This window comes from Dermochelys coriacea, chromosome 1 (assembly GCF_009764565.3).
Source record: "Dermochelys coriacea isolate rDerCor1 chromosome 1, rDerCor1.pri.v4, whole genome shotgun sequence".
NCBI classification, from domain to species: Eukaryota; Metazoa; Chordata; order Testudines; family Dermochelyidae; genus Dermochelys; species Dermochelys coriacea.
This window is the reverse complement of record NC_050068.2, coordinates 329,032,411-329,509,910: the sequence shown is the minus strand read 5'-3', so window position 1 is coordinate 329,509,910 and position 477,500 is coordinate 329,032,411. Positions and strand designations below refer to the sequence as shown.

General features: G+C 41.8%; 7 protein-coding genes across 29 annotated transcripts in view; 4 read left to right on the top strand and 3 right to left on the bottom strand.

The window, feature by feature from the left end:
- The window catches only part of PTPN12 (protein tyrosine phosphatase non-receptor type 12), a 158,390-nt gene extending 152,708 nt beyond the window's left edge, over positions 1 to 5,682 (bottom strand). For 7 of the 8 annotated variants that reach the window (XR_006275770.1, XR_006275771.1, XM_038400739.2 and 4 more), the window contains exon 1: positions 5,264 to 5,631. Coding sequence is in view for 6 of the 8 variants with exons in the window: in XM_038400739.2 (XP_038256667.1) it covers positions 5,264 to 5,362 (99 nt within the window). In the remaining 2 variants the exon portion in view is untranslated. Of the gene's footprint in view, positions 1 to 5,263 lie in introns of all 8 variants that reach the window. The other variant, XM_038400706.2, reaches the window with a different exon arrangement.
- A 53,097-nt stretch (positions 5,683 to 58,779) lies between these two features.
- LOC119849875 (gamma-secretase activating protein) lies at positions 58,780 to 121,201 on the top strand. Of its 5 annotated transcripts, none has more exons than XM_038387189.2 (31): positions 58,780 to 59,200; positions 65,175 to 65,251; positions 70,720 to 70,776; positions 73,477 to 73,546; positions 73,944 to 74,000; positions 74,152 to 74,240; positions 74,656 to 74,725; positions 75,275 to 75,324; positions 76,799 to 76,903; positions 77,856 to 77,915; positions 79,054 to 79,097; positions 80,527 to 80,612; positions 86,217 to 86,294; positions 87,991 to 88,068; positions 88,554 to 88,646; positions 91,588 to 91,805; positions 92,132 to 92,201; positions 93,010 to 93,092; positions 93,980 to 94,033; positions 100,458 to 100,586; positions 101,000 to 101,058; positions 101,511 to 101,542; positions 103,492 to 103,553; positions 105,083 to 105,178; positions 108,766 to 108,836; positions 109,406 to 109,500; positions 111,988 to 112,107; positions 113,815 to 113,876; positions 117,240 to 117,344; positions 117,511 to 117,604; positions 120,822 to 121,201. In XM_038387189.2, the coding sequence occupies exons 1-31, from the start codon at positions 59,116 to 59,118 to the stop codon at positions 120,911 to 120,913; spliced, it is 2,541 nt and encodes an 846-aa protein (XP_038243117.1). In that variant the 5' UTR covers positions 58,780 to 59,115; the 3' UTR covers positions 120,914 to 121,201. The 5 variants fall into 5 exon arrangements, with proteins under 5 accessions (XP_038243117.1, XP_038243116.1, XP_038243118.1 ...); XM_038387188.2 differs by having other exon boundaries at positions 58,944 to 59,200; positions 73,941 to 74,000; XM_038387190.2 differs by lacking the exon at positions 86,217 to 86,294 and having other exon boundaries at positions 58,975 to 59,200; positions 73,941 to 74,000.
- A 1,433-nt stretch (positions 121,202 to 122,634) lies between these two features.
- On the bottom strand, positions 122,635 to 232,307 carry CCDC146 (coiled-coil domain containing 146). Of its 5 annotated transcripts, none has more exons than XM_043497539.1 (19): positions 232,151 to 232,307; positions 215,480 to 215,641; positions 176,269 to 176,351; positions 170,139 to 170,348; positions 155,849 to 155,906; positions 153,206 to 153,382; positions 152,103 to 152,176; positions 150,343 to 150,570; positions 147,653 to 147,839; positions 143,232 to 143,327; positions 142,047 to 142,217; positions 137,948 to 138,078; positions 137,662 to 137,826; positions 135,781 to 136,005; positions 133,678 to 133,906; positions 127,432 to 127,560; positions 126,458 to 126,595; positions 124,089 to 124,337; positions 122,635 to 123,014 (listed from the first exon to the last, which is right to left on the bottom strand). In XM_043497539.1, the coding sequence occupies exons 2-19, from the start codon at positions 215,627 to 215,629 to the stop codon at positions 122,811 to 122,813; spliced, it is 2,904 nt and encodes a 967-aa protein (XP_043353474.1). In that variant the 5' UTR covers positions 215,630 to 215,641; positions 232,151 to 232,307; the 3' UTR covers positions 122,635 to 122,810. The 5 variants fall into 5 exon arrangements, with proteins under 5 accessions (XP_043353474.1, XP_038243114.1, XP_043353463.1 ...); XM_038387186.2 differs by having other exon boundaries at positions 137,948 to 138,036; XM_043497528.1 differs by lacking the exon at positions 122,635 to 123,014 and having other exon boundaries at positions 123,416 to 124,337.
- Positions 190,538 to 199,552, top strand: FGL2 (fibrinogen like 2). Its single transcript, XM_038387194.2, has 2 exons — positions 190,538 to 191,284; positions 195,927 to 199,552. The coding sequence occupies exons 1-2, from the start codon at positions 190,666 to 190,668 to the stop codon at positions 196,631 to 196,633; spliced, it is 1,326 nt and encodes a 441-aa protein (XP_038243122.1). The 5' UTR covers positions 190,538 to 190,665; the 3' UTR covers positions 196,634 to 199,552.
- Positions 232,308 to 232,528: 221 nt separating the features above from the next.
- FAM185A (family with sequence similarity 185 member A) lies at positions 232,529 to 304,971 on the top strand. Of its 4 annotated transcripts, XM_043497498.1 has the most exons (9): positions 232,530 to 232,953; positions 232,984 to 233,292; positions 235,533 to 235,642; positions 242,486 to 242,578; positions 253,945 to 254,083; positions 267,959 to 268,000; positions 285,704 to 285,799; positions 288,159 to 288,293; positions 304,442 to 304,971. In XM_043497498.1, the coding sequence occupies exons 1-9, from the start codon at positions 232,821 to 232,823 to the stop codon at positions 304,555 to 304,557; spliced, it is 1,173 nt and encodes a 390-aa protein (XP_043353433.1). In that variant the 5' UTR covers positions 232,530 to 232,820; the 3' UTR covers positions 304,558 to 304,971. The 4 variants fall into 4 exon arrangements, with proteins under 4 accessions (XP_043353439.1, XP_043353433.1, XP_038250416.1 ...); XM_038394488.2 differs by having other exon boundaries at positions 232,530 to 233,292; XM_043497504.1 differs by lacking the exon at positions 288,159 to 288,293 and having other exon boundaries at positions 232,529 to 233,292.
- Positions 304,972 to 316,455: 11,484 nt separating this feature from the next.
- FBXL13 (F-box and leucine rich repeat protein 13) lies at positions 316,456 to 472,548 on the bottom strand. Of its 5 annotated transcripts, XM_038394385.2 has the most exons (23): positions 472,304 to 472,541; positions 464,022 to 464,140; positions 462,244 to 462,470; positions 461,415 to 461,518; positions 455,455 to 455,548; positions 454,280 to 454,347; positions 449,289 to 449,443; positions 447,435 to 447,544; positions 445,087 to 445,206; positions 433,149 to 433,244; positions 423,650 to 423,785; positions 395,821 to 395,873; positions 392,388 to 392,488; positions 385,646 to 385,775; positions 369,002 to 369,100; positions 368,081 to 368,198; positions 367,761 to 367,923; positions 360,833 to 360,952; positions 359,003 to 359,129; positions 336,333 to 336,416; positions 325,859 to 325,993; positions 323,311 to 323,474; positions 316,456 to 318,216 (listed from the first exon to the last, which is right to left on the bottom strand). In XM_038394385.2, exons 4-23 carry the CDS (start codon positions 461,492 to 461,494, stop codon positions 318,039 to 318,041), a joined length of 2,331 nt encoding a protein of 776 aa, XP_038250313.1. In that variant the 5' UTR covers positions 461,495 to 461,518; positions 462,244 to 462,470; positions 464,022 to 464,140; positions 472,304 to 472,541; the 3' UTR covers positions 316,456 to 318,038. The 5 variants fall into 5 exon arrangements, with proteins under 5 accessions (XP_038250313.1, XP_043353411.1, XP_043353405.1 ...); XM_043497476.1 differs by lacking the exon at positions 462,244 to 462,470; XM_043497470.1 differs by lacking the exon at positions 464,022 to 464,140.
- LRRC17 (leucine rich repeat containing 17) lies at positions 385,383 to 410,020 on the top strand. The gene is made up of 4 exons (XM_038394475.2): positions 385,383 to 385,705; positions 400,759 to 401,651; positions 407,259 to 407,414; positions 409,417 to 410,020. Exons 2-4 carry the CDS (start codon positions 400,886 to 400,888, stop codon positions 409,818 to 409,820), a joined length of 1,326 nt encoding a protein of 441 aa, XP_038250403.1. The 5' UTR covers positions 385,383 to 385,705; positions 400,759 to 400,885; the 3' UTR covers positions 409,821 to 410,020.
- Positions 472,549 to 477,500: the final 4,952 nt, after the last annotated feature.

Genomic DNA, 477,500 nt, shown 5'->3' with positions numbered 1-477,500 from the left:
TTTGAATCAAACTGAATGATCCTACAATTATAGCAATCTAAGTTGATGGCATGAATGATACGCTAAATAAACGCACTCTTTGCCAAGTGCACTACATAAGGAATCTATGGAAAATCTGTTTAAGCTGCTGTCATAACTGGGGAAAACAAAAAAAAGGAACAAAAACCAAGCAACCAAAATTCTTATTTCTTGAGGTCTTTCAATTATAACCCACAAAATATTGTTCACACCACTGCCATAGAAAGCTTTGACCTTCAACCTCTCTCTCACACATACATATGTACACACATACAATTTGTAGAAACCAAGGATGAGGCCATGCTTTCTATGTTTGTACAGTAGCAAGCAAGCTTACTCTTTTCAATAAAGAATGCTGAGTAACACTGTTCACTTACAGCTAGATTGTACATACAAAACACTTCACAAGCGACCTGCTAATAAAGTACTGGCACTTTTTGTACTTGGAAGCACGATTATCAAAATCAAATTCATTTACTTCTGTCAAGTGGATTTGGTTCTCTTTGTAAAAGATTAGCCAATCACACTGGGATTATATCATACCTTGCAAGTATTCCTACACCTAGAAGATAATAAGGTGATAAACAACAGTCAGCATAGATTTGTCAAAAACAAATCATATCAAACCAACCTGGGGTGACCAGATGTCCCAATTTTATAGGGACAGTCCCGATATTTGGGGTTCTCTCTTACACAGGTTCCTATTACCCCACACCCCCGTCCTGATTTTTCACACTTGCTCTATGGCTATCACTACCCTAAACCAACCTGATAGCTTTCTTTGACAGGGTAACAAGCCTTGTGGATGGGGGGGGAAGCGGTAGATATGGTATATCTTGACTTTAGTAAGGCTTTTGATACTGTCTTGCATGACCATCTCATAAACAAAACTAGGGAAATACAACCTAGATGGAGCTACTATAAGGTGGGTGTGTAACTGGTTGGAAACTCATTCCCAGAGAGTAGGTTTCAGAGTAGCAGCCGTGTTAGTCTGTATTCGCAAAAAGAAAAGGAGTACTGGTGGCACCTTAGAGACTAACAAATTTATTAGAGCATAAGCTTTCGTGAGCTACAGCTCACTTCATCGGATGCATTTGGTGGAAAAAACAGAGGCTATCTGTTTTTTCCACCAAATGCATCCGATGAAGTGAGCTGTAGCTCACGAAAGCTTATGCTCTAATAAATTTGTTAGTCTCTAAGGTGCCACCAGTACTCCTTTTCTTTTTCCCAGAGAGTACTTATCAGAGGTTCAGCGTCATGCTGGAAGGGTATAACAAGTGGAGTCCAACAGGGATCAGTTCTGGGTCAGCTTCTGTTCAATATCTTCATCAATGCTTTAGATAATGGCACAGAGAATACACTTAAAGTTTGCGGACAATACCAAGATGGGAGGGGTTGCAAGTGCTTTGGAGGATAGGACTAAAATTCAAAATGATCTGGACAAACTGGAGAAATGGTCTGAAATAAATAGGATGAAATTCAAGAAAGACAAATGCAAAATATTCCACTTAGGAAGGAACAATCAGTTGCATACATACAAAATGGGAAATGACTGCCTAGGAAGGAGTACTGCGGAAAGAGATCTGGGGGTCATAGTGCATCACAAGCTAAATATGAGTCAGCAGTGTAATGCAAACATAATTATAGGATGTATTAGCAGGAGTATTGTAAGTGAGACAGGAGAAGTAATTCTTCCGCTCTACTCCGTGCTGATTAGGCCTCAACTAGAGTATTGCGTCCAGTTCTGGGTGCCACATTTCTGGAAAGATGTGGACAAATTGGAGAAAGTCCAGAGGAGCAACAGAAATTATTAAAGCTCTAGAAAACATGACCTATGAGGAAAAATTGAAAAAATTGGGTTTGTTTAGTCTGGAGAAGAGAAAACTGAAAGGGGACATAACAGTTTTCAAGTACATAAGAAATTGTTATAAGGAGGAGGGAGAAGAATTGTTGTTCTTCACCTCTGAGGATAGGACAAGAAGCAGTTGGATTCAATTGCAGCAAGAGCTGGACATTAGGAAAAACTTCCTAACTGTCAGAGAGGTTAAGCACGGGAATAAATTGCCTAGGGAGCTTGTGGAATCTCCATCATTGGGGATTTTTAAGAGCATGTTGGACAAACACCTGTCAGGGATGGTCTAGATAATACTTGTCCAGTCTCCCGCACTCAAGGCAGGACAAGATGACCTCTCCAGGTCCCTTCCATTTCTATGATTCTAAGGTCAGTCATCTTAAATTGCACCTATCTATTCCATTAGTCATACTACATTCTAGTTTCACCCTTCCAATGGATTTTCAGTTACATCAGCAGCATTATTAGGCTGTCAAATTTATTAACATTTTTGCCTTTTAACGTCATATACATCCAGGATGATTAGTAGATTATTAGTTAAATTGATCGTACTGCCACATCATCTTCCTTAACTTCTCCTCCCAACAAATCCCTGACACCTATTTATAAAGTAAAGTAGTGAGTCTTTTTAACCTTGATTGAATAAACTAATGTAGGCCACTATAATCATCATCTATGGGAAGAACTAAGACATGAAAAGAAAACTGTTTTCAATTGCATTCATCCACCACTCTACTTCTATTTTTAGACTCCACTTCGGCTTGGAAGCAGAGTGATGAGTAACAGCAATTCTTTTTCCATCAACTTGCCACTGCTTAGCAGCAACAGTACTTCCTGTCCTTAACTGTGAAGGCACTGCCTCCCCCCACCGCACCTCACCTCACCCCCAAAAAAAACAAACAAAAAACCACTCCTTCCGTTTTAAAGATGAGGAGAGACTATTTCTCCTGTTAGTTTCTCTCACCATCTCCTCTTCACCCTTCTCCATTCCCTCAAAATCTCAAAGACAGAAGCTTTAATGTGGCTATGTAAAATAGGAGTGGCAAAAATGCAGTAGCCATACAATGATAAACTACTTATAAAGAGAGTTGCATTCTTGTGGTCAGACCCTTCTACATCTGCTTGTGAAATGCAGATAAATATTAAAGAAAAGTCCTTCAGTATAGTACTAGAATACTTTAACTACAATATTCTGGCTCCCCAACTCTCCTTTAACATATTATTCAACTTTTTTTTGTTTTTTTCCCCTCTCCTAGGGAAACACAAATAGAAACGTGCAGTTGAGTTACAAACAGAAAATGTTAAAGGACATCAGGAACTTTGAATCTAGTCTCTCCCACACTCTCCTGAAGGCCTGAGAGTTCTTTCAGGTAGTACACCTGCGCTTCAGTTCTGAGCAAGTTTTTGGTTTTACAATAACATTTTTTTATAAATGTTTTCCATGCTTGTGGCTATGTGCAAGTTCCATAAAAACAGAAGACCACCAACTACATAGCTGAAAATAGCAACATTAATTATACAGAGTGCTGTCAAATAAATGCACAACAGAAAAGTTTTCAAATCTTTCTTAATAACCTAAATGTTATTTGTAATAGTAAGTAAAAAACATTACTACATATGCATTTTAAGTTGGTATCCCTTAGTATACTGCAACTTTAATTCTGGGCTGCCAGATCAAATGTGAAATAGCAAATCTGTAGCTATAAAATACAGGAATTCTTATATCACATATTTGCTCTGTAAAAAGGCTAAATCCAATCCTGTTTAAAACATTCGGTTTACATATTTTTTCCATTTCTGTTTTTTTATATATATACACATACATACACTTCCTTTACTTAAAACAATGGTCAGCCTTAGCAGCATAATGTAACTGCATGTCAGTCTGTGTGTTAAACAGGAGTTCCTTTAATTACTCATTTTCAAGATTAATTTAAACAGATTAAAAGGATTGGAGTCCAATAGATTTAAGGCTACATCTTAATGTAATTTGCAAGGAAAGTAAAGCAAACTAAGAATTTATACCTCTTAAATCAATCTTGGTTTACATGTGGTTTCCTCCTTCCTACCCTATTTGTACAGCTAGTTCAGTGGACCAGGATCAGTAAAATCTTTTCCAAACGGTATTCTTGTTTCCCATCCCAGCCCTGCCCTCCCTGTATGAAATAGTTACTTCCCGAAGTCCACTTCCTCTTCCATTCCTCAGACCTGAAGTGCTCCCAACGCCCCTGATTCTTGCACAATATCCACAGCCTCCTCCCTGCATTTTAGACAATTCCTGATGTGACATTTACATCAAGATTTTTTTGTTCCCAGACTATTATCAAAATGATATCTAAAAAGACTATGCATACATTTTTATTCTAAACACCACCGAGTAATACAACAGCCTACAGCCGCATATTGTACATGTGGTCTGCTAAGCCACCACCCCAAAACCAGGTTAAGTTATATTTCATATTAAATGTTTAAACAACATTTAAAGTCACAATGACATATCCACCTAATCAGGACTATTGTTCCCAGCTCAGATCACTACTCAGCTGATCAAATCATTTCAAGCATTTTAAGAGTCAGAATAAGGAAAAACAGATAAAAAAAAAACCAAAACAAAACAGTGAATAAACCTGGCTCCAGATTATATCTCCTCTCCCCCAGCATGCACATGCACACACAGGCTACAGGAAGGCTGCTGGTGAAGTGATCTCAAAGGAAGAGATTATGAGGGATACAGCCTGGGGTTGCAGTGGGAGGGGGAGTTGAGGGAAAGATGCTAGCCTCCAAGAACACACCTACCATATTTTCTCAGAAAGGATCAAAAGCGGGTTACAACGACAAATAACTGAGGGCAGAAGATGCCAGGCTACCCAAAGTGGCCATTATATGACCCCCACCATCGCCGACAGAAGAGGCCACAAAGACGTATCCTGGAAAGGAACAAGACAGCACCCGCACCCAAGTAGCCAGGACCCTCCTTATCGCCTCAGGAAAGGGGCTGGGCTCAGGAGAGGAGGTTCTAGGCTGCAGCCTGCAACAGCAGACTGATGTGGTGAGCGAGAAGGCACTGGAGGGCATCCACTCCCCTATCTCCTCCCAAAGAAAGGTTCCGGCGGGGGATCGCAAGAGCAGCCCTTACACGAGAAGCTGCAGGTCAGCGCCCGCTCCCCCAAACCGGGGCTGGGGCAACGTCCCGGCTCCGGGTTACACAACAGGAGAGCTCAGGACGCGGGCTGAAGGGGCTACAACGGCAGCTCACGCAGGGGGATGCTACACCTCCCCCATACACACCCCACCCATCTCCTCTCCGCCCGCTTCTCCTGCCCAGCCCACACGGGACCCTCTCCCCGGCCCCCAGGCAGAGACGGGAGCTGAGCGCTCCCGCCCCCCGCTCACCATGAAGTCGCTAGCGAAGTTGTCGTCCCCATTGTGGTCCGTGTCCTTCATGGCCTGGACGCGCTGGATGAATTTCCTCAGGATCTCCTCTTGCTCCATCCTGCCTGCCTACAGAGCCGGAGCCCCGGCCCCGGCCCCGGCCCCGGCCGCCCCCACACGATCCCCGCCGCCGCCTCGGCTCTCTCAGGCCGCCTGCCTCCCCCAATGCCGGAGCCTCCCCTCACACAACTTCCCTCCGGCTCAGCGCCGCCTTCTCCATCCTGCCTCCGGCCGCTCGCCCCTCCCCACAGCAGTCGCGGCAGCCGCCGCCAGCGACACGCTCAGAGAACGGACACGACGATACCAACCCCACCCCCCTCCTCCTGCGCACGCGCGGAACCAGCCCCTCAGCATTTTCTAATCCCGCACTCAGAGCCCGACCCCACCCCCGGCTCCTACCATTGACCCGTTGTGCAATAGCTTCTCTGTGATTGGTCGCACAGAACATCAGTCACCCGCCGTCCCTCCCTTTATTCTCCTCCCCCCAGTTTCCCGTGGATAGGACCCTCCCGAAGGGCTCTGCATGGAACTTTGGGAGGGACCACTAAAGCGAGCAGGGGGAAGAACATAGGGGAAGTCAGCGGAGAGAGACAAGCTCAGTGTGAAGAGGGGTGCGGCTCGCTGCAGTGACTACACGTCCCAGGGTGGAATGCCTGATGAGCGGTGCACGCTGGGAGCTGTAGTCCGCCCGGGGCTACGTCCCAGGCTGGTAAGAAGCCGGTGAATGAGGGAGATTCTTTAAGCGTCTCATGGAAACGCACAAAGCAAAACCCTCCGTACCCACGAGTGAGGCTTGGACTAGGTCTGAGCGATGGAGTCTCTTTCTTCCAGCGGAGCTCGCCAGTTCACATAGGGTGACCAGACAGCAAGTGTGAAAAATCGGGACGGGGTGGAGGGTAATAGGAGCCTATATAAGAAAGACCCAAAAATCAGGACTGTCCCTATAAAATTGGGACATCTGGTCACCCTAAATCCACAACACTGTAATGAATATTCCAAGACAGGAACTGCATTAAAGTGAGAACATGTACGGGTAATTTAAGAATATAGCAATATTTACAGCTCTTGTAATTATTCCCAAAGCAGGCATTATAAACCCAACAACTTCAGAGTCAGGGTTAAATGCAAAGAAACAGACTCGTTAAAGTATAGAAATAAATAGCTGAAGCACCAAAACATCCTTAATTCTGCTCTATATGACCTTATTTTAAATTCTTAACTCCAAATGAACATATTTTTGTCTCGATTTTTTTTTATTTAAAAATACCATGCATGAAGATAAAACCAGAAAGACATTAAAAATGCTACCCAACATGACTTCTCTAATGAGTTGCAGATATGAAATATCAATCTGTTGTCTTTTAGGGCCACAGCCACTCACTATCATGCTCTGGCTACTTTGCAGAAAGCGAGAGCTGTGCAAAACAGCTGGAGCATACTGACCAGTTAAATAAAGCTTGCAGGTGCATCACCAGAGGAACACAAAGCAGCCAGAGCATACTGGTGAATCTGGCCCTTAACTGACTATTATTTTCTGTATGAAAGGGAACATAGATTGTAGGCAGGGCTTAGTGATAATATTTGGGTATTGTGAGGAGTCTAGGGTTGAGCTGGCTGAAAAATTCCTGACAATAGTTTTCTGTTGAAAAATGCAGTTTAATCAAAATCAAAACATGTTATGGGAATATGTCAATTTCAATTACATTTTTGATGGGAAAAAGTCAAAATGATTGGTCATTTTTTTTATTTGATTTTATCATTTAATTTAAACTTTCATATTAATTGTTTCAAAATTATTCAGCATTATCAAATTTTTATGTATAAATTACTTTATTCAACATTATCAAAATAAAATATTTCAATGGTCCTGCATTGATTTTTTTTAATTTTTTTTTTAAATTTTTCTGCTGCATGAAATTTCATAAGTTTGGGCTTTTTGTTCTAATTTGGAATGGAAAAAAAATCAAAACGCAAAAATTCCTTCCAAGATTCAAATTCCATTTTCTGAGCAGCTGTAATCCAGGAATTCATAGATTTTAAAATCAGAAGGAACTATTACTGTTGTGATAATCAAATCTGACCTCCTGCATAACATAGGCCAGAGAATTTCACTCAGTAATTCCTGCATCAAGTTCAATAACTTGGGGTTGAACAACAGCAAATACTTTAGAAAGACAACCAATCTTGATTTAAAATTGTCAGGCGATCGAGACTACCACATTTCTTGGTAAATTGTTCCAATGGTTAATTACCCATTAAAAATGTGCAGTTTGAATTTGTATGGCTTGTTTCCAGCCATTAGATTTCATTATGTCTGTGCCTGTATCCACATTGCAAACTGGGTGGATTACTGCCTGAATTAAAGTGGAATGTGGGCTCTAGTCTAAACTGTACCTCCAGCTGGGTCAACTAGCCTGGATGTAAAGCACCACCAAACCCAGGTCAGAGGCTTCTGTGCGTGGAGAGTAGGAGGGTTAGGGGCAAAACATGGGTAAAAATCCAGCTCTGCAGTGATGACACCGCATGGGTATGTCTGCATTGCAGCGGGAACAAGCCTCCCAATCTGGGTAGTCAGATTTGTGCTAGCAGAGCTCAAGTTAGTGTGCTAAAAATAGCAGCATGGAAGTTACTGCATTGGCAAAGGTGTGGTCTAACCACCTGAACTCAGTTCCAGGGGGTTTGGTAGGTCCCAGTGTAACCCACAAACCTCCTGGGTGTGGTGCTCTGTTCCCTCTAGTGGCACCAAGACCACTTAGAGATTAAGGAGTCTGCTCTACAATCTTAGCTAAAGGCCAAGTGGCTTTTAGCTCATGCAGTAGCAGCTCCAGAGATCTCAGGTTCAATCCTGCTGATGACCAGGGTCTGTCAGTGTTACACCAGCTCAGGTGGCTAGCCATAGTTTCTGGTGGTGCAGCAATTTCCATAGTGCTATCTTATTTTAGCATGCTAACTCAAGCCCTGCTACTCAGTCTGTGAGGCTTGCTCACAGTTGCAGCGTAGCTATACCTGTCATCTACTAGAATGAAGAGACTTCTATCAGATATGTTTTTGTATTGTACGTTCTAATATACTGTGAACATGTCACCTTTTAACCTCTTTCTCTTTCACAGTCTCAATTGATTAAGTCTATTAAGACCTTGTCTATACTTAACAGGTTTGCTTCTTTATTATGCCCATAGTTTATTCGGGTTCACACACCCTCCACACTTGCTATCTGGTCATCCTACCCCAGACCTTCTTTGTCCTAATCCAAGCCAGGATAGACAGAGGGACCCAGATAACATTGGGATTCTGCTGGAGCTGGTACAGGTGGCAATTACCTCCTCAGATGAAATGGGAATGGCCTTCAACAGCAGGCACAACAACAGCTCCAACTCATCTCAACTAACTCTTCTTTTCCCCAAAGCAACAGTTATTACTGTCTTTACATCTAGCAGAGTGTCAAACTAGAGAGTCCCTCTAAAAACTAAAGGGAACAAGAAGCATTGTTAAAATGAAATCCTTTCTTAATGGTTTACATTTCAAATGCTTTATCCATTTTCCCTTTTTTTTAATCTTTAATAAAAGGTTAAAAGGACTTTTAGTTGTGTTTGCCATGGTACTAAGTGACTGCATTATCTACATACCAAACCCTGAACCTTTGTTAACAATGTTTAAGGCTGGACAGTGACAGAGTTATGTTAACACTTTCGGCCTATTTATTCCCTCTAAATTAATACAACAGCGAGGAGGTCATACAGTGTAATGAAGAAGAATGTGGAGGGGCCTTGGAAGGCCAATGGGGATGTGGTGAGCCAGGATATGGGAGAAGCAATAGAGATAAGAGGAGATGAAGAGAATATGAGGGGGCTGTCTGTATCCCACATTCATGCCAGCTGCAATTGATCTTTCTGCTCCAGAAGAGGTCTTTACTTTGGTCAGGAGAAGTCTTGCCATGGCAAACCTGATCCCAGGAGCCAGCATGCAGGTATGGAATCTTTAAGGAGCAGTGACAGTGGGGGCTAAGTAGTCTACCAATGAGAAATCTTGAAACCTGTGTACAGGCTCCCTCACACACACACCCCACTGCTCATTTCAAACAGAATTATAGTGTGTGAATTAACTGGGAAGGAAAGGTAATGCATTAATTATGATGTTACAATGACCTCACTTAAGAGGGCCCTAAGCTATCGATCTCACCTTGTTTATAGTCAGAACAATTAGATACAATTGTTAATAATTTAGCTTAATTATAATGGAATTAAGTCAAATGAAGCCTGCTCATGAGATTTTAAATGAGTTTTAACTATAATGACAATCTGAAAAGTATATGTAATTCTGTTAAGATAATTTGAGGAAAAAAACCTGGTCACAGAGTCCCTACTGTGACAATTGGACTGCTGAATTGGAATTAATTTGCAAACTGGATACAATTAACTTAGGCTTGAATAGAGACTGGGAATGGATGAGTCATTACACAAAGTAAAACTATTTCCCCATGGTATTTCTCCCTCCTACCCCACCCCCCACTGTTCCTCTGATATTCTTGTTAACTGCTGGAATTAGCCTACCTTGCTTGTTACCATGGAAGGTTTTCCTCCTTTCCCCCCCCTGCTGCTGGTGATGGCTTATCTTAAGTGATCACTCTCCTTACAGTGTGTATGATAAACCCATTGTTTCATGTTCTCTCTCTGTGTGTGTGTGTGTGTGTGTGTGTGTGTGTGTGTGTGTGTGTAAATCTCTCTTCTGTTTTTTCCACCAAATGCATCCGATGAAGTGAGCTGTAGCTCACGAAAGCTTATGCTCTAATAAATTTGTTAGTCTCTAAGGTGCCACAAGTACTCCTTTTCTTTTTACTGTGACAATGTTCCTCCTTTACCTTGGTGGGTCTTGTGCTTATTGGTAGATTTGCTCGCCTTAGAGCTTCACGGCAGCCCTCAGTTTGGCCATTTTTTGTGAACCCACAGTCCAGGTCAACTCCTCTTGTGTCTGACCAGGAGTTGGGAGGTTTGGGGGGAACCCGGGCCTGCCCACTACTCCGGGTTCCAGCCCAGGGCTCTGTGGAATGCAGCTGTCTAGAGTACCTCCTGGAACTGCTGTGCAACAGCTACAACTCCCTGGGCTACTTCCCCATGATCTCCTCCCAATACCTTCTTTGTCCTCACCATAGAGCCTTCCTCCTAGTGTCTGATAATGCTTGTACTTCTCAGTCCTCCAACAGTCCAAGTTCTCATTCTCAGCTTCTAATGCCTCTTGCTCCCAGCTCCTTACACAGGCACAACAAACTGAAATGAGCTCCTTTTAAAACCCAGGTGCCCTGATTAGCCTGCCTTAATTGATTCTAGCAGCTTCTTGATTGGCTGCAGGTGTTCTAATCAGCCTGTCTGTCCTAATTGTCTCCAGAAGATTCCTGATTGTTCTGGAACTTTCCCTGTTCTCTTACCAGGGAAAAGGGACCTGCTTAACTTGTTGACCAACATCTCCCCTTTTATTACACTCCTGCATTCCTCTGGCCTGGAGGGAGAAGGAGGAAGAGGGCTGCTGCTAAGTCCTGGGCTCTCCTTGTTGCTCTAGCTGCTCCCCTGGCTGGGCCAGACACCACCCTCATTCTCTGCTACATGGTTGCTGGCTGGCTGCTGGTCCTCCACCCTCGGGTGCTGCTACTGCTCCAACTGTAGCCCCTTGGGGGGGCCTGTTGGCCCACTCCCCAGAAAGGGGGAGTGAGGGACCCCAGCCCCAGCCGTTGCTGTGGACACCACCACCTCCTGAGAGAGGTCCTTTCTGCCTGCCTGGATCACCTCCTGGAGCTGCTGCTGTGGAGCTTGCTGAAGCCCCGAGGAGGACCATTTACCAGTGGGGGAGCACCTACAGACTTTGCAGACCACCGTAGAGGGGGCCCTAAGAGTGAGTAACTTTCAAACTGTGCTCTTGTGGTGGGGGTCTTGAGTGTGTTTGTAGGGACATGGGGTGTGGTATGGAGCTGCCCCCCAATCCATGTGTGTTCCCCCCCCAACCCCCACCACTACTCCCACCACCGCTGCCCCCTCCACCACTGGCTGTATACTATCTGTCTCAGCTCTTGCCTCTGGACTCAGCTGCTTGCTTGGCTTGCCATGCCCTGATTCCACCCTTTGGCCCAGAAGCAGTAACCACCCCAAATTGACTTTGTGCAAGCACACGTGAGCGCACATGCCCCCCCGCCCCGGACAGCCTATCTCACAGCTTTGCCCTTGCAACCTGCCCCCTTTGCAGCTTTTGCACCCCCCTTATGCTCCAGCCCCCCATTACTAGCTTCAGTTTGCCTGCCCCACCCATTTCCTTCTGTAGCCTTTGTTTGTTTGCCCCACTCTAGCCTCTGAAGCTAGCCCCTTGGTTTCCTTGCCCTAACTCCAGCCCACTTAGCCCCTTGCTCCATGCGCTTGTGCCACTCCCCGTTTTAGTTTCAATCCTCTTCACTGCACCCTCAATGTTGTTGTATCCCCCCTCCCAGTGCAGCAAGAGGAGCCAGAATTCCACCCCATGTCGGCGACTAACCCCTGATCGCCCCCCCCGTCCAGCCCACCCCTTTTGGCGCCCTCCTCCCCTGCCTGCAGCCTAGCGGGGAGGAGTGGTTAACCTGCTTCCCCTTTCCCCTCCTTATTCTGTTGTCTCCCCTTCCCTCCCTGCTCACGATGGCGGGGGATGAGATGGGTGGAACCCCTCCAGCAGTCCCAGCTACCCCTCTCCTGCCTGCCCCTCCGTCACCCCCCTAAGTCTCTACCTCCGCTGCCGCTGCCAAACCATTTGCCACCACCCCCGCTGGGGCGCCAGCAGCAACGGGCACTGGGATGACCTCTGCTGCTGCCATGTCCTTCCCCGCCTCAGATTCTGGGGGAGCCCCGCTAGCCGGCGGGAAGGACCAGGGTAAGAAGAAGGGGAAGGGCCCCACTAAAAAGACCAGGCCCCCCATGGCAGGGGCTGCCCCCAATGCCCCGGCCCCACCACCAGCTGGGGCGTCCCTCCCCACTGTTCCCTCCACCAGCTCTGCGGGTGTCCCTCCCCTGGCCTCCAGGGTGTACACCCAGGTGGCGGCAGCCCCCCCGCCTGCCGCTACATCATCTCTCCTGCCCACCGCCTCCACTACCATCTATAGCGGCCGGGGCCCCTTTCCCACCATGACCAGGAAGCACAGCGTCCGTTGCCTCCTGGTGCCCGCCTCGCCCCACGTGGAGACCTATGTGCGGGCGTTGGCGAGGGTGGTAGGGCCCACGGCCATTGTGGCGGCCTCCAAAATGTATGGCAAGGTTGTCTTCTTCTTAGCATCGGAGGCTGCCGCCCAGGAGAAGGGCCTGGCAGTAGGGGGCGAATTCATCCCCTGGAGCCTCTAGAGGACCTGGGCGTCCGCCTGGTCCTGACCTCTGTCCCTCCCTTTCTTCCCAATGCCGCCCTGTTACCCGCCCTCTCTACCTTGGGGAAACCCATCTCTGTCATCAGCCCTCTCCAGTTGGGCTGCAAAAATCCCGCCCTCCGTCACGTCCTCTTATTCCGCCGGCAAGTGCAGCTTCAACTGCCGCTGGCGGCGCGTGACGGAGAGGCGCTCGAGGGGTCCTTCCTAGTCCCCTACCAGGGGGCCCGTTACCGGGTGCACTACTCCACGGGGGAGGCCTGGTGCTACATCTGCTGGGCAATGGGGCACATCCAGAGGGACTGCCCCTTGGCCCAGCAAGGAGGGGCATCCGGGACCCCCGAGCTCTGGCAGGGCACTGGCCCCATCATCACCAGCGCCCCTGGCTGCCCAGCACCCAAACCACCCCTCCTCCTTCCCAGTCCACCATTGCTTCCGCTCAGGCCCAAGGGGCACCTCCCCAACTATGCCCAGACGAGCGGGAGAGCCCTGCCCCCGCTGCTTGCAATCTGGCAGGGCCTGTGGAGGAGGGTGCGGCAGGGACACCGCCAGGCATGGGAGAGGGCCTGCCCCAAGGGGAATCTTCCCTCCCTTGTGCTGCCCCACCGTTATCCCCTCAAGTCCCTGAGCCCTCGCCTCTGCCCCCTGACATGACCCCTGCTAGCCAGCCCCTGGACGATGCCATGGAGGGCTGGGCCCTAGTCCAGGGGAAGCGGGGCAAGCGGAAGGCTCGAGCTCCACTCCTTCCATCTGATGCAGAAGCCCCCCGGAAGACCAAGAAGGGGGGCACCGATGCCGAGCCTTCCGGGAGTTCTGGCTGGCCTGGCGAGGGCAGCGGCGTGCCTTTCCTTCGGCGCAGCAGTGATGGGACCTCGGGAAGGTGTGCGCCTGGCTCTTCTGCCGTGACTACACCTGGGGCGCCAGCCGACGGAGGGATGCAGCGATAGAGCAGTTGGAACAGGAGGTCTTAGAGCTGGAGAGGCATCTGGCCACCTGCCCCGAGGATCCACCCTCTGCGGAGCGTGCCGGGAGAAGTGGGAGGAGCTCCGGGCCCTCGAGGACCATCGGGCCCGGGGTGCCTTTGTTCGATCCCGCATCCGTCTCCTTCGGGAGATGGATCGCGGCTCCTGCTTCTTCTACACCCTGGAGAAAAAGAGGGGGGCCAAGAAACATGTCACCTGCCTTCTGGCAGAAGACGGCACCCCCCTCACGGATCCAGTGTAGATGTGCAGGAGGGCGAGAGCCTTCTATGCAAGCCTTTTCTCCCTGGATCCGACCGGTCCTAACGCTTGCAGAGTGCTCTGGGACGGACTCCTGATGGTCAGCATGGGCGACCGAGACCTGCTAGAGCTGCCTCTCACTCTGGCTGAGTTCTTGGAAGCCCTCTCTCGCATGCCCACCAATAAATCTCTGGGCATGGAGGGGCTGACCGTGGAGTTCTATCGCGTGTTCTGGGATGTCCTCGGTCCAGACCTAGTCACCATCTGGGCCGAGTCTTTGCAAAGCGGGGTCCTCTCTCTTTCATGCAGGCGAGCCATGCATGAAAGAGAAGGGGGACCTCTGCGATTTACGAAATTGGCGTCCCATCTCGCTCCTCAGCACGGATTACAAAGTCGTGGCAAAAGCCATCTCGCTGCGGCTAGGGTCCATGCTGGTGGACATGGTCCACCCAGACCAGACCTACACCAGACCAGGCCGCAGCATCTTCAACAACCTATATCTGGTCCGGGACCTTTTGGAACTCAGGTGTAGGGATGGTCTGTCGTTCGCCCTCCTGTCCTTAGATCAGGAGAAGGCATTCGACAGGGTGGATCACGGGTATCTCCTGAGCATTCTGCAAGCGTTTGGCTTCAGACCCCAGTTTGTGGGTTTTCTCCAGGCGCTGTACGCCTTCGCAGAGTGTCTGGTCAGGCTCAACTGGACCCTGACTGAACCGGTCAGCTTCGGGCGAGGAGTACGGCAGGGGTGCCCCCTCTCGGGCCAGCTGTACGCTCTGGCGATAGAGCCCTTCCTCTGTCTCCTTCGAAGGATGTTGACAGGTTTGGTGCTGTGGGAGCCGGAGCTGCGGCTAGTCCTGTCGGCGTACGCTGATGACGTGCTGCTCGTGGTCCAGGACCCGGGCGACTTAGTGCGGGTGGAGGCTTGCCAGGCCATCTATTCGGCAGCCTCCTCCACGCAGGTCAACTGGGTCAAGAGCTCTGGCTTGGTGGTAGGGGACTGGCAGAGCTCCCTCCCACCCGTGCTTCAGGCCATCCGGTGGAGCATGGGTCCGCTGCTCTATCTCGGCGTTTACCTTTCTGCCACGCATCCCTCTCCGCCAGAGAACTGGCAGAATTTAGAGGGCAGGGTGACAGAGCGGCTCCGGAAATGGACAGAACTACTCCGGTGCCTCTCTTTTCGAGGGAGAGCGCTGGTGCTTAATCAACTAGTCCTGTCCATACTCTGGTACCGGCTCAACACCCTGGTCTCGGCCCCAGGTTTACTGGCCAATCTCCGGACAGCGATTCTGGAGTTCTTTTTGTCAGGACTGCACTGGGTCCCTGTGGGGGTTCTCCATCTACCCCTGGAGGAGGGAGGGCTGCGCCTGAAATGTCCGCTTACTCAGGTCCATGTCTTCCACCTCCAGTCCCTGCAGAGGCTCCTTTATGGTGCAGGTAGTCGGGCGTGGAGCATACTGGCGCACGCCTTCCTGCGCTGCTTCCGAGGGCTCTGATATGACCGGCAGCTCCTTTATCTCCATCCGAGAGGTCTTCCGTGAGACTTCTCTGGGCTGCCTGTCTTCTACCAGGACCTCCTCCGGACCTGGAAACTCTTTTCAATGACCAGGTCTGTGGCAGCCACCGAGGGGGCAGATCTCCTCGCGGAGCCACTGCTACACAACCCCCAGCTCCGTGTGCAGGTGGCAGAGTTTTAGTTAAAAGTTGGGGACGCATCAATTAGAAGTAACGGAAGAGGAGAAGGACCTTGGAGTATTGGTTGATCATAGGATGACTATGAGCTGCCAATGCGATATGGCTGTGAAAAAAGCTAATGCGGTTTTGGGATGCATCAGGAGAGGCATTTCCAGTAGGGATAAGGAGGTTTTAGTACCGTTATACAAGGCACTGGTGAGACCTCACCTAGAATACTGTGTGCAGTTCTGGTCTCCCATGTTTAAAAAGGATGAATTCAAACTGGAGCAGGTACAGAGAAGGGCTACTAGGATGATCCGAGGAATGGAAAACTTGTCTTATGAAAGGAGACTTAAGGAGCTTGGTTTGTTTAGCCTAACTAAAAGAAGGTTGAGGGGAGATATGATTGCTCTCTCTAAATATATCAGAGGGATAAATACAGGAGAGGGAGAGGAATTATTTCAGCTCAGCACCAATGTGGACACAAGAACAAATGGGTATAAACTGGCCACCAGGAAGTTTAGACTTGAAATTAGACAAAGGTTTCTAACCATCAGAGGAGTGAAGTTTTGGAATAGCCTTCCAAGGGAAGCAGTGGGGGCAAAAGATCTATCTGGTTTTAAGATTCTACTCGATAAGTTTATGGAGGAGATGGTATGATGGGATAATGGGATTTTGGTAAGTAATTGATCTTTAAATATTCAGGGTAAATAGGACTAATCCCCTGAGATGGGATATTAGATGGATGGGATCTGAGTTACCCAGGAAAGAATTTTCTGTAGTATGTGGCTGGTGAATCTTGCCCATATGCTCAGGGTTTAGCTGATCGTCATATTTGGGGTCGGGAAGGAATTTTCCTCCAGGGCAGATTGGAGAGGCCCTGGAGGTTTTTCGCCTCGGGCACGGGTCACTTGAGGGAGGCTTCTCTGCTCCTGAAGTCTTTAAACCACGATTTGAGGACTTCAATAGCTCAGACATAGGTGAGGTTTTTTGTAGAAGTGGGTGGGTGAGATTCTGTGGCCTGCGCTGTGCAGGAAGTCGGACTAGATGATCATAATGGTCCCTTCTGACCTTAGTATCTATGAATAAGTCCTGCTCGGTGCGTCAGAGGTTGGTCCTGGCAGAAGTCACAAGAGTCAGAGACCTCCTGGACTATGACCAGGGAGACTGGCTGGATCCCCTGACACTCACTCAGCGCATGGAGCTCTCCAGACCTTGTACTCCCCGGTGCATACTTCAGGAGGTGAAGGCCACTTTGCCGCCTGCTGCTCGGATTTATCTCGACCGGGTCTTGCACGAGGGCACACCCCGCCCATCCTCTACCCCAGGCCTGCTGGACCTTTTAATTGGACCCCTGCCCCGTGGATCCAACCGACCCGCTCACCTCTTCACTGTAAGCCGGCGGCACGAGATGCAGCCGGTCTGCTTTCAAACCGCGCCAAGAAAACACCTATACACGCTCATGCTCCACACCCTTCATGCCCTCATCCTCATGTCCCGCCCCAGGGTGAGGAGGGTGAGGGTGAGGAGCCCCAGTGGGCCAGTCTATATTCCACCTTAGTCCCAAGGCCCGCCGGGGATGTCATTTGGCGGCTCCTTCATGGAGCCATGAGTATAGGCGTGTACTTGGCGCGGTTCACCTCAGTCCCAGACACCTGCCCCTTTTGCGGCGTGAGGGAAACCCTGGCACACATATACCTGGAGTGTGCCAGGCTGCAGCCCCTATTCCGGCTTCTCACCAATATTTTATTATGCTTTTGGTTGCACTTTTTCCCTCACCTTCTTATCGATGCACTCCCTATCCGTGGCCCCACAAAGTCACAGGATCTCCTGGTCAACCTCCTCCTGGCCCTAGCTAAAATGGCCATCTATAAAACCAGAGTGAGGAGGTTGGCCGATGGATTCTCCTCTGACTGTGGGGCCTATTTCTGATCCTCGGTCCGTTCACGTATCCTCTGGGCGGAGTTCCTCTGGGTGGCGTCCTTTGACTCCCTTGACGCCTTTGAGGAGCAGTGGGCGCTGTCCAGGGTTCTCTGCTCAGTGTCCCCGTCCAGTTCCCTTCCTTTGACCCTTTGACCACACTCCTGTCTCTGTTATTTCATTAATTGTTCCCTGGAATTTTTAGATATCTAGGTCCTGTGGATCCCCCTTTTAAGCTGCGGGGGATCCTTTAGCAGTGGACGGGCTTCGCCACGCCCACTTCCCGGATCCCAATAGGATTATTCTCCTGTAGCCATCTGGCCTGACCCTGTCGCACTACATTTCATGAAGGAGCCATTTTTAAAAAGGCTGATTGGGAATTTTCTGTCAAAATGTTTTCTCAATGGGAAATGTGGTTTCAGTCAAATTGAAATTCCCCAAGGGAATATTTTGATTTTGCCAAAATGTTTCTTATTTTCCATCAGGAAAATCAAAACAAAATATTTTTGTTTGCAGTCAGGTCAACCTCAATATAAATGTTACAATTGTCAAACTGAATCAAAACATTTGTTCTAGGGTCAGTTCTACATTTATCAGGGACTGCATGATCTGCCACAGTGTCTCATGCCCTCTTTCTCCTCTGTGGGCTGGGCTCCCTGAGTGGACTACATTTCCCATTGTGCATCACAGTCTCTTCTCTCTGGTTGAGCTACTATAGTTAGGGCTCCATGTCTGTCATGGAGGTTGTGGAAGTCATGGATTCCCTAACTTTCTGTGACCTCCATGACTTCTGCAGTGGCCAGTGTGGCTGACCCTAGGGCGCCCAAGCAGCTGGCTCCGGGATGGCCAGGGAGAGTGAATTTTTATTTGACAGGTTTCAGAGTAGCAGCCGTGTTAGTCTGTATTCGCAAAAAGAAAAGGAGTACTTGTGGCACCTTAGAGACTAACAAATTTATTTGAGCATAAGCTTTCGTGAGCTACAGCTCACTTCATCGGATGCATTTGGTGGAAAAAACAGAGGAGAGATTTATATACACACACACAGAGAACATGAAACAATGGGTTTATCATACACACTGTAAGGAGAGTGATCACTTAAGATACGCCATCACCAGCAGCGGGGGGGGAAAGGAGGAAAACCTTTCATGGTGACAAGCAAGATAGGCTAATTCCAGCAGTTAACAAGAATATCAGAGGAACAGTGGGGGGTGAGGTGGGAGGGAGAAATACCATGGGGAAATAGTTTTACTTTGTGTAATGACTCATCCATTCCCAGTCTCTATTCAAGCCTAAGTTAATTGTATCCAGTTTGCAAATTAATTCCAATTCAGCAGTCTCTCCTTGGAGTCGGTTTTTGAAGCTTTTTTGTTGAAGGATAGCCACTCTTAGGTCTGTGATCGAGTGACCAGAGAGATTGAAGTGTTCTCCAACTGGTTTTTGAATGTTATAATTCTTGACGTCTGATTTGTGTCCATTCATTCTTTTACGTAGAGACTGTCCAGTTTGGCCAATGTACATGGCAGAGGGGCATTGCTGGCACATGATGGCATATATCACATTGGTAGATGCGCAGGTGAACGAGCCTCTGATAGTGTAGCTGATGTGATTAGGCCCTATGATGGTATCCCCTGAATAGATATGTGGACAGAGTTGGCAACGGGCTTTGTTGCAAGGATAGGTTCCTGGGTTAGTGGTTCTGTTGTGTGGTGTGTGGTTGCTGGTGAGTATTTGCTTCAGATTGGGGGGCTGTCTGTAAGCAAGGACTGGTCTGTCTCCCAAAATCTGTGAGAGTGATGGGTCGTCCTTCAGGATAGGTTGTAGATCCTTGATGATGCGTTGGAGAGGTTTTAGTTGGGGGCTGAAGGTGATGGCTAGTGGCGTTCTGTTGTTTTCTTTGTTGGGCCTGTCCTGTAGTAGGTGTCTTCTGGGTACTCTTCTGGCTCTGTCAATCTGTTTCTTCTCTTCAGCAGGTGGGTATTGTAGTTGTAGGAATGCATGATAGAGATCTTGTAGGTGTTTGTCTCTGTCTGAGGGGTTGGAGCAAATGCGGTTATATCGTAGCGCTTGGCTGTAGACAATGGATCGAGTGGTATGATCTGGATGAAAGCTAGAGGCATGTAGGTAGGAATAGCGGTCAGTAGGTTTCCGATATAGGGTGGTGTTTATGTGACCATCGCTTATTAGCACCGTAGTGTCCAGGAAGTGGATCTCTTGTGTGGACTGGTCCAGGCTGAGGTTGATGGTGGGATGGAAATTGTTGAAATCATGGTGGAATTCCTCAAGAGCTTCTTTTCCATGGGTCCAGATGATGAAGATGTCATCAATGTAGCGCAAGTAGAGTAGGGGCATTAGGGGACGAGAGCTGAGGAAGCGTCGTTCTAAGTCAGCCATAAAAATGTTGGCATACTGTGGGGCCATGCGGGTACCCATCGCAGTGCCGCTGATTTGAAGGTATATATTGTCACCAAATGTGAAATAGTTATTGCTCTAATAAATTTGTTAGTCTCTAAGGTGCCACAAGTACTCCTTTTCTTTTTGTGAATTTTTATTTATTGCCCGTGACCTGTTCATGACTTTTACTAAAAATACCCATGACTAAATAGTAGCCTTAACTATAGTGCATCATAGGGTACGTAGTCAGGCCATGAAACACAGACCATAGATAGAATGGGAGCATGAGGCACCCAAACTACAACCGACTTCAGGGACCACAGCAGGTCAGAAGGACATACATTAATGTTGAACCAAGCCAAAACAAAACATTTAATTTAGTTCAACAAATGGAAACATTTCAATTCAGGAATCTGTTTCATTTTGATCAAAAATAGCTAAAGAAATGTTTTGACACTTCCACATGAACTTTTTTGGAATTTTCTGATACTCAAAATAAATTTTGAAATATCAGAATATCCCACAGGACAGAAATTCATGTTTTTAACCAACTATACTCTACAATAAACTAATTAACAGATGTATTTCTACGTTCTCAGAGAATTCTTTCAGTACTCATAGACTAAGGCCATCTTGACATTCCAAATTTATGTCAACCTAAATTATGCCAGCATATAGCTGCTGCAGTTATTATATTGCTTGTGCGTGTGCGTGCTTGGCTCCTTGTGTCACTGGTGTGTGTCCTCACCATGAGCATTTGTAGCAATGCAGAGTGCAGTGCACCATGGGTAGGTATCCCACTATACAACTCACCATCATCGAGTGCAGGGTCTTTTGGGAAGTTTTTGCAATGCCTGATGGGTACAAAATGAGCCACACAGGGGTGAATGTGAGCATGGGATCAGCTTCCCATAATGTAGAGTTCTCCATCCCATAATTTCATCTTCATCCCACATTTTTGTGCCTTCTTTTCAAAATCTAATAAACCCATGCATTCCTCCTTGCTGTCCACCGTCCCCAACAGAAGCATGGCACTTGCACAGCTCTGCAATATTGTCATGAGCATTGCAAGCACAGGCTCATGATCCTGCAGTATTTGTAGAGCTGCAAGAGGAGTCGTGGGGAACATGACGATTCCTTGGAGGCTAGATTGCTGTGGGACATAAAAAGAAACAATTCAAGGTTGTTGGTGGCATTCATGAAGCAGCTGGAGATGGTGGAGCACCAGTTCTGGGCCCGAGAAACAAGCACTGAATGGTGGTATCACATCGTCATGCAGGTTTGGGAGGATGAGCAGTGGCTGCAGAATTCTTGGATATGCAAGGCCACACTTCTGGCTCTGGTACTGAACTCATCACAGCCCTCCAGGGCAGGGACACCAAAACGAGAGCTGCACTACAGCTGAGGAGCGAGAGGCAGTTGCACTGTAGAAACTTGCCATGTCAGATTGCTACGGGTCAATCAGGAATCAATTTGGAGCCAGGAAGTCCGCTGGAGGGGCCATTGTTATCATAGGCACCAACTCTGTGGGTTCTCTGGGGAAAGAGCACCCATAGAAAAAAAAAAAAAGTGGGTGCTCAGCACCCACCCAGCAGCCCTGCAGATCAATGCCTCCCCCCAGCACTTCCGACACACTGGCGGCCCTACCGATCAGCTCTTCCCCTCCCTCCCAGTGCCTCCCTCCCACTGGTGATCGGCAGCATGCAGGTGGTGCTGAGGGGGAGAGGGAGGAAGAGGCAGGGCAGGGGCAGAGTGGGGGCGGGAAAAGGATGGATCTTGGGGGAAGGGGTGGGGTGGAGTTGGGGTGGGGAGAGGTGGGGCAGGGGTGAGGATTTGGAGGAAGGGATGGAATAGGAGCAGAGCAGTGGTCGAGCACCCCCAAGGATTTGAGTAAGTGTGCAAGGCCATTAATCGCCACGTGCTATTAAGGACTGTGACTCTTGGCAATGTGCAGGACATAGTGGATGGTTTAGTAGCAATGGAGTGATAGATGGCATGCATATCCCTTTTTGGCACTGGACCACCTTACCACAGAGTACATCAACAGAAAGAGACACTTCTCTATGGTAATGCAAGCACTGGTGGATCACTGGGGACGCTTCACCAACATCAATGTGGGCTGGTCACAGAAGGTGCAAGACATGAGCTTCAATAAGAACACAGGACTGTTCAGAAAGCTGTAAGGGGGAATTTCTTTCCTGATCAGCGCATTACCATTGGAACGTGGAAATGCCAATAGTGGTCCTGGGCAACCCAGCCTACCCCTTGCTTCCATGGCACAACATCACCCTCAACAGCACCAAAGAGTGCTCCAACTAAGCTCAGCAGGTGCAGGATGACAGTTAATTGTGCCTTTGGTCATCTGAAGGGTCACTGACATTGTTTATTTACAAGATTGGACCTCAGTGAGAAAAATATCCCAATGGATATGGCTGCCTGCTGTATCCTGCATAATATCTGTGAAGGACTACAACAGGGACCAGCAGCAGTGCTGGGTGAAAGCCAGAGAGCTGTAGCAGACATACCAGAAGACGAGGGAGGCCAGCAGTCGATCAGGTGCTGACCCACAAATCTGCTTTTACAAAGAGTTACATGCCATCCTCAGCGAAGAGCCTCCTGGCCCAGCAGCACTTCACATCATTCATAAAGTTTCGTTTACTTGTCACTCTCAAGAACAAGGTAATTAAACTGTTCATTGTCAGTTTCATTTTGTGGTTCTTATCCATAACCACAATGCAGTTTGCTATTATGTTTAAATAACCGTCAGAGCTGCATTTGACTCTATTTTTAAATTCATGGAAATATTTCAGTTCATATCAGCTTCTGTAAAACCACTTTTTTCTAAGACTAAAAGCTAAACTTTGGGCCTAAATGATCTGAACGTGTCCCTTTAACGTGCACTGATATTCTTATTTGACACCATATAATTGAATTGCATTTTGAAGATTATGCCGTATATGGACTTTACATTTATAATAAAATTGTGGTAAGAGGGACTAGAACTAGTAATATAATGCATAAGACATGTTGATGAGACTCAAGAAAATTGAGCTATATCCTCTGAATTCCCTATAACCTCCTGATCTGAAAAGTGTGTTTTTTATGGCAGTTACTAATGAAAGCCACTTTACAGCCAAATTCATTTTGTGTATCAGTGGGTGCAACTCTTTTATTTTAATTGTTTCTTAAGGGAGGTGGTGGAAGCCCTCTCACTTGGCAAACAAAACTAGACACCAGAAAACTCTGGAAAATGTATTACAGGGAGCAATTCTACATCAGAATAGGTCTTTTCTATCTAACTTCAAACGTTCCATGGGTAAAACCCTGGCTCCACTAAAGCCAGTGGAAGTTTTGCCATTGACTTTCAATGGACAAGGTTTTCACTTTATATCCGTATTAACACTTCCCTCATTAAATATTACATAACAATAAGTTCATTAATATTTCTATCTGTTTATCTGAAAATACATCAATAGTTCTGTTGTGTAATGCTGCTCATTTCTGAAGTGGAAGGAAGGCTGCACACTGGCTTCCAGAGTGGTCCAAGAATATGATGGTGACACCAGCCTCGTTCATGTAAACAGGAAATAGAACCAGGATGTAAACTGGACTGCTTCCATGTTCAGTAACATTAGCTAAAAATAAGCTTGTGAATAATGGTAGGAAAGCCAATTCTGTTTGCAAACTGTTTTTCAGATTGAAGCTTGTAGAGTCTTATTAGTAACAAAGCTGACATAAAAATTCAAATAAACAGGACTGATCCCTTTAATGCCACAGTTAAGGTTGAGATTTTAACATAAAAGTTATTAAATTTAATGAAAGTAAACTACATAAATAAATAAAATTGCATGAATATCTTTATAAACTTAATGTCCCCGGTACTCATGCTTATAACTATAGTCAGCACATAAACAACTCAAAACTAGGCTCTCTTTTTTTAGGTCTCCTGAAATTCCACTAGCCAGCTCTATTCTAGAGTGATGTTATAGAATGTGTTGTGACATCAGCCTTATCAGAAAATACCAGGGGAACATGGAAAAGTCAACAGGGAACTCGCATAAAATCCCAAGTTTTTAAACGTATGCCCAGTTTCAATTTAAAAAAAAAAACTCTAGAGAAAGAGGTATGGTATAGTCATTAAAATATCTTTTTCTAGAAATAAAAAGTATTGCAAAAAATGAAACTGGGATCTGCTTAAACTGAAATTTTACAGGAGTAAAGGCTGAGTACAGAACTGGGAGCTAGGAACTCCTAGTTGAGAATTCTAATCCCAGCTCTGAACCTGACACTGTCTTTGATCTTGAAAAAGTCACTTAAGGATACATTTTCAAAATTATCTACTAATTGTCTGTCTCAGTTTCTGACTGCCCAACTTTAGGCATCAAGTGGCTAAAGCTGCACACCCAAAATTAGTGATAAACATTTTCAAAAGTGTCCGTATCCTCCATATGCTCCAATTCCCTCAGTTGTAAAATGAGTGTGACAGAATGCAGAAACAATACTTAATCATTGGGCCCTTCCCCCCCGCAAAGATGTTTTAAGGAAAATAATGGACAATGTAGCCCATATAGTCATATGGTGTGATGATAATCTGTGTGTAGGAGGTCATGAAGTCATAAGATCAAAATACACATGCTCTAAATTATTGATTTAAAAATGCAGCCTGTCACAATTCCTGTAAGAGTTTCTGGTCAAGTGCTGCTTGTGATGCTGCAGTTATTATTAACTAAAGGGCAAACAGTTTTCTGATTCAGTGAATATGAAAAAAGATGCCAAATGTGGTGATTGTGGTTTTGGGGAGGGCTTGTGGCAGTGGTCAACTGATATCTTTCCCTTCTGATCTGAGCATGTGGGACCTGAATATAAAGAGATACTTGTTATAAATAGTAGAATCTTTCACTTGTACAGACATGATGAAACAAATTAAATGCAGATCATGCTGAAGATTGCAATGGAGCATGCCTCTGATATTTGACGAAGCTCAGCTCAAAAGATAAGTCTTTCAAAGAGAAAATTATTGGCCAATAGAATTAATTCAATGTTGTATACAAAATTTTAATAAAGGTTTCCTCCATCTATAGAAATCCATTTGCAATATTGTTCCAACTGCTACATTTCAATGCATATAAAAGGCAAACAGTACCCACCTGGAATAAGGGAAAGCCAGGTTCAAATCCCTTCTCCAATGAATATCTAAGTATTTTATGCAAAGTGGAAGACCTTCAGCTGGCCCCAGATTCCTTCTTATCAACACAACACACCATCAAACTCATTTCCGGTAAGCCATCCGACAGCCTAAGATAGTTACTCACTAAGAACCTGAATGTCTTCTGATCTTTCCTGATAAACTTTGCCATTCAAACTCATCTTTTATAGTCACACAATACAAACAATATTAATAACTCGGAGGTTGTCAGACAGCCTGGCAAATGCAAAGAAATTAAGTTAATGATTAAGCCTAATAGAATATTTTACATTTTAGTGGGGATGGAATGAAGAGAATGGAGCAGGGGAACTGAAATCTGTACGTCAACCAAACTTTTGCTGCAGCTGGGCACATTTCATAAGTGCAATATGTTGTATGTACTTGCTGGAATAAACAATGTACATGATGCACTGCCAGATACGTAGGCAATGGGAAGCTGTCTGTCTACATGTGATATTTTTTTTAAAAAAATACATCCATTAGTCACCTCAAGGATCAAAATGCAAAATCCAACACTTAGTGCCACGTGGATATCTAGTGCTCTACAGGGGCCTTTGTGGCTATGAACTGATGAATAAACTACACTCATCTATACATGTAGTTTGTTGATCTGTGATGGATATTTAATGAAATATCCATATTCTAAATAAGCAAAGTATAACTCATAGAAGTATGGTAATATGTTCATTTTATTAGACCCTTTCAGTATACCACGTGAGAGAAATTACAAAAAAGGGGGAGAGGGAGTGCACTGCAGCAGAGTAATAGCTGGCAGACCTCTCAAGGAAGTTGCACACTGGTTTTTCAATGGAGGACAAACACCTAAGATAAGCTATGCCTTTACTCCACTGAGAGTCATGCCACATGTCAAGACATACTGCACTGAGCACTGGTGCTTGAGTATTGATCCTTTGTGACTGCAACAGTCACAAAAGGATTTGAGAAATAAGAAACCAATAGGTTTCACTTTTATTTCCTGTACTGCAGTACATATCCTATGTTAGATATGCTGTTTAGACAGTTAATTTCACACAAGCAATTATTATGTTAGTGTATTGTATGGTAAATAGCCAATGAAGAAATGGTTAGGAAGCCTGCCAGAATAAGACACTTAGTAGATAAAATGTCACAAGTAGAAACTCATATTTGGATATAGGTAAGAACAGCCCTCCTGGAAATTCTAGCATAATCTACTAGAATCCTACTCCTGGATTTTGGGGGGGTTTTTTTACTGAGCACCAAGTCCCCAGGAAACAGTAGCTCAATAACTCTGTTACTTTTTCACCTCAACCTAGTTGACAACAGGAATCAGTAGGAGCTACTATAGTTGAACATTTTGAACTGCAATTTCTATCAGAGAACACTACATGTAATTGGTAGCAGAAATATGGAAAATGTGACTACATCCAGATCCACACAAACAGATATTTTGTAGTAACGTTCTCTTTGTTTTAGTAATTGTCACCTCACGGTTTGATCTTGCTCCTATTGAAGTCATTGGGAATTTTGCCATTGACTCCCATGGGAGCAGGTTCAAGTCCTGAAAATACGCCAAGATATACTTATAGACTGTATTAAGTGAAGTCAACAAAGTTACACTGATGAAAATCTGGCATAACAGAGTAAAGAGTCAGGTCCTCTGTCTCTTTAATCTACTGAGCGAAAACCCCAGAATGATCCCAATTCCTTCAATGTTAAGGAGCTTAATCTAGTGGGATCTAAATTTTGCAGTTTAGGCCCATTTTAACTCCAACCACATATGAAACTGAGAATTTCACATGACTGAGCTGAGTTCATGCAAACCTGGATCCAGGTTTGCCTGAAAGGTTTGTGCTTCTTAATGAAGATGTTTACATGTCTTTGAATATGGTTTGAATTTTGAGAAAATTTTAAATCTGGTGCCTTTAACACAGTTTGAAATTTTGTTTTGAGCATTTTGTCCAGTTCTGTTAAATTCAAAGTACTGTGCTCCAAATGTAAGATTCTAAAAATTAATTTTAAGGAACATAAAAGTTTGACTTAACCACTTCCGAGCGCCATTGGTGGTTCATACATAGCATAGCTATTGACAGAATTCTTACATGCAACAAAAATGATTACAGGTCTAGAAAATGTAACCTATGAGGGAAGATTGAAAAAAATTGGGTTTGCTTAATCTGAGGAAGAGAAGATAGAGAGGGAACATGATAACAGTTTTCAACATAAAAGGGTGTTACAAGGAGGTGGAGAGAAATTGTTCTCATTAACCTCTGAGGATAGGACAACAAGCAATGGGCTTAAATTGCAGCAATGATGGTCTAGGTTGGACATTAGGAAAAAATTCCTAACTATTAAGGTAGTTAAGCACTGGAATAAATTGCCTAGGGAAGTTGTGGAATCATAGAATCATAGAATCATAGAATATCAGGGTTGGAAGGGACCCCAGAAGGTCATCTAGTCCAACCCCCTGCTCAAAGCAGGACCAAGTCCCAGTTAAATCATCCCAGCTAGGGCTTTGTCAAGCCTGACCTTAAAAACCTCTAAGGAAGGAGATTCTACCACCTCCCTAGGTAACGCATTCCAGTGTTTCACCACCCTCTTAGTGAAAAAGTTTTTCCTAATATCCAATCTAAACCTCCCCCATTGCAACTTGAGACCATTACTCCTCGTTCTGTCATCTGCTACCATTGAGAACAGTCTAGAGCCATCCTCTTTGAAACCCCCTTTCAGGTAGTTGAAAGCAGCTATCAAATCCCCCCTCATTCTTCTCTTCTGCAGACTAAACAATCCCAGCTCCCTCAGCCTCTCCTCATAAGTCATGTGCTCTAGACCCCTAATCATTTTCGTTGCCCTTCGTTGTACTCTTTCCAATTTATCCACATCCTTCCTGTAGTGTGGGGCCCAAAACTGGACACAGTACTCCAGATGAGGCCTCACCAGTGTCGAATAAAGGGGAACGATCACGTCCCTCGATCTGCTCGCTATGCCCCTACTTATACAACCCAAAATGCCATTGGCCTTCTTGGCAACAAGGGCACACTGCTGACTCATATCCAGCTTCTCGTCCACTGTCACCCCTAGGTCCTTTTCCGCAGAACTGCTGCCGAGCCATTCGGTCCCTAGTCTGTAGCGGTGCATTGGATTCTTCCATCCTAAGTGCAGGACCCTGCATTTATCCTTATTGAACCTCATTAGATTTCTTTTGGCCCAATCCTCCAATTTGTCTAGGTCCTTCTGTATCCTATCCCTCCCCTCCAGCGTATCTACCACTCCTCCCAGTTTAGAATCTCCATCATGGGAGATTTTTAAAAGCAGGTTAGACAAACACCTGTCAAGGATGGTCTAGATCAGTGGTTCTCAAACTGTGGGTCGGGACTCCAAAGTGGGTTGCGACCCCATTTTAATGGGGTTGCCAGAGTTGGCTTAGACTTGCTGGGGCCCAGGTTGAAGCCTGAGCCCCACTGCCCAGGGCCAAAACTGAAGCATGAGGGCTTCAGCCCTGGGTGGCGGGGCTCAGGTTACAGGCCCCTTGCCTAGGACTGAAATCCTTGGGTTTCAGTTTTGGCCCCCCTGTCTGGACTGGTATGGCTTGGACTTTGGCCTCCCCCGCCCAGGCCAGTGGGGCTCAGGTGGGGGTCAGCCTTCAGTCCCCTCTCCTGGGGTTGTGTAGTAACTTTTGCTGTCAGAAGTGGGTCACGGTGCAATGAAGTTTGAGAAAGCCTGGTCTAGATAATAGTGCAGGGGATTGGACTAGATGACCTCTCAAGGTCACTTCTAGTCCTATGATTCTAGGATTTTGGTGATCCTTTGAAAGTAAGTGCTAGGCAACAAGGCTAATGTCCCACGAGTACAAACAGCACATCGATGTTCAGCATGTCAATACTAAACAAAAGCAAAGAGTCTACCACTATATATTTTAAACATTTGTAATGAGCAATTGTCATAATAATAATAGTAACTAACAGATGTGCCCAACCAGCAAAATCCCAATCTGAATCTAACTTTTCCAAAGTTTAGGTGCACCTGCATCTTGGACTTGATTTTAGACCTATTTCCAACAATAATAAAGAGGTATAATAATTTGCATTTCTGGTTGCAGAATTTAGGTTGCTGTAGAAAACAGGGCCTTGCTTATATTGCACCTTCTATCTGAGAAACTCAAAACATTTTACAAACATTAATTAACATGAATATTCCTATGGGATGGGTATTATGTCCAATTTACAGATGAGAATACTGAGGCATACAGACATTTTTTTTTTACTTTGGCAAGGCACAAAGAGAATTAGAGGTAGAACCAAGAACAGAACATAAGAATAAACACACCTTTGCATACTGCTGCACTGACTGAAGTGGCGGTTGTCTTTTTCTTTGTAAAACTCCTCTTGACTTTATTTCAGTGGGAGCTTGCTTGGGTAAAGACCGCAGGATTTGTCCCAAGGAGAACATAATACATTAATACTATAGTTCAAAATTTTTATAAGAGATTATATTATCCATACCTATACAGAACTGAACTGTATATATTGTATCTTATGAAACTGTTCCTGCATAAATATGTCAAGTCCTATTACTGTCACTTAATGCATTAACGCAAGGGCTCCAAAATACACAATACATGCTAAAAAAAAATGTAAAACGCGTCATTATTCATGAAAGAATATTTTACTGACCATTTTTATAGATGAATAATTCATCTGTTTAAAAATTTGAGAGAAAAAACCTAGTTTACACAACTTTATGTATCATTATCTTGACAAATTTAATTTTAAAAGTTAGGTTAAAAGAGTGCAAATTATTTAAAGCCAGTCAAAATACTATTTTTGGCCATTGCTACCTCAAAACACAACCCAGTTGCTTCACACTGTATAATGGAAATGCTTATATAAACACTTACTACAGTTCAGCTGGATACCAGTAACTTTAAAATTACTAAAAACCTAACAAGGAATCCTTGTGGCACCTTGGAGACTAACAAATGTATTTGCACATAAGCTTTTGTGGGCTAGAACCCACTTCATCGGATGCATGGAGTGAAAATACAGGAGCAGGTATAAATACATGAAAGGAGGGGGGTTGCTTTGCCAAGTGTGAGGTCAGTCTAACAAGTTAAATCAATTAACAGCAGGATACGAAGGGAGGACAAATAACTTTTGAAGTGGTAAGAGAGTGGCCCATTACAGACAGTTGACAAGAAGGTGTGAGTAACAGTAGGGAGAAATTAGTATTGGGGAAATTAAGTTTAGGTTTTGTAATGACCCAACCACTCCCAGTCTCTATTCAGGCGTAATCTGATGGTACCCAGTTTGCAAATTGATTCCAGTTCTGCAGCTTCACGTTGGAGTCTGTTTTTGAAATTTTTTTGTTGAAGAATTGCCACTTTTAGGTCTGTTATTGAGTGACCAGAGAGACTGAAGTGTTCTATTCTGCTTTTTCCAAAAGGAGATGCTCATATTGTTGTTTTTTAAACTCCAATAAGGCACCAAAAATTGATACTTTATACAAAAAGGATAAATTAGAAGTGCTGCTATATAGAGCTCATAGCAGTTAACATCTAGAGATTACTTTTTATTGTACTTGTTTTTTTCCCTGCATGCCCTGACAAAGGGTTTTAGTGGATCTTGGGGTTCTCTGCTACCTTAAAGTTGCCCATTCCTGGGTTAAATGAACACCTGTCAGGATGGTCTAGATATATTGGGTTATGTCTCAGTGCATGGCTAATGGACTAGATGACCTCTCAAGTTCCCTCTATGTCCAGTTATAACAATGGGTACTGACTCTGTAGATAGGGCCCATAGTTCTCTGTGGCAACTGCATGCATATTTCTGTAAAAAATTCCTATCTAACCTACTGCCTACCATGACAATGAGGGAGCAGACATCTCTTGATCCTAGAATCCACTGCTGCTTTCAGAAGAAGCAAGTAGGCCATGATCAGCCTTCTTTTCGGATCCACTACATGAGACAGCTGCTATTTGTACTCACTCAGGCCCACTACAAGAGAAGGGAGTTGGACATCATTGACTGTTGTCCAGGGATTCTAGTCTGAACAAACATTCTGCAGCTGGATCCAGATTCTGTGCTTGTTTCCATAGCTACCAAATGCTGCCAGTCCCGGTAGTAGTGCAGTCATGGGAAAATAAAGACTGAATGATCCTGGGTCCATCAAAACTTTGATATTCTAGATGTTGTTTTTGGCTAATTCATGGGGGTAGGATTGTGTTCAGTTTTCTTTTATGAGGATGGCGCAAAATTCCGAAGCAATGATTTGCACAGGCAGAGACACAGAAGCAATCTTGCAAAAATCCCACATCACCTTTGCAAATAATATGCATGGAAAATCCCAGTTTCAACACTGTGGAAACACTTGTAAGTGCTGCATCCTAAGATGAGTCCTTCAGAAAGGATGAAAGTGCTGGGGAAGAGCCTATATATACAGAAAATCAAATGTGTAGCCAAAACAGATTGCAGAGGACAACAAACTCCAGAAAACTCATTTTCCCTTTTGAATTTGTTTTCTTTCTTTTGTTTGTTTAATCTCTGTAGGAAGAGGGTTCTAATCTTCCTATCTGCGCTTTGTAGGCAGAACAGAAATTAGAGTTACCAACTTTCTAATTGCAGAAAACTGAACACTCTTGCCCCGCCCCTTGTCCAAGGCCCTGGCCCCTGCTCAGTCCATCCCTACTCCCTCCATTGTTCACGCTCCCCCACCCTCACTCATTCACTCATTTTCCACAGGGCTGGGGCAGGGGGTTGAGGTGTGGGAGGAGGTGAGGGCTCCTGCTGGGGGTGCAGGCTCTGGGGTAGGACTGGGGATGAGGGGTTTGGAGTGCAGGAGAGGGCTCTGGGCTGGGGCCAAGGGGTTTGGGGTTTGGGAGGGGGCTCAGAGATAGGATGGGGATTGGCGTGCGGGAGGCATTTGGGATGCACACTCCGGGTGCTGCTGACCTCAGGTGACCCCGGCATTTCCCAGGGATGGAGGAAGTCCACTCAACTCCAGGGAAGCAGTCAGCATGTCTCTCTGGCTCCTAGGTAGGCCAGAAGCCAATGAGAGCTGCAGGGGCGGCGCCTGCAGGTGGGGGCAGTGCATGGAGCCCCCTAGCCACCCCTCCATTTAGGAGCTGGAGGGACATGCCGGCCACTTCCCGGGAGCCATGTGGAGCCAGGCAAGGCGCCTACCTGCCCCGCTGGCGCTGCAGCTAACCAAATTTTTAGCGTCCCTTTTCAACTGGGTTCCTTTTCAACTTGGCGTTCTGGTTGAAAAATGGACACCTGGCAACCCTAATAGAAACTGGCAGTCTATTTAAATAGGCCTGGTTAGCCTTACCCAGCCTTTGGTGGACTGATGTTGGTCTGCCTCTCTTTGGATGTAGATCAGCTCTCAATGGGCTTCTGTTCTATTCTCCTGTGTATTAAAGTTAGATCACAATCAATAGGATGATCAGAAAAAATCTGAATTTTCAGGCATTTTACTGAAACTATATTAGACTCCACCAGAAGAAATCATTTAAAAGGGTGTTGACAAAACTAATAGGATCACAATTTAATCTCCCTTTCCTCCTGATCTTACATATGTTTGCAAATGCCACATAATTCTTTATGGGTTAAATTTTTCTAAGAGTTAATTTTAAATGCCTAATTTTGAGATTGTATCCAATTTTGTTCCCACAAACTTTAGTGTATGCCCTAAAATTTGCATATACAAATGAAATTTCATGCAAAATTTCATCCTACCCTTTGCTTGCAATATTGGACCCACAAATTGCAAGAAAAATTGTGTGTATATTTTAAAAAAAATTGACGGCACACTTGACAATGTGACCCTAAGCATGCAATAACTTGCTATTGCTTATTCAAAAGGAATAGTGAAACAATCTCACAAGTCACAGCAAAGGTCACGCCAGCATTCTAAGCAACAATTTGTTTGTATGAAAGATATCAGGAACAGCGCTGAAAAGTTGCACGTGCAGAGAAACAAAGTAATGAAGATTTTTCTATTACAGCATTATATTAGAATCATATAATCATAGAAGATTAGGGTTAGACGAGACCTCAGGAGGTCATCTAATCCAACCCTATGCTCAAAGCAGGACCAACCCCAACTAAATCATCCCAGCCAGGGCTTTGTCATGTTGGGTCTTAAAAACCTCTAAGGATGGAGATTCCACCTCCGCTCTAGGTAATCCATTCCAGTGCTTCACCACCCTCCTAGTGAAATAGTTTTTCTAATATCATAGAATCATAGAATCATAGAATATCAGGGTTGGAAGGGACCCCAGAAGGTCATCTAGTCCAACCCCCTGCTCAAAGCAGGACCAAGTCCAACCTATCCAACCTAGATCTCCCACACTGCTACTTCAGACCATTACTTCTTGTTCTGTCATCTGCCACCACTCAGAACAGCCTAGCTCAATCCTCTTTGGAACCCCCCTTCAGCCAGTTGAATGCTGCTATCAAATTCCCCCTCACTCTCCTCTTCTGAAGACTAAATAAGACCAGTTCCCTCAGCCTCTCCTCATAAGTCATGTGCCCCAGCCCCCTCATCATTTTTGTTGCCCTCTGCTGGATTCTCTCCAATTTGTCCACATCCTTTCTCTAGTGGGGGCCCAAAACTATATACAATACTCCAGATGTGGTCTCACCAGTGTCAAATAGAGGGGAATAATCACTTTCCTCGATCTGCTGGTAATGCTGCTACTAATAATATATAATATGCCGTTAGCCTTCTTGGCAACAAGGGCACACTGTTGACTCATATCCAACTTCTCATCTATTGTAATCCCCAGGTCCTCTTCTGCAGAACTGCCACTTAGCCAGTCAGTTCCCAGCCTGTAGCAGTGCATGGGATTCTTCCTTCCTACATGCAGAACTCTGCACTTGTACCTGTTGAACTTCATCAGATTTCATCTGGCCCAAACCTCCACTTTGTGTAGGTTACTCTGGTGCCTATCCCTACCCTCCAACGTATCTACCTCTCCCCCCATCTTAGTGTCATCTGCAAACTTGCTGAGGGTGCAATCCATCCCATTATCCAGATCATTAATGAAGATGTTGAACAAAACCAGCCCCAGAACAGACCCCCCGGGGCACTCTGTTGATACTGGCTGCCAACTCGACATCAAGCCATTGATCACTACCTGTTGAGCCCAACGATCTAGCCAGCTCTCTATCCACCTTATATTCCATTCATCCAATCCATGCTTCTTTAACTTGCTGGCAAGAATACTATGGAAGACCGTATCAAAAGCTTAGCTAAAGTCAAGGTATATCATGTCCACCACTTTCCCCATATTCACAGAGCCAGTTATCTCATCATGAAGGCAATAAGGTTGGTCAGGCATGACTTGCCTTTGGTGAATTCATATTGACAGTTTCTGATCTCCTTCCTTTCCTGCAAGTGCTTCAAAATGGATTCCTAGAGGACCTGCTCCATGATTTTTCTGGGGGCTGAGGTGAGGCTGACTGGTCTGTAGTTCCCTGGATTCTCCTTCCCTTTTTAAAAGATGGGCACTACATTAGCCTTTTTCCAATTGTCCAGGATCTCCCTTGATCACCACAAGTTTTCAAAGATAATGGCCAATGGCTCTGCAATCACATCAGCCAACTCCCACAGAAACCTTGGATGCATTGCATGTGGCCCCATGGACTTGTGCATGTCCAACTTTTCTAAATAGTCCTTAACCTGTTCTTTCACCACTGAGAACTGCTCACCTCCTCCCCATACTATGCTGCCCAGTGCAACAGTCTGGGAGTTGACCTTGTCTGTGAAGACTGAGGCAAAAAAAGCAATGAGTACTTCAGATTTTTCCCCATCATCTGTCACTAGGTTGCCTCCCATATTCAGTAGGGTCCCACACTTTCCCTGACCTTCTTTTTGTTGCCAGCATACCTGTAGAAACCCTTCTTGTTACCCTTCACATCCCTTGCTAGCTGCAACTCCAGTTGTGGTTTGGCCTTCCTGATTACACCCCTGCATGCTCAAGCAATATTTTTTATTAACTTCAAGACATGTATTTTGTTCTTCATACCTATTCAGAAAGATTACATTTACTTGAAAATTATCTTGTGGAAAAATCCCATGGAATTTAAGATGGAATGATAGCACGGATATAGAATTTTAAAACCAACCTGTAGAATTCTATAGTAGGAATATTATTCTCTATTAAATTCTAGAAGGTTTATAAGTAACTTCTACAGAGGAAATTAAATTTTATGAGGGTACATATATATCTTTGTATTTAAGATAATCTGACCATACTGTTGCTGAGAAAATGTTGTTAATTAAAAATTAGCTCTAAATCCTATTCTGACTCTTCAAAGATACTATAGTTGTCACACCTATACTTCTCAAGTACCTGTTTCCTTTTTCCTCTGAAAATGTTAAAAAGAGAATCCATTGGCTGCATATTCTATTATCACCATCAAAATAGCTTCTGACTTCTCTCTCATTTTATTCAATATATTATTATTAAAATATAGGAAGACAATGGGATTTACATGGGCAATGTTTGGAAATATTGCCATATTTACTTGGAATACAAGATTAGCATATTTTAATTTAGATCTTAAAGGAGAAAAAGCTATTTTGTCAATTTCTATGGTCAAGGTTATATAACAGTTTCCATTTTAACTTTAATTTTCAATTATTCATAACTTTCTGAAACATTTACCTTTAGGGCTGAAACATTCCATGCTTGGTTTCTTCATGAAAGTGAATTTTCCTTTCATGTGTGGCACATGAGCATAGGGAGAACAAATATATATATTGCAATTTTTTTTTCCAAAACAGGTCTGCATCTAAATTCACTGCATCTTTAAAGTTGAAATTTGGAAACAACCCTTACTGAAGAGAAGGGTCTTTTGCTTGTTGCAGAGACAATTGGTTTTGATTTCAGAGTTATCAACCTTTGGAAGTTCTAGACTGGACTTCTTTTTGCTAAGCTTGCAAGTTTAGCTAAGAGACGGCAGGATCTGCTGTGCATGCATGGGTGACTAACTTATCTGTAGAATGAAAAGTGAGCAGTACATTGCTGCATATTACTAGGGATACCTGAAGCTGGTGGAAGAGCTGAGGAAGGTAGGAGTTTCAAACTTTTCCCGTGTTAAAGGATTAATTCAATTTTTAATAATGATCAATGGTCAGGGTTATAAATTTATGACTACATACTACCCTCCATCCACATCAGAACTCCTACAAATGTCAATGAGAGTGTGATGGTTGTCTCTCATCAGGAGTGTTGCCTAGTGGTTGGGGGTTAGACCCTTCAACCTTAAGGCTGCCCTCCTTGGGCCTATTCCTACCACCTACCTACCATGTAGTGTCCAAAGTTCACAGTTGTAACAGGAAGGTGCAAAGGGAGTCAGCTCATCATTTGGCACCTCTTTGTGGCCAGGTTGCCACAGCAGCTCTTTCCCTCTTAAGGCAACAGCTGCCTCCTGTGGCTGGCTGTCCAGCCAGGTCAGTTCCAAGCCTCTCCCCTTCAAGGGTATCCATAAACAAAACACTGGGAACTCACACAAACAAACTGGGTTAGTATGTGAGAGTGGAAAATGCCTCCCTCTCAGGGTCTATCAGAAGCAGACCCTCCCTTCCCTTAGGGCAGGACCTTCAGGCCACTGTTGATGGGGGAGAGAGAGAGGGAGATCTTGCCTTCCCTCAGACCTTTCCTCAGGAACTGTAAGTGAAAGATCCTCTCCCTTCCCTGGCCTGCCCAAATGAGCTGTCCTGCTTCCGTTTAACTCCTCTTCCAGTCGGTGCATCTCTTGCAGGTAGAGTAGAGTGGGGCTGGCTGAGCCCAGAGCAGCTCCTTAACCTCTTGTTTCCAAGTGTGGGGTTTGTATACCCCATCACAGGAAGATTTGCACAAAGATTCAGAGGAGAATCTGGCCTTTATGTAGTAACTAAACTTTTTGTTATTATTTACTATTATTGTATATTTGTTCAGTACCTTATTGTCACAATTAATATTGTTCAATTGTAGACTATAACTACTTCTGCCTGTTCTTCCTTTACCATCTTCCTCTTCTTGCTTCCCTCCCTCTTCCCTCTCTTTGTAAGTCTCCTTTGTCCCTCCCATTGCATTTCCTTCCTTCAGTAACTTCCAGTTCCTATTTTCTGGTCGACTTCACTGCTATCCACTTTCCCATTTCAGCCATTAAAATGTTCAGCAATAAAACAGTTAATGTTAACACTGAAGCACATAGGCACTGATTCCGTGGTTGCTCAGCACCCTCCGGCAGCCCTGCCAATCATCTCCTCCCCTTCTCTCCCCGCACCTCCCTGAACGCCAGAAGCCCCGCTGATCAGCTTCTCTCCCCCCGCTCCCTCCCAGCGCCTCCTGCTTGCCACGGATCAGCTCTTCAGCAGCGTGCAAGAAACACTGGGGTAGAGGGGGCAGGAGCGCGGAGGTCAAGCACCCCTGGGGAAATGTGCTGTGCTGGTTCAGGGGCTCGTTCACAAGCACATCTACCAATGTGGTACATGCCATCGTGTGCCAGCAATGCCCCTCTGCCATGTACATTGGCCAACCAGACAGTCTCTACACAAAAGAATAAATGGACACAAATCAAACATCAAGAATTGTAACATTCACAATTCAATAGTAGGAGAGCACTTCAATCTCCCAGGACACTCAATGACAGACTTAAAAGTGGCCATTCTTCAACAAAAAAAAACTTCAAAAACAGACTTCAATGAGAAACTGCATTAATTTGCAAACTTGACACCATCAAATTAGGCCTGAATAAAGACTTGGAGTGGCTGGGTCACTACAAAAAATAATTTTCTCTTTGTTGATACTCACCCCTTCTTGTCAACTGTTGGGAATGGGCCACATCCATCATAACTGAATTGGCTTCGTTAGCACTGACTCCCCACTTGGTAAGGCAACTCCCATCTTTTCATGTGCTGTATATTTATACCTGCCTACTTTTTTTCACTCCATGCATCTGATGAAGTGGGTTATAGCCCACGAAAGCTTATGCCCAAATAAATTCATTAGTCTCTAAGGTGCCACAAGGACTCCTCATTGTTTTTGCTGATACAGACTAACACAGCTACCCCTCTGACAACTATCTGTACTTCACAAAAAGAAAAGGAGTACTTGTGGCACCTTAGAGACTAACAAATTTATTAGAGCATAAGCTTTCGTGAGCTACAGTAACTGAAGTGAGCTGTAGCTCACGAAAGCTTATGCTCTAATAAATTTGTTAGTCTCTAAGGTGCCACAAGTACTCCTTTTCTTTTTGCGAATACAGACTAACACGGCTGCTACTCTGAAACCTATCTGTACTTCAGTTACTCAGTTCATATTAGAAAACTTTTTTTTTTTTTTTGCTACCATGTAACTAGGAACCCACCTATTTTTAATGAACAATGAGATTCTGGATATCATAAACGTAGATGCATCAAGCAAGCCAAACTCATTCTGCGGCCTGAATGTTTGACATCCCCATTCTAAGTTATGTAGGGACTGAGGTAAGGGGACCTGTTGAATCACAGAATCATAGAAATATAGGACTAAAAAGGGCCTAAATAGGTTATCTACTCTTGTCCCCTGCACTGAGGTAGGACTAAATATTATTAGAACATCCTTGATAGGTGTTTGTCTAAGCTGTACTTAAAAGCCTCTTATGATAGAAATGCCAACAGCTCCCTAGGTAATTTGTTCCAGTGCTTAACTATACCTAAAGTTAGGAAATTTTTCCTAATGTCTAACCTAAATCTCCCTTGCTGCAATTTAAGCCCATTACTTTTTGTCCTGTCATCAGTGGCTAAGGAGAACAATTTATCACCCTCCTCTTTATAGCAACCTTTTATGTACTTGAATACTGTTATCATGTCCCCTCTCAATCTCCTCTTCTCCAGACTAAACAAACCCAATTTTTTTCAATCTTTCCTCATAAATCATGTGTTCTAGACATTTTGGTTGCTCTCCTCTGGACTTTCTCCAATTTGTTCACATCTTTCCCAAAGTGTGGTCCCCAGAAATGGACACAGTACTGCAGCTGGGGCCTCATCTGTGCTGAGTAGAGTTGAAGAGTTATTTCTCATATCTTGCTTACATCACTCCTGCAACAGGATTATATTGATTCATATTTAGTTTGTGATTCACTATAATCCCCAGATCCTTTTCTGCAATACTCCTTCCTAGGCAGTCATTTCCCATTTTGTATTTGTGCAATTGATTATTCCTTCCTAAGTGTCACACTTTGCATTTGTCCTTATTGAATTTCATCCTATTTATTTCAGACCATTTCTCCAGTTTGTCAAGATCATTTTGAATTGTAATCTAGTCCTCCAAAGCGTTTGCAACCCCTCTCAGTTTGGTATCATCTGCAAACTTTATAAGTCTACTCTCTTTACGTCATTATCCAAATCATTCATGAAGATATCAAAATGACCTTGTTACTACAGTTCTTATTTCTGCTGTCACCCCCACCAGCTAACACAGGTGTAGTACTTACTACCATGAACTGCACTGAGGTAAGACTTTTCACCCAATATTTAGTGTTGCATGGTCAGACATGTAGTGACCATACTCAATTTTCTATAGGTTTCAGAGTAGCAGCCGTGTTAGTCTGTATTCGCAAAAAGAAAAGGAGTACTTGTGGCACCTTAGAGACTAACAAATTTATTAGAGCATAAGCTTTCTGTAGCTCACGAAAGCTGATGCTCTAATAAATGTGTTAGTCTCTAAGGTGTCACAAGTACTCCTTTTCAATTTTCTATAGTTTATTACTTATGGTAAAATAAGAATGCTAGCAAATACTGCTGACAGTGAGGTAAATTTTGCACCAAGATTTTGGACATACCAGGTAGACCTAGTATGTATAATTCAGTGCTCAGATTATGAGCATATGGCTCCTATTGAACAATAGTTATTACTTATACTGCATTTTATAACTCTGAGGGTAACTAGATAGATCAAAGCTAACTCAGGTATGTCTACACGTGTTACAATCACACATCCCAGTTGCTATGTATGCTTACCCTGAAGCACTGTAGAAATGCTAACCAATTAATCTTCACATCACTCCTAAGGCCAAATCATGCTCCCACTTACAGCAGCATTTATACAGACTAACCCAAAGTTCCTCTGGATTTACACCAGTGTAAAAAAGGTGAGAATTTGGCTTTGAGAGTTAACATAGGTTTTAGAAGGTTTAAAACTGTTTACCAAATTCTGCCCTGAGTTACACCCGTGCAATTCCATTGAATTCATTGGGGTTGCACCGTATTAAATGAAAGCAGAATCTGAAACTTACATCATTGTGATGTCAATCCTGTAGAGTGTTTGAATATATTGGATTAAGGAATGTGTTATTAAATTTGACTCATATTCACGAAAGCAGAGACATCTTCAAACATTCAACTCCGTAACTCACCCCACGTAAGGCTTCCAGAAGTTCAGAACAGTGCGCAATATTACATAGACTATGTGTTGCTATATCAACAAAATGGGAACAGGTAATTATAGTAATAGTTCTCAGTTGGAACTTTAATTTTGGATCTTTTTGTAGGTTAAGCAGACAAATAGGGCCAAATTCAGAGCTGGTGAAGGTCGGTGCAACATTGACTTCAAAGGAATTACAACTACTTTTATTCTTTGTTATTTAATAAAAACTTTATGGTAATGCCTAAATCAAGGCCCCATTGTGCTACATGCTGTACAAACATATAGAAAACAACAGTCCTAGCCGCAAAGAGCTAAAAGACAAGTTATGTCAGTGGGCTGGGGATCATAAGATAGGAAAACAAAAATAAAAGAATATATTCAAATTTTTGTCTGCTTACACTATGTCAGAATTTAGCCTATAGTGTTCTTTAACACTGATATTAATGGTTTAGTATGCTTTGCTTTTTATGACAGTATTTACAAAAGAGGCAAAAACCTCCTAATGGAAGCATCAGAGTTGACATAACAAGCTGCATGTTATACAAATACATGCTGGAGCAATTTCTAAAACTGGGGTTAATTTAGGGTCTGATCCTGCACCATTGAAGTCAATACGAGGTACGTCATTGACTTCAATGAGTGCAGGAGCAGGCACATAATGCTTTTGAAATAACTAATAATACTAACTAGATATGGACTTTGATCACATTCTTCTTTCTAACTGCAATGTGTGCACATGCGCGCACACACACACACACACACACACAAATGATGGGGTTTTTATGCTTTCTTCTGAGTGGCACCTAACTCCTGTACAGCTCATTCCTGCTCAGATTGGTGGCAGGAGGCTAAAACCTATAGCTAGATTGAGGGCATAAATCAAAAACAGGTTGGCCATGGCCTCAGAACATCCTTCTACGAGTCCTGTCATGAAGTGCCTATAGTGTCTCATCTCCATTGATTTTGAGAGAGAGAGAAATCAGAGTGCCTTTTTTTCCTCCCAAGCGTCCCCTCTTCTGCCCATGGGATTTCAGGCGTGCAACTACATGTATCAGGCATCCAGAATTTGACTCAAGCACAGACTGGTGCTCTGTAAACTTTTTTCAAACAGCTCTATTAATATATTCAGTTGTAATCTGCAGAACCTTTCCTTTCAGGGCTCTCCTGAATAAAGACTGTTCATCATGCTGAGGTTTTGTGATGTGGATATTTCCCTAAGGAAGTCAATCAAATTCATTTCCACTTACGTCATAAGCAAGATTTAAGTTTCTCTTCTAGATGAACAGTTTGTGTCACAACACCACTTAGCCCTCTTATTATATACAAACACCATTTTAAAAACACTTGGATGAATTCTCCCCTACCTTTTAACCTGTGGATCCCAGAAAGCAGAATTTGCATGTTGCAGAATTTAGTCTGTACAGAATGAAATGTTGGTCCCATTGAACTCAGTGAAAATTTTGCTATTGACTTTGATGGAGCCAAGATTTCACCACAGGACTTAGAGTAGCACACTAGGTGGATACCTAGTTATATATTTTAATATTGTACAATGGACAGACATATTACCCCACTTATTTGTTTAACCCAGCGGTGCAGAAGCGGTGGGGGGTGGGTGGGGTGGAGATGGGAGGAAGAAAAATACTAAACTATAAATTAGCATGAAGTTTAGCTATGTGCTCTGGAACACTGAGTGTTGGCCACTATTGGAGGCAGGATGCCAGACTTCATGGACTGTCGGTCTGGTCCAGTACAGCAAATGCTATTTGTATATTTTAGTTCCTCCGAGTTGCTAGGCTCTGTTGTATTAAATACTTTGAAAATTTAAAAAGCACATTATTTTCTACTTAGACTGTAATGACTAAGACGTAGGTGTCTATTTCAAAAAGTAGCTGTCGTGGCTTGGGTTAAATCAGCCAGGTTTAGGATTCCTGTGGCAATGAAAACAGTGGGGGTATTAATACATTTATTTTAAGTTGTTTTTTAAAAATAATTTTGAAAGCAGTAAGGAAAGTATCTAAAGTATCTATTTGCTGTGTTCACTATCAAGGGAATATTAAACTGCAATGTGTTGATTTGATAAAGAAATTCCATACACTGCAGGATTTTTGTCCAACTGCAGCTGTTGCACAAAATAAGTGTATATTTTTTTTAAAAGTCTTTCATATATAGGTTTTTATGGTGCAGTGTCTTCTTAGATAAAGAACTGGCCACTTTAAAAAACAAACAAACAAACCTGATTTTTGCTGTCATTTCAGAAATGAATGCAGGGCAAGCTTTCCTAATACTTTTAGGAATACAGTAAAGCATTCCTAAAAGTTAATGTCTAACTTGATACAATTGAGTTCAATAAACTTAAATAAAAGGAAATGTCTTTACCGTCTCTTTACTACTTTTTATCCAAATGTGGCATATTATATTGGATCAGTGGAAAAAGCAAATTCCATTCTAATGCAATCCAATCCTGTCTGTTACCCACATCACTGTTTTTTTCTTTCCCCCCTCCACCCCCATCCTTGATTACAGATCTGAGAAGTACAGGCTTAAGTTTGAAATTTCAGAAAGAGATCATTTGAGTCATTCTGATTATCACAAAGATTGAATGTATTCAGATTAATTTCTGGTATATGTCACTGTATCTTTCCCCTACCTGGTGCTAAATTCAGATTAATCAAGTCTCTTGCTTCAGTTCCATGCTCATTTTATATTACCTTATATTTGCAAGTGTTTAGGATAGTTGAGCATGTATTACAAAAGCACTTTGGGTATTTGAGCTTTTTTAATGTATACATGAAGGAATTAAGATTAGTGTGGGGAAACCAGTAGAGTTGTTTGCTGCCTGCTTTTCTGGGTATCTGGTTTTAGTAGTTGATATCAGGAATGTGGAGGAACAAGTTCAAATGAACTGCTAAATAAAACAAATACTCCAGATGCACTGCAATCATTTTGTCTACATTACACTCATTTATATAGGGTCAAATCTTCAAAGCAGCCTCAATCCAGCCTCAGGGCCAGATTTTTTGCTGAGGGTAACTCCCTCTAACATTATAGGTCTAAATCTGCATATCAAGGTTTGGACATCCAAAGGAGTACAAATTACATTTGCTTGTAAAAATCCAAAATCTGAACTGCATAAAATCTTGGCTACCTAAAGCTGCAAGCACAAAACTAGAAAGTGCAAATTTAGAGGCCACTTTTGTAAAATATTATGATTCATTCAGTTTAGAAAACAATTTTTTTTTTTAGTTTGCATAGAGGGGGAAAAGCAGAATTTGGCTACTCTTCTCCTCAATGTCTTTGACCTTATTTGCACCAGTAAAATCAGCATTCTAGCTAGTCTCTGGACCTTTAAGAGCAGATTTTCAAAAGTACATGTATACCTTTTCACAAACCCAATTTGCAAATAGGTAAACCCCAATACAAAATTTACAAAACATGTGGCCAGATCATAAGCTAAACTCAATGGAACCGTACCAATTTACACTAGCTGAGAGTCTGGCCCATGGTCCTTAAAGTAACAGTCAAATAATCCCCTCATTTACACCAGTATAACCCCACTATAGTCCATATGGAGAAAATTTGGCCAGCAGGGCATAATGGCCCTAGCTGAGATCACAACAAAGGCTCTGTTACACTAGCCACAGTACAGTCAACAATAAAGATACTAGCACAGACTAATAGCAGAAAGCAAGCTCCACGTATTCTCTAAATAGCAGAAAAATAACTGTAGAGTATATATGGTTTTCAAATACTTCAGAAGATTGCGGAATATTTAGTGGAAAGCTTTGAAAATTACCAACTAAATTGATGGACATTTTATTTATACTTGTTATATTACTGAAATTGGATATTACTGTATTTAAATAAGCCTTTGTTGCAGTTTTTCACATCTTACCAGTTTTAGTCTAAACGGAACAGACTTTATTGAAATTGTAATATTTTTCAGTCAGCCTCATCTGCAGTCAAACCTTAGTTATTATTATTCTGGAATTGTTTCAAATGAAAAAACAAGTACAAAGATGCTTCACTGATTATGTTAATTGATTTTTATGTTGAGTGGAGTCAGTTTTAAAAAGTTTTCTCTACTAGTTCTATTTTTTTTTCTAAGTCCAATACCTACCTGCCCCACACTTTTCTGTGGACTTACTCTCTTGTTCTAGCATGGGTAGCAAAGTATAAGTCTACCCACAGATCTGATTACAGTGTTTAAAATGTGCACCACAGGATTTAACTCATGGTAGTTTTGACCATGCTCTTGTGATATAGAAGTAGCTTAAATATGTATCTAGCGTGGGAACATATAACAACTCTAAGCCAACTCTGTTACTAGGACATACATGGTTTAATGCCAGGGCTGTCACTGGCATCGGACAAGTATAAATAGATTATATATCATCATCTGGTAAATTACAGGTCTAGCCTAATTTTGTGCCTACATTTTTACTCTTCAAAGAAAACCTCTGTATTTCACTCTTTCACTCTGTATTACACATTTTCACTAACATGCAGCTTTATCTTCCATTCCTTGTAGCAATCCCTACACTGTTGTGCTTTATTGATACTTTTCCCAATCAAGCCTAATCATGTCAATGATTTCTCTTTCAAGAAATGCTGCTTTTAACAATCTTAACTGAAATGAAACAAGCACAGAAACAGTTTCCTTATCTTGTCAAATCTTTTTTAAACTTTCCCTTTATTTTTTAGTAGTTTATGTTTAACACAGTACTGTACTGTATTTTTTTTTGGTTTTGTTTTTGTCTCTTCATGCCTAATTGCGTACTTCCATTTCCCAGTGAGGTGTATGGTTGGCCGTCAGTTCGTAACTCTTGTATTCGTAACTCTGAGGTTCTACTGTACAAATGAAATTTAGATAAAGCACATTTAAGTGGTCTATTTGTGTATGCAACAACAATTGAGTATGTAAACATTTACACAGAAGTACAGACTTATCTTTCTGTAAATCAGTCATTAAAAAAGAATCTTCGCAGCTAACCACTTGGTTTTCCTCTGCAGATCCTAACCCTAGATAAAAAGATCCAGTTGGAAAGGCACAAGAAAGTATTTCTCATGTTAAGAAACATAGCTGCTAAATCATCACAGTTAAAAAGGTTACAGTCTCAAATTATTTTGAGAGATGAGATCTTGCATGCTGTGCATTCCTACAGGACTCCTCAGATCATTTCTCAACAGTATGAACAATGCCTGATTAGTGGGTTGGAACTGTGGCTCTGCAGGCTGTTGCCAGCCTCTCTCTGGAATATGGTGACTCTGCTGATTACATCAGCAAGTTGTTTTGTTGTAGACAAGGAACAAATTTTCTAAATTCAGATAGATTATAAGAAATATTACTGCTCTGCAAAATTCCCATTGGTTGAGCTGTTCTAAAACCTTTTTAAAAATGTGCAATAGCACATCAGTTGTGGGTTCTATAAATTTCTACCCTTTCCATTGCCTTCATTTCACCACATTTCAGACAACTTGAGATATGTCTACAGTACATTTAAATGATTTATCATGCTGACCTCCGTGCACCTTTGCATTAAGAACTAATTTTGATATCTCAGGGTTTTAAAGAAAGGCAAATCTAAGACTATCAAACAAATTTGTACCTCAGCACTTGATTTTTACTTTCCACCAAGTCTAAAATATCTAGCCCTCATGAAAGGGGAAGGAAGGCTTTTGCTTAAGCCACATCTATACTCTCAGCCAAAAACTGTAACAGTACATATCAGTAATTTAAGAGTAAAATACAATACAGTGATGTTGTAATTTTTAGAACAATAAACATTATAAAATCCAGGAAATTTGGAATTCAGGTCGAACTCAACAGAAATCCAAACAAATTAAGGTATGACAATGTATAGTTAGGGCACCCAGACAACCTTAACTCTACCTCGTTGTGACCTCATTCAATAACCATATTAGTATAATTAAGACATTTTAGCATTTTTAGTCCCAAATTAGGTGATTGTGATTTTTAAAGACATATTTACTTTTTTTTTTTTTTTTTGCTCCTCCTCACAGGAGAATTGCTTTGGACAATTCTTCATGGAATTCTCTGAAACTGATTATGTGCCAAACTCTGTTGAAGGATAAACTTTCACTTAAGAAATAATGGCAAAAATTACCATTCATCATTGGTCAACCAATAATCAATAAAAAAAAGTAAAATATAACCTATGCAACAAAATTTCAGTGAGTTTTTGCGATACAGAAAAGTTGAAAAGTCTGTTATTGTTATTAAAATTCCACAGGACAAATCAAAGAGGTCTAACACAGGATGCTAAATTTCATAAAGGATCCATTTTTCAATTAAATTTAACCCATCAACTATTTAATGGACTTACAATTGGAATATCTGTAAATTTCAAAAAAAATTATTCTGTAAGTCCTATCAGAAGCACTGACTTTCTGAATTCCCGGGGGGTGTTCGACCCCTGCTCTGCCACAGGTCCCTCCCCCACTCTACCCTTTCCCCCAAGTCCCCGTCCCGCCTCTTCCTACACCGTTCTGCCCTCTCCTCTGCCTCTTTCTGCCCCCAAACTCCCCCCCCCGTGCCTCCTGCATGCCACTGAACAGCTGATCTGCAGCGAGTGGGAAATGCTGGGGAGGAGCTGATCCATGGACTGCCGGTGGGTGCTGAGCACCACTGGTTTTTTTTGGCGCACCCATGGAGTCAGCACCTATGATTACTATAAAATTTACATTGTATATTTCATGTACAATATAACATATAGTCAAACAATTTATATAAATCAAAGAGACTGAATCCTTGATTTAAGAGCAAATTCAACTCCCCCTTAACTATTTTGCTGTGACTGGGACTGCCATAAAAGAGCAGCAGGTCGCCTAGTTGTTTGGAGGAGTAAAGCTAAGGCTTGATTATCTTATTTATTTTATTTTCAGATGTTCCCATCTGAACTTTTGGGCACTTGTACAGGAATTAAATAATAAAACATACAAACTAGAACAAATATCTAAAATATTAAATCCTCAATGATCAACTTCAGTGGGATTTGTGAATGTCCAGAACCTCTGAAAATCAGGCCACTTATTTAGGTTTTAGAATAGAAAGGTATATAAATTAAAATGTAAGATGGAAATTAGGAGGGCTAAGAGGGAATTTGATATGTGACTAGCCAAAGGCATCAATCAAATATCAATAAACTATTTAACAGTATCAGAGTTACAAAGTCTGTGAGAGAATTGGTGGGTCCACTAGACTACCAAGTAGTAAAGGGAACAATGACGAGAATAAGGACAGTGCAAAAAATCATTTAGCTTCTTTGCATCAATCCACAGAGGATGTTAGCTAAATAACCACTACTTTCAAATGATAAAAATGAGGCACTTCCAGAGATTGAGGAGTCTTAAAAAGAGCTATATTGGGTCAAACCAATGGTCCATCTAGCCCAGCATCCTGTCTTCTGACAGCGGCCCGTGCCAGATGCTTCAGAGGGAATGAACAGAAAAGGGAAATTTAGAGTGATCCATTCCCTGTCATCCCGTCCCAGCTTCTGGCAGTTGGAGATTTAGGGAACATGGAGCAAGGGATTAAGTCCTTGATGATCTTGGCTAACAGCCAAGTGCCTATTCTCCATTAACTTGCCTAATTCTTTTTTTAACTCAATTATCCTTTTGGCTGTCACAACATCCCAGGGCCATGAGTTCCACAGGCTGACTGTGTGTTGTGTGAAGAAGTATTTCCTTTTGTTTATTGTAAATCTACTGCCTATTTCATTGGATGACCCCAGTTCTTGTGGTATGTGAAGGTGTAAATAACATTTCTCTATTGACTTGCTCCATACTATTCATGATTCTATCGACCTCTATCATATCCCTTCTTAGTCATCTCTTTTCTAAGATGAGCAGTACCAGTCTTTTTAATCTCGCCTCATATGGAAGCTGTTCCATTCCTCTAATCATTTCTGTTGCCCTTCTCTGTACCTTTACCTATTCTAATATATCTTTTTTTTAGATGAGACAGTATTCAAGGTGTAGGCATACCATGGATTTATATAGTGGCATTATGATATTTTCTGTTTTCTTATCTATCCCTTTATTAAGTGTTCCTAACATTCTGTTAGCTTCTTTGACTGCCGCTTCACATTAAGCAGATGTTTTCAGAAAACTATTCATGATGGCTCCAAGATCTTTCTTGAGTGGTAACAGATAATTTAGACCCCATAATTTTGTATGTATAGTTGGGATTATTTTTTCCAATGTGCATTACTTTGCATTTACCAACATTGAATTTCATCTGCCATTTTGTTGCTCAGTCACCCAGTTTAGTGAGACTCTTTGTAACTTTTTGCAGTCAGCTTTGGACCCAAGTATCTTGAGTAATTTTGTATTTTCTCCCATTTTGCCACCTCCCTGTTCACCTCATTTTGCAATCATTTCTGAATATGTTGAACAGCCGGGTCCCAGTACAGTTCCTTGTGGGACCCTGCTATTTACCTCTTTCCATTGTGAAAACTGTCCATTTATTCCTACCCTTTCTTTCCTATCTTTTAACCAATTACTGGTCAAGAGAAACCCTTCCCTCTTACCCCTTATTTTGCTTAAGAGGCTTTGGTGAGGAACCTTGTCAAAGGCTTTCTGAAAGTCCAAGTTCACTATATCCACTGGATCAACCTTGTCCACATGCTTGCTGACACCTTGAAAGAACTCTAATAGATTGGTGAGGCATGATTTCCCTTTACAATAGCTGTGTTGACTCTTCCCCAACATACCGTGTTTATCTATGTGTCTGATAATTCTGTTCTTTACTATGGTTTCAACCAATTTGCCTCATACTGAAGTTCGGCTTACCTGCCTAGAATTGCCAGGATCGCTTCTGGAGCTTTTTAAAAAAATTAGCATTACATTAGTTATCTTCCAGTCATCTGCACAGGGACTGATTCAAGTGCTAGGTTATATACCACAGTTAGAAGTTCTGCAATTTCATATTTGAGTTCCTTCAGAACTCTTTAGATGAATACCATCTGTTCTGGTGACTGATTACTCTTTAATTTATCAATTTGTTCTAAAATCTCCTCTATTGACATCTCAATCTGGGACAGTTTCTCAGATTTGTTATCTAAAAAGAATTGCTCGGGTATGGAGATCTCACAGTGAAGAGAGAAGCAAAGAATTCATTTTCTGCAATGGCCATACCTTCCTTAAGTGTTTCTTTAGCACCTCAATTGTCCAGTGGCCCCACTGCCTTTTTGCAGTCTTCTTGGTTCTGATGTTCTTTAAAAAATGTTTTGTTGTTAGCTTTTTTGTCTTTAGCTAATTGTTCTTCAAATTTTTTCTTGGACTGCCTAATTATACTTTTACACTTGACTTGCTTCTTCCTATTTTCCTCAGTAGTATTTGACTTCCAATTTTTAAAGGATGCCTTTTTGCCTCTAACTGCCTCTTTTACTCTGCTGTTTAGCCATGGTGGCATTTTTTGGTCCTCTTACTTTTTTATTATTATTATTTGGGGTATAAATTTAGTTTGAACTTCTGCTATGGTTTTTAAATAATGTCAAAATAAATTAGTAGGATTCTAAAACACATTAGACATATATACAGATAATAAAAACATTCACAATTATAGATAGGATAAAAGACATCAACACTCACTAATGGATGAAAGTTAGGAAGAAATTTCCCCTATAGGCAGGTTATTCCAGTATAGATTTCTTGTGTAATCTCTGTAAGCATCTATTACTGTCCACTGTCAAGCTATTAGGCTAGAGGGATAATTGGTCTGCCCCAGTATGGCAATTCCTATGTTTCTACAGTAGCACTTACTTACCTCAGGGGGGTGTAGTAGTGGTTAATTGATTAATGATTGTACGGTGCTTTGAAGATGTTAAGTGCTATGTGCTATTATTTCAATCTGCCCATACATAATGAAAAATTAATGTTTAACCTTTTTCAATAGGTTCTGTATAGTTAAGCTGCTAATAGGCTGAGATGGTTCCATGAATTATCATATCAAACAACGTAATAATTTATTATTGCAATGGTGTACTATTTAAAACATTAGAATAATAACTTATTAAAACACATTTAAATGTCTTTACTAATATTTCTGTTATGTTTTAGAAACATTTTACAGTTTACACCCAATCCCTTCTGTAATAAGGCAAATGCAAATGTAAAAATTTTGGTCTGAATTCTTCTCTCATTCTCAGCAATGTAAACCTTATGGTGTTATCCTTGATTTATGACAGTGCAACTGAATTTTGAACAGAATTTTGCTCTGTATCTGTTCTTGCTTTGTACATTCATGGCACTATATAGCACTGTATAAATAATACGTACATAACTAGGGCTTGATCCTACAATTGACTTGGGGACCAATCCTACAAAGTCTTACTCATGTGAGTAGGTCAGGTAAGCAAGTAAAGGCTCCTCACACGAGTAAGGGTTTGCAGGATGAAGTCCCTAAAAATCAGTGTTAATGGGGAATTTTGGCTGATTAAGGAAGGGCTGGAGGATAAGGCTTGTAACTGAACCCTATAAATAGCTCATTGTTAAAAATAGTCAGACTGTATTCTGCAAGTATTTTAGAAAAAAAAACAGCTGTGTGGCAAATCAAGCACACCTACACACTCCTCCCTGTTTATCAATGTGTCATTTGTTTGAAGCTAATGTGTATGACAAATCAAAGGTATTTTTAGTACCTATTAGGGAAATGTTTTCAAAGCTTTGGATGGAGAATTTGAATTTATTTAAAGCGCTGGGTTTTATCAAAAGGGCAAATGGAGTAACATACAGATGAGGTATTGTTAAAACTAAAATGGTAACTAGAAATCACCTTTTTGTTGGCCAATAATAAATAGAACAGGAAGCTGGAGAGGGAAAAGATCAAATAATCATCTGAAGATATGTAAGGGCCTGATCCAAAACCCATGGAAGTCAATTGGAGCTTTTCTGTTGATTTCAATGAGCACAGGATCCAACCCTATAGCACAGGGGTGGGCAAACTATGGCCCTGGGGCCACATCTGGCCCTTCAGCTGTTTTAATTCGGCCCTCAAGCTACTGCTGAGGAGTGGGGTCTGGGGCTTGCCCTGCTTTGTGCTATGGCTCTGCGCGGCTCCTGGAAGCAGCGGCATGTCCCCCCTCCAGCTCCTATGTATAGGGGCAACCAGGGGCTCCGCACGCTGCTCCTGCCCCAAGCGCCACCCCTGCAGCTCCCATTGGCCAGCAACTGTGGCCAATGGAAGCTGCAAGGGCAGCGCCTGCGGACGGGGCAATGTGTGGAGCCCCCTAGCTTCCCTACACATAGGAGCCAGAGGAGGGACATGCTGCTGCTTCAGGGAGCTGCTTGAGATAAACGCCCCCCAGAGCCTGCACCCTTGACCCCCCCTCACACTTCAACCCCCTGCCACAATCCAGAGCCCCTTCCCACACCCTGAACTCCTAATTTCTTCCCCCACCCCAGAGCCCTCATCCCCTCCCGCACTCCAACCCCCAATTTCATGAGCATACAATGAAATACATACAATTTCCATACTCAGATGTGGCCCTTGGGCCAAAAAGTTTGCCCACCCCTGCTATAGCAGGAGGATGACGTAGTGTTAGTACTATGTGGTCACTGATTGTAGTTTGCTGTAGTCCATGCTGAAGTCTTAAATTCCTGGGAGCAACATTTGAGGAAACATTTTTTGTCTTTTAAATTGTTGTATTTTATTATTTTAAAATAAAACACAAAATTATAATGAAATCAACATTAATGTAAACAAAAATGAAAAAACGGAAATGGAGCAAATTAAAATTAATGTGCTAATCAAATGCAGTGTTGTATCAATCCATGTTATCAGTATTTACTAAACCTGCCAGTGAGTATCAATAGCATCCTCTTGAATTAAAGTGCAAAACAAAATAAAAAATAACAGACCAGAAAGACAATAGCAAGTATCTAAGTTCTAAACCATACTGATGATCTTAATGAAGCTTGCTCTGAGAGAACAAACCCAGAGCAAGTAGTTCCTTAAACAGCCATTGAGTCAGTGTGTATTCAGAGCTTTGATCAATGCTTGCAGGGATTATTTTGTGAAAAGAACAAAGGAGCCTAAGAGATGGAGCCACGGAGAGAGAGAACTGAAGGAAGAGAACAGACCACAGTCACAGATCTCTCGGGGCTCCATTCCGCCTCCCTACCTCCCACTGTTTTACCTTACTTCATTAGCAGTGAGCTTTGCATCAGGCCTGTGGTGTTGATATCAGTGAGCCTATTTGCAGAGTAAAGTACTACTCAACATATGAGTAGCAAAATAGGGTCCTTCAGTAGTAATTAAACTGAGAAATTAAATATTTCCTAGCATTAATTATAACAAAGCATGGGAATATATATCCACAAAGCAATGAAATCTGTATGAGAACGCTTATATCTTGCAAGATCAGTACTCAGCTGGTTGATTTCAAGGGAACTATTCTGATTTACACCACGTTAGGGTCTGGCCCACTGTTTTTATAGTGTCTGAAAACGTGATACAGAAGTCTGTAAAAGAAAGGGAAGTTCTGTGTTTAAAGAGATTTTGTTATTTCCATAGTTTGCAGTAAAACTATTCTGATAAACTGCCCTTGAATTTTGACCTTTATGTTTACTACTGAAATGTATATTGTAATTTGCATCCAATTTGTGTTTCCTAGGGACATTGACAAGAACACAATGACCAACCTTTTTGTACAGAGTAATTTATTTACATATTTGTTGTTTATTCAAGAACTTACATTGGCTGACAAAGTTCTTCAAGGAATCCCCTCTCCAGGAGAGATCACAATTAATCCTCTGTTGCTAGACCATCTGGAAAAGAGCTTGTCCTCAGTAAGTAGTACAGTACTTTCAAAAGAAGCTATGAGATATTTGCCACGCTGCTAAGATTTTTACTGCTTCAGATATCCTTTTTTGTGGCTTCCACTATGGTCAGAAGTCTTAAGTGGAGGTTCTTTATAAAGAACACATGGAAGTTTCATGGCCTAATGTTTCATACTTTTCTTTATTTATAGGTCTATTTAACTTAGTAAAATTTATTTTAAACAAGTGATTCTGTAATTCCAGCTACATGCGTTATCTGTAAAGAAACAATGGCAAGAATAAATAAGTGTGCAATAAGTATAAGAATTTTAAACTGTTCTACAGAATCCTATATCTGATCATCACATGATCAAAAGCACTTTTGATGATATATCCACCAACATTGACTGGGTCAAGGTCCAATCCTGTGATAAGCTGAAAACCTACTGTGAGTTATTGTCCTTAATAAAGGACCTTTTTAAAAAAACAAAAGCAAGAAGCAAATAACTAAATCTGCCTCTTTTTCATAACGGATTGTGATTTAGGCCTCCATTCCTCAAGTTGGTCCATGGGGACAGACTCCCAAGTCTAATGAAGCTCCTCTGACTTCAAAGGGGCTCTACAGAGCAGATACACGGGTTCATCTGCACAGAGTAACTTGCAGGATTAGGGACACAGATTGTATGTTCTATCACAAAGTATTTAACAGAAATGTGTATAAGTAGAAGTATCATATTAAAACATATTGGTTTATTTAATCTTTACACTTAAATATTCACTACAGTGGTGGAAACCCAAAGCAATACTAACAATGTAGTAGTGCATGAGAACCAGGAAGTGAATCTGACTAGAAACAGAAAGTGAAGCTCACAATTGGGTTTCACTGTGCAATAGAGTGACCAGATGTCCCGATTTTATAGGGACAGTCCCGATTTTGGGGTCTTTTTCTTATATAGGCTCCTATTACCCCATCCCCATTCCAATTTTTCACATTTGCTGTCTGGACACCCTACTGTGCAAGCTGAGAGAAATGCTAAAAGTTAACAAACAGCATATATGATTAGCAGTAAATTGAATTTTAACTATAATTTTCCTTAACAAAAATTAGAACAGGTAAATAAATATACATTTTTGTAAATTCAGAGTATTTCTTTAACAAGTTTCTTTTCCACCATAAGGTACATCTGATGTACCCTTGTTTATAGAGCCCTGCAAATCTGCAGAAATCTGCTTTATATCTACCGATATCCGTGGACCATGTTTGTGGCTCGGATGTGGATACAACTTTTGTATCCATGTAGGGCTCTATTTATTTACTTAAAATAACTTGGGGAGTTAGGGCTTGATTCAAAGCACACTGAAGTCAATGAAAGGTTTACTATTGATATTATTGGATTCTGGATCAAACTCCTAGGTTTTAAATACCTGTGTGCTGAACCTATATTATATACTGTACAGTTTCTTATTCTTACCTAGAGAATGATTTTAAAAATGTAAGTGCACGTCAGCTTTGTGGTTTGTGAGGACATCGTGCTGCTAAGAGTTAACCTGGCTCCTTGGGCCTATAGAGATTACCACCAGTCTCCCAAAGGAGAGAATCACTTTATGTAGTAATCGCCAATCTATACAGAGGCATTTCCTTCAGTCTTGGAGGAAATGGGTCTCAGCATTGAACATTAAAAGGGGAAGTGAGAAAATAAAAACAGGACAAAACAATGGCAGAGCAGGAAGGGAGGGGCAGCAACCCCATCTTAGCTAAATATTAGTCACTATTCAGGTGATAGCTGCTATAGTAGACACCCAACAATTATTGTCTTCAGGAGACAGTGGGAATAAACTAGGTCTCTTTCATGACAGCACAAAGCAGTAATACTGGTATGGGATAGCCTTCTGATTAACAGGGCTCCAAGCAAAACCCAGTACCGTCTCTTGGGGATCCTGCTTCTAGAGGCAGATCTCAGGCAGTGATTCCCCTTTTGCTCCCACTGATTGAAAGGTGTGAAAAAGACTGGGTTGGCCATAAAATGCAAGGGTCTGCATGCTAGTTCTCAAAGGATGGGAGCAGCTGAGCAGTTGCTGAGGTTGCCTATACCACTAAATGGGCCACTCTGAGTTTCATTTAAATTTGACAGTATTTTCTGCTTATATCTCCTACCCTCATTCAAAAGAAGTCTGCCTCTAAATGCTAAGTTAAGAATCATTCACATATCAATGTCTTTTTAATATTTGTTTTCATTGGCTTATTTCCTATTGGATCCAAGTTTTCCCTGTACTTTATATAGGTGTTTGCCTTCTGTCAAACGAATGTTGGGAAATAAGCGTCGGTGTGCTATACACGCACACATAGGTGCTGGATTCCTCCTTTCCCCTGGGGTGCTCAACCCCTGCTCAGCCCTAGGTCCCTCCCCCACTCCACTCCTTCCCCCCAAGGCCCCACCCCACCCGCCTCTTCCCTCCCTACCTCTTCCCACCCAGTTCTGCCCCCTCCCCCAAGCGCACCCTGTCCCCTCCTCCCCCTCCCCCCCAGCACCATCTCCACACCACAAAATAGCTGATCACAGCGGGCAGGAGGCCCTGGGAGGGATGGGGGAGGAGTTGATCGGCAGAAGGCACTGGGGTGGGGGGAGCTGGCTGCCGGTGAGTTCTAAGCACCCACTAATTTTTTTCCATGGGTGCACAAGCCCTGGAGCACCCACAGAGTTGGCACCTACACACACACACACACACACACACACACACACACACACACAACATGCAGGGGGAGGGATAGCTCAGTGGTTTGAGCATTGGCCTGCTAAACCCAGGGTTGTGAGCTCAATCCTTGAGGGGGCCATTTAGGAATCTGGGGCAAAAATTGGGGATTGGTCCTGCTTTGAGCAAGGGGGTTGGACTAGATGACCTCCTGAGGTCCCTTCCAACCCTGATATTCTATGAACATGCATGCAACTATGTTAAATGAATAGTAAGGTTGCAACATCAAGGACTAAAAAGTTAGGAAATCCTAGAATTAAGGTCGGCTGTGCAACCTTCATTCACCCCCTTTGTGCACACACTTTATGATACAGTCCTTAATGACATGTTCACATACTTTTTTCCCCAAAAAAACTCCTGTTTAATTCAGTGCACACAACGGATCATGACCTGGAAATGAAACAGAATGGATCGGGTCCTGGACATTTTGTAATTTTGTGAGTAATTTCCTAGGCCTTTTAAAAAAAAAACACACACATTGAAAAAAAGCAGAAATTCTATAATCTGAAAACCATATTGACCTCCCACAAGGGTCATCATGGGGTTGCAACCTTTAAATCCATAGCACATACCTCTATCACTTGAGCTAATGGTACCAATAGTAGGCTGTACTATGTGGACCAGTTACTAGAAGCAGATTAGACACATTTTGCCAGCAGATTTCACAGCTGTTTGCTAGACAGTGGGGGAATAATGAGACTCAGGAATCCTGGTAGGAGAGTGTGCTGTAGTGGTTATAAACCCTTCTTCCTTTATATCAGCACTGGCCCATTATTCCTGCTTCCTCTTCCCGCTTGTTTCTCTTCACCTTCCCCACTCGGGAACACCCTGCCCTTGTCCTCTTTCCTCTCTTCTCCCCCTCCCCACAACTCTGGCTCCTGACACTTGTCTTTCACTCCCCTCCATCCCCATTGTTGATTCATCCCACTCTCTCCTCCTCTGCTTCTAATTTCTCTGCGTCCATCAGTGCTATTCAGGTTTGGACTGGCCACCCTCAGTCACAATGGAGGGGCAGCCAGGCAATATCTGAGTGAGTGATGTTGCAACATGGCATGTGGCCACACTGCCATATGACTCCACGCACAGGTCACAATGCCCGGAGTCGGAAGCTTGGCTCATCCCAGCAGGACAAGAGCCGTATCTGCCGGATGAGTGTGGGTCCAGCTTACTCTCCAGCTCCTTGTGAAAATTCTTGTGCAATTTTGTCAATTGCATCATCCTCTTGAAAAGGCGCTGCCCATACGCTGAAAGGCTGCCAGGGGGATAGTCACCCCTCACCCCAGATTATCTCTGCCACTGACACAAAGATGAATTGTACTGGCGAGCTCTACGTTAGCTCTGTATAGTTCTTACTTTGTGGAAGCTAGTTTCCTTTCCCACATTGTATAAGATACAGATCTTATCAAAAGATGCTATCATATGATTCTCACAGTACACATAGTAGAGAATAGTTCATTCACCATTCATGTTTTCTCTTTTTGATGCTTTGGTATTTCTGATCCTGGCCCAGACTGTGTCCCCTGGATCCAGATACTGGGAGTGTGCTCCTCCATGTGTGGATGTTCCCGGCCTGCACCTTTGAGGCACTGTCCCCCTCCCCTCCAGCCTGTCACACACACACACTCTCTCTCTCTCTCTCTCTGCTGCAATCCGTGGAGCTGAACTTGAAGCTGTGCTGTTGTTTCAATGGAACCTCCTTACCCCCATGGCTTGTGTGGGCTATGAGGGCCTGGGGAACCACTGGGATGTATTAGCAGGAGTATTGTAAGCAAGGCACGAGAAGTAATTCTTCCGCTCTACTCTAAGCTGATTAGGCCCCAAATGGAGTACTGTGTCCAGTTCTGGGCACCACATTTCAGGAAAGATGTGGACAAACTGGAGAAAGTCCAGAGAAGAGCAACAAAAATGATTAAAAGGCTAGAACACATGACCTGTGAGGGAAGATTGAAGAAATTGGGTTTGTTTAGTCTGGAGAAGAGGAGACTGAGAGGGGATATGATGACAGTTTTCAAGTACATAAAAGGTTGTTACAAGGAGGAGGGAGAAAAATTGTTCTTCTTAACCGCTGAGGACAGGGCAAGAAGCAATGGGCTTAAATTGCAGCAAGGGCGGTTTAGGTTGGACATTAGGTAAAACTTCCCGTCAGGGTGGTTAAGCACTGGAGTAACTTGCCTAGGGGACTTGTGGAATCTCCATCATTGGGGATTTTTGAGAGCAGGTTGGACAAACACCTGTCAGGGATGGTCTAGATAATACTTAGTCCTTCCTTGAGTGCAGGGGACTGGACTAGATGACCTCTCGAGGTCGCTTCCAGTTTGATGATTCTATAAGCAACTACTATACTGGGTGGCTCATCGTTCGTGCCTGTAAATTGCCCAGCCCAAAGGGGGTACAATGCTGACCAGGGCCTCTGGGTGCTCTTGTAATAATATAAGAGGGAATAATAATACAACACCCCCCCCTCCCGCCCACGCACCTACTGCTGACACCATTAGCTTGCGATACCCTCATTACAGGCTCCTGGAGGGCTTTAGAGCCACGAAGGGCAGCAGATCTGCCCCAGAATCCAACATTCCCCTGAGTTTGGAGGTGTTGGATCCGGGGGTTGGTTTTGTGCCACTGCCGACCTCCAGCGTTTTAGCTTATTGCCAATTACTTGTCGCCGGCGGGCACGGCCCATTTCTCAGCCCTCTGCGTAAAGCGCCGCCAACAACCAGCGCGGCGAAAGCCCAGGCCGACGAAAAATCATCGGCCGGCCTGCAGCAGGGACGCCCAAGCACAACCGGCGCTTGCTCAGCGCAGCCTCCCCTCTGGCTGCAGCCCGGGGGCCGCCGCGCGCGCCCAGCCACTCCAAGGCGCGCGGAGCTGAATGACACCCCCGGCAGCCAGTAGGGCGCCGCTCGGAGCAGCTCCCGGCCGGGCCGGGCCCTCCCCAGCGCGCCCGCGCTCGGGCAGAAGCGAAAGCAGCGGCCCTGCGCGGGCGGAGGGCGGAAGCGTCGCGCCCCGCCCCGCCCCGCCCACGCCGCCGGCTCTAGGGGCCGGAGGGGCGGACGGAGCGCGGGCTCCTCCGGGACCCCTGCTCTTGCCAGTCTGCCCCCCGCAGCCAGGGGCCAGGCGGGTGGCGCCATCGCCATGCTGCTCCAGCTGAGCGCCGACTTCGATCTCCAGAGCGATGTGGTCCCGTGGCTCTGGGCGCAAGGTCCGGCAGCGGCTCTAGGTAACGCTGATGCTCGGGGCGGCGCTTTCCCTCCTGCCCACGCAGGCTTGGTTTTTGTAGGGTCGCCCCCACCCCTGCTCGGCTCACCTGTAAGGCAAGTGCCCTCGCCCTCCGCCTGCCCAGATGTGGCCCTGGCTTCTGAAGTGTGTGCGCATATGTATGGTTATCCGGCCCTTTAAACACCCCCACAACCTTCCCCCCCGCCCCCCGTTCTTAAAATGGGACATAACACAAAGGGAGGGGGAAGAAGTTGGACATGTTGTGATATTAATGTCCTTGCTGGGTCAAAGCCAAGCTGGCTGGAATCTAATTTTTCATGAAGCAGCACCTTAGTTTAGCTTATGGCAGTAATAACAGCAACATGCTATTTGTGTGCTGAGTGGTGACCATGTCAAAAGAGCCTAGGTGCGTTTAAACTTGGGCCTACGTGAGTGAAGTAGTGTCTCTTTTTGGCATGGTTTAGTCAGGTGCCAGGAGCACGATCTGTGAACCGTTGCCAAAACGTATCTAGAAATACCTGTCTGCCTTGCTGCATGTTATGGTTTCCCCATTTGTATGCTCCTTGGCTGCCAGTTACAAAGATAGCTGGGCCTGATACTGGACTGACTTACACCACGTTCAAATGCCATTAAAGTCACGTTTAGAATCCAGTCCACTCATCATTTATGTAAGTAAATGTTCACTTTAAAAGTGATGCAAATTGCAAAGTTATTCCGTATGTTGTGAGTTTATATTTTAGATGGTGACACTTTATTTATTTTTTAAAAATGGAGAATCAAGGAGTTTCATCTGTTATGGCAGGGAAGTGAAAATGGTTCTGTTACAAACATGAGAAGCAGACTGCACTTAAGGTGACATGCCAACTCCTTGAGAGCTGCCAACTCCTTGAGTAAATATCAGAGTCTAAAAACAAATATAACATTAAACCGGTTATTCTAAAGTATGTGTACTTAAAAGCAACTACTTTGAAATGTGAGCCAAGTTCATCCTTGGTATAGCTCTCCACTAAAGTCACTCATGCATCAGAGATGAATTTGGCAAAGAGTGTTCAAAGTGAAACAATTGTATATGACAACAGGAAATAACCTATGTAGATTTAACTTCCTACTAACAGACTACTATCATGTATGCTAGATGTTATCCCTTTCTTTCACAAAACTTTCCTCTCTCACTCCCCATTTCTCCAAAAAGTAACCTCCCCTTTTAAAAAAAAAACAAACTTTAATCAATTTTGTAAATAAATGGTAATTAAAATTAAATTAACGGTTAGATGCCACAACAATATGTGATTGCTAAATTATTCTGTTGGGTGCTGTGGGAATTGAGAAGCAATAAATAAACCCAATGGACTTTTGGCACAGTGGTTCCCCCCCACCCACCTGTGAAGTAACTGGTTCAGTTCTATTTTTTAAAAACTACAGAAGACTCAGTTTAGAAAAGCAGAGGGAAATGGCATAAAAATCATCATCTTTAGGGCCCTATCAAATTGTCCATTTTGGTCAATTTCATGGTCATAGGATTTTTAAAATAGTAAATTTCATGATTTCAGATATTTAAATCTGAAATTTCACAGTGTTATAATTGTAGGGGTCCACCCCCAAAAAGGAGTTGTGGGGGGCTCGCAAGGTTATTGTAGTGGGGGTTGCAGTATTGCTACTCTTACTTCTGCGCTGCTGCTGGCCATGGTCCTTCCTTAAGAGCAGGGGAGCTGGAGAGCAGCAGCTGCTGGCTGAGAGCTGAGCTCTGAAGGCAGAGCCACTGCCAGCAGCAGAACAGAAATAAGGCTGGCATGGTATGGTATTGCCCCCTTATTTCTGCGCTGCTGCCTGCAGAGCTGGGCCCTCAGTTAACAGCTGCTACTCTCTGGCCACCCAGCTCTGAAGGCAGCGCAGAAGTGAGGGTGGCAATAATGCGATTTCCCCTCCCCACAATAACCTTGCCACCCCCCGCCCCCGCAACTCCCTTTTGAGTCAGGACTCCCAATTTGAGAAACACTGATCTCTCCTGTGAAATCTGCAGGGCAGGGGTCTCAAACATGTGGCCCACAGAGTTATTTCCTGTGGCCCGCCATAGGCGCCAACTCCACCGGCAGCCAAGCTCCCCTCACCCCCTGCCCTCCGCCTCCGCCCCCCGAGCGCACTGCTCCGCCCTGCTCCTCTGCCTACCTCCCAGTGCTTCCCGCTGTCAAACAGCTGTTTGGTGGCACTTATGACTTTTCAGGAGGGAGGGGGAAGGAGTGGGGATGCGGTGTGCTCAGGGGAGGAGGCGGAGAAGAGGCGGGGCTGGGATTTGGGGAAGGGGTTGGAATAGGGGCTGGGAAGAGGTAGGGCAGGGGCGGGGCCTCATGGAAGGGATGGAGTGGGGGCTGGGCTGGGGCAGGGGGGAGGCTTTTGTATCTTTGTATTAAAAGGTGTCAGTGATGCAGCCCTCGGGCCAATGTATTAGTCTTCATGTGGTCCTCATGGTGATTTGAGTTTGAGATCCCTGGTAAAGGGTAAAAGCACACAAAAGACTAGAATTCACAGGGGGGAGACCCGATTTCACAGTCTGTGATACATTTTTTATGGTCGTGAATTTGGTAGGGCCCTAATCATGGTAGAGAGAGATGCTAGTATAGGTACTAAATTCTGAATGTCCAATTGGAGACCTTTTGGCAAGATACATAGTTCAAAAAATCAACTGTCTATGTACTGTTGCACTATAAAGGGGTATGTCAGATTGATTTAGCCCCAAACAAGTTTATACAAAACCAAAGGTAAATAGGAAAGTTCCCATTATTTTAAAAATAAATTCCTTACCTTCCCTCCTACCCCAAAGTCTGTAGTTGAAAAGTATTCCACGTATGTTAGGTATTATTATTATTACTATTATTTATTATTATCTATCCTTATATACCGGAGTGGTTTACTGTGATATGAATACGTCTTATAGTGTGGACGTGGCACTGACCATCTTGTTTAAGACTGATACAGGCCATGCACGGCCTTTTTAAAAATACAAAAAAACAGTTATTTTTAGAATAAGCCCATCTGATGTTACTAATGTTACTGTTTAGCATTTCAACTTCTATTCACATAGTTACTTTTCTACCTTTTAAAAATAAATTATTTTTGTGTCTAGGCACCCAAGGCGTTGTAGCCTATTAGTTAAACTATCTCGGGTTCAGCTCTCGTTGCTACAGTTTCTCAACAGAGTTATCTTGTGAAGTCTCACATGCATGTTTAACTTTATTCTCATGGGACAACTCATATGAACAACATTAAGCATCCATATAAATGTTGTCAGTATTAGGGCTCAAATCACTGGATTTTGGACAAAAATATCTTGTATGATGCTGAACTTAGCAATCACGTATGTTGTGTTCACAAAAAGACATATCTCCTATTATAGGTCCTACCTAGTAGAAGCATTGTGTTTGTAAAACATTGGTTAGAACTAAAGAAATTAAACTTTTTAAAATAAACACATGAAAATATTTGTTTTCAACTGTTTATGAAGGAAATCTGGGCTTATTTTTGTTTAGCTCAGTCATGTTCAGAAGACAAGCAGCACTTCTTGCTATGTATTAAAACTGTGCTATATTTGAACAAAGTCTTCCTGGCTATTCTGAATCTGGTGGTGTTGGTAACCTGCTGGAGAGTCTCAAATGGCCATCCGTATAAAGAAGACTTCAAGCAAATTTCAGAATGGAGGGGTGGGAAGAGGTGGGGCCTCATGGAAGGGGTGGAGTGGGGGCAGGTCCGGGGCCAGAGTGGGGGTTGAGCACCCACGGGAAAGAGGGGAAGTCAGTGCCTGTGGGTAGATGGGACAGTATTCACCCTCGACATGCAGGCAGGCTGTGTGGTTGCTTGCCTGCTATTCTAGTAGGATACTGGGATATTGGCTATTGTTCTTTGTGCCCTTTACATTGGGTTTTTGTCCACTGGATCTTTCAAGTGCAGATTTAATGATCACTTCCCCAGTCCACTCCAAATGCTCAGTCTGTGCTTGTTTAGTAAGGGTGGCAGGAGAATCACCTTTGTGGTGTGCAGCTCCTTCAACGTGTCCTCCCTCCTCTCCATCCTGGACTGATGAGGAGGCCCTGTGGTACAGAGGCTATTGGGTGGGCCCTCTACGTTGGAGTGAATTCTGCCTTGAGGGAGTCTCCTATGTGGAAAAGGATTTGTTTGGAGACTGTTCCCAAAACTTTCAGGATTAGTAAAAATGGGTGAATCCAATGAAATTTCCATTGATATCAATGTAGGATATAGTATCATTCGAAGGGATAATGACAGATCTTCTGGGCTACTATTGGGTGATCATCTCTGGTGTAATGCTGTTGTAATTGACTTTGAGTAATCTGACAGCTGTGGAAAGTGGTGAATCTAGTAGTGTAAAGAAAGCCAGGATTTCCCCCTTGTTCTCCAACAACAAAATCCCAGTATTCTGAATTTAATTGATCCTAACAGTAATAAATAAAACAAAGAAAGTGTTCTTTTCATTACTAATTGTGTTAGCGCAAGCCAGTTTATAGTATAAAAATACCTGACCATATGGAGGAGGCACACTCTCTACCAGCCTTAAGTGATAGCCACAAAGTTATTAGTGTCAAACCCAGCTAATAACCTAACTGGAATCTTGAAGAATTTTTCCATTCACACTTTCTGAACCACATTGCAGTTACAAACTACCATACAATGATTAAAATGAAGCCATCAAATGTTCTTGTTATGGACTACATTTCCTTTCCCGATCAAGATCCCATTTGTGATGCAACAACCCTTTAGCAACCACAGCTGCTAGAAAAGTGGCATAAGGAAGGCATGCCTTTTTATTGTCTTTAATATGATATGAGATTTGTCCTTTTTGACATACACTAATCATGCTATTTCCTTTTGTTTTGGGCTTCCCTGCTGCCTGGTCCTTCTCTTTCCCCTTCCTGTCCATCGTGGCTTTCTGATGATTCTCTCCCTCCTCTACCCCCACTCTCTTATCTATGGTTCCCTGATACATGGGATCCTTGCACATGCCTTTGTGCGGCTTAGTTTCCAGGTACCCCAGTGCAGCAATTCTTAAATTCGGATGTGTGAAATTTATGCTGGGGGGGGCATGAAAAGATTTAGGATGGAAAAAAAACCTTACTGCACACCTTCAGAGCTGGGTGGCCGGAGAGCAGTGGCTGCTAGCCAGGTGCCCCAGTTGGGGTGAAACTACTACAGACAGAAAGAAGGGGGTGTGATCAAATAAATTTGAGAATCACTGCCCCAGTGTATAGCTCCCTGGTGGCTCTGGTCACTAAGAGAAAATTCTGTTTCTTATCCTGCTCTTTATGTGGAAGGGGCCTCTGGAGGAGGCAGCTAGGCTGGCACTGCCTCATTTCCAGGTACTTCTCTGAGTTGCCTGGAGAAGCAGTTGGAAACAAGGCGACAAGTGTCGTGGTGCTGGTTCCACCTCTGTGTTGACGACTGGCCGGTGCTCTGAGGATTGCAGTTTGAGAACTTGCAATGCATAGCCATTACTTAACTTCTAAAGTCCTGTATGCATTTAATAGAATGGGTTGAAACTGATACAGAATACAATGAATGCAAACATCTAATTTAGAATTCTAATGGAAAATAGGAGTTGATCTTGACATTTTGCAAGGAGATGGTTGAATTCCATTACTATGGCAATTAGAACTATTAATTCAAACATGGTTTCCATGTTATTGGGTGAGTGAGTGGGGAGTGTTTAGAAACTGAGCTCCTTTTCTATAAGTTTTTAAAACTCATTACATCTCATTTGAAGTTTCATTCAGGATTAAATAGAAGCTGCGTACCATACTATCTTCCTCAAGAAGAGACATTTTTTCATACGCACAATAGGCTGTAGAAAGGCCTTCATTTAAGTGTTTTTGCAGATGTAAGACTAATGCTGATTTGTTTTAAACTTACATGAGTTCTACAATAAATTAATCCAAATGAGTGTTTTATGCCTTTAATACTTCTTATTTCAGACACTTTTGAGAAGAGTGCAGCAAAACCGTACATAGTAAATGTTGAAAGAAATGGAAAAATTATTTATACCTGGAAGGTGAGTCTGTTCAGATATACCAGAAAGTAATAATTTGTCTAATTTAATCTAATACTTGCATTTTACATTTCTTTTCATTGGGATTTAAAACCTGTAATTTGATCGATTACAAGTTTTAGATGTCTTTTAGGTTACTTACAAAAACTGTTTTTTCCTTGGGGCAAGGCTGAAGGGACTGAGAGTGAAATCCTGGCTCCATTCAAGTCCATTGGAGTTTTGCCATTGACTTCACTGTGACCAGGATTTCATCCTAAACGAACAGCCATTACTTAGACAAATTCTTCATAAACAGCACATTCTTCCACCCTGAGAGCTGAGTTGCTCAAGAAAGACAGAATCTACTGAATTCAAGCGGAGCTATTGCACTTAAACTTGGTTCTGTATAAGTGACATCTTTAAACTTTTTTAATGGTAAAAAAAAAACAAACTCCTCCTCATGCTGTGTTTTGTGTAATTTTAAATCCTGCTTGTATTTGTAGTTGTCATGAACTATGAAGTATCTTTAACTTGTTTAGTATCCTTCAGAGCTACAGTCACTTCGACTTCAAAAGCCTACATTTAGGGCCCTGTTCTCCCTAGTGCATGTAAGGAAGAAGAAACACTCAGTATTAAATCTTGTGGCATTGTGAGAATCTCCAATTGGTTTGGGGACGATTCCCCCTCTTTGGAAGAAGTTGGGGTTCAGTTAGCAAAATCTATTAGTACCCACCCAGATTCATTTTGGATTTTAGGGGATCTGCTGGGGGCACAGGCTGCAGGGCAGTGCACTTCGATGGAACTGCGTTGCCAGGGATGCCTCTTATTCTTTGACTTGCCCCCTCCAAACAGCAGAGCTGAAACCCTGCAGAGCATCCAGCAGGGCTTCCACAAGGATGAGGGAAGGAAGAGGCGGCTGCAGTGGAGCAGAATTCCCTTTTCTTGTGGATGTAGGCTCTCCTTTGCATGAGGACACCAAAGGCAGTTATGGGGCCTTTACACATCACCCGGCAGTATTAACAAAGCTCCCTTTGTTTTTGTTTTTAATATTTTAGTTTCATGAAATACCAGTTTTTTGTATTACACAAAAATCTGTTAATATTTTACTCTGATCCATGCAAAGTTCATCTGTGCAGCTGTTGTCAGCTAATCTTCAGGGCACCACAGACCTGAGGAGGCCAATTTTTGTTCGTAAGGGGAAAGTGCCTTCTTTCTAGCATGTATGGAATGTTGCATTAAGCATTCCAGGGCTGCAGACTGGCCAGCCCAATCACTTCATATGGCAGCCAGGCTCTTGGGAGAAACAGCAGGATTCACTGAGCTTGCTCAGCGTGTTTGCCTCCCTATCCCCAGCTTGTTACATTTCCTAGGGCTGAGGTAACCTCTGCAGGCTGCGTGGTGCTAGGTGGTGGTAGCGGGGCAGACGGGAGATCCTGAAAACGGTGTAGCAGAGTGGAGAACACTTTTGCATGAGGTTTCCACTTCCCAAATTGCTGTGAACTCTCTCCTGAAGAACATGTTTTTTGTTAATTCCCCAGTCCTCCTGTCTCCCCAAAGTAGGCTGACCTTCCCCCGGCTAGGTCATTCTCCTACAGAAACAGCATCTGGAGCCTTGCTCCCTTGGGAAGGCCACGTATATGTTTTGTTTGGGTTTTAAGATTTAAAACCTTTTACTGGAGTGGAGAGTATTCCTTGGAGTATTTTCACCACAGGGCAAATTTGAGGGCTGGTCATATGTTGTATGTTTAAAAAAAACAAAAAACAAAAACCAACAACATGCGTCCTTCTCCTAGAGAGAGGAGTGTTGTCTGTGTGAGACACACAAATAAGGTGTCTGACCTGCTGTGGGATCCGTGCAGGCCTTAATGCCCAGATAGATTCCTACTGAAGTTAGTGAGATTCCATGTAGGGTTGTGTCCATCCATGCTGGTGCAGTTGCATGATGGGGGTTTGAATTATCCCAGATCCTTGTGTATGCTAACTTTTTTCTCCAGAAGTTGGAGCTATGTACAAAAAGTATAAATTTCATCCTGCACATAAGATGCTTTTTGCATCAAATCGTTAAGGCTTGGAAAATGGACCATTTTTAAGCCTCAAGGGTGAAATGCTGGCTCCACTGATAGGCAACTGGAGTTTTTGCCGATGACTTTAATGGAGGCAGGATTCCACCTAAGGTGATTTCGTTCTGCAGTAACTTATTTGATTGATAACAAATGTACTGCGTTATCTACTTTGTTCTCTTGTGTATGGCAAAACGTTTCCATCTGCTGATCTTTTTATGACTTCTTTTTGTGCAGGAAGGGACAGGGTCTTCAATTTATCTAAACTTTACTGTATGTGTGGGTAACTGATAAGTAGTTAAAGTCCCATTTTTGACCTACTGTAAAACTGTTGCAAACTGGTGAAGAATGTCTTCTGAATGATGAGTATTTTTCATGTTGCTACTCTGTTGTTAATATACAGAAATGATATCGAAAAGCGTTCTAATTTTATTCAAGATCAATAGATATGGTTAACCCAGTATCTGCAGATTTCCTTGTTCTTCCATATATTAACTATGGAGAAATAACTTCATTACTGCATACTGGTGTTGGTTAACTGCAGATTTTATTGTCAGGTTTCAGAGTAGCAGCCGTGTTAGTCTGTATTCGCAAAAAGAAAAGGAGTACTTGTGGCACCTTAGAGACTAACAAATTTATTTGAGCATAAGCTTTTGTGAGCTACAGCTCACTTCATCCAAGGCAATTTAGTCTTTAATTTATTTTAAATAACCACTGTAAACTATATTAATCAATGAGCCACCATTTCTGTGAGACGCACGTAAACATGTGTCCTTCCTGCTGGCTCTCTAGCAGCAGTTAACTCTAACACATGTCAGAGCATTTCATGTTCATACTGACATTATCAGCAAGGCTTGTGCACAAACAAGGATGTACACTAAACTGAGCTATTTTGGCTTCTGTCCCGTTAAACACAATTGGAAAACAATCTGTATCTGCCAAGTGAAAAAAGACCAAATGTATTGTGTGTACGATCAGTGGAAGGAGGAGGATGGACCTTATTTTCAAACTTTTACAAAAATTATAAAATGTTGAGATTAGAAAAAACATAGCTTTTGTCGTTCGTGGCATATACAGTTGTCACATACCTGTTTAAAAAAAACAGCTTATTAGTCACAGGGTAATCACTTCTGCCCTGAAAAGCAATGTAGGAATCCTGTAAATGCACTTGGTAACAATATGCTAGCACGTGCATAGACCTGATGTGGAACTTTGATTGCTTATTACAGCTGTGATTCCATTTTTTATGAAATACACTTTTCTTAGCAAAGTACAGAAAATGCCAGATTGTAGGGGCCTGCTCCTGCTCCCACTGAAGTCAGTAAGGTCGCAATTTGGTCCTGTTAATTCATTTTAAGTCGGTGGAATTTAAGCACATGCGTTTTTTTAAAATAAAATAGGAGCATAGAAGAGTTTTGTTGTCGAGAGCTGTTGTGGTAGCCGGTATAAAAACCTAAGAGAATGCATGACCAGACCTTATATGCACTTAAGCCCCTTCATTTTCAGTTTAAACCGATTTTTTTACTGAAAAATTCCTGGGTGTCACAAAAAGTATTTATTTTTTTTCTGATTTCACCCTACTTTTGTGTCATTCAACTATATAAAAATAACTTGTTTTATTCGGAAAATACAATATATTGCATAAGATATATGTATTAAGATAATACATTAGTCTGTGTGTATATGCAAAGCTGCCTGTTGAGGTATTAGTCTAGAAGATATACACAATAAAAAAAAAAAAATAGGCACGCATGCAAACTCTGAAGTGCATGTGAATCTGAACTTACTGATGAATCTCACACCCACCACATACACATTTCAAGCTGTTAGCAGATAACAGTTTAAAGATTTGACACACTAAAATAGGAAGAAAATGAAAATCTGTATCAGAATACGTTTCAGAACACAAGGAAGTATTCGAAAGTTTAAAAAAAAATAAAACCAGGAGAAAAGGATGAAGTTAAGTGTATGTGCGGCAAATGGTGCAGCCCAATTATTAAATGGAAATATTTATAGGCTAATAGTTCTAAGTCTACAACTGTAAACTGTTTATTCAAATGAAAGGTTTTATTTGGAGATTGGAGATGTGTTGTTTTCTTAAACTCAGAGGTGGCATTATGTTTTGAGTTCTATTTTGGTTCTGCAGCAAACCATGTTGATTAATGCTTTGGATTCCGTTCATCTACTGAATACTTCCCACCGTCTTTCCATTCACCAAAATAAATCCCAGTATTTACCCAGGAAAACTATTAATAGTTTTTTGCACTGATTTTCACCTGTTTTTGTTGTTGTGGTAATAAACGCTGATAAATTCCCAGGAAAAATTAAATAAAATAAAAACTAAAATGAAGGGCCCTTTGTCTACTTCACAAAACAAGGTGCAGTAATTTTTCAAACCACTACAGGTCCTTTTTCTCATGCTCTGTTGGTAAAAACAGTGGTGTTTATTGTATCGAGCAGACTCAATGATTGTAGTCTGATGAGTGCAAGGTTGCATACCTGGATGTAGCCTTATTAGCCTGGGAACTTTATGCACACTGTGAGAGTGACAGTAGCTTCCAACTGAAAATGGAAATGCAACAATTTGCTGCCAGTCAGAGGCCAAAAATGGAAATAGATCGGGAAAACCTAAAGCCTGGAAAACCATAAAGAGTCTTGTCCATTGAAAAGGAAACAGTTTAATCTGTGTTCAGAAGTAGCGTAAACAATAACCAGTACATCTTTATACAAATCAGCTGTAGATGGTGTTTGTTTTTTACAAGGCAGTAGACTGTCAACACAATTATTGACAATCTGAAGCTTTTAAACAGCTTGTGAAATCTTTTTAGCGTTTGTCTTGATAGTTCTCAGGGTAGGGGCTACACTCTTCCTCCAACTGCAAGTAGGTCACTGGGCTATGTGGCAACCTCTCTGCATCCGGATGTGAAGTTTTTAGCCACTGGGTCCAGACAATTGCAGATCCCCCAGATCTGGTGCATCCCACCCCAAAATATCCTACAGAGGGCCAACACAAAATCCCCTTCCATGGTGCACAAAGGATGCCAAGATACTACTTCATTGCCATCCTGCTCTTGTGGAGGTTGAGTGGGGAGTCTGCATAGAGCTTCAGTGAAGTAGAGAAGTGAGTTTCAGCTTATAAGGGGATGCAGATTCAGTTGTGGGTGGTGGGGTTGATCAGTTGTCACATGTAACTGGTCTAAAAAACAACACACATCAACCCCTCCCCTATTTTCGCACTCCCCTTTTTTGGAGTTGAAGTCATAGAGTAATACGTATGAAACCAAAGGCCAGAAAATGGATGGGAATGAACGGGAATGGAAAGAATTGGTGACAGGAAAGAAGAGAGGAGTAATGCTGGAAAAGAGAAAACAGTGTTTAACAAATGTCTATATAAATCTAGATAAATTGATAGTTATTTTATTTAATTTACAGGGAAGTGGGAGAAATACCTGCATTGGATTATATGATCCTCTTAATAAACAAAATGAGGTAAGACTAATGCCACAGGTAGATCTAGAAAGGATAATATCTCTGCTTTCTAGATTTTGATGTCCTAAAAATGACATTCTTATGTCTGTCTGAAGCATTTGTTTTTAAATAAAAGTTGCTGTTGTGACCTTTCCACACCCCAGTGTAAAGCATTCAAATAAAGTTTTGTAGCAACCTGTCTGCATAGCAATCTGACGTATTTTATGCTGCATTGGGCAAATATGAACACTAATGAGTCTTTTAAAAAAAAAAAAGCCTAATTAAACATGTTTTCTAAAAAAATAGAGCGGTCAAGCGATTAAAAAATTAATTGCGATTAAAAAAAATTAATCGTGCAATTAAACAATAATAGAATACAATTTAAATATTTTTGGATGTTTTCTACATTTTCAAATATTTTGATTTCAATTGCAACACAGAATACAAAGTGTACAGTGCTCACTTTATGTTTTTTGATTACAAATATTTGCACTGTAAAAAACAAATATATTTAAGTTCACTTAATACAAGTACTGTTGTGCAGTCTCTTTATCATGAAAGTTGAACTTACAAATGTAGAATTATGTACAAAAAATAACTTCATTCAAAAACAAAATAATGTAAAACTTTAGAACCTACAAGTCCACTCAGTCCTACTTCAGCCAATCGCTTAGACCAGTGGTCCCCAGCTTGCTGCCTGTTGGGACAACTGACTGACAAAGGAGTGCTTCCGCAGGACAACCCGGCGCTGAGGAGCACGGTCGCCGGACAACCAGCCGCTGAAATGCCGCCCAGAAGCGACAACGCCAAGAAGCGCCGCTGCCAAAATGCCGCTGCTTCTCGATGACTCCGCTTCTCGGTGGCATTTTGGCGACAGTGCTTCTCAACCACGCTGCTTCTCGGTGGCATTTCGGTGGCTGGTCATCTGGCGCCTGCCACACTCTTCTGGGAACATGAATATGCTATTGTAACAGAGGTTGTGGACCACTGGCTTAGACAAACAAATTTGGTTACAATTTGCAGGAGATAATGCAGCCCACGTCTTATTTACAGTGTCACCTGAAAGAGAGAATAGACATTTGCATGGCAGTGTTGTAGCTGGCATCTCAAGATATTTATGTGCCAGATGTGCTAAAGATTCATATGTCCCTTCATGCTTCAGCCACCATGCCACCAGAATACATGCATCCATGCTGATAACAGGTTCTGCTAGATAACGATCCAAAGCAGAGCGGACTGACACATGTTCATTTTCATCATCCGAGTCAGATGCCACCAGCAGAAGGTTTTCTTTTTTGGTGGTTTGGGTTCTGTACTTTCCGCATCGGAGTGTTGCTCTTTTATGACATCTGAAAGCATTCTCCACACCTCATCCCTCTCAGATTTTGAAAGGCATTTCAGATTCTTAAACCTTGGGTCGAGTGCTGTATCTACCCTTAGAAATCTCTTATTGGTACCATCTATGCATGTTGTCAAATCTGCTGTGAAAATGTTCTTAAAACGAACATGTGTTGGGTCATCATCCGAGACTGCTATAACATGAAATATATAGCAGAATGCGGGTAAAACAGAGCAGGAGACATACGATTCTCTCTCAAGGAGTTCAGTCACAAATTTAATTAACACATTATTTTTTTAACAAGCATCATCTGCATGGAAGCATGTCTTCTGGAATGGTGGCCAAAGCATGAAGGAGCATATAAGTGTTTAGCATATCTGGCACGTAAATACCTTGCAACTCCGGTTACAAAAGTGCCATGCGAACGCCTATTCTCACTTTCAGATGACATTGTAAATAAGAAGCAGTCAGCAGTACCTCCTGTAAATGTAAACAAACTTGTTTGTCTTAGCAATTGGCTGAACAAGAAGTAGGGCTGAGTAGACTTGTAGGCTCTAAAGTTTTACATTGTTTTGTTTTTGAGTGCAAGTATGTAACCAAAAAAAAATCTACATTTGTAAAAAGTTGCACTTCCACGATAAAGAGATTGCACTACAGCACTTGTATGAGGTGAATTGAAAAAATACTATTTCTTTTATCATTTTTACAGTGAAAATATTTGTAATAAAAATAATAATATAAAGTGAGCAGTGTACACTTTGTATTCTGTGTTGAAATAGAAGTCAATATGTTTAAAAATGTAGAAAAACATCCAAAATATTTAATAAATTTTGATTGGTATTCTATTGTTTAACAGTGTGATTAATCACGATTAATTTTGTTAATTGCAGTTAATTTTTTTTTAGTTAATCGCATGAGTTAACTGCAATTAACAGCCCTACTAAAAAGTAATTATTTATTTTGTTACTTGTATTACATGTGCACCGACAAGGTGCTGTGTGCTGCCAGGTGTATCGGAAGACATGATCCTAGAAAAGAAGATTGTACAGTCCTGCATCTGGATCTATGTGGATGACCTGTGCAGAACTGTGTTGAAATCATTGGGGTTTCATGCTGACATAAGGGTTTGCCTGTGTAGATCTACTGGCAGACTGGAGGCCTAAGGAAAAAAAGCAATGCACAAAGGGCGGAGGAGAGTGCTAAAACATAGCATCAGAATATAGTTCTTTTGGCCTTTGGGATGTTTGTTTAAAGAAACACTTTGAAGAAATACTGATCAGTGTTGTTTTTTCCTAAAGAGTAGAGACTTTAAAAATAGTTTGTATTGAGTGAAACAAAACAAACCACATTATGTAGTTAACTCAAAATTTATTTCTCAATAGCATCTGTATACCTTTGAAAAAGATCTACACATAATCAGTTGTTCAATCAACAATGAAAAGACATTACTAGGTAAGTGTCGTCTTTATCTCATTTAAAATTATACTATGTCATGATAAAGAAAAGTTTTTATTTTACTAATCTGGATAAATTTCAATCTAGAAATAATAAGAAATATTTTACCCAGAAGCAGCTCTTGACAATCTCCTTCTCTGCATTTTAAATACATCTGTCACTAGAATATCTAGGTGATAATGTGATTACTGTGACTGCTTTTTTCTTTTTAAACAAACTGACCGCTTCTTAAGTTTCTGCATGTCTAGTACATCTACAGTATCTGTTGTGGTGTTTCTTTAAAAGTTTGGTTCAGTGATGAATTTTCTTCCGTTAGATTTTATGTGATTTGATATTTGGAAATGTTCACTAAGATGAAATAGTGAATATACTTATTTTGTTTTTTGTTAAGTAGCAGTCAGTTTTCTTCAGTCAACAAAGGAAGAAAGAGTAAATCAGCTACTGCAGCCAGGTACCAAAAGTGGCTTATTTTTAATTGTGAAGGTAAAACTAATACTGTTATAGGGATTTTGCAACATTACTTTTGCTTGTATCCCTTATTTTGTAGAACAAAACTTTATAAAACAGATTAATATAGTTTGAAACTTGTGTTCTTTTTGCAGTATCTAAGTGTTTGACCTTGGTCATTGAAATTCACCCAATTAATAACGTAAGAGTCCTAAAGGCTGTGGATACCTGTATCAGAGTACAGGTAAATGATTCAACTAATCTGACTGTAACTTTTCATTTATTACTTTAAAGTGAAAAAGCAGGGGAATTTAAAAGTACCTGTTTTTCATGTTACCCATGCAAAAATATTGCATTATGTAACTGATATACATTATGCTTTTATAATATTTAGTACAATATAAGTAGACTATGCCTTTGGTTTGAACTCTCTATTTTATCTATCTTGAATCTTTCTAAGATTGTATTTATAGCAACTAATGATGATTTTCATCTGTAGTAATGCTGCTGCTGTTGTTTTATGGAGGATTATCAATGTGGCAGTCTGTATACAAAAGTTATTCCACTGTCAAATAAATCTCTTAAAATTATAAACATCTTAGATTAGCTTTAGCAACAAAGTCTCTTGACCATTATTTTTACATAATTTCCTTTTACAGTTTCTCTATCCAGTTGCAAACAGAAATCCTTTTCCAGAAAGCCATCTCTTACTAATTTCAGAAGATAAATGTAAGTATTTTGAGTTAATATTTTAAATATATACTGCTTTTCTGGTTAAACATGGACATCCTATTATTTTGAAACACTGTAGACTAGAACTATATTGCTAATTTGACTTCAATGTCCATTTTTATTTACTTATTTGTCCCTTCCATAAAAGCCAATATAGAAATAAGAAAGGTCTCAGCCAATAATAATATTACAGATGCTATTCCAACAAAGGTATACTTTAATAAGATTTTTTTCCCCAATATTGGAGGAATGGCCAGTCTTGACTGTGTTCTTATTTTATTTTTGATTAGCTCATACATTGCCCATAAGCAGCCATATCTTGTAGTCCTTATTCAGGGAAAATATCAATTATTTAGATGGAAGTTTTCCCTGAGTAAGGACTGTAAGATTTAGCTTATTATTCAGATTAACTATTATGTGAGGAGTTAATCTTTCTTGATACTAATATGGCAGCTCACAACTTTTCAGTGCTAGGTGGTTAAATTGTTTTGCTAACCATATTAACATATTTAAAAAAATTGAATTTCAATATTTCTAATTTTAAAGATATTGAACAATTTCACATTCATGTTGTCACAGAAGATCACCACAAAGTGGTAAGAAATCAACTTTCTTTTGAAGCTTTTATTGGAAAAACTAGAGGAAGACTATTCTTGTAACCAGTTTTCTATTGTGATTTTTCTGACCTTTCTAAATCATTGTTTTGGTAATGCTTTAAACTGTGGCTACAACTGTGAAAGCTATGTTAATAAATGTACAGATAGTATAGTAGGTTATTCAACCAGATACTGTGTAACTTATAGGAAAGTTAGTCCTCTCACTGCCTTCTCCTTAAATCTATGAACTTGACCTAATCAAAAGGTATGTTTAGAGCTTTACAGCTTTCCCAAAGCCTAAATATTTTGCGTGATAAGAAAGGGCTTTTACTCACCCTTGTGTTCGAAGACTCTGACATGGAGGAGAGTTTAGAAAGATGATCTGTGTGGAGAATGCATGAAGTAGCAACAAAACCAAATGATGCATCTAAAATTCAGTTTGAAAGTGGTGATGTGAATGCTTTGAATTATTCATTCCCCTGTATTTATAACATATGATATGAATCCTTATTATAATTGCTAGTAGCAACATTAATCAGTGGTGCCATTATTAGAAGACTATACAAATCCACTAGTGTGTGTCCTACTTAAAATAAAATGCAATAATCAGAGTCCATCTAATGCAGTTGTTGTATTTGCTGTATCATGAAAACCACAATTCATTTAATTGTGGCAAATAAATTTTTCCCCTCCAAACCTAGAAGTCCTTATTCTCAGTTACTGTAAGGCCTTTCACACTACTCCGGCGGTGAAAAGGTGTTTTAAGGTGGGTGCAAGTTTAAAAAAAAAACCAAAACTGTAAGAGTAGGGTAAAGGGCTTTAGAGTAACTGAAAATCAGGCCCTTAGTCTATGCCAGTTTCTGTCAAATAAACTGTTTAACTGTTACTTAAAATGACGTCCTGCTGCATCTGCCAAGGGTAAACTTAGATGGTCCTAATCATTTCCCACTATTTTAACCTCTTCCCTCCTCATTCATCATGTGTTTGGAAAGAGGGGACAAGATTCCCTTTGGAACTAGCAACTTTCCTCCTTCACTGGCTAATAAAGATTGTTGCAGTCAGTTCAAAAGCATCTCTCATCCCATTTCTCTCCCCTTCCCTGGGACTAAGCTTGCCATCTATTCTCCCTCCCTGCCTTCAAGGGACATGGGTGGGTAAGTTGTTCTTTGTGATTTCCCTTCTTCTCCCAACTCTGTGCCAATCTAGAAAATATTAGCTGGAACTTCCTTGGGAGCTAGCAAATATTTCTCCTGAACTGAACACACTGCCTCTGCAATGTGCCAGACCCTCTGGTTTACAGAGACTCCTGTGAAATGAGCAAATAGGACATTAAGCTACTTGGAAATATTAAAACTATCAGGCTGTTCTGTGTGCTGCTGTTTATCTTTTGAAAGCCTGAGTTGTTCGTCATCTTCATTACAGAAGAGTATTTGACCTATAGTGTTCACCTCCTTTTTTAAATCCTTCCCTTCAGGTGTTTCAAAACTCAGGCCAGCTCCCAAGAGACAGAGTTGCAGATGATCTTATTTGGGCACAATGGGATATGATAGAACAAAGGCTCTTCTACATTGTTCCAAAGGTGGGAAAAAATTGAATCTGTATGTTCTCATCTCTTTTTTTCATTTTTCTGATATGAAAGTTTGAGTTTAAAAGCCAGTAATAATGGTGTGAGTTGGATTATTTTGGGTAGTAAGAAGAGTAGGGTAATGAAAACTAGAGGCCTAAATTAGACTTTCCATGCTATTGTTTACATGTGGGTATTTTCAATGAGATATGATGTCAGTGCTTCCCAGGTAACAGAGGGATTTTTTTTTAAAGGTAGTGCTGATGTATGTGATTATCTAAACCTATTATAGCTAGCACATGTGCCCTAGGAATATAGGTTTGCCAAATTATGAGAGAATATTGTTTGCAAGCCAGGGCGTATAGATGTAAGAAAGCATAGACCATATGCACCAACTGAGGACATGATTCTTTGCTAGAAAGTTTCAAACTGCTTTTCATTCTGACTAATGGGAATAGCCAAACTAAGCTTAAGTTATGCAGAACAAAAATGGATTTTCAGTGCTAGTTTTTTGGTTTTTTTGATGCACTAAAATTAGGTGGAGTATTTCAGAAAGGATGGGAAGTGTAATATATAATGAGCTCATCTCTATTCTACTTTTTGCGAGAGGCCCTTTGGAGTTTTGCAAAATAAGATACTGTTCTCAATAGCTTTAGTCTCTATGAAGCAAAAGGTTACTGAAAGCTGCTATGTAATTTTTTAGTGGCTTTCTGCGTTTGACAAAGGAGTATGATTGGGGATTGCACAAGACTGTAACCAATTCTAGACAGAAGATAGACAACTGATCTGGGACGGGAAGGAAGCATATGTGCTGAGGTTTTAGTGTATGGTTTTTGCCTTTTCTCATCCACTTGTTGCCCTGTGCATGTTAGCAAACACGGCTGAATGATGGACTTTCCAACCATTTCTCAGTCTGCATGATGTGGCTCGATTTATTATAATAAAAGTCTCTCTCTCTCAATTTTAGGAATCAAGGAATATCTTAAAATGTGTCCAGTTTTATCCTGATGAAAACTTTAATTTAATAGTAAGTCATAGATATAAACTTGTTGTCATATAGCTAGTCTGAGGAGGGATTTAGTTATATATTTCAAGGGATAATTATGTTTATTCCCAAGTATTTGTATTTGATATTTTTATTAGCATGAATTATTATATAAAACCACAAACCTTGGAAACGTTCTTCAAAATGTAATGACCAGATTCTAATCTAAATATATTCAAGTCACTCCACTGATTTTGGACTAACATATAATTGTAGGACTGGAAGGGACCTTCAGAGGTCATCTAGTCCAGTCCCCTGCACTCCTGGCACGACTAAGTACTATTTAAACCATCTAGAATATCTGTGCAATCCCACTGAAGTTCATGGAATTACTCTAATTTTAGACCAGTGGAATTAAGCAGCACTTGCAAATCAAATTACTGGTAAATGGAGAAATGAAGGCCAGCTCCTGCTCCCATTGACTTCAGTGGAAACAGGATTGAGTCTATATGTTACTGAGTGTTGAGGGCACTGTGTAGTTATCTGGGTTGGATTCTTTGTGACAAAGTCTGAAATTCATGTTCGTGCTTGGGGCCTGCGTGGATGCCCTGACACATGGAAGTGGATGCATCCCAGCTAAAGGTGTGGTTAAGTAGTCTCTAGGGGAGCTTATGTGAGGCTTCTGTGTGGGAATGAATTTTGCTCACAGTGCACTGTAAATTAAAAGGCAGCCTGAGGGCTGATGGGCCCAGACCATGACTCCCTGCTTCTTCTGCCCCGCTTTACTTCAAATCCCTGTAGTATTGCTGCCTTGGAGCTCAGCTGTTTTGATGTACTTCTCATATAAAGACAGTATGGCATCCTAGTGACACATTTTAAGTTGTTTAAAATATGAAACTTGCCTTATGTCTTTGCAAGCCTAACTTAAACGTTTAAATTGGCTTAACACAAAAGCATCCCATTCCATAATTGTATAAAACCCCTACTGGGAGGGGGAACTATTTTCTGAGTTCTTGAATGACTTAAAAGGATCGAGTGGTGGTTGATGAATCCACGTTTTCGTTTGTGAAATTGGTGAGTTGGATGAAGAGTGAATGAGCCCGATGGATCCTTTATTGGACTGCAAAACCAATCTTAAATACTGAGTAATGTAGGTGTGTTCTGATTTTTGGGTTAACAGCTTGAAGCACCCCTGGACATCTCTTTAAGAGACATAGGATTAAAGTAAGTGGATCACAGTATTTTTTTGTTTCATTTGTCAATGTGTGTGTCTAAAATTTGGTTTAGTAACACATTAACTTCATTTGGCATTGCATGCATCTTTGCACTGTATGACTTGAATTCATATACCTGTTGTTGTAACCTGATTTATGTGAAGGTAAAGGGGAGGAAGCAGTGTCACATATGACCTTCAAACCCACCTCATAGATTTCCCCTCCTTCATCTCCTTCCATGATATGGTGAAGTTGGACAAGAAGTTTAACACGGTCACAGGTCCCTTCCTGTTGGGAGCGGTTTGGCAGGAGAACCAAATATAGACTAAACCACCCTTCCTGGGGGATACAATGTCCCCATCCAAATAAAACCAACTTTCCTTAGTTTCCTTTTGAGGTCACATCCTCTCTACAGCTGGCCTGTGGCAGTGTTCCCAAAACTTCCATTCCATTTCTGGGATTCCTTTTCCAGCTACTGGGCTCAGCTCCAAGCTGGTAATTGGGCAGACCAACAGCTCCTCTTTTGTCTCCATCTCTTCCTGTTATGAGGGATGATAGCTATTTATATACCCTTTCTCTTTCCTAGCATGCCTTGCAGTGGTAGCTTACAGTTCCCGACTGTCCCCCTCAGCTAGCACTCCCAGCATGCTTCAGAACTAAGTAGAAAACTGGAGCTTGGCAGTGCTGGCCATGGAGTCTACCTTACAGGATGAGTACAGTTATGATATAGTACTGAAGAAAACCAACTTCACAATTGCTAAAACTCATCTGAATCTTTGTGGAAAGATCGAGAAATATGTCTGGAGGAGGACCATTTTAAAAAAAAAAAGATTTAGTGCATAATTTACTATTGATAGATTGTAGTTGTTAATAGATTTTTCCAAGATCTGTGAAAACTACAGCTAACATTAGAATCTGAAAAAGAACCAAATGCAGAACTGGTAACACAAAAGAAATTAGCCCAGTTCTGCTGCCCCCTTCCCTTATTTTGTGACTATTCCCATTGCAATCAGTGTGACTACTCACAGAGTAAGGTGCTACTTGGCATGTGGTAGATTTGGGCTCCAAACCTTTTGACCTCTCGGATATGGTGAGTGAATAAACTGAGACCCTCCAGCACAATTTTCCTTCACCTTGGTTCAGCTCATGTGGGATTAAGCAACATGGTGCAGTGAAGAAATAACTTGCAGGCATATGGGATGTCCCCTTTTTAAATATGGTTATGAAGCAATTGCTGCATTTAGACTGCAATCCCAATCCTAAAAGAGTAAACTAACAGAAACAGACTGATCAGTTGTAGTTTAATTAAACTTTCTTATGGAATGTTTAATAATAATCTAATTCTTATATTTCCCTTGTGATCTTTCATGGGTTCAGTGTACTCTTTAAAAATCATTGTGGATGAAGAAATGAATTTAATGGTCTCTCTTTACTTCTAGATTTGTGAATTTTGGATATGATTACTCTCAAGACCAAGAGATGGAACCTAGATCTCTGAATCTGCAAGTTTTTACCAGTAAAACAGGTAATTAATAATGAAAAACTGTCTTGTGATGATCATATGTTACAGGTTACTACACTGAAGTGTAGTTGTGTAACTAATTACTAAGAAGTTTTAGGAGCCCATTGTTATATGTTTATGGCTAAACTTTTCCTGATGTATAGTACTCATAGCAGATCTTGCAGGAAATAGAGCTGAGGAAAGTAGTGGGTCTCCTTTTTTTGTAGCTGTAGTGACTTTTAATCTAATGACCATGGAAGGTCTGGAGTAACTAACCTATCTTGAGCCAGGCACATAAGCTTTGGATCAGGCACTATCAAAGTCAGTGGAATCTTTCTGTTTGCTTCACTGATCTTTGGATCAGACTTCTAATGCAGACTTCTTCAGATCTGTCAGCAGTGTTATTCAGTCCTCAGAGTCTGTTGAGCTGAGCCTACCAATTATGCTGATCTGTGGAGTGCACAGATGAGGCCTGGGGTGAAGCCCTCATTCTTATGCTCACTACTGCCTTCAGTCATTACGTGAATCCTGTCTTCAAGGGTAAAAAAAAAAACAAAAAAACACAAGTGCAGGAATACCTTGTGAGACACTTACATTTCTTTAGATTGATAAAATCCTTTAGATGCCCATCGTATTCTCTGGGCACTCATCCTATACATTTAAAAGGATTGGGCATAAGTATCCATGAAGTCCCTCAAAGTCTTAGCTTTCCCCATCAACCCCCAAAGCCTAGGAAAAGTGGTGGGTTTGTCAGTGTGCCTGGCTCTAACAGACTCCAAGTCAAGCTTCCTGCTATTCATTCGGAGGTGGTGCCCGCTCAAAAATCTCTGCTGATCTCACCTCCTGCCGTAGGACGCAGAGAGACACGTTCTCTCTGAAGTAACCGAGTCCCAGACCATCTAGGTTTATACGGTAGCACCAACACCTCAGACTGCTCCCAGAAACTTACTGGCAGCTCAAGCAGATCCCTGGGCAGAGATGTAATGCACGTCCAAGGTGAAACTTCCCTTAATAAGCAGACGGCAGCATTCTGCACAACCTTCAGTTTCCAAGCGGTCTCAAGGTGTAGCCCCATGTAAGTACGTTATCGCAAGCGAATATTAAGCTGACAAAGACCTGGATAATTGTTGCAAAATCTGCATCAGAGAGAATGGTCTTACCTTCTTTACCAGATGTGTATAGAAAAATGCTCTTGACGACTGTAGATACTACCTGGGCATCCCCAGGAGCAGCCTAGGATCTAACAACACAGCGGGAGTGTACACCTGTGCTACAACAGCAGTCTGGTCTACACTATAGAGTTAGGCTGATGTAAGGCAGCTAATTATGTCAGTGTGTACATTGCAGCCTTGCTCTCACCTCTAAGTGCCCTACTACACCAACATCATAACTCCACCTCCGCGAGAGGTGTAGGGCTTGTGTCAGTGTGGTTCAGGCAACGCAGTGTCCCTGTAGACGCTGTTGCTTACAGCTATTGGCTGGCATTCTTGTCCTGCGGAGCTGTGAAATTGACAAGAACGCTGGCTCCCTTGCTGGGCTGCTGTCTGGTCTCTGCTCCAAGCCACGGTGCTACCCAGGCTCCCAGCTCAGGCTGCTGCCTGGGCTCCTCATTCCCTGCAGCGAGCCCTGCTCCTTCCGGGGTTCTGGCGCCCCACTACGATCTGGGCTGCAACCCAGGCTCTTGGCTCCCTGCTAGGAGCACCAGACTCCAGGCGCATCTCCCTACTGGGAGCTGGCTGCCCCCCTCCCAGGCTCCTGCTCCCCACCGGGAATGGGGCAGCTGCACTGGGTATCTTGGCTTCCTGCTGGGAACAGGGCAGCTGACCGGACTCCAGGCACAGAGTTCCCCACTGAGTGCAGCTGTGCTCCCAGTGGGGAGCCAAGAGCCTGGGTGGGAGTGCAGCTGGGCTGCCAGTGGGGTGCTCTGCGTCTGAGGTCCGGTTGGCTGCCATGCTCCCCGCGGAAAGTCGAAGCCCAATGCAACTGCCCTGTTCCTGGCGGGGAGCGGGGAGCCAAGATGGGGGGAGGGGAGCCTGGCTACTGGCGGGGAGCTGCACACAGAGCTGAGAGTCCTGGCTCTGTCGTCCCCCCCTTTAAGTCGGTGGAAGCACCCTTGGTGAGGACTGGCACCGTCGACAGAAGAAAGGCTGTGCGGACATGAATCACTGCAATAATTACTGCGGTGGCTGTAAGTCGACTTAACGTAGGTTGACATAAGTTTATAGTGTAGACGTGCCCTATGTGCACGTGCATAAACTGAGCACTGCAAGATCCTATTGCTGTAACCTCATTTTTTTTATCACCTCACCTCCTCTCTGCTGTTTGTAAAAAGAAAAGGAGTACTTGTGGCACCTCTCTAAGGTGCCACAAGTACTCCTTTTCTTTTTGCGAATACAGACTAACACGGCTACTACTCTGAAATCTGCTGTTTGTGTCTCACTCATCTAAAATTTACTTTGTGAAATCTTTGGGGAAGGGAATGTGTCTTCTGTGAAGTGCTTAGCATCCTTCAGAGGCTACAAACCATTAATAGTAGGGCTCTTATTCGTTCTGTTTTAAACTCTTTCCAGTAAGGAACTGGCACAATTTCAAATGGAATATTCTATGCAATTTCCAATTTAATAAAAAACTGTTAGTGACCATAGCCTGTCTCAACAGTGAATGAAGCCGCTTTTCCCCTCTCACACTTCAGTAGCAGAAGAAAAGTAGCCCTGTTACTCGTAGCCAGCACTAACAAGATAGAATGTCACTAGACCCCAAAAAACCCCGCTCACAAATTAGTGGAGATCAAACAAGTCTGAGAATTAACTTTCTGTTTTCCAAACAGCGTTAATGGTTATTTAACCATTGGTATGGTCGCAGGAACTTTTTGTGATTAGAGGTTGTTGGTTTTTTTTAACTTGGAGATTTTTATTTTCAATTTAGCGTATTGATCTTTCAGAAACATAGCCAATAAGGTGGAATAAAAGACTCATCTCCTCCTTTGCTCACTGTTTGTTAGCTAGTATATCGATGACTCTCCTTTGGCTGTGTTGTGCATTGAGTCTGTAAACAGGATAGATGCAAGCCATTTATGTACAGTGATGCATTGTATTTGAATTAGTAGATGTTCTCATGCTGCAGGAGGTATCTTAATGCAACATTATGGTTGAGATTCTACAGGAACAAAAGTCAAGAAATTAAAGTTCGTTTCCTAGGAAATGTAACTTTGTGCATATATGGAATTGCATGACTCCTTCAATGGTAATTTCAATGTCATAATGTATAGTTGCCAAGTCACAGAGTTTATAGTTGCTATTTCCTGACTCTTGTATGTCCTAAAATCTTATCATGGAGTTGCATGAGCAGAACTATATTTTTAAACTCTCTTCCTTTTTGTTTCTGGCTTTCCTTCTTCCTGGCCTCCCTCCACATCTCCCTCTTTGTTTTTGAAGAAGATAGAGGAGAGTTTATCAAATATCTGAATGTACAACTTGCTGATCACACTTCAAAAGCAATTGGACCAAACTCTCCAACGTAGTGACTGCACTTCCACTGACTTCAGTGGAGCTGGGTTCATTTATGCCATTACTTTCTGCAGAGAATTTGGCCCAGTGGTTTGTGTGAGACTTACTGCTTGTGAACAGTGCTGGAGTGTAAACTCTGTGTTCTGTGGATAAACAGAAAAACAACAGTACCGTTTGCAACTTGACCACTAGCAACACAATCTTTTCCACATCGTCCACCAACGTGTGTCAGTCGTACAGGAACCACCAGCTGAGGCAAGAAAATAGTTCACTTTGTGTCACTTTATATTCTGTCTTTGACCTCTTGACTGAGATTGCTAACATGGTGTCAGATGTGGTCGCTCTTGTGAAATGTGTACCCGTCTACTTGCAACTGGACTGAGACCAATATCCCTTTATCTAAGTCACTGAAAAGCCATTGGATGGCAACTCCTTTTGTTCACTACCAACCTCTGAGAGATGAAAGCACGTGTATCCCATTAGCAGTCTACTGAGCCATCCATTTCTCAGTTTGCATACAAATGCACCAATGCATTAATCTTAATACAAGATCATTAGTTTGCACATCCAATTCAAATTGTGCAGTTTATAGGGCAGTGTACTCCACCCTACACTTTGTCCTTCCCAGCATGAGAAAATGAAAGTGGCAGTGTGGAAGGGGAGACCATGGCAAGAAAACAGCACTGGAAGAGGCCCAGAAAAGCCACAACCTTCCTGCTGTGGTCTTATGCCACTGCTTTAAAAGTTCTGCATGTTCCATAAGGCCCCAACTGATCAGGGACACCCTATCTATTTGTTTCAGTAACTCAAATATCCAAATAAAATTCTATCAAACTTACCAAAACTATTCAGCACGCTGGAAACAAACATGAATTTCAGCCAGAGGAAATTCTCTCTCTTCCCCTCTCCTCCTGAAAGTTAAATGCCTCAGCCAAATATGTAGCATTACTAGTGCAATGCTATAGTAAAGCTTTGTGTTCAGAAGTTCTAGGCACTTTTAATAAAGTGAAATCTCTTGAGGTTGGGTACTTGTGCTTTTGATCAGTGTACTGTGTATCTATTTGCATTATCAAAGTGTGTGTCTATGTGTACATTTATCTGTGTCCTTTGACAACAATATCTTTGTTAGCAACGCATTTTTGTAGGCACTAAATTATTGACAAAGGTAACAGCTGTATGATCATAGTTCTCTCTTCCACTCTCCCAATTGAATTGGGACAGCATGGATTTGGGGCTACTTGTAGCATAAATTCCAAAAGTAACTGGCTAAAGTGATGGAGTAAGAGGACCAAGGTGTTTTAATTTGTTTCCTATTTTATTAGATTTGTAGGGCAGGCTACTATTAGATGGGGTCAAAATGGTCAGTCATTTTCAATGCGTGGGGGAATAAGGTTGGGATAAAGAGTAATTTACCATGCCTGAACTGTGCTTATGATAAGGACAAATTTCTCTTTTACCAAGGAAATAACACTCTACTTAAGGAAGCAAAGTCAGGATTTCTCTGAAGCGTGAGATGGTACTAGCAAATATCCTTTAGGCCAGGGTTAATTCTGCAATGGTAGCAGGATGGTGAGATAACTAGAGCTTCACTTTGTGTTGTTCAGTTTTGCACATTGAATTACAGCATTGCGTCTTGGCAGCTTTTAATAGATAATCTCCAGAAATTGGGGCTTCCTGTAGGTACAGTGGTCAGGTCAGTGGTTCAGACAGTGCTAGAATGCTTTCTTCAGCAAAGAGCTGACAAATGCAGTTTCTCTGATTTTGAAGGATTTGCTGAGCCTTTGGAACCCAAAATTGCATTACAGTGCATTTTCTCCTGCATTTCCCTATCTTATTATTCATACTTAACCTTTCTGCCTTCTTCCTCTTTAGCTAAATGTTACGTAAGCTATTACCTTGATGTATGCATATTTCTATAGTTCTGAAAGTTGTTTAAGAAAAAGCGTCTTTGTTATCTTTAGTCTAAAACAGTCTTAGTTTTTAGGATTGGGTTCTGCCGCCTGTATCTATCTTTTGAGAAATAATAAAGTGAATCAGCGAAGGCAGACATGTCTTATTCAATGAACAAGTATGATAACAAAACCAACCTCCATTTCAATCTCTTTATTTTTATTTTTTTTAGGAAGTTTTTGTCTGTGTTGTAGTCAGGCTCCTGATATTCCTAAGGAGGTCACATACTCAGTTTCTTTTTTACATAAAGGTACAGTTAATCTGTTTTATTCGGTTGTTCTTTCTTACTTTATTTAGTGTGTCATTTTGTACCAAGTGTCACAGAATACCTTACAAAATAAACACTACATAACGCGGTAGACTGTAAAATACTCTGTCCAAAACTTCTAAGCCTGGGTGCCTGAAGTTAGGCTGCTAAGTATGTATCCCTATCATAGACTTCCTATGGGATTCTGGGCAAGACATTTAAACCACAATTTTCCATAGGCGGCCATTAGTTGCATGTTCCTCATTTCGGGGTGTCCACTTTGAAGCATATGCAGCCAGACTTTCAGCAGCGCTGAGCACTTACAGCAGCAACTGAAGTCAGTCGGAGCTGCACAGAGCCCTGCGCGGATGCAAAATTTATGTCCGTGAATGTGGATATCCGCGGCGCAGCAGGGCTCTACTGGGAACAGCAGCAGTGAAAGCAGCAGCCTGGGGGCCACCACTCCCAAAAGCCAGCACCCCACCCCCGCAGCTCCTCTGGTGCGGCTGTACCGCTCCCCATCCCTCATCCAACCTCGCCCACTGGGGCAGGCACCAGGCTCCTCAGGAGCTGTCCCTGGTCACGCAATGCAGTGGGCAGAGCTGGGGGCGGTACACCCATCCTGGAGGAGCTGCATCCACAGATAATACATTTTGTACCTGCACAGGGCTCTAGAGCCCTGTACCTGTGACAATAAGGCACTGTCTGTGGGAGATGGAACTGGTAGCTCCTAGCTTGAGTGTCTAGGGGCGCAGGTAGCCCTGATTTTCACAGGCATAGGTGCAGCTCTCACTGACTTCACTGAAAACCATCTGTATAAATTAAGCTAGCAAGAAGGATAAGAGGTGACTTGATCAGAGTCTATGGGCAGCTACATAGAATCATAGAATCATAGAATATCAGGGTTGGAAGGGACCCCAGAAGGTCATCTAGTCCAACCCCCTGCTCAAAGCAGGACCAAGTCCCAGTTAAATCATCCCAGCTAGGGCTTTGTCAAGCCTGACCTTAAAAACCTCTAAGGAAGGAGATTCTACCACCTCCCTAGGTAACGCATTCCAGTGTTTCACCACCCTCTTAGTGAAAAAGTTTTTCCTAATATCCAATCTAAACCTCCCCCATTGCAACTTGAGACCATTACTCCTCGTTCTGTCATCTGCTAAACATGATGAACAAAAATTTGATAATGGACTTTAGTTAGAGGTATAACAAAATCCAATGGCTGGAAGTTGAAGCTTCACAAATTCAGACTGGAAATAAGGTGCAAATTTTTAACAGTGAAGGTAATTAACCAGTGGAACAATTTACCAAGAGTTGTGTGGATTTTCCCTCACTGGCAATTAAATCTAGATTGGTTGTTTTGCTAAGAAGATATGCTCTAGTTCAAACAGGAATTACTTCATGGGAGTCTTGTGGTCTGTGTTATACAGAAGGTCAGCCTAGATGATCAAAGTGGCTTCTTCTGGCTTTATAATCTCTGGAAAAATTAACCCATTGGTTCTAAGCCCTTCTTGATAAGAATAGAGACTAGTGTTTCAGTCCAAGCAGAGGAAGACTTGTTTGTATCCAATCAGAAATATAACCTAGTATAGACAAACAATCTCAGAAGTTCTGTGGTTTGGATAGACTTGCATTGCTCCATATTCTCTCTCTCTCTAGTTATACTTTGCATATAACAGCTGTTTCATGTGTGTCTTCCCAGGTTACAGCAAAACCTTTACAGTTGCTCTACAAAGAACAGATTACCCACAAGTGAAGGAAGTAGCTTTTTTGAATCTCGGTAGGTTGCTAATTTAGCTTCTCTTGTCCCCCCCCTCCCCCCACACTTTGAGAAGGGAGAGAAATTGTTAACCTCCAGCCTTTTGGTGGTTCCTCTCCTCTTCATAAGAGGTATATAAAGGTCCCCCCCCATTCCTTCATAAGTTACATTATTTGCTACATTTTGCAACTTCCATTTTTAGCACTTGATATTGCAATACCTCATACTATCAGTGAGCAACTTCCTCTGAAGTTGACTTCTCTGGAGATCAACTACTATAGTGCTCATTAGTGGCGTGAGCCTCTCACATTCTTCCCTGGAAACCTGAACATATCACCTATATTTCCTGTGTTAACACTGCAACTGCTATTACATAACTCCTGTTATGTCTCCTAGACATAACCTGTTCCAATAAAGAGAATTGGGCTGAGAATTCATAAATTCCAGCCTCCCAAAGTAAATATTTTAACAATTCTCAAATTGATGGCTCTTTTTATTTTGAACAGACTATTATGTGGCTGTTTATTTGCCTGGCCACTTTCTACACCTTCTCAATACTCAACATCCTGACCTGATGTGCTATAATTTGTTTCTGACAGGTACAGTAAAACTTTAGTACTTTGGAGTCGTTAGCATCTCTCTTATTGTTGGCTTTGGTGGAGACTCTCTTGAAAATGTTCAGCTCCCTTTCGAGGAGAATTCAGTTAATTTTATTGGCCTCACATCTGCATTACTGTACATTGTTCTCTGAAAAGCCTAGAAGATTGGGATCAGGCAGAGTAAGACATGTATTTTTAGCACACTCAATTTTAAAAAGAAATGATGAACTTTCTTATTTCATCCATTACTCACTGTTAGCATGTTATGAAATGAAAGAAGACCATTCAGTGAATTGCATTCTCTGCCTCAGTTTAATAATTTCCCATCCCCTTATGCATGTTTATGGATGCTCCAGTGTTCTCAAATTTCACATGGAGATGCAAATTTGATTTTACATTTCCTTCCTCCAATTGAGTTTGTGTATGTATACTTGAGTGGAGTGTGGGGGGAGAGGAAATCTGCATTTCCTTCACCTGATCAGAATAATGTAATTTGTTTTGAAGTCTCCTCTGAAAGGCACATTATTTCATTTCTGCATAACAGTACTTTTATAGGAAATGGGTTATTTTTGGAAACAGAAGACCTTTGTTTGAAAACAGAAGGCCATTTTTCTGATTGGGTAAAAGAAAGGTAGGCTGCTAGGACTGGTGCAGCTCCGACATATGCAGCAATGTCAAAAAGAAGCTCATAGCTGGTTGGAGGTGGAAATGTAAATAAATATTTTCCTGTGGTAGGTAGGAAGCATTATTTTATTTTCTGCATGGTGGGTGTGATTTCTCATGCAGTGGGCCTGGAATTACATTGGCAGAAAAATGGAGTAACTCAGTGGTGAATCAGTTCCAGTATATGCAAAGTGGTTTTGATTTTGGGTTATGTTTAAATTTAGTACTACAAAGCAGAATCTCCCTGTTTTTGGAGTTTGGTGCATGCTGCTGTTTGGATGGCCTAATACAATGTGAGCATATCGTCCTGGGTGATACAGACTAACTCACTCTGCTCTTGTGGCACCTTAGAGACTAACAAATTTATCTGAGCATAAGCTTTCATGAGCTACAGCTCACTTCATCGGATGCATTCGGTGGAAAATACAGTGGGGAGATTTATATACACACATGGAGAACATGAAACAATGGGTTTTATCATACACACTGTAAGGAGAGTGATCATTTAAGATGAGCCATCACCAGCGGGGTGGGGGGGGGGAGGAGGAGGAAAACCTTTCATGGTGACAAGCAAGGTAGGCCATTTCCAGCAGTTAACAAGAACGTCTGAGGAACATTGGAGGGGGGCGTGGGGGGGAGAAATAACATGGGGAAATAGTTTTACTTTGTGTAATGACTCATCCACTCCCAGTCTTTATTCAAGCCTAAGTTAATTGTATCCAGTTTGCAAATTAATTCCAATTCAGTAGTCTATCATTGGAGTCTGTTTTTGAAGTTTTTTTGTTGAAGGATAGCCACTCTCAGATCTGTAATTGAGTGACTGGAAAGATTGAAGTGTTCTCCAACTGGTTTTTGAATGTTACAATTCTTGACGTCTGATTTGTGTCCATTTATTCTTTTACGTAGAGACTGTCCAGTTTGGCCAATGTACATGGCAGAGGGGCATTGCTGGCACATGATGGCATATATCACATTGGTAGATGCGCAGGTGAACGAGCCTCTGATAGTGTGGCTCATGTGCCAGCAATGCCCCCATGTTGTTTCTCCCCCCCACCCTGCCTCCCACTGTTCCTCAGACGTTCTTGTTAACGGCTGGAAATGGCCCACCTTGCTTGTCACCATGAAAGGTTTTCCTCCTTCCTCCCCTCCCCCCGCCCCGCTGGTGATGGCTCATCTTAAGTGATCACTCTCCTTACAGTGTGTATGATAAAACCCATTGTTTCATGTTCTCTGTGTGTGTGTATATAAATCTCCCCTCTGTTTTTTCCACCAAATAGATCCGATGAAGTGAGCTGTAGCTCACGAAAGCTTATGCTCAAATAAATTTGTTAGTCTCTAAGGTGCCACAAGTCCTCCTTTTCTTTTTGCGAATACAGACTAACACGGCTGCTATTCTGAAACCTGTCACTCTGCTCTGTTACTAAAATGGTGGCCATCTACAATAGTGATTCAAATTCAAGCAAGAGTTAGATACTTTGTTTCTCCCTCTCCAAAACAGAAGGGATTCGGTGTGCTACTGAAGTCCTGGGCAGTAGAGGTAGTTGCTTGCACTACTGAATGGATGCTTCTATCTAAAGGCAGTTAAGGAATGTCATTAAATGAATCCCATCCAGTCATTTTAAGCTTCAAGAACAATGGCCAAGAAGCAGTTCAGACTGAGGGCAGGTCTGCAGTAGAAGTGCTATATTGGCACAGATGCACCAGTGCAGCTATGCCGCTTTAGCACATCTGGAGAAGACACTGCATGCCGGCGGGAGAGCGCTCTCCTGTTGGCTAATTACTCCACCTTCATGAGAGGTGGAAACTATGCTGCCGGGAGAACATCTCCTGCTGATGTAGTACCGGTGTGGACAGCGCTTATGTCGCTGTAATTTGCATCACTCTGGGGTGGGGGGGGTGTCTCTTTCCCACCTCTGAGCAGCGTAAGTTACGTTGACTTAAGCGGTAGTGTAGACCTGCTCTGAGTGCTTGGGCACAATGGTGATCTGTGCTAGGGAAAAAGACAGACAGGTAGGACCTGATTTTCAGAAGTGCTGAGCACTTACATCTCTCATGGTCTTCAGCACCCACAGGTCCCTTTGAGCACTTCTGAAACAGCAGGCCAGTAGGGTGGGGTGGGAAGTTAGTGTGTGAGGGGAGAGAAAACGCAGGAGGGGTAGATTATTTCTCACCATTAGAGACCATGAGATCGTGGGACCTAGCAGAGGGGAGAAATCTGTGGTCCATAAGGTCTTTGAGTGTACATAAGCTCTTCTTCCTTCAAACCCACTCCCTTTAGGTGAGGATGCGAGAATCAACATGCTGCACAAAAGTTCCATCCAGTCCCCATTCAAGTCTGCCGTCTGGGACTGCTGCTCAGGAAGAACGTTTACTGTGAGAATAAATGAGTGCTCCTTGATGCAGTTCCTCTGGAACAGCAAACTGGACAGTGATAGACTGGCAGCGCTGCACTGTGCTCTTCTACATGTCAGAAATACAACAGATTTGGAAATGCAGGTGGGAATATAGCTTAATTCCTTATGTTTGTGGACATTTACTTATTCAGTGCGAAAAAGAGTGTGCTGGGTGCGTTACAGGACAAAGATAAAGACGTGTTCACTATTATCATCAAGCATTTGTATTGTGGTAGCATCTAGAAGCTTACCAGGTTGGCCCCAACACGCTTCTGGTATAATGGTTCTCATTCTGAAAATATTGTTTGACTGAGCACTGAGCTGCAGGTGAAAGGGGTTCATTGGTCTGGACTGTTCCAGAGTCTTTCATTTGAACACAAGCTTTAAATACAGAACTGTAACAAACTCTCCATTTTTTTACTTTCACAGATTATTCAGTGGATTTCTGAGAACCTGTCAACATGTTATACATTTGACCCGTTACAGGAATTTATCATTGGTAGGTGTTTTTTTGCATTGTGTGTTAAACTATACACTGCACATTTTTGCTTAAAGGGAGACATCAGACGATAAAGCCACACAACTGCAAACTGACTCTCCTGCTGCTGCTAGCTCATCTTTTTAGTTGTACTCCTGGTTGGGTGACTCAGCTGTTGTAATGCTGTACTCTGTTGCTAATTGAGAAGACAAGTACATTGCAGTCCTGGTTTTATAGCAATTTGTATAGCTTTACAAATGTGATTAGCTACCTAGTTGTGCAGGAAGAGAGATCCGTTACCATTTTGGCCTTTCATGAGCCAAATTCTCTGCCTAGCAGGTGGCTCGAATAGCTGGGATGTGTGCCAGACAGATGAATAGAAGGGAAGGAGTAAATTCTCCTTTAGCCTCAGCCAGGTCATGGAGCCATTCCACGAAAGTTGCTTCAGCATAATGGCTGCTGTATCCTGTGACATTTTTCACATATCAGCAGATCCCCTGGCCCAGACAATTTGAGCCCTGCCTCCTGTGTGTCTGTTTGGGGGACCCCAGCTGAGCTGAGGCTAAGCCTCTGACACCCCTGCATGGCTATCTGGAATTCCTTTCCTCCCTGTGTGCAGTGGAGTTATGTCAGGTTCCACTGCTAAGGAAGCTGCTGCAGTGGCAACATCACGATTTGTCCCTAAACAATTAATTGACAGATTAGTGAGGAAAAGGGCGAGTTAAAAAGGAACAGACTATAAAGCTTTTTCTTGGTAACTTATACCTTTTATACAGCCTTGTCTCTGTAAATCTTTTTCTTTTTTCTTTTTTTTTTTAAATGCATTCAGCTTCCCTATACTGGACAGTGTGTCCAGAGACTAGCAAACTGGATAAACTTTTGCCATATACATCACTACTGTACTGGAATGGGGTAAGAAATCAGCTGCTATGAGCACTAACAATTTTGGGAGAAGGTTTTTTTTTCTTTCTAAAATGTGTTGTAAACCTGTTTTGCTTTTGGAAGCAAATTAATTCTTTTTGGAAGATCTAGTGTCTCGTCTATTTTTTACCTGTTTTATCTTACCTAGACTTAATGTGTCATGGTTTTCAGGAATCTTTATTTTTGGTAAATGCATTTTTTTTGAAATGTCAGTGACAACAGCTGAGGTTGCGTTTATGTAACTGTTATGAGTGATTATGTTGGTTATGGTTTTTATGTAGTAATATACCAGTTATCATGTGCCCATGTGTATTTATAATGGATACAGAGTAATTTTAGTCACCAGGATCCTGCAGTTCTTTCCAATAAGTACACAATCTGGAGAGCATTACTATTATGAAAGTTTTATAGAGAAAACAGCATTGGGCAGGTCTACACATGGATAACACAATCACCAGCTAATCAAAAGTTTTCCAGTCTTCAGCCTTCTCCAGTAAGGCCTACTGTCTGATTTTCCTCATTAACACAAAACAAAAGTTCTGGTGAGCTGGGCAGTTTATTTAAATGGTAGTTACTTAAAGTTTCAAACTCCAAACACCACACACACATTTACTTTATACTGTGTTGGCTGGAGACTGTTTATCTTGTATACTGAGTCTATCAAGCTACTTTAATCCAGACAGACAAAATCACTTTTCATCCCAGCACAAGAGAAAATAGTTTCCATACTACTTTTGTGCAGAGGTGAATGTGCTGTCTTGGTTAGCTAGGTTACTGCCCAGGGGAAAGTGATCTGAAATCTTCAAATTTTTATGTTATAGTCTGTTTATATATTTTAGACTAAATTAATGTTTTAATTTCCCACTCTTTGTTTATAGATTATCCCTGAAATAACATGCATAACAGACATTATTTCTTTACCTGAATTAAAGGTAAGTTCCTACATATGAAGGTGTTGCTATTGGTAGGAAGGGTGTGGGTTGTCATTTTCCTTATAAACGTTACTGTACTGCACATGTTACCTGAAAATAAGGATGAAGAAAGAATTGCTCTAGGTTAAGTAGCTTTTATGGTTGCTAGAAACATGAATTGTCCAGACAGATTTTGCTGGCTCAGAAATGCACTGTAGTTGCTCAAGATTTTGTCCTGTTCTTTCGGAAGGACATTGGCTCCTGCCGGGGTGCCTTCCAGTTTGTTTGATGCCTCTTCATTCTGTGACTGAAATTAACACAGGGGAAGTTTCTTTGCACTGGGGACATGGGGAATTTCTAATGTATCTTCCCTCTCACTGGGCCCATTGGATGTGTCACTATATTTTCATTAGGGATGTAAATACCGTTTAAATGATTAAAAATATTTTGTTTAAACAGTTAACCGATTAAGCGGCTGGGGCTGATCCAGCGAGCAAAGCTGGGTCTGCTCTGGCTGGGCAGCTAGCAGGCCGGGGGTTAATGGTTAAGGCAGGTTAAATGGCAACACTAATGCTTACCGATTAATATTTTACATCCCTAATGTTCATCAGCACCAGCAGTTCAGGGTTTTTCCTTTCATTTTGGCCATGGTACCCTGCACTTGCATTGTTGTGATCACTCTGGCCATGCTCTTCAGAAGAAGTGGTTGTTTCATCTAAACAAACCAATTGTATGGATACAGGTGAGTATGGAAAAGGAGATGAACCTGGTGAACATAAGAATGGCTAAACTGGGTCAGACCAATGGTCTGTCTAGGCCAGTATCTTGTCTTCTGACAGTAGCTAGTGCCAGGTGCTTCAGAGGGAATGAACAGAACAGGCAATCATCGAGTGATCCATCTCCTGTTGTCTACTCCCAGCTTCTGGCAATCAGAAGCTAGGGACACCCAGTGATGGGGTTGCATCCCTGCCCTTCTTGGTTAATAGCCACTGATGGACCTATCCCCCATTAATTTATCTAATTCCTTTTTGAACCCCATAATAGTTTTGGCCTTCACATCACCCCCTGGCAACAAGTTTCACAGGTTGACTCTGTGTGAAGTAGTACTTTCTTTTGTTTGTTTTAAACCTGTTGCCTATTAATTTCATTGGGTGACCCCTAATTCTCAAGTTATGTGAAGGGGTAAATAACTCTTCCTTATTCACTTTCTTCTCCCCACCAGTCATGATTTTGTAGACTTCTACCATATCCCGTCTTAGTCGTTTCTTTTCCAAGCTGAACGGTTCCAGTCTTTTTAATCTCTCCTCATACAGAAGCTGAACAGGGTATAGTCTTTGGCGGGGTGGGGGAATCTGTCTGTAGTTCCTGTATTTGCTATGAAAGGAGGATTGATGATTTCTTCATCTCCCCATTCCACTCCACAAACACACAACTCCCATCAGCTGAAGTCTTCCCTTTGTATGAAGGTTAAGAGCACTTGGCAGTTGGGAGAACATGGCTGTAAGGACACTGATAAATAAAGTAGTGAGATCTGTGCTAAATGTTTGGAGAATCACTCTGACAGGTAACATAGGAATGATGTTCAAAGTGCTGGGAACCCGACATGTGAGCAGAGGTGTCTTGTGGGAGTGATATTCTGGACATAGCATGCTCAGGAACTTGAGAATATTGTCAAATGGCATCACTGAAGGCAGAAGTGCTCTTACTTCCCACGTACTCAGAACTCGTTTAAGATTTCAGTTTTAACTGGCTCTAAGGGTCCAATTTTCCTAGCATCAGTGGGATTGCTCTTGATTTACACCAGAGTGAGTGAAGATTACCATTGATTTCACTGGGAGTTGATGACTCTTGGGAGATCAGGTCTTGAGATGGGTCTTTGGTCACCATATGCTGGATATGCTCACTGAGGTCAGAATTAGCAGGGTGTTTAACTTGTCTGAGATTAAACCTCAAGCCTCTGGGAGCAAGGTCTTTAGCCGTTGCACTTCTTGATTGTGAAACTCCTTTCCTACTTGTGTCTAAAAAGCTGAACAGACTGAGAAGGATAAAGTTAAACTGAAGACGCTTATTTGCTGCTGCTTTTGACTGCACAGTGCTCTGACTCTTATGTGAGGCTAAGATACAAATGCCCTGGGTCAGATTCAGTGCTCTGTTTTCGCTTGTTTACACTGCTCCAATGATACAAAACCATCATAAATCCAGTTTAACTGGCCAGTTAATGGGGTTCCAAGTGGCTCTTGTTGCCCATGAGTGAAAAAGCAACCAGAATATAGAACTGAATCTGGCACTTTATTTCTGCAGTCTCTCAGGTGCATGAGGCATTTCATGGACAAGATGACATCTCCCGACCTTGATGAGCTTTCTATTTAACGGCCCCGTGCCCTTTGTGAACTTCTGAGTGCTCCCAGGGAAATCCTTCCCATTTGAGGGTGCGCCATATGTACTAGGAAAATGGATCCTAAATTCGACAGCCTACCAAGGGATAACAAACACAATGTTTGGGAACAAAGGGTTGCAAGAGAGGCCAGGATCATCACTGTAAGCTCATGGAATATGTTTGTTTGTGTTACATAGAGATCTGATCAGTTTCTTTGAACAAGTTAATATATTAATGCTCACTCATGTTTTAATCTGTCAGGAAGAGTGGGATAAAGGTCTGGGTTGGAAGGCTAACTGGAAGGAAGAGTTTTGAAGAATCTGAAAGAAAAAAGTGAGGCACACAGAATTGGCAAGCGGGCAGGCATCAGAAAAGGCAGTCTCCTGGCATGGGGGAGTGACACGGCCTGCTGAGCAGACAGGGAGTAAGCATTGAGCTTTGTTGTATATTTACTTAGTGCCTCTCATCGCAGTTATTCATTCATCCTCCACCACAAGTTAGGTGGTAGCACACAGATTACTACTTGGACGTATGATAGGCGGTGAAGAGCCATTCAAAATTGCAAGAGGAGTTCAGGCACGTATTCCTCACTGTGTTGGGTAAATATAGTCTGACACCATTTGTCTTGCGAAAAGGGTCATGAGGTTTTTAAGCCCTCGCAAGTGGTTTCACATCTCTGAAAAATGACACCTTCAGTAATTTCAGCATATTAATGGTCAGGCTGGGCCACTAATCCTGTACTGTCTGGTGGCACAGGGCAGCCTGCAGAATGAACACCACTTCCACCTGCACCTATGGAGATCTCTCCTCCAATTCTTCCCAGCCTGGCCCTGTTTCTCTCTTTGGACAGGCCAGAGAAAACCAAGATTTTAGGCAACAAACAATCCTTTATTTTAATCTGGTGACATCTTAAATGAGACCAAAAGATGCTGCTGGTTTTAGTTTTCAGTGGCATCAAATTTTAGTCTTAAAACCTGCCACTTTGTTATGGACTCGCTAGACAAAAGCAGCTTTTCATTATGTCAAACAAGGGTGTGTATGGCTTGAAAACAATGCAAGGGGGGACTGGCAGGAGATCCATAGGGTTGTGCAACTGCAACTATCAAAACCGGTCACTAGAGGTCATTCTTGTTGTATATTCTAGCTGTTGTTAACCTAACAGTAACATTTATGCAAAATAATACTGTAGTAATATGTGCTAGTTAGTTATTTTGCCTATTTACTACCAAAAATCTCAGTCAATTGTGTTAACCTAAAGTGTTTAACCTAATTAAATTATGTTAAAACCCAGACTGACCCTTATCAGCTAAGGCCACATGAAAGTTGGGGACTGTATTTTAAAGTATATAATATGGTTTAAAGTTAGCCTGTGTCTCCTCAGAATTATGTGGGAGTATTTCACTGTGATGGATTGTAGGTTGTCTTTCAAAGGCATGCCTGATCTCGAGTGCAACTGGAGAAATAGAAAATTAAGTGAATAGTCACATGTGCCTGTACTTTTTGAAATGATTTTGGATACTCCATTTTAGATACCTTTAAAAGGGTCTGTGGGTTTTTTTGAGTGGATGGTTGCTTAGCACTTTCTGAAAATTAGTTTCCTTTAAAGTATCTCAAGTTCGGCACCAAAATCGCTAGTCCCTTTTTTGAAAGCTTTAGACTATTATATTTAAGGCTGTGATTGCTGGAGAATAGGTTTGTGTCAGAGACTTCTGGGGGAGAAATAGCCAGTAGCTTCTAGAAAGATAGGACTACTCAAAGGCAAGTGAACTTTGGGTGCTATGCAAAGAAAGGGTACACAGGATGAATTTTCCAATAGCCAGCTAGTCAGGTTCAAAAGCAGATGTGAAATAATGTTAAGGGGCAATGGATAGAAACCAGCTTGTTTGCTCAGTGCAGCAGTTCCATTCAATATTTAATGAAGATGTAACATACAAGGGAAAATGGGCTATAATGTTTGTTTAAAAATTAGAGCAATTAAGGATGGTCACGCCTGCCCTCGAAGAAGCCTGGAGGAATAACTGACTGGTCTCCAGGGAGGTAGGTCCCTGACTCTGAGGGCACACTAACTCAGGTGGGCCTTGTGGATGCTGCAGGGCTGAAAGGAGGAAAGCATCTGATGGTCTAACACAAACTCTGCAGTGCTGGGATAGATGAATTCTTGTTTGACCCACTGAAAGTGCAGGATTTTACTTTCACTGACTGTGCAGCTATCCCAACCTAGACCAGATAGGATGTTTAGAACATTTACTCTTGATTTTTCTCTCCATCTTCTAGTGAGTGCTGTTTTATTCAAAATATTTTGAGTCTTAGACCAGAGATTTGATACTGTGGGCAACGGGTGGTCTCCAGATCAGGATGGGCAAGATGCTGGTTCTTATCCTTGTTTTCCCACTGCTAAACTGCGTTAAACTACAGCTAAAAATACATAATTTTCCTGATGTTCCTTTTCTGTGTAAGCCATAGCTGTAGTTGTCACAAGATTTTTGTGTGACTGACAGTGGAAGGGAATCATAGAATCATAGAATATCAGGGTTGGAAGGGACCCCAGAAGGTCATCTAGTCCAACCCCCTGCTCAAAGCAGGACCAAGTCCCAGTTAAATCATCCCAGCCAGGGCTTTGTCAAGCCTGACCTTAAAAACCTCTAAGGAAGGAGATTCTACCACCTCCCTAGGTAACGCATTCCAGTGTTTCACCACCCTCTTAGTGAAAAAGTTTTTCCTAATATCCAATCTAAACCTCCCCCATTGCAACTTGAGACCATTATTCCTCGTTCTGTCATCTGCTACCATTGAGAACAGTCTAGAGCCATCCTCTTTGAAACCCCCTTTCAGGTAGTTGAAAGCAGCTATCAAATCCCCCCTCATTCTTCTCTTCTGCAGACTAAACAATCCCAGCTCCCTCAGCCTCTCCTCATAAGTCAAGGAAGTGGTCCATATGAGCATGAATTAAAGCGCAGGGAAGGAGGCCAGTTTTCCTGATGTTCCTTTTCTGTGTAAGCCATAGCTGTAGTTGCCGCAAGATTTTTGTGTGACTGACAGTGGAAGGGAAGTGGTCCATATGAGCATGAATTAAAGCGCAGGGAAGGAGGCCAGTTTCCATGTGTTACCCTCCAGTAAGATGTGCTCCATGGTGTGAAACCATGTCAGAACTTCCGTTTTAGTTTTCTTGGTAACTTCACTGTGGCAAGGGGCAGAGGAAGCCAAAGGCCTGTTGGTGCCCCCAAAATGTTGCTAAGGTGGTGGTGGTGGTAGTTGGAAAGGTGTACCAGGAAAGGCAGACAGACAGGAGGGGTGACAGGAATAGAGAAGTAAAACTTAAAAATGTGGGCGCTTTTTCCCCCCAAATATCTTCCAAAAATTAGTGTCCTGTCCAGTACAATGCATGCTGCTGACCCTTAATAATGGCCTCAAATTTCCATTTAAAATACATAAATTAAAATCAGACCCAATGTGGAATTCTAGATGCAAAAACAGGCTCAGGAAATCAGAATTGTATGTTTGGTTTTTCCTGTTATCTTCCTTTTGTTTTAAGTCAATTTTTAATGTAAAATCAAAGGTTTAAAAAATGCTGTGGAAAACCCTTTTTTTTTTCTGGACTGAGTTTGTTTTACCAACTTCCCAAATAAGACTCTCTCGAACAGAAGTGTTAATGCAATTCTGTAATGGTACAAACCTTGGCGTGCCAGTAGAATGCAGTGATATGGCTGAGGAGGAGAAAGCCACTGTCAAATAAAGAAAAGAAATATCAAAAGATTAAAAATGGGAGAAGTTTGGAAGAACAAAGTGTCTGGATTGTTTGGCTAACGTTCCCTGGGTGCAAAATGGGTAGGTTGTTCACCTGTTACGCTGAAAAAGAACCTTTGTGTAAGAGGTTTCATAGCTTTCTTGTATAGTAGTACTAAAGTAATAATTTCTCAGTACAAGAATGGCTTAAAAAAAATAATCCAAGACTGATTTCCAACTCTGCATTTATCATAGTTCTCTCATGTGGTCATTTGAGCGATAAGCTCAGTAGATAATTTTAAAACTGTGCAGTTTGTATTCATGCTTTCGTTTATATATTTGTAGGTTCACAATTGTAAAGACTTTTGGGAAAAGCTAACGTTAAACCTGGAGTGTGTGAAATATGCTGAGCCACGCTTGCATTACAACAACAACGTGCTCAGGAGAGAATGGTATAAGCTACTTTCAGACAAGGTAAATGAACAGGTTAGATAAGCAACCATAGTTATGTTTCCATGATGTGAGCATTGTTTTAAAGCTGAATACAGAAGTAAAGAATTGAGTTGTTGGAACTCATCTCGTTAGACATTTGATGAGGAAATTGGGTAGCGCTTATGGGAGGGTGGTCAGTGATTGTAATTCTTACCTATAGGTTCAGATAGTATCTGTATTCCACAATCTGCCATCAGGTTGGGGGCTTGGATTTCTGCTACTATAGCTTTCTGTGGGTTTCCTGAGTTCTGTCAGCTGCAGGTTGTGCTTTTCAGAGTGATTTGAGAGGCACTACTGTAGCATTATCCCCATTAGAAGGGAAAGCTAGCACTATTGCTCATCGGTCTTTTATTTGGCAGAATTTTAATAGTTCTGCAACTGTTTTTCCAATGTAGAAAGCAGAGGAAAGAAGAACCACAACGTATTTGAGGAATATTTTTGAGAATGCAAAAAAGTAGGTAAAATATTGGTGATTTTACCCTTCCTTATTCTGATTAAGTGAATGCTGTGTTTTAAGTGGACCATTCTGGACTTAAAAGTGCTGTGAAGCTAGGTGCATCTCAGTGTTATTACATACCTGGACAATTCACCTCACCTATGGGAGGTCACCCAGGTATCAGTCAACCCAGGTCATCAGGGACTCCTGATGATGGCCACAAAACTGTCTGTCTGGGGAATCCAGCATTCTGGGCTTTAAAACTGAACATTAGAAATGAAGATTTCTTCCTTTAAAAACACGTTTAAATTAATTTTATGCCACTATCCATAATACTAGTTAAAACTGAGCTAGTTTAACATGGCCAATACATGCAATTTTAAATCTGATTAGCTGCATGTAGATAAGTAACTTTTCAGTGTGTGTCTATCCTTTTGAAGCAGTATTTAAATTCAGTTTTCCCTCCCTAGGGTTCTTTCCAATCTTGCTTCATGGAACTTGGGTAAGGAAAACATGCACTGATGCAGTCTGTGGCTAGGTAGGATGCTGAAATGGTTACAGTCTACATACTATGGGCTGAAAAATTCATTTTCAGATATGTTTTGAACCTGTTTGCCATTGAAGGATCTGAGGGAGGAGGAAGGTAAAGTTGGGTAACTAAAATGCAGGGAAAGAGTCTCTCTCTGATGTATAGTTAAGCATAAGGAGACTTGGGTGAAGAGCACCTTTGAAAATGATCTAGACAAACAGTCATCTAGGCTTTGTCTACACAAGGAGTTTTCCTTAAAGCAGGGATAGATGACTGTTAAACATCTGAGCTTTGTCTTCTTATAGCTTTCTACAGTGCTACTGCTACAGAGCTGCACCCATCGGGAGATTATGGTAGAAAAATCCTAGAGGAGACAAGGCACTAAACTCAATCAGTCGCTGAGCAGAGCTGATCAGTAGCATCTTGGAATCATTTCAGAAATGCTAGCATGACCTTCAAGACAACTACTTATTAGTTAAAACTTAGTTTCCATAAAATTCATTGACAAATCATAAGTTGCTATTTTTGTTTCCGTTGCTAGGCATTTGAGTCTTTCTGGGCCTCTCTTATCCTTTGTGTCACTTCTATCACGTGATTCAGGTTTCCATTCAGAATCTAATCAAGATTTCCAGACTGCAGTCCCACCTCATTTACATCACTGTGCTAGTCTAAGTATTGGTCACTCATTTAAAAGCTTTAAACAAATCCAAACATGTTTAGAATATAAAGACAACATTAACTTCCAGTATCCAACATTATGATCACCTCCCCTATCCTTCAATTGTTGCTTTGGATTCTGACTTTTAGGACCCCATGTGGCCTTAGCTAAACTTCTGTAGCCTTACGTTGCAACCACTGCCGTGTCTTCTAAAGATGCTGGTTTAAGAACCATACATATGTCTGTATAGCTCATTAGTGTCAGAACCTCAACTGTGCCTATAGACTTTCCAGTCACTAATAGTAATAGTGACCATTTACCTAGTTCATTTTATCCATAGATCTCCAAGCATTTTAAAATGGTATAGCCAGACCCATTTTTGTACGGAAAGGGAAAGTGAGGTAGAGAGGTTAAGTGGCTTGCCCAAGGACTAGCTAAATATGTATACTTCAAGGCAGGCAAAAGATAGTTGAAGGGAAATGCTTCTAAATTTAGGGCCCAATTTTTGCAAGATGTCAAGTGAAGTCCTCTAATCCCAGTCTATGAAAGTGGTGATGCTTGGCATCTTGCAGGGTTAGGCTGTTAGTTTGATCTCATGGGACAGGAAGAACTTGTAAGGAGTCAGGAGATGCCAAGCTCTGGCTATTGTGTTCTATATCTGTCCTTTTGTTTTGTAACCTCTTTCTTCCATGCAGTTAAAGGGAGTGCAGTCGGATATTTAAGTTCACCTTACTCAGCAATTTTTAACTGAAATAGCCAGGCCAAAGAGTTCTGCTGTGAGTGTAGGAGGTACATGCTATGAAAAGGCTACTTTGCTTATCCAGTTGTATAGCAAACCAGCCCAGATATTTGCCCTTGGTGAGAGTTGTAAATGTCAAGATCTGAACAGTGCACATTTTGTATTCTTGTTACCACTGGGTTTTCTGGACCTGCTGGCTCTAAAGGGCTAATGGTGGTGGCAACATTTGTCTTAGAGATTGAGGGAAAGAGCTATAGAAGCAATGTGTGATGCTATTGTATAAGAGAACAGAGGGGAAGAGAATAAGCTTTTTTTCACAAATGCCTCCATGTTAGAGCAGCTGGGGAAGATTGCCTTGTGACAATTTTCTGTTCCGTGACTGTTCTCTGAATCTTTCTAGGAATGGGAACGCTATGCCTCCTGTTTGTGTCTCCTCATTTCTAAGTGTTTTTTGGAGTCCCTGGAAGTCTCTCACTAATTCTGAAGAGTCATGCATTTGAATGATATTAATTCTGTTTATTTCAGAGGAAAGGCTAGTTCCTCTCTTTCAAGAGGAAGACTACCAGCAGCAATTATTAATTGGACTAGTAAGTGTTTTTGTTACATTCTGTGCACTAGAAGACACACAACCTTAATCAATGTGAAGAATATATTTAATAGTATTTATTTGTAGTCTTTCTTGCTAAATCTTTTATTCATTGGTTCACTAGAAGATCACTTAAGCCAGTGGTGGGCACGGGCCGCATTCGGCCCCTCAGGGTAATCTGCTGGCGGGCCGCGAGACCGTTTGTTTACATCGACTGTCTGCAGGCACGGCCACCCGCAGCTCCCATGGGCTGGGAACAGCGAACCACGACCACTGGGCGGCCGTGCCTGTGGATGTCCAATGCAAACAAACTGTCTTGCGGCCCACCAGCAGATTACCTGACGGGCCTCAGGTTGCCCACCACTGACTTAGGCTAATCAATGTTGAGACTAGAAATGGGACAGAACATGCTGCCATGCAGGAATCAGTTTGGTTCCCTTCTCTCAGGTCAAGACACTAAGCCCTGAAAAGTAGGAGGCAGATCATAGCTAAAAGCTAATTTGTCAAAGCTTAACTTCCTCCAGTACAAGCTTGCTCTTTTTCTTATATGCTGCTGTATGCCTTGCCTAAACACTGACTTTCATCTCACTGGGCCTCATCCCAAGCCCCTGTCACTTACTTTCAATTTTTAACTCCCTTCTAATCCCTCTCCCGTGTCCTCCCTCTTTGCAAGAACTTTCAAAGAGAAGATCAACAAGATCCCCCATGATCATGTTTTTTTCCTGCTCCCCATTTAACACCATTTCCACTTTTTCCTTTGTTTCTCACCTGCCCTCTACCTCACTTGTAACCCCAATGCATCTATTCTTGGGCCACCGCCTCCTTTACACCATTTTCCCAGGGTGGTCTCGCATGGCTTCATCGACTGACTTCATGTTGATGACTCGCAAATTTAAATCTCCACTCCTGAGCTGTTCCCCTCCATCCAGTCCCATATCTTAGCCAATCTATTGGACATCTACTCCTGCAGATTTAATGACCTGTTCAAACTCAGCATGGCTAGAACTGAACTCCTCATCTTGCCTCTGAAACCCTCAGCACCTCTCCTGTTCTCTGCCACTCAAAATCTAGGGCTCATTTTGGACTCCTCTCTCAGCCTGGCCCCCTCATCCTACTAATTCTTTCTCCATGACCTAAAATTGAATGCTGAGAACTGGAATATTGAAGAATCCTCTTTCCTTCCAGGAGAAGGACTGTGAAGAAGTTGTTTGTTATATGCAGCTGCTGTAACATAGTAGAGTTTATAGAGATTTAGATTTAAAGGCTTTCTCCTGTTAGGCAGAGAAGTGTGGTCCAGGGATAACTGAAAGCCTTGTGTTATGTTCATTGGTCCACTGAGCTGGATCTGTACTAAGTTATAATTTTGGCTGTTTAAAATCACTCTTTTCTTTGGCGAGAATGTGTGATAGCCAGTGATCTCAGTGTAAATCGTGCTTGTTCAATAGACACAGAAACTTGTTGTGCTACTTCATGTGATTTGGTGCTTGAACTTTGAGAAGGCACCTAAATGGCTGTTTTTTCCTTTTCCAGATGGTTGCTCAGTTGAAAGATCATCTTATGAGGCATCTACAATATGTAGGAAAAATGAAGATTGACCAGATAGTTCTGGACTATGTTTCAAAACTGGTTAGTTTGAATTTTTTTCCCCTTATTTGTCAAATTTAAAAGTTACTATTGGAACTAGGTGTTTTAGATCACTTTCTCTGGACAAGGACTGTCTTTCTCTGTGTCTTGTGCCTGGCTCATTACTCAGTAACCAGTATCTATTTTCTAGATCTGTGTGTCTATAATAAGAAATACTGGAGAAGAAAACTAGTCACTGATAAAATAAGAACTGTAAGATTCCTTGCAGCATGAATGCTTGATGCTTAAAGTGGAATGGGATGCATTTTCTCTTTTGCTACAGTTTTCTGATTTTCATGTGTTCCCTCTTCATGTAAACAAAGACAAGAACCTTTTGGTGTCGGATTGCTTATTTAGCCCTGTTCTGCCAAAGTTTCTGGCAAAACAAAGCAATTTAGATTGAGCCTTCAAAATAACCCCCACTATTTAATAACTAAACCTGTGATGAATCTTGCTCTTTAACGTTACCTAAAGCAAGAATTCTCTTAATATGAAATTTATAGGCTTCCATTCTTGTAGGCACCTTGACAGAAAATAAACAAAGGCAAGATGCCCATAAAAATTACTCCTGCCATTTGGCTGGCACACTTTGCAAGATTCTTTTAGAAGTCTATCACTAGACCTGGATCTCCCCGCATCCTGGTTGGGAGTTCTCACTAAATTCAGAAAGTCTTTACATTTCCCATACCCCATTTATTGGTCAGGTGGCCTGAATGTGACTCTTTCCAGCATTCTTTAATGTAATCTCAGCCGTGTATGGCAAGGCAGGAACCAGCAAAGCAGGAAGTAATGAAAAGTGGGTTTAGTTTTGACCTTGGCATTCATAGATCATCATTAAGGCTATGTTTTAGTAACGGGTATTTTTAGTAAAAGTCATGGATGGGTCACCAACAGTAAACAAAAATTCACAGCCTGTGACCTGTCCATTTCTTTTACTATAGACCCCGGACGAAAATTTGGTCTGGAGGGTCTGCTCTAGTGGAGCAGTCCAGGGATGTGGTGGGTGGTGGAGGAGAGGTGAGCAGTGGCACACAGACCGGGACCCCAGCTGGCCCTGGGAAGTGGGAGGGTGGGCAGCAGCACACCGTCCAGGACCCATGCTGGGGAGGCAGGTAGCGGCAGCGCGTGACACAGGATCCCTGCTGGTGTTGGTGGGGGGAAGGAGGGTTGGTGTGGCTGGCAGATTCCCTATCTGGCTCCAACCGGCATGTCCCTGCAGTTCCTATGGTGAGGAAAGGCCAAGGGGGCTCAATGTGCTGCTCCCACCACAAGTGCTAGCTCAGCAGCTCCCATTGGCTGGGAACCTCAGCCAATGGGAGCTGCGGGGGCAGCACCTGCAGGCATGGGTAGTGTGTGAAGTCCCCAGGTCCCTCCGCCTAGGAGCTGCAGGGACATGCTGGTGGGAGCCAGGAAGCGCCACCCGACCCTCCTGCCCTAGCCCTAGCCCTAACCCTGAGTCCCCTGCCACACACCCAAATTGCTGCTGGCTGCTGCAGAGGTCGTGGAAAGTCACGGAATCCATGACTTCCATGTCAAGCACGCAGCCTTAATCATCACAGAAGTATGTTAGAAAAGCCAGAGTGGCTGAGCACCTCAGTGAAACCTCAGCATCTTGGAAAATGAGGCATAAAAATTCAAAAGTGGCACAGGCACTCTAGAAAATATTAATCCTGTCACTGCAGTATTGGCTGGTCTAGTCCATTTTGCTACTGATGTTCTTTATCTGGGTTTTCTCCAGTTCAGTTTTAAGTGTACCAAGAGATGAGGCTTATGCTGCTCTACCAGTTTCTACTCCATGTTTCAGTTCACTCTTACTGAGATGGAGACTGTTCTGGTGTTAATGCACTGGATTAATGTTCATGTTCTGTTCTACCGCACACTCACTAGGTGGCCGTCAGCAAGTCACTTACTGTCCCCTATCTGGAAAACAACGATAATGCTTCCTTTTCCCCGCACTTTGTCTTGTGTATTTGATTGCTGGAACTGTGGGCAGGGCTTGTCTTTGTACAGCCTAGCACAGTGGGGACTCTGAAGTGCTATCTGAATACAAACAACATCAAATGACTTGCACACACTCAAAACTTGGTTACATCATTATAATTGAACCAAATTGCACCTGCAAGCTGCAATTTTTCTGAACTGGGTAGAAGCTGGATAAGTATGTGCTTACTCAAACTCTACCAATCCCTGCAGTCATCCAATTTTGTCATGCAAGTAACAGCATAGCAAATGACTATGGCATAACTTTTGGGAACTCCTTTAGAAACTTCTCTTCCCTACTGTGTGCTAATCTTCAGATATAGCTAAAATTCCAGATGTAGCCAGAGTGTGGTTAGACTAGGGACTCTGTTGCTTACTGGACCAGAAATGAAAGCCTTTCCAGACAGGAGGCATGATTTTTCTGGTGCATGCCTGAAAATTGGAAGTCATTCTCATTTCCTGGAAATGAACAAGAAACTGCTGAACTCCAGAGTATTTCAACTGGAATTTCCCATCAAGTCCAAAAAGTTTTGAACTTGGAAAATACTGGAATGTTATTTAGAATGTTATCTGGCTTGTGCTATGAGTTCATCACTGTACCATGGGGAAGTAACCTCTCTGTGCCTTTGTATACCCCCAGGAATATGGGGATACTTGCGTTAGGAGTGTTCAATTAATCAGTCCAAACTAGTATTTCTAAAGAATTTTGAGATGCCAAGATGAACAGTGTTAGAGACATGCCAGATATTTGTGGTGGTGAGCTACAAAAACACTTCTCATTTAATATTAATGGGATTATTGCAAACAGCGCTATATGGCAGTTGAGGTTTTGGGAATGAGGCCGGACTTGCATGCTGCACTGAGCATGTTTAGGGAATCCTTTCAACATTCTCATACAAGGGCAGGTTCTCTGTTGGCTGCAGAAGCTTAAAGAGGCCAGAGGTGAGTGGAGCTAGCAGCTGGCACTGGCCAATAGTTCTGAGCTGGAGGTCAGCCAGGGAGCACAAGAAAGAGACTGTGTGGGCTGAACACTTGTTGGTGGGTGTTGGAAACCAGCTAAGAAGAGAGACTGAACTGGGAGGGTCTGAGGAGAAGAGTTCACTTGCATGCACTCGCCTCTTGCATGGTGGGTCTGCAACTCACAGGCAGGAAGCTTGTGGTCTCCCCTCCTTCCCCTTTAGACTTGTGCAGCAAGTTGACTATCCCACTGCTTTTAACATTAGTCAGTTGGATTGGGCCCTTGAGTCCTTCCCCCACCAAAAGGCCCAGTCAGGCAGCCATTATGTTTTCATTTGCCTCACAATCATGGAGTCTTTTCACATCTGTTTGTAGTTAAATAATCTGTGTTGGCCAGCTTGGCTGTGCACGCTGTAGGGATACTAGTGAATTAGCTTTAGGATTTCTTGTGCCTGAGAGACACATTGATTAAAGGAGGCAGCTCTCCCATCTCAGATGTTGCAAAAGCTATGGGAATGGCTGAAGTCCTGATCGGAATAATCAGAGGAGACCTAAAATCCACCCATTGTTATAATGTGAACTGGTGTTGGAAATGCTAGCACAGGCTAATGGCCTTCCACACAAGAACTCATCCACATCCCTTTCTGTTCTAGCTGGATCTGATCTGTCGGATAATGGAAGCTGTTTGGAGGAAATACAGTCTTCAGTCCTGCGTTCTCTGCTTGTAAGCAAGAGTTTTCCATTAATCTACAGCAAGTTTTATAGAATGAGGCAAAATGGTTTTGCCAACTCCACTTTGCCAGGGTTGTTTTTTGGTAGTATTTATATTGCTAACACCCCACTAAAAACCCAAAACCAGGTAGGCGACAGAGGGCAGCTTCACTAGTGTGCGGGGGGAAAAGTACATAAAGAAAAGTTGCACTGAGCTCCCATTGGGTTGAGTCTGGGTTGTGGGTGCTGAAAAATCAGGTCACTTACATCCCTATGCAGATACCTACGGACAAGAAGTGTCTAACTTCTGGTACTCTACTTAGAAAGTTTTAGCTCCATTGTTTCATGGCAGAGACTGGTAAGTATGCTGCACTCTGCATAGATGATGTACGACCACATTTCAAATTGTTAACAACAACGAGAATCCAGTAACTTTTACTCTTAAACAAACTAAGATGGTCTCTCAGGACAATGAATTCCTTCTGTTTTAAAATGTGTTCATTTAGTTGTCACACAAAGTGACTAAGCCGTGGGGGGAGTTTGATGTCTTTGGCTGCTAACAGGCAGTTTTATTAAATGCAGGGACGAGCGAGGAAGCGTGGCAGAGTTTTCAGCTTTCCACATCATGAGTCGGATTCTAGAAGCTGCCAATGGAATGTGTATGCCCCTGCCTCCTGGTAAGCCCTGTGACACTGGATCTCTACGTTTCATTATTTTATTCCACCCTTGAGAATAAGAGCATTGCTTTGACTTTCTTCCAGACCAATAGCATTTGCAGTAAGTGCACGCTGTATTAACTTTTGGCAGGCCTGAGATGTGCTCAGTACAGCTGTGTGGGGAAGAGCTCTCCATAAACACCTGCAGTGAAATAAAACAAACGTCAGTTGTTACAACAAAGATGGCAAATCCATGTAGTTTTTGAAAAGTTTCACTTCCAAGCACCATTTCAATTCTGTGGCAATGCATCACCTACAGTTGTGTTTTTGTTTTTTTTTCCCTTCCCCTTCTTAATGAATTTTTAGTTCAGAAAGTAGCTGGGCTGGACTTTCAGTTTTAAGGGCTACCACTGCAAACGACATCCAGTGGAAAAACTGTTTTTTTCATGCTGCCCTGCTAATGTATTTCAGCCCTGAACTTCAAGCTGTGAGGATGGAGTAGAGGCCCTGATCCTGCAGCTGCCCTCAGGGCTGAGCCCTGTGCCCCTGTAGATGACCATTGACTGCAGCTTAAGAGTCTGCTCATGTGAAGCAGCTTGCACTATCAAAGCCTACATTTTCATGTCCGTGCAGTCCTTGAAGACTGCAGAGATGGAAAGTTTCAGTCAGAGCCAGTTTTCAGAAGGGTCACCAACCAACTGTGACACAGTAACTGCTCTTGGACACTGTGGCTGCAAACTTGAACCAAAAACAACGAGGAGTCCTTGTGGCACCTTAGAGACTAACAAATTTATTTGGGCATAAGCTTTTGTAGGCTAAAACCAAAACATATACACAGAACATGAAAAGATGGGAGTTGCCTTACCAAGTGGGTGTCAGTGCTAACGAGACAATTCAATTAACAGTAGAATACCAATGGAGGAAAAATCACTTTTGTAGTGATAATGAGGGTGGCCCATTTCAAACAGTTGACAAGAAGGTGTGAGTAACAATAGGGGGAAATTAGTATGTGGAAACTAGTTTTTGTAATGACCCATGCACTCCCAGCCTTTATTCAAGCCTAATTTGATGGTGTCCGGTTTGCAAATTAATTCCAGTTCTGCAGTTTCTCATTGGAACCTGTTTTTGAAGTTGTTTTTTGTTGTTGAAGAATTGCCACTTTTAAGTCTGTTGTTGAGTGTCCAGGGAGATTGAAGTGTTCTTCTACTGGTTTTTGAATGTTGTTATTCCTGCTATCAGATTTGTGTCCATTTATTCTTTTGTGATTGTGATCTGTTGGGAACGATGATCATAAGTAACCCTTCCCCCCCCATCCAGATGAACTGATGTCTCAGTAGGGGACACAAGGAAGAAGGGAAAGAAAAGATAGGAAAATGTTGACTTAATTTAAAATGAAGAGTGAGAATGCTACAAGGCACTTTAAAGTTGCTATTCAATCTGTTAGGGATACAGAGACTTTATAAAGGGATAAATTAGAAAGGAGTTTGACTCAAGAAATCCAGGGGACAAAGGATGTAATGAAAATTAACCAGTTTTTCTTTTGATGGTGCTAGACTTCCATTACCAAGAGCTTCTGATAATCCCCCATTCAATTTTTCAAAGCACTTTCTTTTTAAATTTTAGGAAGAATTTCTTAACACTAATGTTTTACATTTTTGTTAATCGCATGTTGTTGTTTAATTTGCCAAAGCAGTAAGGGGTTTACAGACACCTGATAGATTTTTGTCTGGATTTTAATCCAGTTAAGAATGTTTTTGTGGAAGGATTTGGCTTGTGATCATACTGTTAGTTGTGAGACCAAAGTATATGTATAACCACATGCTGGGGGGATAGATCTGAGTCTATTAGATCAGAAACATGAAACTCAAAACTCCTTCAGTATTGAAGCCATTTTTGTGCTGGTTCATGCTATGCTGGAGCATAGATAGTAAGGAGGTTTATTTCTTGATTAATTGAGAGGGGAGTGGGACTAAAAGACACATGCATAAGAAATTTTAAATGCCAACAAACAATTTTATAGAATGCTTAACACTCTTTTGTGAATTAAAAATATTTTAAAATAAAGTAACTACTTTATGGCATGTTTCCAGACTCCTCCGTTTCACTTCCTGTTCCTTGCAGGGTGCGTAAAGATAACGGGAACTCAGCAGTTTCATATTATAAGTAGAAAATCCTTTGGGGAGGAAGGGTTTTTAACATTATTATATTGTAACATAGTATTAGTCTGAACTGATTACACTAGCTTAATCTTCAAACTGATGTATTCACTTTAACTTAATACTGTTGCAGAGGGTGGAGGTGTTAAATAACATGAAGACTAAACATTTTTGCATGGCAAGTGTTGATAAACTCTTCCTCTCTTCCCATAAATAGAAATATATAAGTGTTAGTAAAGGAAGTATTGTTATCAACTAAGCGTAGTGCTGGGCGTGGCATGGCTGTAATTGGAGGCTTTGCACAAAACTGTTTGTATTTCTGTTCCACAAACAAGTGGTCCTTTTTTTGCAGGTTTTCATACGTTGCACACGGGGCTTGGAGTTAGATGTCTGCCTTTGCATACCCTGCTGCATTACATTGATAATGGGGTGTTGCAGCTGACTGAGACATGCGCTATAAAACTTTTGAAAGGTATAGTAGATTTAACCATAGACACTTAGATTACATTCCTTTGTAACAAGTCTGCTTTGGAAATGGATACCCTTGGTATATTTTGAAGGGACACCCATGGCTCTTTGCACAATTGGCTGCTTTTTTTTAAAAATGTTGGGCTTTTTCACTCTTACAGTACATAGAGGAAAAATACAAGGGCCGAAGGTTCAATTCTTCACTTAAAATTGAAAGTTATTGTTGAAAGCTGTTCCTGTGGAGCTGCTTTGAAGTCAGTGTGGTTGCACAGCTGTTCCAGAGGACAAAATTGGGCATGAGCCTACATAACACTATCCCTGATGCGATAGACCATGAAACATCCATTGTGAGACTTTCAGCAGATCACCACATGGATCCCAGTCTCATTTTTAAACTAGGAAATTTATAGACACGTAAACATTAATGATTTTCATAGGATTTATCTATAGCTTAAAGACCCCTGCCCTCAAAATAACTGGGTTAGTTTGCCTCAGCAAATTTCCTCAGATGTATACAACAGACAAAATGCTTTTGGTGCTCGCATTAGTGGAATGACCAGAAAATTCTGCCCAAGGCAATAGTCTTTTTAAAAACAAAAAACCCAGGAGTTTAAGACCATCATGCTTTAAAGAACTTTTAAAATATGCTATTACACCTCCAGAGTGGTTATTTTCATTAGGCTTTCTTGTAAGTAGGCTAAGAAACTCACCCCATTCTTTCTATGTTTTGTGAACATTTTAAAAGAAGAAATAGTGTACAAAGCAGCGTATGAAAAATCATGTTTTGCATAATCACTTCTCATATACGCCAGTCATTATGTTCTTGAATTATTGCCCAAATTTACAGCCCCATTATCCGACTTTGTGTTTCTTGGCATAGAACCAACTTTATGCAGTCATCATTAAGCCAACATCTTCATGAAACTAGTTTGTGGCTTCATAAACCATAGAATGACCACAACTATGTTCATTGTCCTTTTAGCTTAAAGGAGCAGTTAGCATAACTCAGTTTATCTGAATCACTTATTGGAATACAGCAATAGGTAGAACCTCAGAGTTACAAACTCTTCGGGAATGGAGGCTGTTCGTAACTCTGAAACGTTTGTAACTCTGAACAAAACGTTATGATTGTCCTTTCAAAAGTTTACAACTGAACTTTGACTTAATACAGCTTTGAAACTTTACTATGCAGAAGAAAAATGCTGCTTTCCCTTTATTTTTTTTAATAGTTTACATTTAACGCTGTACTGTACTGTACTGTATTTGCTTTCTTTTTTTTTCTGCTGCTGCCATCTGATTGTGTAGTTCCAGTTCCAAAGGAGGTGTGTGGTTGACTAGTCAGTTCGTAACTCTGAGGTTCTACTGTACCACACTATAACATAACTAAAGTAGTTATGCTACTGCAATCAAACCTGTAACACAATACTTACCCAGTGGATAAAAGAAAATAGGTACAGATTTATACAGTACACCATATCTTGTAATCTCCAGGATTGTGAAACAATTATTATGCTTTTGGAAGTGATGCTTCAAATTCTAATTGTTCCCAATAGGTCTGAATATTTGCATTCAAAACTGTTATCTCAAAGGGTAAGGGGTGTGTGTTTGTCTGTGTGTAATGTAAGTTAATGTGTACTTTGCTTTGAGTTCATTTAAGAAGCCATAGCCCTGAAGTCATGATCAGTTATTTATTTCCCTCTCTAATTTGTAGATCTGGACAACACTGAGAAGAATGAAAAGCTAAAATTCAGTATCTTTACAAGACTTCCTGAGGTAACTGCATGGGGTGCTTCTTAGGTTTTGGATCCAGTTGTTATGAAATTGATCTGAGCTCAAGACTTAAGTCCCATGCAAATCATCATAAGATGGCTTAACTGTCTGGGACTTAAATAGTCCACTGAAGAGGAATGAAGTTCATCTTGTGTATCTTCAAGGCCTTAGCTACATATACGTTTTCTTTAAGTTTGGCAGTGACTGGGAGGGGGGTGATTTTTACATTGAGGAAAGAGGGCTTTTTAACTCTCTGAACATTTAGTATTGGTGATCCATGTTAACACTGGGACTAATAAGCGTTTCCCTTTAATTCATGGAGTTTCCTACCCCTGTCCAACTTCACTATTTGTTAAAAATATATATTGTCTAGGGCAGTACAAGCTATTCCTATGTCATTTTGTAATGCATACTCTGGTTGGTAATTATATATGCAAAACCTATTTCAATCTAAGTCTATAAGTCTGGTTTTACCCAATTATTAACCAATGAGGTTTCTTACTACACTAGATTCTTGTTGTTACTGGAAGCAAAAGGAACTCTGGAGCCTGGTTTCTTAGCTATCACATTTTTTATTTTTATTTTTTAGTAAAAATCCAAGCTGTGACTCTTGTTTACCCTTGTGAGTAGGAAGGCAGAGAAAGGGGGACATGTTCCCAAAGTAATTTCCCAGAGCTACTGTAGTAACAAATTATTCTCTCTTAGAGCCTGTTTCCTCTGCCCCTTAAAGAACTAGAGGAGTTCCTGTTGAAAAATGTGAGATGCAGTTTTCACCCCTTCCAGCTTAGTAAGAGACCAGAAAGGGAAGTTGAACCTAAGCCTCCCCCAAGATTAAGTAGGGTTTTATTGTTGGAGATCAGCTAGCTCCAAATCATATTTAAGCTAATGCACTGATCTCTTTCTAGAAGCTTTGCATTTCTGTTTAGTGATTTGCATGTAGCACTCTTGATTACCTAACCCACTCCATTGTCGACTGCCCAAATCCTGTAGGCTATGTCTATATCCTGAATTGTAGATCACTGCCATACTGTCTTCCAAGGAACCTAGCACATTGTGAGTGCTACCAGAATACAAATAAATCCTATAAATGTAGAGCGTCTGATGGATGTGATTTAATATTGCTACACTGAATACTGATTATGTACAACAGTTCATGCAGAAGCATCTGAAAAGCATGTACACACCATGTCACCTCATGGTCTTTGAGGTAAAATCCAATCTTCTTTTGGAGATCCCTGCAGTGTAGATGCCTTGCCTCTGGTGAGAAGAACTTGATAAGGCACCTCCAGAGCCAATCGCTGATGCATCAGTAGTGATGACAGGAAAGAGAAGGGCTAACTCCTCACCTTCCCCCTTCCACTCCAGTTGTCTTGCCTCTGCAGTACTTCTAGAACACATTAACCCAGTGGGCAGAGGACTGAGCATGGATCCCCATGCGGCAGTGGTGTGCTGTTTTGCTAGCCCTGCCCAACATGACCATAGTTGCTAATTGTTAGTTTATCATAGAAATGTTGGGCGGGAAGGAACCTCGAGGTCATCAAGTCTCTCCTCCCCATGCTGAGGCAGGATTAAGTCTCACCTGTTCTTAAAAACCTTCAGTGACAAGGAGGTTGTAAAATCCCTAGATAAACTATTCCAGCGCTTAACTATCCTTAGTTAGATTTCCCAAACATCTTATCTGAATCTCCCATGCTGCAAACTAAGTTAGTTCTTGTCTGACCTTTGGTGGACATGGAGAACAATTGATCGCCATCCTCTTTATAACAACCTTTGAGATATTTGAAGACTGTTATTAGGTCCTCCTAATAACAGTTTGATGCACAGACCAGATCTTCACTCTATAAAACATAAGAGAACAATGCTTAGAATTGCAACAGAAGCTCTACATAAACTTCATAGACTTTTGAGAAGGTTTTTGATAGCATTCACAGGACCAGCCTATGGCGCATTCTGTGGGCATATGGAATCCCTCTCTATATAATCAACATAATCAAAAGCTTTTATTTCAACTTTACATCACAGTGATCTCAGTTTTGAAGTCAAAAGAGGAGTACATCAGGATTGCATGTTTGCAATCCTCTTCAACATTGTCATTGACTGGGTAATGCAGCATACAACAAAAGATATGCCAAGAGGCGTCAAAGGGACACCCTTCTCATCCCTTGCAGATCTGGACTTCGCAGATGACCTCGCTCTCCTATCACATACTCAACACCATATACAAGAAAAAAGAACTCAACTCAATGCGTTCAGCCAGCAAATTGGACTAAAAATCAATCACAATAAGACAGATATTATGACCTTTAATATTGCCTCACCACCACCAGTACGAATAGAGGATTATGTTCTCACCAATGTAGAAACATTCACATACTTGGGCAGCACCATCAGCCAGGACATTTGAACAAGCCAGGATATCCAGAACAAAATCAATAAAGCCAGGAACACCTTTAGGAGCTTAAATACAGTTAAAATACAACACCAACACCAAAACCAAATTCAAGATTTATCAGAGCTGCCTACTTTCAACATTACTTTATAGTGCAGAATGCTGGGGAATGAGAAAGTATAACATGTCCAAACTGTCTTTATTCCATACAACCTGCCTCAGAAAAATCCTCCATGTCTTTTGGCCCAGAACAATCTCAAACCAAGTTCTATTGACATGGATTGGACATGTGCTTTGGATGGAAACTGATTCCATCACCAGAGTACAAGAACAAATCATGCCAAACCAATGTTAGCTATCACCTTCTTATCCTCTAGGTTTGAACAAATTGATTATTTTATAGTTTTTTCCAGTACCTTTCTGGGTATCAAAATTAGGCTGACTTGTCTGATTCTGTGGGACTTCCTTTTCCCCCTTTTTGGAAATGGTACTATGCTTATCCTTCTCCAGCTTCTGGGACCTCACTTGTCCTTGAGTTCTTGAAGATCATCATTAATGATTCAGAGATTGCTTTGGGCAAGTTCCTTACGTCCTCTAGGGTGAACTTCATCGGTCCTCCTGACTTGAATATGTGGACTATTGTGTGTTTCCAATCACTGAAAATACCAATAGAATTTTTTGTAAAAAGAGTTTCTTTACTTGGTTGCATTTTTAAAAAAAAAGTGTCAAAGCTTTCTTCGTCTTCTGTATTTTGTTCTAGGAATGGTTTAGTCAGTTGAAGTGCACAGTGTGGAATCTATAATGAGCTGTTCGCCATTGGGCACTGTTGGGAAGGAGAATGGATTGATTCTAAGTTTACTCTGACTCTGGTGCCGAGTCATTAAGTAGCGAGACCTATTGTGACAGAAATTGCCACGCAAGGGCAATAGGTGCGTTATTGCATTGCATCTATTTTATGTTTGTTTTTTGCTTAATAGGCAATTGGTCACAAGGTCACTCAGCTGTGGAATCATCCTGTCAACTCTAATTTTATTGCAAGGAACTCTGTTAAACTTTTGCTTGATAAACTTAGGAACAGACAGGTAAGAGTTTGGTGGCAATTGCTTGTTTTTTTTAATCTTTTAGCTTTTATAGTCTTGAGCTCAATGTATACTCTACCATTTGGACTGTTAGCCACTCTTAACTCAGTATTTAACTAGCTACTTTACCACTTTTGTGATGTAAAATAAAGTGTTTTTTCCTTTACAGCGTAACAGACCAGTGGTGGACAGACTGTCTGTTCATGTAGAGTTTCTGCCCCTTAACTACTTAGTTGATATGCTGGCAGAGGTAGAGGATCAAGGTAACATTTATTCATTCATTTATTCATTCATTTATTTAGCATGTTTATAACAGTAGTGCCAAAGGACCAAAGAAGTGGGTTCTTTCTGTATTTTGTTCCTTTAATGAGCTGTCTGTGTGCCCCTGGATGTGCACATAGGGTTTTATCCTGTCCCTATGGAAGACTGCGGCCAAATGCCATTGATTTCCATAGGTGCAGGATTGGGCTTGTAGCTCCCATTTCCACTAGTGGAAGCTGTGTGCATGCAGAGAAATGGAGTTTGGGGTTTTTACGTAGAACAGTACTGCTTTTACTTACAAAAAGCAGTAGTGTAGAGCTGGAGTTCCCACCATGGCTGTGAACATCCTCAGCCCCTCAAAGTGTTCCTGCCCCGATTTCTCGCAAAACGGCGCCAGTGGGTATAGTGGAAAGCCAGGGTGGTGTGGCTGAAGTAAACCAAAGGAGTCAGGCTGGAATGATTTCTTCCTGTTTCAGGTATAACTGCAAGCTCAGTTATTGTTTAAAGGCTAAGAGCTTTAAATAAAAATGAAGTGACAAACCCGCTTGGGGCATGTGGGTTAGCAACGCATTATTAAAAACCACACATGCAAGCTTTGGTTTTAGAAGGGATGTATACAGAATGCCTGCCAGTCTCTCAGTACTAGTTACCTACCTATGGGTATATTAACCTTTCCATAAGAAGTCTGTGTGTAATGGGCTTCTTATCTTTCTGGTATCACTACTCTGTTTCCCCTTATTCAGCCAGTGGTGGGTAGTTTCTCCCTGACAAATGAGTAATTTGGGATTTAGCTCTCTGGCCAAACCTCAATAAGAGTTCTCTCCTTTTGGGGGCAACCAAACATTTAAAAATAACATGGTCCTAAATGGCCATCCATGGGCTAAATAGTTTATTCACCTCCGCAGGCTGCATCTTTCTGTTTATCTTCTTGTCAAGCTAAAAGGCCATAATTTGCCTTCTCCAGGCTCAATCAAGAGTCCTTCCTCCACAGGCGTCAGCTCTGGTGTTCCAGTTGATAGGGGACTTCCTCCCACTTTGTTGGAAGCGCCAACTTAGTACTTTTTAAAGAGTGGTACCAACACTGAGCCTCCAGCCTATACCAATTCTGTATTGTCCTAGAGATTTTTCCTTCTTTTCGCTTTCGTTTCAGGCCTTAAACCACTTACCTCTTTCCAGAGCATCTACCTGTTCATTGGCCCCTCCTTGGCTCACTGCTTCCATAGCTTTCTTAGTGAAAACCCTTCTCCACATCTCACCACTTACTCCCTTGTTGGTGTCTCCCTTTCTGAGCCAGCTTTTTATATAGTTCTGCTATTTCTGTCAAATAGTTCCCTTCTGGTGAGATCTGTCTGGGAATCAACCATCCTAAGTCCCTGGCCATAAAGGGCGTAGGACCAGATTTTTAAAGGTATTCAGGCATTGCTGCACTTAGAAGCCTAAATCCCATTGACTGTTTCATCTATTTTAAGGTTTTATACTGGTGCCCATCTGAATTGTCATCTGAGTGCCTCTAACATAAAATCAATAGCAAAGTCTTCAGTGCACCTTATAGAGTCTCTGAGTCTCCTCCCTGTGGGATATGTTCTTTTTATGTCCCAGTAAGAAGCAGTGTTAGCCCCCTTTGCTACAATCTGGAAAGTAGCCAAGGTTAAATGTTAATCAAATACACAAATTTTCCCCCTAAATTACATTGCTTGCAATTTCATGTAACAGTATTATGAAACTGACAATACCAAGGCCACATTGTATAAGTCCTCCTTCAGTTTATACTCAAGCAAAACTTCCATTGATTTCAGAGTTTTGCCTGTGTAAAATCATCAGGATTTGACCAGCTTGTACTTAGATAAAAGTGGCTGACAGACTCAACCTTATGACCTGATATTATATTGATACAGACTTTAAAGGTTCTATGAGTCTGTTTAAAAAAAAAAAACATAGAAGTCAATAGTAAGGCTCCCATTAGCTTCAATGGACTCTGGATCAGACCTTATGGGCTAGATTCACAAAGGTACTTGGGCATATAGAGAGGTAGTTAGTCACTTAAGCCCAACATTTCGGCTCTATTGATGTGCAAAATCACATCTCAGCTGCCACCTAACCCTGTGGGTGCTTAAATTTCCATTGGTACCGAAATTCTCTGCGTGGGCCTGCTCAAAGCCACCTAAGTTCTGATGCTGCCCAACAGCTAATGAGCTGCTTGAAGCCCACACTCAAACCAAAGCCCCAGCAGGATTCTCAAACAAGGTGTTTCCCCGCCTACCTTTCCATGCGGCCCAATGCTGTAGGTGTGCCCAGAGTGCACCTCTAGGGTCAGGCCCACTCAAAAGACAGCAAGGGGCAAACAGGTTGGGAATTTTTCAGGGGTGTGGGTGGTCCCGATTCAGATCCCTGCTCTTAGATTTGGAGCTGGGATTTGAACCCTGTTTTCTACATGCCAGGTAAATCTCAACCACCAGGTTATAAGGGATTCTGGGATGGGTCTTTCTCAATCTCTTATTTGGAGCTGTTTCATTTTTGTATAAATAAATATTATTGGAGCAGGGACTTTAACCGAACTCTCCCACATCCTAGGCAAGTGCCCTAATCACCAGGCTGTAGAGTTACTCTTTTTTGCTCTCTGCCCAATAAATATTTAAATATTTATACCAAATGGAATACCTCTCACAGGAGAGACTGAGAGAGGTCCACCCCAGAATGCCCAATAACCTAGTGATTGGGCCACTTACCTGGGCCCTAAGTCCCCACCCCTTTTTCTCTGCATTTCTCTCCACGCTTGCTTAGGTGGCTCCCCACTCAGCATGCTGGATTCTGAGAATCTTTCTTTGGCATTGAACTCTTTCCATGTACTGTATGAGGAGCTGGGGCACCTAACTTGGGGCTGAGAATTCCAAATAGTGAGGCATTATAATGTTTAAGAATCTTGGTGAATCTAGCCCCAGGTCCTTACAAGAAATATTTTTCTCCTTGTGAAAAAAAACGAGGGGCAAAAACTTTTAAAAACTGAGTGTTTGAATTTCAGAGATGCTGAGCATCCAAGTGAAATTAATGAAAGCTGGGCGTGGGGGGGGGGAGGGCTTCACATCTATGAAAATACATTTTAGTCCTAACTTTGGGTACCCCAGATTGAAAATGTTGGTCATGGTGTCCTGGGGATTGAAAGTTTTGGTGCAGAAGAACATTCATTTTGTAAATGCTGATGTTTTCAATGTGCTTTTCTAGGTCTGAATCCATTTGAGGAAGAAGACAATGTGAATGCAAAGTTTGTAGAGGAAACAGCACTGAAACACACCATGATGCTTTTAGGCCTGTAGTACTGCTAAAATATATTGTGTTAATTCAAAAAACAAGTCAGTCTTGCTACATATATCAACATTTCAACAAGCATATTTGCAACTAAAATTCCAGGGTTTAATACTTCTCAAAAATTGTTAATATTTAGAAAACAAATGCTCCCAGTTTTCAGCTGCAACCATTAACTAGTAAAAAGCTGCACAAAATAATATATGCTCTACTCTACTCATGCATGTATTGAGCAGGACTAGACTGAAATTGCAGACTTGCTAGTAAATACAAGGAAGATGAAGGATTGGAGCTGGTGGGGGGGGGGGGGGAGGAAATATATCTGATACAGAACCTGTTCTCCAGCTAAATATGTTTTTATTATTCAGTTTTATACTGTGGAATGGCTGAACAGGAGTAGGTGTAGAAAGTTTCAGAATGCGGTGGGAAAAGTTTCTTTAGAATTTTATTTTTATTCTAATACCAGACTTACAGGCAAGACATTCTTAAAAAAGAACAGTCCAATTAAATTGTGAAATAATGAGAAATTGGCAGCTGTTGTTGCACTGATGTATAAAGGATTTCTTTGAGATTGCGTAGTATAGGCTAGAGGGAATAAATACCGAGTAACTCTTTGTATATAATGTATTAATAAAGGTGTATAAATTCCTCAGATAGACAGTACATCTCTTTACAGTACTGCCCCCATGCCTTTGGAGTTGGGTTTTAATATATTTGCTCTCTGTAATGTGTATAAGAACTTTTCCTGATGTTTTTAATGTACTGTACAATATAGCAGAATAAGAAAGCTTCTTTGGAAGCTTATCTTTACAGTGACTTTGATGAATTGTATTTAATTCTGCCCCTATGACTTTTTAAAATGTTTTTAGATCAAGTGTTAGATTTTTAAAAAATTGCTACAGATTTTTTTCCCTCCAGTTCCCAGCTATATTTATACAGAACTGACCTAACCCATTTATTTTTTTAGCTGTGAGCTTTAACAGCAATAAAAAAAAGGAATGCTTTGGTACCAAACGGAAAATTTGTGAACTTCAAACATGCTGAAATAGCATGGAACAGATGTACTTCCATTTACCGGGTAAGAAAATGTGCCAAAGTTTCAGAAGTAGTAATGAATTTGTAACAAGAATGAATTTGATATTACTTTTTTTCTTTTTAATTTTGGTATGTTCCTCCAAGCTCTCTGTATAACTACCTCTGTTATCTTTTCTCAGCATAGTTTCAAATAGGGGAGTATGTTCCCAAACTTGTGTACCTATTTTGTAGTGTTGAATGAGAGAGATTCAGCTCCCAGAAAGAGGGCCCTTCTTACACTTTACTTCTCACTATGCGAGAGCATTCACCCTTTCTTCTCCTCTTGCTTCTTCTCAATAATGGGACTTGTTCCCTCTATTATGGCTGCATCAGTCATAAAGGAGGATTAGCTTTCTCACTGGTCTGTAGTGAGAGAGAGGACATTTTTTGATTTAAACAGACATGCCTGGCAATTATCTTCAGTCCAAACTGCTCCCCATATTGATTTATTTGTATAATGAATAAGGACATAGTTCAATTATGTTAATATTAAAAAGAAAAGCTACAAAATCTTCTCCTCTTGTTAATAAATGCTTATAAAGTACAAACAGGTACAATAAACAAGTTAAAAACCAGTTTTGATTATTGTTCACTCCTCTTAACATTTCAAAACACTGCTATGTTTTGCATACTGAACCCCCATTAGCAAGGATAAAGTGCTGCAGGGACTATTTAGCTATACTGTCTACTTCAAACATATTTTGTTTACAGTGTGAATATTTTGGCAAACGGCTAGCAAACATTTAAAAACATTTACAATATTAAGAGCTGTTGGCTTTGTATATTCAATTGCTACTACTGGACTTATGGTTTAGGTGGAACAGGATCACTTGTTCAGATTTCAATTGGCTTAACAATAGGTTTTCTTATGTGTCTCATATTTGAACCAGGTTCAGTTGGTTTGAAAGGAGCCAAAGCACCATAGGGACGTGGCAAAGGGAGAACATTTTCATCATCTGGGATGTATGCATTGGGTCGCTGCTCTGCTGTTGTATAGACACAATTTGGCGATGCATACTCTTCCTCTTCTGCAGTACGCTGTGAAGAAACACATTTTTAATCGGATACAACACTGACAGTCCGTTTCGCAATTCATGATGAAGACAGTACTTAGAACTCCCTTTACCACTTCTCAGCTATAGATCAAAGCACTTTACAAAGAACACTACTGTACTAATATCCCCATTTTTACAAACGAAGAAACTGAGGTACAAAATATTGAAATGGCTGTCATAACATAGGGGAAACTGTTAATTCCAAAGCAGTTTTGTTGGGGAAGCCTTCCTTGGCCTCAAGGCAGCACTTCCTTTAAATGGGTGCACTGTGCATTCCTCCATGCTCAGGCAGCTTTTGCCAGAGAGAGGTGGAAAGACCATGGTCTGCCTTCATCCAGCCCTTGTGGAGGCTAGTGCTGTCAGGAGTGCTGTTAATGCGCCCTACTAAAATTATACTTTCTCCCTGCCTGGTGAGCCTGAGGTTGAGGGAACCTCATACAAATAGTGCATCTTTTTATAATATTGCCCCTACTTAGTATGAACTCTCCCCCTACAGATCATTGGTTGTCCCAATTGGTTTTAAGGAGGCAAGCTGCCCATTAAGGAATTTGCAACATTTTCCCATGTGCTCTTCCTGCTCACTGCCATCTAGCAATCTAATCTCCCTTTGTTTCTGCTAGTCTAGCATCTACAAGCTCCTAAGAAAAAAGGTTGGGTTAGTTTCTTCCTTTGCACTAGCATCCTGAAACAGAATCCTCAGTATATTATCTGAAAAGATCAGTGCTCCTCTATCTTGCCACTATCAAAAGAATTAAAATGTTTAAACTGACATGTACAGCTTCCTTTTAGCATTAGACACCAACTGACCAATTGGTGAATTTTCATTAGATACAGTATGCAGGACTTCTGTTGTGACTCTCCACAAAGCAGCTTGGCAATAAGCTCTTCCGCAAGGGTAGGTCAGTCTTGCCCTATTCTTCAAGAAGACTCCCCTCCACCAAACTATGGGGGATGGGAGATGGCCAATAAGAAGCCACACAGCAAAGCCCTTAAAAAAAGTAAATAAACTGGAACAATGTGAATGAATCTCAAATTGTACCATATGACAAAAACCTACCTTCTCTCTAGCTTCAGCTGCAGCTTTATGCATCTCCTCATTGCGCAATACCTTCATCCACTCAATCTCTGTTTCTTTAGGAGGAGGGAGACCTTTCTCTATCCTTGATGAGACAGTCAGCAAAAATTGTTCTTTGTCCCTCATTTCCTGTTGCAGTTTAATGGTAATTGCTTGCTTCATGGATAACTCTGCAATAAGAGCCATCATCTTTTTGGTTTTATCTTTTATTTTCTGCTGTAGTTCATTCATCTGGAATCAATAACATTAAACTTTAACCAGTTCTTCTTTTTACTTAAGAACCAATCTTGCTTTCAAGATCTGTATTTTCAGAGAATTAATGGAAAACCTTTTCATCAAAGTGGCAGATAATAGGAAAGACAGAAAATCTATATGACTTTCTGGATGATATAGTGCTTTTATTTGTACAATACATATTAATCATTTTTAAAAGCTAGTAAAGTAAGATAAATATAATATATGAGCTAATGCACATATTGTTTGTTTCTTTTTCTGTTGAATTGGAAAGGAAAACTATCTCCCTTAACCCTATTAGTTATCATTTTTTCAATGTTAGTCTGCTAAGCCATAGTGTTATTTTGGCCTAGTCTTTAAAAAATTAGTGTTCACATTTGTGTGTGCACAAATAACTTGCCACTTATTTGTGAATTTACATATACACTATGTTCAGTTACACATGCATTTAAAAGTCTAATATTTATTTGTTGTTTACACATTTGAAAATACAATATACAGACGTGTGTGGGGCAGAAAAATTATTGGAAAAATTTTCACATAAGGTACCCATGAAATCCCCACCCAGCTGATGATTTATAATGTATAATTTTTGTGAAAGTGTCATTGTCCCAAGGGACCATAAAATATGGATGGAGGAAAAATTCACCTTAACTGTCTATTTTTTTAAGCATGGTTCTACATTTAAAAATAAATGCCACATTCCTAGTCACCTAGTCTGCTTCTTGTGTACATTCAGAGCCATACCAGCTCACTTTCAGTAGAAAACATTGTACTCACTGTTTTATGCGTGTTGGCACGGCAGAACCAACCCAGCTATTAAAAAGGCAGGCCTGGGATGAAATCCTGGCCCCACTGAAGTCAATAGCAAAACTCTTTAACTTCATAGTGCAGGATTTCATCCTGGAAGCTGTTCCATATTGTGCACAGTGAACAGCATTGTACACCAAATTGTATTCACTTATGCCTGCATGAGCCCAGTGAAGGCAACTGGAGGTATAATATCAAGACAATGGGGTTGTACAAAGGTAACATTTCTGCAAGTCAGCTAGGCTCTTGTGATCATCTTGTGGGTGATGCACAAAAACGAACCCCAGCTTGACTCCCAGCATGTATGATAGTTAGAAACAGTATCTGTTCATGTTTAAGTGACCATATGTTACGGAGAATTATTGAAAGAGGAAAAGAATCGATGCCATTTTTATCCACGATATCCTTTTCTACAGTCACTCCTCAGAATGGAACCACACTTTAAACAAACATAGGTTAGCAGCAGCCATATTAAATTTCCCTGTAGAAAACAACTTAAACATGTTTGTTGCTGTAATGGTCTGTTCTTATTTATCTGGATCTGTTCAAACTCCAACCTTAATACCTGGAAAGAAAACAAGGCTCAGCCAGATTTTCTTCATGCACTTCAGTTTTCTTCTGTCTGTGGTTGTCCCTTTTCACCTCACTAGTTATCAGTGTCTCTGTTCTGACATTGCTTTTTCTTTAACAGACCTCTTAAGTTGGGTTTTCTTTTCTAAGAGCCTCCTTTATCTTTTCAAAATATTAGCTCTATGAGGCAGGCAGAAATAAATGATTGTTTTGAGAATTTTCTTTAATGCAAGGGTGTATGGTTATCTCTGCCTAAGTGTGTAAGAAAAACCTGCCTGCTGGCTCAATGTGTCTCCTTTCAGATTGCAGGAGTATGTATCCTGCATGTGTTTTTCCTATTATTGAGCAGGTCCACATAGTTGTTGGAAACTATTGGTTGGAGCATTCATTCAAAAAGGAGACTACCTTCACCATTTTGCTTAGCTATTAAGCTCCCGACCTCAGAAATAATTCATTGTACACCTAAATAAAAGTAAAGTAAACTATCATAGCACAGCTTTCAGAGATTTCAAGTAAATACATGGTATTTCACTTATTTACAACTATAGTTATGTCATCTGCAGGCAGCTATATGCAGCAACTGTAAATAGTTGCCTGTAATGTCCCATGAATCATTGTAAATAAAGTAAAAGTTTGTATAAAAGTCATCCTAGTTCTCGCTTCCACAAATAAAATACGTCAGCAGTTTTAGTTACATATTGGATGCCTGGAAACAAAGGGTTTGATCTGATACTTGCCCGTTTTGCTAATATCAGCGTGTCTTTCTTCCCATTCTCTGTCTTGGTACAAAGTCTATCTGTTAGCCGTGAAACTTGCTCATAAATAAAGTCCTTCTCCAACAATTTCTCCTCCTTTTGTACCAGCTGTATTTCTAACTGTAATGAGAACAAACCCATATACAACGGTGAATGAGCACGAGTAAGATCTGCTCACAATCACTTTGCAATAGACACATTTTTACAGACTTGACAACTTTTTCAAATTGTGTAAATAAATAACAGCATAAATAACCACGATTCAGAACAAATCCTTTCCTGAATGACCAAGACTACAACTCTAACACTAACTCCAAGTCTCAGTACAGAGCTTATTTAGTTTCTGTATTACTGCTTTAATTTAAAACAAAAGGAACCTTCTAGCTCTTCATGGTTGTAGAGAAAAACCTGAAAAAAGTAAGTCCTAAAGTCTCAAAAACCAGAAAGCAAATAAAAAGAATGCAAAATATACATTTGTATAAAAAAGTCTTATGCTTTTTAAGCCACTTTTTTTTTTCTATTGGAGACCTGACTTCGGATTTAGGTTGGTTGGGGTTGACAGTACTGGGCACATGTGGGCTCACATTAATGCTGCTGTGTTCTTCCCTGATTGCTCCTATGCCAAGCTGCTCCTCACAGCTTTCATGGACAGCTGTGGGCCGTGCTGCCGTGCCAAAAGCATAACTCAAAATTTTTTAAACTCTCCATGTAGAAGTTTTATAAAAAAGAAAATAAAAGACTGTTTGCATTTTTCTAGGGCTGTGGTTCTCAATTTGTTTACCCTTGGGGGCTGCATATGCAGCTCTCTCTGTTATATGTGGGCTGCATCCATACACTATCTATTCGATCTGTATGGCCCCTAATGATGTCACATGGGCCGTGGGTTGAGAACCACAATTCTAGGGTAATTCAGCCATCTATTGTGATAAATTCTGTTGTCAGATATGCGGTGTTACCTCTTCAATCTTTTCGAACAGTTCAGGTAGTGATGGGTCCTTTCCTTCCAGGGTTCGCTTTCTGTTCTTCCCCTCAGGATCAGAAAAGTGTTTCTCCAGACTTTTAATTCTGTCCTTGCACTGAGAATACTACCAAACAAGAAAACATAACTGTCAGGTTTGTGGTGGTTTTAAACAACCAGTTTGGTGAGTAAACAAAAAAAGTCATTGTTACATGATAAATGAACTAGCCAATCACAGATGAGAAATTAAATAGTCTTATCTCATAAATTATACTGATGTCCTTAAAAAAAACAACAGAGTCCTTGTAGCACCTTAGAGACTGACAAATTTATTTGGGCATAAGCTTTCGGGGGCTAGAACCCACTTCATCAGCTGCATACATGTATTTAGACCGGCTCCTGTATCTTCCACTCCATGCATCTGATGAAGTGGGTTCTAGTCCACAAAAGCTTATGCCCAAATACATTTATTAGTCTCTAAGGTGCCACAAGAACTCCACGTTTTTGCTGATACAGACTAACACAGATACCGCTCTGAAACCTGTCACTGATGTTCTTAGTGATGCTTTGGTCTAATTTTGGCTGATTTATACACTAAGAACCCTACTGAAGTTAATGAGGGGGTATAGGATAGATTGGCAGGGCAGAATTAGCCTTATTTGTGTTTTATCACAGGCCACCCCAACAGCTATTCATGTTTCAAACTTATCTTCAAACACTTGTTCAGTTGAGGCCTTCCTCCCACACAGCAAAGTGACCTGGGATTCTTCTATTGGTAAATCATGCCTCTGGAATGTCAACGTGCATGACGCCAGCCATTTGAGTTACAAGACACTCCCGCACCTCTGGTGTACTCATTGGGAGGTTTGGGAAAAAAGTTGCCTCCTTTGACACCAAGTCCAGCTAGCTGGGGTGTTGGCAGAAAGGAGAATTTTCCTGCTTGGAGTGGCTGGGGGTCCATAACAGATCCCTTGAGAACACAGAGGATGGAATGAGGGCAGAAGGGGAGGCTGCTGTGAGATTACTAGAGTGAGAATTTTCTTTAGGCGAGGACACCATGGCTCTCAGGCAAACCCTGGATCGATGGAAACTCTTTTCTCTTCACCAGAAAGTGCGGGTTTCATTTCCCTCTTTATCCCCAGACCATTTTTCGAATCATGCAAATACACCATATTTTCGGTACGTTGGTCACTCTGTACCCAGCAGATGAGGACTAGCTCAACAGCCCTGTGTCTGAGATGAACTACCTTGTTCTCCATTGCCTGTCCCCAGGAGTGGGAATAGGGACTAGTCATAGACAATACGAAATACAACAAAGGAAGTATATGTGCCACTGCTGAGGCCAACCCTCCTCTTCTGGCCTCAGCTGCCTGTTGTCTTTCTACTGGCACCTGTATTACTTGGAGCAGAGAGGGAAAATGCCTCAGAGTCTGTACTTGTGGAAACCCAGTAACAGAAATTACCCAGAAAGGAAAGAGGCAAAAAAAAAAGTTGAATAGCAGAAATAAAAATGAGACACTGACGCTAGTGATGTTGCTATTAATGCTTACAAGTTGTACAGCAGTTCACATCTTCAGCTCCTTGAACGTTGTCGGGCTCCTGTCCAAGAGGCACAACACAGACTCCAACTTCTCATTTCTTCGGCATAGCTTTCCCGCTCAATAAGTTACACACACAGACACACAAACAAAACCCTGTAAACTCACAAGCTATTGTTCCTAAAGGCTGGACAGAGCCACTGTGAGCTCAGTTTTTGAATATTTGGAAGGCATGCAGATCCAATGGTAATGGGAGGCAATAAAAGTAGCTAGCTGAAACACAGGCCAGGACAAGTGACACAGGCAAGGGCTGTGGGGGTGTTGACAAGGGACACAAGACAGCGACAAGAGACAAAGAGGGGCCCCGGCAGCAGGGCCATATGATTAGGGAATAGGAGTAAAGTCCAGCAGAAGGTAGAGTTCAGTGTTGGGGAAAAGCTGAAAGAAGTAGGAAGGGACCTGGCACTGGTTTCCGTGGAAGCACAGACGGGAGCTGAGGAGACTGCCAAAGAGATTTCTCTGGGATTATGAGAGGAGGATGCTGGGGAGAACACGTCCCTCATACAAATTCAGAGACAATAGGCAGATGGTGATCTGCCAATTTTTGTGTGCATTTTGTGTACACTTCAGGTTAACTTTTCCATCTGGCATGTACATTTACATGGTGGTGGGGGCTCCTGATGAGAGTTTAAAAACAGCTGATCACAGACAAAAAGAGAGAGGTGATTAATTTTTGTAAATCTCATGATTTTTAAGCCATCTCTTGATTCTTTTTAGTCTACCTCCTGATGTTTGAACTTGCTGGATTGGCAATACAGTATTAGTCCATTTTTGCAACATGATATATTTGGTATATCTATAGTAATCTATCATGGGTTAATCTGTTGGGACATTAATCTTTCAGCACTAACATAAACATGATGCAAATAATTAGGTCTAAAGACAATCCATATACTCTCAGGTGAAAAATTAAGACGGAGATCATTGTCTTTGGCTCTTGCAGCCACAATGATTTACCATAAATGAGGAAATATTTAGGCCTAACCCCAGGAATAGATTCACTGGAGGTTCAGTGCTGGCCATGTGTTTTTTGATGTGTAGGAATGCAAACACAGATCTGTGAGAGCTGATAGATGTGATGCTATGATAATGATACCAAGTATCAGAGAGGTAGCCATGTTAGTCTGTATCCACAAAAACAACGAGGCATCCAGTGGCCCCTTAAAGACTAACACATTTATTTAGCCATAAGCTTTCGTGATGCATAAATGTGTTAGCCTTTAAGGGGCCACTGGATGCCTCATTGTTTTTTTGCTATGATAATGGAAAGTCACCAGAACATTCAGTTTAAGCACTTTTTTCTTGTGAAAAGGCAGCATCCACCTCTTCCTGTTCCAAGAAGTAGCAGCACAGAAAAGAATCTTAAAACTTTTAAAAAAGGGAACTAGCCATTAGACAAGTCAAAATGTAAGCTTGCTGTCCCTTCATTTGTCCAATCATGTTTTGGTTTCAAACGTGTATTATTTGGGTTGGACCACAGGGGGATTGAGAAATATTTTTGATGCTAGTTAACTAGAAACATGAGCACAACAATACACTGAGTTTTGCAAAAAAGAAGAATTTAAAAACAAGTCTATGATAAATAACAGGATGTAGCTACAGTTCCAGTTGTATTTCACATCTGGGTCTCAGTCATGTAAACCTACTAATCTGCACAATCCATATTGATGAGACTACTCATGTGAGTAGAGACCGCTCACTCAAGAGTTTGCAGGAGTGGGTCTCTACTCTATAAATGATGTCACAGGTTAGTCCCTTTTTGCTGGCTTAGGAGTGAAACTGTCTCCTTAAGCACTAAGTGGCTCAGCAGGTCTGCACTTTGGACCAATTACCATTTAATGCCAAATATTTCTCATTGATGCATGAAGACAGATTAGTGCTCATGGCTCACTTCAGTCTGCAGAACTAGTCCCTGGATATGCAATTCCAATTAAAGGTTGTATGGTATTTATACCTGGGGGCACTCTGGATCCTAGTGGCACCCCCCTCTTCCCCGCGACAGTCTGGCACCTGAGGTGGCTGCCTCAGTTTGCCTCATGGTAAGGCCAGCCCTGATTAGATGCCTAACACTGATAGTAACTAAAGCATCTAATCCTAATGATTATTATTTGATATTTGGCATGCTACTAGTTTCTGATCTCTATTGCTAGTAGCTTATCTGGCATTAGACATTAGAATCTATCACACTCTAATGCTAAAGATGCACGTGGAGAGAGTGGCAAGGGTGAGAAGGAGAGGAAGAAAAGTGGTGGGTTTAAGAGAGGATGGCAGTCAAGACTGGAAGAATAGTAAAGAGTTGGAATAAAAAGTGGGTAGCAAAGGTTGAGAAGTATGAAGAAGGGAAAAGAGGAAGAGAAGATCACAGGCAACAGAAGAAAGAAAAAACAGAGAAAAGAACACAGAAAAGAGATACTTAGTATTATTATTTGTATTATAAAAGCATTTAACCCCCACTAGAAATCAGGGTCTCGTTATGCTTGTAAGAGATAGAGCCTATCCTGAAAAATTTATAGTTTAAACAGACAAGACAGACAAAGGGTGGGAGAAATGACATGTTGCTATTTCTATCATACAAATAGGGCACTGAGGCACAGAGAGATTAAGGCCAAGTTCTTCAATGGTATTTAGGCTCCTAACTTCCATTGAAATAAATGAAAGTTAGGAGCTTAAATATCTTTGAGGATCTGGGTCTAAGTGACTTGTCCAAAGCCACATAGGAAGTCTGTGGCAGAGCCAGCAATTGAACCCAGAACTCCTAAAGCCTAGTCCAGTGCATTACCTATAAAAACATTTTTCCTAGAGACAAGGGGCTGGCTCAGGGACTGAATTTGGTTTGGTGTCACTGATTGGATTCAAGGCTGAATCAATATGAAGGGTCAGATTTGGATCCACTGCATTGGGTCAATATCTTATGCAAATGACTGTTCTTGAAAGACACTTGGGTACATCTGAACTGGAACCAGATACTAGAACACTTATGAGTTTGAACTCAACCAGGGACCAAAGCCTCAGGAACAGATTCACATCAAGTCCAGAGTTTCAAATTCAGCAACCCACCCCAAAATTCTGAGTTTGGATTCCAGGTTATAGTTTTCATCCATATCTAGGAGACACAACAAAACAAATAGAATGTGTCTCACCAGAGATAGTGCCTATTGTCAATATCAGATGAGGAGTGTTGACTCCGGAAGAGCTAATTGGGACATCAGAAAGTGGCAGAAGTAATGAGAGAGTTGGATCAACTGGCCTACAGTAAGAACAATATGAGGGCATGACCTCTTGCTTTTAAAATTCTGATGACTCTATTTGCCATTGGTCACTGGAACAATCTCCCACTTGGGAAAATTTCTGAAACTGTACCCTGTCATTAATATCATGCCCACTATGCTTCACTGCTTTCTGATTTTACGCTGATTTTATTATATGAGAAACTAAATAAAAAACAGCAATAGTCTCCCTTTAATAAACCTTTATGTTCGATAAGAAGCGTCATCATGAAGGAGAAGCTACAGGATGTTTACAATTTCTGCTACAGTAGTTCAGTATACAGAAGTTTCACAACTGTCTTTGCTTCAGTTCAGGAAACAACACCTGTGTGTTTTGTTACTGCACTTGCCTGACTGACTTACCATATCATTTTGAATCTCAGCTGAAAAATCTTTATTCCCTCTGGATTATTTTCATAGTTTCTCACTCCTTCTATTCATTATGTAACTCTGTAACTCAATTAATTACAGTACCCCTATAAAGTTCTTTGGGGTACAGTTTTATGAAAGGCACTATGCAAAACTGTATTCTCTTAGCTGTACATGCAATTTCCCTAAAAGAGCAGAGGTAATAGAATAGTACAGTGCTATCTTACGATGAGTCACAATCTCTAGTCTATGCAACTACTAGCATCAGTGATGCACCATAAATTACAATTCTGTACAGAAGCAAACAGAATATATATGGAAAAGATTACCATCTGGAGATAAGGTCAGAAGTAAATGAGCCATTTCAGAAAGCAAAGGAAGAATGTCCACAACAATGATGAACACTATAGCTTGTTAATTGTTGAATGTCATTTTGTAATGAGAGCTAAAACTCTGTTTTTTGTATGGGGAACATGTACATGGATTATATCATAGTAGGCAGCATAGTCTCCAGAGTAGGTTTAAGGTCAAGTATTTTCAGTGAATTGAGCTACTATTTTGCAAAGTGGAAAGACTGAAAAAAGACACAGCCAATACATTTTTGACTAATTTCAGACAGTGCCTGTTTTTACATGATGCCTTATGCCTATCCTACAGTTTAACCATGCTGATGTTTAAAGCAACATTATTCTTATCTTAGGCCCCAACCACTTCAGCAAGTGTGCAAGTTTAATTGTGTGAGTTGACTGAAGTCAATAGGACTACAAACTTTCTTAAAGTTACGCATGTGCTTAAGTGCTTTACTGGATTGGTACCTAACATTTTGTCCGTTTGTGTCAACCATACTGTTCACACTGTAGCTTTTCATATGGAATGAATTTAAATTCCCACAACTGTGATTTAATTTCTTTTATCAGAAAACAGAGTAGTACAAACTGAAATAATTTATGTATTTAAAAAAATGAAAATAAAACCTTCCCTCCCAAAAATTAGTTCTCTAATTCCACCTACCTGAATTTGAAGTACCACTAGATCTGCATCCAAGGCATTCTTCATTGGCAGCATTTTCAGGGACAACTCAATCTGTCTCTTTTTCTCAGCTAGCTTCAGCTTCAAAAATCTGATCTTTTCATCCATGACTTGCATCTCAATATCTCCATTTCTACTCATCATCTCCTGAATGTTTATTTTTTCATAGAAAATACATACTTCTTCCTCTCGCTCTATGAGCAAAACACCACTGCAACAGACCCAAAATTAAAAGTTAAAATCAGGTTTTAAAATTTTCCATTCACATTCAATGTTAGTTCCATTCAAGAATGCAAGTGGCAGATTTTAGCACTAGCAATCATCTCTGAAAATGTGCACAGATTTCATAAAATCCTTATTTAATCCTTTACAGTATTATTAACCAATGACAAAAATGTTCATATCTGTAATAATGAGTGGACATAGAGCTGTAAACGTAACTTATGTGCTGGTCTCCCAGTATACTTTTTTGACAATTCTATTGCCTTCTGCCATAAAAATAAAGGGAAGGGTAACCACCTTTCTGTATACAGTGCTATAAAATCCCTCATGGCCAGAGGCAAAACCCTTTCACCTGTAAAGGGTTAAGAAGCTAAGATAACCTCGCTGGCACCTGACCAAAATGACCAATGAGGAGACAAGATACTTTCAAATCGGGAGGGGGGAAAATAAAGGGTCTGTCTGTCTTGTGATGCTTTTGCCGGGAACAGATCAGGAATGCAGCCTTACAACTGTTAGTTAGTAAGTAATCTAGCTAGAAATGTGTTAGATTTCCTTTTGTTTAATGGCTGGTAAAATAAGATGTGCTGAATGGAATGTATATTCCTGTTTTTGTATCTTTTTGTAACTTAAGGTTTTGCCTAGAGGGATTCTCTGTGTTTTGAATCTGATTACCCTGTAAGGTATTTACCATCCTGATTTTACAGAGGTGATTCTTTTATCTTTTCTTTAATTAAAATTCTTCTTTTAAGAACCTGATTGATTTTTCATTGTTCTTAAGATCCAAGGGTTTGGGTCTGTGTTCACCTGTACAAATTGGTGAGGATTTTTATCAAGCCTTCCCCAGGAAAGGGGTGTAGGGCTTGGGGGGATATTTTGGGGGAAGATGTCTCCAAGTGGGCTCTTTCCCTGTTCTTTGTTTAACACGCTTGGTGGTGGCAGCACAGGGTTCAAGGACAAGGCAAAGTTTGTACCTTGGGGAAGTTTTTAACCTAAGCTGGTAAGAATAAGCTTAGGGGGTCTTTCATGCAGGTCCCCACATCTGTTCCCTAGAGTTCAGAGTGGGGAAAGAACCTTGACACCTTCCATGGAAGTTTATTTAAAGAATGGATTATTCTGGTCAATGATATTCATCTCTTGTGCCTTCTCATACCACATCTGTGCACTTATACACAAACGGGAGGATGATATTAAGCTCTCAGGGGATTCAACAGCCAATACAGTTGTTATTATAGATATTATTCTGTGGGTTGTACAATGTAACCAATGAAGAAATGCCAAAGAACTATATATTGTAATGCATCGCTTTCTCACCCTCAATGCAGATATTGCCATTCTAGTGAGGCCAAATTCCAGGTATCTAGCATTCCTGGTTAGAAGGTTTCCTGCTTTTAAAAATACTGTTGATACAAGGAAACAAACAAAAATAACTTTGGCTAATGGTAGGCCTGTTCCAGGACTATTTTCCATTTCAAAATTTAAACATAAAACTATGGCCAGTTTATATGTATAGGCAAAATACAACAGTATCTTCAGCCAGAACACCTGGTCAAAAAGGGACCCTCCCCAGCCCAATGAAAATGAGTGAGTAAAGTGAGTGAGGGTGGGGGACAGCGAACAATGGAGGGAGAGGGGATGGAGTGAGCAGGGTAGGGCCTCAGAGAAGGGGCGGGGCATGGGTGTTCGGTTTTGTGTGATTAGAAAGTCGGCAACCCTATCTATAACAATAAACTGCAGATGGACACCAGAACTAGATCCTATGAAGAAATGGCGTCTTTCATCAATTGCTGGTTACCATTTTAAATAAGTGAAATGTCATGGAAGTGACGCAAGGTGTTTTATGTGTCAAATTACCCTGTTTCTTACCTCTCATTTCGATGCAGAACAGCGCTTTCATATTTTTTACGTAGCTGCACCATTTCCTCTTCAATGTGGGTGAGCATATTGGTGAGTCTGTCAACATCCAGTAACTGTTGCTCTCTCTTTTCCTTCATCTCTTGCAGAGTTGCAAGAATTTTGCAGACATCACTTTGGATGCTGTCTTTGATTGCAATATTATTTGAATGCTTCAGAAGGTTTTTCTGCAGTTTTCTTTAATAAAAGCAATAGAGAAAATGGAAAGATTTTTGTAATTTCAATTCACTTAATATAACAGAACTTGGCCTTTATCCTCAGTTACACTAAAGCCCTTTACACCTCTCTGGCAGTACATAGGAGCATTAAAAGGGGTGGAAACAACCCTCTAAGAATGCCCCTTATGCAGAGGGCCTCCCAACTCTGTATAGAACTGGATAAGGCCTCTACAATTCTTTCATTCTCAGCCCCTCAGAATAAGAGGTGTGTCAGGCACAGAGAAGGGCTATGCACTATGGCTATTCTCTGCCTCCCAGGGTGCCGCAGGAGATAAAGTCTTAAGAAATAACACTGATGCAAAATTTTCTAAATGTACATCAAGTCTAACTCTATTTAAATAATAATACTGAAATAATGTCTTGCACTATTCTAGTGCCTTTAATTCAAAGATCTCCAAGTGTTTTACAAACATGAATTATTCCTCACTTCACTTTCATGAGAGAGAAAAGTATTAACATCCCCATTTTACAGATGAGTAAACTGATGTAAAGAGAGGTTTGAGTGGCTAAAGTACAATCAAATAGCGAATCAGAGGCAGAATGAGAATAAAAACTGGAACTCATGATTCCCAGAGATCTGTATTCTCTAACCACTGGATGATGCTCCCTCACTGATGAGTTGGATTTTAGTTTCCACAAAGTCCATTCTTCTAAATTGCTAATAAGATGGTATTTAGAATTACTTTACTCCATCTGGAGTGAGTATCATTGCTAGTTCAAATACCTATTTCTCTCTGCTATAAAGAAATTAATCTTAACAGACACTAGAGGCTTTATAGGAGGAAGTGTGATCTCATGGTTAGGTCTCTTGGATTCTATTTTTGACTTTGCCATTGAGTAGCTTCGTGACATAGACTATCATTAAGCCTCTCTGCCTTAGTTTCCCCTCATCTAAGTAGGGATAATACGACTTCTCTACTTCACAAGGTGCTATGAGATTTATTTAAATATTTGTAAAGAAAACTGAGATAGATGCTGTTACAGAAGTACAAAGTATTATTAAATATTTTATGGATGAACTATTTGCTTGGGGGACACATTCAATACATCTGTTCCCTAAACTGCACAGACTGCAGCAGGCCAATGACAATATGATGTTTAATCCTGTTTCCCATGCAAAGACTAAGTAAATAATCTTGGCACCAGGCAGGTCTATGTCACCCAGGTAAGAACGAATCTTGGGGTGGAACCACTGTGTAGCTATTAAAGCATCAGTAGCTCTAGCTCTAAGCAGTGCAAGGGCCATTGATTATGTACAGAGGCAGATCCAATGTCCTTATTCTACTCCTCCCCTGACCCACTTGACTCTCAAACCCAGCTGTATAGAGTTGCAAATACAAGAAGAGCGCCACAATTCACAAATGGAAGAGTTGAGCTCCACAGTTCACAGTGAGTGTAGACTCCCTGAACGGGCTCTTGAGATCCTGCCTCCTGCTACACACAATGGAATCACACCAGCATCTGGAGCTCCCTGTGACTGAGGAGGATGGGGCAAGTTTTGCCTCAAGTCCCACTTTACAACACCATACATTGATAAATAATGATATCCTAAGCCTTCAGAGGTTAAAGGAATCCAGGAATGTTATTCAAAGGAAATATTTACTTTGACACTTACCTTTCTTTAATTATAACATTGCTCCTTAAAATTTCCATCTCATTCTCTAGCATTTTTGCTCTCTCTTTAATTTCAGTTGTTTTCTGGCGAGCAGTCTGCACCAGGTTTACACATTTGTTTCTCTCATTTCGAATAAGATCATACATTTTAGCAAATCCTTTGAGTCTGAAAAAATGCAAGTATTTAAGGAAATGGTTATTATAATGCTTATACATAAATAATTTAAATGGGTTATTGCTTTAGAAAAAGTGTTATTTCCTCTAGTGTATTGTTATAATTCTCTTACTGCCTTTGGATTACTTTCTTCTTCTTCTTATATTCCCTTATTTCAAGTTCCTTTGTTTTTATCTCTTTAATAATGTTGTGGAGCCTTATCTGAAACATAAATAGCATTGAACATTTTTGATAGGTCAGGATCTGAAAAGAAATTCCAAATATGAAGTTGAGTTGAAGAAACTTGTTTATGTCATTTAAATGATACAGGACGTTACAAAAACTGAATTTTCATAGATAAGAAGGAAGCAGTGAGGAAAATTATTCTAAAGACTCACATTTTGTTCTAACTATAATAAAATCAGAGATGTCTTTTAGTCTTTTGATTACTAGTGGAAGAGTAACCATGAAGGACAAAAAGAGGGATAATAACCTTCCTTTCAAAAATTGCTAACAATTTCAGGAAACACAATTCACTTACATAAAGTCATTCAACAACATTAACTATTATTACCGTAGTTAAGATAATAGTTTGATACTGCATCTTAACATTTTTCAGTCTTTCTTTGAGAAAGCATACAGCTTGCAAAGTGCTGATTGACACCTAAGAGTTGCTGAATATCCTCTGTTCCTATTAGCGTCAATGAGAGTTGAGGGTACACAACACCTTTCAGGGGAAGCTGACTACCTTGCAGGATTGGTTAATAATGAGAATATTGTAAATCACTGGACAAAATTAATCCTTTCATTGAGATCAGTAGGGTTGTACTAGGAATGAACATGCCCCATTTGCTCTTATCCAAATTAGGTCTTTAACTCTCATTTCAGCAGGATTCCTGATACTGCATCATCTGCCTGTGAGGAAGCAAGGAGGCAAAAGAGCTCTGTATCCTTTAGCTACTTAGTGCCCTAATTCCCTCAATCTTTTTGCCTCTCTTTGTCTGAGCATGGAGTAACTTCCATCTCTCAGCACTCTTTCTTTTTCTTGAAGTCACCTTGGGCCACATTCTTAAAGGTAGTTAGCCACTCGAAGATGCAGATAGGCACCCAGTGGGATTTTCTAAAGCACCTTGGCACCTAAATTTTCTTCACCTTCACCTTCTTCACCTCCACCTTTCTTCACCTTTCAGAAAAAGGATGAGAAATAAGAGAGAGCAAAGCAGAAATGATGACAGCACAAGAAAGATCTATAGGAAGGAGGTGGAGAAAGAAAGCCTATTGCTCTCTCTCCCATTTCTCACGAGACTTGGCAAGGACAACTAGTTCGCAACTCTTCTGTCTTGAGGCCTGCTGTTTCCATTCCTCAGCCTATCATTTCCTTTATGATGTGACTGTTTGGTAAAGACATGTCTGAAGTTGAGTCCTGGACTCCTGGCAGGAAGAAAATTGAAGTTCTCTAACTTCTTTAGTCTGGGTTTGCACTGGTCCCTACTCTTTCCTGGCTTTCAAACAATCATGGACGATTGCTTGGAAAAGTACATTTCTAGGTTCTTCATTAGAGCCCTGGACCTTCTGAACTTAGTTACTTCCAGAACTGTAACCGCCCGAATTTATTAACCTTCAAGGTGCCCTGCAAGGCCTTTCTTTTCTTTCTTGCCCATGATAAGATGGGAGTTGGGTGGATTGGCTGGATGTAGTGTGGGACTCTGGGCATTGTGTATGTGGTGCAGGCCTGCTGACAGCAATTCCAGGCACCAGGGCCATCCCTAGCAGGGTGCGGGGCCCGGAGAGGAAGTGACAAATCCGTCACTTCCAGGACAGACCCATCATTTCTGGGACTGACTGTGCTGGCCAATTGCAGGGCCCCACAAAGTGCAGGGCCTGGAGCAGTCGCCACCAGTGGCGGATTAATGATTTTGCTGCCCCTAAGCCCAGAAATAATTGCTTCACCCCTCCCCCCACCAGCTCTCCTCTGCTCCACCTCTGCCTCCTCCCCCTGAGCGCGCCGCCGGGTCCTGCTTCTCCCTGCTTCCTACCAGCGCTTGTGCGTGAAGCAGCTTCGCGAAGGAGGGGGAAGGGGGAATGCGGCGCGCTCAGGAGAGGAGGCAGGGCTGGGGTGGGGATTTGGGGAAGGGGACCAATGGGGCAGGAAGAGGCTGGGGAAGAGGTGGAGTTGGGGTGAGGACTGGGGAGGAGGGCGCAAACAGTCTCTGGCTGCTATTATACCACCCCTGCAAATTTGCCGCCCTAGGTCTAGGCTTTGTCGGCCCAGGCATTAATACGCTGCTGGTCGCCACCCCAGACACGCTTAGGAGCCCTGTGGCGGTTTAAAAGGGCCCTGGGCTCCTGGCCGCCACTACCAAGGCAGCAGTGGCGGCCCGGGGCCCCCAGGCCCTTTTAAATCACCCGGGCCTCCGGGCAACCACCCCATTTGTTGTCTCCTTCCCCTCCCCTCCCCCCCCCGCCCTGGACAGCAAGTCTGGTGTGGTGCATTAAGTGGTTATATTTATGCTTTTACTGGGTTATTTTGATCTATATGGGGAAACTGATGTATCTGTTTATTTAAAGCATTTTTAAAAGATTGTCATGGGTGCCAAGAGCACTGGACAGGCACTCTTATATACTTGGCAAAAATCCAAATAGATAGATTTTGGCCTTCCTGGTTGTTTCTATGAACAGAAGTTAGTATTTGGCATGAATTATGCAACATCATAGCATATATGCAGTGTCACAGTGCCAGTAAATTGCAGACAGCAACCCAAGGCACAGTAAGAAGGAAGAGACTGCAAAGAGTTACAAAGGAATCTCACAAAACTGAGTGAATGGGCAACAACATGGCAGATGAAATTCTATGTTGATAAAGTCAAAGTAATACACATTGGAAAACATAATCCCAACTATACATATAAAATGATGAGGTCCAAATTAGCTGTTACCACTCAAGAAAGGGATCTTGGAATCATTGTGGATAGTTCTCTGAAAACATCCATTCAATGTGCAGCAGCAGTCTAAAAAGCTAACCAAATGTTGGGAATCATTAGGAAAGGGATAGATGATAAGACAGAAAATATCATACTGCCTCTATATAAATCCATGGTATACCCACATCTTGAATATTGTGTGCAGATCTGGTCATCCCACCTCAAAAAAGACATACTGGAATTGGAAAAGGTACAGAAAAGAGTATGGTTAGGGGTATGGAACAGCTTCTATATGAGGAGAAATTACGAAGATGGGGACTGTTCAGCTTGGAAAAGAGACGACTAAGGGGAGATATGACTGAGGTCTAAAAAATCATGACTGGTGTGGAGAAAGTAAATAAGGAAGTGTTATTTACTCCTCATAACACAAGAACTAGGGGGCACCAAATGAAATTAATAGGCAGCAGGTTTAAAAAGAACAAAAGGAAGTGTTTCTTCACACAATGCACAGTCAACCTGTGGAACCCTGTGCCAGAGGATGTTGTGAAGGCCAAGACTATAACAGGGTTTAAAAAAGAACTAGATAAGTTCATGGAGGATAGGTCCACCAATGGCTATTAGCCAGGATGGGCAGGGATGCAAAACCATGCTCTGAAGTGCCCGTAGCCTCGCTTTGCCAGAAGCTCGGAATGGGTGACATGGGATGGATCACTTGATGATTAATCTGTTCTGTTCATTCTTTCTGAAGCTCCTGGCATTGGCCACTATTGGAAGAAAGGATACTGGGCTAGATGGACCATTGGTCTGACCCAGTATGGCTGTTCTTATGTTCTGTTCTAGTTTGCTCTTTTATATTAGAAGTAACATCAGGAACTACATTCTACAATATGTCAGAAAAATTTGGACTGTACCCTGCATTCGGAATGAAGGACGATCAGTATTCTTTGGATACTTACGTCTTTTTGGAGTATGATATGCAACTTCTGTGATCTGAATTTCTAGACTGAGGTATCTATATTCTGTCCCATTATTTTATAGCTTGTTCTTGTTTTGAAGGCCATTTGTGACTCCTGAAATCAGGTGACATCACATTGCATTCTGGCATGATGACATTTTGATGTACTGTTATTATATTATATCATAAGGTGACAATGAAACAACATAATGTCATGATATAAACCTCATGTTATGACAGAATTCTCAAGGGATGTGGGAGCAGGAGATTATGCTGAGTGATCATTTTATTGATAAGTAATGTAATCTAATCTACTGAAGAACAGTTTTCCAGTGAGATGAACCATACATTTTTACCTGTGCTTTTAAGGAGTCCTTAGATTTCTGTTCCCTCTCATCAGCTTTGACCTGAGTCAGGCGTGCAAGACGGGCTAACTCATCTCTGCAGCGTTCCTGCTCCTTAAAAAGCTGATCTTCTTCAGCAATACATTGTTCTAACATATGGGCCTCAACATCTGTTGTCATTTTCTAAAGTAAAACCAAACTTCACTTTAATATTATTTATAAACTGTATATATATATATATATATATATATATATATATATATATATTATTTATAAACTTCAATGCTGGTAGGTGCAAAATCTGAAATGCTCTTTTTTGCTTATATCTTCAAAGTCCGTATAAGGGTTTTGGTCTACATGGGTATTAAAAAAAAATCACTACTAACAGAACCACAACATGATGCCCTACAATAATATACCAAAATGCTCTGTCATAGTGGAACATTTCTGGCCTATCCACCGTTAGATTATTGAGCATGAAAATAAGAAAGCCAGAACATGCAGCAGCCTGAACAACCAAGCTTGTCAAAACATCTTAAAATGCCCATAATAAACAATGATGCTAATGAATTCTGGGACTGGCATAAAAAGAAAGAATCCTATGTGGACAAGAGGCAGGAATCCTGAGATCTCTATCTGAAAAACACCATCTATCACTTCTAGTGAGCTCGTCATTATAGTTCTTAGCACACCAACACTTTTAGACAGAACCAGCAACTGAGGTATTATAAGACAGCTACCTAGATTTTCCCAGAATGCACTAATACTGTTGACAGTGGGACAGTTGGTGGCAAGCACACACAAGTTACATGAAAATCTATATTGTGGACATGCTGAACTGTGTTTGCTTTAATAAGGTCACACTGCCATATCCAAAGCCAAAGCCAATTACACCCACCACAGTTCCAGCTGTAGTATAGATGGGATCCTATAATGGAGAGAACATTTTAATTAGGAAGCATATTTCTCTCTCATACATCCAATAGGTGACCAATTATAGTGAGAGCAAAAATAAATTTTAAAAATATGACAAATACCTTGACAGTGTTTTAAAATAAAACAGATTCCATTGTACATTATCTTACTGGACACCTACAACTGGAAATGCTTGGCAAATTTTCTGCAAACAGCCCTTTTATCTTGTAGTTTGAAAGCTAGTTGCTGTCGAAAGAAATATAAGGAAGAAGAGCTGTTCACCTCCTGGGCTAGATTTCTCTTATTCATTTCAACTTCTTTTTGAAGTTCTCTTCTTCTTTCCACCAATGTCCCATCATCTTTAGGAATAGCATCTACCTACAAAGACAAATCAAGCAAGCAAAATGAAGTGAGAGAAGAATATGAAAAGATGTAAACATAGATAATATCTTTCAAGCAACTTGTTAGATTGTAAGCTCTTTGGGGCAGGGACCATCTTTTAGTTCTGTCTTTGTACAATGCCTAGCACAATGGGGTTCTGATCCATCACCATAGCTCCTCAATACTCAATACTCAATAATACAAATAATAAATAAATAATAGCATTAAAAGTAATATTCTCAAATTTTCACTAGAAAATGTTAGTCATAAATCCTAAACTTCACAACAACATACATGGGTCAGTACTGCCATTCCTGAGAGTCAGTGTTTCGCTGCAGCATAAAGCATGGTTCTATTCTGATATGTGACTGTAAAAATATCACCTTCTAGCTTCATAGATAGTTTTTTGAATGAAATCCTGTCCTCACTGAAGTCAATGGGAATTTTGCCATTGACTTAATGGGGTCAATATTTAACCCTTGTATATAATGAAAGTCATACCTGCTGCTTTTAGTGATTTTAATGCAATTTTAGGGCTTCTTACTCCTATTAGCCTTGAAGAAGCCAAAACAAATAATAGAGTGGGCTGAATATACTCCATCTTGTTCATCATCATCAGAATTGTTTAGTGACTCAGATATTATAATGAAGCCTAGACTGATTAGAAATTAAGTTCCAATTAAATTATATCTGTGTAATTCCACTAAAAACAAAGTTTCACTGGGGTATAATTTGGAGACAATGGGATAACACCGGTGCCACAGAGGAACTAATGTGTCTTGAAGAACCTCTGCTAGTAGTAATATGTGAGAGGGACAGCTTGTGTCGAGTTTGCAATGCTGGCAGTTAGAAATAGTATTTTTTTCACTTGCAAACTGAGTACACTGGATCCAGAAATCACATAGCCAAAATAAATTCTGAACCCCCAAGATGCCATTTTCAAAGTACAACCAGATTCAAAATTCTATATACTAACATAGATAATAAATAATATTTTGCATTTACACAGCACTCTTAATTTGTGGTTCTTAAATAGTATTAAAAAGGTGGATATTAGCTCCATTTTATGGATGGGAAAATTAAAACACAGTAAAATGAAGGCCAAAATTTTCAAATGTGGCATCTGATTTTGGCATCCTTAGTTTTCAGGTGCCCAATTTGAGACAACTTTGGTCTGTCTTTCAGATTTGTTGAGCACCCACAATTCCAATTCAATTCAAAGGGAGCTGAAAAATCAGGCTCAAGGTGTCTCAAGTTGGATACCCAAAAACAGAGGCACTCACAATCAGATGTCACTTTTGAAAATTTGACCAAAGTGACTTGCCCACGATCACATGATTTGATGTTTTTTTAAAGCTCATGATTTTTGGGGGGGTTGACATGATTTTTGAGCTGTTGAGAGGATTTTACTCATACTTTTTGATCTCTTGAGGCTGGCAATATTGCTTTACACCACCTTTGTGCGCTCCTGATCCTGGACTGTTCTGTGGGCTGGAGAAGCCCCCAGGATATCTGAGATAGATTACAGCAGTCTAAATTACAGCAGTCTCTTGGGGCTGGCCTGCAGGCCATGCTGTCCAGAATCTCAACAGGGCTGTGTTCTGTGGCCCCTCCCCAGACTCACTCTCTATGCTAGAGCTTGAAAGAGGGTTTTTGGGAGGCATCCTTATGGCTGACTTCCACAGTGCCTGCTGCAACTGAACTTTCAGAGCACCTTTATGTTGCTTGAGCCTTGTTACCTGATATAAAGGGGAAGGAGCAGGGGTGAGGATCTCACTGGATATGGTGAATTTTAAACTCTGAATGTCCCTGATTTTTGTCAGTTTGAGTTTGACATTCAACCATAGTGGCCAGTTACGGTTCTTTCTCCAGCAAAATTTGTTTACAGCAGCACAGAAGAGGTCCCATTTCCTTGGACTTACTAAAAGGCAACTGGTTAATGCCTTTATTATCACTGGAGGGACACTCATCAGCCCATTAAGCAATATTTTAAATAAGCTGAGTCTGAAACTTGTGTCTTGCATAATCCTTGATTGGAAAACAACAGCAACTTTGTGTGCATTTTTTCCCACTTGAATTGTGTCATAGGATGAGTAATAAGCAGTGAGATGAATTCAGAAGGAAATTCTTTTTTTGTTTTTGCAATGGTGAGTAGGATAGCGGAAGTAAAATTATTAAGTAATAGTTACAGCTTTATAAATTTAAACAGCACTTTTAAAACATATAGTAAACATTTACTGCCCAAAGAGCTTACAACAGCCATGCAAAATTGTAATAAAATTGTACCAGGCCTGGCATATCTGCTCACTAGCCTTTTACTGAGATGATATTTTACTATCCTGTCAAAAATAATTACTTGCCAAGGGGGAGTTAGAATTTTGAAAGACAGGTTTACAATCTTCAACAGACAAGAAAAACAAAACTAACACAAGGCACAGAACAATAGTTCAGGAAATGGAGAGTTGGGGAACAACTAGTGAGGAGAGGATCAGGAGGATTCCTCAAAAAGAAAGAGTACTTGTGGCACCTTAGACAGTAACAAATTTATTTGAGCATAAGCTTTCGTGAGCTACAGTTCACTTGAGCAGTGGAATTCCTTAAGGAAGGATTTGAAGGAGGAGAAGGAGGGTGCTTGGTAGACAAGGCGAATTAAACTGTTCTTATAAGGGGCAGAGTGACAGAAGGCATGAGTGTGAAAAGAAGACAAAGAAAGCCATTTGGACAGTGGATTGGGGAAATGAAGGAAAAGGGCGGAAATAAACAGACATGTAATTGGAGTGGGAATGAAGGAAACATAGAGGAGAGTACTTTATTCGTAATACCAAACATCAAATGGTATCAATTCCCCGGAATCAGGTTAAAACAAAGAAAGAAAGAATCTGATTTACTGTAACATACAAGAAACCTGCACAATATAAAGGGAAGTGTGCTTTAGTGATTTAAGTAAAGAACTGGGAGCCATGTAATCCTGGGTTCTAGTCATGTCTATCACTAATTTTTTCTGTGACCTTGAGCAAACCACTCAGTTATTTTGCCTTCTCATAAGTGGGGATAACAATACTTATAGCACTTCACAGGTGGCATGCCTTTAAACCCCTGACTCAGTTTGCTAGGCCTCCAGCCTCCTAAAACACACCTCTTCAAACAGCCTACAAATCCCAGTTACTCCTCAGCGAAGATTACAATAAAATGGTGGCACTACCAGATATGTGTAATAGTTTGTTGTTTGTTCACACTTCTTCATGTTGCTCCTTAACCTTTCCCTGTATTGTACTTGTATGTTGTCTATCTAGTTCAGAGGTGGGCAAACTATGTCCCGCAGGCTACATCGGGCCCACGGGACCATCCTGCCTGATCCTTGAGCTCCCCACCTGGGAGGCTAGCCCCCAGCTCCTCCCCTGCTGTTCCCACTCCCCTGCAGCCTCGCTGCCATGCAGGCAGCGCTCTGGGCAGTGGGGCTCTGTGCTTCTGCAGGGCAGCGTGGCAGCATGTCTGGCTCTGGCCAGGAGGCGCAGATGCCAGACATGCTGCTCTGAGGGGCATGGTAAGGGGGCTGGGGATGGGGGTCTTGGGGGTCAGTCAGGGGACAGGGAGCAGGGGGCAGTTGGATAGGTGTGGGAGTCCCAGGGGGCCTGTCAGGGGGCGGTTGGATGGGGTGGAGTTTTGGGGCAGGGGGGGTCAAGGGACAGGGAGCGGGGGGGTGGGTTGGCTAGGAGTGGGAGTCCCGGGGGGCCTGTCAGGGGATGGGGGTTTGGATAGGGGTTGGGGCAGTCAGGGGACAGGGAGGAGGTAGGGTTGGATAGGGGCAGGGGTCCCTGGAGGGGGCAGTCAGGGGACAAGGAGCGGGGGGGGTTGGATGGGTGAGGAATTCTGAGGGGGGCAGTCAGGGGGCGGGAAGTGGGAGGGGCCCCGATAGGGGGTGGGGGCCAGGCTGTTTGGGGAGGCATAGCCTTCCATACGGGGCTCTCCACCAATGTGGTCCTCAGGCCCAAAAGTTTGCCCACCCTTGATCTAGTTAGTAAGGTCCTCTGGGTAAAGGGACTATATTTTTTTCACGGCTATAAAGTGCTTTGCATGTTGTGGGCGCTGTGCAGATAACAAATACTCACATACACAGATACAGCCAAACAGATGTAGTACTTATGAGAGCTATAAATGCAAGAACTCTGAATACAAATGTTAGCAACACCCTGTATTCTGTACATAGAAATGTAAAATGTTGTCTTATTTTTATTTCTGTGCAACCATTTTAAAAGTATTTCTTAATTTGATTTTCTATTGCAATATTTTTAATTCTTGTCATCAGTGTTTTGCATACAGACCTCTAATGTGAGCTTCTCATGCAGTAATTTAATTTGCTCCAAGGAATCATAAGCGATTTTCAATTGCAACTCCATCTTTTTTAAATTTCTCAAATCTCTATCTTTCTCTCTTTGTTTAAAAATCAGATTATCATGCTGCTTTTGCTTCTCCAAGAGACAGTTACGTAAACCAATTTCCAGACCAGCCCTGCATAGATATATAGAATATTTCAAAAAGAGAAAACCTGTCCAATAGATGTATGTAAACAAACATGACCACTTTACATTGAGTTTGGAAAAACATTATGGCAGCTGAGCAGCAAAATAAAATACAAAAAACTACACACATTAATGGCCATTCTCCTAAAACATAATGGGTGAAATCCTGACTCCACTGAAGCCAATGGCAACACTCCCATGCTTTGTTTCAACAGTGCTAAAAAATTACTCATAGTATAAGAGAGAAATTATTTCTATTTCTTAAAGTGAGAATTAAAATGTATTTTTAATATCTAAGGGAGTCTAAATTTTGTTCATTTGTAAATTTTCATTTATCAGTTCCTCCAACCTTCTTTAATGTGAGACACAAACAGAAAGAGCAGAAGGATTACTGCTAAAGGTAAGGCTATTATTACGGGTATACATCCTTCCCCACAAAGAAAGGAGAAACTTGAAGCTGGCTAGAGTCAGGCATAATAACTCCTAGATCTGAGATTTGAAGCATTATAGCAGTTTATATGGATTACCAGATGTGGAGAGGCTGGGATTTATAAGAGAATCTAAAGGAGCTGACTGCCCAAATCCAGCTGGATTTCAGTGGAATGTGGGTGCTTAGCACCCTTATGCGCCTTTGAAAATCGCTGGGCTAGGTTTTCTGATCTGCTAAATTCACTTTGCATTGCTTACTCTTTTAAATCACCTGGAGAAATCCCCTAGGGAATTCTCCCTGTGTAGGGATAATCCATTGTTCCCAGCTCTCATGATGTTATTATAGTTCTCATGATTTCTGGTGTTCTTCTTAAAGTCACAGCTCTCAGAGCCCAGTGATTATATGAGAAACCTCAGCATTCACTTCAAAGCAATAAGCAGGTTTCTAGCCCTCCTGGTTCCAAAGAAATGCTTGAAAGCGTGATCAGCATGAACCTTAACGGGTCAGAAACAAGAAAGCACATAAAAAATCCCAAATGTACTATTTTTAAATAATATCATGATTTGGGGAAAAAGAAAAGGAGTACTTGTGGCACCTTAGAGACTAACAAATTTATTAGAGCATAAGCTTTCGTGAGCTACAGCTCACTTCATCGGATGCATTTGGTGGAAAAAACAGAGGAGAGATTTATATACACACACACAGAGAACATGAAACAATGGGTTTATCATACACACTGTAAGGAGAGTGATCACTTAAGATAAGCCATCACCCACAGCAGGGGGGGGGAAAGGAGGAAAACCTTCCATGGTGACAAGCAGGTAGGCTAATTCCAGCAGTTAACAAGAATATCAGAGGAACAGTGGGGGGTGGGGTGGGAGGGAGAAATACCATGGGGAAATAGTTTTACTTTGTGTAATGACTCATCCATTCCCAGTCTCTATTCAAGCCTAAATTAATTGTATCCAGTTTGCAAATTAATTCCAATTCAGCAGTCTCTCGTTGGAGTCTGTTTTTGAAGCTTTTTTGTTGAAGTATAGCCACTCTTAGGTCTGTGATCGAGTGACCAGAGAGATTGAAGTGTTCTCCAACTGGTTTTTGAATGTTATAATTCTTGACTCTGATATTCTTGTTAACTGCTGGAATTAGCCTACCTGCTTGTCACCATGGAAGGTTTTCCTCCTTTCCCCCCCCTGCTGTGGGTGATGGCTTATCTTAAGTGATCACTCTCCTTACAGTGTGTATGATAAACCCATTGTTTCATGTTCTCTGTGTGTGTGTATATAAATCTCTCCTCTGTTTTTTCCACCAAATGCATCCGATGAAGTGAGCTGTAGCTCACGAAAGCTTATGCTCTAATAAATTTGTTAGTCTCTAAGGTGCCACAAGTACTCCTTTTCTTTTTGCGAATACAGACTAACACGGCTGCTACTCTGAAACCTGTCATGATTTGGGGAGGCATGACTCAAGATGTTTGAACACTTCTGGTTGGTGATACTGGGAATCTCTGGCTATTGTAAAGCCGGGAGAGGTGGCTCTGCCACCCCGCATCCCTCCCATGCCAGTTTTGCCACCTGCTTTTGCTGCCTCTTCCACCAAAGCTGTGCTGCCCAGTGTAAGTGGGGAGGGAGGATGTCAGGGGTCAGGAGGAGGTGAGTCAGGTGGTGAATTGAGGGGAGGAGGTGTGGCAGAGCAAGGCTCTGCTATATTAAATTCTTTGCTGGAGGCAGGTCTTCTGCAAGCAGTCTTGTGGATTCTCATTTAGGGCCTGATGTCCACTGAATCAATGAGCTGTTCCATGCAGTTTAGTGGGCTTTGGATCAGGCCCTTACTGCATTTCTCTCTTGTATGATAACATCAAGTTTTGATCACCAACATAACTCAATGAACAGAAATTATATAAATCCATGGTGAAATTAGAGTAATGTTAAATAGTGTGATTTTATGAAGTCAATAATAAAGCTATTTAAAGCAATAACCAAGAAAAGACTAATTCATTCAGAATAGATGAGTGCTCACTCATACCATTTCTGAATACATGGCTCATGCCTTCTATTCTAACCTGTCTGCCAGGGCTGTTGCTTCATTCTCTTTGCTCATTTCTAGTAACTTTGTCAAATGGTTGAATTCTCGTTCTTTGCTTTCAAGCAAAGCTCGTTTTCCATCCAATTCCTTCATTACATCTTCCTTTTCTTCCAATACTTCTTCACTCTTTTTTTCCATTTTTTTAAGGGAATTATTTAACTCCTGAACATGGTCAACGAGAATTTTCTTCTTCTTCTCTATATCTCTGAGAACACATTTTAAAACAGTATAATATCACATCTGTAAAAATGGATCCAGCTCTAGAAATACAGACCGAAGACCAAATGCTGTCATTCCTGCTGCAGTGAGTAGAAGCAGAACTATTGCTCAGCATCTCTTCTGCTACAATTGTTCTGTTGCCCTGGACAGGAGTTCTCATCGCTATGGGGATAATATTGGGAAGCGCAATTTGCTGCTCCTCTGAACTAGGGCATCATGTACTCTTAGCTAACACTTGTTGGTGAGAGCATGCCAAGTGATTGGAGGATTGAATTCAGATCACTTGCTCTTGATGACTTGTTACAGTGGGCAGTTCTCCCTTTTGGGCTTTATCCATTTTCTTCTTTCACTTGAGCACCACTACAGCACAAGTTACAGTTTAGGTTCAAATGTGTATTTTTGCAGTAGGCCATTCCCAAATCCATAGCTAAGCCACAGCCCTGCTTGGCAATACACATGTGAAATCAGTTTTTGTACAAAGAAATTAGATAACTAGAAACACAAAAATAGGTAAAGAAGAAAGAAAAAGAAAAGGAATGTATAGTTTTTTAAATTAAATAATTGAGCAGAGGCAAGGAATTATTTACAAAACTGTAACACCAGAAAAATAATTAGTGGTAGAGAATGAAGTCAGGAGATACAATAAACTTCAGTGTAATATAATAGGTTAATAAGGTACAAAGAATGCTAACTTAGGACAGCAATTTGGTCACTAGGTGTTTTAAGAAAAGGTAGCCAAATTGCAATTCGTTGCATTTCAGAGAAGTATGCTTTTCCTTGACCAGTATATCTCATGCTTTACTGTACCAATTAGCCAATGTAGAAACAGAGAAACCTGCCATTGGCTGCAAAAAGGTGTCTGTAAGGAATAAAGAGGAAAACGTAACAGATGATGAGTGGATATTATCTACCCCATTTAAAGCACTAGACCAAATAATTTTTATAGGAAGACTAGGATCAGAGCACTGTAATAAATACTTGCTCCTAGAAAATCTGGATGCTTGGGTAATTTCACAACACGATCCTCAGCTGGTGAAAACTGATGTAGTTCTATTGTAGCCAATGGTTCTACGCTAATGTTCAGCAGCTGAGGACTGGCATGTGTTTAAAAGTGCTAGGTGCTATATTACACCATCAATTAGATCTATAGTATTGTTCCATATATGAAAAAAAATCTGTGGGATATCAGGTAAGATCTGCGTAGTATCTGATATCAACCATCTCAATATGCAGTTTCAACAGACGTTTTAAAGGTTTGTGACCAAAGGTTATTCCAAAACCTTTTTTATTGTTGTTTTCAAGTCTAAAATATGTTTCCCTACTGATGCTATACCTTTTGACTCAGTTTCATGGATATTGCTCATTAAGTAGATTATGGACACACTGTATCTGCATTGATCAGAATTTTGTATCAAGAACTTAAACTTTCTTAGTTGTCTCTATTCCGAGATATTACTGAGAAAACAAATAATAAAAATAAAATGAAAAGATTTTAGTTAGGTACATTTAAAAACATACAATGTTTTGCGTTTTATCTTATCCATGTCTTTTCCAAGCTGGAGAGGAATAGCATGGAGGCGGACTAGCTCATCCTAGTAATAAAACAAAAATGTTAGACCAACAGGCTCTAAATTTCACATAATTTCAGAGAACTAACATTTTCTTTGAACTACTCATATGACCCAGAACAGAAATGTGTGTTCTTCAGTAACATAAGTTTGTCCCACAAAAGAAGACAGCTGCTATTTTTATTACTGACTAGTGCATCAGATATGCAAAATTATATTTGCAAAACTCACAAATAATGTACATATGCTATAAATATATAGGCCTAGATTTTCAATGTCAAGGAGCACCAGAAAATCAAGCTCCAATTCTTAGGGCAAATCTGTGCTGACCAGAGCTCAGAGAAAGCCACAAAACACTCTAAAAATGACATAAAATACCTTTCCCATACATACATAGTTCACATTATTAAGGTCCAATATTTCAAGATCTGACAGGTCTGGAAAGAAGTGCTGTGTGTCCTTATGAAAGACTGGAAGCCCTGCTTTTCCAGTGCTATTAAGTTCCTATTTCCAGCCATCCTGGTTCATGAAATATCTGACCTCAAACCTTTCAATCCACGTCTTCTGAATTTTACCTACCTTAGGTCTCAAGATTGTGTGTGTGTGTTTATTGAAAGTTACTGATTTCATTTTCCTGATGGAAAAATCAAAAAGTGTCAGCAAAACTGAAAATTTCCTGTAGAAAATTTTGCAGAAACTACATTTTCCATCAAAAAAAATTGACTGAAAATTCTTGACCCGCTCTAATTATAACTCACAGAATACTGTGTTCTGTCTTTTTCATTAATATTTATATACCTGAAATTAGCCTAAGAGTTCTGACCATTATGAAAGCTACTTGTTGTCAGTACTATGCCTATAATTTCCCAGAGGGCTACTTGTGGGAATGATATAGCAGCATGATACATGATTATTGACTAATGCTGCATTTTGTTATGTCATGCCTTCTGATAGTAGTACATATTCGAATGACAGTAGAAGTATTCAGAATATTCAATGTGTTTTCTTGAGTGTGCGCATGCACACACACTTATATACTCATTCTCGTGTTACTTTTAACTCATCCTGCTTTTCAAGAAGTTCCTCTACTTCTTTCTGTTCTCTTAACATCAGCCTTTGCTTGGATGTCACATCTTCCTTCAATGCTTTAATTTCCATTCTCCTTTGGATTGTTTCTTTACGGAGCTCTTCACAGTTTTCTTTCAACACTTTTGTTTTCTTTTCTGTCTCCTTTAAAAGTAAAGTCAAAGATCAGTGATCTCAAATTTGTATTCGTTTTGGGGGAAAGTACATTTCTTGCTTACAATTGTTTAAAAATATTGTATTGTTTGTTTAATAATTTCTGTATTTTCATTAGAGAAGTGCACCTTTTCTTTAAAAGACAGAGAAGCCTAAATGGACTGTGTATTACTTTGGTATTTTTGCATATTCACATGAGTTTAGTTTTCCTATTTCACGATTACGAAAACTCCTAAAATTCTTTGGTTCCATCATATTTCCACCAAATTTTCTTCTATATTTTGTTGTAAGATAAATTTAAATTTTAAAATAAATATAACTCTTAAAGATATTTTCTCATATACATACATACTGCCTTAGGTCTTCCAACTGTTCTGATGATTTATTTCTTTTATAAGTCTTGGCTTGATAGCCCATAAGACCTCTCTATTCATCCATAGAACAGATTCAAACAAGCAGCAGCAGTGCTAACAACTGCACACTGCTCCATCATCATGTCTCAACTCTGACATGGAAGGACAACACTATTAGTGAGAGCAGAAGTTAAATTTTCATGTCTGTCCAGACTTTGGCCTTTGTGCCAATAGTCAATTTAACATCAGCTGTAATGCTCATTTCAGAAAGGCCACAGTATAGCTAATAGATGCTAAATTTTGTCTACTACCAACCTGGTCTGGATTCAAAGTGGCAAACTAAAAGTAAAAGCCTGGAAAATTCCAGTAAAAACTATTACAATCCTTCAACTGACTTCTGTTGGTTACTATATCGTGCTCCCCGTCAGTACCCGGCTCAGGCCGGGGAAGCTAATGATCCAATGAGTGGACCAAATTAAGTGATGAATCCTGGTTATGTGTCACCTGCATCACATTGTGCATACGATAAGAAGACTTGGTTTTAACTGGAGGACCAGAAGCTCCAATAATCTGCAGTGCCAGAAACCTCTAAGTCAATAGATACGCTGCTCTAAACCTGGTCAGCCAGCTGGAACCAGAAGAACCATCTGCAATGTTCATTTGGATTTTTCACCAGGAAAAGCTGTACATCCCACTATACCAAATACTGATCTTGAATTTGTAGTTTTCACATGCGGAATGTTATTTACCGTTTGTTGCAATTATTAATTGTTGAGTGTTTTTTTATTCAAAATGTGCAAGAATTGCAGAATCAGGCCTTTAATGAGATGATGGGCAATTTCATGAAACAAACACCACTGGTATTGTTTGAATGGAAGAAAAATAAATTCTGAGCACAGTGGGAGGATTAAGATGATCAGAAAAGCAAGCAGTATATAAAGACCTCTTTTATATTTTGGGGAAAGGGAATAATATTGTAAGAAAGGATTTAGATTAGTTCTTCTGAATGATATATGTATTACATATGATATATATATGTATATGATATGAAATATAATTTGTTGCTACTTTCCTCCTGGGGGAATTCTGCACCAAATTTTTAAAATTTCTGTGCACAATATTTTAAAATTCTGCAGAATTCTGGGAATTTATTTAAACTACAATACAATGGATGGAGAATGAGAGTAGGGAGCACTGGAGGAAATTCCCAAACACCCTTTGTCTAATAATAATGTAGCTAATTTTGATCCTTTATTTCTAGTTATTAGTCAACAAATATATGCAGCCATATGCTCAGTATTACAATCATAGGTAACTGAAGAGCAAATGAGGGCTGGGGGATCAAACTCACAATTTGTATTGGCTACTGACAGTCTCCAGAAAGGTCAGTAGTAAACAGTTCATGGAGCACATTTTGAAAGGAAAATTTTTCAGTCTGAAAACTTAGACCAGTTCTAATCACTAAAGCACCATAAGCATTTATAAGGTTATACTGTCATTTACAATAAGGCTCCTTTACACCACCCTCATTTGTTCATTTGCACACATGCATGCATGCCCAGCCCTGTCCCCCAGTAGTGAGTGATGTCTCCCCCACATGTATACACAATCTCTCCTCCCCTGCGATGATTTATGTCTCCACCGGCTGCTCCTGGCTGCTGGGGAGGGGTAAGTGACTGCTCTTGCAGCTTCCTTTTGCTTCCCCTCAGAAGTCATTTTTCTGCAGAGAAACAAAGCAATCTGTGGATGACATGACTTCTGTGACCACGGAGTGGCGCAGAATTCCTCCAGAAGTACTACTTCAATATTTGCCCTATGAATTAGTAGAATTGTAATTTGAACAGTTCTCTCAGGACATCTATCTGTACAAGTCTTTATAAGTTAAATGCTTAGTGTGTGTCTAGGGTTCTCAAAAGTGAATTACACAACACAGCCTTTCCTTTGAATTCTACCTCTTGATTTTTCTACATATTCCAGATGTTACAAAAATCTACTGTTCTACTTTTTAAAATAGTATCTTCATCTGCATAGTTTTCTTATTTTACATGCTATCCAACAGGACTCAAAACATGACTTTTTTTAGTGAGGTGTATTTCATACTTACACCTTGCTTGGGAATTCTCTCATATTCCCGTTGCAGGAGTCTTTTGTCTTCTTGTAAACTACAGAAAAATCATCATAGAGATAAGCACGTTGGCAATATGCAAAGCAATAAAAAGAGACCTTTAACAGTCCATGCTATCCAACATTAAAAGTGATGTGAAATAACATCTGTGACAATTTGGATACCATTTTAAAACTGAATTTAGGTCAGTCTTACCACAACATTGATCTAGATGTTACAAGGGTACAAAAAACAAATTTCATTATATAGGTATAAGTTTCATTGCAGAATCTGGTGCATAAAGAATAATCCAAATATCAACACAGAATTAAAGCACAGATACCTAAATAGACCTCAGAGATGTTTTTCATATCTCAGGGCACTTTCTAAACTCTTTAATAAAACTGAAATCAAAAACATGTGGTTTCAAAAAGATAGATATTGAAGGAGATTAACTGTAGAAGAGCATTTACTAACAACTGCATGCAAAAAACTGTACACTTTAGCATAAAAACTATCTTCACCATCAGCATGCTTATCATCATCTTTTTCCAACACCAAGCATGGGTAGGGCCAAGATTATAAACAGATTCCAACCAAATCTATTTTGAGCCACCATTTAACCCAGTTGGGGTGTTGCCTGGATGGTTTTATATACTGTTATATACCATTGTCTCCTTGAACATCCATGTCCTCTCTGTCCAGGCATGCTTTTAATGATTGTAGTCACACAATGTACTTTCAGTCTTCTACAGATATCATAATTTGTTAGTCTATTTAGTCTTGTCATGCCTAGGATATGGTGCAATCACCTCCTTTCAAATGTTTGCAGCTATTTCTCCAGATGCTTTGTCAGTACTCATGTTTCACAACCATAAATAATGTGAGTACAATGAGTGTTGTATTTAATCTGGTCGGGGTGAAAGTAGACCGGTACAGTGTACCAGTAAGAAGTGGCCACTGGTACCGGCCTGTACCAGCCGATGTTAAAGTGCTATCACGGCAGTGCTTTAAGAACCCTCCTTAAAGCACGGCCATGGCAGCGCTTTAACGTTGTTTCCCCTTTTGCCCCCACCCTGTCGGTTGCCCAGGGGGGCAAAAGGGGAAACAATGTTAAAGCTCTACCGTGGCAGTGCTTTAAGGAGAGTCCTTAAAGCACTGCCATGATAGCGCTTTAACATCAGCTGGTACAGGCCGGTACCAGCGGCCACTTCTTTCTGGTACACTGTACTGGCCTACTTTCACCCCAACCAGATTAAATACAACACTCATTGTACCTTGGGCCACCGACAGGGTGGGGGCAAAAGGAGCAGCTTCCCTGGGGCCAGCAATTTAAAAGGGCTTGGGGCTCCCGGATGGGCTGGCTGGGGGAGGCTGACCTCCAGCCCTGCCCCCTTCTGCCCAAGGCCCCAACCCTTCCAGGGGCCCAGATTCGGGCCCCCGTACTGGTAAGTGCTTAATGTTACTTTCACCCTTGAATCTGGTTTCAGCTATCATGGACACTGATTTAAGGTTCTAGTCATTTTTATTCAGCCATGTGAATGTTCTACTGTTGATGTCATCTTCATAATGGTTGTCATATGTTATGATTGAAGGCTGCAGGTTTGTCACAGTGGAAAAAATGTCACTGATACCATGATTTTTCTTTGTGTCCATGGCTTTTTTTTTGTCTGGGATTTTTCTTTGTGTTCAGGATTTTAACAAAGTGCATTGAACTTGACTACTTGAAAAATGTGGTTTTAACAGTAGCATGCATTTCATAAAATTATGTTACATATTTCACGTAACTATTAAAAACACATTATATATTTATGTTTGACCAGCTTGGATGCCTTTCTTAGCAGCATTACAAGCACGGTGCTATGTTGCAGACACAGAGGATTTAGTCTACAGCTATGATGATGATGATGAGTAAAATATAAAGCATAAATACAAGGGAATGATCTGCACAATATCCCAAAAATATCTTCCATGAAAGTGGAGGTTTATTATTTTGTTCTACATGCAACATACCAGGAGATAACAGTCATAAGGAAAATTGAGATAAAACATTTGGAGACAGCATCCCACAAATGTAAAGCAGAGGCTTGGAAATCTGAAAAGAGCAGTAAACAAAACGTGCAAAAATATGGTGTCTAGATGTTTGAGGAGAACAACTCACAGACAAATGGATGAACAACTTCATAGATGGACAGAGCTTTTTAAGCTTACTGAGGCTTTCTGTGCAGAGAATCTGACACTGGAAACCCTTGACCGTATAAGCCTAAAGAAGTATTTAAAATGTAACCTGAGAAATGTTGGAATCACACCACGTTTGAGCCATCTACAGCATTCCACTTGCCAAGAGTATTTGATAATCATGTAAATGAAATTAAAGAAAAGCTGAAGACTTGTGATGGGATCAGCATTGTCACTAACAAGATCACAGATGCAGAAGATAGATATGGTCTCAACATACTGGCTGTTTTAAGCAAACCAGAATGTGAATGTGAAGTGAAATTAAACATAATTCTGTTGGACTGTGTAATGTTAGACTCTTGAACTTTAAGACAGTTAGCCAAGCAATATGGAAAACATTGGTTAAACATGAGGTTTCCTTTGACTGGATCACTGTTCTTGTATCTTGTAGCTAGGGGATGTCTCATGATGGCTGCCCACCCTTGTTCTGTTCCACCCACTTATATATCTTTTGCATAAGGTGGGAATCCTTTATCCCTCTGGGTTCCCACCCCTCCTTTTCAGTGGAAAAGCAACAGGTTAAAGATGGATTCCAGTTCAGGTGACATGATCACATGTCCTGTGAGACCCCCCCAGCCTTCATTCCTCCCAGCCTGACTCACAGGAAGGCCTGCCTGCAAACAGAGCCATCCACAGTCAATTATCCTGGTTGATGGGAGTCATCAAGATTCCAAACCACCATTAATGGTCCACACTTTGCATAACTAAAATAGACCCTCAAGAGTTATATTTCATATTTCTAGTTTTAGATACATTTATACAAATAGGATGACCACACTCAGTAGATTATAAGCTTTGTAATGATACCTTACAAGAAACCTTTTGCATGAAGCATATTTTAGTTACATTATATTCACATTCATACTTTTATAAAATACTTTTATAAAATCATATAGAGTGCATCACAGTTTATTCTGGAGAAGAGAAGACTGAGTAGGGACATGATATGTCTTCAAGTATGTAACAGGTTGTTATAAAGGGAAGGTGGCATCTTTAGCTGCTGGTTTTGTAAGAGAAAAAATAACTTTTATTGTAACTATTTTTCTCACCAATTAGTGCAGATACATACTCTGCAATTACTCCCTAAGAGTGGTCAACAAATACAGCAATGGTCTGTTAGCCAAAGGCAACTTGGCAATTGGCACTGCCAAGAGGAGGTGGGGGGAGTGGGGGAGGTGATCTTGGAAGGAGAGGTTTCAGAGTAGCAGCCGTGTTAGTCTGTATTCGCAAAAAGAAAAGGAGTACTTGTGGCACCTTAGAGACTAACAAATTTATTAGAGCATAAGCTTTCGTGAGCTACAGCTCACTTCATCGGATGCACTTGGAAGGAGAGTCACTCAGTGAGGCTGTTTAGCATCCAAAAGTTCTGAGGAACAGATACCCATAATTCTCTAACATCTGTAGCATTTTTTGTCCCAGGAATTTGGGGACAAACTTCATAGGTGCTATAGCTCTTGAATTTATTCCCCTCCATGCACTTTTGCAGAAGAGGGAATTTATAGGTCAGACAGATCAAAATCAGGAATAACTTTCAGTCTAAACATGTAAAATTATGTGTTACAGTTTGCTGAATTTTCCCCATCTGCTTAATTTGCTCTATTTATACTGTATCTTATGTTATTTGAGAAGCTAGAATTCTTCTTGGTACTGCTGACTGGACATGGAATCAGTTATGTATTGTAAAAGTTTCTTACGGGATATTCATATGCAGCAACTGATTGCTCTTGAGATATGGAAGTAATGGAAACATATGGTTATGGGTATAACATTCTGTTGCACTAGTGAGTCAGAACATCTGATGAATTAGTAGGAATGTGTTAGAATATATATATCTAGACAAAAGATTATTTAATAAAAGAAAGGAAGACAAATTGGGGCCAAAAGTACAAGATTTCAGGTGGCATCTTTCGTTGATTGCTTTGTAATAGAAAAGTAAAAGAATACCGTTTGAGAATAATGAAGCCAGAGAGAAATCTTAGACTCCTGCAACTTGAAATAAACAGCTAAATCATGAGTGCACGTTTGGCCTTACCCTCTAGCCTTTGTAATTTTAGCCTTACCATTTAGCCTTAGCCTCTGTACATTATAATCTGTTTGAGTCAGGTCCTAATTTTCATAACTGTCTGTAAAATACGTAGCATACTGCTGGTGCTACACAAATTAATAATAATATACAAAGGAAATAGGCATCAGACTCTCTAATTCTGTTTTCTATAATGTCCTTTGGTGAATCTGTTCTTCATTTTTACACGCTTATAACCCTTATCGTTTTGGCAACCAGAACAACTCATACACAATCAAAAAGAACAGAAACCTTAAGCCTAAGCATTTGTGTTTGAGAATGCAGACACTTGTTTTTCATGCTACTTTATTCATTTTCATGCCAATGACTACAAATGCATGCAAAACTAATGTAGATATAGTTTGGTTAAACACACGCATGCACGCGCACACACACACTTAACTGAAATAAGTTCCAGACTTTTCCCTGAGAGATGTCTACAGCTGCAAACTGCCATAAAAATACAAAAATAAACTCAAGAGTGGTTAGGAAATATAAATGGTAGTTGTTAACAGAGATCTGTTTTAGTTAATCAATAAACACAATAACCAGAACAAAACATTTTAAGCCATTAAGTTCAATCCTGCAAGGTACTGAGCACTTCAACTACCATTGACTTTAGCTGAGAGTGTTCAACAGTCCACAGAAGGTGTTCAGCATTTCTCTGGAACAGGCCCCATGTCCATAATCTGAATGTATTAGAGATGACAAGACACCAGCACGAGATTTCTGGAAGTCTTTAAAAATATGCTTAGCTTGCACATGCTGAAGAACACAGTCAAGGGACTAGTTGTTCAGGCTTGCTTACTTGCTGTCTTTAACAACCTTACCTTGAACTCCACCAGATGAAAAGTTCATAGTAGGAAAGTATAGAGAAAGGCTTACCTCTTTGCCTTCAAATCAGTTACACTAAACTGAATGGCTAATCCTGAAATAATTGCCAGAGGTTAAAGAATTTTCCAGACTTGTACAAAATGTCAGGTCTGATTCTGCATCCCTGTCTCACACAGAGGAGTATTTCTGTGAGTAACCCCGCTGACTTCAGTGGCACTGTTTGTGTGACTAAGAAGCTATTCAGTGTAAGGGTTATAGAATTAGCCCCTATGCTTGAAATGGAAATTATTTTCAAAGGAATATATAGTCACATAAATCTTGTCTATTTTATACACCTTCCTTTTTTCAATTCAATTAATTACTATTTAAAATACAATTTGTATCGTATTAGTTTCACTTCTTATTTCTGTCATGGTCTAGGAAAGAAAAGAGACTTTTTCTCATTTTTCACCCCACAAAAATGGAACTCTTAACCTCATACCAAGACAGAAAAGTTACATTAGATTAGTGCTGATCTTTGCTGAATGCTTCCCTGATCCTTTATTCATCTGGTATTTTTTCTGTACTGTTTATTGGGCCATATCATCCCTGGCTATAAACAGAAGCAACTCTATTGCCTTGCATGGAATTGTGCTAAGAATAAATTTGGGCCATTATTACCTTCCCCTTAATTTATCAACCTGTTAGTAAAATTTTGTACATTGTGGCTTACATCTGAAAATCAATTTCATCAATATTATTTGATTAAAGAAAAAAATATTCCTTTGCCATAATTTTAGCCTCCTTTAATCTAACACCTTTATGACAAGTTGAGCATGGAACTTTGGTGAAAAGATGCTGACACTAAGTAAGGTGCTTCAGGAAACAGATTTAGATTTACAATAAAATGCTGACAGGTTTCAGAGTAGCAGCCGTGTTAGTCTGTATTCGCAAAAAGAAAAGGAATACTTGTGGCACCTTAGAGACTAACAAATTTATTAGAGCATAAGCTTTCATGAGCTACAGCTCACTTCATCGGATGCATTTGGTGGAAAAAACAGAGGGGAGATTGATATACACACAGAGAACATGAAACAATGGGTTTATCATATACACTGTAAGGAGAGTGATCACTTAAGATAAGCCATCACCAGCAGCAGGGGAGGGAAAGGAGGAAAACCTTTCATGGTGACAAGCAAGGTAGGCTATTTCCAGCAGTTAACAAGAATATCTGAGGGGGGTGGGATGGGGTTGGGGGGAGAAATAACATGGGGAAATAGGTTTACTTTGTGTAATGACTCATCCATTCCCAGTCTCTATTCAAGCCTAAGTTAATTGTATCCAGTTTGCAAATTAATTCCAATTCAGCAGTCTCTCGTTGGAGTCTGTTTTTGAAGCTTTTTTGTTGAAGGATAGCCACTCTTAGGTCTGTAATCGAGTGACCAGAGAGATTGAAGTGTTCTCCAACTGGTTTTTGAATGTTATAATTCTTGACGTCTGATTTGTGTCCATACATTCTTTTATTTTTTAATAAAATGCTGAAAATTCTTTAAAATAGTTATAAAATAGAAGGTAAAAACCCAACATCTTTAAATATTGACAAGGTTATCTGATAATTGCTCTGACATATGGTATCAAATCAGAGGTCTTTAGCAACTAGAAGATTTCAGGACATCCAATTTTTTTAATATAATTGGCCTGCAGCAGATGCCCCATGCTGCAGTGGCAGGACTTGTCCACATTTAGATTAGGCTGTGGACTAGCTTTTCCCCTCAACATGGAAATGAATGCTGATGTGCTTTCTGTTCTCTTTTCTGTGTAGAAAATAGTTAACTTTCTGTTCAGTCTAGTAGCAAAAAGGAGACATTCTTATTTCTGCCTGTGAGGAATGAGGGAGTTATCTGTATTATATTTTATGACTATCATGTGCTCTGCAGTTTAGATGCTTGATATTATCCTGCCTGACTGCAAAGATAAGGTACCATAAGGGAGAATACAAAGGGTCCTTGAGGAAACATTGAGGAAGATATTAACTGGAGAATACCCATCTGCCTGGCTCCAACTAGACTTGCAAGGTTTATTCTTCCCAGGCCTGAACCTGAGATCAACGGGGATACTAAACCTTTGAAGTCCTCAGTCTATGAAGGAGAGGGGTTGAGCAGACAGCAATGGCTGAACATGAGTCTCAGGGTATGTCTACATAACAATTAAAAACCCACAGCTGGCCCATGCAAGCTGACTCAGGTTCCCAGGTTTGGGCTAATGGGCTGTTGAATTGCAATGGAGACGTTATGGCTCATGCTGGAGCCTGGTTCTAGGATCCTGCAAGGTGGGAGTGTCCCAGAGCTCGGGCTGCAGCCTGAGCCCAAACATCTACACCACACTTAAACAGCACCACAGTTCAAGCCCCAAGAGCCCACATCAGCTGGCATGGGCCAGCTGTAGGTGTCTAATTGCAGTGTAGACATACGCTGAGAGAGAGAGAGAGAGAGAGAGAATGCTGGAGGGGTTGACTGTCACACCCAGCCCTGGACTAAGGATGGTTGGGCTGAGTGGAACTTACTCAACACTTGCAAGAAAAGAATAAAATGTAGGTAAGAACCAGGCATATAGGGCTTGCATAGTTTTATCCCTTTTCCCTGTTTGCTCTATGCCATTAGGTGAATAAACAATATATTTGTTTTGAGTCACTTTAATTAGCTGCTGGTCACAGACTTCTGAAGAGAAGTTTTCTTGCAGGTGCCAAGTACAGTTGATTGTGTGAAGTTTAACCCAGAGATCCAGTCCAAGAGTGGTTTGGATTGCAGGGCTCCACCCTACAGAGACATGATGGAAACCAAGCCTGTCACTTGAAGGGTGCACTTGATATGTACTAAAAGGGGTCTAAAGCACAGCACTCATTGTACTGTAACACTGGCAATGCATGTATTGATCTAAAGAGACTGTGACGAACCATATTAAACATGCTAACATACATGTCAATCCTACATTAGTTTATATGAACTTTCACTCATTAACTACACCACACCACTCTGTCCTGGCCACTCATAACACCACTCACTCTCCCCCACATTCCCGTAGCCATTCACAAATGGTAGTTGTCAATCCTGCCCCTTTGGGTACATGCATGCATTTATACCCCTTACCTGCTTTTCCCCACTCACAACCTCACTTACTCCTGCTCCCCCATATATGCTCACTAACTCCTGCCCCACATTCACATATTAATTCACTTCTGTAGCCAACACCACTGATTTCTCATTGCTTCACCAGACTTACCCCATTTGCACCATCTCTTCCCCCCACAACCCCCCCCGGCCCAGTTTGCATATCCCACTCATTCCTGGACAACAACACCCTCTCTCCCTACCCACAAACCCATATATGAAGACTGACACTTGCAGATATGTATGCCTGTAAGCATCAGTGTGTACATCACATAAAGAACAGCCTTAAATTCTGCTTTGGGTATGCATCAGATACCACACATGATACCTAGGCTTTCATACCCTGAGGAACTAGTGTGTGGCAAATAGACAGGACTAAGGGCCTTTTCCACTCCTGCACCTCTGCTTAGAGGCTAGGCACAATCTTGGCCCTTGTACTCTGGGAGAGGAATAGAGCTGGAGTACTCTGTTAGAGTGGGAAGCACAGATTGCCCTCTAGAAAAAGGTTTAGCTGACACTGATGTGTGCACTCCCTCACTGAGGTATGATGCCTCCAGGAGCTTGTATCAGTGCAGATTCTTCACTCCCATCCCATAATGCTCTTTAGACCCCACTCTAACCCCATACACTGAATAAACAAATAACAATAAGCTTCTGATTACCATTTACAGTACATTTCTCAGAGAGTGACTAATCCAGAAAAGTGTATTTCTAATCAAGCAAGATATTGTATGTAATTCACACAAAAAGAAAGTATGAAAGAGACAGCAGAAACAAAAAATACACAAGGTCTGTTTCTGTAGGACATGGAAAAATGCTTTTCTGTAAAGAGAGAAGATATATAGCAAAAAAATATCATCCAGAGACACAAATTTAAAATACACCATCACTGTAAAAGTGATATGAAATTGATGAAATACTTAGAAGATATTGGGAGAAAGAGGTCAAAACCCAAATATTTTGAACAGCTCAGTTGTGAATTATTGGTGAGTTTTGATAAATATTGAATTTAACAATTATTTCTGGAAAATACAAGTGGTTTGGTTATCTCCTAACAAATATTTTTTTTCCAGATGCTTCCCAGGATGTTCCCTCATTTCTCCCCACATCCATTTGCTTCTTTTCCCAGGTGCCTTTTCCTCTTAGTGAAAAACTAGCTAAAAAGAAAGTAATTAAGATATAGAATTGGCAGAAAAATCTGTTCTATGCAATACATACAGTATCCCCTGCTACACTTGTGGAAATGTACTTATTGGTGGGTGGCTTTCTATTATTCATCAGAGCATTGTGAACTTCAGATGAGCAGTTGATTTGTAAGCCATCCAGGAGCCAGGCCTTGAAATATAGGTGAGAGAAGTTGGGGTGCTTCAGTTTTCTGGATTCCTGCATCAGAAGATCCAGACTTAGAGGCAGGTGAAGAGGCGATTGCAGGGACAAGCAAATCAGATTTAGGAGCCATATTTGCCTCAGCCAAGCTATGAGAATAGTTTTAGCTTTCTCTTACTTCATTCTATTCAGGAATTTGAGAAGTAATGGTGATTGTGGGAAAGCGCAGAGCAGCAATTGTGACCGGGAGTGCAGACAGCTGCAATGATTTCACCAGGAATTCACCCAGAGAATCGAGGCTCAGACCATCCCTCAAGCAAAATTTTCAGCACTTTGTGTTGGTTGAGGGTGCAAAAAGGTCTATCACTCGGAAGTCCCAGGTGAAGAAGATTTCCCATAGGATTGGGTTACTAAACACTCATTCACGGTGTTGGCAGAAATATCTGCTCAGTATATCCACTGAGTGTTCAGAAGACCCAGTAGGTAAGTTGCTGAGATATCAATGTGGCAAGTTATGCACCAGTTTCAAAGCTTTATTGACTCTGTGCACAAGGATGGGGATCTTGCTCCTTCTTCGTGGTTTATACACTGCATGGTAGCTCTGTCATCCGTCATGATCCTGACCACTTGTATGAAGGGTAGGAAGTGGCTGCATACATATCGGAGAGCTCCGAGTTTGAGTAAGTTGATATGAAGGCCCCCTCATGAGAAAGGACAGACGGAACTTCCTGTTATAACCATAAATTATGAGAAGGGTCCCCAAAAGGGGACTGAGAGGGGTGGAAGGTAGGGGGGATGGAGATGAGTCAAACAGTGTAGCCTGCTGCAATGATTTCTAGCATCCATCTGTCCAACGTGATCTGCTCCCCTGATGGTCTGAAATGGGAAAGGTGATCTGCATAGTGGGAAAGGTGGGAGGGGGGAAGGGTTATGAACATAGTGTCCAGGGATAGTGATTCGTGGCTCTCAACCAAACCACCAGAAGTGTCATGGCTGGGGCCTGGGCAGTCAAACCAAGGGTCAGAGCCAGGAGTTGAGCTAAGTATCAGATCTAGGAGTCAAGCCAAGGATGAAAGCTGGAACCTGAGTCAGAGACCAGGGGCAGTGATCAGGAACAGATCAGGAAAACAGGAACCAGAAGCAAGGCAGGGAAGCAGGATCCAGGAACAAGTCAGGAAAGTGGGGCTCAGGAGTCAGAAGAAAAAGAAGGATCCAATGCAGCAGCCAGCCAGGAATTCACCCCGTTGCACAGACAACTTCATGTGCCTTTCTTTGGGTTTAAATAGGAAGTGCTGACCATTTAGGGCTTCTTGTGTTCCTCCTTTTGGGGCCCAAGGGAAGCCTCCCTGATGTGGCTTCAGGTTTCATGGTCTCTCCACCCAGTCATTTGGTAGCAAGCAGGCAACAGTCAACTGGGAACCCCATGGATCCATTTCTGAGATCTGCAGGCTCATGACAAAAAGGACTGCTTTGTAGAAAAGGTTGGTGGGGTGATGGTAAGAGGGATTTTTCCTCTGGTACCTAAGCTTCTTCCTATGTGATTTTTGCAGATTTTTTTTATATGTATGGTATTGAGCTGGACAAGATCTCGGGCTGTCTGTGATCTGCTATATTTCATTTGGGTCAGGAGCATCAATGCCCAAGGAGCAGAGGGTTGCTCTCAAATCTTTCAGTGAGTGGAGGGACCCAGTGACGTCAATGAAGAGCTTAAGGCCATCAAAAGAAAGATGATCTTCAGCCATGTTCTGGACCTCTCTGAGAAGCCCAGAGGATTGCAACAAATTAGCAAGGCAACCCTGCCTTCAGGAGAGGAATGAAGGATACTCGCAAGGCTGTGTTGGGGTTCTTGCACTTCCTTTTAGGGGATTTGTAAGGACTCTGCTATCCTCTTCATAAGGTCCTAAAAGACATTAAAGTCATCTGTGCATAATGGGGGAGGAGGCATCACTGCCTCATCCAGGGGGAATTATATGTTGGTTCCTCTTCCTCAGCTCCCAGATCATGTTCCTCAGAGTGTTATCATGTGAGGAGAGGAGAAGGCAGGATCCTGGTGTACCAGAGGATACTCCTCTGAGTGGGACCTCCAGCTGGAGGGAGCTCTGTAATACAGGTCACCATATTTGTCCAAGGATTTCAAAAAGCCCAATGTGAGGGAGGATGGGGTATAAGCTGTGGGTCATGGGTTCATCACTGCAAATTTCTGGAAGCTCCTCTTCCAAGTAGATTTCAAGAGAGGGAGGTCTCAATGGGAGATTTGTGGTACACTAAACAGAAACCTCAGAATCTGAAGAAGTATCCTCGCCCATTTCTGGAGGTGAGGAAGTGGGGGAGCTGCAGTGGTACCAGAGGTCATGTCACTACTGAAGGTGTCACCAGAACCAGAGGTTCGGTCAGTATAGGAGGACATGCATGTGCATGAGGCATGAAGATATTGGCTGGGCTAATGGTACTGTCAGGAAATTCCTCTTGGTACCTGCCAGGAGAGGACAGTCAGGTTCTTGAAGGACTAGGAGGTCCTTTGAGAGCAGGAATGTGCTCTGTCTAGGGTGACCAGATGTCCCGATTTTATAGGGACAGTTCCAATATTTGGGGCTGTGTCTTATATAGGCGTCTATTACCCCCCACCCCCTGTCCTGATTTTTCACACTTCCTATCTGGTCACCCTATCTGTACCAGCAAGGTGGACTGTTGAACATTCTGCTGTGATGTAGCTGCCAGTCCTGGGGATTGTGTAGCTGGGTGATCCACAGGCTTTCTAAGCTCCTGGCCTGCTAGCATGGGCAGTACTGGAGGAGCTGATATCGAGGGAGTCAGGGTTGGTGCTGGCCTCTTCAAGGAGTCCTTATGTCTAGAGGGCTCCAAATTGGATACCAATGCTGGTATCAAGCAAGTCTTCTTGACATGGGAAGCAGGAGAAGCCTTTTTTGGAAGTAGGTGAGACTTGGTACTGGAAGGGGTTAGGAGTCTCTGCTGTATCCACATCTGTACATGAGATCCCTTTACTGACCCACCTTTGGGGTAACTTCTCTTCCCTCATTGACTCCTTATCAGAGGACTTATGCCTTCTCTTCTTGGAATGTCTGAGGGGTGTAAACACTGTTCCTTGGCACTTGGGCATGAGAGTTGGACATGTGGAGGTTGACAGGGCATTTGGATCTCCCAAGGCTGATGTGGGAGGGAGGGGCAGGAGTAGGGGGAGAGGAGTTGGGCTGTGAAATGGTAGCAGGCCCCAAGAAATGCTTGAACTTGACTTCCCTCAGCTTTCTAGATTTGCTCTTGAAGCCAGAGCAGACCTTAAAATTTGATGGAGTGCATGCTCCCTGAGGCAGCAAGAACGTTCATTGCTGAAAAGAAAAGACCTTTTACAGGTCTGGTCTGGTTTTAACTCTGTGGTTTTGGGGCAGAGTGGAGGGTCCCAAACAAAGGGATCCAAGGTAGGCAGGAAACCCCCGCTACTGGGAAAAAAAGAATAGAGGGGTATCCCCCCAAATGTACAGAGTGCAAAGAAAACAAATGAAAAATAGAATAGATTAAATAAAATTGAGTAAGGAAAAAAAGAGTTAGCAAGCTAACTAAGGGACACCACAAGACTCTATCTCAGGCCACAGGCAGTTGAGAAGGAACTTGAACAGCAGGGGTCCACCCTGCCTTATATACCCTCAGACCGGAGCATGACGATGTGCAGGGCACAGGTGTGGACCTACAGACACTGCTGCCAAAAATCCCCAATCAAAAGCGCATGGGTAGGCATGCACACCTGAAGTGAAGTGCCCATAGGGACAATTACTCAAAGAAGAATTATGGGTTGTATTCCGTTAGCACATATATACACAGACACTTTTTTTTTGAAAAAGATAGCATTCAGTTGTAATTGTACTATAAAAGTTTCAAATATACAACATGACAATTATACTTCATTTCTCTATGGAATAGAAGTGGAAAGATAATTTGAACACAGACAGTATTTTTTGCAGCCAAACCCAGCTATTTAAAATATCAAGCTGTACTTACAAGACTCAACCTTTCAAGAGAATGTCAAGCATTTATTTTTTCCACAACAAATGACTATATTTAGTCTTTTCTTTTGCAGACGATCTATACATAGCTTACATTTTCTTTTTATTACTTTAATAGAGAAGGCTGAAAATGTATTGACTTTGGGGTTTAAAAAAGTTAGTTCTGAAGGCAAACATATTTATCATATCATTTCAACACAAGCCCAATCGCTGAGTCTCAGAGACATTTTGCTTCCTTTGTACTAAAAACAGTCCAAAAAATAGAAGCTTCCCAGTGAAACCTAATAATGGTACCAGTTTGGTTAACAGAATGATGGGACAATATGATCCATTAATAGTCTTTACCAAAGTCTGTAGAACACTGTGAAACAGATTATTATTTTAATCTCATATTTATACAGTACCTCAAAGGACTCCAAAGCACCCTATACATTTAAAATGATATACAAATTACATTCAGGAGTCATTACATCCACCACTGACATGTAGCCACCTCTGGGGAAAGTCATGGCAACTGTTTAATACAACACAGCAACACTATAACTGTTTAGAGGGAAAATAATGTATCCAATCAAAGATACAGGGAGAAATGGGGTTATAGTGCATATTACCTCGTTAGTGTTGAGTTATTTAAAAATTGCACATAAGTGAATCTGAACATCACCTACCTGTTCAACCTGTACTGAAGTTCATACTCTCTTTCTTTAATAGCAGTATATTCATTCTGATATTTAAAAAGTTGCTGTCTCATCCTGGAGACTTCACTGGTAAATCCTTCTGGGAACTGATCAGCTTTTTCCAGTGCCTGTTTCTGCTGTTCTATTTCTACAGTGAAATGTTTGGCCTCCTGCAACAGCTGGATCTCTGACTCCTGTAAACTGTGTTAAATAAAAGTATTTAGGATCATGCATTAAAAAGGAACCAGAAAGAAACCTTGTAATTATATTATTGCATCTCATATGCTGACCTATAACATTTAATATAAAATGGGACACTCACGGCACCCCTGGGAACATCAGGATCTCTCTCTTTTTCTCTGTGTCTAGGCTCAGTTACAGTAGGCTTGGTGTATATTCATGGTCTATGTAATAGACAACTCTAAGTGAATGGAATACTACAGGATGGGACTAGTGTTATAAAATAGACTGGGGAAAATATGATGGGCTGCCTTACTCTGTGGTGGAGTAGTGGTGGAATAGGAGTGGGAGTGGCATTCATGTTTATTTAAATTTGATTTTTGTGGGAGCATTTAAGCAACTAGCAGTTTGTTTCATAGAATCACAGAAGATTAGGGTTGGAAGAGACCTCAGGAGGTCATCTAGCCCAACACCCTGCTCAAAGCAGGACCAATACCAACTAAATCATCCCAGTCAGGGCTTTGTCAATCCAGGCCTTAAAAACATCTAAGGATGGAAATTCCACCACCTCCCTAGGTAACCCATTCCAGTGCTTCACCACCCTCCTAGTGAAATAGTGTTTCCTAATATCCAACCTAGACCTCCCGCATTGCTCCTTGTTCTGTCATCTGCCACTACTAAGAACAGCTGAGCTCCATCATTTTTGGAACCCCCCTTCAGGTAGTTGAAGGCTACTATCAAATCCCCCCTAACTCTTCTCTTCTCTAGACTAAACAAGCCCAGTTCCCTCAGCCTCTCCTCTTAAGTCATGTGCCCCAGCCTCAAGATCATTTTCATTGCCCTCTGCTTGACTCTCCAATTTGTCCACATCCTTTCTGTAATGGGGGGCGGGGAGGGGCCCAAAACTGTATACAATACTCCAGATGTGGCCTCACCAGTGCCAAATAGAGGGGAATAATCATTTCCCTCAATCTGCTGGCAATGCTCCTACCAATGCAGCCCAATATACCGTTAGCCTTCTTGGCAACAAGAACACACTGACTCATATTCAGCTACTTATCTGTTGTAATCCTCAGGTCCTTTTTTGCAGAACTGCTGCTTAGCCAGTTGGTCCCCAGCTAGTAGTGGGTGCATGGGATTCTTCCGTCCTAAGTGCAGGACTCTGTATTTGTCCTTGTTGAACCTCATCAGATTTCTTTTGGCCCAATCTTCCAATTTGTCTAGGTCACTCTGGACGCTATCCCTACCCTCCAGCATATCTGCCCCCATCTTAGTGTCATCTGTGAATTTGTTGAGGGTGCAATCCATCCCATCATCCAGGTAATTAATAAAGATGTTGAACAAAACTGGTCCCAGGACCAACCTCTGGGGCACTCCGCTTGATACCGGCTGCCAACTAGACATGGAACTATTGATCACTACCCGTTGAGCCTGACAATCTAGCCAGCTTTCTATCCACCTTATAGTCCATTCATCCAATCCATATTTTTTTAACTTGCTGGCAAGAATACTGTGGGAGATGGTATCAAAAGCTTTGCTGAAGTCAAGATATATCACGTCCACCACTTTCCCCATATCCACAGAGCCAGTTATCTCATCATGGAAGGCAATCGGGTTGGTCAGGCATGACTTGCCCTTGGTGAATCCATGTTGACTGTTCCTGATCACCTTCCTGTCCTCCAAGTGCTTCAAAATGGTTTCCTTGAGGACCTGCTCCATGATTTTTCTAGGGGCTGAGGTGAGGCTGTAATTCCCTGGGTTCTCCTTCTTCTCTTTTTTAAAGATGGGCACTATATTTGCCTTTTTCCAATTGTCCGGGACCTCCCCCGATTGCCATGAGTTTTCAAAGATAATGGACAATGGCTTTGCAATCACATCAGCTAATTCCCTCAGCACCCTTGGATGCATTAGATCTGGACCCATGGACTTGTGCATGTCCAGCTTTTCTAAATAGTCCTTAACCTGTTCTTTCACCACTGAGGGCTGCTCACCTCCTCCCCATACTGTGTTGCTCAGCAGTGTGGGAGCTGACCATGGCTGTGAAGACCGAGGCAAAAAAGCATTGAGTACTTCAGCTTTTTCCACATCATCTGTCACTAGGTTGCCTCCCCCATTCAGTAAAGGGTCCCACACTTTCCCTGACCTTTTTCTTGTTGCTAACATACCTGTAGAAACCCTTCTTGTTACCATTCACATCCCTTGCTAACTACAACTCCAATTGTGCTTTGGCCTTCCTGATTACACCCCTGCATGCTTGAGCAATATCTTTATACTCCTCCCTAGTCATCTGACCAGGTTTCCACTTCTTGTAAGCTTCCTTTTTGTGTTTAAGCTCACCAAAGATTTCACTGTTAAGCCAAACTGGTTTCATTACTTGAGGTCTCAACTTCAGTGGCTACAATCCTATGTGTAACCCACAGTTAAGTGAAAAGGCTGAGTGGCATCTCATGTTACTGGAGATTTTGCAAGCCAGGAAAGGGATTTGGCTCTTAGGAGAGAGATTCTTTCTTTTATCCATTCCCTGTTGTTAGAGAGGTGACAGGCATGAGGCAAGAAGATCACCAACAGAAAGATACAGGCCAGATATCAGGGTGAAATCCTGGCCCATTATAGTCTGCAGAAAAACTCCAATTCATCTAAGGTTAAATCCTGGCCCCACTATTTATTGCCTATCCCTCCGGCCTAATCCTCTTCTAGGAGCCCAGTGCAACGATGGACAGTGATCCTAATCTACAGGTTTATTATGCTGTTTAGTGTGCATCACTTTCCCTGACTTCATCACTGATGAATTGCCTGACTTTGCTTGTATTACCAACGTCTGGCTGTATATAGTGACACAGTGTCTTGTAATAAATCCATCAATGTAGCAGACTTTGCTTGTTGTAATAGTTGATGTTTAAGAGTAAAACTGTTATTAACATGCATTGCTTATTATAGAATAGTTACGATGATAAATGAATCATGAGACCTTCACGTTATGCAACTTACTGTACTGAAATCTTTGTTATATGAATTATTGTTCATGCTTTCTGAATATGAATAAATTTATCAAATTAATTTTACATTATTCTAAAAGAAGTTCAGCCACATTGACTAACAGCATAGAAAATTTCAAATTCAAAAGTTAAAACTGATTTTGAGATTCACAAAAGATCAGAAACAATCAAGGCACTACTATTTGACCATTGCTAATTAAAAAGAAGTGATTGCCTTCCCCTCACACACAAAAAAACCCAAAAAGCAAAAGGAATTTGGAATCTCCAAGATGGAGAATTTATACACCAAATTTTAGCTCAGACAATTTTGATATACCAAAATGAAGCTTACCAAACAACTGGATACATTATAGAAATATTAAAACAACCAAAACATAGGAATTCAAATTACACAGGCACTAGTATAAAAACAAAACATTAAACTGGTCATATAGCACAGATAGCTGAAATGGCACACAGAAAAAATTCAATTTATTCATTGCACTGCAAGATAGATAACTACTTCCTATTCTAAGAAGAAAATATGAAAACCACATAGTTCAACAGGAACTAAGAATGTGCTCTGTAACAGGAACTGAATCTGTATTGTTCGGATGAGTTGTATTTTAGCTTTTAGAGGGTGAAATTCACTGTACTGCACAGGGCTTGTGCAAGGCCCAACATACCAACCTGAATCCTATTTAAGCTCTTTTAAAAAGATTTTTCTGTTTTGAGAAGAAATATTTTTCATTCCAGTGGTAATCCCCATTTTAAGAACAGGGAATCTCATTCGAGTTAATGGACTCTTTCAAAGAGAAACTACTTTTAAAATAGTAAGATAGGAATTGCAGTGCGGAATCAAAGGTGAATCTAATGGAGTATGTTGTACCTAACAGCAGATTGTACCCTCTGCTTCAAGGGAAACTGCAAGAAATCCCATAGTGGACAATTATGGAATAACCTAACAGTGTTTGGCTTACACTTGGAAGCTCAATTTGTTTATAATCCTATCTAAAGTAACTGAGAATGTTCCCACTGGGTAAAATTCACTCCTATGCAGAGGGTCAGCACAAGGCCTAGACATCATTTAAATCTTGCATAAGCCCTCAAATAAGGTGAAAATAGGTGAAAACTGATATAAAGACACTATTTAGAGTCTCAGCAACGTTCTTATCTTCCTTAATTGTGCCCTTTAAACCTTATTAATTCAGGTTTCCTACTTGTAAGGGAACTGTTGCCCCCTTACTAACTAAGGGGGTGTTCAGTGAGGGTGTTTTAGTTGCTAGCTCCCAGTACTAAAAAGGGGGAAGGGTTGATGGGGACTAAGGACTCTGAGACTGAGAGGCCCCAGGAACAATGGGGAGAGGCCAATGCTCCAGATCAGCCTGAATGACAGGGCGGGCAGGCTAATCAGGGAGTCAGGAGGCCAGGGAGGTCCCGTCCTCCGTGTGAGCTGGATTTGCCTGGGTCAGGCAGAGTGGGGCTGAGCTAAGGAGAAAGTAGGGGCCTCACCTAAGATGGGGAGCAGAGCTCCAGCCCCAAAGCTAGAGGCACAGCCCAGAGAGAGCAGACTTGCCCTGGGAGCTGAGCTGCAGCAACCAGAGCCAGAGGGGCCAGAAAAGCAGCCCATGAAGCAGGTCAGTGCTGGGAGCAGAGCAGACGTGTCCTGGGAGCAAAACTGCAGGAACCAGAGGCAGAGGGGCCAAAGAAGCAGCCCAGGGAGCTGGAGGCAGAGCAGCAGCAGCGGTGCTGAGACAGAGTGGAGGAGCTGGGGCTGGTGCAATCTGGAGCTGGGTGCGGTGAGCAGCTGGGGAGAGCGAGGGGGACCCTGGGCAGCAGGCCCAGCACAGGGAGACGCCTCAACCAAGAGGCTCTGCAGGCCAGGCTTGGATTGTAACCCTGATAGGGCGGGGGTGACACTAAGCAGAAGGGTCCTACCACTTAGAGCCTGAGAGTGTGAGGCCACCACCAGAGCAAGTGTCCAACCCGCAGCATCCCTGCAGAACAGCCAGGGCCTGAGAAAAAGGCCAGGGACATACAAGGAACAAACTGTCAACTGCCCTGACATTCCAGAGACACTGCTTGTGATGTTCCCTGCCACACAGCGGGGTGATGTGTTTCCTTTAACTTTTCTCATTTTCCCTTATTCTTTTTAAAATTAATTGTGGATTAAATAACTTGCATTTGCTTTAAATTGTATGTAATGGACAGTGGATCAGAGAAGTGCCCAGTGCAGAGAGAGTACCCTGGAGTGGGGACACCCTAGCCCCTGTCCTAGGTGACCACAGCAGGGTTGGGGGTCGAGCCTCCCAGGAATCCTGGGCCCAGCCTTGTTGGGTTACGAGGACTCTTCCAGACAGGAGAGTGGAAGGGGAGTCCTCCAGGGCAGGGAGGCCACTGGGTAAAGGAAGTGGAAGCAAGGACTTAGATCCTTTCACTAGCCCACTTCACCGGGGTAGTGCAGAAGCCAGGGAAGTTCCCCACAATAGCGGGACTATTCCCCCCGCTTACATACTTCTGATAAACCAAAATAATTTCTTATTCTGTGTTTTTCATATCTTTGGCTATTTGCTCTACATATTTGCTCTTAGCTCTTTTAATTTTTACCTTACATTTCACCCACTGTTGCTTATACTCTTCCATTGCCATCACTATGTTTAGATTTCCATTTTCTGAAAGATACTTATTTAAGTCAAAATTACCTCTTAAATCTTGCCATTTAATCATATTAGGTTTTTTTCTTGCCTTCCTGCTTTCTTTTTTAAGTCCAATCACTGTAAAGCAGGTCTTGGACAATGTATATGACCTTGTGCAGCGCCTCTGACTGGGGGATTTTTACTTTAAGCATGTAATGTTTTGGCTAATGAAACAATTCAGAAAAGGAATTATGGCCATGGCTAATCTCTATAATTGAGTATTCACAACGAAACAGGAACTGATATACTGAAAATCTGCAAGTATTGTACCTTATCACAGTCTCATGCAGAGCGGTGTACTTCGCCTTCAGCGCAGCAACTCTGGTGCCTGGGAGCTTTCCAGCAGAAAATAACTAGAAAAGGGGAATAGACAATTATTAAATCCACGAGACATTAACATTTTTATGTACATTTAGACTTTTATAATTAGTGTTGGCAGACTTTTCTTCAGTTCTTGGTAACATATCAAATAAAAATATACACACAAAAGATGCTGGTTTATTTAATAATTTGTAATATAAATAAAAGAGCATAAAGAACACATCACAATTACAGAGTTGATTAGACCTCTGTTCCCATTCTGCTCTCTCTGAGTGTACCCCCTAAGGTATTAGGTCTGCTGCCCTTACCTGTCTGGAGGTGGGAGTACACAATTCTCCCTCTCTTAGACCATGACCTTTGAGTGCCACTCTGTACCTGCTCACTACTTATTACTGTGCAGGTCTGACTGGACCTGTTTCAGGAGCCTGTCACTAATGCTATGCAGCGCCAAACAGCCTTCTTAAAACAAGTATGTTTATTTAGCAAATGGAGCAAAGTGTTAGAGAAAGGGATTTAAAACAAGCAGCCTACACACATATCTAGACTCATCTAACCTTATACTTTGCTATGAGTTAAGTTAGATGGGCTTCCCTCTTGAGTTACAGGAACAGAACATACCCATTTACATTCTTCTAGTAAGCCCAAGAGCTCTTAGCCTTCCAGAAAGTGTTTCTCTTAGACACTTTCCTCCCTCTCAGAGAAACTCCCTTTTTTCAAAGCCCTACCCCCTGTGTGAGCCTCAGGCCAGTTACTATGTATCTTAATGGCTTTTGTTAGAGAGTCGGGGGGTGGAGTCTTCGTTTTGCCTGAGTATGTCTACGCTACGGAGACTATACTGGCATAGCTGAATCACTGTAGCAATGCTGGCATAAACCCATAGTGTAGACACAACCTAAACTGACGGAAGGGGTTTTTCCATTGATGTAGGAATACCATCTCCCCAAGCAATGGTAGCTAAGTCGAGGGAAGCATTCTTCCATCAACCTAGCTATCTACACAGGGTGTTAGGTCGACATAACTACATCACTCAGGGGTTGTGGGTTTTTTTTATACCTCTGATTGACAGCTATGTCAACCTAAATTTTAAATACAGACCAGACCTCAGCCTGTTTTTTAAATATTAAAGCAGGTTGTGAATTTAAAGTGCAAAAGCATTCTAGAATAGCTATTGCAGAGTAACTATACCACAATGCATCCGATGAAGTGAGCTGTAGCTCATGAAAGCTTATGCTCAAATAAATTTGTTAGTCTCTAAGGTGCCACAAGTACTCCTTTTCTTTTTGTGAATACAGACTAACACGGCTGCTACTCTGAAACATACCACAATAGTAATTCTAGTTAATTTCCTAGTGTAGAAAAGCCATGTTTTCTCTGCAGCCAGGGTAGCCTTGCTTGGGTGGAGTGTCCCCACAGCAAAGCCTTACCCATGCCAGACCCATGTAATTACATCCACAATAGGGCTGTACTACCCCTTGAGCTGGAATGGATTTCTGATGGGCTATCCTGTGGGTCTGAACAGTGCATTAAATTGAGCCACTCTACAAATTCATTCACAGGTTGAAAACTTACTCACTCTCACCTAGAATGAAGCTGCTGTCTGTGGCCCTGACATGAGAACAATACTTTATGTAAATAACTTCCAAGTGGAGTTATTCATTATTAATGCAGGCAGTCCTGCAGGTGAAAGCAAACAGCATTTGGCAATAAGAACTTTTAATGAGAAAGTTATTAAGGAATTCAGTCTACAAACCACAAAGTGATTCAAAGCACACCAAGCTGACTTCTTTGCCTCTCCATTTCCCATTTCTTTCCTGCCTAGTAAACAAAAATCTCACGTTGGGTACATTTATCCAAATTATGTTTTTTATTGATACCACCCCACAGCTTTAGCAGGAGACAGGTGTCAGCTTCTGGCAAACTGCCAGCACAGGAGGATTTCTTGGATGGTGTCACAGATCCTAGCAAGTGTTCCCTCATGGCCACTCACTAGGACTGCCATGAAGGGAATCCATGCTGTGTCTCTTGCTCCCCCGGCTATTTTAAGCCTACAGAGCATGAATGCAGTCCAGTCACTACCCCAATCTCAGGATCCCTAGGCACACTCTTGGAAGTACAGACCTGCAGCCTAACACTCCCTTCTGAGAATTGAAGCCCTATACAACTGCCTAGCCCCTCTGTGCACAATGGTGAGCTTTAGAATGCCCTTGGACTTAAACATACCCTCTCCTGGAACTTTACCCCAAAGATATGAAACTTTTTGTTACAGTTTAATTCTAAGGGGCACACAGTAGTTAACACACAAACTTTGCAGAGTCTAACACATTTGTGTTCTTTACTTAATCATACAAACAACAAACATTGCACACATTTCCCTTTCTAGCTCAGCCTTCCCTTAGGTGTGATTTGGGACCACAGGCAGGCTGTCCCATTCCTGAGGCTGTTCCATGACAGGTGGTCTCTCCCTTTTACCTAGCTTCTGTTGCTTTCTTCTACCCCACGTGTCCTCTTCCAGCCTGGCTCTCTCTATTCCTGTGAGTTCCCTTATTTAAACTCCTCCTGGTCAGCTGGCTGCCTTTGTTCTACTCCTGGTAAGTTTTCATTGCTTCTGTCTCCCCCTCTCCTTTCAGAAGAGTAAGCTAAACTGGATTTCCAAGGCTTGAGCTCGCCCACTGTTGCCAGTTGTTTGAACCTGAATAGTATAATTGAATCCTAAGCACCACTAGCCCCTTGTATTTGTCTGCTGTGAACCTGCTACAGGACCTGGTAGATCTTCATACATATAGGCACTCAGGATACAGCTGCTTTTCATAAACCAACTTCACAATATTAACCAAAATTCATAAATTGTATAAACATAGCCCTAGTTTGTCACAGATGAGATCTCTGTTCAAATGCTGTGGAAGTGCAGCAGAAATGGAGCAGGCAAACATGGGGTTAAAATGCACAGCAGAAGAAGGGAGGAGTTCCACAAGAAAGTACAGCCCAGGCAGAATTGTGGGATGGGACTGGAGGACTAACAGTATCTGGGATTGAGTAGTTTGCATTTTCACTGCAAAGCAGGCAGTTTGCCTGTCTGGGCTGAAGCAAATTCCAATCTCAAACCCATATCCTCAGTCATGCTAGCTAGCCTAGACTTAAAGCATCCTCAAATCCATGTAAAAGGTTCTTCTGTGTGGATGAGCTATTACGGGGGGAGGGGGGGAATAATCACTACAAAAGATTCCTCCCCCCACCCGCTCTGCTGCTGGTAATAGCTCATCTTAAGTGATCACTCTTGTTACAGTGTGTATGGTAACACCCATTGTTTCATGTTCTCTGTGTATATAAATCTCCCCACTGTATTTTCCACTGAATGCATCCGCTGAAGTGAGCTGTATCTCATGAAAGCTTATGCTCAAATCAATTTGTTAGTTTCTAAGGTGCCACAAGTACTCCTTTTCTTAGTACAATTATACTGACTTAAAATTATTGGTGTGAGATAAGAATCAGGCCCATTAAAGATTTTAATAAAAGAAGACACATACTAATCAGCATCTTCCATTTATTGGATTTCTGGACCCCAGATCCCCCGGGAAGAGTCATAAATACATGACATCTCTAAACTGTAGTTTTTGCATTTGGATCTCAGATTTAGCTTATATATATCTATACACCCTTTTAACCAGACTTATAAAATATTTATAAATCTTTATTCCTGAAATATAACATTAGATTTCTTTTTTTAAATACTGCAAGCTAAATTGGAATAACGATTTACAAATATTTGCATTTCACCTCTCTTTCTAAAAGTTTGTGAAAGATGAATCACACTTAAGTCATATTTTCCCATGAGATGCTGTAGAATTCTGTTTAGCTTCAGCTTTGTCTTCATTGTCAAATAAAGGTGTGTTTTAATGTGAGATTATTAATGTGAGTTAGCTATCTCACTGTTAAATTCTAGTGGAGTCAAGGCACTGTAGCTTCACAGTTAGGTGATACGAATCACAGACAGGGGTAGTGTTGACCTCACCTATCTACCTAATGGTAAAAATTACAGTATCTTGTCTCCACTAGGATTTTACAGTGAGATAGCTAATGTTCATTAGTCATTCCACTGTCAAATATATATATATTTATTTATTTGCAGGGAAGACACAGCCTTTATTTCCACTACTCTGCATCTGGGACCAAATTCTGATAGCTTTATTCCACCTTTCTTGAGTAAGAAATGAGGCCTGGATCTACAAAGAGACATAGGTGTTGTGATGCTAAACACTGTGGCACCTAAAATTTAGGCTCCTAGAAAATCACAAGAACATCACTGCAATCCACAAAGCTCCAGTTATGTCCCTATACAATGAATGGGGAGAGATAGGCACCTCAGAATGTGATTCTAAAAGCCAGCATGCTAGGTGGGGAGCCATGTAAGATAGCCAATGCAAGATGCTGATTAGAGGGGTGTGTCCTAAACTCAACCACTCTTATGGAGACCTAAGTATGGGCTCTAGGTCTGGAGTGCTGGGAGTCACCTATATCTGCTAGCAATACAGAACAGGAACCCCTCTCCTGGTGTCAGGCAGCTTAGGCACCTAAGTCATTTCTTGTAAGAATGAGTGAGATGCCTTCCTCACTCCACACAAAGTGGCTGAAAGAGGAGGTGGTGATGTTGCTGCTGCCATCCACCTTAAAATTTTAGCACAGTGGCTAGCGCACTCACCCAGGATGTGGGAGACCCAGTTTCAATTGCCCACTCTGCCTCGGGTGCAGAAAGGATTTGAACAGGGGTCTCTCACCTCTCAAGAGCACAGAGCAATGGGATAGTCTGACGCAGGGCTCCCTCACTCTCCTGTCTAAACTGTTCCCCTGTAGATAAATAATTAAAGAGTCACTGGAGCAGGGGGACTGTATCCTGCATCTCCTAGGTGGATGCCATAATCACTGGACTATAGAGTCAGTCTCACACATGTACTCTCTCTCTGGCCCAATGACTCTTTATTATTTAATCAACAGTGGAACAACTTCTACAGGAGGGATTAAAGGAGCTCCACATCAGAAAAACCCATAGCTCAGTGGTTACTGTCCACCTCCTGAGAGGTGGGAGATCCCCCAATGCAAACCCTTTCTCCCCCAGAGCGGTAGGGTCCTTAAAGTGCTGTCACGGCAGCGCTTTAGCATCACTGCCCCTTTTGTCCCCCCAGGGCTGCCGGGGGGGGCAAAAGGGGCAGCTGCCCTGGGGCCTGGCGATTTAAAAGGGTCCGGGACTCCTGGCCGCTGCCGCCATTACTGCAGCAGCAGCCAGAGCCTCGGGCCCTTTAAATCACTGCAGGAGCCCCGGGTGGCCTGGGCCAGGCAGTGCTGAAGGGCTGGCTGGGGGAGGCTGACTCCCCAGCCCTGCCCCTTCTGCCCAAGGCCCCACCCTTTCTGTCTGAGGCCCTGCCCCTTCCAGGGGTGTGGAGCCAGGCCCCCGTACCAGTAAGACTTTTAAGTTACTTTCACCCCTACCCACATGAGTGCTGTAACTACTGGGCTAAAGGTTATAAGGTGGATGGCAGCAGCCCCACCACTGTTTTGAATGGGACCCAGTCTGGTAGGCAGCCTTTGAGCATGCCGACCAGCTTGGGCCCCATATCTGAGTTAGGTGGACAAATACCTATCTTCCCCTGGCTCATGGATTCCTCTGCGGCTTAGGTTAGAGATAGGCTTCCTGGCACCTAGAGGGAGGCTGCAGTGTGCATGCTAAGAAGAATAAACTTAGGTGCAGATGGAACTTTTACCCTGAAAATTTAGTCACTGAGTGACCTACAGGGTTTGGCAGTTTTGTGGATTGCAGTGGAGCCTAAAACTGGAACTTTGGCACCTAAGTAGCTCTGTGGGTCTGAGCCTGAGAGCCACATTCTGATCTTGATAACACCTATAACGTCCGTCACACTAGATATGTACAGTACTATAATATTGTCATGCTTTAGAAATGCATTACAAATGCTGCACAACACAAGACAGTTACAGAAAGTCCCACTGAAATGGGTCAGAGTGGATACAATTTAGGTAAAATTATTTTAAAACATAAAAAATGAGAAATTACTATAGATAATTCTGATCTAATCAAGAAATGGTTCAATCGAGAATTAATTAGCACTCGGAGATAAAACTTGGAATATACAATATTAAACAAAATACAGAGCTCTTGGAAAGGTATTCAGAGTGTCGCCGCTAAAGAAGAGCTCTGTGTAGCTCAAAAGCTTGTCTCTTTCACAAACAGAAGTTGGTCCAATAAAAGATATTACCTCGCCCACCTTGTCTCGCTAATTACACAATACTATTTATTTTCTGGACTGAAATGTGTTCTAGCCCCATTGTAAGGCAAATGCAGTATCCATCAGGGAATTGCACTATGCAATAATATTTTTAGAAAGATCATACTATGCTTAAGCTATTGTAAGAGCTGTAGCAACAATTTGCAATGTAGCTCGTTATCTCTGTGTTTTTGAACCCTAGATTCACTTCATAAATTAAAGTACCGCTTGACAGAAATTAGAAGCCAGACTGCTAAATGTATTTGCCTAAAGATGCAGATAAATGCTTTTTTGAAAATTCCACGAGGCACCTAAATACTTTTTAAAACTTTTGTCCCAAGGGCCAGAATCTCAGGCATACTAGGACTCCTTTGCATTGGTCTGGCCCTCTGAGGATTCCCTTTTTGTAAAGGGAAATTTCTGGAGATCACAGAGCTGGCTTTGCAGCTCTACTCCTCCTTCCTGGCCCCAAGAGCAGGTAGTATGTCCAAGGAAAAGAACATGTGGATGCAGTGTTCCTATGATCTCCAGAAACTGTAATGGCCCTGTGGCAATGGGTAGTCTGACCAGGTAATAATTTGTAATTCCTAATAATGGTAATGTGGACACTTAATGTAGGAAATGAAAACTTGTTTCTAAGTTGCTTTACATTTGGTAAGAATTCCAGTGTATAAACAAAACATGTATGGCTAAATCCTGGCACTACATCAGAAAGCCAGCACAGTTTGGGTAGCAGTGAGGGTAATGGCAGTTGTAGGTGCTTGGAACTTTAATGTAGGAGCCTAGATACATATCCAGAAGACTGTTTTGGCATCCAGGTTTGAAAATATTGGCCTTCATTATATCAGTATGTTTTGAAAAATAAAATGAATAAAGATACAACACTCTAGTTTACATATATTTAAAAATTCTAAAACAAGGGTGGGAGCTGGTTTAAACAATTTTTCATTAGGTTTCTCAGACTTGCTATTGTCACATTCCTGTAAAATGAATGCCTCCAAAGACGAGTCTATCCGACTGAGCAAGTGGCAGTTTTCTTCTAATAATTCTAGCAATCTAGTATAATTAAAGGTAGAATCTGGAATCAATTTAGGTCACTTCATTGTATTGGGAGTAGACGATGTCAGGTCTGGAGTTTGGAATATAGGCAGGTCACCTCTCTTAAATTCCTGGGCCTTTCAAAACCTTTAAGTTTCAAATGTACTAATATACATTTTGCTTCTCTTCCTTTTGGTATATACACAACACTTTTCTTTGATTCCCATACTCATTAAACAACAAGACTCTATCCCATAATTTTAAAAAAGTTACCCCAAAAGCGGGGCAAAATAAAATAAATTGTACTTATCCAAATCAAGAATTCTTAGAAAATTGGATTAAAGATCTGGCTGCTAGTGCTGGTTGCTTGGCAGTTTCTTCTCTTTGCTTTCTATATTCCTACACTTTCATAAATGTAATTACATAATAGAAGTATGTATCTTATTACTGTATTTACTTGTATTTTTACTTTCTTATTATTTATTCTTACCCTCTTATTTTACCTACTCTTTTATTTAATTCTTATTTTTAACTGATTATTAACTTGTAGCTATCTTTTGTATGTAACTTTCTCATTTTGTTACATTTTTATATTATCTCTCTTTCTCTCAGAAGTCTTGCTCTTATACGAGAAAAGAAAAAGCTAGGGCGCAAATTCTGCCTCTTTACTCTCATTGAGTACTCTTACTCTGTGAGAAGTCCTATGAAATAATTGGGCCGAATCACCCCATCCTATTGTAAAACACATGGAGGAGGGGATTTGGGGAAAAGATATATCTGCGACAATTCTCTTGCTGAGATCCCTCCACAATTTTCCATTGGGAGAGGATGGGTTTTCTATGCACCCCATGCAGAAACCATGAATATTAAGGAATCTGTAGGAAATACAGAACCATAGGGAAAAAGACTTGTGCTTCCACAGCTGCTCTGGACCTCAGCAAACCATCTCCTCCCAGTGCTGGTGCTAGCCCATTAGGGGCCCTAAGCAGGAATAATTAATAGGGAGTTCCCTTGAGCTGTTGGGGCCCTAAGCAATTGCTTAATCTGCTTATGCCTAGCGTCAGCTCTGTTCCTCCCATCCCTGGCACTACAACTTCATTGATGTGATGCAACCAATAACTCTCTCTGCCACAGCTGTCCCTAGGAGCCATGGAAGGAGACTCCATGGAAGAAAGAATAAAACCCTAAGATATATTATCTTTTCCAGGTAAGCTTCACAGGGCTGGAGGGAGACACTGTCCATCCTCCCAGCCTGCCAATTCCTGCCTTCAGCTCAACCAATCTCTGTCCCCTCCTCTACTGTGGACCAAGGACCCATGGAGTTTCTTCCATGGGGTTGGGGGAGAAGAGGGAGAAAAACTGTGACATGGAAGTGGCAGACCCTGGGATGGGAACAGCTGCATGAAGATCTCAGTGGGTGATGAACCCACCCCACAGAATTACTTAGAGTGAAGAATTATTTCATGTGAGCAAAAGTGACAGAATCTGGCCCTCACTGCATCAGAAGTTAATAGACCCTAACATTTCCTCCAAAAGTTGTATAACGTTTTTCACATCTTCTGTTTTATTGGAAAGAGATTCACTCCTGTGTAGATGGCCAGCACAAGGCATAAAATCATAAGCAGGGGCAGATGTAGCCTCATAATTCAATGGATGCACTATATTAAACTGCTGAGAGGGCACCGACCACCTGCACAGCATCCTCCATCCTGGCACCAGAATCCTAATCATAGCCTGGTGTGGTGGGGAGACCCCAGGGTGGAGGAGGGGTTAGAAACTGAGTCCACCCCACTCTTACCCTGCACTGGTGGCTTCTGTTCTGCGGGGCTGGGTCCTACTCCCTGCTCCTGTCATTGTGACCTGGCATCTGGGGCTACAGCGCCAAGCAGGTTTGGCAGAGGGGCAGCTCTGGGGGGGCGTGGACAGGAGTAAGGGGAGGTGCAAGGTAAAAAGTTTGGGGACCACTTCTCTAAGATAAAATATTTTGGGGCCTTTCCCCCCCACAACACAATAGTTAATAGGGGCCCCCTTAAGCAGCTTAATCCTTCACAATAGGGCTTCTGTGACTCAATTATGGTATAATTGACAAGTCTAAGGACTTTGACTTACTCCGTTTCAAGCTTCAGTATTTTTGACTAGCTTCCTCGTATTTTTTTTTTAATTTCTTCTTTATGAACTACCCAACCAGTATGGGCCTCTAGAAACCCTTAATTCAGCCCATCTTCAATTCCATTAGCATCAAGTACCTTGAATACAGAAGGTCTAATCATCCTGGGTCATGTGCACCAGCATCCCGCATGCATGTGAAGCAAAAGATTGAAGTTAAATATAGTATCCAACATAGACAATAATAACAGATATTAACCATGATCATTATAAAAATGAAATACATGAGGGCTTCCAAGGGAAGGCTCGAATTGAACATTATAAAAATGCCAATGTTCCAGCAAAATAGTGCAGCTAACACATTTCTACTTATTTAGGCAATTATTATAAAATATTTGACATAAATTCTGCAACTTCAAGAGAAATAATCACAGTCTCTATCTTTCATTTCTATGCTGCATTTCCTGTAATCATTTATATTTTTAATAACTAACATTTTGACCATTCTTGTAGTTATTTTAAAACATAGAACGATAGTTATAATTTTAAATTGAAGTTAACCTTGTTTATTCTTTCATTTCAAACACCTAAAAAGTCACTTCCAACTACAGTCCTTTGTCTCAATATAGGGCACAAGGGCAAAATCCCAAATTATTAACATTTTACAATTTTTCTGTAAATTGTAAATTCTGCCTGCCGGGGCCTGTATCCAAAATGTTACAGAGGGATTGTCAAGGATCATCCAGCCATCTGACTACTACCCCATGCTACTCATCCATGTTGGCACTAATGATACTACAAGGTATGACCCTGAGTAGATCAAGTGACTACAGGGATCTGGGAGTAAGGAGCTGGGGACGCAGGTGGTGTTCTCCTTGATCCTTCTGGACAAGGATCGGGCCCAGGCAGAGACAGATGCATCCTGGAAGTGAATGCTTGTCTGCAAGCATATTGTATTACACGACTGGAATATTGGTATAGAAGGGTACAGTTTGCTCAGGAAGGATAGACAGGGAAAAAAGGAAGCAGGCATTGCCTTACATATCAAAAATGTGTATACTTGGACTGAAGTTGAAAAGGAAATCGGAGACAGACTTGTTGAATGTCTCTGGGTAAGTATAAAAGGGGTAAAAAACCCCAGGGTGATGCCATAGTAGGGGTCTACTACAGACCACCTAACCAGGAAAAAGTGGTGGATGAGGCTTTTTATAAACAACTAACAAAATCATCCAAAGCACAGGTCTTGATGGTGATGGGGGACTTCAACTACCCATACATAGAATCATAGAATCACAGGACTGGAAGGGACCTCGAAAGGCCATCTAGTCCAGTCCCCTACACTCATGGCAGGACTAACTATTATCTGGACCATTCCTGACAGGTGTTTGTCTAGCCTGTTGTTAAAAATCTCCAGTGATGAAGATTCCACAGCCTCCCTAGGCAATTCATTCCAGTGCTTAACCACCCTGACAGGAAGTTTTTCCTAATGTCCAACCTAAATCTCCCTTGCTGCAATTTAAGCCCATTGCTTCTTGTTCTATCCTCAGAGGTTAAGAAGAACAATACTTCTCCTTGTAACAACCTTTTATGTCTTCTCTTTTTCAGACTAAACAAACCCATTTTTTTCAATCTTCCCTCATAGGTCATGTTTTCTAGACCTTCATAATTTTTGTTGCTCTTCTATGAACTTTCTCCAATTTGTCCACACCTTATATGAAATGTAATGCCCAGAACTGGACACAATACTCCAGCTGAGGCCTAATCAGTGCGGAGTTGAGTGAAAGAACTACTTCTTGTGTCTTGCTTACAACACTCCTGCTAATGCATCCCAGAATGACGATCACTTTTTTTGCAACAGCGTTACACTGTTGACTCATATTTAGCTTGTGGTCCACTATGACCCTCAATTCCCTTTCCACAGTACTTCCTAGGCAGTCATTTCCCATTTTGTATGTGTGCAACTGATTGTTCCTTCCTTAATGGAGTACTTTGCATTTGACCTTATTGAATTTCATCCTATTTACTTCAGACCATTTCTCCAGTTTCTTCAAATCATTTTGAATTTTAATCCTATCCTCCAAAGCTCTTTCAACCCCTCCCAGCTTGGTATCGTCTGCAAACATTATAAGTGTACTCTCTATGCCATTATCTAAACATTGATGAAAATACTGAACAGAACTGGACCCAGAACTGATCCCTATGGGACCCCACTCGATATACCCTTCCAGCATGACTGTGAACCACTGATAACTACTCACTGGGAATGGTTTTCCAATCAGTTTTGCACCCACCTTATAGTAGCTCCATCTAGGTTGATTTTCCCTAGTTTGTTTATGAGAAGGTCATGCAAGACAGTATCAAAAGCTTTACTAAATTCAAGATATACCATGTCTACCACTTCACCCCATCCACAAAGCTTGTTACCCTATCAAAGAAAGCTATCAGGTTGGTTTGACATGATTTGTTCTTGACAAATCCATGCTGACTGTTACTTATCTCCTTATTATCTTCTAGATGTTTGCAAAATTGATTGCTTAATTATTTGCCCCATTATCTTTCCTGGTACTGAAGTTAAGCTGACTGGTCTGTAATTCCCGAGGTTGTTCTTATTTCCCTTTTTATAGATTGGCACTATATTTGCCCTTTCCCAGTCTTCTGGAATCTCTCCTGTCTTCCATGACTTTTCAAAGATAATTGCTAATGGCTCAGATATACCCTCAGTCAGCTCCTTGAGTATTCTAGGACGCATTTCATCAGGCCCTGGTGACCTGAAGACATCTAATTTGTCTAAGTAATTTTTAACTTGTTCTTTTCCTATTTTAGCCTCTAATCCTACCTCATTTTCACTGGCATTCACTATGTTAAACGTCCAATCACCACCAACCTTCTTGGCAAAAACCAAAACAAAGAAATCATTAAGCACCTCTGCCATTTTCACATTTTCCACATCTGTTGGGAAAATGACACATCAGGGCACAGACTATCCAACATGTTCTTGAAATGTATTGGAGACAATTTTTTATTTCAGAAGTTGAGTCCCCCACAAGTGCTGTAAGGCAGTGACTTTGGGAAGTTCTAGCAGAGGTGATTCCACCAAGTCCTATTCATTCTCTCTGTGATGCAGGCGACCAAGTGCCAGCTCATGCTGAAGCCCCAGGTCAATTCACTTGTATATTAGTATAGATCAAAGTAATTGTTAAATGTGTAAGTGTATTTGGTGTTTAAACTTCATGAAAACTAATGGGATGTTACATACATTGTTTTCACTTATCTGTCTCCTGTTATAATGTAATAGCATACATTTACATTGTGTATACCCCTGTAAATAAATAACCCATCAAGCAAGAAGGAAGCCAGTGGAATGCAAATGAAGAACTTTAACAGAAAAGTACTAACATCAAAGCAAGAGGTCATTGTGTGTAATGATCAGAGGTCAAAGACTCAAAATGCATTCCTCACTCTCTGTCATCAAAGGAAAAGCCCTTGTGGGTAGTGACCCTGTCAGCTTGTTTTCTGTGAGAAGAAACTATAAGAATGGATTCAAGGAAAGATCCTGCATCTCTGGATTCTTTGGACTCTTACAGGGAAGTGAACTAGATGCAAAGCAGAGCTCTCCAGAGACAATCTGAGTTCCCTGAAAAGACTTTTGGGAAACTTGGCAATTTATTACACCATGGCCACCATTTGGATTCACCTGTACATATGTTTTACCTGCTTTAACCTCTCAATACTGCTCATTTTTCTTAGCTAATAAACATGTAATTAGTTTACTATAGAATTGGCTGCCAAAATTGTCTTTGGTGTAAGATCATAAAATCATAGAACTGGAAGGGACCTCGAGAGGTCATCTAGTCCAGTCCCCTGCACTTAAGGCAAGACTGAGTATTATCTAGACCATCCCTGACAGGTGTTTGTCCAACCTGCTGTTAAAAATCTCCCGTGATGGAGATTCCACAACCTACCTAGGCAATTTATTCCAGTGCTTAACCATTCTGACAGTTAGGAAGCTTTTCCTAATGTCCAACGTAAACTGCCCTTCCTGCAATTTAAGCCCATTGCTTCTTGCCCTATCTTCAGAGGTTAAAGAAGAACATTTTTTTCTCCCTCTTTCTTATAACAGCCTTTTATGTACTTGAAAACTGTTATCATGACCCCTCACAGTCTTTTCTTCTCCATATCTGGAGTTCCAATTGATCTGGGGTAAGTAACTGGTCTCTTGGAACTGGGAGCAACCTGATATGGTGTGATTTTTGGTTTAGTGACCTTTTATCACAAAGTTCAGTTTGTCTGAGTGGCAAGATAGACTGGAGAGTCTGAGGGAACTGTCGGTCACTTCATGGTAAGACTGGTATAGTGATGCAGGAGTTCATATTTGTTACTGGCTTGGTGAAATCTAATTATAGAATACACCACCAGTCTGGGATATCTGCCCTGTTTTCTGACAGTCTGTCCTAAGGTAGGCACTCACATTTGTGAGCCACTCCAGACAGTATGACCTTCTCTACCTGTCAAGGTAGAGGAGATGACATGATCCACAATGTCAATTTTTAAGTATAATTTTATGATACTCAAATGTTAAGAATCAGGAATTTTGTAGCATATCAAAACAGATATCTAAAGCAAGAAAATACTTTGTTTCCAAAAGAAAAATCAAAGTAAAATAAATCAGAGCTCAAAATAAACTTCATACTCTATCTGTGCACATGAATATTATCATTTTGCTTATGTTATTATGCATAAGCTACTTTTGCCAAGGACTACTTACTTTGCTCCGCTATTAATATCACTGCAACTTGTGATGCAATAACTCCCACCCATTTCTGAGAACAGTGCAGGCAGTTTATCTGTTAACTCACAGGCTGCTAGCTGCCTTTATAAAAAGTTCTTCCAGTTTTGCATACTTCCTCATTGAGCTAGTTTCACTGCAAAGATGAAGAAGCTCATTTACTTAGTCTTGTTTAAGACAGCTCTGCTTGCTTTTACAAATGTTTCTGCACTTGCAGATGAACATACAGAGCGTGTTAAAGAAGGAAAAGCTATTGATGCTTGTCCTATAAAGCTCAAAACCAATGGGGAATGTGAAGAAGGAGAGGAATGTCCATATCAGATAAACCTGCCTCCGATGACCATCCAGTTACCTAAGCAGTTCAGACTGATTGAGAAGACTCTCAAAGAAGTACAAAATCTTAAAGATGTAGTAAACAAATTGAAGAAATCTTGCCAAGACTGCAAGTTGCAGGCAGATGACAACCAAGAAAAAGACAGTACTGAATTCCTGGCACCTAATACAGAAGTCCCAACAGAAAACAGTATGATACAAGATAACAGAGTAAAGGAATTACAGAGCAAAGTTAATAAACTGTCAGCCAGTTTGAAGAATGCAAAGAATCGGATCCACTCACTGCAGGGTCATCTGGAAAAAATAAGCCTCATAAACATGGACAACGTAGAAAGTTATGTCGACAGCAAAGTAGCAAATCTGACATATGTTGTGAACAATTTGGATGACAGATGTTCTTCTAAGTGTCCAGTCATACAACCAAGTCCTGGTATGTGAAGCTATATTTATAAATTTTCTGTATTCTGTAGAATTATTTAATAGAACAATTTAAACGTATTTTACCATAAATACCTTTGCTATCATCTTCACAAATTAAAAAGCATTATAAAATTCACTCTTATTGTGGCCTGGAAGGACTTGCTGGAAGATATTAAGTGCTTTCAACTTCCATGGGAGTTGCAGGTACTCAGTACCTCTCAGGATTTGACTCTAACATAGTACTTAAAATGTAACCCTCCGAAGGGAACATTTATTTTAACATTCGTTCAGCAGATAGGCATACTGTATTTACTCATATTCGCATACTGCTGCCATAGCAATTCAGAGCCCAAATATTAAGATGGAAATGAAATTCCTTTATATATTTAAATTTTATTTTACACTGTATTCAAAAGTAAATACCCACTTTAATTCTGCATTACTCTGAAAACTGAACAACTATTTTTGGCTTGGATGTTTTTTCACATTTTTGAGGGATTAGGGGAAGGGAATGAGAAAGATCTGGCCCTAAAAGGTTTCAATACTTTTACTATCTGACTTTCATAATGAAAGACTGAAAAAAAAAATCTAAAAATATCCTGGAATTGTTGTAAAATGGCCTGGAAAATGTTAGCTAACAATAAAGGAATCTAGTGGAAGGTGTAAGTTGTATAGATGGATAACAAAATCATTATTTACCATAGCTACACGTACACGTAAGGCGAAAAATCTAATCAGTATTAATGCTTCTCAAATGGAAGGCACATAGCGCTATTTTAGCAATAGTGGAATATTGGCAAGAATCTAATATATAAACAATGTAAAATGAGACAATGTGGGAGTTTGGGGATTTATTTCCTTTTAAATACCATGCTGTGAGGGACTTATTTTTTTACTTTTTTAAAAATCCTGTATGATTATTAAAACAAAAAGAAATGGAATTGGTAGATTATATCATGTTAACCTTTACTTTTGCCAAATTAATATGATTAGCATTTTAATTTTTACATTGTCTGTATGTAATTACAATTTTGATATTACATTTAAGGATTTTTAGAAGTAAGAGGCATTCACAAAAGGTTGACAGTATATTCTGCCATCCAGATACCATACATAAAAAGAAAAGGGTTCTCTAGTGATTAAAACAACAACAGGTCACTGCACTAAATTTTTGAGCCACAAAACTGCTTGCCAATCCTCCAAGCTAAAAAAGTATGACATAAAATTAGAGACAGGTCTTTTGTCTATCAGAAGGCATACCTGCAGGACCTGCCCTCCTTCACTCCCATCTACAATACTAGTCTATTTAAAGAATATCAGAGAAAACTGCAGATAGTACAACGAATGCACTGCTGAAATTCTGAAAAACAAGATCAGCAAAAACACAAACAGGACATAAGAACAACTTTATGTTATAGCAATGTCTTTACTAGATACCAGTAATCAAATGTCATGCTTCAGGTATAAGATAGTCAGAGAAGTCAGGAAGGAACCTTTCCTACCCATCATGTACAACTCTCCATGATTGGGTAGGTGCATTCTAAATTCTCATCACCACCACCACCACCACCTTTTTCTGAAACACCAGTTTTTGGTCACTAGCGCAGGCCAGGCCAGTCTTGTGTTACTATATTCTTGTGTTACTATAACACGTGGAAAAGGTAACCGATGCTAAGTAATGTTCAACCTACAGTCTAAATCCAGGCAGGTAAAAATATTAATACATAGCATTTATATATAACAACCAGTCCAACAGTGATAGTGAAAATGTAATGGTAATATGTGCATTATGAAACTAGAAAGGATGACAACTAGTTTTCGCTCATAGGACCGAATCCTGACTTCAGTGTAGTCAATGGCAAAACTATTATTGACTTAAATAGGAGTAGGGTTGGATCCACAGAAGATGTCTAATTGAGACAGACACTCTTTGTTCACAATTATTCTGAAACTTAGGCTACTTACCATCTTATCCAAAGTCCATTGAAGTAAATGGGAGTCTTCCCATTGTCTTCAATAGGCTTTGGATGAGGCCCTAGTTAAGGGCCTAAATATGGATTTAGATTCTTAACTTTAGGTACTCAAGTTTGAAATTGTTGTCTCTAGTCTCTGGATGTTAAAAAGAAAGTTTTATCTATCAGAAATCTTCCATGACTCCAATTGATATGTGGATGAAAGTAAAACAAAGAAAACTATTAATAACTATTATTATTTTCATGAATTAGGGTTGACCACAAAACTCAAGAGTGGAGGAGAATAAGTCTCTTATGTAATCCTAGAATATCCTTGAGTAACATTTGCATCCCTATTCTATGTAATTAACTCCCGTGTTAAATTCTGTCTCAAATACAACATATGTACATTCCATGGCAGCATTAGTATCAACCACAAAGTTAAGGTTACACTGAGATTTGAACATAATGAAAAAATAAGATTTCTCTTTCACACTTTAAAGATTGAATTTAGACTCCTCATTTGACAAAATAACTCTTCAGAATAACCTGTTCAGTATTGTGTCCAGTTCTAGGCACCACGATTTCAGGAAGAATGTGGACAAATTAGAGAAAGTCCAGAGAAGAGCAATAAAAATGATTAAAGATGTAGAAAATATGATTGATGAGGAAAAATTGGGTTTGTTTAGTCTGGAGAAGAGAAGATTGAGGAGGGCATGATAACAATTTTCAGGTACATCAAAGATTGTTACAAGGAGGAGGGTGGAAAAATTACTCTTTTTAACCTCTAAGAATAGGACAAGAAGCAATGGGCTTAAACTGCAGCAAGGGAGGTTTAGGTTGGACATTAAGAAAAACTTCCTAACTGTTAGGGTGATTAAGCACTGAAACAAATTGCCTAGGGAGGTTGCGGAATCTCTGTCATTGCAGGTTTTAAAGAACAGGTTAGATGAACCCGTCAGGGATGGTCTAGTTATTACTTAGTCCTACCTTGGTGCAGGGAACTGGACTAGATGATCCTTCCAGTCCTACAGTTCTACTGTTCTATGATTCAATAGAACAATTTATTCTCTCTGTAATTTCTTAAATAAAATATGTACTAACTTTTGCAGAGAAAATAATTTTAAAATGCTCTCTTTCTGAAGTTTTTCCTCACACTTCTTTATGTCCCTCTAGCTAAATAACCCAGGAATCCTGACTCCCAGTCCCCTACTGTAGCCTGAGAACAGCACTTCCTCTTAATAAGAAGTTATTATTATTAATATTTGTATTTTTCCAGTGGTGATATACAATTAAAACATATGATCAAACACACCCATGCATTTAAATGATTTTATAGTAGGAATAAACATTCTCTAAATAGTTTCCAACACTTATAACACTTCCTCTGAAAGACATCAATGAAATATTGTTATGTTAATGAACATATTTTGTTGTGGAACATGAAGTTCTAGAAATGTGTCATTTGCAGCATATCCTGTGAAAACTCTTGAGCACAGCATCAGTACTAAAGTGGTTATAGATGGATTTCTAATCTTCAGGAAACACCTGGAAAACATGTTTTGTATAAAATAAATTATTGATAGGAAGACGAATTACGCAAATGGATAGGCATACTGACTATTTCTTTATTATGAAGTCAGCAATTCTACATGCACAGGAAAGCACTGTCACTTTTCTAGCTACATCTTTCTAGGGATCATAGAATTGGCATAAAATTACTAGTATTTTCCTATTTCCTAAAGTATTGTAAATAACTGACCACTGACATATGAAAAATTCCCATTGTCTAGACTAACAGCCAATACTAAGAGCCATCTTTAAGTCATCCTGATATGAAATAAACTTCTCATATGACATACTATAGCATGAAAGGTACTGAATTATAGACATTAATATGACAAAGTACAATGAATACATTCTACAAGAGGAGCAAATTTACAATACATAAGAGAAAATTAAGGTATAGTTGAATACATGAGTTAAAAATCATTTGAAATAATAGAATGGAAATATTAGGCCAAATTCACCATTGAAATATGCCACCATTAGCTCATGGAAAAGAGTTCCAATAATGGAAAGTATACAGAGGGGGCCAACTTCGGCTGAAAATAGCAAACAACTTCACTGAGTGAAAAGGGAAGAGGCCAGCCCAGTGAAAAGTGGGCAATATTGGCCAAAAATGCAGTGTTGTCAGGGCATAGCCATCTGATGCAGCAGGCTCCTGGTGGTGGATACTTATGGAATAGCCCTGATGGGAATAAAAGATGCCCATACTTACAAGAACTCTGACTGCAGAAACACTACTTGATCTCTGGAGAGATAAGTCATCCCACAGGATGCAACCCTCAGGGTATGCGTTTTGCACCTCCTTGAACCAGTTTTGTGGAATTTAACTCATTATTCTTTATGGATATACATGCAAGAAATAAGTAGCAAGACAATTTAATGGAGCTATGTAGCATTTTTTAGATTAACATTAATCATTTGTATTGTTTTTCTATTTATTAATACATAAGAAAAATAGGAGAGAGAACCTCCAGGCAAGATACTGCTAAAAGTGCTGAAGAGTATACACGGTGTATTTAAAATGTAATTTTTTATATTACCATAGTCTGGAATGCTTGATGTGGTTTACTAGATATTAAAAAATATTAAATAAAAGACTGTCCATACTAATACTATCTATTTTCCCCCTAGTTATACAATTAATGCAGAGAGACTGTGCTGATCATTACACAGCAGGTCGAAGGCGTAATGGAATCTACAGAGTTATTCCTGATCCAAAAAATAATAGCTTTGAGGTTTACTGTGACATGGAATCAATGGGAGGTGGTTGGACAGTGCTACAGATGCGTCTAGATGGTAGCATTAACTTCAACAGAACATGGAATGACTACAAAAATGGCTTTGGAAATCTCAGCAGGGAGTTTTGGCTGGGGAATGATAAAATTCATCTCCTGACCAAAAGCAAAGATATGCAGCTGAGAATTGAGCTTGAAGATTTCAATGGTATTCGAGAGTATGCGAAATATGAACAGTTCTATGTAGCCAATGAATATCTCAAGTACCGTCTAAGTGTCAGTGGCTATAGTGGTACAGCCGGAGATGCCCTGCACTTCAGTAAACATTACAACCATGATCAAAAATTCTTCACTACTCCGGACAAAGACAATGATAAGTATCCATCAGGAAATTGTGGGGCTTACTACAGCTCTGGCTGGTGGTTTGATAAATGTTTGTCTGCCAACCTAAATGGCAAATACTATCACAAAAAATACAAAGGTGTTCGCAATGGGATTTTCTGGGGCACCTGGCATGATGTTTCTAATGATCTTCCAAATGGTTATAGGCAAGCTTTTAAACATGTAAAAATGATGATCAGACCCAAAGCCTTTGTGCCATAAATCAGCACCCTCTGCTGTAACCAGTTTGTAATGGTCATACTAAAAATATCATACTTATTCAGTATCATATTAAAAATACAAAATATTGGAGTATTTTAATATTCAATCCTAATATAATCCTTCCAAGATGAAAGAAAGTATCTCAACATAAAATGTTTATAGATCCCCCCCATGCCTTATAAAGACAGTTTTAATGCTTCAGAGTAGGTGTTGCTAAAACTTCAGCATCGCTAAATTCTGAATTTGAAGGCATTGATTTTAATGTTTCAGTTGTACTTTTACTATCTGCAGCATACCAGGTTTCTACAATCTACAACTTTTTAAAACTTCTACAAAGGTAGCTGAATGAAAACCCATATTTTTTGCCTGAAAATATCTTGCAAACATTTCTGATTACATATAATCACTTAGGATGAAACTCAGTATCTACTTATCTGGATCTCGTTATATCATCTGTGCCTTCATAAACATTACAAATATATGATCACAACACTACCACGAACTAAGAATTTTAAATTTTAAAATGACTGAGGCAGAGATCACCTAATTTGCTCAAAGTCACAAAGCAACATTGGACGCAGAGTCAGGAACTGAAAACAGATTTTCTGAGTCCCCAGTCCATCCCCTTGATCAAAAGACCATCCAACCGAGTATAGTTGCAGAGTTGAAGAAAAGCAAATGGAAAGGGTGTGTAGACTAAGTATGGAGTGAAACAGCAACTCCACAGGATGTTTTCCCCCAAGCTGTTTGCTTCGAGACCACGCTTTTTGCTTCTTTGATGAAGGAAAGTCAACAGCTCCACAGCTTGTCAGAGACTTATGCTAGCAGGACTGGTGCAGGAAGCATCAGAAAGGATTGAGTTCTTGTACTACTGCCTCCAGATCTAGAGAAATGGAGTTTGGTTCCCTTACAGCCTAAAACCCTGTGGTTTCACACCCAAATCTCCCTTCCTCTGCATCCTCTATTCAAGGTGAATTTTATGAGATTGCAGGGATTCAAACTTAATTTTTTTTAACTTGTCAGAATTTTTTATTTATCACCAGGGAAAAGATTACGTAGAAAAACACACACCCAAATATAAAATCAAAGTAGGGTTTTCCCCCAATGAATTACTTTTATACAATGAACAGAAAGGAAGCAGAGATTTTCTTTCAGAGTAGCAGCCGTGTTAGACTGTATTCGCAAAAAGAAAAGGAGTACTTGTGGCACCTTAGAGACTAACAAACTTATTAGAGCATAAGCTTTCGTGAGCTACAGCTCACTTCATCGGATGCATTCTTGTTGTTCTTATTGTTGTTCTGAAGTGTAAGAAATAAAATGTAACAGATGTTCAAACATTTCATGAATTACAAACCAAAGAGACTTTCCAGATCATAATGAATACTGTACATAGTGAATTTAAATTTGATAAGATTAAGGCCTTGTCTGTACTTAGGTTATACTGGCTCTCAGAATGAAGTAAGTTATAGTGGGTCAAAGACTTTTTGCTGGTATAACTGCTTCTACAGTAGGGCTTTTCCTGGAATAGCTATATCAGTCGGGGTATGACTTTTTCACACCTAACCAACATAGCTATGCCAGCAAAATTTTTAAGCATAGTCAGGTCCAATACTTACAAACATGATATTTACTACTTTTCGATATACCAAACTGAACTGTGCATTAGTGATTTATATACAATAATCTATGGTGACAATGACCAAATTATAAGATATTAATATATTTTAAAGGAATTATAAATATTTTGAAGGATATTTTGATGAGAAATGTCATTTGCTTTATTGTGTTTTCATTTTAAAAGATGGTTGGATGATTTTAATACTATCAGATGTATACTCTTTGCTCAAGAACACATTTTGAAGTTACATTATATTTCAGGATAAAAATGAATTATTTAAACAAAAAAAAGTTTTTGATGCACTGGCTAGAAGAGCGATTTTAGTAGAATATTATTATATTTAATCACTTGGTATAAAGTGCACTAATTGTTCCTAAACAATGAAAAATAAATGTATTTAGAAACTTATTACTCAGCTAATTTGTTACAAGTGAAACTGACCTTTGTTTCTTGTTTAATGATTTTTTGTTAAAATATAGACATTTTAAAATCAGAATACTGTTTATTTACAGGATTATTTACAGGATTCTTGACATGTTGTTAAAGGGAAAAAATCAGTCTAATGTTGATATTTTCAAAGCTGGATACTCCCTTCCTAGAACTATTGGGCTGGATTCTCCAATTATTCACATTAGTTTTATACAAGTGTAACTTCAGTAATTTCAATGGCGTTACTCTCAGTTTACACTGGTATGAATAAAGTCTAATTCACACCCATAACGTCCATATGGTAGTTATAGTACTTGTTTGAAAGGTTCCTTGATCTGAATCCTCAAACACAGTATCTCACAAATTATTCCTTTGATGTTCTATAACAATTCAATCACTGATGAAACAGACTCCAGTAAGCGAACTCAGAATGGCCAACTGTTGACAAAAGGACTGTGGAATTTTACACAGCTGACTATGGGTACCTTCCAGCTATAGAGGTGCAGTCTATGGACACTACAGGTGAGCATATAATACCAATGGCTGAATTCTGAGATATCAATGACAGGTTACTCATATATTGCTGCAGAACAGTCGGGTCCCAGACCCTGTAGTTTTCAGAGGCTGCATCTCCATATTAAAGATAAGGCAGCTGATCTATTTTTAAATTATGTGAGACCTTTGGGCTCATGTACAGCTGTCAACATGATCCTTGACTGGACAAAGTTTAGTATCTCTGAATTAAAGCATTTAAAAAAAATCTTATACAACCTATACACTCTCTTTCTCTACACATGGGCTTAATAATGCAAAGTATGTCTTTCAATTTACAAAAAACACATATATGATAATAAAATTTTTAATCTAATAAATGCACTTGTCTTTTTGATCTGGATATGATTAAATGCTGGATTCTTAGTAATGAGGATTATTAACATCAGGTTTTCAAGCAAAGGTCCTATGGGACATTTTTCCACAGAATACAAAATAAAACTCATCTGTTCAAAGTGATCAGCCAAGCATGCTATAATTTCCTGGCATTCCATGGGGTTGTTTAAACAAAGAAAACTACCGAGAAGGAAAGACAAAGAATATCTTTAGAACTGAAAGCCATATTAAACAGCACTGATTTGCCATTTTTCATGCAAGTAACCGTGGGAATAACTCTATTCATCTCAGTTAAAACGCCATGATCGGTGGTCTTTTGACAGACACAGGGGTCTCTCAAAACTTCAGAAAAGACCTACTTAAGATGTTGAGTTAAAATATTTCTTTCTCTAAGAAGCTTTTCATGCAAGTGTCAGACCACAACTATGTTTAAATTTATCTGACATTTTCAAAGGAAGTTAAGATGGGATAAGATGAGACCACACCTGGAACATTGTGTTTATAATTTAACTACTGCAGCTCATTATTTTTTTTATTTAAAAAGGGGGTATTCTGCCAAAAAAAATTTAAAAAAACTTACCTGACATAGAAATGACAGAAAAGGGTTTGTTTTTGTTTTTAAAAAGCAAAGTATTACCTAAAAGTTTAAACTTTCTCAGTGTAATATCAGATCCAAATATTGACTTGCCAAAGATTCATAGATACTAAGGTCAGAAGGGACCATTCTGATCATCTAGTCTGACCTCCTGCACAATGCAGGCCACAGAATCTCACCCACCTACTCCTACGAAAAACCTCACCTATGTCTGAACTATTGAAGTCCTCAAATTGTGGTTTAAAGACTTCAAGGAGCAGAGAATCCTCCCTCAAGTGACCCATGCTACAGAGGAAGGTGAAAAACCTCCAGGGCCTCTTCCAATCTGCCCTGGAGAAAAATTCCTTCCCGACCCCAAATATGGCGATCAGCTAAACCCTGAGCATATGGGCAAGATTCACCAGCTAGATACTACAGAAAATTCTTTCCTGGGTAACTCAGATCCCACGCATCTAATATCCCATCTCAGGGGATTAGGCCTATTTACCATTAATATTTAAAGAGACAGGTCTGAAGTATAAATTCACAACTGTGTTTTGGCTTCATTCTTCTGGGGCTAAAAGGATAAATATCACACTTCATATAAGACTAATGAAATTGAGATAGGTTGCAAAGAAACACATCTAAACGGTACATTTTACTCAAATATGAAATTGCTGAGCTACTAACTGGGGTATGTAACCTATCATTTAAATCAGCTTTTATATCACATGACTTGGCTAATGTGATGCTGGTTTTTAAAAAAGACTCCAGATGTGATCCTGGCAATTACAGGCTAGTAAGTCTGACTTCAGTACCCGGCAAACTCTTTGAAAGTATAATAAAGAACAGAATTATCAGACACATAGATGTACGTGATTTGTTGGGGAAGAGTCAAGATGGTTTTTGGAAAGAGAAATCATGCCTCACCAATCGACTAGAATTCTTTGAGGGGGTCAACAAGCATGTGGACAAGGGGGATCCAGTGTATATAGTGTACTTAGATTTTCAGAAAGCCTTTGACAAGGTCCCTCACCAAAGGCTCTTAAGCAAAGTAAGCTGTCATGGGATAAGAGGGAAGGTCTTCTCATGGATCAGTAACTGATTAAAAGATAGAAAACAAAGGGTAGGAATAAATGGTCAGTTTCAGAATGGAGAGAGATAAATAGTGGTGTCACCCAGGGGTCTGTACTGGGACCAGTGCTATTCAACATATTCATAAATGATCTGGAAAAAGGGGTAAACAGTGAGGTAGCAAAATTTTCAGGTGATACAAAACTATGCAAGACAGTTAAGTCGAAAGCAGACTGTGAAGAGTTACAAAGTGATCTCACAAAACTGGGCGAATGGGCTACAAAATGACAGATGAAATTCAAAGTTGATAAATGTGTAAGCAGAGTCTGGATGAGCTCTCCCCTGACATCTAGTGGTGAGCTGTGGAAAAAGACTTCAGAAGCTGATCTCATTTGCATGATGCTCAGCATGATGGGATTGCTTGCCCAAAAGATTATTTGTGGCTGGTGTTGGATCCCCAGTCTTCTTCGTATTGGGGCAGGACTAATAAAGAGTTGTAATAAAGTGTTGTTATCCTTGTTGTGTGAACCAAGGGCAACAGAACTGTACCTGGCATACCCCAATGGAGGGACTCACCCTCAACTGAACAACACTCGCTAAGCAGGGAATATGGGTTCCAAAGCCCAATGAGTTGAGAGAGGATGGGGACAGGTATTTGTATCTGTCCTGTCCTGTCCTGTCCTGTCCTGTCCAAGGGTCCTAGACACCATTTGACCTGTCCTCTCTCCATGGTATAATAAAAGAGCTAATTTAGACTCAATTGAGAATCTTGTTACATACTGCAGAGTTGAAATCACTGATATCTAGGTCTAAGTATTAGACCTACTTTGGGAGAGTGTCTTTATTGCAAGAGACTGCCCAGTGTGCACCAGCAGTGTGGCTCCCCCCACTAACAGCTGAAATCACTGAGATCTGTGTTAAGTGTGTGTGGGGGCCCCTGAAGACCTCTTGGCAAGCGGGCAGCTGGTGGAGAGGTGTGGCTAGCAGGGAAGCTGGTGGTGAGGCATGACCAGGAGGGTGACTGGTGGAGGGGTGTGGCAAGTGGCCAGCAGAGCCCTGCAGAGGCATGGCAGTCGGCTGTTGGGATGATGAGTGAGTGCCTGAGTAGTGCAGTATGTAAGGTGCTCCTTACTGCCACCACTCCGCGGATGAACCTCTGAACTGTGGGACTGCACTGGCCAAAGGACAGCAACTGTGAGTGGGGTACAGAGAAGGGATAGGCACGTTAAAGGGACTTTGGGTTGCTGGACTTAAGACCATGAAGGTAAAAGGACACTGCCCAACTTACTTGGGAGTGGGTCTTTTGATCGTGGTTTGTGTTTATGAACCATAGTTGCAGTGTTTTCCCAAATTAATGCTAAGTTAATTCCCTCCTTTTATTAAAGTTATTGCTACACTCAGACTCTGTGCTTGCGAGAGGGGAAGTATTGCCTCTTAGAGGCACCCAGGGGGTGGTGTGTAATTGTCCCAAGTCACTGGGTGGGGGCTCGAGCTGGTTGTGTGTTGTATCGTTGAAAAGGAACAGGTAGATACTGAACCCGCCCTTGTTGCTGCTTGCTCCACCTGGCAGAAGGGTTACACAATAATGCACATTGGAAAACATAATCCCAACCATACATATAAAATGGTGGGGTCTAAATTAGCTATCACCACTCAAGAAAGAGATCTTGGAGTCATTGTGCATAGTTCTCTGAAAACAATCACTCTATGTGCAGCAGCAGTCAAAAAAGCTAACAGAATGTTGGGAATCGTTAAGAAAGGGATAGATGATAAGACAGAAAATATCATATTGCCTCTATATAAATCTATGGTACACCCACATATTGAATACTGTGTGCAGATGTGGTTGCCCCATCTCAAAAAAGATATATTGGAATTGGAAAAGGTTCAGAAAAGGGAACCAAAAATGATTAGGGGTATGGAACAGCTTCCATACATGAAGAGACTAATAAGGCTAGGACTTTTCAGCTTGAAAAAGGGATGACTGAGGGGGGATATGATAGAGGTCTATAAAATCATGACAGGTGTGGAGAAAGTAAATAAGGAAGTGTTATTTACTCCTTCTTATAACACAAGAACTAGGGGGGCACCAAATGAATGAATAGGCGGCAGGTTTAAAACAAACATAAGGAAGTATTTTTTCACACAATGCACAGGCAACCTGTGTAATTCTTTGCCAAAGGATGTTGTGAAGGCCAAGACTATAACAGGGTTCAAAAAAGAACTAGGTAAGTTCATGGAGGATAGATCCATCAATGGCTATTAGCTAGAATGCGCAGGGATAATGTCCCTAGCCTCTGTTTGCCAGAAGCTGGGAATGGGTTACAGGGGATAGATCTGTTGATGATTACCTGTTCTATTCATTCCCTCTGAGTACCTGGCATTGGCCACTGTCCGAAGACAGGATATTGGACTAGATGGACCTTTGGTCTGACCCAGTATGGCTGTTCTTATGTTCTTATATTCATATACAATCCCTGGAATGTGTAAAGAATTCCCCTTGCTGCAATGGTGTGTTCCAGTCAGATGGAAGTTTTAGGCAAAGTTTAACACTAATGTAAGTGGGCACAACTCCCTCAATTTTAACTACTTCTTCCAGAGGTGAATTTGGCCACAATCTTCAATATTAAATCCCAAAGAAAACTGTTTTAAGACAATAGGTCAGATTCTACTTCCCTTACTCAAGTCCTCACACCAGATATATATGACATATGTCAAGGTCAAAAGGATTAATAGTTTTAGTACAAAATTGTAAATCACAAATTCTGATACAGCAAATGGTCACAGCTCCCCTTATTTAGATGGGAGAAGCAAGGCATAGGCATCTGGACTGTAGAGAAGGCAGAGAGCATGTGAGGCCTCCAAACTTCATGCATCTCAGGAATCTGCAAAATCAAAGGAAGCTCCAATCATGGGGAAGTTATGCACCTCCACATCACTCCTACTCCTAGCTTCATAGCTTCTCTAGGAGCTGAGCTGCCACTACCTGGCCCCACCAAATTTGCACTGCACTTTACATCTGTGTGAAGGTGATAGTGTATACCAGAAATTAAGGTTGCTTCTAAAAGTATTAATAAATATCTCTGAAAATCCAAGAGGAATACTGCTTGTTTTCCAGGGATCACATCATGCAGAGAAGCTGTTCCTCAGTCCCTAGGACTGAGCAACAAAAATCCAAGAAAATCAGAACTCCAACCATACAATGGCCACATGAAAGGATTTTGTGGGGTCCTGGTAGAGGAAGCATACTGTATTGGCTCTACTCCCCACTTCTGTGAGTTCAAAGGCCTTTCTACCTCTACACACTGACCCCATGCTTCAAAGTGGAGGGGAATGTAGAGCATTTAATAGTAAGGCCATGACCTCTCAGAACCTCCAGCTTTCTATAGCAACAAATGCTCAGAACAAATGCTCGGATCTTCATCACTTAAAATTCTTCAGTAAATAAAAACACTAACTGCTTTACTGAGCCTCTGTAGCACGATCCCCATCCAGACTCATTTCTGCTAGTCTTCAATTGGTGCCTCAAATGCTTGACTAGATGAACCCACACTATGCTCATCATATATTATACATATACATATTTGGAAACTTAACTTGGATATTATCTTTTCTTTGCATATTATCCAAGTATTTCACCTGCTAAGAGAAGTGAATGCCATGTCCATCACCAGTGTATCGTGACTGAAGATGATTTTGTGAAATGAAGAGGTCTGCTCAATCTTACTTTATGCTCACTGACACTATCCAGAGTACACCAAGCTGAAGCTCCCTACTCCATCCCACCAAGCAGTTGAACTAGTAGCTCCTATACAGTGCTATCAGTGTGTTAGTATATGTGACATTTCACAGATTCGTCAGGTGCCTTTTTGAAGCAAGCAAACATCTATTGATCATGTTTATCTTTCTTGGGCCAGACTCATATTCAATCTGCAGTTCTTACAGCATTTCCCACCAACCATGCTTACTTTTGGGCACCCACTAAAAGGTTTTATAATAAATGTCAGCTCACATTATCACCACTGTGCTGGCTCACCAGTGACCATTTCAACTGGGCAGAAAATGTTCATTTAATTACTAGTTAGATTCCTGTGGGTGGAGGTGAAGACAACATCTATCTTTCCTATATGTGCTAACATAGTTATATGGCTTTTTTGTTGTTCCAGAAGTCTTTCAAGCATATAATTTGCAGAATGCGCCTGGACAAGCTGATGTTTTGAAAATTCTTCCTGCAGCTATGTCAGGTTTTTAGAGCTTGGATAGAAAAGGCAAAGATTTTACATGCTATTGAAACATGTTGTCACCACCATGGTTACCATGCGAAAAGACATAGATGACATTTCAGCAAGTAGTTGCACATAGATCAACAGCAAGAAGATTTTTTTATTCTAAATACTTTCACTCAGCTTCATACACAAGACAGAAAAAATATTTTTTTCCTATAATACTGTTAATGCAAATGGCAATTTTTCTAGGCATTTTACCCTTTTTATATAGTTTGGTAACAAGCACTTTTAGAATTATCCCCTTACCCAGAGGGTTTAAAAATATGGTTATTTACAATATATCAGTTTTAACTCACTATTATTTAGATTTAAAATATTTTGTCTTAAGAAAGCTTAAAGGTTTTTGTAGATACAAGGTATCTTTTGAATTATACTGGCCAGTGTGATGCTTGGGCAATGCAAAGAGGCCAGATAATGGCTGTATATAGCCAGCTGAGGATTCCCTAGGAGAGGTGAGGTTTCAGTTGGTGTAAAGCTGACATAGACTCATAGAAGACATGGGTTGGAAGAGACCTCGGGAGGTCATCCAGTCCAATCCCCTGCTCAAAGCAGGACCAACCGCAACTTAATCATTCCAGCCAGGGCTTTGTCTTAAAAACCTCTTAGGATGGAGATTCCACCACCTCCCTAGATAACCCATTCCGGTGCTTCACCACTCTCCTAGTATAATAGTTTTTCCTAATATCCAACCTAGACCTCCCTGTGACGGGGTGCAAACCCTGCACTGGAAAAGAAAGGGTTAACCCCATACTATGGGTGGCAGAAGTCCCACCCCCCCAGGCCATGCTGGGCATGCTCCAACTGCTGCCTCAGTATAAAAGGGAGCAGCCCAGCTCATTCTGGACTGATTGCTGGAGGGGAAGGACCTTTGGCCGAAGCTTCCGCTGAAGAGCCGTAACAGCCCTTGCTTACAAGAGCCAGAGACCCTGTGAACCGGATTGAAGACCCAGAGCCCAAGAAGCTCCAGAGAACCATCCACGGTGATGAGCTCAGAGACCCATATGCCACACAGACAGCAGCGTCTGGAATTCTGGTAGGAAGTGACCCAGGGAGGGTGAGCGAGTGGTATCTCCTGCCCGGGTGAGGTCAGCGTGTTTCAGTGGGATTCCCTGTTGACCCAGTGATGGACCATTCCATCACTATTAGTGCCCTGGGTTGGGGCCCGGTGGAGTTGGGTGGGCTCAGTCCCTCCTGCCTGGGCCGTCACCAATCTGGTAGTGGCCCCCACCTTTCCCTGCCATAGTGACTCTAGCCATTAGGCTGTGCTGCCCTGCATCTGAGGACCGCCATAGTGACTCTAGCCAGTAGGCTATGCTGCCCTGTGTCTGAGGACTGCCACAGTGACTCTAGCTATTAGGCTGTGCTGCCCTGTGTCCAAGGGCTGCTATTGTAACTCTGCAGTTGCCCAAGGGCCGCCAGGGAGATTAACTGCGGTGATATCACTACTCTGCCCTGCCCTAAAGGGGGATGGGGTGTGCATACACCGTGACACTCCCCCACTGCAACTTGAGACCGTTGCTCCTTGTTCTGTCATCTGCTACTTCTGAGAACAGCCTAGTTCCATCCCTTTAGAAACCCCCTTCAGGTAGTTGAAGGCGGCTATCAAATCCCACCCCTCACTCTTCCCTTCTGCAGACTAAATAAGCCCAGTTCCCTCATCCTCTCCTCATAAGTCATGTGTCCCAGCTCCCTAATCATTTTCATTGCCCTCTGCCGGACTCTCTCCAATTTGTCCACATCCTTTCTGTAGTGGGGGACCCAAAACTGGATGCAATAATCCAGATGTGGCCTCACCAGTAACAAATAGAGGGGAATAATCACTTCCCTCGATCTGCTGGCAATGCTCCTACTAATGCAGCCCAATAGGCCATTAGCCTTCTTGGCAACAAGGACACACTGTTGACTCATATCCAGCTTCTAGTCCACTGTAATCCCCAGGTCCTTTTCTGCAAAACTGCTGCTTAGCAAGTTGGTCCCCAGCCTGTAGCAGTGCCTGGGATTCTTTCTTCCTAAGTGCAGGACTCTGCACTTGTCCTTGTTGAATCTCATCAGATTTCTTTTGGTCCAATCCTCCAATTTGTCTAGGTCACTCTAGACCCTATCCTTACCCTCCAGCATATCTACCTCTCCCCCAATCTTAGTGTCATCTGCAAACTTGCAATCCATCCCATCATCCAGATCATTAATGAAGATGTTGAACAAAACCGGCCCCAGGACTGACCCCTGGGGCTCTCCGCTTGATACCGGCTGGCAACTAGACATTGAGCCATTGGTCACTACCCGTTGAGACTGACGATCTGGCCAGCTTTCTATCCACCTTATAGTGCATTTATCCAATCCATACTTTAACTTGCTGGCAAGAATACTGTGGGAGACCGTATCAAAAGCTTTGCTAAAGTCAAGGTATATCATGCCCACTACTTTCCCGAGATCCACAGAGCCAGTTATCTCATCAAGAAGGCAATCAGGTTGGTCAGGCATGTAGCCAGCTTCTATATCACTCCACCCTATCCAGTTCAGGGAAGTTGCCCAATGTACCATTGGACTCTGCCAATTCTCAGTGAGTGGATGGTCCTTTGGGGACTACACTGCCAGCTGGTGCAGTTTAAAGTAGTTCTTAGGCAGCTCTAACACATGCCAGGGTCTAAATGGCACAGGTCTAAATCTGTGTAGGTCAGAAAAAGAAGGGTTACTATGAGATATTTTTTCTGTGTTGTACTTGCATATACACACAAACAGTGGGATCCATGCAAATATTTGAAGAACTAGAAATATGTAACCAACTCCTTGGTGACTTGCTCTTTCCTCCTGCACTGAGCGGAGGAAAAAAAAATAAGGAAAATGTATTCAAAGTAAGACAAATTTACATTCATCCTTAGTCTATGCACAATGGAAAAGTTATTCCATCTGAAGAATCCTTGTCAGACAACTTTTCCCATGCTGCACAGATCCAAAGCAGCAGAAACAGGATTTCACTGACAGTGTGAAAGCCACAATATTGCCCTTCATTAATGAGCACAAGGCCCATCTATCATTTTGTGCTTGAGCTGACACTGGAAAGGATAAAACGCCCATAAAGTTTCATGCGGATTTTGTCACTTTATGCCTTTTATCTTTCAATTTGATGTGATAATTGTGATAATTGAACCTGTGTTGGCAGACCACCATTTACTGCAGACTAAAGTCAGAATCTAAGTCCTTGAGTGGAGGATCTCTATCAGGTCCATCAATCTCTGAGGATGGAGCAACAGAGATTCAAACTCTGAGGGAAAACATTGCTTAGCCACTGGCCTGCGAGAGGGAAGTGCCTTCTGCCTCCTTCTGGCTGCCAAATGCAGTATGAATGGAAGGGGATACTGACAATGCACCAGTAGAAGCGGATTGGAGGCAGCATTTGGCACGATGGAAGAGACAGAATTGGGAAAGAAGAAAAAGGGTGGAAATAGGTAGGAACTGAGAAGCTGGAGGGGGTGGGGGGATGCACCAGTGGATGGGAACAGGATGGGGACAGGCGCTTGGAAGGAAGTAGGAGTCAACAAGTTGGAAAGGGGTCAAAAACTTGGGAATAGATGGAGATGGGAGTAGGCCTGGAGACTGGGTTCCCAAGGAGGTGGGGTTCACATAGGCTGCAGGGGTAAGTTCCAGTTTTTACCTTGAAAGATATGGGGGGGTCACCAGCTTGAAGTAGAGTGGTCATAGAAGCTTTCTTGGGGATTTCCTTCTTCTACAGATTCAGGACTTAAGTGGACCACATGAATTAAAAACAGTCAAAATTCCCTCCTCTGAGTAAGAGTCGGGCAGAAGACAACTGAAGCCTGTCCAGTGAAAAAAGTTAGGTGGCATGGCAGATGGGAAGGCAGCTGGATTTCCAGAAAAACAGGATTTCTGTCTCTGAGAGGAGGATTTTGTGGCAGTTGCCACATAAAGTAAATTCTGTGGACAATGCAGTAGAAGTTGTGGCACCTTCACTCCATTCCAGCTTTTTCTTCAAGATGATCAGAATGGTGTATTTAAAAAAAATCCTCAGAAACTTGCAGAAGTACCATAGTACAGCTTCTATCTTTACCTCTGCATCCCTGGGTCTACAAACTGCCATCCCACTAGAGCTCAGAAGGGTCACATGCATTCAGTTTGTTTTAAGAGGAGAGAGGAATTTTATATTCAACCTTCAATTTTGGCATGAAAAACTGATGTAGTTTTGCTTTTCATGTGATTTTGTTTGAACCTGTTGCACGTTTTAATATCGGGGTAGCCATGTTAGTTTGTACCCACAAAAACAACAAGGAGTCTGGTGGCACCTTAAAGACTAACAGATTTATTTGGGCATAAGCTTTCATGGGTAAAAAACACTACTTCAGATGCATGTTTTAACGTAATTTGTAAGTTGGTTAAAATGCTACAGAAAATAAGCATCATAAACATGAAATTATTGGTCTCTTATACATAGCAATTCTGTGTTCATAATGAGATGACAGAGAGCCAAGGCCAGTTAGGAGTGACAGTAGATAGAGTGCAGGTACCAAAATACTAAATCCAAAGGGCCTAACTCAGGTCTTCAAATAGCCATGTGGTGAACCCAAATATTGGTAGGTCTTACTATAGTATTTATTTTATCATGTTTCACTTTCCACATCTGAATTCATATTTTCATAAGACTTTGCTACTAATTTTTTTACCAACTGATTTACTTTCATCATCATGGAATTGCACCATTAATCACATGTAACAAAATATTTCTAGAAAAATGTGATCTAACTTTATTTTGCACAAACAGGCCTGTTTACAGCTTCCCAGAAGCTGGAAAAAACAACCTCTTGCAAAACTGTACTTGTCAAAACTCCAGTATGTCTGAGGGGCACAGAAACTGACAGCATGCGAGTAGCTTTAAATTGTGATTTACAAAGGAAATTAGCTACTTATTAATATATGTTGAAGAAAAAATAATATATTTTGAAGAATGCAATAAAAATGATAGTTAAGGAAAATAGAGTTGTTTTAATCACACAACACAGGCTGTAACAGACAAATTATTTTAAAAAATTGAATATTGGCTAATGACTTGTGAGTTTAAGTCCAAAGAATCATGAATGGTCCCAAAGACCTGAAAATAGAAAAGCTAAAGCAACTATTCATATTTTGTCTGAAAACCAAAGTCCAAGATGACTTTAGAGATTCTCAGATGAACTTTTTTCAGAGTAGCAGCCATGTTAGTTTGTATTCACAAAAAGAAAAGGAGTACTTGTGGCACCTTAGAGACTAACAAATTTATTTGAGCATAAGCTTTCGTGAGCTACAGCTCACTTTATTGGATGCATCCGATGAAGTGAGCTGTAGCTCACAAAAGCTTATGCTCAAATAAATTTGTTAGTTTCCAAGGTGCCACAAGTACTCCTTTTCTTTCAGATGAACTTATATTTCATTTTAGATTTGAAGTAAAAATTAAATCAAAACAAAATATTGGTAGGATGGAAGAAATAATCAGAAAACATGGTGAAGCTTATATCTGACCCTAACATTAAGGACTTTCAATTGCCATTAGCTATGCAAATGTAGAACCTGAAGAGTACAGCTAGATCAAAAATTACATTGAAGATCAAGTAGCAGCAATGGATTAAGAAGGCAGTTTAGTATCTACACCTAGATGGAAGGCTATCTTTTGTACCTTTGTACTCACATGTTGCAACTGTCATCCATTCCCAAACTAGAACAGGTGCAAAAGACAGCTATCAACTTCTTAAGCTGGGTGTCACATAGAGAGAACACTTGACATCTGTTCCCAGGACCTAGACTGGATACCTGTGAGCTTCCAGATAAATTTTAAGATCTTGGTTTTGACCTAAGAAGACCTACATGGTCTGGGACTACTCTACCCAAGAAAGAGTCTCTTTTTCCAGGACAGACTGACACAGTTATAATCAGCAGATTGTTGATTCTAGGTCCCCTTTGATATAAGACAGAGGAGGCTGGCAGGGACCAAGCACTGGAATGCCCTCCCATACCTGATCCAAAATATATACTGACTTTCAGGGCATGTTGCAGAGCTCATTTGTTTCACCTGGCATTTGGAGAAAGGTAGGAGGATTTGTAAATGAATGCAAACACTATGTCATTATCAGCTGTCATTTGATAGGTTTCAGAGTAGCAGCCGTGTTAGTCTGTATTCGCAAAAAGAAAAGGAGTACTTGTGGCACCTTAGAGACTAACAAATTTATTAGAGCATAAGCTTTCGTGAGCTACAGCTCACTTCATCGGATGCATTTCGATGAAGTGAGCTGTAGCTCACGAAAGCTTATGCTCTAATAAATTTGTTAGTCTCTAAGGTGCCACAAGTACTCCTTTTCTTTTTGTCATTTGATAGATGGGGTAAACTGATTGTATTGTACTTGGTTTGTATTTTGAATAACTTGCAGAGAACTCAGAGCCTGCATATGGTGCTTTTTATGGTCTAAAAATAAAAAAGGAATAAATAAAATTAACAAACATTTTAATTTGACGCCAACCCCAAAAGAATTAGGCATTGTGGTAGGGATGAGGTGAGGAGCAGGGAATCCTTGAAAATAACCAGTGACAAATTCAATTCAGAACCATTGTTGTATGTGTGCATGTGAGTATACAGGGAGACAAGGTGGGAATGAAGGGTATTTTACAGCAGACTAAATTAACTTTGTTGTGGAATTTGGGGGTTGCTGCCACAGAGTAAACAAAGGCCTTAAGCATAAATTCTGAGATGCTTTTAAAAAAAACCCAGAAAATATAACTATAAAGTATAAGACATGAGAAAAGGCTGCAATGAATGAAGAATATAGATATACCTCAGGGCACAGTGCAAAACCCATCTGTTCATTCAAGCCTTTGTCTGAGGGAGGTTAGCTATGAGGAACATTTTGTTTTTAAGATAGGCCAGGTAATGGATTAAGGCTAGTATCTTTGTATGTAAGTTTTTATTACAGCAGAGGATAACTGTAAACTTGGAGTGAACTTTTTGTTGCAGTCAGTGGTTGGAAGAATTATGTTAATTTTGCTTAATTGTTAATGCATCTAAAAACTTAAATAATGGACAAGTAACTTTAAATCAAAGCATGGTAAATTTTATTTTTAGTGCCAAATTCTACAAATGTGGTCTAGAATGAAGCAAATTCAAAATGACATTAGAGGAGTTTATTTCATGGGGTACATATTTGCCCTATAAATATATCTATTAAAACTTAAAATAGCTATGATATACAAAAATAGATTCCAATTAAAGTAATCCACAGAGTAGGGATTGGCAACCTTTGGCACGCGGCCCATCTGGGAAATCCACTGGCAGGCCAGGACAGTTTGTTTACTGCAGCGTCCGCATGTTTGGCTGATTGCAGCTCCCACTGGTTGCGGTTCGCCGTTCCAGGCCAATGGGGGCTGCGGGAAGCGGTGTGGGCTGAGGGATGTGCTGGCCGCTGCTTCCCACACCCCCCCCTTGGCCTGGAATGACTCCCCGCAGCCAGTGGGAGCTGTGATCGGCCAAACCTGTGGACGCTGCAGGTAAACAAACCATCCTGGCCGCCAGTGGATTTCCCTGACGGGCCACAGGCCAAAATTGCCAATCCCTGCCATACAGAGTAGATCCAGGGATTTATTTCTATTGGCTTACATTGGAGGAAAATGGGATTTAAGGAAATGTTCACAGGATATGAAGATTAACTACAAAAGCATTTCAATAATAAATGGTGGAAACATAAAGCAATAGTCATTTTAACTCCACACTAGTAAAAAAAATAACATAGAACACCACTTGGATGTTCATTTCCATGCATACATCAGATTCAAATGCATGAAACAGCCCCTGCCCCTCCTCCCCGCAACACTGCTAATGGAAAAAGCAGTGGAACTATTTAGTCATCTTGATGTCATCTTGATAGTAAATAACTTGCTGAAAAGGAGCACATCTTGATGGACTAAGTGCTTTCATTCATCCCTTTAACCATTTTTAAAAGTTTTTACCCATTGCAAGCAGGCTAAATAATGTCAAAACGTGTTACAAAATAATAAGAGATACTTTGTGCAGCAAGAGTCAAACATGCAATCTGCTATTTACATGTGAAAAGCAAGACTGAGTTGAACAGGAGGTTCACTGCCAAAAGGACTATCTATTCTAAAATAAATGTTAAAATACTGAAAGGTGTCTCTGTTGGTACAGTATTTGCTACTAAATAGGCATAAATAGCTAACCAGTAAACCAGAGACAATCTGCTTCCGTTCAAGTGGAAAACTTTGAAAGTTACTCATAGAAACTGAATTCAGCATCAATGCACAGACCTCTTTGTGACTGAAGTCATACATTTTATCTCTGAGTACTCCATAAGTTCATTGAACAAAACCAAATGCATGTTGTTGGAAGAAAAGAAATGTGACTAAGAAATGAAAAGCATCACCGAAACAAAGTACAAGTAGCAATTGTTGAAAATTACACTGAGAATAAAGTAGTCTATTAGCTCCTTTTAAAAAAATCACATCGAAAGCTCTGTTCACGAATGCCTTATGCACTTTATATGCTCGTTTTTTGTATACAAGTTTAATATTATAAGTGCACCACCTACTAAAGTTCCCCAACACTTCCCATAAGACCCTGTTTTGACTTGCTTTTAGCTTTGCCAAACTTCATATGCAGTGTTGTTGTAGCTATGCTGGTCCCAGGATATTAGTGAGACGAGGTGGGTGAAGTAATATCTTTTACTGGACCAACTTCTGTTGGTGAGAAAAACAAGCTTTCCAGGTTATACAGAGCTCTTCTTCAGGTCTGGGAAACATACTCTGTGTATCACAACTAAATACAAGGTGGAACAGATTGTTTAGCATAAGTGGTTAACAATATTGTCTAGTCCCCACTTTTGGCAGTCAGAGGCTTAGGGACACACAGAGTTTGGGATTGCACCCTTGGCTAATGGCTAATAACCATTGATGGACCTATCCTCCATGAACTTATTTAACTTTTTTTTTTTAAACCTAGTTATAGTTCTGGCCTTCACAACATTCCCCTGGCACGAGTTCCCTGGGTTGACTGTGCATTGTATGAAAAAGTACTTACTTTTGTTTGTTTTAAACCTGCTGCTGAACAGTTCAAAACTTTTAAATCTCTCCTGTTATGGAAGCTGTTCCATACCCTAATCATTTCTGTTGCCCTTCTCTGTACTTCTAACAATTCTAATATGCAGAAATTTCCCTAAAATCTTTCGTATAATTTTACCATCACATAAAAGTCTATACTGTGGATATATGTTAATATTTAATTCTACAGGCCTTTACCATAGGGAAGGGACTGGATTGAGTTCTTAGTAAATTCTAAATTAAGAGATTCATTTCCTAATTCTGTTTCCTGCCAAGCTTTTTCTGACCATTTCATTCAAAGAAGCAGAATCATTCGGGACCAGTTATAGGTATATCCATAATTTTTTACCTTTCATCACGAGTAGTATTCTCCATGTAAATCTGAGCACAAGTTGAAATAACTGAGAATTTTTGGAATTACTGTCCTATTTCTGAGGATAAGCTTTCATGGGCTAGAACCTACTATATCAGATGTATGGAGTGGAAAATACAGGAGCAGGTATAAATACAAGAAAAGATGTGAATTGTCTTACCAAGTGTGAGGTTAGTCTAATGAGACAATTCAATTGGCAGCAGGATACCAAGGGAGGAGAAATAACTTTTTAAGTGGTAATGAGTGGCCCATTTCAGACAGTTGACAAGAAGGTGTGTGTAATAGTAGGGGGAAATTAGCATTGGGGAAATTAGGTTTAGGTTTTATAATGACCCAACCACTCCCAGTCTTTATTCAGGCCGATATCTGATAGTGTCCAGTTTGCAAATTAATTCCAGTTCTGCAGTTTCATGTTGGAGCCTGTTTTTGAAGTTTTTCAGACTTTCAGTTGCTACCAACAGTTGTTGGATTTCAGACTAACTATTAACACTTGTATTATAGAAAGCTAGGCATACAGTACCTCATCTAGATACTGAAATGCAGGACTTGCAGCTACATCAATGGATCCCTCATCTTGTATATTAATTGATGGAGCTATGGCATAAATAGGCTCCTTTTTCTCTGTTTCTGAGTCACTGGAACTGGAACTTTCTTCACCAGCATCACTCATTTTTTCAAAGTTCTGTGAAGTAATAAAAATACCAATATTCAGCATTTACAGATCTTTAGAAACGCACACTATGCTAGTAGGGTTGCCAATTTTGGTTAGGATTATTCCTGGAGGTTTTATCACATGACATAATCTTTCATTAAAAATCTTTAATTCCTGGAGACTCTGGGACAATCCTGGAGGGTTGGCAACCATATATGCAACAGATGAAGAAAACAAAGATATAATGTGAGTTGGAATGAGACCTGTGTTCAAATAAAGAAAACTACACAATGATCATTTTCAGAGGTTTGCCTTAATGAAAGCTGTAAAGAGACTGTGTCCCACTCTATGGTATAAATGCTATAAAACCCTTCTAATGGTTTAGTTACGCTATAATTCTGTAGATAGAAGACAATCCTCCTTAAAGCACAAGTCAGAGTCAAATGTTTTGAGAGCCATGCCTTCACCTCTTTATTGGCATTATCCTATAAAGTGCAGAGAGTCCTCACCTCCAAGTGACTTGAGGCAGAGGAGAGGCATTTGTAGGCCAGATTTACAAATTTTTGCCAGCATAGCTATGTTGGCTAGGAGTAGAGAGTGGGACAAAAATCACACCCCAATCAATATAGCTATGCAAGCAAAACCACATGTGTAAATGAAATATATAGTGGCAAAGAGTCCTTTTAATGGTATAGATTGTTGTCTGAGGAGATGGTTTAGGTCCTTTTACTGGTATATGCTGTGCAGCTTTGCTGGTATAGTTACACCAGCAAAGTCTTTATAGTATAGACTAGTGCTTTGATTCAAATTGCTATAATTCAAGAAGCTTTTTAGACGTTTGTTTCCTTTTGAGCTGTAGGAAGAGATTTGATTGGTGTGAGTCACAAAGTAGGCTCTATCTGTCTGATGGTGAATACTGGGAGGAATTTGACTCCACTGTTAGTATGTCAAAACACATCAGAGTGAGTCAGATGACTGAGAAAAAACTGTCATTGAGAATGTTTTCAAGACTCAACTAATTATATTTATTTTTCTGTAGTGAAGAAATTACCATGTGTTAAAGAGGAGTCTCTCACTAAATACATTTTATTATCATATCTTACTATTTTGTGACCTGTTCATTTTTTTCCATGTTAGATTTTAATTGTTTTTTCTGTAATGTACATATATTCAGCAGAATAAAGTCAGATTATTTCTTGTACTAAAGTAGCTCCTATGGTGGCCCAGTATAGGTACCATAAAAACACAATATAAGAAGGCAATCTTGCCCCAGAGAATTTATTGTTTAGGGCTCAAAATATTACATACATCCATGGAGATTTAGTATCACCCTCAAGTCAGTATAAACAGATCTTCCCTCACAGGATCATGAAATTTACAAACAGGACACAAATATTAAAAACATTACATTATCTCAGCCCCAGCCCATGCTTTAGTTTGTATTGGTCCTGCTTTGAGCAGAGGATTGGACTAGATGACCTCCTGAGGGTCCCTTCCAATCCTAATATTTTATGATTCCATGATACTATGATCTTGTCCATACAGGAATTCTTATGTAGTGAGTAACACCTCAAATAGCAACAATTAATCATGATAATTAAAGGACCAGCAAAAACAATAACACAGAATACATAAACCAAATTACAGTGATCATATTATCACAGTTAAACATGTTCCCTGTCTGAATAGTTTACAACCTAAGGGACTTGTTTCAAAACCACTTATTTGTGCAAGCAGTTCCACTGAATTCAGTGGGCTGGGCTGGCCTCTCCCTCAGTAAAACTTCTAGTAGAATGTAAAGAAAGAGGAAAAAATTGAAGATTTCTTGAAGTTTCCCCTCTCATTTTTCTGCTGGAGAGGTGCAGGATCATCCCTAAATCAAACAAATCCTACAGAATCCACAAAAGTTCAGGGCAGCCCTAGGGTGACCAGGTGTCCGGTTTTCGACCAGAACACCCGTCGAAAAGGGATCCTAGTGGCTTTGGTCAGCACTGCTGACTGGGCCGTTGACTGTCCAGTTGGTGGCGTCGCGCAGCAGGGCAGACAGGCTCCCTGCTAGCCTCCGCTCTGCAGGCTCCTAGGAAGCAGCCAGTATGTCCCTCCCCTGGCTCTTGCGTGTAAGCAGGGGTGGGGAATCTAGGGCATGTGGGCCAGATCCGGCAGCGCCCCCTGGTTAATTTCATCTGGCCAGTGGGCCCCCCCCACCGTGGGTCAGGAGCCGTGAGTGCTGGCTCGCCCTGTTGGGGGGGGGGGGGGGAGCGCTGAGTCTCGGCGCCTCCTCACAGGGCTGGAGCCACTGGGCCTACTCATCTCACTGTGGGGGGAAGCCCCAAGTCTCTGTGCCCGCCCCCCGTGGGGTTGGAGCCGCTGCTTTGGCTCATCCCCCCTCGCTGCAGGAGAAAGCCCCAAGCCTATATGCTCCCCCCCTGCGGTGCTGTGCCACCTGGTCCCGCTGTGGGAGGAAGCCCCAAGCCTCCGCACCCCCGTGGGTGAGTTTCTGGGAGTCAATGGCTAGTGACAGAAAAAAGGTTCCCCACCCCAGAGTCCACACCCCCAGCCTGAGCCCTCACTCCCCCCTCCCCACCGTGACCCAACCCAGCCCTGATCCCTCTCCCAGTCCCAGCCTGAAGCACCCTTCTGCACCTCAAAACCCTCATCCCTAGCCCCAGCCCAGAGTCTGCACCCCCATCCAGAGCCCTTGCACCCTAATCCCCAGCCCAGAGCCCCCTCCTGCACTCCAAACCCCTTGGTTCCAGCCTGGAGCACCCTCCTGCACCCCAAATCCATCAGCCCTGGCTCCACATCAGAGCCCCCACCCCTGCACCCCAACCCTCTGCCTCAGCCTGAAGCCTCCTCCCATACTCTAAACATCTTGGCTGTACCCCCCAGCCCAGAGCCTGCACCCTAAAACCCTCATTTCTGGCCCCACCCCAGAGCCTGCATCCCAGCCGGAGTCCTCACCCCCTCCTGCACCACAGCCCCATGAGTCAGTCCAGTGAAAATGAGTGAGTGAGGGTGGGGAGAGCGAGAGATGGGTGAGGGGGTGGGATGGAGTGAGCGGGGGTGGGGCCTTAGAGAAGGGGTGGGGCATGGGTGGGGCCTCAGAGGAGGGGCAGGGCAAGGGTGTTTGGTTTTCTGTTTGTAGAAAGTTATCAACCATACTGCCCAGCCCCACAGAGACAGTGTGCCTTTACACTGTCCCTTTATTTCTGGTGCCACTCCTGCTTGGTAGGGTATCTCCAAAGTAATTGTTAAACCAGGGGCGCTCCCTAGTTATGGCTACCTATGGATACCCCATAAAGAGAGGAATCTCTAATATGGATAGGATCCTACAGCCAACCTTACCTTTTATTTGAACTTCCTTAGGGCTAGTCAAGGGATAAGATGTGTGTTCCCCTTTCCTCCCATCCAGCATGAAATTGCACATCTCTACTCCTGGCCTTCCCAATCCTCTTACATTGGAAGGAGACATCTGCATAGAAAGGGGACCCTACATAGGTGGATCTTGGGGGCATGATCTGGTCTAATGGTATTACTCATGTGAGTTAAAGTTATTCATGTTCATAAGTCTTTGCAAGATCAGGCCCCAAATTACAAAACATGCAAACACAAGAGGATAGCATGGGGGGAGGGATAGCTCAGTGGTTTGAGCGTTGGCCCACTAAACCCAAGGTTGTGAGCTCAATCCTTGAGGGGGCCATTTAGGAATCTGGGACAAAAATGGGAGATTGACCCTACTTTGAGCAGGGGGTTGGACTAGATGACCTCCTGAGGTCCCTTCCAACTCTGATAATCTAAGAGAAAACAGCACAATTTCTGAGAAAATGGAGAAAGTTGGCAAATTACTGAAGAAAAGAAGGGGATAGGAAAGATTTCTTGAAGAAGTGGCTTTTAAGGAGGTTGTTGTCAGTAATAACATCAAAAAGTTATTATATCTTTCATACACACTGTGACATTGTCTAATTAAAATATAACCATGCAAATCATTATTGTTACCACTGTTATATAATTACAATGAATCTTATACAAAGTGTAACACATGGCCAGAAAGGGTTAAAGAGCTGGCAGGCTAAATAACCCAGAGCCAACCTTTAAAGTCATGTTAGAAAGGTATGCAAATGGTAATTAGGGCCATTCAATGCTAGATAGGCTAGAACTTTGAAATGAAAACCTATGTTGTTAGACGTGATATTAATAGTGTGTGTTCACTTATATGTTAGCCATGTAAACAGACAGTTTCTGTCTGTCACTATAGCGATTGATTCAGAGATCAAAAGGGAAATTAACATTTAGATGAATTTTGGGTGCAATAATGTCATAGTCTATGTGTCTCTTTAAAATTTGTGATAAACTGCTTAATGGATAAATTATGTTAATCCATGTAGATAATTAATGGTGAGGTTTAGGAAACAGAAGGTCACATCAAAAGCCTATTGTTTACCCAGGATTGTATGGTCAAGTGGATGCTAGAAAACTGCATAAAAGACCCTTGGGTCCTGATCCCTTTTATCTTAGATCTGCTTGAAGTTTGATGCAGGGGAAGCCTAAACCATAAGGACTGATATCATGTTTTGGATTGTAACTAGCTATAGAATGAGGCTTTAGGATGCAGCTGCTGTTCTCCACACTTTCAATGACACAGTATATTATTTCAGCTGTTGACCCACTGATTGTCAGCCTGCTGTAGTTTTACCATCATTTTGTCTTTTATAGCTCCAAACATTCTCTAGGGCAGATTGCAGCCTTCTGCAAAGGTTCACTTTGTGCTCTGTCCTCTTATACATCTTTCTGTATTTTGTCAACAACAGAAGTAAATTCAGGTAAGACTGAATTTTCATCTGCTTCACGATGGCAGTAATGGCTATGCAGAGTACTTAACATTCTGTTGCAGCACTGAGTACTAGCACAGGCCAAATTCGTTGTGCTAGGTGGAACCCACCCACAAATTAGCCTAGCTTGCCATCTCCTCAAACCTATAATGTAGTATGTAATGAATTTTTTTCCCTAACCTAAAATTGTGTATAATAAAATGACAGAAGTCAGGATTAAATTGAAGTGAAATAGATAAACATACTTTTCTTTCGGAGTGGGTTCCAAATCAGTATTTGAGAGAGCATAATTCAGATCTCTCAGATAAAAATTCCAGTATCTTCCAACTCAAAAACCAGAGCGCCAAGTCTTGAGATAATGGTCCCCGCCCTTTTTTTAGAACTGTTGTCGGGGGGAAAAAAACAAACACAAAAGTGTTGTATAATTTACATTTGGCTAATGAAAGGTACGGTAGTCTCTTAGGGCAGTCAAATCTTTGAATGGTAAAATTTCAGCCTGCTTTTAGTGCTGTTTGGAATTCCTTCAAGGATGTTTTGACATTTACAGATAGATTTAAGCAGCTATATTTGCTAATGGAAAAAAATAATCTGACTGCCTCTTAGGAGTCAAAACATTGTGAGCCCAATGTAAACAGCAGAGATGCCAAGACTGAATCCAGGAAGTATTGTACATAAACATGTACACATATTGATAAATAAAATAATTTTCATCTACAAAATGTTAAAATTTCTAAATATATTTATTATCTTCAATGTTGCTGCTGTTTTGTTCAGGTCTCTAAGCCATGCTGAAAGATTTTAAGAAAAAGAAACAGGATACATGGAAGAAATTCTAAACAGATGTGAAGTATCCATGTGTGTGGGAGTGTGAGTGGATACATGGCATTCACACTGTAGGTTGCAGTTGCATTATCTATACCAGGGGTTCTCAACCTTTTTCTTTCTGAGACCCCCTGAATATGCTATAAAAACTTCACAGCCTATCTATGCCACAACAACTGTTTTTCTGCATATAAAAGCCAAGGCCAGTGTTAAGGGGTAGCAAGCAGGGCAGTTCCCTGGGGCACCATGCCTGTGAAGCTAAGCTGCTCACACTTCGGCTTCAGCTCTGGGTGACGAGGCTCGGGGCAGCGTGGCTTCAGCTTTCTGCCCTGGGCCCCAGTGAGTCTAATGCCGGCCCTGCTTGATGTACTCCCTGAAATCTGCTTGCGGCCCCCCAGGGGGCCTCGGACCCCTGGTTGAGAACTGCTGATCTAAACTATTCAGGGGGGAAGAACATAACAAAGCTATGTTGTTCTTAAAATGGAAGCAGTTTGTACTGTAGTAAAGGCATATGCCATTCTCCATGGGCCTAATATAAATTTATAATGAATATATCAATTGCCTCCCAAATACCAGAATTAAAAAGTGTCTTGGGAGATACTAGACTTTAAGGGTCACAATGCAAAGCAGAGAAGTTACATTGTATTCCAATATCTAAAAAGTGAAATGTCTAACTCAAATATAAATGAAACTTGGAACAAGTTATACACTTACATAATGGTTCTACAGTTTTGGAATGTTTTCAGAATACAGATGTACACCCTGCAGATGTGAGTTTGCCTCCCAGCCTGGGTAGAGCCTTATACTACCTGGGCTCAAGCTATCGTACTAAAAATAGCAATATGGACATGGCAACTTGAGCTCTCAAGTCTAGCTCCAGCCCAGGCTGCAATGTCCATACTGCAATTGTTAGCCTGATAGCTGGAGTGCCACTAGCGATAGCCCAAGCCCTGCTAGAGTCAGTCTGTCTACCCAAGTAGGGAGGTTTTCTCCTAGTTGCAGTGTAGACTTACCCAAGGAGGCCCACACCTTGATCTTTGCACTGAGAACTGCAAGACAGACAAACTTTTGATCCCCGATGAAGTCACACACAGAGGTCCAGCCAATGGAGCAGTTTGCAGTATTGAGTCATAAGTGACTTACCCAAGGCCACACAGAAAGGTCTGTAGCAGTCAAGAACTGAACCCAGATCCTGAGTCCAAGTCCAGTGCCTTAATCACAAGACCTCTTTAGAAAAGCATTCTGTGGATGAACCAGAATAGAAACAAGCTCTTTCTCTCCTAGCTGTGTTAATTTTTGCAGGACTAACAGGAGTGAAAAACAGTAAAATCTTATTGCAGATACTCAAATAAGATAAGACCCTGTATATGCAGATGAAGCAGATCTGCTGCTTAACAAGGTACCATATTTATACATTCTCTCTTCATAGAAGAATTGCCAAATTAAATAGAATTGACAGTCCCTTTAAACTTTCATTCTTCAAATTTAGAAACCGAATTACAGAAAGATGTATGTTGAGAAACACATTTTATTGAAGAATTAATAACTGCCAATCACCTGCACTTGTTGTCTCATAGTAGTAGGAACACAGATTCTTTGGCAGAGTAATACCACGTAAATTTTTAGTACTGAAGTAGCACACTAAAGAGATCCTTTTTTACTAACTTAAGCTTGTTTAACAATTATACACTCAAGTTAAAAGAAAAGGAGTACTTGTGGCACCTTAGAGACTAACAAATTTATTTGAGCATAAGCTTTCGTGAGCTACAGCTCACTTCATCGGATGCATTCGATGAAGTGAGCTGTAGCTCACGAAAGCTTATGCTCAAATAAATTTGTTAGTCTCTAAGGTGCCACAAGTACTCCTTTTCTTTTTGCGAATACAGACTAACACGGCTGCTACTCTGAAGCACTCAAGTTAAGTTATATTTGCATAAATTGAGAACATAGAGCCAGATGGTGGAACCATTTACTCATAATGATAAGCAATTACCATGCATGCAATCCAATGGATTTAAATGGGACTACTCATGCAAGTAACTAACTACTCACCAGTATGAGTAAGCAGAGGCACCAACCTCCCGAGGGGTGCTCGACCTCCTGCTCCGCCCCAGGCCCTGCCCCCACTCCATCTCTTCTCCCAAGCCCCGAGCCCACTCTTCCCAACCCCGCTGCTTCCTGGCCCTCCCCCTGCCTCTTCCTGCCCTCGCTCTTCCCCCTCCCCCTAGCGCATCCTGCCTGCCACTCAACAGCTGATTGTGATAGGCAGGAGGTGCTGGGAGAGAGGGGAAGGAGCTGATTGGCAAGGCCCATGGGCAGGAGGGCTGGGGGAAGGAGGAGAAACTGATCTGAGGGGCTGCTGGTGGGTGCTGAATACCCACTATTTTTTTTCCGAGGGTGCTACAGCCCCAGAGCACTCATGGAGTCAGTGCCTATGTGGCTCACATAGAGGTTCACAACTGGGATCATAGCTGGTGCTCTTGTAATAGGTGTTATAGCTAAAGCTACGATTTAATCACAGGTATTTTTAGTAAAAGTCATGGACAGGTCACTGGCAATAACCAAAAAATCACGGCCAGTGACCTGTCCATGACTTTTACTAAAAATACCCATAACTAAATCTCAGGTGCTCGGGGATCGGGGTGTGCTCTAGCGGATGCTGCTGCTCCTGGGGGAGTGGCCCGTGGCCCTGCTGCCACTGCTGCTCCTGTGCGGGAGGGGCAGCCCGGGAGCCTTCCGCTGCTGCTCTGGTGGGAAGCAGTCCGTGGCCCAGAAGCTACCACTCTGGGCCAGAAGACGGCCCAGGACCTCACCGCCAGTGCTCCTCCGGGCCGCTGCCACTGCTTCTCCGGGCCAGTGGGCAGCCTGAGGCCCCACCACCATTGCTCCACTGCTTCTGCTGCTGCAGCTGAGGAAGTCATGGAGGTCCCAGAAAGTCATGAAATCTGTGACTTCTGTGACCACTGTGACAGACACGCAACCTTAGTTATAGGATGTATGTGTACCATGCACATCTTCTTGATGGAAATAGTCCATTTGAATAAGTTTCTTCTAGAGACTAGTTCCTTGTCAACACACAATCTTGCACCCGTTCAATTAACCCCCAAACCCTCTGTGGGTTGGGAGGTGTGAAGGAATGTTTGGGTGGTGAGTAGCGATGCCAGGTACTCTGTGCATCCAGGTCCATTCCTCCACATGGGCTGCCTAAGGGGAGGGTAGGAGAACAGCTCCTCACCCTCACAGCAGAGCTCCAGCCTGGGGCCGTTTCAATTTTACTAGCCTGTAAAATATAAGACTTGCCCCAGAAACACAGGCATCTAGACATAGGGACGGCATTCTAAACAGCACCGGTACCATTGTAGCAAATGAACATAAGATCTGAGCTGCTTGCCAAGCATCTGTGCAGTGTGCACAGTGTCAAGCCCAGGTGACTGACAGAGTGAATGGGGAAGGTTAAACAAAAATGGAATGTGCTTAGGCAGATGGGCAAAGGGGACAGGCTTTAGCGATGGATTTGTTTGATATGTGCATTGCATGTTTATGTAGCTCTAAACCAGGGAGACATGATTCATAGTTACATGAAAGGGCTCTGTTCTGTTTAGCATAATCAGTCATGTCCATCAGGATTGCACCGAAACATAGAAAGCAATCCAAATCACACAGACGGCAATACAACATCCAAAGACTTCCATCCTCAGTACACCAAGAGAACTTCCAAACACTTCTCAGTGAAAAACTGGCCATATGCACACCTGGAAATGACGACATAAGTGTCAAAGAAGACTGGGAAGCCCTAAAACAGACCATCCATGAGGTCTGCAAGGAATCCATTGGCCTTGCTACCCACCAACACTGAGATTACAGCCCTTTTCGACCAGAAAAGAAGCTTTCTCTGACTGGCGAAACCAACCACTATCCAGTCAGAAGCAAAGCTTTTTCCATCAGTTCAAAGCTGAAGTTCAAAGAAGGATTCAAGAAATCAAAAAACAAATGGTGGGAAGACAAAGCAAAAGAAATCCAAACATTTGCTGACAGACATGATCTGCGGAGCTTTTTTTGTGAGACAAAGACCCTGTACAGACCAAGCTCATGTGGCCTCATACCACTGAGATACGAAGATGGTAGTACTCATCTTAAAGATAATGAATCAATCAAAGAGCGCTGGAAGAAACACTACCAAAAGCTTCTAAATCGAGAATCGACTGTGACTGACAACACCATTGACTCCCTCCCTCAACACCCAATCTGGGAAACTCTTGCCAACCCCCCACACCTGAGGAGGTCTGCAAAGCAATTAAACAAATGAACATAAGAATGGCCATACTGGGTCAGACCAAAGGTCCATCAAGCCCAGTATCCTGTCTACTGACAGTGGCCAATGCCAGGTGCCCCAGAGGAAGTGAACCTAACAGGTAATGATCAAGTGATCTCTCTCCTGCCATCCATCTCCACCATCTGACAAACAGAAGCTAGGCACACCATTCCTTACCCATCCTGGCTAATAGCCATTAATGGACTTAACCTCCATGAATTTATCCAGTTCTCTTTTAAACCCTGTTAAAGTCCTAGCCTTCACAACCTCCTCAGGCAAGGAGTTCCACAGGTTGACTGTGTGCTGTATGAAGAAGAACTTCCTTTTATTTGTTTTAAACCTGTTGCCAATTAATTTCATTTGGTGGACCCTAGTTCTTATATTATGGGAACAAGTAAATAACTTTTCCTTATTCACTTTCTCCATACCACTCATGATTTTATATACCTCTATCATATCCTCTCTTAGTCTCCTCTTTTCCAAGCTGAAAAGTCCTAACGTCTTTAATCTCTCCTTATATGGGACCCATTCCAAACCACTAATCTTTTTAGTTGCCCTTTTCTGAACCTTTTCTAATGCCAGTATATCTTTTTTGAGATGAGGGGACCACATCTGTACACAGTATTCAAGATGTGGGCGTACAATGGATTTATATAAGGGCAATAAGATATTCTCAGTCTTATTCTCAATCCCTTTTTTAATGATTCCTAACATCCTGTTTTGACTGCTGCTGCACACTGCATGGATGTCTTCAGAGAACTATCCACGATGACTCCAAGATCTTTTTCCTGATTAGTTGTAGCTAAATTAGTCCCCATCATATTGTATGTATAGTTGGGGTTATTTTTTCCATTGTGCATTACTTTATATTTATCCACATTAAATTTCATTTGCCATTTTATTGCCCAATCACTTAGTTTTGTGAGATCTTTTTGAAGTTTTTCAGTCTGCTTTGGCCTTAACTCTCTGGAGCAGTTTAGTATCATCTGCAAACTTTGCCACCTCACTGTTCACCCCTTTCTCCAGATCACTTATTCATAAGTTGAATAGGATTGGTCCTAGGACTGACCCTTGGGGAACACCACTAGTTACCCCCAGTGATGTGCTGCCAAAATCTTAACAACGGGTTCCCTCCTCACCCCACGAGGGGGTCATTGCCCAGCTCCATCTCCCCGGGACTCCTGCCCCATCCACCCCCATCCCCTGTCCCCTGACTGCCCCCAGAACTGGGCAGGAGGGTCTCGTGGGCCACCATAGTGGGTGCCCACCTCACCCCTAAGAGCCAGAGGCACCTGCCGGGGGGCGAGGTGGGGAGTCCTGGAGGGGCTTCCCTGGGGCAGGAAGCATCCGGCAGGTCCCTCTGGCTCCTAGGGGCGGGGGAGCGTAGCTGGCGGGGAGCAGGGGGAGCAGCCGTTCCCCCACTGATCACAACAAAAGTGGCGCCTTAGGCGCTGACTCCCTGGGTGCTCCAGGGCTGGAGCACCCATGGGGAAAATTTGGTGGGTGCAGAGCACCCACCGGCAGCTCTCCACCCCGCGCCCAACCCCAGCTCACCTCGCCTCTGCTCTGTCTCCTCCCCTGAATGCACTGCCCCGCTCTGCTTCTCTACCCCCCCTCGTCGGCTTCCCAGGAATCAGCTGTTCGGCGGGAAGCAGGGGAGGGCTGAGAAGCAGGTGGCGGCTTCCCGCTCAGGCCCAGGGAGGTGGAGGTGAGCTGGGGTGGGGAACGGTTCCCCTGCGTGCCCCCACCCCGGGTTACCTGCTGCAGCGCGGGCGGCCCTCCTCATGCCCCCCCCCGCCCCAGCTCAGCTCCGCCTCCCTGGGCCTGAGTGGGAAGCCGCGGCCTGCTTCTCAGCCTGCCCCAGCTTCCCACATGAACAGCTGATTCGCAGGAAGCCTCGGGGGGCAGAGAAGCAGAGCGGGCGGCGCAGTCAGGGGAGGAGGGGATGGCAGAGCGGAGGTGAGCTGGGGCCGGGGGTGGGGCAGGGAGCTGCCGGTGGGTGCTCTGCACCCACCAAATTTTCCCCTTGAGTGCTCCAGGGCTGGAGCACCCATGGAGTCGGCACGTAAGGCACCACTTTTGGCCAGTTAAATTTAGAAGCTCTCGTGGAACAACCGGTTCTAAAAGGGCTTAAAAATTTAACAACCGGTTTTTGCGAACGGGCTCCAGCTCACCACTCGTTACCCCTCTCCATTCTGAAAATTTACCATTCACCCAGTTTTGTGAGATCACTTTGTAACTCTTCACAGTCTGCTTTCGACTTAACTGTCTTGCATAGTTTTGTATCACCTGCAAATTTTGCTACCTCACTGTTTATCCCTTTTTCCAGATCATTTATGAATATGTTGAATGGTACTGGTCCCAGTACAGACCCCTGTGGGACACCATTATTTATCTCTCTCCATTCTGAAACTGACCATTTATTCCTATGTTTTGTTCCCTGTCTTTTAACCAGTTCTCAATCCATAAAAGGATCTTCCCTCTTATCCCATGACAACTTAATTTACATAAGAGTCTTTGGTGAGGGACTTTGTCAAAGTCTTTCTGGAAATCTAAGTACACTATGTCCACTGGATCCCCCTTGTCCACATGTTTCTTGACCCTTTCAAAGAACTCTAATAGATTAGTAAGACATGATTTCCCTTTACAGAAACCATGTTGACTTTGCTCAACAATTTATGTTCTTCCATGTGTCTGACAATTTTATTCTTTACTATTGTTTCAACTAATTTGCCCGGTACTGACATTAGACTTACTGGTCTGTAATTGCCGGGATCACCTCTAGAGCCCTTTTTAAATATTGGTGTTATGTTAGCTATATTCCGGTCATTGGGTACAGAAGCCGATTTAAAAGACAGGTTACAAACTATAGTTAATAATTCCGCAATTTCATATTTGAGTTTTTTCAGAACTCTTGGGTGAATGCCATCTGGTCCCGGTGACTTGTTACTGTTAAGTTTCTCAATTAATTCCAAAACCTCCTCTACTGACACTTCAATCTGTGACAATTCCTCAGATTTGTCACCTACAAAAGATAGCTCAGATTGGGGAATCTCCCTAACATCCTCAGCCATGAAGACTGAAGCAAAGAATTCATTTAGTTTCTTTGCAATGACTTTATCATCTTTAAGTGTTCCTTTTGTATCTTGATCGTCTAGGGGCCCCCTGGTTGTTTCGCAGGCTTCCTACTTTTGATGTACTTAAAAAAACATTTTGCTATTACCTTCTGAGGTTTTGGCTAGCTGTTCTTCAGCTCCTTTTTGGCTTTTCTTATTACATTTTTACACTTAATTTGGCAGTGTTTATGCTCCTTTCTATTTACCTCACTAGGATTTGACTTCCGCTTTTTAAAAGATGCCTTTTTATCTCTCACTGCTTCTTTTACATGGTTGTTAAGCCACAGTGGCTCTTTTTTAGTTCTTTTACTGAGTTTTTTAATTTGGGGTAAACATTTAAGTTGAGACTCTATCATGGAAAAGTGTCCATGCAGCTTGCTGGGATTTCACTCTAGTCACTGTAAATTTTAATTTCTGTTTAACTAACCTCCTCATTTTTGCATAGTTCCCCTTTCCAAAATTAAATGCCACAGTGTTGGGCTGTTGAGGTGTTCTTTCCACCACAAGAGTGTTAAATGTTATTATATTATGATCACTATTTCCAGTCGGTCCTGTTATAGTTACCTTTTGGATCAGATCCTGCACTCCACTCAGGACTAAATCGAGAGTTGCCTCTCCCCTTGTGGATTCCTGTACCAGCTGCTCCAAGAAGCAGTCATTTAAAGTATCGAAAAATTTCGAAGAACAATGAAGAACAATAAAGCACCAGATCCTGATGGCATACCAGCTGAACTACTGAAAGTGGGGGGAGAAACACTGACTAACAAGCTTCACTTTCTGCTCCTCAAAATCTGGTCCACTGAAGAAATCCCTGCTGATTTATATAATGCTAACATCATCACCATTTTCAAAAAGGGAGACAGGGCTGACTGTGCCAACTATGGAGGCATTGCCCTCCTCTCCATCGCTGGGAAGATTCTTGCTAGAATCTTACTGAGTCGCCTGCTCACTCTTGCAGACGAAGTAATTCCAGAGTCCCAGTGTTGCTTCAGACCATCACGAGGCACAACCGACATGATTTTCGCAGAGAGGCAGGAAAAATGTCAAGAACAACACCAGGAGCTGTATATGGCCTTTATCAATCTGACCACAGCCTACAACTCTGTCAACCGTGAGGTTCTATGGAAAATCATGTCAAAGTTTGGCTCCCCAAGCAAATTTATCACCACGGTAAGCCTCCTCCATGACCAGATGACTGCCTCCATCCTGTGCAGTGGCTCTACCTCTGAGCCCTTTGCCATCCAAACTGGCGTAAAACAAGATTATGTACTGGCACCCACCCTTTTCTCCATTTTCTTAGCAGCTATGAAAACATTAACCCAAGATTGTTTACCACAGGGCACTGGCATCCAACGTTGGATTCACAGCAACCTCTTCAACCTTTTTCATCTCCATGCCAGAACTAAAGTAATATTGGCAACAATAACTGAACTCCAGTACGCAGATGACTGTGCTGTAGTTGCACACTCAAAGGAGGATCTTCAAAACAGCCCTTAATTGCTTCTCTGAAGCTTACAAAAGCCTAGGGCTAACTCTAAACAATGGCAAAACAAAAATTCTCCACCAGCCAGTCCTCAGTTAATCATCAGACCCAGCAAGGAAGATCTATATCGACAAAGAAGAACTGGAAAAAGTAGAATACTTTGCTTATCTTGGAAGCCATCTCTCAAAGAGGGCAGACATAGACGTCGAGATACAGCACAGCATTCACTGTGCCAGCCTTGCCTTTGGCAGACTGTCTCACTAGGTGTTCAACAATCACAACATTAGAACACATACTAGAATATGTTTTATAAAGTAGTGGTAATCCCAACTCTCCTCTATGACTGTGAGATTTGGGTGACCTACAGAAAACACCAGAAAAACCTGGAACACCAGCACTTTCTTCAGAAGATACTCAACATAAAGTGGGAGGATCATTGCACTAATGTCAGTGTCCTCACAGAGGCCAACATCTTCAGTGTTGAGGCCCTGATTATCCAGCACCAGCTGAGGTGGAGCGGGCACTGTGTGCGCATGCCTGTTGTACGCTTACCAAAACAACTGCTGTATGCCCAACTCATGAAAGGAAATGGGGAGGCCAAAAGAAATGTTTTAAAGATACCCTCAGGATAAACAGCAAGAGATGAGGCATCAACACCACACACTGGGAGACAGCAGCCAAGGATAGGGATAATTGGCGAAGATTTGTCAGAGAGGGAATGTCCACTTTTGAGGAAAATCGCCTTGCCCTGGTCGCAGAAAAATGCCAGAAAAGAAAGGAAAGACAACTGTTACTCAGCAATCATAGCCCAACCCTGTCTTCCAACACCACCTGCAATGTCTGCCAACGAGCCTGTGGCTCAAGAATCTGACTCCTCAGTCACCAAAGGACTCATGAAAAATAAAACCTGTGAAAGCGGCAAAGAGTCCTGTGGCACCTTATAGACTAAGGTGTCACAGGATTCTTTGCCGCTTTTACAGATCCAGCCTAACACAGCTACCCCTCTGAAGCTGTGAAAGACATCATCCTCAACCTCGAGGGATCGCCTATGAATTTAAGTAGTCCTAACAATTGGTAAATCCAGAAGTTACACCTATACCTATTATTAATAGTATTAAGCCCCTTAACCCCCCAAAATAGAAGTCAAATGTGCCTCTGCTCCTGGCTGAGTAATGGCTTATCTCCCTACCACAACTCCAGCTCTGCCCTCTGATTTCACTGCAGCATCTAGGACAGACTCCTGCTCTGATCACTAGTTGTCACTGTAATCCACACACCTACTGGGTTGGTGTTCTGTCCCATCTAGTTGCACCGAGACCCCTTAGAGAGATAAAATGAGTCTGAGCTACAGCCTTAGTTACCAGTCAGTTGGGTTTTAGCTCATGCGGTAGAAACTCATGCTTGAGGCTCCAGGTTCAATCCCACCCACCGACAACTGGCGGTCTGTCAGCGTTATAAGTGGGGCTCATCCGGATTCCAACGGGCAAGTCTCTGAAGCTCAGGATGTGCTTCCTCAGCTAGTGGAAGTATGTAACCCACACACCTTCGGGGTGTGGTGTTCTGTCCCATCTACTGGTACTGAGACCACTTAAAGAAAGAGATAAAATGAGTCTGCTACCAGCCACTTAACTTGAGGCTCATGCTTTAAGCTGCAGGTTCGATCCCGCCTGCTGACGACGACGACTGGGGTCTGTCAGTGTTACATCACTGCCAGCATGCTGGCATGTAACACCACCCATGGTGCGCCCCCCCCCCCCCAGGACATTCGTACCCTCACCGAGCTACCCATAGTGCCCACCCCATGCATCTCACCACACTGCCAGGATGCGCTCTCCCTTGCACAGTGCACCTCTCCACGCCTGCCCCCCACAGTGCGATCCCCTCCCCCACATACCTCACGGCTCCCGCACCCCAGCCCCCCCTTCTTCTTAGCCAGCCTCTCTCTCCCCCCTTTGTGCCACCCGGGGCTCCTCTTACCTGATGTTTCCTACCCAGTCAGGTTCCTCCTCCGGGGCGTTTTGTGCCCCCCTAGCAGCTGCCTGGCAGCCTCGAGCCGCGTGTTTACCATCCCCAGAGCGTCTCGGGTTGCCATGGAGACACAGCCACCTCCCCCCCCCCCACGCGCCGCACCGCCTCACTACCTTCTTCCTCCCTCACTTCTGGTCGGCGACAACGTCTCCCGCTCAGTCCAATAGGAGCAGAACACGGAAAGACCTCCCCTCCCCCCCCCCCGTGGCTCGTGGACAGAGAACTCAGGGGCCGCTGAGGGGTAGCCCGCTGGGATTTGTAGTTCACCCTGCTTCCGTTCTCAATGACGTTGCTGTGGCTCAGAACTACAAGTCCCAGCAGCCACAGCGGGTCGCGGGGGTGGGGAGCGCCAGGCGGCGGCACCCACCAAGCTGCCCGCCTAGATTCTGGTAAGGGACTTGTTCCCTGTTCGCCACCCCCTCCGCCCGCTGCGAGTTCTGTGCGGGAGCTGCAGGGGGGGGGTCCCCTCCTATGAGCTGCGCGCCCCATAGCCCGTCCCTGCGGTGCCCGGTGGGGGGGGGGGCAGACCCCACCCTCGCCCGCGGTGCCCCGTTCCCATAAGCCGCACCCCGCGCGGCGAAGGGCGCCATAGCCGGCGCCGGGATCAAAGCTGGGCGATATGCGGGCCCCCTGCCCGGGCTGGTGGCACCTGGGGGTGAGGGTGGCAGGTGTCCCGCGAGGGCTGTTGAGCAGCGGCGGCCGCTGGCGAGGGGCGCGGGGCGGCAGCTGGTCACGCTCTGCCCTGTTCGTGACGGGCCCCTCCAGCGGCTGCGGGAGCCCGGCGGGCCCCGAGGCGGGCAAGAAGAGGGGCAATAAGCCCCTCAAGGAGTGGACGCTGATTGTCAGCCCGTTCGGCCAGCTGAAGGTGCGGCTGCCTTGCCACGTTACCGTGAGCCCCCTGGACCCACTCCGCTACCCGGAGGCGGACAGAGCGCTGGTCACTGTCAGCGGGGTGGACAGCAGCCTGCCCCAGGGTGTGGATCTGGATCGCCTGCAGGTGAAGTACGACGAGGCGCTGAAGGAGATGACGATTGTCTCCGACCGCATGGACAGCAAGGCCGCTGTTGTTGTGAAGACACCTATGAAGTTTGGTATGTGAGGTGTAGCTGGTTCAGATGTAGTGTTCTGTGTAGTTGAGGTGTGGGTATGTGCACTCTGTGTCCAATCCCTCTTCTCCCACACAGTGAGACATGCACCTGTGTCCCCCTGGTCCCTGGGTCCAGGCCTCTCCTGACATCCCTTTTGGTAAGACAGACAGTGCTGTTGCAATAGTGCCAACCTCAGGCACTCAAAAATCATGAGTCAGGTTCTCCACAAAATCATGAAACTTTTTTTTTTTTTTAGAGAGTTCCTTTTCTTTTCCTAATGACAGGTTTCAGAGTAGCAGCCGTGTTAGTCTGTATTCGCAAAAAGAAAAGGAGTACTTCATCGGATGATGAAGTGAGCTGTAGCTCACGAAAGCTTACGCTCTAATAAATTTGTTAGTCTCTAAGGTGCCACAAGTACTCCTTTTCTTTTTTCTTTTCCTGTTGGTTTCGTGGAGTCACAGAATCATAGAAGATTAGGTTGGAAGAGAGGCTTTAGGCTACACTGACTTCATATTTTCAAACTTTTCTCTGCAACCATAGGGGCTAGAAATGTACATTTTTATTTGAATGAGGGGCTAGAAATGTACATTTTTATTTGAATGAAAACTGAGATATACATGCCATCTTTTGATTCCAGTAGCTGAAGCTGTAAGAAAAACACCAGGTATTATGAGAGTTGGCAACACATCAGCGGGGATTGATGTTTTTTAGTTGAACTGGTGATACTACTGATAGTTGGCTGTGCACACTTGCAGTTCATCTATTTTTCGCACCAGATGTGGTACATGCAGCCAACCCTCCAACACAACCTCCAGCTGAGTCAGAGTCATGAGCTCTACTAGCTTATGTTCTTTTGGGTGTCCCATCTCACTGGTTACAAAAACTGGAAGACAACAGTGTTTGCAGTCATAGAGACAGGAATGCCAGGAGAAGCCTCTTCTTTTCCAGTACAATTCCTATGTCATCCCTTAGCAGTGAGAAACTCCTTCTGAATCCAGACAGTGCTGTGAGTACAAATCCTACAAACAGCTCAGCTGTATTGCCCAGGGGTGCTGGAATATGTTTAATAGTGGTGGTGCTGAAAGCCAGATCCCTTACCCCCATCCGCGTCTTTTCCCCCACCCCTCCCCAGAGCTGGGGCCGGGAGCAGGGCCGTGTCTCCAGGAAGGAGGGACCTGGACCGGGCTAAGGGGGCCAAGGCTGTGGTCACAGCGGGGGGGGGGGGCGAGGGCGAGGGGGTGTGGCAGCTGCATGCAGGGCCAGAAGCGGAGGCGCGGGTCCAGTGGCCAGGACCCTCAGGCACAGGGCGAGCAGCTGTGTGCAGGGCCAGAAGCGGAGGCGCGGGGCCAGTGACTGTGTGGGGGGCCAGAAAAGGAGCCATGGAGCTGGTGGCCAGGACCCCCGGGCATGGGGCCAGGACCCAGTGTGCGGGGCCAGGAGCGGAGCCCCATGTAAAACCTGGTGGGTGCTGCAGCACCCTCCCGCCCCGCACCTCTAGTTCCCGTGCCTATAGTACTGCCACCAAATGTGGTAGTTGCTAACCAGGTTTGGGCCAATAGCCATATTACTCCTTAACTGCTTTGCACCAGAGATGAACCCCAAATTTCAGCTAGGCCCAAGGTCTATTGTGTGCCTAAATTCATAAATGTTTGAGGCACTCATACTACTGAAATAAGTACCATAAATGCCTGTTAAACAATATGCAAACATCTTTTTCATAGGCTAATACCTTTTCCCTATACTTACTCGCAGATACGTTAGTCAATGTACTGATTTCCCTGTGCCCCTTTGGCCGCACCTACACACACTGTGTATATATAGACAATATTTGTTATCTGAATTTTGAAGTGTACTTTGAGATCATAGAAATGGCATATTTTGAGATGATTGAAAATTTCAGATGGAGGCATACTCTGTGGATTATCCCCTCTGCTCCCGGAGGCTATAATCCTCTATTGGCTATACTGCCTCTTTTAACAATCTCAGAAGTTGGAGGGTATTTAGGCTTGCAATATTATCAGTTTATCAAGGAAAATCATGTAAAATAACTCTGGGCTAACAGTGAAACAGAAGATGACCGAGCTTTGGAAGAGGATGTGGTTGTAGAGTATTTTCAGTGACTGCTCTGTTTTTCTTCTACGTGTAATTACTGTAGATTGAGACCAGATATTACAGTGTTTTAGAACTGTTATTTGTTTCTCTTTAGCACTAAGAGAGCCCCATTTTTGCTTTCACTATTCTAGATTTGGATATCAAGACATCAGGGACTGGCTGTGTGAAGATTCAGAAAATAGATTGTGATAGCTGCAGAATAGAAACTGAGAAGGGGACTAGCATTTTACAGTCAATAAAGGTACAAAGAGCTCTTCTTCCTCTATACTCATTATTTTAAAAGCAACTGTTTATTATGGAATACAGTATTATAAGGCCAGAATCTAGTCTTGAAGACATGGTATGCAGTGCACATGCATGAACACTTGCAGATGATACAATAGCTGATTTCATTGTTTTTTAGTGCACTGATTACAGTATGCAAGTTAATAATCATAGATTGCTTGAGACAATGAAGTGCTGAGCGCCCTCAACAACAATTGAAGCCAGTAGGCCGAAATCTGTTCTCCCAAAAATCAATGGCAAAATTGGCCTTGACTTCAGTGAGTGAAGACTAAAGCCTATTCTGAGTTAAGGGTGTGCAGCATCTTCCAGGAGGAGCTTGGTCCCTCCCAGGATCAGCCTATGATGTTTTTGTTTAAATTAGTAACAAGGAGAGTTTTCTTTTGGGATCCTTGGTTTTTGTTGTTGAGATCGTTATATTTCTCTTGACTTCTCAAATTAATTCAATTAATCACTGTCACACACATGCCCTCTGGATAAGTTTTTGGCCATAGATTTGTATATAACTTTCCAGCTAAATTGCTGACATTAATATTACCGTTAAATACCATACATTGTGTTGATATGACCCCTTTTTGCCCCAAAGATTTCAGACTTCTCTGCACAGTACGCTTTTGTAGAAATACTCATAGTGGGTCCAACTCTGCTGTAAATCAGGATTAATTTCATTTAAATCAATTGAATAGTATAATTCATAGTATAAAATAGTATAAAAATTAATGACAGGTTTCAGAGTAGCAGCCGTGTTAGTCTGTATTCGCAAAAAGAAAAGGAGTACTTGTGGCACTTTAGAGACTAACATTGATTTGAGCATAAGTTTTCGTGAGCTACAGCTCACTTCATCGGATGCATTCAGTGGAAAATACAGTGAGGAGATTTATATACACAGAGAACATGAAACAATGGGTGTTATCGTACACACTGTAAGGAGAGTGATCACTTAAGATGAGCTATTACCAGCAGGAGGAGGGAGAGGAAGAAAACCTTTTGTAGTGATAATCAAGGTGGGCCATTTCCAGCAGTTGACAAGAATGTCTGAGGAACGGTGGGGAGTGGGAGGAAATAATTTGGGGAAATTGTTTTACTTTGTGTAATGACCCATCCACTCCCAGTCTTTATTCAAGCCTAAGTTAATTGTATCCAGTTTGCAAATTAATTCCAATTCAGCAGTCTCTCGTTGGAGTCTGTTTCTGAAGTTTTTTTGTTGAAGAATAGTCACTCTTAGGTCTGTAATCGAGTGACCAGAGAGATTGAAGTGTTCTCCAACTGGTTTTTGAATGTTATAATTCTTGAGGTCTGATTTGTGTCCATTTATTCTTTTACGTAGAGACTGTCCAGTTTGACCAATGTACATGGCAGAGAGGCATTGCTGGCACATGATGACATATGTCACATTAGTAGATGCGCAGATGAACGAGCCTCTGATAGTGTGGCTGATGTGATTAGGCCCTATGATGGTGTCCCCTGAATAGATATGGGGACACAGTTGGCAACGGGCTTTGTTGCAAGGATAGGTTCCTGGGTTAGTGGTTCTGTTGTGTGGTGTGTGGTTGCTGGTGAGTATTTGCTTCAGATTGGGGGGCTGTCTGTAAGCAAGGACTGGCCTGTCTCCCAAGATCTGTGAGAGTGATGGGTCGTCCTTCAGGATAGGTTGTAGATCCTTGATGATGCGTTGGAGAGGTTTTAGTTGGGGGCTGAAGGTGATGGCTAGTGGAGTTCTGTTATTTTCTTTGTTGGGCCTGTCCTGTAGTAGGTGTCTTCTGGGTACTCTTCTGGCTCTGTCAATCTGTTTCTTCACTTCAGCAGGTGGGTATTGTAGTTGTAAGAATGCTTGATAGAGATCTTTTAGGTGTTTGTCTGTGTCTAAGGGGTTGGAGCAAATGCGGTTGTATTGTAGAGCTTGGCTGTAGACAATGGATCGTGTGGTGTGATCTGGGTGAAAGTTGGAGGCATGTAGGTAGGAATAGCGGTCAGTAGGTTTCTGATATAGGGTGGTGTTTATGTGACCATCGCTTATTAGCACCGTAGTGTCCAGGAAGTGGATCTCTTGTGTGGACTGGTCCAGGCTGAGGTTGATGGTGGGATGGAAATTGTTGAAATCATGGTGGAATTCCTCAAGGGCTTCTTTTTCATGGGTCCAGATGATGATGATGTCATCAATGTAGCGCAAGTAGAGTAGGGGCATTAGGGGACGAGAGCTGAGAAGCGTTGTTCTAAGTCAGCCATAAAAATGTTGGCATACTATGGGGGCCATGGGAGAACCCATCGCAGTGCCGCTGATTTGAAGGTATGCATTGTCCCCAAATGTAAAATAGTTATGGGTGAGGACAAAGTCACGAAGTTCAGCCACCAGGTTAGCCGTGACGTTATCGGGGATACTGTTCCTGACGGCTTGTAGTCCATCTTTGTGTGGAATGTTGGTGAAGAGGGCTTCTACATCCATAGTGGCCAGGATAGTGTTTTCAGGAAGAGAGAGTTACTTTAACTTCAGTGGTAGACAGTCAGGCCCTTAATGGGAGATTTGTCATTAATTTCAAACGGGATCGGGTCCTACACTGACCAAGCTTTTTAAAAGCCATGTACCATTTTCCCTCCAGATTCTGCACTATCAATACTGAACCAGAACCCAGCTGTGCTAGGTGCTATACAAACACAGAAAAAAGAGAAGGCCCCTGCCCCAAAGAGCTTACAATCTAACTATAAGACAAGAGACAACAGATGGGTACAGACAGACAGAGAGGGAACTATATGGAAACAACACAACAGTGTTGGTCAGCATGATAGGCAGTGGTCTCAGCATGCCAGCAGCCCAACAGTTGTGAAGATTTTTGTAGGCATCATGGAAAAGGAGAGTTTTAAAGAAGGATAATGAGTTAATTTTGCATATGTTTACAGGGAGCTTCTCCCAAGTGCGAGAGGCAGTATATGTCTAAAACAAACATTTCAGTTTACTAGACTATAGGAAAACTATAAAGCACTAAATAATATATGAAGCAGGATCTGAATGAACGCTCTCCTTGATATCTAGTGATGCAATGCGGGAAAAGACTTTAGGAGCAAACCGTGTTTGCGTAGACATGCCTAGTCTGCCTAAGTGTGCAGCATGATGGAGCTGCTTTGCCAGAATGATCAATTTTGGCTGGTCTTGGATTAAAATTACTCAAGTATTTGAATGCAGGGGTAATGAAATGTTGTAATCCTTATTGTACAAGTAAAGGGTAGCAGAACTGTTCTTAGCATGCCCTGATTGAGGGTTTCCCCTAAACTGAACCTCACTCGCTAAGCAGAGGTTAGGGGTGTCAAATCCCAGTGAAGAAGAGAATGGGTCAGGACAGATGTTCCCACTTGATGATATGGATGCTGCTCAAAGAGTGCTAATGACAGAGCTGATTAGACTCAATAGAGAGTCCTTGTTTCTGGTTGGTGATTCCTAGAGCTGTCAGGTCTAGGACCTAAGTTTGAGGGCAGGTCTACACTACAGCCCGAATCCACACTCTGACCCGCCAAAATGACAGTAGATCGCTCTCCAATCGACAACTGTACTCAACTCCCGACGAGAAGAGTAAGGTGCCCTCGACTCTCCATCATAGTTTAGAGTAGCCTTGGGATTTCTCTAATCTGTACCAGCTGACTGAATTCCCCTTGCTGTACCTCCCCAGGGGCAAGATGACAATCACTGGAGTATAACACGTCCCCTCTGGACGTGCTTCTGGAATGTACCCTGTGCTAAGGCCTCACTGGAAGAACCTTCAACTGGGGAGATCTGGCTCCTTCATACCACCATAGCACAGATGGCCACAGTAGGCGAGAGAACTTGACCTGGAATGTTTTTGTTTTTTTGGGGTTTTTTTTTTTTTTTGGTGGAGTTAATTTAGTAAGAACATAAGAAGGAATCCAAGGACTAGATTAAAACATTTACTAAAATGAAATGTCACTGGACATTTTTATATGACTTCCCTTTTTTTAAAAAAAAACAGCACTAGTTGCATTTACTCTTGTACTGCTATGTGTCAACATGAGCACACTAATGCAGACACTAAAGTCCATGGGGCTACTCATGTGAGTAAAATTATTCATGTAAGCATATGCAGGATCGGGGTTTATGATACTAGTAAAATTACAACATCTCATTACTTAGTCAAACCACGAATTTAGCTTTTAGCCAATTTCTTAAAATAGTATTCTGGCAATTAGAAAAAACTTACAAAGTTATATATGTCTGCTGTATTTATGCTGCTGATTTAGAAAATGTCGTATTATAGCAGTTGGAAGAAAGACGATTAGAAGAGTGATAAAGCGATCTTAACTACTTAGAAGTGCATAGTCTACAAGTAACTGAAGTTTAAATTACATTCAGAGACCCCAGCCCTTCAAAATTATCTGCAGAGTCTGAGCCTTATTCCTGCATAGCGTTCCCTTGATATACTTTTCAGAGTAGCAGCCGTGTTAGTCTGTATTCACAAAAAGAAAAGGAGTACTTGTGGCACCTTAGAGTTAGTCTCTAAGGTGCCACAAGTACTTCTTTTCTTTTTTCCCTTGACATACGTGGGACTTTGTATCCATGTTCTATTGCCCTCTACTGGATGGAATCAGGAAGTATTTGACTGTGCATTATTGAAATCTTCTGTCTCACTTTAGTTGTCACATGCTATCCACAAACCATTGTGATCGTGGAGTGTCATGTTCCTGTTCTAAAAATGGCCTAGTTACAGAGCTTGTTTATACATACCAGATATGTTCATCATAAGATCCTTTAATGCTATGGTTGCGGTTTGTTTAAAAAAGATATTTTACACAAAATGTCACCTAATGGCTAAACCATATAATACAGTTTAGCATTCCAGTTCAGAGAGGAAGGAGGCCCCTTCCCACTAGATGAGAACAAAATATTATGTAGTCATTCTAAACCATTGATAAGGTGGTCTATTAGAGGAAATGATTGTGTGTGTATTCAAGAACACCAGCGAAGGCAGATTTTCACAGTCACTAGTTCTCAGATTCATAGTTATAGGTCTCGGCAAGTTATACATTGTTCTTTTTAATCTTCTTCAGATTGCTATCTGTTGTTGCTGCTCAGTGCTATCAAATCTGAAATATATAATGTCTTTAGAGCTCATTCTACATTCAGCAAGAAATAAGGGCTGTTTTGATTTCTTCTTCCCTCAGTTTTTCTTTGGTCAGCAGAGTCCTTCCTGCATTGAGAAATAGGGCTCAAATCAGGAAAGATTAGACTTACGATTTTTTTTTGGAGTACAGTAACACTCTGTGTGTGATGCGATGCTCAGATACAGTGAGATTATACAGAGGTTGCTTACCTCTCTCATCAAGTGCACAGCCATACCCTGCAGACTAATTGAACAAGAATTCTAAAATAAAATCTCACCTCCTGGGGTATGGTTTATTAATATAGGTTGTAGCCCAATATGTGCTAAGGAAGCCAGCGACATTTGTCAGTTTCCCACAGGTCTTCCTGTCAGTTTCTCACTAGGATCTGCAAATAGTCCTTCATCCCTTGTTGCAGGGTTCACAATTGTTTTGTATCTGGCTAAAATGCAGGAGAGTTTGGTCTGAGTAGAAACTGCAGGATATAGTCCCTATATAATAATCTGCATGTCCAAGCTAAAGTCCTACTTCATCTAGGTCCCAGGATGCAATGCAAACAAACCACAAAGCCCATCCTCTTTTAAATATTACCTTTGTATATTCAGAACTCAATGCTTTTTTCATATTTTCTGCAGGTGATTGTTTCAACCATCCATTGGTTCTACCCTAAAGAATGAAATAAGCATGGCATAATAGCCTGAATTTGTTAGCCAAACATCTTTACTTTCCTTCGCATGCCTTTAATATGCATTTCATCGACAGTTAACATATAAAGCTACCTTGTGGATATGCTTTTTGGTCAGGTTGGGAGCCAAAAATGCATGATTTGTAGAGAGGAGGGTAAGAAGTCTTGGTGGGGCTTTCACCTGCCTGAGTAAGATATTTCATAGTGACACTTCCATCTCAGGAGAAGCTGTGCGTCCTTAAAGCTGCTGAGTAAGTAGAGCGATCATATCAATTTCTGAGGAAGGGTGAGAGAAAAGAGGGTCACAAATATGAACGATATTTACACCCACTTTTGCTGAAGACTTATTTGTTCTCAAGCTTTAGACGCTCAGCTGCCTCCCCCTAATATGCTGAGCATTTTACTGGTCTCATTCTCCTGGCTAGTATTTACCAATAGAAAGTGAAATTGGTAAAACTTGGTAGTGGTAGATTTTAGGACTTTGGGGCAAAAATTACCCAACTTCTATCAATGAAAATTACCAAGTGACTTTCTAATGCTTGATATCTGTACACCAACATAACGTTTTAGCACAAGATTGGTATTATTGGAAACCTCACATTACAGGCTTTCAAGGGACATGAACCACAAAATACTGCAAAATTATTGGCATTGAAATGGTATTTTTTATTTTAAAAAAGATAAATCATGTTGCCATATATTATTTCCACATTTAAGTTAGTGTGACCATTTGGCTCCAAAATAGTTGCTTTCAGAAGAAGAGAGCTGGGCGGAGTGATCCATTTGTGGATATCTTGAATCATAAGAAAAAATGAACTTGTTTTCAGCCACAGTAGAAAGATGTTTACTTCAAAATTACTTAGCGCACTTGGCAGTTTTCCAGAAGAAGTTCAATAAGTGGAATTGCTGAGGTTTGCAGATCAAGAGTGATTTGAACAGTGGAGTTTGAAAGAACAAAGATAAACAGAATCTGAAACTAAACTATTTTGATACATATGTATAATTATTTTTCAGAGTCATAAAATCCATGTACGAACTAAAGGAGGCAAAGTGATCTGTCTGGGAACTCTTCATGGAAATGCAGATATTCATGCAGCAGAGAAAAGTGTAAGCAAAAAGTGAAGTCTTCGCTTTTGGGGATTGTTATATTTATAATTCAAGTTGTCTGATGTAAAGTAGGTAAATGCTGAGAAATGTTTATGTACTGCAACTTGATTCTGATCAGCTAATCTTCATCTCATTCTTACCTTGTCTACCCTCCATCTGGTTGTTGTGTCTTTTTCATATACTTATGGCTTGTCCATGCAATGCATTAGTCCACACCAGAGGGATGTAAATTCTAATGCACGCTAACATATTGCGCACTAACTGGCCTGTGAGGACCCAGCTGATGTGCACTAAAAGTTCCCTAGTGCATGTTAATGTACTGTAGTCCTGTTTGAAATAGGATTACTTTAACACCCACTAGGGAACTTTTACTGAATGCTAGTAGTGTCCACATGGGCCAGTTAGTGCACAGTATGCTTGTGCAGAGGTTCTCAACCAGGGGTACACATACCCCAGGGGTGCACAGAGGTGTTAAATAAAATAAAACTCAGCAGGATCTTCTTAAACGGGATAAGGCAAAATGCCACATTTATTGTGAATACAGAAAGAATCATAGTGTAAGCAGTTAGTTATAACTATAACATTCCATTCAATTTCATATTTATTCACACATTCATTCATACACACACACAGAGGTTCTGCAAGGTTGTTATCATAGTTACCAGCCTTAGAGTTGCTCGTGCCAAGCCACTGGCCAGGTGGCCTGGACACGAGGAGGGATCAGGGCCTTGTCAGATGCACATCTGATGCTCATGGAAGTTGGTTTGCAGAATCAGACCCCAAAGTTCTCAGTTTCTAGAGTCCTTTTTTATAGGAATTTATTCCTATGCCAGTCTATGGGAATTGCTTCATCATGCTGTTGCTGAATCAATCAGCAGATGGCACATTCCTGACGGCTCCATGCTGCCAGATGTTATCTTGTTCTTCGGTTCTCCCATCTTTGAGGCTGTTGTGTGGATTCCAGTCTGCCCTCCGGCGGTCCTCTGGTTGTTTCCACTGGACGCCTTTTTCGGCCGATCGACACTGGATTTTTAGGCTGGCACCTCCCTGATCATTCATTTATTATCCATACCAAGCATCCATCCACATCTTCTATCTCTATTTTAATCCCAATTGTTAACAAAGTGAGATAAATACAACAAAAGGGCGGGGAGTCTCTTTGTGCTGTTTCTGTTGTTACAAAGTATCGCTGTGTGAGTAGTTGTTGTTACAAAGTATTGCTTTGAGAACAGACTCTCTTAGGATGTACTAACACAAGTAGCAGCTTGCAAGATTCACACAGAGAGGGAGAGAAACAGTAAAAACAAGAGACCAAAAACCAAGAGACCTCTTAATTAGTAATACCCTGGAATTTAAACTATGGGGAATCAAACTCATTTGTGATTTTAATACAGAACTTCTTTAATATGATTCAACATAACAGAGGTTTTTCAGGGGGTACATAAACTCATCTAGATGTTTGCCTAGTTTTACAACAAGCCACATAAAAAGCACTCATGAAGTCAGTACAAATTTAAAATTTCATACAGACAATGATTTTATACTGCTCTATATGCTGTGCACTGAAATGTAAGTACAATATTCATATTCCACTTGATTTATTTTATGATTATATGATAAGAATGAGAAAGTCAGCAATTTTTCAGTCATGGTGTCCTATGACACTTTTGTATTTTGATGTCTGATTTTGTAAGCAAGTAGTTTTTAAGTGAGGTGTAACTTGGGTGTACATAAGACAAATCAGACTCCTGAAAGGGGTACGGTACTCTGGAAAGGTTGAGAATTACTGTACTAGTGCACATTAGAATTTACACCCCTCTGGTGTGGACTAATGCACCATGTAAACAAGCCCTTTGACTGTTAGCTCTTCAGGGCAAAGACTGTCTTTTTCTTATATATGTGTAATTGCCGAGCACAGTGAAGCACCAGTCCTGATTGGGGGCTCTAGTCACTATACCAGTACAAATAATAATAATGAATAAAGCCTCTCTCACTCGTGGAGAGATTAGGGGCTGGAACTCAAGATTTCTTATTTTGTCTTTTATAAAATATGTTAGTTAAATTACTAAAATAAGATTCAAATCTGGTATCTTGCTGACAAGACTACTTTTTGTATCTTTTTGACTTGCTTCATTTTAAATTTTGCATGCGAGGTCAGTCTATAAATATGAATTCTACCATAGTAGATTTAAATTCTAGTTTTTTGTTAATATTAAATAAAAATAAAAATCAATCTCCTTTTATTCTAACATAGGAACAAATTAGCTATGAATAAGTAGATGCAACTCTGTCAGTTCCAGCTTAGTTGTGATTCCTTTCATTAGGAGTAAATTGTCCAACATTTTCAAATATGGGTGCCGCCTAAAATAGTCATCTGAATCCATATATAAGCACCCAATTAAAAGTGGCTTGATATTCAAAAGTGCTGACCACCCACAGCTTCTATTGAAGTTAATGGAAGTTAAACATCTCTGAAAATCAGTAGATTTATTTAGGTTCTTAAATATGGATTTAGGTGCCTAACTCTAGGCAACCAAGTGTGAACATGTTGACCATAACGTTTTAACAAAAATTGTGTACGAGATAGTGTACAATGGATCTTAATCACGTCTAATAATTTCAGAGCTGTAAGGTCAACAAAACTAAAGCAGAAAATGGTTTGTGTATATCTGGGTAGTTGTTTAGGTAAAATGCTGAATGAGAGTATGTAATACTAATCATTCATACAATGTGAACTGAAGAGTGGTTAATACAAACCAGTTTTAAAGTAGAAATAATTCATATTTTCCAGCAGATGGCTTCATAAGGCAAGTTTCATGCCACTGTGCTGTGTCTGTCTTTCTTAATGGTAAGAGAGATAAGAGTATTCTGTACAGCTACCATTCCTTGGACCAGATCTGGGCCCCTGCTTCAGTGGTGCAAAGAGACTCTAAAGCTGCCCTAACCAAACAGCTGCGAATTCCTCTGGCTATGCTGGCACTATGCTACCCCAGCCTGGCCTTTTAGCATACAGTCATCTGGAGGAAGGGTGTGACTTGACCTTGCTGTGGTGCTGTCATCCTTTGCTGGTGTCATGATTCCTCTGAGCCCAGGTTAGAGCGCACCAGAGACTGGGGGAGCACAAAGATGGTTTACAGCCACCATGGTGCCCGCTCTTCGTGTTTCTATGCTGAGCTCACCTGGGCCTGACCTGAGGATTGGGGTTCTTGCTTTTTCAGATTGAGTAAGATTCAGAGTAGTGTAGGGGGCCATATGTCAAAGCAGATTAACTTGTTTTACAACACACTAGTTTGGCTCTCTTCTCATATATGTTGGTGTAAATTAGGATTAACATAAAGAAGTCATTCGTCATAATCTACTCCCATTTACAACCATTAATGTTACTCCAAATTTACACTGGTTTAACCGAGAGTAAAATTTAGCTATGGAGTTACAACAGTGTAAAGCCAGTATCAGAGCAGAACTAGACACACAGGTATTTCATGTGTTAGAATGTGACATTTGTATTGTAAATACAAACTATGGCCTATCTAAAAATACTCTAATGTAATGGATGCATTTAAACCTTGGAAGTAATACTTTTTTTTACATAAATGTTCTGCTAAAATGGGATTTGGAAGCAATAAAACATTCAAATAAATTTCATACAGCTTTTAATATTTGGAAATGTACTTTTCTAAAAGCCCATAATAATTTACATAATATAGTTAAGGACTACTCTGCTCTCAGTAACACCTTTGTAAATCCACAGTAACTTTACATAGGTCAGTGGAGTAACTTTGAATTTACACCCCTGGCACTGGGAACAGAATTTGGCCAATCATGTTTATCTACAGAGTAAAATTTCTTAATGCAGTATTTGGGCAGCCAGTTTTTAGAGTATGATATTCGTCTTTTCTCAAATAGCAGTTTCTGTTAGTAATCAGGCTGCATTATATCTGCCATGTGTGCTGTTGTTACACTTTTGTTCCATTAGTGGAAGGCATCATTATGTAGTTATGGGTTTGTCAGCATTTCCATTATAAAGCAGGAATGTGAGGGGTTTCTAGCTATGCTCTATAATTTCTTCTGGGCTGAAATTGGACACCCAAGATTTCAGCCACAAAGGGAGTTGTTTCTAAAACACTAGACAAAATGAAGAAAAATGAGGAAATGGTCAAGGTACTTATAAAACAAAGAATAAGAGCAAATAAATTAAATAAATAAAAAAGAAAGTGTGCTTTGCTTCTTACTTCAAGTATTTTTTATTGAGACTCGGAAATTAATGCACTATTGCAAATTTGTCATGAAAACTTGCCCAGTCACAAAATCTACTCACTCCCATTTACTATACTGATGAATGAACTGATGATATTTTACTTGCCCACCTAAAGAAAATTAATGACCCTGTGCATGTAGGCAAAATGAGTTTTGCAAGGCTGAACTAATGCATCTAAAAAGTATAACTGAGTTAAAAAAAGATTTAGATATGTTCATGGAGGATAAGTGCATAAGTGGCTACAAGCCAAGATGGAATGGGACAACCCCATGCTCCAGCTGTCCCTATACCTCTGACTGCCAGAAGCTGGGAATAGACGACAGGGGATGGATCTCTTGATAATTGCACTGTTCTGTTCATTCCCTCTGAAGCAAGTGGTACTAGCCACTGTCAGAAGACAAGATACTGGGCTAGATGGACCACTGGGATTGTTTAGTCTGCAGAAGAGAAGAATGAGGGGGGATTTGATAGCTGCTTTCAACTACCTGAAAGGGGGTTTCAAAGAGGATGGCTCTAGACTGTTCTCAATGGTAGCAGATGACAGAACGAGGAGTAATGGTCTCAAGTTGCAATGGGGGAGGTTTAGATTGGATATTAGGAAAAACTTTTTCACTAAGAGGGTGGTGAAACACTGGAATGCGTTACCTAGGGAGGTGGTAGAATCTCCTTCCTTAGAGGTTTTTAAGGTCAGGCTTGACAAAGCCCTGGCTGGGATGATTTAACTGGGACTTGGTCCTGCTTTGAGCAGGGGGTTGGACTAGATGACCTTCTGGGGTCCCTTCCAACCCTGATATTCTATGATTCTATGATTGGTCTGACCCAGTATGACCATTCTGATGTTCTGATCTTCACAGGAGGGAATGGAATTCCCCAAGAATTCCTGGCGGATAGATTGGTGAAAACATCCCACCTATTTCAGTGGGGAGTCATTAGTGAATCTACACTTGTAGGATCTTATATAACACTTACTTAACAAAACCAAACCATTCAGATTCTGCCAAAAATCCATAAAAGATAAACAATTCAACATTAAAAATAGTCACAGTTAGGAGCCACCCTGTTTTACCCATCTTCTTCTGTTTACAGTACGTGTCTTAACTGTGTATCCTGCACTTGTGGGTGAGATCTGAGGTGATTTTAGAATTCTGAGGTGCCTTGAAATGCTCATTCTTCATCTCAGTAACTTACAGTAGTAACTAGCTGCCTCATTGCACTTCACCTCAATATCAACCATTGCATCCAGTAACAAGTAAGCACATTAGCTGGCTATCACTGATAAAAATGTTAAGCAGTGAAATTATTAATAATAATATTTAAATTGTCATCAGCAAGAGCCAGAGTTAATACCCCAGGAGGATAAATGGGGTGTTTCACATCTCTCAGAACTATTGTTTCAGGCTTTCTTTGCATATTCAGGAAAGCAGCTCTGCAGCTTTACACTTAGGGCTGTGTCTACACTAGCTTGTCTTTTTGCTAGAATTTTGCTGCCTATATTTCCATTCCACTGATAGTAACAGTGATAACTTCACTAATGTAGATGGGGCTCCAGGTGGTCACCAACATTTTAAACAACATGGCATCTAATCTTGTTCTGAGTAGGTCTTGATAACCTGATGCTTAAAATGCCAAGAGCCACCAGTGCCTTGGCTATACTAGCACTGCAACAAGAAGAAACTAAGGCCATGTCTACTCTACAGAGTTAAGTTGACTTAAGTTAGATCAATGATCATAAGCTGCTTTAATTACATCAGTTGTACCGACCACACAATTTTCCTTGCATTGGCGGAGCACATGCACAGTCAGTGCTCGTGCATTGACACAGAGAGCATTGCATTGTGGGAAGCTATCCCACTGTGCAACTCACTGAGCTCTGGGAGTGTGCTCACCATCCCATGATGCAGTTTGTTTTGTCCCATCATTTCATGGGCTTCCAACTTCGTTTTGCACTGTTTTTTAGCAGCCCTTGTAAACTGTGTGCCCGCCATCATCTCTGCCTGAAAGCATGGATCCTGCACTGCTGACCAGTCTAGTGATGAGCGTTATGAACACAATGTGACTTTTCCTGCTGTATTTCATAAGCTATGAAACAGAAAATGAATCAGTGATGCCTGCCCTGCTGTGTGCCATGTAAAGAAATATTTCATGGAGCAGCTGCACATGGTGGACCGTCAGTACTGGGCTCAGGAAACAAGCACTGTGTGGTGGGATTGCATCATGATGCACATAGGGGATGATGAGCAGTGGCTACAGAACTTTTGGATGCACTAATTCACCTTCCTGGAACTGTGTGGGGAGCTCGCCCCAGCACTGCTGCACAAATACACGAGAATGAGAGCTGCCCTCACTGTGGAAAAGCGAGTGGCAATCGCTGTGTGGAAGCTGTTGACGCCAGACTGCTACCCGTCAGTCACGAATCCACCATGGGGGTTCTGGTGGTGCAAGTGTGCAGGGCTGTGAATCGCCTCCTCCTATGAAGGACTGTGACTCTCGGTAATGTGTAAGAAATACTTGATGGCTTCAAGGCAATGGGATTCCCTAACTGCAGCAGGGCAATAGATGCTACACATATTCTTCTTTTGACCCTAGACCATCTTGAGAAGGAGTACATCAACTGAAAGGGCTACTTCTACATTGTCTTGCAGGCACTGGTGGATCACCAGGGCTGTTTCACTGACATCAGTGCGGGATGGTCCAGGAAGGTGCATAATGCACACACCTTTAGGAGCACTGGACTGTATAGAAAGCTGCATGCTGGGACTTCCTTTCCAGACCAGAAGCTTCCAGTGGGGGATGTGGAAATGCCCATAGTTATCCTGGGAGACCTGCCTATTCCTTGCTCCCATGGCTCATGAAGCCTTGCACCAGGAACCTAAACAGCAGCAAGTAGTGCTTCAACAACTGGGACCTCCCGGTGTACGTTAACAAACTTTTCTGCCGGACCTCCACTGTATATCTGCATATACTCTGTTGTTAATTTCTTTCCCGTATCTGTCCTCTACCATATAACAAAATACATGAGAGCTCAATCTCCTCTTCTCATGAAGTATCAAAGCAAAATGCATGCTTATCTGTGCTCGTGTCCCCTGCTTCAGGCATACCAGAGCTGGAGAGTTGGGACTGGCTTAGACCCCTCTGGAGTTGAAAAGAGGTCCTGACTCACCGTACTACCAGATGATCTTATTGTGTGTTCCACCTCCTCCTCCAACGCCATTTCCTTATCTACATTTCATCCTCGGAGTTGACTCACTGGCCTCTAGTCCCCCCGAAGTATCCACAGGGCTTTGGTGGTAGAGGTGAGGTTGCCACCAAGGATGGCGTGCAGCTCCTTGTAGAAGCAGCACGTCTTCAGTGCTGCACCAGAGCAACGGCTGGCCTTCATTGCCTTCTGGTACACCTCCCTCAGCTCCTTGATTTTAGCATGGCACTGCTACGTGTCCCTTTCGTGCCCCTTCTCCTGCATGCCACTAGTAATCAACCCATCGGTGTCAAAGTTCCTAAGGCTAGAACAAAGCTGCAACTGCACAGCTTCCTCTCCCCACAGACCCAGTAGATCCAACAGCTCCGGTGTATTTCATGGGGGAGCATGTCTGTTGCAGCAAGCCGGCATGATCAGCTGGGAAGATGCTGTGTGAATTGTTCAGACCGAGCAAACAGGAAGAGGAATTTCAAAAATTCCCAGGCCTTTAAAAGGGGGAAAGGTACATACATGTGTACCTTCAGGGCAGAGGAGTTCAAACTGATGACCAGATCGGTCAGGATGGGCATTGTGGGACACCTCCTGGAGGCCAGTTAGGGTGACGTACAAAAGCACAGTGTCTGCATTGCAGCTGTGTCACTCCAACTATGTCACAAAAAGCCCTATGCCTTTTGTCGAGGTGCTTTTATTATGTCAGCGTAGCAGGGAAGTTCTGTTGGTGGGAGGAGCATTTCAGTGTGTACACCTCCATTGTTTTGTCAGTGAAAGCTGACTTTTGTTGACAAAACTGTGTAGTGTACACAAGGCCTTAGAGGGAAAGTTTTCAGAGGCATAAAGAGCAGTTAGGCACCGAACTTCCATTCACTTTCCATCCGAGTGGGGTGCCTAACTGCCAGTTGTGTCTTTGAAAATCTCTCCCTCAACGTTTTAAAAATGAAAGCTTAAATTATGGAACATAATTTTGAGGGAAGTGTTGGTTTGTGTGGCAACTGCCACAGCTTTGGAATTGCTGAATACATGGAATCTTGATTGTAACAGAGAAGTTTAGTTTTAAATAAAATATTTAAATTACTTTTCAGAAGTTGGCAGCAATCCGTGAACATTATTGAATTATATGAGGTCTGAGACCGAATATCATTCTAGCTTGCAGTGTGTATGAAATATAGGGTTAGAGTCTGGACTGTGCTTCTAAAGCCTAAGCTATAAACCATCTTTGTGCCCTCCTGATCTTAGGCTATCTGGGGGTTGGAGAGGCCCAGGACTAAGGCAGCCTCCCCAGACTGCCCTATGGGTTGCAATGTTGCCCAAAATCTCTGCAGTGCTGTGACCCTGCCTCCAACATGCGTCTCCTTCCTTGCACCATCCCTGCTCCCAGCATGCCCCTATGCCAGGGCTTGTAAGGATGTCCTCAAGAGCTGTCTTCCACTGTGCATGCACCAATGCAGTGAGGTACAGGGCTCTTAAGGCCCCTTTATGCTGCACTGGCTGTTTTATGTGGCAAAAAGTGGCTGTAATGGGAGCGCGGATTTCACTCGCAAACTTAGTTGACTGTAAACTCACATAGCAGGGTTGGAGAGAGAAAACCTTAGACAGAAGATTTTGATGACATATCCTTATATTTGTAAGAACTTTTCTATGTCACATCCTTTTCAGAGGATTGTATGGGATGGGAGATTGGTTTTTCTCATGAATTTGTTCATCTTATAAGGCGAAGATAGCATTAAAATGCCAAAGTGGATTTTAAGATGAGCTGATGTACACTGCAAGGCTGTAAATCATTTCATAGGGTGGATAATGATTTTGCACAATACATTTCATTAAGAACAAAGGTAAAGCTGGCAAATTTAAAACATGCTGAACAGGAGTGTAACTTGAATTATTATATAATTACAACACAAATCATGCTGAACTTGTAAGTATTGGATTGTTTGGTAAATTGGACCCAAGCAAACAATATGCGTTTTAATATTGCCAAATGTAAAGTTATACTTCTAGGAACAAAAGATGTAGGCTATAGTTACAGGATGGAGGACTCTTTCCTGGGAAGCAGCAATTTTTATAAAGTCTTGGGGGTCATGGTAGAGAATCAGCTGAATGTGAGCTCCCAGTGTGATACACTGGCCAAAAAATCTAATGTGATCCTTGGATGTATAAAAACAGAGGAATATGTAGTAGGAGTAGGGAGCTTATATTATTTTTGTATTTAGCACTTGTGTGACTACTGGAATACTGTGTCCAGTTCTGATGTCAACAATACAGGAAGGATGCTGATAAATTGGAGAGGGTTCAGAGAAAAACCACGATAATGATTAAAGGATAGGAAAACACAATTTATAAGGATTAAGGAAGCTCAATCTATTTAGAGTAGAACCTCAGAGTTATGAATACCAGAGTGATGAACTGACCAGTCAACCACACACCTCATTTGGAACTGGAAGTACACAATCAGGCAGCAGCAGAGACCAAAAAAAAAAAAAAAAGCAAATACAGTACAGTACTGTGTTAAACATAAACTAGTAAAAAATAAAATAAAGGGAAAACAGCATTTTTCTTCTGCATAGTAAAGTTTCAAAGCTGTATTACATCAATGTTCAGTTGTAAACTTTTGAAAGAACAACGATAACATTTTGTTCAGAGTTACAAACATTTCAGAATTACGAACAACTTCCATTCCTGAAGTGTTCGTAACTCTGAGGTTCTACTGAAGTTTAACAAAGAGAAGGTTAAAAGGAGACTTGATCACAGTCTAAAAGCACCCAGATCTGGAACAAAAATTTGATAATGGACATTTCAGTCTAGCAGAGAAAAGTATAACATGATCCAATGGCTAGAGGTTGAAGTTAGAGACATTCAGACTGGAAATAAGGTGCAAATTTTTAGCAGTGAAGTAACCATTGGAACAGTTTACCAAGGATTGCGGTGTATTTTCCATTACTGGCAATTTTAAAATCAAAATTGGATGTTTTTCTAAAAGTTGTGCTCTAGTTCAAACAGGAATTAATTTAGGGAATCCTATGGTCTGTTTCATACAGGAGGTCAGTCAAGATAATCTTAGTGGTCCTTCTGATATTATAATCTATGAATCTATAATAATTTAATTCTTTTCTGTGTAATCACATGAGAATGTATCTCCTACTGTGTATGTCCAAATAGTCATAAGTCTGACTATTTGCACAAAGGTCAAGTTCTACTTACCCCCACTCTGTACCCTTCCACTCTGTCCAAGATGTTACCTTCAGATTCTTTTCCTGTCTCTCTAGCCATATTGGATTTAAACCCCTTGCCTTCACCTTTAAGGCTCTGCTTAGCTTGGGGTCTTGGTCTATGGATTAGGGCTCGTAGGCATGACAGTAATACAGTAAATTACTTCTTCTCAAAGCACACCATCTTACTTCATCTCTTAAATATCTGCAAAAGTCTGTGTCAAGATCACTAATCCTCAGTTATTAATTTTGATCATATTCAGTAACTTATTTTGAAACAGATTAAACTTCATTTTGTAGGTTCTGGCTGAGATCTTTAACTCCCCTTGTTTGGGATCATGTGAGTAAAACACAGGACTGGAACCTTATTGTTGGTTGTGCCAAAGACTCCTTTGTGTTGCCTTTAAAAATCCTTTTAACCTTTTTGTGCCTCACATTCTCCACCTATAAAATGAGTATAATAATACTTCCTTTCCACATAGGGATGTTATCAAGATTAATTCAGTTTATACTTATAAAGTGCTTTAAAGTCCTTGAATGGAAGTGCAAAATATGATGATTTAGTTTGTGTGTTACTTAGCTTCTAGCTGGGATCTGACACTCCACTTGTGTTTTGTATCTGGGTAAATGTGTGTCATGTAGTTCTGTTGCCTCTCAAAGAGCCTGGGCATATTTCCATGGTTCTTATTTCAACGTATTTCTCTTACAGAGTGTGAATATAGAGAAACTACAGGGGACATCCATCAAAATTTCTACTGAAGATGGTTTGTTGAAAACCAAATATCTTTATGCAGAATCTTCATTTCTGTCTTCAACAGCTGGTGATATTCTACTGGGAAGCATTCATGGTAAGACAGGAAAGGGAAAATACAGTCTGCAATTTTAGCAGATGTGAAGGTATCTATAGTGTTAATAATAAAAACAAAATGACTGCTCCCATGAGGCTGGGGCCCTAAATAATCAACTGCAGATGCAGCAGCTGAGCAAACGAGACTCAAACAGTTCAATACTGGCAAATGCTAAAATGATGAGATCACCATATATAAAACAAGTTAATTAATTCTTCCTCTGCTATAAATAATATTGTATTTTAAAGATACTTCCATAAGGAAGCTTGTTATAGTGTAAAAAAAAAAAAGCATATAAGGAAGAAACATACCACATTTTAGGGATATAAATTAACAATTTGCTATAGAGTTAAATAGTGGAAAATACAACAAATAAAAGGAACATCAGTGGTAAAACTATACTTTATTTTTAAATATCTGTTTTCATCTCTTTACAGAAATCAAGGGGGTTAACCTGTTTAACAAGATTTCTGGGTAGAATTTGGTTACGATGACTTAAAGTGATACTATTTTTATTAGAAGTATTTTCTCTGTGTTTGTGCTGGCGCCCTGTATAGCTAGTACACTGCCAGTTTACAATTTTCCAGGTCAAATGTCATATTTTTCCCCCAAATGTTTTTCATCCGGACTTGGAAGGATGGCTAACATGGGTCTCTTTCATATTAGTAATAGTAGTGGTTGGAACGTGGTCCCCAGTAATAATTCAGTAAGAATTCCTGTTGAGCACCTCCTCTCTTTCTTGATGTGTTTATAGTGATTTTGAAGCTAAGTTAGACAAACTGGAGAGACAAACTGGAGCATGTACCAACAGTGAAAATTACTCACGCTGGCACAACTTCCAATCTTTAGCTATAGGCCAGCAAAACAACCTGCTGAAATTTCATGAAGGGTGCAGATTTTTACCTCACTCCAGAAATACTGCGTCTCCCTTTGATCCTTATAAAAAAAAAAAAAGCACACCCCTTTGTCAATTATAGAAAACTGAAAACTGATTCATAAACTTCCTGGCTAAAGTTCTAGCCTTTAGAATGGAACCAGCCTCTCCAACAGATGAGGCATAAATAAATTTAATTACATAAATACTATATTTAGTTGCTGTTCAGTATGCTACGCCAATATGCTGACTTTTACTAAGTAATCTTCTAAGAACGAAATTCTTAATGTGGAATGGGAGGTTGGGGAGGGGGTGGGTCTCTGTGAAAAGCATATTTTGGCTTATTTCAACCCAAAAATCAACAATAACAACCATACTTGAAGGTAAATCACTTTCACAATCCACATATCTAAAGCTGTGTTGTAATTTCAGTCGGGAACTGCATGAATGCAAATAGAGCTGTATCCAGATTAAACAAATAGTTCTTACCTTACTTCATGTTTATTTTCATAAAGCTCTACATTAAATAGTTCTGGAACTCTTTAACACTTGCTCTTTTAACACACACTACTTTTAAAAATGTTGCTTTTAAAAACAGAAGCAAAAGTAGATCTAAGTTTATTTAGTACTTTGAGTGCCTTTTTATGGAACAGTAATTCTTTGTAAACACAGTAGACAAGTATCCATTCATGATTATATAGTGCACATGTTATAACATGTGTTTTTAACCTGATGGTGAAACTTTAAGGTAAATCTTATTTTAAAATCATATATTTCTCTATTTTAGTAATAACACCATCGATTATTAAAAATGACAATTTTTACATTTGAATTTACTCTTTTGCCATTTGTTTATTTTTGCATTTCCCTTAGCTTGAAAATTGTAATAAGTTATTTTTATTTTTAGTTCTAGTGTATTTTACTTCCTGGGTCTCCTGAATGAGCACAAAGCTGCAACATTTAGATTGTAAACCCATCAGGAGAGTGTTTTTGTTAATTAAACCCACTGATGCCTTGTAACTAACATATATGGCTAGGACCCTACCAAATTCACAGTCCTGAAAAACGCGTCATGGACCGTGAAGTCTGGTCTTTGGTGTGCTTTTACCCTATACGATACAGATTTCATGGGGGAGACCAGTGTTTCTCAAATTGAGGGTCCTGACGCAAAAGGGAGTTGCAGGGGAGTCACAAGGTTATTTTAGGGGAATCACAGTATTGCCACCCTTACTTCTGTGCTGCCTTCAGAGCTGGGCAGCTAGAAGGCAGTGGCTGTTGGCTGGGCACCAGTTCTGAAGGCAGCACCCCACCAGCAGCAGCAGCGCAGAAGTAAGAGTGTCAATATCAAACCATGCCCCCCTTACTTCAGCGCTGCTGCTTTCAGAGCTGGGCGGCCAGAGAGCGGTGGCTGGTGACTGAGGGCCCAGCTCTGCAAGCAGCAGCACAGAAGTAAGGGTGGCAATACCATACCATGCAAGTCTTTATTCTGTGCTGCTGCTGGCAGTGGCTCTACCTTCAGAACTGGGTTCCTGGTCAGCAGCCACCGCTCTCCAGCTGCCCAGCTCTGCAGGCAACACTGCCACCAGCAGCTGCGCAGAAGTGAGGGAAGCAGTATTACAACCCCGCCTACAGTAACCTTGCAATCCCCACACAACTCCTTTTTAGGTCAGAACCCCTATAGTTAATCACTGTGAAATTTCAGATTTAAATAGTTGAAATCATGAAACTGACGATTTTAAAATCCTGTGACCATGAAATTGACCCAAATGGATTGTGAATTTGGTAGGGCCCTGTATATGGCAAATACGTCCGGCCTGGCTCCAGGTAAGATGGCAAAGTTTACTCTTTCCAGGCCAAACCTAGGATCAAACGGGATGCTTAAATCTTAAAATTGCTAGCCTAGAGAAGAAGGGGGGCAGTGGGGGTTTGAGTGAGTAGCCAGGGGCTCCCCAGGGAGTGTGAGTGAGCATTGATGGGGATTCAAAGAAAGAAAGAGAGAGAGATGGAGAGCACACTGCAACACACTGTTGCTCCCAACCCAGAGATGGAGGTAACTGGCCTGAATGGAACTTACTAAAGCTTGCAAGGAAAGATAAGATTTTGGTAAGGGGAAATGTAAATAGGCCTTCTTTTGTTATATAGACATTTGGTCTGCTTACTGAATAGGTAGAGTGAATAAATAATGCTTTGTTTTGAAGAAATTGTTTTTGAGCCACTTTAATGAGCTGCTGTCATAGGCTCCTGGAGGTAAAGAGCTTTGAGGTGCTAAATGCACTTGAGCCTGTTGTGTTAACACAGATGATAAAGAGGGGGCCTGCAGCCCAGAAATCCAGTTTAGAACCACATCGTTTCTCCCAGAGATGGAGGAGTGATGTTGACAAAACCTGTCCCCAGAAAGGTGCACCAGAGAGAGATTAAAAGGGATCTAAGTGCAGCTTGCCTTATAACCATATTACAAAGCCTCAACCTGATTTAAATAAATTATTTTTTAAATCGAATGATTTAAAATAATTATTTAAATTCCCTGAATATAAACCACAATGCCTTGGCCTGTTATCGTTTACTTTATCTGATAGATTTAGGGTATGTCTACACTACGAAATTAGGTCAATTTTATAGAAGTTGATTTTTAGAAATTGATTTTTATACAGTCAATTGTGTATGTCCCCACTAAGTGCATTAAGTCAGCAGAGTGGTCCTTACTACCATGGCTAGCGTCGACTCACAGAGCGGTGCACTGTGGAAAGCTATCCCACAGTTCCCGCAGTCTCCGCTGCCCATTGGAATTCTGGGTTAAGCTCCCAATGCCTGATGGGGCAAAAATATTGTCGTGGGTGGTTTGGGGTACAAGTCGTCAGTCTCAGCTCCCTCCCTCCCTCTGTAAAAGCAATTGCAGACAATCATTTTGCGCCTTTTTTCCTGGGTTACCTGTGCAGACGCCATAGCACAGCAAGCATGGAGTCCGCTCAGCTCGCTGCTGCTGTTGTGAGCGTTGTAAACACCTCCCACGTTATACTGCAGTACGTGCAGAACCTGGCTAAGAGATGGCAGCGCGAGGACGATTGTGAAGAGGATATGGACACAGACATTCCTGAAGGCACGGGCTGTGGCAATTGCGACATCATGGCGGCAGTGGGGTTGGATGATACAGTGGAACGTTGATTCTGGGCCAGGCAAACAAGCAAAGACTGGTGGGATCGCATAGTCTTGCAGGTATGGGATGATTCCTAGTGGCTGCGAAACTTTCGCATGCATAAGGCCACTTTCCTGGAACTCTGTGAGTTGCTTTTCCGCATCCTGAAGCACAGGAAGCTTGCAATGCCTGACTGCTACCGGTCAGTCGGGAATCAATTTGGAGTGGGAAAATCTACTGTGGGGACTGCTGTGATCCAAGTAGCCAATGCAATCACTGAAGTTCTGCTATCAAGGGTAGTGACTCTGGGAAATGTGCAGGTCATAGTGGATGGCTTTGCTGCAGTAGGTTTCCCTAACTGTGGTGGGGTGATAGACAGAACGCATATCCCTATCTTGGCACTGGATTACCTTGCCAACCAGTATATAAACTGCAAGGGGTACTTCCCAATGGTACTACAAGCATTGGTGGATCACAAGGGACGTTTCATTGGCATCAACATGGGATGGCCCGGAAAGGTGCATGACGCTCACATCTTTAGGAACTCAGGGCTGTTTGAGCAGCTGCAAGAAGGGACTTACTTCCCAGACCAGAAAATTACTGTTGGGGATGTTAAAATGCTAATAGTTATCCTTGGAGACCCAGCCTACCCCTTGTTCCCATGGCTCATGAAGCCATACACAGGCAGCCTGGAGAGTAGTAAGGAGCAGTTCAACTATAGGCTGAGCAAGTGCAGAATGGTGTAGAATGTGCCTTTGGACATTTAAAAGTTTGCTGGTGCTGTTTGCTGACTAGGTTTGACCTCAGCACAACCAATATTCCCATTGTTATTACTGTTTTCTGTGTGCTCCATAATATCTGTGAGAGTAAGGGGGAGATGTTTATGGCGGGGTGGGAGGTTGAGGCAAATTGCCTGGCTGCCAATTTTGAACAGCCAGACACTAGGGCAATTAGAAGAGCACAGGTAGGCATGCTGCACATCAGAGAGGCTTTGAAAACCAGTTTCATGACTGGCCAGGCTACAGTGTGACAGTTGTGTGCGTTTCTCCTTGCTGCAAACCCATCCCATTTGTTGATTTTAATTCCCTATAAGCCAACCACCCTCCCCCCTTTGATCACAGCTGGCAAAGGAAATAAAGTCACTATTGTTTTGAAACCGTGCATTCATTCTTTATTTATTAAAAAAAAAAAGGGAGATAACTGATAAGGTAGCCGGGGTGGGGTAGGGTGGGGTCAGGGAGGAGGGAAGGATAAGGGCACATTGCTTATTGTAGCCACACTACAAATCAAAACTGTTTGAATGACTGCCTTCTGTTGCTTGGGCCATCCTCTGGAGTGGAGTGGCTGGGTGCCCGGAGCCTTCCCCCACCTCCGCGTTCTTGGACTTCTAGGTGAGGAAGATATGGAACTTGGGGAGGAGGGCAGGAGGTTGTACAGGGGATTCAGTGGCAGTCTGTGCTCTTGTTGGCTTTCCTTCAGCTCCACCAGATGCCTGAGCATGTCTGTTTGCTCCCCATTAGCCTCAGCATTGCATGCTGCCTCTTCTCATCAAGCTCACTTAATGTTTTCCTGGACTTTGTCACTGAATGCCTCCATGCATTCAGCTGTGCCCTATCAGTTTGGGAGGACTGCATGAGCTCAGAAAACATGTCATCGTGAGTGCATTTTTTTTTTTGCCTTCTAATCTGCGATAACCTCAGGGATGGAGATGATAGGGGGAGCATAGAAACATTTGCACCTGGGGGGAGATAAAAAGGGAGAGTAAGATTTAAGATGATACATTTCTGAGAACAAAAGGGAGACTCTTTCACAATGAATCAAGCAATTCACAGCAGACAGCACATGTGCTTTAGGTACAAGGTCACATTTTGCCTTTTATATTGAGTGCCTGCCGGTATGATGACACATCACAAACGGCTGGGCAACAGAATTTGGTTTCCAGGCAGCCATAGTAAGCCAAAGGGTATGCGGGTTTGGCTTCTAATGCCTTCATAACATATGGGAATGTTTTCAAACTGCAGCGTCCTCCTTTCCCATAGGAAGCAATGCCGGTTGGGTTTGCCATTTAAAAGGCACACACCTCCCCCCCACTCCTCCGCATGGTTATTTGGGATGATCCCTTCACCCCTCCCCCTGCCACGTGGCTATGGGATGATCCCTTTTAGCCAAGCACAAACAGCTCAGCATGAATGGGGTCCTTTTACTGTTCCCTTACAAAAATTCCCCTATTTCAACCAGGTGACCATGAATGATATCACTCTCCTGAGGCTAACACAGAAAGATAAAGACCGAATGCTGCTTGAATGCGACCAAAACCCAGGACCATTCGCTACCATGCTTTGTGCTGCAGTGATTCCAGATTACGTGCTATTGGCTTGGCATGGTAAAGTGTCCTACTGTGGAGGACAAAATAAGGCAGCCCTTCCCAGAAATCTTCAGAGTACTTTCAGGCTTTCAGAGAAGCTCCAGGAGAGCTTCATGGAGATGTCCGTGGAGGATTCCTGCTCCCTCCCCAGACACATTAACAGACTTTTCCAGTAGCTGTACTGGCCGCAAATGCATCCCAAGTCTTCAGGGCAAATTAAACATTAAACACTATTGCTTTTAAACCCTGTACTGTACTTACAAATGTGCACTCACCAGAGGTGCCTTCACCTTCAGGGTCGGGGATCCCGCCTTGGGAGGATATTGGCTCCAGGGTGATTAAAAGGTCCTGGCTGCTGGGGAGAACAGATTCACCGCTTGCCTGCTGAGCATTCTCCTCCTCCTCATCCACAAAATCCTCCTCTGTGTTGCGTGAGACTCCCCACTTGCAGGTGTCCATTGAGAGTGCTGGGGTACTGGTAGGGTCCCCCACTAGAATGCCATGCAGCTGATCATAGAAGCAGCATGTATAGGGCTCTGACCCAGAGCGACCGTTTGCCTCCTTTGTCTGTCCTTTGCCTGAGTTCCTTGACTTTCACGTGGCACTGCTGTATGTCCCTGTTGTAGCTCTGTCCATCATGCCCTGTGTGATTTTGGCATATATATTAGCATTTCTTCTTTTTGATTGGAGTTCTGCCTGCACAGATTCTTCTCCCCATACAGCAATCAGATGCAGTGTCTCCCATTCGCTCCATGCTGGAGCTTGTTTGCGATTCTGGGGGGACTGCATGGTCATCTGTGCTGCTGAGTTCGCCATGCTGACCAAACAGGAAATGAAATTCAAAAGCTCCCAGGGCTTTTCCTGTGTATCTGGCTAGTGCATCGGAGTTGAAAGTGCTGTCCAGAGCAGTCACATTAGAGCACTGTGGAATAGCTCCCAGAGGCCAATAATGTCCATTTGCGGCCGCAGTACCCCAAATTCGACCCAGCAAGGTCGATTTTAGCGCTACTCCCCTTGCCTGGGAGGAGTACAGAAGTTGATTTTAAGAGCCCTTTAGGTTGATGGAACGGGGTTGCTTGTGTAGACACACTCATTATAAAATTGACCTAATGCAGCTAAATTTGACCTAACCCTGTAGTGTAGACTAGGGCTTACTTATGTGACCACAATGCATTAAAAAGCAACTGGTATTAAATTATGTAAAAGTTACTACACTTGGTAGGAGTTAGCATGCAGAGTAGACTCATTCAGGGGTCAGCAACCTATGATACGTGTTGGGGCAGCAGCAGCGTGCCATTAAAAATTCTGCCCGGCCCGGCCCAGCCCACTCTTTTCTCCACCCCCCGCCCCCCTCCCGGGGGGGCAGAAGCTTGGTCCTGCTGGGTCCCCTGCCTCTTCCCGCAGTATGCTGGGTTCCTGCCCCTCCTCCTCCTCCTCCGTCCCTCCCTGCCGGCCGATCACCTGATGGCCCTTGTGAGGGGGTGGGGGTGGAGCGGGGTCAGCGTGCTTGTTGCTCCCAGCGGAGGCAGAGAAGAAGCGGGGGCAGGGCCTTGGAGAAGGGCTGGGTGGAAGCAGCGCATACCCCCTCCAGCCCCCTGCTGTGAGCACCTCAGGACCCCAGCCCACACCCCCAGCCCTCTGCCCTGACCCCCCACACACACACCCAGCCCTCTGCCCTGAGCCCTGAAGCCCCGCACACCCCCCAGGCCCATGCCCTGAGCCCTGTACCCCCCTCACACACACCCAGCCCTCTGTTTGTTTGATTCCTTCACCTCCCACCCACGACCCCAGCCCTGACTCTGGCACCCCCACACATACTCAGGCCCCCCACACCCCATGCCTTGACACCTGCACCCCCCCTCACAGGCCCCCAGCCCTCTACCCTGACTCTTTCACCCCCCCACATACCCAGTCCCCCCACACCTCATGCACCCCCCACATCTCCACCCCCACCCTGAGCACCAAATGGGAGCTCCTGCACTCCCCTCCCCACATTCCCACCTGCACCCCTCCCACCAAATGGGAGCTGCCCAGGTAAGCACTCCACACCCAAACCTCCTGCCCCAACCCTGAGCCCCCTCCCTCATTCTAGCTCCTGGCCAGACACTACACCCCAACCCCCAGCCTGCTCCTTCACCCCCAGCCCTGTGCTCAATGCACTCCCACCCTCAGCTCAGTGCAGACAGAGAGGAAGAGAATGGGCTAGAACCAGGGAGAAGGTAGGTACCCACTGTATGTGGGCAGGGCCGGGACCCCAGACTGGCAGCGGGCTGAGCGGGTCCATCAGAAACCGGCGGATGGAACCCCTGTGCAGCAGCGGGCTGAGCCACTCAGCCCACTGCCGGTCTGGGGTCCCGGCTGCTGGCCCCGCATAGCCTGCTGCCAGTCTGGGGTTCTGGCTGCTGGCCCCTTGCCAGCCCAGGTCCCGGCCGCAGGTCCCGCTCAGCCCGCTGCTGGCCTAGGTGAACAGAACCCCAGACCAGCAGCGGGCTGAGCGGGCCGGCGGCGTAAGATCAATATTTTAATTTAATTTTCAGTGAAGCTTCTTAAACATTTTGAAAACCTTGTTTATTTTACAATACAACAATAGTTTAGTTATATAATATATAGACTTTTATAGGGAAAGAGATCTTTTAAAAAACATTAAAATGTATTACTAACATGTAAATTAAAGTGAATAAATGAAGACTCGGCACACCACATCTAAAAGGTTGCCAGCCCCTGATCTAGTTTGACCTCCTGCATATTGCAGGCCACAGAAACTTCCTGTAATAGTCCCTAACCTCTGACTGAATTACATGATTTAAAGACTTCAAGTTACAGAGGCGCCACAATTTACACTAGTCTAAACCTGCAAGTCACCTGTGCCCCATGCTGCAGAGGAAGGCGAAAGCCCCGCACTCCAGGGTCTCTGCAATCTGACCCAGGGGAAAATTCCTTCCCAACCCCAAATATGGCAGTAAGTTAGACCCTGAGCATGTGGGCAAGACCCACTAGCCAGACACCTAGGAAAGAATTCTCTGTAGTAACTCGGAGCCCTCCCCATCTAATGTCCAATCACTGGGTAGTGGAGATATTTGCTGTTAGCAGTCACAAATCAGCTACATGCCATTGTAGGCAGTGTCATCTTATCATCCCCTCCATAAAATTATCAAGCTCAGTCTTGAACCCAGTTAGGTTTTTTGCCTCCACTGCTTCCCTTCTAAGACTATTCCAAAACTTCACTTCTCTGATGGTTAGAAACCTTTGTCTAATTTCAGGCCTACGTTTGTTGATGCCTAGTTTATATCTATTTGTTCTGTATTCACATTGGTGCTTAACTTAAATAACTCCTCTCCCTCCCTGGTATTTATACAGAGCAATCATATCTCCCCTCAGCCTTCTTTTGGTTAGGCTAAACAAGCTCTTTAAGTCTCCTCTCATAAGGTAGGTTTCAGAGTAGCAGTTGTGTTAGTCTGTATTCGCAAAAAGAAAAGGAGTACTTGTGGCACCTTAGAGACTAACAAATTTATTTGAGCATAAGCTTTCGTGAGCTACAGCTCACTTCATCGGGTGCATTCAGTGGAAAATACAGTGGGGAGATGATTTATGTATACAGAGAACATGAAACAATGGGTGTTATCATACATACTGTAAGGAGAGTGATCACTTAAGATGAGCTATTACCAGTAGGAGTGGAGGGGAGAAGAAAACCTGGACAGTCTCTATGTAAAAGAATAAATGGACACAAATCAGACGTCAAGAATTATAACATTCAAAAATCAGGCGGAGAACACTTCAATCTCTCTGGTCACTCGATTACAGGCCTAGAGTGGCTATTCTTCAACAAAAAAACTTCAAAAACAGACTCCAACAAGAGACTGCTGAATTGGAATTAATTTGCAAACTGGATACAATTAACTTAGGCTTGAAGAGAGACTGGGAGTGGATGGGTCATTACACAAAGTAAAACTATTTCCCCATGTTATTTCCTCCCACCCCCCACCATTCCTCAGACGTTCTTGTCGACTGCTGGAAATGACCCACCTTGATTATCACTACAAAAGGTTTTCTTCCTTCCCCCCCTCCTGCTGGTAAAAGCTCATCTTAAGTGATCACTCTCCTTACAGTATGTACGATAACACCCATTGTTTCATGTTCTCTGTGTATATAAATCATCTCCCCCACTGTATTTTCCACTGAATGCATCCGATGAAGTGAGCTGTAGCTCACGAAAGCTTATGCTCAAATAAATGTGTTAGTCTCTAAGGTGCCACAAGTACTCCTTTTCTTTTTTCTCAAAAGGTAGGTTTTCCGTTCCTCGGATCATCTTAGTAGCCCTTCTCTACACCTGTTCCAGTTTGAATTCATCTTTCTTAAACATGGGAGACCAGAATTGCACACAGTATTCCAGATGAAGTCTCACCAGTGCCTTGTATAATGGTAACAGATATTTCTTGTCTCTACTGGAAATACCTCGCCTGTGCCAGCCTAGAACTGCATTAGCCTTTTTCACATCTGCATCACGTTGGCGTGATTCTGTGGTCAACCAATACACTCAGACCTTTCTCCTCCTCTGTCACGTAAGCTTTTGAAATGAACTTTTGATTTAAAAGATCTTGGCTATGTGCAGCATGGAGGAAGGTTATAAATGTGCAGCATGAAGGTTATAAATGTGCAGTTACCATAAATGGGAACTCTCTTATGCTACCATTAACTTATCACCTAGATATTATAAAGAAGCTATGACATGTGGAAAGGCTTGTTATTCTTTGAGCTTGGCACTGTAAAAGCACATGAAAACATGGTCCCTGCACAAAAATGAGTCTTTTACATTTTTAATGGCAGATTATGACTTCATTTCAAAATTCTACGTATTTTAGCAGTCTGGTGTTAGCTCCTTTATAGGCATAGGTCTGAATAGCATCAACTTCAAAATAGAAAACCAAAGCTAAGGAGAAGTGCAAGGATATGAATTCTATCCCTTCCCATGCATGCCTTGTCCCCTTATGGGCCTAAGTCAGGAATTCACAGAGAAAGCAATACAATACAAGAGAAATATGATGACACTGTTCACATCCCAGAAGCCACATCTTGAGTTTGGCCTCAAACTGACCTTGATGCTGAGACTTACAATATCTATAAATAAACAAAACTTGGGAATGCAGGAAAAGGTTCTAATTAATGTTCAGGAAAAACAGAAATCGACACATTAAGCCACCACTATCAGTGATCTATTAAAGCTGCTAGAGTGCAGCATTTACAGTACTTCACCACAACATAACATCTAGTAGTGCAGAATAAACCAACCAATATTTAAATATAGTCAGCTCTCCTCTGCTCCACCCCTGCTATATTTAGGTTGAAGGATTAGTTAGCTGAAAAATTGTAAGTTTAACTAAATATTGGTATTAATGGAATAATTGCATGACTTTAAAGTTAGTTTTATATATACTCTGTGGACATTTCACAACACAGCACACACAAAAAATCCTCTCTGCCTTTCAAACAACTTGTCAAATTGGCTGAGTTAATGTGATTTGTGAATATTCACGGATCTCCAAATGTTTAATGTTCTTCAGGGATCTCTTTGATAATTTATAAACTAGGGGCAAATTTCAAAGCTGGTGTAAGTGGCTGAAGTTCTGTTTGAGTCACCTGATTACAACAGGTCTGAATCTGGCCCTATGTCCCTTTTTGTTGTGTAGAAATAAGTATTAATAACCAACTGGAGGAAAAGAGGAGACTTATACATAGGCTGTATACCTGAGGCTGGAAAGGGCAAGGGAGGGAAAAGTCGACAGAACATATAAAAACAGCCTGATTCCATCCTTAGTAATGCCTGTTGTCTTCGAAAATTGCTCAGTTTGACCTCTGATGTGAAAATTTTCAGTCTTGTTCTGAGGAGCTTGAAAATTGTAAATTTCTTTCATCATATTGTTGTCAACTTCCGAATCATGGAAACCATTTTTAAACTGTATTTTGCAGTATACTGCTTTCCTGTGCAGTTCTACTTTGCATTTTGGATGTATTTTGTGTGTGAATGTTGCTCCATATATATGATGTATGTGTATAATACCTTCTACCAGCTATTGAGAGACCATTAATTAATTTTTTTTAATTAGGTAGATCATAAGCCTTAGGCACTGGCCTTGCAAACTCTGCAAGCACTGTAATTGAACAGGAGGAGTACAGATTATGGATTTTACCATGTCTGACGATATCTGCATATAATACGATGTGGTACTGTCTGATCAGAAATTGACAAGTACAACAAGAGATGATTTTACATGCTCCAGATCTCTTGCACTATTCTACACTTATTCTCTTTAATCTCTTGGGGCCAGATTGTGTGAGGTGCTTAGCACTATCAAATCCCAATACAATTTAGGATGTTTGGTATGTCTAGTGGGACCTGCCAAACCACTGGTTCTCAACCTTTTTTTCATTTGTGGACCCCTAAAACATTTCTAATGGAAGTGCAGACCTCTTTGGAAATCTTAGACATAGTCTGAGGATCCCCAGGGGTTTGTGGACCACAGGTTAAGAACCACTGCTCTACGCTTTGCAATACCAGCCCTTTTTTTGTCAAATAGATTGCCCTGGTGTCCATAAGAAATTAATATGATACTGTAGTACAGCTGAACAGAATCATGTTTTGCTAAACAAATTAAAAACTGATAAATTATTTACTACTTTCCACGATGTTGATATGTAACAATATTTTTGAGCAAGCATAAAGTACATAAGCCAGTTTACAATAAACTGATTCTTTTAGCAGATTTATGACTTTGTCGGCTCCTCATTTCATTGAATTCTTTCAAAACAGGGCTGCAGATGCTAATGTGATTACTTGCACAGATTGACATTGGAGTCTGATATGAAGAGAGGTTTGAAAGGAATAGCATGGTAATGTTCAATGACTCCACAGGAATTTTTTAAGAAGCAGCCCTGCAGAATGAAACAGAAAAACCCCTCCTGGAAAAAATATTATTGTAATCCCCCACGCTCAGCTTGGAAATATATCCCTGTTGGAAGATGGAAACTTTTTGTGGTTAGCTGTCTGTATGCCATTTTTGTTACACATAAAATTAAACCAGTTTAGTCAACCAAATGGCCGATGTAGTTAGCTGCACACTAAAAAGACAATCTTGGCACAAAATAATAATAAAGAAGTATTGTTTGATACCCATGAAATGCTTTTGGCTTTTTTTGTTTGTCTGTATGTTCAGAAAGTTTTACACAGATTGTTTCCCATATCTACATATTTTTAAACTTTATTTCCACTTTTGTTAAGAATTTTCATAGAATGGAACTCTGTGAATATAAAGTAATATATTTTGTATTGATTTATTTTGTTAATTTTTATGTGCAACCCAAATAAAAATATGTAGGCTAGCAGTTGCATTATGGTCATTGAAGCAGGACTCTCAGATATGCAGATAATCTGTGCAGTCTCTGAATGGACTGTATGAAATAAGTTTCTCTTATCATTAAAACATCGACTCTATTTTTTTCTTATAGGTGACACAGCCCTTCAGACTAAAACAGGGAACATCACAGTAGGTAGGTTCTGCTTTCTCTTTAAATAGGATAGAATTCTTGTATTTTTTTCCAGATAGTATTTAGGTGAAATACATAGATTATTTGTAACTTCAGTAACATATTTTGTTTGTTTTACTGATGAGATTAAAATGTTTTCTAGGATTTTTAATAAAGAATTGGTTTAGTACAGGATCATTTCATTTTGGTTTTGCAAACTGCAAGGAAATATTATAATGCTGGGAAAGATAAAGCTATACATTTAGAAAGACATCCATTCTTGTTTTAAAAATTCCCAAGTAAGGAACATTTACCACAGCACTTGGTAATCTGTTCCAATGTTGAATTACGCTTGCTATAAAAAATTTACCTCTCTTTTCCAGTCTGAATTTTACTGACCTCAGCTTTCAGCCTTTGGAAATTGTTATGCCTTTATCTGCTAGATAAAAGAGCTCTGAAGTATCTGATATCTTCTTTCTCTGTAGATAATTATAGAACATGATCAAGTGTCTTCTTAACCTTTTATTTTGTCTTATGTTTGATGATTAAAACTGAATGGCTGGGATTTTGTCACTCAGAAGTAATATTAAATCATTGTTTTATTATTTTATGTCATCCACAAAGATGCTAGGAGCTTCTCTAGAAAATAGAAGACAAAATGTTTACAGTATAAGTGCCACTTTAATCAGTGTGCTCTTAATTTAAAGAAAAAAGACTGGGGTTAGTCTTGTCTCTGTTTCAACAAAGTGATTTTTCTTTGTGAATGGTAAAACACTGCTGAATTATCTCAATGTTCTCTTGTGATTTTGTACTGAGTTCAAGGGTTGTTGTGACTCCCTCTTTTTTACTTCAAATCAAAATTTACTGGGCCCGATTCATCACTGAGTTACTCTAGTTTTATGCCAATGTAATTCTAGTGATTTCAGTGAAGTAAAACTGGAGTAATGCAGTGGTGAATCAGGTGGACTGTCTCTTTTGGATATACAATGTAAGCACTCAAGGAATTACATTTTTTTTAAAGAATACAATTATGGAGCTAATTCTGAAAGGTTCTGAGTGTTTTCTGGGAGCACCAGCTGACCTCAGTGACCCCACCACAGCAAGCTCCTTGCAGGATTGAGGCCTGTTAGAAATATCAAAACCTGAAAACAATAGTAACTAAAAAACCAACATAAACATTTCTTAAAAATAAATGCAACAAATCTCCTCAAAAAAGTCAGTCATGGAAACCACAAGCGTAAACTCAGCTTTCCAGACTCTGCTTTTCCTTTTGTCAGATGAACTGATTGATGATGACGGTGTTAGAAGACTATAGTTTCTTAACCCAGGAGGTATCCCTGTCTACTAACAGATGACAAAGGACAACGGAGATGGCTTGTGTTCAGTACCAATCCTATCTTTCTAATTTATAGCTGGCATAGTCCTGCTAGTAATCACTCATTCCTTGCTGTTATGCCTTGTTCCCATGAGGTGTTCTCTGCTGCCAGGACAAATTTCTTTCTACCATCCTACAGATGTTTTAAATATAACATTCAAGTCCTGCTTCCCTGCATGGTAATGTTTACATTTCAGCTCAAAAATGTTCTGAAATAGCAAATCTTTACTTTGAGTTTGGTCTGTTGGAAATGTGAGAAAAATGTGGAGTTCTGTGCCAGCCATGCTATTTCAAATAAGAGGGAATGACCCCAGATTTTTTGTGGGATTGAAGGCAGAGTTTATTTTCAACTGCCAACTTTATGGATTGTATTTACAGGAAGTGGGTCCTGCTTTTGAAAGCAAGACTTGGCACACAAAGCACAAGGAAACTCGGGAAAGAACAAATTTGTCAGGCTCATTTTCTTACACGTTTCATTGCCAATTTTTTCACCATCCTCCAAATATTGAAAGACACGAAGTGATTCTGTCCCACTTCCTCACATCATGACGCTCTGTCTGTATAGGACCGAGAGTCACTCATTGCCTTGGATTTGTTGTACCTGAAATATTAATTTCCAGCTAAGTGTTAAACATCTGTCAAAACTCAGATATCTGATACTCGAAATTGGGGTACAGTCTTAAACTGAGCAATCTGCAGGTGTCCAAAGTGATGTGAGAAGGTTGCTATATGTGACCGTTGCTTGGAGGTTACCCAGGACTGAAAGACAATACCAAGAATTCGGGTGCAAATTCTCTCTCCTATGAAGTTTTATTGTTTGTGGAAAACAAAAAAAAATGCTCAAAATATTTACAGCATAATTGTGTGAGGAAACACCCCATAGCTGCATAGCTCCAACAACATACTCAGACTGTGGACTGTTTTTTATCTCAAACCCTAACACCAGGTATGACATGCTGCAAGCTTTCAGATGCCTATTTGAAAACTGGGCTGTGTCAGGATGCCCATTTCACTTCTGGGGGTTCAGATCAACATTTGGGTGCTTATGCACTGATATGAGTACCCAGGTGTGGAACTCGATGCCTATCTTAAGCTTTCAAGTGTTTAAAATTAGACCCAAGGTTTTTAATTTGGTATTTTCCCCCTAATAAGGATGGAAGCGCCTCCCAAGCAACAGTTCTTAAGTATTTTATATCATTCATGTCCACTCCTTCACTTCATCCAAATACTGCTACCAAAATAGTCTTTATCACCTTCTTCCTCTTCCTTCCTTTGTCAGATACCTTCCCTTGTTGCATCATGTTGAATTTAGACTGTGTGGTCTGGGCAGAGATCATGCATTGAAGAGCACAGCAATACCGAAAACAAGTGTATCTGAAAACAAAAACACAGCTTCTGCCCTAGAAAAATAATAATAAACACACATTAGAACATAAGAATGGCAATATTGAGTCAGACCAATGGTCCTTCTAGCTCTCTATCCTGTCTCTGACAGATGCTTCAGGAGAATGAACAGAACAAGGCACTTTTGAGTGATCCATCCCCTGTTGTCCAGTCCCAGTTTCTGGCAGTCAGAGGCAGTCTAGCTGTCTGACTGGAGCATGGGGTCGTGTCCCTTTCCATCTTGGCTAATAGCTATTGATAGATGAGTTCATAGAGGATAGGTCTGTTCTTTTTTGAACCCAGTTATACTTTTGGCCTTCAGAACATCCCTTGGCAACAAGTTCCACAGGTTGACTTTGCATTGTGTGAAGAAGTACTTCCTTTTGTTTGTTTTTAATCTGCTGCCTATTAATTTCATTGGGTGACCCCTAGTTCTTGTGTTACATGAAGGGGTAAATAGTACTTCCCTATGCACTTTATTTATACCATTCATGATTTTATAGACCTTTATCATATCCCCCCTCAGTCATCTCTTTTCTAAACTGAACAGTTCCAGGTTTTTTAATCTCTCCTCTTATGAAAGCTGTTCCATACACCTAATCATTTTTGTTTCCTTTCTCTGTACTTTTTCCAATTCTAATGTATCTTTTTTTGAGATGGGACGACCAGAACTCCACGCAGTATCCAAGATGTGGGCGTACCATGGATTTATATAGTGGCATTATGATATTTTCTGTCTTATTAGCTATCCCTTTCCAAATGGTTCCTAACATTCTGTCAGCGTTTTTGATTGCCATTGCACATTGAGTGGATGTTTTCAGAGAACTATCCATGATGATTCCAAGGTCTCTTTCTTGAGTGGTGTGATGGGGATATACAAATAAGGATAAGGAATTAATCTGGGCTCAGCCAGCACCACCCCACTACACTTGTAAGAAATGCACCAACTGGAGAAGGATTTAAAAGGCAGGGAAACAGCTCACTTTCTGGAAGATCAGGAAAGAGAGCAGACCTGTATCCTGCAGCTCCAGCATAGAAGAGCTCAGGGAAAGGTAGAATCTCTCCCTAAAACAACTGCCCAAAGGTCCCTCCCTGGGGGAAGGGAGGACCTGCTGCAGAGACCACCTTAGATGGAAGCATTCTCCCCCTTATATGAATTCCCTATTTTGTTAATCCCCTTTGTTTTGTTTTGGACTACCCCAGCAGAGGAAAGCATTAGGACTGACGTGGCCCAGGAGGAGACAGTTGCCACCCTGAGAGAGAGGGAGCTATTATGCTGTGCGCAGCTGGCAGAAGGTGCCTCATGTTGGGCGGACACCCTTCACACTGTCTTAACCCAGACAGCAACCTTGGGACAATTGTGGGGTGTGTGTTAGGAAGTGGGCCCATGGAGGGCACCTTAAGTGCCCCAGCTGTCAGATCACTGATAGCTCTCAACGGGCCCTGGGACAAAGCTCAGTGGACTGGGAGGTCCGGGCTCCTCTACCAACACCCACCGGCAAGTCACGAGTTAAAGCCCCTGACTAGTAGGTGCTGCTTCCCTACCAACCACCCTTGGATCGAGGGATATCACAAAGGGTAACAGCTAATTTAGAACCCATCATTTTGTATATACAGTTGGGATTATTTTTTCCATTGTGGATTAATTAGCATTTATCAACACTGAATTTCATATGCCATATGGTTGCCCTGTCAGCCAGTTTTGTTAGATCCCTTGGTAACTCTTCACAGTCAGCTTTGGACTTAATGATATTGAGTAAATTTGTATCATCTGCAAACTTTGCCACCTCACTGTTTACACCTTTTTTTCTGATCATATATGAATATGTTGAACAGCACAGGTCCCAGTACAGATCCTTGGGAAACTCTCTATGTATCTCTATTGTGAAAATTGACTGTTTATTCCTACCCTTTGTTTCCTGTCTTTCAACCAGTTACTGATCCATGAGAGGACCTTTCCTCTTATCTCATGACTCTATAGTTTGCTTAAGAGTCTTTGGTGTGGAACGTCATTAAAGGCTTTTTGAACGTCCAGGCATGCTATATCTACTGGATTACCCTTGTTCACATGCTTGTTGACACCCTCAAAGAATTCTAACAGATTGGTGAGGCATGATTGCCATTTACAAAAGCAGTGTTGAATCTTCCCCAACATACTGTGTTTACCTATGTATCTGATAATTTTGTTCTTTACTATAGTTTTAAACAATTTGTGTGGTACTGACATTAGGCTTAATGGCCTGTAATTGCCAGGATCACCTCTGGAGCCTTTTACGTTACGTTAGCTATCCTCCAGTCATTTGATACAGAGGCTGATTTAAGCTGTAGATTACATAGCACAGTTAGAAGTTCTGCAATTTCGTATTTGATTTCTGTCAGAACTCTTGGGGGAGTACCATCTGATCCTGGGGATTTATTTCTATTTAATTTATCAATTTGTTCCAAAACCTCCTCTAATGACACCTCAATCTGAGACAGTTCCTCAGATTTGTCACCTAAAAAGAATGGCACAGTTGTGGGTTTCTACCGCTTACTGTCTGCAGTGAAGAGGGATGCAAATTATTCATGCAGCTTCATCGCAATAGCCTTGTCTTCCTTGAGTGCTCCTTAAGCACTTCAATTGTCCAGTGGCCCTGCTAAATTTTTGGCAGGCTTCCAGCTTCCAGTACCAAAACATTTTTTGCTGTTAATTTTTGTGTCCTTGGCTAGTTGCAAATTCTGTCTTGGCCTGCCTTATTATACTTTACTTGCCAGAGTTTATGCTCCTTTCTTCTTTCCTCAATAGGATTTGATTTCCAATTTTTAAAGGATGCTTTTTGCCTCCAATTGCCTCTTTTATTCTGCTGTTTAGTCATGGAGGTATTTTTTGGTCCTCTTACTGTCCTTTTTTAATTGGGATATACATTTAGTTTGAACCTCTATTATGGTATTTTTAAATAGTCTCCATGCAGTTTGCAGGCATTTCATCCTTGTGACTGTTCTTTTTAATTTCTGTTTAACTAGTTTCCTCATTTTTGTGTACTTCCCCTTTTTGAAGTTAGATGCTACTGTGGTGGGTTTATTTGGCACTTTTCCCCCTACAAGTTAAATTTAATTACATTATGTGCTATTACTGAGTGGTTCAGCTATATTCACCTTTTGGACCAGATCCTGTGCTCCACGTGGGACTAAATCAAGAATTGTCTCCCCACTTTGTGGGTTCTAGGACATGCTGCTCCAAGAAGCAGTCATTAATGCTATCTAGAAATTTTCTCTCTGCATTCCTTACTGAGGTGACATATACCCTGTAAATATGAGAATAGTTGAAATCCTCCATCATTATTGCATTTTTCTGCCTTTGTAATCTCTCTAATCTCCTAAGCATTTCACAGTCACCATCCTGATGAGGGGGTAATATATTCCTATTGCTATACTCTTACTGTTCAAGCATGGATTATCTATCCATAGATATTCTGTGGTACGGTATAAGTCATTTAAGATATTTACTCTGTTTGACTCTGTGCTTTCTTTCACGTATAGTGCTACTTCCTCACCAGCGTGACCTGCTTTATCATTCCTATGTATTTTGTACCCTGATATTACTGTGTCCTATTGACTATCCTCTTTCCGCTAAGTTTCCATGATGCCTGTTATAGCCATATCCTCATTTAATACCAGGCACTCTAGTTCACCCTTCACTTGTACATTTTGTCAATATTCAGTTGCTTGCCTTCACATTGTTTATATTTAAATGGGACTCTTTTACTTTTCACCATTGCTTACTAGTGCATTCTTGTACTTTACCAACTTCTTTCTTGTCCTCTTTACTAGGATATAGAGTTCTTCCTTTTAATAAATTCGTCTCTGCCCAAACCATTTGGTTCTTTATACCTGTCAGCTTTCCTTCAGCTCTGAGTCACAACATGAGTTTTCTTGCCGCTTAAAAGGATAAATCGTTTTTTTCTTCTGTACATAATCTCTTTCTTTTTATAGTACACATCTGTCCACTGTAATGTTTTGATCTTATACAGTATGTGTTTTATAGTGCTTAGCATGATGGAGCCACTGTCCTGACTGAGACTTCTGCACATTACTGTAATATAGCTATTAACAGTAATCATTTAAAAAACTTTCATCTCTAGAAGTTTTTAATAGTTCTGTTCCAGTCCTAGAGACTTAGACCTTTTAAAAATGCCAACAGGCATTTTATAATGAGAAAGCAACAAATTCATGTAGATAAACATTTAATCCACAGACAGACCCTTCAGTTCTTCAAATCCAAAAAGTGAGAAATTACTCCCATATAATATACATTTCAGACACTGTATATGTAATCAGACACTCAAATATAATTCTATCCAAGTTAACTCCACCAGGCAATATTTCTATTCAAGGATGGTATACGAAAATGTTTTATAATACATGCTGCCTGATTCAAAAAATGTATTTTGGTTTCCATGTCTAGCATAGTGGCTTGGATGAACCGATACCTGATAATAAAAGAGCATTTGGATTAATTTATGGTTTCTTAAATACCAACATTTAAACTACTGTTTAGCTCTGCAAGACTGGTATATTGTATTCAGAAAGCATGTTCATTATGTTTCAAACATAGAAACAAATTCTGCTTTCCATTACATCAGTGTAAATCCAGAGTAACTACTTTTGTGAATTAAACTACTTTCAGAGAAGAATTTGATTCATAGAGTTGATCCAGATTAATTAATTCATCCTTCCTAGAAGGAAGAATCTATGAAGTAAGAGAGAGCTGCATTTGTTCTTTGTAAATACATGATAAAATGCAGGCTCACTTATAACTCTGTAAAGGATTAATTTCCTTTTAAAAATACACTATCAAGTTGTAAATAAAGATTACAATTGTAAAGATGAAATTAAATCCTGAAATGTTCAAAAGTTTAAAAAGAATTACCAGAAGACTGTTGTGATGCAGCGGACTCCTTTATGCGTCATAATCTTATCTTTAGAACTTCCCTTGAATTAAAGAACATGTCATAGTGTTTAATGGTAATGTCCAGACTGCATAGACAAACCCTCTCACATAACAGTACCAGGGAGTCTTACATAACTCTTTACTTGCATTTAACTACTGACAGTAGCATCCCTGACAGAACGCTGTATCTCTTCTTAAGAATCTGTCCCATGTTAAAAAAATGTGCCAGAAGTCTCTTCCTTCCCATTAATCATAGGGCTGGCAACCTCCCACGTTTTAAGCAAGCCTATAGTATTAAACTGCTTGGGCAAGATGACTGGCTAAAGTGAAAAAGATTATAAAAGTCTGGACATCTAATAGCACCAGGACAATATTAGGTGAACATCTGTGGACAGGTGCTATAGTTATATGAGGCAACCCCTAAAATCCTTTCTTGAGTCCAGATCCTCCGGACTGGTTGAGCTGTGATTGGCACACAGCCAGGGAGAGGGGCAAATGCAGCCTCATTCTTGACCTGATGCCAGCAGATACCAGCCTGGTCCCTTGCACCAAGTAGAGCAGTTTTAGTGCTTCTCTATGTTATGATGGCTGCAGACAAGGCTGTTCTGGCAGATGGGCACCCTGGCCATGCTCTCTCTCCGTCCTCCATTTAGGTTCAGCAGAATGTGTGGCATAAAAACTGCTACAGAGGCTCTATACCACTGTAGGATTACACCAGGGGAGTCTTCCACTAGCCAGTTAAGTAGGGCTTAAATCATCTGCTTTGCACCTCCAGAGTCATGAGATTTGATTAATTTCCTTCCATTGTTGCTGTGTGTCCTTAATCAAATCTTAATCAAAGCCTGATCTTCCTTCCATTGAAATCATAGGGAGTTTTGCCATTGATTTTAATGGGAACAGAATCCATTAGTGCTCTTGGGAAAACTAAAGTTTTGCTGGAAATACTCAGATTTAAGCCAAGGACAATTTCTGTCAACATTTTTTCTTTATTATTTCCACTTATTAAGTGTCAGTATGAAGGGAAATAATTGATTGTCAAGCTATGGAACTGTTCTGTCCTATGCTGATGTACTGAGTGTTTTACTGGGATATATCAAGTTCCAGTTTTTTTGTAAATTTATTGTTGTAACTTATATTGGTATTTACTTGTATATGTTTCCTGTAGCTGTGTGATTTATATGGGTCACTACTTTATACAATACTTTGCAAGTAAGAGAGAGAGTGAATTGTTTCGGAAAAATTCTGGTTGCTAGATCTCAGAGGTAAATCTTTGTGTGATGTCTTAATTTCTTTCATGTTTTTTAGTTTTCTGTGATACCTTCTGTTCCACACCTAGTTCAAAAATAGGAAAAAATGCCATGCAGCACCAACAAAAGTGAAACAGTTGTGATTGTCCTCCATCTTAACCTTGTTTCCTTTGACCCTTACAAAGAACACCTTTTTAAGACTCCCCTTCCCTCCAGCTATCTATTTAATCTTAGGCCTGGTCTATAAAATTAAATTAAAATTTAGGTTGACAGAGCTACGGCACTCTGGAGTGTGAAAGTCCACAACCCTGAGCGCCATCGCTGTGCTGACTTAACCCCATTTATATGCAGTTAGATCAACAGAAGAATTCTTCCATCAACCTAGTTCTGTCACTTGGGGAGGTGGAGTTCCTACAGCAACAGATAAATCTCTTCCATATCTGTAGCCTGCGGCAACATTACAGGGTTACAGGAGAATAGCTCCAACGCCATAACTTTGCCTCCATAGCGCACATAGTGTAGACGTGACCTTAAGCATCTCTAGTGTACCCATTAACATAGTATCTTTGCACCAATTGATTCATATGTCACCCCTATCTCATTTTCCCAGTCACTCTTTCAGTTTGACATTTCCTCTGACTGATACTTACTATCTCCAGGGGTTCTCCTCCTTCTTGATATGTAAACTCCAATTTGATCCTGATCAGTGGATTCCAGAGGCAAAGAGTCCTCTGGCACCTTATAGACTAACAGACGTATTGGAGCATAAGCTTTTGTGGGTGAATACGAATGCTGCTTTTACAAATCCAGAATAACACGGTTACCCCTCTGATAGTGGATTCCAGGTTTCACCATCTTTAGTATCCCCATCTGTCAAGGCTGAATCCCAGCTCTGTCACTCCGAGTGCAGAAGTGGGGCTGCAAAGATTTTAAAAATTAATACTGGCCACTCCAGGCTTGTATTAAACTTCCAGGGTTACAGCTTTTCTCTGATCTTGGCTTGGTAAGTGCTGCCACCACCCAAATGCAAAAAAGCCCACCTTTGAAACCAGGAAGGAGCACTTGGGAATTCCCCCCGTGGGGTACCCTCAAGCCCTTCCATCCCCACTACGGGGAATATCTGAGAAAGAAAACAAAGGAAATTAGCTGTGGCTACCAGCTAATCAAACAACATACACAAACCTTTTAGGACACCAAAAATCCAATCCTGTTCTTAAAAAAGGTAAATTTTATTAAAAACAAAAAGGAAAAAATTACATATGGAACTTAGGCTTTTTGCTAGATCTTAAAAGAAACAATTACAAAAATTAAGCACCCAAAATAGCTTTCTTGGGGGTTCAGTTTAAAGGTTACTAGCAAACAAAAGCATCTAGGGTTAGCACAGAGGAGTCCACAAGCCAATAAGAAATAAAAGAAATAACCCTAATTGCATGTAGCTAAACATTCTGATCTACTTACACATTTAGAGTTCAGATAAGTAGTTCTAGGTATGATCTGCTAATTTATGATTATACCTGCCTTAAGCTGCTTATAGCATGGCTGCTCTGTCCCTCCAGGCCAGAGAACAACCGACAAAGGGAAAGTTTATTTCCCAATTTTAAAAGTTCTTCCTTCCGATTGGCTCTTTTGGTCAGGTGCCCACTTTTTTTTTCTTTACCTGGGGGACTTTTTAACCCTTTACAGGTAAAGCAAGTAAAGAATAGCTACCAAGAGGGATTTTTACAGCTAACTGTCTGGCTTGGTGTCCATCAAAGGAAGCTATTCCCCACTTTATTTATCACACCATCTTTCCATTTTCATTTCTGGTGAAGTATAAATTCTAACCAAGCTGGTCTCCCCACTGATTGCCTTTATTTCTAGAAAACTATTATCCATAAAACTAAACAAAGAATGTATCAAGGACATTTTGCATCACTGCATTTTTGTACTAGTAAATACCTAGATCATTGGAGTTGCTCAAGAATACCAGTCATTTGTTCTAGCCATCTGTTCCATTTCCTTTAGAATGATTCATCCTTATATTTCCCTTTCAGTTGTCTGTTCATAACAGATTCTGAATGTAAATATCCTCTATTTTCTCTCTATCTTTTAACCTCAATAGTTCGTTCATATTAGCACCATCTAGAACTAGGTAAGTATTTATATATAAAATAACCCCGTCCCGTTTCATCTCCTTTTTTATTTTCTGTATAGGATGTATCTTCTCTATTAACATTTCAATTGTGTACTTTGTCCCACCAAGCTTCATTAACTGTTGCAAAACCATACTTTTCCTACAGCATTATTCATTTAAATTTCAGACTGTTTTGTTATCCAAGCTTCTCCAGCCTCTGTTTTTTAACCCATTGTTATATTTCCTTCTCTAACTTGTTTAAGAGAGATAGAAGACAAAAGAAGACTTAAACACAAATATCAACTTCAACAGCCTTTTCAAAAAGAAAGATGTTGACTTTTTAAGTATGAAATTAGTACTGTATATGTTCTGCCTAATCTACCATCTAGGCATTTGTATCTCATTCATTACCTAACATCAGAGATATATTCTAATAATTATTACAGTATAATTTCCAAAAGCCCAATTCCACGGTTAAACATGGATTGTAGTGTTGTATTATTGTTTGTTTAAATCCGACAGAGTGCTCAATGTTTTCCAAAATAGATATAATCTCTGCCCACCCCCAGGAGCATTTAGTGCCTGCTCTAACTCGATAAAGGTGTACCGTGCATGGGAAAGTGTGGAGAGGTAGAAGTCATGCAGAGGGTACAAGGGGCAGGCCAACATGCGTTGACCAGTACAACTGCTGATCACAGCATGCACAGAGGAGGCTGGGGCCTGACCCTTTCAGTTAGAGGTATGGTACATTTTCAGCATCGTAGATGTCAAGAAAACACTAGATCCGCACGTTGGTCCAATAAAATATATTCCCTCACCCACTTTGTCTCTCAAGAGCCACAAAGGTATTCTGGCACTTAACTGCCACTTTAGGTGCCTCAGTTCAAAATTTAGATCCTGAAACTAGGGCTGTCAAGCGATTAAAAAAATTAATTTTTTTATTTTAATTATTTTTTTAATTTTAAATTTAAATGAATAATTAAATTATTTTTTTATTTTAATTAATTGATTAATCACGCTGTTAAACAATAATAGAATAAAATTTATTTAAATATTTTTGGACGTTTTCTACATTTTCAAATTTTTTGATTTCAGTTACAACACAGAATAAAAGTCTACAGTGCTCATTTCATATTTATTTTTGATTACAAATGTTTGCACTGTAAAAAAACAAAAGAAATAGTATTTTTCAATTCACCTAATACAAGTGCTGTAGTGAAATCTCTTTATCATTAAAGCTGAATTTAGAAATGTAGAATTATGTACAAAAAAACCCTGCATTTAAAACAAAACAATGTAAAACTTTAGAGCCTACAAGTCCATGCAGTCCTACTTCTTGTTCAGCCTATGCTAAGACAAACAAGTTTGTTTACATTTACAGGAGACACTGCTGTCTGCTTCTTATTTACAATGCCACCTGAAAGTGAGAACAGGCATTCGCCTGGCACTTTTGTAGCCAGTGTTGGAAGGTATTTACGTACCAGATACGATAAACATTTGTATGCCCCTTCATGCTTCGGCCACCATTCCAGAGGACATGCTTCCATGCTGATGCTAATTTTTAAAAAAATAATGTGTTAATTAAATTTGTGACTGAACTCCTTGGGGGAAAATTGTATGTCTCCTGTTCTGTTTTCCCTCATTCTGGCATATATTTCATGTTATAGTAGTCTCGGATGATGACCCAACACATGTTTGTTTTAAGAACACTTTCACTGCAGATTTCACAAAACACAAAGAAAGTACCAATCTGAGATTTCTAAAAATAGCTATGGCACTCAACCCAAGGTTTAAGAATCTGAAGTGCCATCCAAAATCTTGAGAGGGACGAGGTGTGGAGCACAGTGGCGTGGCTAGGTGGAGCGAACAGGGGCAGCGGACATAAAAAAAGGTGCCACCCGCTTGTACTCACCGGGCGGTGCTCCAGGTCCTTGATGGCACCGAAGGCCCCCACCGCCGAAATGCCACCAAGAACCCAGAGCGAGTGAAAGCCCCCGCCGCCAAAGACCTGGAGCACTGCCAGGTGAGTAAAAATTTAAAAAGGCACCTATAAATTTAAAAGGTGCCACTTGTGCTCAGAGGGGGAGCGGCTGCTCCCCCCGCTTCCTCCCTGGCTACGCTACTGGTTGAGCATGGTTTCAGAAGTCTTCAAAGAGCAACACTCAGATGCAGAACCTACAGAACCTGAACCACCAAAAAGAAAAACAGCCTTCTGCTGGTGGCATCTGACTCAGATTATGAAAATGTACATGAATCAGTCCGCTCTGTTTTGGATAGTTATCGAGCAGAACCCTTCATTAGCATGTCCTCTGGAATGGTGGTTGAAGCATGAAGGGACATATGAATCTTTAGTGCATCTGACACATAAATATCTTGCGACGCCAGCTACAACAGTTCCATTCGAATACCTGTTCTTACTTTCAGGTGACCTTGTAAACAAGAAGCGTGCAGCATTATCTCCTGCAAATTGTAACCAAACTTATTTATCTGAATGATTGGCTGAAGTAGGACTCAGTGGACTTGCAGGCTCTAAAGTTTTACATTGTTTTGTTTTTGAGTACAAGTATGTAACAAAAAAATCTACATTTGTCAGTTACACTTTCACGACAGAGATTGCACTACAGTACTTGTATGAGGTGAATTGAAAAAATACTATTTCTTTTATCACTTTTACAGTGCAAATATTCGTAATAAAAATAATATAAAGTGAGCACTGTACACTTTGTATTCTGTGTTGTAATTGAAATCAATATATTTGAAAATGTAGATAAAAAGTCAAAAATATTTAATAAATTTCAATTGGTATTCTATTGTTTAACAGTGCAATTAATCGTGATTAATTTTTTTGAGTTAGTCGCGTGAGTTAACTGTGATTAATTGACAGCCCTACCTCAAACCCATGCTTACCTGTTGCCTAAATTCCCCAGGTGCCTACATTTCTGCTAGTAAAGTTCCCTAGGTACCTAAATTTCTGTCAGCAGGCACGTACAAAGCTGCCTAGGTCCTGACACCCTGATCTGCTCAGTTTCAAACTTACGCTGGTCTCCTCAAACTAGGTATTCCCCCACCTATTGTCCATGATCTGATTGGCATTCTCAGAAGCCTCCTTAGAGCAGGCCTACTGTATTGGGTCCTGCATGAAACAGCACAATGATGACAGCAACAGTGGGGCTGCCCTTATACCAAGTAGACCAGTGGTTACAGCACTTGTCTGGGACATGGGAGACCCATATTCACGTCCCTACTCTGCCTGATTCAGAGCAGCAACTTGAACCCAGGTCTCCCACTCCAGGTGAGTGCTCTAACCACCAGACTATGGGGTATTCTGGGGTGAATCTCTCTCTCTCTTCTATTGAAGCTGTTCTACTTTGTATGAAATACTGAAGTATTCACTGGAGCAGAGAGACCGCGAGAATCTATAGCCCAATAGTTAGGTCAGTTACCTGAGAGACCCATATTACAGTCCCTGCTCCACTGAATATTTAAGTATTTTATGCAAAGTGGAACAGCTGAGTACACTTGCATCACACAGAGTTTTGCCTCAAATATAGAATTATTTTTTAAATTGAGTCTCTTTATTTGAATTGGAAGCCTGGCAAATTTCTAACTGTCAGCCTTTTAAAATTTTTATTAAAGCTAATGTTAAAAAAACTATATAATACATAGGTTGAGAAAAGAGTGTCTGTACATCTGGGTATAGTGCTTAGATTATCTACAAATACAAAGTTTGTTTTTAAAGTCATATGATACATGGAGTACATAATCAGCAATAACCCAAATTTAGGTGAATAGATTTAACAATACAGTTTAGATATTAGAATCTGAATACTCGGGTATTGTCATGATAAGAGATTTGGTTGTGAAAAGCGAAATATAACGAGTGGAGATTGTCCCTCAGTAATTGAGAATTGGGTAGGTTGTCCATTTAGAAAATACAATCCACGAGGAAAGTATTTCAGTTACTATTGCTCTGATGTTAGGAAGAAGCAGCCGCCCATGGTGGAGAATCCCAGCAGAGCTTTTTTTCCAAGAGCGTTTCACTGAAGAATTGGCCATAGAAACACTGTATTTGAGGACTGGGAACAGATAATGGTTGGTTCAATAATCTCTGATCTCAGATGAATGTGATTTACTGTACTATACAGGCTGTTAGCAGCAGTTCTCCTGAGCAGTCTGGTTAGTGTGTCACTCTTCCATGAAGCATCCAGGCAGGTAAAAATGGACTTGTATTGAGCCAATTGTTTGTTTGATTATGGTCCAGTTACAGCAAAATCCCTTTCAGAGTTCTGTGGAGTCTACTCTGTTACTGCTGTTTTAAATGAGCCAAAAGATGCTGTCAGTTTCCCAGCTGATTAGAGCTGGATTGGCCACACTTATTTTTCTTCCTAATATTTTCCCCTCTAAGAAAGCAGCTTTAGCTGTGGGAAAACATTCCCTTCCCACGTTGTTACTCTTAAAATTGGTGTGTTGGTCTGTCACATCTGTGGGTTGAGAGCCCAGTTAAAACAAAAAACTGCAGACCAGTTCAGTAATTGCTTATTGCTAAAGACAACTGAAAAGCTTAGAGCATTATACTTGGATTCTTCTTTTCTTCCCCACTACTTATCAAGCATGTTGTTTTCCAAAAATCTTCCCCATGTCAAATTGCCAGGTCATCTCTAATTAGCTTCAGTCAGACTCATGTATGTAGTTTTAGCCATTTCTGGCTGATTATCTTTTTTATGCACACGCAAAACATCAGAAAAAGGGAATGGTTTCTGTCAACCTTTCACATTCCTTGCCAATACATCCTTTGAATAAAAGAAATTCATAGTGGAAAGATTTGTTCATTCCAACCACTGTCTGGACAAAAGATTTTTAGTTCACTTACCATTGATCATGCTGCTTGATATTTTTTCAGATTTCTGAAATCAAATCTCTGGCGTTTCTGTATACTTCTTAAATTAAGATTGGGATTTAGAATCTTTATCTACAGAAAAAAAATCCCTTAATTTGTTCAAAAGTTATTTCTGCAGACTTTCAGTATAACATTGTTGAAACTTGTTTATCTGAAGCCTGAATGAAATTGCAAGTACAATGACAGGAAATGGAGACAAGAATATAGAATGTAGAATATATTGTCTCCATCTCTGGTTTGCCCTTTTTGAAGCATTGTATTTGTATAGTCATTCCTTTAGAGAGTCTTCAGTTGTCATAGATTAAAACTGATAATATATGAAGGAAAACATATGTATGCTGCTTTCTAAGACAGTAGTGAGTATCAGACAGTTATCTGCATGTGCTGGTTTTCTATAAATATCGAAATTCAGTAATTCTGTCTCCAATTAAGTAAACTTCAAATGTAGGGAGAATATCCTGTCCCTGTATACTCTACAACAATGTTCTTAACCCATTGGGTTGTACCCAAAATTGGGGTGCCAGATTGTTTCAAAGGGTCATGTAGTGACTCCTGTCCCACGGATTTACTTGGCTCACCTCCTTGTTCCAGGCAGTGCAGCCTCTGGGGTCCCAGTGCCACTCATGATTGGCCCAATTAACAGTATGGCGGGAGTCTGATTAGGTCAAATTTGAGTGAGTGGCACTTGCAATCCCATGAGCCAGGTCACAACTCCACTCACACAAATTTGTTCGGGTCACGGGTGCGGGGCCAAGCCTGAGCTGTACTGCAACCCCGGAGGTTGCAACATCCAGAGTGGAGAGTAGGGTTACCATCTTTGAAATGCAAAAAACCTGGCATCTCCTCCCCTCAAGGCAAGCCCACCATAACCCCAACCACAAAGCAACTCCACAATCCCTCCTTAACAGCCACTTATAATATCTAGAGAGAGAACACATATAGATAAGACTAATATCATCATTTTCTCTGTGTGCTTCCTCCGTGCTGGCAGACGCTGCCCCCCACAGCTCCCACTGCTCCTGGCCAATGTGAGCTGCGGAACTGGCAGTGGGGTGGGGGCAGCTCACTGAGCCTCCCAGTCCCTGGCCGCCCCAGCACCAAAGGGCTGCAAAGACCTGGCATCTGCTTATCAGAGCCATGTGGAGCTAGGGCAGGTAGGGAGCCTGCCTTAGCCCCAGCCCCCCACTGCACCGCCGACAGGTCTTCTAACGGCCCAATCAGCGGTGCCAGCCGGAGCCACCAGAGTCCCTTTTTGACTGGGCATTCCGGTCGAAAACGGGACACCTGGCAACCTTATATGTATAGTGGCTTTCTCTGAGTGAAATGTACCCCACAGAGAGGTTAAGTGCAGGCCTCATTTGAAGGCTTAAGTGGTTCTTAGGCCTTGTGCTGACTGTGCTCAGGGATGAAGTTCCCCCTCTATAGCAAGCTAGAGATGTTATGATTGGGCCAGTGTAGCAGTGATGTTAAGGGCAGTGGTGCAGAATGGTAAAACTTCCACCCCAGGAAGATGGAGTAGGTCATGGCAGCTTCCACAACCCCAGAAACAAGGTGGCAGCTCTGAGCTCAGGTCAGAGAGAAAGGTTTCCTGCATAAAGCCTGTGTACTCTGACATTGCACGTAGGACAGGAGTCTGGTCTGAGCTAGATGAGGGAAAGCTATATCACAAAAAATACCAGTTCATTATCCCAGTGGCTGAATCCAGCTCAGAGTTTAATATTTTGAAAATTACTTCAAAAATCCTAGAGTAAATGTCGTTCCTTTTATTCTCTCATTTTTCAGATTCCTCGGATGGATGTCTAAAAGCTTCTACACATGAGGGAGCAATAGATGTTTATGTTAGTCAAGTGAGAAAAGTGGATCTGAAAAGCCAGAAAGGTTAGCAAATTGCAACATTTTATGGCATCCTTTGATAGAAGAGATGGTAAAACTACCCACTCTCTATATTTAAATAATTACAGTAAAATAGTCATTCTTACCTAATTCATCATTAGAAAATGTATATTGGCTCTTAGCACAGTAGGCACTGCAGGTGACAATGGTATTTAAAATGACCCCACAAAATCATCTGGGGCTTTCATTTCAGTGGGAATCTTACACTTTCCACCTTTCTTCCAGCAATCTTCCCCACCAAACCAGTAGAATTCTGCAGAACTGACTAGGATTGTAATCCCCCTTTGCCTCATCAATGCAGTTTACTCCATGCTGTTGGCAGGTGTGTGGAATTAATGAGGCTCATATTTCATTTCTCCATGCCCTTTTCCCATGAAAAGAATTACTGTGTGTGGAGACCCTGAAATTAAAATGGCAAAGCAGCAACACAAGGGAAGGCAGAGCCGGAGAGATGACACATGCCCCAGCACCTGGACATGTTGTTAAATGAGCTAATTACTCCCCTAATTTCTGCTATCTACATACTTACTTATCACAACTTTACTTGTTGAAACATCACCCTTCAAAAGCTGGATTCACCCCTTTGCCATTTGAAAGAGCACAGACCTGAAGATCCTGTTATAGTAAAAACATTCACGCCTTGCAGGTGTTTTGTGTTACAATATTGAGTAATGCATTTGCAAAAGCCATTATACAGTACTCTTCATTCTCATTTCTGTTATGCCTTTGCACTCTCCCAGTGTTTCTGTGTGGTCATTTGTCTTTGGATAAACCTCCCGTTATCCCTGAAACGGGGAATAGGTCCTGTAGGAATGCAGTGTTCAGCAAGAGAGGAAAGAAAGGTACTGAATTAATTCCTGTGTGGTATCTTTTATTGTCTTGCACTAGCCACTCCATCTCCTATGGTGGGAAGAACTATCTTTACATTACTATCTAACCAGGTGTGGAATTACTTCCAATAACTCACATTAATGTTTAACCATCAAGAGAGGGAAATGTATTTTATAAGTGTTATAAAGAAAAAAAATATTAAACTGATTTTCAAAACATACTCTGACATCTGTACCAGTGAAGACGAAGACAAAGCTAAAACAGGCCAAATTCTGCTCTCAGTTACACCAATGTAAATCCAGAATAACTGTTGACATCAGTGGAGCAGAACCTGGCCTGTAATGTCAAAATAACTGAGTGTTTGTCAGGTTTTATGGGCTAGATCATTGAATCTGACCAACCAGGACATGAGGATGGAGAAAAAGTATCTGTGAGCCATCTTTCCATTCCCCTGATCTGGCTGGTTCTTCTGTGCCCATCATAATTTATGGCAGCCTGAATTATGCTGATAGTTGTGGTCCTCTAGGGAGGGTCAGGAACCAATGAATAGAGCTCAGGATATACCACCCCGGGATTCCCATGCACAAGGGGAATCCCCAGCAGCCTTATTAGGGTAGCTTTCTGACTGCCTTGTGCTGTGTGGAGTAGGGATAGTATCAGGCCCTATATGTCTATTGTTTGCATTTTCTTGTACAGGTAGCATCATAGATATTACTTTGGAGGACTGATATATAAATAGTATATCAAAGTACTAGTTATGTTCTGAGTTGGGCCTACAGTATATATGTAGCTATATAAAAATGAAAAATTTTGCTAAGCAAAAGCAGGAATCAGGCTGAAAATAAAAAACCTTTATTCAGAAAATGTGTTCGAGTTTTTTTGTTTTTTGCCTTCATGCACAGAGCATAGGTACTGAAGAGCCTTGATCTAACTATTCCAAATATATCTAAGACTGGTAACTGGATGGCTCAGCTATTAGCTTCAACCCAAGAGGAGGCCCACATTTAGGGAAAGTACTTCAGGACTGCTGTTCCAGTAGAGGCCAGACTTCCAGTTTTTAATCTCAAGGTTGTGGTAGTGCAGATTACTGAAGCTGTTGTGATTTTGCTAACAGATCATCTGTAAAATGTAATTGACAATAGCTGTGTAGTAGACAGCAATTTATTCCCCAAGCTAGAATCAACTGTGAGGCTGCATCTTCTCAATGGATGTGAAGTGCTAGCTCTATGCTGTAAGGGGAAGATGTCTCAGAAAATAGCTGTTTGTATTGATGGTGTATACTGCTGCACAGTCTTCTGGTTGCAGTAAATGAGAGTCCGTGTGTCCACAGGAATGCTCTTTATCCTCCTGGAGGCAAGAAAAGAAACCAGCATCTCTGAAGATTCTTGAGCAAAAATAGGACTCTCTCTCCCATCTAAGCTCAGAAAAGAGTAGAATAGCAGAGGCCCTCTCTCTGTTTGCATGCTTTGTATTGGATATTAATATTCATGTCTTTCATTTTAATTTATAACAGGCTCTATTACAGTCAAGGTACCTGCCTCTCTTAAAGCTTATTTACAGTTATCTGGAAGCAAGGTTGATGTGAGCTCAGAGATCCAGTTACAGGAAACACAGTGTGCCCCTAAAGAGGGTCACATAACTATTACTGGTAAGACTTGCTTTTAATAAATCTATCTGGCCTAAATAAAACATAGATATGTTTGATTATGGTTTTATTGTTCTTGGCTTCTTCTTGTTCCATCTGTTTCAACTTCAGATGTTTGCTTGTGCCAATGGCCTCCACATCTGTTATTAGATGCCTTTTTTATTTCATGCCTTCGTAAATGACATGTGAATACCGATCAGCTATTTCAGTAGTTAGAGTTCATTGACTTCTGTGGAGCTACACTGGGCAAGAATTTGGCCCACTGATTTTTAGAGAGAGAGAGAGAGAGAGAGAGAGTATGTTGTTGGTTCAGATAGCTGAGTATAATTAAATAGGTGACCAGAAAATATGTATTAAAATATAACACAAGAATCTTTACAGATGTGTTCTGAGTGCCTCTGATAACCAGGGTAAAAGGGGCATGCAGCATATTTTCGAAAAATACATTTATATATTTTATACGTGATGCTCCCTCTGTTGGGGCCCAGCCAGTAAGAAAGGTAAGGATGTAGCAGGCACATTGGAATTCAGAGGGGTGAAAAATGGGGGGAGAGGGGGTGAAAGGATGTTGCAGGAGCCAAAGGGGAACAGGAACCAGAGTGGGCAGGAGCTAGGGGATAGTGGATAAGAACAGAAAGGGACAGTGTCAGGAGCCAGGGAGCAGGGATGCATATGGGAGGGTGGATAGGACTATGTGGGGAGGGGCTGGAGCTGGGATGAGGGAGTTGATAGGAGCAGAGGGGACAAAGACAGGCTCGGGGCACAAAGAAGCATCAGTAACCACTAGAGCATATTCCTATAACCACTAGAGCACAGAACCTAGAACTGAACCTTGGAATCCTGAGTCTCTACGTTCCTCTGCTATCAGGATATAGCTATGAAATCCACTGACAAAACATGTGTCTCATCCCTCCTTTAGTGACAGCTTCACTTAGAGGATAACAGTTTATCATTGCTACCAGTCACTCCATTTAGCTTAGGTCTGTGTGATGGAACTGAAGATTATCTACCCTGCTGATGGTCCATGATGGAATTTCTTTTTTTCATTTTGCTTTTTTAAAACCATAACAAAACACACATACAAATCTATATTAAAAGAATGTTAAGGTTGCAAAGTCAAGCACTCAAAATGCAAGGAATTAAGGGTGCCTGTGCAGTCTTAATTTGGCTGCCTTGTGCATGTGCATCATGATGCCGTCTTTAATTACATGATCACCACCTACTATTTTTCCATCCCTCATTCAGTGCACAGTGTGTGATAATATATATAGAGGATATGAAATTAGAATTTTTAAAAAGCAATGTTAAAGGTCCTCAGAGTGACATAACCCCTGCAGGCAGACTCACTGACTCACTTCTCCAGTCTGGATTAAATTAAACAATGTGTCACAATGAGTGGAGAGCTGGTGATTGGCCAGTGGTCTGGATCTCATGGACTTAAAAAAACAACAACCCGTACCCTTGCACTATAAAATGTACATGTGAGCTGAGTGGCCCCTCTTCTATCTTGGGGGTTGATCCTTCTGATACCTGGATCAGGCCCATGGGCGGTTTTTTGTTTCTTTTAGGGGGAGGTGGTCAGCATCTACTTCTAACATTCTGTGATTTTTGTGGAGGAGGGATGGGGGCGAATCATCTTTGAAAAAGAAATGATCCACAAACCTACCATTCTGCATACAAACAGTTCAGCAGTTTAGACTGAAAGTGTCTCCTGATTAGTCAGCCCTCAAATGTACACATCCAGAGGCCACTAAAGGCAGCATTTAGCCACTAGTTTTCGCTTCCCTTAAAGAGCCCATGGCAGTCCAATAAGGCACCCAATGACTATGGATATAAAATTCAGTAAGATTTTGGGATGATCTGTACTTGCATCACATGTTGCTTTATTTCTATCTGTGTCACATTTAAATCATTTTAATATTGATTGACTTCAATAATCCTAATGCAGATAGTTTAGAGGAAATAACAGTTCGTGTTTACAGGTAGGGTGACCATCTCTACCTTGTTTAGTGCCTAATGTCCCACATTCTAGGAACAAATCAATATACTTTGTCTGTATTTCAGCAGTAATTGGGTAAAGGATCATACCCTGTGATTCTGTATAAATGTATGACTTCATAGTCTGAATATAACATTTTGGGGAGCTGTGCTTTAAAAATAAACCTTATCCAATTCTTTATTTTTTATAAAGTTTTCCTTTATTTTCTTTAAATGTAGGCTGGCTTCTTTTCACATCCTATCTTCAACTAATTTAACAATGTGTTATATTAAATGTCAAAATTCTCTTAGTAACAGAAAGTATTATTTTTCCAGTAAGATCATCTTCTAATACAAGTAGACTCTGAAATAATTACAAATAATTTAATAAAATTAACAGATAGGGTACATGGTGAAAAATGTTCCTACCCTTGGGAACCTTAGGGACAGCGTGGCAGCAATTTCATTTACGTTTTAGCTGCAGAACATAAAAAACAGATGAAAAAAGTCCCTGTGTTTGCCAAACCATAAAAAACCCCACATCACAAAGGGATATCAATTTAGACTTTTAAGTCTGTAAGCTAAGAGGTTAGTACAAAAATAGTTAACCCTTCAGAAGCTGGCTGGTTTCCAGGTGGTTAATGCTGGGAACTGTCTGTTTTGAATAGATTTTACATATCTCTTGGGAATTCTAGTGTGAGAGGTCAATGAAGAGTTCTTCCAGGGCAGAGTGGGTGTATGTGAGGTTCTGTACCTTGGGGGAATACCCACGACCCCCATGTTCATCCTTATAATATGATTGTGTGGTATCCAATGCAAAGTTTGTCATGTCTGGTGTCTTCGGAAGGCTCATGATGCACCGAGCATTGTTGTTATGGGAATGTTACAGTAATCGTTGTTATAGTACTGGTATAGGTTGTAAATTCATGTATATAGTTAAAAAGCTGAAAATGTGTCCTCATGGCTTAAAGCAAGCCCAGGCAAAAACTCTCTAAGGGCAGAGGGGCAGTTCACATCTCATCAGGGCATGTATGGGACAAACCCAGCCCAGCCTCACAGGAAAAAAGGACACTGGCCTTGGCAACAAAGGATCTGTCATTTTTAATCACTTAAAATCTATCTTTGTAGTTAAGAACTCTGTTTGTTTATTCTGCCTGAAGCAATGCGTTTGATTTGAAGCGTGACAGAGACTCCCCTTGGGATAACAAGCCTGGTACATATCAATTTCTTTATTAAATTGACAAACTCATATAAGCTCGCGTCGACCAGCGGGCATAACTGGATACTGCAAGATGGAGGTTCCTAGGATTGTGTCTTGGGCCGGAGATATTGGTTAGTATCATTTGGTTGCACAATCCAAGCAGTGGCTGGCCAAAAGTGCCCATTCACGTAGCAGGGAGCAGCTTACATGCCAAAGGCTGTGCATGAACATCCTGGGAATTGGGATCCTCAAAGCAGAGCAGGGTAAGGCTGGCTCCCAGAGCCGAGGATTGGAGTAGCCTGGCAGGTCACCGGTCCAGATAACACCAAGGGAACATCACAGTGGCACAGCGGGGCAGGGTGTATATGCAGCTTGTTTCACTTTAAGCACTGATATTTGTGATTTTAAGTGAGTCTTAAGTGCTGTGGCTAAGAACAGTCAGGAGGAGGTCACAGTTTTGTTATTTTCTGTTTGTTTATTTCGGGTGAGGGAAATAGCACAAGAAAACAGAAGAATGACTGACTACCAGTGAGGCAGCTACAAAACTCGAGCTGGCCAGACTGGAAGTGGCAGAAAAGGCAAAGGACCGTGAGCTTCAAATGTGGAAGGCAGAAATGAGGCTCAAAGAAGCAGCTGCAGCCAGGGAAACTATGGAGGCAGAGGCAGCCCGGGAGGCAGCCAAAGAGGAGGCTACACACACAAGGGCTATGGAAGAAAAAGAGAAAGAGAGAGAAGAAAGAAAGAGAGAGAGAGTGAAAACATCAACTGGACATGCTAGAGAAGCAGAACCAGAATTCCCCCCAACCCCAACAACTCCCATCACTCCAAAAATCCACAAATGGGAACACTTATGTCCTGCCTACAGTAAAGAGGATGATATTGATGAATATCTGACTACCTTCGAAAGGCTGTGTGTAATACATGAAATCCCTGATGATAAGAGAGTTCCTACCCTGATTGCGAAATTAACTGGTGAAGCTCGGAATGTATTCAATGGAATGTCTATTGAAGATGCTTTAGACTACTGTAAATTTAAAAATACTGTTCTGTGAAGTTTTCAGATTACCCCCTGAAACATATAGAGTTAAATTTAGGAATTTTAAGAGGGATATTGGTATGAGTAATGGGGAATATGTAAACAAAATGAAAGATTTGTTGGGAAAATGGGTGAGGGGTAAAGAGATGGCAAGTTTTGAGGGCATGTTGGATCTTGTTGCTCAAGAGCATTTCCTAAGCATATGTAAGTCTGATGTAAAGCAGTGTCTGTGGGACAAAGATGTAAAGTCTGTGAATGAGATGGCTTTTTAGCTGATGCCTTCAAAGAGAATCAGACATCTATTGAGGGCAAACCACAGAAAGAGGGATGTAAAACTGGTGGGAAGGGAGGATCCCATTTTGCCCCAGGAAGAGAAAAAGGGGCTGGGAGCCTAAACATTCTCTTACCCAAAAACATTCCTCTAACCCTCATCCCAAATCTCCTGTAAAAGCAGAAGAGCCCAAAAGGTACTATCAGTGTAATTCCACTGATCACCTGAGAAATAAATGCCTTGCACTAGGAGGAACCAGGCAAACAATAGCTCATGTTAGTTCTGCTGTCTTCAACACAGAACCCCCCCCCCCCCAAGCAATTGAAGCCTATCATATTGGTTTTGTGAGGTTAGCCTCTGCAGAACCAGGTATGGATCATGTTAAGGCTGTCCAAATTAATGGCAGGGAGTACTTGGGGCAGAGGGCCCAGATCTCTCTGGTTAAGCAGAGTGTGGTCCCAAAGGCCTGTATGTTGCCTGGCCAAATGGCAGAGATTGTAGGGGTGGGCAAAAGCAGATTCTTCTTACCACTAGCTAAATACATGTGGTTTGGGAAGATTTGGAAAGTGTTTTGACTATGGGGGTAATGGAACACCTCCAGTTCGACCTGCTCCTTGGTAATGATTTTTTCCATGTAGCTCAGGTTAAAGTATTTGCCCGTAGCAGGAGGGAGTTTTATGATGGGATCCCTGAGGGAAAGGGTAAGGTCTCAGGAACTGCTGAGAGAATGGGAGAGAGTCTCCTTGATTCTTCTACAGCAGGGGGAAGCCACATGCTTCCAGGTGGGAGGGTGGTTGGGACCAACCTGCACTGCAGCTGGAGGCAACACCACATCAGGAAGGGATGGGCGTGTAATGCCTGCCAGTGAGAGAACTGTCTAGGTTGTTAGCTGCCAGCAGGTCACAGCTGAATCAGTGGTAAAAGCAGCTCTAGGGAACATAGACAAATGTTTCCCAGAGGAGAGCCCAGAGAAGGGGGAGGGGATCTCAGAAACCACTGAGGTGGGTGAGGATTCCTGTGACTCTGTAACACAGGGAAGCAGGGTGCTTCCAAGTATGGGAGAGGCTGAAGCTAGCTCCTTTCTAGCAGAAGGTAACATGCCCTCAGGCGCAGGGGCAGGAGAGGTGTTGTCAGTGATTAAGGAAACTGTCCCAGTTGTTAGCTGGCAAAGTTTTGCAGATGCACAGAGATAGAACCCTTCCTAGGGAGCACAGAGAAATGTGTCTTAGGAGGTGGTCAAGGGGAGGTAACTGGGGAAGGAATAGTGGGGGGTACAGGAATGTCTCCTCACTAGTCACTTGGGGCAGGATGCCCAGGACACTAGGAAGATGGTTGGGTCAGCATCTGTGCACCCAGGCACTCAGCCTTTGACCCAGGTTTTGAGAAGGAACTGTGTAACTGACCTCCTGGAGGGGAGCTCTCACGACAGAGAAGGGGGTGGTGGAGGGTACCCCAATCGAGGTCCCAATTTTTCAGGATGCTATTTCTGATAAGTTTTTGGAAAGTAACTGTGCCTCTTTAAATCAAGATGTAGTTCCAATACCTGTGATAATAGAGGAGTTGGGACCAGGAAATTTCCAGATGGTAGTTTGTGAGAATACAAATGCCCAACTGACAGAGAAGGGGGGGGGTCTTCCCCTACTCTGGTGAAACACAGAAAGCAGTTATGGGAAAGCTGCTGGGGAAAGGTGCATCTGATCAAAGGGTAAACGCACCTAGCCCACAGAGCACAGATAATAGTCCTCTAGGAAAAGGGGTCAAGGAAGGACTCAGTGCTGGGAGGCGGAAACACTGGGAAACCCCAAAAAGAGAGCTGGATTTTCGGGAGACCGCTTCCCCAAAGGGCCAGCCAATGTGCAGGATCCTCCCGAACACCTATTTTGCCAGACCCTGAGCACCAAAATTCCAAAACATGATTAAATTAAGAGGCCACACGGGGGGAACACTGGAGGGAAAGAAAAGCCAGTGACTGATTACATGGGAGAGAGTCAAAGGACACTATGGGTAATGAACAAACTAACTTCAAACTAGAATATCTGAATAGAGGGCGTGGTATCATGAAGATACTTGTAAACGCACATCTGAGATAAAAAATTTGGTTATAATGTTAAGTTTTGGGGATAAGAATTTTGACATGGATGTTAAACCTTATGATAATGCTACTTTTCAATTAATACCTGTAAACAGGTTTAAAGCTGTGAGCCTCCAAAAGTGTGAGCCTCCTTAGTCAGAGCACAAGCACTGAAGAATGCTAGACAAAACTGTGTTCAAAAACTACTCTGGCAGGACTCCAACACAGTTTTGTTAAATTATTGTAGCTTAGTTGGAAAGTTTTCATGTGCATTAAACTATGTTACACTCTTGAGCCTGAATTAAACTTAAAGTTTATAACAGCAGAGAAACCATAAAAAACCTGGTTTGCTGTACGTGAATGGGGAAACTGAGGCACACCACCTCATGGCCTTAATGGCTGGATGCCAAAAGAACTATAACACAAACTGCCTTTGAGATAGTCAGTGACTAACCCTCTTTCAGGAAACTAAGGGGAGAGGTGTGATGTTCTGTACCTTGGGGGAACACCCAGCACCCCCGTGTTCATCCTTATAATATGATTGTGTGGTATCCAATGCAAAGTTTGTCATGTCGGGTGTCTTCGGAAGGCTCATGATGCACTGAGCATTGTTGTTATGGGAATGTTATAGTAATCGTTGTTATAGTAATGTTATAGGTTGTAATTTCATGTATATAGTAATGAGACTGAAAATGTGTCCTCATGGCTTAAAGCAAGCCCAGGCAAAAACTCTCTAAGAGCAGAGGGGCAGTTCACCTCTCATCAGGGCATGTATGGGACAAACCCAGCCCAGCCTCACAGGAAGAAAGGACACTGGCCTTGGTAACAACAAAGGATCTGTTGGACTCTCGAGTGAGTCACTCCCCTTCCTTTGGTCAGTTTGGGACTGCAATGAGGTAATGCTCAGCTGACCCTGAAGGGGGAGGGGGAAAAGCCAAGAGGGAAGAAAGAACATAATAAAAGGAAGAGACGTTTGCCATGCTCTTCCTCTGTCTTCCAACTCCATATACAGACACCACACCGAGCGACTGAAGCGCTGAACAAAGGGGAGAGCCTGGCTGATGGCAGCCAGCCAGCCTGTGGTGAGAAGCATCTAAGTTTGTAAGGGCATTGAAAGAGTTAATATCAGTTTAGAATGCATTTTGCTTTTATTTCATTTGACCAAATCTGACTTGTTATGCTTTGACTTATAATCACTTAAAATCTATCTTTGTTTGTTTATTCTGCCTGAAGCAGTGCATTTGATTTGAAGCGTGACAGAGACTCCCCTTGGGATAACAAGCCTGGTACATATCAATTTCTTTGTTAAATTGACAAACTCATATAAGCTCGCAGCGACCAACGGGCATAACTGGATACTGCAAGATAGAGGTTCCTAGGGTTGTGTCTTGGGCCAGAGATATTGGTTAGTATCATTTGGTTGCACAATCCAAGCAGTGGCTGGCCAAAAGTGCCCATTCACATAGCTGGAAGCAGCTTACATGCCAAAGGCTGTGCGTGAACATCCCGGGAGTGGGGGTTCTCACAGCAGAGCAGGGTAAGGCTGGCTCCCAGAGTCGAGGATTGGAGTGGCCTGGCACATCACCAGTCCAGATAACACCAGGCGAACGTCAGAAGGTAGAATTCTTGCATCAAGTAAATTCTGATCCAGTCCACCTCCAGCTACAGGAAACTCTCACTGAACCCTGAAGTTTTGCGTAATACTCATGGGACTAGTCCTCTCTCTGCTACTAGGTACAATATTGGTCAAGGCAGTAGCAGGATTGCGAGTTCATTGGTGGTGCACATCCAGGGGAGTTGGGAGGCTACCAAAGAATGGAACTGATTTCGACCATAGCATGAAGACAAGAGGGAAACAGCCTAGGGTGAGTAGTAGGTGGAGCGTGCTGGGAGGAGAGGTGATGGGAAAGTTAGAGAAGTGGGAAGGCATTTGTTCTCTCGGGAAACGGAGGATCAGTTCAGAGGAATTGGGGCATTTGCTGTAGGAGGGAGGGAAATAGGAAACATGGAAGGAGAGTTTACTCTTGAGCGCTTCAGTGTAATTAACAAGGATGGGCCCTCAGTTCTCTAAGGAGTCAGTGGGTACTTTAAGGAAATCTAAAAATAGGTTTTAAAAGTTGATTTGCAAACTCTATGGCCCAATTTCCTTCTTAGCATTGTCAGGCTGCGTAGCTGGAAAGTGCTAGTATAACTCCATTCCTGGTGTTGATCATACTAGGCAGACACTCCTATCTTTTTCTTTGGCAATAGGGAAGAAGTGCCTGTGGCCTAACCCCTGGTCCATGCCCACTCACTCAAGATCAGGAGGTATCTGCAAACTGAACTCTATGTGTGGAACTACATGGGCAATGGGAAGGGCACAGGACATACAGTAAGGACCATGTAATTAAAGTGAAGAATGCTTGGCAGAATTCTGAGGAGAGCCTGATTGGCCAAGAGCTTTCCTGGCCACCTGCTCCAGCCTGCTGTAAAGTGACTGAAAGGAAGATCATGAAGGTACAGGCAGGAACCATTTGGGAGCAAGACAGCCAATGAACAGGTTCCCCCACACTTGCATTGCCTGCTCGTATGCCAAAGAACACAGACTCACTGAGAATAGAGGCTTACTGTTGTGAAGAGATCTTCAAAAGGAAAGTGGGCTGGTCTCAGGGAACTGGCAGTTAGCCCAGCTATTTCCCAACACCCCAGCCATGAATTTTCTTTTGCTCTCTGGTCAGTTTTAGTGAAATAATCTATTATCATTAAGTGGTTTCTATGGCCTTTCTAACCCAACTCCACTTGGGTCTTCACTCAAACTAGAGGATCCTGGGACATGAGAATAGCTCTTTCTAATCCATCTTTTGTATTTCCAGCATGCCCATCATTGCAATACGTAGCAGATGGCTAGTAAACAACCTTGAAGTTTAAGTCCTTCTGAAAGAATACATCTTTAAGAGTTAGCAAGGAAGCATCATCTCCCTCACCAGCAGTATATCTGGGGAAAGTGAGAATACTCAGTTTCCTATATATCAGCAAAGAGAGTTTTTGATTTGGAAAATAAAAGAAGCAAACTAGACAATAAACCTTTTGCAAGAGAAAATCCCAGTGACTGAAGTTTCTCAGGCGCAGAGACAAGAAATTAACCAGGCATACTATATTCTATTTCCCAGCAGATCTCGGGCAGAGATACTGCATCTGAACCTGGAGACAAGCTGAGTAAATTGCATGCTTGGCAGCTTAGTTTGGAATGGGCAGAGAAAGCAATTTACAGCAGTATTTATGGAGTCTTGTAAACCATGATGCCTTGTTTTAATCTCAAATTTAAAAAAAAGCCATATCTTTTGAGAAGCATCCTCCTCACCCATTCCAGAAGGGAGGGAAAGTTTCACCTAAGCAATCTATTTTCTGGAAGGTCAGAGTTATTGCTCATGTCCAAGAGGGGAGTAAAGTATTGGGGAATAATGAGAACCGGGCAGACTTTTATAAAATCATTCAGCATATGGCTTTCACTTTATTCACCAAATTGAATTATATGGTATTTTGGCTGGTGTGTGTCAAATGCTTTTAACTTTGCACATAATGTTTTCAGTACATACTGCACCAGCTAATAGATCATATAACTCTCATATTTTGGGGTCAAATGGGCTCTTCTTTAGGTGTTGTTTTGGGGGTTGCCTTTATCCCTGTTAAAGAGCAAGGGGTCAATGCATCATTTCTAGTTCCCAAGGCCATCCAGCTTCTAATTTGGTGGTGAGGTTTATGGGGAGGAAAAAAAGTATAGTAACCTTTTTTATAACTTCAAGGAAAACAAGTAACTGGAGAAACAAGTGAGCAGAGTGCCATCCCTGGTGGAGCTTGGCCCAATACCACAGATTATGGTTCTGAAGACTGTAGGGGAAGCCACTTCTAAGACTTTTCACTGTTGGAACTTGGCACTGTGATCCTTCCAGCTTCCAACCTGTCGCCAACCTCTCCTTCTGTGGCAAAAATCATTGAGAGTGGGATGAGATGGCCAGTAACACCCAACATCCTTCAGTATCCTGGAGCTTTTCCAGCCAGGTTTCAGGCTCCCTCTTGGTGCAGAGACAGCCTTGCTAGCTTTTGGAGTCTGCTTCCTACTGGCCAGATATAGTGGTGGATCCTCCATAATAATACTGCTTGACCTGTCAGCGGTATTGACATGATTGACCATGAGGTGCTGTTTACTCACCTTTAAGAAATTTGCAAGGGCCAAAGCAATCTGTTTGTGCTCCGCTCTTCCCTCTCCAATAGGTCCCAGAGAGTCAGGGCTCATCTTAGAGGACTTTCTCTTCTTGTAGCCCTCAGTGCCACTTCTCCCCCACACCTTGAAGGCAATTGGAAAGCCTCTGCTGCATTTTAAGTTTGAGCCCTGATCCCAACAAAGGAGATCAACCCAATCATTTTCTGTATTCTCAAGGTACTTTTTCAAGAATTTCCTTCTTTCCTAGAATCAAATGCTGCAAAAACCCATGTCACCCAATCTGAGTGGGAAGAGACTTTCTTACAGTTTCACAATGTCCATATGCATATCTTGGTGAAGTTTTGCTCCTTTAAGCAAGAAGTTAAAAAAATCTGCAAAAGATTAAATTCCTAGGAATCAAATAGAAAGTTAATCCAGCTTTTTAATAGCACATTGGATCAGCTGGTGTCCAACAGATAGATTTTTGATTGGTTTCAGCTTGCATTTAACTCAAGAAAGTAAAAAACTTGTGAGACTTGTCAAGGTTCATTTAAACTAGAGTCTTGCACTGTCAGCCAACCTTTGGTCATTGATCATAGAATATCAGGGTTGGAAGGGACCTCAGGAGGTCATCTAGTCCAACCCCCTACTCAAAGCAGGACCAATCCCCAATTTTTGCCCCAGATCCCTAAATGACCCCCTCAAGCATTGAACTCACAACCCTGGGTTTAGCAGGCCAATGCACAAACCACTGAGCTGTCACTCTCCCCCTGTACTACTCACAAGGTGAGAATAAAAAGCTACCATTGGCATGGCATTTCTCCATCTGTTCTTGCCTTAACAGAGAGCAATCCAAGGTCTGGACTCTGACTGCAGAGATTGATTTCCTAATTTTCCACATCATCATATGAAAATGGTTTGGGTAGGGTGGCCATATTTCCCTAACTGAAAATAGGACACCGGGCCTGAGCCACCTGAAGTCACTCAGGGAGATTCTCCCTGAGCTCTGCTTGGTGTCGCTACTGGCCCCAGCCCTGCCTGGCGCTGCAACAGGCTGTCTAAGCCTTGCCATACGGGGCTGCCCACCTGAGCTGCCTGGTGTCAGGCCTGAGCTGTCTAGTGTCATTACTTGCCTGAGCTGCCTGGCGTCGCTGCTCACTCCCCTCAACATTCCTCCATGCCCCCCTGGGGGCAATTTGAAAACTCGGCATTTGTCCCTAATGATCAGTTGGCAAAAGCAAATAGGACAATTGGCAAGTTTTGCCAAAAATGTCATATCTGCGACAGAGCTTAAAAAGGGGGACTGTCCCAGCCAAAACGGGTCGTATGGTTACCCTAGGTTTGGGTTTTAATGTGAATAACAGCTCTCATTTTTATCCGTAGCTTGCATGCATATGATTTTTTGTAGATTTTTAGGTTTGGCGTGTTTATTCTCATATTAATTCACATTAAAATAAATAAGTAAATTCTATGTCTTGTAACTTAGGAAGGGATCATTTTAGCTTCTCCATTCTCCGGGAAGTCTTGTGCATACTTGTCTTTGTCTAGAGAACAATTGTTTTGACTATCAAAACATGTGGAAAGTTACTGTTTTCTAGGTGTTAAGTTGAAAGGGATGGCTAATGGTTAGATGCAGAATGTTTGGTGCATAGTCCTGATAGCATGAATGGTGTACTTTAAAAGTAAATCCCTGTCCACACTGACAGAAACCTAAATGGCTTTTGCTATCATAGTTTAAACATGTTAGCAAAGCAGTCTTCAAAACTGACTTACAGCCTCCTTATTCAGAGCACAAACACAAGACAAAACTGTGTTCAAGAATTACTCTGCCAGGACTCCAACACGGTTTTATAAAATTATTGTAGCTTAGTTAGGAAGTTTTCATGTGCATTAAACTATGTTACGCTCCTGAGCCTGATTTAAACTGCTAATGGGGATGGGCTCAGGAATCTGTTCCCCCAGGAGCTCTTGGTGCCATGTCCCAGGGGAGTGGAACTTTAGACACTGAATTCTGGTTACAGGGAAGTTGGTCTTGTATTCCCCACCAGTGTGGCCAAGACAAAACTCCAAAGGAAGCAAAAGGAATTAATCATTTTTGTTAATACAGCAAATACAAAACGAGAGGCTGAGCCCAGACAACTTTAGAACTTTGAAACATCTCAGATATTTTTTCTGTTAGTTTTGTTAAAAGATGTTCTCCAACTCTATAGCAATAATTTAATAAGAGGTAGATGATGCATGAAATCTCATCAATACATATGCAGTGGTGCTTGTTGGAGTCTATGAAAACACACAAGAGAGATTCACACTTGGCATAAACGCTTATTATGGCCAGGCATCTTCAACTCTTAGTTCCATCTCCTGACATATATTTCTATGCCCCACCTATTTGCTCTGTCCCCTCTTCTTACAGCCTAGAAAAATGGCTGCATTGTAGATACCATACAACATTACTAAGGGAACAGTTGAAATCCTTCATATTTTTGTCAGCTCATTTTTTTGACACTTGGAGGTTATTTTCTGTTTAAAATTCAGTCCAATTTCATGTTTTAAGGGCTGTCTCTACTTAGAAGGCAGATTCCCTTTTCATTTCTATTCTTCGTTCTCCTACACAGAGCTGTGGCAAATGAAAAGTAATAGGGATTCAGATCAAATTTCTGAGGAACTTGAAACTTCAGCAATGACAAATATTCTGCATACCCCATCCGTCCTACATTGTCATGAACTCCACTTTTGTTTTTAAATGTTTTTCAAAGACAGACATTCGGCAGACATTCGACAGACATTCGGTGTTTGGGCAGATGGAGTTGAGAAACCTGGGTTTTGGCCCAAATGCAGGAAGGGAACCAATAGGAGCAAAGCTTCAGTGGGACCCATGTTGCAGTGGGGACTGAGGAGTAAGCACTGGAGCATCTACATGAAGATCCCCAAAGCGCTTGCCCCATCTGTAGGTTAGGAAACTCACATTCCTGCCTGCTCTGTGGGAGAGCTGGGTAAACAAACTGTCTTCTCAGTTGCTTTGAAATAGTTTCCCAGCACTCTTGTGGGTTGACATGATTTTGTCCAAAGTCTCACAGTAGCCACCACTTATCAACATATAGAACTGCAGTAGCAGTGGCAGCCTCTTCTCAAGAAGAAGACTTGGATTCTAGGGATGAAAACTGACCAATTGAAGTCATGGCAGGGTTCGTCTTGGACTTCATTGGGGCCAGGACTTCACGTTCTGTGTGTTGCAGGTTTGAACCGAGGCGCATTTGCAAAGTTGTTCTAGAGTGCTGCATCAGTACCCGCCCCAGGTTATTCCAGGCTCAGCGCTAAATTACACACTTATGTAAGCACTAAAGTCATCAAAAATGTAAACAAAACAAAAGGATGTTTAGAAAAGAGTTCAAGATGAAAGCTGATCTTGTGACTGGGACTCAGAAAATCTGGGTTTAATTCCCAGATGTGCCACAGATTATCTGTGTAACCTTGGGCAAATCACTTAATCCCCCTGGGCTAGATTCACAAAGAAATTTAGGCACCAAGAAAATCACTGGCATTCACAAAGCCTAAGTTAGGTGCCTAGGCTCCCTGTACAATGAATGGGGAGAGACGGGCATAGGCGCAGGAACTACGAGTGCGAGGTGTGCCCAGCTGCCAGCCCCGTGCCCGGGGCTCTGCTGCCACCCTGCACCCAGGGCTTTGCTGCTGGCCTCAGCTGGGGGAGAGGGGTTGGACACGGGCAAGGGGGCTGGTTTTCAGCACTCCCACTATTAAAAATGTTCCAGCGCCACTGGAGATGGATGTCTGAGAATGGGACTCATAATAGCCAGCATGGGAAGTGGCTCCTCACCTAAGCTAACCAATGGGAGATGCTAAGTTGAGGGGTGGGGGTGCCAAACCCGGCTCTTTTCTCAGAGGTAGGCACCTCCCTGCAGCCTGGATTTAGGTGCCTATCTCTGCATGGGATTCTCTGCTGCAAAACCTCTTTGGGGTTAGGTGCCTACACTGTTTTAGCAAGAAGCTGCAGGAAGGGGAGCGACAGAGCTTCCTCGTTACTTCTGGCCCAGTGGTTGGAGCACTCACATGGGAGACCCCCCGGTTCAGCTCCCTCCCTCAGTTTCTCCTGTTGAAGCTTTTCCACTGTGGCTAAATCATTTTTTTTTAAATGGTTGATGCAGGGGGCTGGGTCCTAGGTCTCCCACCTGAGTGCTCTAGTCACCAGGCTACAGAATCATTCTCATGCTGGCACATTCTCTCTCTCTCTCTCATCCAATAGTGGAACAGCTTCGACAGGAGAGATGGAGGGACTCCCCATCAGAATATCCCATAGCCAACTGATAAGGGCACTCTTCAAAGAAGTGGCAGATCCCAGTTCAAATTCCTTTTCTCCCTCAGGTGGAGAGGGACTTGAACTGGGAGGTCTCCTACATTCTAGGCGAGTACCCTGATCACTGGGCTAAAAGTTATAAAGGAGATCCTAATTCTCCCTCTCCCTGTTCCCCAGCCATTTTATGTAAGATCATCTCTAGGGACCTGATCCGGTAAGCAGGCTCTGAGCATGCCTCCCGGATCAGATCTTTCAGGTGACTTCGGCAGAATGCCTATATTCCTTCCCCAATTTGTGAATCACTCCAGGTCTTCAGGCCGGTGGGGCAGCAGTGCACTTGCTCAGAGGCAGAAACATAGGTACCCAGGAACTTCTTCAGCAAAAATTTAGGTGCCAAGTGATTTTAGCGAGTTATCGAATTTGGGGGCAGCAGAGCGGGAGTTTTGTGAATCCCAGTGGGGCCTAATTCGGATTTCGGCTTTTTGTGAATCTGGTCCTCTGTGTCTCAGCTCCCCATCTGTAAAATGATACTGACTTTCTCCCTTGTTGTATCCATTTAGACTGCAAGCTTTTCAGGGCAAGGACTGTTGCTTACCATGTGAATGTAAAGCACTTAACATAACAGAGCCGCAGTTTCAGTCAGGTTCTCTACGCACTACTGTAATAAGAATAACATTTCCACAGGTAGCAAATTGGTCCCAGTAAATCAGCACTATAGTACATGGCATTCACCCATGTTTCTTAGACTAGTTTGCAGCTGAGATGAAAGCTTGCTTTCATGACAGATGCGTTTCGAAAACTTCTCTTTCACTAACAGAAGTTGGTCCAATGAAAGATATTACCTCATCCACTTTGTCTCTTTTCCCACTGCAATTCTAATCTACATGATTTTATGCAATAGAAAATATGATGAGTCTCCAGATTCATTCCACTGGCGTATTACTGAAAGAATGCAGAGAACAAATGATATCATGTCAGCAAGGAAACACAAAGCATCAATCAAATCCGTTTGCAGAATGTTTCCAGGAAGCTCTGAATAAGCTTATACTGAAGAAACTTTTAATGCATCAGAATAGCAAACTGAATGCAGTTTTGTTTTTCAGGTCATATGAATCAAATTAATGAAAGAGACAAATGGATAAAGGCTGACACACAGGATGGCACAGTGTATCTTAAAAGCCAAAGCTGGTTCCAGTCCATCAAGCTGCAGGTTCCTTGAGGATGGAATAGGCCAAAGGTATTCAAAATCAAGGAACGGTGAAGAAAGATTACTGTACAGTGATGGTGAATGCTACTTATTAAAATTCAGTAAACAGTACATTAAGTGAGGACTTTTTTGGCCAACTTTTGTATATGTTAAATGACTGCTTTTATTTGACTACTGTATGAAACAGGTTTTACTGTTAGTGCCTTCTACAGTTGCACAATCCAGTGTAAAACTCAATTTGTGTAAAACTCGACCCGCACACCCTGCCTATTCTGAAAGCTAGTGAATTTCAAGTAAAAGTATAAAGCCACTGCAAAGAACATTTTCAACACAGGTTGTTGCCTGAAAATACAAGAATTTGAGTTAAGCTTTGTGATGGTGCCATATTCTGTACGCTGCTTTTAAATGAATTGTTATCATTTGAAATTTGTGGTTTGTGCATAATGCTGAGCATTTCCTTTTACTGAATTATTTATATAATGTGTGGGATAAAACCACGTTTAGTGTTGCAGTTCACATTTGATCATAAGTAGGCATTTTGGCTTCTAAGTAATCAGTCTACAATTCTGTGACTTACTATACTGTGCTATGGGTAAAACTGGTCACCAAGCTCCTGCACATCGAAAGCTTGAGAGCTTATTTTATGCCCTCATGAACCTCTCTCATCTGTGGCTTCACTGTCGATAGGGGCAGCAACCCCAGAGAACCCCTTCTTTATTATACCACTGGGAATGGTAACAGGGTGCAGCCCCAGAACATGCTCCCGTCAGTTCCCTCCTGGTTCTCCCACTAATTCACAGCCCAGAGAACTTAAAATAACATTCCTGCTCCTGGGGGTCTGGGTTATTAAGTCCCTACAGAATATGGTCTCCTTGGGCCCTTCAGCCTCAAATCTTCTTGAGGCTTCTAATTCACTTTTGTCCAGAACTTCAAGTCCCAGCTCTCCCTTAGTTCCCTCTGAGCCAGGGAGCTCTGCCAGTCCCTGTTCTCCCTGGATAATTTTTTTCCAGGTTTCCTTTTGCCCTGGTCCTTGGACTCAAACTTCTTCCTTTTGGTTCCAGGGGCTCCACAGCCTCCTTCCTGGGGCTGTGTTGCAATTCATGGCAGGCTTCCTCAGTCCAGCAGCATCCAGGGTCTGAGCCTAGTCCAAGGAGCCTCCGTTGGTCCCTGCACTGCTACATCTCCTCGGGACTGTGGTGTAATTCATGGTAAACTTCCTCAGCTCACCAAAACCAGGTTTTGGTTCCATGCCATAGAGACTCCCTCCTGACTCTGTGTTCCCTTGAGCTGTAGCTCACGAAAGCTTATGCTCTAATAAATTTGTTAGTCTCTAAGGTGCCACAAGTACTCCTTTTCTTTTTGCGAATACAGACTAACACGGCTGCTACTCTGAAACCTCTCCAGACTATCTGCCTTGGAGCCACCTAACCACTGCACCCCTTCTCTCTGCAGTTACAGCTCATCTGAGCTCTTCCTGGCTTTTATGAAGACCATGTGTTCTTCACATTCTCACCTGAACCTGAGCCCCACAGCCTCAGGTGGGAGGCAGAGGGTCAGTCACAGGTAGGGACTGGATCCATCTCCCCTTAAAGGGCCAATCACCCTGTGATAGGCACTTTAGGACTAGTTATCTCTGCTTGTTCTCTTTCCCTGCCATGGCAGTTTAAATTCTTTCATCTTCCAGGGTGCCATCAGCACCACGTTAACAGCCAGCTCTGAGTTATACCTGCAGTTGTACAAAATATTGTTTGTTTAAGAAAGAGTGAAGAAACACACACTCAGAAAAGCATCTGAACTTACATAGCCCACACCTAGAAGAGTTTCTGAGAATTACTTGCATAAAAGTTGGGAATTATGGATCTTACCTATCTGTGTACAGTCTCCTATTCTCTCCATCTGTAGCTCTAGCATGTCAATGACAGAATCCCATGCATACTAAGTGTCACAATTCAGGACAACTGCCTCTGTATTTCCCTCCATGGTCGAGCAAGAGTCCCCATTCTTAGGCTCTCGGCTCGTTGGCCGTCACCTCTCCTGGGTAGACACCCACATCTCTCCCTCCTGACCAGGGTTTTTCTAGGCTGCACAGTTCCCTGCCTATACTTGTTTATTCCCAGCAAGCCAGACTGCCTAAACAGGCCAGTGGCTTCCTTTGCTCTCTCTTAGATGCTATAAACAGCAAGATTGCGCACAGGTATACATCATCACACAGTCATTTCTAAACAAGCACATTTATTCTTAAGATGAAAGCATTAGAGAGAAAACATGTTAAAAACAATAAAAGAATCTACATGCATGCTAATAAGCTTACCAGAGATCACACACACCCCGTCCAGCAGGAGCTTTGGTAGGAGTCTTTCAGACCCTCTGCACAGACGGGGGTTTTTGTGGTAACAAGTTCATAACAGCTTTAGCTCAGAACAAGCCCTCCCTGTGAATTGGTTAGCTTTTCCTTTATTCAGCGTGGGCCTTTGATCTTCAGATTCCAGGATCAGGTAATCAGCTCATCCGGGTGTAGCTTTAAAAGGCTGGGTTTCTGCATAACTAGAGGTGGGGAATTTAAATTCTCCTCCCACTAGAGGTTCCTCAGGAAATACATGACACTGTTTGTCCAAAAGTCCATTCTTGTCTGATCCATTGTTCAATACAATCCTCTGGCATTTGTAACTTCTGCATTTAATATAGTGGGCTCCAAAACTACTTAAAGTTAGTTTAGTAAGGTTTTTTTTTCAAGAATATTGCAAGAAATTGCCATATCTGTCACGGTAAGCCCATGCAATCCAGGACTATTCCTTGGTTTCTTGAAAGACACCTTTTCTGGACCCCCGCTTCTGACCTTCAAACAATCCCCTAATCTCTCCAACCTCATCATCAGAAGCAAGCTCCCCATAGACCAAGGGTATGTATACACTACAATATTATGTCGATCTAAGTTACGTGGATGCTCAGCCACCGCAGTAATTAAATCACTTTTGCATGTCCACACTATGCTTCTTGTGTCAGCGGTGCGAGTCCTCACCAGGACCGCTTGCACTGATTTAACTGTCAGTGTGGGGCATTGTAGGATGGGTTCTGAGAACCAGCAACTGACACTCCACTACATCGAGCTAAGCACTATGCCTCTCGTGAAAGTGGAGTTATTAAGTTGGCAGAGCAGATGAGTTATTTTGGCAGGAGCGACATTTTTGTGTCGATGGTTACAGAGTTAGGTCAATGTAAGTTGTCTTGCATTGACCCAACTCTGTATTGTAGACCAGGGCCAAGACACAGCAACTCAGACCAGCAGCAGACCCTGCCAGAACAACAGATGCAAAACCTGCAGACATATCTCCACTGCTATAATGATCAGCAATCCCCACAACACACCTTTCGAGATTGATGGGTCCTACACATGCCTATCATATGTAGTGTACCTCATCCAGTGCACTAAATGCCCCAATAACAACTATCTAGGTGAAACCAGACAATCACTACTGTCATAAATATAAAGGGAAGGGTAAACACCTTTAAAATCCCTCCTGGTCAGAGGAAAAACCCTTTCACCTGTAAGGGGTTAGGAAGCTAGGATAACCTCGCTGGCACCTGACCAAATGACTAATGAGGAGACAAGATACTTTCAAAAGCTGGAAGGGGGAGGAGAAACAACGACTCTCTCTGTCTGGGTGATGCTTTTGCCGGGGACAGAACAGGAATGGTGTCTTAGAACTTAGTAAGTAATCTAGCTAGATATGCGTTAGATTCTGATTTCTTTAAATGGCTGAGAAAATAAACTGTGCTGAATGGAATGTAGATTCCTGTTTTTGTATCTTTTTGTAACTTAAGGTTTTGCCTAGAGGGATTCTCTATGTTTTGAATCTGATTACCCTATAAGGTATTTACCATCCTGATTTTACAGAGGTTATTCTTTTTACTTTTTCTTCTAAAATTCTTCTTTTAAGAATCTGAATGCTTTTTCATTGTTCTTAAGATCCAAGGGTTTGGGTCTGTGTTCACCTATGCAAATTGGTGAGGATTTTTATCAAACCTTCCCCAGGAAAGGGGGTGTAAGGTTTGGGAGGATTTTAGGAGGGAAAGATGTTTCCAAATGGGCTCTTTCCTCGTTATATACCTGTTAGACGTTTGGTGGTGGCAGCGATAAAGTACAAGGGCAAAAGGTAAAATAGTTTGTACCTTGGGGAAGTTTTAACCTAAGCTGGTAAAAGTAAGCTTAGGAGGTTTTCATGCAGGTCCCCACATCTGTATCCTAGAGTTCAGAGTGGGGAAGGAACCCTGACAACTACACTCTAGAATAAACTCTCACAGTAAAATTATAAAAGACAAACACACCATATCACCTGTGGGTGAACACTGTTCACAAAATGATCACTCTGTATCTACCCTATCAGTCCTCAGCCTCAAAGGAAAGGTTGCACAACACTTTCAAACGATGAGCCTGGAAGCTTAAATTCATAACTTTGACAGACTCTAAAAATCATGGACTGAACAGAAACACTGGATTTATGGCTTATTACATCAATCTGTAACTCACTAACTCCCCCCCCCCCAGCTACTCCCACCCCCCTCTTTCTTCCATATAGCTGGAATGGTATTAATTGGCCACTTCACGTTGAATGGTCTCTTGAAATATCTGTTAACTGCTTATGCTAAACAATCTGTTCCATCTTGTATTGAACTGTGACACTCTGGCTCTGGGTATGTTTCCCAGACCTGAAGAAGAGCTCTATGTAAGCCTGAAAGCTTGTCTCTGGGGCAAGTCTACACTACAAAATTAAGTTGACCTAAGTTATGTCGACGTACAGCCTCCACAGTAATTAAATAGCTTTTGCATGTCCACAGTATGCTCCTTGTGTCCGCAGTATGCATCCTCACTAGCAGCACTTGCATTGATTCAAAGAGCAGTGCATTGTCTAGTGCAGGGTGTTTTGGCAAGGGTTTCCAATGCCTTATGGGGCAAACAAGTTATGCAGAGGCAACTGGGAACATGGGTTCAAGTCCCAAGATGCAGTTTTCTCCATCCCATAATTTTAGCTGCATCCCATAATGTTTCATGCCTCTTTTTAATAGCCCTCAAACCCATGCATCCACCATCTGCATGAGAAGCATGGATCCTGTACAGCTCTGCACAGTTGTGATGAGCATTGTGAGCATGGTGTGCCTGATCCTGCAGTATTTGCAAAACAATCAGAGGAGAACTTGACTATTCCTTGGAGGCTAGCTTGCCATGGGACATAAAAAGAAACAATTCAAGGTTGCTGTTGGCATTCAAGGAGCAGCTGCAGGTGATGGAGCGCTGGTTTTGGGGCTGAGAAACAAGCACTGGTGGGATTGCATTGTTATGTAGATACAGCCTGACGAGCAGTGACTGCAGAACTTTCAGCTGTGCAAGGCTACATTCCTGGGTGTATGTGCAGAGCTTGCTCCAGAGCCATGACACCAAAATGAGAGCTGCACTGACAGTGGAGAAGCAAGTGACGATCGTGTGGAAGCTTGCAATGCCAGACTACTACCGGTCAGTGGGGAATCGATCTGGAGTTGGGAAATCCACCATGGGGATTGATGTGATGAAAGTGTGCAGGGTCATTAATCACCTCCTGCTACACAAGACTGTGACTTTGGGCAATCTGCAGGACATACTGGATAGTTTTGCAGCAATGGGGTTCCCGAACTGCCTGGGGGCAATAGATGGCACACGTATCCCTATTTTGGTACCAGACCACCTTGCCACAGCGTACATAGAAAGGGCTACTTTTCTATGGTATATTGTAAGCGCTCATGGATCACCAGAGATGTTTAACCGACATCAGTGCGGAATTGTCAGGGAAGGTGCAAGACACAAGCCTCTATAAGAACACAGAACTGTTCAGAAAGCTGCAAGCAGGCACTTTCTTTCCAGACCAGCAGATTACCATTGGGGATGTTGAAATGCCAGTAATGATCTGGGGTGACCCAGCCTACCCCTTGCTCCCATGGCTCATGAAGCCATACACTGGCCACCTCAACAGCAGCAAAGAGCACTTCAACTACAGGCTCAGCAGATGCAGAATGACAGTTAAATGTGCCATTTGAAAGGCCGCTGGCTCTGTCTACTCATGAGATTAGACCTCAGTGAAAAAATATCCCAATGGTTATAGCTGCCTGCTGTGCACTTTGTAAAAGCTGCGAAGCAAAGGCGGGAAGTTTACACTGGGGTGGAGGGCAGAGGTGGAATGGCTGCCCACTGATTTTGAGCAGTCAGATACCAGGGCTCTAAGAAGAGTTCAGTGGGAAACAATAAGTCTCAGAGAAGCTTTGAAAGACCATTTTAATAGTGAGCCAGAGTGGTGTGTTGCTGTAGTGCACTCTGCCTGGCACTGGCTTTTTGCACCCCGGTACGAACCTTGTAATGAGTGCTGTGTGTAGTAATATAACATTGCAAATGCACCTCTTGCTGTTATCTCTGAATGATGTCAGCCCCAGCCTGCATATGTTGTGAACTAATAAAGATGAATTAATTTTCCATAAATAGACTTTTATTCCAAATCCAGGCAAACAGACATATTTATAACTTAATGAAACTTTATAAATGCAGGGACAAAAACCTTTGAAGGGGAAAGAACAGTCATTTTCATTTCACAAACATATACACCAATCATGTCTCTCACAGGTGAGTGTATGTGCAGCTGTGATTATCTATGATTGTCTCGCCTGGGATGGAGTGGTAGTGGTATGGCAACAGCCCTGGACGCCATGTGCAATGTGGGGAGTGTGTGTAGAGAGGTCCCAAAATGTAGTTCTCTATAGACTATAGAGGGAGGCAAGCATGGGTCTTTTGAACCTGAAGGTGAAAAAGAGTCTCCAGCATGTCTGTTTGCTGCTTGAGAAGCTCTAGCATCTCCTGCTGCACGTCTCTCTCCTTTTCCTGTGCTTTTCTCCTCTCCACTCTATCTCTGTCCATTCTGTCCATGAGTGTGATCGCCAAGCCCTGTGCTTGGTATCTGAAGCACCAGAGACTTGCAGGATCTCTTGGAACATGTCATCCTGCGTCCTCTTCCTTATCCTCCTTATCTGGCTGAGCCGCTCCGCTGGTGTGGATGAAGAGATCCTCAAGGCCACATTTCCAGCTGCAAAGGATACAATGCACAGAGGTACTATTGTGAGTGTATTCACAAGATAAATGGGAAGTTTGTATACTGAACTCACGCCCCTGGATCCACACAAGGTACAAGCACTACATTCTCACTTCTCCTTGGGATTCATAGAGCATGGTGGCACTCCCAGCCATGGTGAGTATGGCCCAGGGGGAGGGAGGGAGTTGGAAAATAATGGGGGGGGGTAGCTCGTGGGCATGAGTATATGCGGATAGGGCAATTGAACTGAATACTGTCACCATTTTCCACAGGCGGTGGTGATTGTATTTGATATCTCACTTATGAGGGTAATGGAGGCTGAAAGGGAACAGCTCCTGCATGCATCCAGCTACAGACTGGGTCCAAATGTTGCTAGCCTGTGTGCTGCAATGATGCTTGCTGAAGTAATTGCTGACCAGCGTGGGGAAGTGTTCTACTGCGGCGGAAGAAACAAGGCAGCCCTCCTCAGAGACTTTCGGCAGACAATTGCAGAGCACCTCCTGGAACATTTTCTCAAGATATGTATGGAGGATTCACAGGACATCCTAGTGCACATAAACAAGCTGCTCCACATGTCTCCTTCTGCCTAACTACAGGGAAATGAGCAGCAGATAGCAACTCTGCCTCTATTGGTTATTTCACTACCTCTTCTACCGTGATTAAATGTACAGATGTATCCCTGTAATATCAAAGCAAACAGCATACTTACCGGAGGTTCCTTCCCCTGCATCAGGCTCACCTGGGCTGGACTGTCAGGACTGGCTTGACTGCTCTGGAGTCAAAAATAGGTCCTGGCTCACTGTGCCACTCTATCCCCTATTCACCTGTGTTTCCCCCCACCACTTCCTTGTCCAACACCTCCTCCCCCCTGTTCTCTGACTCCTCCTAAGCATCCACGGATAGCATGCAGAACTTCATAAAAGCAACATGTCTGCGGTTTTGCACCAGTGCGACTGTTGGCCTCCCTGGCCTTCTGGTACACCTGCTGCAGCTCCTTGGCTTTCATGCATCACTGCTGCAGATCCCTCTTGTAGCCCTTCGTCCCCATGCCACAGGTGATCTGCTCGTAGATATTGACATTTCTACGCCTGGATTGGAGCTGTGCCTGCCCAGCCTCTTCTCCCCACAGAGATCCATCACCTCCTGTGTACTCCAGGCAGGAGCGCGTCTGCAGTGTGAAGCAGGCATGGTCAGCAGGGCAGTTGCTAGGTGAACTCTCCATGCCAAGCAAACAGGAAATGAAATTTCAAAAATTTGTGGGGATTTAGAGGAGAGGGGCGTATACCTGTGTATCTTGCTGCTGGACAGTGGAGTTCAAAATGGTGACCAGAGTGGTCACAGTGGGGCATTGTGGGACACCTCCTGGAGGCCACTAAAGTTGACGTAAGTAATGCAGTGTTTATATTGATTTAACCCTTCTGCCCATGAGAGTTGGCAGCAACAAGGGCCGGGTTCAGTATCTAGGGGTTCCATTCCAATAATACAATGCAAAACCGGCTTGAGCTCCCACCCAGTGACCTGGGACAAATATATACCACCCCCGCTGGGCGCCTCTAAGAGGCAATACTTCACCTCTCGCAAAAAAACAGAGTCTGAGTGTAGCAAAAGCCTTTTAATAACAGGGAGAAACAATGTGGCATTATGTTGGGGAAACACCACCAACAGGATTCATAACACAACCCATGAGCAAAAAATCCACCCCAAGCAAATTGGGGCATATCCTTTCCCTTTGGTTCTTGAGTCCAGCAACCCAAAGTCCCAAAAATCCAACAACCCAAAAGTCTCTGTCCCTGGTCAGTGCAGCACCAGAGTTCAAAAGTTTATTTGCAGAGTTTTACCTCCCAACCTAGGTAGAGATGGGGGGGAAGTTAAGGGGCACCTTACGTGATCCAAAGCCGATTGCCCCACCTCTCCATGGGGCTTCGCTCTGCTCCACCAGCTGTCCCACAAATCACTCTGCTCTGCCAGCTGTCCCATGAGCCGCTCCAGCCATCCTGCAAACTGTTCTGTTCCAAGATCTGCTCTGTTCTGCTCCAGCCATCCTGCAAACTGCTCCACAATATATCTTTAGGCTCCCCCACTACTTAACACAACACTCAGTGATTTCAGTTCTTTGTAAGTTTAGCTCTTTTGTGGTTTCAGGTTGAAGTAGAGGAGCCTCAGTGCTGGTACACCATTGGCCCAAAGTGAATTCAGCTCAGCAGTCTGTAACTAGACTACTAATAGAATCAAAATTACCTCTGATATTCTACAGTGAAGAGAGAAAAAAGTACAACGAGCATATAAGGCCCTCACCAAGGGGGCCCATACTAACAGATATTACTACCTATCCCCAGCTTCTCTCCCTTCACTGAGTTTTGGAACCCATATCTCTTGCCTAGTGGGTGCTACTTAGTTGATGGCGAGTCCCTCCATCATAACAAAAGGCCAAGTACAGTTCCACTGTCCTTGATTCACATAATCAGGATAATAACAATTTATTCTTCCTGCCCCAATAACAGAATAACTGGGGATCCCACAGCAGCTAAAGTGACCATTCGGGCAGCTGTGGGCTCATGCTAGGCAGGGTGGGTGTGCCTATGCAAATGAGATCAGCCCCTGAAGTTCTTTTCCACAACTTGCCACAACTCACCACCAGATGTCAGGGTGGCGCTCATCCTGACTATGCTTACATCGACACTGCATCAACCTGACTATGTTGACTAAACACTATGCCTTTCACGGCGGTGGAGTTAAGTCAGTGTATTTGGTGAGTTACATCAGTGGGCGCGACATTTTTGTGTAGACAGTTACAGAGCTAGGTTGATGTAAGCTGCCTTATGTCAATCTAACTCTGTAGTGTAGACCTGGCCTCTCTCACCAACAGCAGTTGGTCCAATAAAAGATGTGACCTCACCCATCTTGTCTCGCTAATATCCTGGACCGACATGGCTACACCAACACTATATACGTGTTCCTTGGCTTGTCTTTTCTCTCCCTCTCCCTCTCTAAGTTAGGTGGCCTGATGTGTAAAGACAGGACTTTCTTTGTTCTTAGCAGAGGCAAGTGGGCAAAGTTTCATTAGCATTAGGAAACATGACTTATGCCATTTCCACCAGTATATAATCTTCAAATTTCCTTCACATTAACCTGGTTGTCTGTGACCCACTTCAAAGAGTTGTTTTCTACCAGGGGGCGGTTAGATGCCTGGTGAAAGGAAATGCCTTCCTTGCTGTAACCCAGGCAAAAGGCCATTGTTTGGAAAGAGTCTTTTCAAGTGTAAATTGACTTGCACCTCAGGAGGTGTTAGTCAGAGCGAAGGTGGGCTTGCTGGTTCAGGCTGGCTTATCTTGTAGGCAGTTATATGTAGCTTGCAGATGCACTAAAGCCACACAAAGGTAGGCCTCAGAGACCAGGCACTTATCATGTCACCATTAATGTGACACTGTACCTTCTTTTCTATTGTTTCTTATAAGGTTCTTAGTAGCCTGGTAGGAGGCAATGATGGTGTGTCTTGTCCCTGGAGCCCTCCCCAGGGCTGGGGCGCAGCAAGAAGAACTCTTCACTATGTGGGACGCAGGCATGGAGAGGCAACAGCATACCTGGGAGTGGGTACTGTAAAACAGAGGCAGGCACATGCATGCCAGGTAGAGAGGGGTAGACTTGGCCCTCAGCACGTCTCTTCATGGTGCTTTCAGGTCTGCATGTGCTGCCTTGCTTATGTGCCCTACACAGTCAGCAGCGGTGGAACAGAAAAAAAAAGCTTTAAAAATTGACTAACGGATTTCCCACGTCATTGCGTCTGTAGGTGGAGCTGGACACCCAATGCAAGAGCAGTGGCTGAAGCTCCTGCCTGGAGTATGTGTAGGCGGCACAAGGGGATGCCAGAGATTCCTCTGCCTTCAGCAGTTTGGTGGGGAAAGTGGCTGTACGGGGAATGGGGGAGGGGTAACAGGAACTAGGAGTGGCTAGAGATGGGGATCATGGCAGTCACAGATACCCCCCAGTGCGTGCACTCAGAGCTGTTTAGTCCTTCCCCCCGCCGCCACCCCAGTTACTTGTTAACTTGCCCCCATCCCCTTCCCACCTGACCTCAGAAACTCACACTCTTCCCCCCCACCAAACCATCCTTTACCCTGGCAAGCCTTGGCTTGGAATCACTCCCCTACCCCACCAGGGCCCTGCTTCTTCTACAGTCAATAGTTGCAGAGGTGGCATTGATAAACCCAAGGTAGGTTACAATCCCTGCTCCCGCCACCCCATCTCTACTCCCCTGCTGCATCCCTGCTTCCACATCATCCTCCCACCCCCAGGTCCCTGCTTCCTTCATCAACATGATGCCTCCCCATCCCCATGGATTCCTGCTTCCTCCCCAGCACTACAACTTTTCTTCCCTTCCCTCCAAGTCTCTGCTTCCAGTCCCCACCATGCCTGCCCCTTGGGGGGTCCCAGCTTATTGCAACTACGGATGCATCTAGGAGCCCTAGTTGTGGATCAGGACCCCAAAGCCAATCCTTGACCTGAATAACAAAAAGGAGGTAGTAGCATCTAACTGGCCAGTCAGAAACTAATTTCAAAAATCTGTGTTGTCAGCATCCCTTTAACAAGTAACTGTTCCCCTGCAGTGTATGCTCCCCAGGTACTGCAGTGTTGGGCTAGTGCATGGAAAATTTTATTCTGGTTGCACTGTTAAGCATGAGGGACATGAGATGTAAACAAAGACCAGCATAAAAAAAAATTATGTACAGTCTGCTGTGGCTGTTTAGACTGTAAGCTCTTTGGGGCAGAGATTCATTCTTACTGTTTATCGATCACCTAGCACAACAGGGCTCTGCTTTTGGTTGAGGCCTCTATGTGCTACCACAATATAAATGCAAAATAATAAAGTAAATTAAAATTTTAAAATCCTTTGTCTGACTACAAAACAGTGATGTTTGTACGAGAGGTACACAAGTTTGGTTCTCAAAACTGAAATTTAATCTGAGGCCATCAAACCACATATTGAGGGTAGCCAGTGGAGAAAAGAAGAGTTCACAGCCCCACTGCTGTTCATAATTCACGATGCTCTCTCAGTGTGGGCACGTGCACGCTAAATCACCAAGATGCGTTGTAAAGCCATCCCGTTCTACTGCTTCCCATTGTAAGTGTCATTGCTGATGCACAACAGGGTGACAATAGAGGGCACTATTATTAACCTGCATAGCACTTAATTAAAACCACATCAGTCATTGCTTTCCCCTTAATCTATGAATTTTTTTGTCTGGAAACAAAGGGTATTGAGGTGGAGCACCACTGACAGTTTGTATAAAATTAACGAAAGCATGCAATAGGGTTCAAATTCCTGAAGAAATTGTCAAAGCCAAGGCTTTTGTTAACTGTTTTAGTCAAAGGGGACACCTATTGTTTTGAGTCCCACTGCTTTGTTCCTTGATTGGTACTGTTCTAGGTCCAGTCTTACAATTAGCTCCACACAGACCTATACTACCACAGGGATTTCCACTGACTTAAATGGAATGCCATGCGGCAGCAAAAGTGTATGGATACGTTTTACAGGATCGGCTCCACAGATTTTTCTGCTAATTTTTCAGTCTCTTTGGTCCCTCTATCTTCCATTGCACTGGCTCTCTCAACTCTGTAATTTCATATCACTGAAGGTAAAAATCTTGTCCTTCACGTTTAAAATTATTTAGCCTCCTAAAGATCCAGCTAGGTGTCCAGAAGGATTTTTAAAAGTGCCTGTGCACATAACTCCCATCAGTGGTAGTTGGGCATCAAGGTGCCTAGTAGGATTTTCAAAAGCTCCAAGCTGTAGCTTTAATGATGTGGCCTTAAGTAATGTGGAGAACTACATTTTTAGAATGAGAGGCCTGAATGTGCAATTACTTCAATGTGCAAGTGACCATTTGCAGATACAAATACGTTATTTGCATATGCAGTTGAGGGGGGGACGAATATTTGTCCTTGATATGAACTAATTCTGTGGGGTGCTGAATTCCCAGATTTTTGTGAGAGCTCAGGATGCTTCTCCCCTCATGGGGGCAAGCCCTAGTCAGACCCTCTCGATAAATAAGACCACTACACAGCTTCTTTATTAGTTACAAATCATGAAAGTATAAATACTGCTTTGCAATCTGTACAAATGCTGCTCATGCCTGGAAGATGATGAACACATCTGAAATTTCACTAGATTGATTTAGCACCTGAAAGCTCACTGAACAAGCTAGCAATTTCATTTCTTTGCACATTAATTGTGAATGTGGGCAGCAGTACTGCTGCTAAGAAGATCTGGAATAAACTCTTCACAATTCAACTAGAAAATCTGCTTTATTAAATGACTATTTTAGAAACAGGAACTTGCCATTTCATTTTTATACTCTCTGCTGAAGAAAACTTGAAACACAGAAGATGTTATGCAGCTTCTTTGTTTTCATTCCAGTACAAGGCTTTAGCTTTTTCAGGTCCTGTTTTGGGTTTCTTGTTGAGGGGGAGTACACCTCCACCGCGATCATACCCAAGCCATGAAGGCGGGTCGGCATCATTATATTCTTGCTTCTCTAGCTTGGCTGAATATTTCAAAACAGCTTGTCTGAAACAAAAATGAAAATGAATACTGTTGCACAAGCAATTTCTACCAAGAACATTTGTAAAAAATATGAACCCTCAGGGCCAGATTCTCAGGGTGACCATATTTCCTACCCCACTATGCCTTTTGAGAAGCAGCAGTTGATACAATAATGGTCTTAGCCTCAAATTCTGTCCCCGAACAAAGTAACTATTTCACTCTGTATGAAACATGCAGTACAGTGGGTGGCTCTATGGTTCATGCTGTCATTTGGGCATCTCCAGATGAGTTGGGGGTGTTACTGTGAGGTCACATTCTCAGCTGCTAGAGGGGAGCAGACCTGGTGTAGTGCTGTCACGTGACAGCTCTAGCGGATGCTGAGCTAGCGTGGATGGTTCCAGACACAGCTCTGGCCTAGCTTTCCTTGGCCACAGCGAAAGTTCCAAGGACATGGCCTTTGGTTTGGGGCTATGGAAGGGTGTGGGGAGGGAAAGGAATATGACATGCACCACTACATTTTTCAGTACATGGTATATACAGTTAGTCTGTATAGAAGGGCTGGCCAAACTTACTGACTCTCCGAACTGCATATGACATTCTTCAGAAGTTTGAGAGCCGGGTCGCACCTGCCGCAGCTCAGAGCTTCAGCCTCGCAGGAGGAGCCTGCCGGGGCTCAGGGCTTCAGTCCTGCTCCAGCTGAAGCCCTGAGTCCTGGCAGGTGCACCCCACTGGGCAGAAGCCCCAAGACCACCCCCCAACCTGCTGGGCAGAAGCCCCAAGACCCCCCACTCCACTGGGGAGAAGCCTCTATCCCACCACCCGCTGCAAGGCAGAGGTCCCGAGCAGGGACTGTCTCCTTGTAGAACACCTTGCACATGGGGCCCCCCAATATGATTGGGGTCTCTGAGTGCTCTCCCCATATTAAGATGTTTAACACAGAAGGTGGAACCATCTATGCCCAAAAGAGCATTGACTCTAAAGGGACAAACACAGGGAAATGTTTAAGCCCTACAGGCAAAGAGATCAGGGCAGTGGTAGGCGGATTACATTATTTTGTTTGGTTTTCAGTTGAATACGGTAACTTCTCTAACTAACATCCAATCCTCTCTCCTGCCCCATTCCTCACAACCACCTCCAGCTTTACATCCAGGATCCTTATGCCTTCGCCCACCATTTACATTTCTTCCCTCCCATATAAAAGAGCCATTCTCTCATATGATAAACAAGTATAATAAATAAGACGGCGATGTAGGTGCATGTTTTTATGTTAGATTTTGGCTTCAGGCAGGATTTAAATGTGGAGAGGGCCAGTGGGTTTCTTCACCAGCTCAGGGAAGGAATCCCATACATAGAGGGAAACATGGAAGGAAGTCAGAAGATGGCGGTGGGAGAAACAGGCAAATGCAGAATCGTGAGTGGTATCATTAGCAGCACAAAAGGGAATGGGTGGCTTATGTAATAAGAGACGAGGTTGGCTAAGCAGGAAGAATTCCTTTCTGACCACAAAAGCACATTTTAAAGATCCAACATTACATCATTTAGCTGTTAACACATTCCTGTTAACAAGATGAACACAATAGTTTACAACTGTTTTTATACAAGCAAACCTATGGTACAGATGAACGCATGTGCAGATGTATATGGTGGGTGATGGCTATAGCTATCTAGTACAAATGCCACTTGTCCAGGTCTACTTTCCCTTTGCTTATGGAAAATTGCTTTCAATGGATAATGTCTAAAAAGTGGGTCTTATTGCACTATAGTAGTTATTACTACTTTTTTGGAGGCTTATGCTGCTCCGTGACTGGAGCCAAAATCGATCAGATTGCCAGAAGTGGCCATTGTTAGCATGTAACAAAATATATGGGTTAAGGAACGCTGCATTATATTACATTGTAGTTATATATCTAGAGTCTTGGAGCCAACACTCTGGGGAGGGGTAAGAGGACACTGCAATAAAACAAATAATCAGCATTAATGCAATCAAAACAACTGGTGTTCCTCAGTCAGAATGAAGCTTTTGACCTTAAGAAATGGGTGTGTGCAGCAAGGAGAGGGAGAGAAAGGGAAAGGTAAGAAGGAACCTAACCCTGCACACTGCAAACCTCCTCTATGATGTAAGAGCATTTGGGTTATATAAGCTCTCATCTTTTCTGAGCCTTGTCAGCTGCAAAGCTGTATTATTTTATGACTCTACAGCTCCTGCAAACACACTCCCTGTGGGCTGAACCTTGGTGCTCAAGGAGCATCAGTCCAGAAATAAGCTTCTGTGTGCGTCACATTTGAAAAACAGCAGTGTACAGTGGCTAGAAACAGATTTTTATGTTATTAGATATTTTTATTGCATCTGAAACTGCAGACTTCTGCTTAATTCTTAATCCAGTTTATTTGATCACTTTGTGCTGCCTTGATTTCTGAGCATCAGAAATGTGTGGGAGGCCCAGGCCCCCCCGTCCTGTCACTCATATGTACTAAACACATGGAAAATATTAGTGAATGTTTCCTTTTTACAAAACAGCATTAGTCCTAAGTGAATCACAGCTAATATCCTTATGCCACCTATGCTGCCATACACTGAGCACTATTCTTCCTCTTTCACATCCAGTAGTTGAAGCAGGCTGTATCAGTGTCACGCCTACATGGGGATTCTCTGGGGCACTCAGATGTGATTAGTTAACTGGTTGTTAATCTCTATATATGGACATATGCAGCAGGCCATATTTATTCCAAATTATGGGTTTTTTTATTTTAACATTTGCAGAAATCTACAGCATGTTATTAGACTGACAAATGCCATCTCTAACCATATCTGAGATTGGAAAGGATGGACCCTCTATTTGCTTGTAACTGCTTACTAGAAAGCTCTACGGGTTTGTAGCTGTCAAGATTTCATGATTGGTTTGGGTTTTTTAATCTAACAATAAAAATAAAATTGAAAAGAGGATGTAACATAGTGTGATGAAATGAGCCTGAACGTTTATATGGCTGGGTCTGACTGCTAAGTGAAGTCTGGTAGGCCCGGGCAGTGTTTAATAAATAACAGAGGAATTATTCTAGCAGCATGAAGTGCACATGGCTTCTAGATGTCCCTGGCATCTTTAAATTAAAACCATTATTCTTCTATTATTTATTTAATATTTGTAGAGTGTGCAGGAATAGCATGTTTTGTTCTGTAGACTAATCTCACTTTACACAGGCTCCATCCTCTCAAACGCTAGTAATAGTCTCTGAAATGTGAACATATCTAGAAAATGTAGAAAACAGACATCACACACTTTGAAAAACAGCCAGGCTTTGCCCCTGTTTTTGTAAACATTGGGGTTGAATAAGCTCCTTAATGATAACAGTTGGTTAGTATGGAGAAAGAGAATTCGGGGCTATTAATGAGTGATATATTATGTATGACAAGTCTCTGCTTATTATTCCTTAGCTGAAATTATGGAAGTGGTGAATGAAGTGCATGGAATAAAAATAGTCCATGAAATTCAACGATAACACTATCATTTTTCTTTCTGTCACTGCTGAAAATCTAAATCACGATTAATAAATGTAGAATCATTGTTATATTGTGACTTCAACCCTGATGAAGCTTGGAAAGCTGAACTGAGTTCACAAGAAGTCACAAACAAACACCTTGTGAAAGATCCACCACAGAAAACCCCTGGCTTCAAATCTCTTGCAAAGTTTATGTGCAACCCTAAACCACATTGGCACACGCCATGGCAGATGCGGATACTTGCTGCAAAAATGGAAAATTAAAAACTCTCCAGTGTGTGACTGTGGTCACCCAGAACAGACCAGGGAACATAATAACAACTCGATGCCCAATTCACAAATATGAAGGAGGCATCACAGCAATACGCTCAGCTACTCCAGACGCAATTATCTGGCTTCATCATCTAAATTTAAAATTATAGTAGTTGCTCTACATCTACATCAGCCATATGAAGAATTGTTGTACTGTAATGATGATTTTGCTGTGATTATTGCCTAGAAAATGAATGTAGCTTTTTGTCAGCTTCCCAGTACAGGTATTGAAATACAACATTAAGTTTAAAAAAAAAGGTGGAACTATATTGTGACAGAGTGGGATATGTCTGTACCAAACTGTGAACTCAGTTTTGTTTCGTTACTTCCATTTTTGTACTCTGTCCTCTATCCTGTCTTCCATTTCGTGTTCTGTGTTGAATAAATAAAACAACCTGACCTGGACAAGGTCATTCTCTTCCAGACACTATCTTGCTTAGGGGTGTGTGGGACACCTCAAAGAGGACTATCAAGATATGTCGTAAGGGCCATCAACTTGAGTGACTCTCAATGACTGGCCAATCTCAGGGGACAATAGTTATCTTCACATGGGGCTTGCATGACAGGGGCTAGAATTTCCCAGCCTGCATATGGCAAAACAGGGTCAAAGACGAGAATAAAAAGGGGGCTTATCTGAGAAGGGAGGCCATCCACCACCACAAGCCAGAAGACCAGGCTGAAGAGAAAGCAGAAAGGCCTGCCTTGCCTGAAACACTGACCAGACCTCTGAGTCACAGATGGGGTGAAATCAGACTAAGGGTGGACGCAGCGAAGAACTAACTCTCTAGTGGGTTCTTCAGCATAAAAATGACTGTGGTTAAGAAATTCCTTGGCTACGCCTGTATTCCTTGCTAGACTGTCATGTTGTCCCTGAAAGTGTTAATCAAGAAGCTCAGAGTGCCCACAGTGAGGTGGGACCCTAAAGGAACATGTATAAACACCTGGAGGCTAAGGAGGTCTGAATCAGTGGTTTCAGGGTTGAAGGTGGCCGAGTTGTGGAGCCCCATGTTCCAAGGAAGGGTGGCAGACATGGGGTCTAGATCTGGGAGTGTGCTTCTGAGGCCTCAGAGCTAAGAACAAAGACATGTCTCTTCCCACGAGTGGTTGGGGCCACTCACACCAAACTGGTGTCCATCCAGAGGGGGAGTGGACCAGGTTGTGACATAGATCACTTTACATTTCAATGCCAATTTCATAAAACAACCCATGTTTTGGCCTACTCTTAATGAAACTAGTAATGACAATGATATTTGTACTCATTCAAAGTTCACACTGATCTCTCAAGTTTTGGCCCAGGAAGCAACATCTTACTTGGTAATATTTCTGCAGTACAGCATCTTAAGAATCCGGAGTTGCGTACAACCTTTCGAAAGGTACTTTAGTGTTTTGTCAGTAAGACGTACACAGCCTGAGATATCCAAGAAGTGGAGATAATGGCAGACTCCAGACAAATACTGAACACATAAATCCGTCATCTGTAAATCCAGCAAAAGAAATACACATACAGAAGTTAGAAGATTGCTGGAGATTCCAAAGAAAAACCAAAACACAACAGCCTAACTCAACATTTTGAAGTGTATCATTTCAGGAAGATTATATTGAAAAGTACCACATAGGACATAAAATGTATGGAACAGATGAATTCTGACTATCAGAAATAGGAGACGAAAAAGACTATAAGTAACAGTTAAATGTTGGGAGTATTTTTGGTGTCAGTTAAATATGATTCCAGTACATTCCAAAGCATGTAGGGATGTTTCAGCTAATCATAAATCTGAAATAACTCAATACTCCCAACCCCATAATTTTGCATATAGCATATCTCATGTGGTAGGATTAACTGTTCTCAGATTATTCCATTTAAACTGTTAGACTGATCCATTTTAGAGTTAACTACAGGGAAAAAGAATTTTAATTTTAATAACACCTACTTCATATTTCAGTACTATATCATAAATGCGTGTTGTCTTGTGACTGCTTTTGTTTATAGCCTAAGGTGTCTTTCAGTTTGTCCAAGACAGAACTATTCAGCGTCACTTTACAGTTCCATAGTCTGATCTGGAACTGATCACCAGTAATGCAAACTGAAGTTTGCTTTGGGCACCATATAAGGCCTCATTTCTGCAAGATACTTAAGTGTGTGTTTAACTTTAAATATGTGAGTAGCCCCATTGACTTCAAAGGGAATACTTATGCCTAAAGTTATGCATGTGGCTAAGTACCTTGTTTAATTGGGGCCTAAAATCTAAAGGAAACTTGATGAACGCAAAAATATCCTATAATAGGTATTCAATCAAGCCCAGATTATCCATGGCCTGAATGGAATGGAATGAGGAGTAGCCTTCCCCACCCTTGTACTTCCTGTGCAAGGGCCAGGAACAATCTCAGTCCCTGTGATCATGGGAGTCTAACAGGGGCAAGGAGGAGATGAGGTTGTAACTGTCTCCCCTTCACATTGACAGTAGCCCACAAAGCTGGACAGCCAGTGCACCATCCCTTCGCACAGTCCCTCCTGGAGCTCCACCTGGGGAGATGCAGTTCTGTAACACCTTTCCTCAGGGCTGACATCAAGTCCTACAATTGATTCAGAATAGGCCTGCTTCTGTATTGAAATAAACAGAAGTTTGGCTAAATAGATGCAGAATCAGGCCCTATTCAGGGAAATCTATTTTAGTCACATACACCAATCCTGTTCATGTCAGAGGTCATCTTTCCATTGAATTGTATCTTTAGAAATTCATCATTTAATTGGATTAGTCATTCAATCAGAGATTCATTTTCAGCCCTCACTATTTTTTTCTCATTCATGTGGTTTGCTGCCCACAACAATTACATTATTTCTTTCTTCAAATAAAACTATTTAACAATTATTCCTTGAATTGGCTTTATGAACTCACAAATCACACAGGAGGTGTGGTTGTGCTATATGCAAACTGCATGCTGAGGTTTTTTGTGAAATGAGCAATGTTTGGAAGATAATTGTTCTATATGTCCTAGAAATGTATGTATGGAGATATAGATGACAGGGAGCCCAACTGTGCTCTCACTAAAGTCTATGGTTTAGACTTAGTCTATGGCTGCCCACACTAAGATTGCCCCACACAGAAACCTCTCATCTCATACCTGGATCCCCTCACACAAAGTCCCTTCACACTTCGATCCTGCTGGGATGAGCCTGCCCACCCACACCCGGTACACCTGGCGCTAAGGGACAGGGCCCCGGGGCATTTCTGGGGCAGGCCCAGCCCTTGCATTTTGTTAGGCTCAGGTGCAGCCTCACTGCCGAGTCTCTGTACCGGGGGATGTGGGGGCTTCAGGGTGATCTTCCACCTAAATGCAGCCAGTGGCCTGTGCTCCCCACTGCCAAGCTTGAGCCACACTTATTTATTGACAAATAAAATTTGCAGAATTTTAAAATATTGTGTGCATAATTTAAAATGTTTTGGCACAGAATTCCCTCATGAGTAACATATGCACACACAGATAATAATATACTAACTATATGTAAAATTTTCAAAATGTTTAAGTGACTTAGGTGCCTATGTCCCATTTACAAATGTGACTTGGGCACTTGGGAGCTTAATTCGTATGGAAAATCAGTGGGACCATGGCTCTTAAATCATTTAGGTGCATTTGAAAATTTGTGACCAGATCAATATTCCAAAGGTCAATGTTAGTTCACTGGTTTTCATTATTGGTGATTATTATATATAACATAATTAATTTTTTTAATGTTGAAGAATAAGCTATAGGATGGTTGCAAAATGTGGATATCAGCAAGTCAAATGTCTCAATGCTACATTATTTCATTTTATGTAATAGAATTTCTGGAACTACCCTTCCCAGCTCTTGTACCCACCTTGTGGCAACCAGCTATGTTGAGGGATGTAAGTTGGTGGCAGTTAAATGCTAAAGCTTTGACAGTTTCATTTGTCAGTTGAAAGCAGTAAGAGACATCACAGTATTCTAGATCTTTCGCATCCTGGCAGAACTTCTGAAACACAGTTACAAACACCCAAATCAATCTCATGTACCTTTTTGGATGCTTACAGTTTTATAATACATTCACACTAATCTTCTGATTTACTTCAATCACTGTAACTGATTAATTTATTATTTTTCTCATATTGAACATGTGGAATAAAATATATATTATCAATGAGATTACTCAGTTGCATTCCATAACTCCCAACAAAAAAGGAGGAAATGCACCAGGTGATTATTTTTCATTTCTGACACTGGTAGATCACAAAGTGTGTTCTTCAGATCACACCTAGCCTCTTTCATTTAAGTTTCATCGCACTTACTAAGATAGAAAATAGACTGAGTTTGTGTCTTTTGCAATGAACATATCCAAACATTAAGGGCTACCTTTCCAAATGGGCCACAAAAATACTCTGTTCTGTATTGTGGTTTCAGATATCCTTGCTGTACGTATTAAAAGGCATTTGGCAAGCAAAATAGGCAACTGTGTCTGGGCAGATTAATTGGAAGGGAATATGGTCTAGGTGTTTGATCTCAAAACTGCAACTAAAGAGGTCTAGCTTCTTGCCCCTATTCTGCCACTAACCTGCTGTGTGACCTTGTGCAAGTCATATAAAATCCAGCTTTTCAAAAGGCCCTCTAATTATGGGTGCCTTAGTTTTTTGAGGGTTCAACAAACTTACAGTCTGGTTTTCAGAGCTAGTGAACACCTGAAGATCCCATTCACTTCAATTTCAGCAGCTCTGAAATTCAGATCTAGTTGTTTAAAGATGGACATCCATAAAAGGAAATATCCAAACTTAGAGGCCATTTTTTAAAATTTGGATGTTAGCCTCTCTGTGCCTTAGTTTCCTTAACTCAAAAATGAAAATGATGTTTGTGAGGCTATTAATTAATGTTTAAGAACAGAAGAACACAACATAAGAATGGCCATACTGGGTCAGACCAAAGCTCCATCCAGCCCAGTATCCTGTCTACTGTCAGTGGCCAATGCCAGGTGACCCAGAGGGAGTGAACCTAACAGATAATGATCTAGTGATCTCTCTCCTGCCATCCATCTCCATCCTCTGACAACAGAGGCTAGGGGCACCATTCCTTACCCATCCTGGCTAATAGCCATTAATGGACTTAACCTCCATGAATTTATCTAGTCCTCTTTTAAACCCTGTTATAGTCCTAGCCTTCACAACCTCCTCAGGCAAGGAGTTCCACAGGTTGACTGTACGCTGTGTGAAGAAGAACTTCCTTTTATTTGTTTTAAACCTGCTGCTCATTAATTTCATTTGGTGGCTCCTAGTTCTTATATTACAGGAACAAGTAAATAACATTTTCTTTCAGGTTTCAGAGTAGCAGCCGTGTTAGTCTGTATTCGCAAAAAGAAAAGGAGTACTTGTGGCACCTTAGAGACTAACAAATTTATTAGAGCATAAGCTTTCGTGAGCTACAGCTCACTTCATCGGATGCATTCCTAACATTTTCTTATTCACTTTCTCCACGCCACTCATGATTTTATATACCTCTATCATATACCCCCTTAGTCTCCTCTTTTCCAAGCTGAAAAGTCCTAGCCTCTTTAATCTTTCTTCATATGGGACCCATTTCAAACTCCTAATCATTTTAGTTGCCCTTTTCTGAACCTTTTCTAATGCCAGTATATCTTTTTTGATATGAGGAGACCACATCTGTATGCAGTATTCAAGATGTGGGCATACCATGGATTTATATAAGGGTAATAAGATATTCTCCATCTTGTTCTTTATCCCTTTTTTAATGATTCCTAACATCCTGTTTGCTTTTTTGACTGCTGCTGCACACTGCATGGACGTCTTCAGAGAACTATCCATGATGACTCCAAGATCTTTTTCCTGATTAGTTGTAGCTAAATTAGCCCTCATCATATTTTATGTATACATGGGGTTATTATTTCCAATGTGAATTACTTTTCATTTATCCACATTAAATTTCATTTGCCATTTTGTTGCCCAATCACTTAGTTTTGTGAGATCTTTTTGAAGTTCTTCACAGTCTGTTTTGGTCTTAACTATCTTGAGCAGTTTAGTATCATCTGCAAACTTTGCCACCTCACTGTTTACCCCTTTCTCCACATCATTTATGAATAAGTTGAATATGATTGGTCCTAGGATTGACCCTTGGGGAACACCACTAGTTACCCCTCTCCATTCTGAAAATTTACCATTTATTCCTACCCTTTGTTCCCTGTCTTTGAACCAGTTCTCAATCCATGAAAGGATCTTCCCTCTTATCCCATGACAACTTAATTTACGTAAGAGCCTTTGGTGAGGGACCTTGTCAAAGGCTTTCTGGAAATCCAAGTACACTATGTCCACTGGATCCCCCTTGTCCACATGTTTGCTGACCCCTTCAAAGAACTCTAATAGATTAGTAAGACATGATTTCCCTTTACAGAAACTATGTTGACTTTTGTCCAACAATTCATGTTCTTCTATGTGTCTGACAATTTTATTCTTTACTATTGTTTCAACTAATTTGCCCGGTACTGACATTAGACTTACCGGTCTATAATTGCCGGGATCACCTCTAAAACCCTTTTTAAATATTGGCGTTACATTCCAGTCATTGGGTACAGTGCTTTGCAAAGTACTTTGGAGACTCCCAGATGGAATGTGGTATAAAAGTACAAAGTATTATTATTACTAATAATACAGTCTAATTTGCTCACAGGTTCTTGCAGTATCTGGACATTTTTGCAGGTACATGTGTTGCACCCTTCTTTGAAAATGGGGCCTGAAGAGACCAAATAAAGAACTGACTAATTTAACGTAGTGTATACTACACCTTACATTTAACCTTTGCATCTACGATGGCCAAGAACGTGAACCAGAATGTCTAACAAGCTGCAGGTTAAATAATTAATTTAAAATAGACTGTGCTTCACAGCCACCCAATTTACATAAAACCTTACTTTGCATGAAACAAGGTAAGATAGATCTACATACTGTGGCATGTTTGAGTCTTTGCAATGAAGCTGCTATAAACATACAAACCAATTCAGAACCATAAAATGACACTTTCCTCCTTCCCCCTCTGCATCTTCAGAAATCCTTTGGCTTGAATCTTTTTCAGAGGTTAAAGCTGTTTATTTCAGAACCTCTCTCTCTCTAAGGGGAGAAAGGGGAGATGGGGGATATCCCAGCACCACTATCAGTGCAGGCAACCAACTGGACGTTGCCAGCTTTTCTCCACCCTTCAAGCCCCCAGCCCAACTCCTTTTTGGGATAGCTCATTGTGGAGCTAGTGTCCTCTCTGCAGGGCCCACAATACAAATGTAAATGACCTAAAATAATATTTTATAAATCAAAATATCATCATTTTCATTTCCAGTCAAGTGTCTATGAATCTTTCATGGCTAGAAGAAAGTGCTTGGCCCTATTGGGAATCTGCCCTTTACAATGATTTGTAGCCTTGAAGGGTGATAAGACATCAAACCTTAAACTTGTCACTGGTCCAGCCTTCCAGGACTGTTCAGCATGGGCCTATGGCAAGGGTAATTTAGCATGGGATAGAGTGCCAAATCTACCTCTGTGAGGGAAAGAAGAAAACATTTATGTGGCAGACTGAGTTAAAAAATGGTGGCTTCTTGAAGCTGCTCAAAGGTTTCTAATATTAGAAATAGTCCTGAGGTAGAGGGATTAGTGAAAAGAGTGGCAGGTAAAGGTGCAGGATGAATGCAATTAATCACAGAGATATCACCTCCCATATATGTGGTACATACTATCAGTAATAAAATATATCACATATACAGCTGTCACCCTAAAAAAGAGTATTTACCAATGATTACCTGATTATTGTATCTGAGACATAGCAGTATTCCGTTTAACTTAAAATATGAATTCACTGTGGTATCTCAGTTGCTTTGATGTGGTACTTGCTGGTAAATGCTGACTTTTCGATGACCAATGTATGTAAATGTGAACTGCATGTGTGTGGGGATATATATACAGCCAGACCTGCACACACTTTATAATTTCAACTTTATTTCATTAACCAGTTTTTAAATCTTACCATCTGTGCAGTTTGCTTTTTGGATCAGTACGGTTATGATAGGTCAGCAACTACTGTTTTTAAGTACAGTATATATCTGGTTGTGAATGTTTTACTTTAAGACACTTTTGTTTTACTTTAAGAGTGGAAATACAGAAATTATAAACGTTAGCTAGTATGGCTTTCATATTTTAATGCCAGTTTTGCAGGGTGTTAACTGCAGTGCAGAAAACTTCTAAACCCCCAGTGACTAAATTTTTTTCTCCTCATGTAAGAGAAGCCTAATTATCTTCAGCATTGGATCCCCACATGTGATTAAGTCATTATTACATTCCTAGCGAGGGTATGTAGTACAGGCTGCAGCCCGGATTTCAGTGATTATGTGATATGCTTATATCATTTTTACTGAAATTGTCAAGCTGCTACAGTCTGTCATGTGTACAGATTTAAAATATCCATAAAAAATTAGGTACTGAAGCTGCTCCTACCATTAAAACTCCCCACTAATTGTGAATACCACCATTAGCTCAAACATAGCTTTTTACAAGTTATCAGCTTAAGTCCTGAAAAATCATACGACAAAGTATTTTTATAACCCGTTCAGAGTGCTGGGGAACTTAGTGCTGCCAAGAATTATTTTCTTTAATGAAACGAATAATTGCATATAACATGAAAAATGGCATGTAATAGAACATCTGAATATTTTGTTATGCTGTACCCTTTGTGTAAATTACATTTTATTTTAATAGATTGAATCTTTTTGGGAGATAATCTGTACAAGGCCTCCAAGTCAACATAAAAGGCAAAGCAACCTTGCCAGCATGCAATTCCCATTGAATTTCATGTTCAGTGACAGGACAAAAATAACTGATAATGATTAAAGCAAATTAGATGTGAGCTTGAAAGGTGATGTTGTGACCAAAAAATGCAGTTTTGGGCTGTATACACAGAGTTAACATGCCACAAACAAGGAAGGGGACAGTCCCATTTTAAATAGCACTGGTTGGATTGCAACTTGACTGAATTTATTCTGGGCACTTCAGTGCAAACAACGTGTTAATACTAGAGCTGTACGAATCATTAATTTTTCAGTTTGCTTGCTGAACTGAAAAAAAATTTGCTTCACATCAATCTGAAATGAAAACTTGTTGGTTTTCTTAGTGAAAGAAAAAATGATTTGAGTAAAAATAAATATTTTGTTTTGAGTGGGGGATTTTAGATGCTTTTTTATTAAAATAAAAGGAAATGTGGAATGCCATTCACAAAAACCACCGGACGGGGAGGTGGTAGCGCCCCCCCCTTATGCCCCTGTGGTAGAGCACTTTCACGGCATATGGAAAGAGTCCTCACTCTGCCTAATTTGGAGCAGGAGTTTGAACAGAGGTCTCCCACACTGCAAATGAGTGCCTGGCTATAGGGTATCCTTGGTGGATCTTTCTCAGTCTCACCTCTTGAAGCTGTTCCTCTTTGTATAAATAATTAAATATTCACTGCACCATGGAGAGCACTCTAACATGGGGGTAAGACACTTGCCAAGGTGGGGGTGCCAGTCCCTGTGTCAAATGAATATTTAATTATTTATACAAAATGGAACAGCTTCAACAGGAAATACTGAGAGAAAGCCACCCCACAACACCACATAACCCAAAACTGCAGCTTTTAGCAAATAAATTATTATTCTGAAAACATTTTCCCAGCTCTAGTCAGCACATTGGAGGGAATTCAGAGAAGAGGAACGGTCTTAGGTGGAAAAGTACTATATATATAGTTTAGCACTAAGAAATGGGTAGGAAGGGAGAAATAGAATAACTGTCTACAAGTCAGTGATGAGCTGCCAAAATCTTAATGACCAATTCCCTCCTCACCCCACGAGGGGGTTGTGGCTCACCCCCGCCCCCCCGGGACTCCTGCCCCATCCAACCCCCCTCCGCGTTCCTTGATGCCGCCCCGGGACCCCTGCCCCCATCTACTCCCCTCCCTTGTCCCCTGACTGCCCCCAGAACCGGGTAGGAGGGTCTCGTGGGCCACTATAGTGGGTGCCCACCCACCCCTAAGAGCCAGAGGGACCTGCCAGGTTGAGGTGGGGAGCTTCTCAGCCCCCCGGCTTCCTGCACGAACAGCTGATTCGTGGGAAACCAGGGGCAGGGCGGAGAAGCAGAGCGGGGCGGCGCGTTCAAGTGAGGAGGCGGAGCGGAGGTGAGCTGGGGCTGGGCGCGGGGCAGGGAGCTGCCAATGGGTGCTCTGCACCCACCAAATTTTCCCCATGGGTGCTCCAGCCCCGGAGCACCCAGGGAGTCGATGCCTAAGGCATCACTTTTGGCCGGTGGTTAAATTTAGAAGCTCTTTTAGAACCAGTTCTCCCTTTCAGGACAACCGGTTCTAAAAGGGATCTAAATTTTAAAAAAAGAAAAGGAGTACTTGTGGCACCTTAGAGACTAACAAATTTATTTGAGCATCACGAAAGCTTATGCTCAAATAAATTTGTTAGTCTCTAAGGTGCCACAAGTACTCCTTTTCTTTTTGCGAATACAGACTAACACGGCTGCTACTCTGAAACCTAAATTTAACAACCGGTTCTAGTGAACTGGTGTGATCCGGGTTCAGCTCACCACTGCTACAAGTATTTCATAATATGATAGATCTAGATCATTCCCTAGATAGGAAAATCCTCTAAAGGGGACAGGAAATTTCAATCTCTGCAATAATTTCTAGCCTGTCCACTTCACAATCATTCCTTTTTTCTTACCCCTCCAGGTTTCTTGGCAACATTGCTCCTGTAGTTGCTTTGTACCCAGGAGCTCCCTACTGGCAGCTGACCTACAGGGGAGTTTCTCTTGGCATAACTGCGGAGGTAGTGAGAAAGTTTTTGTATTGAGACAAGAAGCTGATTCATCTTGTGAGCCATGTTCAATTTTAGGGAGCTGACTTTATAGGGACGAGAAACTGAATACTTTGCACTGAAGACAAGCTTTGCGTCTAAACATCATATGACAGTCCTCTTGATCCTTATATAAAAACCCAGATGGCTATATACTTTCATATATTAGAAGAGATATTTCTGTTCTGACATTGTTTATGTTTCAATTACATGGAACATACAAGAAAGTCCCATCCGAATTGTTCTCTAAGGCATCAGTTCTGCCAGTGGCTTGTCTGTAGATCTTCGTGTGTATGCAGAGTAAAAAAAATTAAATCCAGATGCATCTCTTGGGGTGTAGTAGGGACTGACTCATTCCTATAATATATGGCTTTAAAGTTATGGATGTGGAGTCCTATAATGGAAAAAGCTGTGGGAGTCAAAGACTGAGTTACACAATGGCAATGCCAACACCTGCAGCCATGGGGTCCCCCGCTGCTTATGGCATAAGTATGATGGCCAGTGAATAGGAGATCTCAGCATTTCTCTGTCACATGTAGTCAGGAGTGTTTATCAGGTGCAGTTTAAAGTATAAACTGCAGCTGCTGTTTATATCCTACTCCAACTGTTGTTCTCATTTGAAGTAAGATATAAATCCCATCTCATTGCCCACTGGCAAGGTTAATCTTAAATTCCTGATTAGTGTTGATTTATGTCATTGATATGGAAAGCAGGAAATGTATGTCTCCATACTGATTTTTAGAAAATGTGGAGAAGGTAAATAACATGACATCTTTATAGTGTCAGCAAATCAAATATTATAGTAATCACATCACCTTCTTTATGATAAATGAATAAAACACTAGCCATTTTCTTTCCAATACAGATGTTTGCTCGTTAATTAAATTTGGGATAGAGGTGAGCATGGGAGTTTGTCTTAAGAAAAATTAAGGTCAATTTCAGAAGATCTCTATTTCCAAGCATCTCAATCCTGACACTCACCTCATCTGCATACCCAATGGCCCAATTTCTGTTGCAAATCCTGACACTTTCTCTCTATTGTCTCTTTCATCAAATTCAAGGTGCTTCAAGACCTTCCACAAACAAGCTTCTTCCTACCTTTCTGGCCTTGTCACCTTTCACCTCCCCAGACTCCCTCTTTGCTTGATGTTCATCTAACTAACCTCTCTATTTCCTTCTCCCACACTCACATCAATACTACCACTGGTCAAAAAAAAATGGATTCCAATTACTTTTTGCAGAAAATGCAGTGTCATTGAAACTGAAATCTTTCAGAAAATGTTTGATTTCTATGACATTTGATTTTTCAATACATTTTTTTAAACAAAACAAAATTTTCAATTCAAATTGAAATACATTTTTATTTCATTTCGATTTTTTTTATAGGAAAACCGAAATTTTCTGTGAAAATTTTCAAATGAAATCATTGGCAATTTTTCACACAGATAAAACTTGATTTTTCAACCAGTCCTACTAGATAGCTTCTTTTATGCCTGTCTGACTTGTCTGCCACACTTCCCTCCATCCTTCTTTAAATCCCGTCTCAAAATCATTTCTTCAAGGAAGCTTATCATCTTTAGATTGTTATATAAATAAATATATCAATACAGGGAGGAGGGATAACTCAGTGGTTTGAGCATTGGCCTGCTAAACCCAGGGTTGTGATTCAATCCTTGAGGGGTCCATTTAGGGATCTGAGGAAAAAATTGGGGATTGGTCCTGCTTTGAGACTAGATGACCTCCTGAGGTCCCTTCCAACCCTGATATTCTATGAAATCAATACAGCAACTCCATAATCTTATTGTCTTTGCCATTGTTCTCTCAGAATTTGTCATTTCCTCCTGTTTCTCTTGTCTTAATTTAGGGCCCAATTCAGCACATGATTAACCTTCAGAACAATAATCCTATCCTACTCAGAAAAGCACATAAGTATGTTCTTGAAGTAAATAACATTTACTCATGTAATTAAGTATTTTGCAGAATTAGAGTGTTAGAGTCTACAGGCAGGGACTTAGGTGGAAACGTTTAAAGGTCTTTGTGGAAAAGTGTGATGCACTTTTGCAAGTGCAAAATGCTCAGTGTGCACATGTAAATCACACCTGAGCATGTATAAAGACATTTGCTTGCGCAAGTTATCCTCTATTTATAATCATACTTTAGGCGCTCTTCATGCACAACTTGTGAATGCATAAAAGTGTATACACATGTATAAAGTTGAGGCCTTAGTTGTGTATTGTTTCCAGAAGCACCATGACTATCTACGATGCTATATCAATGAAAATTAAAACAATAAAGACAGAAACAACATGATGAATCAAAATTTCAATATGCAAGTAACCTTAACAGTCATACTATCAATGTGACAAATCTTTAGTTGGGAAATAACATCACTGATAATAATTAAAAACAGATACTGCATGTGTCAGTAAATCCGAAACTTAAAACAATTCATCAAATGTGCTGTTCCAGTGAAATACTGAGCTGAAATAAAGTATTAGTATTATTATTTTTATGACAACTGCTAGTCACTATGAAGTAAAAATGTTTAATTACTGTATAACTTTATTTAGAGGTCAGAGTTTCCAATGAATGCAAATAGTTCCCTCTTTAGTAACTTCAAACTGAGGGTGGCTTCAAAACAAAGGTTGTTTCTATACCATGTAATTACTTTCCCTTTCTTATTGCATTGTAAAGATACAGCTGCGGTTAGATTGGTTGTTAACTGAGGACACCTTCTAAACAAAGATATTGGATATGTTTTCTTTCTAGACTACCACTACATAGAAACATATAAAGCAATATCTTAAAGAACACATCTCGTGGTCACAACTGTAACCAAACAGCATCTTTATGTTGTATACAGCCCAACATTAAAACTTCAAAAGTGCAGAATAAACCAATCGTTTTAGAAAAGAAAACATTTATGACATAAAAATGTTTATGATGAAACTCACTAAGGTAGGATTGAGATGGAGAATAGGTGGAAATAGAGACAAGCTATAAGCAGGAGTAGAGTTGTGAAGATTTTTTGAAAGTGAGGCTTATGAATTTAAGACTGATACATAAAAGCCAGTGAAGGCACTCCATGAGTGGAGGAGAGTCACAGTTAATGCAATATTACAGGAAGATATTTAGCTGCCATATTTTGGATTGACAGAAGAGGAGAGTGGGGAGGCTAGAAAGAAGAAGGTTAGAATAATTGATATTTAGGAAGGTGAATATTTTAGAGATAATATAGAGGGAGAAAATTTAAAATTCACTGAGGGCCATAATATGCTGGGAAAAGGAAAGAGAAAAATCAGTGATATCACCAAGGCTGCAGGATTGGGTGATGGACAGTGATTGAGAGGGTTTTAAAGCAAAATAAGCTCAGTTTTTGACATTGTTAATTTGAGAAAGCAGAGGGACTTCTCGGAGGACATCTATACAAGGGTCTGGTTGATCTTACCTGAATTCCCATATCAGTAATCTTCCTACATTCAGATACAGAAAGTTCCTTCATTCTTCTAGTGTGGGCCAGGGCTGCCAAGCTCTGAAAACATGCCAAATAAATTTCAACTTTATATTATAACACATCTGTGAAATAACATTTTGTTAAGATAGATGATAATAATGTCCTAAACTTACAGCTGAGGATTACACCTTTTAAAGACATTAACTAACTTACCCAAACAATACCTCTGTGAAATATTATCTCAGTTCTACAGAGGAAAGTGAAGCCCAGAGATGTTGAATTAGTGAGCTGCCTGAAGTCATATCAAGAGTTCAAGATAGAGTGAGGTCTCCTTCCTCTGTTCTATCCTCCAGAAAATGATCCCTTTATGTAGCCATCCTCACATGGTCCAAAAGTAAACATCATGTTGATTTGTACTCTTTTCTTTAGAGCTAGAAATAATTTACATACCAGCTCCTTAAATTAATTAAATTAAATTAATACTTCTGAGTTCATTAGGGAGAACTGTCATCTGATGTGGATTTCCTATCTGTATCCACTCATGTTTGGAAATCAACAAATGTATGGCTTTTCTGCAGATCTCTTCACTCCAGCCAAGTTAGATAAAAATTGCTGTGTGGTCTTTTAAAAAATTGTTTGTTGAAAAAATGACGACAATGAACTTTTTCATATAAGTAAGAAAAGGAAGTAGAGAAAGCAGAGATGCATGGTATGTTTTCACTTCTAGTAAACAAATTAGCATTTTCATAAAGTGAACCACTTCACCGATTTGCTTCAAAATTTTGGACTGAAACAAGAGCTTTTCACAAACAAATCTACATTATCTATGTTGGCAAAAAACAAATATTAGTTGCAGTTCTTCAACCAAGCTTTATATTCAATTATTTTACATTTAAATTATGCCTCAAATCAAGGGCTAAATGGTTCCTGTTAAGCACAAGCCAGAGGTAGTATACAGTCAGACTACCCTAGCAGGAGCTCCAGGGGACATTGTGCCTGCAGGGAGCAGTTCCTGTTTTCAGGAGTGCAACTATGGCAAGTCACAATGTTGGGAAGAGAAGATAATTTGAATTTTCTTTTCCTTGTGCACTGGGGGCAAGGACCAGCACAAACTGACCATCATTTTCAAGCCCTAAGGAGAATGAGAGTTTTTGGTTTTAAAAATGTATACTGATGCCAAATGTCAGGGGACCTGTGTGCTTTACAGTTGTAAAACCAAAACAAAGTACAAAGTGAGCCTCCAGAAAACAAATTTTTCATTTTCTTCTATATGAGTGGTGTGTGAACATTTTGACCAGCAAATTATCTGCTATCTTTCAGAACAGCCATGCTGCACAAGAAGAAAACATGATAAAGAAAAATAAGACTGTGTAAAAATAGTCTGGGATCCAGATGTGGATACTATTGTGCTGATGATAGAAGTGTAGATTTTGCCAAGTCTGGAAACCTAGACCACTGAAAAAAATAGGCTTGGCAGAATTCTTTTTGTGTGCGGTAAATTCGACAATTAATATTGATTATTATTTGTAATCTTTTTTTCTAATTTTTATTGTTTAAAATAAATTTTCAGAGTTTCACAACGGGACTGCTGGATGCCTTCAGGTACAAGATGCAGTAAAGGATGTGGTGCTGGCAGGGTACAGCAGACACTTCTAGCCAGAACCGCAAAGAGGAGGACTAGGCCTGGCTGCCCTGCTGCTGAACAGTTCCTACCTGGATGCAGCCCCTGCACTCCCAAGTGGTGAGTGAGTGAGTGAGGCTGCAGAGGGCTCCGTACACTGCCACGGAGCCAGTGACACTGGATCCCTGCAAGCACAAGGTGCAGGCCGGGCTGGGCTTGCCCACTGTTACCGATGTATTTTTTTGTTGATTTCAGTGTGTCAGGTGAAATCAACATTTACTGAGTAACTATTTAAATCGAATCCTGCCACACCTAAAAATAGTAATGAAAAATATAAGATCCCTCATCCTGACCCCGGCTGAAAATAAAGAAGATTTAAAACAAACAAAAGGAAGTATTTCTTCACACAACGCACAGTCAACCTGTGGAACTCTTTGCCAGAGGATGTTGTGAAGGCCAAGACTATAACAGGGTTCAAAAAAGAACTGGATAAGTTCATAAAGGATAGGTCCATCTGTGGCTATTAGCCAGGATGGGCAGGGATACAAACCCATGCTCTGAAGTGTCCCTCGCCTCTGTTTGCCAGAAGCTGGGAATGGGTGACGGGGGATGAATCACTTGATGACTACCTGTTCTGTTCATTCTCTCTGAAGCATTGGCCACTGTAAAAAGACAAAAAGAAAAGGAGTACTTGTGGCACCTTAGAGACTAACAAATTTATTAGAGCATAAGCTTTCGTGAGCTACAGCTCACTTCATCGGATCTGATGAAATAAATTTGTTAGTCTCTAAGGTGCCACAAGTACTCCTTTTCTTTTTGCGAATACAGACTAACACGGCTGCTACTCTGAAACCTGTAAAAAGACAGGATACTGGGCTAGATGGACTATTGGTCTTACCCAGTATGGCCATTCTTATGTTATGTAAAGAAATTGAATTTTTCCCCAGTGGATATATCTATCTTTGAGGGTCAATCATTACTTTCAAGGGAGTCACAAACAGGTTTCTCATTTTTGCTCACCAAAGCATCCCTTTTCAGGTCTGCACATAAGCATGTGCTTAAGGCCCAAGTGGACGTAAGCTTGTGCTTAAAGTTAAGGATATGTTAAGTATTCTCCTGAAAAGGGATGGCTTTAAGCATGTGCTTAAATGCTATCTTGAATCAGAGCCCAGCCATTTAGTGGTAGGTTCAGACTTGTGGATTGACCTTTTTTTCAGTACTATATTGTCATTTAGAAACAATATTAATATACTTTACCCAGTAGTGAATTACTAATGTTCATTAAAGATTTATAACTAAAATTGGCATTACTTCATATCTAACTACAGCTACAGTAATATTGGGTCCTAGTATATAAACCACCCATTTACAAAATAAACACCAAAGTCTCAGGTACTATTCCTTATTGTTTTTTTTTTACATCTGAAAACTTTATAATCCCTTCTAAAATGTTACAAGTACCCATTAATCTAGAAGAGATCACCCAAGATGCTCTGGATCTGAAATCTGATGAACACATCAGAGTCCATTGTGTAAGAACTACTCTCTATTATTATTTTCACTACAACAGAGCCTAGGGATTGACGAGGAATGAAGCCCCACTGTGCTAGGCACTTCATTAATAATATGGTTGGCAAAACAAGGAGGGCAGGCTATTAAGGGGGAAAGAATTTTGAGAGACACTAAATCTCATAGTTACATAGCAAGACTATTATGCCTTCAGTTTATAAGAAACAAGACTATACAGCCAAGTTCCACTAAAGTAGCAATGCAGCAAGTCTAATCCACCTGAAGTGGTTCAAGAAGACATTGTGAGTCACAGTTATTCTTACCACAGTGTATAAAGGAGCCTATACTCATTGGCATTTTTACATCCATTGGTAGATTTTGATTTTGTGGATGATTTGATTCTATAATATCACCTGGTGAGCAACTTGGAATAATTGGGAATGTGATGAACCGGCTCCACTCATACATGACTAGAATGGTCTGTTAGTATCACTTGGTGAATCTTCATTGGTATAGTCTGGAATCATATATGGTGCTGTGCTCCCCAGGATTCTCTCCTGGCTCTGAATCTCCTCATTCTCTATATCATGGCCCCGGAGATTTGTGGAAAATATGATCTAAACTATCATTGTCACAATGACAGTATCTACTCATCCACTGTCGATATTTATCACAGTTCAATGACAGTGCCTTGCTGCCATATGCATTTGAAAGAAATGCTGTTCTACATTGAAGTTGCTGCTTAGTATCTGCTTATCTTTTAATGGTGCCCACTATCCAACACGCTTATCTCATTCATAACTCTGAAGGGGATATGTGGTTTCAGAGCACCTTACTAAAAATACCTAACATGAAACTGGCTGAGATTAAACCTCAGTAGAACTAAAGCTATGTTGATTGTATCAGGTAGGAGGGTGAAGAGAACAACATATACTTTCACCTCCTAATCAATACTAGGGAGCTCCTTAAGAGAGCTGCATAAGCCCATTCTTCCTGCACTTCTATTCTACAAGGGGAAACAGTCTATGCATTTGTACTGGTGGATCCCCCAGTTTTCCCTTCCCCCAAACTCCACTCTGCAAGTCCAAGCAAGAATCTGCTGCAAAGTAGTGCTAGGCAGCATGCAGAGCATGTGCACCCACTACCTGGGCTCTCAAAATTCTATCTGTCTTCTTACACAGTGAAATCATATCAGTTCCATTGTGTCTGGGAACCCCAATGGCCACAGAGAAGGGGCAGAATGTGTCCCCAAGTCTTTGGCACAGCATACATTAGTTAGCTCCCTTAGAATTCATCTTTAAAACCTTCTTATTCTGTTCCAATCTATCACTGTGACCTAGATTTATTTTTTTAACCAATTTATTTCAGAAGGTTTTAAAAGAGTGTTTCATTTACTTTATTATTGGGATGGACAAGCATCTATTGAACACAGTTTCTTATTATTGTTTTGTACAGGCTTCTGGCAGAATAGAAAGTGACCATTTACTCTGATTATCTAGAGAGGGTCTTCACTTCGCAGGCAATACCAAAGGACAACTTTTTAATATGTATGCCCACACACTGGAAGTCTATGCCCTCAAATCCTTCAAATACAGGCTGATAAGAGTTTACTGTTTCTCACTAATAATAACCATGTGCCACTTTATTTTCAACTTGTGCTGAGACTTTGATCCACATATCTCTTTATACCCTTAAAGGTCAACAGCTATAATGTATATTGGTTTGCCTTTGTATAAATAGGATCTCTCATTTAGAATTTTGCTTTCCTACGTTTTCTGGTGTGCTTTAAAATAAGTCAAAATATGTTCTGATTAGTCCAGAATTTCTACTGTTGCACAAAGCATTACTGTTAAAGTTCTAGAGCTTGATCTTGCAAATCCTCACTCCTAAGAGTACCCCCATCAAAATCACACACACTGCCCGTGTGACTCTGAACAAGCCGCTTAGACCAAAATTTTCCAACTGAAGTCAGATACCAAATTCCTTATTTAAATAGTGACATGACTTTTCAGAGATGCTGAAGTCAATGGAAATTGCAGGGGCTCAGCAATTCTAAAAGTCAGGCCACATGTAATCCCTAAACATCGATTCAGGTGCCTAACAATAGGCAATGAAGTTTGAAATGTTTGGCCATTGTGTGATTAGCTTGATGTCACAAAAAACATCTATTCTTTTATGTAGGTATAAACAAGTGTCAGAGTAGTTTTCTTCTAGTCGAAACCAGACTTACAAGCATGTCAAGTATGTGATGATAAATTACTAAATAAAAGTAATTCCTTTCCTGCTCTTGATGTTTTCTTTCTCTAGAATACCGAGGGAAAGTTAAATTTTTTGCCTTAAATTATTATAGAAAATTTATACAATTAACTTACATTGTACAATTTTCATGGTAATTGCTGCATTACAGAATCTCTGCTAATAATGAACCTGTTTAGATGGTTGTAGTATAACTATCTGCATATCATGCCAAAAAATAATCCTATTAATAGAGCCTAAATCTGAACTGTTACTAAATTACTGCCTCTTTCATACATTATCTAAATAAAAAATAATGATTAAACAACACATACAGGACTCAGTCAGTTATTACAGAGTGGTTGTTTATAACTTTTTTTTAAAGTAAAGGTTGTGTCACCTTTTCTATTCTTAGCTCCGTTTTTAATAGATTTAAACTTCATCTGCAATAGTTTACTCTGGGCAGAAAATTGGAAAACTAGCATTAATCACAAATTTATGAATATTAAGGTCAACAGGGACTGTAATGATTAGCTAGTCTGCCCTCCTGTACATCACAGGGCAGAGACCGTCTCTCAATAATACCAGCACCAAACCCAATAAGTTATGGTTGGACCAAGCACAACTTGAGAAGCACATTTATTCTTGATGTCTAGTTGAGACAGCACAGTGTCTGTTGTAACAAAAATTTCTTGAAAAAAACAAAACAAAAACTGGGCCTGACTTTCCAAGTTACTGAGTAACTGCAACGCTCATTGACTTCAATAGGAATTGTAGGTGTTCAGCACTTCTGGAAATAGAAAAAAACAGTTATGCACCTTTCCATAACTGTTCTTCTTTACAATGTGTTATGTATGGTCCTGTATGTATGTTGGGGTGTGCGCACGGCCTGTGCACCAGTGCCAACGAGTTTTCCCTAGCGGTACCTGTAGGAGTGGCCCTGCCCACCTACTCTTCATGCTTCAAACAAGGCCTTAAAGGGCAAAGCTGCCCTGACCCTCCTTCAGCTCCTTTGCCTCAGAAGGGGAGGGATAGCTCAGTGGTTTGAGCATTGGCCTGCAAAACCCAGGGTTGTGAGCTCAATCCTTGAGGGGGCCATTTAGGGATCTGGGGCAAAAATTGGGGATTGGTCCTGCTTTGAGCAGAGGGTTGGACTAGATGACCTCCTAAGGTCCCTTCCAACCCTAATATTCTATGATTCTAAGGCAATGATAGACTATGATGCATAGGGTCATGTAGTGGACATATGCAATACATCTCAAAGAACAATAGTTGTAAGATGAGTAACCATTTTTCTTCTTCAAGTGCTTGCATATGTCTAAGCTATTACCCCAGGCAGTGGGCTCGGAGTTCACCAGAAGTGCAACTGTAATACTGCTTTTCCTGCATTTGCATCCTCCCTTGGTTCAGCAGTCAGTGTATAATATCTGGCAAATGTATGAACTGAAGACCATGTCACTGCCCCGCATATGTCCACAATAGGAACATGTGCCACAAACACTATGTAGGCTGAAAGTGCTCTGGTCAAGTGCACTATCAGCTTTTCTAGAGGTTTTATCAGCATAACTCATAGCGATGCAGCTGGAGATCCATTTTGAGAGTCTCTGCCCTGGTCTATACTTAAAACTTAGGGCAACCTAGCTACATTGCTCAGGTGTGTGAAAATGAGTTGTTAAACCAAATCCCTGGTGTAGACAGTGCTGGGTTGACAGAAGAATAATTATGTTGATCTACCTACCCCCTCTCGAGGGGGTGAATTTACTACAGCAACAGAAAAACCCCTTATATCACTGTAGTGAGTGTCTACACTACAGTGGCATAGCTGCAGTGCCGCAGCTGTGCCACTGTAGCACTTTTAGGGCAGACATACCCTCTGTGTTATAATTGACTCTCCTCTCATACACTCTGCAAATGAAACAAAAAGAAACCCAAATGTTTTCTGTGCAAGTAAAAAGCCAAAGCTAGGGTATCGAGCCCTTGCTCATACACGTCACCATGCAGCTTCAGAAGGAAAATCGGTAAGTATATAGACTGATTCAGGTGAAAAATCAGACACACCATTTGAAAGACAAATTCAGACTGGAAATAAGGTGTAACTTTTTAATGGTGAGAGTAAACAATCGGAACAATTTACCAAGGGTTGTAGTGGACTCCATCACTGACAATTTTTAAATCAAGAATGGATGTTTGCCTAACATATGCCTTAAGAATTATTTTGAGGAAGTTCTATGGCCCCTGTTATACAGGAGGTCAGACTAGATGATCACAATGGTCTCTTCTGGCCTTGGACTCTATAAATCTATGACTCATCTGCCAGCTCAGAGATGATAACACTCCATCTAGGATACACACAAACTTGTTCAGATGGTAAATATGAGGATGACATACTGATTTCAGCCTCATCTGCAGATGCAGTACTATGAGGTGCAGCCTGGCATGAGGGCTCACGTGCAGCCATGTGTGACCTAAGTGCCTCAGACAATTCCTCACAGTGGTTTGTGGGTGATCTTTGAGGGACACTCACAGATCTTGTACACTGTGGAACTTGTAAAGAGGCAGAAAGGTTCTGTCAGAGGTTGAATGCAGGACTGCCCCAATGAACTCTGCTCTTAGTAGAGGTGATAACATTGACTTTTCTTTGTTTATTTTCAGGCCCAGGAAGCTGAGCAGATGGAGAGTTTGATGGACAGCAGCCTCCACCTGATGTCTGGATTGACCCTGAACCGACCAGTCACACAGGTAAGGTGGACACCTCTTTGGCGGAGGTAGGCTACCACCACCACCATGTACTTGGTGAAAACTCTTGGTGCAAATGAAAAACCTAAGAGCAGAACGGTGAATTGATAACCATCTTTTCCAATCATGAACCTTAGAAACTTCCTGTGACCAGGATGGATCTCCACATGGAAGTATGCGTCCTGTAAGTTGAGAACAGCATACCAGTCCCCCAGACCTAGGGCAGGGATGATCATAGCAAGGGGCACCATATGGAACTTTATCTTCTTGATGTACTTGTTCAGGTTCCAACCGTCGAGGATGAACACCAGTCTGAGACCAGCTCTGGCTCTGGGTAACTGGTAGTATCAGGAATAAAAACCTGTCTTGATGAAGAGATGGCACCTCTTCTATAGCTCGTAAATAATGTAGAGCCTACACTTCTCATCTTAGTGCAGACTCATGAGAGGGGTCCTTGAAGAGGAACTGAGTAGAGATGGGGAAGGGGGTGAGACAGAAAATGCGGGGTATATCCTGATTCCACCATGCTAAGCACCCATTTGTCCAAAGTAATGGACTGCCACACATGTAGGAAATGGGATTACTTGTCCTAAAAAGGGGGAAAAGGCCAATGAGATCATAGCTGGACTGCATATTTTCCTTGACATAAGAGTCAAAAGGACTGCTTCAAAGCCTGGAGATACCTAGATGAAGGGCCTGAGGAAGTACAAGGTATAGGTCTCTCCTTCTGTGATCTCTACTTTCTCATATATTGGTCAGCCTGCCAGAAGGGCTAATATTGCTGCCTAGTCTGGTAATGAGGGCGATATTTTGTTCTCTTTGTAGCTGGAGTATAGAAGCCCAAGGACTTTAGAACCACTCTCAAGTCCTTTACGGTGTGTAAAGTCTCATCAGTTTTGGATGAAAATAATTTACATACTTCAAAGGAAAGGGTCTCAGTAGTCCGTTGCATCTCCATAGGAATCCCTGAATACCACAACCAAGAGGAAGAGTTTCAGAGTAGCAGCCGTGTTAGTCTGTATTCGCAAAAAGAAAAGGAATACTTGTGGCACCTTAGAGACTAACAAATTTATTAGAGCATAAGCTTTCGTGAGCTACAGCTCACTTCATCGGATGAGAGTGTATTCTAACAGCCATCACCATAGCCCTGGCTGTAGAGTCCACTGCATCCAAGGAGGCCTGCAGAACCAAATGAGAGATGAAGTCAAAGAAGGTGGTACCTGGCTCATAGTCAATGGGTCCAGAATAGAGAGTCCCAGTGCAGACGATCTCAACACCTGCCAGTGCCAGATGACAGTCTTCACCCAGAAGTCATGGGGATGACAGTACCGATAGGCATAAGTCCCTCAGTGCGGCATAAGCCTCCAGCACTATCAGTACAGATGTCGGGTAGGGTTGTTCCACTGTGATCAGAAAAGTCTGATCTGTCACAGACAAAGAAACAGCTGATCTCGATGACCCCTAGGAGGGCACTGGAGCCAACAGCTCAGGTCTCTCTGTATGAATCGGTACTGGGGAGCGTGAGCCAAAGAGTGTGCTCTACAATCAGCATCAGACTGACCTTCTGTGGAGGAATCCTGGTTCCTGATCTTTGAGGAACCATTTACCAATTTCTTTTCATGTTTCTGAGACTGGGAATGCTCTGAAGACCTCAGCCTTGAGGAAAACGATCCTGTGATATGGACCTCCTGTGGCGCTTATCTGCAGGCAAAGCTGGAAGAGCACGCCAGGAAGGAGTCGTGGAAGAGCTTACCTTGGACGATGGAGGTTGTTCTGACACCAGTCTAAGTGCTGCCTCCATCAAGTTGTAACAAAGGTGCTCTTCCCTCAGTCTTTTTGTCCTGGTCTAGAAGCTGAGACAAATGGAGCTCCTGTCTCTAATGTCACCCTCCCCTAAGCACTTGAGGCAGCATGAACAAGGGCCCTGATAGTCATGGGCTTCTGACAACCCAAGCAAGGTTTGAAACCCAGAAAACTTAGCATAGGCTACCTGGTACCAGGCAAGGCCCAAAGGTCCATCTGACTGGAAAAAATTCAAACTAAAACAAAATATGAAACAAAGAAAAAAATAAAAGGAAAATTTTAATAGAAAACGATGTAAAAGAATATTACTAGGTGAATAACCAAGGAGTAATAAGACGGTTCACAGAAAACAAAGACACTGCAACTGCCAACCACACAAGGAAAGAAGGAACTGAAGGAGGGGCAGGACGGCTCCACCCTTTATATCCTCTTTGGAGCACAAGGAGCGAGGAGCTGGCCAGGGCCAACTCAATGGGCACTGCTAAGGAAAACTGTCTGGCACCAGAGCACAGGACACACCCACACCCACACAGTGTAATGGACATATGCAAGCACTCTAAAAAGAACTGTCAGTTCTCTCTCTCCATCTGGATCTGGCATTCATTTAATTTCTTTTAACATTTAATTTTCTTGGAAATACATGTCTGTTGTGTAATCTGTCATGCATTTTCCTTTGAGATCACTGGGCCAAATGATTCATTTACAGTATGTTTCTGATAATGTTTACTGGTTCTGTTAATAAAATTCTATACTCATCCCTTACAAGCCATGCTCTCTCTTTGGCCCCATTTTCTAACAGACTTTAAAAATGCAGCACCAGATTCTGATTTCAAATCATCAGAAATTTAGAGTAACACCACTAAAGCCAAGGGAGTTGCTCTGGATAGACACCTATGTAAATGAAATCAGAATCTGGCCTATATTTTTTATCATAACCTCTTTAGCAATTTATTGTTACATTATTATTTATATTGCAGTAAGATCTTGTAGCCCCAGTCTGTTGTGTACAGACAATAGCAAGAGAAAGGAAGATTATATGATTAGATGGGCAAGCTACTGTACCGCTCCTGATGGTTACAAATCATCCTAGATTTGTAGGTGTTTTTATTTTTTAAATTGGCTACCCCGACTGATACAATAAATTTGTCATCGATTGGCGGACCAGCCAATTGTAGGTACCACAGGAAAGGTGGCTCTTGTGGTGCAATTTGAAGGAGGAGAGAGCAGTAGCCTTACGGATTAGGTCAGGGAGTAAGTTCCATGCATAAGGGAATACGTGGGAGAAGTTGTGAAGACAACTGTAAGAGAAGGCTTCCTTTTATTCTCCATTTTGCTTTTATCTTTGTTCTTTAAAATAGACTACGGTTCTTTTGTTCCACGTCTTGAGGCACTTTACCTGTTTTGTACTCCAGATTGTTTTCTTGCCTTTTATCACCATACTACATGTATTTGGTCATATCCATTGGCATTATTTTAAGTTTCACAGAGTCTAAGTTGGGACATTCTTTGGTCCTATTGTTTTTATTGCTAGATGGCAAGTGTAACCCAGGAACAAATTAATTTCCGGTTGGATATTCCAACTATTTTCCTTATATGCTTTTTCCCTCTGCCTGAATCCCACCTGCTTTCAGAAACGTCCTTCATTCTACCAAATCTTGGTGCACTGAATCTTAATAGCTTTATTTTTATGTCCCCTTAAGATGGGTGGTTCTGCATATATGCAGTAGCGCCCTGTGTAAGAATGATGAAAATCAGGCAGCTGCATGTTTTCAGACTCTTAGACTTAGAACAGAGTTCCCAGAAATACATTGAAGAGACATCAAAAAAAAAATTGAGTCATTTTAACAAACTTGTGGGGAGCATGAGAGTGATGCTTAGGGCCAAATACTACTCATCTAACTCACATGAGCAGTTGCATTGACATCATTAGGACTGTTTTGGGGAGTTAGGTATGCCTACGCAACAGTGGCTACAGCAGCACAACTATGGTGCTGCAGCTCTGCCACTCTAGCACCATCGCATACATGCTTCCTATATTGATGGAAGTGGTTTTCCCATCAAAGTAGTTAATACACATTTCTGAAAGGTGGAAGTTAGGTCAACAGAAGTATTCTTCCATCAACCTAGCTGTGTCTACAGCAGGGGTTAGGTTAACCTAACTACAGACCTGATTGAGGTAGCTAGGTCAATCTAATTTTTAGTTGTGTAGACCAGGACTTTTAGGCAAGTAGATTTTGGCCCTAAGTACACATGCTTCAGCTCAATAATGGAAGCTTCAAAGGCCTACAAATATTTTTCAAATGTATTTACAATCTTATCAAAAATATTTATTATTTTATCATCTTTGCAGTGCCAGAGGTGTGCATGATACTTTGCAAACATACAAAGAACAAGACCATCACTGCCTTGAAGACCTTATGAGAGCAAAAACACATGGAAGCTGATCAGTAGCAGAAGGCTAGCCCTCCAAAACGAGTTTTTAGGAAGATTTTTAAGATCATATTTTCAAAAACTGTGTATTTTTACAATATTGTTGTGTTTATCCGTGTTTTAGATAGTAAAACTGCCACTGCCATAGTAAAGGCTGAATAACCATTTCCATTTTAATGCCCTGGTTTCAGTTGTTTAAAAAATGGTTACTTACCTGTACTGTAACTGCGGTTCTTCAAGTTGTGGGTGCAGACATATTCCACTCAGGTGTGCATGCACCAAAGCCAGAGAACTTTTCTTAGCAGTACCCATCAGGATGGTGCTCATGCCCTCTGATCCTCATCGCCCCTCCCATGGCCCCTCCCATAAGGGTGGCACCTTCCCAACCCCCCTCAGTTCCTTCGCACCAGAATCAAAAACTGAAGACTCCGATGTAGAGGGACACAGGGTGGATCATAGAATACCTGTCTGCACCTACATCTAAAAGAACAATCATTATTGTACAGGTAAGTAACCGTCTTATCTTCTTTGAGTGGTTGCAGAGATGTATTCCCTCACTCAGGTGACCCACAGGCAGTACTAGTAGGAGGTGGAACTCAGAGTCTGCTTAAATAATGACTGAAGAGCTACCTTCCCAAAAATTGTATCTGACCTAGCTACTGTGGCGAACACACAATTTTTGGCAAAAGTTTGTACAGAAGCCCATATAGCAGCCCTACAAATGTCCAAAACTGCAACATCACTGAGAAGTGTGATCAATATTGCTTGAGCCCTTGTTGAATGAGCCCATAAAGTCTGTGGGGGTGTGGTCTGAACGACTCCATAAGCTGTGGTAATGCAGGAAATTATCTACCTAAAGATTGTTTGCGCAGATACTAGCTGACCTTTCATCTGATCTACATAAAAGACAAAAAGCTGAAAACAAAATGATTTAGTTCTTTCCAGACAGAAAGCCAGGCATCACCTCACATCTAATGTCTGACGTTCCCGTTCATCTGCATTCAAGTGTGGCTTAGGAAAGAATACAGGTAAGTAAATAACCTGGTTAAACTGTAGCCTCAAGGACACTTTGTCTTTGAACAGTTGAGTAAGGGGAGGCCCTGCCGTAAGGTTCTTCACTTCGCTGACACTTTTTGTGGAAATTATAGCAACAAGAAAGGCTGTGTTTTGGGAAAGGAGAGACAAAGAGCAAGTTGCTAGTGACTCAAACAGAAAACCCATGAGGGTAGCCAGTACAGTATTAAGGTCCCACAATTACAGGTGGAAGCAGGCAGACAATACCTTTCAGAAATCTCACAACCACAGAGTTTGGGAAAACTGATTGCCCTTGGATTGAAGGATGGAACACTGACATTGCTGCCAAGTGAACCCTGGATCAGCTACGAGACAGACCCAAGGACTTCAACTGTAACAATCTAAAATGTCCTGAACATAAGATAACATCAGTGGAATTACCTTAGATATTGACCAAATTGAAAAGCTTCCATTTGGCCTAACAGATAGTCCTAGCAGATGGCTTCCGACTGTTAAATAGGACACTCCTATCTACTCCCAAACATAAACCTTCCTCCTCATCTAGCCATACAATATCCATGCCATGAGATGTAGACTGCTCAGAGCTGGATGTGCAACTTGGCTGTGGTGCTGAATCGCTCAGGAAATAGAGGAAGAGATCTGGGAGGTCAAATAGACAAATTGAGAAGCTCAGAGAACCAACACTGTCTTGACCTAGGCAGCGCAACAAGAACCAATTTGGCATGGTCCAACTTCTGCCGGAGGATAACCTGAGAGATGAGAGGAATAGGAGAAAAAGCATATATCCAATTCAGATGAGTGAGCACGTTCTTTCCATTTCTGGCCAAAGAGTTTTGTCCTAGGATCGGCCCAGCGCATTTTCAGTCTGCCCAGCGGTCACTTGTGGTCTCTGGGGATCCAGTCACTGAATGTGCTTTCCATCTATTGTCTTGCCTGCGGACTACTTGACCCGTCCATCTTCACTTTGCATCGTACATCACCCGCACTACATGGGTCACCTCTGTACAGCTTCTGATCTCCTCATTTGGGATATGATCACAGAATGATATCTTACACATTCGCCTTTCCATTGCTCTCTGGGTGACAGCGAATGGGTTCACTATCACCTTTTAACTGTCGGGATATAAATCCTAAGGAGTGCAACGTGGCCCTGGAGTCCTTAAAAGAATGTAATGTCTCATTTGTTTTTTTAGAAAACAAAGACCGTCCATCAAACAATAAGTCTTCTATGGTCTGTTGCATATCTGGAGCAATGCCAGAGCTCTGCAGCCAAAAAACCTCCTCATTGTTATTGCCAAGGTCATAATCCGAAATGAGGTGTCCACAACATGGAGCGCTAACTGCACCGATGTCTATGCCACTAGACAGCCCTCTGCCAGGAAAGCCTTGAAGTCTTCCCTGAGATTTCCAGGTAACTTACAAAGTTATATTTAGACAAGAGTGCCTGCTGATCAGCAATGCACATCTGGAGGGAAGATGTAGAATAAACCTTCCTCCCTCTTAAATCCGATTTCTTGGCTTCTTTATCTTTAGGCGTGGATTTATATCTGCCTTGATATATTCTCTCATTAGTAGCAGTCACTACAAGCGAATTGGGAGTTGGATGTAACTAGAAACACTTAAATCCTTGAACGGGGACACAGTAACATTTGTCAGTACATTCAGTGTAGCAGGCACAGACACTGGTGTATGCCACAGGGACCTTGCCAGCTCCAAGATAACTTCATATATAGGGAAGGCTACTCTTCCTGGGGCTGAAATCTGCAGAATGTCCAGCAATCCATGGGTGTTCTCTCAGACAAACTCAGTGTGGATACCCTATGCTGCAGACATCCTCCTTAGAAAGTCCTGATAAGCCTTAAAGTCTTCCAGAACCAGGAAGGATGAGTCTGGGGCTGGGGAATCATCTGGTAAAGAGGATGACAGAGGTGGAGGAGCAAGAACCTCCTTCTGAGGCAAAAGCTGTTCCTCTTGCTGGACTGGAAATTCAGCAGGGGCAATATGGGTTGAGCCTCCCATCTAGGCTGGGCAGGAGATGAAGCAACCAGACAATTCAGTGATCTCGGCCTAGAACAAGCAGTTGACTGAGCTCTTGAAGAATGTGAGACAGTCCACAGATCACAAGGAGGCCAATTTGGAAATGAGTAGGGTTCCAGAGGCCAATGAGCACTGAGCCAAGAACTCCTATCTTCCAGTCACTCTCATTACCAATGCTCCTTCATAGAAGATCTAAAAGATTTGCAACACCAGATCCTGGAAGGAGATGGGGAAGAAGCAGCTGATCCTGACCTCAAGTATGAAGAGTCCCCGGAATATCTGCCAGTAATGAAGGGGCCAGACCTGCTAGGGCTACCAAGCACTCTGCTCTGACTAAAGTCCAGTGCTGCATCGAGATCTCAGCCAAAACTGTAGCCACTGCCATCATATACTGGCAACTTGAAGCTGCAATAACATTTGTTATCAGGAAGCCCATCGTTACCAGAGTCACAGCTGGTACCGAGGAAGAGGTTGGTGCTGGATCAGGAATTGGTCCCAGGTTAGCAAAGTCTTGGGCATTGAAAATGGTATTGGTACCGAAAAAGGATGTTTCAGTGCTGAATAATGGGACTGGGTTCACCTTTCTGGCAGATCTCAATGAAGTAACTGAAACGGAGGAGAGTCCAGGACCAAAAGGGAGAGTAAATCAGATGCTTTCTGGTAAGCCAGTGGGTTCAAGACTGTCAGTGTAAAAAGCGATTTCAGTACTGAATTCAGTGGCTGTTCAGCGGATGGTGCTAGAGTCGACGGTATAGTGCCAATCTGATCTTGCCTTGGTACTGGAAAGTTAGTCTCTTTTTTAAGCCCTGTTCCGAACATCCTGACCGTTTTGGCAAACCTGGGCATTTGTCGTGTTTGGGCATAGTCCAACAGTTTCACCTCTGGTTCTGAGCCAAAAGTACTCACCCACAGGTGCACCCTCACACCTTGCGCTTTGCTGTCCAGATCGCAGCCCGTACCCATTCCTTTTCCCCCCTGTCCCCATCTCTGCTATTTGGCTCAATTGGGGGCGTGGAAACCATTCAGAGGAAGCTTGGGCCAGCCCCATGCGTCCTGTTTTAGGTTTAGGGAAATATGGTCACCCTATGGAAAGTGGATAGACAACCCGGCTCTATCTAAGGCATTGAGAGAAACATGATGGTGTTCCATCTTTCCTAGAAGAGGAGGGAGAGTCTCTCTGAGCTCTGAAATGGCTCCAATTAGTTTTATGAATCCTCTTCCTTGGGGAACCAGAGGAAGGGAACAGTCTCAATCTGGCAGCCTATCTGGGGTCAGCATCAGCTCCAAAGACTGATGGACCTGGCAATCTGCAGAGAGCCCCCGGGTTCAATCCAGCCTCATGGCAATTCCATGAGGTGCTGTATTAAATGTAAGCCCCTGAGTCCTTTTCTTAAAGGAGCAGCAAATGGAGCACTTTTCTTTAATGTGCCCCTCTCTTAGGCATAACAAACACCACGTGTGCAGGTCATTATTGGGGATAGCCACCCCACAAAAAGGACTGTACTTAAACCCTAGTGAGGGCATATCCATGTTACACTATAAAGAGAACTAATTTCTAAACTAAGTACTAACTACAAAGGTACTACTTACTAACTTTACAGACAGCCTCACTGTTGTCATCAGAAACTGTGAGGTAAAATCTGTACAGGAAGCTCGGACCCAAGCTGCAAGCAGTGAGAAGGAATGCAGGGGAGTCAGGGCAGCACCGCACTTATACGGACCAGCATGGCCCTTATATAGCCATGGGAGGGGCTATGAGAGCCAGAGGGCACAAGCACCACCCTGATGGGTACTACTCAGCTATGTTCTCCAGATTCAGCCCACACACACCTGAGTGGAATACATGTCTGCAAACACTCAAAGAAGAACATTCCAAAACTTTAATCTTTAGGCTGAAATTTCTCAGACTTGCTTGCAGCCAGAAACTGCTGGAGAAATTTTTTGGAGAAATTATGAGCAACCATTTTCAAGTATGAGGGGAAGAACAACAACATCTTTGTTACAAAAACATTTTGTGACTTTTTAATACATGTTATTTATCAAAATCATTTTGATTATTAATAAAAAAGGAAATTTATTCTGGAATGTAAAACTGAAAAGAGAAAGATTTCCCTCAATAAAATACATTTGAGAGGTATTAGAATATAGGCTATGTCCTTGCTCATATCCCATTATATTCAGAAGATTGTACTGTATATGTCTTTGGGCTGAGATATGTCTGAAACTTGCTTGTTCCTAGACAGATCAAAAATCCTTATATCCTTTTTAATGAAAATATTAGACACAAGAATGTTAGGCTATAGCTTATGTTTCCATTAAGTGTAGTTATGACTTGTATATCAAGGCAATAAAAGGGTAGCATAGACATAATACGGGATCCCATCTCCCATGGATGGAAGGCAGGAGTAACAGAAATGAAGGGATTTACATTTTTAAAGTATAACAGATGTACTTTGGAAATACTGCAGACAGGAAATTGCTTGAAAATGTGTGTATCAGGAACTTCCTTGCTACTATCATAGTACGTTTTAAGTCTTGTAAAAGGGGGAAAAAATAATTTCCCAAAAGTAACATACACTGTAACTGAATGGAAAGTGTCTTAAACATTATTAAACTTGATGGTCTTCTATTAAATGAAAATAAGTGAATACATTCAAATTTTCCTTTGACATTAACAATATTTTTTGATGTTAACAGTTTGGTGCCTGATCCTGCAAACCTGTATTCCTGCACTAGGTTTCACTGAAGTCAACGGCTCTATGGGGAAGAGTAAACACTATGGGCCTGATCCAATGTCCACTGACGTCAATGGAAAGACTCCTATTGACTTAACTGAGCATTGGATTAGGCCCCATGAGAAAGCAAGGGCTTGCAGGATCAGGCTCACAAAAACACAAAAGGTACAGGGAATAGAAATTTCTCTTATCTGCTTTTTAGAATCAAAACTGTAGTAAAATATCAGGAAATCTCAATTATTTCAGTTAAGTTTTTAATCACAAAATTACCTGGGCCTAGGTTCTGTCATTCTGTCTCAGGCAAACTAGAACTTCGAAAGTAGTCCTATTGATTTCAGTGGTCCCAACTGCATCCTTATTCATGTTAGTGAATACTTACTCATGCAGGTGGTCCCAACTGGACTACTCTCATAAGTGCTCCACATTGTGACCAAGAGTAACACAGTTGCACCTCAGGTGAGTGAGAGCAACAGTCTGAAACCTACTGAGCAAATTAAGATAAGTTCCATAGGAATGGTGCCACAATATCATTATGAAATGTAACAAAGCAAGAACAGAAAAAGGTATCATATCAGCTTCTTGCATTCATAAATCCCATGTCCTCTTAATGGAAACAGGCTTGGTTTTACTCATCATGAATCTTGGGCCCTGATACTTAAGCAAGGGTGAAACTGTAAGCATGTGTGGAATCAGGGCCCTATTCATGAGTTTACCTGCTGAGTTTTCTAACAAATTAAGTATTGTTTCCCTGCATACAATACACATACATTTGCTAAGAATAATACTGCTGCTTGAATATTTGCAATGATTATTTTTTGTTATATATCCGTTGGCACTCTTCTTTTGTTTTGACTAACTGGCCTAACACCTAAAAAGAAAAGCTTAGAAAGAAGCTTAGTCCCTTCAAGCACTACAAGGCAATGATTCTAAAACTGTCACAGGCATGGGACAGAGTGGAAATGAATTTGCTATGAGCACTACAATATTCATTACAGTTGGTCCAATGGGGATCCTGAAATATTCTTCTATATAAAATGGGTCTTTTGTAAAATCTAATTCCAAGGGTCAACAAATTTATCCATACAAGCAACAGGTCAAGTGTCCTCTTTATCCAGAATGGCAATTTTTTTCTCTTAAAATTATGCTGCTATATCTATATTTAGGCAATGGAAGCTGTTGGGTGTTGCCAGTTTTGAAAACCAGGAAAATCCCTAAATATGGCAGTTGGCGTTTGAATTTAGGCTCCTATTTATGAAATCTCAGCCCAGTAATCCAATCAAAACATTTTGAGAGATTGCATATGATTTTTAACAACTATATAAAATGTATTCTGTATGTATGCAGTGAAGCAATTCTAACCTCCATCATTAGGACAGTGCAAATCCATGTTGCATATTCGGCATGTTTCAAACCTACTGAACTCCCTCTGACAGAATACTTGAAAAATATGCAACAGAGATCCGCTGTACAGAGTGCAGAAAAGAATTTGGCCTTCATGGTTTCTCCTTAGTAGCACCATTTAATGGTGTTGGATCCACTGGGCTTGAAACCTGATGTCCTTTACTACAGTATTCAAAACTAACTTCTGCACAGTACTTACGAAGTCTAAATTAAAAGTGTAAATATTTATCTTCTTTGAACTTCATTTATATTATTATAAAAAGTGTATAAAATAAGTTTATATTAATTCCTCTTTCATCAAAAACTCAAAGCACACATAAATTAAACAAAAGATTGTTAGATGACTTTTCATATCATGTCTCAAGATGTAAGGATACGATGTATACTCTGGGTACAGTATATAGCATAGAGAATGACAGTGTAATGGCCACTGCTAGCAGTTAGTTCAGAAATTACTATAATGATGAATGACAAGATGGGTGAGATAATATATTTTATTAGCCCAATTTTTGTTGGTGAGAGAGACAAACTTCCAAGTTTGAACTTTGAAGAATAGTGCTTTAACGTGGCTGTGTAGTCGTGGCATCAGCGCTGGGAAAGAGCTCTCTCAGCACTGTAAAAACACCCACCCCCACAAGGGGAGTAGCTACCAGCACTGGGAGCATGGCTACACTGCCACTTTACAACACTGAAACTTGCATCATTCAGGGGGGTGTTTTTTCACACCCTTGAGTGAGAAAGTTTCAGCGCTGTAAAGTGGCAGTGTAGACAAGGCCTGATTACATTTTCCAGACCTAAAGAAGGTCTGTGAAAGCTGAAAAGCTTGTGTCTCATCAACAGAAATTGGTCTAATAAAAGTTATTACATCGCCCACCGTGTCTCTCTAATATTCTGGGACCAATGCAGCTACAACAACACTGTATACTACAGTGATGAATGGTAAATTTCAGGGTTAACTTATCTGTCTTGTGGGAGGAGGGAAAACTGAAAAAAACATGTTTGAATGCTGTTGTGTCAGCAACAGAGTTTGGATGACTGCCTGCAGCATGGGGCTCTGCTGCACGTAAATGAGAATAAGAAGCAACATACGGTATCTTAACTGGCTAACTGTGGTCAAAAAACAGGAGAAAATCCAAAGAAAATTCTTACACTTACATTCTTGGCCACTGTCAGAGGACTGGATACTGGGCTTGATGGACCTTTGGTCTGACCCTGTATGGTCGTTCTTATGTTCTATTATAAAACTTTACAGTTCCAGGAATTCCAAATCTCACATAAAATATACTAAAAAAATACCAACAGTGACTAAATTATATTTTAAATTAAATTAAAATCCCTTGTTTCTCCCCCATTTGTGTTATCTGGATTACTCTTTTCTTTTCTAGGCCTCCGTCGAGGATAAGGAGTTTTTAATTGCTTTTGAACAAATACTGCTTTAGAGCCAAACAGTGATTTTCTTGCTCACAGATTTGCATAAGCAGGGTCTGAGTCAACACTGAAGTGCATATTCTCCTATATTAAAACACACAGTAAGGAGTCCAGGGGAAAGAAATTGCTACAGAGGTTTCTCTCGCAGTTTCTCCCAGACTTCTCTATCAGGAGAGCAGGGTTTGGACTCCTATTGAAGAAGCAAGTGACCTGGCTCCTAGCACTGTGGATCTTGGAGGATCTGCCAAGAGCCATGAACATCTGTGTCGAAGCCCCACATGTCTAACTTGGCTCCAAGGCCCTCTACGGTTGTTTCCTGCTCCTGGCAACTTGACATCTTTGAAGCTACCTTGCCAGAGCTTCTTTCACTAGCAGCTTTACCTTGGAGCACAATGTAAGGGGGCCTCTGTATTAGAGTTGTTACAAATTTTTCTATCTAAATGTGTTTTCAATGGAAAATGCAGTGTTCACACATTCAAAATTTCCTTTGGAAAATTCTGATTCTAAGTTTTCAATTTTCCCTCAAGCTTCATCAGCCTAAGTCAAAACATTTCCATTTGCCAAACCATATTGAAACATTTTGTTTTGGATCAGTTCAACATAAATCTGTGTAAGTTTGAGCTGCAGCCAAGCCTCATGGGAGTTGTATGTAGTTTGAGTGCCTCATGTCTCCATTCTCCTTCATGGGCTGGGTTCCCTGACTGGACTACATCTCCTATGATGCACCACAGTTTCCCCCACTAGTTGAACAACCATAGTGCAGCATAGGAGTCATCTCGTCATGTATGTCTTGGGGAACACACTATGCCTGGGAAGCCTGGCAAGTTAAGACAAAACATTTTAAGTCAGTTCAACAATCAAAAATGAAATATTTTGATTTGGGAATATCAAAACTTTTCATTTCAATATGCAATGTCAAAATGAAACACTCCAAATTGAAATCTTTTTGGCAACTTTCCATTCCATAAAACATTTCAATTTTTTGTCTTGATTCAGGATGAAAAGAATTTTTACAATACTAGAATTTTCCACAGGATGAAAATTTTGATTTGCAGCCAGCTTAATTCTCCCTGGAAAAGGGCTACAGAATGAGAAATTCAACCCTGGTCTGTATTACCTTTACAGCAGAATTCCCTCCAGACCCTGGGCAATGTGTATATCTCTCGTCAAGCTCCTTGCCTTCCCCTGGATGCTCCAGGGTCTGAGTCAAAGAGGGTTGGGTGCTGAAGGGAGAAGGTCACTGCACAGCCCCTTAAAAAGGCAGTATGTAAGGCAGTTTGGGGGCAGGGCCACTGAGTTCACAATTATGTGGATCCAATGTCCCAGAAATTCTGCATGGCAGCTGCAGAGAGGCATGGCATGGAACAATGAATGTCAAGGGTCTGAATTGCAACTCCTTGGCTTGCCTGCAAGTCAGGAGGTTGAATTCCAAACCCCCACAGAGATCCCTTCACAAAGCCCAATTACTACACTGCCCTTTATTAAGCTAAAACACTACTGCAGTTATGAAACTGTTTTTGAAATGTATCAAATTCATCAGTACAAAATAGTCTGCAAAGCTTTACAGAATATTTTAAAGATATGGTAATTTCACTACTTAATATTTGTGTGATTTTGTTTAAATGGGGATGTGAGTTACAAAGGAAAAATATCTAGGTAAGAAACATATTGATTTTCTTTTATGGGGTTTTTACCATATCTGAGACAGTGGTTCCAGAAATATCAACAGACATCAATGAGGTCATGTTTCCCAGTGCCTCAATCCCAGCATCAGTCACACTTTCACAGTAACGAATATTCAGGTAGGTCAGATTATGGCACCTAAATTAAAACACAGAAATGTGAGCTTTCCACTTCTTTATGGAAATGTTTTATGTTATGTACATTTTTTAATAACTGTAATAATAGGCTGGGATTTTCAAGGTAGCCTAAGAAATCAGGCACCCAGCTCCCATTCAGTTTCAGTAAGATTTGGGTACATGACTTGCTGAAAAATACAAAATTATTTATGAGCTATAAAAATTAGAAACCAACAAATACTACAACTAAAATATGAAGAACAAACACCAATCAAACACTACCCAAAATCAGAAACTTGGACTGCAATTTATCCATTTGTAGGACATTGCTTACACTTCCAAGTAAGAAATAGGACCTAATTCTGTAAACACTTACTGCCAGGAATAGTGTTCAGTACTGTAAGTAGCTATTTTGTCCAATGGGGCTACTCACAGTTCTAAACATTTACACAGAGAGTATATTTGAAGATGAAATCTAATTATAGAATACACTGCCAATTTGGGGCCCCTGCCCTGTTTTTGACAGTCTGCCCTGAGGTAGGCATTCAAGGTTATGAGCTACTCCAGCCAGCGGCAATAAGATCATGTAATCAAGACATAAGATTATGTAATAATAGCCTCAAAATATCCAAACTCTACAGAATATTTACTGTTCTACATAGTGTAGGTTTTTAATAAAAACACTGATCCAATGCAAAGGTTAAACTACCGACAATATCTGTTTCAAAACATAGATTCTTAAGTAACACTGTAGCCAAGTTTTCCTTATATTTGAACATCAAAACTACATGTCAGTTCTTTTCGGCCTAGCTCATCCTGATTCTACACTATGGATGAAATCTACTATTTCATGCATATTTTTTTCTGGAAAAATAATTCTGTACATTTTAAACACATTAAATGAGAATAATCCAATAATTCTCTTTTTGAATAAACTATGTTGTGCTAGACCCCCTCTTTGCTTGGCAGATGCATTACAAGAGAGAAAAGTATTAAGAGCTTCTTCCTCATATACAGTCAGCAAATAGGAATCCTTAGTGCTCAAAAGAGCAGTAGGGGTACACCCAGCTAGTGCCCTAGCCCACTCCATGGCCTCAAAGGAGTCTTGTCTGCCAGCTAAAAGACACAGGCATCCCCCAGCCTGCTAACATGCATGCTCCTGTTAGCAGCAAACACTGGCAAATCATGAATATTGCTCCTGCTCAGAGGAGTAACTAACAGTGGCCTGCATTATGCCATCTTGTCCTGCAACTGCAAGATGACTTTTTGGTAGATATACAGCAGACACTCCTCCAGTCCCCCTCTCGGCGTTCCTATTGAAGGTTAGATTTATAACTTGAGGTGGAGGGGGTTTGCCATGCAGCTCTCATTAGTTTGTGCAACCATGGTTATGCATATTTATTGAGTTAATAAAAATTAAAGACAGCTCTGCCACGTGGCAACAAGCTTTTAAGCAGTTTTACTTTGCTGAACTTCACTTTCTAGTTTTTTGAATGAATAGAGAGGAACTCTCAGTCATACCGATCATTTTCATAGATTTTGAAGGCCAGAAGGTACCAATAGATTAGTCTGACCCCTGTAAAAACACAAGCTACAGAATTTCACCCAGTTACCCTTGTGTTGAGCCCTATAACTTGCCAAATTAAATTTTCTAAAAAATAATATTTTAAGAGAATAATTGTTAATTACCACCAGATCAATACTGGTGTCACAATAATACAGTACCTTTGGGCTATTTTCATGAGAGAGGCATCAGTGACATGGATACAGTTAGTGAAGTTCAGTTCTCTTAGCTTTGTCCCTGATGATCCTTCTAAAAATAGACGTAAACCTGCATCACTGATTCTAAAATATAAACACAAAAACATATTTACACACACATATTTTCATAATCCACATGATTCAATATATAATTTGCATCTGATGACTGGCATTACAGATAAACAGTGACTGAAACTGATAGCTGCCAACATCATTTATTTTAGCCGAATTTGAATAAGTAGCCAGAGGAAGAATTTGATAGTTTAGCTTATGAAAAAGAAGCCCTCTAATGGCACAGGTGCAATGGTAGAATGTATGAGTGGATACTGCATTACCTATACCAGCAAAATAGTCCCCCAGCAACAGTCCCACAATGCCACTATTCCAGCAACAATTACCGCTCTAAACTTTGCTGCCCAGGCATCACAAAGACTGGAAACCTAACCCTCTTCTCCTCCTCCCTTTGAAAGACCCAAGCATATTTTTGAAGTGCCTCCCTTCCGGTTAGCCCCCAGTGGCAAGCACACCTTTGTGACCACATAGTTACGGTTCCCCACAAAACTCCAGCTAAACTTCAAGCTGCTGCCTGGTTCAGGAAAGAAGTCCTGGATTTCCTCAGCTTTTGAAGAGAAGGAACAGTGCAGAAGCTCCAGTCCCGCTGTGCAGTGGCGCCAGCTTGGGCTGCAGCCACATGCTGCCTGCCATCTCGCTGCTCTGGGACTGGGGGGGGGGGGAGGCTGTGGCTGTGCACCACCTGCCCTCCCAGCATTCCAGGGCTGGGGGCGGGGTGTGTGACCATGCACCTCCCGCCCTTCTGGTGCTCCGGAATTGGGGGGGGGCTAAGGCCACGCTGCCAGCGCTCTATGCCTTGGGGGGCTAGTCTAGGGCAGAGATCAGTGGTTGCGGTTGGGGGGCTCTGGCGGAGGGGAAATATGGAAGGTGTGTGGCCTCAGGTGGAAGGGGCGGGGCTGGGAACTAACTTCCCCCAGTCAATGGTTCATGTGCCACCCATGGTGGAAGGGAAGGAAATGCATCTGTTGCACCAAGAGTAAAGGGAGACCAATAAAAAATCTAGGGCTAGTCCCCACATCTACCACTTCTATGCAGAGCCGGATGCCATACTTGATGGGGACACCACCACCATCACCCCAGAAATTACCATGGACACCTCACAAGACCTGAAGGAAAGAACCCCAACAGTGACCAGTGATGGAGAGCTTGTTGAGGAGGGTGCATGTGAAGAATGCAGACAATGTGGAGAGCCAGGAATGTAAGACAAATCTAACCCAGATGAGCCTGGAGGAAAAATTCACTGCTACCACTTGTTTCATGGCTTAAAAAATAAATTGTTCATGTCTTGCAAAAATCCTTCCTACGCACACTCAAAATAGCGTCCAAAAGTGCATGGAGAGGAACCAAAGGAATTGCATTTCAAAAAAGGTGGTTTATTTTAACAACATGCACTGGCAGTCATTGGCAAAAAAGAGAGCAATATAAATAAATGCATTGCAAGCAGAAAAAGAAAAACACTGATCCTGAAATCTGAGCATTCAAATAAAAACCCCTTAGAAAATTTAAAATAATTCTTGCAAGCAATCCAGGAACTGCTCATTCAGACTACCTGATTTTCTATGGCTAACATGTATTTTAAACATCAAAACATGCAGAACTTTGATTTTCCAATCCAAGAGTCTAAGCCCAAAACAAATTATTTGCATGCTGTAATTGGATCTGGAGGTAGAAAGAGTTTGTTTCTGGCTCTGTGGAGCTTGGCCTTCAATTGACCTGCACGGCTAAGCAGCAGTAACCACTCTCTTCCTCTTTTGGAGTGTTGTGTTGATCTTGCCACAGATCTCCCTGTTATCATCTGGCACAACCTTGATAAAGTTTTAAAGCAGTTATTTTTTAAGTTTTGCCTTGAGATTTCTTGGAAGGGTTGCTTTTGTTCTTCCCTGGTATAGGAAACTTTCCCATGCCACTCTTCAATGAATTCCGGCAGCACCATCACTGTGAAGAGGCTAGCAGCATAAGGGCCCAATGGCTTTGTGTTGCCTTGAGCAGTTGCCTTCTCTTGGCCTTTGACTACTTCATGAGTGATATTTTCAGCGAGAATCACCATTGCCTATAATAAATGTTGCAATATTTACTGCACTATCTCTGTATTTATTACCAAGGACACACAGTAGAATATCCCCCTCTCACTACTATAGGCTGTGAAAAGTGCCCACAATATATTCACCACACTGGAAAGTCTGACCCTGTTCATACTTTTATGAATTTTTAGGGGAATTTTTTAGGGAGTTTTCTCATTTATCTTTTTTTTATCTTAAAGGCCAAGCCTTTAATTCTAACAATGTCTGTCTGTCTTGTTGTTTATCAGTGACCTTACCTAAGGTATCCTTGAGAGGCACCCACACACACACACCTGTTGAAAAGACTAACTTTGATCAAAAGGAAAAAGAAACAGTCAATGGAGGACATGTTCTCAGATCTCTTCAGGAGCTCCAGGTTCAAGATCCACAAAACAAGGGAGTTTAGAGAAATCACTTGCTGGAGGAGAGACAGAAGGACTAGGAGATGCATAGTGAAGTCCACCAAGACATTATGCAGCTCCTGGGACAGCATATTCAGATAAAAAGCTCCCAAAAACTTTCACTCCAGCAGCCATTGCAATGCTTGGACAATTGTAGGGTTCCAGGACCTGGCCCATAGGACCCACTCAGTCTCCCAGCATAGTGTGTCACACTATCCCTTCCACTCAACCCCAGTGAGTGAACCTACTCTGATAGGTGATTCATACAGGAAAACTCAGCACCTTTTTGTTTTAAATGGGATTTTGTTGAAGTGTTATTGTTCATAACTGTTCAGTAAAGTTTGGTTTGTGAAAATCAAGATTTATTTTGTCTTATAAGACATCCATGTGACCCGCAAACCAATATCCTCTCTCCAGATTCAAACAGTATATTAACAATTCATTTCTAATTCAGATACAAGCAAACTACAATTTAATTACAAAGTGATACAAATAAACACAAAGCAACATACTGGCTTACTACAGAACACTATCTAAAATGTGCTCTTAAAGCCTCCTTCAACTTTATAGCACTTTGGTATGCTCTTGCAATTGCCCCTAGGTTTGGATGTTCAAAATCAGACAGACTTTCCAGTTCCCCTCCTACATCTTGCTTGTAATGTTTCTCCATTTGCCTCACAAATATGATGTGTCACACATTGCAGCAATAATAGGAATATCTGGCTCACTGAGATCCAGTGTAGTTATGAGACAATTCCACAGTCCTTTCAATCTACCAGATGCACATTCAACAATCATCTTGCACCCAGCTCAGAGGATAGTTATATCTTTTCTTACTGTTGTCCATGAGCCCAATGTGTGGCTTCATAAGCCAGGGAAGCAAAGGGTAGATTGGGACCCCCAAGAATCACAGTTGGAATTGCAGTCTCGCCACTGCGAAGGTGCTGGTCCAGGAAAAATCTCTGTGAATGCAGCTTGCCATCAAAGTCATGTGTTCCTGAAAATGCAAGTATCATGCACCTTGCCAGACAGCCCAATGTTAATGTCAGTGAAGCATCCCCAGGGATCCACCAGTGTTTGCATAACCTGGAAAAGTATTCCTTTCTGTTTATATATTCAGAAGCAAGACAGAATCAGGATATGTCTCTCATAGTTCAGTTTGGGAAGACCACAGCACTCAATCCATCTATTTTTTCCTGCACATTGCCCAGAGTCACAATCCTGCATCGCAGGACATATTTAATGGTATTCCACATCTGGATGACAACAGCCCCTACTGCAGACTTCCCAACATGGAATTGATTGTCTATAAATGAATAGCAATCCAGTACTGGTAGCTTCCACAGCATGATTGCCACCTGTTTCCGCACTGTCAAAGCAGCTCTCATTTTGGTGTCTCTGTGCTGGAGGACTGGGACAAGATCTGCACACAATTACAAAAATGTTGCCGTCTGCATTACAAACTTCCACTGGTACCCCAGATTTGCATCACGATGTGATCTTACAATTCAGAGCTCATTTCACGGGCCCAGAAGCACTACTCCACCATGTGCAACTGGTGAATGTCTGCAGTACCTGGCGATTTTCGTTCCCTGTCTGCAGCATCCACTCCTGCTCAAATTTCTCATTTTCACTGCTGCATACTTGGCCACTGTAGTAGCTCTGGGGTTCTGCAAATACAGAAGAATCAGGCCCAGCTGCCCTATTCCTACAACAGACACAAGAACTCCAGCATTCTGTTCACCATCTACGCTTCTGCCAGTGAAAACTGGTGCAAATAATTGTGGGAATTTTAAAAAATACAGCACAAAAATATAAGATTATGGGATGGAGACTGGCGTAGAGCAAATTGTGGGAACTTGAATCTAAGCTCCCATACACTTTCTTGACAGGAATGCTGACAACCCACAATGCACTTTCTAAATGTCCCACAAGGCAATGTGCCAGATCATGCAGTGCACACTGGGAAACCTACCCACAGCAATGTGTGTCTTGCCAATACAACTTCTCACAGTGCAAACAGGCAGCACCAGCAAAGTGTGCACATAGCATAGCAACGTTACAATGTCAACAGCTCTATGTAGGTAAAAATGCTACTAGTAAATCCTTCTAATGTAGACATGGCCTAAATGTTAAAGCAGAAAATTCAGGCAGCTGTCTCCACTATTAATGTCATGCCACTACAGTAGCACATCTCAACACAACATAAATTATATTTACATGCATTGTTATCACATTGTGATGCAGCATCAACAAGCCCAAAAGTGATTTGCTTGTGAATCATCATCATCACCATCATCATCATGTTCCCATTTTTTAGGGCTGTGATGAAGCTCTTCCACTCCTGTCTGTTTCTGGCAAGTCTGTCAATGGTTCCCCAGCTGTGCCCCAGGTTTTTCAGCTCAGCTTCCATAGTTCTTTGCCATGTTGTTTTCAGATGGCTTTGTTTTCGCTTGCCTTCAGGTGTCCATCTTATTGTTATTCTGTTGATGGAATCAGTTTCCATCTGAAGCATGAGGCCAATCCATCTCCAGCGCCTCCTGGCAATGATGGTGCTCAGATCCTCTTGGCTGCCCGGTGTCAATAGATCTTGGTTTGAGATTGTTCTGGGCCAAAAGATACGGAGGATTTTTCTGAAATGAAGACAGTTTGGACATGTCATACTTTCTCATTCCCCAGCATTCTGCACTATAAAGTAGTGTTGAAAGAACGCAACTCTGATAAATCTTGAGTTTGGTTTTGGTGTTGTATTTTGATGATTTCCAGACTGTATTTAACCTCCTAAAGGTGTTCCTGGTTTTACTAATTCTGTTCCGGATGTCCTTGCTTATTCCATCATCCTGGCTGATGGTGCTGCCCAAGTATGAGAAGATTTCTGCATTGGTGAAAACATGATCCTCTATCCGTACTGCTGATGATGAGGCAATATTAAAGGTAATGATATCTGTCTTATTGTGATTGATTTTGTCCTCTGGTGTCCGTGCCTTGTCGTGGCAGGACAGCTTGCATGCTCTAACGATCCCCAGAGTCTGTGTTGGCGGGGGCTTTTTGCTCCTGGCAGGTTCAACCATGCTGGACTGGTCTGTGGGGGAGGGACCAGACAAACAGACACTCTGATCCTCCAAATTAGGGATTAGGCACAGGGCTAACAACCCTATCCCGTAAAAAACAAAATATGTTACGAAAATAGCAGCGGAGAAATCGACCATTACTGTGTGTGATGGCCTTCAGGAGTCAATGACCTATATGATTGCCAGTGGTGAAAGCCGAAAGGAAGCCATTGGCATGAAGACTGACGTGCTCAACACTAAGACAAAAACCAAACTCGTTTTTTGGAACATATGGACAGTGTACGAAACAGGAAAGCTAGCTCAGGTCACAGCAGAGACGAGATGCTCCAGCTTACACATCCTGGGGGTCAGCGAGAGCAGATGGACAGGATCAGGAAGATTAACAACAGCCTCGGGAGAAACTTTACTGTATTCTGACCGGGTTGATGGACAACACCGTGAGAGTGTTGCCATCCTTTTGCTTGTGAATGTAGCCCCCTTAAAATTAGGAAGACCCAAGAAATTTCAAGATAGCAATCCAATTGCATGGCACTATTTAATGGGCCATTGTCAAGATTTAAATAATTTTTTGCATTCATCCCTCCTGACACATCCACTATACCACAAAACCTAGAATGGGGACAGTTTTAGGGTTCTTTTGTGCTGTTCTGGAGCACGGGCCAGGATCTGGTCCATAATCTATTTGTTATTTGGCTTTGTTTCTAATAACATAATACAAATTTAAATTTGAAAACAGATTTTACATCAAATCTATATTTCTGCAGTAATGCAACTTGTTGCTTTTATGCTGATAACTGTAAAAAAGAAGGTAATTGTATTTATGTCCTAGTACTTCCTAGTCCGAATACATTATCTCCATCTTCAAGAAGCTAATAAAACACCCATAAGCTCTAATTTCACTGTCCTACTGTACATTCTATTCTGTTTCGTACTAGCCTCACTATGGCCTGAATCCAGCACAGTACTTAAGTACATGCCTGGGATTACTCGTGTGCTTAGAGTTACATGCGTGCTTAAGTGCTTTGCTAGATATGGGTACTAATCAATATTTATATCCAATGTATTTTTCAAAACATGCTACAGAAAAAACCCCTATTTTTATTTGGTACATATTTAGTATATTTGGAACAAAAATGTACCAAATATGCAATATTTTAAAAAATAAATTAATACTATATTTATTAGCACAGTCAGAGCATTTAAATCTGAAAGCAATTCACCTTAAGAGGAATATAAATGATTTAACTAAAATAAATAGATCACAGGAAACTGGGATGTAATTTATTACCTTACACAATCCGCTAAATTCAATACAAGAATATACTTCAACGGAGAAATTGTCTTAAGACTGACATCTGTAATCTTCTGGCAATCAGCCATATAAATGTGCTTGATTTGTGGGCAGGATTTGCTCATCAACTTGAAACTTAAATCAGTAATCCGATTATTCCCTGTTGAATTACATGAAGATATAAATCACATATTAGCTATGCATTAAGGGCTTGATCCGAATCCCCACTGAAATTAATTGAAATGCTCCTACTGATTTCAAATGAGCCAGATCAGACTCTAAAAGCATAAATAATAATTCTACTGAAAGTCACTGACCTTCAATTCTGACCTTGACAAGTTTACATTCAGCAAGGGCTTTAAAAGCTACATCAGAAAGATGTGGAGAGTCCAGAAAAACAACAGACATAATATCTTGGCATTTTTCAACTAAAACCTTTGAAAAGAAAACAAAAAAAGGATGATTAAACAGAACATCCACATCTATGATATGTCACATAGCCAAAAGCTAACTAATATTTTCTTCACTGATCTAATAATAACCATTGTGTTTTCTTCCATTATAGTTATAACCCAATTTTAAAACTAAACTTTTAAACTGTGACCAATGGTACAGATAATCAACTTAAAATCTTGTATTTTTTTATTATAATTTAAAATATAAGACGAAAAAATCAGTGACCCGAGGGATGCTGGGAGGGCGAGGGCAGAAACAGAAGAGTATACATCTAGTATAACAATTAGATTTGCAGAAGCTTGAATTTTTTTTTCCGTATCTGTGGCCCTATTGTGCCTTCGATTTTAATGCAGAACTCTTCATTGAAGTCAACAGGAAGTTCTCTGCAAAAAATCAGTAGCAAAATATTGGCCTGATATTCTATACTAATGGCCAGCTAAACTTTGATTTAATACAAAATAAAGCCAAATAGGTCTTATTTATAAGATAGGAGATTATACTTTGATTGTGCCAATGCACAGGTGGGAAAAGATGGAACAACTGTTGAAAGTTTTTGAGAGTTATCAAGTGTTAAAAGGACTTGTAAATCTGGTCTGGAATAAAATTGATCTAATTTGTTTGGTGATTTTAAAAAATATATATTCTTGTAAAAAGTGTTTAAAGGGTAAAATTCTCCTAATAGACTGCATGTGCACAACTCCCTTTGAAGTCAATGTGAAAGGTACACACGTATTCAATGGCAGAAATTTCCCCTAAATGCAAGGTTGTTTTCAATTTCTTACTTGAATACATTTGTCTGTAAGAGTTGGCATATCATTGATTACCAAGTGCTTAATCCCACTGCAGCTGTTAGCAATATATCTGAAGCCATCAACAGAGATCTAATTAAAAAAAAGAAATCAGATTTTATAAAGCATTTACAGGAAACTCAACAAAGAAAAAAGTTACTAACCTTTCTGTAACTGTTGTTCTTCAAGATGTGTTGCACATGTCCATTCCAACGTAGGTGTATGCGCGCCCCAAGCACGCTTGCTGGAATTTTTTCCCTAGTTCAGTGATTCCCAAACTTGTTCCGCAGCTTGTGCAGGGAAAGCCCCCAGCGCACCGGGCCGGTTTGTTTATCTGCTGCGTCCGCAGGTTCAGCCGTTTGCAGTTCCCACTGGCCGCAGTTTGCTTCTTCAGACCAATGGGAGCTGCTGGAAGCAGCAGCCAGTACGTCCCTTGGCCCGCGCTGCTTTCAGCAGCTCCCATTGGCCTGGAGCAGCGTACTGCAGCCAGTGGGAGCTGCGATCGGCTGAACCTGCAGACGCGGCAGGAAAACAAACTGGCCCAGCCCGCCAGGGGCTTTCCCTGCACAAGCGGCAAAACAAGTTTGGGAACCACTGCCCTAGTGGTATCCATCGGGTCGGCTCCAACACCCTCTGGTGCTGCACTCATAGGGCCCTGCCAACCCCATTCCCCTTCAGTTTCTTCGTACCGACTGACTCAAAGAAAAGGGGATAGAGGGTGGGTTTTGGCATGGACATGTGCAACATATCTCGAAGAACAACAGTTAAAGAAAGGTTAGTAACTGTTTTTTCGTCTTCGAGTGGTTGCACATGTCCATTCCAATGTAGGTGACTCACAAGCAGTTGTACAGGAGGTGGGCTTGGAGTTCAGACAGGCTGGCTGTAAGACTGCGTGGCTGAAATTGGCATCATCTCTAGCTTGCTGGGTGACAGCATAGTGCAGGGATAGCATAACTTACTGACCCTCCCAGCCGCATATGACAATCTTCAGAAGTTCGAGAGCTGGGAACACCTTCCAGGGCTCGGGGCTTCTGCTCTGCAGCAGGGTGGTGGGGGCAGGGGCTTCAGCTGGCGCTTCCCCGGGGCTGAAGCCCTGGAGACCCAGCAGGCACCTCTCGTGGGGCTGAATCCCCTAGACCAGGAGATGGCAAACTTTTTGGCCCAAGAGCCACATCTGGGTGGGGAAACTGTATGCAGGGCCATGAATGTAGGGCTGGGGCAGGAGGTTGGGGTGTGGGAGGGAGTACGGGGTGTGGGAGGGGATGCAGTGTGCAGGAAGGGGCTCAGGGCAAGGGGTTGAGGTGCAGGAAGGGTGTGTGGTGCAGAAAGGGTGCGGCAGGGGGCTCAGGGCAGGGGGTTGGGGTGCAGGAGCGGTGCGAGGTGCGACAGGGGGCTCAGGGCAGGGGGTTGGTTGCGAGCTCCAGCCTGGCACCGCTTACCTTGAGCGGCTCCGGGGTGTTAGCAGCACGCAGCAGAGCTAAGGCAGGTTCCCTGCCTGTCCTGGCCCTGCGCCGCTCCCGGAAGTGGCCAGCATGCCAGGCAGTGGCTCCTGGGGGTGGGGTGGGTTGCCACTTGCCTGAGGGTACCACTCCTGAAGTTCCCATTGGCCACGGTTCCCCATTCTGGCCAATGGGCGTTGTGGGGGGCAGTGCCTGCATGTGAGGGCAGTGCATGGAGCCCTCTGCCCCTCCCTCCCCCAGGGGCCGCAGGGACATGGTGCAATCCCGTGGGCTGGACTGAAAAACCTGACTGGCTGGATCTGGCCTGTGAGTCGTAGTTTGTCCTCCCCTGCCCTAGACCCCCATCCCTGCTGGACAGAAACCCCTTGCCCCACCATCTTGCTGCAGGGCAGAAGCCCCCGAGTCTCCCCCCCCCCCGGTCACAATCTGGTAGGTGGAGAACGGGGAGACCTGGGGAGCTACATGAGCCACACTTTAACTGTAAAAGAGCCGCATTTGGCTTGCGAGCTGCTGTTTGGCCACCCCGGCATAGTGCATTGAGAATGTGTATACTGATGACCAGGTCACTGCTCTGCTGATGTCCTGAATAGGGACTTGCACTAGGAAAGCAGCCAAGGAGGCCTGCAATCTTATGGAATGAGCAGCCAGGTTAGCTGGGGGAAGGACACCTGCAAGTTCATAACACGCCTGAATGCATGAAGTAATCCAGGATGAAATTCTCTGGGTGAAGATAGGAAGGCCCTTCATTCTCTCTGCTATCACTATGACCAGCTGAGTTGATCTGCAGAATGGTTTGGCCCTTTGTACATAGAAAGCTAGAGCCTATGTAACATCCAAAGAGTGTAGGCATTGTTCCTCTCTGTTTGTATGCAGTTTAGGGTAGAATACAAGCAGGAAGATTGGCACCCGCCCCTAAGGTCCCTGGTTGTGGTGGCCACCAATGAAAGAGATCACCAAGGTCAAGTGGGATCTATGCCCAAGGCGAAAGATCCAAAGAAATTGTTCCTTTTCGGCAGAAAGGCCTACTCCATGGAGGGTGTGGGGCGGGGGACAACACTACAGCTCCACGTAGCGAACCAGCAAGCCTTGCTAGGCCGCTATGATTTTAGTATGTGGGAGTCCATGCTAAAATGTAAGGACTTGCTCCTCCAGGAGTCTAGACATGAGTTCTCTTCTTTAGTTGAGAAAGGGAAAACAGTGGCAAGGGCCTCCCTACAGGCAGCTCTGGATGCCGCTGATTCCATGGCCAGATCAATGGCCACAGCTGGTAACCATGCACAGGAGCTTGTCGTTGCAATCCTCGGGATTTCCTCATGAGGTGCAACCAATCTTCCAAGTCCTCCCCTTTGAAGAGGGACAGAGAAAACAGATGCTAAACTCCATGGCCTTAAAGACTCTATGGCGACTTTAAAATGTCTAGGTCTGTATACCCCAGCAGTATCCAGAAAACACTAGAAATCCCAACAGATTGGCTGCTACTTTGCCCAGTCAGCCAGGCAAGATCAACAGAGGAGGAAGATCAGGGGGTTCAGGTGTAGCCTCCTCTGCCAACCTCCTCAGCAGAACCACGCAGACTGATCCCAGACACTCGGGGAGCTCAAAGCACTTGTTTTGACGAGATGCATGAGGTCGACATTACAATCCCCTCAACACCAGATCCTGCTACTCCCTTGTTTTCCAACTGACATTCCCGCTTCCTCAATGCCTGGACCCACATTACCTCAGATCATTGGGTTGTAAGCACAGTAGAAGTGGAATACACCATCCAATTTTTGTCTACCCCAACTTCCCACCTGCTCTGTATGCTTCGCTGTAGGAGAGAGGGAGGAAGGGGTTTGCCACAGTGCCCTGGCTGGGTCAATAATGGTCTGATTGAGTGGTAAAGCCACCCTAGAGGGATCCGCTGCTGACAAAATATCTAGGAATCTATGAGTTGTCTCCTTGATAACCTCTGCCTGTATACCCAAGTTCAAAGCCACCCACTTTAACAAGTCCCAGTGGTCCTTGTGGTCAGGCTATGACTGGCTGAGGAGCTTCTGCCACTTCCTCTGTATCAGCAGAGACCTGCAGGACTTATTCCAGAGGCTCAGTACTGGGTTTGGTACCAGAGTCTGGGTCAGTGGTCTCTCAACACGGTACCGGGGGTGCTACTTTCCAAGGCCACAGAGTATGATCACCTTGAGAAGGTGCCATGGGCCAGCAGAATCCCCCATTGGTTCCAAAATGGCCACTGCATAGGCGTCAGTCCACATGGACCTGGTGGCCAAGCATTCAGTGGCTACCCTGTATTTGGGGTCACAGTAGCATAGGAATGGCCTGGGGAACAGTGCAGGCAGCTATGATGACAGGAAGAGTAAGACCGCATTTTGGACTCTGATGAAGAAGACGACCTGCGACAGGGAAACCAAGGCAGTGCCGTTCCCCTCAGTGCCAGTTCTTGGCATCATGGAGAAGATTGTGCAGATGCTGCCAAAGGGGGTTTTCACCTTGAGGGCAGTTGCGGTGCCAGGCAAAGTCCTGGAGATGACTCTCTGCCACTCAGCGGTACCAGTGGTGCCGGGTCTTGAATCTCCAGGGACACGGGTACTGGTAGGGAAAGTAGGTCCCTGGCCACTGTAAATGTCTCCAGAGTCAACAGTACTGCGAACTGACCTGTATGCTGTCTGCCCGAAAAAGGTGCCTTCTGTGCTAGCATCAGTGGAACTTGAGGAGTTACCGAAGCTGAAGGCAGCTGTTGTTGCAGTCCCAGGGAGGAAGAGTGGCTCAATGCAGGTTCTATCATGGTCCCCATGCCTACTTATCTTTGGCACCGGAGACTGACTCTTCTCCTGCTGCTTTCTATGTTTCTTCTTTGGCACCGGAGATAAAGATCAGTGCCAGGAATCACGACCATTATGAAGAGGGCTCCGCACCGAAGCTGAGGTACTTGGTTCCGAGTCCAAGAAACACAGTTCTGAAGTGGGACTTAGGGCTGCCTCCATGAAAAGGACCTTCAACCTTGCCCTCCAGTCCTTCTTGGTACGGGATTTGAAGATCTTGCAAATCTGGCAGCAGTCTTTCCTGTGAGATTCCCCTAAGCACTTGAGACAACTCAAGTGCAAGTGACTTAATGGCATCGACTTGCCACAGAAAGTGCAAGGCTTGATGCCCAACGACTGAGGCATGCCCTGGCTCTGGGAAGGTGAACAACCTTGTTAACGAAGAGCGGAGGCGTCTGAAACTATCTATTAAAACTATTGAACTATTTGAACTAACTACTAACTATCAAATAGTGTAACTATTTACACTGAAGAAATAGAAAAAGCCACTAGGAGGAATTGCTTGAGCAATGAAAGGAGTTCAAGCCACTGTCCTGGATGATAAGAAGGAAATGAAGGGGAACGGGTTCGGCAGGGCACTTTATACCAGTGCTATGAATGCACAGCCCCAGACAGTGCTGGAGCCGACCTGACAGATATCACTAGAGTAGAAAATTCCAGCGTCTGTGCTTGGGCCGTGCAAAACCCTATACTGGAATGGACATGTGCAAGCACGCAAAGAAGAACAGTATGGTAAGAGCTAGAGGTATGTTCCAATATTGCAGAATTGTTTGTACCTCCATACTGAGTGAACTATAAAACGTATCAATTCAAACTATTAAACAAGTAAAGAACATGTATATAGTATTAGTGTAACACATTACTTATAACTGTAGAGGCTTGAGATGCTTGCCTTGGCACTTTAAAGAACTAAACAGTGGTTCATCTAGCACAGGGGTGGGCAAACTTTTTGGCCCAAGGGTCACATCTGGGTATGGAAATTGTATGGCGGGCAATGATTGCTCATGAAATTGGGGTTTGGGGTGCGGGACGGGGTGAGCGCTCTGGGGTGGGGCCAGAAATTAGGAGTTCAGGGTGTGGGAAGGGGCTCTGGCTTAGGGCAGGGGATTGGGGTATGGGGGGGAGGGTGAGGGTTGCAGCTGGGGGTGTGGGCTCTGGGGTGGGGCTGGGGGTGCAGGAGGGTGCTCTGGGCTGGAACCAAGGGGCTCAGAGGGCAGGAGGGGGATCAGGGCTACGGCAGGGGGTTGGGTGCAGGAGGGGGTCAGGGATGCAGGCTCCAAGCGGTGCTTCCCTCAAGCAGCTCCCCAAAGCAGCAGCATGTCCCTCCTCCGGCTCCTATGTGTAGGGACAGCCAGAGGGCTCCACACACTGCCCCATCCACAGGCGCTGCCCCTGCTGCACCCATTGGCCACGGTTCCTGGCCAATGGGAGCTGCGGGGGTGGTGCTTGGGGCAGGGGCAGTGTGCAGAGCCACTGGCTGCCCCTACACATAGGAACCAGAGGTGGAACATAGAATCATAGAATATCAGGGTTGGAAGAGACCTCAGGAGGTCATCTAGTCCAACCCCCTGCTCAAAGCAGGACCAAACCCGAACTAAATCATCCCAGCCAGGACTTTGTCAAGCCTGACCTTAAAAACTTCTAAGGAAGGAGATTCCACCACCTCCCTAGGTAACGCATTCCAGTGCTTCACCACCCTCCTAGTGAAAAAGTTTTTCCTAATATCAACCTAAACCTCCCCACTGCAACTTGAGACCATTACTCCTTGCTCTGTCATCTGCTACCACTGAGAACAGTCTAGATCCATCCTCTTTGGAATTCCCTTTCAGGTAGTTGAGAGCAACTATCAAATCCCCCCTCATTCTTCTCTTCCGCAGACTAAATAATCCCAGTTCCCTCAGCCTCTCCTATTAAGTCATGTGCTCCAGCCTCCTAATCATTTTTGATGCCCTTCGCTGGACTCTTTCCAGTTTTTCCACATCCTTCTTGTAGTCTGGGGCCCAAAACTGGACATAGTACTCCAGATGAGGCCTCACCAATGCCGAATAGAGGGGAATGATCACATCCCTCGATCTACTGGCAATGCTCCTACTTATACAGCCCAAAATGCTGTTAGCCTTCTTGGCAACAAGGGCACACTGTTGACTCATATCCAGCTTCTCATCCACTGTAACTCCTAGGTCCTTTTCTGCAGAACTGCTGCCTAGCCACTTGGTCCATAGTCTGTAGCAGTGCATGGGATTCTTCCATCCTAAGTGCAGGACTCTGCACTGTCCTTGTTGAACCTCATCAGATTTCTTTTGGCCCGATCCTCTAATTTGTCTAGGTCCCTCTGTATCCTATCCCTACTCTCCAGCATATCTACCACTCCTCCCGGTTTAGTGTCATCTGCAAACTTGCTGAGAGTGCAATCCATGCCATCCTCCAGATCATTAATGAAGATATTGAACAAAACTGGCCCCAGGACCAACCCTTGGGGCACTCCGCTTGATACCGGCTGCCAACTAGACATGGAGCCATTGATCACTACCCACTGAGCCCGATGATGATATGCCGCTGCTTCCAGGAGCCGCACTGAGCCACGGCACGAGTGGGGTAAGCCCCGGACTCCGCTCCCCAGCGGGAATTTGAGGGCAGGATTAAAACATCTGAAGGGCTGGATGTGGCCCACGGGCCGTAGTTTGCCCACCCCGATCTAGCTCTTCAGCAGTGGGGTATTTCAAAATCTAAATCCTGGTATGAATTTTACAGCCTTCTCTTAGCTCTCTACAATGGACCTAACCCAAGCCCTGGGATGCTTGGAATCCAGATCAGAATTCTATGGCTAAAGCCCATTTTTAAAATAAATATTTTTGAACAACATAAAACATAGTATAATAAACACGTTTTCAGTTTCTTCTGAATTTAAGTGCTGTCTTCTGAGAACTGGTTCATCTAATATTATAAATTAGAGAACTTCAAAAGAATTTGTAGTAGTGATGATAATAATACCTAGGTCTTGTATAGTGCTTTACATCAGTAGATCTGAAAGTGCTTCACATTCTTTTTAATATATTAATCCTCACAACACCCCTGAGGCAGGGCAGTGCTATTATCACCATTTTCACACATGGCAAACTCAGGCACAGAGAGGCTAAGTGACTTGCCCAAAATCACACAGGAAGCCAGTGGTGGAGCAGGGAATGGAACCGTACTTTATTAGTTCATATAATTTCCAATGATGCTAGTTTTTCAGCCTGATGAGATTCTATAAAGGTAAAAAGAAAAGGAGTACTTGTGGCACCTTAGAGACTAAGTCTCTAAGGTGCCACAAGTACTCCTTTTCTTTTTGAGAATACAGACTAACACGGCTGCTACTCTGAAACCTATAAAGGTAAAGTCATACATAATGATAATATAGCCATAATGCCTTCCATGGGTACATCTACACAGCAAAGAAAAACCTGTGATGAGATCGCCTTCTCACTCATGATTCCATAAGAGCAATGAAGAATCTGGGTGATTTCCTAAAGAGTTTTGTTCTCTGAAGAAAGAACACCAATGCTCAACGCACATCCAATAAATGGAGTCTCTGTTCCTTCACGGTGCTCTGAGGCTTAGGAAAAAACACAGGTAAGCTTATGGACTGATTTATGTGGAAATAGGAATGTACTATGGGGACAAATTTAGGGTGGATATATAAAAATATCTTATCCTTATGGAATACAGTATAAGGTGGGTCAGAATGATGTATTGTGCCTCAAAGTAGCACCCTGTAACCCCCATATTCATCATTTGTATATGGTTGTGATATTTCATACAAAGCATGTCTTGTAAGGTACCACATGAAAAGTCATGATTTGCTGAAACTCATTGTTCTGTCAAAATATGTATATCGTTATTGAGTATGAAGTTATGAGCTTTTGCTATGTGACTGTTATTGAAATATGTTGTGATTCCTGGAGATGCCCTTTCTCCAGTGGCAACAAAGGTGGTGACCCACACCCTGGTGGGCGTTAAATGACCACTGACCAGCAGGGGAATTGTAAATGAGATTTACAATTCAATAAGAGACAGTTGCACAAGCACCACACAAGGGGAATTGCTCAACTCTGTGATTCAGCAAGGTCCACTAGGACATGTCTGGGACAATATTTTTTCAGGCACATGGACTGAGGGTTTAATATAAGGGACAGTGGCACCATAAGAACACCTCTCTCCTCCCACACCTACTCTGAAGGCAACAAGAACTGGGGAGATTGATCCCAGGCTGAGAAGGAAATTCAGCCTGTGTATTAAGAACTGTAACCTGCCTGTTACATCCAGTAGGGTGAGAAAAGCTGTTTGATTCAAATCTTGCTTAGTCTGAAAGTTGAGGATTTAGAATGTGTGTTTAGTTTTTATTTTCTTAGGTAACTATCTCTGACCTTTATATCTACTGCTTATAATCACTTAAAATTTATCTTTCTGTAGTTAATAAACTTATTATTATCCTTAATATTAATATCCTTAATATCCTTAATGTTTTATCCTTACCAATGAATTTGTCTAAAGTGCTTGGAAAATCTACTCAGATTACAAAGACTGATGCATGTCCACTATCCTTTCACGAAGTGGCGAACTAATTAATGAGCTTGCATTGTTCAAGAGAAGGTCTTGAGCAGTGTAAGACAGTACATTTCTGGGATGACAGGCTGTGGGCTACAGAGATTTGCTGGTGTTTCCCTGTGTGTAGTTCATGAATGGCTTAAAGAGCATTCATGCCACTTAGCATTTTGTTGACATAGGCTGATTGCTGCTAAATGAACCCAAGAGAGAAATACCTGATGATTTCAAGGTAAGTGAACAGTTTAAGTTGGTAGTGATTCCTGTTTCCTCCTAGGACATGCAGTGAAGTCTAGCCCAATACTCCTGGGGGAATTCTGTGCCAGAATTTGCATAGAATTAATGTTCTGCACAGAATTTCATTTTCCCTGGCAGAATTGGACCTGACAGAGCCCAGCTCCCCAGCTCGCAGTGTGCATGTGTGGGAGGCAGGGTAGCGCTGCAGTTCTCGGATTTGCCAGTCCTGCTCAGTCATATGGTGTGGTTAGGCTGCCAGAGCTGGCGGGTTGTGCTCCGCAGGGAAAGGCAGGAGCAACAGCTGGGAGCTGTAGGGAGGGGAGACTGAGGGTAAGAGGGGGCTCTTGCCAGGGGGCGTTAATTGAGCTGTTCTGAGGGCAGCTAAACCTTTAATTTGCACCCCCCCCAATATCAGCAGGTGTGAATCATCTCTACCTGGCGGGAAAGTAATGAAGCTGTGTGGAGCTTGGGGGGGTCCTCGGGGCCAGGGGGCACCCGTGATTGGGCTGTGGGGAGAGGAGGTGCAGGTGTCTGGTCCCACAGCTGGGCTCTGGGGAAGAGGGGATGTAGGTGGCTGAGCCGGGTAGGCCTCACACAGCCCCCTTCAGTACTCCCCCAAATATCCCCTCCAATACCCACCAACGGTACTCCCCATCCAGTCCCTCCTCCCCTTCCCCACCCCCAGCAGTGTCATCTATTTGGAAACTTTAAATATGGTAATCCTACGGGGGCAGGACAAAAAAACAAGAATCAACTAAAAGACCAGTGAAGCAGAGTTTTTCCCCAAGATGTGCGCAGCTGGCAACTGTGCCCCCCAAAAAGTATAACAGAGAAACAAGAACTGGGTTGTCATAGGGGTTTCTTTAACTCTCTACACAGGGAATCTTTTTGTTGTCTATATTGTTACACATATAGAATCATAGGACTGGAAGGGAACTCAAGACGTCATCTCCTCCTGTCCTCTGCATTCATGGCAGGGGAGGGAAGACATACTTGCTGACAGGTATTTTGAAATAAATTAGCAAAATAATTGAAACTGGCATGATTATACTGGGTTATTTTGACAAATAAAATATGCAGAATTTTAAAATACACTGTATTGTGCGCAAAATTTTTAATATTTTGGTGCAGAATTCCCACAGAAGTAGACCACATCAGGAGCAAGTGACAGACTGGGACAGGTATGGCCCAGATGAACATTCATAGTAAGCTGAAGAACACATCCATGACCCAGATCTCCTGCACACCTTTCACCATGCTTACTCTGAGAAATCAGGCCCCTAAGCAGCACCCTTGAGGTAGGGATTCCTGTGAGGAATCAGGCCCCAGAGCAGAACTAATCTCCAGGCAGCCTGGTCTGTACAGCAGGCCTGCAGTAGGCTGCCTAATTGGCCACACCACCTGATTAGCTGTGGGGGCCAGCAGCAGTTCACTGGCTGCTCAATGTTAACATCCACCTCTGTGCCTGCTTTCTGTGCTACCTTGTTCTGGCTGCCCCTGCCTTGCTCCCAGACTTGCACCTATCCTGCCCTTACTCTGAATCCCTGCTAGCCTGCTATCTTCTGTTCCTGCTCTCTGGTTTGACCCTAAGCTTCAGCTTCTGACTACCGATTTCAGCTCTGACTCTAGTTGTCAATTCTTGATGCCCCTTCTCACCACTAGGCTAGACTGCCTTCAGCCAGGTCAGCTGACACCCCCACATTAAAACAGAGATGGAATTTTCACCAATTACTGCCCTTCAGCAAAGAACTTCCACCTGCATGGAAGATATGAGCAGCGAAGGAAAGGGCTGGTGTCTGCCTTCATCAGTCACTGGTGGGAAGGGGGAAAGAGGATATTAGGAGACGTGAACTTATTGTAGAGAAGTCAGAAATTCAGCTGGGTAATGAAGGTTTGATAAGGACAGCAAAGGCTGATTTGGGGAAGAGCTGGAAAATTGGTAAGCTGACAAGCAGTCTCCCTTAAAGGATGAAGAGAGGCTACAGATGATGGACATAAGGACTGGAAACTCATACAGTACTGATGAAAACAGCAAGTGGAGAGGGTTGTAGCAACAAGGGATGTGCAGCAGCTGGGAAGGGACTGTGATTCAGAACAGGGTATGAAGGAGTGGAGAAAGTGCTGACCTGAGAAGTGGACACTAATGGTAAAGAGAGACAAAAAGGATTGCAGAAATTAGGAATAGTCGTAAGTAGCATTCAAATTTAGATGTGCAGATGGGTAGGAGCAGCATGGATGTAGCCCACAAATTTCTGGAGTTCAATAAACTTTTCACTAAATTAAACAATTACTGAAAAGACTTTTAATCTATTTCTCTGGAAAAACATTGTTTTCTGAACAAGGGCAAGCTGATACTACAAATAGCAGCAGTTGAGTATGTTACTCAATACAAAGCCAAAAACAATTATACTGAGCCAGCCAATAAGATCACTGTCCAGAACTTTTGGGGGGGGGGCAAACTCTGACAAAGTATTTTTTTTAACTGTGGAATAACAGCTCTAAGGCACAAAGCTGAGGAAATTCAGCTGTGAAACGAGCTTTAAAAGGAGATTAGAATAATTTAGTTAGCCCACATTTAGGGCCTGCTGCAATATATACTCCTTTTGCCTTATTTTCATAAATAAGTATGTCAGATGAATCTTATTTTTGGACAGTATCTGCCAACTATGTAGTGAAAAGGTAGCTTTTATTACAGAAGAACCAAAATCTGGTGGTCACTCTTTAGAGACAGACCACTATGTGTGGGAAATGTTGTATAAAGAGTCACAGAACAATTGCATAGTCAATTTATTTTGAATTTCAATGTCTTTACTAGACCCCCTTATGTTTGACATTCTTCAAGAGCCTGTAACTGGAACTTAATACTGCATTTCTTAGCTGCAGCTGCCATGCTGAGAATTCCCTTGTGGAAATGGTGGGAGTAGTAGAGGGGGAACTGGTGCAGCCAACTCCTAAGCCAACACGCTCACCCCCACCTTAGTATGCAGCACAGCATGCTGGGGAAGGAAAGGATGATGTTGACTAATTCTCAGATGGCATATGATCTCTTAGGAACTACAGCCAACCTCTGTAAATTAAAACAACCCCTAGGCTGTTCTAACTTTCACTATGGATAAGGTAGTTGCAGTTTGAGAATCCATGAGTTATTCCTTGACATGCCACCTTTTTTTCCCACCTGCTGACCAGATCTTGGCAATTTCTTGAAAATCTTCTTGCCTCTTATTTAACTGAAAATATTTTTTCTGAGTTGGCTAGATAAATCAATCTAATATGATAATTAATTACTTTCAAATCTTTTGTACAGTGCCATTTCTGCAATACTGAGCCTGATAGTGAAAAATCTTCCCACCAAAAAACCACTGATTGGTTTGTGGCAACAGCAGGGAGAAGAAATCTTTAGCTTCATGGACTCCTCATTTCTTGCTTTCTAAGCTCCAAAATACAGCTGTTAGCCACATGGAAGTCTTTGGATTGTGCCAAAACTATCCCAGGGTGACTGATCATCAGTCAGCCAGAAAAGAAATGCATCCAGTGTTGCCCTGAGACTCAGTGAGTATTCTGACATCTTTTTCCATGACTTTATATATGACAACTGGCCTTCATGGAATCTGTAATTTTGCTTGTGGGAGTAGTTTTGGTCAGTCACACAGTGCCTAAAATAGCAATACAATACACTGCCAAGGGCATGTATCCCTAAGGAATGGGTGTATAATCCACAACTGCATAGCCAGGAGGCCCCAAAATGTTTTAAAGGCTAGCAGCCATTGAGTATGCTTTCTGTTAGCTCTCCCTTTTCTTAAGCAACAAATGTACTGTATTGTAGCAAGAATTTGCTCTGTGATTTTTATGAAAGTGTAAAGATCCTCTGATGAAGATTTTTGTGTCATTTTGGATAGCTATTGAGAAACAATACATATTCTACTTATTATTCCCTCCCCAAAATAATTTGCTGTAGGATATTTCCATATCTTGTACAACAGATTTCCATTCTTTTCTCTATTTTTGTTACATTTACAGTACTGCTGCTTTTTTATGCTAACAGGTATCCAGTATGCGGTACATGCCATTTTGTAATGAATGAGTTTAACTTTTAGGTCAGTGATAGATCTATTGGTGTTTTGCACAACTTGTTCCACAGTTTGCTGTTAGCAAGGCAGTCTTACTCTTTATTCCACGCTTCCCTTAATTTGCTTGGTGGACATTAGCTGATATAAGGAGAAAGCTACAGATTGTTATCTTTCTTAATATAGCAACATATACCATTAATAAAGTTTGGTTGGGAATGTCAGTTCATTAATTAGTGATGATCTGTTCTATTATTTGCCTTACTTGCAGATATTATTCTGGCTTCTTTCCCAACTGTCTGTCTTTTTGAACTTTGAAAATGAAAGCAAGCTTATTCTATGGAATAGTTGGTTTAGATACTTCATTCCTTTTATTATTTAATTGAGCGACAAGATTTTTCTCTAAAGAACATCAATTATATTTTATATTTGTTTTATATTTTATTTTTATTAAATATTTTATATTTATATTTTATAAGCCTTTTATCCCAAAGCAATTTATCAGCTATATACATACAGGAACCTCTGGAGTGGGAGTCAGTGGAAACACAGAACAATGGGATGAAAGGACAAGTATTAATCAGGACACAACAACAAAATCCCTATGCTTTTATTAAAAGTACCATGAAATCTTTAAGATCCATATAGAGGAGACAGGACCTTAGTTTTTAAGGTCTCATGCAGACACTCAGCTAGTAAACTGTAAGGAACTCAATTAATCTACCTCAGAAAGATGAAAGCCTCCATAAATCTTTCCAGGTTTCATGGATTCCAGAGTTTAGAAGGGACTATGTGAATGCATCAAATAAAGAGTCTCTAATTCATCAGTATCATTAAAAAATACATTTTATTCTTACTTAGAGAAAAGCAAGCAGTATTCCATAATTAACTATTTAGCAAAATATCCAAGCCCCTTTCTTCAATTCATAATCCTGAAATATCTGAGGTCTACAGTCACAACCTTCACATTTTTTTCTAAGAGAGAAGGCTTTATATAGAATTCTACTATCCCCTCACCAAATTTCCTTATAGTGTAACAGCAATCCACTTGCAGTTTCTCCTAATAACAAACCACAATCTCCAATATGTCTAATCTGTTATGTCTTCATTTAGGTCTGTATCAAAAAGATCTCATCTCAGATTAAATATAATACACATTTGGGTTGATGCCACGTATAGCAGGAGCACCTCACACTAACCTCAGGAGGCCCATTCTACACTGCAAACGAGAAGGCCTATTTATGCCTCCAAATGAGGAGAAGAAAGAGAGAACTCTCCATACTCATACATGCTCACATAGGGAAGGTGGTTAGCACTCCTGTTTTCTTAAGCAAAACAAAACCAAATCCTCACAGTAATATGACTTTCCAGCTACCCTAGGGGAGGGAGAGAAAAGCAGGTCTTCCTCCTCCTCCTATCCTTCTCCAGGACTCCACTTTCAGGGATTCACCAACATCACCACAGTTCGTAATTACAAAGTATACCAAAGCGCAGTCCACAGATTCAATTCAACTGTCCCTAAAAGTAAACTTCTGCTCCATCTTTTATCCCATAATCAGTTAACAGTTGTGAGAAGGAGGAATTTATCCCTTCACATTTGGAATCTATGTATTTCGAACCTGTTGTTTAGACTGCCCTGCAGTTCTAAAGATACTGAGTTCAGAGTTTTCCCTAAAATGTTAAGGCAGCTGCAGGCAAGCCAATAAACAGTTTATATGTGCACCCTTAGAGCAGATAAAATCTGGAATTGTTAAATTATTACTTTTGGTATTAATTTGAAGTTAAGGTGAGTAGATAGATGCTTTCAGAGAAGGGAATATATAGGTGCAGAAATAAAAAATGTACACCATTCTTTTTAAGGTAATCCTGGAATTATCCCTAGTTGTGGTATTCCCAAGAAGAAATGAGTTAATTAGTTCTTCAGAAAGTGCTTTCCAAGTTTTCATAGTGCTTTTGATTAGGGTTGCCAGGCTTTTTGACTGGAACACCTGGTCGAAAATGGAACCTGGGGCCTCCGGTCAGCACTGCCGACCAGGCCATTAAAAGTCTGGTCAGTGGTGCTGCGGGTCTAAGGCAGGTAGTCCCTGCCTGTCCTGGCACTGCGCTGTGCTCTCAAAGTGGCCAGCATGTCCGGCTCCTAGGCAGGGGGGCCAGGAACACTGCCCGCACCCTGAGCACCAGGTCTGCACTCCCATTGGCCGGGAACCGCGTCCAATTGGAACTGTGTGGGGGGGCGATGCCTGAGGGCAAGAGCAGCGCAAGGAAATTTAAAATGCATTGATGGATCAGGGTCTATGATCTTTGGCACATTAAAAGTTTCAATCTGATAAATACAATCTATAGCAATATTTTGATACAGGTATTAATTCTGATTCACTGTAAGAATTTTACATTTTCTAAATCTAACTTTTTTTATAGTGCCTACAGCTTCAAGGCATATTATCTCCATACCTATCTTTTTAATTACTTTTTTCCATCCTATAATTCCTTTGATATTACTATCTTGCCTTAAAGCTATGCCTGAGAGAACAGACAGTCTGGTTGTTATCGCAGTAGACTAGAAGATGTGGGTTCAATTCCAGGCACAAGCATCCTGTGTAATCTTTGACAAGTTACTTTCTGTCCCTCAGTTCTCCATTTGTAAAATGGGGATAATAATCTCGTGATTCACAAGCACATTATTTCTTAGATGCTACAGTGATGACGGCAATTTAAGTATCCAGATGGATAGATAGAATGGTTCTATTAAAATATCGAGCTATGAAGGAAAGAGTAGGCAACCATATCATATAGGGGAGAATTTATGTGGATGCCCTTTGTAAAAATATTGGCGGTATATTACTGCTCCATCGTCTAACATTTTACATGCTTTAAGAAAAGATACATCAGGATACAGCATAAATTTGAAAGTGTTTGAAATACTTAGCACTTGGTACTAAAAATTTTAGTAAGAAAATAAAATAAACTCGCCAAGTTATTAGCCATTTTTAGATTGCAGAATTACCCATTATTTTAATTTTCATTTGAAACTTACTTTGTAACACTATTAGAAAGCTCACTGGTAGATTGCTTTCCTTTTCAGGAAATTCTGTGCAAGCTCTCCCATAAAGATTTTTGTTTGTTGATATTTTGGTATAAACTGTATTTTCAAGGCTCTGGATTTTAAATTTCACATTGTATACATAGTAACACAACACCAAATTAGTCTATTTTAAGTCTGCAAAAAACAATGCTTGTTTTCATTATGCAATTAAGTACTTTTTGTTTATAGACATGACACTATGCTGGACATGAGCCAAAGCCTATAGCGCTAGTCCTCAGTAAAAATGTAAGCAGCTGTGGTCATGTAATTTAAAACCTCTGAAAAGCTTGCTGCAGTGCTTGTACTACTTTAGTATACCATGAGTGCTGGATGCAGCCAGTCATCGAAAGGATTCCTTTCCTCACAGCATGAAAGAGAAGTGAAATGCAAACCTGAATGCAACCTGAAAGGTCTAAATAGATGAGCTTGTGACATCCTTTCCCAGATCCCAGGTACTGTAAACCTTTGTCTGTGAATTTCCTGCAGTAAGCTAAACTCAGATATTGTAAATTGGAGAAGCTCCTTCACAAAAGAGGGAGAAAAAAACAGTTACTACAACAATAGGCTACAGAGCACAGATGCAATCAGATTCCATAGCTAACATCTTTCTAAAAATTCTGTGAAAAAGGGATGCTAGATTTTAACTGAGATTCTCTCCTTGTTGAAATTTAAAAGAATTTAGTTTTCCTTGTTTCAAGTATTGTAACTTGTTTGGAAATAGTACTATGGTACAGTATATCATGTCATCCTTAACTATATTCAAATAAATATTAATTTATGGATAATTTACTTAACTTCAGAAGCACACATTTTTGTAATAAGTTGGGACGGAATGTGTATATTTTGGAAGCCAATAGACCTTTGAGGTTACAGGATTTACTTTGCCATTGATTTTACAAGCTGTCTCTCTTGGAAATGAAAACCAGAACTCTACCAAAGAATATTAAAAGCATATAGGGATTAAACATACTGTTAAACCTTCTGTGGTCATGTAATTGTTTCTATTCACATTTTAAAAACATGCTATTAAAACAAATTTAAAGTGGAAAGAGATATAAAACTAATGCATATCATAGAATTCAATCTTCTCTAAATGAAGTTTAAATCAGTTATTTTTAGAAAATACTTGATTATTTACACCAAATATTAGATAAAGGAACAGTGGCAAACTATGTACATGGAAAATTTTAAGTGTATTGTATGAATTTGTATGCTCTAAATCTATTCAAGTTTTTATTATGCAAATTTAGGCATATAATATATTGAAGACTCTAAATTATACTGAACTAAATTTCTAACGGAAATAAACAAGTATTGCAATACCATAATTACCAGAAGTGAAAGCTTACAGAAAAAAACAAAACATATAATTAGGATTAGGACATACTGCTCTGTAAGAGATTCAGATTTAGGGATATACTCAGGCCAGTTTTGCAAGTCAGCAAAAACTAGGCATTTTGAAGGGAGGCAGGAATACCCACTCAGGAAGTGATAACTTAAGGAGTGGTTCACAGCACTGTTGTGGGAATTCACTTTATGCTTTGTATGTATATTGAGAAGACATTCTGTTAAATCAAACTGGGCAGAAAAAAGGGGGATAGGAAGTTGGAAAGCAACAGGAAAAATGATAATGTAATGGTTCAAAAACATTAATCACATGCTAAAATTAAATTTCATATTAAGAAAAAAAGGCAAATAAAACAATCAAAAAGAGACAACAGAAAATAAATTCAGAGATCTTTTTAAATGGAAGATGTTTCTTTCTAGATTTAATAAAGAAATGTAAGCACTGCCAAGTTACTTTCTAGAAGCACAAGCCTTTCTGAATTATATTGGAGTAATCTGCATCAGCAAGTAGATTAGATATGCTCAGCATTGTTGATCAGCTTTTCAGAGGATACACTCCTAGGCATAGTCTTTATGAAACACACTGCAAGAAGAGAACGTTTTTGAAGTTTTCTGACAGTTTTGTTTTGATCCATCTATAGCGTTGGTTGCCTAAGGCAGAATGAGCTCAGACAGGCACAGAGAAAGCTTCTGCTCCATTGTATTTTGAAGACTGGGAATCAATATCTTCAACGAGCAGGTAGCAGCTCAACACTTCTTGTAGGCACCCTAACTTTCTTTACAGATTGCTAGGTAACTCTTTCTCTGCCCTCTATTTTTATGATCTGTGTGTTTCCTGCTCTCTTCTGACATTTTCAAGGTGACAACTTTCTCAATAGCACAAAACTAAATCACAGATCTTTAACTTATAGCAGGGATTTACAGTTGCCTGTGTGCTGGATCCTATTTTATGGCTGAATCTGACATGGATCCTAAAATCTTGGCTTTTGTGACTTTGAGTCTATCATTTGGCATCAAGAACTTAACACAGTGATGTTTTAAAACAATTTGCCAGAATAACCCTCCATAGTTATTCTTGATAGACAGGCTTCACGTATATTGCAAGGTCTGTAAATAACTTCATCGGAGGAGAAATACCAAGTGGAATTCCATCTTGTCACAACATCTTAAATCAGCTGTGTAAGTCAGAGGCTGAATTTTCTTGATAGAGTGAAAGAGTGGAAGAGGAACATGTGAAATGGCCAACCAGCTTCCAGCTCATCAAGAATACAGTCCCTTTTGATGTTTTTTCCAACATATGGATCCTTGATATGGAGCAGTAAGATGTATGGGAAGCACTGCAAGGTGCATATATTTCCATCGAGTACAGCGCTTATGTTAGCTACATCGTCTCAGAGAACTACAAAGAAAGTACCTGTTGTGAGCTGCCACTTTTTGAGCATCCCTAGAAACACTGCTGAAATTTGAGTGCTATCAAAAGCCTCATGCTGTTAATCTCAGAAAGAACTACAGTATGCTTTACGTCCACATGTCTTCAGCAAAAAAGTGTTGCATTTAGCAGTTTCATTCAGAATTATCATTTGCTACTGACATTTTTCCAACATTTTAGGAAAAAACACTGTAAGCAAGGCAAGAGAAATCCATTAATGAAACTCTAGTATTTTATTGACTCAAACAAAGAGGAAATTTTACCTTATTTGTAAATTTTGTTTCTCATATTGGAGACAGCCACCAATCTGGTTGACCCACTCCTGGGTAGGTCTTGCCCACACATTAACAGAAGCAGCTGGCTCTAATTTTTTGGTGGTAACAGGAAGCCAGGGTAGCCAGGATAACGTAGGCTGGCAGGCACTCCAGAAAAACCATTCCAAATTTAAACATGAAGAAATTGAAACTAGAAGAAGGCAAAAATTATGCCAATATGGAGAAAAAACCACAGGCTTTTTCATAAAGGATAGAAAGAATAACACTGGTGCAAGGATGCAGGGTGGAAGGCTACCTGAAGCAAGACTAGAATCTGGCACTGGACTGGTACATTCCCAAGACATCACTCTACTTCAGGGCAAATCCAAATGTCCAAAATATACTATGCGAACAACAGAGAAAAACACACTCCAGGAATATGTGGCACTGCTGTGAAAAGTCAAATTTTGTTTTCTCAAGGGGGAGAGAAGTAGTGTACAACTACCATCAAAAAAGGAGACAGCTCTGTTGGAATAACTCAGCTTTCTTTTACTGCTTCTTTTGGTAAGTGGACTGGACCTACCCAGCAGTAGGTCCTCCAGCCCTTCAGTTTGGTGGATGAACACACATCTCCCACAACAGGAATGGATGTTTATCTATAACTATTACAACACAGTTCGCCTGAATAGTGTGAATTTGTTGCATTTGCTTTCAAACCATCCTTTGGGCAGCTCCCTTTTTTTTTTTTTGGTAGTTCTCTTTTGGTTCAGGAAATATGGCTACTTTAAATACACAATTCTCTGTGTTTTTTTGCGTATTGTCAGACAAAGTGCCTTATTTCTACATGTGTCTGCATGACTGTCGTAGACTAACGAGACCCAGAGTAGGCTCCAGAGATCAATGGGAATTTGCACACTTCGTTGCATTCAGGTCACAAACTGAAAAAAAAACTCCCTCTGAACTTCTTTAAACCCACTACTATGCCATAAAGAAAGTCAAAACAGATAGCTTCAAGCAAAGCCACGCCTTACTGACCTTTTGAGGAAATGTAAGACAAAACAGGAACTTGGTAGAGTAGGCAGGACAAATAATCACAACATTGCTTTTTAAAAATCACTACCCAAGCAATTCTGAGTACCTCTCATTCAATAGATATGCATGTAGGGTGACCAGATGTCCTGAGTTTATAGGGACAGTCCCGATTTTTGGGTCTTTTCCTTATATAGGCTCCTATTACCCCCCACTCCCATCCCGATTTTTCACATTTGCTGTCTGGTCACCCTATATACATACAGAACACAACTAAACTAAATATTAGTCCTCTGCCTAATTAAACTATCAACACTAGACTACAATGCTACTGAGGTATCGGAAACTTTACCCCCAAAAAATCTGTACCAAAAAAAAATCTCTCCTCAGTGAATAGATAATTATAGCGGAAATGGTAGTCAGTATAATAAACTCACTTATAGTTCCTTCTTCTCTCCAGGAGTCCGTCATACATATTCAGAGCAGATAATCACCCCTTTTTAAAGCCACTGACACCCAAGACCTTACATCACAATCATTAACCTTCCTGCTGAAGTAACAGGGCTGCTTTCAGAACCTGTCAACAACATAATCATCCAAAGTGGCCGGTGATATGCTATATGAAGGGTTGAGTGCCTTTTGTCAGGAGGTGTGCGTCTAATGCATTCACATTTGGCCTGGGAGGTGACAGTCCAAGATGAAAGCTTAAACTTTGTTCTTCTAATTGCAATTGCAGTGCATCACCACTAAGCCATTGAGATGGGTGAAAAAAACGACCCTACGCGGCATACTGACAAATTCCTCTTTCATACACTGTCGGCAACTTTACCAGTTACTAGACTGCAAAGCACAAATCAGGATGGTAATTCCTTATACTTTAACTCAAAACTGCACATTCAGTTTTGTGGGTTTTCCTCTCCAGCCAAAGAAAGCAAAGGCTTATTGTACTTTATAAACCAGAAAGTTGCTGCTTTTCTGATTAGTGATCTACAAAGGGTGACCATATTTCCCTATGCTGAATACAGGACACCTGGTAAAATTACTCATATTCAAGCAAGTTCAATGGCAATCCATCAGAACAATGCAGTACAAATGTTAAAATTAACATCAAGTTGACTGAGCCCCTCTTAAAAATAAATACTGTATAGCTGAATTCTTTTTATTTACCTTCTTATCTTTAAGGTTTTAATGTTCACATGGGGAAGGGTGACACACATGGGGAGGGGTCACACACACACACACACACACACACACACACACTCCCGTACACCTCTCTCACACAGGGGGTGTGACTGACCGACCTGACTGTTCCTGCCTGGTGCTCTCTGCCCTCCATGCCTAGCTGGGCCCCTGAGATGGACCCGCCTCTCCTGGTACCTGGCGCTGCATCTTCCCGAGGCAATACATGGGGAGGCACGCAGGGTCACATGCCCCCTTCCCAGATTTCTGTCAGGGTTCACACCACTAGCAGCAGCCTTTTGGCACTGTGCGGGACGAAAGGGACAGGAGCTGCTTCCAATCACAGGGGAAGTGGTGGAGGAGGGATGACCTGGCCCATGTCTTTGCAGAGCTCATCTCTTCTCCCCTACTCCCCAGTGGCTAGAAGAAGCTTGTCCCTTCCTGCCCATACAGTGTCGAAAGACAGCTAACACCTCCAGGTTGTTGCTGGCTACTGACATAACCCAGCCGCCACCTGTCCCCTGGCTATAGTGCTGGCAGGAAGGGGTTAAGCTCTAAGGATGCATTGTGCCCAAGGAACCTGACTGCAGGGGCTTCAGCAAACCTGGCCAGAAAGGTAGCTCAGCAGGGGAGGGTGCCTAGAGGATGGAGCAGCCCTGCGCTCCCTGGGGGCAGGACCCAGGTCAGGGAGGGTGGGTGAAGAGGTTGCTAAGCCCCTGCCCGGGAGGCTGCTGTGGAGCCTGCAGGGTCGGGATGCAAACCAGCTGGAAATCTCTCCCCCGGCTGCCACCCCAGAGCTTAACTGAGGGGCAGAGAGGCTTCCCCGTGCCAGCGCTGCATGGGGCTTTGGCACATGCAGAGCTCAGCTCCTCCAGGCCAGTGCCCCAGGCTGAAGGGACTTGGCCTTTCCCAGGGTGCTGGCCCAGCCAGAGGCAGTGGGGGAAAGAAGGAGACTGCCAGCCAGGCTGTTGGTGAGCTGAGCACTCCGACCAGCCGCTGGTTCTCTGCACAGCGCTGGGAGCGGGACGCGCCCTGCCAGGGGAGATATGGAAGAGCAGTAGGGCTGGGGGGATGGAGCGAAGGGGCAAAGCAGGGAGAGGACAGTAAGAGGGAGAGCACGTAAAGAGCCGATGGGCGGAGAGCAGAAGTGACATGTAACCAGCCACTGCCCATATACACTGGTCTTCACAGCTCACAACACACAGACAGTGCTGGCTGGAAACGGGATCAGGGGGCGGGGCCCTGCTGGCTCACAGCCAGCACACAGCGGGAGCTGCACTAATGCACCGGCAGGGGGAACAGCCGGTTCCAGATGCTGCATCTTCACTCTGCCACTAGCCTTGCATACCCATCCCCACTGTCAGCCACTGGACACCCCGCACTCACTGCTGGTGGGCAGGCGGCTGGCAAGCAGGGATCCAGTCAGCAGCAGTACCTGTCAGTACTGATGCAGGTGAGACAGAAAATATGGGACAATTCGCCTGTTTTTAATACGGCTTAAATACGGGACTGTCCTTTTAAAAGCAGAATGTGTGGTTGCCCTAGATCTACATAATCATTGCAAACTTGCAAGCTAGTTGCACAATAATGAGCAACTGTGTTGCTTGTCCAAAGGAACTTTGTTTGACTAGCAAACTCACAAGTTTCTGTAAAACTTAGCAAGACCTATAAACTAACCCAGTATAAATGTTTTACAACACTAAAAGACAAACAAAGAAGAAAAATCCTAAGAACAATATATATTGCTTTTTTCAGTTCTTTAGAAAATAAAAGGAATCCTGTAAAATACTCAGAGAAAGTTATATTTTCTTGCAATGATAATTAAAACTCATATTTTCATAGAGCACATATGACTTTTGTTTCTTACTAATCTAAATGTAGGAGGAGATATTTTACCTTGATAACAGTCTTAGTGTTCCATTAGTAATATCTGTGTATGACAGATTTAAATAGAGAAGAGCTGGACAACCTTCTGATACAAGTCTCATTGATTCATCCTGAATAATAATAAAAAAATCACTTGTCAAAGTATGTCAAATTAGAATTTGTTTATATTTTAGTGTACCTAAAATCTCTTCTATACTATAGCAGAAAAACTGAATTAATTTCATAAAAGTATTAAACCCAAAAGTACCGATCAAAAACATTTTCTCTTAAAATGCTCTAAAGAAAATACTATATTATAATGTTTACAGAACTATTTTTGTTGATTGTAAACATGACTATTTCTATGCCCTCAATTCAGGAAGGCACTAAGAACCAAGTAGTCCTAATGAAGTCAATGGGACTATTCACATGCTTAAGTGCTTTGTTGAATTAAGACCTAAATTAGCAGGTTTATAGACAATAATTTAAGACAACTCTCTAAAATCCACGCAGTGTGCTTTATTAATTAGTCATACCAATCATCAATTATAGAATGCTCACTGTCCACAAAATTTCTTTTTGAGTCAGTTCCTTTCTTTAATATTCTTTGACAGTGGCACCATCTAACTTGTTCTATGTATCTATATGATCACTACATTAGAATACAAACATATGGAGGCAAATCTTGAAACATTGGTGCAAGAGGCTGTTCCTGAAAAAGTATATGTAAATCCATTAGAGATGCAAAAACCCGTACTTTTGTATGCAAATCAAATAACTGTGTGGAAATCAGTATCTTATATAATTATATATTTTTGCCCAGATCCTCACCTGGTGTAAATTGGCATAACTCAACTAACTTCAAAGGAGCTATACCAATTCACACCTGCTGAGGAGCCGACCATTTTTGTTTACAAATGTCCATTTTCTTAGTCAAATGCAATGGACATGCTCACTCATATCGTTAGTTCTTACATAGTCATAAGAGTCTCCTGGTAGGGTTAAAGGGTATTTTATAACTATTGCAGACACCAGGCTATCAAAATATTGATATTAATTGACATTTAAATCCAACAGCAGTGAAACTGAGATAAGTCTGTAAAACTTATTAGTGCTTTTAAAATACATGATTACACCATATAATTTGAAAAATGGTAACAACAACAGTCTAGCCAGAGACTGTTCCACTACTGGAGACAACCACCCAGTTCAGTATTAGAGGGCTAGGAATGTTATCAAGTGTAATCAAGCGGTTCAATTAGCTGAATATTCCTTCATTGATCTTATTGTTTTATTATTCTATTCATGTCTCTGCTATTCAGCTCACTTAAGAAATAGCTAGAATAAAATGAATGTTTGCTCTTCCAGCTCAAAGTATGTCTTAATGCAGCTGAGAGGTAATGATAACAGTGTGCGCATATCTGAACTATTAGACTACACTGGTTTTCACCATTCTCAGATCCTCATTTTCAGTGGAAATCTTTTAAAATAACTATTAAAGAGTAAAAAGATAAAAGTAAGCATCTTTACAACTCATGTCTTTAAAAAAAGGTAAAATCAGAGCTAAAGAAATTTTAAACCCCTAACTCCTAAAAAGAAGTAATTTTCATTGTTCTCTCAAGGTATTATACCTCATAGATTTACACTAACTAATATGTTTCATATGCAGGGACTCAAGAGTAAGTACTTTCTCAAAGTTTCCAGAAATTTCTCCTTGTTGGAGTCAGGATTTCTCATATCTGATGCTTTCGATCTAAGCCATCAGGAGGTACTCTAACTTTATAACCATAGTAAAAACAGACCTCTTGAGAGAAAACAGGTAGGTGAGTAAACACTTTTACCACTAGGCTGCTCCTTTTGAAGAACACCAATTATACATTTCATACTAGTTTTCCAAAGGTAAATAATCCTGCATAAAATCCCTTCTCCTGAGTCTAATATTCCAAAACCAGAAAGATAATTCCATCTGACAAGATGTCAGGTTAGGTAAGGATCTGAATGTGCAATTGCATATTAAAAATAATAGTGTCAGTATGATTCTCTTACATGCAGCATGATCAGATATGCTATTGTCACAGGAAACTAAACCTAAGTGATATTTTTATGCTCCAACCAGTTAGTGTAACAAGATCTCTGCAGGATATTCTTAAAAGCAAAAGGAAGAGACTGGCAGGTCAGTAAGATGGTTATGGTAGACTTCTCATATCATATCAGAGAGGAATTTTGGAAGAATATACAAAATTACCATCTTATAAAATTAAGAATCGAGGGGTTAAATTGTAAGAGCTCATATTTAATTCTATAAATTAAGATTATTGATAGAAGAATAGTACCTTTTCAATGACAGTCTTTGCACCACTGGTGATGATCAGTAAAGGATATTTTATAATTGCAATCAGACCACTTCTAAGTGGTTCTTGTTTACAAATAAGACCAGATCCTCAGCTGCTGTATACAGGTATAGTTCCATGTAAGTCAACCGAGCTACACCAATTCACACCATCTGTGGATGATGTGGCCCACAGATTACTTTATCCAATGCAAATGAAGTACTATAAGAAAACTTCACCTACATATACTAAAATATCTGTATAATACAGTATTAATAAACTATGCAATATACAGATAATATTGGCCTTGTTTTCAAGATAAGAAAATACAAACTGGCATAAAAATAATCTTGTTTCAAACTCAAGCGTATGCAGAAAGCATTTTTCCTCAGACATGGGGTATTGAAAATGTCTAAAAGGAGCCAATTAGATTTGAAAATGATTTAGGAAAACTAAAAGACAAAATGTATTTCCCAAGAACCACAAGGAATGCTCCTCCTCCAGACAACAGGAAAAAGAAGGGATTGCCTGGAGGCTATGTAGTGTTTATATAATACACACACATTTCCACTGGAGAGTTTCAGAAATGTTTAGAAACTTTAAGAGGACTCTTCCAACTCCATGCAATAATGGAATAAGAATCTTGGAGAGAGTATCTATTCAGGATTACTTAATTTTTAAGAATATTAACAATACTTATCTTGTCAATTTAGGCAAAACAATTACAAAAAATACCCACATAAATTATCCAGTAAATTATTAGAAAGCATAGTTGTAAGTAAATATTTGGATGCTACAAAATGGCTTGGAATTTCTTGCCAACTTTAAACACATAGTAAACCATGAACCTTTCCCATAACTGGTAAAGATTTAAAAGCCATTGTTAAAAAGAATCCATGTCTGATAAACCATTTTTTCTGGCACTGTATAAAACAAAATTAGAACCCTAATTTAGTCTGACTAAAATCTGACTATTATTGAAGTCCACAGTTGCATTTTCAAATGCACCTAAGTGAATTAGGAACATAAGTCCCACAAAACTTGTGTTCCTAATTCATTTAGGCACTTTTTTGAAAATCCCATCCCCACCTCTATATAATTTGAATTTTGTGACAAAAATTGGTAGTACTTACATTTAATCCCTGGCATTCAGAGACATTCAAGTCTTGCAAATTTTTACATTCACCTAAAATAAAAAATAAACTTAATATTAGAGTTAAAGATTAACTGTTGGAATTGTCTGGATCAGACCAGCAGTCCATCTACCTCAGTGTCCTGTCCCTGACAATGGCCAGTACCAGATAATTCAGCAGAAAGTCCAAGAAACTAGGCAGAAGACATTTATGGAATAACTTACTCATCAGAAAAGTTTTCAGCCCCGTATCAGTTAGTGGCTGGCTTATGTCCTGAGGCATGATGATTCATGTCCCATACTACATTAAAAAATTATGTTAAAAGAATGATAAGCTTATAAAGTCAAGGACTCAAAAGTTAGGAAATAACAGAATTAAGGTTGCCTATCCAATCTTAATTCAGCTCTCTTGTGCATATGCATTATGATACAATATGTAACTACACAATTATATACTATGTTTTCCACAGGAACATTGAGAGCGCTTGGAAATTGTCTCCCTGCTCTCAGTTCCTCAGACCGCAGCGGCCCTTGGCAGCCAGAAGGAGGAACTGCAGAGAAAGTCCTCCTCATCCCCCTAAGGCATGGAATCTTCAGAGAATTTAGCTGCCAAACTCTAACAAATCTCTTCTAAGAATGTGTGAACTATGATTTTTTCAGAGGCTTAAAATTTGGTCAAAATCAGGTTGATTTTCACAGGAGCAGCAAAAGGCTCTGATACAAAGACAACTCTCCTGCCAAATTTCAAGTCCCTGCTCCAAAGCATGGAGTTGCTAGAGCTTGTCAATTAAATAGTTGTAAGATTTTTTTCAACAAGGGGAAACGATGTATTTTTCCTTATTTTCATTCTCAGAAATGGCTGATCTGATTCTGATTTTTAAAATACATAAATAAATAAATTCAGCCTGAGGCAGACACTTGATGTGGGAGATTCAATATGAGATGTTTATACTGATCACAAGAAATATTTTGAAAATCTTTTAAATAATTCTCACATAACACATCTGAAAAGGGGGCCGCCAAACATATGCTTTTACCTGCAGTCAAAAATTAATCCAACATTACATCTCTACATTCCTCTCTAGGGAAACAATGACCTCAACTAAAGTCTTGGTATACTATCTTACTCAAAGCCCTTTGAAAGAATAAAACACAATGCTGTTAAGAGGGACTGCCAACTCAAAAGATTCCATCCAGTTAAAATTAGCTCCATGATTGCTAGGCTACAGGAATGTCATGCCACCTGTATGCCCCCCTATATCACAATCCTAAAACCACAATACACCTCGCCTCTACAGATGGCAGAGGGGAAAACAGAACCTGAACTAAGGTATGCTGATACTTCATATTAATTACCATCATTGGTTACAGAATCTATGCCTATATTTTAAAAATTAAATCTCTAGCCTTTATGGTTGCAAAGAACCTCTTAAATGGGAATTAAGTGTAAACTGATGCAGTGACATCTCCTTGAGTCTGCAGACAGTCTGAAAAAAATAGCTCTGAGCAGTGTGAACTGCTCCACTTCATCTAAATGGAGTGTTAACTCCAGAGCCTAATTAAAACGTCAACATTTGATATACAGGACAAGAAAGATGAAACATCATGTCAGGAGGAGCTGCACAATCTATTGAGAATAGTATCTCATGTGGATGCCATAACAGAGTGAAGTTTAGTATGTAGGCAGAGCTTAGTACCACTACAGATACTCCCCAACTTACGCAATCGTTCTGATCCAGAAAGTCTCGCATTACTCAAATTTTGCATAAGTCAAAAATGTATACCCAAACATTACAAACAAAAAAACCCCCCTCCTATTTCTAGCTTACAGAACTTTTTCTGTAAGTGTGAATTTGCATAAGTCGGGTCCTGCGTAACCCGGGGAGCGTCTGTACTGTTTTTCCCCAATTCAGTCCTAGGGGACTGGAGGGAAGTAGACAGAGTACTTAGATAAATCACATTTCTTAGCTATCTTCTCCCAGATTCCTCTTTTGTCCATTTAGGACTTCCCTTGGGTTTGCCAGGATCAGAGACCTTTTGGAGCATGTAAAAAAGAAAAGGAGTACTTGTGGCACCTTAGAGACTAAGAAATTTATTTGAGCATAAGCTTTCGTGAGCTACAGCTCACTTTGCGAATACAGACGAACACGGCTGCTACTCTGAAATCTGGAGCTTGTGTAGCTCAGTTCCAAATAATACAGAGCATCCCAGTTGTAATAGCCATGATTAGAACAATCAGTCAGAATTAGGGTTGCCAATATTATATTTAAAAATACAGGACAGACTTCAGATGTCCCCAGTCTTGACTTGAACCTCTGGGGACAAGTCCCTTTTCCTCCACCCCCAGGCTTCCTAAGGTTTCTCTCTCTCCAGCTCTGGATGCAGCAGAGAACCCAGGGCCTCAGGTGCTGAGCCAGCAGCTGCTGTGATTCTGTTCAGGTTCTGCTTGGGTGCCAGGAGCCAAGTTGGAGGCTGCAATTGCTGGTCTTTGCCTGCTACAGTGCTGTGCACCCTGTTGGGGACATTGGCAGAGACCCTGCCAGACAGAACCCCTTCAGTACAGGTTTGGGGCACATATCCCCATCCACTTGCCCTGCCAGATGGAGCTTGCACAGGGAAAGTAGATGGGGCTGCGCTCAAGAGCTGGAGTCGGCAGATGAACCTGTCCAGAAGGGGGCAGTACTCACGCATGCATCTTTCCACTCCCCTCCCAGTCCTGGCCCTTGAGCATGGCCCTATCTGCTTTCCCCATGCAGCACTGAAGGGCCAGGGAGGAAAGTGGAAAGATGCACCCATGAGTACTGGCCCACTGCTGTTGAAATGTGGGATAAAAAGCGTTCCATACTGATTTAGTACGGGACAGGCAACTTTCTATTTAAATATGGGACTGCTGGCAATCCTAGTCAGAGTGAACAATATCTGATTCCCAAAAACTAATAAATAAAATTCCTTTTATTTTTCACAGAATGTAATGGACAAAAGCAGTAATAATAATTGGAGCCCTATGTATTTCGCAAATGCAAAAGAAAGAAATAAAACAAAAATGAACATAAAAATGACATAAAATGAAAATCAGCCTGCAGTGGCAGCTCCTGCCCCATAGGGTTGCGCCCAGCTCCCTACTCTAGGTGCTGTGACCTGGTACACGGGGTCACAACGCTGCTCAGCTTTGGCCTGGCCACCCCTCCATCATAATGGGAGGGCAGGTTGGTCAGATTTGGAATTGCAGTGTCACTCACTCAAATTTGGCCCAGTTGCCCCTCTCTCATCAAGACAGAGGAGCCAAACCTGAGTGTACTGTAACCTCAAGGGCCAGCTGAAGTGGGGAGCCAGTCCTGCCCTGCAGGATAGGAGCTGCTGTTCCAGTCTGAATGTGAGGCTGGCTTACTCTATAGCTTCCCCCCCAGGGCCTCCCACCCCTCAGGGGCAGGACTCTGACTTTATCATGGACGAGGCTAATGGGGAGAGGGTTGGGGCTCAGTGAGGGAGGAGGATAGGACAGGTGTCCCTGGGACCAATGGGGGATGAGGTTATAAGGAGTGAGCTATCAGGTGCAGAAATAAAATGGAGAAGCTATTCAGAGGCTTTGCCAACAAAATACTTATATCCAGGAGCAACATAATTTTTTTATTTTAGCAAGAAACAACTAAATTATACTTTTAAAGACAACCTTTTTCATTTTCTATTATAAAACTAAGTTTTAAACTTTGGATTTCTGATCTAAATAAAGAAAAATTACAAATAAGTCAGTGATAACAAAACAGTGACTTATTCTACCCTTTAAAGATTGTACTTTCTGGGTGCATCCTCATTAGCAAAAAAAAGAGTTCTTCACTCGAGTTAACTAGCACAAGGTAAAATCTTATTGAAGACAAGATTGTTTGTAGTTTTAACATGAGTTAGCAGGTCAAGGTAAATTACAGGCTTTCCCATAGTCTTTATCTTCACCTGCTAACTCATGTATAAACTACAAACTGCCTTCAATAGAATTTTACCTCATGTTAGGTAACTTGAGTTAAGAACATACCTTTTTCGTAGTGAAGACAAGGCCTTTGAGACCACAATGAGGATTGGTGGTACACAAAACTACTATACAATTGTATGTGTTGAAAACTGGGATTTGTTCAAAGTTCTCAGACCAAAAAGAACTCTGCATCCTGCAGAGACACTGTGCACAGGCCAAGGGAATCATGCATTACCCTGCCGCTGACTCATAAACAATACTGAACAGGATCCAGAGGGAGTCACATCCGGCCCTCTTTGGCCAGCAAACAGCTGGAATCATGTAAGAGGAGTAAACGGCAGATAACGAGAGAACATCAGGGTTTAATGAGTCCCTGCCAAAACAGAATTTTACCACATTGTATACTCAGTACACAGCCCTGAGTAGGGACAATACAAAGCTGCATCACCCCGAAGGGAACTCTAGGAGGGATTAAGCCTCCACAGAACACATGGGGAGTTCACATGCTTTACCATCCCTTAAGAATGAGGGCATTCTCCACTCTCCCCAGCTGGCCAGTTCCTCTGGGATGATTTGCACTCCTTATGTGCTAGGAGGGGAGTGTCCTTGCATGCCCATGACACCAGGGACTGGGACTGTGCTTGATTCTTCTGTAGAGGGCACAATGGGGCAAAGGAATCCTTGTGCTCTTCCCCTGAATCTGTATGTGCACCTAAACGAAAGCCAGCTAGAAGCTAGCCCTGTATTTTGACAGCTTGCTAAATTTAATCTAAGTGAATGAAAGTGGATCATAGAGAGCATGAAAACAATTAAACCATAAGAAGTGACCTTAATGTCCTTGTCTGAGAAATTTTCAAGTTCTGAGTGAATCTAGTGTTCTGGCTGAACTATTTTGTAATGGTTCATTTTAAGTACCAGTGTCTGTGAAAATGTCTATTTTACACTTTCTAATATTCCACTTTTCTTCCAACCCAGGGATTCCACATACACCAGCTGTACCTCCTCAATTCGGAACAGTATTAGCTCCAAACTCAGATTTCAAAGGAATATTTTGACTGGTCCAGCTGTCACAGAAAGTAATTGGGGCCAGCTGGATGTCAGAATGAAAGTGGTTACTATTATAATACTACTTTTATTTTGTAAAGCAGTCTACTTTAGGAAGACAAGGAATGGGAGTTTGAGAAACAAAGCAAACAATGGAAGGACAAACAGTTTAAGAAAAGCATCCAATACTGTTAAGCGTTATGCCCCAGGCCTCCCCTGTGATGTGTATACTTATCTTCATGAGAAATACTTAGATTGCCAAGAAAGAAAACTGACTTTTGCGTCTCCTGATTGGCCTGAAGATTTAAGACACATGCTGCTTGCAAGAAATAGGATTCGCAAACTGAAGAATAATATGTTTTCCAAGTATAAAACATTAAAAAGTCTGGATTTACAACAGAATGATATATCAAAAATTGAAAGTGAGGCTTTTTTTGGTTTAAACAAACTTACCACACTCTTACTTCAGCATAACCAAATTAAGATTTTATCAGAGGAAGTTTTTATTTATATGCCCCTTCTAAACTACCTGCGTCTTTACGATAATCCTTGGCATTGCACCTGTGAGATGGAAACTCTTATTACAATGTTGCAGGTTCCAACAAACAGGAATTTGGGAAATTATGCCAAGTGTGTACACCCAATAGAACTGAAAGATCAAAAGTTAAAGCAGATAAAAGCTGAACGTCTATGTAGTGAAGAGGAAAGACTGGACCCCCAAAATATAGCAGCAGCAAAGCCTGAAGTTGTCAAACCAGAATTTGATTCCTCTCTTTGTCATATTTATGTATTTCCCAAACAAACATTGGATTGCAAAAGAAAAGGTTTGTTTACTTATTTTTAATTCAGTGACAAAGTTTAATGTTCTTGCTCCTTTGCTGCTATATTGCTTCTATAGTTAAGTAGGTTACAGAAAATCAGTACGGTTCTAGAAAGTTTTTGCTTTAATTTCCTTTAAATAATACTAACAACTTCTTTGTTCGTGTGATTATAAAAAGAGTGTAATTGGAATTCTTGCAGTATTTCATCTCCATTTTATAGCCCAATTCTGCAAAAACTCCTGCATGTATTTAATTTTATTAGCATGAATACTCCAATTGAAATCAATAGGAGTGCTCCTAGTAACAAAGTTAAGCACATAAATTATTGTAGCAGCAGAGCCTAGTTTTGACTGGTTTTACTCCAGTAAAGCTACTTTTTCATATGCCAATAAATATATAAACAAAATTAGAGTTATGTTTCAAAGTGACTGCACTGACAGAGGGAAGAGCACAGGGAGCTCTTCCCCGTCTTCCAGTGCACAAGGGCAGCCATAATTTGACAGCAGGGAACCTCCAGCAGTACTCAGAGGCCCCAGAAAGGTCCCGACTGAATGGAAAGGCATTGTCGTCCCACCCTCTGTGTACCAGGTTTCCTGCATAATGGAAAGTACCAGCTGTTCCTTTTGAACAGCTGTAGCAAGGGTTCTCTCCCTGTTCTTCCTCCTAGTGCCCAGGAGGCATTTCAAAGTCATACTGCTTCCAGGTACTGCTACTCGGAAGAGTGCTTCCTCTCTTCCCCAAATGCGTCTTAGGAGCCATAAGAGTAAATAGTTGCCCATCTGGGAGATGTGAACATACAAGTCCAGGTTTGTCTATGCTTTTTATTTCCCATATTTTATCCCATGAGAACTACAAAAGAAAAACTAAAAAAAAAAAATTCTGATGAGAACTGTACTCTGGTTACACCCACTGCAAACTGCATTCAGTTCATGCTTCAACTTTACAAAACATAAAATAAAAAACAGTACAAAGATGTGGAAGTAGTCTACTTAGGGAGGATTTTGCCCAATTCTTGCAAATTACAACCTGTAGTGCCTGACCGTTGTACTATGTTAGCTATTTTTATCTTGTAACATGCTTGCCAAACTGCTGTGCTATTTTCTTCCATTTGCCTTACTGTGACTGTACATTTATATAACTGCTTTTATTGTGTTCCTGTCCCCTACCCTTGATTCCAGGGAGGCTCTGTCTTTGCTACTCTCTGTGTCATCTAGAAGAAGGATAGACAAGCTCAGAAGTCAGTATAAGGAGACAAGAAATGAACATAAATTAAAGGCTTCAGCCTGTGACTACATGGTGTACACAATCTGTATGTCATGTGAGAAATCCTCTGTCCTCCAAACCTCCTTTTCCACAGTGCTCATTCCTGCTCTTCTTCCTCCTCCCTCCCCCACTCTTTCCCTATAAGGCTACTTCCTCCTTTTGATTTTCCCCATTACGCTTTCTTCCTGGATCATTTTTATTCATTCTCAGTTGCCCTTGAAGTATAAGATATCACAGGGTCTTAACTGTGCCATCATTACTCCTTATGGCTCCAGTAAACATTACTACTGAACGAAGACAGGCACCTGATATAAATATACAAATATAAGGAAATCAGAGTGAATGCTGAACTTCCAGGCTGATACTTTAGGCCATAGCATCCTCTCTGTATAAGTCATGCAGAGGGGAGCAAATTTGATTTGAAATGATTTTATCTGAGTTGACAGGTTTCAGAGTAGCAGCCGTGTTAGTCTGTATTCGCAAAAAGAAAAGGAGTACTTGTGGCACCTTAGAGACTAACAAATTTATTAGAGCATAAGCTTTCGTGAGCTACAGCTCACTTCATCGGATGCATCTGGTGGAAAAAAAACTTCTTTTTGCATCCGATGAAGTGAGCTGTAGCTCACGAAAGCTTATGCTCTAATAAATTTGTTAGTCTCTAAGGTGCCACAAGTACTCCTTTTCTTTTTATCTGAGTTGAGTATCTGCTTGAATGGACCCAAAATTCTTAGGAACAGGAGAATACAGGCACCATGGCACTGTGACTTCTTCCTTCAAGCTGCCTGAAGCCTCTCAGTATGGTCAACTCTTGGTTGGGGTTTCGTGAGCTTTTTTGGCTATTTAAAAATGTGTGTTATTATATCCGCCTCTCCATAAGGAAGCAGAAGTACACAGAGCCGCTACCCCCACATACCCTCTAAGAGGCAACCACAAAGTTCCGTGGATTTCTACCCAAATGGTTAGTCAAATTCAGGGTTGTTCCAGTTAGGATGACAAATTGCTAATAGAATCAGGTATTTCTTTAATGCAGTCTTGTTTATTTATAAAGAGTGTACATAGCCCTGCTTCTCTGGACACAGGAGGAACTAAACGATAAGGGTCAGTTTCTTTGATTACGGTTCCAAGCCTCTTTAGCCAGCACTTGACTCAGAAGCCGCCTCTGTAGGCTTCTTTCAGATTCAGACACATTGCTTGTCTAGGCTCCAGCTGTGTCCTTCTCTGTGTAATGTTTCCTGCTTCTCTTACTTAAATACAAACTTGTACCTCTGGTCAGGCAATACCTAGCAAGCCCCTCTGCCCAGTTCATTCAAATTTCTGGGCAGCCTTGCATTTCTCTTTATTTTAATAGCAGACACCTGCCTATGATTTGGGTTTGGAGGCTGCTATTATTTCAGTCACTTTCTTACATTCATCCTAAATGAAAGACAGAAGTTACGCACAAACCCTAACAAGGTTTAACCCAAACAACTTACAACAGGTGGGTAGGCTGACTAGCAATGCCAGGAGTGCTCCACACCCCAAAGAAGGCATGAATACATTAGATGAGGGACTGGACAGGTCTCTGCCCCTTAGAAAAGTGCCTTAAGGCCAATGATGGAGGAAGTGCATGATGAAGACTTTGTAAAATGTGTATATAGTCAGGGTCTTTTTTCCTAAACAGGCACTCACCAAATCAGTGATATACTGGATGGGTCAACTTTTCAGAGTATAAAACTGAGATTCCTCCTGGTTGCAGCAACATGTCATCCTATGTGATTTTGCATTATGCTATTGTAAAATAATCATGAGGTTCTTAGCTATCTAAGTATTTAGGTGGCCAGTATTACCCAAGTCTTTCCTTTAAAAAACAACAACAAACAAAACAAAACCCTTTGATGCATCAAGTCTCCAAATAAATTCTGTCTATGGCTTCACAAGAAAATCAGAAGTCTCCAGACTAAACTGGCAGTGTTTGTTTCTATATAATGACCTACTAGATTATAAAGGCTCCAGGTTGTGTCTTGCTTACTGTCTTTAGTGTAGGTCATTTCACAAGAAAAAGAGTTGTGATATCACGCATAGACAAATTACTGGTACCTGAAAGGTACCATCTTCAGGTAGCTTTTCAAACAAACAATAAGAGAAAGGACCTCATTATCCTGCTATACCAAAATGGAAATGGGCCTACTTCATTCTTAACATCCCAACACATTTTGGGTGCTTTCTGCAATACACAAACGGCTAGAAAGTCCAGACCCCTCCCTTTCTAACCTCCCTTCTTGCTGTTATATCCTCCTTTCCAAAATTTCCCCCGACTCCATGTAAGGCTACTAGTGGGAGCAATATATTACTTTTTATCCTTAATTTTCAGATTTAAAGTTGAAATTTCCCTCACAGGTGTTGAGAAAAGGCTATATCATTACTTCACCTAAAGATCACAGAAAATAGCAGTCAGAGCAGGATTGACAGAGTCATATAAAAAAGGACTCTGAGGTTTACTTCAGATCGAATGGGTGTAGGTCACATCTGCAATAAATATGCACAATGCTGTTAGGGTTTTGTTTTTGTTTTTCACTCTCTTTATCTCACTGGATTTTAAAGTTAGTGCTGTTGAACTCAGTCACAAATTGGTTCAGCGTCAAAGTATGATCAGAAAACATTTTTCCATGTAGATGATCAAATCTCAGCGGAAATTTTGGAGATATTACAAAACCCACTATAATATGGATCTTAAAATGTTGTTAGAAATAATGATACTAGAGTATCTCAATAGAACTAGATAAATAAGTCTGATATGATACAGTTCTTCCATTAAACACTCAAAAACAGTCTCTAGGAAACCATAAGAAGTAAGCTGAACCTCTGGGTTGATAAACCATTAAGAAAAGTAATGACACTGGAGCAGATCCTTAGCTAGTTATACTGTCAGAGCTCCAAAGTCAATGGAACAATTTACATCTGCTGAGGATCTGACCCTAGGCATGCACAGGGGCTACTTCTTAAACAATATCATCATGACAGCCAAAACAAAATGTTTTTTCCCAAAAATATATACAGAACTAGCTCTTGATAAAAAAAAAAATCAAAGTGCCTGCCAACAAAAGTATATATTTTAAAAGTGCATCCTCTAGCACTACTAGCTTTCTATGCCTCAAAGACACATTGCTAAATCTTTTGTTGGGACACATTATTTCTTTCTCACTCTGTGTGGTGTATTAGGTGTTAAAGCTATAGCTCTGGATCTTCCATGCACAGCCTCCCCACAATTTTTGGGGTACCATGTAGCCAGCCTACACTCCTTTGAAAGCAGGGTTTGAAATTCCACCTGCTCCTTACGTGGGCTATGCAACAGATCTTAAAAGAAGTCAGGGAGTAAGAAGTCTGTCTAAGCAGAATTTAGCTCACTGAAGGAAGGACACTCTAGTGCCTAGGGCACTAGCCCGGGACTTGGTAAATCCAAGTCCAATGTCCTTTTCTGACACAGCCTTTCTATGTGACTTTGGGTAAATCACTCGGACTCTTTGTCACTTAGTTCCCAATCTGTAAAACAAGATTAATAGTACTTCCCTACCACATAGTGGTGTTGAGAGGATAAATATATTAAAGATTGTGAGATGCTCAGGTAACATAGTAATGATGAGCCATATATTTTGCATAGATAGATATAAAAAGCCTAGAAATGCCTCAGCACTTTACATAAGCGTAGTAACTATAGTATTTTCACTGCTGTTAATACTTAGAACATATCTACTTTTGGTAGCGTGAAACAAATGGTACAATATAGTACCTAGGATCTGATTCTGGAACACCTTCTCACAGTGGTGAACACCTACTCACACAAGTAGCCCCACTGGTTTCATTTAGGTGAGGAAGTGCACTACAATCAAGCCCTTAGTTTGTATGGCATTGTAACTGCATTATTTAGCTATATACAAGTTAAAATAAAAATTTAAAGCATAGGAAGAGATATTACTATGTACTAGCAGAAAGAAGAGAAATTATTTCAGATGAAATGTAAAATAGACAGTCATGTTAGGCTGTTCCAGTCAACAGGAGCTGCATGAGAAATAACTTTCACATTAACAGTGTGAAAAGACTGAGAATGGACCAGGGGTGGTCAGTGCTAGATGAACAGAAGGAGCAGAAAAGGAAGTAGAAAGATGCAAGATATATGAGGTATTTCTGTTTTCCCAGATGCTTAGTAGGTACTTTCCAAATTTTATTCTTCTGAGAGTTACACCCCGATCTATCTTTAAGAAACACAGGTCATCTTTATACCCTGCCACAAATTGCTCTTACAGTGACCTGCAAGCGGTAGAAATAATCTACAGATGATAAAACATCCATCTTTTCATTTTTTTTTTTAAGAGTTAAAGAAAGTTCCAGGTAACATACCTCCAGATATTGTTAAACTCGATTTATCTAACAACAAAATCAACCAACTACGAGCCAAGGAGTTTGAAGATGTTAATGAACTGAAGATATTAAACCTTAGCAGTAATGGAATAGTTTACATAGATCCTGGTAAGAACAACTTTATATATTTATACAAATAGTAAACTGTGTGCTTTATTAATTATTAGCATTGGCTATGTCTTTATCATATATATAGATTTTTCTCATTTAGAAAAATCTAGATCAGAAACAGGTTGGGCCAAATTCTGCCCTCAGATGCATTGATTTTATAGAGCCAAACTGTGCGGACATGCATCTTGGGCAACCCCAATGAAGTCAATGGAGCGAGCATGGATTTTGGTCTATTCTTAATTTTAAGCAGAAAAGGGGCAAAAATAGAATTTTTGGGACTGAAGACTAATCAGTCCCCAAATGTTATGTTATTAAATATATCTTTAAACACTACTTGCCAAATCTGACCAAATTTGGCTCAAGTTTATATGGCTGCTTTTAAATTGTAGGAGTCACTATAATATAGAGACTGAAAAAGTTAATGAAATTTAATATTTTTGAGATACTTTGTTATATTATTAGATCTCAAAATGGCTTTGATTTAGTGCAAAATATTGTAGGCTATTTGTTCAGTATGTGTGTATATTTTTATATGATGAAAACAGTCAGAATCAGGCAGGAGACAGAAGTAAGGAACACAAACAAAGAGTAGGCTGTTTTCTGCTGTAGCATTCTGGAAGCTTAAGTAACAGTGAACAATAGTGACATCAATAAAATAGCCTTTAAGAGGTCAAAAATAATACATTGCTAGACTCCTTAAACTAAGACCTGTGCTATATAATGACCACAAAGTGGGTTTATTTAAAGGGCGGGCTTTTCTCTGAAATGTGACTCTATAAAAATGGCCATGTTTATCATCTCTCATTGGCTCCCTATCAAATTTACTCAGTTTATAAATAGGTGTTTTTTCTAACTAGCAGCCTTACAGACTTAATCTGGGTGGGAATTAACAATGAAATTAGGTCATCTCTTTCTCATAATTATTACCAGTAATAGATAGGCCAAATCAGGCATTTACTGATATCTCTGCAACTCTATTGTCTTGCCTGCCTACACACAAAAGTTATACAGCTCTACTGGTATAAAGTGGTACAACTCCCTCTAGTGTGGACATAGTTATATCAGCATAAAAGTGTTTTGCTTATTCCCATATGAAAAGGGGCATAAATTATACCAGCATAAATTACCTTTATACCAGAAAAACTGTGTCCACATTAGGAATGCTATTATAACCAGTATAGCTATTTCAGCCCCCAAAATATCATACCCCTAGCCAAAATAAGAACAGGAGTACTTGTGGCACCTTAGAGACTAACAAATTTATTAGAGCATAAGCTTTCATAGGCTACAGCTTATGCTCTAATAAATTTGTTAGTCTCTAAGGTGACACAAGTACTCCTGTTCTTTTTGCGGAATCAGACTAACACGGCTGCTACTCTGAAACCTAGCCAAAATAGTTATACCAGCACAAAATCTGTGTACAGACCAGTCTCCATTGCACTTGGGCAGCCCTGTTGCCAGTATAGTTAAAGCTGTAAAACCTTGTGTGTAGTCAAGGCCTGACTACAATTTGAAGACAATGGAGTTGCAGAGATGTCAGTGAATTTCTGATTTGGCCTCCAGAACCTATATTACTGGTAATAATGGATGTGGCACCAATCTAACTGATTACTGGAACAATTCTCTCATGATGCACAATTAGATTCCAGCTCACTGGCTCTTTGCCATGTTATCTCTATTGTGCTAACAGAAGCAAACAAGCAGAGAAAATTTATATTTCTCAGTAAATTAAGTGCAAGTGACTTTGAATACACCAGAACCGTTGTGAAGGTTTACATGCCACTTCTCAGAGTAGATCCACACTTTTATGTTTCAATTTACAAGAAGCCTTTATTGTAGCCTTTTAATAAAAAATATAAACCAGTGATTTTTGACCAATGTATACAAGAATACTGTTTAATCCACATTAATATGAGAACATTTTCCCTGTTACAAACATATTTTTCTATTTTATTCTATCAATTCTACATTTCAATAACTTGTTTTTTTAATTGACCAGCTGCTTTTTCAGGACTCTCTAACTTAGAGGAGCTTGATTTATCAAACAACACAGTGCAAAATTTTGAATATGGAGTATTAGAAGACCTATACTTTTTGAAAATATTATGGCTAAGAGAGAACCCTTGGAGATGTGATTACAACATTCATTACCTTTTCTACTGGTTAGAGCATCACTACAATGTTCACTACACAGGCCTAGAATGCAAAACGCCTGAGGAATACAAAGGGTGGTATGTTGGAAAATATGTCCGAAGTTATTATGAGGAGTGCCCAAAAGACAAGCTGCCAATTTATCCAGAAACATTTGAGCAGGACAAAGAAGATGAGGAATGGGAACGACACAAAGAACAATCAGTTCAAACAGTAAAGAAGCATGGTGTAATTGTCACTGTAATAGGTTAATTTGGGAATTTTTTTATTACTAGATTCAAATTTTTCATATTTTTATGTCAGAAAAAATCCTGTTTACATTTTTGTTACTTTTGTTGTTTGTCTATAAGGAAATATCTGCCTACATAGATTTTTTTAATTGAAGTTACTAACTACATGATGGTATCAGTTATACATCATCTTTTATATAAAAAAAATGTACTGTTTCTTACCATTTGTTTTGGCTCCCTCTTGCTATGTGTTTGGGTAACTATTTGAACCTACAAAATATAAATGGATAGATATAGATCTATAATGGAAACAAGTATCTTATGTACAGCAAGGCATTATCCTGCAGTTTGCTCAGCACAGGCAGACCCTGCATCTGCATGGAACTCAATGCAGGACTGGGCCCAAAGCTCCTCTGTCTTGAATGTATTGCAATTTCTTTATATTTATTGGCTCCTTGAATTGTTCCCAGGAAAAGTTCTTTACATTTTATGCAGCAGTTTTCTTGTGTGTGATACTTCTACCAAATAATCAAATTGCAAACTGAACTAGAACAGGGTACAAAGTCAATGGGAATTGCACATGGAGTAGAAAGAAAGGACACTCCAGCGATCAGGGTGCTAGCCTGGGCCTTAGGAGACCCAAGTCCAATATCCTGTTCTGACACAGACTTCTTGTGTGACATTGGGCAAGCCATTTAGTCTCTGTGCCTCAGTTCCACATCTGTAATGGGAATAATAGCACTTCCCTACCTCACATGGATGTTATGAGGATAAATACATTAAAGGCTGTGAGGTGTTCACATATTATGGGAACAGTGGCCATATAGGAACCTCAGATAGATGGTCAGTACCCCTCAGGGCAAGGACCCTTACTGCCCAATAAAGGGAATGATCCAACACTCATTTACATAGCAATACTCCCACTGACTGATAACATTTAGCATCTATCCAGTATTTCCTTTTTTAAAGTTTGCATCAGTTAATATTTGGCAGTCTGAACACTTCCCCTTTGAGGTAGACATTAGCATTCTTTCTGGGGAAACGATGACAAAGAAGGGCTAAGTGAGTTGCCCAAGACCACACACCAGATTGGCGGCAGATCTGAGATCAGACTCAGAGGTCCCAGCTCAAACTCCAGATCACGCTTTCTCTCATACATCACTGACAGTTGTGTAGGAAGCAGAATCAGGCTCTGCATTTGAAATGTCCGACAATACATGCAAGCAATTGACCATGGGAGAAGATATGGAAGGCTGTATGGAGAAAAAAAAATGTAGCTTTCAAACTTTACACAGCATTCTAGTGGCTGTGGATCCCTCCCTCCTGCCCAAAAGCTCACATATGTTGTTTTGCATTAAAAATGTAATCCAGAGCATTTGGTAACATTTTTTTCTAATATAAAACATTAAACCAGAGAGAAATTCGGGACATGGTAAGAGGGTGTGCCAAAGAATCCTTTAGGAGAAAAGTGCTGTGATCTGAGGCATTCTTTCACACCCCTTATGACTGTAATAAGTAAATCACTTACAGCTGCTATATTGCCAAACTGAAGAACTCAGACAGTTTTGCATACCCTCTGAAGAGTTGTGTAGCAAACCCACTGTTGCATTACTCATCACTATCTCCAGCCCCAGAATTATCCTGAACATTAAAGGTTAGCTTGGGAGGTTGGAAGACCTTCCCACTGGGCCAACAAAATTTATTTTATCATGCGGTACCTCCTGGAACATTTAAAAGCTCCAGGAAGAAAATCTCTTGCGAACAGTAGCAAGCATCAAATGAACTACCCCCTCTTCTCCAAATCTTGGGGCTTTTGCCAGCACAGAGATCCTCAGTATGCTAGGGAAGAGGACAACTAAGAACAGCAGAACTACTGAGAAGGGATGAAAAGGACAGATAATTGACCCATAAGAGAACAGCTGTTTTGGGCAGTAGAGCTAGTGAAGAAAAGCTGAGGAGGAAAAAGTGAGTTTATAAACTACCCCATGTCAACTGTTATGGACAAAAAGCCAGCACTGCACCGAGAGAGCAGCTGGGAAAAGCCAGAATCGGGTCCAGAAGAGACAACTTACCAGCCAGGAGCAGAGCATAGGTGGGAGGCTGTGTGGAAGGTCTATAACCACTAAGAGTTAGCATCTCAAGGAGATGAGTGGGTGAGGTTAGAATCTGAGAAATGGCTGAGTTACTGCAGGTGACAAATCTAAAGGTTACAGTGATACTGAATCATCAAACTGTCACTCAAGTAATCCCACCAGGGCCAAGGCCCTTGGGAGTAGCAATGATACATGAAAAACAACTGATTAAGAGGCATTAACGGTTAGGTGGACCAGCCCTTCATGCTCTTCAAAGGAATAGTGGCATGAGAATATGTTGCTGCTACAGAAGAGTTCCAGAGACAGGAAACTATCATAGAAGACAATCAAAAGTAAGAACTTCTTAAAGTGACAAAGCTGAATACACTGCCTATCCTTTAACACAGGAAGTAGAGCCCAGTAAAAAAAAAAGGACATATCAAATTGAGGCTCAGGGGGATGTGGTTTGATAATTGCCTGCAGGAGGAGACTTCGAGCACGGACACCTCTACATTGAAGGAGATAATCAAGAAAGACTCCTGAAACAGTACCAAAAGAAAGAAAGGAAACTCGAGGTAGAATCTATCCAGATCTCTGATACTGAAGGGGGGAGAAAAAGACTTTGCCCTCAAAAGAGGGATGGACTGGAAGGTGCACCCCAGGCCTGAAGAGTTTCTAAGAGCAGCATTAACCGTGCACCTTTTCTTGGACTGCTTCAAGGGGTTTAAACTAGTAATTACAGCATGTATAATTAACTACAATAAGCTGTAATTCTTCATGCATAGGGTTACTGCTTTATTTTCCTTAGGCCAAAGGCACTAAAGAACCTTTATATAATAGACATGTGTGCAAGTGGTTATTGTGAACCCACAAGGTTCTAGAACTCTGGGAAAACTGACAACCTACCAGGAACATGTCAGAGTTTGATGTACCTTAATGTATGTAGTGACCCAAAAAGGGAGGTGGTGGGAAATAAAGGTTCGTTACAATAGTAAGAATAGAAATGGGGCTGGGGCAAAAAGGATCACAACAGTGTGGAACCAAACAACAGAAGAGGGCAGCCAAATTAAAAAGTGAGAGAAAGAAATATATAAAAAAGAGAAAGGGATACACAAAAATGGAAGAGAAGACATAGCAGATCAGGGAAAAAAGAAAAACTGTAGAATTATAGGGGAGTTGTTTTTTAATAAAAGAGTTGATCTCCCATTTGCTATAAATCAGAACATGTCCTCCATTGAAACACCACAACCAGAAACCACACTTGCATCTTGAAATTTCTTCTTCTGTACCATTTAATTACAATGCCCCAAAGAGTATTTCTGAATCCAAATGATGTTAGAAAATTTTGGGCCAACCCTCCGAACTCCTACAGCCCCTTTACTCTTTTTCCCCTATAACCTCTCTTTCTTTATTACATTCCTTTCTCCTCCAACTCCAATAAATAGTTGTATCTGAGAGCTTTTCTCTTCCTCTTAATGAGTGTAGTGCTTGGGGGTCCCTAAAAACTGTAATTATTAAAAACAAAACTATCACAAAATGTGGATGCCTTCTAAAATACATTGACCTCAGGAATCAGCAGAGCACTCCTTGCCAAATCTTCAGTTTCTGTGCTGTGAATACTAATAGCAGCAAGCTCTATATGCAACTCCCAGGCACATTTGGAGGTCAAATAGTTCTCCAGGATCTCTCCCCTGTTACAGACCACTGGATGGTGGACTAATACCACAAACAGTGAGTTGTATTTTATCCCTCCAATATGCTTATTTTCCTTTTGGCACAAAGTCAGTTTGAGTTTGTCAGTTTGGAAGTCAGTTTGGAAGAATATTATAACTGCAGAAACAAAACAAACTGCTACAATATACATATCATGCACATACCTTACCCACCAAAGCAGTAATACATGAATGCATAAAAGCAATTAAAACCCCAACATTTTGCAACTGATTCATTCAGGATAGCAAATACAAAACTTGTTTAGCCAGCCAACAAGCCCTAAAAAACAGCCAAGGTCAGTGCTGTTCTATTAACAAGGAAAAAAAAAAAGGTTGCCAGAAATCTATTAATCTTGGATTCATCTTGAATGAGATCAGAACTGTGGTTCATGGCAGTTAAGAGTGGAAAGCTCATGACATCTTTAGGCCAGTGGTTTTCAAACTGCAGGTCATGACCCAGTACTGGATCGCGGATTGTAAGGCACTGGGTCATGGTGGCTCTGATCAGCACCACTGACCGGGCTGTTAAAAGTCCCGTCAGCAGTGCTGCCCGTCTAATGCAGGCTAGTCCCTACTGGTTCTGACACCGTGCTGCACCCCAGAAGCAGCCAGCACCAGGTCCAGCTCCTAGGTGGTGGGTCCACAGGGCTCCGCACGCTGCCCCCACCCTGAGCACTGGCTCTGCACTCGCATTGGCTGAGAACTGGCCAATAGGAGCTTGGGGCAGTGCCTGCAGGTGAGAGCCACACGGAGCCACTTGCGCACCTCTGCCTAGGAGCCAGACCTGCTGCTGGCCGCTTCCAGGGCTCAGCACGGTCCGTGGTGCCAAGACAGGCAGGAAGCCTGCCTTAGCACCCACGCTGTGCCGCTGACCAGGAGTTGCCTGAGGTAAGCCTGCACCCCAATCCCATGTTCCAATCCCCTGCCCCAACCCTGAGCCCTCCCCCAAACCAAGAGCCCCTTCTTGCACCCCACACCCCTTATCCCCAGCGCCACCCAAGAGCCTGCACCCCCAGCCCAGAGCCCTGACCCCCTCCCACACCCAACCCCCTGCCCCAGCCTTGAGCCCCCTCCAAACCCAGAGCCCCCTCCTACACCCCAAAACCCTCATCCCCAGCCCCACCCACAATCCTCACCCCAACCTTCCGCCTCAGCTCTGAGCCCCTCCCACACCCAAACTCCTCATTCCCAGCTCCGTTGGGTCGTTGGTATCAACAATTTTCTTCAACTGGGTCACCAGATAAAAAAAGTTTGAAAACCACTGCTTTAAGCAATACTTGAACAGACAATTCAATTCAGCTTATTATCAGGAAAAACCTCTGAGGAGTGGCGCTCTGATATGATCTTCAGCAATCTGAAAACAGCAGGATGGAAAATAGGCCTGCAGCAATTTTAAAAGCATCGTATCTTACTCTCTGTTTCAATCAAGCTTCCATAACAGTTCAAAAGTCATGCACAGGCAGGCTGCATGCCCAATATCAGTGTATTTGTAACAGTATAAATTGTTGCTACTAATTTGAATAGCAAAAAAACCACTGATTGAAATGTCTTTCACTCTTAAAGTGGATCACTGAATATCCATAATAATTAGAACAAGCTGTTTCAGATATACACTTCTTTAATGACAGGTTTCAGAGTAGCAGCCGTGTTAGTCTGTATTCGCAAAAAGAAAAGGAGTACTTGTGGCACCTTAGAGACTAACAAATTTATTAGAGCATAAGCTTTCGTGAGCTACAGCTCACTTCATCGGATGCATTGAAGTGAGCTGTAGCTCACGAAAGCTTATGCTCTAATAAATTTGTTAGTCTCTAAGGTGCCACAAGTACTCCTTTTCTTTTTACACTTCTTTAAGATTCTTTGCAGACAATCACACAGACAGTACTACCATGAATCACTTTTAACAAATGAGAGTGAACAGTTAAAAACAGTTATAATCTTTGATTTTGAGCCTGCTGAAGATACAGAATTTCAGCAATTATAGAAAGATATATAGTTTGTAGATATAATGTGCAGTCATATAGAACAACATTTAGTGTCTTTGATGTGCAGGTTTAAGATAAATAAAAGTGCATTTTAACTTACAAGTTGCGTTGATCTAGTTCTAGGAAATCAACACTATACATTAGTGGAAAATAGTATTTTTACAGAGAAGATGAGGAAAAACAATTAGACATACAATTTTATGGGTAGGGGTTGCAGTAAGTATTCTTCATAAGGTTTCAGAGTGATAGCCATCTTAGTCTGTATCAGCAAAAACAACAATGAGTCCATGTAGCACCTTAGAGGCTAACAAATTTATTTGGGCATAAGCTTTCATGGGCTAGAACCCACTTCATCAGATGCATGGAATGGAAAATACAGTAGCAGGTATATATATATACACATAGTACGTGAAAAGATGGGAGTTGCCTCATGCATCTGATGAAGTGGGTTCTAGCCCAGGAAAGCTTATGCACAAATAAATTTGTTAGTCTCTAAGGTGCCACAAGGACTCCTCGTTGTTTTTATTCTTCATAAGTACACTATTCTAAAAGGGTTCTCATTATCACTAAACAGGGAAGAACTGTTATAAATGATCTAATGCTTAACAGAGATATAAAGTTGCTTATTTGCCTGTAGAGCTGGATTTGGAATATAGCTTTTTAATATCACAAGCAAACAGTGCCCCAGTACCAGGGACAACAATGGATGGCACCCCCAAAATGGAAATATTGCAGGGGTTGATCTATGTTTTCACCCATGCTCAGCTCCGTTTCCCCTCCAATTTCACCCACACCATCCAGCTCCAATTACTGCCTTCCCATTAGCTGATTGTTTGGAAGCTGAGAGACAATCAGGTTCTGGCCAGCTCCTGCCCCTCGACCCACCAGTGGGCAGGGGCGGGGCACACCTTCGCCAAAGGGGAGGCAGTAACTGTGTGCAAGTGGAGGGGAAGAGGTGAGAGCGGGACTCAGAAAGGCTAGAGCAGCTGCCGTGGTGCCCAGGACAGGGCACTCCTATCCCTCTGCCCCCACATTCAAGGTGCACCTCTGCTGCGACCACATATTTTAAAACTGTACCAAAATTAGAGAAATTTATATTAAAAGCTATTCTCAGATAAAGACCCACAAAATATAGAAGTTACTACTGTACTATGATTAACTGTAGGTGAAGCAACTGGCACTGTTTATTATGAAGGTTCCCCACACTTCCCATTATCAGACCCTGTTTCCACTTGCTTATAACTTTGACAAACTAACCATTTAGGCTGAAATTTTCCATGCCAGGTGTCTGTCTCAGTCAGTCAAAATGGTTCTGCTGATTCCGAGAACAAAGCAAGTGGAAAACACATTAGTATTTACTTATTATTAGGGCTGTCGATTAATCACAGTTAACTCACGCGATTAACTCAAAACAATTAATTGCGATTAAGATTAAATCGCAGTTTTAATCGCACTGTTAAACAATACAATACCAATTGAAATTTATTAAGTATTTTGAATTTCTTTCTACATTTTCATATATATTGTATCGGTGTTGTAATCGAAATCAAAGTGTATATTATTTTTGCTTATAAATATTTGCACTGTAAAATGATAAACAAAAGAAATAGTATTTTTCAATTCATCTCATACAAGTACTGAAGTGCAATCTCTTTGTCATAAAAGTGTCACTGACAAATATAGATTTTTTGTTACTTAACTGCACTCAAAAACAAAACAATATAAAACTTGAGAGCCTACAAGTCCACTCAGTCCTACTTCTTGTTCAGCCAATCGCTAAGACAAACAAGTTTGTTTATATTTACAAGAGATAATGCTGCCCTCTTCTTATTTACAATGTCACCAGAAAGTGAGAACAGGTGTTTGCATGGCACTTTTATAGCTGGCACTGGAAGGTATTTACATGCCAGATATGCTAAACACTCGTATGCTCCTTCATGTTTCAGCCACTGTTTCTCTGCAGTCTGGACCTTGACTATACCTTGACCAAGAAATTTGGACCTTAATAAAAAAATAATTGACTACCCCTGATCTAAAGGTTCCAACCCTGCAGTTGACTCATGTAGGTGTCAATATGATGTCACATGCAGGAATTTCTGTTTTTTCAGGTTTGTTTGGTTTTTTTTGTTTGTTTGTTTTTAAAACCCTAAAAATTACACTCAAAGGTTAGGAAATGCCAGAATTCAGGTTGCCTGGTTAATTAACCTTAATTCAGTCCCCTTGTGTGTTCTTTAATTAAATGATCACCTATTATCAGGGCTGGCTTTAGGCCGATTCCCCTGAATCAGGCCCTGCACCGGCGCCTAAGAGGGCCAAGCTCTGGCGCCTTCTTAAGTTTTATTCACCTGGTGGCGCTCCGGGTCTTCGGCAGTGGGTCCTTCACTTGCTCTGGGTCTTCAGCGGCACCTGGGAGGTGGGTCTTTCAGTGCCACCGAAGACCTGGAGTGAGTGAAGGACCCGCCGCCGAAGTGCCACCGAAGACCCAGAGCGCCACCGGGTGAGTACAAGCGGGTGTTCCAATCAGGCCCCGCACTCCCTAAAGCCAGCCCTGCCTATTATGGATGTCATGCGGTATCAGGCCATCAGAAGGAGGAAAGTGGGAATCATCCCTTTTCGGTGACAGTGGCTCCTCGCCTTTGGGCCTGTGAGGTCTAGCAACCAGAGTCTATAGTGGCCCGAATCTGTGGGGCTGCCCTTTATCTTCAGGGCAGCGCGGCCTTAGTATATCTTTTCTAAACAGAACAGTCCCAGCATTATTAATCACTCATGGTATGAAAGCTGTTCCATATCCCTAATCATTTTTGATGCCCTTCTCTGCACCTTTTCCAATTATAATATATGGTAATTTTTAAGTGGGGTGAGTAGAACTGCATGCAGTATTCAAGGTATGGGCAAACTATATGGATTTATATGGTGGCATTATGATATTTTCTGTCTTATTATCTATCCCTTTCCAAATGATTCCTAAAAAAAAAAAGGAGTACTTGTGGCACCTTAGAGACTAACAAATTTATTAGAGCATAAGCTTTCGTGAGCTACAGCTCACTTCATCGGATGCATTTGGTGGAAAAAACAGAGGGGAGATTTATATACACACACAGAGAACATGAAACGATGGGTTTATCAGACACACTGTAAGGAGAGTGATCACTTAAGAGAAGCCATCACCAGCAGCAGGGGGGGGAAAGGAGGAAAACCTTTCATGGTGACAAGCAAGGTAGGCTAATTCCAGCAGTTAACAAGAATATCTGAGGAACAATGGGGAGTGGGGTGGGGGGGAGAAATAACATGGGGAAATAGTTTTACTTTGTGTAATGACTCATCCATTCCCAGTCTCTATTCAAGCCTAAGTTAATTGTATCCAGTTTGCAAATTAATTCCAATTCAGCAGTCTCTCGTTGGAGTCTGTTTTTGAAGCTTTTTTGTTGAAGGATAGCCACTCTTAGGTCTGTAATCGAGTGACCAGAGTGATTGAAGTGTTCTCCAACTGGTTTTTGAATTTATAATTCTTGACGTCCAAGAATCCAAGGATCTACAACCTATCCTGAAGGACGACCCATCACTCTCACAGATCTTGGGAGACAGGCCAGTCCTTGCTTACAGACAGCCCCCCAATCTGAAGCAAATACTCACCAGCAACCACAAACCACACAACAGAACCACTAACCCAGGAACCTATCCTTGCAACAAAGCCCGTTGCCAACTTTGTCCACATATCTATTCAGGGGATACCATCATAGGGCCTAATCACATCAGCCACACTATCAGAGGCTCGTTCACCTGCGCATCTACCAATGTGATATATGCCATCATGTGCCAGCAATGCCCCTCTGCCATGTACATTGGCCAAACTGGATAGTCTCTACGTAAAAGAATGAATGGACACAAATCAGACATCAAGAATTATAACATTCAAAAACCAGTTGGAGAACACTTCAATCTCTCTGGTCATTCGATTACAGACCTAAGAGTGGCTATCCTTCAACAAAAAAGCTTCAAAAACAGACTCCAGTGAGAGACTGCTGAATTGGAATTAATTTGCAAACTGGATACAATTAACTTAGGCTTGAATAGAGACTGGGAATGGATGAGTCATTACACAAAGTAAAACTATTTCCCCATGTTATTTCTCCCCCCCCACTCCACCCCCCATTGTTCCTCAGATATTCTTGTTAACTGCTGGAATTAGCCTACCTTGCTTGTCACCATGAAAGGTTTTCCTCCTTTCCTGCCCCCTGCTGCTGGTGATGGCTTCTCTTAAGTGATCACTCTCCTTACAGTGTGTCTGATAAACCCATTGTTTCATGTTCTCTGTGTGTGTATATAAATCTCCCCTCTGTTTTTTCCACCAAATGCATCCGATGAAGTGAGCTATAGCTCACGAAAGCTTATGCTCTAATAAATTTGTTAGTCTCTAAGGTGCCACAAGTACTCCTTTTCTTTTTGCGAATACAGACTAACACGGCTGCTACTCTGAAACCAGCTAAATTAAAACTCCATCGTTTCGTATGTATAGTTGGGATTAAGTTTTCCAATGTGCAATACCTTGCACTTATCAACAATGAATTTCATTTGCCATTTTGTTGCCTAATCACCCAGTTGTGTGAGATCCCTTTGTAACTCTTAGCAGTCATCTTTGGACTTAAACTATTTAAGTAATTTTGTATCATCTGCAAATTTTGCCACCCCATTGTTCACCTCTTTTTCCAGATCATTTATGAATAAATTAAACTGCACAGGTCCCGGTACATATATTTGGGGAACCCTGCTATTTACTTTTCTCCATTATGAAAACTGACAATTTATTCCTACCCTTTGTTTCCCATCTTTTAACCAGGTACTAATCCATGCTAGGACCTTCCCTCTTGTGCCATGATTCCTTATTTTGTTCAAGAGCCTTTGGTATAAGACCTGGTCAAAGGCTTTCTGAAAGTCCAAGTACACTATTTCAACTGGATCACCCTTGACCACATGCTTGTTAGCACACTTGAAGAATTCTAATCTATTGGGGAGGCATGGTTTCCCTTCTACAAAAGCCATGTTGACTCTCCAATTTATCGTGTTCATCCTATGTATCTGATAATTCTATTCTTTACTACAGTTTCAACCAATTTGCCTTGTACTGAAGTTAGGCTCACTGGCCTGTAACTGCAAGGATTGCCTCTGGAACTTTTTTTTTTTTTTAAATCATCACATTAGCTATCCACCAATCTGATACAGAAACTGATTTAAGCAACAGTTTACATATGACGTTAGCTGTACAATTTCATATCTGAGTTCCTTCAGAACTCTTGGGTACATACCATCTGGTTCTGGGATCTTATTACTGTTTCATTTTGTTCCAAAACATCCTCTACTGACACCTCAATCTGGGACAGTTCCTTAGATCTGTCACCTAAAAAGACTTGCTCGGATGTGCAAATCTCCCTCACATCGTCCATAGAATTTACTTAGATTCTCTGCAACGGATTTTTCTTCCTTGAGTGCCTCTTTAGCACCTTGGTCACCCAGTGGCACCACTGATTGCTTGGCAGTCTTCCTGCTTCTAATGTATTTTAAAAAAAATTGCTGTTAGTTTTTGTGCCTTTTGCTATTTGCTCTCCAAATTCTTTTTTGGCCTGCTTAATTATACTTTTACACATGACTAGCCAGAGTTTATACCCGGTCAATATGGGGCTGGCTGAAATCCCACATTGTTATTGGGTTTTTTGTTTTTGTAGCCTCTTTAATCTCCCTGAGCATTTCACAAATCACCATCGCCATCCTGGTCAGTAGTATATTCCTACTGACATATTCTTATTATTCAAGCATGGAATTTCTATCCACAGAGATTCTATGGTACAGTTTGATTCATTTAAGATTTGTACTGTATTTGACTATATACTTCCTTTAAAATGCCACACACCCATGAACACAACCTACTCTGTCATTCCTATATATTTTGTATTACTATAGGCACTGATTATCATCATTTCACCAAGTTTCAGTGATACCTATTATATCAAAACTCTCATTTAATATCAGGCAATCAAGTTCACCCATCTTAGTATTTAGACTTATAGCACTTGTATGCAAACACTTATAAAATGAGTGAGTATTTAGTTGTGATGTAACTGAATGGGACTGGTTTTTGTTCAGCTGTTTCTCTTCAGTTCCTACCTGTACATCATCAACTTCTATCCTATCTTCTTTACTAATATACAGAGTCTCCCCTTTAGCAAATTCATCCCTATGGGATGTTTCCGCTCTTCCACATCTGTTGGCTTTCCCCCAGCCCTTAGTTTAAAAACTTCTCCGCAACCTTTTTAATTTTACATGTCAGCAATCCGATTCCATTTTAATTTAGGTGGAGCCCATCCTTTCTGTATAGGCTCTTCCTTTCCCAAAAGATTCCCCAGTTCCTAATAAGCCTAAATTCCTCCTCCCAATACCATTGTCTCATCCACTCATTGGGACCCTGCAGTTCTGCCTGTCTGACTGACCCTGCGTGTGGAACTAGAAGCATTTCATAGGATGCTACCATGGAGGACCTGGATTTTAATCTCTTACTTAGCAGCCTAAATTTGGCCTCCAGGCCTATCATTGTTACCTACATGTACCATGACTACGGGCTCTTCCCCAGCACTGCACATAAGATACTGCGGCATTAGTTATATACATACATTAAATTCTGTAGCATAATTACTTGAGGCTTATAAGTATTAACTTGGTAATAATTGTACTTTGGGCTTATAAACAGAAACCAACCTTCAAGTTATCATCTATCTAGTTATTAAGGGGAGACCAGTTCCCAAGTATCAAAACTCTAGTGGAATCCCTAGCTTCATTATACCTACTGTTGCAGGAGACCATGTCAAGTTTGGGAACTAAAGCTTTGGAACTATTTAAAAATTAATATTCTATATAGCACCAATGACTTCACTAGCTCCTATTACTTGCTCTGCAGGGGAAATGGCCAGTGGATGTGCAGAAAGACATTCCCAATAGCTAAGCCCCAATCCAAGCTTGTCCACCAAATCACACTGCACAGCAGCCCCCCACAGAACTAAATTCAGTAGCATGAATGAGTGTGGCTCCTACTTACAAGCTCCTCACCTCCTGCCCCCAAAACAATGGAACCACAATATTAAGCTGCTAATGAGGCCTTCCACAAATACGGATGAAGAGACACTATCTAGATTCCCAGCATGAACAGGTTGGAGATAATTTATTGAAAATGTTCACTCAAATTGTATTATTCATTGTAAATACAGATCATACTTGATATACAAAATAAGATCTATTATTAAATATCAGATAATTACAATTGTTGCCCCCTTTCACCCAAGCGGTTAGCCATTAGTCGGAATCTTGTGGGTTGTTTCCACTAGGAGGAGAAATTAATGAAACGTCAAGTATTTCTTTGACACAATTCTGTTTATTTACAAAGAATGTAGATAAAGTCCTGTTTCCCTGAAAATAGTTGGAATCAAACAACATGGTAGTTTCCTTGTTCAATATTCTTACTCTTTTTCCAGCCACTACTCTACCCCAAAAAATCTCTCTGTCTTGTAGCTTTCTCTCAGGGTCATGCTACATGTGTTTCTCTGAGGGCTTGTCTTCCCTGTAACCATAGTTTAAGTTAGTACACTCAAGGTAGACTATGTCTACACTAGACATCTTACAGTGGTACAGCTGTACCACTGTAGATGCACAGCTGTAAGGACTCCCGTGTAGCTGCTCTATGACAATCAACATAATTCTCCAATTGACATAATTAAACCACCCCCAATGAGCAGCGGTAGCTATGTCGGCGGGAGAGCATCTCCTGCCAACATAGTACTGTCCACACAAGCACTTCTGTCAATGTAACTTATGTCAGTCAGGGGTGTGGTTTTTTTCCACACCCCAACCAACAAAAGTTTTACAGACAAAGTTGCTAGTGATTATTTCACTCGAAATAGCCTAGCATGAGTGAGAGCAACTGCACATCAAAACACTGGATTTACATACAGTGATTTGATTACCAATGCAGAGTGATAAAAGAAAAAGATGCAAGAGAGAGGGAAAAGAAGAGACAGAACTAAAAAATATTAAAATACTTACTAATACTTTTAAAGCTTGGCCAGTGAAGAGAAGAACAACCACGAAGATTCAAACGTACCACATAAGGACGCCATTTCTTCAGAATATTTATTACTGTTTTGTCCTGCATCTTGTGCTTTACTGAAGAAAAATCAATCTAAACAAATTCAAAAATTCAGATATCAGGTATCAAAGATGTTATACAATTATTAAAAGTACTAAGTGTTAGAAATTCTGTACAATCTAAGACTTTGACTATGCAAATGCTGAAACACATTCTCATCTTTACATACAAGTAGTCTAGTACAGTTTATTAAGAATACTCACATGCATGAAATTAAATATGCGCGTAAGTGTTTGCAGGATTGAGGCCTAAACTTTATTAGGCACAGGCTGGCATACTGACCAATCCACAGGGAGGACACATACATAAGGGACCAACAAAGAAAAAAATTAACTATTGGCTTTTCCTATTTTTCCTTTATGTTGTCTAAAGACCTAAATTATTGTAAATGATTTTTTAAGATTAATTTTTAACCTTAGATATATCAGGAATATAAAGTTTTGTCTTCCCTCTTTTGCTGAATGATTAGCGACCTGGATCCAAGTTAAGCTAAACAACTAGGTATGGGTGAATCTTTAATCTTCCTTCCCTCCCATTCCCTGCAGAGTTAAAACTCTGAGTTAAATGTGTTTAAAAAAAAAAAAGAGAGAGAGAGATAAAATAGTTTCAAACAGTCTGACTAAATAGTTTTATAGCAAACATGGGAAAGCCAAGACCTGATATTTCTAACAAAAAATAAAATATCTAAAAATCCCTCCTTTAAGATAAAAAATGAATATGCAAGCCTTCTTTAAACTTGTTCATAAAAAAAAAAACAAAAAAAAAAACAAGATCACAAACATATCTTTCCTTTGTAGGTCACCTTTAAAAGGGTAACTTGTGTTACATCCACCGTACTAAATCTATCCATTTTATATTTTACACCATATGTGCTCTACTTCAATCATTATGAAGAGCATTCACAATTATTTTAATTCAGAAGGAGGGTGAGAGTAGGTTTGTAGTTAGAGCACAAGACTGGGATTCTCATGGAGGGCCTGGTGATTCCTACACTGAAGTCAACAGAAGTTTTGCCACTGACTTCATTAAGAGCAGGATTTTACCCTAAGCAATCATGGTCAAGTCACTTAGTGTTTACCTTTATACTGATGCACAGAAAAATTACCACCTTACAGGGGTTTTGAGAGACTTTTTTAATGTTTGGATGAAATGTGCTATACAGCATCAGTGCAAAAGTATTGTAACACATGTAGTAAATATATCATTGTTTCATAGACTTCAAAGTCAGAAGGGATCATTAGATCATTTAGTCTGACCTTCTGCATAACACAGGCCACAGAATTTCATCCACTTATTCCTGTATTGAGCCCAATAACTTATGTTAAAGAACATCTTCAAGAAAGGAATCCAGCCTTGATTTGAAACACATGTATTGCTATAAACTATATTTGAGATGGAGAAGGGACTCCCAACAAAAGGGGTTCACAACCAGTGCAGACCCTGTCAACTCACTAACAATTTAGGCTAACAGCACAATTAATAAAGTTACATAAGTGATAACAACAGGTTTCTTCAAATTTGATGGGCAGTTAAAAACAAACATCTTCTTTTGGAGATCTTCATATTTGACTATACTCCTACCTGGAGCAGTATGTTCATGTACTGGAGGCTCTCCTTCCAGTTAGGGCTTTTTTTAAAAAAAGTTGACAAAGTCTATTCTATCCACTATTTTATCAGAGAGTGATCTAAAAATCTTCACACTTCCACCATTTTTGAAGACAGCAAAGCTACAGAAATATCTTTATTGTAACATTTTAAATGCATTAAAATTAAAAGGTTAAAATTTTCCACTGTTGCTCCCACCAGTGCAGCTCCACCAGTGGTAGCTACATAAGGAGCACTAGTATATAGATTAACTTTCTGCAATTTACCTGCCATGTCATCTACCGACCCCTGCTCAAAGCAGGTCCAGATAACATGGTGACTAAAACTCCATCAGCCATTTGTACCATGTCCACAGTATGTCCGACTATTGTTTCCAGCAGTGGAAATACAACAGTGGGAAATTTTAAGTCTAATGCAGACAAGGCCACAGGCTCAAGACAAGCTATGTATTTTGTTCCTTTTCAATTTATGAAAGTATTAACCATACCAAAATAAAAAACAACTGGACATTAAATAAACATTAACAGTTAACAGGTAAACCACATCAAAGGCATTCGCAGAAACTATTCCCTTGGACACTCCTCACTCATACATATAAGCTTTGCATGAGACAACCAAGGCTACATTGAAAACTTGATTATATGCAGTTGCTATCATTGGCCTGGCATTGCTTCCTGTGGCAGTGTTGCCACCACTCCCGAGAACATGACCCTCTTACTGCTAGATGCTGCTGAAGTGGTCTTGCCATGTACATCTTGGAGACAGCTTGCCTCTGCAGCCCAGTCAAAGGTGGTGTAGATGTAAGCCACTCCTCTTGTTGTCATGTAAACCCTAATTCTCCTTTTCTCTAGAGAATCCTTGCTTCTGCCCTAGATGGGCATCCTCCTCCTCCACTGAACATATTGGTAAAATGACTCTTCTTTCTTCTATCAGAGCAGGACCTGGGTAACTGACTAACTTAGGTTCTTATTCACAATGTGTGCCCACTGTCCACATTTCCACACTTATCCTCCATAGGATGCCAGTAGTAAAGACCTCGATAGTACTCATCACCATGCATTTTTGACAGGTTTCCACATCCCTTTAGGGCTTATATCCCACATTCCCACCCTGTTTCCATTGGCGCCGAAGTTTCACGCTGTCGCCATTTTGAAAAAATGTTGTGTGTGTTTGAATGGGGGAAGTGTTGTGTTTGGATACACTGAGAGCAGTTTAAAGTTTGGGTAAGGTTTATTGAAAAAAAAAGTGATTGTGTAAGGAGAGCTGTTGTTAAGGGCAGGTTATTAAAGAAAAGAGAGATGATGGTATGCTATAAAAGAAGAGAAAATGTGATACACTGAAAGATTAGAGTGAGAGATGTTTGAGTAAGGTTATTGGAAGTGATTGAGTAAGGAGATTTCTTATTAAAGAATAGAGTGTTTGTGTTACTGAACACATGCAGAGCAAAACATCCTACTCCACCAACTGTTGTAGTGAAATGATAGTTGTTCTGGGCAGAGTTCTTGGGAACTAGCCCCTCCTTTTGGTGGACCAATCAGAAGCTGTTTTACAGCTAGGTCACAGAATGCGCTTGTTGAACCAATCCTGTCATCCCAAAATTTAGAGAGGATCCTTACCTTACATTAAAAGCTTTAAAAACAGGATTAAGAAGGAAATTTAGGAAGCACATGATAAAAAAGTGAATTAAAAAAGCATTAAATAATATGAAAAGCCTGTTTAGTAAGCACAGGGTCAAAAACTGGCTTAAAAACATTAAAAGCTAGGTTTAAAAAGGAAATTTAGTAAGCACATGATAAAAAAAAGTGAATAAAAACATTCAGTATCAGGATAGGTTAAGAAAAAAGGTTAAAAAAAAGGAGGGCAAGAAAAGAGAATTTAGAAAGACCATAATAAGTGAATAAAAAAGCATTCAGTAACCAGGGAAAAATAGAAAGCACATGGCTGAATTGGAGAGAGAAAGATCTTTACCTTTCCTAAAAACAGGGCAAGAAAAGGGGAAAAATGGAGAGCACATGGCTGCAAAGCCTGTTTAGTAAGCACATGATAAAAAAAAATGAATAAAAAAGCATTCAGTAACAGGGTAGATTAAAAGAAAGAACAGAGGAAAGACAGAGAGCACATGGTTGAATCGAAGACCAAGAGAGATTTTTACCTTGCCCGTCTTTCTGTCAAATGAGGCAACTACACAGAAAGTTTAGTCAGAAACTTTCAGACTTGTTATTTCTGCCTTTGGATCGGGCCAATCAGAGGTTGTTCTACAACAGTATTATAGAGTTTATTTTCCTGAACCAATTTTATAGATCCAAGACCTCCCCCCCTTTTAACTGCCTTATTCTTATCTAAAGAAAGAGACCCCCAGCATTTTACCCACCATGTAGTTTTTTAGAAGGGGGTTTTCATAAAAGTTAAAACCATAAGCTTTTAGTAACAAACAATTTTTAAAAGTTTTTTTCTAGGTTTTAGGCTAGCACTGGTTATTTTTTTTTAGTGAGCCCAATATAAAACAGGCTTTTTCAGCTGATAGCTGTGATTAGAAAGAAGGTTGCTTTTACCACCTGCTTTTTAACAAACACAAGTTAGTTACATTAAGTTTTGTAATGGAATAAAGCTCTGCTTTATATTGACTTGAAAATACACAGCCCTTTTTTACAGGGGTCTTTCAATAAAATAGAGCAGGAAGAATTACCCGAGGTTTCTAGTAACAGACAGTTTATATTTCCCTTATTTTGTTAACCCCTGGATCAGAGAGAAGAGGCTTGTTTCTTTTTTCAGTTTTTAACAAGGAGAGGTGAAAGTCTTGTAAAGGGATAAACCCTTGAAAAGATACACTCCTTTATTTAGTCCCATGGGCATAAGTGTTTTAATAAAAGGGAAGCCTGCAGAAACAGTTCAGGAATTAAAATCACAAAAAAGTTTTAGACCAACACGGTCAGTAAGAACAATGTGAAAAAAGAAGCCATCGTGATCAGAAATAAGAAAGCCCAAGGCCTGCTTTTAAAACAAAATCATACCAAAGACCTGTACTAAAAAGAACAGTAACTTTAACTGTAAATAAGATTACTATACAACAAAAACTTTTTAACCATTAAAGCTAAAGAATATAGCCCAGGATTCCCACCTTTTAAAAAAAAAAAAAAGAAAAAGAGAGGCCGCTTGCTCTGCTCTTATCGAAACAAACAGGGACCCTGTTAACAAAAGATGACCGGCCCACACGATACACAGTGTAAAAATGTGTTTATTTGTGAAGTAATGCCTAAACCCCCCTCTTTTCTAACTTATTAAACAAACACTTTAAAAGAAAAACCCACCTAAAGACACATCCCTTTACTTACAGGGGTGTTCCAATAAAAAAGCATCCCTGGGCCTAAACCCTGACTAAGGAAGTTTTTCCCCAATATTTTTAGTGAAAACAACTTGCAACAGCCTTTTGAAGGTAGTGGATTAGAAAAGAAGATGACCCCTTTGAAAAACAAGTCTACCTGAAAGCACAATTTTTCATTTAACCCCCTTGGCATAGGTGTTTCAACAACATGTAAGTCTGCAGAAACAATCCAGGGTTAAAAACACAGAAAACCTGTTTATAAAAGTAATGTATAGTGATAAAAAAAAGTTTTCCCCTATGTTTTAGACTAACATGGGTCATATTTTAGTAAGAACATTTTGAAGCAGCATGCTTTTTTAACAAAAACAGCATCTGTGAGTCAGTGGATCAGAGAGACAAGAAGGCCAGAACATAACAAGAAAGCCCTAGGTCTGCTTTTAAAACAAAATTATACCAAATACTTGTTGAAATAAACATTTTCTTTTGTTATGTGAAGACAATGCTTTGTAACTACGCTTATTAACAAGGTAAAATAAAAAAAGAAATTACCTCAGGGTTAAAACCACAGCCAGTTAGTTTATAAAAGTAATTTGTTAAAGTTTTAAAAAGTTTGCTTGTTTTTTTTATACAGACTTTTTTCCTAGCTTTTTAAACGCTGTTAAAGTTTTAACAAATGGTGAGACTGAATTGAAAGATACTTTGTGAAAGTTTTAACAAGTATTTTATTCCATTTACTGATTGTAAAAGACAAAAACCGTTACTTTGTGACTGCACGAAGTTTAGAGATAGCCTATCTGAAGCCCCCCCCCCTTCCCCCCCTTCTTTTCTATTGTTTTTTAAAACCTAAACCGAGGACAAAACTTTATAAAAAGCCACAGAGATCAGATCATGGAGGTAAGAAAGCAGTCCTGAGTTTTAGGGGGTATGCTGATAACTTTTAGTGAAACGGTTTTGTAGGCAGCCATTCTGTGTTAGTTGTTATGCTTTAGCATGGGCAAGCGTTTGTCATTCGGAAGCATTTTTCCACTTTATGAGGTATTATCTCCCCCATCCTACAGCCTATTAGAAATATTAACAACAACAAAAAAAGTAAAGATACTTTGTAGCAGTGCCTGCAAATCAACAATTAAAATTTTGTTGATCATTATTTTGTCTAAGCCCCTAGAGAATATATTTTTGTAAAAACACTTTTATGCAAACTGTAACCCTAGATGATGTACATCATTAAATAATATGAAGCAGTAGATGAGAGACCTGAGACATTGTTGAAATCAGAGAGGCTATGATTAAGTCCTAATGCAGAGGGCCTGGGGAGGAAAATGAAAAGGTACAGCCGAAGCGGAAGATGGTATGATTTAAGAGAGGTTCTGGGGCTGCTTTGCAATGGTCCATAGGGAGCCTACAACCCTCATGCACAAGTGCCAGGACTGGGTGAGGTGGGCGGGCAGGCCTTTGTTAGAGGAACAGGCCACTCATATACCTTGTTGTTGTTGACAAACTGTAACCTAACTGCACGTATACTACGAAGGCAGCCTACTGACCCTTTGACAAACTCCACACTCCTTGAACTCCACAAAAATACGCTTTACACAGTTATTGTCAACTGACATTTTATTTTACAACACACCCTGTTTTGTTCCCAAAACATGCTCTAACTGTTAGTGTGTTTTCGTAGCAAGATTTTGTAATTTGCTGAACGAAGAAGGCGTTCAACATTTTGCATTAAACATTCAACTGTCAGTTTGACGATTTCATTTAAAACACTATTTGGGTCTTCGGCCTCTGTCATTTTGTCCACCAATTCTGCCCCTAGATCTAAATGCAGGCATCACGGCTATGGGCTAAGAGTATCATGTGTCCTCCCTCTCTAAGTAAGGAGGAGCTTCTATTTAAACCATCTGATGATTAAAGATTGCTTTTTTTATTCACTTTTTTATCATGTGCTTCCTAAATTTCCTTCTTAATCCTGTTTTTATAGCTTTTAATGTAAGGTAAAGATCCTCTCTAAATCTTGGGACTACAGGATTGGTTCAACAAGCGCATTCTGTGACCTAGCTGTAAAACAACCTCTGACTGATCCACCAAAAGGAGGGGCTAGTTCCCAGGAGCTCTGCCCAGAACAGCTATCATTTCACTATAAACAGTAGGTGGGGTAGGATGTTTTGCTCTGCATGTGTTCAGTAACACACTCTATTTTTTAATAACAGATCTCCTTACTCAATCACTTCCAATAACCTTACCCAAACATCTCTCACTCTAATCTTTCAAAAAAAGAAAAGGAGTACTTGTGGCACCTTAGAGATTAACAAATTTATTAGAGCATAAGCTTTCGTGAGCTACAGCTCACTTCATCGGATGCATTTGAAGTGAGCTGTAGCTCACGAAAGCTTATGCTCTAATAAATTTGTTAGTCTCTAAGGTGCCACAAGTACTCCTTTTCTTTTTGCGATTACAGACTAACATAGCTGCTACTCTGAAACTGATCTAATCTTTCAGTGTATCACATTTTCTCTTCTTTTATAGCATACCATCATCTCTCTTTTCTTTAATAACCTGCCCTTTAACAACAGCTCTCCTTACTCAGTCACCCTTTTTTCCAATAAACCTTACCCAAACTTTTCTTGTCATCAACCCTAAACTTCTCTCACTCTAGATTTTCAACCTTTTTCTCTCAATGTATCACATTTTCTATTCTTTTATAGCATACCATCATCTCTCTTTTCTTTAAGCCTGCCCTTTAACAGCTCTTCTTACACTATCACCTTTTTTCAATAAACCTTACCCAAACTTTAAACTGCTCTCAATGTATCCAAACACACTTCCCCCATTCAAACACGTACAAATTTTTTTTCAAAATGGCCGACGGCGCGAAACTTCGGCGCCAATGGAAACGGGGTGGGAAGGTGGGACATAAGCCCTAAAGGGACCAAAAATGCATGCTGATGAGTACTATTGCGGCCTTTACTACAGATGCTATTTAAATTGATTGGCCAATCGTGAAAGGGGAAAAGCCTACACAAGGAAGAGGGAAATGGAGAGGCAACATGTGCTTTGAACTCTTCATTCCACATGTCTATTGCAGGGAATTCTGTAAGTTGTGACTCCTAAAGGAATAAGTACAACATTTTGTAAAAACACATGGAGCCAAGTGCCACCCAAAAAAGTCCCCTACTCCATACACTAGACCTGAACTCCCATAAGAAATTCAAAATACTCTGGTCACAGTAAAATGTGTTCTTGTTGATAATTACAAGAACATTATGTTATGCTTTAAGTTTCACAAAAAGCAAGTCTAGTCCTCTTAAGTGGAATAATAACCTCAGTGAAATTTTCTTGAATGTTTCCATTACTATGGAAGTGATTACTGCTCTTATGTCCAGAAGCAATCAGTGAGATCTCCTAATGTTTCTGATACTAAGATACAGTTTCACTAAAATTCATCTTCTTCCTACAGTACTTATTATATTACAGAAAGAAGAGATGCTAATGATGATTGTTTCTTAACTTTGATAGTTTGCTAACAATTAGACAAAATGAAATATACACATTACAAACATATTATCCCCATGTATGTATTTTTTCAGACAATGACACTGAATACTCTTTGAAATAAATACCTTGATGTTCCTGAAATAACCAGAAGGTTCAGAATTTTGTGAGACAGAGTACATGTGACTTTAGAGTTTATTACAAATTCTCTATTTTGCAGTTTCCAGAATGGAGTAAGTAGTGTTTTTACTGAAGAATAATGAAATCAGTCTTCAGAGTTTCTGTTATTATTGTCAGTGTTCTAGTGGCAGACAAGCAAAACTTTAAATTGTAATTTTCATCTAATTTTCAATAACAAACAAAACACTATACATCATGTTCATAACTTGACCATTCTTTTAGTTAGGATAGTAACATACTTGATATATTTTATTATTTGGATTTTAGCCTTCAGTTTCTGGATTATTACTTTGGATTTCAGTGTTCAGTTTTCTTAAATCATACTTATTATATTTCAATAGTCAGTAGTGGTTGACTATTGCTGATTTTAAAAATGATAAATGTATAGCTCAAGTCCTGAATGTAAGAAATTCAGACACAAACTCACTGAATGAATACAAATTGCATAAGAAAGTATAAGAACCTGATATTTGTATACCTACTATGAATTCAAGTTGTAAATATATACATAGTGTGATTCTCCTTTCACTTACACCAGTTTTATAATGATGTAACAATTGATTTCACTGGAGTTACTCCTAATTTCTACTTATATAATTGAGAAGAGAGGTGAAATCCTGGGTACATTGAAATTAAAAGGAATTTTGCCATTTACTTCAGTGACATTAGGATTTCACCCCAGGTCCTTATAACTTTTTAAAAAGTAACCTACTGGCTTGGTTTATCCTTTTTTTTTAAATAAAGTTGAAGTAAAACATTAAACCTCTTATTATGTCATAGTTGCAAGTCGTCTTACTTACATCAGTCCATATTGAACTAGCCTGTGTTAGCAACATCCAGGATCGGCTAACTTGAGCACATCTTGCCAGATCAATTAAGTTGATATAATGGAAGATCTAGGATAGAAAAACAGAATGTATGAAAATAGAAAATATTGCTTAATAAATACCACTAGACTTAAAAAAAAAAAAGACAACATACATTCACAAACCCAAAACAGACTTAAAATGCTTCTGTCAGCTATTTTATATGGACTGAAGTATGTTATGCTGAAGTAGGATCTACTTTCCGCTCTAGAGCCATGCGATGTCAGATAAGGCATTATACACCCACTTATGACCAAGTGCCTGATATAGCAATCAAGGGATCAGTTTTCTCAGCTAACAGAGTCATGAGAGGAAGATTTTTAAAGGAGTCACAGGAATGAGGATATCAGATCTCCTTTCACAGGACTAGCTCAGCTAGGGCAAAGTTTGCTATGAAATTTACCCCACAGATCTCTGTAAAGAGCCTGATATTGCTTGATGCGCTGTGTTAGTAGGCTCCACAAGCTAAGTGATTTGGTCGTAATCTGTATCCTAGAGATATAATTGTGAATTTTCTTTTCCACATCCCTCTTACATTATTGCTTCCCAAAAATTACATATCCACAAACATTTTGGGAGTAGCAACTTAGAAGAATCTCTTTCGAGAAGCAGCTTGTCCTCTGCCTGCAGTTAGTTACTTCTTCTAGAACATAAGGGAGATGTGATTAAACTGAATATAGATTTCAGCCCTTCCTGGAAAGCCTTCCTGGGGCTGCTGCAAACAGCCTCTGAGTCATGGTTGCGGTGGCCCTACGGGGACATGGGACCAACTCACCTGGTACTGGACTCATAGATTCATAGATACTAAGGTCAGAAGGGACCATTCTGATCATCTAGTCCGATCTCCTGCACAGCGCAGGCCACAGAATCTTACCCACCCACTCCTACGAAAAACCTCACCTATGTCGGAGCTATTGAAGTCCTTAAATCATGGTTTAAAGACTTCAAGGAGCAGAGAAGCCTCCCTCGAGTCACCCATGCCCCATGCTACAGAGGAAGGCGAAAAACCTCCAGGGCTCTCCAATCTGCCCTGGAGGAAAATTCCTTCCCGACCCCAAATATGGCGATCAGCTAAACCCTGAGCATATGAGCAAGATTCACCAACCAGATACTACAGAAAATTCTTTCCTGACTCCATGATAATACTAGTGTTTCTCCACTGACCAGGCGTGGGAATCAAACTGAGAGACAAAGGATTCCCACCATATGCAAAAGTTATTTAAGGCAGGGGAGTGACATCATCATGGTTTGTTCCTCACTGACTCCCTGTCCAAGAAAGAAGACTGCTGGAAACGCCTGAGAAACAAAAGACTGAACTAGAGTAGAAGGGCTGAACCCAGGCTAGAGGGTTGTTTAGCCTGTGAAAAGAATAACTGGAGTTTTAAGCTGCAAGCAAGTGCAGTTTGCCTTCCAGAATCTCTGCAAGCTGCTTAAAACAATATTTGGGGGAGAATTTGCTACTTGTAACCAATTTATTTAATATATTAAGCTTAGATTGCATTTTGTTTTATTTGCTAGGTAATCCGCCTTGATCTGTTTGCTATCCCTTATAATCACTTAAAATCTATCTTTTGTAGTTAATAAATTTGTTTTGTCTAAGACCAGTGTGTGGAAATCATTACGGGGGGGGGGGGGGGGCAAAAAGTTGTTGCATATCTTCCTCCACATTGAGAGAGATGGCAAATTTCATTAGCTTACACTGTACAGATCTGTGTGCAGCGCAAGACAGTATAATTGTAGGTTTACACTCTGGGGGTGGGGATTCTTAGGAACCGGAAAGTGCCTTAGCTGAGCCTTCCCATGCAGAGTTGATCTCAGCATGCGTCTGTGTGTGTAGCTGCAGCTGGGTGTGTCCCTACCTGTAAGTGTGCTGGGGGGCTTGAGGGCCTGTCACACCAGTATAGTGTAAAGAGAGCCCAGGCTGGTGGGTCAGGAGGGCTCAGTGGTATCCCAGTTCCAAGTGGCACCCCGAGGGGGAACGCATCACAGTGGCGCAGTGATCAGGGTGATTAGCACAGCTTGTTGCTCTGAGACACTGGTGATGATTTTAAGTAAGTTTTAAGTGTGTTGGCTAGAGATCAGTCAAAACGGTTACCAGTTTGTTATTTTCTGTTTGCTTATTTCGGGTAAGGAAAGTAGGGACAGAAAAGTAGCAAGATGAGGGAAAACAGTGAAACAACTGTGACACTGAAGCTTTTGAGAATTCAGGCAGAAGAAAAAAGACATATAGAATTAAAACAAATGGAGATTAATGCGCAAGAAGCTGCACATCGAAGAACCATAGAAGCAGAAAATGCCAGGCAAGAAGCTGCATGCCAGACAGCTATAGAATTAAAACAGATAGGGGCTGACAAAGAAATGAAGATCCAGAAATTAGCCATGTAGGAGAAAGAGAGAGAGAGAGAGCACCAACTGGGCTTGCTAGAGAAGCAGAACCAGATGAAAGATCTAATGGGAAAAAGAACTGAAAGCTTTAAATAAATGTTTGACCTTGTTGAGTATTATGCTGGGACCCCAGAAGGAAAGGGTGAAGTCTCAGGAACTGCTGGGGGAATGGTTGAGTGTCTCTTTAATTCCTCCACAGCAGTGGAAAACAGTCTGCTACCATGGTTGGGTATGGTTGAGATCAGCTCCTACGGCCTGGCCCAGTGGCTAAAGGCAGCATTTGCTCCATGGGGGAAGGGAACATTTTGCCTGTCTGTGAGAAAACTGTCCAGGTTGCTGGCTGACAGCAGCTTGCAGTTAAGCAAGGGACAGACCTCACTCTAGAATGCATAGGAGGATGTGTCCTAGAGGGAAGCCCAGAGGAGGGGGATGGAATCCTAGAGACACTGAGGTGGGTGAGGTTTCCTTGGGCTCTGTAGCTGGAGACAAGCCCAATTCAAAGAGAGAGGAGGGTGTAGCGCTTACCAGTGAAAGGACTGTTCTGGCTGTTAGCTGTGAGCCCATGGCTGAACAGGGTGTGTCTTAGAGGGGGGCCCAGAGAAGGAAGTTCAGAAGGAATTTGGGGGAGTACAGGAATGTCTCCTCACTAATTACAGAGAAGGGTTTGCCCAGAACCGAGCAGCTGTTCCAGCATCTGTGCTCCCAGGCATGCAACCTGTGACTCAGGTTTTAAGAGGGAACTGTGTACCTGAAGTCCCAGAGGGGAGCAGTCATACTACTGACCTCTTGGGAACAGGAAGAGGGGTGGTAGAGGATGTCCCAATCCAGGTCTCACTTTTGCAAAATGCTGTTCACTTGTGAAAACTAATTCTGTCTCTTTAAGACGGAATGAGAATCCTAAAGATGTGAGTGTCATTGATAATGTTAACGACATGCATATTTTTGAAAAAAAATTGTACATGCTATGAGTGGTATTTCTATAAGAATACTGATTCTCAGCTAATACCTGTAAACGGGCTTAGAGCTTGGCACAGCAGAAAAAGCATAAACCTAGAATGCTGTGTGGAAGGCGCACATCATCTCATGGCATTAGTGGCTAAATGCCAAGACACCTACGCTCTAGAGGATATTGATATCTGCATTGTGTTAACAATGCTGCACACTAGAATGCTTTCAGGTAACTTGGAAAAAGAAACACAGAACTTTGCAAAACACCTATGAATAACACTCACCTTACCTGATCACTCTCGTTACAGTGTGTATGGTAACACACATTGTTTCATGTTTTCTGTGTATATAAATCTCCCCACTGTATTTTCCACTGAATGCATCTGATGAAGGGAGCTGTAGCTCACAAAAGCTTATGCTCAAATAAAATTGTTAGCCTCTAAGGTGCCACAAGTCCTCCTTTTCTTACTACAATGTTTGTTAACACTTGGAAGTTGTGTAACCAAGACCTAAGGAGGACATTAGGCACACTGACTTTGAATTAGTCAGTTAGTAACCCTCTGGCAGTAATCTAAGGGGAGAGGTGTGACATTATGCCCCATATTCTTCACAGTAATATTATTATGAGTATTGCATAATTATGATGTATTTTGTGCAAGATAAGGCATTTGAGATATCATTGGAAAGGTTATGATTTACTGAATATGATTATCCTACTTGTAGGCATGTATCATTTTTGTATCAGAAGTTAGGAATATTGTCTATGCATCCATTACAAGTGTGTTTATACCTGGGGAACACTCACCAGACAGAATGTAATCAGTCTAGATGGCTGGCCGGGAAGGTGCATTAGGGGAAACAATAGGTCTTTGAAGATGCTAATCTCCCACCAGGGAGCCTTCCTGGCGACGCTGCGAAACAGCCTTTGAGTTATGGCTGCAGGGTCATGTGATCAACTCACCTGATACCGCACACCATGATAATATTAGTATTTTTCCACTGACCAGGGGTGGGAATCACCCTGGAAGACAAAGGATTCCTGCCATATGTAAAACCAATTTAAGGCATGGGAGTGACATAATCAGGGTTGGTTCTTCACAGAATCCCCACCAAAGAGGACTGCTCTAAACATCTAAGAAAAAAGACTGAATGAGGGGAGAAGGACTGAGCCAGGCTGGAAAGTTGTCTAGCCTGTGAATGAAGTATCTGAAGTTTTAAGCTGCAGGCAAGTGCAGCTGGCCTTCAAGAATCTCTGCAATCTGCCTAAAACAACATTTAGGGTGAGAAATTACTACTTGTAACCAATTTCTTTAGTATTTTAAGATTAGATTGAGTTTTGTTTTATTTGCTGAATAATCTGCTTTGAGCTGTTTGCTATCCCTTATAATCACTTAAAATCTATCTTTTGAAGTTAATACACTTTTTTTGTTTTGTCTAAAACCCAGTGTGTGGAATTCATAATTCAGTCCTCTGCAGTCCCTCCGCACATTCTAGGGGCTCCCTACGCAGATTGGAGCATAAGTTCTTCCTTCCTTCCTTCCTTCCTTCCTTCCTTCCATAAAGTGTAGTTTACTATTCTTAGGCCTGAGTGGCCTCCTTTCACTGGTATCTCCCCCCAACCTTGGTGGGCACAGAGGCAAATTTCATGAGCTTATGCTGTATAGGTCTCTGTGCACCGCAAGACAGTAGAATTGTGGGTCTACCCTCTAGAGGCATGCACTTGAGTACTGGACAATTCCTTAGCTGAGTCTTCCCACGCAGAGCTGATCTCAGCATCTCTGTATGTTTCTGCAGCTGGATGTGTCCCTACTTGTATGTGTGTTGGTAAAGTGCAGTCTGAAGCCTGAGGGAGGGCTTGGCTGTCTTGCCTCAGCAATACAGTGTGAAGGGAACCCAGGCTGGTGTGTCAGATTGGCTCATTGGCTTATTTAATACTTTATGGGAAAAAGAAGTGATATTCCTATTAAAGAGTAACATTGTACTTCCTATGGTATTAAACAATATAACAACTTTAAGTCTTCTTAATACAGCTGTATTTTTCATCCAGAAGAGAGAGAATGCTTGCCAAATTCATCAACACATGATTTCCTTCTGTTGTGTTTCCTGCCAGACTACATGGAACAAAATCAATATTTCGAAGTTATCTGGCAAGGAACCTGAGTATCACACTTATTGCAAAGACCTTGGTCTGTGACTGCTAAGCTGATTATCTGTACCAGCTGGTAACTAAGAAGGCTTTGAAATTTACATATTACCTAACAGATACAATATACCCACTTAATTAGCCTGTTAAATAACGCCCTAATACTTTGTTTTCACAAGTTGATGTAACAATGTAAAAATGCAGTAAATACAAACCTATAATTTTTATCTATCTATCTATTTTATATATATTTTTATATTATATATATTTTTTTATCTATATATACATTTATCTAGTAGGTTATGCCTAACATCAAATTGTCTCAATTTCCAAACTGCTGTTTCTAATTATATCTCTTGAAAACATTAGTCTGCTGAATTGTATAAATCTCAACATATTGCAAAGTAATTATTTCCAGGGTTCAAAAAATGAAATCTAGTAACATGTTGAAAAGTTAATCTAGCATTTGCCTTCCTTTAAAAACATCAATAAATTCAGAAAAATAGTTAGACAAATAGGAAATACAGAAGTAACCTATCTGATGCATGATTTAATTGCATAAAAATATACTATTAGCCATTTGAGTCAATAAACAGACATTCATATTTCAGAGTAATATAGGGTCCCAGGCTGGAAGAAGACCCAGCCTATGAAATTGCCTGTAGATTATGGTGAGACAGACCCTTTTGCTTTTAAACCTATTAGCTTGTTAAAGTTAGGAATTAGCTTGCATTTTTATTTTTTTATTTCTTTTGTTACCAATTCTGACTTTTATGCCTTATCACTTGTACCACTTAAAATCATAGAATATCAGGGTTGGAAGGGACCTCAGGAGATCATCTAGCCCAACCCCTTAACTACAGAAATCTCTCTTTCTGTAGTTAATAAACATATTTTATTGTTTTACATAAACCAGTGTATGCTTGGACTGAAGTGTTTCTCTACTTGAGAAAACAAGGCTGGTGCACAATCATTTTCCTTTGATGGAATGATGGACTTTCTATGACCTTGTACTGTCCAGGAGGGTATTGAGCAGTACAAGATGCACATTTCTGGAGAGCAAGGCTGGGACTAAGAATATGCTGGTGTTACCCCGTATGTAATTCATGAGTGGCTAGCGAGGAGCACTCATACTGGGAGCAAGTTACATCCTAGAGGCTGTGTGTGGACAGGACCTGGAGGGGTGGTTGTTCATGATCAAAGCAGAGTAAAGAGCATCCCAGGCTGGAGAGCTGAGGGGACACAGCTGTTCAACAGTCCAGATGCTACCCTGGGGAATATCACAGCGGGACATGAAAAATCCTAGTTCCACTGATGAAAACATAAGAAGTCGCTTAGACACTAGCCTCCTTCAAGCAGGCATAGATGCTATATTGTATGTTTAATGCTCTTTATCTTCCAACTGCATAGCCTGGGGAAAAGAGAAAGCCACAGCTCTCTACTACAGGAAAACAAGACTGTTTATGGATGGTACTGTATTTTCAGTTAATTGCCACAGATCGCTGAGAAAGAGAAGGTGAAATAAAGATTCAGTTTATTAAGTAGATGTGAATCTTTTAGAAGATCAAATCCCAAAAAACAGAATCAAAAGAACTGTAACATCCTAGGAAAATCTTGCTGGCAAATTGTGCTCACAATCCGATAAGGCTGACTTTAGGTAGTATGTGATAAAAAGATGCAATTATATAAAATAAGGATAAATACATGAAACTGATCATTTTTCTCACTATGGTATTATATTTGTATGTACCATGTTTCAGCAATAGGACCTGAAAGTTCCGTGAATCATCCAAGGTTCTATTTTTTTAGTTCATCAGTCTATTGACTCCAACCCAGCAACAGAATCCTCACTTTGCACTCCATTCTTTCCATAAAAAGACAAAATTTACAAAGTGATGTAAGCAGTCTCTGTGCCAAGCCATCTCTTGTCCCAGCTCCAGACCTCAGAGTTGGTATTTATCTATAAATGGAAGGCATTCGGTAACTGCTAAGTGTTAACTGTATTGGTGATTTATATATGTTATAAAATCAACATAAACTGAATAAAGAGAAAAATTATACAATGGTTTGTTTTATAACCAATGTACAATGAGATCTAAAACAAAAAGAACAATTATTTACCTTAAAGTAACTGTGGTTCTTTGAGAGGTGTTGTCTACATGGATTCCTCTCTTGATGTGCATGCATACCATTTACATGATCTTAGATCTTTTGGCCAGCAATATCCATTGGAGCCATGCCTGCACTCTAAACATCCTCCCCAGCCCCACCACATACACACACCTGATGGTATAAAAGGCAGACTGATCCAAGTCTCCCACAGTTCCTTCACCAAAACCAAAAAGAATTCCAGAGAAGCAAGACTCCACAGTATGGGGAAGAAGAGTGGGTCCTGGAATCCATGTGGACAACACTTCTCAAAGAACTTTAGTGACTGTAAGGTAAGTGACCATACTCTCTTCTTCAAGACATGGGAGACGCTCTTGGGACAGGACTGACAAGAGAGAAGGAAAGGGAGAGACAGTTGTACTGGAATACCAAGTTCAGAGGGCTCCCCAAAATGTCTAACATCTCTGTAAATAAAGTGAATTGGGAGGGGATGGAGGTGCAGAGCCACTGGTGTGGTTTGATCTAGAATGGACACTTCCAGAGCCAAATGACATCCTGACAAAGTACAGATCATCTTGTTGACACAATACATAGCTTTGGTGTTCTGTTATCACTTATGCTGTGAACCCCTGGAGAAGATGTAGAATGCTTTGCATGTGAAGCAGATGGTTATGTGGTGTAGGATGTTTATGTAACAACAAGCTTCCATCATTCCTGAAACTGAAGGTGACCTAAAGTATCCCCCATTCCTGAATGGAGGCATCTCTCACCCGAGTTTTGGTAGAAGAAGTACAGAGAATAGTACTCTGTTGCATACCTGAAGAGTCTTTCCAGCAGGAAAGGACTTTGTAGGACTCTGAGCAACATGTCCAGGCACTGTCTGCTGCGTAGATGCTAATTTCAATACCCTTGCTGCCATGTACTCTTTGTACACAGTAGGTTACAGGGATACCATAAGGAAGTGCAAGCAAATCAACTGTTCCTCCATCAGTTCCTCTTGATGTTCCTTTGGTAACTTGTTCACAAACTGAGACAACTTATCCCCCTGTTTAAAGTAATCATACCTGGAGATGTTGGCCTGAGAATTAGTCACATGCATTTAGAGAATAGCAAAGGAGTACACCTTATATGCAAAGAGATCTAACTTCTTTGGGTTCTTCTCTCTGGTTAAGGATTTGGGAGTTCCTTGTTGTTTTGACCTTTCCTGGACAGAAGCCACTAAAATCAAACAAGTGGGAATTAAGGTATTAAAATCTCCTGGAGGGGACTTGGTACATTCTGTCAGCTTGTTTGGATGTGGCTGGAATGCATGTTGGTGTGTACCACAGGTCTTTCACAGGCTCCGACAGTCCCTCATTTATAGGCAAAGCAAACCTGCTAGGTATGGAAGGCTATAAGATGTGCAGGAGTTTATGGTTTCTTCTTCCAGTCATATATCCAGGGTCTCTGCCATGTGCTTGACAGATACCAAGAACTGAGGTACTTAGTATCAAGGCTCTAGGTACCGAGGCACTTGGTGCAAAGTTCAGTACCAATATATGTGTTGGCCGTCGATTTTAGTGAGTCCAGTGGCATTCTTACTAATTGGTACCAGGGTACTTGAAGGGGCCTTGTCATTCTTTTGACCCTTAGGAGACTGAGAAGTCTGACTCATGTCTTTACTTACTAGACATTGGAGAAAATGACCTATGCCTTGGCCCATCCCTGGTGTAGTTGTCCTTTTTCCCCTATCATGTCATTGACATTGGAATTCAGGTAGACAACTGAAGCCTCCAAGGAGGCGTCTGGGTGCTCAGGCTGAAATCTTGGCTCACTGGAGAAATAACGCAGACTAGTGATATGGCCTAGCTCTGACCTTCCTCTCAATGTCTGAAGAGGCAAGCATTGAATCTTTGAGGAGGACCGGCTTCATGCAGGCTCTATAGCTCATGAGTTCACTTAGAGAAGGAACAATACATGGAGCATAGCTCAAAAAAGTGTCCCTCTCTTAGGCTAGGCAGGCAGTGGAAGTGCTGCTCACAGGCATCCTTCATCTGAGGGTCAGGTCTTGAATCCTGGAGATTTAGCTTCTGCCATGTTGCTAGCACGCCTGTACAGGAATGGGAGTCTAGCCTAAATTGCAACTAAGAATTAATTTTTTTAGCCAGTGGGGAATAACTATCCAACTATACGAAATAATAACTACAGAGTACTAAGACTACTAGCTACACTAGCACAGTATGCAGAGAAAGCAAACATAGTCAACATTCCATCTTACTGCCTTGGGCCTAAGAAGGAAATGGATCTCCTCTGCTCTTCATGCCCTCGAGTGGGGAAGGACAGCACAAGGATATCTAGGGTTCAGACATGGCCCCAACAGACAGTGCAGGCCAAGAGCATCCAGTCTCCCATGCAGGGGAACCAAGAGTGAAATCCATGTGGACAGTCACTCAAAGAGAAACCAAATGTTTGTTGTAGTTTTGATGGACAGGATCTAGAAATTAAGACCAGATCTAGCAAAGGCTTGCAGATGTGACTTCAGTGGGACTACTGCATAAGTCTTTACAGGATCAGATGTTAAAATTGAAAACATGGTTACACTGTGAACTGTATTTATGTTTAAATGAGTGGACAATTGCATGCAAGAGAGAAAATAAGTTGTCCTACAAAAATACATATGTTTATATTTTTGTTGCATAAAATGAGTGGATTCTGTACAGCAAAGCCAAACTAAAACTTGTAAATGTGTCGGGGAAGGTCAAAACATTTTCAGCATCAGTTCAAGGGGATCCCTTGATGATAACAGTTTATAGCAGCAGGTCTATTTCTTAGAGTAAAGTGGGTGTGACAGGTAGGGTTGCCAGATGTTCAGTTTTAGACCAGAAAGTCCAGTCAAAAAGGAGATTTGGAAGTGTTCAGTCAGCATTGCCAGTCTGCCCTCCATCCTCTGCCTCAATTTTCCTGCCCCAGCCCCTTATTCCGGGGACTGACCCCCCCCAAACCCCACTGTGCCCCCACCCCAGCCTCCTACTCTGGGGACTAATCCCCCCTCCACCCTGCTGTTCCCTGATTGTCCCCACCCCTCACTCTGGGGACTGATTCCCCCCTTCTGCCCCCAATACCTCTCCCCATTCCTTTGCTGCAGGGACCGACCCCCCTCTCGGCTCCACTGTGTCCCACTGAGAGGAAGGTTCAAAGAAAAAATCACATTGCTCTTATGGGGTTCCCAAGTAGGGGCAACAATTAGAGGTTGGCTCATGCCCCAAACTAAGAAGGTTCATAGCCTTTTAGATATCCCCTCCACCAGGCTCCCAGAGACTTGCCACTCCACCAAGATGACCATGTCACTCATCTCCAACAAGGCCATATCCCCCGCATGATGCAGGAGAGTGGAGCATGCTTTGAAGATGCAACTGCGAATGTCATTACAGCAATAAACCTAAGAAACTAAAAAATCCAAAAAAATAACCCCCACAATGCATTTCTCTTACTAATTTGATCAGGAACATTTAATACAAGTTTGACTTTTCAGACAATGCCCAACTGCATTTTATTAATCCACCTGATTTTTTAACCCAATTTAAAAACAGCTATCCTTACAGAGAACATCACTAGAAATATGTAGAACTGTACTGAACTATGCATTTTGGTGCTCCCGTTGTGCCAGATGAATACAAAGGCTGAGCAGGGGGCAGGGTCTTGGAAAGAGAGGCGGACCAGGAGCAGGACCTCAAGGGGAAGAGGTCAGGCAAGGGGTGGGGGCAAGGATGTCCGATTTTCAGCAGTTAGAAAGTTGACAACTCTAGATCACTCGTAGCCAACATCTGCTGGGTCCCCAGTTATGTAAACATGACAAAAGGTTTTCATTTGGCTGTCACCGCTTCAGGTGGGCCACCACCTGCAGCAGTCTTACCCAGCAACAACAAGCAAGGCACTGGTAGCAAATCATCACAATAGTCTTGCATCCGGTCTACCTTTCCTCAGGGAGGCCCTGACAGGCATCAGTCTCTCAAGCAGGCTTCTCTCATGAAATGAGAGCTGGAGTTCTGCTCTCCTTCCCTGCAGGCTGAGCTGAGCTCTCCATTTTTAACCCCTCCCTCCAATCCTGATACCTCCTGCAGATGCAGCAAGGTAGGACTGACCCAGCCCACAGCAGTTCATTAACCCTTTCCTAGTCAATGTGAGGTTTGTATCCGCATCACACTGGGTTTTACTGGCAAAAAGTGCCACAATCACTAACAGATAATTCAGTCCTTTTCTTTAAACACTGTATCAAATAAAACTCCAAGTACACAAATTTTTACCAACCTGTATGATTGCTCTTTCAGGTATATTTGATATTTCATCTTTGACTGTTTCTGAGGTAGAAGAATATTGTACATCATCCTGTTTATCAAAATATTCTTCCTGGTCTCCCTTTACCAAACGCTGAAAAAAATAAACACAACAGAAGTATAACTATCCTTATCCAGATTAAAGTGTCATCTTTTCTTGTAAACTGAATATGTTCTGAGATATATTAAAAAGACCCAATTAATATATCAACATTTCTAAGTGAAATTAGTTTTTTTAAAATTCACATAGATTTATAAATCTACTTAATAAAATAACAACAACGAATATTACTCCAACAATATCATGATGAAGTTCATGAGATATTTTACAAATACATGTACTGTGCATTTTAGAACACCTGTTTTACATTAGTTTGTACATACAGTTCAGTAGAAATATAGTTATTTGCTGTGTAAAAAAGAAGGGGAAGATGGAAGCAAGAGAAAGAGAAGGAAAATGGGAAAGGGAGATTAGGAAGAAGGGAAGAACATGTGGGGAAAAGTGGCAGTTTTAGATTGTGCCTTTCCACCATGAGCACAGTTATTTTTCAGGCAGCAGTTTGTATCTCTCTGGCTTTTTTAAATGATTTCCTATTATAATAATTAAGAGCCTGTCCCTGAAACATGGAAGGTACTGAGAGTTTTGTTATTGACATCAAAGGCTAAAGGATCAGGGCCTAAATTGAGCTTTTCCAGTAATTTAGGGCCCAATCCTGCAAAGGCTCCATCTCTGTGCATTCATTCCCCAAATCCATTGAAGGATTGAGGCCACAATGTTTTCAACAGAAAACGGTAACTGAAGTGGCAGATTGGCCAAAAATTGCAGCTGAAAGGGTAACCGAGGGCATGGGAGGAGCCTAAATAGTTTGGGTAACCTTAGTAAAAAGAAACCAAAAATTAATGCATCAATAAATACATTCAAAATAATCGAGAAAGGAGTGTTTATAATCTTTCCTCTAACATGTTATCTTACCCTTCTAAGAGGAACTACTTTTCACATGGGAAGGATACAGTGCAGGAATTTATTTTTAAAAGAAGCTTTAAAAAAAAAAAGAAAAAAGGAGATATACTCTAATAATAAGAATCCATAAGCAGCTGTGCATTAGTAGGTTATTTGTGCACTTCTCAATGATAAAAATACAAGGTTTCCAGCCTCATGTTTCAAAATGCAAATGAGGCAGTATCCTATGGATGCAAATCCAACTGTGATCTATTGGGATACTGGACTTAAGTATTCTAGATACTTGTTTACATATACTAAAATAGGACCAATTCACCACGGGCTGAGGTAAACAGCGACAGAATACATTGGTAGCAAAGTATGTGAAGAGGGTAAAAAGGTTATTAGCACAAAGTACCTGCAGTTTCTCTTAATGGGGCAGGAGGCTTAAAGGAGCCCAGACTTACCAAAAGTGTGGTCTGAAAAAGGCTCCTGGCTAGGGCATCCAAGAAGTCAGTTAACGGAGTATCTCACCCCAGGGATTCCCATCAGTGGAGCTACAATGGAAATTAACACTGCCCACAAAGGATTCATACCTTCTGTCAATATTAACTAATGTTTGAACAAGACTCAAAAATTGAATTAGCTGACATAATGCTGACCACAACTTAGCAGTCAGTGAAGACTGGGACAAATCACATTCAGCATTGTATCATGGCTTAATTATGGTTAGCTGATACAATGTCTGAGCATGATTTGTCCTGGTCTACAGTGACTGCTAGGCCATGGTCAGCATCATGTCAGTTAACTTGTATCTTCAGAATCGTGTTCAAACACAATAAAATACTGTAATGCAGACAAACATACTAAAACAGAGACAGAAATGCTGTCTGTCCCTATTGAGGTAATGGGTTTTGCTGGCAAAGAGGGGAGTATTTGACATCTCCCTGACCCAGCTTTGCTTAAATTGGCCTATATTTTTAAAAAAATATTAAGTTACCTTTTAATTGTAGTTGAAAACTATTCTGATGATGGAAAATTTCCCTTATGTTTATAATATCATAAACAATGGAAGCACTCAGAATATATTTTTAGAGCGGTGAAAGTCTGAGAACATAATTTTTAAGAACCATAAAAACTGCAACCCTGCAAAGCAACTCCAGCATTAACAGGATTTCATGTTTAACAATTTGTTTGCACAGTGCTTTGAAAATGTACAGTGTTACCTAAGTACTAAGTAACCACAGTGGTAGCAGTAGCATGGTAGAATGGCTCATTTTAATTTTATGTACCTAGGACTGCTTTCCCACCACAGCTTCAGTTCATGGAGATATATTGTTTAATCATTCAGCATGTAATATTTAAAATTCTATGTTATGTACCTCAAAATATGCTTTTGTTTTTGCCGAACTCTGAGCCTCTGCATGCCACGCCCTTAGGATAGTTTTGCACAAACTGTCATTAAAGACCTTTTGTATCCTCATTGCTGCCACTAGAAAAAATGTATTTGATTACAAAAGTTATGAAAGCAAGGACCTCATTTCTGAATAAATGTTTCAGTTAAATGCCTTTGATGAAATGCAATTCTGTATACAACCATCTCTACAGATTTATAACTGTCCACAACTATGTTCTTTATAATGAAACAAGCAGCAACACCACTCTCACAGTATATATACTGGTTCATACAAATACACTAAGTTACCAGGCAAAGCAAAAAAGTGTTATATGATCTTATTTTAATAGTTATCTATAAAGGTATGATTAATCTGCAAGTTGGATCTGCCAAAAACCAGTAAGTTCACCAATTCTTAAATTCCAGAATAAGTAGCAAGTTTAAAGAGGCTGTCAGGGTGAAGAAAAAAATTTACACTGTCCTCAGTGAAATGGAACAGGACATAACTCACTCGCTCACTTTACGTTTAACATTTTGAGAGCGGGAAAGTTCAAGAATAATAAAGGCAAATTAGTGTTTTCAATATACCGGTAATTCAAAAATGTAGTCTTAACTTAATCTCTATGAAAGTTTTGTTTTATATTTCATATTTTAAATGCTATAGTTCCTTGTCCAGTATGTCTGGTCTGAATTTTTGATTGAAAAGATCTGATTTTTAATAACTTGAACTAGTTTCAGAATGGAAATGGTTTTAAAAGGACTGTAGAACTACACATTATTATAAAACTGGTAGATTGTATCTCTGTATCATTGTGATTACCCTCTAAAGAATTTTCTTAAAAGCTGTCACTTTCATTTCCAACAGAAATTCTTGTACCTTTTATACTGGGTTTATATGCAGCTAGTTATTTGGTGTATTTTTCCTTTAAAATTACATATTTTTCAACAGATTTTAAATAATTTTTATATTTCACATACAGAAGACACTGTACAAATATATGAGCCAAATTCTATTCTCCGGTTCCTATGGGTACCAACCTAAGTTCCACCTGTATCTGAGAGCAGAATTTGGTATTTGATTTCCAACCCTGCAAACTCTAACTCACCCCAGTAGTTCTTGCTCACGTGAGCAGTCACATTTAACTCAACGGGACTATTGGTTTTAAGTGAAGACTAATCCTGCAAGAAGAATTCTCAATTGTACATTCTGATATTTTAAATATATCCTAAAAATGTTCACACTAAATTTATGTCACTGTTTTACACATACAAACTAAATCGTCTTGAAAATCAAAATGAATAAACTGAACAATTTAAAATACCTTTAAACTATTTACCTGGTCTTTGGGTCACAAGAACTCTTACAAATTAAATCTTTATAAATAACTCAATGACCTTTCAAAAGTCATGCAGATGTCACACAGCAGAATTTGATATGGACCTAAATTATACCAGCTCTGCAACCAGGATTTTGACGTTACTGTTTAAAAAGAGATCTTCTATTATAGCAGTCCTGACACTAGACCTTAGAATTATATCCCTAAGAAACAATTTCATGTCTTATTTTTCATCAAACTCAAAACCCCAAAAATAATTTTATACAAGAAAAAACTTATTTTCTCTACACTGAGACATACAAGATCTATTTTTGTCCTGAGAAAATTGCACAAACACTTACAATAATCTAAAACCCTGTGAATAACTGAGTATGCAAAGTTATTAATGAGCTACATGCACAAAAGAGTTCAAAGACTCACAGTTCCTGTGTTGCTCAAATACTATTAAGCTTATAGTATATAAATTGTATTTTTGTTTATGCAAAGCAGCTTGAAAGACTTACATACTATTTGTTCCTTGCGAAACTGTGCCCAAGCTCTCCACTTCTGTACTATTACTCTCGTTATTCTGGTGTCATAATGGTAAGCTGCAACAGCCATCTTCTGCTTTACAAGTTCTCTACTGTTTTTTTGCAACAGACAATATTGCATCCATTCACTGCAATGTTAAGGAACAGTTAATAATTGTATTAATGTGGTTTCTGACTTGGATGGAATAAAATGCATAAAACCCTGCAACTTAATACAAAGCATATGGAAGATAAGCTGATCAACATAAACTTAATGACTCAAACTAAGTCACATGATGGTGGTCATTTCAATGGTGATATATTTCAGTAACAGTTCCTCTTAGCCATACCAACTGGAATGTGGGGGGACAGGTGGGGGGGGAGAGATAGCACAGTGGTTTGAGCATTGGCCTGCTAAACCCAGGGTTGTGAGTTCAATCCTTGAGGAGGCCATTTAGGGATCTGGGGAAAAAATTGGGGATTGGTCCTGCTTTGAGCAGGGGGTTGGACTAGATGACCTCCTGAGGTCCCTTCCAACCCTGATACTCTGTGAATAAAGTTTCTGCCTTTGATTAATAGGTTACATCATCAGTTTGTAAAATATCTGACTGATCTGATTCTATTCATTATTTGCTCCAGCTAGTATGTGATTATTGAGGTCCTGATTCAAGAAAGTATCCAGTTCAAGAAAGGCACTTAAGCACATGAAAGCAATGGAACTTAAACACATGCTTAATGTTAAGCATGTGTATAAGCAATTTCCCAAACAGTGATGGATTTAAGCACATGCTTAAGTGCTTTCCTGAACTCAGGTTTAAAAATGTTATTTAAGTTTCTTTGGCAATGTGAATAAAAACTAAAATGAAAGAAGAATATAAATCAATATTTAAATCTAAACCATTTTATCCTTCCACAAAAATATATTAAACATTGTTCTTGCTCTCTTAAGTGACACAGAAGTATTCACAGCCCAAAGAGAAATATTTTCTCAAAGAATCACACATTGTTTATTACAGGGTAACAAGGTAATCACCGGGTAAAAAGCCTTGTGGATGGGGAGAAGCGGTAGATGTGGTATATCTTGACTTTAATAAGGCTTTTGATACTGTCTCGCATAACCTTCTCATAAACAAACTAAGGAAATACTACCTAGATGGAGCTACTATAAACTGGGTCCATAACTGGTTGGAAAATCATTCCCAGAGTGTAGTTATCACAGAATCATAGAATATCAGGGTTGGAAGGGACCTCAGGAGGTCATCCAGTCCAACCCCCTGCTCAAAGCAGGACCAATCCCCAATTTTTGCCCCAGATCCCTAAAAGAAACCCTCAAGGATTGAAATCACAACCCTGGGTTTAGCAGGCCAATGCTCAAACCACTCAGCTATCCCTCCCCCACAATTATCCCCAATTATCCCTCCATCCCAATTAATTGGTGGTTCACAGTCATGCTAGAAGGACCTAACGAGTGGATCCCACAGGGATCGGTTCTGTTCAATATCTTCATCAATGACTTAGATAATGGCGTAGAGAGTACACTTATAAAGTTTGCAGATGATACCAAGCTGGGAGGGGTTGCATGTGCTTTGGAGGATAGGATTAAAATTCAAAATGATCCAGAAAAACTGGAAAAATGGTCTGAAGTAAATAGGATGAAATTCAATATGGACAAATGCAAAGTACTCCACTTAGGAAGGAACAATCAGCTGCATGCATACAAAATGGAAAATGATTGCCTAGGAAGGAGAACTGAGGAAAGGGATCTGGGGGTCATAGTGGATCACAAGCTAAATACCAGTCAACAGCATAATGCTGTTGCAAAAAAAGCAAACATCATTCTGGGATGTATTAGCAGGAGTATTGTAAGCAAGACACGAAAAGTAATTCTTCCGCTCTACTCCATACTGATTAGGCCTCAGCTGGAGTATTGTGTTCAGTTCTGGGTGCCACATTTCAGGAAAGATGTAAACAAATTGGAGAAAGTCCAGAGAACAGCAACAAAAATGATTAAAGGTCTAGCACACATGACCTATGAGGGAAGATGGAAAAAACTGGGTTTGTTGAGTCTGGAGAAGAGAAGACACAGGATATGATAACAGTTTTCATGTACGTAAAAGGTTATTACAAGGAGGAGGGAGAAAAATTGTTCTTCTTAACCTCTGAGGATAGAACAAGAAGCAATGGGCTTAAATTGCAGCAAGGGCGGTTTATGTTGGACATTAGGAAAAACTTCCTGTCAGAGTGCTTACGCACTGGAATAAATTGTCTAGGGAGATGGTGGAATCTCCATCATTGGGGATTATTAAGAGCGGGTTGGACAAACACCCATCAGGGATGGTCTAGATAATACTTAGTCCTGCCTTAAGTGCAGGAGACTGGACTAGATGACCTCTTGAGGTCCCTTCGAGTTCTATGATTCTATATTGTTTATTAATTACAGTACAGTATTTTTCTTTGTCAGAGCAACACGAAAGATAACCACTTAAATGAGACTTTATGACAGCATTTTTATTTGCCAAAAAATCTCCAATTTGGAAGCAAAATGTAATTTAATTGAACATAGCTGAGAGCAACTGTAAATGTAACATTTTATGGTTCTAATCCAACTCCCATTGTGAAGTCAGATAACAGTGAAAACTGAAATAATGGAGCAGTCTTATGATTTTTCCTAAGATTTTTAACCATTTTGATTATCATAGTTATATATCAGACACATGCACTATTCTCCACTCAAAAAGTAATAGCTTTTTTTGGACCGCTAGCCTTATCTCCCCTAAATGTTAGTTCCAATGGAAAACTGTTGGACATTTGAGATTCATGGCGACAGTGAAGTGATTTTTGATTAACGACTAATTCATTCAGAATGCATGTACCGTATATACTCGTTCATAAGCCAAATATTTTTGGTAAAAAAATGATGCATCAAAGAGCGGGGGTCAGCTTATAAAAGGGTCGACACCAACATTTGATCATTTTAAATTCTATGGAACCATTGAATTGAATATCTAATACATTGTCGTTTTGTTTACCTGGAGCGTCTGCAAGCATGGAGCCCTTCAGCTCCCTGTGGCCATGGTTCGCTGTTCCCAGCCAATGGGAGCTGCGAGAAGTAGCGTGCCACTGTTGCTCTTCTCTTCACTGGCAGGAAACGGCGAACCGCAGCCACTGGGAGCTGAGGGGATCTGTGCCTGTGAACGCTCCAGGTAAACAAAACGTCCAGGCCCACGAGCAGCTTATCCTAATGGGCTTACACTGATGGGCCAGGACCCAAAAAGTTTGCCAACCCCTGAAATATAGTATCAGTTTATGAAAGGGTCATAGAATTTTTGCTATTTTTACCAATCCATCTTGGGGGGTCGGCTTCTAAATGAACGGGCTAATGAACGAGTATATATGGTAAATATTTATATATATCTCCCTTTTACAGAGAGAGAAACTGAACCATGGAGAGAATGAGCGAACTGCCCAAAGTCACAAAGGAAATCTGAATAAGAGCCAGGAAGGGAACGCAGACCCTGGACTCTCAGTCCTGTACTTTAACCCTACCCCAAAATATCCTGTCTCCATTGGGATTTAAGTACTGGCAAGATTAATCTGTATGACAGGCTGTTCAGGGAAGGCCTGGTCCAAAACCCACTGAAGTCAAAAGACTTCCACTGATTTCAATAAACTTTGGATTGGGCCTGAAATTTACAGGCACTCTGAGCTCACTACAATTTGAATACAAAATAACATTGCTAAAAAAGAGAAAAACCAAATAATCTAATTTGGTCATCTTGCTTCTGTTTGTGATGCTGGCAGTCCAGGTGCCAGCTCATGCCAAGGCCCCAGGCCTCACTGATCGTTGACAAATGCATAGCTGGAAACCAGTCTGGTTTACCTGTGGGTTAGTATTGTTAAAACAGATATTAGTGTTATAAAAAAAATATTAGTGCTCAGACTTTACGAAATGCTTGTAGAATGCTGCATGCATTAATCCTACTTATATATGTATCCCATGCTAAAAGGTAATACTTAAGTGTTTGCTCTATAACTGTAAAATGTTTGTTCTAAAACTATGCAACACACCAACCAGGAAAAAAATTTAAAATAATAAAAATCCTGGATTCCTGTAGAAGATGTTATCTCCCGCTCATCAGCAAGGATTATTGAATCCATATGAGCCACTGTGGAACAGACTTTGTTGATTGCTCCTCCCACCCATCCATGAAGAGGTTACGTGCAGAAGTGCTCGGCCCATCAGCCTGCACTCTACAGAAGTAGAGATAAAAATCCCTGACCAGAAAGAATTAGGGTCTCTTTATGCTTTCTGGACTCTGAGGGGCAAAGATTCCTAAACATAAACAAGAGATTCCCAAGATGCTTGTCTTGAATTAGCCCCAAAGGACATAAAACCTTGCTTATTATAGAAGCTTCTATTCAATTTAAGATTGTATCTCATTTGTGGGTGTATGCTTAAATGCTTTAGCCTTGTAAATAACTCTCATTTCTTTTTCATAGTTAATAAACTGTTAGTTAATTTTTTACAGGACTGCCTACAAGTGTTGTCTCTGGCATGAGACCTAAGGTGCAAAATGACCTGGAATAAGTGATTGGTCCTTTGGGACTGGGAGTAAACTTAATTTGTTGTGATATTTGATGTAAAGTGACCATCTGTCACAGAGTCAAGCTTGTCTAGGTGGCAAGATAGATCAGAATGCCCAAGGGGTCTGTGACTCTACGTTAAGGCTGTATAGTGCCTGAGGAGTTTACAATTGTTATTTGGTTGGTGAAATCTGAGTATAGAACTCACAACCAGTTTGGGATGTGTGCCCTGCTTACCCGTCTGCCCTGAGGTTGGTATTCTTACTCCTGAGCCACTCAAGACAACGTTCAAGCTAATTACAATGAAAACCACCTTTTTCTGCAATAACACTAAATATTCTAGACAAAAAGGATTTTTTCCTAAAAATTCAGTATTCTCCATGTACAGTATGTATACTTACTGAAAGTACAGTTTCTTTAAGTTTTTGCTGTAAAAGTTCCATGCTTTGCCACATAACTCTTCAGTCATCTAAACAAATAATGTATTATATTAATACACAAATTTAAAAATGGTGTTGCATAGTGAATGCTTAAAAAATAGCCAAAAAAACCTGGCAGTTTTATTTTCCATATTGATCAATGCAAATTAAATGGTACAGTCCAAAGAAATGCATGTTCAGATACATAGAAAAATTGAATAGATAGAAAATTGTATCTTTCTTTCCCTATCAACTTCTTTCAATATAAACCCACTTTTACAGGCATAAAATCTGAAGGTAAAAACTAAATATAGAACTGAACTGTATGTATGAAGAAGGCATTAATCAAGCTCAATGTCAGCATTTCTTCCTCAAAATTCACTGTTTCACTGATAAAATATATTAAATTGCAAGAAACATTCTATCTTTTCTTTTAAATTCTTCTCTTTTACTTTGTGGCTTGCCTTATTAGGGCTGTCAAGTGATTAAAAAATTAATAGTGATTAATTGTGCCATTAAACAATAACAGAATACCTTTTATTTAAATATTTGTTGATGTTTTCTATGTTTTCAAATATATAGATTTCAATTACAACACAGAATTCAAAGTGATACAGTGCTCATTTCATATTTATTATTGATATTTATATGGATCTATTTAAAATGCACTCTTCCAAAATCTTGGGTACATGTAAAGATTTTTTCTGTAATTTCATAAATTATACAGGACTACTTCCCAATTCTAAAAACGTTCTTCATTTCCTTTGCCAATTACCTTAACGTTCTTATTTAGTAGAATCAGTCAAACCAAATAATACACAGAAAATCATGAAACTGAAACTGGGTCCAGATGCACTTGGAAAGATTGTAACAGAAGTAAGTTCATCATATTGGTAATTCCGTCCAATTTTGATAAAGATGCTACCATTTTTGGTGATCTACCATATGCATGGACAACATACCAATATGAAGATGTACATTTTGAAAGATCATAAAACTAGCATATAGAAACAAATGCAAGATACCAACATTCCTTCACATAAACTACAACAGAAATGGCAGAATCATGAAATAAACTTGAAGGCAAACTTAAACCCTTTTGTAGTGAAAGATATTTTTAAAGTAAAGATTCAGTGCAATTGCTCAATGATTGTTACCAGCTGTTCATCATTTAGTCCAAAAAGGACGTGCAAATAAGTTTCTGAAATCCTCTTTAATTTTGGCCTTAAGGATGAATCAATACATGTATCCCTGCAAAACAAATAAACAAAAAAGCAAATCATGTAAACCACATTACTAATACTGAAGGAAAATTAATCTCCTCTCTACAGCTAATGGATTATTACAACATTACACTTATCCCTTAGTTAATACCCTTACTACCTTCATTCCAATTACGTTAATGAGCCGAAATTTTAAAATTATGTTCACCTACTACCTGTATACCAAAACAGATTACGTACGGTGCTATGTTCAGAGATACAGCTGAGTCATTTGGGGTCAAAATTTAAGCCATCTTTAAAAAGATATAACCTGATGGAAAATGCTCAAGTTACAAAATATTTTCCCACTCTTAATGCTGACTTTTTTTTTTTTTTTGCAAACAGCCACTATTTATGTATGATTTACAGAACTTCATGCAATGTTTTCTGCTGCTGCACAGCAGTCTGTGAGCATTCATAGGAAGTAAAAGTAATTTAAAAAAACATAATCCCATAGCCAAATGAACAAAACACAGCCATGTTGATTTATACTTCCATGACAAACACAGAAAAAAAAAATAGGGTTTGTCAGAAGATAAAATCAATTGAAAAAGATAGTCTATTTTCAACCTTTTAAGAAGACATTAAAAATAATGGAAAGTAAACACAGAAGACCCCATAATTATGGGCCAAACTGTTACATTTAGCTTCCAGTGAACATTAGGGGTGTGCAGAGTCCTGTAACTCCATAAAGCAGTGGTCCCCAAACTGTGGGGGGTGGAAGAACTTTCGGGAGAGCACGGCGGGGCCTGGACCAGTTCACATGGGGGTGGGGAAGAGAATCCCACCCAGCCCTGCTCTGCCACCTGCTCTACTTTGACCCTGGTTCCAGCCCCAGCCACAGGTCTGGCACCAGCCTCAGCCACAGGCCCCTGGCCCTATTACCAGCTGTGGCTCCATACCTGGCACCAGCTGCAGTTCTGGCCCCAACCATGGGCCTGCTCTCGGATGTGGCCCCCGGCCCTGACCATGGCCAGGTAAGAGGGAGCATGAACCATGTAAAGGGGGGGTGCAGACAAAAAAGTTTGGGGACCACTGTCATAGAGAGCTCCAGGAGGGGGTTTAGTATGCAGAGAGACTGCACAAACTGCACCAAACCAATGAATGGTGCTATCTGCTCTATAGGTCAACTGGCCCATTCCATGGGCTGGTACAGAGGGAGGTAGGAACATGGCCCCATCTTCTTCTCATGTCTCATCCCTTCAGGGTGAGGTGGGACCCTGATGGCATAGGGAAGCAGCAACTAATCCATGTGCTACTCCTGAGGGCACTCTATGCCAAAAAATTAAAAATTCTGCACACAGTATTTTAAAATTCTGCAAGTTCTATTTGTCAATAAATACATGCAGAGGCACCAGCATGGCAGTGAGGAGCACAGGCCACTGGCTGCACCCTGCAGTCCGCCCACCCTTACCCCAGGACACGGAGTCAGCAGTGAGGCTGCACCAGACCCTGACACTGCACAAGGCCTGGGCTGCCCCAGAAACACCCTGGGGCCCTGCACCTCTATGCCAGGTGCACTAGATGTGGAGCAGGCAGGCTCAACCAGGCAGGATCCAAGTGTGAAGGGGTTCGATGTGGGGGGATCCAGGTGTGAGGGTTCTGTGTGGAACAATCTGTGTGGGTGCAGGCAGCTCAGTAGGGGGTCTAGTTGTGAGGGGATCTGGATGCACAGAGACTCGTTGGTGGGAGGGGTTCCAGATGCAGAGGCAATGGACTCTGCAGGGGCTTCCCAGTGAAGGTGGTTGGGGCTCAGCGGACGGGTCTGGGTGTGGGGGTCTCAGCTAGGGGAGTGGCTGTTGGTGGGGTGAGGTCTGGGTGTTGCTAGTTGGGAGTCAGAGGTGTGCGTGTTTTGATGTGGGGTGGGGGTCTGGAGGCAGGGGGTCTCGGTGCAAGGGGCTCCAGATGCAGGGGTTGAGGTTCAGTGGGGTGGGGTTTGGGTATGGAGGGCTAGGGGGGTTCTGGATGTATCGGGTGAGGCTTGGCAGGGGTGTCTAGGTATGGAAGGTCTGGATGCACAGGGTTTGGGAAGATGGGGAGCAGCTCCCCATACAGTGACCCCTCTCTCGCCACAACTGAGGAGAGATGGGGGCAGGAAGCAGGGGAGGATGCTGAGCTTCCTGCAGCTGGGGGAGGTTTCTTGGGGTGGCTCTGACACAGCCCCAGCCACTCCTTGCAGGGGAAGAGGAAGTCCCGTCCTTTCCTGCCTCCAACCCAGCCGGGACTAGCAGCCAATCTTGGCTCAGGGTAGGAGCCACTGGCTGAGGTATCTCCAGCCCCACAGTGATTTACCTCTCTGCCAGCTGCCTGAAATGAGGTACCTGTGCTGCTAGGGAGTGGTGTGTGACTGCTCTTGCAGCTTCCCTTTGCTTCCCTGTCAGAAAGTCATTTTTTTGCAGGGAAACAAAGAAAACTGTGAGGGACCTGAATACTGTACACACGCAGCGACACAGAATTCCTCCAGGAGTAATGTGCAAAGACTACAATTGTGCATGACCGTTGCACAGGGAATGTAAGGGAGAGAGGTTCCATTAATATTTCCCTTCCCGCCTGTGCACCTGCACATGGGCCAGTCACAGACTGGCCCTATGAAATCAAAGACACTTTTCTCCATTATCTTCTGCTCCCCCGCTCCTTTTGCCATCTTTAGTCCCCTAACTTCTCTAGCTGCTGTCTAAATATGAGCACCAACGTCGTCTTTTTTGCCTGATATGGTGAGGTGCTGAACACCTCCATTTCCCACTGACTTCACTGGGTGTTAGCATGCTCAGCACTTCACAGGAACAGTCCTTTAGTAAACAGGATGCATCAGTGATGGCAGATGCATTGAAGCAGAATCCTGAGAAACTGCATGTTATATAGGTTTCAGAGTAGCAGCCGTGTTAGTCTGTATTCGCAAAAAGAAAAGGAGTACTTGTGGCACCTTAGAGACTAACAAATTTATTAAAGCATAAGCTTTCGTGAGCTGTAGCTCATGAAAGCTTATGCTCTAATAAATTTGTTAGTCTCTAAGGTGCCACAAGTACTCCTTTTCTTTTTGCATGTTATATAGTCATCCAATCTGTCTACATAAGATAAACTTTAATACAAATTGATTTAAAACGAATCCAGCTCTCCTTCTTCAATAAAATTCCCACTGGCCTCCAGAATGTAAGCCTTTGTAGAGAGTGTTACGAACATCTTAGTCAACAAAAATGCTCATTTTCTCTTTTTTTCCCTACATCTGTTCTTTCTTTACACTACCATCTTAGGAGAGGGATACAATATCTGAGGCTTTCCTACAGATTATTCTATAGCTCAATTTAATCATTATGGTAGTTTAACATTCCAGGTTTCATTATTGCACTCATTATCTCAAAGAATGAAACTGTACACCTGGAAAAGCTCTACTTGGTATAAAACACAGCAGCCCAGCTGCTCAGAAACAAAGGTCACCAAGAGCACATCAGACTGCTTCTCTGCTCTTGAACTGGCTCCCCAAAGAAAAGAGTCTAGTTGAAGATTTGTCCTAATATTCAAAGCCCATATAGATTGGACTTAAGTACCTCAGAGATCACCTCTTCACAAGCATGACTTCACATGAATTATACTGGAACCATGAAACTATTCACTGGTAAGTGAAGGATCTTGAATGCGGAGACAGGACTTTCATAGGCGTTGGACCTACATTACGAATTTATTCTCACAAAAGGTAAGTACAGCCCTGGGGCCTCACCATGATCAAAACTGAATACAAAACTCAAATTGTCGACTTGGCTTTCCCACAATAAGCTAATCATACACACATACACTCTCTGTCTCTCTCAGACACAAATTATAAACTAATCAAGATATTTCACCTACACACTGGGAAGGAGAAAATTAAAAGAGAGCAAGTAGGACTGTAATTGTGATTTCTATTTTGAAGTACTTGGAAGGCACTCAAATACTATAGTGACAGCTCCAATATATATTTAGATAGTTAGTTATTAGGGCCCAATCCCACCTCCAACAAAGTCAGTAGAAATATTCCCTTTGGCTGCAGGGTGAATGAGTTTAGCCCCTTAGCCTGTAGTTTCTTTTCCCTTACTATGATGCCTAAGTTTCAAAAAGAGAGAGAGATGAGAAATAAAAAATGGAAAATAAGTTTATGAGTAATTCAATATATTTAGAGCCACTTCCTTAGGTGGTGTAAATCAACCCTGACTTCAATGAAGCTATGCCAATTTACATCAGCTGGGGATATAGCCCATAATAACAATGAGGAGTCCAGTGGCACTTTAAAGACTAACAGATTTATTTGGGCATAAGCTTTTGTGAGTAAAAACCCCCACTTCTTCAGATGCATGGAGTGAAAATTACAGATACAGGCATAAATATACTGGCACAAGAAGACAAGAGAGTTACCTTACAAGTCGAGAACCAGTGCTGACAAGGCCAATTCACAAAAAGAAAAGGAGTACTTGTGGCACCTTAGAGACTAACAAATTTATTAGAGCATAAGCTTTCGTGAGCTACAGCTCACTTCATCGGATGCATTTGGTGGAAAAAACAGAGGAGAGATTTATATACACACACACAGAGAACATGAAACAATGGGTTTATCATACACACTGTAAGGAGAGTGATCACTTAAGATAAGCCATCACCAACAGCAGGGGGGAGAAAGGAGGAAAACCTGTCATGGTGACAAGCAGGTAGGCTAATTCCAGCAGTTAACAAGAATATCAGAGGAACAGTGTGGATATGGTCCACTCCCAATAATTGATGAGGAGGAGTCAATACCAAAAGAGGGAAAATTGCTTTTGCAGTGAGCCAGCCACTCCCAATCCCTATTCAAGCCCAAATTAATGGTGTTAAGTTTGCAACTGAATTGTAGCTCTGCAGTTTCTCTTTGAAGTCTGTTTTTGAATTTTTTTTGTTGAAGGAAGGCTACTTTTAAATCTGCTATTGAATGTCCAGGAAGACTGAAGTGTTCTCCTACTGGCTTTTGTATGTAACCATTCCTGATGTGGGATTTGTGTCAGTTTATTCTTTTAGATAGAGACTGTCTGGTTTGGCTAATGTACATGGCAGATGGGCACTGCTGGCACATGATGGCATATATCACATTAGTAGATGCGCACGTGAATGAGCCCCTGATGGTGTGGCTGATGTGGTTGGGTCCTCTGATAGTGTTGCTAGAGTAGATATGGGGACAGAGTAGGCAACGGGGTTTGTTACAGGGATTGGTTCCTGGGTTAATGTTTCTATGGTGTGGTGTGTAGTTCCTGGTGAGTATTTGCTTCAGGTTGGGGGGCTGCCTGTAAGTGAGGACTGGCCTGTCTCCCAAGATCTGTGAGAGTGAGGGATCATTTTCCAGGATAGGTTGTAGATTGTTGATGATGTGCTGGAGAGGTATTAGCTGGGAGCTGTATGTGTTTCGTTATTTTCCTTGTCGGGCTCAACAAGTAGGGTTTTTTACCCACTAAAGCTTATGCTCAAATAAATCTGTTAGTCTTTAAGGTGCCACCGGACTCCTCTTTGTTTTTGTGGATACAGACTAACACGGCTACCCCTCTGATACATAGCCCATAATGTTTATCTCAAAATAAAGAGCTCAATAAATATATATTATAAACAGAAATATAATATTAAATACATTTAGTAAATACTCTGTGGACAATTCAAATAAAAATAGACAAAGGAAAAATATCTCGTATGTTTTTAGTACAAAATCTCAATATTAATTCGTCTATTTGTAATGTGCTACTAATCTCTGGGCAAGAGGGATATTTATTTTGCAGGTGATAGTAAATGCAACATTAGTGCTGTTTTAAAATTGACATTTCAATATTTTACAGCACATAGAACACACAAAAATATTTGATAAGTACCATAAAATACCATCCAGTCCCTTCTCCATTATTTCTCTGATCTTTTCTTCTAAAAACTTAAGTGGATCCTCTGGACACATAATAAATACACCACATAGTAGAGTCTGCAAAAAAGAATGGAGTAAATTAACATATTTCATATGTCTGAAACTGTTATGCTAAACACAACTACCAAATCAACTTTAAAATAAGAATTAAATAAAAGAAAGAGAAGTATTATATAAATGTTATATTATTTAAATGCCATAATGTATGTATCAGTATATTTCAAGTGGTAGCCCCCCTCATGCCTCTGGTCACATCATAACAATAAAACATATGGCACTTCAATAATACTTTCCACCCAAGGATCTCAAATTTATTTAAAAGAATTACTAAATTAATCTCACAATTAACTTTAGGAGGCAGAGAAGATGTGGATTTGGGTCCTTCACCAGCAACCTATCCTATCATCAAATAGTTATAATGTTGCATTGCATTGAGGAGTGGGGGCGGCTGCTGTTCAGCAGTGAGTTATAAGACTGGCTAGTTCATTTCTCACTTACGAATAATGAACAATCTTCTCTTTCATATTGCTGATGTAAATGTAGAACAACAACTATAATTTGACATTTAGATGGTTAAGCCAGATAATTGCGTCTGCAGTAGCAGAGTGTATTGCTGTGATGCCTCCTTCGTATTTGTGAATGGGGCATTGAGTTATTTATGTTCTATGGTCTGTTCTAGGTGACCACAGTTGCACACTGGAGAGTCTTTAATTTTCCATTTGTGCAGCAAGTATCTGCATCTGCCATGGTTTGTGCGGATGCAATTTAGTGTGGCCAATGACCTTCGCTGGAGATCAAAGCCAGGGATCTTCTGCATTGAATCTTTCACAAGGTGTTTATTTGTGACTTCTTGTGAACTCTGTTCAGCTTTCCAAGCTTCATCAAGGTTGAAGTTGCATTGTTGAATGTTAAATGCATGGGTCCAAAAGGGCTTCCATGATTTCAAGTGATAGTGAGAGACGTTTTTAAGCTCCTGGTGGATGGGAAGACGTTCATTTTCCATGATCCTCTGGAATTTTCAAAGGAACTAATTAATTATTCATTTTTTTCACAGATTAAAAATGAACAGGGTTTTCTCAGTAGCACAGCCAAACAGGTACCTGATGAAGCAATGTATAGTTATCTGCCAAAATAAAGACATATTAGAGGATATGCTAATAGACTCTGTCTTTAAGTATGGCATTGGCAAGAAAGATTAAATCAAACTCTATGAACTGGTTACGTTATGCACAAAAGGACAAATTATGGCTATACGTACACAGGAATAACCCAGAACACCCATGAAAAGAGAGGAGCACAGGGTAGAAATTTTCCATCATAACTGCACTCCTAAAACTGTAGGAGCAATCACTTTTCTGCAGATGACTATCCTAGGGCACAGTCTGCTCTTTATACAAATATTTCCCCAGGTCTGGCAGTGGAAAATATAGTGTTTGCCATTACAGGATTTGTCAACAGTCATCACACAGCAATAGCTGAAATACCAGAGTTTTTTCTATGCTGAAAAATGGATACCCGGGTTTCCTAAGCTCTCCTCTTCTTTCCACTTGCTCCGTCACTGTGGACAACAGCACCATTCTCCATGTTATACAGGACTGTAATATGGATGTCATCTTTGACTCAACCCTGTCTCCATGTATAAATCTTGCAGCTTCGTCCTACGTAACATCTCTAAGAACTGACCTACCACCAAAACTCTCACTCAGGCTCTCCTAATTTTGCATCCTGACTATTGTAGATCTAAGGCCTTGACCCCTGCAATCTCAGCTCCTTCAAGTCCATTCGAATTCTATTGTTTACATAATCTTCCTAGCTTGTCAGTCTGATACCTCAAGCTCTTCTCTAGGCCCCTCTACTTACTTTCACTTAATCAGTACATCAAATACATATTTCTTGTCTTTCCCTTTAAGAACCTTCCCCTTACATAGCTTCTCTGGTGACTTATCACAGTGCCAGACACTGATATTCTCTGCTAATGTTCCCAACCTTTACTGCCCACTAGTCAGCTTCTTTCTCAAAGTTTCCTTCAAACATTTTCTTCCTTGTGCATGGGGAAAACTCAAAACAGCAAACAAACTTAAGGATTGTTTCTGTCACAATGCCTACAAAAGGCTGCCAGCTGACCAAAGATAGGCAGGTCATAAGCTGTGATTCTCTCTTTACTTTACTTCCATTTCCTACTTTATTCTTATATCTCATTCCTGCCATTCCTCTCACCCCAAAATAAAAAATAATAAAAACCCAACAAAACAGGTAACTAACAAAACTGTGTGAATCATCACTATGTTCATTTGTATGTGCTATACCCAATCCTCACTATTTTGTCTTCTGGATTCTAAACTCTCCTGACCAGGGACTATCTCCATCTGCCAACACCCAGCACAATGGAGTCCTGATCCTGAGTGCAGCCTTTTGCCCACTACCATAATATAAATGATTAAAAATAAAATATCAATAATACTTAAAACAGGAAATAACTCTGGCAACTGTGATATTTGCTGACCAATGTCAATACATAAACACACTATTTATTCATTCTCCAAATCAAAATAATCTTTACCAGGGAGGAGCAGGGTTGTATAAAGGGGTCACTGCCAGTCAGAATATGGGGTGCAATAAGATTGTTTTGTCAGCATAGATATACTCTGCTTTTTAAGACATTTCCATAGGGAAGCAGAACTAAGGAATACAAGAAACAAAAGATAAATAACAAAATAGCTTTTTCTTTAATATATGAAACAACAAACAATGAACAACTTAAATTTACTCTATTTGAATATTTTAGTAAAATAAATGATAAACTGATTCTAACTTAAGCTGCTACTGAACCTCACTAGTAAAAAGACAATCTCCAAGATGTATCCAGATGACAATAACTGGGTGCATACAGCAATATCAACAAGTATTATAAATCCATCATTTATTATAATAATTACAATATAAATAATATGCTGTTAAGCAGAGTACTAAATATGCGGACAATATAGTGACTCTCTTCATGTGTGGTTTCACCTTAATACATTTTCCAAAAAGGACTTAAGGCTGTTCAAATACTCCCTCTGCTGGATTGAGCCAACAACAGTCTGCTAAACCTACTGCATTTTTCATAGATTTGGAGCTCTTTTATAGCTTTTCTTTTTACTTGAATGTGCACTCCTTTTCTTTCAATGGATCTTCTAGGCAAAGTATATGTACAAAAAATGTGACTAAAGAAAATGCAAAATATCTCACCAAAAATTTAGAGCTGGGAATTTTTTTAAAAACTGTACAAGAAATGGTGTCTTACGGCCTGATCCTGCAACCTTTACTCATGTGAGTATTCCTTAATGATGATAATGCCCAACACAGATGTGAGAAAAACTGGGCCTAAACAGTACAAAGGTTGGCTGGTTCTCGTTAATTTCCCCAGGGTTCCAAGTAATTCAGGGGAGATCCATTACTTAGACTCGAGAAAGAAATAAGACTCGAGATATTAATAAAGTTTATAAATTAGTAAAGTTTACCTAACATTCAACAACTCAAATGAAAGCAGAGTCACACATCATAAAACAGCTACCTCTCACTTAACATAACATTACCTAGCTAACAACAAAACAATCCAAAAGAATTCAAATTATCAAATTAAAATCAAGACAATGTCAAATAATCGGGCTAATTCTTATATGAACTCTATCTATTCAATAACCTAGAAAGGTGCCCATCTGTTGTTTAACTTACAGTTACACAAATTAAAGGTCTTTATTAATACCATCTAAACCTACTTTTTGTACACAGGGAAAAAGCCAGGAAAGAACAGCTGTTTTGCGCACGGCAAACCTGGGAGGGAGGGGAGAAAAGCGGAGCGGCAGCAGTGTGCTCAGGGGAGCGGGCGGAGGCAAAGCAGAGGCAAGCTGGGGCGGCGCTGGAATGCCGTCCCTAGAAATGTATCGCCCCAAGTACCTGCTTGTTTTGCTGGTGCCTAGAGCCGGCCCTGCCCGTAGTGTAGACAAGCCCCCACATTCAAGCCATTAACATTTAGACTACAATTCCAACGGTCAGTTAACCAAGGCCTCTTTTTTAAACTTCAGTTATTGTGTGGTGGATGATACTTTCCTTCACCCAAAATATACTCACACAACACATATTACCAATACAACTAATAATAGACCCTTTACAATGACCTTATCTTAGGTAACAATTAATTTGTGCTTTTTTAGGATTACAACATTTGTTTTTAACATCTTGAAATAGTATAACACTCATTCATCTTTAAAGCTGTTTGTGTAGGAACAGAGGAACCATTTCTCTAGGCTCCGTTTCCATGTGTTCAGTAATTGTTCAAAAATTGCATACACACACTTATTCACTCATTTACATTTCTTAAACAGAATATTATTAATCAGCCAGGTCATCATCTGAACTGATAAAAAAAAAAAAAGATTTTATACTTATGACCAGGTAGTTTGCTTGCAAACTCTTCAGCTCTAACCGTCTTCCAGATCATTGGGAAGACTAGTACTACCAGAGGTGAAAGTAAGCTGGTACGCCCCGGTGCGGCGTACCAGTAAGAGCTGGTGTGCCAAACCAGGACCGGCTTTCTGAGAGCAATTTAAAGCCCTGGGGTAGCGGTGGCGGGGCTGCGGCAGGGATTTAAAGGGCCCCGGAGCTCCAGCTGCTGCTACCCCCCCACCCGGGGCCCTTTAAATCCCGGCCTGAGCCCTGCTGCCCAAGCCCTGGGGTAGGGATGGGGGGGCTCTGGCGGGGATTTAAAGAGCCCCGGAGCTCCGGCTGCCGCTACTGCCCCGGGGCCCTTTAAATCCCCGCAGGAGCCCTGCTCCCCAAGCCAGAGCCCCATGCCCTTTAAAGCTCTGCCAGAGCCCAGAGCCCCGGGGTAGTGGGGCAGCCGGGAGCCCCCAGGGCTCCTCAGTGATTTAAAAGGCCCGGGGCTCCGCTGCGGTAGCGGCAGTTGGAGCCCTGGGCCCTTTAAATTGCCCCCAAGTCCCGGGGCTCCCAACCGCCCCTGCAGCTGGTAGCTCGGGGGTGATTTAAAGGGCCCCGGGCTTCCAGCCGCCACTACCACAGCTGGAGTCCTGGCCCTTTAAATCAAGATTTAAAGGGCCCGGGGATTTGAGGTCATGCCCCCTGCTCAGGACTCCGGCATACTGGTAAGTCCTCTTACTTTCACCCCTGAGTACTACAGACAGAGAAATAATGAGTGAGGGTTTTGCTAATGCTGAGGGAAATTTCTAAGGCACAAAAAACTAGTGCCTAGGGTGACCAGACAGCAAATGTGAAAAATCCGGACGGGGGTGGGGGGGGTAATAGGAGCCTATATAAGAAAAAGACCCAAAAATTGGGACTGTCCCTATAAAATCGGGACATCTGGTCACCTTACTAGTGCCTAACTCCCATTTACTTTCCATGGGAATTAGAGGGCCTAATTTCCATTTTAGCCTTTGAAAATCTCTCTCTGCTAGCAGGTTCTGGCCAATAGGATACAAACTGTGTGCTTGTCTAGCCGGACAAGTCTTTTGTTCTTCCTTCTTGAAGGTAATGGATCTCAGCGTTCTGGAATTTCAGTCTGTCCTTCAGATATCAGGTAGTTCAAAAGCAATGTTAACAGTTGCATGTCTCCATCATTCCACCCCATGGCATCATTTGACACAGTTCTAATGAGATTTGAATTCAGTAATAGTCCCAAACATCATGAGCATTCTAGAATTAATACTTGCCATCTGGGGACCGTGTTAGTGACGCCTATTTTCAAAATTATAGTCTTGTGATAGTTGATGTTCTACTTGAAGCCCCAGCTGCTGGAATCAAGAGATCAAAACCCGAGATTCTAATGCATGTTTCTAGCCCTCAGGGCTACAGAGAAAAGCTTGAAAATGTGAACCAATTGTACCCTAAAATGTGTATGTTTAAGAAACCAAGGGTATCATCAAATATAGCAGTTATATTAGGTCACTTCATACAACCTGCCTCAGAAAAATCCTCCGTACCTTTTGGCCCAGAACAATCTCAAACCAAGATCTATTGACACAGTGCAGCCAAGGGGATCTGAGCACCATCATTACCAGGAGGCGCTGGAAATGGATCGGTCACATGCTTCGGATGGAAACTGATTCCATTACCAGAGTAGCAATAAGATGGAAACCTGAAGGCAAGCGAAAACGAGGCCGCCTGAAAACAAAATGGCGAAGAGCTGTGGAAGCCAAGCTGAAAAACCTGGAGCACAGCTGGGGAACCATTGACAGACGTGCCAGAAACAGAGAAGAGTGGAGGAGCTTCATCACTGCCCTAAATGCCAGAGGTGTAACAGGAACATGATGATGGTGATGCCAAAGTTAGCAGGCTAGGGGAGTAGCTGCTCTACAGTTATTCTGATTGCTCAAAACCTCTTTACTAAAGTTTCCATGGCAATCTTGGCTACAAGTTTGGTCTGTTTGAAGTAGATTATGAAAACCCAGAAAAAGTGTCTCTGACTTTTATCATACATGGTGTTTTTATTTTGTTTCTATTAACGAAATTGAAATATGGCTTCTGCATAGTTTCAAATGATTTTCATAGGGAAGAAACTAACCAAAATAAAAAGGGTAGGAGAGAATCAGGTAACAATGCTAAAGCTAAAATTATATATTCATTTGATTATCCTTACAACATTCAAGATTTCAGATAAGTTTTCTCTCCCCTGCAATTCTTAGCACTATTATATGCAATTTCATTCACTATCACTAGTGATGGTGTCCCTAGCCTCTCTTTGCCAGAAGCTGGGAATGAGCAACAGGGGATGGATCACTTGATGATTACCTGTTCTGTTCTTTCTCCCTGGGGCACCTGGCATTGGCCACTGTTGGAAGACAAAAAGAAAAGCAGTACTTGTGGCACCTTAGAGACTAACAGATTTATTAGAGCATAAGCTTTCGTGAGCTACAGCTCACTTCATCGGATGCATCTGGTGGAAAATACAGTGGGAAGATTTATATACACACACAGAGAACATGAAACAATGGGTTTTATCATACACACTGTAAGGAGAGTGATCACTGAAGATGAGCCATCACCAGCAGCAGGAGGGGGAAAGGAGGAAAATTTTTCATGGTGACAAGCAAGGTAGGCCATTTCCAGCAGTTAACTGGATCACTCTCCTTACAGTGTGCATGACAAAACCCATTGCTTCATGTGTGTGTATATAAATCTCCCCACTGCATCCCCCACCAAATGCACCCGACGAAGCGAGCTGCAGCCCACGAAAGCCCACTCTCAAACAAATTTGTTAGTCTCTAAGGTGCCACAAGTACTCCCCTTCTTTTTGCGAATACAGACTAACACGGCTGCTACTCTGAAACTTGATTTTACCAGCGTCAGTGGGGGATAAAGCCCAGAGTCTGAGCTATTCTGACTGTAGCCAGCAGAGGACAGCAGATCCCCCTGCCTCCTCATGACCACAGGAAAACTGGCAAGAAGATTTTGAATGGCCTAGATTTCCAGCAGTTAACAAGAATATCTGAGGAACAGTGGGGGGTGGGGTGGGGGGAGAAATAACATGGGGAAATAGTTTTACCTTGTGTAATGACTCATCCATTCCCAGTATCTATTCAAGCCTAAGTTAATTGTATGCAGTTTGCAAATTAATTCCAATTCAGCAGTCTCTCCTTGGAGTCTGTTTTTGAAGCTTTTTTGTTGAAGGATAGCCACTCTGAGGTCTGTAATCGAGTGACCAGAGAGATTGAAGTGTTCTCCAACTGTTTTTTGAATGTTATAATTCTTGATGTCTGATTTGTGTCCATTCATTCTTTTACGTAGAGACTGTCCAGTTTGACCAATGTACATGGCAGAGGGGCATTGCTGGTACATGATGGCATATATCACATTGGTAGATGCGCAGGTGAACGAGCCTCTGATAGTGTGGCTGATGTGATTAGGCCCTATGATGGTGTCCCCTGAATAGATATGTGGACAGAGTTGGCAACGGGCTTTGTTGCAAGGATAGGTTCCTGGGTTAGTGGTTCTGTTGTGTGGTGTGTGGTTGCTGGTATTTGCTTCAGATTGGAGGGCTGTCTGTAAGCAAGGACTGGCCTGTCTCCCAAGATCTGTGAAAGTGATGGGTCGTCCTTCAGGATAGGTTATAGATCCTTGATAATGCGTTGGAGAGGTTTTAGTTGGGGGCTGAAGGTGATGGCTAGTGGCGTTCTGTTATTTTCTTTGTTGGGCCTGTCCTGTAGTAGGTGACTTCTGGGTACTCTTCTGGCTCTGTCAATCTGTTTCTTCACTTCAGCAGGTGGGTATTGTAGTTGTAGGAATGCATGATAGAGATCTTGTAGGTGTTTGTCTCTGTCTGAGGGGTTGGAGCAAATGCGGTTATATCGTAGAGTTTGGCTGTAGACAATGGATCATGTGGTATGATCTGGATGAAAGCTAGAGGCATGAAGGTAGGAATAGCGGTCAGTAGGTTTCCGATATAGGGTGGTGTTTATGTGACCATCGCTTATTAGCACCGTAGTGTCCAGGAAGTGGATCTCTTGTGTGGACTGGTCCAGGCTGAGGTTGATGGTGGGATGGAAATTGTTGAAATCATGGTGGAATTCCTCAAGGGCTTCTTTTTCATTTTTTTCATTACACAAAGTAAAACTATTTCCCCATGTTATTTCTCCCCCCCACCCCATCCCCCCACTGTTCCTCAGATATTCTTGTTAACTGCTGGAAATAGCCTACTTTGCTTGTTACCATGAAAGGTTTTCCTCCTCCTCTCCTCCCCCCCGCCGCTGCTGGTGATGGCTTATCTTAAGTGATCACTCTCCTTACAGTGTGTCTGATAAACCCATTGTTTCATGTTCTCTGTGTGTGTATATCAATCTCTCCTCTGTTTTTTCCACCAAATGCATCCGATGAAGTGAGCTGTAGCTCACGAAAGCTTATGCTCTAATAAATGTGTTAGTCTCTAGGGTGCCACAAGTACTCCTTTTGTTTGAAGTTTGTTACTTTAATGCAGTGGTTCTCAACCAGGGGTTTGGGGCCCCCTGGCGGCCATGAGCAGGTTTCCTGGGGTCCGCCGAGAAGGGTCAGTGGTAGACTCACTGGGGCCCAGGGCAGAAAACTGAAGTCCGATAGTGCAGGGATGAAGCCTGGGGCATAGGTGCGACTCTGTGGGTGCTCCAGGGCTGGAGCACCTACAGGGAAAAATTAGTGGGTGCTCTGCACTCACCGGGAGCTAAGCTCCCTGCCCCGCCTCATCTCCTCCTTGGCCTCCTCCCCTGAGCATGCCACGTACCTGCTCCTCTGCCTACCTCCCAGTGCTTGCCGCCCCCAAACAGCTGTAGCAAGCTCCGGGAGGGAGGGGGGAGAAGCGGGAACGTAGTGCCCTCGGGGGAGGAGGTGGGGAAGAGGTGGGGCCAGAGCGGGGATTTAGGGAATCAGTCAGAATAAGAGCAGGGAAGAGGCAGAGTTGGGGCGGGGACTTTGGGGAAGGAGTTGGAATGGGGGCTGTGCCGGGGGCAGAGGCGGGGTCAAGCACACACCGGCGCCAGGAGAAGTCGGCACCTATGGCCCGGGGCCCTGAACCCTGCCACCCAGGGCTCAAGCCAAAGCATGGACTTTGTGGGGCCCCCTGTGGCGTGGAGCCTCAGGCAATTGCCCTGCTTGCTACCCCCCAATGCTGGCTGACCCTAGATTTTATATGCAGAAAAACAGTTGTGGCAGTGGTGGGCTGTGGGATTTTTATAGCATGTTGGCAGAGGGAAAAAGATTGAGAACCCCTGCTTTAGTGGAAGGAGCAGAAATGCTTATGGCTTTCCATGAACGCAGACACAGGACAACAAGAGGCCACATATACCCTCCAGTATTGGAGAGATTTGGAGTATTTTTCTGTATTGGACAGAAAAACAAGTTAGTCAAATGCAAGGCCCAGTCCACACAGATTTTGGAGTGGTATAAGAATTGCTGTTCAGGGTATGTCAGGGATCTGCAACCTTTGGCACGTGGCCCTGCAGAGGAAGCCCGCAGCCCCAGGCTGTTTACTTCCCGCCTCTGCAGGTTCGGCCCATCGCGGCTCCCACTGGCCACGGTTCACCACTCCAGGCCAACGGGGGAGGCGGGAAACGGCGGTCAGCACATCCCTCGGCCTGCGCTGCTTCCCGCAGCCCCCATCGGCCTGGAGCGGCGAACCGGGGCCAGTGGGAGCCGCGATCGGCCGAACCTGCGGACGCAGCAGGTAATCAAACCAGGCCTGCCCGCCGGGGGGCTTACCCTGGCGGGCCAAGTCGGCCAATTCCAGGGGTATGTTTTTCAACCAGAGTAGTTATAATGGGACAAGGCCTAAGGTGGATGTAATTACAAGTTAGCACCCTCCAGCCCCACTGAAGCCAATGGGTGAATCCCAGGCCCCCTGGTGAACAGCCAAGTTCCCACCCCAGTGATTTCAGAGGGCCCACAATGGTAGCCTGGGTGAGCTGAAGTGGGCCAGCCCCGCTCAGGCCGGCGTTCGTGGCGGGACGTCCCTGCTCCAGGGCCGGCGATTTCACCTTCTCCCGCGGCACCTGCAAGCGGCAGACTCCGGCAGGCGGCGCCGTGGTCTCGGCCACAGCCTGTGACCGACTCTGGGCGCCGCTGCAGGCCCAGGCGCTGCGAACCCGGGCTCAGCCCCACGCGGCTGTCGGCATCAGCGCCGCCATGGGCCCGGCCGCACGCGGGCCTGGCCCCCCCCATCACATTTCGCCAACAGCGCTGCAAACCCCAGCGCCCGTTGGCGGGGCGGGGCGCGGCAGGGCCGGAAGGCAATGGAGGGGCAGCTCCGTCCTCCCCAGCTCGGCCTGGAGCTGGAACCCCGAGCTCCGCGCCGCCGTCTGCGCAGCGCGGCCCCGTTACCTCGGAGACATCGAGGAGCCTGTGGCGCTTGAAGTAGGCCCTGAGCGCGGGGTCGGCGTTGCGCAGGGAGGCCATGGTCGAGCCGGGCCCCTCCGGGCCCTCGCAGTCCGCGGCCTCTGACGGCTCAGGCAGCGGCGCTCCCGGTGGCCTAGCAACCCGCTCCACAGGCCAGCCCCTCGCCGCCCGCCCTCGTGGGGCGCCTCCGCGCAGAGTACGGCGGGGTCCCCCGGGGAGGGGCGCGGCGTGTCCCGCCCCGCACTCACCCCATCCCCACTCAGTACCCGCGCCCCGCTCACCCCCACCCCGACCCCGTTCGCGCCCTGCCCCTCCCGACGCTACACCCCATGACCCACACCACAGGTCCCACTCTGCCCATCCCAACTTTCTACCGCGCCCCATTCACCCATCCCAATTCCATCAATACGCGCTGCTCCGAGCCCGCCTCGCCCCTCCCAGCTCTATATCCCCCGCCCTGCCCACCCCACCCCATTCACCCATCCCAATTCCATCAATACGCGCTGCTCCGACCCCCCTCGCCCCTCCCAGCTCTATATCCCCCGCCCTGCCCACCCCACCCCATTCACCCATCCCAATTCCATCAATACGCGCTGCTCCGAGCCCCCCTCGCCCCTCCCAGCTCTATATCCCCTGCCCTACCCACCCCATTCATCCCCACCCCAACTCCATTCATTCCCGCACTCCCCCATCCCAATTCCATTCATACCTGCGGCTCCCAGCCCCCCTCACCCCTCCCAGCTCTATATCCCCTGCCCTACCCACCCCACCCCATTCACCCATCCCAATTCCATCAATACGCGCTGCTCCGAGCCCCCCTCACCCCTCCCAGCTCTATATCCCCCGCCCTGCCCACCCCACCCCATTCACCCATCCCAATTCCATCGATACGCGCTGCTCCGAGCCCCCCTCGCCCCTCCCAGCTCTATATCCCCCGCCCTGCCCACCCCATTCACCCATCCCAATTCCATCAATACGCGCTGCTCCGAGCCCCCCTCGCCCCTCCCAGCTCTATATCCCCCGCCCTGCCCACCCCACCCCATTCACCCATCCCAATTCCATCAATACGCGCTGCTCCGAGCCCCCCTCGCCCCTCCCAGCTCTATATCCCCCGCCCTGCCCACCCCACCCCATTCACCCATCCCAATTCCATCAATACGCGCTGCTCCGACCCCCCTCGCCCCTCCCAGCTCTATATCCCCCGCCCTGCCCACCCCATTCACCCATCCCAATTCCATTGATACGCGCTGCTCCGAGCCCCCCTCACCCCTCCCAGCTCTATATCCCCCGCCCTGCCCACCCCACCCCATTCACCCATCCCAATTCATCAATACGCGCTGCTCCGAGCCCCCCTCGCCCCTCCCAGCTCTATATCCCCCGCCCTGCCCACCCCACCCCATTCACCCATCCCAATTCCATCAATACGCGCTGCTCCGAGCCCCCCTCACCCCTCCCAGCTCTATATCCCCTGCCCTGCCCACCCCATTCATCCCCACCCCAACACCATTCATTCCCGCACTCCCCCATCCCAATTCCATTCGTACCTGCGGCTCCCAGCCCCCCTCACCCATCCAACTCTATTTCCCCTGCCTGCCCACTCCATTCATCCCCACCCCAACTCCATTCATTCCCGCACTCCCCCATCCCAATTCCATTCCTACCTGCGGCTCCCAGCCCCCCTCACCGCTCCCAGCTCTATATCCCCTGCCCTGCCCACCCCACCCCATTCACCCATCCCAACTCCATTCATTCCCGCACTCCCCCATCCCAATTCCATTTGTACCTGCGGCTCCCAGCCCCCCTCACCGCTCCCAGCTCTACATCTCCTGCCCTGCCCACCCCACCCCACCCCATTCACCCATCCCAATTCCATTAATACGCACTGCTCCGAGCCCCCCTCACCCCTCCCAGCTCTATATCCCCTACCCTGCCCACCCCATTCATCCCATCCCAACTCCATTCATTCCCGCACTCCCGCATCCCAATTCCATTCGTACCTGCGGCTCCCAGCCCCGCTCACCCCTCCCAGCTCTATATCCCCTGCCCTGCCCACCCCATTCATCCCCACCCCAACTCCATTCATTCCCGCACTCCCCCATCCCAATTCCATTCGTACCTGCGGATCCCAGCCCCCCTCACCCCTCCCAGCTCTATATCCCCTGCCCTGCCCATCCCACCCCATTCACCCATCCCAATTCCATCAATACGCGCTGATCCGAGCCCCCCTCACCCCTCCCAGCTCTATATCCCCTGCCCTGCCCACCCCATTCATCCCCACCCCAACTCCATTCATTCCCGCACTCCCCCATCCCAATTCCATTCGTACCTGCGGCTCCCAGCCCCCCTCACCGCTCCCAGCTCTATATCCCCTGCCCTACCCACCCCACCCCATTCACCCATCCCAATTCCATCAATACGCGCTGCTCCGAGCCCCCCTCACCCCTCCCAGCTCTATATCCCCTGCCCTGCCCACCCCATTCATCCCCATCCCAACTCCATTCATTCCCGCACTCCCCCATCCCAATTCCATTCGTACCTGCGGCTCCCAGCCCCCCTCACCCATCCAACTCAATATCCCCTCCCCTGCCCACCCCACCCCATTCACCCATCCCAATTCCATCAATACGCGCTGCTCCGAGCCCCCCTCACCCCTCCCAGCTCTATATCCCCCGCCCTGCCCACCCCACCCCATTCACCCATCCCAATTCCATCGATACGCGCTGCTCCGAGCCCCCCTCACCCCTCCCAGCTCTATATCCCCTGCCCTGCCCACCCCATTCATCCCCATCCCAACTCCATTCATTCCCGCACTCCCCCATCCCAATTCCATTCGTACCTGCGGCTCCCAGCCCCCCTCACCGCTCCCAGCTCTATATCCCCTGCCCTGCCCACCCCACCCCACCCCATTCACCCATCCCAATTCCATCAATACGCGCTGCTCCGAGCCCCCTCACCCCTGCCAGCTCTATATCCCCTGCCCTCCCCACCCCATTCACCCATCCCAATTCCATTGATACGCGCTGCTCCAAGCCCCCCTCACCCATCCAACTCTATATCCCCTGCCCACCCCACCCCATTCATCCCCACCCCACTCCATTCATTCCCGCACTCCCCATCCCAATTCCATTCGTACCTGCGTCTCCCAGCCCCCCTCACCGCTCCCAGCTCTATATCCCCTGCACTGCCCACCCCACCCCATTCACCCATCCCAATTCCATCAATACGCGCTGCTCCGAGCCCCCCTCACCCCTCCCAGCTCTATATCCCCTGCCCTGCCCACCCCATTCATCCCCACCCCAACTCCATTCATTCCCGCACTCCCCCATCCCAATTCCATTCGTACCTGCGGCTCCCAGCCCCCTCACCCCTCCCAGCTCTATATCCCCTGCCCTGCCCACCCCACCCCATTCACCCATCACAATTCCACTAATACGCGCTGCTCCGAGCCCCCCTCGCCCCTCCCAGCTCTATATCCCCCCGCCCTGCCCACCCCACCCCATTCACCCATCCCAATTCCATCATACGCGCTGCTCCGAGCCCCCCTCACCCCTCCCAGCTCTATATCCCCTGCCCTACCCACCCCATTCATCCCCATCCCAACTCCATTCATTCCCGCACTCCCCCATCCCAATTCCATTCGTACCTGCGGATCCCAGCCCCCCTCACCGCTCCCAGCTCTATATCCCCTGCCCTACCCACCCCACCCCATTCACCCATCCCAATTCCATCAATACGCGCTGCTCCGAGCCCCCCTCACCCCTGCCAGCTCTATATCCCCTGCCCTGCCCACCCCATTCATCCCCATCCCAACTCCATTCATTCCCGCACTCCCCCATCCCAATTCCATTCGTACCTGCGGATCCCAGCCCCCCTCACCCTCCCAGCTCTATATCCCCTGCCCTGCCCATCCCACCCCATTCACCCATCCCAATTCCATCAATGCGCGCTGCTCCGAGCCCCCCTCACCCATCCAACTCTATATCCCCTGCCCTGCCCACCGCATTCATCCCCACCCCAACACCATTCATTCCCACACTCCCCCATCCCAATTCCATTCGTACCTGCGGATCCCAGCCCCCCTCACCCCTCCAACTCAATATCCCCTGCCCTGCCCATCCCACCCCATTCACCCATCCCAATTCCATGAATACGCGCTGATCCGAGCCCCCCTCACCCCTCCCAGCTCTATATCCCCTGCCCTGCCCACCCAATTCATCCCCACCCCAACTCCATTCATTCCCGCACTCCCCCATCCCATTCCATTCGTACCTGCGGATCCCAGCCCCCCTCACCCTCCCAGCTCTATATCCCCTGCCCTGCCCATCCCACCCCATTCACCCATCCCAATTCCATCAATACGCGCTGCTCCGAGCCCCCCTCGCCCCTCCCAGATCTATATCCCCCGCCCTGCCCACCCCCACCCCATTCACCCATCCCAATTCCATCAATACGCGCTGCTCCGAGCCCCCCTCGCCCCTCCCAGCTCTATATCCCCTGCCCTGCCCACCCCATTCATCCCCATCCCAACTTCATTCATTCCCGCACTCCCCCATCCCAATTCCATTCGTACCTGCGGATCCCAGCCCCCCTCACCCTCCCAGCTCTATATCCCCTGCCCTGCCCATCCCCACCCCATTCACCCATCCCAATTCCATCAATAACTCGCATCGCCCGAGCCCCCCTCGCCCCTCCCAGCTCTATATCCCCCGCCTGCCCACCGACCCACCCCATTCACGTCCATCCCAATTCATCAATACGCGCTGCTCCGAGCCCCCCTCACCCCTCCCACCTATATCCCCCCCCTGGCCCACCCCACCCCATACACCCCATCCCATTCCATCAATACGCGCTGCTCCGAGCCCCCTCACCCCTCCCAGCTCTATATCCCCTGCCCTGCCCACCCCTTCATCCCCATCCCAACTCCATTCATTCCCGCACTCCCCCATCCCAATTCCATTCGTACCTGCGGCTCCCAGCCCCCCTCACCATCGAACTCTATATCCCCTGCCCTACCCACCCCACCCCATTCACCCATCACAATTCCACTAATACGCGCTGCTCCGAGCCCCCCTCACCCATCCAACCCTATATCCCCTGCCCTGCCCACCCCACCCCATTCACCCATCCCAACTCCATTCATTCCCGCACTCCCCCATCCCAATTCCATTCGTACCTGCGGATA

What these genes read in the sequence shown, in the direction of transcription:
- LOC119849875 (XM_038387188.2), top strand. Translation starts at nt 59,116, where the DNA reads ATGCTGCTCCAGCTGAGCGCCGACTTCGATCTCCAGAGCGATGTGGTC. An exon ending in CTCTTAATAAACAAAATGAG is followed by an intron (nt 70,777 to 73,476) that starts GTAAGACTAATG and finishes ATTTCTCAATAG; the next exon opens with CATCTGTATACCTTTGAAAA. An exon ending in TCTTGCTTCATGGAACTTGG is followed by an intron (nt 101,543 to 103,491) that starts GTAAGGAAAACA and finishes TGTTTATTTCAG; the next exon opens with AGGAAAGGCTAGTTCCTCTC.
- FGL2 (XM_038387194.2), top strand. Translation starts at nt 190,666, where the DNA reads ATGAAGAAGCTCATTTACTTAGTCTTGTTTAAGACAGCTCTGCTTGCT. An exon ending in AGTCATACAACCAAGTCCTG is followed by an intron (nt 191,285 to 195,926) that starts GTATGTGAAGCT and finishes TTTTCCCCCTAG; the next exon opens with TTATACAATTAATGCAGAGA.
- CCDC146 (XM_043497528.1), bottom strand. Translation starts at nt 215,629, where the DNA reads ATGAGTGATGCTGGTGAAGAAAGTTCCAGTTCCAGTGACTCAGAAACA. An exon ending in AAGAAAGTAATCCAAAGGCA is followed by an intron (nt 137,827 to 137,947) that starts GTAAGAGAATTA and finishes GCATTTTTTCAG; the next exon opens with ACTCAAAGGATTTGCTAAAA. An exon ending in GTTCTGCATCGAAATGAGAG is followed by an intron (nt 133,907 to 135,780) that starts GTAAGAAACAGG and finishes GGTCTGTTGCAG; the next exon opens with TGGTGTTTTGCTCATAGAGC.
- FAM185A (XM_038394488.2), top strand. Translation starts at nt 232,821, where the DNA reads ATGCGGGCCCCCTGCCCGGGCTGGTGGCACCTGGGGGTGAGGGTGGCA. An exon ending in GAAGACACCTATGAAGTTTG is followed by an intron (nt 233,293 to 235,532) that starts GTATGTGAGGTG and finishes TCACTATTCTAG; the next exon opens with ATTTGGATATCAAGACATCA. An exon ending in GGGTCACATAACTATTACTG is followed by an intron (nt 288,294 to 304,441) that starts GTAAGACTTGCT and finishes TTTGTTTTTCAG; the next exon opens with GTCATATGAATCAAATTAAT.
- LRRC17 (XM_038394475.2), top strand. Translation starts at nt 400,886, where the DNA reads ATGAAAGTGGTTACTATTATAATACTACTTTTATTTTGTAAAGCAGTC. An exon ending in ATTGGATTGCAAAAGAAAAG is followed by an intron (nt 401,652 to 407,258) that starts GTTTGTTTACTT and finishes TTTTTTTTTAAG; the next exon opens with AGTTAAAGAAAGTTCCAGGT. An exon ending in AATAGTTTACATAGATCCTG is followed by an intron (nt 407,415 to 409,416) that starts GTAAGAACAACT and finishes TTAATTGACCAG; the next exon opens with CTGCTTTTTCAGGACTCTCT.
- FBXL13 (XM_038394324.2), bottom strand. Translation starts at nt 472,378, where the DNA reads ATGGCCTCCCTGCGCAACGCCGACCCCGCGCTCAGGGCCTACTTCAAG. An exon ending in ACACTAAGACTGTTATCAAG is followed by an intron (nt 385,776 to 392,387) that starts GTAAAATATCTC and finishes TCTTTTGTGAAG; the next exon opens with GAGCTTCTCCAATTTACAAT. An exon ending in ACATAGCTGGTTGCCACAAG is followed by an intron (nt 323,475 to 325,858) that starts GTGGGTACAAGA and finishes CTGGATTTACAG; the next exon opens with ATGACGGATTTATGTGTTCA.